Below are 576,716 nucleotides of genomic sequence, written 5' to 3'. Positions count from 1 at the left end.
ATTACGATGCTTTAGGCCGCACTTCAATCCAGGAAAAGCCATCCCTATAGGCATCATAACTGAAACTCTGAGTGCTCAGACTGCTTGTAGACTGCAGCATATGAAGTTAAATATGAAATATCTTCACAGAAATTAATATGGGATTTTGAGCCATTCCTCCCACTCTCACAGTACTGTAGGAACCAGAAGCAAAAATTAGTGGAAAACTGGTGGAACAAGAAAGCTGGCAGATTATGTGTACCCACATGCCAGGGTCCTTCCTTCCAGCAGGAGTCACTGCGTGACAAGGTGCACAGGTTTACAAGGCCTCTTCTCAAGCACCTGAGCAGTGCTTTGGGAATAAAGCACTGCTACTGCCCTGGTATATGTTGTTATTTCTTCAGAGGGTGGTATGGCAAATAAATGAAAGCCTCCTTCCCACTTTAATTTTCTTAGCACGGATTAACTTTGCAGGTAAAGTTTTTCATTAAAATCCTGTGGCTCAATTTCCTGCATCTATGCATACTTTGACCTTATTTCCAGGAAGCAAGTGAAATCCAGTTCAGCCTTTTCTTATTAATTTAGACTCAAACACTAAACAAAACCAGTGAAAAGCATCATTTAGGATGAGCCTGATAAAAACATCAGTGAACTGCCTGGCTGCCCTACATGAAATTCAGGCTTGAGCCAGAAATGAAACAACTATTCATTGAACTAAATAAAATTAATTATGCTGTTAAGGTGATGTTCCTGTTTTTTCAATATCAATTCATTGACCTGTACTAATGCTATAGGCTTTTTTGCCCAATCTATTTAGATCCAGAAACCAGCTCTTGATTATTTCTGACTGAAATTTCTGGCAGGCAGCAAGTGACATAATACATGGTGATTAATTCCAGGGAAAGTAGAAAGATATTGGCTTTTGTAGGTAAAAGAGAAGTTCCGAGATAAGAAAAAAAATGATAGCTCAAATATATGATCTTTCAAGATGGCATCCAAGAACCACCAAGGACTAGAAAGCCTCTGTAAACTGCAGTAGATTGGATCATGCATAACACGCTTAACTATGAGCAAGCATCTCTTTACAAATGCAAATAGGGCTCTTCCCTTCAAGGGCAAATACAAAACAGAAAATAAGGATGTCTGTGTAGGAGTTGGGCTCATCTTCCAACCCATCCCATTGGACTTCTGTCATATGAAATAACTTCCAGTTCTTTTAGTGGCAATCAATACTGCCTGTTTCAATTAATCTGAAGCTAAATCAAATTAGAAACAGTGTCACTGGTGTAATGACTGACAACTGATCACTTCAGTACTCCTCTGATGCTCCACAGTGGAAACTAGATGCAAAAAAGCCAAATGTTACTTCATTCTTGTCTTGGGTTTGGGTTGGGTTTTTTTGCTTTTTTTTAACTTTCTCTGAAATTAATTATTTGAATAGAATTATATTCATTGCCTAAGATCAATCATTTAAATGCTATTCAAAGAACCAGAATAATGTCACATATGACTAGACGAAATGAAAACATTTGAAACCCAAACACATCAGGAAATTCACCAAAGAAAAGCAATTCCTGGCAAAACCTCAAATTTTATTAAAGTCATAAAAACAAAGAGGTGCAGAGTATCAAATATTGCATCTTCACAAGGTGATTTATCATGTAGCACTTCAAAGGACAAGATAACTGACAACTCAGATTGAAGAAGGAGGTGTGTCCTTAAAAGTTTATCCTATCTTGTTAGAGTTTATCTCTAGGGGGATTGAAGATGGTAGGTATAGAGGCTTTCTCTGAAAATTTTTCAAAACAGAAGATTTTAAGTGCATTTTTATATCATTATTTGTGTTTCAAGCTGTTGGGGTTTAACCCAGCCAGCAACCAAGCCCCACACAGCCACTCACTCACTCCCCCACCAGCGGGACTGGGGAGAGAATCAGAAGAGCAAAAGGTAGAAAACTTGTGGATTGAGATAAAGACAATTTAATAAGGAGAGAAAAAGCCATGCACACAAGCAAAGCAAAACAAGGAATTGATGCAGTGCTTCCCATGGGCAGGCAGGTGTTCATCCATCCCCAGGAGAGCAGGGCCCCATCACACACAACAGTGACTTGGGAAGACAAACACCATCACTCCAAACGTCCCCCCATTCCTCCTTCTTCCCCCCACTTTATGCACTCAGCATGATGTCAGGTGGTCTGGAATGTCCCTTTGGTCAGTTTGGGTCACCTGTCCTGGCTGTGTCTCCTCCCAGCCTCCCACACACCCTGAACTTCCTGGCCAGTGCGGCAGTAGGAAAAGCAGAAAAGGCCCTGGCTCTGTGTGAGCCCTGCTCAGCAATAACAAAACCTCTCTGTGCTATCAACCCTGTGTTCAGCACAAATCCAAAACACAGCCCCACACCAGCCACTGTGAAGAACATTAACTCTACCCCAGCCAAAACCAGCACACAAGCATACCTCTATTTAGGTTTGGTGAAGTCAGAAACTAAGAGCATCCATGGTATTCATTTACATTCTGGCTCTCAAAAGTGGCCATTTGCTTCATTAATATATGAGACTTTCTAAAAAGAAATAAAAACCTCTAAAGAATAAGAGTGACTTTATTATCTTCCCACATTATTACTCCAAGTCCAACTCCATTCAGAATTGAACAAAGCAGATCAAGGATGAGTTTAAATTCATTTGGAATATCAGTTAAAAAAGAAATTATTTTGGTTTAAGACAGTATTCATTTATCTTACTTCTAGCTAAATTTTTTGTGAAGTAAGGTAAATAAGTTTATGCAGGTTTGAGATGCATGCTGTAGAATTTCTACTTCTCAGGTAGGGGATAAACAATGGAAGACAGTTGAAATTATACATATGCAACTTTTTTATTGTTTTTTAAAGAACAGGTTTAAGCTAGATTGAAATAAGTTCCAATTATTAAAAAGGAATGCTCTTTTATCTTTTTGCACAGATTTCTTTTCCAAATATCACAGTAGCCAGGTAATGAATTGGACACCTGACACTGTAAGAAATAACACTTGCCCCAAGGACCTTTATGATCACAAGACATAGCAATCAGCAAAAGACTTTAGGAGTTCTTGCTTTGTTTTAAGGGACCCAAAGCCCTTTTCTGATCTAATGTCTGAAAGCCCCCACACTTGCTGGCAAGTGGTTACATGATGAACACTCCCTCCCAAGGGCAGCAAAAGATAGCTCTGCTGGGACAATGTGTTGCTAGGCTGGAGCAGCAGCAGAAAAGCTCGAGTCTGTGATAAGACAGAAGGGGAATTCTCTCATGAAAATCTCTGGGACTGAAGTTTTTTCTGATGCCGTACTTATTGGGCTTAAACCCATGTTCCATAGGCACAAGGAGAAATACAACCCCTGAAAAGAAAGATACACTTTTCAGTAAACCCCTTTAGAATCCCTGCTGGAGTAATTTTCTTCATTCCTCTCCCACCTCTCAAACAGAAAGATCTATTTATCATGATATGTTGAATTTAATAGAAAGGAAAAAATTCCATCAGGAAAACTGTTGGGGAAGTTGTGGCCAATTTCAATCTGAGAAGTGGCTTGTAGGCAACCATTGGACTATGTCTGTTTTGGTGGCAGATATACAGATTCAACCTTAACAGAGCACAGGCAGCCAAGGCATTTAGCCTCCATGATGACTGAGCCTCCATATTTTTCCTGGACTTTGTGTGCTGAGAGGAAATATTGACAAGAGGCTCCTCCACACAGGCAACCAACAAACCAAAACACTTAATTTAGGATTCTTTTGAAACTGAGTTAATGAAACATTAATTTTTGTCATAAAAGATTCCAGTTTTTACTTTGGACCTAGTAAAATACTGTGGAAAAATTCAGTGAAGAGCAATGAAAATTATTTAAAAATATTTTATCTGCTAAAAAAGAAAATCAGTTTATTTAACTGAGAAGAGTAACTTAAGGATGACTTCTAACTATCTGCAAGAAACCTACAGTGGAAGGATCTCAATCCAGCAAACAACTATATAGCAAGAGCTAAGAGCAAGAAACAAAGTCAAAATGAGTTCAGAAAAGGAATAAAACCCAAATGTTAATTGACGATCATTTGTCATTGGGACAGTTTACTAAAGTTTATGAACACTTCAAACCAAACAAAACTGGAAATTTTTGAGTCACACATTCCTACTAACCTTAAAAAGCTTCTTCCTGTCCATCTGGTATGCAATTCCTAAGTTTTTTTTAACTTTGCCTGGACAACTGTGGGGTGCAGGTTGTAGATAGATAAACATCAGGACATCTTGAGCCTAGTAGATGTTTCCTTTTATCACAACAAAATTACAATAAACAAAGCATCATCATAAATAAAGCTCTGGATAGAGAATACATTTGCATCTGTCTGCCTAAGTCTTTTTGAGCAAGTTATCTGTAGGAAAAGGATAAATCTTCCTGCAAATTCTGACTGGAGTTTTATGCCTGTGCACATCATCACAATCATTGACACAAGGGTCCACCTACATATTTCAGATTACAATAGCAGGATTTCTGGTTTTGTCTAAATTAAACATGACTCTACATCACTCCTCCTTTTGGCACTGGGTTATTGTGTTTTTATTGTTGTGTATTTCTATACCCACCTGTCTCTGCTACTATCTTCCCCTCCCCCTGCTTCTGGGTAGAAAGAGAATACACATTCCCTGACAAAGAACCAAAAATTTTATGTCTTCCAGCATTAATAGCATTAATACAATTTTCTTTGGCTTATTTCAGTGCCAAAGGAAAGCTTACTGTTCTGGTAAATACAGAAGGAAAAGATATTTTAACAGCTGATTTTTGCTTTTGTGGTTTTTTTCCCCAGTTTTGAATTTTCACCTCCAGCAGTGTTTGCATTTAGCATGAGGCACCAGCAATTAACCTGAATGAAGATACTTTCCCTCTGGTAGAAGAGATGATGAGAATCATTTTATGTCAGTGGAACCAAACATTTGGAGAACAGCTTTTAATCAAGATCGATACTTATAATGAGAAAAGGGCTTAAAACCCAGCAAAGCAATAACGCACATATTAGTTTTTTGATTGAACATGCTGATAACCACAGAAAAAAACACTGCACCAGTCAACCTGCAACAAACATAATGGGACTGCCACTCTCATAGGGGGGTTGATTCAATCAGTCCCAAACCTTCACAAAGACAGACACCAAAATACTGTGCAACCCCAACTACATCACTTCTCTTTTATCCAGCATTTCAGCAGAGGCTTAGTCTCAAAAGAAATTTTTTTCTCCTCCTTATTTGAGGTATAATTGACTTTTCTAAACAATATACGGTTATGCTAACCATTTCGTTTTGTAGGCAAGAGAATAACTACTGTGTTTTCATTTTAATGTATAATTCCATCCCAATAATCCTACAGGGAAGGTTTTTAATAAGACATGAAATTTCAGAGGAAGAGAAAGCAGTAGCATGAATGGCCTGTTCCTATTCCTACTACAGTACTTGTTTCCAGTATCTGAGGTAAGAGACACTTAATGCCCTTTGGGTTTTATAATTTATTTTACAATTTCCTACTAATGAGTATCAAGGAATGCAGCAATGTCCAGATATAGTGCTAATTAACAAGGCTACTTATTCAGCCAAATTTGGTCTGGATCTCAACACAGTCTTCTCCCAAGACATAATTCTTTTCTCAAACTCATGATGGCTCTGTACATCTCCAGATAATCCAAATTTTTCCCCTCAATTCCTTGGTCACATAAAATTTGTACAGTTGGAAATCCCTCCTGGCTCTAAGTGGGAAGAAAGGAAACTACAATTTTCGTGATCTAACCTTTTGAGTTTCATGCCATGAAGCCATGCAAATGGAAACAAGGTGTTCCAACAATCTGCTGCCCAAAATTTTCAATTAAGTAGGCAATTTCCCAGGAAATGTTTTGATTTTCTGAAGTGAAAAAACATGCTGCTGGAAAATACGCAACCAGTGCTATCAAATACTGTGAAAATCATTAAAATACTGATAAATCCTATCTGCAGCATTTGCTAATCAGCACCAAAGACATATTCTGGGTGACTCAGCACTGACAGTGAACTACAACTGTAGGATATCAGACATCTACACAGTGTCTGAGGGATTTGAGATGAAATGTAGATCACAACTCAAGCTTCCCTTTTTTCCCAATGTAGCCATTCTTGCATGCTTCAACTCCTTTCCCTCCCTGTCACATTTTACTTTCCCAAAGTCAGCATGAAGTTATATCAGTACTTCTATTTCTGGAAGTTCTTTTAAACTGGACTTTCCCCTCTGGGCACACATACTGTATCTGAGCTCAAAACCAAATTGTTTGTGATCAAGCAAGAATTTTTCAAGGAGTAAATTTTCCACCTTAAGAAACAATGCTGTAATAAATAAGATTTTCACAATTTTCACAAGACCTTTGGAATCTTAGTTAAGTAGGTTTAAGGATGCAATGTGGTCAGAGAAGTTCATCTGGGAGGACCATCTGAATTGAGCTCTGTGCAGGCAGAACATGTCTCAACATCTCCCACACCCTCTAAACTTCAAGAGGCAGCAGTAGCAGCCCTACGTATTCAGATTTCATAGGGAGCAGGCATTAGAGGGATCTGACTCAAGAGTGCTCAATGCCAGAAGAGAGGCATTATGTACTGTCCTCAGCACCATACTGCAGCTCAGCTCTGCTTGATTCAGTACCTGCCTAGGGATCAAAGAACTTAGGCTGGGTTTTGACTCCACGAAAGGCCCCCTTCCTGTCACCTCAGTCAGCAACATAACAGGGCACTGAATTCAATGACAAACAAAAGCAGTAGTTTCTCAGGTCCCTTCCACCATTCCACAGTTTTTTCCCAGGAGATCCAAAACAGACAACTATACCAGAATGAATCCTAACAGATCAGTAATCTGAACAGAAACCAACATTTTCTTTTAAAAAATATGCTAATAATCATTTAGTCTCTAGAGAAGTACATGCTTGCACAGGATACTTTGTGATCATTTCATGAACCAGCCATCTAAGAAACCTTATTATAAGTTGTGTAATACACTTAATTTGATAAGGAATTCAATTGGTTAGCAGTGTAGCAATACTATATTCAGTTTGACAAGAAATACTTATAAAGAGTCAAAAATACCTAATATTTTTTTAGATCCATAGAAGTGCAAGTTCTACTTATAGCCAGACATCTAAACAGTTCAAGATTATTACTATAAACTGCATAACAGCAGTTACATAACAAGTTTAATTTTTCTTCTCAAGCTCTATATGAATTTCACTGAAACGGGCAAAGAAATGGCACAAGTTCAAAAGCAGAGATGAAGCTGGGTTCTGTTGACTTCTCAGTATTTATTGCATGAAGAGGTAAATATTGACAATGATTAAGACAGATTAGAAGAAGGTTAGCAAGTCAATATGTGCCCTGAAGGAAGAGAACACTTGATATTTATTAAAGTCAGGGTATATTAACTAGAGATCTTCCTTTGCTTTTTTAAAAGCAGAGTGCTAGCTTGCAATGGACTATTCATTGCTATCTAGCAGCTCATTTGACTTTAACCAGTGTTTTTCTATCTTTTGAAAAAACCCAAATATTCTCCCTCTGGATGCTAGCAGAACATTATTTCCTTCTTGTCTTCTAGCCAAACAGCATGTGTTCCTGTGTCTGTATTTTTACTGGCACTGTTATTATCACAAATACTGAGAATTTTCTCTTAGTGTTTAAGCACATATTGAGGCCTGTCCATAACTAGCAAAGCATTTCAGAACATATCTGCATGCGAGAATAAAATTTTCATTCCTTGCTGAAAGAAGATTTATTTATCATTCTAAACTGGAAGACTAAATCATAAAAACGATGGTATTGTGGAAAAAAAGCCATGTTCCTCTCTATTTCCTTCAACTAAGGTCTTCCAAGTACCAGATTCACTTTCAGGTCTAAGATTACCAGCAATATCAAGTTCTTAGTTTGAAACCATTTTTTCATGCTTTAACAATTAAAAACTGGGTTTGAAAAGTTAGAGTACTATGAGTTACCAGTAATGGCCAAAAGCTTTTCAGATTGAAAAGGAGGGGCTTCACATTAAGTTCTGCATTTGGTTTCCTGCATTTTCTGCATTTGCAGTTTTAAGACCACACTGCAAACATGAATAAAATCTGCAAAAAAGAATCTTTGAACATTTGCAAAACTGAAGACTAAGAAGGTGGCTTATTACATAATAGATACTCAGAGATTTCAAAATATCTTGTCATCAAGATACTGCTACAGGAGGCAAATGAGTCAGATGATCAGAGATGAGATCAGACCAGTATGTATGAAACCATAGTCACAGAATCATAAAATCAGAGTGGGTCAGGCTGGAAGGGACCACAGTGGGTCATCTGGTCCCACCTCCCTGCTCAAGCAGGGCCATCCTAGAGCACATAGCACAGGATTGTGTCAAGATGATTCCTGAATATCTCCACTGAGAGAGACTCCACAACTTCTCTGGCCAATCTGTTCCAGTGTATGGTCACTCACACAGTGGAGAAGTTCTTCTTCATGTTTAGAAAGTTAAGCTTCGAAATGATGTCCCTGGTGTTCAAATAAAAATCAAAGGAAGATAACACCAGTGTTTGACCTAACCTTTAGCTTCTGCTCAACACTGTAGCTTTTAACTAAGAACAGCTTTCATTATCGGGAGCTGCAGTTCCTAAAAAGAATCCTTGAGCCATTCCTCAGGAATGTCACAGTAACAATAAAATGCTGTAAAAAAAAAAAAAAAATTCTTGTAAAGAAAATGTTATAGCCTCAAGTTTCAACAGCTTATTTTGAGCAAAGAGCAGTAAGTATCTGTTTAAAAACAATATAAGCAAAATATAATAAAAATATTTCTCCAACCAGAAGTTGAACGACAACAAAAAAGTTTAAGGTACTCTGATATTTTTAGTTATTATTTTCGCAGTACCTCCAGAACAGATCCCAGAGCAGCTTAGAGAAATCCAGTATGCATGGGCAAGATACAAGCAATATTCCTGTACTGTGAAATATGGTTTGCAGCAGAAAACGACAGCTCTGCCACCCCAGAATGGATTGGCTAACTTCTTGTGCCAGAGTTGGTTTTTCTGTTTTGGTTTATAACAGATCCTCAACCTGTCATTTAGCTTCTAACCGGGTTTCTGCTTTTCCCTGGCTGTTCTCTCCAGCTGACTCCTTTGGCCTAGTTGTCCAAGTGACAGAGAACTGAAAACAAGAGTGTCCTCATCAAGAAACCACTATACATAAATGAAACTACACAACACCCTGAATATGCAAAAAAACCCAAGTAAATGCTGTGAAGTACAGTTTCTTGTAAATGTGCAGTTGTACATAACCTTCTCCTTTTAGGATCAATGTTTGAGCGTATGTCCAAAACAAAACGCCACAGTTCCCAGTCCCAACAGTATCTCTTCCTAAATTTCTTTCACCAAGCTGCAAGGCCCCAGGGGGAAGTCTAAGAAAGCATTTGAGACTTCATTTCAAAAGTGATTTAACTGCAGGTCAACAGTACCCTATGTTCAGGGCCATATAACAAATTATCACAAATGGTGCCTGTTATCTTCAGTACTATATTCTCTATGTATCTTAAAGTAATAATGTACTATATATAGCCCTAAAGCTTTGATGGTTACCTATGCTATTTCTATCTGCTTTTGAGATTCCCTGAAACTATATTCATCCTGTGAAGTAACACATCTCTTTTACTCATAAATATACTGAATAATTTTCATTGAAAAACTTTTACTATAGTTAATCAAACTCCAAATTACATTCTTGAAGTTGCCCACAAAATGCTGTTCAAGAAGAAAATTAAGAGCTCACAAGGAAACATCCTAGATGTAAACTTCAGCATATGTTCCGAAAGCAGTAAATGAATCTAGCATTTCCTGAGGAAGCTTTTTGCAAAAACACATATTCAAGACTGCTCAAAGAATTTGCTCTTACAGTGGTCAAATCACAGTTGAAGTTGTTCAAATAGCTCTACAAAATCATCCTGCATGTTGAAACAGAGCAAGAGCTCACTGAAGTCACAAAAATTTAGTTCAGAAAGAGTGGGTATAAATCTTACATGCTCTGAGGGAATGATCAGATGTCTATCTGTGATAACCCCACTCGTCTTTCTTCATTTATAGACACCGTTGACTTACCCACACCACCCCAACATGTTGTATAGCTCCTATTATTATTCTCCATGGTAGAAAAGTCATCCCTGTTTGTACAGTCCTGCTTTGGCAGCCTTCCCTCCTACCTCAGGCCACAGAACTGCCAGTTCACAGTTTCTCTGGTCTCAGTTCAGCCACCAAACCACAGGCCAAGCTGGAAGGCCTGAGCAGCTTCCAATACAATTCCTTTTCCTTGTTGCTCTCTGCCTAGGCCCTGCATATTGAAGAGGCAGCTAACAGCTAGCCACCAGCAATCAGCTGTGCACCACCTGTTCCTCTAATCTCCTGACCATCTTCCCTGGATTAAGAAGAAATTTGATTCACACATAAGCAAGACAGAGAATGAAAGGCTGCCGGAGACTTCACACGGACATAAAACAGACCACCACAGTTCATGCACATATGAAAGCAGACCTGGTAAAACTGTAAAGTTTCCCCTTCAGAAAACTGTCCTCTCCATGCCAGAGACTCCCTGAAACTTCAAGCAAAATGTGCAGAACTGGAACTTCAACTTCCCAGGAGGCTGTAGATTTACCAGCTGAGTTCACAGTTCGCTAAAATAGGATACAGCCATATTCAGCAACAGGGTTTAATTCCATTAAGTAATTGTTTCACCTGTGGTCTAGCGTATTAATTTTGATAGAGTCTTATAAAAGAAAGTCATTACAGATGCCTTAAAGGTGAACATCTACAAAGTGAATGGCAGCTATAAATCCATCACTAATTGTTGCAGTCCATATGCCAATGTATTTTCTTGTCGTCTTCTTCCTTCTTTTTCGCAAAGATTTACTTTTCCCAATAATTAGATTAAATTAGATAAATTTGAGCCTAACTGAAACTAATTTTGTATAATATCCCAAACCATTTGCATAAGGCTTCTAAAAATCTCCAAGCTATTTCTCTAGGCAGTGGGGTAGCTAATTATCTACCTCTCCAAGCAGCCTTCAAGGCATCACAGATATGTTTAGAAGACAGAACAATTTCATTCCTTTGCAAAAAAAAAAAAGTGTCCATTACAGTCCTAATGCATCATGAAAATTCCATGTTTCCACAGAGATTAAATAATTCACCCTCCATGGAATATATTTGATCATATAATAACAGGCAGACATGATCATTATGCCCTGAATATCACCATTTAGGAAATCAATTCCTGAGCTTTTGGGATATGCAAATACAATTGATTCTTGAACTGTGGAGCTCTCAAAATGAACTGAGACTTTTGGCAGCATGCAAATATTCACCATCCCTTCAGGCTGGGCCAATGTATCTGGCATCCTCTCACACATACAATGGATTCTATCTCAAGCCAGTAGGATACATTTCCCTGCAACAATTTGGTTTACAAAACCTAAACTACACTACAGAAGTATTGTAATTATGATCACTGCTCAGCAAGTATAAAATATTAGAAACAAAGGAATTAAATATGAAAATGTTGTTCACAGGCATTGTCTCTCTGTGCGTTCTTAGAATACAGAGTTAACTATGCAAACAAAAATCAGTCCCTCGGCCACGACCCCTCACCAACACAGTGAGCATCTGACTGGGGCTGACTCACAACCTGTTGTTTTGAACTATGGATGGGCTGAGCCCTTTTTTGACTATATATAAGAATCTGGTAGGACTCACCAAGATCCAAAATATCCAGATCTCTCACGACTCTTTCATAGTGGCAATTTAACTCAACAACAACAGAATTAAAGTGGTGTGTCACTAAAGCAAGACAAGCAAACACATAAGAGCATGATTTTTTTTTTCCCAAGCATCTAAATATAAAACTATTCATACCCTAGTCTAAGACTACAGTTCTTATAGTACTTGAAAATTAGGTTCTCTTTAAATTCTAGGTGGTCATTTTTTTCCTGGAATCTATATGCAAGCAAACTGCCTTTTTAAATTAATATGTTCCAAGCATTAAAAAAGAATTCTCATTCCACAAGTGGCCAAGGGTTGCAGGTGCAAGCCCACACCCTTTCAAGGCTTGCCTACAAGCCAGGGCAAGAGACTGTGGATGACAATGATGGAACAGGGGGGAACAACAACTTGGCATCTGATGTGAAGGAGACTGTTTCACTTCAGAATAACCAAAAACTCATGATTAACCCAAGTGCACCTGCTAACATGTTTTAAAACATTGCCCATCTTGCAAAGAAGGAAAATATTCACTCCTAACATTAAGGAAGATTTCATAGAGTAATTTTTTTATCAGTGTTTTACCCTTTCCTTCAGAACTGAAGATACCCCAAGGCAAAGCGCCCAGTAGAAGCCTATTCATAACTGAGAGACACGAGGGATTCACATCATGAAGTCACAATGCCAATTTCTGTCCCAGCCTGTTTTAGGAAGAGCTTAAACCCTGAACAATTCACCAAGGAAAGTCTACCACATTACATTTACAACCATAACAAAAACACTTCTATGTCTCTGGAGGGCTCAGTTATAATCCCACATTTAAATTACAACCTGAGTCTCACGTCCCATCTGTCTAAATGACTTACTGGGGCTAGCACAAGTCAACAGCAAACTCTGGTGCCATACTGAACCCTCTTCTCCTTGGTGTTCCAAGCATCTAAAGTACAAGTATTAACAGATGCAAACACAGTCTACTGCAGTGCAAAGGCACATTATAAATTATTTTTCTGAAGTTTTGAAACCCTTGAGTGCATTTGCACCCAAGTGCCCCAAACCCTTTGCACACTCAAGCATGCACATAGGAAAAGGAGCAACTGATGCTTTTGAATACTCCTCATCCACTTTATGGCTAGGACCTAAAACTTATTATTTCTTTCACAGAAAGAGAAAAAAGTTCTTCTTGGGTTTTTTATGCAAATCTTCTTTATTTTGAGGATGGAAAAGTACTTCCTCCTAACATTTGAATATTACAGCTTAGACTTCAATTCTTTTCAACAGTCTGCATTACAGTACTTTTCCTTCCATTACCCACAGGTCCACTGAGGCCATGAGTAATCTGGAATAGTAAGGAGTATACTCCTCTTCCCCATCCTGCAATTCCATGGAGCTAAAAAAGAAACCACACAGCCAAAAACAGCTCCAGTAACAGAAATCAGCTAAAATCTCATTATCGAGGTGCCAATAGGAAGAGAAAGGATGCATTTAGGGCACAGAGACTGAAGAGAAAGAGGAGTCAGAGCATTATCCCAGCACCTGGGAGTCCTGTTCTGCCAAGGACTTCCAAGTCAGTCTTTGGTAAATCACAGCATTTCTCCAAAACCAGGTTCCCCAAACTTCCAGTTTCTCTACTATCCATTTCTCTGGTATCCTCTAGTATCAATTGATAGAACTGCTGTTCTTTCCCCCACAGGTTCTGATAGTACAGAATATGCAATACTGAAGTTCCCTGGTCATAGGAGTTGAAATAAAGTGCCCTCAAATCAAAATATGGATTTGTATTTGTTTACCTGAATAACCTCAGCATGCTACAAGTATTGTAAAATCAAAGCTCTTGTTCAAACTCACAGGTGGAAATTGAAAAAAATGCCTAATAACCAGAGCAGGCTTTGGTAAAAATACAACATTAATGAAAATATATATGCATACCTAGATTTCTTTGAACTACTTTGATCTGGAAAGTAGGTCGTATGGCTCTTATTGTCAAGCTTTTTAATGAGGTTTCTAATCGTTCACAAAAACAGCAGAAACTACAAATACAAAAAACACTTGTAACTCTTAGTACATTCAGTACTAATATTCTCTAATTTATATAGAGGATATGGTTTTAAATGAACTTTAAAACAATGCAGTACTTACTAGTCTGAGAGCATGTCCAGAAATTACCTAGAATAAAAATAATTCAAATCATAAATAAAGTGTAAGACAGATAATCACTACAGCAATGTCCATACATGAACAACACTGAGAAAAGATACAACACGAAGAAAATTATAGTAATACTATGCACCTGTGTCTTTATGGGTATAAAGAAAGAAATGGGCTGAAATACCAATTTGATTGACAGAAAAAAATTAGAATTTGAGAGTGATCATAAAAGATACATTTTACATTAGGAAACAAGGAAACATTTACAATATCAGATTTCAGGTAGTAAATTGCCAAGTAGAAAGCTTATTTAGAAACAGTAGAATAAAGGTAGTAATTAAAATAACATTTGAAAGTATATTTTCTGAACTATTTTAACAACAACAAAAAAAATGCATAATTTACTTGCACTGAATATTTTTTGCAATGCAGCTGCCAGATTCGTGTCACACTGAATTTATTCACTATCCTGTTTTTAAAAAAAAAACTAGACTGATACATTTTCCATGAAGTTATTTAAATACCACCCCAAGATGCCAAGTTGGCTCTGTGACTGCAAAGATATATTTTTTAAAGAGTGTGAAATAATTCATTAACATATTCATGAGGGAGTAAAAGAACTGCAGACTTCAGGTGAAACAGTAGCTTAAGTATCACCAGAGCTAAATTGCATCAAAAGGTGCTAAATCCTGTGAACATGCTTGCTATAGCACCACTGAGATTTCTACCAAAGCAGCCAAGTGTTCATGTAAGTCTCCAGGAGCTTTATAACAAAGAGGAGAAATTTGGTTTAAACAAGGACACTGGCACAAAGAAGCCACCATAACAGCAAAAAAAAAAGAAAAGGAAAAAATAAAAAAACAAGGAAGAAATAAGGGGAAAAAAGCAACAGGGGCATGGGGCATTTCTAGTCAGAAAATAATGTTCTGGCAAACAAGAGGGAAAAGTTGGTTTACAAACTGCATAGAAACTTCTTGATTTGCTGCAATTGCCTCCAATCTTACCTTTCAAAATAGACTATGAAATTCACACACCACAGATATGTGCGAGCAAGTACTGTACATGCTAGCTAGAAAGGCAGTGATGCCTGTACAGCATATTCTGCAGTGGAGACAGGACATCCAGATTAAGAGCATGGGAAAGAAGAGTGAAATCATTACATTAAGACCTGTCTAATCTATTCTTATTCCTTTAACTGTTTTTTCCCCACATTTAGAAAACAATCATTGCAGCTGCAATCTCCCAGTCTTGTTACTGTCCAACATTCCATGTTGGTTTGGAGCAGAGAACAGGATTAAGTGATTATCCTATTTTCTTTGCAAATATTTCCTCTCCTTCAATTTTGATGTCATTGTTAACATCTCTCTCTATTCATGACTGTACATGTGCTTTGTCTTTAATGGACTCTCGTTGGCCTGTTGGTTTCTTTATCTTCTATTAAAAATGCGTATAAAGAAATTGGCCTATCAGCAGAAGTGCAATAGCACCACTTTTTTAAACAGTAATACAGTTTATTGCTGTAAAGAGCAATACAGAACAATTAATACAGAACAATTCCACTACAGCTAAAGAAATATATTTAAAATAAACTGATTGTAGTTTTCCAGGAAGTACAGATTAAGAGCAGCTATTTAAGAGAAGCTTCTATCATCATCCTCAGGACTGTTTTTATTTAAGACAAGTGCATCTCCCAATTAGTTTATTTGGGTTTTCTTCTTTTTTCTTTTCTTTTTCTTGAAGTAACTATCTCAAAGAACACATGTGCCCCAAATAAAACAGCTCTGCACAGACCTCTTGCATCCGTACATTAACTGTCTTGTACTGCCCATTCAGACATGGAGCAGTTGAAGACAGACAGATTATACAATCCTTCACAGGGGTCAGGTTGCTTTCAACTCTTAGACATGAATTCACATCATCTGACATTTATCAGTGTTTGTTCTTGTTGGTCCTTGTCTCCCTCCAGTGGTGGGAGGATCAAACCTCTCTACACTTTAAACAAGATACATGGCCACCCTCTGACTATAATACACAGCTAAGCCTTCCTCAAACTTTGTCAATCCACTGAATGAGAAATCCCAAAAATACTTGTTGTTATTTTTCCTCCAAACATGCAACTTCTCGTGATTTTAATACTAATTCCTTTCCATCTCCAATTCATCACTATTCAAGGTCAATCCTGGTCTCTTACGTAGTTTCAACTTCAAGCCATTAGCAAATTTCATTAGCACATTCTTGTTTTTATCCTACTTTTTGGTAATTAGTGAAAAAAATAAATAAGATCAATGTCAAAGCCAGTCCCTGAGGAACTCCACTAATAACCTCCCTCCAGCCTTACAGCTTCTTTCAACACAGTTTCTTGTTATCCCCTTCAGTCATTCCCAAAGCATATGTACTAACAACCATCTCCTCCAGTTTAGATAGCATTTTTCCCACACAGCACTATATGGAGTGCTCTACTGGGGTTGGGGCAGACTCAAACTCTTCTTTGCTCTCAAGGTGAGTGACATGGCTCTGAGAGAGACAGTGGGCACATTGCAAGAGTTGTTGTCAGGGAGAAAATTAAAATTGTGGCCCTGATAGGACCTTATCTGGAAGATTATGCATAACTTTTCTATTTAACAATAGAAAAAAATATTTAAAAAAAAAAAAGCCCTGAAGGAGAACAATTAAAAAGTCACTTGTGGAAGCCAAATAGAAGGAACTGCTTTTGTAGCTTAGAAAATGATTTGCTTTGTGTGGCAAGGTTTGGTTAATGAGAGGACAAACAGGGTGGCTTCTTGTGAGAAGGCCAAGCTCATAAGTGGTGGCAGTAGAACCACTGGGACAACATATTTAAGAAGGGGGGGGAAAGCCCCTGCCCAATTGCAGCTGGAGAGGGAAGTGAGAATGTGAGGGCAACAACTACACAGACACCAAGGTCAGTGAGGAAGGATGAGGAGGAGGAGGCACTCCTCCCCAGAGCAGATTCCTCTGCAGCCCATGGTGAAGCAGCTGTGCCTCTGCAACCCATGAAGGTTAAAAATGGAGCAAATAGCCTCCTGCAGCCCATGAAAGACCCCACACTGGAGCAGGTGTGACCCAGTAGGAAGCCTGTGCTGTGGTAGACTCCTGGCATGACCAGGTAGAAGACAGAAGACCATGGTAGAGCAGGTTTTCTGGCAGGACTTGAGAGCCCAAAGGAGCAGTTTGCTCCTGAAGGACTGCACAGCATGGAAGTGACCCATACCACAGCAGTTCATGAGGAACCGCAGCCCGCAGGAAGGATTCACGTTGGAGAAATTCATGAAGAGATATCTCCCATGGGAGGGACCCCACAATGGAGCAGGGGAAGCATGTGAGGAGTCCTCCCCCTGAGGAGAAAGGAACAGCAGGGACAACATGTGATGAATGGACTTCAACCCTCATTCCCTGTCCTCCTGCACCACTGAGGGGTCAAGATAGATAGAATCAGGAGTAAAGTTAAGCACAGAAAGAAGTATGGGGGGATGGTACTTTAGGATTTAGTTTTCTTTCTTTGTCATTATCCTACTCTGATTTGATTGGTAATAAATTGAACTAATTTCCCCAATTCTATTCTCTGTTCTGTCCACAGTGGTAATCAGTGAGTGATCTCTCCCTGTCCTTAACTCAAAATCCTTTCATTGTATTTTCTCTCCCTTGTCCCGTTGAGGATGGAGAGGGATAGAGCAGTCTTGGTGGGCAACTGATATCCAGACATGGTCAACCGACATCCAGACGTGGTCAACCCACCACATCATCTCAACAGTAAATGCCATAGATAGAGGGAGAAAAACGTTTAGAAGAAGTAGAACAACGATGAAAATTCCCACGGACATATTCTATCTGGAATTCATAAAAGCTTCAGATCATGAAAGGCATAATATTTGTGACTAAACTTGTATGTATGAGGAGAGGATCTAAAAACAGTTCCTTTTGAAACCTTATGAGATCCACAACACAGGTATTGGCACTATCTGAAAGTGAGTAGGCTTGATAACCAAGTAAGCTCCTTCTGCTACTTCCATTTTTTTTTTCCCCTTTCCAAAGGTCCTCAGTGTTGACTTCATTGTCTCCAGTGCAAGGCAGAAGAATGAGACACACATTTACACCCAGCATTTTTCAAAACCATCACTCTCAAAGTCAGGCCCTGAAGGAAAATGTGCAACTAGAATTGAAGATACTGGATATTTTACCTGCATAAACATTCCTAGGTCATTTACTTTAGCTCTTTACTTACATATCTGTCTGTATAGCTTCACAGACCAGCTTAATTCCCTCCTTGTCCAACCAGGACGCGCTCAGAATTTACTTACAACAGCCTCAACAACACACCAGCTCTCAGGTTGATCACAAGCTCAAACTGATGCTGGGATAGAGTGCCACAGCTACTTTATTAGTTTTACTATCTCTGTCTTCTCACAAGTCTAAACAGAAATTTTAGCCCAAAGGGGATGGCAAGATGTAGTGGTTTGGTATTTTACTGCAGATAAGTCAATGAAGGAAGGGGGGAACAGAGAGGGAAGAGGCTGAAGCAGGGTGGGAAGGGATATTTTGGGATGTCAAAGTCTGTTATATTGTCATTTGCATGAATCAATATTTTATTTAAAGCTAGAAGATAAAGCTAACTACTGTGAAGAACCAGATGGTTTAAATTCAATATTACCTCTGACATTTATGAGCACCCTTGATAGGTACAGCATTCAGTTTGCGTGGGGAAGGGGTGTTGGTGGGGTTTTTTTATCATTTTGGGATGATTTTTCATTTTGGCCCTTTATGATTTATCTCTTTAGTTCCCTCCCCAATAACTTACTTTATGTATTAAACTACAGTATCAGTTCAATCACTCAAAAATAACATTAAAAATTATTTACTTAACCCCACTATAAATATTCTATTGTTATTGTTCTACTGACCCTTACTCTTTTAGCTTTTTTCCCCCCAATAATGACATCTAAAAAAGAGAGAAGGGATGAAGTTTATTCTGTGTCAGTGTACCCAGCTGTGACCCCTTTCTGCACACCAATATCTGTATTAACACATAGGTATGGCTGTCACCAGCACAATGAATTTGCTCAGTTCTAAACTAGGAACTTGCAACACTTCAACAACATAATTCCTACACACACTTCACAAGCCCCCTCTGCTTGAAGGAAAATGAAGTAACAAACAGAACCTGGGAACAAAAGAGGTTTTCCATCCTGCAGATAAAAAAAAATCCCATTGTTTAGGATTCATATGAAATCAAGTGTGTCAGAAAAACAGATTTGTGTCAGAACAATCAAATAATGAAAAGGGGAAATAAAACAAAAACCAAAACTGCCCATTCCCCCTTTCAGAAAAGGGGACTTGACTTGCTCACGGTTGCCACACACACTCAGGCAATGGACCAGCCATGCTGTAATCCCTGCATTACCTGACTGAGCAGAGGCTCAGTGTTCAAGGAAGCTAACTACCGGGCAAGAGACTGATAGGAAACAACTCTGGGAATATTTATTTCTTCACGTGAAGTATAAAGCAGACCCACATCTGAACAGACAAGAGCAATTGTCTCAACTGTGAATTACAACTGTTCAAATTGGTGCCCTAGTTAAGGATAGAAGAGTGTGATAAATGACTGGGTTTATTGTCTTCTTCCTCATCGTCACTTTGGTTCAAAAAAACCTCACATTTCCCAGCAAGACTTTCATTAAGACACATTTAAAGATATCATTTTCCAATGGAAGTTACAATTCACACAAGTGTTGTGGACCAAATCCATTAAAGTACAGGAAAGAACAGCTAAAATGCTAAAGCAAAACTGAAATTTAAATCTCAGTTATAGGCTATTGTTTTAATAGTAGTGATTGCCTAAAACCATCTTGGAGACTGCAGAAATAAGTTGGAGCATATGCACATTATTCACACCTTTTAGTCTTCATATGACTAAAGACAAAATATGGTTCTGCTTTAAATTGGGAGTAAAGAGACAGTTCTGCTTTAATTTAGGACTCCAGCCTTGAACTTGTTAGCATTAGTCTCAATATAACAAATTGATCACTAACAAGTGAAAGTCCATCAGTAGCTAATTCACAGACATAAAGACCTAAAATAAAATAGCATTTGATAGGTCAGCTTTATTCAAGACCCCACTAGAGAATAACAGCACTTGTCAGAAAGTGAGACACAAAGAGTTCTGGAGTTACCACTCACATAATATGGGCTTTCCAACATAACCTTATTTTTCCCCAGAAAATACATATTTCTGCCACAGTATCAGTGAGTACTTTCATAGGTGAACGCTGGCATGTGGGCTACTGTGCAAGAGTAGCTCCCAGCCTTGAAAGGCATTGAAGCAACACAACATCAAGAAGTCTGGGAGAATGGCTGGTCATGTGCCACAAAACTTGCTCAAAGCCAGCAGTTGTAAGTTGTTTGATAGAATCAAGCAACAATTCCAAGTAAAGAACAATTTATTTGCTTTCTTCTCACAAGCAGACAATTTCTGACCACAAAACAGCCACTTACCTCCTCCATTGTCAAGTCAGAAGATTATTTAGAGAAATAGATTGAGGTGAATTTGAATACCTGTGTTTTCTTGGAAATACAAAAGATGACAAGACAGGGTCTCGCTTCACTACACAGGACAAACCAAGACAATTTAACTATTCCATCTATATTTCTATTAACACTTGTAAAATGTTTTCTTTCCTTCATTAGAAGGCTGAGGGACTCATCAAGGATCACTATATGGAGCCCTCCTACTTTTTAAATAAGCGTGCTTATGAAATAATTAAGTAGACAACTGCCATGTGGGAGCCAAGTAGTTCAACTACCTTTGCCCTCAATTTATGGCATGCTTTTCCAAAGAATAACAGTGTATTCCTCCCATCATTCTAGCACAGTTAATCACTCTTTAAAAAAAAAAAAAAAAAACCTTAAAAAAGTGAGTTCTTACCCTGCTTTTTTCTTTCTCTGTAAGAAAATGATTGATTGGGAAGGGACACACAATGGAAATACTACTGAAATGTCAGGCTCTAATTTTTTTTTTTTTTTCAAAGTAACATTTAAAATGTTATTTTAGTCTATGCATTTGTCACTCACTGCAAAATGTTCATGAGCAAAGCTTATACAAAACAGACCATAAAAAATTAAACCTTGCAACAACTATCAAGAGAAAAGGGGCAATAAAGTAAAGTCCTATTTGTTTCCCCTCCAAGTCAAATTTCATTGATGTTGGTGTCATGGAATGAAAGCAAGGAAGTTCATGACTGAAAACAGCTTTTTGGTGGGGAGCAGACCTTGACACAGTTTGAGGTCACTTTTCTTTCCCCTTGTACTTTCTGGTATGTCACACAGGAAATCAAATTTTTGGTACTGGGGCAGAAATGTAAAAAACCAAAGACTTGTTGGGTCCCATGTGCCACTGTTTCATATTCCCAGAGCTTATAAAATGAGGATAATTAAATACATGAACCTCCCAAGAGTATTGTGAATATTAATTAGACAACAAATTTAGAGCACTTTGAGAATGAGAAGTACTCTGTGTCAGTATTTTCTGCTATCTTTATTCATACTGAAAAACCCCAAAATACTATTTTTTTACATTTATAGGAGTAAATGCATTAAGATGCTCAAATGCGAAGTAGGAAATTTTCAGAATTACTTCAAGAAACCAAAATTGTAGACTGTTAGTACAGTCTTTATAGAAGATGGCAGCTCTTGAGCTCAGATATTAAGTACAAGAGCTGTTAAAAATAGTGAAAGTCAAACTACATTTGGAATAATAATTGGCAAACTTTTCTAGATCTATGAAGAAACCAAATTTATCAGCTTTTATCCAGGATAGCACGAATTATTCAACAGAAATAAAATTCAGCATATTCAATTTTGAAGTGGACAAGTTAAAGTATAAAAAAATCCTGTTCGCTGACTGCAGATCATTCTGTGTGCACAAAATGGCCATGAGCAGATCAGGTCCTTCAACTACTTCACTATTTAAAACACAGAATCATGGAACTGTAATGGTAGGAAGGGACCTCTGGAGATGTTCTAGTCCAACCCCTCTGGCTTAGAAGTGTCAAAGAGAGCAGGCTGCTCAGGGCTGAGTCTGGATTTTGAGTAACTCCAAAGACATAGATGCTACGGACTCCCTCCCTGGACAGTCCATCTAAGAGTCACCCACCCAGCTTGTATCTTCTCTTCTTTGCTGTGTTTAGAAATGACTTCCAGGACAATTCGCTCACTTTCCCAGGGATCATGGTGAAGGTGACTGGTCTGTAATTTGCCTGATCCTCCTTCTTGCCCTTCTTGAAGATGGGAGCTCACAGGAACATCTCAAGTCCACGACCTTTCAAAGGCCATCAAATGTAGCCCCATGATATGAGCCAGCTCCCTCAGCACTCATGGGTGCGTTCCCATCAGGTCCCATCTACTAGCATATGTTCAGTTTAAGTGTCCCCTAACCTGAGCCTCCTCCACCAAAATAAGTCTTCCTTGCTCCAGGCTTTCACAGTAGTCTCAGGGGACTGGGACTCCTGAAGGCAGATTTTCCCAGTAAAGACCAAGGCAAAGAAGGCCTCAGGTACCTTGGTCTTCCCAGTATTCTTTGTCATCAGGACATCACATTGGGTACTAGACCCATATCTTCCCTAGTTTTTCCTTTTGTAGAAGTCCTCCTCATTCCCTGTCACATCATTTGCCAGATTCAACACCATGCAGGCTTTGGCTCTCCTAATCTCATTTCTGCCCCCAGACAGAACTTTTGTATTCTTCCTAGGTCAACTGTCTGCACGTATTCTTACATTTTATATTTGAGTTTTGTCAGGAGAATCTTCTTTATCTATTCAGACCTCCTGACACCCTTGCCTGCTTCCTGAAAATCAGATCATTCTTGACATTGGAGCTATTCATTGCTGAAAAATCATCCAGACATTCTAGCTCCCTCTTTTCTCCAGGACTGTAACCCATGGTATTCTTTCAAGCAGGTTCCTAAACAGGCCAAAGTCAACATTCCTCAATTCCAAGACTGTGATCCTCCTATTTGCCTTGACCTTTCCTCTGAGGATCCTGAACTCCACCATTTCAAGGTCACTGTCACCAAGGCACTGTCACTGGTCACCCCTGAGCAATTCTTCCTCGCTTGAAAGTAAGGCATCCTGCAGAGCAGATTCCCAATCACCCGTGTCAGGAAGTTACCATTGCTGCACACTGGAAAGAATCCTACTGGATTGCTTGTGCCCTGCTCTGTTGCCCATCCGGCACAAATAGGGATGTTTTAAAGTCCCACAGCCTGTGAACATGAAGCTTCTTCCAGATTGTCTGAAGGCCTTAACTACATCTTTTTCTTGATCAAACACCCACCATATCATCCACATTGGTCCACCTGCTAATTCCAACCCGCAATTCAGCTGGCTCCTCCATAAAAAGACAGAGCCCTGTGTGTTCCTCCTACCTTCTCACATAAAGGTCAGCTCCCCCACCTCACTGTTCTGGCTTGTCCTTCCTAAAGGTTCTGTATCCATACACGGCAGCACATCTCCTGTGGGAGCTATCCAGGGGTCTCTAATACCCCTGAGACTGTAGCCCTACAAACACAGAAGGACACCATTTCCCCTACAGCAAGCATAAGTACAGGCACTTGAAAGAGGTGCCCACTTATGCTGATTTCCCAATAAATGGATGAACATGTCTTCCATCATGTTGTCATCTCACTACTCCCTTATTTGTGTGCACATACATGAAATGGGCCCACTTTTCCCCATTTTGTTGATTTGAAGGTCTCTTGTCCTCGCTTGTTCATGGGTTGACATCTCACTTGTCTGTCATTCCCAATTAAAGCTCTCCTTTTACTAGGTCAGCCAGCCTTTTGGTTCTTCAGAGCATTCCTTGGTCTTCACAGTGCCCCACAGCTGAGAAAGTACATCCTACTTAAGGCATTTCCTATGAAAGAAGTCTCTGCATTCAGCCATTCCACAACATACACGTTTCTTGGGGAAATAACTACCACTTCCCCCACAAAGAAAGAAAATCAATCTTGAAGAGACTTCCCTCTCTGAAAAAAAAGTATTTGGAGCACTCCCTTCAAATTTTGACAATAGCCAAGTTGTTATTGATTTCACTTCGTTCCGATTGATTCCATCTCTACCGCAACTCCATAGTTTCCTAGAACCTGACCTTTGACTTCAGAAACCTGAAGCTTTAAGTTTTATGATTAAATGGATTCTTATACATGTTTGAAAAATAAGTTCAAGAAATCTGGTTACCTAAGCAGCTAGAGAAAACTAATATATAAAATAAGCAAAAGCTACAGATTTTATTTGATACACTCTGCTTTTGGGATACTCATCCTTCTGCCCACAAAGTACCTCAAAATAAATATTCTGATGTAATATTTCCAAAACCATCCCAGAGATCTATAATTGTACTACTTATTTTCAGAGATGAGTTATGCAGCCTTGTTGATTTTCAAGAAAATTTGGACTCAAATAATTTGCAAAAATAGGGCTGAGATGCATTTGCAAGTCTTCTCTTTTAATATTAGAAGAGACCAAGGATTTGAAACATTCAGTAGTCGTAAGTCTAACTAAAAATTTATTATTCAGATAATTTAACAACACAAAAGTTTGCATCTTGAAATGAACAGGCCAAAGCTGTATAGTGACCAAAGAACCAACCTACAGGTGTAACTAAACTGTTGCTTACAACCAAGAAAACCCCTAATTCTTTATTTCAGGGACTATTCATTTGACTCCCTTATTTCAGGGCTCTCCGTCATTACATTTACCCCTCAGTGGTATTGCACCTGCACACCAAGATCCATTCTTGCAAATGCCAAGCCAATTCATTTCTTTTTCTAGGATTGCCTTTCATAAATCAGGAATCATTGGAATCACACACATAATAAAAGGTATGGGGGGGGGGGGGAGGGAAATCCCTGAGCAAGCAATTTGCCAGCCAAAGATTTAATATTAGTTGAGTTGAACAGCCAATCCCAATTTAGAGACAGTATACCCTTAAGATGCTCAGCCCTGAGTACAATAGTATCCAACCTGAGCCAGTCACAAACCTGCCACTACCAATTATTCCTGTACAAACAGCCTGACTGCTACATGCCTTTTAAAAGAAATCACTTGGCAAAAATGTTATGATTTACAACATTTAAGGCCTTATTTAGGCCCATAAATAGTACAAGTAATTTTTAAAAAACCTTCCTCTGCTGCAGAAAGAAAAAGACGTGATTATGAACTTTAGCAATGTCAGCAATAGCATTGTGTGCTGAATAGGAGCCTGACTGGAGAATGTTCTAAGAAAACCAGGTTGATTTAATCATTCCACGCCAGGTGTTGAATTTTTTCAGCACAATATACACAGTGGGTAACTGACACAATAAAATCTCCAGTTTCTAGGAGTTCAATGCATTTCAGGTTGGTTTTGTGTCAAAGGGATGCAGTTTCTAGGAGTTCAATGCATTTCAGGTTGGTTTTGTGTCAAAGGGATGCATTTATAGAAGCTGTATTGGCTAGAAATCGTGAAGTCAGAATAGTATTCTGAGCCCACTGGAAATTTCTAAATGGATTTCTTTATAATTGAACAACACTTCATTGCAATGGGATAGCCACGAAGCTTCATTTAGTAGTATAACTTTCCCCCCTTCTATAGTATGCTCCTAAAGACAATATTTTAACCTCTGTGTGTGTTTTAAGAACACTAATTGGATAGAGTTGTTTGGCTGGAAATAGTTAGGCATAATATGGAGCCCTCTAGCTCCTACCAGTACCAATTTCCACTGTGCCAAGCACCAGGAAAACCACTCAGTCTCCAAGCTGCACACTTATATTTTGAGCCCACAGTAATAACCACCCATAGGAAAGATGCAAAGGGACAGAGAAGCAAAACAATTTGGTTTTGTTTAGATGAGCCACCAGAGTCAGAAACTAAGCCAAAACTGTACTTCATGTCCTACATCTCTTCTCCTAGAGCAGTGGGAAGTAATTCCCTAAGGACTACCATTGCCTGCATTTCTTAGTTGAAGTGATAAAAATTCCTAAGCCTGATTAGTGATAGGTTTCTTCCTCCCTCCTTCCCTTTTCTCCAAAAGGTAGTGCACATAATGCCAGATCTATCTTGTGCAAAATTGCTACTGTAGCTCTGTCAGGTTATAGAGGAGAGAAAAAAAAAATTGACAAAACAAAAAAGCTGATTAAATAACAATCACTCATAGACTTAAAGAAGTGTTCAACTAGAACTTGAGGATGCAGATCACCAATGCTTTAAAGAGGCATATGAACCACAGCATGTACTATGAAGTACCCACCTTTCAAAGAACAAAGATTAAAAGAGAATTAAAAACTAAAACACATTTTTAGCCTGTGGAAGCAGCAGTTATGGTTACACCTATCCCCACACATGCAACAAGTCACAAGCATGTGCACCTGCTTGTGTGCCTGACCACACCGAGGCACACAGCTGTGCAGGCACGAGGTGTCACAGTTTAACCACAGGGGAGAGGACACACCTCCACTCAGCACACCTGTCCAAGATCTCCCAGTAAGCCACAAAGAGATTTGTCTTCTTTCCAAGACAGTGAGGATCAGCATGTCTGAGGTCAATATAGCATAAAACTCAAACTAATAAGGGCTAATGAGCTAAAAGCATGTTGCTATGGTCCGCTTCTAGGCAGAAATAAATTTCTAGGTTTTGCCTGTTCATCCAAAAAGCAGATTGTTCCCAAGTGAAATGCAAGCAAGATCAAAATCCAGATACAACAAATTGTCTATCTGATCTTTATTCCATCATAAAACTGCAAGTTGTCAAATGTTAACATATCATGGAAACACTTTCTTTTGACAGAACACAGACAGAGGCAGGCTGGAAACCTGCTGTTTTGTAGCTGTTTATTTACCTGTCTCCTCAGCAATGAGGAGCTGGATGCAAAGACCTGCAGGTTTCAGAACCACCTGAGCTCCCAACTGCCTGACTCCAGCCTGTGACTCCCAGGACAGCTTCAAATTCACCAGGGAACCCGGGGAGCCCATGAAGCTGCTGAATAAAACTGCTATAATCCTTTTAGTTTCACTAGCAAACCCCACTGATTAACAGCAGCGAAACTGTCAAACCCTGTCAGCTTCACACAGCAGCAGTCAGAGATCCTGGGGAGCACACCAGTTTCATAAGCAAAACATTGTGGTATTTTAATAGCATGTTCTGGGGAGGGGGACAATTTCTTATGCCAGTTTAGAATTGTCACTGTTTTGGATGAAAATTCGTGAATAAAAATTTGGTCTCAAAGCCAGCTCTGCCAGAATCAAGTGAATTGCTCCTATCTGGAGCAATACCTCATGATTTCTGGCAAACTACGGTGCTGTTTTCCTGTAGGTTACTAGTCTGAATCAAGACATGAGGATAGGATTATAGCACACTCCTTTCTCTGTCCTTCCTACCACAAAAGAGGAACTAGAAATGAGATATAATTTACATCCATATTCAGAAGTTTGCCAATATAAACATTTCAACCAGAGAGGCAGCCTAAGTCAGTAAATTATCTGCTAAAATCTAAAAAGCATTCACTCATCAAACAGATAATCCGGTCCCTGTGCTGGATGAGCTGAGGGGACCCAGCTGTAACTCATAAAAATCATTCCCATACACTGCTGGAGAATGCATGCTCTGTAACAGCAGGACATCATCTTACTGCACCTCTGCTCAACAGCTCATTTTATGCAGCTTTGATCTTGACTAGATTTTCCAATACAGACAGATATTACAGTTTTAAGAAAGGTCCCAAACCATAGTAATTTAGTAATCCAGATACACATGGGAGGAAAGTTTGCACCATTTTTATAACCTTAAGGTTTTTGCAGGGCAGAAAAAATGGACAGGACATTAGGAAACCATTATGAGGGAAAATAATTAAAATCTGATTTTTACAATAATTTTGTCTGTATATGAATAGCATTTTCTTTCAAGAAACAGAGGTTGATTTGAGACTGCTTTGAAGCAGTGTAGTACCATTGTATGTTGGCCTGTTCACTAGAGCTGTGGAAACCTGGCCAAAAAAGAGAAGACTAGTCCTATGGCCACGAAGACATGGCTAAGGGCTTGTTTTCCACAGGGCAGAGATTGCACTGACGTGGTTAAAGGCCTGCAGTGCTCTTGAAATTAACTGGAGACAGAGACAGCAAGGTATGTTCCCTGCATCTGGAACAAATTACAATCTCAATGGCGTTAATCACGAATTGTAAACTCCTCCATCTCACATCATATTTTTCCTCCTCTGCAAAGTAATCTCAAGTCCCTATCTCTCACTCCCCCAGCTTCCTCACAAACCCTACAAACCTACACGGGTTATACTTTTAGAGACCTCCAAGCTGGCCAGGGTCACATCTTAAGAAACTCGCCTGGCCTGACTTTTCTTTCTGAGACTGTCAAGTTTCAGTTATTGGAGATGTCAGCCTGAGACACCTGAGCATTAAATCTTTGCCAATTTTCTTTAAACCAATTTATGACATTATATGCAATTTGTCCACAGAAAGGTACAATAGTTATAGGCAATATGCATAAGGAGCTGCACATTTTGCCTGACAGAACTTGGAGGTGATGCCAACAAGCTGCTGCTTTCAAGGATATAAGCCACAGCTGAGCCTGTTTCAGAGCACTATACCCACCATGGCCCTGCAAAGTCCAGCAGCCATTGCCAGCCCCAGCTCTGTGATTACATGATTTCTATGCATTTTGACAACACGGAGCTTCTGCTAGCATTGTCAATACTGAGCACAGCACTGGCAACTTTTTTTTTCCTAAATTAGCTGTAAACAAACTTAAATCTTTTGTGACGGCTAGCCTAGGAAGCCAGCTTAGGTGCTGCAAAGGTGAAGTTCTACCTTTCCACCTTCAAAATTTTTCCTCTACAAAAAAAAAAAAAAAATCCTATTTCAGTGCAGTATCTCAGCAAGACAGCAAAAAAAAGCAGTTTCCAGAGAGATGATTTTTTCTTTGTTGTTGAATGAGCTATTATAAGTGACCCACAAAGATTTTTAACACCTTCAGTCATAACCCTTATTAGTATCCTTCCTTGACTAAAAGGTGAAAGAAGTCCTTAAGCCAACTGTCCTCAAGATTCAGGGCTGTGGGAGTTTATTGTCCTCTCCCTTCCCCTACATCTTTTTGTCTCTCACCTTGAAAAAATAAAAATAACATGAATTATATCTGTTTGCTGCACTGAAAAGACTCACAATTTAATTTAAAAAGTGATCTCTATCTATGCCAAATAGCATCTTACACCACATTTCAACACTAATATTTAGTAGGGTTTAACAAACACAAGCCCAAGATGAAGTGGTTAAAGGGGAAATGATAAATAACTTGAAACCTCATTTCACTCTGAGCCGCTTTTACCTACCCTTTCATGTCATGCATGGCACGCTGACGGCTCCTTCGAAGAATAAGAGCATATTGCTACTCTTTTCCTTCAGCCTATTACAAGATAAGCTATCACAAACAATTCTTATCACTGAAGCTTCTGGAAAAAAACCCAAGACCAAAACTCCCCACAAATAAAACAAGCTCAACTGGAAAAAACCAAAACAAAACCAGTAACCACTACACACACAAAAACAAACCAAAAATCAAAAAATGCAAATTTTTCCAAGCTTTATCTTTGGGGCTGGGGAGATGACTGAAAGGCTTAGTCCTTTTACAGAAAAATATAAAGAATATGCTTTTTAATTACAGGATGGCTTCATTCCAGCTTTCTCTGGAACATGGCCATTACCATGGGATCATGCCCATAATAAGGAACATTGCATATTGCGACAGATGCAAAATATAACAAATAACTATGTATAGCCAAACTATATAAATATAACCACATCATATGTTGATAAGGCTTTATATGAATAGAACCTTAGCTTTGCTGGAGTCCCAGGCCATTTCATACTTGCAGACAAGGAGAGTTTCATAGCACGAACAGCTACCGAACACTAACAAAACTTGATCTCCCAGGCTACATTCAAAGGGAATTATGGATTGTTGACAACCTTTACAGAAAAGTTTTCTTAGCCAAAAGGAAGTAACTAACAGACACATTCAGAGATACATAATTCTGCCCAAAACATTAGAAAATAGGTGACTACTGGTAAGTTTCCACATCCATATTTAGGAACTAACTTTCTAACACCACTGTTAGAAAAATTAAATTCTCTGCAATACAGCTCAAATAAAAGCCTTTAGCGTTGTGACAACATTCCCCCAAACAAATATTGAAAGGTGCAGGTCTGGAATTAGTGGTCTAATTTTGGACTCATAGAATTAAGAGCAGAACAGTGACAATCATTGAATAACACTGCCAGCTGAAACTGCTTGACTTAGTGAGTCTTTCAATTAATACTGTAGCTTTTTTCACAGATAAAAAACTTTTTTAAAACAAATATACTAGTTCTGTCTCATAGATTGTACAAGAATCAGCAGTATTCCAAATAAAATAAATAAAAAAGTTATGCTCTGAATTTCTAGCAGAAACAAGCAATCACCAAAAGGTTCAAACTTACTGTTTTCCAAATACCATTTACTTCTGCTTGGATTGCAAAAACACTGAGAACAAACAAAACAAGATCAAAGGCCGAGTCCACATTGCAGAAAATCTTGAAATAGCAACAGAAATCTCAGAAGTAAGAAAGAAAAGCCAAACAGTAGAAAGAAACAAGGACAGAACTTGGAACAAATCTACAAATGAGGCTTTTTGTGTATCAGCGCAAATATCTTACTTGTGTTTTCCCCCAGTAACATTAATCCAGCTCATGCTGAAATGAGCCTGGATTCAGAGCAGCTCACATCAGGTGCATCAAAAAATCCAGAGGAGGAGGAAGAAAAGGAAACTGTTTTGATGGCATTGTCATCAGGAGTCTTATAGTTATAAACATACCACTTTGTTCATTTTCATATCAGAAGTTAATTCAGTTGTTACCATTCAGGAGGAAACATTTTGAGATTAATTCCCTTCCCTTCTCCCTGCCCCTGTTTACTGGTGATCTCTGCAGGCCCGCAGCACAAACAGACTTCCTTATAAAGTTTGTAGAGAATTAGAAAGACAGCTCAATTACCGTCAGCAGGCAGGTTTCCAAAAGAGAGCCATAAACAAGACAGCATGTCGAGGTATCCCGGCTGAGAGTGGCCAAACTCCACCTATGCCAGGCAGAGGAAGTTCCTACTCCCCAGACCTGGCTGGCAGGTCAGGCACTCCGACACTCCCCCACCTCTTTCAGGCAACAGCTTAAAGCCACCTGTTAGAATTTTAAATCAGGCCAATTAATTTCAACCTGGGGGAGAGTGCACTTGCATCAGCCACAGCCTGACCATTAGAAACAGGAGCTGGTGGAGACAGGAAGTAGGCTTGGGATCAATAAAATCGATCAATAGCCTTGTAAGTGTGGGGCAGATTTCTCAGCGATGGGACAAAGGGCCAAATTAGCTGTAATGCCTAAGTAAAGCCAAAGTAGCCACAGAGCTCAGAGAAAGGCCCTTTGTTGTTCAGTCAGTAAAATTAAGATACTTGTGACTCCAGCAAAGCAATTCAGGGTCTCTAGTGCCCAGTGCTGGAACATGCACATTGAGCCCAAGACCATTACAGGGTCCTGAGGATGAAGGATTTGTCTGCAGCACTTGTGAACACAAACATGCTTTGCAGTCCGAACACTCTTCAGACCCACAGCCCAGCATGAAAGGAGCCAGGCAGAACAAAAGAAGGTGGAAAACACACGGGTTTCATTTCAGCTATGATAAAAAGAATAGTGGTAGTGAGTCACACAAGTCCTTTTCTCTTTGAGTGAATAGAGTAAAGAATAAGCAGCGGTTCAGCAGCTAGAGCCATGGGTCTGCTGATTAAAGCTAGGAGTTTTCATCAGTGCCCTGAAGGCCCATCAGCCCTTGTCTGTGCTGATCAGGATACAGAACGAGAGAGCTGAGAACCTGTACTGCAGTTGTGTCAGAAATGCTTGGCAACATAGCAGGCAAAGGGTTAAACGCACTGGGAAAGTGCACAGAAATTAAAATGCTTGGTCCCAGGAGGGTGGCACACCCTAGAAACCTTCAGCCTGTCCTACAGCCAAATACCAAATGGCCACCTTCAATTTTATTTTCTTTTAGTTAGGTAAGACAGTTCACAGACACTTAGAGCGACATCTTTAAAGCTCTGTTTAATTTTCTGTGTCTGAACAGTTCCATGGCCCACTTTTTAATTGCTGCATCTAATGGAGGTGGGAAGGTAGATGAAAAATCCCAAGCTTTATGAGACAGTAAAGCCTGTTCAGTTCCCTGTTGTTTTGCTATTTATTTCCACAGTGGAATGTCATAATTTGTGGTGCTCCACCCTGACATGGCATTCAGAGTAATTTTCTTTAATAGACCACTCTTAAGAGTACAGACTCATCTTGCATTTTAAAACACTTTATTCACTGCTTTTTCATTAGATCTCCGTGGAAGGCTGGAAACCTTAAATCTAACAACAGCTGGGACCTAATCCTGACTCACAGAACAATATGACAAACTTCTCAGACTCATCTAGAAATTCCTTAAATCAGGAAGAGCCTGGCCACTGATTTCTTGTATGCTCTATTACAGAGTACAGCTAACAATTTGCTTTTACAAGGACCAGTGCAAATTAACCTAGATGGAATTTTGAGGCATTAGAACAGGAGAAAAAGGAGTAATGAAATTAATATTTTAAGAGAACGACTATTGTCTTTCATAAAACAAAATGTAAATTTAAGTGCGTGAAATAGAATGCACAGGACAAGGTTTCTGCAAGCACAGGAATGATCTAGGAACACAAGTCCCGCAGCTCAGCTCTGCAGCTAATGTGTGCAGGGACTGCTGACCATGTAGACGTGTTGAACTACATTTAAACAGGTAGCTAAGCATATTTTGGAAACCATGTTATGACAGCAATTTTAGTGGTCAATTTTTCCACAGGTGATGACCACAGGCACTTTTGCTGACTTGTGTTTCGCTATTTGACAGCAGGATAAATAAGGGATCCTTTTCTTTCCCTTTCATTTCCCCCAACAGGTGGGTACTACCTTCAAACTAGCCAAGTTCAGAAATGTGCAGAAAACTCCACGCAGGTCTCAGCATCCAAAACTGCATTTCCTCCAGGAATGGAGGAATATTCTCCCCTTTCAAAAAGCTGAGAATACAGGTTCTAATTTTTGTGTGTAAAACTACATACACATATAAGTTTTTCATCAAAGGCATCTCATTCTAGACTAGAAAAAGCATCTGGGACCAGGGTCAGAACAGGTTTTATGGCTGTAAAGCAAGACCTCAGTAGAGAACAGATTTATTCCACAAAATCGCAACTCTGGATAAAGGAAGAACGCTGCTCAGCTCTGCCTTGGTTACTTGCACCATCATGAAATTACAAGCTTGCATTTTATGATATGGTGAATCACAGGACAAATTAGTTAATCTTCTGAGGGAACTGAATCCAAAATTTCCAGGGAAATGTCTTAACTATTAGGGCATAGGATACCTCCTTCCTTTGTTCTATTTGGTCTCATGGATCTCTTCTCATTGCAAGCACCTCTCTAATAAAAACAACCCAGAGCACTGAAAGAACTGAAGAGTGCCATTCTTAGCAAGACAGGTAGCTTTCAGCTTTCTCAGGCAGGAAAGAAAACCAAATTGACATCTTTTACACCCTGCAAAAATACTCAGATTCTTTGTACAGGTAACAATGGCCAGCATCTTCCCCTCATTTTCCACATTTTAGAAGAAAGACAAACAGAGGTACTTCCTTACACACATTTTCCTGCTATCTCCTCTCAAGCAGCTCTTCACCCAGCATACTGGTTTTTACAGAGGGACTGAGATGTAGGAATATGGGTGCAATTCTGGCACACTGCAAAATGTGTTAATACACACTCGAGAGCTGTGCATCCTCTGTGCCCATTACCTACACAGCAAACTCCTCCCTAAGCAATATCCCTTAACATCCTAATTTCCCTCTAATTTCTATAACCTTGCATTTCTAGTCTCCCCCCCCCCAGAGCAAGAGAAGGGACTTATATTACTGTATTTCTCTTTCAAAGGTTAACTGCAAGGTAAAGCATAGCTGCAGTTCCACAGCACTGCAGGGGGGGAAACAACAAGAACAAATGAATATAAGAACTGGGAATAAGAGGAAATCCCTTAATCTAGTTTAGCTTGTTTCATCTTTTCTCCTGCTGCCCATGAAGAAAGTGATAACCTTGGGGGAAAAAAAATAATAGTTCAATAATCCCAGTCTATTCCTGGGACAGAGAATGAGTCCCTAAACTATTTCTTGTCAACTGGATGCCATTAGATCACTGCCAGGCAACCTGTGACTAATGTAAGGAAACGCAGGTGCAGCAATCATCACCCAGCAGGCACCAAAGCAAGATGGGCTTGCTGCTCTAGAAAGACCCTGCAGAAAAACATGGGCATCATTTCACTCAGCAAGATGGTGGAAAAAAACAGGCTGCATAAAACTGACAGCCACCTTTTCCATACATAGACAGGTCCTGATCTCTAGGGAGACTGTGCTCTCCCCTTCCTGTCACCTTTATTTATAGAGTCTGCACATTTACTTGAATTGAAGTTATCTCTATTATATAGAGACTATACTCTGGTCATTGAGTTTAATCTCTGAGCCTGGGGCTTGGGGACTTTATGCCCATATGCATGTCACCCATTAAAACCCAAGCTGAAGATAGTGGGTTTTAAGAGTACAAGAGCCTCTGTTTCTGCCAAATAAAATTGTGAAATCAATCCAAGTCTGATCTCTTGCAATATTTTGATTTATATATACCAGCTGCTGAGATCTTGCTTTAGCACTAGTGGACTATCCTGAGAATGTAGGGAGGACTCTGCATTTACACATTTTAGGTAACTTTTTACCTGTTCATGTTCACAGTGTAGTTTCTCCCAGGACCTTTAATGTTTTTGCGGGATCTTTAATGTTGTTGCTGTTCTCTTACATAAGAGATGTTACTCCCCTGTCACAAACCCCTGCAAAACATCTGTTGCTTATTCTGGATCAGTAGCATATCCCAGGAAAGTATTCTGGAGCTGATCCCAGTACTAGGATTAAGAATATTATTCTTCTATCACAGAAAAGTAGGATTCCTTTCATCCATCTCCTGATTCTTTGATGCACTATCACTACTGAAGTTTTTTTCCTGTACATTTAAGACTAGAATCTCTTCTGTTACTATTCTTAAAGGTAAGGTCCTTGGACTCTCCTTGCCAACTTGAAGCAAAACTACAAAGCCATGAGGAAAAAGCCACCAATGGGATGCAGAAGGTGTGATTATTCTGACAATAATAAATTCAAGACTGAACTCTTATACAATCTATACCTATTGTAACAATTCTACATTGAATTACATTCTATTCCCTGCACAGTGGTAGGGACCCATCAGGATTATTTAACCATTATTATTTTAGCATTTCAATTGTTTGATTTTTTAAGTACCTCCACACACAGATAATCTGCATGTACAGAAAGCCATGTGAATATACATACATGTGTGTGTGTGTGTGTACACACGCATCCACCATAGTTTATCAAATATGAATGTTATAAAACTTCTTAAAAGCACAGCAGAAGCCTGTCAGTCAAATAGCTGGAAAAGACAGATTTTGATATTTCTCCCGCACTAAATATGAATACATTACTTTGTGACAAAAATAATAATGCCTTGCTTGGTTCATGTTTTATGCAAAAATCAGTTTTGGTAGATGAGAGAGTTTTATCTAAGAAGTAGATTTAGTGAAATAGTTGAATTCTCTTCCTAGCTTCTAGACTTAAATAACCTTGTACAAATTGCTTTACCTCCTATATCTCCCTTAAAATACCAGAGGCAACAAACCCCCTACTTTTAGGGACTTCCAGAATGCTTCAGGTAGAAAGACTACATATTTATTTGAAGTTCAGTTTGATGTCACTGATAATTATCAGGTCATGGTTATATGTGGACTTTGGAAACAATTGGTTCCTTCCATTACAGTTGTGCCTCAAAACTAATTGCATGATTGCTCCTCACATCCCATCCATGCTATATCCATCAGTGACTTAAATCAAGGCAGGGGACTTTGCACTGAAGTAGATTAGGAGAGTCCACATTACAGCAGCTCTGCTTCAGGAACAAGAGCAGGTAGGCAACAATCACGACAGACGTTGCTCACGTTCTCGTGGGGCTCTGCCCTTTGATCAGATACAAAATATGATACACTAGGAAGCAAGCTTTTCCTTCTTTTTTCGATCTCAGTGTTCATGAATACTTAATAGGAAAGACTTTGCATCTTTTTACTCCATTAAGCAAGGATTAATGTTTTTTATGCATATTCACTTCCACTGGGAGGGAAAAAAACATTTTAAAAAATCATTCATTTCCATTAACATGAGTTTTTTTAGTATGTTTTCACACCATTTGGGGGTTTTTTTTCTAAAAGCACTCTGACTATATAGCTGACTTGCCTGAAACAAACCCCTGCTGTGAGCTTTTTACATAAGAAGTTGAGTATTTCTGGATTCCTCTTATCCTGTGTCCTTTACACCCACATGTGAAGAAAACACAGCTGCTAAAGTACAGGAGAATCCTTCCCTACACACCTGCTGTTGACCCTTGCAGATATGACCAAGTTTCTCTCTTCATTAAAAAAGGAGCTGAACCTCTGCTGCCATTTCTCATCCCCAGCTGACTTCTTGCGTATGCGCAGAACTGAATCCAACCACTTCCATGGGAGCCAAATGCCATTCTCCATTTCAGAGTCTTACTAGGAGAGGGAGAAAATGGTGCAGTAACTAAGCAATATAAATATAACAGCATATCCAGGCTGGGGAACATCTCTGAGTTTCAGGAATGTATGGTATTTTGCAGAGCAGGGCTGAATACACCATGAAAATGCATACTAGTAATACCTGAAACAAAGTTTTACAGGTAACAGCAAGACAAAGAATAAGATTTCAGCATCTTTTGCTTCTGTGTCAGAATATGCAAGTAACAATAGATCAGCCTGAACAATAGATCAACATCAGCCTGAACTTTTAAAAAAGGATAACTGGTTTAATTGTACTGATATTTTCTAATCTTCTTGAAGAATATGCACAATTACTTTCATGACTTCAAAACACAGTATTACTTGTCCCCTACCACAATATATCAAAGTCAAGGACAACATAAGACAAAAGCTCAATTCTCCTTAGTCCTCGTCCTTTAAAGTTTCTAAAACTGATTGTTAGCAGGTCCTGATGTTGACATTTTGGTATCAAATGAGTACACAGAAAAAAATCTTGTTGTAAAAATTTTCACTTTAGTATTCTGCTCTTTTTTTTCACAGTTTCCTGTTGGGAAGTAAAAGTTGCTACCTCCTTATCAAAATAGGATAATGGCTTATGTAATTTCTGAAATATTTATAATGCCTTTTCTTAAATATTTTACACTGTAAGATTACAAAAAAAAAAAAACCCAAGTTCAACAGGCTGGCCACGTGGTAATTCTTAGTCAAGTGCTGCATGGGTTCTGAACCTGGCATACAACTCAGAGGCCAGGCTTTTCACACAGCTTTCAATTCCAGATGAACTGACTCTAAACAATTAGGTCATCATAGCAAACAAGTAGAAATCTACCCAAACTCAGTACCTGTAGGTGCTTGCTGTCCCTGAAATATCAAAGAATCTGTCAAGGTCACACACACCCCACAGTAACAGAAATTAAAATGAGAGGGCATTCTCTTTGCTTTTGTTTTGGTTTTGGTTGTATTTTTTTTATGAAGCACTCATATAAAGTATCTAATGATATAATTAAACTTCATAGGCATAAAAGATATATTCTCCTCCCCTCTATAGACAGAGGAATTAAAACAGCATCTTCTTTCCTCCAAGATTTCTCAAACTATCTGCTAAGCCTTCTTTCATTTTTAGCCTTACATGAAAAACAAACAGCAAAAGAGCTTGAAAGATTTAGCTCAAGAGTTCTGAGTTCTCCTGCAGAGAAGGAGGAGGATGGAGTCAAGGTGTTTGGCAGAGTTCATGTGTCCTGCTAGGTAACAGTGACAGAAGGCAGCACTGCCTGAGCCAGTAGCAGGCCACTGCATCCTCCTTCCACAGAAGCAGCAGCAGCACTGGAGACATCATGGGACATGTCTGAGCAAGAATGGAAATTGTACAAGAAAAAAAATTCAGCTTTGAAATATATGAATTGTGGGAATGTACAATACAAGGAAAGGATATTGAATGAAATGGGATACATCCATTTGTAAGCAAAGCGAAAAGATACAATACCTAGGTCAAGGTTTTTTAGAAAGATAAAAGCTATTTTAAAGCAAAAACTTGAAAGGACTTAAAAAAAAAAAAGGAAACACCATTAACAAGGAAATTAATTAATTAGTCTTTACAAAATTAGTCATTTTAACATTTCTAATACATGCATCTTTTCCCCATAACCATTTGCTGGTTTTGACCCAATTTCACAAGTAACATTTGTTACTTCTCAAATTCCAGTACTGAGTGCATTTCTGTTTTGTCAGACTAATTTTGAAGGGCATCACCTGGAAGTGTGGATGCCCACAGACTCCAAGGACCATTCCCTTAGTTTTGGAGAAAGGGTGATTTCTATGAAAACAGAGGCAAAGTCCTAGCCCAGCTAGTCTGAGCAGCACCACAAGTACCCTGCCCTGTCCAAACTCCAGCAGGTCCTTGTGCTTACTGGGAAGATATGTTTTCTGTGTTCCCAGGCAGATTTCTTATGCCAAGTGTGTCAAAGTTAGGGACCTTTGCAAAGTTCAAAACTTGAACAGTGAAATCAAGGTCAAGTCATAAAAAAGCCACCACCACACAGATGAAAAACTTAAGAGCAGTAGCTGAAAAGTCTTAAAAGACATAGCACACAGAGAGATGACCCAGAGCTCTCCTTAGTCCTCACAATTGTTAAACGAGTATGACTAAGCTTAGAGAAAGCACTTTGGGTTTGTTGTTGTTTGACTTTTAGTTGGTTTCTGTCTGTTTGTGTGTTTTCAAGGTTTTCTTCCAAACACACCTGCACTTTATCTGCTTTTCTTCCTTCACAGGAGCTAAGGGAGTCCACTCTGGCATGTAACTGGGCTTTCTGTTTTGAAACAAAAGCTTTTCTTCTGACTTCGCCATGTTTTTTTTTTTTTTTTTTTGCATTCCGTGGCAAATCTCTGTCCAGATCCTCTGATGTATCCTTGGCAAAGTGCTCAGCTCTGCAGTAGCCATGCCTGTATGTCTCCTGCACAGCAGTGGTTTTACAGCACAGCAGCTCATTAGGCAAATGGACTAGATCCTACTCGCTTCTGGTTTTGCAAAGGTTAACTTAGTCAGAGCCAAGGAAGAGACTGGATCAAAGTGAAAACAATGTAAGGTGCTATGCCATGTGTAGCTTAAGCAATCAAGGAGTTAGAAAAGAGAGCACTTGCTTCACAAATTAAATGCATGTCACCTCTAGTCCTCTAGACCTAAAAAACACAGGTGAGAAGGAGAAGGGTGTTGAAAATCATCTGTCTCATCAAACAAAATTACCTTCATGAAACCAGGGCCAAAAAACTGAGAGCATTGAAGTTGGCCACCAAACTCACAGAACTGTGATAGTTTATACCCATCAAAAATTTTGTCACAGATTGTTTCTGGTTTACCACACCTCTGCCTGCAGAGAAGCCTCTGCTGCAGTATGCATGATGAATGCATATCTTCACAGGACAGGCAGAAATCCAGTCACCCAGCATTGGACAAGGCAGTGAGGAAAAGAACATTTTCATTTCTTACATATTTGTTGCCTTCAAAAATATTTGTGTTGAAATAATTACAGTTTTATTTAATTCTGTAGCTTCATAATTACAACTCTTAAAACAATGCACTTATTCTCCAGAAAAGCAGAGAAAGTGTTAGTGTGCATTTTACATTTATAGACTATCCAGTCACATCTCTGAAAAGGCAAGCAGAGGGATTTGAGGATTTCTTTAATTAATGCTTTGAACAGAGGCAGCAAAAATCACTTATGTGCTTCGTGTAACAATATTAGTAGTAGTAGTAGTAATAATAATAATAATAATAATAATAATAATAATAATAGCTCTTATGTAATCCAACATGAAAACTGTGCATGGATGAGGGCACAGCAAATTAACTAGAGGTCTTTGTGGGCCAGATGAGCTAAAGAAAGATCTAAAGAAAGACTGTGGCCAGCTCAGAAATACTCTATGCCTACCTCTGAAAAGCAGGACTCCCAGTGTGGGGCTGGGATGGGAATACCCTACTGTGTTCTGATCATGTACCAAGCTAAAAGTCCAAAGGTTCACCTCATTCTCCATCCTAGCATCTAGAAAAGAAATCCAGGTGTGTGAACCTGAGGATGTCCCCTTTGTCACTCACCATTGCCAGCGGGGATGAAGACTGCCAACCTATATAGTTCTCTCCTGTGCACATTTTTAAAATAAAAAATTGCTTCCATTCTCAACAATGCTGATGCTGGCAGTAATATCACATATTAGTGCACCTCTGACTACTCCCATCCTTTTGCTGGTCAAAAGGCAGAATTTACCAGAAAATTCATGAACTTTCAACAACATGCTCTTATTGTTCTGGAGGTGGCTGGAAGCATAAGACCGTGGGTACTTGGGCTCACTGATTCAAAGGTAATCCTTGCACTTCACCATACTCCAACTAGCTCAGCGGTGGTGCAGTGTTCAGACCAGCCTGAGTCTCTCCAATCTCATGGCAGAAAACAAAAGCCACACAAACAGTAGAAAGGACCTTTTTCACATGTTAGTTTGTATACTTTTTGTCACCTTAGTTCAGCACCTGTGCCTATGCATCAGCCCAAAACTCAAATGAAAAGCATGTGTGTGCCTACAGTTTCTTAGTCTATGGCTGAATCACTAAACTACTGCCAGCTTACTTTTGTGCACCACGACATGGCAAGTTTGTCATTTGAAAGCAATTTGGGTTCTCAGTGAACCACAGCACACCTTCTGCCAGCTCATGCATAGCAACACGTATTGTGTCAAATTATACATTACAACTAACCATGGTACCTCTCATTTATAACATCACATTGCATTATGCCAGGTTACATTGTGTCGAGCCACATCTTTTTCTATAAAGGAAACTCTGTCAGACACATTGCAATGACAACTTCCATTCTTTTTTATTTCATTTAATATGAATGGCCCATCTGTAACCACATCAGTGACCTCCCCCTTCCACTTCCATCTCTGAGGACCTCTCAGAGAATTTTGTTTTCTTTATACAAATGCTAGAATCAAATGTGTAATTTCTCATCTCAAAAGGCATGCTGCCAGTTTAATAAGGTCTCTGTCATCCAGTCCCCCAGGAATGTCTCCTGAAAGAGCAGGACTTCAAAAAGATACTTTATTTAATTTCAAATCAATAATATTAATATTTTCTGTTCCACAGTGCATCCACATCTCATCCAAGTGTATTACAGCACTTGTCAAACATTAATAGCCTGAAAAAAAATGTGTTGGGGCAGCTGCCCTGCTTTACTGAATTTGCTCTGGAGCAATACAGAATACGTGTATACTGCCTGAAGCCACAAGAAGTGTGGATTTGCTGGAAGATCTGATAGCTCCTCCATGACTCCCCTGCATACTGCAATTTTCCATGTTTAGTTACCTGGTAATCTTTTCCTACACCTCATTAAATTGTCAGGACATTGAATAATGGACCAGTTTTACACCGGCCGTCTGGCAAAATGAGGTGTAGTCTGGGTACCTGACACACTGTAACACACCAGCCTGGTGTTGCTGAAGGTACCTGACCACAAGTATGTGTGTATTTATGAGCACAGCTGGATTGAAGCAGGCATCTGCCCCAAATTAACCACATACATAATCTGCCTTTTCCTCCATCTTTGTTATACATGCTACACCTGCAGCCAGGCTGCAGCTCTCCTTAAACTGAAGGCCTCGTTGTTGTAAAGCATTAGAAGAGGAAGCATGGCTCCAATACAGCTTTCTCTGGAAGGAGAAAAATCATCTTGAAACCCTGTGGTGAGCTTCTTAATAAGATGCAACCACTGACTCCAAAAAAAGTGCAGCAGACCTGTGCAAAAAGCAGTTGGTGCCACCATGAATGGGAACCCCAAAGGTGTAATGAGGGCTAGCAGCTGGAATCCCTCATCTTCCACGTGGCACACATCCTAGCCAGAGCACCTGGGCATCGTGCTAGTGGGTGTGCGGGAGAAATCTATGAGAAAATGGGAGTGACTGCCATCAGCTCTATTTAAGATAACTATCACCTTAATTTTCAGTAAGGTCTTGCACAGAGTTCTGCTACATTAATTTCATACATAATTGCAAAAAGCCTCAGACTTTATGCTCAGTATGCTTATTATACTGACAACTCAATAAATTTCCTACTTGTAATATTTTCCAGTAATACATAAATTTTATCTCTTATGAAATCACACTGTGAAGAATCAGAGATTACTGCTGGTTTGATCTAACTCTAATAGGACACAGCATTCAAGTAAAAAACATGGTTTATTACAGCTCAAATATTAAATTGTTTCATTGTTTAAAAGGAATGTGTTTTCTGTACAAACCTAATTCTATAAAATTCATTCTTTAATTAAGGCCCTGGTGCTTGTTCATCCAACCAATATAATAATTTATCTTAGAATACTAAAAAATGGCATTCCTACTGACTGAATAATAGGAAAAAAAGACAGCTGAAAAAAGTCCAAGAAACATGCCAGTTTTGCTCAAATAGTAAGTACAGTAAGGATGATGTATATGCTACCAGTTTTTATTACCTATCACTTGACCATAGTAGCTTAAATGCATTCCCTATTCATAGAAATCACTTATCCAAGTAAGAGTCCAAGAGTCAGAAAAGAGGAGAAATTAAAACTTATTCTCAGAGCTTCAGGCAGTGAATATTTGGGCCCAAAAGCTATGTTCACATTTTATAAATAAAGGATCAAATATAACTTCCATAATATGTTTTCTTAGATATATATACATAAATGGGTATATATATATATATATATATATACACACATGCAGATAGAGATACCACCGCAGTCAAGACCACAGAACGTAAATAATTTGGAGAAATTCACCACAGAGTGCAGTTTTGAAATTTCAGTACACCAAAACAAGACCTATGTCTTTGAATGCTTTTCAGAAAGATTAGATGTGAAAGTTTGTTGTAAATCTGGAACTATGTATTTCTTTGTTCATCCAAAGGGGGTTTTTTTCTACAGAACCACAATAAGGACAGGTTTATACACAAAACAAGAGATTAGCTCTTTCCCAGCTGTAGAAGGCTTTAAGTAAATAGAGAAATAAGAGGACAATAGCTCTGGATAAGAGAGTCTCAAAATGAAACATGCACCCAACATTTGGAGGTAGTTACTATACCAGGTCTGAACAGGTGTCTCATCAGGAAAACACGTGCCTGTAAAACCTGTATTCAGCTATGGAGGGAATGAGACGGAATTTACACCTAGTTTGCACCTGCCAAAGCATTTCCATCTGATGCTGGCCACGTTGCTCAAAGAGTTAGCTAGTGTTAGTACCTACATGATGATTGTATTTGTATTCTGGGTACCCATTTTAAGATGCACAGTATCAGATTTGCAGACCCATAATCACCCAGGACTGAAATTAATTCATTAACAATAATAACAGTAATAGGACATATTTCTATGAAGTCTACAATGCAAGCACTCCATCTGGACTTTCAGGATTGGTATCTAACATTAGTGTACACTTAAAAGGACATAATAAAATATTTTGTATTAAAAACATTAAAATACCCTCTAATTTCAGGCCTCTGTTCTCCAGCACAAGGGAGGAGGCACTGCCTCACCTCTCCAGACCCTCATGAGCAGCAACCACTTAATACTCAAAAGCATTTAGACACAACCCTGGAACCCCCTGACATGTCCCTGGGAAGAAGCGGCCATGGCATACTGGGAGCAGGGTTTGGCTGGGGAGCCCTGAACACAGCCCCACAGCTATGTGTGGGCCTGACTGGAAGGAAACACTGAAAAATCAGCTATTTGGTGAGCAAGGTCTGTGGAAAATTATTTCTACCCAAAAAATTCATATTCATAAAGGCTGAGAATGGCATCTCACAGGTCTTGAGTAGCTAACCTTGCAGCCTTAACATTTTTTTAACGAGTGCCTCCTTTGCTATTTAGTGAAGTTTCCTCAGTATCATAGCCAGTGGGACAGGGCCCAGGGCTGTGCATGAGCCCCTCCCCAGCACAGCCCTGTGGGGAGGGAAGCACCTGTCCGTGCAGAGCTATTATGGGGCCCACTGGGGCTTACTTGTGCCACCAGGGGTTTTGGGTTTTAAATCAGAGAGCTGGGGAAAAGGGGGAGGTATTCTGGGGTCAAAGCAATTGTGTTTCCTCCAAATTGCATTCTGTGGCTGTTTCACCTTCATCTACTGCATTCCTCATAAAAACACTAAGCCTGAGAGAGAGCCAGCACAGAGAATTTAAGCCCAAAGGGCTAAAGTCATGAGCAGTGGACAACAGAGTCTGAAAATAGGAAGTCTTTGGCCAAACATCAAAAACAGCTTCTTTTGTGGCATTTAAAAAAAAAAAAAAGGGAATAGTCTCATTTCTGTGAGAAGGGTTATGCAAAATAACATCTTTCATAGCATCACACTGCTAAAAGGACGCTGTTTCAATTCTGATTATACCAGTATGGCTTTGATGTAATGCCACTGCACCTGATTTATTCCAGTTCAAGGGAAAAATGAATCCACCTATGTGTGTCTGGGCTTTTTTGCTATTGAACTCTATCAGAAAATACATCAAAACATCGGGACCATATCAGCCTGTCAGCTTTCTTCTCAAAAGCCAGAGCAGTGCCTAAACTCACAAAAAAAGCTTTTTTTTTTCAGGGCTTTTCTCTTTCCTGGTCCCCTCAGCAGCATGCAGGGTAAACCCACTTTGTGTGTGGCTGCTGTTTGTACCAATAAAACCAGCTTTAAAACTGGAGTCACCCAGTCCCACATTTCAAAGAAGCAGCAATGGAAACAGTCAGTGGGAATGTTTGGCTGCAGCTGCTCACATCTCCCAGCTGTTGCCTCCCTCAAGCCTCTCCAGCAGAAAAGACTGTGGGACACCACTTACTCTATGAAGCCCTCCTGGCAAAAGCTGGATGATTTCTCCATCAGGTTGAAAGGGATGTGTTTATCACAAAGTAGCTCTGCAGTGGCCATTCCCTCGCTGTCAAGCACCACCAAACCTCCAGCACAGCTCCCTACTTTGCAGAAAGGAGAGAGCCCAATTTTTTTTCATTTTCATAGTTTTCTGTGTAGAAGTTTTAGTTTGAGCTGAGACGTCTGAAGAGAAAAGCTAGCAAGGAAAAATCCAGACTGTGTCTGAAATAAGAAAAGAATATACGTCTTAAGAGCTTTTAGCTGGTTAGATTTTTCTTGCTGCTGGTTGTGGATTTTTTTAAAATTGTCAGACACATTAACTTTTTATATCTTTTGTAAAAGTGCACTAAAATTAAAATTGCAATAAAAAGAAATACAAGTGTGTTATCTTCCTAATAATATATTGGATTTATTCTGCAGCAACATACACAATTAGCATGCCAAACACCATGTCATCTTTAAAGGTCATTTTGACTTTGAGACTTCAAAATAAAAGGAAAAAGGTAGTATAATCTATTAATGCTTTTCTTCTGTAATCTTAAATTCTAACCTTTTCTTGCTATGGTCTATATATAGATGCAGGTTTCTATATAATGAGCTGGAATCGCAGCAGATTAAAATAGGCACAGTCCACCAAGTTGAACTGCCAATTTATGCCTACTGAAGTTCTTGTCTGCTATTCATAGCCCTTTCAGCAATTTCTAACTAGCTTGATACAATCTTTCTCTGTTAATCCCCATTTCTGTAATGAGCAGCATACCAGAAAGGGCTGAAACTCCATTCAACTGTACCACATATTCCCCAAAATTCTTAGCAACATTAAATAATAGCACGAGTCCAGGACATCCTCACTCTGCCTTAAGGTCTATTAGCTTGTGCTCTGTGGTTACGTACTATGTGGAACTTGTTGAAAGCTTACAGCCAACATCTGACACTCTCTTTGACTTTCAGCCTGGTCACACTATGAGAGGCAAGCTGGAGAATTGCTCCAGAGACTTTGCTCTAAAAAACTACTTTTATGCTACTAAAACCAAATGTTTTGGTACACTTGTCTTCCTGAAACATTAGTTATACTAGCCTTACCACAAGTGTATTTGAGCCTATACTTCATGTTATTGCTTGTTTATTTTTTGGCGTGAACCAAACTCTGTAATACCCATCCATTTCAGTCTTGCCACATGATGTCTTAAATACCATACAAAACAGAACAAGTTATCTCAAATCTAGGTATACTTGCCAGAGCTGATATAGTCACCCATATTGTTATGTCAACATTCATAATAACAATTCTTATTATATTTCATATCTGTTATTATAAGATTATGCTCTAGCAGTTCCTGGAGGTCTCAGAAGTAGCTGGCTCATCATGCACATAGTTTTTTACTCCTGGAGAAACCATCCAAATGAATTTGGGTTATTTAAGCAGCTGCAGTGTACTTTCTAATTTCAGCCTCTGGACTTGCACCAGACATCATTTGGAGACAGAGAGTGTGAGATGGCAGAAGACCATTTCCCAACAGTGATATTAGCTCGTGTTTCTAAAGCAATTCTTATTGCCTCCCAGACTGAACATCTTTAATAGCTGTCCCAGGAAAATGAATGAACCATGAGCAGAAATAAGACAGGTTTCAAGTGAACAAGGAAATTGTAAGTGAGTTTGAAGTCATTTGAGACCCAGATGGAACTGAGGGTTTACAAATATGCCTCTGATCAATGTTTGTAGTTGCATAATTGAAACTGTAATTCTGCTGGGTTTCAGCACTCTGTTGTCATCTACACTTAATTTCACCCTCCAGGGTGCTCACAATAGTGCTAAATATCCATACTAATTGGAGACTTTACAGACAATACACTATAGCTCAGTGAGAGACCCCAGAGTTGAAACCACAGAGAACTTTTGGAGAGGGAAAGAAAACAATGGAGAACCCTGTGATACAGCTAAAACACTCACTGAATTCTGCAAAAGATGTGGTCTGCCTTACCTCTGTTGGCTTTTTTTTTCCAAACTGAATAGACTCTGCCCTGTTCTGCATATTTATTCCACTGATATTTTAGATACATCTGTCAGAATCAGACATGCAAGAGTAAGAAAGCAGTATCTTAACGTATGTCTTTAACAATGCTAAATATTTGCAATGGCAACAAAAATGTGAGACCCTTTCTCCTTTTGCCTCAGATGCTAGAGCATAAGAGTAGGTTAATATTAGGTTTATATAGGGATTAGAATAATATTAGGATTATATATACATGTGATAGTTACGTAAGAATAGGCAACTGGAGAATAATAATAGGTTAGCACATAATTCTACATGGAAAATCTTCCAGATATATCAGGGGCCATTTTCATACTATGAAACTGCTGCTGCATGTGTACAGTTGCCTACTTATGTCATACCCACTAGCATAAATGGCTTCTGGCCCCATCCTTCCCACAAGAGTTCAGGGCCACAGACATGACTGAAAGCATACCCTTCTCTCTCTGACATTCAGCCCTTTTTTCTGCTCAGCCTTTGACCTCTGCTCAAAGCCTCCTGTCTCATTTATTGAGAACATCCACAGCATGAGTAGCACATTGGCAAAAAAAATGTCCTGTGTGTGCACTCCATACTGCACATGAAAATATTTTTCTGCAACTGAAGGAATAGGCCAGCCTGCAGACAGCAACATGGAGAAAGGCAACCATCCAGTGAAAAAAGTCCAATGAGAGCTAAGGAACTTCCTCTATAAAGTGATTTCACTCAATAAAGGTGTTAGCATTCTAAAAGAAAGTTTTGTGCTAGTACAGAAGTGAATCTAAACAATTGATTTTTTGTAAAAGGTCTTCCTATTAGCAATCTCTCCACAAAAATCCCCAGAGGTGATAGGAATCTGTAACATAAACCTGTGCTTAAAATGAAAACTTTAATAATCTTGTGTAAGGCTTTCCTTGATTTCAGCTGTGGCAGAGAACAACATTACCTTCCACAGCCACTGTTTCTCTCTATACCCTTAACAGACCTCAGTCAAATCTGATACACACCTCACTTGCTCAAGGCACTTACAGACATTCTTAGGAGTGACAAAAAAGCCTTGGTAATGATAGTACTGAGTGGAAAGCAGATTGATGGGTTCAGTAAGTGCAAGAAATGCACATGTGTGGCCGAAAGGTTTAAAAGAAAACTAACAGATGCAGACCTGTTCTTAAAATATAAGTTTCTCTTTCAGGTAGGAAACCAGTATAAGGCACAATTAGTAATTTGCCCTTACTAGCTTTATATTTGCCTACCTACTCTGTGCCCAAGTGTGCACAGACATCTGAGGAGTGAGTCCTCAGTCTAGTCTTAATTATATCTTGTTTTGCACTTAAAAGCTTAGAAACATTATTATGGGCTATTCAGAGATTCCAGCAACAGTATACTGAAGGAGAAATTAGAGCCCTGCTGAAGCCAAAGGGAGTTTTGCCATGAACTCCTGTATCTCAGCCAGGGCACTCACCGTGAGCTAAACTGAGGCTGCAGTTACTGCTCTGGTAATTTGTAACTACAGAAAAGGAAGCTGGTGGCTAAAATGGAGTAGTAAGTGCCAAAACTCACAATTTCAGTTGTTTCTCAACAATGTCACGCCACTCTAAATACCCTTCTAAGAGGCACTGCATTACCAAAATCGTTTTATTCCCATTATATCCACATTTTCATCCAGAAACAAAGGAGAAAGTTAATCAGATGTCTTGCTCACCTATGCCCATTGCATGTTAATGGTTGCTTTCTTAATGCAAGACAAAACACTCTAGCACTTGTGTGTGGATACAAAAATGCTGTTAGCAAGGAATTTTCCTGCTTCTTCTAAACCGTGGGATACTTTTCTCTCTCATGAAGAGATTAGCAGAAGTTCTGTAAACCATGAACACCTGCAACCGTGGAAAAGCCTAGTTTATAGTACAGTAGGAAAATATTTTGACAATGGCTGTTTTCAGATTTTAGCCAATCACCCCCAAGGGGTGGCTGATCCTTTGTCCAATCAGACTATGAAGAAAAAGTCTATACAAGAGTTTGTAAAATAATTAAATAAATCAATCTTGCTGCACAGTTCCTGCCTGCTGGATCTTCTCTCCTCCTCCCTACGGCTGTGGGATACGGTATAATTACTACAGTAATATTTACTGCATTAATACTTGTGAATAGCATACTAGACCCACATCAATTATACATACACAGAAATACAAACCTAGCCAAAATTTCCTCTGCTTAGACTTGAGGGAAATCAGAGTCACAGTGCAGATCTCCAGACCAAGTCCTCTATTTGCCTGTTTACACTGTGTTAAGAAAATATTCTTGGCATCTTGGAGCAAACTCCAGTGCTAAACCTGCTGGTCAAACTTGCTTGAAGCAATGTGAAATAAGGACGTTCACCTAAGGGCAGCCTCCAAAAGGAGACAGTGGATAGGTTGCATAAGTTGCTAAAAGAATTTGTTGTCCTGGGGCTGATGCAGCCGGGTGTCAGCTTGTAGTTTGCAGGGTCTACTCAGCTGCAACTGAAACTTTAAATAGAGGTTCACTTTGCATGCACTGATAAGTCAATATAACTCTTTAAATAATATTTTCACGTTGTTTCATTTCATTTATTTGTTTTGGCATACTACGTAAGCCTCACTAACATCCTCTTGACTACATTGTGTGACTGGCACAGTTTAAACTGCCCATCCGTTCGGACAGAGGTGTAAAGTCTCTGTAGCATGAATAAATTTCTGAAAGTGTTCAGTGTCTGCTCCATGCACTGTGAGCCAAGTTCAAAACTCAAACAAATCAGGGTGGAGCTATTCCAAGCAATCCAAGTCACCTCAAATATATTTTTCTCCTTCTCTTGATCAAACACGTTCAGACTGTTGCAGCCCAAATGCAGAGGTGGCATAGCCTAATCAAAAACATTTCTGAGTATCACATGAATGACAAACAGAGCCTTATACACAGCAATGTGTAAGATATGCAGTTAATTCACTTAATGCTTGATAGACTGGCCCTACCACACCAATACAGGGAATCAGCCATATGAACACAAATGAAACATTGAGGCATGAGAGCACAAACAGCATTTAAATTAACAGCTTCAGGTGATGACAGAAACAACATACTGGCTTCCACTTTATGTCTTTGCTTATCTCTTTTGAGTCCCATATTAAGTAAATTCACAGTGTCTGTGAGATATAACCACTTATCTGAGGCAAATTGCACCAGTAACTATGGAAAGCACCATTTATTGAACTTGTAGCTAGTCACACTTCAGAACTGCTCTAAAAACTGCTCCTCAGAAGTGCAGGTATTTTTAAATGAAAAGAGTTTACTTTCTGTGAAAACACACTGGTCCTGAAAAACACTGCAACTGGAAATGCACCAGTTTATAAGAGGAACAGAATTCCCATCCCCAATTGCAGCTGGTCCCTGTGAAACACAGAGCTTTGGCACCTTATGCCCACATCCTCCTCGGCACAGCACCATGGAAAAGCACCTTGCTAATGAAACATACACCTTACATGCTCATATATCTCTTGTTTTGTCCACATATTTTATATAACCTACACTTCCCTTTTAACAGGTTTAAAATACTGCTTGAGGTATCAAGCTGCAATTGAGCCGTAGTCAAATAAAGGTTAGTGTCTTTTTTTTATTGGGAAGGAATACCAATACAGAAGTATGAAACTGCTATCCTCACAAGGAGGCAGATTTGAGTCTGACACTCTGTCAGGGATCCCTTCCCAGTAGGAGTTTGAACGAGGAATATGTAGTAAATAAAAACCTCACATAGGAAGTTACCAGGGTGTACTAAGTGGCTCTGGCAGTGTAAGCACAAAAGCTAGAGGCCATGGAGCAAGCCAAGTGATGTACTTTTAGTATCAGCCACAATAATAACTGCACTATATGTGCACCTTTACAACCCACATAATGAATTGCTACAATAAGTGATGTTATCTACACCGTGGAACCAATTTTCTGGCCAGATACCAGCTGATGTCTGCCAGGGTCATATCCAGACTCCAGTCTAAGATGAGACCACATCCCTCTTTCATATGTAGTTTCCACGATTGAAAGCTGAGCGTATGGGTTGGTGCAAATCCAGCATGTGCCAGCCTGGCCCCTGAACTCCTTTTTTTCTTGTTTCAGAAACCAGAAGATCCCCTTTTCATGTAGCCTGTAAAGCCAGACTCTCTTACTCTTTCCCTGCTTACTTGCACAAGGTTCAGACTGCCCTCCCATGTACGAGTCTTTTACTTTTTATAGTAAAACATGTCTCAAGAGATTGTGGTAGTACCCCAGGTCCTGAAACAGCTGCAGAAGAGCTGGTTTTGCACTGCATGATTTCATTAACATTCGGGATCACAGCACTAGAAATAAAAATAGATGTAAATAGTCAAAGAAATTAGTCTTTAGGTTTTTTCCTGCAGCCTTTCATAGGAGGCTGGCTAAACTGTTTTTACTTTACCAGATTTCCCAGTAGAAACCCAGCAGGAACCAGTAGTAAGCTGTTGTTGTTCAGCTGATTTGTATTGTCTTGTAATGGATAAGGCTGGGGATCCACAAATTCCTAAGAGTCACCAGGTCTTCCTTCTCAAAAAAAAGCCAACCAGCGCTGCCTTTCACAGATACCTGTATAGAGATTTTTTTGGACTTAAGTTCCCAGCACTTCATTGATCTTGCTGATTGTCATTAAAAATTTGTCTGCTTTCTGCCACCTTTCATGGGTTGCTCACCCCGCTGCTACGTATTTGTAGAGTGCTCTGGCTCACTGTATTAGCAAACACAAACATTCCAGATTCCATCTGAAATTTCCTAGCTTTGCTGCCTTTCCAGCCTTGGGATACCACACACATTTACCAGTGTAATCATGCAACAGGAGGTTGTTTGGTAACACATTCCCAAGGAGCCAGGAACTACAAGGATGAAAATCATTGCAAGCTCTGTCTGAACCACCTAGGCACCCAGGATTTGAATCACAAGTAAAGTGGATACAAAACTTCTGGGACTGCTTTTGCTCTCAATCTGTCAGTCTTTTAAATGATTATTTTTTTTAACTGTTCAGAGAAGAATACTCAAGGGAAGCTGAACTCTAATTCATTACTGAGGCATCTAGCATTCGACTGACAGTGATGCAGGCATGCCTAAATACTTGGAAGATGCTTGGAAGATGGAAAAGGAGAAGACATTTTCCTAACTGCTTTTTTCACACTCCTATTATGCTCAGTGAAACAGATAAAAGTGGAACAGTCACTGGGGTTGGACTTGCTGGAGAAGAAAAATGCTGTAAGTCTTCTGGGGCAGCCAGACACTGGAGTAGCCATTTCTAACTTGTTATTAGTGCTCACATCACTGATACAAAGACCACTACAGGCAATGGAAAGACTCTGACTGACTAAAGGGATTTGGAACAGCCCAAATGTTCTCACCCCCACAAAAATTTCTGTTGGGAAATCAGGGTGGCTGTAAACAGGTGTCCACAGACAGCTCAGAGCCACTGTGATGAGTGAAGTCCTGCAGCTAAGGAGTTATTTTCACTTTTATTGAAGGACAAATCTTGTGGTAAAGAAAAAAATTTAGGTTCTTTTCATTCATCTTCTGGATGGGGAATGTTTTAAATCATGTTCTTAGGATTTTTTCCCCCATAGTTTTCTTTCTTTCCTATGCAATCTGAGATTCTTCTGTAATAGCACCAAGGATTAGTGGAAAATAGCACACATCTTTAGACTTTCAGTAAAAGATAAGAGCTAACAAAAGAATAGTCATCACTGAGAAAACCTTAAGGACGTCCTTCACCTTCCCCATTTGCATGCAGCACTTACCAATGCCACAATATTCTTAACATTTAAGTCTTTACTGCATGTGGTTCCTCTTGAATAACTAACATTTGTATCTTTCAGGCAGCTGGTATAACATAAATCTATGGAGTTCAAGATATTGTTCATTTAGATTTCCTTATTTAGCAGCTGAGCCTCACGCCTCTGTCATTTCTCCTGGCACATCTTACAGTGCTAACAACTCTCAGTGGCTTAGTTTAACACAAGGTCCATACCTGAGTTACTTCTATCCCCCATATCTGTAATTCCCTAGCCAAACTTCTAATCTGGATTATGAAGAAGCTTTCTAGACCCAAATTCCACTGGGCTTTTTTGGCAGAACAAAGAAGTCACTAAACAAGTGAATATTATATTTCAGTATCATAGTCAGCACATGGTTATAGGCATAGATAGTTTCTTCAAAAGCACTGGCAGTTGCAAATCTTCAGTGACACTTCACAACATTATTTCTCCCCAAATTACTTTAATTCTGAATTTACAGCTGCAGGCACAAAGATGGGAATGTTTTGTGATGATTTCTTCTGTCCTCAGTTAATTAGCATGTGAAAATACTGGCATCTCTTGAGCATGGATGGCTGGTGCCTGGAAGGCAATCAGATTCTCTAAACAAGTCCAGCTGCAGATGGGCCAGATTAATTTTTCTCTGAGTTCAAATAGGGAAAAAAATACATGAGTCATGGATCTGTTGTATTTACAGATGGTCCAAATGTGAAAATCCATAGTGCTTCCAATAGCATGGCTATAGAACATAAGCTCATTCAGGGGTGACTGCATCTTAATGACTTTGAAGTGCATTAATATCTACAAGCAGTATTATTGACAGGCATTCAGCTGTTAATTCTGTGAAATTATTGCCAGGCAAGAGGAGAGTGAAAATAGTACAGAATCACTTTTCTAGACGAGAGCAAGCAATAATAGTGCGCAAGGAAGGTGCCTAACACCACCCATGCCTTGATGTTAGAAATTCCTGTTTCTAGGAAATATATAGGAGAGATGTAATATGGCAAATCTTTCTCCCCATGAATATAGGTATCCACAAGAGAAAGAAAATATCCCTGGAGAAGGGCTATCCGGTAAGGGACTTTTTACTGGAAATCCTGTGTCTGTAGATCCGGGCTTTTGTAGGCCATGGAGACAGAACTCAACTTGTCCATGATCCACTCAAGGTTCCTGTACTGGTGGTTCATATCCCCACTACTGCCATCCCATCAGCCTTAGCACTTGGGAGCCTAATCAGCTTACCAATGGGAGAGTAATGCTGCTCAGAGAAAAAACTTACATCTAGCTGCGTGTCACATGCCTCGATGCCCTCAGAGATGACTGCTTCCAATGCACAATTCACACTGAATCCCAGGGACTATCACACACTCCACATTCCCCACACTGGAGGCCAGGAACAAGCCAAAATTAACATATTTGAAACTATGTGTGCATAATTATATGTACAAACAACAAGGCTATCCTTGGAATTTGCAGATGCCCAACACAGCTGTTCTCAGGCATTCTCTTATTTACACTGGAATGAGCTTTTCCAGATGAGGGTGAAGACACAGGACTCTGATATGTGCTGTTGATGGTGCACTTGTCCAAGCCTGGGATGGAATCTCAGTACACCACCAAGTCTGAGACAGTTGTTCCAGGGTTGTGCCCAAGCCAACTCAACCTCCTGATAGCAGAGCTGGACCTAGAGGGAGCCTCAGATCCTGAACATCTCCACCAGAACATGTCCCTCTCAGCTGCCCACTGAGTCGTCCTCCCAGGCAAGCACTGGAAGTGGTTTGTTGCAGGAGGTGGGCAGAGACATGTAAAGCTGTGAGGCGCCCAGAGCAAGGGTCAAACACACTGTTAAAATTACGTAAGTCTGGCATAAAAGAAGCTCAGTCTCATCTGTTTCCATTCCCTCAGCTTCTCCTTCCCATAAAGAGCACAGAGTCAAACCCTGATGAATTAAACGCAACGCCAGCAGAACACAAATGGATGTCATAGTCATAGGCTGTTTATTGGGATGCCCAGCTGGATATTAGCCTACAAACTGGACCTGACAGATGCATATTGGTAGAAGCAAACCGACTAATGAAGCGTTGCCTTCTTGTTACCTGCTGCACTGCTCTTACACTCGCAGGCATTGTCTAGTAAGACGGGACCAAGAAAGACAGGAGACCTGCTCCTACCCTGCCTTTGGTCTGTCTGTGACTCCAGGCAAGTCGCTTTGCTAAAATGCTTCTAGTTCTTCTAGTTTCTCCTCTTATGTATTTTTTTTTTCCACATTCAGGTGTAAATTTTTCTGTGAATGATACAACTGTACTATGAATTAGAGCAGTATCCAAGTCCTACACCAATGACTTTAGCAGCAACTAACAGAAATCCTAAAATAATGCAAGAGTCCACCCAGGATTTTGAACGTTTCCACAACAAATGTGCTTTGGATTATGTGCAAAATTCAATCACTTCTTTCACTTAAAAAATAACAAAAGAAGAAAAAAATCTCTAACATTATTGCACTAACTTTCCTCTTGTTTACACTAGTTCTACAAATTCTTGAGTTCAGCAGAGCTCTGCCTGATTTACATAATTTAAGTGAAAAAGGATCAAACGCCGTGTCTCTAGAAGCAATCCAGCCACGGTACTGGATAATCATCTGAAATTTCTATGGCAACAAGGAGAAAATTGTTCAGCCTACTGTCTGAGTATTTTCACTCTGTGTATACGAGAGAGTGTTATGTCAGAGACAGGGAGAGAGAGAATATTTAGCACGTTATCAATTAAATTTCACCTTTGATCCAGTCAGTTGTTTAGAAACATTATCTTGGCATTAGTGAATGATTTTTCTCATGGGCTGACTAGGTGCCTGTTTATTTTCTGTAAGGAATGATTAAGTTAGATATCCCTTTTCTTCCTATGAATGAATGATGGAAAATGGATTTGGTATTGATTGGCCCACCTAGTAATGCTTCTGGATCTCAGTGCCTCAGCTGGTCGTGAAACTGTAGGCCTGGAGAGCATCATCCACATGCCTGACCTAGGAACATTTTTGCCAGGCACAACACCACGTTTTGCTTGGCCTCCGTGTGACTATTTAAGGAAGAAGCAGGAGGAGAGGGCATACAGACTTTCACAACCTTTAACAGCTTGCATGTGAGGAGACATGCACTCTGTGCTTTCCCTACTGCAGGGGCACCAGTGCTGCCTCATCTTGTCTCCCCTTAGCATCTCAGTAGAGTTCAGCAAATGACTCCAGATGTGCAGCAGATAAACTATGTCACTTCTTAACATGCACTAAGGAAACAAACAAATTCCTCAAAGTATAGTGCTACCAATTTCCCCTTCTGAGGAGACACAGGCTTGTGGCACAGTCAGACCTAAGCCTTAGCTGAAAAACACAGTTAAACTGAGTAGATCCTTACCAAGACCACAAACGGGTCAGACAGCTCCCAATGAATTCTGTGAGGTTTGTAAAAGGCTCACAGTATTGATTAGGGCTCTGACACAACAAGACTGTAAGGGTTGATTGACACCAACTTGGGTTGCTCTGTGGCTTAAGATCCAATCTATACCTAAGCATATGCTGAATTTGCATACACCATACAGAACTACATCTTCCTATTGAACAAACAGCAAGTTTCACAGTATATGGAACTGAAATTAAAATTTGTCTGTGTAGACAGAAAACCAGTTTGGAAATATCCAAATCTTTTCACCCAATGGAACAGTTCCTTAAAATGGGAAAGACTGTCTTATGGTAAGATACAATCAATCAATACAGCTAAATTTGGCTGAACTTGACAATATCATGTTTCCAAACTGTGTACTGGTAAAAGCAAAGTGACTAGGTTACATATGGATGCTTTATAAAACCATTTGTATGCACAAACAGAATAGTTTATGCAAAACGAGATTCAACATTTTGTGGCATGTCACTTGCATGTTGTTTTGCTGGACAGTATCACCTAGACTGCAAGATCAGGCTAATTTTGAGACACAATCTAGAATTCGTAAACTGTCAGACCCAGAAATGTGTGTAAAAACTCCTCGGTTTTTTGCCATGCAGGCAGCAGTGACAGAAAACGCTTTAATCCCCCCAGAACAGCATTGCAATGTAATACAATCGAGTACTTAGCACTGCTAGCATCTATCCTTCTGTTTATGGTTTTAGGCATCCTAATTATGTGATGTAAATTACCTCTGTGCAAACTTGCAATGCTTTACAAAAGATTTTCAATAAATACTAATAATGCTGCTGAGAATATTGATAGCTTGCTATTGAGATAGAGCAAACATCTCCTAGCCCTAGTTCTTATCGTAATAGTGATGCAGCAATATCTATTTTTCTAATTATATATTACTGCCTGATAAACAAGCTTTGTTTCTGTTAGCATAGAACGTCCACTGGTCTAAATCAGAGAATCTACTGCCATGAACTGGCACCTGCACAAGAGCTGTAGTTATTCACCCATTTCTGGGATCAGGATTTCTCCAAATTATAAATCTTCTGTCCACCAGCAATGCCCTGGAGTGGAGGGAAATGTGAGACGATTAAAGTGAATAAATAAACTGAACAAGCCAACATACATTTCACTCTAAATAATAATCAGGCAGCAGAGTCTGACAAACTAAGCTGAATATATGCCTGGGAGTAAAAAATTCCCATCATTTAATTGCAGTCTTCTCGGACAGTTTACCTCTTTTGCCTTGGTTTTCAGTTTCTCTTTTTTTTTTTTTTTTTGTAAATTATTTCAAAGGGTATTACAGCAATTTAACACAGAACTGTTACTCTTCTGGAAGTTGTGTAAAGTATTGCCACATAGATACATTTTTTGTGTATTTTTGGTGCAGCTTCCTTCATCTATATCTTTCCTCAATGTACCTCTACACAGCAGTAAAATCTCCTTTCACTGAGACAGTGTTCTGCCTCATGGTAGCACCTGGACTATGCTGGCACAACCACTGTCAAGGATCAGGTTGTCACCATGTGTGGCACTATGTAGCCCATTACTGAGGCCATGTGGTGGGGAGATAAATAAGCTATGGTACAGGAAGGACGGGTACTGGGTTACAATTTTCTCAGCCATCACCAGCTGCTGGAATTGGTAAGCACTGGTGGGAAAGCAATTGTTTTGGTGCTGGCTGGTGAGGGAGGAGGCAACTTGATGTTATTGGGATTTTTCCTGCTTCACAAAATCAAAACAGAGAAAGTAGAGTTCTGCTCTAAAATTCACAGATGCTCTTCCTGCAGTCTCTGAACAATGCTGAGGGGAAGGAGGCTGCTTATTGAGTGCTGCTCTTTTCCTTATGCATAGTATAGAAAATATTAGATTTAAGCAGATTCAGATTGCAGGCTGTAATTCAGACACTTGGTTGTCAGCCTTCACAAAGAGAACTCACTGACTGTGAAGCTATAACAAACACAAATGTTGGACAAGTCAAGATCAGGTGCTGAATGTATAGGATACACAAAAGTGTTACACACTGGAACTACATTTTCTTGGTTCATAACAGGACAGATCTCAGGTCAAGAGTTTCAAAATCACCCACTGAAACAGAGTTGCCTTGGCCTTACCTCAGCACCTATTTGAGCAATTTCATTTGCAAAATTGTCAGGTACTCAGCACCCCTGACTGATCTCATGAAATAGCAAAGAAATACGGATTCTCAGTTGAAAGAACATAATATTTACTACTGATTAGACAGAATGTGAGTTTACATAACCAGCTTGCAAATATTAATTTTGCAATGTCACAAAAGCAAGCATGTTGAAGGCACTACCATTTCAACTGGTTATAGTTACTCCCCATGGAATCTAACAGTATGATCCTTAAATGCAAAGTGATACACATTTCTTCATCCGTAAAATGATTAGCACAGTTGGTTAGAGCATGGTGCTTATAACACCAAGGTTGTGGGTTCAATCACTGTATGGGTCATTCACTTAAGAGTTGGACTTTATGATCCTTGTGGGTTCCTTTCAACTGAGAAAATTCAGTGATTCTGTGATCTAGAAAGGTCTTTGAAGAATATCATTACCATGCTGCACCTTGGATGTCTTTCTGAGAACCTGAGCAAAACAGAAATCCATGCATAAAAGGGTACTAATAGGCAAAGTTTGTCAGGCTTTGGAAAGCATTCTCCCTTTATTTCAGTTAGAAATGCACAGATTTATTAAAATGAATTGAAGTGTGATAGAGATCTCATCACATTTTTGTTGTTCAGCAGCTGAACAAATCCCATACAAGTGAGTTCAGCATAGTCCATATTGCTTGCACAAGTCTGTCTCTGCTGACAATGTTCCAGCTGTTTCACTAATGCAGTTATTTGGAATTTACTTACATTTCAGATTGCTTCTGGACAAATACCCCTGGAGCAAGAAGTTCTCTGGCTCCTCACTGACAGTTTGATACAACAAAAGACTGAGCATGCTGAGGCTGAGCCCTGCAAAGCGCTTGACATAAAGTAGGTTTTATTTAGCACGTCAGAGGAGCAAGCCCCATTCACAGTCACCTTCTGTAGCAGTGATGAGTGCTAGCTTTTACCTAGTCTACAAGAGATCAATTTCCACTAAAACCAATGCTAGTTCCTCTTCCTCCACAGACAAAAAACATGGGAAGTCAAGATCTGTGAATAGCACAGATAACACCAGTCCCCAGGGAACTGAGAATTTCAAATCAGTGGTAGTATTAATATTTGACTCTACAAGAAAAGAACCCGACCCTGGAAGCACAGTAACACAAACAATCCTGTTCACTGTAAATTAACTTCTTCCTAATTCAATATCACCCAGCCAGCCCTAAACTGCCTCCACAAGCACAAACGGGTCATATACATTTACCTTCCCCTTTGTGGGAAAGTTTATTACAGTACCTTGTATGCCCTTACATGAAGGAAACATTATTCTCTACAGTCCAGTCCAGATTTTAATAAGTTCTGTGACTAATTTTGTAATATTTACTTTTTTTAATATAGTCGTCATCTGACAAGCCTTGGTTTGCTTGCATTTGCATATATTTTCCTTTGGCTGGCAGCATCCTGTGGCCTTTTCTAGGGGCCAGAACATGGAGAAAATACTCCCAAGAAGAAAGGACCTCACAATCTGCACTTTTAACCACACCAATGAACTGATTTACTATGTGCAGAGCATAATAGTTTTCTAGAGTAATTTCTTGATCCTGGTGTCATAAGAACACCCCCAAAAGCTTTAATCCAGATGCCAGAAATGAAACCCAAACAACTTTCAGTCCTGTGTTTTCATCTGTTTAAAGCAAGATTCTATGAGCCAATGCTAATATGCATTCATAAATTTGTGTGGGTCAAAATTTCATCATTAGTGTTTGCAAACTTCTTCACACCACAAAAGATACTGACTGTCCAAATTATAAAGCACTCATTTATGTCCCATCCTTAATTTGTCAATGCTACTGAGCAGTGTAATTATCCAAGATCAAAAATTGTTTTGCTTTCTTTGACAACTGAGCAGGGTGAGAAGTCATTTAAAAAAATAAATAAATAAATCAGTAATTTGAGGAACACAATGGAGGCAAAACAAAATTGTCTACTTGCAGCAAAAACTTTTTTTTCATAGCTCTATTAGTATACTTGGAAATAATAAAATATCCCTGACCTGGTTTTTGCCTCTCACTGGTACAACAGGTCATTGAAACATTAGATATCTTCACAGCTCCCTGTAAAGTGACGCCTTTAACCTTTAAAGAGTTCTTTCTTATATCTGCTCTTGACCTCATGTAGTAAACCAGAACTAAGTCAATCTCTATTCCTTCCTGAAATTTTTAATAGAATTAGATGTATAGATCTTTTATTACCCATCCATTTCAAGCGTCATTGAATGGTTCCTCAGGAAGCTATTTATTTGGAGCTTTCATCATGTTTAAACAGAGCATGACTACAAAAGCCACAAATGGGAGCAAACTTACCTGAGTAATAGATGAGATACTAGAAAATTAGTGAGGTTTCTTGGCCCATTCAAGACAAAAAAGTCATGAGGAACTGAAAATGTAGATAAGTTCTTTAAGTGCCTTCAAAGTCTGCAAGGTCTTAATTTCTTTACATTATTTTAAAACTATAAGGTATAGAATGTTCATTTCAGTCTGTACTGCTTATGTAAAACTACCGTTGTAGAAAGTAAACGTCACTTCAAGAAAAAAGGTGGGAAAAGGCCAAACACTCTAAGAGTATAAAATAACACATTTAGCTGAATTTCTCAAAATTCTGACTTTCATTTAGGGGAAAAGAAAGACTCAAAGTTCCCTGACTTTTTCCCCTTTTTTTAAATTTAAATTACTTGTTGCACATTACAGTTGACCAAAAGTTTTCAGCCTCTGGGAGGGAAAACAAATCAACATTTATCAAGGAATCCATTGCTTTCCTTCTTGTAGAAACTCCTATGCTCTATGTTATTGAAGTACTTAGCTAGGTTATCACGAGCTGCTGTTCAAGACACAGTGGAGAATAGTACCTTCCTAGAGAGCCAAACTGAATGGCCACCAGAAGCCTATTTTCACCACAAGTCATGGATTTTGCTTCAGCTGCTACTAACCAATGCTCTAGCTCCTGGTACTGATGCCATGGTCATGAATGTGGACGCTGCTGTTGCTGAGGCACTGTTTAAAAATGTGCCTATCTGCAAGACCCTCTTTGTAAATCAAGCACTCTGCTTTGGCTGGTTCCTCACCCAGCCTCCTCTCAGCGGTTTAAAACCTAATGCAGTTGCCAACACACAGGCCTACCTGCCTGAAGCAATCAGACAAAAATCAAGGAAAAAACAGAATAAGCTGAACCAGACAGGGCTCTTTTGGGGAGCAAAAGAGGCAGCCCCAGTGGACAGCTTTTTTGTTTGGTTTTCATTAGCACTTGCTTTGCTGATCACGATTGCAGAGAAAAAAGCACTGAATTCATGGTCATCAGGCTCAGCCTTTTGAGATGTACCCTTTGGCCCACTAAGAGAAACCCAGGCAGTTCAGGGAAAACTGTTGTGTCTTCTCAGGGAAGGGGAAGAGGGATGCTATTCAAATGAGAACTGCTTTTATAATTAATTTAGGTGATTTCCCCCCTCCCCCTTTTCCTCTTCTCTGCAACAGTAGTTAGTTGCTATTTTCACCACCACCTAATTACTTAGTACTGGTTTGTGGGAGGATTCAGCTTCACAAGGCATCCCACACAGGTTGTCATTTTGTCAAGAATTCCTTCATTAACAAGCTGTCAATACCCTGCCAACAGCCACCATTTGGTTTGTTAAGGGACTGGGGGCTCTGGAGTGAAGAGTTGGCTCTGTACCCTTTCATTTAAAAAAAAAATAAATAAATAAAGCAAGAGGCAGATGTCTGCCAGTCTGTTCCTTTGTGACACATTGCAGCCTTTTCCCTTCTTTTTTTTCTTTTTTTTTCCCTTGCTGAAAGAGCAAGGCAGAAAAGGAGGGAGAGGAAAATCACACAGACTGTGTAGGTTGTAGCTCAAGTTACTGTCTCCCTATCAGGCTGCTTCCTTGTGAAGTTGTCTGCACGCTTTTGCCCCACACTACCTCCCAGCCCCACATGCCCTCCGACATGCCCCACATGGAAAAGCTCTAAAGGAACACAGGCACCGTTTTACCTCAACCTTTAAAACAATCATCCTAATGAAATATGAAGACAGCCTGCCCGTCACATAGGTGCTTCCAGAAGAGTTTGTCCTTTACGACTAATTAACTGGATTAACACAGATGCTGACAGGCTTTGCCAGGTGCTCCTATCACTACTCTTTCGAGATACTGATGATTAAGAATGGCTTTGTGCAATTTCCCCCTTGAAAGCCCTACCATATTTGCACAGTCATCTTTTTTTTTCTCCTATTAGCTCCCAAGACCAAATCTCAGCTTGATTTCACTGATTAGTTTTTGATTGCACTGTGCCTACCAGGTAGAGTTTCAAGGTTAGCCCAGATGCTGAGAGAATTGGGGCATTTGTCCATTGTCAGGGGCATTTCTGAGAACCTGCTGTTGCAACCAAGTTTCAGCTATGTCAAGCAGGAATTTAGCTGGGTTGGCACAGATGACAGCAAATTAAAAGGCAGACAGTGGGACAGGGAAGCAAAGAGTGACAGAAGTCTCTGTGGTATCCAGAAACTACAAAAATAAAGGATTGTTCAGAATGACAGGGGATGAAGTAAGTGTTGTCTCTGGAGGTCTCTCTGGCAGGTTTTTGGTTCTTACAGGCCAGTGAGGCTATCATTATATTCAGAAGACACTCAAAGGAATTCCGAGCAATCAAAGAAATTTTTTTCCTGCTTTTGTGCCTGTCTAATAATTATCTCTTAAATGTGTGGTAGACCCTCCTGTCAGCTGTAAAATCATGTATGCGAAAGTCATATCTGTACACAGAACACTGATACTTATTTGCCAACAGTCTTATGCACCTGTAGCTACCTACAAACACAGGTTTAAAATGCACCCAGATACACATTTCAGCTTATGTTAAAAATTCAGTTCCAGCCTTTATTTTGAAGAAGTGCAAAGGTGTTTATGCCCATGTAATTCTCAGATACAAAGAATTACTACAAGGATCAATCACAATTGTACAAGTTATACAATCACAATTACACAAAAAGGATCTCTGAAGGTTGTGCCACCTAATTTTTGCTTAGCTCATAGATATCTTTTGCACAAAAGTGCCTGGATCATGAAGGAGGCAGCAACAACCATTTGAGATTCCAGTATGAAAAGCAAGTTCCAGCTACCTCAGATGCAGCTCTGAAGTTGTTTTATAATATTCAAGTGCAGTGTAAACACAGCTATCTGGGTAGGAAAAACTCTCCCCTTTTCAGCTGAAAATAGATCCCAAACATAATTTCCATGGAGTCCACATGAGTGGAGTCAGCAAATAAGTAGAAATGAAGAGAAACTGGTTGGATGCAGTACGTGCCAGTCATCCTCTCTGGTTATACTCTTTTATCCTTTCCTCTCATCTTCTTTTCTTTCTTTTGTTCTGTGGCTATTTAAAAGAGTTTTTTTCTGTCAGTCTGTACAATACTGGAGAGTGTAAAAGTGGGATAAACAGAACCATCTGGGAGATGCTTTGATAGCCAGACTTTATGCACCTTGAAAAACATGAGAGAGAGAGATAGGTATAGATATACACACCTGCACCTCTGCAGACTTTTTAACTTTTTTTGGGCCCCTTCAAGCTGTCACCTCCACTGGATTAGCCCAAAGCTGAACACTGGTGATCCCACTGCCCTCCCTGCTGACAGCAGCCATCCAGGTTCAGCCAAAGGCCTCCACATGGGTATTGTGTCAGAGGCCTCCCAGGGCAGGTATGGCAGGGGTCTCTCTATAGCTCTGAAACCTGAAACAAGTATCCACTCTGTATTTAAATTTATCAGGTCCTCCATTTTCCCTGGGGGTTTTTTCTGAACTTGTTCCGACATTATAGGAGCATCCCATGCCATAACCAAGGGATTTTGTCTTTGTCCCTCACAAGGGATAAGGCCTTTCTAAAATTTCGTTAGCAATTCTGAAACAAAAACTTTAAGTAACACATTTAGTCAGAGGAAAACCGGAAGCTTACATTTCAGAAGGCTTCTCAGCATGCAAATGAGAAAGAATCCTTAGTTGATAAACATTTACCTGCCTCTACTCTTCAAGGGGAGTGTAAATGTATCCAAGACATCTAATAAATAATGTTTAGAACAGAGTCAAGCTATGTGTTTACAGGGCCCCAAATGACATGTTGTTACAAGAACTTCAGTAGAAGGTATGTCCATATAGTCAGTAGTGGGAAAACTAAAGCAGTGGGAAGCAGGATATAACCTAGAATCCAGTCTCCAGGATGACTCTTTATCTACAGCCATTTCCATGAGTTAAATGCAGAAAATAAAACCTGAGATGGTTAAAAGAGAGGAGCACTGAACAGCACTTTCAAAATCCTGTGCTCTGTTACAGACAGAATCACCTACATTTTTAGAGCAGTACTTGAAGATCTGGCCATATGGCTCCCATTTACCTTAATGGGACTCAGGCAGCCAAATCCCTTATGCAGCACTTCGACAATGCTAGAAAGTATGCCAGGCTCTACACCCATCATTGTTATTTGCTGCCGAGCATTAGAAGATCAGCTGGATCTTAAATGTTCACATTATAAATATGTTTCCTTGAACAAGTGAGAAAAGAGGGACCAAGACAGAGAAGTTTCTAGCAGGACCAAGACCCTGGCAGACCACGATGCTGCTGCACAGCAAGTACAACCATCAAACACTAATGTTATTTAAGCATGGGCAGGGCTGGAGATAACAAAGTAAAATACCTGTTATCTTTCAAAGCACTATTAGGAATGAGTTGATCCATCTGATAGTGGAAGATGTAGGATTATTCCTTCTCCTTTTCAAAAGTAAAATAAAATAAAATAAAATAAATAAAATAAAATATTTTTCGTTACATCCTGGATTACTTCAAAGCCTCAAATATAGTGATTTTCATATAGGATTTCTGGAGCTCATTATTTGTGCCTTAAAACAGCTATGCTTCTTAAATATCTGTGTGGACACTGAATGACAACATGCTAAAAATATTTAGAACATCTCAAAACAGTTTCTTTGTACTGCACTGAGCATCCAGTGCCCAGGAATATTTTTGGGTTTTGGTGAAGAAAAAAATTCCCAAAAAATTAGCATAGACTCCTGAAGTGGATGACTGTTTACTTCTTCTTGCTGGTTTTCTGGTTTATGAAAACCCCTTCTTTCTGACTAGAATGCCAGCCATGTTGAACCACATTTTCAAAACTAGAAAAGAGCAAACTCTTCTACTAAGGCAAATCTGCCCCCGTGAGCTTTAATAAAGCACTGCCAGTTTATGTTGATTTTAATTGTGGGCTCAAGTGTCTTATTTCATTCATATCTGTATTTGTACAGTATCTGTCTAAACGGCAATACAACAAAATCCTCATAACAAACAGCCCAGGACAAAGAAGCTAAATTATCTTTCAGGTTTAAACATTTGCTGCATTTAAAATGTTTTTAAGATAAATGATAAATATGAAAGGTTTCAAGGTTAGCCTAGTTTCTGAGAAGAGCAGTTAAACAATGACTCTGATGAGATTTGAAGCCTACATAATTAAGTTTTGCATACATGAGCCTGGAGTTAATTTTTTATGCACCCTAATGCTTCTGTAGAGTGCTTCCTTTTTTATTGGCTAGCTGTGATGCTTTAGCTGCACTCTTTTCTTGCTCACACAATAATAAAATGTAATGTATCTGTGAAAGCAAGGCCCTGTCCTGGCACTGGTTCTGAAGCAGCTTTGCTTTCACAGTACCAGTTGTATCGGTCTCCAGAAGCACCCCACACAGGGGTTTGGATTAGGAATCAAGAACACATCAGTACACAAGAACTAAAATGCTTTAAGAGCCTGAGAGAAGTATTTACAAAACCAGCTTCAGCCAAGGGAAGTGAGTCTTCCTCATTTCCCTCACGAGGACAGAGGCAGACTTCTTTGGGAGCAGCTCATGTCAGCTAAATCTCAGTGTCTCTCTCAGTTGCTTTAAATCTTTTAGAGGTTTCAGTGTCACCACTATCAAGTCTATGCAGCTTAGGGACAACTCTAGACGCTTGCATCCTCCAAAATTACAGATAAATGCCTTAGAAGATTGCTAAATGTCTCTGACCAGTTTAGTGTCTCCCTGCCATTGATACCAATGGTTTCAGTCCTCTCTTTGTACATACGCCAGACTTTCTTTTCAGTCTTTTTCAGACCAGAACATTTACAGTATGATCTGAAAAGTAGATAACTTAGACTGCAAGTCAGATACCAGGTTTCTATACTTGAAACAATTTAAACTGAAGTAAGAGCCTAATTAAGTTATGACTTAGAGGTTAAGATAACTAGCTTTGCACTTCTAAAATAACTTTTACTAATGGCAAATTTCTGTCATTAGTTACATAAATACTTTTAAATACTGGTCCTCATCCAAAAAAGAATTTACAGCAAAAGAGACAGTGTGGTACTTAGACTTCAGTATGTGGAAACCGTTATCTAAAGAGGGAATCCAGATAGAAGGGAAATAGTCTGCTTATTTTAAATACAGATGTTTGATTAATTTCTTAGGGCTTTCATACTGGTATTTCTGCTAGCATTTATTTTAACAGCCATAGGAAATCCAAATCATAAAAACTTAGCACTCAAGGAGTGCTTCAACAGCTAAACTGAGGGGACAAGACCTGAGATTCCACATCATTTTTCCTTAGAACAAACCAAACAAAAGGAGACTTAACAGTTACCACACTTATCTCTCTTCTTCCCTTCATTTATATATTGCGCAAAAGTATAGCCATCCTAGGTCCTAGCACTGGACTAGGTCCTTCTCACTGCAATTCTCTTGTAACAATTTGTTTGCCCACTTTGTCTCCCTCAAGCCCTGGTGTGTACCCAAGCTGCTCAGCAGTGAAGGCTGCTCAGCCCCTGCAAGGCTCCTCCCTTGAGTCAACACTGGTGTGACCACAGAATGATACGAGATTTGATACATGGCAAACAGAGTAGGATCACAGTACTTTTGGACCAGATCAGCATGTTGCAGGACATTTACAAGCCTGCTGACATAAAATACCCATTGATATTTCAGCATTTGGGGTGATTTTAAACCCCAGACGACTTCCATCTACGTTTTTAGGCACCTAGGTCTTGTGATGTAAGCCTTCTTTTGAAACAAGGACTTCAGAGAGGAATAGAACTTAACCATTTATTTTGTCTAACTGGGCATTAACATAAATACTTGTGATATTCTATGAAATGCACACACACACACACAAATACACACACATATATATAAAAATTTGTACATATGCATGTGCACCCAGAGGCTTGCAAGACATCAGGTATCATTTTCAGTGTCCCTAAGGCTACAAACACATAGGAGAAGGGAAGTGCAGATCACGTGGTGGCAGCTACCCACACACACAGACTGTGCTGACAGGCTGAAAGAAGAGACAACATGGCACACAGGAGAGCCGAAGTGTGAAACATGAGAAATTCAGTCCAGGTTCAGCCACAGGAAAGCCCACTGATTTCAGGGCAGGGCCAGCACACTGGCAGAGGCTGCATCATTGATCTGCCACTTTTTGAAGCCAGGGTATCTTGGCTTATCAAAGAAATACACGGCATGTGTGGTTTATATCTTTTGGGCTCCTGGAGATAAAAGACTCCCAAAACAAAAACTTTTGAATTCCCATGCTTTGTATTGGAAACCTAATCATGACTGTGGGACTGCAAATTGTACTGAATTTAGCTGCTACATGCTGAGCCAAAGTCTGTCCTCATAAGTCTATAGCTTAGTTGGCTTTCATCACAAGGTTAGTTTTTCAAGATGAAAACCTTTCCCCAACACTAGCAAATGGATCCCATCTTATCAGCTGCCAAACTGATGGTGTCTTCCTGTTTATATACCATTATTTCAGTTTAATTATTTAATCCAATCTGATTGTCATGGCTATTAACTGTTTACCAGCAAAGGCTGCTTTCATTTTTCTTTTTAGATGATGTAATGCTGCCTGAGAAAATGCAGTTTGCAGCTACTGATATATATATGTGTGTGTGTGTCTGTGTGTGTGTGTGTTACAATCCATGATTCTTAAACAGAACAGGCTCATCTCAGCTCCCTGATGAATATCATTAACTGTGATCCAAATACTGGTATGGAGTTTGGCTGTTCACTTCTTGTACATTGCACTCCTGTATCACACAGATTTGTAGCTAGGCAACCTCGGCAAAAATATACACAAATAATAGACAACACAGAATTTTTACAACCATTTACACTGTTTAGAGGTATTTTGTACTTACCCTCCATATTTGCAAATGACTACAAGCAGTTGAGAATCAAGATATTTATCTTGGCGATTGATGTCGATGAAAAAGAAATTAAATTTTAGTCATCTGTTAAAAAACTGTTCATCCTTGGTAAGTGCGTGAATGCATTCTTTCAAGGCTACTCCAAGGAAAAGAACAATAGCTTAAAGCTTCACTGCTCCAACTGTTCTGTCATTCCTACAACTATCAACTGCTGAGATTGAAAACTGTCATCTGGAAGTTTTTCCTGTAAAAAAATGAGATTGTGTCAAGAACAAGATTTGGCTAAGAAATGCTATTTCAGCAGTTTCTCTTTTTTCTTTTTTTTTTTTTTCCACAGGATACCTTATATAAAATTAAATAAGCCTTCTGGTTTCAGTGGGTTTCAAGATTCTCATGACTTCTTATTCTATTTTCTTCTTTTATAACTCTAATCATTTGAGTGAACACAAATGATTTTTTTCCATCTTCTGAATCATCAGAGAGTTCAGAAATACTGAAAAGACAGAGTAACAAAAGGAGAAATAAATTTTAAAAACCCAGTCAATAATCTAACTTTCAAAAACTTGCATCCCATAGCTGGAAAGAGTAAACATTTTAAAAAGAGAAAGAGAGATAAAAAGTAAAAAATCTTAAAAGCTGTTCTTATTGTTAGTCTCAGTGACAGAAAAAGTGGGGGGAAGTATTATAAAAATTGTTGAATAACATATTCAAAACAAATTTTAAAAATATAAGTAAGGAAACATTTTATTTTAAAACCTGAATGTGAGATTCTTAATACGAATAGAATATTTCTTCAAATTTAGTTACTACATCAACTCTAACATTTAACCACACAATTAGAACTTGTCCATACCTACCTCATAGTCACACTGCTAAGGTATTCGGAGTTGTAACACTACAATAAAATAAGGACTTACGGTTTCTTGTCTATTATAAGGGAAATCATGATGATGTAGCAGTTTTGTGTGAATAAGGACTGCAGAATATGCCTTAAAATTAAAAAAAGGATGTATTTTAATTCAGTTTTCAAAAGGACTGATTATTAATAAGTTTCCTCCTTAGAGAAGTATTTATGACCAGAATTTCTTCGATTTGGCACATCCATGGAATCCTACTGATGGTTGTTTCTTCATAAGCAAGGATGGATAAACTCAAGCACTTCATTATTTACCCTGTACTCCCAACTCCTTTCACAAGCTGTGACTCACCACTGTACCTTCAGTGATATTTCACAATCCTAAATTGAGCGAATTCTATGGATTTCTATGAATATAGTCTCCAGTTCTGATAGGCATGTCCATATCAGACGTTATCACCTTGTTTTTGGTGATGTCAGTGACGCAAGGAAGTGGTTTTACATGATGGAAACAACTCTTTAATTATGAAAACTGTGCAGTTCAACTGCTGACTGCATGGCTACAATGGCTAAATGTAACAGCGGGCTGTTGGAAAACAAGACTTCCTAAACATACAATGGAAAATTCTGTCTCTGACAATCTCCTGAGGATCCCACTGCATTTGTAGTGGACAGCCAGTCTCACCTAGGAAACTACACGCGAAAGTGCTTTGTCTGGGTAAAATTTGGTTAAACAAAGCTACCTTTGTAAAGAGGAGAATGTCTGTGGCAGATTCACAGAGAAAGTGCCTGATGGAGAGCAAGAAGGAAGACCTCGCTGAAGGGTTTGAAGTAGGCAGTCTTTTCCTCTTTTCCCAGAGTGAATGGTTTCAAGTAATGAGGATCTACATGAAGACTCTTTCTTACCTCACAACCCCATTTTCTTAAATGGACAAGGTTTGCTTCAGTTTAGCTATGGAATCTATCACTGATGAATCCATTTGCTTCTCCTGGGAAGGAGATTAGATCAACCCCCACCAACAAGGCTGTGACTGAATCTGGGGTGCAGTAACCGGGACTCAGCCTGTTGCTGGGAGGATATAGGGGAAGAAACACGAAATCTGTGGAAACAGGAAAGAAAGGAAGAAAAAAGCAACCAAAATATAGAGATCACCCTGCCCTGTGGGGATCTGTTAATCCATTACTTTCCATATTTCACAGGTTCCCCCTGTTCCCTGCCCTAGCCCTGGCTACTCCCTCGGTTTCTCCCTGTTTGTTCTGTACCCCAGCCGCCCCCAGGGACCACCCTTGGGCCCCTGACAAAACCATCCCACACTCAGACCACGCTGTCTCTCCACCTTTGAACATCGAGGGGACAAGATGTGATTAAAGCCATCTCAAACCCTCATGAGAGACCCTTCTCTACCTTCTTTACCACCACTGCGTTGTTACGCTGCTGGCTGCCGGAGCCAGATCGCAGGGCTGTCCGAAATGGACTCCGGGATGCGACTGATCGCATGGCCCTAGGAAACCCTCGCTGAGCTCTCAGGGAGCAGCAGCCTGCTAGGCAGAGTCTAGCAGTTACAACACTGCCCTGCAGCCACATAGCCATGACAGCAGTTGTCTGAAACAAGGGAAGAAGGTTTTGCTCATCCCTGTTCTAGTCAAATCCAGAAACAAAACAAAACAAAATAAAATAAGTCCTCGGGCATCTCCTGTTAAAAGGTTGCAGTTTTTTTCCCCAGCTGATTTAGCAAGTAGCACTCAGTTAAAATTCATTTTGCACTCAGCTAAAACTTGAAATAAATATGCACTGGGCTACTCTAAGACTGATGTGAAACATAAATGAGACATTTACTTTAAGAGCCCTGAGAGAATCACTGGCCTTAGCCTCTTGTGACCTGCAGTACTCTAAGTCTACCTGCTGACCATTAGTACTGGTCTCTTATCACCTCCTTTTTAGCAGGCACTACTGCAGATTTAAGGACAATGAACTGTTTCTCCTTGCCTTGAGGTTTTTGGTGTTTTAATGTGTCATGCCCTTTTTTTTTCCCCGAGAAATAAAAACTTTTAGCTAGAAAATCTTTTCTCTTGGATTAGATGCAGTTGTTGATGCCAGAAATAATACAACTTTTAGATTAACAATATTTTTCAAAGAGTGAATCAGATGACTGATATCTTCATTTGATAGCCTCTGCTAGCTTCTTTTGCTTATGAGAGGACATAATTTGCCTCTCTCTCATTTTATTTTTGGGAAGTTTAGCAGTGCAAGAATGCTCCCTTAGGATCACAAAGCAAAGTTGGAAACTAGAGATGCAGAAGGAGTATTTGTTAAAAAGTATATAATTGCAAGTGCCAGTTTCTTCCATAAAAAGGAAGCTGAGAAGCATGCTATGAATGTTCATTTGCAAAGTCTCAAGCTGTGACTGCGTAGCTGTGAATCTCATTCTGCTATTGTCAAAGCACCGCATTGGTAATTGTCAAGAATGGATGGCTGGCCACATACAAAGTAACAAAAGTTACAAGATCAGCAGCAACTAAATATACTTGCTTCTTCTCCAAAGTGTATAATCTCCTTTTATTTCTTTTCCTCTGAGAGCTGCATGATGGGTGATGAAGTATGAAGCTGGGGAATAAAGGGAAAGTGCAATCCCCATGACTTAAAGCTGGAATCCAAGCCCTCCGCTTGCTTTCCCCTCCTCTCTGCCCTGGAGCAGACCGTAGTGCTGTGAGGGGGGCCAAAGTGACAAAAGCATCCAGTGAGTGTTCGCCAGGGTTACTCACCAAACCCTCCAGGGACCACCAGGTGCCCAGATGTATTAAACCACACACTTGTATCTGCAGCTCATTCTCCCCAGGGGAATAGCATCACCAGCTGGGAGAGGGAATGTGGAAGGAAGTTCTTAGTAATACCATGTGTCACAGTAGGATGTAAAGGGACACAACACACAACATGATGGAATGCAACTTGGTATAACACCAGCTATCTAAGCAGCAGGAATTTCACCTCAGCAGCAGCCTAGACTGAAAATGTCTGCTATAAATTCCTGTAATGTAGGAAAGATGCTGTAAAAAGATTGTGCCTCTTTTTCTGCAACAGCTGTGAATAATTTGACATTTGGGCAATAGTGTAATAAAAATAATAAATAATAATTTAGCCAGAGCCTGTTGGATCCTTTAATAGATGCAACACTTGAGCTGCTGGAGTCTCTTGAGCATTTCTGAAATGTTATCGGAAAACACAGGAAAAGAAGATCCCATTGGTAGCTCTGAATGTCCCCTAATGATTCCCTATCCAGATAATTTGCTTAGACTCATCACCTTTACTATCATAAATCAAACCTTGATGTGATTTTAAGTCCCTTAGCTACCCACACAGAAAAGATATTTTATTGGATTGTTTTCTGTTGCCTTTTATCCTCTCCTGTTCCAAGAAGTTTGGTAAATATCAAGGCAAGGTTTGAAATTATAGGGAATTTGAAAGTGTTTGTGTTGGGGTTTTTTCTGCCTCAGTTTTGTCCTTTAGTTTGATGGAGTCTCAGAAGGAAAATCTTTACCATTTGGTGGAGGAGGAGGATCTGATTTTGTGGTGTATGAAAACTGAGAGAGTTGGGTGGAGGCTTAAGATTTACAAAAATGGCTTCTCTAGAATAAAATGGGGAAATTTTTAATTTAATTTCTGGTTGTTTTACACAAAATTAACTTTCAAAGACATAGGTTGTACCACTCCAGCTATGGTTCCGGAACAGTAAATTGGGTGGTAGCACCATGACTGGGTGAGAAGAAAGTCACCACAAAAAGTTATGTAAAAGTACATCTCAGAATACTCCAATCTAAAATGGGTGCTTCTAAAAGAAGTAGGAAGCAGGAGTATTCAAAATATGAAAGAAATTTCATTATGCAAGGAAACGTGGATATTTCAACCTTTGTTTTATTTTGAACATGCCAAAACCAAAACTAGTTTAAGCCATCAATAATGAAAATTATATATCCATGCTCCAAAAAAATGACTTTGTCTCAAAGCTGAAAGCCTGCACCTTTACTTTAGCCCTTTTAAACTCTCTAATATCACAAAAAAAAAAAAAAAAGTATAGTGCAAAACCACTCTTTTCACCTGATTGTTTTTCTTTCTGATGGAAAACTAAACTAAACCAAACTAAAATCCCCATGCAAATGGCTCAGGTTCCATTTTAGCATCAGAACCACATCTCCCAGTGGCTTACACTCACTGCCAAGACCTTGTGACTCACAGTATTGGTGTGGCCATATGGAGGGCAATATGGGAGAAACAGGGATTCCTAGTTAGGAAAGGGGCCATGAGGTGTTTTGGGAAGGACTGCAGGAACAGGGAGACATGCAAGGATCTGTGCAAAAGACTAAGGAAGCACTGATTAAAAGGGCTGTCATGGAGAAAGGACTAGAAATTGAAGTGATTGTTGTAGGCAGACTGGGAGGGATGCACAAATGAAGCAGCAGATGTAAAAATTGGGAAAGGTGCTGGATTTAAAGAACAGGGGTATGGAATGATTCTGACAGGGGAATATTTGCTACAAATTGAAGTGTCAGGATCAAAACAATTAGTTACTAAGGTGGTCTTAAAGCTCAATTTTCTTCAGCGTAGTGAATGTCAGAATATTTTCAAAGACTTTAATTTTCAAGTTGTGTGATTCAACAGACTGCATTTTGTCCATAAGGGAAATGGGTTAAACCTGAAGTTGAAAGGCAAGAAGTCCCATGGAAAAAAAATGGGACATTTGCCTTCATTCATCTGAACTGGAGGTAAATGAGCCATCTGGAACTGAGAAGAGAAGGATGAAGAGCATCTCTGAAGAGAATGTGGAAGTGACAGCCTCTCTGAGCACTGCTTTCCAACATGGAACTCAGCCTGGCCAGAGGGGTCCTGTGAGGATAGCTGAAGGTGAGGCAGAGGTGTGGTGGATAAGTGTGAGTGAGAGAGACATTGATAAATGTTTTCCAGCTTTGACAAAGTAAGCTTGAGCAGATGTGCTGTGAGCTTGAGAAGGATGCTGTGAGGCAGAGCCCCTACCCAAGCAATGCACTCAGCCAGTTGACCAAGAAATGCTGATTTGCTTTAGAAAGACTGTTTTGCTTTGAAAAAACTACCACTGGCTGTCTCTGCTCCCCATGAAGAGCTAAGTCCTCATTTCAGAACAGCTCTAGACAGTTCTGTGAGGGCGGGCAAGGGGCACAGGGGTCCAGGAGCAGGCCTTACACACGGTGCAGCCCCAAAAACCCACCCATGCTGCTGAGCAAATTCCAGCTGCATCTGAATTAAGAAGTTCTCATGAGTCCATGCCTCAAGTCTCTCAATTACCACACCCAGGGACCTGCTCTAAGTACAAAATTACTCCTCTGCACAACACAGAGGCATCCTCCATGTGGCCAAGCAGGATGGAGATGGATGCAAACCTGCCCCTTACCTCTGAACATATCTGGTGTGTGGTGTGGTGCAGGAAGTTTGAAGGGCTCTCAACTAACCCTGCTGAAAACACAGGCTCATATACCCTCTGTGGATCAGCCATCCCTTTTTTCCTCCTCTGCAAAAGTCTTTTTAACCAGTTAATGACCTCCTTGGCAGCACTGCCAATCCTGACAATGGCTTGGGAGGAAGCCCTGGGAGTATCATCTACATCACAGCTCACCATTGTCTCCTTCTTCCCCCATTTCTCCCCACCAAACAAGTGTTTTTTCCTAAAGCCTTTCTGTTGCTTTTTGGTTTGATTTGCCAATAATTCCACCTGCTTTGTTGCACTGAACTCATCCATTCAAAGACAAAACCCCCATATAGTTAAACAGTAATTATGGAAAAGGCCAGGGCACATGGACCTACACTCATAGCAGCACAATGATAAAACAGTTCTGTCCCAGATCCATACACACTGCACAGTCTATGTTGAACAGTCTCCTGATAATTTTGTGAGTTTTACAGGGCAACATAAGGTTAGGCAGGCCTTTTTTAGATCACAGTGAGTAGCAGTAAGTAGTTGCTGACAGAGAGAAAGGGCTGCATCTCTTCAGCACTAATGTCTGGACACTGAATAACACATCTCTTTTAAACAAGAAATATTGGTAAGGGAAAGTCTAACAGCATTTGGAAAGAGCTGGGAAACACATATTGGGGGATTTTATTGCAATTCTTTGTCTATTATAAATGTGCATTTTTCTTTGCTGTCTAACTTCTGTCTGGGGCTCTGTTTTGGGAACTCCATAGAGCAAGACAAAGCTGAGGAGCTGACAAACGGGCAAGCAGGCTGGCATAGAGCATAGCAGTAACAAACCCTCCCCCAGCAGCTGCTCCCCCTGGACCAGCCACTTCTTTCATCATCGCCCCACAGCGATGCTTCACGATGCACATCACACAGGAAAATCTGGTTACATTGGCTTACCTCAGATACCCACCTCCATCAAAGCCCATGGCAAAACTACACACATCTTTCCTTGTGTTACCCTGTGAACAGTATCAAAACACAAGGAGGCCAATTCATTCCTTTAACTCAATTTCTACTTTCTCTCCCTTTAGTAAGTACATGCATGCTGTTAATAATGTTTCCTTAGTCCTCTACCAGGACTTGGTCCTTTCTTTTTTCCCTTTAAAGCAGAAAAAAAATTGATACTATTGGAGTTGGTTTCATTTGACTTTCAGAAAAGTGAAGCATGCTGCAGCAAATATATGCAGTTGGACTTGTGTGGCTGGAACTCCCACACACACAGACCATTTCTCCTGGGAACTGAAACACTTTTACCATGTGTTGGGTGACAAAACACATTAGTATGTTCCTTATATAGAAACACCATATACCACTGTGTTTTAAGCATAATTGGGTAGGAACGTTGTAACAAGAGCTCTAGAAAGTTGGACTCAGATGAATGAGCATTAATTGTTCCCAAGGAAAGGACTGAGATGAGATTTGGCTTCTGTGTTATGTTCTAGTGGATATGTAGCAGGCAGCTTGTATTTGCTTTGGGAAGTTTGGCATGTTCCATTGCAAGTGATTTGACAGAAAAACACATGTATCCTGCATAAACATCAAGGAAATCTGTATTCAATGAAAGCAAGGCTGCATGTGCACATACACAGAGAAGAAAGGAGGAAAAAAGAGGCAGTGCTGCAACTGTACTTACAATCAGGCTGCAGGTGAACCCTGAGACAGATAACGGCTCACCAGAAATCATCTTTACCCCCTAAATTCACATGTCTAGATCCCCTCACCTACTGGGGAAACAAGAAAAATGTCTCCTATCTTACAGGGCAGTGGATGTGTGTACCACTTGTCAAGAAGTTGCCCTGTGCTCCCATACAAAATTCATGTAACAACCACATTGTTTTACAGGTCAGAGATAAAAGACTTGGAGACAGACCTTTGTGTTTGGATTGTGATTTTTTTTTTTTCTTTTTTCACATTTGGATTGCCCTTTAAAAGAAAAAAGCACTTAATTCCCAGTACTTCTAATTGCAACGAAAACCTAACAGCATTAGTTTCTTGAGCCCAATCCTGCAAATGGCTCTGGAATCAGCCTTGTATAAATCCAGGGTAACAGCATTACCAGAACGAGGAGCTGGGCTCTGAGCAGGTAAGGGGGTGCTAGAAATTACTCGTGCCAGGAAATTGGCATATATAAAGCTTGACCGGTCCTGTGTGAAATGATGAGGCTTGTGAAAGCTAAATCGGTCTTCAAGGAATAGCACTAATATCAGTCCATCCTTCCAGCTCCGCAATAACCAGACGTGGAAGACTTAGTACCTTAAGAGCTTGTTTATGGGTCAGCCTGGGCTCCTGTGCCCTGCATGCAGGGCCTCAGTCTGTGGTCTTGCAAGGAAACATCCCAGTCTTGTTCAGTTTTCTTTTCCTACCTCTAAAAGAGGTTTCTGGAGAGGCTTTGAAAAAACACAACAGCAGGAGAAAGAAGCAGAATGATTTTTGGACTTGCCTTTCTAGAAACGCCTCTCCCTGCTGCCTGCACTCGTGCTTTTGACAGCAAAACTCCTCTGGAACCACTGATGTGTTCTTGTCTTTTGTGAGGTGTCAGGGAGATCTGCGTGTAAAATCCAGGGCACAACTGTGCATTAAGCAGCACCATTTTCACCTCTCTCTAGCTCTCTGTACTGCAGCAGATTCTTTCTTCATCATTGCTTTAAGTTAAAGGAGAAACTCCTTAACTATTTCTCTTGACATTTGGGTTTAAAAGATTTTTTGTAAAATATCTATTGCTATATATGCTTCACTTTTCTGTTTTGTTCCCTTTCTCCCAATTATTTTGAAAAGATTTGCCATGGCCACATTCACTTTATATTTCTGGCATTTTGGGATTTCAAACTTGAAAATATGTCTCAAATACCAGCATGAGTTTCAGACAATGAAATCATTAGCTTGAAAGAAAGAGCTTAAGCTGTCCATCAGCAGTAATGTTGACTGCATGACAGAATGCATAGAGCTTGTTATCCAGGAAAGGAATTTTTTTTTTTTTTTATTGAATGCAGGAAATTACCAGAATAGCCAGAATAGCATTTATTAAAAAGATAAGAGAAGAGATTAATAAACTGTAGTCGTTGAAGCATTCTGAGTACAGTGATGGGCCAGTGAAATGTTTTCAGTGCTCTGATCAAGAATTATGTAAGGTGTTCAGGGTGTAAAGGTAACCCAGCTCAGAGGATATTTGTCCAAGAAAGTGCTTCATTTGGAGACAGTATTTCTGAATGGTTAGTGTTATAATTGCTTCAAGCTTCCAGTTATTTTATAGCTTAAGTGAAATTACTTCCTCAGAGGAAAATAATGGTTTCTTTTACATCTATATGTAATTTAAGAACAGGTAAAACTGAGCATCAAATAAAAATTTAACACAATTAGATTCTGATCCACAGCAGTATTCAAACCTCACCTTTTATATCTGAGCAATTTCATTATCTCCATTGGCAGTGCTGTCTCAGCTGAGTTCTTTATGATACCTACAACCATATCCTACTATTCCACATCAAAACAGATTATTAATATCATACTATGAAAAAGAAAAAAAGCTTTATTTTTATCTAATTTAAAAAAAAAAATCTGAAATAATAAAAACGCTCCTGACTGTGAATTTACACACAACTGCTACAGCATGGGAGAGCATCTCAGTCTGAGTTGCTGCAGTAAAGAACAATCAGAGCAGTGCTTTACCTTCTCATCTAAGGTTAGAGACAGTTGTCATTACCTCATCCTCCTTCATTTCATATAATTCTCCTTCAGGAGAAGAAGCAAGGAGGGCTGGCATACCTGTTGCTCAAAACTGACAGATGCCTTTTCTATTATTACAAGCTTAATCATAATTCAGTTCCTCACACTGTGACTGTGTCTTACGCTGGATCTACTGAAGCTGCAGATACAATAAAAGAAAGCAGGAAAAAATATTAATTATGTTTTGCAGATCAGTTGGTGTCAATAAATATCCAGTTTTGTGAGGTTTTTTTAAGGCTGAGCCTACTTAATTTATGTTTTTATTAAATGCCAGAAGCAGAGGACAGTCTGAGTGTAAAATATTGCAAACTGGGAAAAAAGGTGACTCGGCTGTATAGTCAGTTTCCTCAAGCCACTCATTACTAGCCCTGTGCTCCCTGTGACCTTTTCTAGCCCTCTGCTGATCAGAAATGTGACTACAACAGCAGGTCAGATGCTTCTTCATCACTCTCAGTCTCCACTCGAATGCTTATTTTTGGCTGTAGAGTGAGACAATTTGGGAGGGAAGAATCTTTATGTTAGAAAGCAATCATTAAGGAAAAAATAGGTAGGCTACACCGTTGTGTAGAGTATAAGGATCTGGATGAATATAGTGCAGTCTCTTAGCAGCTGAGATGGTGTATCTGCTTTTAAAATTTGCGTGCTGCAGATTTTTAAAGCTGTGATTACAAAATCTCAGGTACAGGGGAGCAAAGGATGCTCCACGGGGAGCTAATGGTCTTTTGAGAAATATGCTGAGGGGATATAGCCCTCTTTAAAATACATTTTTACCAGCATATGGTCACATTTCCTATGCCACAACCCCACTCTTTTGGGCATGACCATGCAGGATGAAAAACTGCGCTTTGTAGGCATACACAGAGACAAACAAACATGGTAGTGTGCTGGGATGACTGCCCTCCTTTCTGAACAGTAATGTCTTTTACTGCCTGATACAGCCAGCCCTGCTGCTCTTCTGTGCCTGCACATGAAGCCCTTTGTGATAAAGACTCTCTTTTTCTTGCTCTTCTACATAGTAGCCAGCCCTCTTGCTAGCATGTGAGGTGATGCAAAGCCTTATGTTTTCCATATCTGATGGGAATGGATCCATAGCCTTGGTGCAATCACACACAGGTCTGACTTGTTGAAATGCTGAATTATGGATGAATTATTTCAAGTCAAGAGGGGAAGGCATTGCAGATCTTCTGGGAAAGACTGTGACTGGCATGAAGCCACTGGATTTGTAAACTGAATAGGGTCCACAGGCTGGAGGTATATCCTCCTGACACTAAGTATGCAGGCAGAAAGCTTTAAAGCAACTTAGTGAAAACAGTGAATGACACCATCAAATAACTCTCAAGATTTATCGAAAGCATTTGTCATTTTTAGAATAAAAAGAAGAGATTTACACATTACTGGCCAAAGTGAATAAACTATTCCTGGCATCCTGCCCTTCCCTTTTCTTACTGCATCCATCTCCTCTGTCTTCTATTTGACTAAGTCCACAATTACATCTTCTGTTGGGGTCTCCCCCCCCGCCATGTGGTCCAGGGAGAGCAGCCCTGGGGGGGAGACACGGGGTTTCCCTGCCCCTGCTCAGCCTTGTTCCCCATTGTTTGTTTTGTGTTCCCCTGCGCGGGCAAGGACCCTCGGGTCCCGTGATTGCCTCAGTTCCTCGGCAGATCCCGGCCATGCGGCTGGAGAAATAAACATCTCTGAAACATCTCCCAAGAATCTGTCTATGTATATTTCTTTTCCACGGGCCTCATTGTCTGATATGCGTGTTGCAGTATCTGCACTGTAACAAATGGTAGAGAAATGCTGGCAAGACACCGATCCCTAAGGACAGAAAATTTGTGAGTAAAAACCACTGTAGATCTCTCTCTTGTCGCCTTGGTTTGGATATTCTCTCTGGACTATGGAAGAATCGTGGGAAATGTGGCTCTCTGAGCCACAGAAAGAAATGTATCTAGAAGTTAAAGGAATCCTTGAACAACAAAACAGGAAAGTATTTGTTCCGGGAGATCTAGAACATTTTTTAACTGACTTTTCAAAAATTTCTTTTGTATTTTTCAAGACTTACTTCTTGATATTGATCCTCCTGGAACTAGTCACAGGTGTTTTTGGTCTGAGATCTTGTGTGAGATAAAGGATCAAACAGAACATGCACTAGTGATAGAACCTCTCCATGCATCCCTTGTAATCAGGGAAGCTCTTGAGGAGCATTTGTATGGTCCCATTACCCCTAAAGCAGAAGATCATACTTATCCCATGGTCGAGGCCGTGCGGCCGCCATCCCAGGAGCACATGACTGCAGCCGTGCCGGCGGAGGTGCCTGCGCTGGATGCGCCCGGCCCCCTCGGGAGCGCGCACCTTATCGCGGACCCCATCCCCGCCTCGGGGTCCCCGGCCACGCGGCCGCGAGTGAGGGAGCGATGCCGCGGGTGCCGTGGGCCACGAGCAGCCAGGAACCGGGCATCGGCGTGGCAGGCTGCTCTGAGCACACGGCTCGGAGAGCCCTGCGGAGGGAGAAGCGGCGGTTTCCACAGCGACACGAGGAGCCGCGCAGCGCAGCACCGAGCCGGAACGGGGCCGCTCTCAAAGCAGCGTGGAGTTTGCGGAGCGGAACCGCTCACAGGGCACGGAGCCAGCGGCGATGGCAACGCGGGGCCCCGCAGAGCCCAGACACGCGCCGGAGCAGCGCCGCTCGGAGAGCGCGGAGCAGCTGCAACACGGGGGCCCGGCCGAGACGTCAGAGTTGGCGAGGTGGCGGCCACATGGGAGAAGCAGCCACGACGAACACGCAAGCACGTGATAGGAGGAGTTGTAGCCACGAAAGTCACAGGAACTGTGAAATGGTACAATGTAAAAAACAACTATGGATTTATAACACGAGATGATACAGGGGAAGATTTATTCATCCATAGAACTGCCATTAAAAGGAATAACCCTAAAAATTACCTGCAAAGTGTAGGAGATGGGGAAGTTGTACAATTTGATATAGTGCAAGGAAAGAAGGGTTTACAAGCAGCAAATGTTACTGGGCCTGGGGGTATTCCAATCAAAGGCGGCCCTTATGCACAAAATTATAAACAATATCCATCCCAGCAGCTTCCCTACCCACAGCCTACTTTCCCCTTTTACCCTATACCCAATATGAAGCCTTTCCTAAGTTTACCCCATCCCCAATTTATCCCTAATCCATTTTTCACCCCATGGCTTCCCTATACAATTCCCTTTCCCTACAACTCCTCTCCGATGCTGAGGGGGGGATGAAGAGGGGGAGGGAAGAAATTAACTATTGTTGTTTAGAGTTCCAACAGGTACAAATGGAAGAAACCCTCTCCTGCCTCAGTTTCCCCACAAAGCATGCTCGGAGAGCCCTGTCTCCCTTCCTGTTAAAATGGGAATAAGATAGCAGTTTCCAGTGAATTTAGTAGATGCTTAGAAAGAACTTTTGAACAAAAGCAAGATCAGGATTTGGAAAGAACTGCAAATAAATTTATCCTGGCACATTACTCCAACTGCTTTTCACTGAGAAATGGTCACTTTCCCATAGTCCTTCTTGCACTATTCAAGGCAATGCTTGCAAAGGATAGCTGCTAAATTCATCTCGATTTTGTAAAGCTTAACTATGTGTCTTGATACTACTCCTCCCTAAAAGTCTATATGGTAGCTTTATACTGACTATGAAAGGAAAAGTCACTTAAGGCAAACTGGATGGGGAGCAGCAGAATAAAATGCACATATATGGCTTAGCTGTATTTTTTTTACTAAGATCATCTCTTGTTGCTATGGAGAGACAGATTTTATATATGTGCCAGCAAAATCGGGTTATTCAGTTCCAAGCTACTAACTATTGCAGAGATTTCAAGGATGAGCGGTAGAAGTTTCTCCCCTAAATGGGGGATTTTGAAGGACAGAGGACATTCATCTCCATTGGTCAATTAAAGGTTTGCTTAGTCATTTGAAACCACTAGAATTTTTGGCACACCTAACATAATTAACTCTGCCTGGAGTAATTATAATGAAGTCAACACAACACACAACTCTCACATTTATGATATAATATAGCTACTGTGGTGCTAATTTTTTTTTAATTTGATAACATATTCCACCAGATGCCAAATGTTAGAGCTCGTCTTTCCTCTCTTTTGGCACCAAAAAAACAAAAACTAACCTAAAAAAAAAAAGAGGCAAAAGGCAACATGGAAGACTACCAGGGGGAAAAAAGTGAAAAGCAGTAAAAGACTACTTAAGAAAAGTTAAAATCAGAGTATTCAAAATCTACTGAACACATCCTCTGATCTGATGAAATTTTATGTGGCATTTCTTAAAATGTGGTTTTCAGCCTTAAGGTTCATATTTTCAAACTTCCTTCACACCTTTAGAATAAAAGAGGTTATTTCTGAAAAAAAAAATCTTCAAAGAGATACACAGTGCAGAAATAAAAAATAAATTAAAAAAGACTTTAAGTGCTACTAGTCCCCCAAGAGTTATGGTAGCTGGCAACCCTCCTGCAACAATAGCTGTTAAAGATGAAGCACCTGGAAAACACCATCAACAGAAACAAAATGTGGTGTTAACACAGATCCAGCGTCAAGTATTCCCCAGATATCATGAAGCTGGCAAGAAATGGACTCGGGTGCACTGGAGAAAAGAGACTGCCAGAAGTGCACAAGGCTGTTTTGTAGGCAGTGTTAATTTAAAAGATGTTAGCAAAAGCAAAGAACAGCACATTTTACCTTGTCCTCTACCTCAACCATAAAATGCAGATTTATTCTTATCCACTTTTGCCTTTATCAATACTCCTCTGATTTGGGATCAGTTAGGAAAATGCTTTTAACAATGGGCACAAGGAGTGTTATTCAGCATTTCAGCAAGCAGCACAGTGATCTAATCTCCTGCCAGAGTCCAGCTCCAACAAAGCCACACAGTTCACAGCCTTCTGTCTTCCAACACTGCATCTCGTGATCCCATCTGCTATCAGCCTGAGCCACACCACATCTTGCTAAAAGCTTATGCTGGCCCAACGAGCATACCTAGAGCTGTCTAGAATGCAGAAGAAATCCTACCAAGCATGTAACACTGTTTATTAAGCACAAAGAAGTTCAGCTACCTGCATACTATCCACTAAGGCTCCACCAAGACCCTTGGAAGTCTGAGTGGCTGGGGTGAAGAACTGCTGTTGCACCAGGTCAGTTGAAATATACACAGCAGTTCCTTGCTTATCGAAATCAAAATTCACCTTTTTTTTTCCCCTATATATTATCTTGGTCTCACTCCTCTGCTTGTTTTCTCCAGAGCAAACACCCCTCCCAGGGAAGAGCTGCTATCACCAGAAGAAAGCAGGGAGCAATTGACAACAAAGGAAGTTGTGCTCATTCCTGTTTTGCAGGAAAGATGGCAATCACCGTTTTGGTTAATACCAAGGCTGAACCAAGACTTTTAAATCTAGAAGTTTGATTTGAAACAAAGACAGACCTGAAACCAGATCTATGAACCTGAAGTATGCTCTTGAAAGACATCAGATTAAAGAGGTATATTTTCCTTATCAGTTTATCCAACTGAGTTAAATATACCTGTTGTTTTCTGACATTCATGTGAGCTGTCATCTCAGACATATATTTCAGTAGAATTACCAGTTCAATATTCAGAGCTGATTTACTATAGTATGCATCTGAATGCATACTTGAATTCTGAACAGGTAAACATTCAATAAAAAAATCTCCACCGTAACAAATAGAATGACAGCAAACAAAAAAAGCAAGAATCAAATCCCAGAGCTGTTCTCATAAATCCCCTCAAGCTCCATAATGACCTGGTGGGCGATCAGTGGTGACGTGACATGCATTTGACAGCCCAATCTAGTTCCTTCTGCGCCACACTACTTCAAGTAGATTTCCACTCCCTCCTCAACTGTAGCTTCCCGTCTTTGAGCAACTGCAGCAACTCCTGCACTCCCAGCACCACCCCAGCACATCTGTCTAGATCCCTGCACCACAGTCCAGAGGTCTGCAGTCCTCTGACCGCCAGGGAGCTGCTTCCCACCCTCAGCCCCACAGCACTATGAGGACTACCTGAAGGTATGGGGAAGAGGGCATTGTAGCTGCTCTCCTCTGGAGGTACATCCACTGCCCATGGACAATCCCACAATGGGACATAAAGCACAAGTGCAGGGCATACAGAAAAGATTGTCTAGCTCAGACAGAAATTATGGGCTTGATGCAGGAATCAGTGGGTGAAATCCTATGTTCTGTGTTATGCAGGAGCTCAGGCAAGATAAATGGTTCCTTCTGGCCCTTTCATCTGTGAGTCTGTAATTGGGCACTTTGCTGCTGATACAGAACACTCATAGCAAAATCTCAAGATCTGTCTTCCTTTCGCAAGAGAATTCTTGTGCAAGAGCAAAGGCATCCTAGAATTACCAGAGGACACATTTTCATAGGTAAAGAAAAGACTAAATCAAGAGTAGTAACATGTATGATGTTTCCCATGGGAATTCCCCCATCCCATTCCCTGCTCCCACCATGTTTATCCAAGGCATAATTAGAGGAAGCGATGCATATTGGATTGAATCGGTATCTCCATGGGAACTGAATGATTCTGAAGATCAGAACCTTTTGTGTGATAACATTTTTGTATTTTGTATGAGAATTTTGTACACTAAGTTAATTTTTCATTACCCAGTGGGACAGGAGCATTAGCTATAAAATTTGTCCGTGGATGTGGTTGAGAGAGAGCCCTATTTTAAAGCCTTTGAAGTAGGTGGACACATCTCCTCAACAAACCCATTTACACTTGCTCCAGTGTGCAAAGGTAATCAATTGTATTACAAGACCTGAAGATCCCCTTGAGACTTGGCCGACTGAGAAAATACACATCTTTATATATGATCTTTATATATGATCTGGATACCCCTCTATGAGATTTAAAAATCAAGACCAGCTGTGTAATTCTATGGCTAACTTCAGGACATATTGGGTCCACATCCATCCAGCACAGTATTGTGGAATTCCTCACACCCACTACCCATTAAAGAACACTCCAATTTCTGTGACTCACAGGGTGGCTAATGAGAATTGGGTTGATAATTGCAATTGGATTTGCATTTTTAACAATTGGGATACCTCTTGATAGCTGTATGATTACTCATTTTATTGCTTCTGCTATTTGGGTTTTTTCTCCTGCTGCCCACTACCTTCATCACCCCTGTGGACAACCCATGTAAACTGGGGAAAAGTCCCTGGAAAACAGTGTTTGAGCCACCGCGTGGTGTAAGGGCCTGAAGACAACAGTTGCCTGTCTCAAACATTGTTACCACAGAAGGACTTTGCCATAAGAGAAGCACAAAATGGAGCAACAGAATGGCACTGGCTCCACGCTTGGCAAGGTCTGGCTGGCATAGCCTGGCTAATGCATTCAGTTCCCAATGTGGCAAATTATGTGGGGCAGCAACTGCTCATACACATATCACTGGTCAAACAAAGATCACCCCAGGTTATTGTCCAAGTGCCATCTCAGGCCTAGGGGGAACTAAACAAAGCTCGAGGAGAAGAATGTATCACTGAAAATGGACAGAAAGAATCCACAAGGAAAGCCAACTCAGCAACTGTACTGAAGTCGGCTGGGGCTGGATAAAAGGTAACTCTGGCACCAAGTCACAACCCACCGACTCAAAAGAAGAGAAAGACTGAGTGTGGGACTAAACAGCATTAGAAGCCAGGTAATCTTTTACCAAAAAAATAAGAAAACTGTGTAGCCAAGGAGCATTAATTCCTTTGTTTGTAACAATGTATATATAGTGAAAAGTATTAAACAACCACAAGGTTCGACCACTAAGAAGCCCAAGGTAAAGAAGGACTAATGGGAGGCCACTGGATCCACAGGTGGTGACCATCTTCTGCTTGATCGCTCTCCCTCCCTCTCTCCCTTCACTCCCTCTTTCAGTTTTTTTCTGTCTGTCTACCTCACATTCACTGTTAAATAAAATTTGTACTATTGACTTTGGTATATGGTCTCATTTGGACCTTAATTCAGGCAGAGGCATCTCTCAATAATCCCATATTAACACCTTCTCCAGGCTGGACACCCTGATAAGTGACCAGCAGTTGAGCCATAACATGGATGATTTTCTGAAATCCAACCTGGTTTCTTCAAATGAGCCCCCCTGGTTCTTCTCTGACACAAAGTTCTGCTGAATACTTTGGGTGAGAAAAGTGGCTGTATTGCACCTGAGGTTCCCACTTACAGGCCTGATTAACACCTTCACAACACATAAAACAGTTTAATGACTGGTCCTTGAGCAAGTCAGAAATGTGGCCGTATCCCTCTGTTTGGCCTTGGCTCCCTCCTGGCAACCAGGCTCACAGGACACTGAAAGAGATGCTGCCGAGGGAAGAGAGCAGCAGCAGTATTGTGGGAGAGTAGTCAGCTGCTCTTCCTCGCTGTCAGGGGAAGCAGTGCAAGCATGAAGGTCTGGAAAGGAGGTCATTTGATCCACCCCACTCCCAAATGCATTTTCAGACATGACTGTGTTAAACTTTCCTGAAAGTCATGTCCTGAAACCAGGCAAAGTAAAGGAAGAATTACAGCTGATGGGAGCGTGAAAGGAAGGGAAGGGGAGACAGTGTTTCTTGCATTGAAGTGTACGTCTTTCTCTCAGATATACAAGCAGTAACATAAAAATTCACTATGAATATTATTTACATACAGAACGTAAACTTGACTAATGCTTCCTCAGAAAATTTTAAAAATAAGCACTTTCACCCCTGTGGAACTTTTATGCCCTCTGATCTCACCTACAGTCAAACTGCTTGACCCTTCTCTACAGAGAAGAAATCACAGCTTTGACAAGACCAGCAAGACTATACTGAGACCAGGACCAGCCTGGAGATTAGTGCAACAATATATTTACACAAGATGTGCTTAAAAATTACTAACTGCCATGGGTAACAAAAAGGCAGAATATTTCTCCAATCTTCTGTAATATCTTTTCAGTTGGGCACCTGCACTCCTGTCCTCTGTGGAAGTCCAGCACTGTGCCACTGAAGCACACCACATTATTCAGCAAACACAAAACAGAGGCGGAGAGAATAACAATGTCACTGCTTCCAACGCTTTGTCAGATCACCACACTAAAAAAAATCACTGCAATATGACCAGGAGTGTAGACAGGACAAAAGCTTTGTCCAAAATTATGATAGAAAAAGCAACTTAGCCTGGTAAAAAGCACTCAGGAACAGCTCAGAAGCCTCCATGGTCATTAAGGTGCATTTCAGAGTAGAAATTAATTAACAGAAGGCTTTCAGAAAAGAATTGAATCCTTTATTGGCAGTTCTCAATGTGAAAGCCATGGCTGAGAAAGTGACTCAGAAATGAAAATTAGAAAGAGATGGAGAGCTGCCACAATATCCAGCTCCCCCTCCAACACCAACCCATCAAGCCAGTCAGCCAGCAAATCCTGCTTTTAAATGTTATTGGTCACATACCATTATGTAACAAATATCATGTCATATTACTCCAAGCTGTGCCCTGTTGTACACCTAAGTGGCAGAGCATCTCTTGGTGAAAAGTGGAGTGGAACAAATACAGGGAAAAACGATACAGATTTTATGAGTAGCATGGCTGCTACCAATTTACAGACTGATTATCCAAACTGATTCATATTTTTACTTTTAATATGATTACATTTCCTGCTACCTTCACCCTCCTCCACATTTTTCCCTTACAGCTCAGATGTCTTTTTTTTAAATTCACCAAACAGATGCAAAAGCTGATATTTCTCTGCCCACATTTTTCTTGCAAAAACCCTGCAACCTTGTGCTTAATGAGGAGGAGTTTTAATAGACAGATAGAGAGGTTAAATTGGCTAACAGAGAAAAAAAGAACTGGATAAGAAAAAGATCAGGTTTCCACAGAAACAGAGCCACATCCTATAATATTCTTGTCATTATGCATTTTTTATTTATTTCAGCTATATCTGTTTCTAAGCAATAGGTTACAATAATGTCCAGGAACTCAGAGTTGAGAAAACTCTGCTTTTAATAGAGGTCCAGATCTTCAGCTACTATAAATCAGAACAGCTTTGCTGAAGTCAGCATTGCTAATGGCATCAGCATGATTTACACCACTTAAGGATTTGGCCCAAGTGCTCCACAGAGAAATTACATGTATGAATAAATTAATCAGAAGGTTTACAGAAAAAGGAAGCTACCAGAAACCACTGCATGGGATTATAGGGAGTTAGCACAGAGATGCCCTCCTTTGGGACGGCTTTTCAGAAAGGGAAGGTATTTTGTAGGTCCCCTGCTTGTGTGAGAAGAGTGAGGGAAGGTGCACACCTCAACCTGCAAGTAGAAAGGCAGAAGGCAGGCCTAAGAGGCCACACAAAGGATAACACAGGGTTCATTTGATTTACACCTTCATTTTCCATCCTGACCCTAAAACTCTTCTAACGACGAGGAATATGTTTTTAGAATTTTAAAGATATGTTGACAGAAGCAATTTTCAGTTATCCATTAATCACTCACCTGCATATGTATTTCTCTCCAAACCTTTAATGGTGTGATAAGGAACTTCATGAGGAGCAATGTGTTGGTATTTTACCTGGAACTCAGAGCAACACAGCACTGGGCAGATGAACTTAGAAGAAACTCTGGAAACTACAGCACTGTTGTGCCAACCAGTTCAGTGGCATTTTAAACTCCTCCTGCAGAACTAAAATAAAAACAAAATCCAGTTTTGCTAGAATTAAAGAGAGACAAAATCTGACACCAAAACTGTTTCCCACTGCCCACATTTTAGGCTGTGAAATGGATCTCCATGCAGAGTTTTTCCAGCTGAACTTCATTTTCCTAATGAGCTGCAACTTCAGATCTGCTGAAAATTTTGATTTTTGGAGTTTTTGAAACCTAGATCCACATCTAAATCATCTGTTTCTGGCCTGTCTTCTGGGTTTGTGTGAACTATTTTACCACCATCCCTAGAGGTGTTTAAGAAATGACCAGACCATTTAGTGCTATGGCCTAGTTGATAAGGTGGTGATTGGTCAAAGTGTGGACTCAATGGTCTTGAAGGTCTTTTCCAGCCTAAATAATTTTGTGATTCTGTGAAAGGAAGAAAAGTGATTTCCTGCAGCTCCATAAAACAGAAACATACATCCAGGGAAAGATATACATCCTTATGTTGTCACTTCAGGGATCTGTTTTGCCAAGTACCACAGCTCCCCCCACTTTAGCGATGGCCACCTGTCAAGGACATCACTGCAGAAAAGACCCCAGAACACAATTCGGCATATAACCCCAACTGTAAAACAGCAGAGAGCTCACCCCATCAGCCAGCCTGACTGCTCAGCCCTTTGCTACGCCTGGCCACAGTGGGAGTCCAGCAGAGACCCCAGCCCGCTCCTGCACTCCCGTTGCACTGCCTGCTCCAACTCCTCCAGCAGGGCCCAGCTGCACTCCCCTCACTGCCCAGCAGGCCAGCTGTCAGCACCCTTCATTTGAACAAAGAGATCTCGAGCTCATTCCTGTTAGTGTTTCCCTCTGACAAGGAGGTGAAGCATCTCTAACATGCAGCAATGACGGTGCTGTCCACCAGGGAGGCCAGAGCAGCCAGGCAGAGGAGGCACTGTAGGAAGACACCTCATCCAGAAATCAAAGAACTTGTAGGAACACCTCAGCCACACGCAGGCAGGACTCAACTTTTTTTCTGGCCACTTCCTCCCTGTGATCAAAGGCGACAAAGAATTGCCTTCAGCAGAAGAGGCATGTGAAGGGTTTCCCATCAACTGGCTGCCTCAGCTGCTGTCTCCTGTTCTGCATTTCATCACTTCAGGGGGGAGAGAGGGAGACAAGAGAGAGAAAAAGCTGAGGAAACCCTTCCCGTATCATTCTCTCATTAAAGGTTTGGATCTTTACTGCAAAGCTGCACACTCTTTTTTAAAAAGTTAATAATATTTAACAGTAGGCGTAAAAAAATTTACAAAATAATGGCAATATTAAAAAAAATGTTTTATCCCAAGTCACACAAAATTATTCTGGTTGCACAGCACAATATTTTTTCTTTGATCAAAGTCTTATCTGATTTCTATTTTACTTCAACTCTAGCCAGTAATACCTTACCTCTTCACTAATAATTTTATCCAGCTCTAGTCTGTAACAGTCTTACCATCAATGCCTCACAACAAGCCATGAGAACAATCTGGATTACCTCAAGTTCTCCTAAAATTCAAGGAAACACAGAAATGAATACATTATTATTGTCACCTGAGATTTTTTCCTTGATTTTATTTTTCAGATGTCTCTGTCTCTAGGGTCACAATAATTATAATAATCTTTGCTCATTGGTAACTTAGTGCATATGATTATATTCTGACCAGCAGTACCTTCCTAAATGCTGACATGTCTATTTTATATTATGACACTTTTTGTATGTATTATCAAACCTAGATAAAGAACTAGAAGCAAAAATAATTTTTCAAATGTTAGAAAAGTAAGTACATGCTTTTTGTCAATGAAAGCATGTAGACTGGCTGTAAATCTCTTTGAAGACACTACTGTTTCTCAAATTTATAGTATCTTAATTCTACTTTTCAGAATCTCTGTTGATATGATAGTGCACATCATTCTCCTCCTTAGAATCAATATTTTGATTATTTCGTGGGTTATAACTGATGTGCAGTTATCATCTGAGTCACTAAACACATGTTGCTTATTCATGCTTCTGAGATAAGTTTGAGTTCAATTTCCACACAGTGCTCCTTGGTGATCATGTTACATAGGAACTCTTGCCCATCATTGAAACTTTTCTCTTTAATGTGATTATTTTTCTCATATTCTTTGTTCAAGGGTCTATTTAGGCTTGACTTTATTGACCCACTGAAAAAGAAGTGTTACTAGGTGTGGATCTTGCTGCTAGGTTCTTGAAAAAATGTTTGCCTTGGATCTACTTTGCATCTATGAGCAGTTTTTACTGATATCTCCTGCTAAACTTTAAAAGTTACACCAGTTCTGCAGGATTTTCTTCTTCTTCACACAGTGCTGACAACCAGGCACGGTCCATAAGCTGTGAAATTGCTCTGTTACTACCATTTATTCTCTGCAGCTGTCTCATCCCAACCACATGGCAAGAGGGCATTTTCAGCAGCACTTGCAGTCTGTACCATGTCTCTCTTTCTTTGTGTGGTTTCTATACTGACTCATTGAACCACACCAGTGCCCAGAGAACAGATCCTATTGAACACTTTGCTCCATCTTTGAACAACAACATTTACCAAAAAAAATCAGAACATGTTCTGCGCAAGTTCATTTTCTAAGATCTTCATCAGTGATTTCTGCTCCCATAATGGCCATCTGGTCATATTTCACTGGGGAAGGGTCAGTTTCAAAAGCATTACTCTGTTCTTCATGAAATCACCGTACACTCACTGCCTTATCTTTGTTGCTGTCAGAAGGTCGTCAGTATCTCCTCCCTGGACTCGCTCTCCAGCAGACAAATAAGTGGGTTAAATCTATTCAGCTCTTTCCAGGTCTAACCAAATGTTCTCAAGCAGTTCCAGTGATAGTTCAAAATCTGGTTGGTATTTCTAGAGAGCTAGAAATCTGCTGGAATAAGAAATCATTCATTTTGTCATGTCTATTTTGTCATACAATGCTTCACAGCTCAGAAGCAAAGTAGTACCTTCTGACAATTCCAGTTCAAGAATAAATCCCTTTGTAACACTTAAAATAAGTCTGTATCTGGTCTTTTACCAGTTGCTAATCTTTTTATACCAAGAACACTTCTGTTTGAACAGAATGTCTACCATTTTTGTGATGCATGTGGGCATTTGGGAAGCTTTCTAGTATAGATATGGTTTTCTTATGGTACAGAAGTTTAATTTATCACTTGCAAAACAGACTCATAAAAGAGAATTCTGTCCCATTCTCTTGCTTAAATGTCCAAAATAATCCTATCATAATTGGACAATACCAATGTGAGAAATACAAAATTCTTGCACGTTCCACTACCAGCATTTTCCAGGTAACCATGTTTTTAGGTGGCAGAGTTACACTCCAAGGCCACAGCTGATTTGTGAAAATCAGTCATTACAGAAAACTCTATTGAAATGCACTTGGCATGTATCATCACAAGCATTTGAGATTTAAGTGCTTCCCTTCCAAGTGGGCAGCTTTCAAAACTGGAAAGTGACAATGGCTCTGGGCAGGTTTCAGAAGGCCAGTCTGCAAATTCATGCTCTGCAGTGGCAGTACATTGGCACATGTATCTTCTGAAGTTGTGCAAATCATTCCATTTCTTCCTTGTGAATTTGGAAAAATGTCCACTGGCTGCCTCTTCTTCTCTGCTTATCTCCATAGATGCGACATTTCTTCTTCAAACCCCCAATAAAACACTGTCTGTATTGTAAGCTGCACAACAATTCAGCAGCTCAAGTAAATAAAAACAGTAGTAGCAGATGTAAAAATGAAATGGCATCCAACTTCATTTTGCCAACCATCTTGGAAAAGCAACTCAAGCAGAAAGGTTATTGCACACAAAAAGACTGAGTTACATAGATAAATCTGTTTGACTCAGAATTAGCAATCGTTATCAAGCTGGTTAAGCGCTGCTTGGTAAACACAGTTGGTCAAGTGCCTGGAGCCGTCAATTTTCCCTCCATGCACAGTGGAATCAAGACAGAGAACAGAAATGGAAAGGTATAGGTGCTTCTTTTCACCCAGAATTATGTGCTTACTCTGTTCTACTCCTCCTGTGCAGATGCTTGGAAAGTAGTACAGAAGGGCAAGCTCTCACTTATTCACTCTGCAAGAACACATTGTTTGATTTCTTTAAAGGGTATAAAGGCCTTCTCACAAAAGGGCATCCTTTAGAATTCCTTCCTGACCACTTTTTATTGACTTCCTGGATAGAAATGCAACTCCTCCTTTTCTAGGCTCTGTTTTAGTATTAGAATAAAGAAACTTGAAATAAAACTTCTTTACATTGGAATACAAACACCATCTTCAATGCTTAATGCAATGGAACAGACCCAGTTTAAAGTACAATCACATTTGCCTTTCCTGAGGGCCCTCATGTGGATGGACAAGCTTTGCACTGGTGTAGCCAGAACTTGCTTGTCTGGAATTGTTGGAAAACTTTGTGAAACAACCAAGGCACGCTGAAACTTGATCACAATAACCTGATAACTGCAGGCATAAATCAACATGGGAACCCATCCACTGCTACCTCAGCCTTCAGTGGCTGCACCTCTACAAACACAGGACCAGGGTCGGAGGTAACCAGTCATGTGGCTCACCATGAGTTCTTTATGAATTAAACTATACATATGGTGACTGTATATTTTCTTCCAGTTCCTACCCGGGTGCTTTCTACAGCTCAAGCATATTTTAACCTAGTATAATTTTTCCAGAACTTTATCCTTCAGAAGAATACCTGATTAGCTCCTACTCTCTTGAGCTGTGGCTTCTGCTGTTTCTTTTAGGGTTATGCTGCACCACCATTGTCAACTAGGCATGCTCTTTCCGTGCACAGGATGGTTTTCAATAATGATTTTTTCTTTAGTCATTCTCTCATTTAACCCACTGAAGACACCTACAGCCAGCTAGTCTGCACTCCACACTCCTCCATTTTTGACCCACCATTTTAGGTAAATTTCTTAAAGGCCCCCATGTGCCATCAAAGAATCATAGAATGGCTTGGGTTTTAAGGGACCTTAAAGATCACCTGGTACCAACACTCCTGCCATGGGCAGGGACGCCTTCCACTAGACTCAGAGCCCCATCCAACCTGGCCTTGAACACTGCCAGGGACGGACATCCCCAGTGAAGAGAATTAATTCTTTTTACAGGAAACAGCATCCTGCTTTTCTCTTGGTGACTTGAGTACAGCCAGATCCAAAGTTTTATTGTGCTTTTTATCTTTCTCTGCAAATGGGTTGTGATTTTCCCCTAGCAGCCCATCCATTAAGTGCCTTTCCAAACTGGTGTATCTTTCCTGGCTCAGAGATGGCCATGCGCCAGGTCCAGGGCTGGCACAGCAGATTATGAAACATGTGTGTCACTGTCCTGTCAGGCAGCATGGCAAAACCTTTATTAACATATCTTGTTAATACACACAGAAGCCTCTTCCAGGTTTTCCTTTCCAGTCCTAATATGCCACTCTGTCCTTTATTCCTCACTGCCTCCTCTTCCTGCCCTAGGGAAATATCTTATTCTGACAGTCCCTATAACTATTTCATATCCTTGACCTTTCGTTTGAAGATTTTGGTAAAAGGGTTAGGTATCACCACTCACTCCAACTAGTGCTCATTCCAGTAGTCCTCAGGGAAAGTGATAGCTCAGAATCCATCCAGCATTCACCAATCTTAGGCTCCTCCCCTGGCCATTATCTTTTTCACTGTTGTGAAACACTTTTACCATCTTGAAGCTAAAGCAATTGACAGACTGGATAAATTTATGCAGTTTCCCTCGTCCAGCACAGAGCTGCACAGATGTGACAATTGCATGAGCAATCCCCCACGGCTTTTTTTTTTGTTTGAGCCTTGCTGTCTTGAGCCTCACTCCATATACCTTAGCTCTCCCCCTGGCACAAACAATGTACAGCCTATTCTTATAGGCTTTACTCAGTGCCTTTCAAGATTTCGTCATGTCTTTTCCAGACTGAAGAGTCTTAGTTTATTTAGGCATTTTTGCCCACCCCCATTGCCTTTGAATCCTTTCTAGTTCCACTACATTCTTCCAGAGACAAGGAGGTAAGAAATGCATATGGTATTAATAATAGGAGTGAACCAAGGTTATTTTCTGCTTTGTTCTTTAATCCTTTCTTGGTAATTCCTAACATTTTAATTGGTTTTCCACTAAAAAAAAACCTGCTTCTGATTTGAAGGATCTGTCAAAACTGTTGCTCCTGGGGGCAACAGTTAGCTCAGAGTCCATAAACAAATAACCTGATGCTGGGGTTTTTTCCCCTATATACACATCTTTCCACAGCCTGCAGTGTCAGAGCTACAGCAGAAATAACGTGGGAGTCACTGCATTTCTAACTCTCCATTTCTCCAGTGTGCACTTACAGCATCCTAAAAAGGGCCAGAAGTGGGGCTTGCTCTCTAGCTCAAGATGCAGAGTGAAACAAATGACTGAATCCAACCATGAATTTACAGTAGAATGGGGTGAGGCCACAGACATGGGTATCAGGACAATTCACATCCCATCTCCTTCTCTATCAGGTGAGACAAGACTGAGCAGATTCCACCCACATGCCACCACTGCCACAGAGTTCACCAATTCCTGTGTGGAAGTTATAAAACAAACACATCAAAGACAACATTTTGACTCAAGAAGAGCTTAAAGTCTTAGGAGACAAAGAAAGGAAAGGAAAAGCACATGAAGTGACCTCACAAGGTCAAGCCAGAGCAAAACCAGGAGAGGCAGCTCCATCTCTAAGACATGTAAGAGTCATTTTTAATGCCTACTCTAACAAGAAAATAATAAAACATTAGGGGAACTTGAGTAACCACTTGTTCCTCTAAAAACCAAAAAACTTAAGCTGGTAAGTAAAAAGAGACTTCTACAGAGAGGTTGCTTTTCTGTTCTTGCCGCTCAAGCCTCCAGCTTGAGTCACCCAGAGTTGATCTCTGCTCGCATGTCCTGCTAGACAAAGGATTGTACAACACACACCAAAACCCCAGACCTGGAAAATGAATGCAAACTTTGCCTATGGGCAGTAGGAGTGAGACTAGAAAATTTGGGAAAGAAATAAGATACTATATGAGATACTATTTTCATTTCATGCTTTTTTCTTTTATGTTTTTTCCTCTTTCACCCCTCACTCTTCTCTCATCCCCTCCCTATCCTCTGCCACCTCAGTATACTTAGCAAAGTACCCGTGCCAAGCAACTTCAAGCAGAGCCATGGCAAAAATTTACAACGGGCAGGAGCCAAGAAAACATCTCCATTCCAAGCTGCATGCAGGGGTGGGCGGACTCAAGGTGTCATATCAGGCTGTCGAATAAAGTGTGAGCAGACAATAGTGAATCAAAACCCTTTAAATGAATTGTTTTGTTTTCGCTCACTGCCTGGTAGGTGCACCTGTGCTCCAGATGATATACATCTTTGTTTTCCTGCTTAATATTCAGCACATGAGACACACGCATAGAAAAATAAATAAAAGGGAGGAAAGCAGGAAGAGAAAATAGATTATTTTTTTAAGTGCCTTCAGAATTAAATCTTAAGGGCAAGGTCATGCACACAGGAGGCTGGAACGACTGGGCAATTACCCATGAGGCTTGCATAATAAATGGAACTAGCGGGTAGGAGATGGGGGCACTGAAGACTGGGGGAAAGAAGCAGCATCTCGCACACTGCCAGGGGGACCACGGGTGTTTGATAGCATGAGCAGGTGCAGGAGTGATTGTTAGAGTCTAATGGGGAAAGGGATCTGTCTGGTGTCTCTTGTGACTGTAATGCATTTCCCCCAAGATGCAGCTGAAATATTTTGTAGCTTTTGTTGTCCTGATGCAGGTGAACATGTATAAAAGACTGTAAAACTAGTCAGGAATTTCACAGGCTGAAATCTTGGCAAAACAAGCTGTGATTGTATAGAGTGAAAGTAATAATAGGAGAGGGAGAAAGAAGAAGGGTTTCTGCAAACACAGGCTCCCTCATAACCAGTGAATCCCTTTTTCCTCTTTTCTGTTGCTTCTGTGCAGTGTCAGGAATCAAACCAAACTGTACTTTTGGCAGCAGCTCCTGCTAGGTGTGAGCAGTGAACTTGCCCTGCCCTCAAAGATAAAAGTTTAAAAACTGAAATGGAAGCTGCTCCTAAGAGCACAAGCTGTTAGAGCAAACCAAACTGGAGCTGCTGTGTTTGTTTTTCCCTTTAGGATATCACCACAGTATTTTGCAGTCATGGCTTCATACCCTGAGGCCCTTGAATGCTGGAGAGAGGGATGCTAATTTTTTTCTATTGACTTCAGCAAAGCCCTTCGAATTAAACCTAGGAGTTTAGTTGGCTTCCTGAAGAGGTTAGTAAACTATTTTCAGTATGATTACTATTTAGCTGAAACTAAGCTCCTTTAAAAGCCTTATATAAGAGCAAGGTTTTTAGGCTTTGATTCCCTGTAGCCTCCATACTGAAAGCCCAAGTCTAATAGGTCAAGTGTAGGCAGCAGCACCATGTGAGAAATCTGTCCACGGATTGACAAAAAAATTTTCTGCAGTTACAGGTCTTTGTTTTGATACACACTAAGATTTAAGTTAATTAGTCCTAGACCTAGACATCCCACCAAATCACTGCTGCCAATCTGGTTTCTTTTTCTGGGACCCTGAATAAGCACGCACCCACATCGCCCCCAGCATCTTACGCCTTTTCAAGTGCTCACCTCCCAAGCAAAGGCCTGGGTGAAAGCCACCAAACTGTCTAAATTAATTGCAGAGAGCAAAGGAAATATGACTGAGCCATACTCTACATTAAGAGCAGGTAACGTTTCTGACAATATAAAGGCAGAAAGATTTAGAAGGGATGGAGTGTTCATTTGCATCTGAAGCTGTGCCCTTCAGCAACGTGCTGTGTTGAAACCGAAACTGGTAATTATAAAGCTGATCTATGGATAAACACAGTAGAAGTCCCAAGCATCCTTATTGCATTCAGATGGTTGGTACCATGCACTTGATGATAGCAGACCTTTATGTTCTTGTCCACTAATGAAAGGGTCTTTTGTCAGGGAAGGACATTCAGTCTTTGGGAAGCTGCCTTCTGTAGATACATCCTGCCCTCCCCACAAAAAGTTTGCATTAGCGCTAGCGTTAGCCCGAAAAGATTACAGTACAGTAACAAAATACGGGGTCAGAGATGAGTGAGTTCATAGTAATGATTTTCTCACTAACAAAATGAAAGTTTCAATATTTCACTTTAGAGAGCAGGGCCCAACAGAAGTACATCCCCTCTTTATCACTTCAGTAGGCAGAGGCATTATTAAGGTCACTGAGGTATAAGGATGGGAAGCTGGAGGCCTGAAACTGTGCCTCTGTATATTTAAAAACACAGGCTTTAAAGGGAGTACTAGCAGGTAGCAGCTGTTATAAAATACATATATTAAAAAGGCAGAACTGAGAAGCAACTTTTTAAAGAGAGACACAAGATGAAGTCAAAACAAGAAAGCCCCTTCTGCCTTGGAATATGTGAAAATGCATTTCAAGTGTCCCCAAGTCTGTTCACTCCATTACATGATAATTTGTAAGGAAATCTGGAAATAATTGCCTTGGCTTTGGTGATGACAGAGCCTCTGGTACTGTCCAGCTGAAATTGTCTCCTTACTTTATTCTTTCTTACTGTCTCTGGAAGGTGTTTCCATACTTGTCCTACGATGCCTGCATTTTTCACTCTCCCAGTATTAACAGGAACGCACAAAACAGGCCTTCATTAAAATTCTATTAATATCTGTTTGTCTCACACTGTGAATAAATTGTTGACACTTCCATGTTCTTCTAAACAAAGCCAAAAATAAAGCACTATCTTTCTGAAAAACACTTGACTTGTAAGAACAGCCAAGTTCTTGATGGAGCACACTATATTTTCACTAAGGGCTCCACTGTTGAATATTCTGGCAGCTTAAGATGTTCATCTAAAAAGTAAATGCCGCGATAATTGATGCAACATTTCACAATTTAGTTGGGGCTCTGCCTACACGAGACATAGTTGCTGAAAAATGGACAGATGGAAAAAAACAAAATATTTCTTCAGGCCCCTGACTTTCACTAGCTTTTCACTCCGCAACCCTTAGAGTGAGATCATGAAGTTCCAGATAGGTTGAAAAGGAATCCAAATTTTGTAAATATCCATGTATTTACAAGCTTTCTCCCTTCTCCCCTGTCCCTCGTAGGCAGTACAACTTCTGCCCCTGTGTTAGGCTAGAATATAAAGGGAACCTAAGTGGCACTTTCTAGCAGCACTGCCTTATGCCTTTAATATTTTGCAGAATAACAGGAAAGCATTTCCAAATCAAGTACCCAGCAGTTTCTTTGAAAAGGCTAATCTAAGCAGGAGAAACTGAATGTTTCACCTAGCCAGGTGAGTCAAGGGTCAGGAGTCTTCTGCTTCACATCAGATGCAATGTTCTTCACAGAAGTCTGTATGTCACATAAGAGAGTTTTGTTAAAACTGCAGTTTTAGCCATTCAAGAAACAATGCATCTTTCCAATGCAGATGTTTGTGCAAAAAATTTCATTATTCCAGGGAAGTGGTGCTTTGCTAGGCAAAATCAGAATTATTTGGCCTTAGTTAAGCAACACAAGGCTTCCCCTTACCCTTTTCAAAGTTTTTTACATCTCCACTTCTTCTTCATTTATCCTTTTATACACTTAGGAGACGTTCTCTTCCATATTTTTCCCCTTACATTTCCTCTCTCCCCTCTCTTCTGCTCCACAGAAGCTGCTATTTTAGCATTTGTGGTGGTATCAGCTTAGTCTGTGGGAGAGCCATGGTGGTCCAAGACTGCTCTAAGAGGCCTTCATTTGTTGTTTTCAACACATAAAGATATGAATAGATCTCAAGTCTGATTTTTTCTATTGCTCAGAAGCTCAGAGTATGGAGAATTCCTGTGCAAACCCTCCTTCACTACAAGCAACTGGTGCAGAGGTCTGGCAGATTTGAGATCAGCACTGGAAACTGCAGAGCTAAAGCCAGGAAACATTTTACCCCAGATCAGTATGAACCCTTCAAGGATACTTACTTTTGACCTTTAGACTAACCTGAAGAATATGCTCAGTGAAGTTCTTTCATAACATCGAGCTTTACAATTTAGATCACTAGCAGGACTTTGGTGCCAAGTCACTTTCCCCATTTAACTGCTTGGCCCATTTACATTGATCTGAAAAAACTTCAAACACAGGATTTCCAGGAGTTTGTGAATAAATATCCTTAGTACTTTCAAAGTTGGTCAGATTTCTCACTGTAAAACTAGGCACTGCACCTGATACCTCAGGTCTGGCAGGGTTCACTGTAAATATTTCCAGTCCATTCACACACAGTAATTTAGCCTTGGAGACATTTTCCCTCATCAATGAGTATACTGCTTCTTCTTTTCTGTGTCTCCAGACATGAATTGAAGGAGCATCCTGTTCCCAGGGTGTTTCCCAGGAAGGTTTCCTTGCAGAAGAAAAGCGAGGGTGGAATCATGACTTAAATCCTCCAATATGTTGCAGCCAGAGGAAAGCAAAGCAAAATACAACAAAAATGGGAAACAAAATATACACCTGACACTTCTAGCATTACAGTGGCTAGAAAAAGAGCTGGGCTGGGATTTTTCTGTATCCCACAACGGTGTGGCAAGCTGCAAAATAAGACGAAGGTATTTTGTCGGGAATGTAGCCAGCATGGTGCTGCTCCCCAGTGAAGCAGCCGACACTTGCCCACACAACAGAAATGTACTTCAAATCTGCTTTGAACTGTGTTAATCCATGTATGTAAATGCCTTGTAGCACAGGCCAGACACCTCACAAACTGGCTCTGCCTGAGAGCTACAGAAAAAATAGGCACATAAAAAGAGAAAAACATAGAAGTGTCATTGAGCAGAGAGAGAGAAAAGCATTAACACTATTTCTAGGTACATCCTTGAATGATGGAGCAAACCAAACAATTTTCCCTGTTTCATTACACCTGAACACAAAGAGAGGGATTCTGTGAATCACTCCAAGCACCTCCGCCAGAGGTGCATGAGGGGGCCACAAGACCATACAGAACTGAGCAAAAGAGACAGCCATTAAAAGAAACCTACTCATTAAATTTTCATGTTCATATAGTGATTTAAACCCAGAGCCTTGTAAGACAAGCATTTCAGCACATTATTTTCACATGTCTCCACCAGGTCCACTACATTCCCTCTTGCTATTTTTGCAAACACAACCAGTATTTAGTATTTTCCAGTTCATCCACTCTTAATGTGTGTGATTCCTCTTATAAAGCTTGGAAATAGCACCTCTTCCTCAAAGGACTTTGTCTTCTTCCACTTGGCAAATATTTCTGCTGTCACAAAGTAGAAGCCAAGACTGCTTTGGTTTGTTTGCTTGTTTATGCACTGGCATTCCTGATCTGCCTTTCCTGTAGCTATCAAATGAAGTGAGAACCATTAGCATCTCTGGAGCAGGACACTGAAAAGGTGTGCATGACCTTCGCTCAGGAAAATATGAGAATTTTCTCCTCTATCCTAATCTATTCCTTACATTAGTAGACAAAGGAGAGAGATTCATCTCACCTATCAGTACACACACATGCAACTTAGACTTCCTTTGTAGACACAGAAAGTAAAAGGCTCTTGCCTTTTATCATGCTTTATATCACACTCCACCATCTCCTATGAGAATAGCCATGTTATTGAAATGTGGTCTCTTTCCATTCACAGCAGCAGTCAAGGCTGACTGCTCAGATGTAAATGGTTATTTCGTACTCTCAGAGTTACGTGAGGTGGAGTCCTGCCAATGCATCCTGATCACATAAAAAACACAGAGCAGTAGAAGAAAAACAGGGGTTTCCTTGCAAAGAAAGTTAGTATTTTCAGTTTGTGTCTTCTGAAACAGCAAGATGACAAATGGAGATGGCACCTTGTAAGCTTTATATTTCCACTATTTTCAACAGTGGGAGCTTAGCTGACGAAGGAACAGAAGTGGCTGAATTTGTATCACTACATTCTTGGACTGTCACTGTCCTCTGTTACACAGCTATTTATAAAAACGTTCAAAAATCACACATTTTTTTAAAAAATGAAGGAATTTTTACTTTTCTCTTCTGGTGTAAAATAAAAGGGAGCAAGGACCTAGGCATTGGACTTAAAATCCCTGCAGTACTGACCTGAACTAGCACCTAGGATTTCCAGAGCCATGGAACTGCCTTGACTTTCAACGGCCATCGACACCTTGGACGAACTCTTGGCAGTGTTCTGCTGCAAACTCAACCAAAGAGGGGGTAGCGCAGGTGCATGGACTTCTTATTGCCTTTTTTGTGGTGTTATTTCCATATCAGTTTAGTCAATTTTCCTGTTTATTCACCTTGGTTATATTCTGCTCAGTGCGGGAGAAATCACTCTGGGTTCACATATCTCATGTAAATGCATAGCTTACATTTTTATTTTCAGCGTGGACAGCTTACATCTCTGTAAAATGCCAGTGACTGCCACACACTGGAGGATGCTGGCTTTTTGTAGTAACTTTCTGCAGAGAAATAGATTCATTTCCAGTTTAGTGAACTGAAAGGATCAGGCCGTGTGGATGCAATACGAGGAGAGAGAAGGGGGTTGGTGACCTCATTTCGTTACTTTCAGTGGAACCGCATCTATGCTGTTCCATAAAACTGCACAAATGTAAACGAGGTGTGAACTGCTTTCACATCTCATTTAGGTAACAGATGAGGCATGAAATGTGTTTCACGGGCACGTGTACCAGAGCAGTATGCTAAGGCTTGTGACAATGAAGGACTCCTTTTATCACACACAAGAACCCTTTCTCAGAGCACTGGATTAGCTCTGAAAGAATGTGTGAAGAGGAGAGATATCATCAAGGTATGGCACGTTGTCTGCTTTTATTAGCTTCAAAATATTTTGGATAATAATCAAAGTTCCTGGGGTCCTCTGTCATTGCAAAGATGGATTCATTTTCTTTTTCCACAAAATAAGTCACCTCCAGATGGTACCAAACAATGAAAATAGATAAGTGAGTAAACATAGTCCCTGCTCCTAGAAATGAGCTTCTGAGCCAGAATGCAGATTCACTTCTCTTGAAGAAGAGTCTAAAGTGAAAAAATAGTCTCCAGTCATTTTTTCAAAAAAATACAGGTTGCAGGAATGTTCTTGCCAATCACACAGCACATGTAACATCACAGGGCTTTTTTTTGTTTTCTAAAACAAATACAGATAAAGTAGAGGAAAGTTAACTCAGGTTTAAGGTAAATGAACACAGCTATGAAAAAAGTTGGGAAAATGTGAAAAAAAAAAGCCAAAGTCATCAGAAAATAAAAAAGTTAAAAGTAAAAATGCATTCTAAATTACAGAGACTCTGCAATGAACTATGCAACCCACGGAGAGATATTCATCCCCTTGTTATCAGGTGAGCATAGAAGGATATTTGCTGGCAGAGAGTCAGAGGAAAATCTAAAATGTATTTCGATGCCAGTGGCACAGTTGAAAAGTTCAGCAAAGGACACAGTCATGAGGAGAACTTCACATGCTAAGGGCAGCAGAAATGTAGACATCCAAGCACAGAGCAAAGCAAAGCAAAGCAAAGCAAAACTTCCTTCGCATCACAATGATAAAGAGTTCAAAAAATGTTCTGATTTTTGTAGAAACCCACCAAAAGTCACTTCAGATGTCTTCAGCATTTATACCTTTTATCACAGAAAAAGTTTGAATATACCTGTTCAGAATTTGAAGTACTTCTTTTCGAATTTTCTATCAACTGTGAAACTACTAAAGAAACCCAAAACAAGTATATTTTTGCTCAATTAAGCACAATTCTCTTGACTTAGGTTACCACTTTTATAAACATTAGAAATACAGTTAAAATTAATTATATTTTGTTCATCAGTAGAAATTATTTCTTAGGAATCACTGTGCATTGACATTGCTCAAGTCTTTGTCTTACAGTTTCTTGCAGTGTCCTTTTTTTTATTCAGGTAGGACACGTCAGGTACACACACAAATTGACTACTGATGAATAATGGCTTTACAATACTGAAAGAGTAGCTTGAAGAACCAAATACTTCAGCCATTACTTAGGCGAAACCGTCACTAACTTGAGTCTGAAAGGGAAATCTACTTGAAAAAAACCTGCATGATCAGGCCAAAAACTGCTAATAAAGGAAAACGAAAAGACTGAATAGAGAAACAAATAAAGGACTCAGAGTTCTGAGCAGTGCAGAAATGACCTGGAGGAACATTGCCAATGATTCAGAGAAGTCATCGCAAACATTTTTCTTCTTGTGTATCTCCCTCCAATTTAGGGAGCATTTGGGTGCTGTTCTTTAACATAAACACTCCCTCCCTCACTCTGTTCAATCTAATTGGTACATGCCAGCTCTCCTGGATAATCACTGTCATTCCCTCAATTAAGTGATTATAAATCTCTTGGCTAGCTCTCATTTTCAAGGCTGCAGACTGCCTGCATGTTAAGTTAGCACTGCTCCCACCTCGCTTCTCAACCTTTCTTCAACATCTCTCCCTCCATCCTTTTCCTACCCTTTCTTTAGGTTCTCCACCTCCCCTCATCATTCTCTCTGAATGTCCTTCCCGATCTTTACCTGAGAAGGGCCTGTTTTGCAGACCCAGCTGTGCCCCACAGAATCCACATGCAGCCAGGAGCTGCCGACAGATGCCCACAGACTGCCACCCACACGGTCCTGATTCATACCCAGCCATTGAGATCCCTTCAAAGTAGGTCTGCTGCCAAATAATCTCACTTTCAAAGGTGACTGGCATGGCATGGCATGTCAGCAGTCCTCTGGTATTCACCCTCTTTTCAATTCTGCATAGAAATGGATTCCCAGGAACGTAGTCCTTATCTGTCCTTTGCAGTCATTTTTCCTCTAGATCCATTTAGCGTTTTACTCACCTTCGAAGATGAGCATTCCAAGGACAGTAGAGACCCTGGGCTTTACACTGCAGCTTCAAACCACACGGTAGAAATGTCAGTCTGTGTGTCTCTGCCTCTCCTTTTCCTGTAAATGAGTTCATCTGTCTAGATAAATGGCAGCCATCTGCAGATCCTCTCGGAAAGATCACTGCCTCAAAGATAAAAGGTACAGTAAATAAGTCGTTTGTAGATAACCACTGTCTCAATTCATCATTTGACTGACTCTCAGCCATTAAACTTATTTGCTAACAGGCTGGAAAGACCAGAGGGTCCTTAAGTCTTTCTGTGGAGCACTCAAGGCACTTCAAAATATCATCTCTCTCAACAAATTTTTTCTTTTGCTAGCAGCATTGCTTTTTTTGTTGCATCTTCTGCAAGGTCATCACCTGGGAAGTGCCAATTGGGCAGCGTGTTGGCAGAAGCAAGTAAGCCAAAATCACAGGGTCTACCTGAAGGGTCATTCTCTCCGTAACTCCTGATATACTTCTCTCTCTTACTAGGACCTGTGCATACTGCTGAACTGATCAATTAGCCAACATGGTTTCAGGGATCAAAGATCAAGACTTTATCATGGTCCTTTCTGTCCTACTTCAGTGATCAAACAGGTCCTGCTGCAGTTCTCTCAGCACAGCAGGTGCAGACTCTGAGTTGTTGTGTTTTAATCTGATAGAGAGATGTTAGGATGGCATTTCACTGTCAATGGAATATGGGGCTGAAAGGCTTTTAATTAGATATTCAAAGCCATTCAACATTTTACATATTTTATTTAATGGCCTAGAAAATATGCTTTTTAGCATATAAGACTGCAGAATTAATGTCTGAGGACTACATTATTGTTACAACTTCATGCAGTGGAAAAATAGATCACCTTTCCTGATCACTTAATGAACAAATACCATTGCAAAAGCACCACTTATCCTTTACTAGAGTAAGAGCAAAGATACTGTGCTAATACTCTTGTCATTTGTATTTAAAGAAATGCACAGCACAGACAATTGTCCTATCAAAAAAATCTATTGGTGCAGTAGAGTGCAAGTTTTTCAATGAATTGTTACTTACCTGGTGCTTTTTGATCTTTTGAGGTGTGTTTGCGTGAGGTGCTGATTCAAGGAGTCAATGAGCTTCAGTGGTGTTCAGCACACCTCAGAAGTGCGATCTCTCAGGTGTCCATGTTCTGTGTTTCAGTCAGTCGGAGACCACCTCATACATAACAAAGACCAAGACTGAGAAACTGGAAGTATTATACCTCTGCACACATCTTTTCAGAAAACCCAATTTGTCTTGTTGAATACTACACCCGAATGCTGATCAGGAATCCTGCCACTGAATTTATAATTAAAAAGAAAACTAACAATCTAAAAAGGCAGAATATTTTGATTACAAAGCCTTTAATTCATGATCAAACACAAACCTTAAATGATAAATACTCTCATTAATCTCATTTTATGATTTTCAGATTTGTCTTCCTACTGTGCATATCTTTTCTTTTTCTTTCCCTACTTTTCTCCCCTGAACCTCTGAGGTACATTTTCACCTTTAAAACTAATAAAACTCTTTAATCATCAGGCTGTTAATTCAAATATTTCTTTTTTACTAGTGAAGAGAATTAACATGTTCTTCACTTTCCTGTAAGGGATTTGCAATCATCTACTAATCAAGATAAATAGAAGCAAAATCCCAAACTACCCGAGGCCAAGAGTTTTGTACTTGGGTGCTTAATGACAAGCACATAAATCCATATATAAGTAACCAAATAAACAACCGAATTTAAAAAAAGTACAGAACTTCCAGCAATCCCCATTGATTTCCCCAGTCACTTTGTTTTCTTCATTGCTAGTGAAAAATTGAGTACTTATACACAATGCCTAACTGTGGGTATTCACATTTGAAAATATCTACTTGGGAAAAACTATTCTGAGAAACTTCCACCCCAATATAAGAAATTAAAAATATCAAAACTGTGCTGACAACTGTAAATTATAGGATTAAGAAGATAACTTCTTATATCTCATATAATGTCAAACCTATTGATTCATGGTGCCACTGATTAATGCATATTGACCTGAGGGATTTCAGATAAATAGCAAATAAAAGTGTAAAAGTGTTCCTAGTGACTGGTAAACCAAGGCATATAGGTCTGCAAAGCCTAAGGCAGCCACTGCATGATTTCACATTTGTTTTTGAAGCATACAGCAAGAAAATGGTTACTAGACTGAAACTCATAACTTTGTCACAGATTAGGGAGTTCTCAGACTGCCATTTCTCAATGGGCCTCACCTTATCATCCCTATACCTCTGATCCCACAAAAGGGGAATTTCTAAATTCAGGCACCCTAGATTTTTGCAGGCAGCAGGTTTGCATCATTTCAAAATCTGAGAATGGGGCAGGGAATGGTAAAGAATGATAAGACCTAAAAAGTATTCAGGAGTGACGATTAGCCTTCACCAATATCCCTGCTCCTTACTCTCTGAAATCACCCATACCATAGCAAAACTTCTTTGATTTCCGAAATGTAGGAACATACCCCATTAGAAAAGCACCGAGAAAAATTCATACCTCCAGAGCTTAGAACAAAACCTCCACCTCAAAAAAAAAAAACCAAAAACATCCTGAGGAATGACACATTGCCAAGTGGTTTGGCTGCTGCTAGACTGCCAGGACGTGCATTTCCCTTCAGGCATTTCCCAGGTGGCTACAGAATCTTCCAGCTGAAACCTCTGAGCTCCTGTGGCAATATTGACACATAGCAAAAGCACCAGTATCTGACCTATCTTTGTGGGACTGCAAATACAGGATGCTGTTTACTCAGGAGTGTTATTAGGCGTAGAGTCTCTGAGCTCCAGTTGTTAGTAAACATTCATTATCAGAATCTTCTATGAAAATCACAAGGAGGCAGCAAGTATGACGAGGCAGTCTTCTCAGTTTTTCTTATGCAACTGCCTCTTGGGACTAATTAGGGTTGCTTTTGTAATTCACAAGCTATAAATTCCTTCAGATGCTTTTGGAAACGCTATGTGGTCTCCTCAGTGAGATTCTGCTTTGTGCTGATACGGCAAGTCCGCTAAACTTCTCAAAGCATGTAACAATCTGTCTGATTAACACAGAGAGGAAAGCCAAGCATGGTGACAGAATAACGGCAGCTGGATTGTTAATTTGATGTTTCCTTTCCTCACTCACTTAAGGTTAATTGTACATCCTGCAGAAGTCTACATTCCATTCTCCTGCTAGACTTTTTTTTAATTAGCTGAATAACGCCATCTTATTTAATGACTGACCACAGCTAAGAGCAGGAGCAGACTATGCATACATTGCAAAAAGAGCAACTCAAAGCCATGAGATGGGAATCAAAAATGCTGGTTAATGTTGGATACCAAAATCCAGATATTCTCTCCTTTTGAAGGAAGCAAAGGATGCACAGCCACAGATTTTAAGTCACACTTAAATTGTTCCTTCCTTGTGGGCAGGTAGGACCCCCCATCAGACACAATAAGTATGGACAAGACCACTATACAGGTATCTCCTGGACACAGATTTAGCAGGATGCCATGTCCTTATGATTGCCCCTACAGGAAACAGTGAGCCCACAGTAGGAGCATAATGCACATTTGGGGTGTAAGTCTAGATAACCAAAAGGACATTTCACCCTGCTCCTGGTGTGTCTCCCACCTTCAGATTAGAGACAAAATACAGAGAAGGTAGTGGGTCAGCAGACCACCTGTAAAGGAAAAGGATTTTTTTTTGCTGAGGCTGACACTGGGAAAAAATAAGAGCAAGCTGATTGTGAGAAAAGAAAGACAAGGCATCAGCAACAGAATGTGCTGAACAGGGAGTGGCTGAACAGAACAGGGAGTGGCAGAGCTATCCATGGCCACCCATGCAGATGGCCAAAATCCGTCTGCATAAGGAAGGTCTGGGCTCTGAAAGAAAATTAACAGATCTAGGGTTAGCTGAATATAATGGAAAAGACTGGGGGACACAAGATGCAAATGATATCTTAGCAAGATGCAAATGGTATCTTAGCAAGATTTTGAATGGAGATATTTAAAGGAGGCAAGATTGGAAGAAAGAAACAATACCTTTTATTAGACAAGGCAGATACAGGTGGGAAAAAACCAAGCAGATCTCATATATGCTTCTCCTCTTTTTTTTTTTCCAATTATAGAAGTTGACCTAATAAAAGATACAATTTCTTCCAAACCATCTCCCTCTAACATCCTGAGAGAATCACAAGTGAAATAACTTTTTACTACCATGCTTATTTTAAAATATAATATTTAGTCTTTCCTGTAAACATACTTGGAATATGTGAAGAGTTGATGGATATTATAGCTGTATTTTTACATCAACAATCTCCTTACTAATTATCGAAAACAGAACTAATCAGACTGGGAATTCTTTTTTTTTTTCTTCAATCAGCTCCTTTGGTTGTAAAGTTTTTCTGTTCTGCTTAAAAAATAAAAATAAAATATTGAGTGGGAAGAAGCAATATAAATGGATAATGAAAGCAAATTATTATCAAAACGTTTCCCTCTTCACTGCTGCAATAAAAACAAATTGTATTATGCTAACAAAGCCAAATTGTCAAATACAGAACTACAATTTGGTTTAATATACCATTGCACCCTGCACATTCAAAATGTCCCAAAGTGTCTTATAATAGTAAAAAACCAGCCTTATTACCATATGTGTCTGATTTTGTTACCAAGCAAGCACTAAATTGAACAATTAAGCATCTAATATATTTATTAAAGCTTTCTGGGTTTTCTTCTCCTGCAGCTGTATACAGGGCTATAATCCTGAATTTTTTATTTTGTTTTGGGGTAGACCATAATTTTGAGCTTTAAAGTGCAAGAACTGATCCAAAACTACACCAGCAACTCCAAGCCTCTTGGACTACGTCCCTGTGAGTGCATTAAAGAGAGTCTCTGAAGGTTCACAGGCACTGGACAGGGATTGCCTTTTGCCCACACACAAGCTCTCAAAGGGTCCCCAAGCCCACTTTGTGACATATGTTGGGGGAAGTTGCATATAGCTACCTTATCCTGGAGTCTGTGAGACTCCAGAGTTTACAAAGTCCTGAGTCTGTAAGACTTCAGTAACAAGAGATTAGGCACTGAATAAGTTTGTTTACAAGAACTATAACATCTTTGTCTTTGAAACATATATTTAAAGACAGATTTTCAGAAGAGATCTATTGTCATGTAAAGACCAAAATATTCAGCCAGATTTGCAGAATTGTACCATGAAGATGTCAATCAATTTTAAAAATCCCTGTCTCTTCCATTTCATTCCTATAAGTAGGAATTTTTTTATAAATATGACCCTCCAGTATAAAGAATTCATCTGAGACTAGCTGTAATGTATACAGCATCTAACCAAGTTTCATCTGAGTTATTTAAACCCTATCTCACTCTGTTAAATGAGAGTTCAGAAATCTCCCAGATAAAGGTTCTCAAGCTTGTCTCATTTCTGCTGCATCTAACTTTTCCAGCTGCCTGATCTCAGCCCCTACCAAAGTATTCTCCAAGTTCAAATTTGGGCATGAAGTGGATTTTTTTTTTCAATGCAGCCATCAAACCAAACTCCTGGGCAAAGAAAGAAAGAAATTAATAGTTTGAGTCACACCAAATTTTTAGAAGTTTCTATCTTACTAAACTCTAATCCACTAATGAACTTTTAACTCCTAACCCCACTGAAATTCACATTCACCCCTTTAAAATAATCCCACTCTGTACCCACAGCTAATCGTACAATATAATCTCCTGTGCTGCTTACTTTTTGAGGTCTATTCATGATTGCAAGATGAATCTTTCAACTGCCCACTGTAACACATCCTGCTCAGTACTTTTGTGGACCACTGGCATATTCCTGACAAAAATGCAATAAACTATGCTGTCTTTCTTCCTCCACATAGCTACCTCTAGTACTCAGACAGTTATTTCCAGCTGCTGCTACCTTCCATCGGTAATGTCTTTTCCTGGTATCATTTATCTTCCTTTCAACATACTGAGGTCTTGGCAACACACACAGTAGATGTTTGATCGTGTTCAGCTCGGGATCTTTTAATGTACTGGCTTATCTTGGCAAGATACTCCACTGCTTGTCTTGCCAGCATCTTGCATATGCTACTAGCCTCTAAATGGTCTTCTTCCACAGCAGTGGGATCTACTCACTTTTCTCTGACGTAGGTCTGCTGCTTATCAGCACTGCCAGGATCATACTGAGGCTGGGCCACAGGGCAGATGAAGTCCATCTGGTCACTGATGCAATGCTCTCCATAGTTTCTGTTGGCTCCTCCTTCATCCAGCAGCTCCACTAAGACCCTTTGGGCCTGCCAGAGATGCAAGTTCCCTAAATACCTTTTCTTGCATGGATGTCTCTGTGATATCTAAGGAGTGCAGGTCAGGGAGTCAGGACACCTGTAGCTCAAATGGAATGTTAGTGTTATTCCATGACTACTCACCAGCGAAGTCTTCTCGTGCCAAATATAACGTAATACCTTCTAGGGCGACTTTTGTGGCCAGCTTACCAACTCAACATTAGCCAACTGCTGCCACTGCAAAGGTGGATTATCTATTTCTGAAGTCAACTTCAGTCAAGAAAACTCCATGCAACATCTCAGCCCGTATGAAGAAAATAGCCCAATCTGGAGCTTTTTCTCCATCTATGCTATAAAACTCATTCAGTTTTCACCTGAGCACAAATTGTCATCTAACAGCTCTTACATAAGGGAAGTTTCAGCTTGAGCACAGCTTCAGGGCCACACTCACATCACCATCAATTCTTTCTATGCTCTCCTGCTTTTTTCTTTCTGGAGTAGTAGTAGCCACAGTTCATAAAGTTGTCCTGTTTCCCATTTTATGGACTCTTAAGGAGTGGCCTTACTCACTCCATCACTTTCCCTAGCACTCACGCTTGAGAGCAAGACTTCTGCATTCTCAGATACTCTGTCTCCTACCATTAAACTTTTATCTAAAGACCTTATCCTTGTTTTCCACTACATGCTCATTTGATCCCTTTTTATTTTCTTTTCTGTACAGTTGATCTTCTCCTGTTATTTGCCTGCTTTTTTCTAAGGCTAGACAAGATTTTCTGGAATCTCTCCTGTAAACGGATGTCAGTGGTCATACAAATTATTTTCCTTGGTTTTAACTAGTCAGTCAATTTTGTTTCCAAAGTCATGTAAGGAGAGCAGAGATCTCAGCTTGGTAACACACATCTATTCACTCCAGGAACATGCGATGAGGCAGGCAAGTCCGCTCCATCAGGGACAGCACTCTAAGTCTTAACCAAGGCACCAAATAATTCCTTTCATAAACCTATCAAACTCCTTTTTTAAAACCTTCACAGAGGGGTTTTCCGCATTGCCCTGACAGTTAAAAACTTTATTCTAATTTCTAAATTTTTGTCATTAACAGATAGGACAGATCTTTCGTTCATTTATCATCATTCTTTGTCTTAATGTGTTTTTTATGCCTCCATAGTGTTTACTCTCCTGATGTGTGTGTGGATGGCACCCATCCCTGCTCATCCTTAATGCTGCTAAACTAAAGAAAGCATATGCCTTTAATCTCTGTTTGCAAGATAAGGATCTCTATTCTCTCAGTTACTCTAGTAGCCTTCCTTCCTTTCTTTTCCAGTTTGAATTATCTTTCTTGAGTAGGGGTGATCAGAAGAGCACACGGACTTCCACATCCATTGCAGAGAAGGATTAGCCCTTTCCCTTCTGTATTGGAAATTTCTCTCCCAACCAAACCCAGAATCACAACGCCTTTCTCAAAGTAGGACCCCGGTGTCTCACTGCAATTCTGTAGGGAATAGCATATGTGTGTAGATGCTGGAAAGGTTAGCAGAGAAATTTTCTTGCTTTTTACAGCTGCTTGTGAGAGTCTCCTTCCTCATGCAAGCTAGCTGTAAACAGTGTAGAGGCTTTTGTAAACCAAGACTTTATCTCACAGGTGCAAACTTGTTATGCACAGTCTTGTTTTCCACACTGAAGAAAATATTTTGAAATGGGTGTCGTAGCATTCAGCCAATCACTCTGGGAGGTGTATGGTCAAGCACCCAATAATGTCATTCCTCTATTGCGAACCAAGTTATATAAATGAGGTGATAATTAGTTAAACAATGCCATTTATCCTGGACTTGAATTCCGTGTCGTTCTTCTCGCCGTGCCTGGTACAACAGCAACATATGTGGATCCTGCATCTTGATCAAGGACTTCTACTACTTCTTCATTTCCATTATGATGCTTGTTACAGTCTTGTTGGGATCACTAATGTTGGATATGTCTATCAGCTCTTCTCTTTCTCTGTATTATCCCAGGCAAGGATCTCAACTGGGTTATACTACTGATTTCCTTTTTTCAATCCCACCTCCTTTGTCAACTCAGTACGAGGACTTGTCCTTACTTCTTCCTCTTCTGTGCAGTACTCAGGAAATGCAGTATCTTGACAGACCTAAAACCTTAAATGCTGCCAGATGTTTTGCTTCTGTTTTGCAAAGTACACTGCTAAGTGTGCTCTCACTTGACTGACCACTGGCAATAGTCTTCTCTTTCAGACCTCTAGCAGTGCACCAAAGCAAAAAGATCAACTCTTAGCTATCCTTTTCCATCTCTTCCTTCTTTCACCTGTCATCTCCTCCTCCAAATCCCTTGCTTGCATCTACAAAGGAAGGCCACAACCCAGCTTGACTAAGGTACACAGAGCAACATGGAAGAACTCACCCAAAATGTCGTGATGCACATATAAAGGCACTTTTGCTTTTCAAGTCTCAATCTGCACTTTAGGAGAGATGGGACAATTCCTTTACCACAACGGTTGTTTGCAGCAGATTCTCTCCAGCACACTCTAGCTCTGGAGGACAGACTTTTTCCTCAGCATTTTCACTCCTGCTGCCTTCAACAACTTCCAAAGCAATCATTATGGCATACATCAAAAGCTGTTCATCTGAAGTTCTGACAGATTTCTGGAGAAAAGCTGGGGGTTTATTCATTTAACAGACACCAGTAAAGACCAGCTCCAGGTTTAAAAGTCTCTGAGTAGCCTAAATGAAGTTATTTTTTCCCCACTTTAGCCTTAAAGCCAAAATAGTGTTATTTTCTTAATAGCTTACCCCAGCTTGTTTTCTTTCACAAGCAGCAGCACTTTAAGTAGAGAGCCCACACTGTAATAATTTACTTGGGGAGAACAGATGGAAGTGGAGAGGGTCAAGGCTGAGTTGCATGCTGTGGCTTTTTGTGTGCATTCATCTGTGCTAGTTTTCCATTTTTGACAATGCAATTCTAAGACCATTGGTATTTTTTCAGACAGTGAATTATAAAGTTAAAAAGGTAACAGGACTTAGCAAACAGATAGGTCACAAACTAAATTGTACTACACTGTGCCTTCTTATTTGAGTTAGCGAGTCAAATTCTGAGTACTTTTAAGGACTCTAGAGAGAAATTTGTGAGGAAAATGGGGAGAAGAAAATTTACACAATTTCACCCATGTCTCTGGTTTGAAAATTGCCTCAGTTAGTCCCCTAACATATATAAAGTTGCCTGAAGACTGCTCTTCTTCCATCAGCTGCCAGCAGCTTCGAGAAGCCCCAGCACAGAAAGGGAAAGGAGAGGCACAGTGGGATCCCAGCCACACAGGTAAATAACACAGTTCATCCAATGATGATCCTACTTAATATTCTCCACTGGCTTTTCAGAAGAATCATATTAAAAAGAATGTAGGCATTCTAAAGCAGATTTCTTCCTCTATTCTTGCCTTCATTTCTAGATTAGTTGAAGAGATGAGGAAAGCAATATGTCTGCATAACATTGCATGTCTCTCAAATATATGTACAAACTGTGAAACTTTTTAAGTCTTTGTAAACCTGGTGTTCATCCGTGAGGGTATCTGTCTATGTTATCCAGCATTTTGGAACAGGCTGCCCAGGGAAATGGTGGAGTGGAAGTATTTAAAAGACATGTAGATGCAGCATTTATATAAACACAGTGGACTTTGCAATGTTAGTATAATGATTTTACTCTACAGCCTTAAAGGTCCTTTCCAACCTAAATGATTCTATGATTCTAAAAGAAAGAGGAAGACCAGAATAAGAGCATGTTTTCTGGATTGAAAAGGTGTACTTGGTTGTTATAGAAACGTGACTTTTGCAAAGCGCCCTTTGTGACAAAATAGAGGTCCTTTGCATTAGCAGAGGATCTTTTGAGAAAAGATGTAAAATTATGTGTGCAAGATATATAATTTGAGAAGTTACAAAAAAATCTTCCCTTTGTAATCAAATTAAGGCAGCAGATACTTTCTGAGTCAGTAACAAAAGCAAAAAAGCACATTCGTCCAAAAATTTTTTTAAACTCCCATAGATAAAAATGGAGGAGAGACTTTTGCTGGCTTCTCAGCAGCAGAGGTAGTTTAGCTGTTGGGGGTGTTGCAGTCTCACACACATTCAGATTCAATATTCTGCCAAGTTCCCTATCATGTCATTTTCTTAATAGACAGGGCATGTGGGAGAGGATTGAACATTTTATCAAAAAGACTCATAACAAGGTCTCTTTGGTTGACTTCCAAATGTCCTTTGTAAGGGATCACATGCTTCTTTCCCCACTCCATAATTTCTTTCTGAAAAAGGGAGATTTAATGCACCTAAGGAGACAGGAGCATGTGTGAAAGTCTTGTCAACTGCTAACAAAGTGTCTTGATGCAGACATGCATTTGTACAGTGTATTTGCTTTTGGGGGAAGATCAGTTTTACACATGTCCTGCTTATTTTTCTCTGACCTTTGAAGGCTCATTCAATGTGTATACTTGATTAATTTCATGATCCTAGCCAATCTGCATGAAGTGCTGTGTTTGAGCATGTGTAATTAGCCATCTTTTCTTTGCTCTGTTCCCATAGTCTGAATGTAATGAGATACATAATGCTTTCCTAATGTGCTAGAAATTTTATAGGGTTTTTAACTGTCAGTTTGATTTGCTGTTGCTGTATGTTCTTTTTGTAAATTGATCCATTCTTTCTCTCTCAACACACCAGAAATTAAACCTTTCAAAAAAGCATTCTTTTCATCCCCGTCTAGCTAATATATAAAATGTATATGTAACACCACCATAGAATACATATGCACAAACACACACACAGAGCATATGTTTAATAAACAACTTCCTCTCAGTATGCTTCCCTGATGCCATGTTTGGGTGTTAAATTCAAGCAAAATTCCCCAGACCAAACATTACTCTCCAACTCAGATTTGCATATGTACAATCGACAGAGTGGGCAGTCAACACCCAGTCTCCCACCTTATCCATAAAAAAAGTGTTCTGTTTCTGGGACATACATCTCAGTTTCGCAATCAGTTGCACATGTACAAACCAACAGACAATGATGTGCCTGCAGAGGCTAATGCATATTTCTCTCACAAGAGCTGCAGAAGCAAAGATCTTCAGTTTGGCAGAAGAAAGAACTCCATTTTGATCTACTCAGTAAACATAATGTACACATCCCAGTTTAGATTTTCACTGTATGTTGAACCTGAGATAAAAACCCTGATGGAGATTTGTGGACACTAGCAACATGTTTTCTACAGCCTGATCATGGTCAGGGACTAGAGTCCTCTTTTTCACAGCTTAACAACAATCTTTCCCGAAACATGACTTCCTTTAAACCTTTCAGAAGAAGAAAATGTCACGGGTATCACCACTACTGTAGCCACATAATGATTAAGGATTCTCCACAACAGTCCTGAAGTTTATGCTATCACCAGTATAATGAGCACTTATATAAATAAAAGACCAATTTATTTTTTCAAGCTTATTCTAACAAAAGCCTGTCTCTTCCACAGATCTACCTCCTCACAAAAGCCAGAGAGATACAACAAATTTTAACATGATTTGCCCAAGGCTCTATAGCCTAAGACAACATCAAGAACAAGAAATGGGACTTCCTGATTCACAGTCTCATGGTCCAGTTCATAGATCATGTAAGTAAAGATATTTTGCATGTGTTTGAGAAGAAATATTGGTTCATGCATAAAGTTACTGTAACCTGTGGAAAGGACAGTAAAGGCATTTAATGAAAGAGACTGTAAATAAATCTCCATTCCTCCAAGATTGATTTTACAGTTTACTATTCAATCAAAATGACTCATGCTCCAAAAAATAAATTCTTTGTTTAATTCTTAATCAGCTCTAAAATAGATTAACTACTCTGTACACACTTTCTTGCATTGCTCTCTGCAGTTACACCACAAATGCTCCAGCCTCCTTCAGGACTGAAACAGGTGTTTTATCATGATCGAAGACTGCATATCTACAGCACTGACTACATCTATGCTGTCCAAGGAGTGAAGGCTTTGCTTCAGTTTAGCCACCTGTAAGATTGTAAAATTAAATTGATTTATTCATATCTTTCAAAGGGTGAGGATTAGCTGCCCAGGGGGACTAAATGATGGACTGTACCCCTATGAAAAATCCAGCAGTAAGTTTGCAAATACTTGTTTTCTTATGAGAAATCCATGTTTAAATACTTCTCATTTTGCTAGGAGAATCTATTTTCAGGAGAACAGGGTGAAATTTCTCCCTGTTTCTGCTTTTAACATAATAAACTTTTACAAGAAAGAGTTCATTTCAGTGACAATTCTAGGACCAATGTGGACTAATGGTTTGTATATTTCTTCTGCAGGCACTGGGAATCTACACATAGATTATGCATACATGTAACCACGAGTAAAGTCATGGGATCTTGTAACAGTACTTGGTTATTCTGCTAATTCCTCATGATAGATAAACAATATGTGTCTCACTGATACTGCTAAGAAAGCAGATAATGCAGAAAATTTCTTTCAAGAAAGAAAGGAACGAAAGAACTTGGAGGAGGGAACAAAAGAAAGACTATGTACCCTAAAGGACACATTAATCATCACAAATCACAAAAATATTTAGAAACTGGGGTTTGTGTTTGCAGCTACCTGCCCACCATACAAATTTGTTACTTAAATCACAATCACAAGCCAAACAGAGTATGGAGATAAGAATTTAGGCAATGCCAATTTTTTCTGTTCTGTTTTAAAATGTATTTTCTAATCTGGTTTAACTTTTTTTATGTATCATGTATCTGTCTTTGGTATCTCCTTTGTGCTTCACTGTCTTTCTAGTCTGTTAACCTGTCATTTATGCTCTCCAGTATCTGCTTCACTTTTACACAGCTGCTTTTCTTGCATTCTTTTCTGTCATCCTGCACCTACGCTCCTTTTCCCATATAGTTTCCAAAATGCGATGCAATTCTTCATCCCCAGATTTTGTTTGGTAGAGGACAAAATAAATTGCTCATTCCTGTCACTGCCTTGAGATTTTTGAGACAGCTGAAGGCAGTATTTCAGAAAATAACATAGCTTCGGTTCAATCTTAACACCCTTTTGGCCAGTCTACATAAATATCTCCATCTCTAAGTAGAGATTATGTTTCACTTCAGGTCTAAATATCTCTTCATGTTGTCTGTCCCTCCAAGGCAGCACCAGTGCTGGTTTAGTTGTCTGCAGAAGAATCAGTGCCCTCTCTGACACCTGAATCACCTGCTCACACCACACTATCTTTCTCTTTTCTGGTGTAGCTGTCTGCAGAGGAGGAATCCATGTCAGCTCCCTTTTCTACCAGACATTTTAGCTAAGCTTTAGACCTGAATGTTTTTCTTCCCTAATCTGATCCCACTCCTTCACTGAAATGCTATGCCTTTTGGATTTAAGCATGTTGGCTGTGTTAACAGCTCCAGTCTGTTTTGTGTGTGGCAGAAAATCTGCTTTCATTATTTGCTTAGTTCTCCATTTGTTTTCCTCTCAGCTATAAATAAACAATGCAAGTGGTGTATCTTTCTGAACTGTTCCTCTTTGTCCCATGCCAGGGACAGGAGGAAATTGATGTGAGGGTGTAAAGAGAATCCATCCACAACATGAGACAGGACAACTGAGAAAACTAATATAGAGGATGGCACATTTTGGGGCAGTTGGTGTCTTCAGGAACAAGATAAGGACAAATGTTTTCTTTTTTCAATCCCTGCAAATGTGATTTCACTGTCAAAAGCGAGCTGTTCTCTTTGGCACATTAAGAACTGAAAACCAGGAGAAACACCAGTAGAGAGTAAAGCATTCAGGGGGTCGGGGGGAGAGAACATTAGCCCAGCTCTTTACTACATGACATGTCTAGAAGACAGACCAAAGCAGGGATTATTATTGCCATCTCACAAGAGAAACCCCTCCCTGAGCTTCATGTAAGAAACACATTCCAAAGTTTTTTGAGAAGTCCTGCAGGGACCACAACTCTTTTTTGGCTAGGTGTGACTTCCCAGACGTGAAGTGTTCTGCTACCAATCCAACAGAAACTAAACAGGCAAGTGTGAAGCGGTGAGGATAGAAAACAAAGGTATTTATGTAGCTGTACTCTGCACAGCAATGACTGACAGAGACTTTACAAACAGAGGTCTCTGACTTCACAAACTGAGGTCTCCAAGATATTGAATTATGTGGTCTGAGAACGCTCATTTGCAGTTCCTAAATCAGTTCTAAAATGCTCCGCCAAGTTTTTCAATTAAGGTCTAGAAAAACAAGATGTCCTTGCTGAAGACGTAACCCACTCAAAACATGAAGGACAGGGGTGATAAGGGGTGTTGAGCAATGTCCCTATAACAGACTTTCAAGCAGCTATGCCCACCTACCATAGCAAACTTATTTATCCACTGAAAATAAACAATGACACTTGTCTATACAAATTGTACGTGCTCCCCAGATAAGCAAAAGGTGTTTTATTTGTCAGGCCTACAGAAGCTGACAGTGGAAAACCTGTTCCCTCCTCCTACTCCCATCTTTCCCTTTTCCTTATCCTTTCTCCAGCACAAGCTTCCTCAGAGCCAGTACTCTCCTACACTGCATAAGAAAAAGAAAATATGCCTCTGAATAACCTCCATCTCTTTTGCTTATGTCTGTTCTTCACTTTAAATTTTTGTCTCTTTCCCCTTGGTGCCCCTTTCAGCCCTTACTGGTCTTGCTCTTTCTTATCCCACCTCTGATTTCTGCCCACCCAAGTGCTCAGACATTATTTTCTGTCTCCCAAGTTTCCAAACACCTGAATCTAGCACTTCTTCACCCTTCCATGAACCTTCTTTCCCACTCATCATTTGCCTAGCAAAGGAGGTAGTAGCTACCATTTCTTGATGCTGTTTCCTTGTTGGAGATTTTCTACATTTTTTTTCCTTTTTCCCAGTTCCTGTGCTGGACACCCACTTTGTTGTCATTTCCAGAGCTGGAGAAACCCAAGAGGAGAAGAATGGTGGATAACGCCCCATGAGAAGAGGCTGAATGCAGGCCTGTCTTCAATGCACACAGTAAGCACCTAAGAAATCAGTCGCTGAAAGACCAACCATGGGGATATTTCACAAACCAGACAGAAGGCTTAAGAGTGCTTAATCCTCTGCTGAAAAGTCAGGTAGGTTTTCTTCCCAATTGTACCAAGCAGGTACCATCCTGGCAGCTCTTTTAACCAAGGAAAGATATCTCATCTAATAAGCTCAAGAAGCTTTGTTTTAATACCGGGACACCTTTGCAAAATCAAATCAGCACTTCCATTAAAATGCCCCCAAACCTCCAAAAACAAGTTTCATGGAACAAAACAAAAAAACCAACCCACCTGAAGGCTAGGAGAGAACATGTCACAAGGGAGAAATAGTTATCACAGAAATCTGCAGGAAACAGGCATCACACCTGCATCTTTTTGACAGAAGCTCAGTATTAGATTTCTCCTATCTCCATTTCATACTAGTTCCTTTTGAGATAAGATGGGTTTTTAGAGGATTCAGCCTTAATACTACCAGTAGTTTAAGACCATGAAATGGAGAAAATAAACCAGGGTTGTAGCCAAAGGTTTTATGTTTTTTTCTCGCAAGTATTAGATTTTTTTAAAATTTCCATTGGATAGTCAGCTAAAGTTCTTAAACAAACTGAAGACTAAACCAGTCATTTCTTGTATCTTGATATTTCCCTTTAGAACGGGGACACAGTTTTATGTATCTAAGTACAGAAAACCCTGCAGAAAAAGAAAATGCTACATTGCAGGAAAATGTTACATACACAGAATTGAAATAATTTTGTTATTCATGCAGGTGACACAAAGCCACATTACAACACTTTTACTTCAATTAATGACACTATTTCACAAGAACTCCAATTTCCTCTAACAGGACCATTCATTTACAGCCTAACTCCAAATATGCTGTAATCACAGCCAAGGGTCGCATTGACTTCACATTTCGAATCAGCCCTTGGTAAAATAGTGTTGAGCACAAGGAGAAGTATCAGGACGTGGCTCGTAATGAGGAAGCTATGGAAAGTTAGCCTCCTTACTATCCTCACATTGTCAAAGGTGCCTGGCTGATGCACAGGATGAAACCTATGTATCAGAAGATTAGGGTGAAATCAACCATTAAATTAAGGACAGGAAGGGATGTTTCTTTCCTGCTCATGTTGGAAAGAAACCAACAGGGGGTAGAGAAGTTATTTGCTTTCCTCCGTGTTAAGACACTGTCATCTTTTAAGGAGTGCACCTAATGCCATTGCAAGGATCTATGACACCAATGACAACCACAGTCATTCTTCTTTCCTTCCTGTAGCAGGTGGCAATTTTGAGGTCCTCTTCTGCTCTTGTCCTCAAGAGTAGGTAGTAGGAAGAATTTTGGAGGTCATGAAGTACTGTCACACATAGGGAGACCACTTCTGATTATTTTGGAACTGGAAAAGTGAATTATACCTAGTCACAACTAGTCTTTCTTGGTATGATTGTACCTGTGTTCAGTCTATGCAGCACTACAGAATAGGGTGGAGCAGTTTGAGATGCTGTAATTTTAAGTAGTTGTGTAGTCTGTGTTTTGCTGGGTTTGATTGGAAGAGCTTCTTTCCTGTTCTATTTGATGCAACTGACAAAATGAAGCTATGGTTAAAAAATAAATCAGCTCCAGTCGTCAGAAGCATTGTTATGCACACTCACATCTTGACAGTTTTTCACACTTTCCAGTGTAGGAGGAGAGTGCTTGCCACTAGAGCTGTAAATATAATTTTTAGAGAAGGTTCCTGCTACTTTTTGTCCTACATGCATTTCAGAAACAAAATTGAGTATGCGCATACTAAATTTTTGAACAGGACATTGTACAAATATGAAACGACAAGGAAATTAGAGCTCAGAAATCACAGAAAATTAAAACTCAATCTAAGCAAAGGGGGGGGAAAAAGTGTAGAAGATGCAGAGACATATTCAATATAGAGAGCTGTTAAAGCAAGGATAATGGCTTTACAAGGAGATTTTAATTCAAAAGGATAATGAAAAAGAAAACAAAGAGGTAATAATCATCCATCCATCTCAGCACAAATAGCTGTTTTGTACTGTGTGTGAAGATTTCAACTCTGATATAATTTGCCAAACATATAATATTCCTGCTATTAATATGCATTTGCCTGCAATGAGGAACAAGACCTGAAGTATAAATTGGAATATAATTCTTTTTAAAAATACCTAGACAACTACTACTTGAATCTGCAAGACCAGCAACAAAACTCCAATGAAGTACTTACAAAAGAGACAGCAAGAGGTCACAGAAATGTCAAATGCAGCACCTTCTACTTGAGCCTCACAGCACCAATGCAAGCTGCCAAATCAAGCCTCGGAAGAGAGGATATTGCAAATCATATCACATCATTTCGGTGACATGCACCAGTCTTCAGTTGAAAGAGTACAATCTTGGTGCTTATCAAATTTTCACATTAACAGTAAGACAGAAGAGTGGAGGCATCTTTCTCAATGTTGACTTTGGGAAAATTAAGATTTTTAAAATTCAATGAGATCACTGATAATTCCTTCAGTGCTTTTTAAACAGCTATTTCTGCTCAGGTTGTGAATATTCTAATCAGTATGTCAGAGGGCAAATGCCTTGTAGCAGACCAATTGTACTTAACCCAATTCTTCCAAAATAAGTAGCCTTCAATCATTTTTCATTAAATATAGGTTATCCCTCAAGAGAAATTGCATCTATATACCTAATGTTATTCATGGTAAATGTTTCTGAGGAAAAACAAAATCAAAAAACAAAAAAGCTACAGAAGTCTGAGGTCCATGTTCAACAAACCATCAGGCGAGTTCCTAACTCTAGGTTCTGCTAACAGTCTTCATTTACATTTTGATACCAAGCCATCTTTAAAAAAAGGAAAACAGTTGAAGACATCACAACAGTGTCATTTTCTTCAATCATATTATTTCCTCTTTAGAACAAAATACACTGAGAATCACGAGAGCCGTGTGGGTTATGATAGCAGTGAAAATTCCTCTCCTTGACTCTATCCCAAAAGGTATCAAAGGAAATTGTCTACTGCACATTGTGGGCATAATCTGCTATTACTTTTACAGTAATGCTGAAGTACTCTGCAGAGGAAATGTTAAATACAACAGTGTTGCTTTTACAAGCTCTAGAGCTGTGGATGTTCACTGCTTATTTCTTTGGGTCCTTGAAACATCACATAAAAATATATGGATGGCTCCTTAGGTTCACTCCAGAGGTTCACTTCATCTGTAGCCTGCTTTCAGATGGCTGCCAGAAGAAGATGATGGGGGAAATAGAGCTGCAAAACACACACGCAGCAGGGTGATCCTTCTGCTGGCATATCTTCCCACCTTCTAGCTTCTTTAAGTGAAGATAGATTTTGAATGGGTGTTTAAAAGAGCCAGATTTCACAGGTGAAATCCCGTATGTGCTGCTTTGACAACCCAGTTTGCAACCTCTGGTCTAACCCCAGCGTGGGTAAGAAATATGACACAGTGATTTAACACTGCACATTTTCTTGGTGAATCAGCACACATATTCAGGGCAGGAATTTCCTGATCCACAAAGTTACACTACTATGAGCAGGATACTTAACATCAACATACAATTTATTGCTGCTTCTTGGCTCATGTATCTTTCACTCTTTGTGTAAGACAGTATCTTTTTACACTTCCATCTATTAACTCTATTTGGAATGGGGGGATTCAAGGTTTTTTTCTGTCTTTACTACTGGGGGAAGAAAATAAGACCTAAGTCATCCTCATTGCTTTCAGTAGGATTGCTCTCACAGATCTCTGTGGGGGTCTGCTGCTTACTAAGGGAAAAAAAAACATTCTCCAGATGACAGGGCCTCAAAGTCAGGGTTGTCCAGTGGGATGTAGGTTAAATCAGAGCTCAGAATACATGGGTCTTCATCCTGGCTCTGCTGTTCACCTTCTGGGTGACCAAGGTTGGAGCATTTTGCTGTGTCTCAATGACCCACCCAGTAAAAGGGATGCAGATACTTCTTATGAAGTCTTTTCTGGTTTATGCCTTCCATAGCAATGGGGTTTGCTGTCATATGCTCCTACTTTTTATTCCAAGGCTTGTTGAGACCCCTAAGATATGCAACAGGACTAGATGAGAAACGTAAGAAGATCATAAAGGGTCTTACAGACCATGTGCTGGACAGTCATCATCTGGATTCTGACATTACAGAGGAGAAAATCTTGATGAACTGTGGTTGAAAAAAATAATGTATTAAGAAGAAATCTGGAAAGGCAGTGTAAGGAGATGAACTCACCATGCTCAACATACCTGCACAAAGTTTTGATGAAGATATAAAGGTCTGTGGGTCTTTTAATGAATGTATCATATTTTCATACTCATTTATTTTATGGAGGTTTGGTTGCAGGAGTCTTGAGGGGGATTGTTTATTTGGTGTGTTTGGTTGTTTTGTTGTTGTTGTTTAGTTTTTATAATTGGTTCAAACACATAAACTGAAAAACTAATCTGGAAAAATTTTAATCATTTAAAAAAAATCATCACGACAATTTTATGTCATTCTAAGCTCCTGCCTCCAGTGCCACGACTTCAAAATATTATTTCTTTCCATTGGTTATGGAGCATTAATAGATGTCCAGTGAATGCAAGCAGTGGGGAAAAAGGCAACACATACACACAAAAACCGTGGGAGATTAAATGTTTACAGAAATTGTGCTGGAACAGCAAATTATTACATATATATTTTGTGAGAATTTGGGATATTGATATGAACTGGAGTAAACCCTGAAATTATGTATTTAGCCAGCCTGAAGAAAAGGAAGCATTTTGAAAACAGACTGGGAGACGCTCATTTCTCCCATATTTTTGCAATATGTGATTGAACCTACCGTAACAGCCAAAATACTGTGGCTTTGCTAATTAGCTGCCCTTCAGTAGCACACTGTCTAATGAGAATATCAACCTCAGAAGTCTCTCTCAGCCTCACAGAAAAGATGTTTCAGAAAAAGCTGTAGTGAGATTCGCTATTTAATGTGCCTTTCTTGATTCATCTCTTTAAGAGCATAAATAGAAAGGATAACTAGCTCACCATCTAACCTTTCCTGTTCTTCCTCCTTCTGCACCATGCACACTCTGGGGAACAATGCTGACTTAATTTAATTGTACATTGCAGGGAAGAGGAACTCAGGCTTCAGTGGGACCTCAGGTGGTAAGAAGTAACAGCAGCAGCCAAGGCTAAGCTTAAAGTAGAGGCGTCAGGAAGAGATACAGAGTCCTTCTGCCTCACCCAGCTCAGCAAAGCCTGCTTAGTCTGCTCTCGTGTGAAGGACAGCACTCTGGCAAGGAAAACATCAGGTTCACATATGTAGACAGAAGCAAATAAACCTGAAAAACAACATCGGGTAAGACCACAACAGAAAAGCACTTTCAGCAAGTTACTTTCTGAAAAGCTGGAAGAAAAGGGCAGAGAGGGGGAGAGAGAAGGGTAGATTAGCTAATTAAAATCCTTCTATTTCAGTAAGCTGTGAGTATCTTTGTGCTCTGAAAGGGTGAAGCAGCCCCACAGACACCTTTTTTTCCAGCACTGTTACTTCAAAACCCCACAGCAGACATCTGCGTCAGGGCTGCCCTGAAAATGAGGGCAAGCTGGGCATCGGCCAGAGTCTGGCACCATGAAATACGTTTCTCTCTTATCTTCTCTTCCATAGGAGATGATGGGTGCTTCAGACTGAGGCACAGCATGGCCCGACAAAGAACTCTGCTGGTTATAGTGCAGCAAGGCAGGTAATACTGTAAAATTGAGTGCTTTTGAAGCAGGCTATATTACTGCCAGCTCTTTAAGTAGAGTGCAGAAACTTTGTTAATAGGGATGTTTCAAGCTGGGTTTTTTGGGAAATGACTCTGCTTTGCCTCATTTTGTATCACCAGATTTGCTTTTATGCTATTCTGAATATCCCCCTCAAGTCTAAGAACTTCCATGGATTATCTCTTTCCTCTGGATGTGGTGTGCGATTGTTTGTCCAATTAACACAGGTAGTGGAAAAGACCCAAATCCTCAAAAAAGAATAATTACTAGAAAAAGATTTCTGAGGATCCCAAAAGCTTTGGGGAGAGTTGTGGAAGCAGAAAACTCGAACACCATGCATGATGGTATGAACAGCCCATGGGAAATAATCCTTCCAGTAAGACAGCATTTCCAGTTTTCTCTCATTATACGGTATTTGACATGACTTTTCTCTGAAACAGAAAACCCCAGATATGAACAAGGATTAGCTGAAATACAGTGCCATAAACCTAGCCTACTTTAGGTTGTGTCAAGCTCTGGAGAGCTGTAGACGTTATTATACCCAGAGCAAGCAAGGCTGAGGCTCCCTGCTGCAGGGAGAAGGGAATAGGAAGGAGGTGGTGAGTCAGGAAGAGGTGGATGACAATGGCACAGCATTTAACGAGAAGTGCCTGGCAGCACTGGTCCTCTGCAGGGCCCTGTGGGCTGCATGGATGGCCTCTTTTGGTAAGAATCCCTCCAATAACCTCTCACCTTAAGGGGGTGGGGTATCTGAGGAGAATGAAGATGGTTTTTCTCCCCTGAAAATAGGGTCTGCAAGTTAAAGCACCAGTGCTGGTAATGCTAAGCACTGATACAGCTTTAACTTTAAACAAAGAAGTAAAAAGTGGCATGGAAAAATCATCCCACTTAAAGAGCTGCAGTTTCAGCAAGCTACTTTCTGAAAGGCAGCACACTGTTTGTCTTAGCATCTAGAGACTTAAAATCACAACCCTATCCTGAGGAGTGTTTCTCTATTCTCTCCTTTTTAGCTGTCTCTCCCTGGTGAAAGGATGACCCCAGAGAGCCCAGCTTTGCCACAGGCATGCAGGCCATCCTTACTTCTCTCTCCCTCCTGACACCTTCCAGCAGCCCCCTGGGGGTCTTTGCTGCCCTGTGCCTCCAGCGATGCCCAGTCCCCTCTCTGCCTCCTGCAGCCCCAAGCCCGCTCTGCAAACAATCCTCATGCTTCATTCCACAGGAGCAGCTGTGACACAAATTAAGCAGAAGCAAGGAGACACAGAAGATTTCACAAGAAAGACCAGAAAAATAGAAAAGAGGAATCATTTCCAGAAGTGGTTAGTTTTAATGTCAAAATGCAAGTGTGGAGCCTGTTTTGGCAGCAGAACCTAGGAAAGCGAGACATTCTCAGAAGTTTGCCCTGCAAATTTAGGCTCCATGCCAAGCTTTACCCTGTTTCTTCCAGGTGTGTTGAAGAAATTTGTTTCTTCTGTCCCTTTGCCTGACAGCCACATCACTAACTGGAAATAAGATGTTGGATCTCAATTGCCATTGGCACCTCACCTATTGAACACTTACTTTATTTCCTGCAACCAGTGCGTTACACTTGGGGTTCAAAACGTGGAGACAATAGGTCAAATTCAAGAAAACTATGCTCAAACTGATTCCATTAAAGCACTGTATCTCTCAATATATAAAGGAATATTTTAACCAAAATACGAGGAAGCAATAAAATATCACCCTCTTATCTTTAAGAGTACCATAATTTTCCCTGCCTCCAGTCACTCCATCAGTACAAATGAAATGTTTTAGATAAAGCTACATCCCATGAACATGGCAAATCTACCGCTCTGAGGATGGGGAGTGAGCACATAAACCAACCATTATCATATCACTACTGCAGGCATATCTCAATAAACCTATCTAATGCAACTACTTCAAACACAGTAAGCCACTATTATATTTCACTGCACAGTCTCTCCATCTGAAAAGGTTATTGTTGTTACAGTCTAGATGCTGCTTCACTTAGCTCATCCTATGAGATGCTAGATGCAAAAGTGGAGATTATTACCAAGATAACCCCTCTGTCAGTCCTTTTAAGTTGCTCCTCTGATCTCATCCAAAAATAATATTACCCAGAGGCTTTAATGAACTATACTTAATTGATGTCTGGTATTAACTGTACCTTCATAAGAGAGATAATATCTTTTCCCCAGACACATATCACTCATACCCTCACATAAATCTAGTGTTTGTTGAGTGGGCCCATTTATATCATTTCACAAAATTTCAGACAGATCAGTTCTTGCTCCAGTTTCTAATTTCCTGATATAACGGATATGCACAACCACAGTTGCCAGGCAGCAGATCTCAGGCTGTAGCCTCCACGGTATTATTCTTCCCAATTTCCACATTAATTATTGACAGGTTAAAATATATTAATTAGTAACAGCCAGGAAGAGCATACTTCATTGTTAAACACTGGGATTACCTGGCATAGCAAAAGAAGGCAAATAATCTTTAGGGCAATATCTGAACGATTGATTGAAGCAGAAATGTACAGAGGATATCCTCAAAGGCAGGAGCTTCCTTTTCCAGCAACAGGCACATCCCTTCTCCTTTGCATGTGTGTCACTAGCATAGGCTCAAGCCTTATGCTGTGTAGAAAGAGCCACAGCCAGGACAAATTTCTGCATGGCCCACAATGCTGAGGAAAGGCAAAAGTTAGCAGGTTCAGCTTTTCTTGCAGAAATATCTTTAAAGCATCATCCAAACCTGGGCCAAAATATTAGCAAAATTCAAGACAGACACAGCCCATCTAGGTTCAGTGTTTCTGAAGAGGAGCTAGACCTTGGGTTTGGTCATGCTGAGGGCCACATGGTGTTTCTGCTTGCCTCAGTGCATGTCTGTTACTTCTTTATGCAAGAGACGTCAGGAATAAGTATTCCTGATGAAGGCTTAGCAACACAAGTGCATGAGGGGAAAAGGGATACAACCTGCCATGCTTGGTAGCAGTGCCTGGAAGGACCACATCCCTTACAGCTGAGAAAATTACAGAGCAACACTTGGGGCTGATGATGAGATTTCTTCCAGGGAATACAACCTCTGCTCTTCATAGAAAAAAGTGCCTGGTCAAGCACTCACAGTGCTGGGAGATACACTACCTGCACAATCAGAAAAAAGGCAGCAAAGCGCAATAATATCAGGTCCAGCATCTGCTACTGATAAACACTTGAAAGGTAAGCAGTCCTGAGAATTTTTCCCCATCAGAATGCAAAGAAAATATCTTACTTCTCACACACTCTGCTGAATACAAAATGCAGGGGGAGCAAAAATTCTCAAAGTATTATTACTAAAAGAATGATTCACATATATACCATGAGCAAGGGCATTGTGTTTCTCCAATGATACTACTTTAAAGAGCTGCCATCCTGCTGTATGAACACTTATTTGCACACACACGTAGATCAAAGGACTCTACCCTACCCCAAAAGCTTCTCCTCAGATGGTGTCATAACTCATTGCCACGAAAATTGCTTAGACATCATATACTTCCAACATGTAGGATCAAAGAGAACCACGTATGAGAAACTGATTTCTCAATCTACCTGTTCACACAATCTGCTTCTATACCCTGAAGAAACAGAAAGCCAAATACACCAGTAAGCTCGACTTGTTACATGCACCAGCTAACCACCTGTTGCTGAGTGAAATTAGAAAAAAGCTTCCTCTGGTTCTACACACATGAAATCATGGAGACTGTGCCTTCCCGGTAAGGGTACCTGCTGATGCTTGCTTTGCCCATCCTCTGTCTAGTTCTTAACTATTCATGAGCCAGGGATTATTGATTTCCAGGCTTTATTGCAGGCTCTGATTATTCATTGAGGTCTCAGTGGGTAACTAGAGGAATGATTTGTTGCTGTTCAGCCATTTGAAAAATTGTTAGTGGCCAGCACAACCTTGCCTGGCTAGTTTTGCCAATATGATTTAAGATTGAGGGTGTGCATCTGGAGGTTGCAGCCCAGGCATATGCTTTCCTACCTGTGAGCCCTGGAATTACGCTTCTCCTTCTACAGTACTGAAAGTCTTCAATCCCCATTCATTCAGCAGGAACACTGAGTATTGGAGGGATATTCCTGCTGCATTCCCTGAAAGTGATCCTGAAAGCACAGACACAAACAAGGCACTAAGGGATCAAATGCCTTGTCTGTCTCCGTCTCTCTCTATTTCAAGAGAAAATACTCTTTTTTATCTGTTTCCCTTTTCATTTCAAACTGCACACAGATTTTTCCAGTTTAAAGTGTCTTCATCTGCAGCCAAATAAAAACATTTTGATTTCCAAGGCTTTTTTAGATTCATATCCTTGAAGTCTGTGGAGGCCCATTAAAAGCTGTGAGGTATCCTCCTCATTAAATGTGGCTCTATAGATGAGCACAGGTTGTAATAGGCTCTTCTCAGTAAAACTGCTATCATACAAGCATCATATTAGGGTAAAAAACAAATTAAAACCCTCTTAGTCAGAAGCTTATCTAGGCTTGAATTAACAGCCTGTACATCCAACTTCCCGTTTGCTGTGTGCACCCTTGCTGCAAATGTTCAGCACCTCACGCTGCTCCTGTAATTGTGTCAGAAAAGGCCATGAGATTCAGAGAACTGTTTCCCATATTTCTGAATTACATTTATAGACTAAGGCACTCCAGGGTACAGCGTACGCTTATCTTTCTGCACTTTAAAACATGGCAGGGGTACCGCAGTCCTGGACTAAAGATGCATTAGCAGAGTCATGCAGTGACAAATTGCATAACACCTGCTTTTACTAGGTTTAGCTCTAGTCTGCTATTAGTCCCTTGCTTTTGTGAACAACATGTTTCCCCATGAAAGAATAACATAAAACTCAGTCAAGGCAGAGCTGTAAATAAATGCCAGTACACTAAGCTGAAAAAGCTTGAGAGAGTGTCACTGTTGGCAACCAGGAAGGCCAAAAAGCTTGAAAGCACAAAGTTTACACACAGGAGACTGGTGACACATCACACCACAGCCTATGCCACTTCATGCACCACCACGGGGCAGAGATTTGGCTCTATCCTGAGAATAAAGTTGTTCGTCTACAAAGGTTAAACCTCACCCATTTGGCTCACAGTCCACATAGCCAAAGCAGGCTGAAGGAGAAATGGCATACTGTGGGGCCCGGCACCATTGCACCACTGCTCTGGAGGCAGCAGCAGCCATTTAATCCTGCTTGCATGGATATTTTGGAGCACTCAGAATTGGCTGCTCTTGTTGGAGCTCGGTGCAAAGGCACGGTCCTGGGCTCATGGAATGTGGAGGGTGTTGCAGGAACCAGCCCATAGTATGGTCCCAGTCACCCCCTGGTCTCAGCACTGCACTTCAAGAGAGGGAAGCTCCTCAGCAGCAATGTGGGTCCACAGATTAGGACAGCCCCCATTCAGCTACAGCTGGTGAGAAACCAAGAAAACCCAGGCTAATTCCAGCTTTGTGTGGTAACACTGATGGAAAACTGTATCAAAAATTAGGTCTTTCACTGCCCTGTCCTGCCGCAGATTAAAGCAGAAAATAGAGCTTGGGCAGTCAGTAGAGAGTGAAACCCGCACTTGTGGGACATAGAGAAGTACTCTAGCTGAGGACTGAAACTCAGAAGCAACAGTCCCAGGGCTGATGGAAAATATACTGAATAAGCCAGTGGTGTGCATCAAAATGATTTATTATTATTATTATTATTATTATTGTTGTTGTTATTATTATTATTACTATTGTTATTATTGATATATCTCGGAAAGAAATTGGAAAAAGAAAAGAGCAAGGGGAAAATATTTAAACAGCAAAAGAAAAGATAAGATGATAAGAAAGGCTGAATACAAAATAGTCTTCTTTGAAGAAGGCATTTAGCCCCAGCACCAGAAAGGTGTGCCCTGGGACTCCCAGAAATTTCCTTGTGGTGTTTGTTTGGAACTTGTGACATAAAAAAAAAGACAGCAAAATAAGCATATCTGGTTTTGTTCGGCACAGAATTCCAACGACATTTTCACTACACAAATGTGACACAGGTATATGGAGGTATACAGTTTTCATGCTTTTGAGTCACAGGAAATAAGGTTGTACTACAAGCTGGTGTGGCACACATGCTAACAGGAGGCTGGGGCAACTGATTTAAGGAACATAGGGAAACAGTGCCATCACAATTCCATGAGACTTATATGCAACACAGATACCCCAATGTTACTTAAAAATCTGCTCTTAAACCATCTACAAATCTTAATTAACTACAAGATTCCTGCTGCGTTGCTGAGCATTGCTGCTGTTTCCTTGGCATGACCAGTGGAGTGGGGTCTCCTCCAGTGATGACACTGGGTCTGGCAGCTGAGGCACAGGACAATCTCAGGAAGGCAAAAATCTCTGCCTGGCTCACACACAGCTTCATTTTACAGCAATAAAATGACCAAGTACTACATCTTCCCTTTTCACCAGCTATAAAACATTGATACTTACAAACCTCCTGTAATTACCAGAAGGGCTGGAAGGCACAATTCAAGTCTGTAAAGCATCCTGTGTTTTTCCACAAAAGAAGCCACCGACAGATTTACAGGTCTGAAAACAGGGAGGACAGGCATTTGCCTCCCTGCTCTGCCCTGACTAAGGAGCTCTCCTGCACAGAACACTTTGGGAGGTGCACTGCTGGTTTCAGTAAGGTTGTTTTGCAAGGAGGGAGAAACAACTTTCTGTTCAAGGCAATGACCTGGAACCCAGAGAACTGTCTTTTAGCTCTGAGACTGCTACAAATTTCTTACTGGCTTTGGCTTAGCTGTTTAATCTTTCTGCACTTCAGTTATCCCATTAGGAGAATCGGGAGATAACCCTTTTAACTCACATGGGTGTTGTAGGTGCATTCAAGTTGCTGAAGAGCTCTGATACTAAGATGATTTAGGCTATAAAAGTACATAAGTGTATTAGGAATTCTGTAGCTAGCTGATTCCTATTTCATAACACCCACTGAAACTGGCATATGGAGTTCTTAATCCATAGATAAATTCATTTTAATCCCCATATCTAGTCAATGGCACTGGTTTCCTTCAAGATCAGTGTACGCACACAGAAATCTTGCTATCCCAAGCCATCTGGATATTACTGGGTTAAGAGAAGCCAGAAAAAAAGAGGAAAAGAAATAAAAACAATGGAGAAATAAAACCATTTAATTATAATCATTCATAATTCATCAATGTTTCAGCTGGTGTGTTTAAACTTTTCACAAGTAGATCCTTGCATAAATTCCCACATGCAAAATGCCATTCATGCTAATTTAGTTTTTGCAATTCAGAGGCCAGTTCAGGGACACTGTACTTCAAAAGTGTAGAGTTAGTTTCAAGCTGAATTATGAACAGAAGAAATGTCTTGAGTAAACTAACCACGGGGTCTTTCTTTTTATTGTAGTAGATTACAGTTGAACAAAAGCAGCAAATACACTGAGGATTGCATACTACAGAGCAAAGAGGGTACAAATTGCATTGACAAGAATGTAACTAGTAGAAACACCACAACATAAAGAAACGACATCATATTAGATATGAAGCACCCTCTCAGAGATCAAACTTCAGTCTGAGTACGGTGAACTTAGTAGAATGAGTATCACTCTTGTAGTATGACTAATGCAATCATCTCATTCATGTGACCTGACAAGAGCTTTCTGTATGTGAGATTTAAGGTGAGAATTTAATAACATCATTGAGCTAGAGCTAATGTCATCTGGCACTTTAAAGCTCTCCAATGGAAAGTTATCAGCAGATAAAAACCTTTTGTCGAGTTCAGTTAGTGATTCAGAGAGGTAAATTTGCTGAAATGTCAAGACTGAAACTAAAGGTAGTGTTAACATTCATTCTTTCGCAATAAAGAATGAATTTAGCAGCTCAAGAAGGCTGGTGTGTAGAGCCCTGGATAAAACCAAACATAGCCTGGGCAGACGCTATTTCAAACTTATTCTTCTGCCTCTATGTTTCACTTTAAAACTTATCAGAACACAAAAACAAGGAAAAAAACTCATCTATTTCGCAACTAGGAGTCCTTTAGCTAATCTATCTAGTGATAATTAGCTAATGTCCTTTTAGGTGTCTGAGGCACATAGGTGCAGAAAAATATCCATCTAGCAGTAGTAGAAATCAACAAAGAATACTTCATCTGGCAGTCTAAATAAGCCTAAAACTTTGAAGATGAGATAAATTGACTTTTATGTCCTAAAACATTTCTATCGTAAAGGATCATGACTTCTAGTCTTCCCGCAACCTGGATTTGATGGCAAACCTTCATCAGAATATAAAAGGAAAGAAACTGGATTTTTAAAGGGAACAAAAAGACATCACTGTAAGTTTTTTAAAAATTACAAGGGATTTTTTTGAATGAGGGAATTGAGTTGTCTTGCCAGGAGACATTTATGTCTATGTATATTGCCAACAGCAGCAGCAGACAAATGAAAAAAAGAGCCCATGGAAGAGTTAATGATTGGGTGCATGGCTTGGATGACAACACAAAATAAAATTACCAGTTTTATTTTATAGGTGACTTTCCAGATGAAATAAATGCAGGGCCTTCATCAAATCTGACATGAGAAAAGCATTTGATGAAATGTCTTGTGGGAAAATACTTATTAAGCAGGAAAAGACAGAGATTAGCAGAAGAAATATAGTGGCATGGATTGGAAATGGAAGTTCTTGGGAAAGATGGATCTAACCTAAGGCAGTGCCGGCAACCCTGTCTCCTGAGAAGAGCTCAGACAACCAGCTGTGGTGGTCAGCAACCCAAGTTTAGCATGTAACTTTCAGTCATGGTGAGAACCCATGAGTCCTTTGTTCTGCTTTTTGCATGTTTTCTCCCAATTGGTTAATGTTTTCCCCTTCCTGTTTTATGTATGAAGTTATGTATATTCATTTCCCTTGTTTAATATGTACCAGTTCTAGAAAGTTCTTTGTTCCTCGACGCCCCATTGCATCCTTCCCTGAGTCCCTCCTATGTGTTGTTCCCATTGGTTCCCTTCCTGTCAATCCCACCTGCTTGTCTCTATCCCATTGGCTGAGATCCCTTTCCCCACCTATTCTGTACCCAGTATAAGACCCCTGGACCCTCCCACTACTTGGCTTCTGCGTCCCTGTCTTTTTACCGGAGTAAACCTGCACAGAACACATACGGAGAGTCCCCTCTCTGGACTCTCCCATCAATTGGCCTCTTGTCGTTCCAGGGGAGTAAACCTGTACGGAACGCATACAGAGAGTCCCCTCTCTGTACTTCTTTGCCTTTGCCTGCGTGCCTGCTTAACAGTGACAGAAGGGTACAGCCCCTTTTGGGTGAGGAGCTCTACCCCGTTTTCATTGTGTGTTGGGCACTGAGTGCCGCCTTCCAGAGGGGTTTCAGCGTTGACCTCCGGGCTTGTTTGTGTTGGCACGCGAGGGGTAAAACCCCCTTTTGCCAGCTCCCAGTGGCTGAAAACCCCTCCACTGACTGTTGCTGTAGCTGAAAAATCAGTGTGAACCGTTCACATTTCGTATTTTCATACAATGACTTAAGTTAGAAACAGGACTGAACCATGACATTTACTGAGGGATATCATTGGTAAAGATGAGCATTAGCATATTGCGTGGGAAGTACCTGAGACATTCAAGAACAGGAGTAGTGGAAATGGAATCAAATTATCTAGTACAAAAGTGGCATCAGCTTGCACTTACAAACTAGAAACAAGAAGCTTTTCTCTGAGCTGAGAACTCATTAGTCAGTGACGACAGACAGGGAAAAAGGCCTGAGGGTTATTTATGGAAGACAGGATGACAGCCATGACGGAAAGTGTAAATACAGTCCTTGTTGTTATCAGGTAAAAAACGTTTCTGGTAGAAACAGGGAAGTGTTAGTGCCATTATAGAGCTGATAGGCTTCACAGAGGTACCAACTGCAGCACACTTCCAGGCAGTCTTGTTTGTACAGAAAAAAAAATTTGAATCACAAGCAAGGTAATCAGGATAATTAAGGAAATGAACAGCTTCATCTTCCAAAAGGCTGCGAACAGAAGTGAAACAAAGGCTTCAGGAGCTATGAATGGTGTCCACAAGGATAACAGAGAATAAACACCTTCTAGGAAACATGAAGAGCTAAAGGACAACACATGCATTGAAAATCATCAATTTGTCATGATCACAGATTAAGACACAGATCAGAAGATGGGCAGAAGAGCCCTCTTCCTGTGGGAAAGTAGTAAAACAAACTCAAAAAGGAACAAAATCTCCTTGTAGTTTTAGGGTGCAATGTGATCCTCTTCCTAGCATGATTATTTGACCTGAGTACTTGCAAAACAGCCCAGGTGGACCTTTCCAGTTCCATATCTCTGTGCATTGCTCTTAAAAAAATAATATTTCCTTCCTGTTCCCCCATTTGCATTCCCAACTCAAGTATCAGTAGCTGGACTTAGCCAGTGTTCTGAAATCTGTGGATGTTTAAGAGCTCAAAAAGGATATTCTTTTCCTTTTTATGTAGCTTTTTCAGCCCTTCTTTCTGATCCATCTGAAGTATAAATACTGCTATGAGTACCTGAAGTAACCTGATAGAGTACTGGTATAAATCAAACAGGTGAAATTAAGACTTTAATCCTGCTAAAAAATATGCTTGTTACCAGAAAATAAAACACCATAGCAGGAATGGATGTACTTTTCCTCTAAAAAAGCAAAGAAACAAACAGGCCAAAAAAGATTGTTAAAAATTATTCAATCCACGAAGCTTTATATATCACCAGATTATAGCAATTCTACAAAGATTTATTTTACATAATCTGTGATGTTACATGTACAGAATCTTCTAACGTATAAGTACTAATCTAAGCAGATAACAGCTGAAAAGTTGTTTATTAATGGCTTGGAAGACCTTGTGAGAAGAGTTTGATATTTTTTAAAACCTTTCAGTGAAGGCAGGGTTCAGTGTCGTATTATTATTGCTTGCAGTGATCATGTAGCTGTCTTTACCCAACACTACTGTATAAGGCTTCTTTTTCAGTCTGACTTCTGGCCAGAAAGGCCTTTGGTATTATGGATCATTCTGGGAGTAAGTTGCTTTCATGGTTTTTTTTACATTTCAGAAGCAAGAAATAATTTCTCAATTTTTTTGGCACCAAGAATACTCTGACTTACAGGAGTGCCAGTGAGTGCTGGTTATATCCTGGATGGACACTCTTAACATCAGCACTGAACGAAACTGAGACCTTTTTTTCTCAAGTAGGATACCTGCGTTGGTCATGAATCCACTCCTTCTCAGATGAGTAAGGAAATATATGTAAGTGAAAACCATTCCCCATTGCTGGCTATGGTTTGGGTACAATAACTAACAGAATAGAAAAAAACCACAGATTAAGAAAAATCTTAAAGCACACAGATCTCAGATTTCAAGGGATAGCAGAGGAAGAGAAAATGTGAGACAAGGCAGAGGTTTTTCACCAGAAGAAGCCATGCTAAAGCTGGCAGAGACACACCAACACAGAATTTGAGTGGGAGGAGCTTCCCATCCAAAACTGTCCCTTCCCACAAACTGTGTGCCACCAGCACCTCAAAAAGACCCTGGCTCCCCACAGCACATCCTGGAAAAGTGGGGACTTAAAATAGCCAAGAAACATGTTCTAAGAACTCTAACAACTCTTCATCACTGCTTCCTCTATCTTGTCCACTTTTGATTCCTCTTTGGTCTAAATATGGGTGAATTTTAACCCTTGGTTAATTAATTATGATTCTGTTCAGTTAAGGTTACAGGCTATTTTCCATGCAGAAGTCACTCCAGAACATCGTAGAACAGTTTTGGTTGGAAGGACCTTTATAGGTCAACCAGAGCATCATCAGGAGCAGGTTATAAGGAACCTCCAGGCCAAAGATACGTCCTTGACTTGCAGTCTCAAAGAAATGTAGTAAGAATTTATGAAATTATGAGAGAGGATGGTATTTTAAGGGACCGCATGAAATTTTTGCTTCAGTTTTTATCCCCTACAGGTGTAAAATACTCAGCCAACAATGCAAATTGTGTGTTAGCTTTTTGTTTTCATCAGATAGAATCTCCTACTTAAATGAAGAAGAGCAGATTCCTGGGTACATCCAGAACTTCAGGTAGGCCCTAGCATTCCAGGTAAGCAGAGATTTGTACCAGATCGTGTCTCCTTGTAGAAGTGAGACTTAATGACCAGTTTTTAAATCTAGACCTGCCAATCAGACTACCATACCACCTACCACAGCTACAGTCGTGGGGACTCAGCTTCTGGCATGGTTTAAAGGGTGGCTCATCCACTCTAGGAGGAACAGTGCAAAGCCACATTGGATATTTGAAAAAGAATAAAGGCCATCTACTGCTGGATTCCTGGAGTGGTGACAGAGGCTTTGCTGAGAGACAGTTGACCTGAAACTCTTCTTCTACCCCACCAAAAATATCAAACCAAAACCAACCATTCCCTTACAGCACGTTCAGTTTGTGCCCCAAACTGGGGCTCATATTGAGTAGTACTCTGCTCATCCTAAAAGGATCTCTGCCTTTTCCCAGCCTCCCTGTTCTTCTGCACATGCATTTTGCTTCAGTTGGACAGGAGACACCCAAGAGGTACAGAACAAAGAAGGGAAAATAATCACAGAGAAATAAACCCCATTTGTGAGCTCAGTTTGCTGATATATTTGACAATACATTCAATTTTTAAAAGTAAAAATGCACTCTCTGAATGCAGCTTCCCAGCAGCTCTCCCTTCTTTTGATTTGTCAACCTATTGAGAAGGCAGATATGTAAGTCTTTAACAACCTTTCTCTAGAACTATACTGAACCCTTAATCAATTCAATTTTAATAACTGTTTAATGTCCCAACAGGAATGATTTTATAGGCTAGTTTCCAAATTTCTCCACTGACTACTGAATACACTAATAAGAGTTTGTGTTTTCAGTCACGTATGTAAAGAAACTATGAATGAGTCCTTAATCCACAAATGCGATCCCGTAATATGTTGGGTGCTTCTGTTCCGATCCAGCAGGGCTGGATGAATGTCCTTCATTTCAAGGACACTTCCCTCAATTGAGTAATGCTCTCTATTAAGGGGGGATAATTAATGTACTTGAAGTTATGTGCATTGTTAAGCTCTTTGCCACAACAGGTGCTGTGCTCAGGTGCACTTGGACAGGATCCAGATACTTGGAGCTACTAGATGAGAAGTGTATCAGACAGTTAAAAACCCCCTTTTTCTGTGAATTATAGCAGAAGTTCCTCATTGGGGTTCAAAGCCCATGTAATCATTGCAGCTATTTAATGATCTTATCAACAGAATCCATATTTAAAAGATTCCTTTCTCATTTGTGAGATACCCAGAATGGGAAATTAGACTCCTCTTATTTATTATTTCCAGTGATCTTTTCAGATAATCTTTCCACAGGATTTTGTAAGCTCTTCTAATTAGACCAGAAGCATTTCAAGTCATGCAATGTGTTGCTCTGTTGCTGCAGTGGATGTAGAAAGAAATTACTATCCAGGCTTAAATGTTATGTGACTATTGCTGACTTAAACAGGAATGATGGTTTTAGTGAGATCTTGAGCCTGAAATCTAATTTTCTATCTGCTTTTACAACACAGTAAATGAGCAGTCATGAGGTAAACCTATGACAGGTTAGAAATGAGAAATTTTAAGGGCTATTAAACTTTTTAAAAATGTTCCCAGAGGATCGGCATAAACTTACCTGGTGCCTCTACTTCTGTAATTGTGATATAGTGGGAGAATTCACAGTGTTCAGTGGTTTATTCAGTGAACTCTTACAGCTTGGTAGTAACCTTGGCTGACATAAAAACCAGGCGGGATATCACAGCATCTGCAAACTTGAAACAGTTTCTGCTTGTGCTTGTTACATTTTTCATGAATCTTATTTTGCAGTCTTGTATGGCTCTAAGTTTCTTTGTTGCTCATTTTTGGTGGCCATTCTTCTTTTAAGAAAGGACTGTTTGTTTTCAAATTAATTGGACAAAAAGTAGAGTTTGAAAGAGAGGCTAGACAACTTCACTCCCGATCTATGGGTAAAATAAGAGCCATCCAAAGCAGTATTCATGCGCCCAACATATGCCACCCAAGGTGAATGTAGTCAGGTGAAGAAATAAAGTGCTGAATGTCACAGTTATTGATGGACAGTCTGCTCAAATCCAAGAAAATGGATGGAAATGAGCATGGCCAGGTCATACTTAGCACTCATACGCAAGTTTGGTTTTGCACCACAGAATGAAAACATGGATCCAAAGGAAAGAATGAGCCCATGCCAAAAATTAAGCTGATGGGAAATATCTGTACCAAGCAGTGAGAGAAACATTCTAATCATCACACAGCTTTGAATCAACTTTCGGGCAGGACCTGCATCCATAACTTGTGCCCTGAATGGCACGTATAATTGTTGTTGACAAAATAAAATTTATTCTAGATTTATACCGAGGTTACTGAGAGCAGAGGCCAGTCTTTTAATATGAAATAGGTCCCCTGAGAGTCATTGCCTGACAGCAGAGATTGAGAATTTGCATCACATAAACTGCAGCCACACTGACATCAGAAAGTGTCCTGTCGGCATTCTGAGAGAAAAGCAGGCACGGAAGTATTCAAATTTTGATTTAGCGTTTGATACATCTGGCACTGGAGAAAAATCTGGAGTCTGGGCATCAAGGAAACTGTACAGGTCTTTGCCTTTCTGACCCAGGTCCTGCCCCATCATCACCACCCAGTATAAACATCTATATCAATACAGATCTCACACCTGACCACCTTTTACAAGGAACAGTGATGAAAATCATATCTGAGCACTCTTATATACAATTTCACCGATGCTCCAAGATTCTTGGAAGAGCACCTGGAAATATTTCTCAGCCATGTATCTTTATAGAGAGTGCAAAATGTGGAACTGACATAGTAGGCTGCTTTTTAGAGTTCAAGCAAGGATGGAAATGGGTGAAAAGAATTAGCTGTGCCCTTACAGGTAGCAGCAACCATCTCCTGTTTTATTTCAGCACAGATCGTGGCTCTGATGAACACCTCTACAGCAGCCCAAAGGAGCCGTAAAGCCACACTGGCTGGCAAGCAAGAGACTCTCCTTGCATGGGGAATTCATGCACAGCAAAGTCAGAAACACCGACTCCATATCGTTCTTCCTCCCTGTGGAGGTGATGTAGGCAAATGTCAGCAGCAGCTCACAACTGCAGCTCTCCAGCTGCTGGAACAGCTGCTTGGAGCCAGTGTTGACCTGGAAAATATTAGAATAATCTTAAGGCTTCTTTGAATCATTCCAAGAGCTAAACCAGCCAGCTTAATATTGTACACTTGCCCTTATCAGACCTACTGTCAGGATTTCCTTTTCCACAGCTCAAATCTTTCCTCACACAGAAAGAAAGCCATGGGTGCAGATTATCTTCTCCAGAAGACAGAGCCAAAAGGCTCCTGAATATATCCAATCCTGGATTTGAGGGGAAGCAAGAGGAAAGATTACCCAGGTGCTGCTACCAGCATATTTTCTTGTTACATGAGTAGGTCTTTAGTAAATGACTGACAGTGCTTCATACACTTTAACCAACTTCTGCCCTCATTTAATGCCACATGTACCCAAATCCTTTCTTTCTGCCAATCAAACTTCAAGTGTGCCTTCCAAAGTTTGTCTCAGAGTAAAATCCATCATTTTTACCACACTGATACAGAAATCCATCCAGCAGAGCTCTCCTGATCAGCAGGAGGGGAACAAGATATTTCCTGGAATAAAGCTCTTCATTAAAGGACTTTCCCTACCAGGGAAACATAGTGTGGTTGCTACAGCATGTAATTAGAAGTCAAAGGACTAAAGCTTAAATAAAAAAGCTGTGTGACTGAATTATTAACTTCCTTAGCTATTAATTTGCAATATATACCAACTCATCCCCATCATAGGGATGTCGAGAGGCTTAATCAGTGAATATACCTGAAGCACTATAAAATGTTGAAAAGCTGAATACTTGGCTTTGTGGAAGTAACCATTTTAGTAAACATTTATATAACTGAAATAGGGCTGGTAAATTTTGAGCTAAAAGAATAAAATGAACCTGTGGTGGGACTTTAACACTTTCCTCTCTCCATACAGGAAGAAGTTTACTTGGAGCACAAGAGTAAAATGCACTCTATTACTCTGTTACTGAACAATTCTGTTATTTGAATTATTCTTTTTAATAGCTCTAAATGTATATCTGGGTATCATCATACAAAATTTATGAGCACTTGGACCCAGGATTCTTCCCCTAGAGCAGAGAAAAGAATTTTAGTCTTCTACTGAAAGCCTTCCCTAATTTCTCAAAAGAATTAAAGAGGGAAAAGAAAGTCCTCACAAAAAGGATGAAAGTTACAGCAGCAAGTAAATCACATTCACTAGAACTGAGCCTTTCACTTGGTAGTACATTATAACCATTGGAAGCAACACAGACCTCTATTTTCCCTTTATAATAGCCAAGTTCTATTTAATAAGCCATTTAAGGACAACTGTGTGCAGTTTTGGGCACCATGTTATAAAAATAGACATTAAGCTATTAAAGGGCACCCAAAGGAGGGCCATGAGGATGGTGAAGGGCCTTGAGGGGAAGCCATATGAGGAGTGGCTGAGGTCACTTGCTCTTTCAGCCTGGAGAAGAGGAGAATGAGAGGAGATCTTGTAGCACTTTGTAGCATCAATTGCCTTGTGAGGGGAAGTGAAGGTGCAGGTACCGATCCCTTTGCTCTCAGGACCAGTGACAGGACCTGAGGGAATGGGATGAAGCTGGGTCACGAGAGGTTTAGGTTGGATATTAGAAAAAAGTTCTTCTCCTAGAGGGTTGTTGGGCTCTGGAACAGGCTCCTCAGGGAAGTGGTCACAGCACCAAGCCTGACAGAGTTCAAGAAGTGTTTGGACAATGCTCTCGGGCACATGGTGCGACTCATGGGCAGGACCAGGAGTTGGACTCAATGATCCTTGAGGGTGCCTTCCAACTTGGCATATTCTCTGATTCTATGATAACTTAAAGTCAATATGAAGAACAGAATCTCATCATGGTTGAGGGGTGAAGGAACCTCTGAAGATCATCTAGTCCAGTCCTTTTCAGTCAAAGTCAGCTACAGCAGAATGCCCAGGACCATGTCTAGTCCGGTTTTGAATACCTCCAGGGATGGAGACTCTACAACCTCTCTGAGCAACCTGTGCCAGTGCTCACAGAGAAAAAAGTTACGCTTAGGTGAAATCTCTTGTAACTCAACCTGTGCCCATTATCTCTTGTCCTGTCATAGGGTACAATTGGGACAGTCTGGCTCTCCCTTCCTTACTCCCCCCCTCAGGCATTAATACACATACTGAAGAGGTCCCCCTAAATCTTGTCTTCTAAGACTGAACAACCCCAACTCTCCCAGTTTCTTCATGTAAAAGAGATACCCCAACTCCTCAATCATCTCTGTGGTCTTTCACTGACTTTATTCTAGTGTGCCCATGTCTCTCTTGAACTAGGGAGCCCAGGAGTGGACCCCACTCCAGGTGGGGGCTCACCAGTGCTGAACAGAGACAGAAAAGTTTACTTTTATCAAATCCTCAGTAAGCATATTTAAGCAAGCACATTATCCTTCCATATTCTCTACACCATGATCTAATGCCACCTTGGTGTATGGAACTACCATGACTGTGCACCTTAGCTGCTACATCCACAGGACACAAGTCCCATGAAAATGCTGCCCCGTCAGAGTATAGGAAGGAACAGCAGCAGGAGTGGAGGCTGCAGAAGGAGGAAGAACAGATGTTCTGCAGCTACATGTAAAATAGCTTCTTAAACATACCTCTCCTGCTTCCCTTTCTAAGAGTCAGAAAAAACAGTGGTTTGAAAAAATCCCTAGAAGTGGGCAATTTTGTCCCAGGTCTGTCACAAAATAATGTAAACTAGAAACCCTATTTTTCTTATAACCACAATACCTGGCTGGAAGAATTTAGTAAAGAGATTCACATGTCTGCTGTAAGGCACCAATTCGATAGTGCACTTTCGGGGGACTGAGTATTCATCGCATTTCTAAAGAAATAGTGAGATTAATTGTGAATTGCTGAAGTAGGAACCCAACTGACCCTACAGCCCTCTGTGCCACTCGCTACACAAACACACGTACAGACTGGCCTCAAAGAACTTGCAAACCAAACAGAGCAAAGGGAAAGAACATTACACAGTTTGGAAAGACGAACTGTTTCATCCAAACAGTTCAACAAAGACTTGAACTTTCCAAAGTGTCTTAACTATTCCTGTGTCCAGGTCCAAAAAATCTACACCTTGTGAGACTCTCCTTTAAGACTTGGCCAGAGCTCTGGAGCACCAAGATGCTGCAGAATACTACAAGGCAAGTAAAAAAGAATTCAAGACTCAAGTCTGAGCAGAATTATCCACTAATAATCCTATAATGCCAAACTTGTGTACGAAAAGATATTTTCCCCCTGACATCACAAATGACCTTAACTCCTAACTTTGCTTCTAGAACTTTTCCAGAACTGTACTTATCTCTGACATGTCTCTGTCTGCCTTTGCCTTTTGCCATGATGTTATTCAGGTCTTCCTTGCTGTTCAAAACAGATTCTAGTAAGAGAGAGATTATTTTTTGAGAAAGAAAAAAGATCTGTAAGAAGGAGGGAACTATCCATGAGATGTCCATGACTACAGGAGCAGTGCAAAATGCTGAAGGTTACGAACAGCACAAAATCATCTTTTCATCACAACCGTGAGGAGCCGGCACATTTTGAATGGAATTCCTGAAATCACCAAGCAAAATCAGGAGAAATAAACAATACCAGGAACTTGGAGACAAGGTAAAAAAATTGAAATGATTCACAGTAATTTATAGAGAACACCATCAGGTTACAACTCACTAACAGCACAGGAGGCATAACAGCACAAGAGGCATAATATGAGACAGACAAGTTTATATAGAAAACACACAGGAAAGGCTGCATCTTACGGTCATAACATAGTTGGGTTAGCTGTGGAAAATCCTCTTCTGTTTTGTGGCTTTGCATGGCATTGTGCATGCCCTTCTGGGCAAAAATTGATGTAAGCACTGGAAAATCATAGGGCTCATGGATGGACTTAATGTGATTTAAGCTGTGTGGCGTGGAAGCACATCTAGCATGCTTGGAAAGGAGTAGGCACTTGAGGGCTTTATAGCATGTTTATACAGACTCAGACACTAAGACAAAGGTCATCTTGTATTTTGGAGTGTAAGACTTCTTGAGATCATATATCCTTCACTAATCAGTAAATAAATAGCAGGGAACAATGAAGTCCTGACTTTGAAAGGTGTGAAGGGGGGGCAGTAAGGGAAGAGGGGCTGAGCAGGTTAGTGAATAAAATTTGCACCTTACAGAAATACCACAGGTTTCAGAAGCAACCGGTGTGGACTTGAGAAAATAGCCAGAAATAAATCAGAAAATCCTTAATTTCAAAATCTCTCTAACTGGCAAATCAGAATTAAGGTCATCTTATTGCACTGATGCATTTCAAAAAAAAAAAAAATTCTGCTACTGTCACAGTGTCAAAACAAATATCTGTATGTTCAAGCAGATATCAAATATTGTAGAGGTGTACACACACTTGCAACTTTAAACTTAAAATTTTCTAGAATTGGGGACATATTCTGTTGCTGTAATTGCAAAATACACATAAATCTTGGTTGGAGGAAAAGTGCTGATTTAATCTTTTTCCACAAAGAGAACCTGTGTTCTGAGTACAAATAAACTGAAATAAAGGAATCTGTAGCATCTTCAGACAGAACCAGGCCCATGTCTGGACGCTATTATTTTTCCTTTTCATCCTAATACTTATGTGCAAACATAAGAAGAGTGTTGCATAAAATATTGTGTTTGTATTCCAGCTAGGAATAATAATAGTACCCTTTGCTGAGGCTAGATAATTTCTCGCTCCTGAAGATATGGACTATTTTTCCACAAAAAAAAAAAAGTATTTGTGGAAAGAGCCCATCACTGACCTTTATTTAACCACTCCATAGAATCAATGGCTTATTATTGCTGTATAGTCACAGCCTCAACAAAGATGCAGATGTAAATGGAGTATGTTAAACCAAAAATAAGCTTCCTCAATAAAGAATCCGTGTGCAAAATAATACAGAAATTACACCTTAACTCTAACATTAGACTTCTGTAAGACATCCACACAGAGGTAGATCTTTAAGGGGGGCCTTTAGTAATGCATGTCAAGAAAATGCATGCCTGAAGATTTGTTCAAGAAGGTGCATTCCTTTATGCTTATAAGACCAACAACTGCAGGGTCTGACCCCGAAGCTAATGTTCAAGCCCCTTCCTTCCACAGCATCAGCTGATATACAGCTGCACCCCGCACAGGTGTAAAATTAGCAGTCAGTGACAATGCACTGTGGACTTGGTAACCAAAAGGGACATCACATCCTCTGGTGAGAATCATGAGGCAATGTGTGATATACCAGAATATCTTCCCGTTTTGTCTGCCACACAGACCAGTTTTTCCATTTTATATTCAATTATCACGTGTCATTTAAACTATTGGTTTAGCCAAGAAGTTAAAGGGACTCCAAGCAGCAGATGGCTTGTCTGTCAAGGCAAAGGACCGTGGCTCCATTGAAGTCCTCAAGGCCGAGATGCATTTGACTCTGTTCAAACTCTGGCCTCTTGTTTGTACAATAACAAACACCAGCAAAGGGGTCACTACTACTTTCTGTGTCAGGTATGAAAGCAACAACAAAAAATACATAAAGAGGGGAAAAAAAAGAAGATTACTAATATTAAAGATCTAGTGATGGGCTCTGAACTAGCTATTACCACTTTGGACAGAGATGTTGGAGTTGTAATCAATAGCATCATGAACATGCCAGCCTGGTGCTCAGTAGTTGTCAAAAAAAGCAACAAGAATGTTAGGAATTACTAGGAAAGAAAAGAAATAGAGAACAAAACCAAAACCCATCATTATGCCCACATCTTAATTCCTGTGTTCAATTAAGAGCCACTCAGAAAGAACATCTGTTGAGCTAGAAGAGACATAAAGAAACATAATAAAGGTGCAGATTTTGGCACAGATTCCAAACAAGAAAAAACTAAACCATTGCAATTCCTCAATCTGAAAAAAAAAGTGATCATGAAGATGGAGATTAGGAGGCATTGGAAAAATCACAAAAGGCATAAAAAGAACAGGAAAAAATTGCTCTTTTTTTTCTAGTACAAGAACTAGTAGGCACCAAACAAAGTTTTCAGAAAGTACCTTCAAAACAAAGAATGCACAGCTCAGCTTCAGAAATTGTTATCAAACTTGTGGAATGCTAAAAATGCACATTTGTGAAAAACTGCTCAGAAAAAATTCATGGAGGGAAAAATAAATTAATGAATAAATCCATCAAAGGCTCTCAAACATCATGACAGCGTGCCATGCTGAGGACCTCAAACCACTAGAGGCTGGAAGAGTTTGCCAGCAAGCAGGACTAAACACCCTATACTTATGTGGTTTGCATATCCTGTATGTCTGCCCAGTGCAAGACACTGTGCCACATGGTCCAATGCAGTCATGTTAATGATCAGTTAAATTTCTTTCAAAAAGGAGCCGTGAGAGGAAAGCAGAGATTTCTTGCAGACTCAAGAGTCTGAAAGGAGAGCATTTAACTACATGCTTCGTTCTAAGCTCATTCTTCAAGTTAGTAGACCTAAGGCACAAGCATAAATCCTTTCTTAAATTGAGGTGTTTTCTGGGACTGGAGATCTTGTTATTATTATTTATATCAATGTCTTTGCACGGTTGTCTTCACTCTCTGTTATCGTTTTTTCAGGTGTAAAAAAAGCAAAATGTGCACACTGTTGCAACTATTCATTAAGGGCAGACTTCTGTGACTTAATTACATCAAAGCGTTGTTGCCAAGCTGATTATAGCTCCCCTGTACTGCAGGGGAGTTTGTCAACCAAAGATTCTTATAATCGATGACGAACAAAATATCTTCATCCACAGCTTCTAATATTCACTAATAACATAATATGTATTTATTTTGCTGTGGCACTCAAATTGAGCAGATTAAAAACCTCTCAAAGCATTTTCTTTAAAAAATAAATTATTTATAACTGTGAGTTTCAGGTATATTTTAATTTTAAAAGTTCACTGATCATGCTCCATTCAGAAGATACAGAGCAAGAAAAAATAAAGACCTAAAGGAATTTGTGTGTTCAGTGACGCTAATGACTAAGACTCTGGTCATGTTTTCTAGATTTAGTAATACATCCTATAGCCTTTTGGACTAATCAAATGAAAGTAGGGGATTTATGTTCCAGTGTGCTGTAAGAAAAGGGCTTAGAAGACTCCCAAAGTAATTTCGTTTGACATTCAAAGCTATTTGATTGCAGTTTCTGAACATTTCTACCACATTTGTATTCAGCATGGGGTAATCTGAATTTTGTCATGTTTTGAGTCTGACTAATACATGGTATTGGTCCCTTAATTCTTTTTCTCCTGTTCTGCTGTGCTGATTGCTTTCATATCACTAAGGCAAAAAAATAGTGAGTATATTCAAAATTGCTAACCTTAGAAAAATCCCAGCATCACCACCATACTGGGGGCTTATTGTGTAGTATTTAGGGATCTGAAATTTAAGGAGAAGAAAGGAAGACTTATTGTATACTAATGGTAAGCAATTTTCTGCCACTGCAGATTTTACTAGGACAGTGCAAAAGCTGCTTCTAATATATTTTCAGAGGACAAAATGCTGATGCAAAAATATTTGTGAGATTGTGTTGTTCTAATGATTTTAGTTTTACTAATATGGTATAGCACAGATGACATAAAGGCAACTTTAACCCTCTTTATATTCATCTTGCTCTTCCACCTCGCTTTTCAACCATCTTACAGGTACTATACACAAGGTGAGTTCTGCTTTATTATTTGGCTGCAGAGAAAACTAGCATCGTCAGCAACTTATGATGGTTAAAGGACTGGATGTTTTTGCAGCATGGTCACAGGATCAGACAACCAGCTGTTGCCTGACCTTATGAAGAAACAAACACAAGAGACTGAACAAATACTCAAAAATACTGAACCCACCATCATGAAGCATGTCAAATTTCCAACCATCAGTCCAGTTTTGACAGGACTGGGACTTTTTAGCTTTCTAGAAAAAGTACCACTTGTACTTAAGTGGATGCTCCAGTTCACGTGTCAGCTATTTTGCACTCAGGATTTCTCTCCTGCCTTTGTTCCAGGAGAGAAATATTTGGGTTTTGCCCTAAAAGTTGTTAAGGCAATAAAAGCTGTTTTGTTCAAAATCTATACAGATATTTCATGAAAAATACTCTCATCTTCTCACTGCAACTGCTGCTAGCCCTTCTTTTAATAGCAACTGAACCAGGACCTCTGTGAGTGCAGGGCACAGCACTGGATTTGTCCTTGGCTAGATAACACAGTTCTTGCAAATGAGCACCATCCAACCGTGACTTGCTTTACAAACACAAAAAAAAGTCTCAAGGAAGACGACTTCCTCATTCTACTGATAGGGAGGAAGACAAGCCAAAGCTAAAAAAAAAAGAGTAATAAATGCTGGATACTGCCTATTCATGGTACAGGGGTTTTTGTGGTGCTGGTGGCTCAGTTGGATGCGGGAATGAATCACAGAATGCAATACCATGGTGGAAAGAACCTCAAGGATCATCTGATCCAACCCACTGGCAGAACCACAGTGGGACTAGTATGGCTTGCTAAACCCAGCTCTCAGCTATCAAAGACGTCAGGAAGCTGAAGTGCCTGGTGATCGACTGTTCTAGAGGTCTCAGACCAAATGTACTCACACAGGTTTCATTTGTTTCTGTGCTGCCTCTCCATCCTCCATATAAAATTCAGCAGCACGTGGATTGCTGAGCAATGCTCCTGACAAGGTTCCTGCATCAGCCAGCGAAGGGATCCTCCCTGCAGGCTGCTCCACCCGGAGCCAGCCAGTGTCCCACAGGAGCATCAGCAAGAGCTGCTTCATGAGGGGCAAGAAGAGAGCCAGGAAAGGCCTGCTCTTCACCCTTTTTATTAACCAGCCCCTCAGTAGAGAGAGGTACAGACCTCTGAGCTGGCAGTCAGTGAGAGAGAAGGTGATAAAACCTCACTTTTATGCAGACTTTTGCTTTGAGGATTTGGGAAGGGCAGGCTGGTCTTTTTCTCATTGCAGAAGAACTAGCTCAGGATGCTCTGTCATGCAAGCAAGCAAACAAAACAGCTTTTAATAAATGGGGTAGGTCAATGCTTTTGTTACCACTCCTGTACCTGACTATTGTCCTGAACCAAAAAGCAATTAAAGCAGGGATTATACTTTGACAGCTGCATTTGTGGTGATAGGGATGCATAGCAGAACTCAGCCATGCTTTGAGAAGCTGATCTATTTTTTAGCACCTTGTTATAATTAGAACCACATGATTTACAATAAATTATTTATTTGATTAATTTCATCCTTTTTTCTTTTCTATCAATGAATTGTCCACAGACAGAATGTTAAATTCTTGAATTCATTTTTAATTTAAATAATACATTTGATGATTAACTACAGGTCTGTAAGTTATTCATCATTTGCTAATAATCACAATTCATAATTTGTCCAGTGGCATGCTATTTTCTGAGGCTCAGAGGACATATGGACTCTTTCCTCCTCCCTTTTTGGAGCCATATGCATAGTACAGTATCATGTACACTTTTAAAATTTTATTATTACATATACAGTCTTAGATTGTCTTATTGTTAAAACCCACCCTGATGCTAAGCTTTTCTGTTTAACCCTGCTGTGATTTTGAAGGAAAATGAAATAGAAAATTAGAACAGGATAAAAATTGCTTCCAGATATTTAGAAAATAAATTCTGGAACTTGATAAAAAGTATTGTAACAGGCTACAGAATGATTTTGAGAAGTCCAGTGGTGGACACTTCTATGCAATTCTTCAGGCCAGATACTGTCAGTAGTTTTTTTCCTAACAATCCACCATCCAGTCCCATGTCTTAGTTGGCACAATAGACAATTTCTAAGTGGCTTCTGGAAACAAAGACAAAAGCAGTTACAAACACAGAAATTCAACTTAATCATAAAGGATGTGTGGTGTTATGATATATATGACCTCATGGTAAAAATACCTCCTCTGTGTCATCCCATACAACCTAAATCACCGCTCCACAAAAATCTGGATCCTAACAACGTTTATCCCAAGCTACAAATGTATTTATAATTTGAATAATTTATTTGGTGACAATTTCCTGCTCTGCAGAGACTCATTACTTGCAAATAGCAAACATTCACACATTTCCTTGGTGCAATATGGCACATTTTCCATGAGGTACAGGCCTCCAAGCCTTCCTCTCTACCTTACACATACAGCACTTATAGTTACAGCACTCGTATTTAGATGACTGTTAGTACAGAACTCTGTTTGTCTTACCAGGTGAAGAAGTTTTTAAGCCTCAGGCTATTTTTAATCTTCTGGATCTTTTTAAGCCTTGAGAAAGGATGCTCTGTTAATTTCCCATTTTAGCCAGCAGGAGTGAAAGCAAACGATGTAATAAGCACACAGCCGATTGCACACATGATGACTTGTAAACTTGTCTGTAAACTCTGCCACAAATTATTAACAAGCATCTGCAATGTTCTTACCGAGGAAAAAAAATCCTGCTTACATAATAGTTCATCACGATAGACGCTGAGTGTTCATACAGATGTATTTTTAGTCGGTTCCTATGGAAACGTGACTTATGTGATCACACTTTGTATATGCTCCTCAATAAAGTTTTACCCCATCGGATAATTTCAGCTGCTTCTGACAGAATGGTGGCCTCTTTCATTTTGTGGAACTGGATCAGCTCAGCCTGCCTTAGCCACCTGAGAGTCTGCTGACTGAGGCTACAGACTAAGGTGAGGAAAGATGATGGTACATACCCCAGTCATGGAAATGTTGTCATTCAGAGCTCATGAATTACCATGAAACACAAATCCATGGGAAACAAGACTTCATTGGTCCAAATGCTTATAGAATTTCTTGTCTGAAAAGTACAGGATATTCCACTGGCCCAGAATTAGTTTCAATCTTGAACAAGAAAGATGACCATAATGTGGTGCTTTTAGTTAAAGTATATAATGAGAAAAGCTTAAATCTGCTCTTGCCTTTGACATACAACTCAGGTTGCTCTGTGATTCTAAAAATACCAACCCAAGCCACAAATCTGCTGAGCATGCCTGACTCTTGAACCTGCAAGTACAAATGTAGAGGCATTACTTCAAGGCATGCATGAATGTCCTGTTTAAGTAGGTTGAGAGAGACCTGGTGCTCATAATCTCCTAAAGAACCCTTCTTTATATTCCTTAAAACCTATTCATGGCCTGGATGACGTGTAAGTCTTCGTCACGGAGCCCATCAGCGTCAGTTGCTCTTTCCCTGCACAGCCCTTATCTTTCCAATCTCATGCGGGTAAGCAGAGCAGGAAACGGTTCAGAGAGTCACACAGACACCTTTAGGAGAATGTGCAGCTTGGATGTATGAATGCTGTTTCCTCCAGTGGGTGACACCAAGCCGGTCCCACCAGGAAATCCAGGAAAAGCAAACGTCTGGTCATTTTCCTTTTCCCCCAGTTTTCTTTGGTGGATCAGTATAGATGGTATGTAAAGACAAGTCTTCCTTCTGCCTGCTTACTCTTCCACTGCTTCAAAATGAATTTCAGACACAGCTCTGAAAGATGGTTCCCTGTAACACCCTGACATGAAGACAGGCAGATACCTAAAGAACTGGAGCAGGTCCCTGGTTCTGCCTTGCTCCCATGTGTTATACCAGATGCAAACCTCCTCCTCCCATGTGACCAGTGCTCAAATGCACTGGGTCTTCAATCGCTTTCCAAACAAAAGTCAGTTCCAGGACCCCAGCTCTCAGCAGAATTCAAGCACCAAATGAATTTGTTCATCACATAGTGCCAATTTTACATTTTCACCCTGCTTATCCTCACTGTGGCTGTATCCATAAGCCACTACTCTCCCTTCTGCTCTGTGAAGAACACAGCTTTAGCACTAGTTCAAGGATGGTCAAGGATCCAGTACATATCACTGTACATCATGCTCCCAGCAACCATGCACGGAATACACACATCCAACTTAAGTCTTCTGGATGAGTTTCCAGACTCTCCTTTTTCCTCCACTGACTGTACTGAATCCAGTTGGGTGCTCTGAATAGCAGCTAAATTAAATGCCTACAGTAACCTGCGGAATGCTGTTAGTAACATCTACCACAGTTACTGCTCCCTGCTATCCACAATCCCTTTTAACCCTGCAAGGATCTGAGACAACCTGCAAGTAACAGCAGCAACTCATCTAAAACTAGAAACCCATAGAAGCTTCAACAAACTACAAGTGACTTTCACTTTCAGCAGTTTTTATGTGTGTTGTTATTCCAGTGATGCTCTGCAAAATCAAACATGCTTTTTTTACATATATATTGTCACACTAATAAGAGATGTTAAGATTCTATGCGCAAGGATAGGAGCAGTAATAACAAGGGAGTTTTCTCCAGGACTGCATTTGATTTAAAAGTGCCGAGCTAAGTACGTAAGCTGTTCTGGACACTCTAGGAGTTGATACCGTGCTCTGTGGGTGTGTACACATGTCTGTCTTCTTCTGTGTGGCTCTCACACCTGCAGCTCATAATCATATGTAGTTTCAAATGAGTTGAGAAAATGAAAATTACCTTCAAATGGAAGGAAAATGCATTTGACATACCTCTTGTTCCAGCACTTGCGAGACTCGCTATAATTACTACTGTGAGCTTGCAGGCAGATGGCAAACGAGGCAGCACCTTGAATTCAGTCAGCAGGATGCTGCAGAATTGCTCTCACTAACATTTTGTTCAAGATGTTTCAACACACAAATCTAAAAACTGGCAACCAAGACATAACTACTGCGATTATTAGTGAGCCTTAAACAACGAGCACATTACATCTCCACCAGCCTTCCACATCTCTCTGCACCCAGAGAGTGTCACCTATGTTGTACCCACCTTAGCTGCATGTGCTAGGCCCCAATTAATGCTCTTACAGACTCCAAGATAGAAGGAAGAGTCAGCATTAACAGATGAGATTGAAAAGGACCAGATTCTCTCCTGAGGAAAAAAAAAATAATCTTGCTCATATCAAGGAGATAATTTTGAGACAGCAATGGCATCCAAGTGACATGAAGGTTGCCAGCTGCCTAAGTCTTACTGAGCTTTTCATATGAAAAAAGGAAGGAAAGGGAAGAGGAAAGGAGAGCTGTGGGAAGATAAGGCTTTAAAAAAAAAAATGTAATAGGCTAAATATCCAGCTGCCTTAAGGCAGAGGGGTTATCTCTATTCTTTTTTTTTAATCCACCTGGCTCCTTTATTAGGGGATTTGGGAATATCTCTTTGCACAAGAAATCTCTTCCAGTGGAACTGTGGAATAATTTGAGGTTGCAAAGGAAAGAGTGTTTATATGTCTGAACAGCCTTATAAAACTAATACCAGAGTCCTACTACAGTAACAGAAGCAGGCAGAAGAGGGTTACTTATGTTCTCTTGATCCCATTTTAAAAGAAATAGCATTTATGCTAGTGGTTGGGGTTTTTTTAAATTTTGTTTGCACACGAGATGTGATTTTACAGTTCTGGAGTCCCCCTCTATATAGCTACAGAGCTGGAAAAGCAAACATTGTCTCTTGAGCTGCAGTTGCAGAGCAGCCAGCTCCCACGCTGCTGATTTAGACCACAGGAATGAGCACCCTGCAGTATTTCCACAGCCAAGTTCGAGTAGTGTGTGTAAGGATGAAGTAATTAGAACAGCTTTCCCTAAGAACGATGAGTTTTCCTTTCTCAAATCACTTTAGTCCATGTTATTGTACCCCAAACCTCTTGCATAACTTAAAGAAACGGCTAGAGTTTATGCTGCAAATGTAAAACTATTCAGACTCTTTGCTAGCTCTTTATGCTCATACACTGTTAGGATTTATTTCAACTCACAGAAAGAGGGACTTTTAGTGATGTAATACATAAAAGTTTAAGATTAATAAAGTAGGTAAGACTTTCTAAAGACAGTGTTTTTCCCATGACCTGCACTCAGAATGACACTGGTGTGAAAGTAGAATCAGGGTCACTATTGCTACCAACAGGATTTAAGGGTAAAGGCAGAACATCTATTCTTTGTACCACAAGGTGGCTCAGCTGCAGCAAAGGGCAACGAATGCAGTACATGGCATATAAAGGGTAGATAAAAGTTCCCGTTTTATTCTTTTACTGAGATGCTCAGAAAATTATAAAATCTGCTTCTTGTGTATTTGGCAAATAAGAGCAAACATGGAGTTTGTGATTCTGCAAAAGAGTCAGATCTACTGTTGTGTCATTCACTACCTTGATCTTGTGTCTGCAAAGGTTAAGAGGTGAATAGAGCAGCAATTTCTCTGTGACTGGCAAACCACACCATGTGATCAAGTGCCTTATCACTGCTGCCAATACCGTAGATCCAGATCAATCTTGGCAATACATTTTACATGCAAATGGATCTTTTGTTGCAAATATATATCAAAAGTAATAAACACCTGCTTTCTTACAGCCTAGATCTCAAGGTGATTCCCATTTATATTTTATTGCAGATAAATTACATGAGGTCCATGCTGTCCTTTATCTCATTAAATTTATCTTAGGGTAAAACTAAGGTATCTTATGTTTTCTTCAAGATCATGAAAGTGTGACATATACTGTGGGGTTAAAAAAATTAATGCTGGCAACATTCAGCACCTTGGAAAAGACATCTGGGGCCTGTCCTCAAACAGCATAAAATTACTCATGTGGTAAGCACTTCTGTCCCACAAAATCCGCTTCAACAGGGTAAGAAAAAATGCTGGTTTCTCCCTGTTGCCCAGTGATACACGTTGGCTATCTAGGCATCATTGCCTAGTTTTGATGCAATGCAATGAAGTTTTGTTTTGTAGTGAATATTGTCCTCTGGGTGTGTATACAGGCTTCAGAGACATCAAGGTTAAGAAATTTGGTGCTTTGTTGTAAGGGTTAAAATCTGCCAGGGGTAGGCAGCTATTGCAGGATTTGGTCAGTCTGAGTTGTACTTAAGCACTGAAGAGAAAGGAAAAAGTAACAAAACTGAGAGGATGTATTTGCTGAATATATATTTTCATAACCTAGATAGACGTAGTTAACAAGTTAGAGCATCCTATTTCTGATTTAAACAGCAGCAAATTAGTAGATGAGGTGTACAGGGGCTATGCCTCAGCCAGAGGTCACAAAAATAACACAGGAAAAATAATACGAGGGCGGAGGGAAGCATCAGCATTTTAGCAAGCTTTGCATAATACTGTGACAAGAACTACAGCAAGCAAACCACACAGATCAAGAATCCAGAGGGTTGCAGGCAGCATTCAGATCAGAGCAAGGGTGTTCAGTAGGCACAAAAGCTGCTGATCAAAGAGTGACATCCTCCCCATCATCGAGCATGCCGCAGTTCCTTTGCTAAAAGCCCTTTAACACAACGTAGCAGGAAGCACACGCTTTGAGCAGGAGCAAACTTTGAAGAAGGCAGACATGCAAAGGAGCACCACATATTGAAGCAATTAATACTGAGAAACAAATTCTATTTCCTGCTAATTCTTTCATGTTGTCAAATAAGCAGCCCAAAATAGGATCAGAGGGAAAATACAAACAAACCATAAACTAGGAATAAACTTTAACATTATTACATAATATAGATCTATATCTGCTGAAAATCAGCCCCAACTGTTCATATACTTCTCACCAGACTTACACTAGAGTACATCAGTATTAACAAAAGGTATTTTCCCTGACTGGAGCTGGCATGAGAGAAGCCCAGAATCAGGACATTTCCACTCTCAGTATTGTAATGGCCTTCACATGTATCCAGATAACACACCTTCCCATTTTTAATTGATGTAATATTCTTTCAGTACCCACTAGACTTTGCCAATGAATGCTTTAGCATTAGCAGTGTTGAAACAGTGTTAATGACAATAATTACATCTGTAGCACATTATATTTTCAGAGTGCTTTCAGTTAATTACTTAATAAATTAATTGATCCTTAACAATATAAGTAGGCTGCTATTTAGATAAACATTTTGACGTGAAAAACGGAAGGTGGGCACAGGTTAAGGACCTTGCCTATGCTATTACAGCAGAGGAAATAAGAGAGCCTAGATTAAACCCAAATTAAATGCTGATTATTAAAAGATTTAAGTATATTAACAAATGAGGTAGAGTTTCTTCTTTGCAGGGGGGAGATAAACTTCCACGTGGGAGGAAGGAATAACACAGAGATATCTTCAATCCCAATTTACAGCAGAGGGTGAAGGCCATGCTGAATTTGACTTAAATAATGTAGGCAGAAACCTTCATTGAATACCATGACAAGGCAAAAAACAAATACTGAAAATCCATCCCTAAGATTAGCTCAACTGATTAAAGCATGGTTGTGGGTTTGATCCCTGGGTGGGCCATTTACTTAAGAGTTGGACTTGATGATCCTTGTGGGGGCCTTCCAACTACAAATATTCTGTAACTCCCGTCTGCTGAGCTACTGTGTTAGGACAGTATCTGTGGTGATGCGACGTTTTTATTGTATTTTTGTAGGTTCTTTGTACCCTAATGATTCGTCCCTACTTCCCCCACTTCTACTCTCAGTTGGCCTGTCCCAGATTCAAGCCGTTCCCCCGGTGCTCCCAAAAATGGTTATCCCCTCCCCTTGTTCTGGCACCTTCCCTATCAATCACCCAAACCCCTCCTGGAGTTCTGGACTGTTCTGTGTCTGTCACCCCGAGCCCTCCCTAATTACCCTAATATGGTCCCCATCAATCCCCGAGACCCTGCCCCCTGGATACCGCCCCTCTTGGAAATCCCTAAACCTCGATGCCCCATTGGGCATGTGACCCTCTCCCTCCACCCACCAAGACCATTGGACCAGATGTGAGTCCTTCCATCCAGCGTCCCCCCCTCCTGATCCGCCTATTGGTCCCTAGTTGGGTTAACACCCTTGTTCAACCCCCTTTATAAGGTGTACCAGCAGTGTAAGCCTTGCTTGTTCGCCGTGGGTCCCTTTGAGTGGGGCTGGGTTATCTCCAGTGGCACGCCTCCCTGCTACTTTCTATCTTTCCCTTTATCCAGGGCTGCTGACTGCCACAGTGCCTGGAGCCTGTGCTCCCCTGGGTAGAGCTGAGGCTTCAGAGGAGCAGCTTTAAAGCTCCGTGCCTCCAGCCGCTCCTCATTCCTGCCGCACACTGCTGGAGCTAGCCAGTGGACAGCAGCGGTCACTGCGACAAGTATCAGAACTTAATGCTTTTCTGTGAGCTGGTCAGGGTTTTGATGTATTCTGCCACTTTAGAAAACGTGATTTAAGACAGCCACAGATAATAGCACTCGTTTATGAGACAGAGACAAGGTAAGTTTGCTTTGGCTTATTTAGAAGCTCTTAGGAGAAAAAATAAGTATTTCAAGTCCCTGTCTTGTAATAAAATTTGCAGATATACATGTAAGTCAGCAGATTTCCCAGAAAAAAGTATTGCTGTACCAGTCCAGCAACAGGGTCTCAAAAGATTTCCCTGTCAAAACTGATCAAAACACTTGTTGCACTCCATTGCTTTCCAGTAAGGTGCGGAGCAGTCCTTCTTCACTCTGATAGAAATGAGGGGGAAATCCCCCATTTTTTGATTAAAAATCAAAAATCCAGCATCCCCAGTCCCAGTGGGAAACTGTATGGTCAGAAACTGCAGAGTGCTGCCCCTCAGGGAATTACCAAAAATTTGTCATCTCTGCACCCCAGTGGGTGATTTTGCTGTTGCAGAGGTTTCTTAAAGTCAGCTCATTATGAGACTATATATTTAAATCTCAAGCAAAGTGTGTTTTGTGGACTTGTATACAAGTATCTGTTCGAGTTCACCTAGAACTAACGAGAATTACTGCAGATGAGCAATGCTGGGCTCTGTCAATATAAACTGGGGCAGTTTCTGTGTCACATTTTCTCTCTGTGTGACTCCAGCAGACACCATAACTCCTGAGTCTCTGTGGTATAGGTGCTATAGTCACTTGGATGTTTTGCATGAAGAAGCAAATTAAAGTTTTCATCTCTTTTACCTTGCATTCCTTATGAAAGTAATATTATTATTTTCAGGATAGATTCAGTAGTTGTATGGGGTATTTTCAAAGTCCAATAAGCAGGTAATTCACAGACCAAAAGAAAAAATGGAAAATAAAAAAATATGGGGAAAGTATTAAAAAACTGAGTTGGCCTTGGTTACATATTGCCACAAGTGACAGAAACATAACAATTCTGAAGTGTAAGTTACAGAAAAGATGACCTTACCTGCCGGTTGTAGCAACAGGATTAGTAGCTGAGAGCGTCAGGTTCCTATTCTGGCTGAGTTGCCCTCCTAATGGGAAACAATTACTAAAATCAGTTGATGTTAACCTGTCTGAACTGTTAACTCATAATAAGAAGTTGAGATGAAGAACTGAACTTGAAACAAATTCTCTGCAAGAAAGCTGGTTCCAAAACTTACAGAAAGAATATTATATCTAAAATAATCACTTCCATTTTGGTACCACAGATCAACAGAACTTAATAGTGGCATTTCATTGTCTTTCTACCTTTGGATATTCTGTTCCGAAAATTAAAATTCTAGGCAGAGAAGGGATGTGGTTAAGAAAATAAATCAGTACCTTTTTTCATATAATTTAAGCTACAAAAGTGAAATTGCAGAGAATTCAATGACTTCTAAAGTAGTTGCTACAAGAAGGGCTCCCCTCTTCCTGCTTGGTTTTCATGGAAAAAAAGAAAAAGAAAGAAAAGTTCAGTTTTTCTATAAAAAGCAATGCAAGTTTTCCCTGCTCAGTGAGAAAATTTGCTTCAGCATCTCATTTTGCTACAATTTATTTATGAATTCTCTTCAGTCAGTTCCTGTGGCGGGACATGATGAAGAATTGGGTACCCTGCTTAGCATATTTCCCATTGCCATCTAAGGTAAAAGGTGACTGATGCACAGGAATTTTAGATTCTAGTTATACATTCACCTAACAACATATGAGTCATTCTTGTTTCTATGCAAATGTCATCCTTCACCTGAAGGAAAATTCCTGCCTCTTAATATTTAAATCTCATCTAGTTTTCATCGATTTCTGAACCACATCTTCGAAGTGTTCTTAAAAATACATTGAGAAACAAAACATCTTCATCTCTATTTATTTTACCAAAGCAAATGCTCTTCTGAATTCAGTAAGGAAATCTCAGCTATTAGAGAAAATATAAAGACAATTAAAATAATTTCCCTCCTTGGGCAAAGAAGATGACACTAAACACAGAACTGCAGCTGGGAATTTCCATAGTTCACTTTTTAGGGATCCCCACTCCTATTAGAGGCCTCTCTAATGCCCCACAGCATGCCAAGGGATAACCTAAAAGTCAGGGTAAGGGAGAGCAAGGAATGAGCTGAATTCCACAGAAAGATTCTAGATACCTAGATTTGCCCCCAGACGCTCTGTTCTTGTTCTGATACAGTTAAAAATAAACAATAACACCCTCACAGAAGCCTCCTGGCATAAGCACATCTGAGTGAGACCATAAGCAGACGCACTGTTATTGAGGGTTGAATGGGATGACACTGCTACAGCCAGGGATACAGCTATCAGCTACAAAGTTAACTTTGAAGTGGTCATTCTTCGTGAGACATTCTTTCAGGTGTAGTCCACTGGCCTTTGAACCACACTGGTCCAGTGTCTAAAGCAGAGCAGAAGTTTGCAGTGGACATGCAGTGTTTAAATTGATTTCCAGTGTGGAAATGCAGTGAAGGTCCAAAGGTTTCTGTCATGGAAACCCTTTCACTGAATGTTGGGCACAGCAATGGAAACCCACCTTGTGGATGTAACACTGACTTTTCAATATGCTCTGAGCTGTTTGCAGAATACTGAAACAGGACAATTTAAAAGATTGTCTGGGCCATTTATGTGCTTTCTTTGCTCCCTATGGATTCACCCAGGTGCTTGGAGCAAGCAGGGCACACCAGAATGATGTACCCCTCTCATATGGTGATAGCACCACTCCATCTGCTCCTCTCCTCCCTGCCTCAGATGATAAGAGAGCACTCAATCATCCTCCAAGAGAGTGCCGCAAAGAATCCACACTAAGCTGTAACTGCTTTTGCAAGGCCACATGCCATGTCTCAGCAACCCTGGGCCACAGTCTGCGAATTACAAACAGGCTGAAGAGAGCTTTGCAGTCCCTCAGCGAAAATATCCCTGGTGAATCAAAGTCTGAGGCCAACAGTCTGCTTGCTAGGAGAAAACCAAGAGCTCTGCTCGCTTCATCACAGAGGCACTGGCAAGAAGGATGTAGTTGACATTTGTATCCCAGCCATTAGCACTGAGAGCTGTCGCTCCTGATTCCCTAGGGACCAGCCCAGGCAGTGGAGCTTGTGGAGGTGTGGCAGCCAGTACAAGATTAGCCTGAACCCTGCCAGCAAATCCCAGGCTGCTTTCCCTTGTGTTTTCATGCCCCACTCGGGAGATCATCTGAATAAGGTAAATGCTTCCCAAGTCACAGCCCCAGCAGCAGCAGCATAGTTATGTAGACTTTACTTTTATGTCTCAGCAACTCTGTCTTAATTAAATTTATAAGTCAGTTTTCCATGTAGCACCTGTGGAATTTCTAAAGTGCATTCACATAGGATTATTGGCTTTTACTTCAGGCAAGAGAAGCAAATGAAACTTCAAGTCATTACAATGATTCAAAGACACAGGAAAGTAAAATTTGAGCCTTAGCTTAATCACTTGAAAGAGCAAAGGATGACTAAACAAATTATAAACTCTAGGAAACAAGAATCCTCCCTCCCAAAATTATTTACTAAACACTAGACAACAGTCAAGAAGAATATTTACTTGGGCATTTTACACAGTTTTATTACTTTTAAAGAAAATTACTCACAAAACTACCTGTGTTGTACAGATAACTACCAAAATAAATTGTTCTCAGCATTAAAATCAATGTCTCACCTGGATGTGAGAAAATCATCCTATTGCTTCTGAGTAAAACGCCTTGGAAAAATACAAAAAATAAGGAAGGCTTCTTTTGTTTCTTTTTCTTCACAGAATTTTGCATTTAGTGGTCATATTTGCTTTGGTTAAGTACCAGGAAAAACTCACTCTGATCAAGCAGGAACATACAATCATTTAGCTGCTCTATTGTTTTACCAGCTCCTATGTTCCTGTTGTATCAGAAACATCAGATGGAAAAGGAGCAAAACTGGACAAAAGCAGCTGGGTGAGAACTGGATGTTAGAATAACCCAGAGACACAAATACACAGGAAAAAAATCACGTCAAGTTTAAAAAGAAGCAGAATGTTTATGATGGACCAAAAAGCCTGGAAAGGAATAGCTACTTCTCTAGTATAAGAATGAGAACAGTTCACTATCCTGACATAGCATTATGATACTTACGTCTCAGGTGCAGGGGAAGGAGGAATATATTTAAAATGGGCCAAATAGTTCACTGATATATTAAGCCAGTCCATCTGGAAATGAGACATAGGTCTCTGGAACTTCTCTCGATATCAGATTTAGAGAAAGTATTTCATATTTTGATAGGCTGTTTAAAAACAAACGTCTTACAGCTGACCCCAAATGTTTCATCTCTTAGAACCAAGTGGTTATTAAAGTTCCCCGTTCTAAAGATGTTCTTGTGGAAACGGAGATAGTGGAAAGCATGCAGTGCAGGAGATACCCAGGCAGACCTAGGCTGAGGGGCAGTGTGCAGGGGGTACAGGGCAGTCCCAGAGCTATAGCTTGGATCCAGCCAGCAGCAAGACTTGTGCATCCACCCAGGCAGGAACAGGGGGGTCAGAGGAGAGGACATGGAGGTACCTTCCAACCTAAATTATTCAATATTATTGAATGGTGTTGATGGACTGAAGATATTATCACAGTACTGGGAGAAGATAGGGAAAAAAAATGGGATTTGCAAAATCTATCAGTCTCTGGATGTCTAATCTATTTCTGCAGGCCAAACCACTTCAGAGAAGTGGTTTCTTGTTCCCCAGCAATGGCGGTATCACAGGTATCCACCTGACTCCATTTTCCCTGAGCCCTTTTCTCCATGTCCTCTGACTCATCCGTAGCCTGCTCCCTGTCACAGCACTCCCACATACCTGAAACATGGAAGTTCCTTCCCCTTTAAAGTTTCCCCGCTCTATCTCACAATACCTACAGGAATTTCACAAACCTTCCCTGCTGCTGAATTTCCGTATTTTCACTACATTCACCTTAGCCCCAAACACCTCACAAAAAGTGTAGAAGCATCTAGCAATTTTGGCAGGTGATAAAATCCTGCACATCATTTTTATCTGGTATAACAGGCCACCACAAGACATTATGCAACTGACCCATTTTGGGCCATTTAAAATAAGAGAGTTTAATGAAACGTGTCTATTGTAATTTACTGAGGAGTGCTCCTGTCCCCACTGAGAATCAGTAACCACATTACTGGAGGCAGAACCAGACCTTCTACGTCAGCACCGCCCATCCATATTCTAAATAAGTGGTACAAGGAAACATATTAGTTTCTAATCTTGGTTCTTCAGTGCCTAAATAAGCCTCATCACCATAGCAACAGATGGCTTCACAATCTTTAATGCCTTTATTTTCACAAGTCCTCTGAGAAAAAGAGGAGGACAGCTGTCCCCATTTTACAACTGAATAACTGTGATGCAGAGAGGCAAAGTGATTGGCCCAAAATCCTGCAAGAAATCTATGGAGTGCAAGATGTCAGGGCATCAGATCTCCCAAGCATCCTACCAATGCCCCAACCTCCTACTCCATCCTTATTTCTAAAATTACCTTCTATGCCTATGGCTACATCAACACAGACTCTGAAAACCGAGCTTTTTCACAGAGAGGCTCAGGCCTCCATTAAGTCTACTATGTCTTCATAGACTGAGATGGTTTTGATTGATTTATTTCCTTATTGGATGATTATCTGCCCAGGAAGTTGAACTACAGAGGAAGTCCAAAGGGAATTGAAAAAGAAATTGATTTGGCCAATTCAGTAAGTCAGAAAACACTGATGATACTGTGTGAATCTCATGAGTTTGTAAATATTTGAAAGGCTGCAAAGGGAACCAGTTCTGTGCTCCCCCCCCCCCCCCCCCGTATTTGGCATGAATCCAACTTCTACCCTATATTCTAGGGAACATAAACATTAGGTAGTTGGCAAAACTAATACCTGTCCGGTTGTTCTTCCCTGTGAAATAGTTACCTAAAAAAATAAAGTTCATAACCTGGAAAGAGCAAAAGTATGCTCCACACCTGTGCTTTCATGTGTGTTACACGTATCTTTATTTCTGGATATAAAATTGCAAATTCCAAATGTGGAATATTCTGTTCTGGGACTCTGTTTTAGACTGCTTCATAAAAATTAGTTATTAGGTCAGGACTCATTTCCAAATCCATCCAGATATTGTTCTGTCTCATCTCAAGGTTCAAGTAGCAACTTTCTTTTCCTCTATTTTTAACAGTTTATAGGTAAAAACCTCTAGTTCATGAGATTTCTATCTTTATGTTATGAGCAAAAAAAATAAATTAAGCAAGACAAAATTACTTTATCAATATAATTGTTTTCATTTACAATTAGCATTGGAGCTGTATGTGAAACATCTCAACCTTAAAATGTCTCTGCTTATCACAGCAGTCTACACTGTTTATATTTATAAGGTAATTTGTACAAATGCCTTTAAACTGGTGCAATGATTACTTTTATTTCACTTTTCTACTTCTGGTGTGTTGAGTTTCCTTTTATACTGGCTTTGTTTCAGGAAACTGCTTCATTCATTTCTCAGGAAGAACTCCTTTAAGAGGGGCAGATGGGAGCACCTACGAAGTGAAATATGGAAACTGTCTCTACATGGCAGAAGTGTCTCCCTGGGTACTGGTGGATATTATACTTTTTAAAAGGCATGTTTTACTTTGCAAACAGAAGCAATTACTTTTAATTGTGCTTCTCAGCATGAGAAACTTAAAGAAGGCATGTTTTTCTCCTCCTCAAAGTCAGACCTGTATATTTAAAAAAAAAAACTACTCCAATACCCACTAAAAAACAGGCCATAGTTGTCCTGGGAATATATAGCTGCCCTGCTAAGCATGACTGCATAAAGAAGTTAAGTATGCAGTTGCCTTAGGTTTATCTTGGCTGTCTTAACTTTGATGAGATTAGATTTGCAGAATCAAATGCAAATACAGCCTCTGTTTCACTACAGTAAACCTTGACACTTCTTTAAGCTACCAAAACATGTTAATATTTCACTGTATCAGCTAGTTTAGCTTGCACTTCTTCCCTTCGTTAGGCAGAAAAGGTTAAAATCCAGGACAGTTGCTTTAGTCTAAAGATTAATTACCAGAGAGACCTGATGCCATGCAGAGCATGCAATTTGGACAGCGTGATTGACCTCTTGATCCCTTGGTAAACCCTGTGAGTCGTATTCTGTCTGACAGACACCAAAAAAGGTGTCAAGACAGCACTGAGTTGATCATACTGCTTTCTTTTGTGGGCTGTCCAGTTGTATCCATTTAGAGGGAAGGAAAACTGCTGTGGGATGCCAGAGATATTCCCTGGTACTGGGGGGCACAGCACTGCTGGAGTCGTCACCATTACATACAACCCAGCAGAAGGTAGGACATGGAGATTCCTTAGGGATATAAAGCACAGGAATGTCTTGTGCCCAAACCAGGTATTCAAACGACCAAAAAATTCTACCATGGTGAAAAAACACATGAGAAACCAAAGGAGTAAAGGGCTTTAATGACTGCACATATATATATATATATATTCAACAGCCTTTGCCTGCAGTGAGGGAAAACTTGGGATTTCATGTGCACCAGTCTGCATGTACATAAAACATCTCTAATGACACAAGGATGTCCATTTTCATAGCTATTGGAAAAGCTTAGCTCACACAGAAAGTAACATACAGAGTGGAACATGGATAGAAAAGCACACTTCCAACCCTTGTTCATCCCAGATAGAAAAATAAACTTCCCTTAGACTGTTACTTGCACTTCATTGACATAGTCTCCCTAGCACAAAGTGGAACCAAATTAACAATTTCTTTTATCAAATCCATTTTTCTTGTGTATTTTACCTGCCCAGAGATTTGTTTGACACTGTCTAGAATTTAAAGGACATGAATTTAAAGACTTCTTGGTGAGAAGCAGACCATAATCTCAATTATCCTTAATTCAAAGAGATATTGGAAAGTAATATATAAATTGCTTATTTGAAAGACCCTGGATTCCTACCCATGTTTAACACTATTTAATTAAGGAACAATACAGTTGAAATAAGAAATTTTACCCTCTGACCAACACATTTTTCTGTTCAAGAGAGGATTGAAAACCAAAACACTTACTTGCACTGTTAAAACCTGATATCAAACACATTACATATTTGCACATGTATAACGCAACCAGTAAAGAAAAACAAAAATAAAACAACACAATCCAAAGGTCTGAGAACTGCCCTACTTCCTGAAAATAACATTGTGCACCTCGATGAAGAGAGACAGAGGTTGTGCACAGCAATACTATCCTGATATATGGACTTCAATTATATGAAGCTGCAATTGCAGATAGACATATTTTATGAAGGGACAGCACACAGATTCACAAAAACACACAAGAAAAGGAGAGACAGGGAATGAATCTGCTCTCTTGCTTGAAAGGAACTGAGGTAACAACTGTAGCAGGTTGAGACTGTGAATGAGGCACATGGAGGACAGATGGGTTTCTTGTTTCCTCACCAACAAAAAGCTGTTGGTAGAGGAGGTCACAGGAACTCAAAGGTTAACCAGACACTGTGATCAGAGCTACCTATTAGTTTAACATACTTGTTTCGGTTAGTAGATGTCAATGTACATCTGGCATACTTCCAGACTCATTGATCCATCTTCTCACCAGAGATCTCCTCTGTAAAACACCCTCTAAAAGACTCAGTGGGTATGGCAATATGGGCAAAGAACAGTTTAGAACAAAGAAAAAATTCAAGTCAGTACCATGGGAAAGGTGGTGCAGGCAGAGGTTTACCAGTATAAATTCACAGAGCCTCTGTTGGATTCAATGTCCTGAATTCAGGTTCGTGTTGAGGCAAACTGGAAAAAACTTGGTCCAGTTATTTATCTGTTTCTCAGGCCAAAAAAGAACAATGGCAATTTCCCACCAAAGCAAAATGGAGGTGTTTTCAGTTAATATTCCCCCTCACACTAACACACATATGCGCACAACAAGACCCCTGGTTTTCCTGTCACACTTTGCATACTCTTAAGGAGGTGATGTGGTAACAGCAATGCTGGTAATGCCTTGACTCTGGGCTAGTGAGTGTGCTTGGCTGCAAAGATAAGCCACCACATGTCCCTATTTCCAGCAGACAGACAGAACTATTTCCAGTGTTTCTTCCCAGAAGTGGGGTGCTTTAGGCCAAGAAGTGCTGCAGGAGATTTCTAAATGGGCTTTATTGGTTGATTAGCTTCGTCTACCAGAAAGTTCCTTCTCTTGGCTGCTTTCATCATTTAAGTCAGTAATAGGGCACCTCGGCAACTGCTCAGCCACAAGAGATTTTAAGAATTCTGCAGACATCTACGAAGATTCCAAGCATATCAAAAATATACTGGGAAGGTACTACAGAGAAGAAACTTCATTGCTAGTTTAGTGATTGGGTTGAAGAAATATTAAAACATCCCTAACAATGTAACCTGCTTTTTTGGTATTTTGCAAGCACTGCTCTGACTTTATTGATGAGCTGAAAGATTCACATAACTGAGCACACGTACAGAAAAATTAATACACATATTTCGGCCTTATTACAGCTGCTGCTTAGCAATTAGGGAGGTAAAAATCCCTGTTTCTGCAGCTCCAGAGTGACTCCATGTGCTGAACTGCCTTCAGTCCTGGCTGGTAGATGGCACCATTTGCAGCTTGTCAGTAACACAGAGTAAAAAAGCAAGCAAAATAAATTAGTTGAAGGGGTTCAGCTATAAAGAAGAATTAAAAGAGCCAAGTGTCCACAATGTATTCAAGCCATGCGGAAAGGCAGATATCAATTGCCTGGAAATGGCCAAAATATGGCAATAACAAACACAGAGAGGATATATTTAATGTGCTCCAGGGGAATGACTGGAATGCACAGTATGAAATTGTGACTTCTGTGTAAAGTTTTAGGAGAAGCCCAGTGTCACCAGCATTGATTAGCTATCAGTCACTGTCCTCTGGTTAATTAGAATATTTCACAAGTAATGATGAATTTTCAGAAGTGTTGTGCAGAATTAATTTTAGGTGACATAAATCCAGCAGTGATGTAGTAAAGTTTTATCCTCTGACAAGAACCTTGCTGCGAACTCAAGCAGCCCAAAGGCCAGACTGAGCTGCCCGGTGCTGAAGGGTCAGCATCAGCTCACTACAGAATGACTGTCCATACACTGCTGCATCAGAGCTCTTGGAATCAGTACACTTAGTATCTCACATGTTTCACAGACTCATTGAATGGTTTGGTTTGCGAGGAACCTTTAGAGATCAGCCGCTTCCCACCTCCCTGACACAGGGTGGGGACATCTTCCACTAGACCAGAAAAGCCCTGTTCAGCCTGGCCTTGAGCACTGCCAGGGATGGGACATCCACAGGTTCTCTGGTCAACAAACTCTGTTCCACTTTCTCACCACCACCGAGATTGGGGTAAAGTCTCATTCTCTTTTGTGGCCAATTCGTTCACCTTCTTTTAGGATTATAGTGTCTCAGCTGCTCTCATAACTGTTGCTGCTGATACACATACATCTTTCCTGACAGTGATCCCTATCAGGCAGTGGAATAGCCTCCTGAGAAAGAGATAAGGTAGCCTTATTGTTGAGAGAATACAAAACGAGGAGAGCACAATACTGGAAAACCCTACTCCAGGGACTAAAACCCGTAGCAGCCTTGTTCACAATTGAATAAGGCTTTTCCATCTTTAACACCTACAGGTGATGCACAGGTCCTTTGGAAAGCTGAAGGTATTCATATCCCAAAAATAAATCCCAATATTATTTCATATTTTGAAAACTCATTTCTTCTAGTTCTCCTAAAATACAAAGTGAGATCTATCTGAGGTAATTCTTAGCACTACTCTAACAGACTAAATTCTAATCAGGTCTGCTGTTCTGTTTTAATGGAAAACATGCACAAACTTATAGAATGCTTCATTCTCATTAGCTTATACCTGACATATTTTTCATTGTTTCATCCACATTTTTCCTCTTCTTTTCCACTGTAAATAGTAGGCTCAAGAAAATATTGCTATAATACCTAAATTTCCAGTCCAGCTTAAAGCAGTTATTTCTCTCAGGAGTTGCTGAGTACTGAATAATGAGATCTTAGTGAGCTTTCAGAAAGAAAACCAAGGACAAGTTGTTAGTCTAAAGCAATATCTGAAGATATTTCCTTACATTTGTCAGAAACAACTGGAAAGAAAGGTTTATGAAGCACAGCACTGTCAGGCACAATCAGCCACTCTCCAACATGAAAGACTGGAAGAAAGAAGTTGCTGATCAAGGACCCAAAGGATTTCTTGACATTTATTTTTCACAAAAGATCCAGCTGTTCTAGAATTCAGGCTGACCAAGTCTTGGGAAGAAAAAAAAAAAAAAAAAGAAAACAGGCAAAGACTGCTAAAAACTGTGCCCAACCCAATATTCAGAAATAAAGAATGAACAGATGCCAAGAACCCCATCTGCCCTTTTCAGGAAAAGAGCCAAACATGGTTCCCTGCTTTTCTGAATTCACACTTGGATGATATTGCATATTTTTTTTAAAAGGTACAGGGAAAGTTTAATGCAAGTACACAGAAAGCACATAGAAGAGGTTTAAAGAAAACTACTGCTCAGGAAGATAAGGAATATTTCACTTTCTCCTGTGGAAAAGAATCATGAACTATTCAAGTAAATTCCGGAGCATTTAACTTCAGCTGAGAAGCCTACAAAGAATAAAGTAATTGAAATAAAATGAAATAACAGATAGTGGTTTTAAACTAGGGTTATGCCCTTCATCTCCATCCGCCACAGACAAGACCGAAGAATTCAGGTCATGCCCAGAAAAGAACTTCTAACTACAAATGTGAAATGACTGTGGACTTCACTGTTTGTTCCCCTTCTTTTAACTGTTTAACAAATTCCTATTAGGGAAAAAAACAAGGCCGGAATGGATGAGCATGCCCTCTCTTCCCAGATAAATTGACTGCTACCAGTGTAGGCTATTACCCATAAGCTTGCCTGGGTTAGGCAGATTGGCACCTGAGTGGCAACAGCTTTTCCTAAAGATACAGATGAATCAGGCTATATAAAACTCACTTTAAATGTAGCCAGAATCTGTGTAACACTCCTTTGATAAGAAACTTGAGTAGCAAAAGATGATGGAGGACAAAGGCTACACCTGTTTGTCTTTTCCTGATTTGTATAAGAAAGTCCTACCCTGTGATCATCAGCAGTTTGACATTAGGTGCATATGTTCTTCTTAGCTGTTTTGGGGGACATTTCTTTGAGCTCTGCCTATTCGCTTATAATAGTAATGAATAATTTACTAAAAAGAAAATAATATAAAACATTACTCTGCCTTAATATTGGTATGCCAAATTATGTTTAACAGTTGCCTAGCACCATGGATTTCAATAGAGTACTTCCTCATCCCCATCAGTGTAAGTTAGAGAAGAAACAGCCACACAATGAAACATTTGCAGGATCTCATAAGGGATTTACTTCATCTAAATGCTACAGTACTTCACTGTAATAGGAATGATTATATGTGGATTTAGCTCAATTAAGCATCACTGTGGTAATGCTCTCTCTTTTGTTATCCAAACATCATTGCACATGTTCATCAGGATGACTGAAGTTTACACAGGAAACCAAGTCAATTTCCTAGCTTTATATTTAAGTGAGCCAAATTTAAAGAAATAATTTTCAAGCCTGAAACTAACTGCTCTCCATTCACACTTGTGACTTTAAATGTACATGCCTCAACTGCTTACATACTGGCTACAAAAATGCATTGCCTGAGTACTTGACAAGTTCCTGATTACTTGACAAGTTCCTTCCAACCCTTTTTCTGAACCTTTTCCACAACATTATGTGTATTACGTTGAATATTTGAAAACTGTTAACAGATCCTATCACCTTTTCTCTAGGCTAAGAAGCTGCCTGTTCATACGTTTGTGTCTTTGAATATCTGATCTTTCTGTTTGCTCTCCCGTGAACTCCCTGCAGTTGGTTCACATCTTCCTTGAACTGTGACACCCAAACTGGGCAAACCACTCTAGGCAAGTAGTTTAGCAGTATCTGAGCAACAAATTGTTTCACATTTATGCATCCCAGAACGATCTTTTCTTTTTCTTTTGTTTTTGTGCCTATATCATGTTCCACTTCACCCATTTTCCACAGAACTTCACCATTCTGGATCTGCGAGGTTGACTTCTCCTATCTACATGTAGTATCTTGCCTCATTGCTATTGAGTAGCCTCTCTTTTTTCAGACTGTAGCTTCAATCTGTCACTTAGAATTCATGCCGTCCCTTAAAATACTCTGGAGGGAGGTCCCTTGTGGATTACTGTCATCTGTGCATTTAACAAGTATGGTGTCTACCCTGTCTTCTAGGTGACTGATGAAAATGTTCAGTAATACTGGGTCTGAGACAGCCTCCATGTTTTGACTATAGGCAATTTGTTGTGATGTTTCAGGAGTGCTTTAGCCTTGGATGAGGTTTCTCAAGCCATCTTGATTTAAAAAATATCAGATTAGTCAAGAAATCTCCATTCAGTTCTTCCCTGTTAAAGGCAGAGATCTTACCCTTCGTCCCATATGCGAAGTGTGTCTGACACAAATTCAGTGAAGGCTGATGGAATAGTAGTAATTTCTCCACGTCATCTGTTGCTCACACGTCCTATTCCCAGGAGCAGATGACCAGCTCTTACCTTAGCCATCCTATTGCTGGTTTATGTTTTTTTTTTCTGTGCCTTGAGAAACAGAGACTGTGTTTGGTTCAGTGTGAGCCTAACTGAAGTGTGCCCTTTTTTAATATAGTTAGAACAGCATTATGCTACATTTCAATGCATTGTATTACATTTTAATGCATTTTGGCTTTAAAGCAGTTTCTTAAAAACATGCCATTGCTAGTGACGCCTCTTTTCCAAAATGGTCTGCAGTCTGTTTGCACAGGCCAGCAACTGCAAAAGCAGGCAGCTGTAATGAGGTTTTTGCTACATTCTCTTAAAACTTTGAGACATTTGACTGTAAAACTACCTGACCTTTCAAGTCATTCTGTTTTATTCTCATTATGTACATTCACTGTTTCACAATTCTTGTGTTTTCAACATACAATATGTGGATCGTTTCAGACTGATACACAGATTGCAGCTGAGGTATCACACTTGCAGCAGAAAACCCTCCCTACTCATATATAGGCACATATTTATGTGTGCACATGTACACATACTTACACATATCCCTACATGAATTTGTTTACACACAATTTATGCACATGTACACAGACACACATACTTGCACATTGCACATGCATACCTATTCTATATTTTACCTCCAAAGCTAGTTGTTTGTTCATAATACAAATTCTGCGTTGCTACCTAACAGCTTGAACAGAATACTTTTCTGAAAATAAGCTCACAAGATAATTAGTCAAGAAATTATTATTTGGAGTATAGAAGGAGGAAAGGAGTAGGTTCAAAAACATACAAGAAAACAACCCAAGGTATGCAGCCATGGAAATAATCAAGCAGGAATTTTTCACCAAAGCAAAGATATGCATAACACCAGAAATGGGAAAAGTACAAAGGCTGATCTTTGATACAAACCATCACTTATATTCACCCCTAAATGTCAATTAAATTCCTTTTTTGCTTTTAGAAGAGTATTTCTGCAAAAACTTTTTTTTCCCTGGGCTTGGAGCTGACCCCCTGCACAGGGGGAAATTTCACTACTCAGAATGACCATCATACATTGCAGTCACATGATGCTGTAGGAGCAGCCCAAAGGAGAATTGGCCAGGGTAGGCATCCCACACCCATCAGTAGGACTGTTTGGAAAACAGTGACTTAGTTTAACATCTCTCTGTTTATTAATGAAGAAAATCTTTCAAGTACTCATTGACATTAAAAAAAAGAATACAGAAGGGACCTTGTATACTTTTGTCACTTGAGCCCTCTCTCTAGGCTTACTCCTCACAGCCAGAGGCAACAGAGCCTCTCCCTGCTCCTCAAAGAAACCATGAAGCTGTTTCAGTTTTGAAAAAGCAAAGTAGTAAAATCTTTCAGGTAGTTCTACCTATTATGTTCCTTCCAGCGCTGCACGAAGGAAGACTTACCTCATTCACTGGACTTTGGACTAGACTTACATAAGGAGGAATAAAAGACAAAACCATAATCACATTGAGTTCTAAAGTACTTGGCCTCTTGGTCTCTGCAAAGATGGGTCCCATCTATCAAAAGCAGCCGTTTATATTACCCAGAACAAACTTGGGCCAGTGGGAATATTTGCAGGCTTGCGTCCATGCAGCAATAAAGAGATTAAACATACTTCCATGAAGTGGCTGTAAGACCTTCAAAAACTCTGATTTCTCTGGTGTTTTCTTAGAAAGTTTCTGTGAGGTGCACCTCTCTGGAATATAAACTAAGGAATAAAAACTGTGGGTTCATACAGGCCTCCTCTGAATGTTAACTGTAGAAGGCAAAAAAAGGAAATGAGCAATCTTTAAGTGCAAAAACAATGTTATGGTTAATTAAAAAGAAAAAAGTCTTTTCCATCCTCAAATAACTTTGACATTTTATTTTATTTTATTTTAATGTGAAGTAGACCTCCCTCACAGGAGACCCAGGCTGGCCAATTATAACAAGAACAGGAATGTTTTAACATTTTATGTTCTCATAAATCAGAAAGTTTGGTGGTGCTGTCAAACTACTATGAATCACCAAGCTTTCTGTCTGAAAAGAGCTTTCAAGAGACTCAGACTTACCTCAAATGGGACTATAAATCTGTTCATGCATCATTTGTATGGAAAATTTCCTCACATAAAACAAGTGATCAGAATAACCCCCATTCTGCCATCACAAACTTGGTGCATTTAAAATGAAAAGCAAACATCACCATTGGCTGGCAAATCTAGGAAGCTTTGTTCCATGAAAGCTTTGACCCAATGCTTTCCACATTCCTCTGCTCTCTATAGATTTTACAAAACTTTTCCCATCATGGGGCATGCAAGGGGCCCTCATCTACTCTGACCAGCCACCTACTTTCATGAAACTAATGGGAATTCATTATTTTTGAAACTTTGATCTCTTCATCAAATAAACTTAAAATCAATCAATTAAGCCACAAGTTAATTGTGAGAGAGAGAAGGCATAGTAGCAGATGCAGCATAATTGAACAACTTTCAGTTAGTTTTCAGTGGGGGTTTAGGGAACCAAATGAAAGCACTGTCTTTATTTAAGCAAAACACCAAAAAATGAGGGATTACAGCCTGAGCTGACATCGTACGCTCAATTCACTAGGTTTGCTTAAGAAGTTTATGTTTCAAATAAATCTCCTGATTGCAGTCTCACACTGCAAATAGTAAACAGCTGAGCCCACACAATTACATTTACTCCTCCTTTGCCTTTCAGATCAATCATGGAATATTATTTCCCATTCCCACACAACTGGCTGAGCTCTCCTGCCAGCTTTGTGCAGCATCAGTCACAGATCCAGCAGACAAAGGAAAAGAGTCCCCATTAACAGAGCAGGATCACGGCAAGCCTTATGAACCTGTTCCTAAAATGCCCAAGATCCACTCTGCAAAGCAAAGATGGGAAAATCTCAGGATGTGCTGCAACAAAATGTTGGGTCTGACACCAAGGTAAAATGAGACCTTTTCCAATTTATGGAAACTGGCTAGATGCCCAATATTGCTGGTCTTGTACCTGCCCCTTTTACCCTTGCACCTCTACTCCAATCCAGCTTCTGCTGCACCTCTGTGCTCACCTGGGGAAGATGCTTTACACTTACATCCAAAGCCTCAGCCTTTTGGGACCTCAGCCACATGGTAGCTGCCAGGCTGAAGCCTCTTTCACCATTTACCACCCAGTGAGAAAAGTGACAGCACCCAGGAGAGGAAACCTGATGCAGAAATGTCTGTGTGCACCATGCCCCACATGTGACTATAACTGAGCTTCAGCCTGATAGGAAACTCAGTTTTCATGAGTCTCAACAAACTCTATGCATGTGGTAAGACCATAGTCACAACACTCAGTGTGCCAATTTTCCTCATTGGGCCTTGCTGCTTCTCTTTGGTTTTGTTTTGGTTTGGTGTTTTTTAATCACAGTAAGTTCAATATGTGTCCTTTAAAGGGCAGTGATTTGGAACAACTTGTGTGATGTCCTGCTTATTAGTGCTCTTTAAGAAACACAGTGTGCACAGTGAGCTTAATTATGAGACAGTGCCGAGAAACTAAAATTTCCCAAAAAGCACTAAATGTTACAAATTAAAATGAGAACGTTTAACTGGCAAATTGAATTTAAAAAATGTGAGTTATTAACTGAAGAAGTCATGCACCTTATAATAGTCTCAAGGATAATGGCTCTATTATTTTTTTTTAATCCATATATTGTTAGCCTTGCATCAGCTAATAAAGTAATAAAGCTAAATAAACAGCAAGATCATCATAACCATTATTAGCCTTTCCTAACAAGGAAAGAGTATCTCCAAAAATAAAATGCACAAACAAGGAAGATTAACATTAGTGTAACAGAGTACACACTTGGAGCAGATAGCCACTGCTGCAAAGAAACTGATCTGTATGAGCATCCATGACATTATAGCCTCAAAAAAGTCAGCCAGGCTTCAAGAGGAAAACAGACCATATAATAAGATGTGAAGGGGACCTGAGCAGCAGGCTGGGATGAGAGATCCTCATGGACAGAACAGAGGTGACTATGTGGGTCACTCATAGGGGGCAAAAGATCTTCTGCTTCTGAAGAATTTTGTTGTGTTTAGGGTTTTCTTGGGTTTTTTCAGGCAAAATGACTGGGTAGTCTTTGTTTTCAGAGCCAAATATCTTGACTTCCCTGAGCTCCACAGGAAAAGAATCACTTACTACAGAATGTCTTTACAGGGAGAGTCACAAACTCATTACAGGAAGAAATACCTCCATCACATCACTGTCTGTAAACTAATGGTACAAGGTGTTACTCATGTTGTGGGGAGGGAAAAAAAAAAGTCAAACCAAAAAACCACTGAAATACCTTCCAAAAAAAAAGAAACAGAAATCCAGTCAGGCCTCCATGCAACAGAAATCCCTCCAGGTCCAATAAGACATTAAAAAATTTCTTTTATGAGAACAGCAGTGGTCAGAAGTGTGACAAAATCTCTGATTATGCCTTGCCCATAGAGTGCATTGAGAGATGGAAAAAACTACAGTTTGGTTCATGTCAAGACAGCACAGTATACAAATGAGAGATAGAAATTCAAGTACATACTCTATATTTGGCTACTCCCATCAATCAGAAGCCCAAAAAGGAAATGCAATTGGTTAAAGCCCAGTAACTTCCCGTTTTATGAAAATAAGAAGAAAAACTATTCCTATAACACTATAGAATAGCGTTATTTGTAAGCTCTTCAAATAGTAATAACACATTTCAAGGAAATATGACTTTTACTGCCTTCCCCTCTCATAAAACCAATATAGATCTTACTGCTGATTTTGTTCTTAATAAAGAAAAGCCGGTAAATATATCAGAATCATTAAATAGATTTGAGACATGCAATTCTGTCCAAGTTTACCTAAAATTTCTCAGAGAAAAGCATGGAAAGTATCTGCACCAATACTGGCAGTGTCAGATTTTGATAAATTGTTTCTCCTTTGTGTGTGCTCACATTTTATTAAAACGCATATGGAAGATAGTGAAAATATTCAGTTACAAAATTTCCTTTGTTGATGAATCATTCCTAGCAAAATCAAATCTGTTATTAGCCATCAGTCTCTCAATGGTGTGATGAATGCCTGGGATTTACATGGCACTTTGCATCTTCAGAACACTGTAATTAATTATTTGTGTGCTGTATGGCATAATTTTCATGCAAGACTCTTTTAATGTCCAACTAGATATTAATTCTAGTGGCTGCTTTCCCAAGCTGGCATAATATGGTGAAACACCAGTCGTATCAAACATATATGAAGAAAAGATTCCCACTGAATGCTGCAGCAACAGAAAAAATGCCTTTATGTCTTTTGTTTGCTTGATGGTTTTGATTAAAACCTTTAAGAGTGCTTTAAGGTTTGGGGCTTTTTTAATGAGATAAAGCTCCAGAGGGAGCCCATGCACCAAAGACTATGTACATAAAGTATCTTCCAGACTAATAGTAAAACTGCATGAAGAAATTTCTTTAAATTGATGTTTCAAGCCTATCATTACTAGAGATTTGTAAATTTCAACTGTATGGAAAAATCCTCCAAAGAATTTTTACATAACAACGCTTATTTTGTTTTATTTAGTGTACCTATGCCAACAAACCCTCTTCAACGGAAACAATCTCCATTTGATATCAAAAATAATATAACTTTGCCTAAAATTTAGAAGAGTTCAAAGTAGTCCATGCTTAGTTATTCATAGAAGACAAGAGACACCTAAACAAAATAGTATAATTACATTAAGATCATGGAATCATTTAGTTTGGAAAAGACATTTAAAATCATCAAGTAAAACCATTAATCATGCATTGACAAGGCTGCCACTAAACCACATCCCTCAGTGCCACATCCACACGTCTTTTAAATACCTCCAGGGATCGTGACTCAACCACTTCCCTGGGCAGCCTGTTCCAAAGCTTGGGAACCCTTTCCATGAAGACATTTTTCCTCATATCCAATCTAAACTTCCCCTGGTGCAACATGAGGCCATTTCCTCTTGTCCTATTTCTTGTTCCTTGGGAGAAGAGACTGACCCCCACCTGGCCATGGTCTCCTTTCAGGGAGTTACAGAGAGCAATAAGGTCATCCCTGAGCCTCCTTTTCTCCAGGTTAAACACTCCCAGCTGCTTCAGCTGCTCCTCATCAGTCTTGTGCTCCAGATCTTTTCCCAGCTCCACTGCCCTTCCCCAGACATGCTCCAGCACCCCAATATCTTTCTAGCAGTGAGGGGCCCAAAGCTGAACACAGGATTTGAGGTGTGGCCTCACCAGTGCCAAGTGCAGGGGAACACTCATTGTCCTGCTGGTCACACTTTTGCTGATACAGGCCAGGATGCCTTTGGCCTTCTTGGCTACCTGGGCATACGCTGGCTCATGTTCAGCTGCTGTCAACCAGCACCCCAGGTTCTTTTCCACTGGGCAACTTTCCAGCCGTACTTTCCCCCAGCCTGTAGCACTGCATTGGATTGTTGTGATCCCTGTGCAGAACCTGGCACTTGGCCATGTTGATCCTCCTACAATGGGCCTTGTCCTGTTGATCCAGACTGTCCAGATTCCTCCACAGAGTCTTCCTGCCCTCCAGCAGATCAACCCTCCTGCCCAACTTAGTCTTGCCTGTGAACTTGCTGAGAGTACAGCTGATCCCCTTGTCCAGATCATGGATAAGCATATTAAACAGAACTGGCCCCAAAACTGAGTGCTAGTAAACATCACTTGTGCTAGTAAACATCACTTGTGACAGACTGGCAGCTGGATTTTTTGGTCAAGGACTTAGCTTTTATAAGCCTGCTGTCTGGCCCTGAGCCCCTCGTGGTCCAGCACATGCCTTGTGATGCCACTCAAGATGATCTGCTCCATGACCTTCCCCAGAACTGAGATTGGGCTGACAGATCTGTGGTTCCCTGGGTTCTCCATCCAGCCCTTCTTGTAGGTGGGCATCACATATGCTAACTTCCACTCAACTGTGACCTCCTTGGTTAGCCAGGACTGCTGATAAATAAAGGAAAGTGTCTCTGTGAGCACATCTGACAATTCCCTCAGTACCTGTTGTTGGATCCCATCCTGCCCCACAGAGTCGTGTGTGCCTAGGGCATGTAGCAGGTCATTGACCACTTCCCTTTGGATTATGGGTGCTTCATTCTATTCTGTTCCCCATCCCTGTCTGCTAGCTCTGGGGATTGGATGTCCAGAAAACACTTGGATATTAAAGACTGTGGCAAAGAAGGCATTAAGTACCTCAGCCCTTTCCTAAGCCTTTGTCACTATGTGTCCCTTACATCCAATAAAGGATGAAGATTTTCCCTAGCCCTTCTTTTGTTGTTAATCTAATTATAGAAACATTTCTTATTGTCTTCTACGTCAGTAGCCAGATTAAGCTCTAGTTTGGCTTTGGTCCCTCTAATTTTCTCCCTGTATAACCTCACAGTATCCTTGTAGTTCTCCTGAGTGGCCTGCCCCTTCTTCCAGGGGTCATAAACTCTCTTTTTTTTTTTTTTCCTGAGTTCCAGACAAAGCTCTCTGTTCAACCAGGATGGTCTTGTTCCCCACTGGCTCATCTTTTGGCACATAAGGACTCCCTGTTGCTGCCCCTTCAAAATTTCCTACCTGGACTCCTTTGCCCTTCAGTACTACCTCCCAAGGGACTCTGTCAACCAGTTTTCTAAGCAGGCCAAAGCCTGCCCTCTGGATGTCCAAGGTTGCTGTTCTACTTATCCCTCTCCTTACCTCTCCAAGAATCAAAAATTCTATCATTTCATAATCACTGTGCCCAATATGGCCTTCTGCTACCATCACACCACCCACAGCTCCTTCTCTGTTCACACACAGGTCCAGCAGGGCTCCCTCACCAGCTGCGCCAGGAACCTCCTAGACTGTTTCTTCTCTGCTGTGTTGTATTTCCAGCAGACATCTGGTAAGTTGAAACACCCCATAAGAACAAGGACCAATGATTGTGAGATTTCTCCCAGCTACTTATAGAATATTTCCTCTGCCTCTTCATCCTGAGCGGGCTTTCTGTAACAGCCTCTCACCAGGATATCTGTCCTGCAGCCTTCCCCCTGGTTCTTACCCATGAACACTCAACTTGCTCAACTCAACTCTCTTTTCTCTCTTTTTTTCCTGAAAGTGAGAGTTTTTGCAAAGACTAATAACAGGATCATTATGGTAATGTAAATTGGTGGGGAGTTGTTCATGGGGTTTTTTTTTTGGTGGGGATTTTTTTGTTTGTTTGTTTTGTGGGGGAGATAGGTTTAGTTTTTTGTTTCTCCTAGATTTAGAATGAATATAAAGCAGGTTTATCTCATTGCATGTTTTGTGAAAACTGAATTATGTAACAGTTTATAGAAGAAAAAAGAGAGAGAAAGAAGAGAGAAAAAATCTGGAGACAGTGAAAACTTGCCTCAGACTAAAACATACATCAGGGAGATAATCAGGAGGAGAAATGTAGAGTTACTGCCTGCAGACCCCAACCTGAGCATTGCTGGTCCTACTGAGATTTCTGGCTCCTCTGTTTAAAATTACCCACTATTGTTTTGATTCGGCCATAAACTGCAAACCCTTTCAGCAATTGGACTTAAAATCTACGATCCTATACCATCAGATTCTATTCCCACTATTAAATGTTTTTCCAGCTTTAAACAATCCTGTGGACTTCAGTTTTACAGGCATTGCAGGATATCAGCCAGCTGGGGTAATAGCAATATTTCCCCAAAACAACATGGATTTCTAAATGCTGTGCTTTCAGTGAAGAGCAGAAACACACAAACATACAGACAAATGGAAATAATTCTACTGCTCTGTTTTGTTTCCCAGAGCCACTAAGAAAAAGAAAAAGCTACCTGAGTGAAGAATGGAAATATTTGCTATGTTTGACAGAGGAAGCATGATTAAAATGCACTGAAGCTGAAATAACAGCTAAACTCTATCAAGAATAACTCTCATCAACTCATATCACAAGTGCTGCATTTATAATGCCGGTAAAGAGTATATAAAATCCATTTCATTTCAAGGCACATCTTATAACGTGTGGCCATTACCATTAAAAAGATATCCCCCAGAACATCTCACAAGATGAGAAGAGGCAGAACAGCATATCAATGTATCTCCAGTAACCAGAAGGTATTTAGTCCTGCCAGCAGTGCTCCAACATAACCATCATTTCTCTGCTCACTTGCACAGAAACTCTCACAACATCTGCTCAGAATTTTTTCCCAACAAAATAGTTTTCTATGGGAAGTTACTGGCTAAAAAATGAGCTGTTCATGGCACTGTGGCAATTGCAGATAATTGCAGGCAAATTTCTTCTTGATCTCCAGCACAATAGCAGTGAGGGTTACTTAGGTTGCCTGGATTTTTGGCTGAATAGCTCAGGGGCTGCTCTGAAGTCAGAATCAGATCTGTAGGCTTATATGAAAACAAATTCTGCCAGGGGACTGTCTCAGAGGCAGGGATCCCAGTTTGCCAGGTATAGTGAGAAAACAACTCTATGTTCCAAAGGATAAAACGTCATCACACGTCTGAATCAAGGGACATTTCAGCCAGGAAAGATTTTTCCGTTACTCCAAAATATCAGTCATTGGGAAAAAGAAAAAAGGTTAGCATGGAAAGACAGATAACTAAGATGCAACATATTTTTTGAAGTTAGACTCAACTCCTTAAAATAACGTCAAACTTTAATCATTTCATTTTTAAGTGTTTGGGGGTTTTGTGGTTTTTTTCCCAAGAACCTCTCGTTTCAGAAGAAATTTTTACATGAAAATGGTTTACTTTGATTTATAATGGAATGTTACGTTTTACTGGAGAATTTCCCACTGGATGAGTATTCATCCAGTTAAATTTGTCAGAATCCTAAAATGCCAGCTTACCTCAGAACTCACTACATTGTTTAAAAAATCAACATGGCAATGGTAATTAGCACTGGTAATTGCAAAGTGGCAGTAGTAATTAAACCAGCAAAAGTGTAGGCTTCACATCTGGAAATATTTTTCAACAAACGAGTCTATTATATTTTGAAACATGTCTCCCAAGACAAGTAACAAAAACCCCACCACTTGGATCAATTAAGTGAGACAAAACGCTTGAAAATGCACTGTGGGGAAAAATCCCCTGCCAGCCAAGCAGATGGACAAGATGATCTTTTAGCTTCTTTACATCTCCAAAGTCTGGGGAACAAAGCAGCACTGCCATGGGGAGCAGGGATGCTAACAGGCATACACTGCCTTCCAGAACTCCCATTAGCCTAAAGAGAAATCTTGAGCAGGACCAGGACTGTGCCTGTGCAGCAGCAACTGGGGCTCCTGCAGATGTCCAGGGTACTTCTGAACCACCTTGCTCACTTGGGACTGGCTAACAAAGTCTTGCAAGGCATAATCCAAACCAGGCTGCAAAACTCTCCCCAAAACTAGGAAAGACTCATCCAGCAGCTATGCTGTTCCTAAAGACCAAAGTAGCTGCTTCAGTAAATGCCTGGCTCTGTCTGTAGAGGGTGTAAAGGAACTATTTGGTAAAGAGTTTTGCAGCCAGAGGGTCAGCACCCTGGGTCTCACCCGCCTTGTGCCTGTCCAACAGGAGATGAGATCATCACCCCAGTATTTTAAGCTTGAAGGGGTACAAAAAGCAGACTTCAAAGCCCCAGCCTTCAAGACTGTGATCCCTGCAGCAAGCAATACAGGAGGCAAGTTCAGGCCTCTTGGGGTGATTTCAGCTTTCTGTATTTCAACGCAGCAACTACCACATCATCTGCACACCTCTGCAGGTGCTGTGTGAACATCAAACAGCCATTTATGAAACTTTCAGTCTAGAATCGCTTCATCTCATAGCAACAGGTTGTATTCATGAGTTTGCATAAAGGAGAGGAAATGCTATGCAATTTGATATTCGCTAAATCCATGTCGTTTATGTGTCTTTATTCACAGTCTACTTATTCTCTGGGTTTTATTTTTTTTATGGCCCACACTAGTATCAATAAAAACCCTGGCCTTCATTTATCTTTCTTCCATTCTTCCAAATGCGAGAGGAAATTTCTCAGTCACCTCTTTCTTCCCTTTTTTTTTTTTAATTTCTACATGGTTTCTGAACACCTGCTCTTTATGTCATACTGCAAAACACTAGGCAATTAAAAACTTACAGAACCAGGGAAAAAACAAAGCTTGTCGGCGTACAGGGAATTATACATTAGACAGTAATAGCTACACTTGCAGCCACAAGTAAATTGTTAATTTATGTGTGTATTCAGTGCTAAACTACAAAAGCCAAAAATTACTGGGATTTTTATGTTTAGACTTTAAAGTCTAAAGTGAAAAAATTCAAAAGTGAAGTACCCATGGCAACCTTAATTTTATTCATCTTGCTCTGTGATGCAGGCTCTTGTTCAGTGATTTCATATTCCTGAGAAAACCTACATCTCTCAGATGATGTAAAGCAAGATTAAAGAATTCTAAAAATTAATAAAGTCCTTCAGCATACTTGTAGGTGTGCTGGAGGCATTCAAATGCACATTTTGAAGAAAAAAAAAGTAACTGCCTTAATTTTTGAAAGGAAATAAATGCAAACTGCCATCAAAGTATTTTCAACTCATCTCTTACGCTTTTACCCTTAGTATATCCTTTTTCACATTTTTCTCCGTCTCTCAGTACAAGAAATAAGTAACATGTTACTCATTTTACCTTTTAGTGTTTAAGTCTCTGCTTCTTTGTTTATGGTCCAATGAGAGATGAAAAATGACATTTACCATGATTATTTGGGGGGGCTTTCCTTATTTTTCCTCACTGGAATATTTTTATAATTACTTTTATAGACAAGTCTACTTTTTTATGGCAATGTTTAAGATAAGAAGAGTCATCCTGTAAAATTTCCAGGCAGTTTAGCATGTGTTTTTAGCATAACACTCTAATAATAGGATGCTTATACAGTCATGCTGTCTGTCCAGTAAATGTGTAAATTAGCAGGTCCTCCCTCATCTTCAGAGCTCAATGTCTAATTTCATCCAAATTTAAAAGACAAGGACATAAGCCTCCAATATAATTGAGTTCTTACAAGTTTAATGGAAAAATGAGCAGGCTAGAAGAAGAGAGACGTGAATTAATGTGGCCAGTGACATCCCAGAAGAAAGGTAAGTGGAGCTGAGCCATCTCCCATTCTGTGTCACAGCAACCAGGTGGCATTAGTACACTGGATATGCAAATCTGCAGGTTAGCCAGGGCCTTGTTGCAGCAGTGGGGAAAGGAATTACAAATCATTTTGTATTTTCTCAGTGGGACCATACTTCAAAGCTCCTGGCAAGGTTTACCAGCCAGATCTCAACACCATTTTCTCCAAAAAACGCAGTGCTTCTGAGGAATGAAGGCTGTGGCCTGGAAACTTCCCACCTAAAGGGTGTTGTACAGGTTGGAAGGATTCAAGTAGTCTTGCAAATAAGGGCAGAAGTAATTAGACTTTTAAAAGTAGCCAGTTAATGTACTTTGAAAAGGGGCTGCAGGGGGCAGGTTGAGGAGCTGATGCAGTGTTCAGCCTGGCTGACACTAGTGTCAGTGGGAGGAGAACCACTGCTGAGAGCACTTTCTGCACACACTGAACAAAGAGTTACCCAAAGGAAGTGTATTGTCTTTAGCAGAGACTCCTTTCTTTACACTGCAAAGGTGATGCAGCTGCCTCTCATGAACACAGTGGAATCCAGAAACAGGTTTTGGTGAGCTACATAGTGCACTGACAAGTTTCTTGGCTCTGTGCACATTGCCCCAAGCCAGAAGGTACCAGAGCTCCAAACCCCAGAGAGTCCCAGTCATCTCTTAAAGGCAGCCTAATTCCAGCACCCTTCACAGCATCCCTTGATACTTCATGCTGTCACAGCAAAAACCCTAGTAGTTTCTGAATCAAGAAGAACCAGCTATTTTGCTTCAAGCCCAGGAAAAGAAAATGAGAAGAACCTGCTCAAAATCACCCCCAGAATTTCTAGAATCATGGCGTACTTCCTCTGGCTGCTCTGCACAGGCAATGCACAAGCATTAATACGAGATCCTTACCTAAAGTCATAGGAGAACCATAATCAAATGCCATTCATTCTCTCTCTTGCTCTGTCCCAAAAGCAAACAAAAAAAACCTCCACAAAAACAACAAAGAGCACTATCTTGTCCTTTGTATCAGATGTTCACAGAATACTCTTTTCTCTTCTCTTACTGAAAAATAAAATAATACGTTATTAACTTTGGTAACAGTAAAACATACTGATGGTAAATGAAATACTACTCATTGCAACTTTGGTTACAATCCAGGAATTGCAGCTGAAAAGGCTTTCTTGGCCACCTGATGCTTCAAAAGACTCAATCCCAGTTTGGGGTCTATAGCAGCGTTGCTGCTCAAGGAGCACTTAGATGGAGTGGTTCCTTCAGAAAAAAATATCTGATACTGAAAAGTTTCTGGATGAGACCTTCTGCAGGTAAAGAAATTTCAGTTCTGCACAGTGTATAGACAGATCTCACCCGAGTTTATACTCTGCCACTTCTGCACCCTACAGTTTAAGCTGAAAGCTCTTTTGGTGCTGCAGGGCTCTTTGAATAAACCTTATATATTAGACAGTGAATGAGACTATGGAGTACACAAAGGGAAACCCATCCACCTTAGCTCAGAGACATTCAGTGACATTGAGTTTGTATGTAGCCATGGTATCCTCTAAGAGATCTATGGGAAGAAAGCAATGCAAATTAAATTCTGTGTACTCAGACACATTTCTCTCTCTCTTTCTAACAGCTACATGGGGCAGGAATGCCTTCCCCATCCCACACAGAGCTCTAGCCGATGCATTAGGAACAGCTGTTTTCTCACTTCATGCATTAGAGGTTGACTCCAGTGGTCCTACATAAAGGTGACAAACAGTCTCAGAGCTGTAAGGCTTCCATGGAGGTCCCATGAGATGTGTCACTAGAGAAATCAGAGTGTGTGGGGACACGGTGCTGGATAGCAAAGCAAGAAGCACAGGAACCCTGTTCAAGGTGTGAAGGGAAGCATCTGCCCAAATTCTTTCAGCTAGGTGGTTTGCTGGGAGAGTGTAAGGCAGAGTGTGAACGGCAGCAGCAAGGAGAAATGCAAAGAGTCCTGTTCTCCCAGGATAGGAGGCAGAGTGTTAAGCTAAACAGCATTTCAGAGTGAAACCCTCGCTTCCCTTTGTGCTTTTCTCAGCCACGCTCAGAGACTGTCCATCAGCTACACATTGCCTCAGGAAGGGGAAAGTGAGAGCTCTTTGGACATGCAATAAAACCTGATTATCCCACAAAAGACAGAGTCTGTGATTCTCCAGCTAATGTCTTCTTGGTTCTGACCATTAGGAGGTTTGTCAGATTCAGCTCTCCCAGCAACAGCACCATTCACATAAGCAGCAGTAACAATCCTCTGAGATGTTTTTATTCCCATTTTGAAAGGGCGATGCCCTGACAGCAATGCTCTCCCAAAGCAGCCTGAGACAGGGAACCTCATGCATCTTCTCCACTAACACAGACTGTATCTGTCCCACAAAGCGCAGCCTCAGCAGTGAGCGTAGCTGCAGCGCGTTTCCCCAAAGCTTCGACAAGGGAAGCATTGCGTGCAAAGAGCGATGTCCTGCAGACGAGGCAGCGCGGAAGGGGGCCGCCTTGATTAAACCGGGTTGTTCTGCTCACAAGTCCTCTGTGCACGCTCTTGGTTTTGGCTGTTAGAGCTGCAGCAGGGTGACATGAATTGCCTTTTATCTAATTGGAAAACACCCACAGAGTTTAGAAGTACTCATTTAGACAGGCAAATCAATAAAGGTAATGGTAAGCATGAGAATACAGTGCAACTATAGAGCCTGTGTGAGTCCTGTATGCTTTTGCTTAATAAAGATTAACTCTTGCCAGTTTGCTGCAATACCCAGACCTTAAAAATAGCAGAACTGGTAGATTCTACCCTATAATGGCAAGGAGTAGCTTGCCCTTATGCACACACCTCAAGGCAAGAGAATAAGCCTTTCGTGAAAGAGGCTAGAAAATCAGAAGACATTGCAGAGAAGGCAGAAGAGAGGAAAAACTTCCCTTACTTGTAACAGTTCTGAAGCTGACAATCAGATTTCTATTAAAAGGGGTAAAAAAAGAAAAACCTGGTTTTCAAAACAACATAAGCAGCAGCTGTATTTCTATAGAGGTCTGCTGCAATCAGGGAAACTGCAATGAAGGAAACAAGCAGAGAAATGAGTCCAGCTTTTGAACTTTCAACTTTCCTTGTCCTTTTACTTACACACTCATCAGTGACTGCACAAATCCCCACCCACAGAGCTACTCAAAAAAATAAAAAATCAGGACTATTAAGAACAATTATTTAGTTGCTAAAAAACCTTAGCTGTTTCAAGAAAAAGAAAGAAAAAGAAACAGGAAAAGCCCCACAATTCTTATGGTTGCTTAGTTCAGGATTAGTTTTGTTTTTCTTATTTCTCTTTGGCATTCCTTCCCCTAAATCTCCAATCACTTTCACAACAGGCTTATACTGAGTAGCTTCAGGCAGCTGAGAAAATAAAAATCCTGTTTAGCAATGTAAGTATCTCTCCTCTCACTGTTGCTAATAGGAGTTCTGTGCATAAATCACAGCATGCACCGAAGGGAGAACAGATCTTGAAGCCCACGACTATCTTCACCCACTGCTTGATTCTCTTCTCATTTACACTAACATATTGGCCTCAGGGGGAGATCTTCTGGCATGTCGCAGTGTAAGCTAGAGGAAAAGCAGGCCCCTGGGATGAGAATAGAGAATTTGGTGTCTTAGACTGCTGGCAAAGGTCAGAAGGAACGTTCAGAGTAATACAGGTCAACTCATAATGGCCCCACAGCAACCGAAGGCATGGGATAGGTTAGGATTCATGTTCCAAATTCAGCCACCCTTCCCTCACCACCACCTGCTGGCCCTTCCACACGTAATTCACAGAAGTACAGATAACCCAGTGTTTCCTTGCTGGGGTGACAACTGTTTAGGAAAAGGTGTTGGAGGAAGTTGACAGGACTGACAATCACACCATGTTCAGGAAGTCTCTCTATCCTCTCTCTATGAACCACTCATTGCATGACTGAAGGTGAGTCTGCCAAGTCAACCTTTCATGGCCACTGCCCTATACAGGTCTATTGGTATTAGAAAGGCCTCCTCTCTTTCAAGAAGAAAAATTACCACCAGGATTTGAGGTAAGTTCTTTTATAAATAGCAGCTGCAGTTCTTTAGTTTGTGTTTCCTTTCAAACTAACATTTTACTGATCAACATAAACGAATAAAAACCAAACAGATCCTTTAAAAAAGTACTTTCACTTGCACTTGTGTTCAGTTAGAAAAGGAAATGCATAATAAAATTAATGGATTTTTTTATTAGATCCTTTTCCTCTTATTGACAAAGTGTGTTTTAATAAGCATTTTATCTCCTCTTGCTTGATCCCACACTAAAGTCATGATTCTATACATTGGACATCAGTCTGTTGCCATGGAAATCATCATAATATCACCAAAAAAAGCAGTATTATGACTTCACTGCTGGATCAAGAAGAGAGAAAAAGACAGGATATATGGAATCAAGTCCTTAAGCAGCAATAGCCTTAGTTATTAACACAAAGAGAACAATTTTGAAAAATATGTCAGAGGCAAATTCACATACGTTTTGCAAAGTTCAAAGAATGTTTTCCCTAAAAGGCAAATGCTTTTTGAAGCAGTAATTTCAAAGAGATCCTAAATGCCTAATTTCTGCTCTTCCAATCTGTAATCCCACTCGCCACTTGAAACATGCCCTTTCTGTGAATAAATTCTGGTCATTTTTCATTCCATCCCTTCCCAATGCCCACTCAGGACTTCCTTGCCAAATTTTCAGTCACATTTCATTCGTGAAAGGGCTGATACTTAATTCAAATGTACTTTTTCAATTGAACACAGTCGTATAGTTCAGGTGGTCTGGGTGGTGGGACAAGGTGACATGTGCCAAATCCCACCCCAAAATGGAATTCACATGTGGCTGCCATAACATGCAGACAGTATAAGCTCTCTCTAAGCCTAAAAGTACAGCCTTTCAGACACCCAGTATGCCCAAGACTTCATTTTACCTCTGAAGGGGTAAAGTGAACTCTCCCATTCATTTTCACCCTCCACTGTAGTACTGCCCTGTGCTGGTTAAGAACAATTTCAATTCTTACCCTAGACAGCCTTTAGGGATCCAGCCAGAGAAGGCTTTCCTAAGAGATGGCCAGGCCAGTTTCAACAGTTACACACAAATTCAAAGTTGCAAATTTTGATCCCTTCACCTGTACAAAACAGTTAAACCTGAAGCTTCATCTAGGACTCTCCATATCCCAGCAGGGCTGTGTGAATGAATTAAAACGTAGGGAAAAAGAACCACTAATACTTTGAAAACTTAAATAGCTCAATGTGTCCTGCATGATGGAGGGTGCTACCATACCCTGTTGATGTAATTCCTGACAGCAGCAGCAACCTTTTAAGAGTAATAGCAACAGATACACTTTAAGAAACTCCAGAATAGAGTTGTGGCCTTAATAATTTCCTTTCAGGACATATTTTCTCTCATGAGCTCTGTTCCAGTGATCATTTTGGGAGGTTGCCTAAAGCTGAAGAAGAGAAGAGGTGCTGCTGAAAAATTCAACTTTAGACTTTGAGCTTTAATGAGTGTGACCTTCTCCCAAAACCCGCCAGGCTTGGCAGCTCTCTGAGAGTTCCTTTCCACATACCAACATCAAACAGTTTCTCCCTGCAACTCTGTCTCAGGAAGAAAATAGGATTTGAAGTGGTCACACACAGCACAAAAGGTGCTGGAAGAAAGAGAGAAAAGAAAGCAGTGGTTGAGATAAGACTGTTCCCTTCATGGGTTCTCTCATTTTCTGTTGGATAAAAAACTTATCTTTCTTCGGAACACCAACATGCACACACCGTAAACTTGTGATTGCTTATGAATTTACATGTATACAACTTGGGTTTCTCAACATTACTAAATCCTCCCAATGAGAAAGCCTAGAGGATCTGTACTACATACCAAAAGACTATTCATTCCCATTAAGAATTCACTGGTTTTTTGCCTCCAGATGTGTTTTAAGCTGCTGTGAAGCCTCAGAATTCAACAGATTAATGTGCTCTAAATGTCATTTGATAAAGGGCACTGCTGCCAATGGTTCATTCACACTGCACAGATTTAATTACCTAAATGAAGTATCCTCCAAGAAAAGCACATTGCTTTTGGTTAGGAGGTTTTTTTGCAATTGTATTTTTAGGTTGTTTTTTGTTTGGTTATTTTTTTTAAATAAAACTCCATTCCAGTTTATATTTTTTCCTTTCTAATTGAAATTAATTTCCCTAGATGTTTTATTTTAGAAAACACCTGCAACAGGGCTATTATTTCAAAGAAGCAATTATGAAATTGGAAATATAACTATGATACTTATTTCTTTAATTACAGATATAAATAGGGACTATAGCGCAGAAATTGCTTACAGGCGTCTTCCTGGATTGTGCTGGAAGAAAACTGCAGAATCTGCTGCTCATCTAATTCCAAGGAGACACAAACTAAGATGAAATAAAGAGGTAGCTACATCTACTACTGAGTTCTGCCTGAAATTTTGGCCTAACCTTTCCCTGTCATAGCCCTGCTAGTGCAACCAGAGCAGAAATTGTGAGGGTTTTAGCAAATTATTGAAATCAAAAAACAATATTGCAGCTCTGACTGCAGAAAGTAGGACTACTCTGATTCTGGTGTAAGCAGAGCAGGATTAAATCACAATAACAGCCCATATCCTTTGCCAGAAGTCTTAGTCATTTTCCTTTTTGAGCTGGGGAAGTTAATCCTATGTTGAAATGTCTACAGATAAAACAGAGGCAGCACCAGTTGACAGAGAGAAGTTAGCGAATTCAAGGAAATTGACAGTGGAGGTTTTTAAGAGTAGGGAGGATGAGACCGTCTCAGGAATAAAATGGTTACATGGGACCAGAGTGTCTCTCAGGGCTTCTCCCAACCCTATGGCACTAATAAAGCCTGTGCTTTAGGGCACCCACACCAACACAGCCCACTGCAAGGCAGAGAGATGGCAGCAACACCAACAACCAGAACAAAATGCAGTTATTCACCATTCCTGTTCAGAGCACTTCATTATTTTATCTGGCCACACTGACAGCTATAATTAGGCACTCTTAGCGCAGCATGATACCTTTCAGAAATCAAGGCACTCCCCCACACTCCCCACCACCCTGAGAGCCATGTCAAGGGGCAACTTCCACAAGTGCTGCCTGCTGACCCCTCTCTGACACGACTTGATCATTCTCTGTTATTGATCTCAGCTCTTTTTTCCATCCATGGCTCCCAAGCCACCTGCCAGGTAATAAAAATCTGCATCAAAATGCACAGCACACAAGGTGCTGGGAGCCAGAAGCAACATTTGTCTTACAGACCTGGAAACCTGACAGTGTTGATAGGGGCCAGTTATCACAGTGTTGTTTGATCTTTCTGCTGAGGTTGTAAATAACTTCCATGGGTAGCCAAATGGGAATAAAAATGGACGATCTGCCATGGTAACTATAAAAACAAGGTGCTGCTGTGTCAGTAGCAGCAGACATAGTGAAGCAAGATAAGCAGCCCCTGCTGCCTTCAGAGCTCTAAACACTCCCTGAGTTCCAAAGGGAAGGTATAGGATGATAGGTTTTTCTTGCACCACCATTAATTATGTCTTTACTGCATAGCTGTCCATCGAGTGCTGTGCTCAGATACAAGCCCAACACAAGCATCTCTAAATGGCTCAATGAAGCCTGTAAGGATACTGGACATTTCAATACCAGTCTCACACAGGAAAAGTTTGTATCCCTTTGCTCTCCAAAGCAGCTTCAAACCCCATACAACAGCTGAAACAAATGTACGTGCTGAGTGAGGTTAGCAGTATTTTTGTTTGGAGATTTGTCTCTTTTCTCACTCCCTTCTTCCACCACAATGTGAAACTTCAAAATATGCCTTGTGTGGTTAAATAAGATATATCTGAGTTATACATTGCTTCCTAAAAGCCTATTGTGCCAGGTTTACATTGAAAAGTCAGTATAGCAACCCAGCATACTACTAAAATAGAGGCAATTAAGACCTAGAGCTAATGCCACATGCTTTGCCAAAGAGATGAAGGTTACAGACCTTATTCTGTCTCAAAACTTTTCCATTCCCATTTCAGCTCTCCAGCCCTGAGTGAGGACTTAAAACTACCCACAAGAGCAATAAAACTGGAGATAAGTTAGGCAAGTAATGGTGGGGATTGAGGGGCAAAAGGAATAAAAGCATACTGACAACAGTGTTCTCCGCAGATTTAAGCAGGTCTCAGGTGTGGGGTATAGAAATTAAAACAAAAATCATCAGTAACAATGAAATAAATCGTGCTTCCAAAACTTACTCTCTTAGGTCCAACTGGACCAAGCAATCTCTGAGCAAAATCAGAACTCCAGATACATGACGTTAATAATTTAAAAATCTTTCCTGTAACTGTGCCTGCCTCGTCACTTGGTGTTCATTAAACATTGTTCAATGTTCACTGAGAGGATGATGCTTTCTTAATTTACTGAAGTTTTCTAAATTACAAAAAGTACCAATCTGTTACTGCTGTTATCACAGAGTAGAAGATATCTTGGGACATCTTTGGCTCCCTTTTCCTACCTTGGAAGGCTCTAGCACGTTTCAATGATGAGCTCTAACTTCAGTAGAAAAATTTTCCTTTTGTCTCTTTATTTTCAGCAAGACACATTGAAATTAAGCCTAGAAAATGCTCATATTGTTACGGCAAATATATTGGCTTTCTTGGCAAAGTGAAAATGCAAATACAAGGCTTTCATTTCACCTCAAAAGGACAGGTACTGATAGTGATTGAAGTCTGTCTTAGTGAATGAGGCTTTTGAAGGCACACAGCAAATGAATCAGTGCTTTCACTCTATTTTTTTTACATAATAACAGTCCCTTTCCAATAACACCAAACTGAGGTATGGGTGCAAGAGGGGGGTTGGGGACCAAACTCTTATTTCATCTCCAAGGCAGATGATACTTCAACAATTACATTTAAATTGCTAGCAACATTGCTGCAGCCAGGGAATCTATGGGTTTTTTCCTTATTAAATAATTCAAACCTACAATAGTTTTTTCCCTGCTGTCACAATCCAGCCTCTTTTATAAACATTAAACATATCTAACATATTTAGGAGTTAACACGTAAATATTATACACTAAAAACTTCTGCTTGAAAATAATGTTTCCATCCAGTTGTTCAAGGCCTTATACCGGAAGATTTGTTTATTCATCTTTTTCTCTCAGATGTGTATATAGTGCATATGTAAATAGATTATAATATATTTTTAATATACGGGACAAAACTTAGAGCTTTTGATTTTAAAAAAAAATAGAAAAAGATAGAAGCAGACATAAAGAAAAATCTAGCTTACTGTTTTACTAGAGCACAGAATAATTTGACATAGGCTAAGAATTTTTTATAACTGCTCATCTATGCCATTCTTCAATCTTAATGACATACAAAGATAACCTTCCAAACTTGTTCCCACATTATTTAAGCTTTTCTAGGTTTTTCTCTTTCTCTCTAAATTATTACTATACAGATATAAATGGATTTGCAGCACTAGAGCTAAGGAGCCAATTCTCCTCTCCTTTATACCAAGTAAAATGAGGAATAACTCCAATGAGAACACCTCTAAAATTGAGCTAAATTGTACCAAACACATTCCTAGTCTCGAGGCAACATTTTTCTCTTGAAAAACAATAAACCCCCCAAACTTATCTAACAATTTCAAACGGGTAGTTTATGAGATCTGGCACTTTGGGGGCTGGAGGAAATATTATTTTAATGAATTGAATTTATGGAAGCACTTAGGTTGGATCATTACTCTCAGAGCTATAATGCTTAACTTGAAATAGTGACTTAAAGCTAGATTTTCTCCTAAAAAGCAGGATTTTTCTCCTGAATGTAGCTGCCTCCTTTTAAAGTTACAACCCAAGAGATTTCACTCAATTGCAACCTTTCTCTGGAAGAAGTTAAACTCCTTAAGCACTTTCTTTGTCAAGTGAAAGCTGTCACGTGCCTTAACATGTTCTTCCAAGCCTGCCCAGGACACTAGTGGCACCCAGTTCTGGCCTGATGCAAATCCAGACTGGAGCAAGAGCAGCTACAAGAGGCTGCACCCATGGCTCTTCTTTCTGGGGTCCCTCTTTAAGGAGAAGGGATTCAAAACTATGAGCACTCCTGCCACCCTTTTTGAGGGAAGGCATGCACTGGTTTGACTCTCAGTGCAGCAATGCTGTGCAGGAAGGAAGAAGAGTGGCAAGTGCAGCACAGCTCTGAGATTGGAGAGGACAATTCCTCAGTCAAGAGGGCCAGGATTCAAGTCTCTGCCCTGTCCTTCCACAGAAGCTGCTATAAGACACGTTTTTTCGACATTCTGTGGTAGTTGCATCCAAATTTGCTTGTGCCCTTGAAGCATCCCTTCCGCTGATAAGTGTTACAGCACAGGTGGAGGGCTCTCCATCTAGTACCAAGGGTCAGCAGAGGTAAAGACCCACCTCACCTTCCCATCCAGATTTGTTGTTTACATGCAGCAAAGGAGTTTTTTCCAGTTCATACTTTAGTGCAGCACTCCAAGTTGCAACAAGCTTTTAAATGAATAAAACCCTGGGGATAAGGGAGGATTCCAGAACACAGACTAAAATACCATGGAAATTAACTAAAGCAATTTGCCATTTTTAATTCATTTTGTTCTCCCCTCTCACAATCTGCCCCCTACAGAAGATTATCATGATCTTCTTACATAAGTTAAACAAAGTAGCATAGGCCATTGCAGTATCATCCAAGACCTATAACTTGTCTATTGTCTACAAATTCTTCAAACATAGATTTTAGTAACTGCACCTTCAAGCAAGTACAACACATACTACTCCCCATCACATTGCTGTTTTACCAGAAGTCCTTTGGTTGGATAACCTCTACTATCCATTGTGTTAGAAATTGTTCCCTGACATTATTAATGCCAAAGAGGAGAGAATTTTCCAGTTTTCCTTACCTTTCCCTTCTGAGCTGTTTTGATGGCTCATACTATCAATGCTGATTAGCAACACAAAAATACATTATGCTGACACTTGCATTCAAAGTGGACCCCTAAAGAGTACAAAGGTATTACTTCACATACAGCTACAGTCTAAGACAACTCCCATGCTGCAGTCACTCCAGTAATATTGTATTACATCCAGCTGAGACTCACAGCCAAGCCAATATTAGCAGATTTACTCAGTCACTTACTTGTGCATGGGCACACACATACAAAGTTTTTCCAACTTTGTTTTTAATAACAACTTTTCCATTTCGGGCATTTTGCAAAACCATTAAGCCTTTTCCTCTAAAGTAATATTTCTGAGACCAGCTGACAAGAAGCAAGAAAAATTAAAGCTGCTGTTCCATCCTTAATCGGATGCATTGTGGTTAGGATGATCCACTGACTAAGATAACTGCATCTGCAGGTTTGCCATGTGTCTTGCAGCTTTAGGCAGGAAGCAGTGAACTCTAGGTACAAGGGCTTATTTTGAAACTGATGTGTGGGAATGCAGAAGTTATTATCCTTTTGTCATCTGTTTCAGAGAATTCATATTTGTTATCTATATAGTCAGAAGGAGGTCCAAAAGGTAAAGCTGTGCATTGCCAGCAATGCTGTGCATCATTTTGAGACTGCCAGACTGATGGCATTTAGTGCAGCCTATGCAACCTCTTAGTTTGTGACAAAACCTCCAAGTTAATTACACAAACATTTTTTTTTTTATGTCTTTGTTAATTTTTCAAAGCCTATCCTAATAGTGTTTAATAATGAAAACCAAGGGGACTACATTTTCTGTCTTTTGTATAATTTGGTTCCCTTAAATTTGCTAATTCTGCTGAATTCTTCCAGTAACTGCCTCACTATTTACCACACAGCAGAGGTCTGATACCTTCCCTACAGAGACAAGTAGCTTTGCCTTCTCCTTCGGGCTCTTCTGGCTCCTCCAAATTATTCTGATTGATATAGACCTCAATCCATGCTAATTATGCAGAGCTTCTCTTATAAAGTGCAGTTCCCATGGCAACAGCATCGGGTAAACAGGTGCATGGAAAGCTGTGATATATTAAACGACAGCTACCCTCTGCCTCTGCGATGTAGATTGCCATTCCTAGGGTTTATTTATAGCAGGTAGTAATTAGTCCATGTGAATCTCATTTCATTGAGAAGGAGAAAAATAAAAAGTGCACAGAATTATTAGCAAGACTCCTAATTATCCTCATACCATGGATTCTGAAAGTTTTTCGCCATCAGATAATGCAAACATGGAATTGTTGAATTATCATTTGTGTGGAGATGCCAATATTAGAAACACTGTTCCATCGCCTGACAAACACCTTGAATTCTCCCCCTACAGAGCTGGAACTTGCATTAATGTTGCCATAGTGCAGCTGGAGCAACAAAATATAGACACTGATCTGTCAAAAAAAGGAGAAGTTGGCTTTTCTTGGCAGGCTTTTACACTTTACACTGAGGTAACTGGGAATCAAGTGTATGGTACAGGCCTTCAAACCCTTTGCCAGGAATGACCAAGCAGGTTTCAGCTCTGATACTGGCTCTCTCTGTGACCTGAAGCAAGTCTCTCAACCTCTCCTCCTCTGCTCTGACTCCTATAATGCCTCGTTTTTGGGAATAAAAGAAAATGGTCTGAAAACACTTCAAAGATGAAAAATTGGATATTATGCTGCAAAGTAGGATAGGCTTTGCATTTAAAAAAAAAACAGCATGTAGTAGATTCATCTCTGTCTAGTTCAGCCTTGTGTTTCAGAGCTCCTTGAGTAACATAGGTAAGCTTAGGAAGCCAAAACTAAACTGGTCAGAGCTGTGATTTGTATTGCAATGCAATATTAGTACTTGATGGATTTCTTGAATCTTGGCTATGTCTCAGTTTTCACTTCTTACTTTTCTTTTTCATGCCTATGTGAATGATCACGGTTGGCAGACAACATTCCAGATTTTAAAAAAGACAATGATAGAAAATGAACATTTGATCATCCAAATAGCCTTCCCCAAAAAAATCGATAAAAATCTTAGATGAAAGAGTACAGTTTGGAGTTTAAGGCTGAGAAGGTGAAGAAAAGATGCCCAGTTGCTCTTACAGACACCACTAGGAATATTTTTACAGAAAAATCTTTCAGTCATGATTACTGCAAAACCTATTTATTTTTCCACTGCTCTTAGGTTTTTTCTAAAAAAAAAAGCAGCAGGAAAATTAAATGACCAGCAGATATGGGTCAGATCATTCGCAGACAGTACAGCCTGAGCTACTCATCAAGTCTCGAGGCATTCTCGAACCATCAGATAAACAGGACTACAGATGACAACAACTAGCAGATGGAAGGCACTGAGAATGCTTTCCGCAGCCCTCCAGTCCTAAGTGAAAACTTCGGGAGTACAACAGCCTGGAAGTGTCTGGACCTGGTGAGCATTCCCCTTGTAAACACAAGCTCTGGAAAGCCGATAGCCCAGGGTCAATGACCCAACATCCCTTGCAGCAAGACTTGCCTGTGCTAAAGATGGTTTGCCACAACAGCACGGCATTACAGGGGCCATGGGGTCTGAATTTGTCATAGTTTAGAGGACTTTTTCCTAACTTGGATGGAGTCACTGCCTATTATCCTTTGAAGTTAAGCGGCTCTGATGTTGGAGACATTGCATATTGTTTCAGGAATCATTCAAAGTGACCTAAGTCAAGATTTAACTTGACCTATAGTCCAAAGCAGCACCTTATTCTTGCTTTATAAGATTCAGGTTAGAGTGTCACAGCCAGCAGCTAAACTTGTAATTCTAAGAGAAAGCAAAAATCATGATGGGGTAGCAATTATTCATTTTCTGAACAGACCCAGTTACATCAGAGTATGAAAAATGAAAGCTGCATAGGTATGCACCTAACCTGCTGGGAAATCCTCCCATGATAAAATTCTTCTCAGGAACATAAATATTTCACAGAAATAGGTTACACATGTTTTGAAACCCACTATAAATCAGTTTGCTCTGATCCAGGCCCAATTCGGGGGACAAGCACTGCATGCTGCACCCTTGCAGAAGGCCCTACAAAGGTGGGTGATGTTGGCAAGTATGGGGCAGTAGAGAGGATATAAATTTGGCTTTTGAGAGGCTTAATTGCCTTTTCCTGACTGTCATGCTAATTACTACATATTAGACCACCATTCTATCAGATTTTATGTATATATTTATTGAAATTCATGAGCTGTGTATCCAACTTTAATCTAAAAAACAGGAACTCAGAACAATGCAGGTGAATTAATTATTCTTGCAAACCAGAGTAATTTTTGCAGCAAGGTCTGGCTTTCCAGCTGCTCAGGGGTCTCTGCATCATTCTCTAACAGATACTGCACCACAAGACCAGGGACAGCTGGAGAACAGGACACGCAGCCACAGCTGCTGTTTACACCCAGGGGGCATCAGGGACTCAGAGCAGGCTGCAGATACCTTTTATACATGACTTGCATCAGTTAAATTTCTGCTAAAGTGGAAAATTGCAGCTGGAAACTCCAAGCAGACTTCAGCCCTATTTTACAATCTGAGCAGGAATGAGAAGGTCGAGCATCTCACTAGCCTCCCAGATCTTCTGGTTCAAAAGCCCAACCAAGCCTCAAGAGCCTAACACAAGTTCTAGGTCTGAACTCTCCCTGTTTTCCCAAATCTTTTCTTTTCCAGCGGTCTGTGGCAGAACACAGTAGCCAGCTTAACACTGAAAGCCCACACCTACTGGGTATTAACAAGTAACATTTTAAGTTTTATCAGTTCCAGCTATGTCCCCTCACTCATCCTTCAAAACTGCCTCTTCCACCATCAAGCCCATCGATAACTTCCAGCAAGGAGGAGGAGAGGCTACTGGTAGCTTCCAAAAATACTGCAGCACGTGCTTGCTCCTTGAACTGAGCTGTATGGAGATCTGAGCTATCCAAAAGCACTTTCTGATAATCTTTCCTGGGTGCTCCCTCCTCTTATGCCTATTACACTTCACAATGTAGTCTGGTTTCCAGTCAGGCTGGAGCCTCTCCCAGCTGGACTCGTCTCATACAGTGTGTTTGTACAGATCAACCTCAGTACAAGTTACAGTTAATAACCATGGATACTTCAGCCCTCATGGAGCTATGGTGATCTGAGGACATAAGAAAGACAAAGTTTGAATGCAAAGAGAAAATACTTTATTTTGTTGTTCTTTTTTTCTTCCAAGACTGAGAGACTAGGAGAAATGGAAAAAGCAGACAATTTGTTGTATGCCCAGGAGCTTGCCTACTTTTTCCATCCCATACTCGTAGTTAGTTTAATAAAAGATTGTACTTGCTTTGCCTAATAATTATGTCTAATGTCAAGAGAGTTAAGGTCTCAGCTAAACTCTGTTTGAGCAGGATTTTAAATTAAAGCATGCAAACTTAGCAGTCTTTACTGTGAGAGATCCCTTGTGTGCTTAAAAGAGTGTGGACTGCATGGGTCACCACTAGAAATCGTTTAGAAATAGCTACTGGATTTTTTTCCTGGCAAAGCTGGAAATACTAAAAAGCCATGGATGGCTTCCACTAAGTCATTGTCTTTCCACATCAAGAAAATCAAGTTCTTCACTTTGAATGCCTTTCCAAGGTCTCCACTCTAAGGAAACATCAAGTTGGTCTAACCTAAGGAGATTATAATGACCCCTTACAGCAAATTCACATTCTGCTCATGATTTATATGTTGCCTTTTTGTAGGTCATGTCATGTTTCTGTATCCAGAGGACAGCAGGAAAACTCTCTTTTCCACTTATCATGATTCCAAAAGTCTGACTGCTCTTAGAAACACTTTCACAAAAATAATGCTGGATCAAAAACTGTCACAGACTGATTGACATACTGACAAAAAAAGACGTAGTAATGGAAAAAAATGAACCACTACAAAAATCCATCACCTAGGTCCAAGTGTATGGCTGTAAAGTAATCAGCTGGAATAGAGCTCAAACTCAACACTTAGATCTTCCAGTCTGTGGAAAATTTATTATAACCATGCAGGAAACCTCTGGAGAGGTAAGGGAGAATTAGGAGTCTTACCAATGGCATTAACATAACACAAGAAACTGTGTTCATGAAAAAATTCAGTCTACCAGTATGGCTGTCTATACAATTAATTTTCTAGCTTATTTCATGCTAGCTTCATCATTCAGTCAAGCCTGCAAAGAGTTTCTGTCCACCTCCCCCAGTACATTTAGAAAAAAAATTTCATTTTATTTCTGTCCTTCCCCCAGTCTCAGGAGGAAACTTCTCCTTTACTCAGTGAGCACCTTATTTTGTTTTGGTAATTCCCACTTCATGGCCTTTGTCAAAACTGTCGTCTTTTTGTCTGGGAAAAAGCATACCAGGATGTTTTCTGGGGCCAGGCACTAGTGACACTTAGGTGACCGTGGAGTTTGTTGTCAAACTAGACCTGTCTGTCAACCCCCAGATCAGGTCTGGTACCACAGCAGTGCTCTGTTAGAGCTTCAAAGCAAACAGCAAAGCTTTTGGTGAGGGGGACAGAGGTAGCACCAAACACAGACTCTGAATATATGGAGAGACAGCAGGAAAGTTGTCTATCTAAAATGCTTTATAGGTTTACAGGCTTATTTTCTGATCAGACTCCTCTTCCTCCTGCCTTCCAGATCACTGCAAAGCATAGCTGGCTGTGCTGTTGTTGCAGGGTTCCTGGGGTCTGGAGGCAGCTCTGGTTGAAAAGGATAGATGCTCCTCAGGAGGATATTTGCCCCACTTGGAAATTCTTACCCAGACTCTGAACCACCTAATCTATGCTAGTTCAGACAAAGAATAGGGAGAGAAAAGATGACCGATTCAAATTTCAATACAGTATTTACAACCACTAGGGCCTGCTGGTCTTAGGTATCAAGCCTAAAAGAACAACTAACAGAAAAACTAAGAGCACAAAAAATACCTCAGGAGCTATAATTATCAAAAGGTGAAAGATTAAATATCCTGAAAATTTATGAAGTGCGAGACTGTATTTACCTTTTTTTTTATGTTGACAGACCAAATACTTCAAGAGAAGAGCTGAGAATTCTTGTGTGATTTAGGCCCATCATGTTAATTATAATTGGTCTGTCAAAGATGTAAAAATGCCTGATAGGTTTTGAAACAACATCAACAGGAGGCAACTAAGCATAATTCTGCAAAGCTGAGAAAACCAGCTCTAATGAAAGGGAACCTGTTTACTCCATAAAATCAGTTCCAGTCCCCAGAGCTCCCACTTGAGCTCAGCACTGTATGTGAGATGGAGAGGCAATAGCCTCCGATTGAAAAATATTTCCAGTTTTTCGAGCACTTTCCATATCAATTGCCAAAAAATACAGGGATACCTTCTCTCCATTATTCAAACAAATTTATCAAAGAGGAGCATATTCTTTAAATACGCCCATAATTTTAAGTGTATTCCAACTCCAGCACTAACTCTTTTTCATTCTGTATTTTAGATAAAACCTCTATAAGTCAGGAATTACAGTAGTATGGTGAAAGCAAAAACACTATAGCAATATTATAATAATCCCTTAAACAAGAATCATAAAGCTAAGGAAATTGCAATTTAAGTTTAAATTGAAAAGAAATTCAAGCAAAATGTGATGCATGGAAATTTTTTATTAAGTCACACAATACAATTTCTTCCTCTTTGAAAGGTGTAATGATACCATTCACAGTGATGTATATTTAAAGTACCACTAATTTTCAAAACACCTGAGACCTGAAGGGATTGCTTGTTGGGAAAGCCTTTATGTGAGATGAGAAATGCTGCTTTTTTATTATTATTATTATTCCTTATGCAACTAGTCAAAACTAAAGCTTCAAATATTTTCCAGCTGTCAGTTCCTGGGATCTTTGACTATTTGGGTCTGTTTCACATTTGACTGCGTCTGGTTTTTCTGCATTTTGAGTGTTTTGTTCTGGATTTTACAGTCTCCTAAAGGCATTTATTGGCATTCAACACCAACATTAACTACTAGTTTACTGCTTTTATAAAACAAAGCTTTCTTGTACGTGCTTTCCTTTCCTCACCAGAAGAGCATGAGATGACATCTTTCCATCCAAGGGGCGTGCTCCCCACAGCCCAGGGCTGCAGCCCACAGTTAGCCAAATTCCATCCACAACTGCACACAGGACAGAGCAGCAGCCCCAGCAGCACCCAAACCAACTCACCCAAGCCCAGCAGATACAGAAGGGGTGCTCCTCCTCCCCCTGCCACAGCAATGACCTGTGAACTCTGTGTTTAAAGGCAATAGGAGCAAAGTGCAGCATTGAGATCTCATGAATACACACGTGAGCGTGGAATCCCTTGCTTGTGCATTACATCTATTTTGCCAGCATCCCCCAGCCACACAGATGAGAGCCTGCAGAGAGTGCACGGGATGGCTGGGATCACTTGAGGGACAGATAGTGGCTGCCGTGTGTCACTGACTGTCCATAGTGACCCATTTTTAATTCATTTTAGCTCATGAGCCACTTGATTTATTCCTTCACTCCATGTAAACCCAGTTCTACACTCAGCCAGTATTGTGGGAAGGATCTCTTACATCTTTCATATGCAACAAGAAATAGTTCAAAACTCAGCCTTAACAGCAGAGTCACGACTGGCTGCTGCCTCACTTCACCGCAGAGAAAATCCACCCAAGTGCCTTTCATACCCAGACTTCTCTAGCTTGCATTAATTACCTGTTCCCCCTCAGTTTTGACCTCACCCAAAACAGTTCCCCTTACCCATAGGACATTCATTTTTCACATTATCCTGTTCAGTTGGATATATTTTACATGCTGCTACTTCTGCTTAGTCTCATCTTCTGTTACCACTCGTCTCCCCCTCCCTATTTTTTTCTTTTTAGGTCTTTGTCATGTTGCCAGCATTAAGGAAATATTTTGGATAGGGAATAAATTCAGGCACTGGCCTGTGCTAACATGTACCTTGTCAAGACAAAACTACCAGAACTGCTCCTCTGGGGATAAATTTGGTTCCTTAATCCTCATTCTTTCATCAGTTTTGCTCAGTATACACTCCTCCAGGGAGCAGCTTCAAGCAAGCACAGGAGAATAACTGGCTCAAATAATGCCTTCAATTCCTTGGAATTTCAGCTGTTGAGAAATAAATAAAACCTGAAATAACCAACAGGGGGAAACCTGTTCTTACTTGCCCTACTCTATTTTTGGGACCTCTGTTCGAACAGCCCAGCAATGTAGATGCAAATTCTTTTCAGAATTGTTGATTTCCATTAAATCTACTTAGTAGCTTTTCCAGATAAATCTTCCACAGAGAACGAACTTGGAGAACAAGCATTTCCATTTCCTTCCCCACCTCATTAAATAATGTGGGACTGTTGGCTGACACCCACATACAGATCTGCTGCTGAGCCAGTTTCTCCAGGCTGTTCTGCATATCGAGGCTACTGTCACACATTACCAAATGCTTTCCACTCATCTAGATTTTTTTCCAATCACTGACACTGAAGAGGGAGAAGAGTATCCTAAATTGACCTTTTCCCTAATTTGAGAGTCGCTCACTTAAGTAGCCAACCCCCTACACAGCCCAAGAAGACTTTTTACATAGAGTAGTAAAAACAGATGTTCATGTCCTCATCCCTCTGCATACCAAGTATTCTCCCTGAAATGAGACCTTGAATCTATCCACAATCTGAAAGCATCTCTAATACCCTCAAACAGGAATACTTCCTAGAGGAAAACAGGTTTCTTAAAAGTTTTCCTCTACCCCAGTTGTCTCAGGTACCTTGTTTATCTAATAGCTGGATACTACAGAAACAGTATCTTCTTTCCCTAAAAACATTCCACATCCTCTTCCTTGTCCTATGTTTCCTTCTTTTCATCTTCTCAGAGGTGCAGCAGACAAAAAAATTAAGTCAGTAGTAAGTTTTCCTAAAAAGGCAGCTTTGGTTAACCCAGAATTGTTTCTAAATTCAAAACCTGAATATCTTTGTAGTGCCATGCCATTTTCTCCAGTAGTCAGAGAAAACTCCTAGAGGTGTGGGAGTCATGTTGGAGCCTCTGTCCTGACCTTAGGATCCATGTCTGTCTCTGTCCCCAGCCATATCCTGCCACAGTGCCTGATCATCCTTGATCAGCCAAACGCAGTGTGTGCGTGCACCAGTCACCTGTCAGGCAGATATCCCTTTCCTCTCTCAGCTGATTTTCATATATTCTGCCTAAATAGGGATAGTATCACCAGTAGGAAAAATCCCTTGCTCATTCAAATGATGTTTTGCACAGAAAAGTGCTGGTTTGTTTGGAGCAATGATGTCAAACCAGTTTGACTTATTTTCTTTTTTACAGGATACTTAAAATTTAAGGAGTTAAAATTATTTAGTTCATGTTATGATGTAATTGGAACATTTTAGATGGAAACAATCCATATTAATAAGCATAATCTCATATTCCTAATAAGGGAAATTAACAGTTTAGGCTATTGTTCCCTCTCATACTATAATGGAGACCTGTACACCAGCAATGGACTGTCTGGAACAATACACAGCTAGAGCCTCCGAGGACATCTGTTTGCAGACTTTACATCGTTTTGGGGAATGCAGATTTTACGAAAAGTGAGCAAGCCTCTATGTTTGCAGATACTTTGATTTGAAATTGATACTTACTGTTTTACTAGAGTCAAGTGGGCCTAAAAAATGTCTATTCAGTTAATATTAAAAAGAAATAAGCACATTAACAAGCCCATTTTCCTAAAGTTCAGAACTGGAGAAAGATTCAGTTTATGTTGCGTGAATCTCCAGCTAGAAATTAAAATATCTGGACTTGGTTTAATTACATCTTATTGTGATCCCCAATAGGACTCAGTAACCTATAGGGTTTAATAACCTCAGCTCATTTAATGTCCTTTCATTACATTAGTGTGACAAACCAAGAGCTAGGTTTAAGAACCTAAAACTGTATGCTTCCTCCTGGGTTTTCCCATATGTTCACCATCCTTAGCTCACGCTCCCAGGATACTCATGCCAAGTCTTATAACATGTTCCTAGCAGAACAGGAAAAATATCTTCCACTCTAATTTATATATCTAGTCTTTGTAGAGGAGGGGGAAAATTAATTTAATACTACAAAGCAGTACTCTGGGTATCTATAAAGATTCAGCCTTATCTCTGGAAGAAAAACTAATCAGAGCTCCTCATGTGGCTTCAACAATAGGTCAGAAAACGTGATAGAGCCCACACCTGAGGCTGCGAGTTGTTTTGTGATATGAATAGCTGTCTAAATACAGGCCAGATCCAAATCTGACACTAAATAATCATGCAGTAGAAAGACTTTTTGGCAGAAGAATCACAGAATAAACTAGACTGGAAAAGGCCTTTGGAGATACATGACCCGACCCCCGCTCCAAACAGAGCTAATTTGATCTAAGTTTACAGCAGAAGGCCTATTTGACCAAAAACTGGTACAGCACACCTCCACCCCCTTCCTATAGGTTATGTAAACTCAGAAGTTTTAATTTTCACACATCACTTTTAGGACAAGTACAGCATTTTAAAGCACATAGGGACTCCACACCCAAAACAATGAACTCTGTCTGGGCTTGCAGAGGAGCCCGGCCCTTTGGAAGGGCAGAGCTTGAGCCTCGTCAGAGAAGGCACCCTGCTGGAGGAACCACTCTCCACTGACACAACAGGTGGGATGCATGTCACCAAACTTCAGGGTCTACAGAGCTGATGACTGTAACAGCCGCCTACTATCCCTCTAAAATCAGTGGAAAGAAATAAGCCTCTCAGGCATGGTTTATCTGACCTATTTAAGTGCTGCTTTAGGAAAGCAGGAATTACACTCCAGGATCCGTTGACTGTCCTGATTTGATCTCCACTGACTGTAAAGGAAACTCAGTTGTAGGCAGATGAATCCTAGCCTGTAACTACTTTTACTCACTGCGCACTTTGTAAGCTAGAAATAATGTGCATATGTGAACAAAGCAAGGCCAGATTGTAATTTTCAAAGCAAGTACTAGGAAAGGGAGGCTGGAAAGGGATGGGAATAGCTAAAGCATTTTTCTACAGAGAAAAAAAAAAAATATATGTATGTATATATATATATGTACATATATATATAGCCCTGTCCAAAAGACTATCTAAAGAAGCAAATATTTCTCAGAGATTCTTCCAAGTGCAATTTCTGCATCATCAAGCATCTGCCCCCTTCAGCAACAAGCACAAATACAGATTGAGATTCCACTAGCTCTGCCACTCTTGGGAATTAACCAAGTTCCCTCTGCTTTTGCCCTACCCAGTACTTTCAGGAAAAATGCAGCAACATGTGCTCCTTAATTGTTTTGCTATAATCCATTAAAAGTAAACTGAATTCTTACGGGCTAGAAATAGTGTGCCTAGGAGGGCCTCTTCTCCGTGAATTGATATCACTCAGTACAAGCCTCTAAGTCGCAGTGTGGCCGTGCTCACTCAGAGGTGTAGCTGTCTTCATGTACCACTATGGAAGAATCCCGATAGAGTTTCTAAACTGTACTAAATCACAAACTGTTAGAAACAACCAGACCAAGATTCTTTTGATTCCCACCTACTAAACACTGAAAACCAGTGCTAAATTAGTGAAACAACCCAGAAATTAATGTAATGCGCCAAGTGCTAACATACAGTTATTGTCAGGTGATGTTTTTACCCCTGATCTTTTTAACTGTACCTGTAAAAATAACCATAAGGACTTTTTCAAAGTTCAAGGCCTGAAGAAACATTAGATTTGACCAAATTCTCCATTGGGAAATCAGAAGAGCACACAAAATTTTTTTTTCTTGTAGGAAACCTCAACGTTAGGAGGAGGCTGACTCAGAATGGCACAGAGGGTATTCCCTAAGCAAAAGCTTCTGACATGCAGGAGCTGTTGTTATGCCTGGTAAGGCTGTGAACAAACGAAACTGATAATCCCAGGTATTATCAACATACAGAATGCTTATACCTAACTACATAACACAGCTACTAATGCAATGCTCTGTTTAGGACCACAAAGGCAAGGTTACCAAAAAAGTCTAGTGCTGAACAGCCCCCTAACTTTAAGGCTAAAAACTGGGATTTTAAGACTCATTCCTTACTCTAATAAAATGAAAGTAAAAAACTCCGGGCCCAGACACCTCAGAGCTGATATAGGTTTAATTAAGACTGGAATTCAACATCTCGGACATATACTTAATTTAACAAAATCATAGGTAAAATACACATATCTGTGAATCTACCAAAAGAAGTTTCTACTTAAAATTACTCTGCCCCATGCCATAAGCCAAAAAAAGACAAACCTCTGATTGTGGAAAGCCCCAGATGAGAAACAAATATTTTTGGGTGCTACTGAACTCATTTATGTATATAAACCTGGTCAGATACACTGCTGAATTATTACCATATCTTGTAAGAAAGGAATTCCTCAGCTGTGCAAAAATGAAGTACCACTTAGGCTAACAAATGAACATTTACATGTGCAGCAATAACATGTGATTTATGTTGTTGTCAAGTTCTCTTTAATTCAGGAGAACCTGATAACCTCACCACTTCTTGCTGCTGTGACAACAATCCTTATACACTAAGCCAAATAGCATCTGCTAGTGGGGGAGAAAAAAAGTAGTCACACCATTCCTTGAAGATGTAGTTTATATATTCCCTACCAGATCTGATTTCAAGTAGTCTAAATTTTAAAGAGGAGCTGTTTTGTGTTTCAATTAAGAAACAATTTGAGTCAAATGATCAATACACTTGCTCCTGAGGAATTACATTCTCAGCACACGCTTTTTAATGTATCCTCAAATTGCATTTTGTGCTCCGTGCTAAGTTGTTGTGTGCATATAGTGGGTAGCTCTGTGCCCATGCCCTTGTGGGAAATCACAAACACCATCTCTAGCACGCTTGGGAGCACTGCACACAGGGAAATATCCCTACAAAACGTCTTGGTGTTTATATGCCATTATGACAACTCATTACACCTCACAGTTTTTCAGCCTGATCTCTTGTCCTCTCCTCTTTATCCATACTGAGGGCATAATAGTCCTTACATTATTATTTTAAAGTAGATAATAAATTAATCTGTTTAGGATTCCCTACAGGTTCTTTTTTTGTACCTGAGCCTTTAAGAGCAGTAAATACCCTCTTAAACCTCCCTAAAAGAGCAGAATGGTACAAGGGTGAGAACAGGGATAACTTTTGAGGATGACAAGACACATCTTTTACTTAGGCATCAAGTACATTACAACATAATTTAGGCCTCTCTCTTTAATGGCTCTATGTGTAAACAAACAGAAGCCAAATACAATTCAAAAGTTATATCAGCCTTTAGAAAGCCTGTCTTAAAGGTTTTGTTAATTTCTATAGCCTACATAAGAATATTTAAAATGCAAGAAGCATATGACTCTAGACATAAGTATACAATGGCTTAATTCAACACGAAGCAGACCAGGTAGTTGTCATTAGTGAAGTTGTAAGAGCAATTAACCTTATAGGACAATGACATTTTAAGTGTCTATAAACTGGTAATAAAGCTGTTTCAACATCAAGCGCCCATATAAGACTTCAGTAAAGTTTTATTTTCTGAAGGTACTTTATGCTTAACCATGCTGCATTTCTGGAAGTAGGGGCAAAAGTTAACTAGGCAACTTAATCTGTTTTTAAAGACCAAGAAATAAAATCAAAGTTTTTGTTAAAAATAATTACCGTTCTGAAATTGTGATCTTTGATATCTGTTGTTCACCTTGCTCCTAACTAAGACAAACTCTCCTACAATCTTTTTGTGGATATTCTTAGTACAACATTAACAACAGAGATTCCAAATTGTGTATTTTAGCATCACATGCAAGCATACAATACCTCCTCTGTGGTGGCCAGTTGGCCAATGGTACAAGAAACAGAGAGGGCTCTGGGTAAGACAGTCTCTGGTGCCAAAGACTTATTGGTTATGGTGAGGGAAAGGAGCCTCTCCCAGGATGCCTTGTTTGGTTGTGGTAATGTGCCCCAGCTCTGCTTCCGCAGCTGGCTCCTGGTGTTAGCCACACCCCTGTACTTAAGCTCCAGCTGTAACGTGTTCGGGGTCATTTGCCTCTAGAACCCTTCACAAGCTGTAGCAATAAACTGCTTTCTGTGGAACTCTACGCAAGGACCCTTCTCAACTCCTTGCTGTTGGCTTAATGTTACTGAAGCCATCCCTGCATGTGTGCTCGTGAGCCACAGAACTGTAGGGGACTCAGTAATACTCCTCTATTAGTTTTCTCAATATTTGTGATGTTTTTAATAAAAGAAAACCAGGTTACCTTTTTCTGTAACTGTATCTAATAACCACACATGACTGCAGCTTTTGCCCTGGGAAGCCACCAGCCTCAGGTTTCTTTCCCACACAGTCATGTTTAGGGCAGGCCCAAGCATGTGTTTCTTTCCTGAAAGGTTCCTTGCAAACATTCCAATCTTTCATTCCCAAATGAATTCCTCTTTATCAAATATTGGCATTTCCAGGCAAAGTTTCTGTGGCTCCCATCTCCACCTCAAAAGCATCTGGCTTCTCCCAGTTCAGACTCAACAGACTGGTGCAAGCAAAAGGCCACAGAACCTATACAGAACAGATTCATTCTCAGTTGTCCATCACCCAGACACACCAAGTCTGTTCTTCTTCCAACAGCCAGGTGCTCTGTGGGACTTGCCAGGATGCACAGACTTCATTAAAACATCCAAAGTCTACTCACAAGTGACGAAACCTGTGCCTTTCAAATTTCCCCACCACTCAGAATAGTTTTGCAAGTTCTAAGCATTAAGGACTTGTATTTTTCATTTCCTTCTGACCTTCTTATCTTGTACATTTACGAGGACACTTTGAACTATCATCAACAAAACGAGATAAGAGGCTTATGGCATTATTGGTACCTAGGGCATCCCTCTCAGGTGACAGGGCATTTTGCTGAAGTTAGTTAAATTAGACCATGAAAAGGCACTTAGGAGGACATATTTTGCCCAGTTAAATGTATGCAGATTCACAAACCTTTTTTACCTGAGAGGACCCTGAGGCTAAATGGGAGTTTACGCAATTTTCCTTTTGATTCTGCCCATACCTCATTATAGAGAAATGAGCAGGGCATTGATGAAGAGCTGTGCTGGTTTTGAGTGATGACTTCAGGGATCCCAGTCTCTCCCCACTCCCTCTCTTCATAGCAGCATTGTCAAGTTTAATTTAATCCACTTTAAAACTATAAGAACAGCTCTTTCTTTTAGTAAAGCATAACAAGGATGTCCCTTTCAAGGACCACACTGGGCTCATAGTTTAACCATTAATGGGAGATCAAAAGATACGTGCTGAAAATTAACCAGCACAAACCTTTTCATTGTGGGTGGCCACATACAATTACAAATGTTTTGGAAACAAATTATTGACTTGCTTGGAAATACATATACAAGAATTACAAGTTATTACTACTGCTTGGTCAACTAATAGAGCCTATTGAGAATATTTATCCTGATTCCACATGAATTTCCCCTTCCCTAAAGAATTTGTGTGCATTACACTAACACTAATCAGGGCTGCTCTGTGGTCAACAATACGAAGTTGTTTGACAATAATAAGCTGTAAAGCACAAAGAGAATTTTCCCTGCATCCGCTGTATTTGTAGAACTGTATTTTTCTGGCTCTGAAGGCTGAATCTTTTTGGATAGTTCAGAAAGATAATATACTACATTTTTCAGTCATAAACCTTTAGTCAACAGGGGAGAAAAGAAAATAGAATTAGGAGAAAGAATCCATCACTCTTTTGCAATATAGCTGTATAAGTCGCTCGTAGCAAATAGTCCAGCACAGAACATGGAAACTCTAATTTCGTGCTACCTATCCATGTGATACATTCAAGACAGGCAGACCTGCTGTGGACCTACTGTGTACAGCCTAACAAACTTTTGCTTTGATGCAACTTTAACTTTGTGACAGCCTTTATCTGCACCAGGGCTTCGCAAATAAACACACTTGTTACCAGCTGAGCAAACACCTACACACACACAAAGAGAAGAAAGGCAGTCCTGATCCAGAGAGAAAGTTTCAAGAATTTGCCCATTAAATTTGCAGCTCAGAGTCCAGCACTGAAACTTCCTGTCCAGTGCAAACAGCTTCCCTGAGGAACGCACACCAAGGACAGATGGGATATCTATCATCAGTCAATAGCACACTCTTAAAAGGGGGATATGAATGAAATTGCTCAAAATTTAAGTACCTCCCTAAAGTCATAAGTATCTAAGCAATTAACAGCCCAAAACTCCTTTGAAATGTCTTCTTTCTCTCATCCACTGTTGTATGGACAATGAGCCTACTCTTCTTCCCTGAAGATGGTGGAGACCCATGCATGTAACGAAGCAACATCTTTAATTTTCACAGGAAATGGTAAGTCTGAATTCACTGACCTTAGCTTACCAACACTCACAACACTTCTCCCATTTTCCACAATGATTTTAAGTACAGTCAGAGAGGAGTCTGTAGGACTACCTGAGGTGAAGTGTGTAGTAGTGTAGGTCATTCTGTTTTCATTGGGATTGAAATAAAGACCAGCTTATCACCCACTGTACCTTGTAAAATATTTTTCAAATTCAGTTTGTGGCATTTCAGAGTATTTCACATTCTTCACCCAACAGATGTTCAAGTTCTTTTTGATTCAAGTTTAATTAGAATCCTGCCCCAGAAAAATTGCCCTTTATACATGCTGATATGCCCATAGGCCACATACTTCTCAACTTTCCTTTTTGAGAAAAAAAAAAGAGAAAAAACATTTTCGTGAAATTCCGAAGGAAAAGCAACATATGCACATGAAAACCACGCTGAGACATAAAACACAAAAAAATTTCACATTCGAGAGTGCAACCACAACTGCACATTCAGGTCAGTATTTTCAGCGGTGGCTAATAGCTGTTCTCTTGATTAATCCAAGTTTGTACTAGTCACCTGCAAGTTTGGGTAGCGTCATTTTGATTTGGAAAACATGTCTAGATTGTTTGGTTGCCCAGTGAAATTATATCCAATGCACCACTATTTTCAGAGGAAAAACAATCGTACCCTGATGACACATTTGATCTTTGAAGTTATTTACGAGGGAAAGCAAATGGCTTGTCTTGTTACCAAATAAAAACTGTCCTAATACTTCTCCATTATCCTTATGCTTGAGGTTTTATAGCAACCTGAAGTACTAAACAAACATCTGCATGCAATTCTCCTGTATTGCCTCTTCTATGATCCTTTGCTGCTTGCTAGCTGCAGACTTAGCTACAGTGCACTTCATCTACTTTGCCCCGGTGCTACTGATTACATGGAAGTTAAGGACTCATCTTTTTAATAACTTGGGATTTAAAGGCCATTTGGGGTCTGAGTTTTACTTACAGCAGCTGCCTGCCCTTTACTAACTGGTTATCTAATACAAGTGTCATGTAAGGTACTATCCAGAGCTATGACTGTGTTTTGAAGAGATTACCTAATATGTGGACTTCACTTAGGACATTTATTGTCCTACTACCTGACAGCAAGTTTGATTTGAAGATAATGCAGTAGGAAAAGCTTTAATCACAAAAATAAAGTATACAAACAGATCTGGGCCTTTTCGTTTTGTTTTCACAATGGATATACCTCTCTTAGAACCTATATCTCATCACCTTCTGGAAGCAAACAAATGCAAGCACCAAGGGAGATCAGATTTTTTCAATTGTAAACTAGATGAAGATGCACAGAGAACACTCTTGTACAAAAGCAAACAAATAAACAAAGGGCAAAGACCACAGATTTCAATAACAAAATTTATGTGATCTGTGTGTCCTCTCCATGAACTCTGTGCAGTAGTGGGCGTGCTTGTGTGCGTTTTCCAGAGCCCAGGAAACATCAGTCAGAAGAAGGTCATGGGCCCAAACTCTGACAGCCACATGGCATAGAAAGCACACAGCCCAAACGCCAAGACTGGGACTCTTCCTCAGGCATAAACGACCCAGCAATCTGAGTGCTAGCAACCACTGGGGTCCTATCAAAATAAATTATCCAGCGTAGGCACAGCCTGGAAAACAAACCAGGTATTTACATCTGTGTTCAGAACAGCAGCCAGAAATGTCTTTCTATATAAAGAGCACATTACATGACTTTCAAATGTCATAGTTCTCCTTTTCAGAGAAGAACCTGAACTAATCAAATCTCCATTCCTGTTTGTTCTTCGACACAGATTTCATTTCATTAGTTGACCAAGGCTTCCTGATGTCAAATATTAATTAAATCTTCCACTCTTTACCTACCTCTTGCACCAGAGTTTTCAACAGATCTTCCTCAGGGCCTCACAAAGGCCAGAATCCACCTCTGAACAGAAGCTATACTTCTTATGAAAAGGGGGATGTAATTCTTTGTACACGCCATATCTGAACTGCATCCTCTGGGAATGGTCACAAGGCTGACCTGCTCCCTTAAGTCACAATCTTATTAAAAACACAAAACAGGAAAAGGCTGAAATGTGTTGCAATGTTCTGCTTCACAAGAAGAAAAGGGCTGCATTCAATTAATATGAATTCCTACTGAATAGTTAAATGAACTAAGACCTGCCCTCAGGGAATCAGGAGGTCTCCGATCATCCAAAAGCTGTGCCTTCCTCTTCCTCACTAGCAAGTATTAGTGAGCTCTTTTCTCTCATGTCTGAAAGTCACTATTATGCTATTACCCACACCAGCTTGGAGCCTCCTTTTACACCTGGTAAAGCAGCAGACCCTTACAGGTCACCCTTAGCTCTTCTTCGCTAGTCTTGATTAAAGCAAGCGGGTGCTGCCTGCCTGTAAAACATTTTCAGACTCAAGGCTTCTACCTCTTTTTTTATTTAAGAGGTGCTGATGCACACACTTTTGTACTCCTAAATTGCCTACAGCCACCAGCAACCCCAGCTCTCCTGTTTAACTCTTTGCACGGAGTGCAGCAGGTAGTGCTCCAGCACCCAGTTGTGCAGGGTGGCCGTGAGCTGCTTCTCAATGCACAATCTGCTTCCTAGCTAACTTTAAGTGCTGCTGTTCATTATGGATTCCACATCTACCCCACATGCTCTGGGAAAAGGCATAGAGCCGTAGGTACCATTCTACTGCGAAACAGGAAAATAGAGCCTTGCTTGTGGTCTTGCATGGAGTTTTCACCCCCAGAAGAAACAAGGAAGTAACTAATCTAAGGCTTTGCAAACTCTTGCTGGAAGGCAGGAAGCTGCTTGATTCAGAACACAGACAACCTCAATTGTCCCAGTGCCTAGAGAGGGAGGTCTGGTAACAGCTTTTCTATCAGGAAATGCAGATGGAGTCACTTTAGGGGAACTACTCCTTGTCTTTTTCAGGCCCAGAGCATACAGCTAAGCACATCAAACTGCACGTTTACTTGAATGCAAATTCCAGGCTTCTGCTTTAAGTGTTTCTCGATTGGGTATAAGCCACTGCTGATCAACTTTTTTCAGTGCTTGTTTCCTGATTTGCTGCATAGGAGATACAAGTCTTTCACGTGGCAGCTGAGCTCTTTCAGCTCCAGATATAGGCTAGGATACATTTGGCTGGGGGAGGCTCTATATCATTCCCAGATCTTAGCCATCTAAGATAATAGGTCCTCAAAACAAAGGCTTGTCTTTGTGTCCCCGTGGTTGCCTGTTTTCTGACCAGAGACCACCAGATTGCTTTAGTACAGTAAGTATTTTATAGCTGAAGTGGTATAATACTAGCTTTGCATCCCTCTACACAGACTTCAGTAATGCCAAGGAGCAGAAATGCATATCAATTTATTCTGTATTCAGCAGAGATCAATGCCTCAGGATAGGCACTAGGAGTACTCTTAGGGGAAGGACAGACATGAAATGGCAGGACAGGAGACAATTGCTTGACAATGCATCAAGATAAATCTTACACCAGGCTTATGTGCTGTGTGCCTCTGAGGCATAGTGTTGCCAGTTGAGATTTATTTGGCAAGCATACTCTATGGTAACAGATCTCCCATTTATACATAAGCCTGGTCTTAAACATTGTTTTAGCTAGTGTTGGTTGGTAGTCCTTTTTTGATCTTAAATTCATGGCTAAGAGTTAAAAATTGTGAGTGAAAGGCCCCTTCTGAAGAACAGAACTCAATATTCATATGAAAAGTGTTTTGTGGCTCTTACTAATGCACCTTTCAACCTTAGAAAATAAAGCTAATAGGTTTTGTTCCTTCTTCAGAAAAGTTAGACAGAGATATCGTCCAGAGTCTACAAAAAGTAGCTTCAAAGAAATCCATCCTGCCAAGCAATAGAAAAAAGCGATGCTGACTGATGGATGGGAATCAGTTAAACTAATTTGTGGGACACATTATGCATTAATAAATCTGAGACCGTATTCATTGAAAGAAGTGTAGGAGGCAACACTAAAAACTTTTCAGGGAATAGGGAAAAAATTTAAACATTATATTTCAAAAGAACCTACAGGGCGATTAGTACTAAGATCTTTTTATAAACACTAATTCTCAGAGCTTACTTGAAGATCAAGAAAGCAGACATCTCCACAGGAACTCCTGCAAGTTATTTTTTGTTTTAGAAGACACTGCTGCTTTTTACTGCACTTAGCAACAACCCTTGTGGTATTGCTGAAGCTCCCTGTGCAGCCCACAGCAAAGGTATTAGTGCCAGCACTGATCATCAATTATAACATTACAAAAAAAATTAGTGCTCCTGTTTAGAAAGAACACCGTCCCAAAAACTGAGAACTTCTGCACTGCAAGTGAAACACAAGCCTCAGACTAGGGGTCCAGAGAGGTGCACGTTTCCATGTGAGCAAAAGGAGAGGTTTGGAGGTCTGAGGACTCAGTCTTGCAGATCACATCAATGCTATCTGCCCTCTCAAGTGGCTGGCTGGACAAATTAAGTTTTAAAAGTCAGGAAGAAAAAAAAGCCTCTCAATCTGTAAAAACTGAGCCCTTGTTTGTCTCAGGAACAGAGGACTCCCACAGGGAGATGAGCTTAACCAGGTTGTTCTTCCTCAGTATCTTTACAAAGGTAGCAATCTAGGAAAAGACTCACGTATGTAAAAACACAACACTCTTTGGGCTTTCCTGCACTCAGGCAAAACCTATTTATGCTGCAGTAGTAGTTTTTATGCTTTCCTTTCAAACACAACAAAAAAAGATATGTTTCTTCAGACTCATTTACAGAGTGACCCTGCTGGTACTAACACACTGAAGGCACTGTTAGAGGTTAGAATACAAAATGATTAAGACAACCAGAGAGCAGATGTATGCTGGGGAAGCAATGTTTCAGTTGATAATACAAGCCTGCACTGGAGCCTGTGAACACAGAACAAGCTATTCTGTAAATAAACCCTTACCCTCCTTTCCTTCTCTGTGCCAGCTCAATTACAAACTGGCAGAATGGATGTTTCAAGGTAGAGCAGGCTTATATATCAGTAAGTTCAAGCAGTCAAGCTTAGGTTCAGCCACTAAAACCTCCATGTTTTCAGTAAATTGGAACAAGCTTAAGTGAAGATAGAGGGTGTGCTGCACTTTCTGTCATTGCAACGTAGCTGAGTTACAAAGAAATCCTCATTTAGGTGGCTCCAGATGCCAGGCTACTTGCAGCAGTGGACAGGTTACACCACAAAGAAACACAAACTGGTTAAAACTACCTTTGTTTCAAAAGCATATCACTATGGTCTGTGCATTTTAACAGAGTTCTATATTCAACCTATAGCCCATAGAAGATGCATTGCCTAGGAATCTAGACATAAGGCAGCATTCTTAAGATGAAGGGCATGCTCTTATACAACTACATACATAAAAACACAATCTGGGACAACTAAACAAGAAATTAAGAAATAACTTGTAAGCTTTATAAATAATTGAAAAGAGAACATTGCAAAGTTTTGATGTGTCATAAAAGCTAAGTTTAAAAGGTGAAGAAATTATTTCAGTTAAACAGAACAAATGTCAGCTATGAATGCCTAAGCATTTTAATGAATTCATCTGTAATACTGTGGTGTATGCTGAGGCACAGAGCCAGTGGGGGCCTATACATGCAGACAAGTTATTTGTGAATATAATTGGAAGTCTATAAGAAACACCCACTCAGACTGGGGAAGAGTTTCTTGAAACAAAATCTGCAAGAGCTCCAGAAATTTCTCAGATACCAAAGCCAGATTGCAGAACTATGATACATAAAGCAAAGCAGCAAATGGGTCCAAAACCAGGGAATCAGTTTGGTCCAAGCAGCTGAAAAAATTCCTTTAACTTGATTCCTAATATATATATATATATATATATATATATATATATATATAAAGGATTTTTGCATCAAAGCAGTTCTACTGGCTTAAATGTTAGCACTTCCCACCCTGCACAGGAGAAAAAAATCTAAGCTTCTTTCCTGCAAAATGGCATATTGGAAAAGAACCTTGTCAGCTGAAAGACATTTCCCTCTACCAAAAAAATTCAGAGGGCAAAGGAGTATACACACAGCAAACACAAAGGGTAAATAGATTTAATTTATTTATTTAAATACTTAAATAATTTTCCCTTAAGAAAATGCGGCCAGAAAAAGATAAGATAGCAATAAGTTTTAAATTAAAAAACAAACAAATCTGCTAACAGAATACAACTGATCACCCATTGATCGTTTCTCCACTCTGGAAGACATTTCTTATCCCATCTGTTTCAAAGGATCTGATTCTGTGAACCTTAATTTGTCATGTTTTAATATTGAACTTATATTGTTACATTTGGCAAATAGTAAACACATCACATCATTGGTAATAAAACAACTAGAAATTGTACCCAGAGCATTCCAGCTCTTTGAATCCAAAGAACCCACACTGTGGGCTATATCTTATGTATGTTACCAGTATGATGTACTGCACACTGTTTTATTGATTGTCTTCTATGATACATTTTATATTTGGCTAATTATTTTCTCCATAGCAAAAACCTGCTCACAAGCTCTAGTGATTAGCAGCACCACAGACACAACTCACATTATGAGCTGTTACCTAGAGATGTTACACTGAATTTTCCCAGCCACTTGTTCTCTTCGCACAGAGCCATACAAGTCTTCCACAGCCCATGCTTAGTCCTTTGATGGGTTACTGACATCCTGCTCCTTAACTCTCTGTTTCACCAACAGGTCCTCTCTAAACATCTCCATTACCTCAGTTGCACAGCTGTAGAAATTAGATTTCATATTTTTGAAATCTTCAATTATAATCTACAAATAAAACCTTAATGAGTGCATGGTTGAGCTGTGAAAAGCCCTGCCATGGAGGGTTTAGGTCAAGATTAACAGAAAGGATGACGTAAGCACACACAGAAATCATTTAAAAGTGCTATGGATGTAATCACTTCTGATGATGTGAACTAAACAAGCAGCACTTCAGAACTGGCTTACAGGTAACTTTGTATTCTTTCCTGTACTCCTGGAGAGATTGTGAGAGGGACCGTGCATCTGGCAGTTTACAGCAACTCCTGAACTCCTAGGAGCATTCACATGGTTTTGACTTTGGATAATCAAAATGACCAAAAATATTTCTAAGCTCAGAGCACTTAGGAGGAACATTTGACTTGGTATTTAGCATGATTATGATTCTGTCAAACCAAAATTAGGGTTTTCAGAACATGAAGTCTGACTCCCTTACTGCACTAAGAATGACAGTTAGACTGGACCATGAAGACATATTATGTTTTTATAGCACTCCCTCCTCCTGTCCCCAGAGAGAGGATTTTGCATGACTACATGCTGTTAAACTGCCTTCCCTGGCTCCTGAGAAAGCTCAGTTGTCTTCCTCTGTCCTTCAAACACAGTAGGAGAAATGTCTGCAAATAACAGCTTTCTATTAAATTTTTTTGGCAAGTGAGCAATCTAGGCAGGTGCCCTGCACCACCACCACCCCATCATGAAGGTAGAGGGAAAGAGTTCCTCCTAGGAGACCAGGAGGTGAAAGATAACTCATGAAGTCCTGGAAACATATTCCCTAGGCAGGATCAGTCTTGTGGGAGGCTTCACATGGGACAACTGGAATACCAAAGGCTTGTAGAAGTAAGAAAACTGAACTTTGAACAGAGAGCAGACTACAGTGATGGCAAATGGGGAATGGTGGAAGCTTCTAGGAAATCAGCACAAACAGAAAGTGAGCAAAACACTGTGCAGTTATTCAGCAATTCATAAGAAATTGCAACTTCTGACAAAGAACATGAGCTACACTGACAAGGAATCGTTACGGATCTGGCAGGCTACAAATAAAACTCTCCAAGAATCAGGTGGTGAAGAAGTCAGTCAAATCCTTGAAAAAAACTAGAAGATGGTTTTATCATTGCATGCATAGAGGAATAAAGTCTGATACTTAAAAACAAAGAAGCCATTCAACAATAACAGACAAATCCAAAGAATAAAGAAACCAAACCACATAAAATACCTGGAAAACAGATATGCAGCTAACTCAGGGCTGGCTTAAATACTTTTATACCTTCTCTAGTCAAAAATGGAAAAAATAGCTATAAAATCTACTAAGCAGCATGGTTACACAAGGCATGAGAGAACGTCACATTTAGTAACACGAATTCTAATTAATTGTGTTTTAAATAGTATTAACTCGAATAAAATTTGAAGTGATGAGAAAGTAAAAGGGAACAGTGCCCCATGAGTTCTCAGTCAGCTTTGCACCAAACTAAGGTATTTGCAGAAGGAAGACAGAAGCTATATCTGCGCAATAAAATTTTCCACAAGATGAAGCACTGAAGCAGAGAAAAGCCAGTTTGTTTATCATCTCAGGCACTGGAAACAAGAGCAACCTGTTTCACAGAGCCTGGAAAGACATAGCTCAAGTTGTAGTTCAGAGGTCAATAAGCCACATTCAGCTCCTGGTGGAGGACCAGAAGGATTCACAGCAGGTATACCAGCAAAGACAACATATTAGCTGAAAATAACACTGCAGCTAGCCTTTTTAAAAGAAAAAAAAAAAAAATCATTATTTTAATAATCATAGAAAAACACAGGTTGGAAGAGACATCTGCAGGTCATCTAGGCTCATCCTCTGCTCAAAATTAGACCAGGTTTCTCAGAGCCTCCACCCATCAAGATTTGAAAGTCTTGGAGGTTAGAGAGTCCACAGCCTCCCTGGGCCCCATTCCTGTGCTTGGGCACCTTACGTTGTGAAGAACTTGCACTTAATCCTGTAAGAATTTCCAATGCAGGTATTTCTGCCCACTGCATCTTATTTTTTAAGTGTGCAACTGAGAAAACTCTATTTTCTCTACAGCCCCCATTAGGAGAAGGAAAGGCTACAAGTAGATCCCTACCTTGGCCATCTCATGGCTAAACCAACCCATGTCCTTCAGTCTCCCCAGTATGTCTCATGGTCCATCACCTCGCCATATTAATATCCCTCACTCCAATCTGTCTCCTACACCATAGGGATGGGGAAACACCAACACTAGGCACTAGTAATATCCCCTCATACGAGTAACTGTGGTCAATATCACATCCTAATAGTCACAAAACCAAAAAAGTGCTAAATAGTTTTAGAAATACAGTGTATGGGGAAAGAGAGAATAAATGACCAATAAATCACACCTTTTCCCATCTACCATGGATTTAAATTTTAACAAGACAGAAAAAAAACATGTATAAAGGACTTTACTAAGTTGAGTGACACTGTTCTAATTATACTGGATTATCTTGGAGCAAAGAAGTTTTTCCATAACATGCCTTTAAAGGATTTAAAGAAAAGAAGAAAGCCACAAATTACCTTAAGAACTGAATCACTCTGAAGATTAATGGTATTTAGCCAGAAAAGACTTCAAAGACACAAAGATCCTTCCAAATCCAATTCACCCAGCCGCCCAGGAACAAGCAGGTTGGTTCTGCTGAACAACTGGCAAGGAGGATATGGATTTCCTTGTTTATGGCAGACAAACAGGAAGCCAAAGCCAGTAGATTTCCACAGCCATTCTGCGGGGCTGACTTAACTGGAGGAAAGAAATTAACTGGCACCTTAGCTCCAGAAGGAAAAGCAAAAGGGTGATTTAAAGGCAAATTTTAAGAACTCTCCTGAGTTCAAACCCCTTCCCCAACATCCTGCTGCAGGCCAAGGAGACTTAATTTTTTTTCTTTGCCTAATGCCAAGCACCAGAAAGCTCATCTTCCACAGGCCCCAGGAATCAGCTGCTGAGCCAGACCTTGCGGCTGGTTGCTCTGGATCTTCTGAAGGATCAGCTCAGGATGCTGGGTCTCACAAAAGCAGTTCAGTTCCCTTTTTTAAGGATGGGAAAACTGATGGGAACAGCACCAAGCTTTGGTAGTTGTCAGTTACCTTGACACCATCCATAATACAAGCCAAGTAAAAAGCAAAGAAATAATTGACTTACTGAAATCTAAAAAACAGCCGCCCCGTTTCTAATGTCATGAAGGACAAGTGAACAGAAATAGAAGTGTGATTTTTCTCTTTTATTCTCTCATCCTAGAGTCAGATCTAAGGGGTTTCTTGCTCTTTGTTATACAGTTTTAGATGAGACAACTGTGTGGTGAAGGCCCCGCTCTTTGAAAAAGCCTTCAATCGTCACATTTTCCTCGCAGCAGGAAATATAGGCTGAGGAAAATGTTTGCCATAACACCCCCCCCCTCCTGGGTTGCCTCCAGCTAAATTCAAATCTTGGTCCCTTTCTCACCCTTTAAGGCTATGGCGTTAACTTTACTAAGGATGCAATTTCAGTAGGTTTCCACCACCCTTCTCCCCTACTCTAATGACTGTCCTCACTTCTTTGGAAATGCTTAAAGTACAGATTGATGATGCCCCTGTGAGAAAGCTATAAAAAAAAAAAAAAAGATAAATATAATATTATTTTCACAGGCTGAAAGAAAGACTGAAGAATTTAGGACTGGATTAAAAGTACCTCTGACTTCTTAAATCTGTTTCACAGCCCACACCAAATATCCTGCTGCTCTGAGCCAGCCAAAAGATAAATTGAGGGAGGGGGAAAAAAATAAAGATACAGTATAATCACTAAACAGAAGAAAACTGTAAATACAGCCACATAATGCCTCTCCAACATTGTAGTTTCATGCAGATAAATTCATTTCCTTTGCACAATAGAGCTCAATAACAATACCTTGGAATAAATGCTGCAAACAATATGCTACCCCAGGAATTAAACCAGTAGATTAGAAACAGAAAGGATTATTTATGTAGAAGAGCTACATTGTTTATTATTATTTGGTTTGTACAGCAGGTTCTTGAAGGCCTCCAAGAGATGATAAGCTCTGCACATTTAAGTGCTGCTCATTTCTTATACCACTGAATGGCAGCCACCCTATGACTGCTTTGCTGTCTCCCCTGGCGATTTTTTCAGTTATTTTTGCACTGTGAGGCATTTTCCTTAACGTTATGGATGAAATTTTAAAATTAGATGAAGAAAAGTTCTTGTTCTTCACAGAGCAACAAAACTCTTGAAAACATGAATGCTTTTAGAACAAAAACAAAGAACAAAACCAGGAGACCCAGCACACCACACGCTCCATCTGCAGGAGAGTGATGGCATGACACTGACGTCTGGCCACTTCCTCTTCAGCTGTTTCACCAAGGACCACGCAGTTGTCAAGAACTGGCTTATAGTCTTTATACGGGCAGGTACAACCAGAACAAGTTCAGGTAATATCAAGTCTTTTCTCACAGAATGTAAGATATGTTCAAAATTAGTTGCATGGGAGGCCTCTGATAAAAGGGCTAATTCAGAAGGGCCTCTAAAGCAGTTTTATGGAGATCAAAACAAAATGTTTCTCATTAACAGGGCTAAGGATTTTCAATGCTGTAAGGAATGCTGTCTTATATGATCCTGGTTATGATTCAGTCATCTCATACTCAGACATTATAGAAATGCTGTTTTGACAAAAAAGCTCTAACTTTGTGCAGGACACAAGATTAGAGATAGCAATATTAGGCCTTTAGAGACCTTCTACTAAAGTTGCAAAATTCAATGAAAAATAGTACAGATCTTCCTTTTTGATAGGCACAAGGATTATCTTCCATCCTGAGAAAAATCTATAAAGTGATATTCTGTGAGACTACCTTGAATTGGTATTTCAAAGGGATTCTTTGGAAAGAATGATTTACAGAACACAAAGATTTTCTTTTATCAAAGAAAATGGATTCCTTTTCTGAACCACAAAGAAAAGACTGATGATATCCTAGACCACAACCCCATTTGTGAGAGATGCATAGTGCCAAGAGACAACAGTTACAAGTTGGTTAATACTTTGGAATACCACAAATAACTCACATACTAATTACAGATGAAGTGCTCATGTTGTTTTATGGAGCTTAGAAAGCAAAATTATAGCAGAGGGAAATTCAAAAGGTAATTTGTTATCCCCCACAGTACTTATTAAGAACGACAAGGAGGGTTTTAAGTAATAAATGCACACAACGAAATAGCAAAATTGATATAAATGTGTTAGGGTGCTGTCTTGTTTCCTTCCCAGGACTAAGAAGATGCATATATGTAAAAGTCTGCTCCATGTATGACTGTTGATACTTCCAACATGATCATACCCCTTCCTCAGCTCAGTGAAATTCCTATCAGCTCTCTATTTAAAGTACAGCCTATATGGACAGGTCTTGCAAAATTATTATCCAGCCAGGAGAAAAACATGCAAATTGTATTACCCCCAGGGTTTGGGGTTTTTGGGGGGTGGGTTGGAACAACTTTTTTTTTGAAGCTGACTTTTTTATTACCGATTTTTCAAAGCATTACTTTTCCAGAGAGACAGTATCTAATATGTTAAGTGACAGATAACATTTATTCAGCCTCAACAAAATAAGGAATGCATGTGTTTTTACACATACAGAGGACAGCATGGAAGAAAGTAGGCATCCCACACTGGCATTTACTGTTGTCATGTGCTGTCCTCGGAAGACACACAGATCTGCAGAGACAGGAAGCAAACAGCTTCCCAGATGGATGGGACCTGCTGAGGGCTGCTTCAGTCCTCCCTATGGTCAGCATAATTGATCTGAAGTGTTATGGTTTCATGCCCATTTGCTGAAGCCTTACACATCACCAGAGGTGGGAGATTTTACCATCAGTTTCTTGTAGGTATTTCCTCCACCCCTCAAATCTCCAACCTTTTTTTTTTCACCTTCTGAGCTCGTGACTGAGGCTCAGTCATGGCCCTTGGTACTGAACAACTGAAGTCTAACTGAAGGTTAGACTTAGCAAGCAAAGAGCAGTAACACTTTATACTAAAATAATGCAACCCAACATTACACAGGTTTTCTGTTAGCTAAATCAGCTAAACTTTGCAATAAAGATGATAAAATTAAGAGCAAATATTTTTCCAGAGTGTCTTAGATTTCCAGAAGATTCAAGGACAGTGTTATCTATCATTAATTTTACCACTGTTGTTCCTCTAGTGCTGTGCCATTCTCATAGTGCAAGAAGTAGAGCTACAAGTGATTCTGCTTCTCTACTGTTTCCTTTTTTCTTTTTACTCTTATTCTTGTTGTTGTCATCTCTATGCTTTGTTCTTTTGGGTTAATGTAGCATGTCTCCACCACAGCCTTGGAAAATAGCTGTGATGCGATTTGGGTTTAGTGTCATTAAACCTGATTAGCAAGGAGCACTCATGAAAATCCATAGTCACCTCACGAAACAAAAAAGACATTTTTTGCAAGGGAACTATGAAGTTCCATTTAACTATTTGGGCTACTTGGAAAAAGCTGTTGTCACATTGGTTTTTTTCTGCACTTTTCTCTACCTTGTAAATGTCATAAAATACCAAGAGCTGCTAAAAACATCCATCTTCTCTCAAAGCTGATTTCAAATATGAAACCAAATATACAGTCTTTATTTCAAGAAAACAAAATAAAAAGCCATAGAGAACAAAGTCCATCTTGATGGATGTGGTAGTGCTTTGGGTACAAGACCAGAGTTTGTGATTAAATCTATAATGATAAAAGAATTCCCAGCTGGATAATAGCAGAGTGTGGCTAACACAGACATCACTAAACTCTTTAATCTCCCAAAACAGGGTTGTAGGAGATGGCATTGCCCAGTAGTTTGAGTTAGGGACTACCCACAACACAGCCCCACTTCAATGTGTCTTTTTCTTCAAACTTTGGGGGGGGCAGAGGGGAGAGGTTGCCTTTTCTTTTTTCTTGGATTTTTTTTTTTTCTTTGGGGCAGGGGAGAGGGAAAGGGAAGAATAATGCTCTACAGTTTGTGAACAGAAGCATAAGAAACTTTTTTTGTCTAAGACATACAACAGTATACATTCTTTCAAACCCTCATTTTCATTTAACATTTAGTAGAGGACAATCTCTGCCTGTAGGTTTTTTCGTCTGTTTTCAGTTGCAAATTAAGCTGAGATCACCCTTTGCATCAATTGCTGCTTGAAAACCTCAGCAAGAAGAAGGGAGAAAAAGAGCCTTTCTCCCCTGCAGCATCAGGAAAAGGATCCAGGGCAGCTCTACTGCTGCACTCCATGGGCAGGTATTCCCACAAACCTGTCCCCTGAGCTTTGCTGAGTCCAATGGCACTCTTGTTTAGTTTTTCCAGTAATGCCAGAAAATGACCTTGCCTCTAGCTGGCATTAGTAAAACCCAGCTTTCGTTTGCACTATTATTTTAAGAGGTCCCCAACCTCTGCAATTGCATTAAATTAGTGGGTTGTGTGGCCACAACCCTGGTTTTAAGCTATTGTGTATTCTTGAGCTACAAATAACACAGACTTCTTCCCATACAGACCTCCTCTCTGTATCCAGAGCTGTTGGCCACAGGGTAGATATTTCCCCATCTTCCACTCAGGGGCAAAGCAGCAGTGCCTGTGCAATGGTTGCATGTTGAGCATATGCTGAACCCCCCTCAGAGGCTTGATTAAGGGTCTTCTGCGCCTGAATGACAGCTGGGTCTGCAGCCTGGAAAGCTGCCCTTGAAGTGCTCTAACATGCAAATTCAGAGATGTGGGTGGAAACACGTGCGATAAAAATAATATTTGAGGAACTCTCCAGCTCTAGGCAGTGAAGGTAAAAAACATTGACAATCTCAGCAGTGAAATGAGAAATGTAAGAAGTGGACCAAAGTCACCTTCATGAAAGAAACAAGAAGTAAGTAAACTTTGGGTTGCTCATATTAGAAGCAGGTAAAATTCTACCTGCAGTTTGATAATTATATCTAAATTACAGGAAGAATAACGAGCTTACTTCAAAAGGTCTCAGGCTTGCCTCACCTGCATATATTTATGGGTACACTCAAGCATAACAACAAAATACCTCATTAAAGCCCTGTGCTCTTTCCCTTCACTCCAGTTTTGATTAACCCAGTAAAGACCAAAATCTGCATATTACCATTTTGGCCATTTTCTTCTTCACCATATCAGAGACTTAAAAACTTGGAGTCGAGCTACAGTTCAGAATGGTAGAAAGAACCCATGGGCATCATTGAGTACAGCTCTGTGCAGGGCATCATACACGTTAAACCGTAAATCCAAGAGCATTCTCCCAACGCTTCTTGAACATCAACATGCTTGGGGCCATTATCACTTCCCTAGGGAGCCTGTTTCAGTACTTGACCACCCTCTTAGTGAGGAACTTTATCCTCATGTCCAACCTGAACTTTCCGTGACACAGCTTTAAGCCATTTGCTATTACTGGACACCAGAAAGAAGAGATTGGCACCTCACTCCCTCTCTGCTCCCCATCATGAGCAAATTCTGGACAGCAATGGGGTCACCTCTCAGCCTCCTCTTTTCTAAGCTGAACAAATTTAGTATCCTCAGAACCTAAGTCATGCCCTCCAGTGCTTTCCCCATCTTTGTTGCTCGTCTTTGGACATATTCTGATATTTTATACTATGGAGCCTAAAGCTGCACATAGTACTTTGAGGTGAGGCCACACCAACATTGAGTTATATCACTTATTTTGATCTGTTAGCTATATTGTGCTTAGTGCATCCCAGGATAGGATTCAAGTGGTCCTTTGGGCCACCAAGACACATTATTGACTCATATGGAGCTTGTCATCAACAAATCCTCAAGTTCCCTGTCTGAAGGGATTTATTCCAGTCTCTTCTTTCCCCATCTATATGCACATCTAGAATTACTCTCTCCCAGGTGCAGAAGCAGAAATTTGTTCTTGTTAAATTTCGTAGACTTGGTGATTGTCCAGCTCTCTAATCTATCAAGATCTCTCTGTAAGGAATCTCTACCCTCGAGGGAATCAACAGCTTCTCCTAATTTAGTATTATCAGCAAAATTACAGTGCACTGAACCGTGAGAAAAATGGCCCTAAAATGAAGCCCTGGGGAACACCATTAGTGACTGGCTGCCAGCCAGATGTTGTCCAATTTACTACAACTCCTTGAGCCCAACTCTTCAGCCAGTTGTTCACCCAGCATACTGTGTACCTGTCTAGTTGTGTGCTGGACATTTTGTCCAGCAAGATATTTTGAGAGACAATCAAAATCCCTGCGAAAAACAGAAAATGAAAAAAAAAAAATCACATCCACTGCCTTCCCTTTGTCCACTAGAAGGATAACCTTGACATATAAAGGGATATTAAATTAGCAAGACACGGCTTTCCCCTCATGAACATGTTGGATTTGACAGATGACTGCATTGTCTGTCAAGTGGTGTTTTCAGTAACTCCCAGAATAAACTTCTCTGTAATTTTCTCAGGCACCAAAGGGAGGTTGACAGGCCTGTAATTATCAGGGTCTTTTTTCTCACCCTTCCTGAAAACTGCAACAAAATTTTCTAGTTTGCAGTCAACTAGGACATCTCCACACTGCTAAGACTGTTGCTAAATGTAAGAGAGATCTCACAGTAACATTGACCAACTCTTCCAGTAGTCTGGGATGAATCCCATTGGGTTCCATAGATTTATGGGCATTCAGTTACAGCAGCAAATCCTATACCAGTTTAAAGTCATCTGGGAGCTTATCATTCCCCTCTTACCCAGGCCTCAAGGTGTGCCAGAGCCCATCATTGGTGTTAAGGACCAAGGCAAAGAAAGCATTAAACAACCCATGCTTTATCTTCATCCATATTTGTGAGGTGACCAACTTCATCAAGTAACAGGCCAACATTTACTTTAGGGGTCTTTTTATTGTTAACATACTTTGAAAAGTTTTTTGTTATCCACCACACTACTGGCAAGCTTCAGCTCCAGTTGAGCTTTGGCCATACAAATTTTGTCCCTGCACTAGTGAACAGCATCTCTGTAGTCCTCCCCCCCATAGTCTGAACTTGCTTCCAGAGCACATACACTTTCATTTTCTGCCAAAGCTCCAGGAGATCCCTGTTTAGCCATACCAGGCTTCTGCCCTGCTTCCTTGACATATGACATACTGGAATTGCCTGCTCCTGCACTCTTAAAGATGGTTCTTAAAATGCAACCTGCAACCCACTACCCTCGAATGCAGGTTCTTAGGGGACCTTACTAACTAATTTTTCAAGCTGCCTAAAGTCTGCTCTTCCAAAACCCAGGGCAGCTGCTCTGCCAACAGTTTTTCTCATATCAAAGCTTTTAAAATCAAGCATTTCATTATGACTGTGGCCAAGACAGTCACCAATTATCATTTCACCCATGAGACCATCTCCATTGACAAATGACAGGTTTGGGAGGCTACCTTTTCTAATCGGCTCCCTTAGAAATCATATCAAAAACTTATCCTCAACATGCTTTGGGATTTTCCTGGACTTGTCCACATTTGTTTTATCACAGTTCCAGTTAAAATCCGAGAAACTGAAGTCTCCCATAAGGATACAGGCACCTGATCTACAGATATCCCTTAATTCCTTATAGAACAATACATTGATGTCATCATCCTGGCTGAGTAACCTATAGACTCCCATAACAGCATCCGAGTCTGATGTTTCCCATGATGAAAAACCTTCAAATTCTGTCAGCAACACCAGCCTCAGAGGCAGGTATGGGTAAGCTGGATCTACCTGATGTCATTCCCTATGACTGGGAGGGATAACAGAAAATACCAGCTGTGCTTCTGATCATTGTACCAATCTCCCGAAGGCCCAGAAATCTCTTTTGATCTCTTGGACTTCTCTGTGTAACTTCATTGGTACACACATGAAAAAGCAGTAACAGGTAATAATCTGAGCAACACACCAAACTAGGATGTTTCCTGGCAATGTCTAACTAGAATTCCAAAGAATACTTCCCTGAAAGGTGAGTCTAGTTGGCAGACTGGATCTTGTCTTCCCTTCAGAAAGGAGCCACCTATGACAATATTTTTTCTTTGGGACATGGTCATGAAGTGGGGGAGAGGCTGACCTGCTCTCACCAACTCCTCTAGCATAGAATCACAGAATCGAGTATGTTGGAAAAGACATTCAAGATCAAGTCCAACTGTTAATCCAGTACTGCCAAATACTCCACTAACCATGTCCTTAAGCACCACATCTACACGTCTTTTAATTACCTCCAGGAATGCTGACTCAACCACTTCCCTGGGCAGCCTGTTCCAGTGTTTGATAATCCTTTCTGTGAAGAAATCTTTCCTAATATGTAATCTAAATCGCCTCTGGTACAGCTTGAGGCCATTTCCCCTTGTCCAGTAAATTGCTGTTACTCGGGAGAAGAAGCTGACCTCCATCCGGGCAGTTGTAGAGAGCAATGTGGTCTCCTGTGAGCCTCTTTTTCTCCAGGCCAAATAGCCCCAGCTCCCTCAGCCACTCTTCATCAGACTTGTGCTCCAGACCCTTCACCAGCATCAGCCACCTCTTCATGTCCCTGTCCTTCTAATTCCAGAGCCTGTGATCTCTTTTATAAGGGCAGCTCGGAAAGCAAGATAGACAAAGAGGAGCTTCTCCCACTGCCCCAAGCAGAGACTTGTATCTGATCACTTGTATCCCACCTTCTGCCTGGTGGGGAGAGGGTGTAGGATCCCTTTTCCCACGTGTTCTACCTAATTGACATTCTTGTTCCCAAGAGGTTAGAGTATGCTTCCACCAGCGAATACTTAAGAGCCTCCATCTACTTTTCAGTGAAACCCACAGAAAGATTGCAAAGCAGAAGCTGAATCAGGATCTACTTCACAATATTAAACCAAGTTGATAGAAACCTCCTTTGCACTTACCATTTGCCTGTCATCTAATAGTATTAAAAACAAATAAAACTCGCCCACTGGATTAATGATGAGCACAGACAAGGGACACTCTCTCAATTTGGTAGCAATTGAAAGTTTAAAACAACCTTCAAGTGTCATCAGCAAAGGTAATTCAGAAATTCTCCCTCTTTCATGACAAAATTCTGTCAATTAGCTGAAAACAGCAATTACCAGTCCTTTCCTTTATTATTTGAGAAGAATCAAAACTTTCCAAGGATGATAAATGGCTCCTTGGAAAACACAATGCTCAGTTCTGCTAAATTTGCACTTTTCTGTTGGTTTTTGGGTTGTGGGTTTTTTTTTTTTGTTTTTAACCATTCTTTCACACAGCCTGTAAAAAGAAAGTAGTAGGGGCTGCTGGGGGAAAGTGGAGAGACAGAATACGTGTCATGGAAGGAAAATGCCAAGGGATGGTTTAAAGAAGAATACAGAGCTTTTCTCATTTAACTCGCTGACCAGGGCAGAGATGTTCCCACACCTTCATTAATTAAACAGGAAAGCTAACATTGTTAGCAACATTAGGTACAAAACCTCATTTAAATTGTTCTGAAACAAAACAGGAAAAAAAGCAAATGCATTCAGAGGATGACCTTTGAGAATTCTGGCTTCATTAACATTTCAAACAGCACAGCACAAAATTAAGACAGGAAATAGACTTGCAGTGCTATTTGACTGCAGAAATATGTATCATTAACATGCCTATAATTAACAGGATACCAATGTTTGTCCCATTGTGTCTGCTAATAATGGTGTAACATGCAAATGGAATTTCTCCTAGCAAAATTGAAGAGGATATTTAAGTTTATTCCACCTATCAAGCTTACTGAGAAATGTCAAACAACCCCCTTTTTTGCCCTTCGAAAGGAATTCCTCCATGCCTGCCCCTGCAGGCTCATATAAAATAATTGAAGAAGGCTGCTCTTAAAATCCAGAGTCCAGTCATCATTTCCCATGTCATATCAGCAAGTTAATTGGGGAGCCACAAGTGACCCAGGCAGGCGTTACAGAAAGCAGTTCAGATGCCAGCATCACCCCTTCCATGCAACACCAAAGGGTTAGCAGTCCCCTTCCTCTGAATGGGATCATTTTACCTAAGCTCTGTGGCCCTAATGGCATGGCACTGCCCTTTATAGGGCCATGTGCTGGGTTTTGGTTTTGAGCGCTCACACATATGTAACAGCATTCCTGCTACTGTTTACCCAGAGGTATTCTGCAATCTGTTAGACCTCACTTCTGGGAAATGCTGACCTGATGTCCAGTCTGGACTCAATTTCATTCTCTGTTCCCATGTTAGATCTTCTCAGATAATATCCATCCTTATACTCCTGAGCTGTGGCAACTGTAGGCTGCTTGGCCATCAACTGGCTGGTTGTAGGATTTTTAATTTCTCTTAAGTCAGATCAGGTTGAAAATCTGATAAAAGCCTGCTCTGCCTCCTAGAGAGGCAAGATGCAGTAAGAAGTTCTTGACAAGGACCTGTCTGTTCCCAGGGCAGAATGAAGGGCTGGGTGTAACAAAGACTTCAAGCGCCAGTACTAGAGTTTTGTGATTAACTCAAGTTGCATATTTTCAATCTGTTCCCCGATTATTCCTTTTCTATTCCAAGAGGCTGAAGCAAGAAGAAACACAACTTACCCCCTTGTAAGGGACCAGGGGATTATCTAACTTCGCTCTCTTTGTATTAAGATGTCATTTACATTGAGCTTGCCTAAAGTCACAGAAGGGGCAGACAGATACTTAGCCTGCTGGTTGCTTTGGTCATATAATAAGCATGGACAAAAAAGTCCCATCATGAAGCTGTTGTACAATTACTGCTGCACCACAAAAGATGTCACCAATCTACTAAGGATTAAGGAAACTATTATTGTGGGGTGAAGAGACAGTAAAACTTCAAGGATGAACCAGATTTGTGGATCTCAGCAGAGAACTACGATTAAGGTGTAATCTCAATTAAGATGTAACATTTTCGCAAGTTCCCCTCCCCCAGTGTTACTGTTTATCAGTATTAAAAAGTCAATTTATACTTATCAGTTCTCTAGATTGGTCAGTATGTCTTACCAGCAGGAAAGATTAAACTGTCCATCACAACAAGCTGTCCTTTCCCTGTTCTTATATTACCAAAACCTGTTGAGATTAAAGCCATAAGAAACTGGATGAAACACATTCATTTGCTTCAAATTCAAGGGCTTACAAAGTTAAATTCCTACACACCTGTAGTCAAACTTAATAGAAAAAGCAAAATCACAGCAGTTCCCTCAATGGTAGTGAGAGAGTTTGAGAAACATTATATGTGTTTGTTGAATGAATTCACAACATAAAATACCTTCCCAGGATGCCCTAAACCAGTAGACGGTCAAAGAATAAATAATTCTGGGCCTCATTTGTTTAAAGAGAAAAATTACTTACTACATTTTCAAGATCAAAAGGGGCTTTGAGCAGCTTTCCCTTCCACAGGTCTCTTACCCATCATCTCCCATACATGCCAGTCAGCAAAATGGTCTGAAGGTGAGGGATATTTCAAAATGTTTCACTGCTCCACACACCATCACTCAAAAAAAACATTATGACTAAGACTCAGTACTACAGCTTTGCTATATCAATTACACATGATCAGTAATACTGATCTCAGTTTTACATGAGCAACATCCTTCTAGATTCATTATTGGTAAGCTCCTTCTTAGGTCTGAAAACCAGAAAAAGTCACTGCATTGTGCAGCCATCTCATGATTGTTCTCCAGTCTAACACTCTGGTTTTCATTCACATCAAACTGCACCCATCAGGCCAGCTGCAAATCCTCTAGGACCAGAACAACTATTCCTCATGTGACAGAGTCCTCCTTGCCAATTAGTAGAACTGATTTATTTGGAAAAAGGTGTTTATGCTTTCTTTGGGGTTTAATAGAGACTATAAAGCCAGGGATGACCACACTAAAATTTTTAAAAATAAATACATCAGTATTTCCAGCTAGCTAAACAGAGCTATGGCCTTTTCACAGGCAAGACCGAGCACTCTGAAGGGATTTGGATCTGTCCAGGAGCAAAATTTTGTGACTTGGTTTCAAGTGGTGTCCAGTAAATCACAACCACCTGTGCCCCAGGTGAGTTAGCTGATACATATTGTTAATTTAGTCAACACAAGGCTCACCGAGGTGGCAAAACTCCCTGGGGCATCCCAACACTATGATAGTGGGAACAACCTAAGGGACAAAGGAAAGAATAAATGGCTGTGCAGAGAATAATGCTTCTGGGAGCTCTCTGTGGCACTCTGTGTCAGAGCCCAGATACACCCCACTGTTTTTTTCTGTATTATCAATAAGATTATCTCAATCTTTCTGGAATTGTGCTCAAAAGCAGAGAAGTGGCCCTTCCAAGCTCAGAACTATATAGGGAAAAAAGGCCCTCTAGGATGTCCTCATCTTTTTTGTGCAGCCTCCACAGACCATACTCTGACACGAAACCCTATTAACATACAGTGGAAGGAGTTTAGGGGCATTTTTCTTAGAAGCCTTGACTAGATAACCTTTATCATTCCTTTCTTCTACTCACTAAAATCCCCTGCTACTTAAAAAGCAGAACCGCCTCAGGACAGATGTGCCCCTACAAAGAAACTGCAGAACACAAATTTGGTGCCCATCCCTTCACCGATGATTCACGTCCTCAGGGGTGACAGTCAAACACAGAGAAATTAAAAGCTTTCACAGCTCAGAGAACAGTGTGAAAAAGCAGAAAAGTGAAAGAATGGAGGGCTGAAAATATTTGCTCCACAAAAAGGTTGATTTTTAAACTCTTTGGTTTGCCCGTGTTAATCAGCAGCATGAAAACTTGTATACTCACATCTATGTTTCAGCCAGGAGGAATAGGCTCAATAAATACAGCAACCAGGAAACTGCTGAGGGCAGGAAGGCATAATTCTTTTTGCAGCTTTAATCTGCTAACTGATCAAGTATATGACCGCTTGAGGTTCATTTTCCTGCCCATTTTAATAGGGAGAACAGTAGCTACACATCCTTATAAAACCCTTCAGCAATTTTAGACTGCGGGAGCTGGGGACTGAGAGAAGCCATACCTTCAAGTTTCATAAATTGGAGCTGGGTGAGGATCTACACCTGCTGCTGTGACTTATTTTTACAGGGTAAGGCTCTAGAAAGGATCTAAATCTCTAGTGTTTCTGTTTCAGATATGGCAAAAATGCCTTTTGCTGAGCCCATCTCCCCTCAGCAACTTCCCTCCCAGCCTTAGGCCTGGTAGTCCATACTGCAGGCTCTGTTAGAGGTCATCTTTGCTGGGAAGAAGCAGATCTTGTAGCAAGCATATTCAAGTTGATTGCTGCTGTTGTGCTTCAGCTCAGCATAGATCCAAGTTGCCGCTCCCCTACACAAAAAGAGTTCACTGCCTTTCACAGGATACTGAGCTCCAGATTTCACTGTAGGTGTAACAGCAGCTCTCCTTTGAAGCTGTGTCCACTTAAAACTCAGTCAAGACCTCATCCCACTGATGATTCATTAGTAGCAATACAGAAGACCAAAAGTACCAAAATGGATTCCTCAGCCCTGGTCACACTTCTAAAGGGATGTCATAGGTTAGCAAGCATAGTCCCGGAAGTGATGTTCTTGCAAAAGGGTGCTTACAGCTCCTCTACAACCTGACAGAACCTATCAGCTGGCCAGTTTGAATATGGACAATTTTTTAAGCCACTTAGAATTTTGACTGCCTCTGTGATCCACACTTAAGAATAGATAAGCCCGGGCAGGTCTCTGTCTCATTTCCAGCACTGGGACAGGTGGCTGGGGGCCCCATGCGGGGGCCGGCGGGCCAGGCCCAGGCCCTGCCCAGGCCAGGCCAGGCCAGGCCACAGCCATCCTGGAGCCGATGGGCCCTGTTCCACCCACGGAACCCCCCACACCCGTGTTCTGTGCAGACGGAGCAGCCCGGCTCCCCCTCTCCAGTGCGGCCAAGACTCAGCTGAAGCTGCGCCGCTGTCCAGCAAAGATCATGTGACCAACAGTGATAAGCGACATTCCAGCTGCAAGGCCTGGGTGAGATTAACCCTTTTAGTGCTGTGAAGAGCTGAAACCCTGAGGGAAGATAAAGAGGAGATGCTTAAAGCTGAAATTCTGTGATAAAGCTATGAGGTATCAGAGTACCCGTTGTAATTTCATGAAGGCATGGGGAGTGGAGCATTCAACTTGTACTTGTGAGCAAAAGCACCTGCGCTGAGATAGGCAGATGCTGAAGCATCTGTAATTTCATGAGAAGTTTGAACAGGGAGAAATGGAAGCTATGAGGACTTTTGCTCCAAATGGAAAGGAGAAGACCTCAGTTCCTAGAGATGCTCACAGAGATAGTCCTGGAGATGAAGATGAGGAGGACCCTTTGCTCCCAAAGAAGGAGGAAGGCCTCTATTCTTAGAGATAAAATGCTCCCAGAGATGGGTGAAGAGAACTTCTGTTTCTGAATGACTCAACCTTAAAATGGTACCCCATTAACTCAAGATTGGACCCTCAAAAGCAGTTGTGGGAAAAGCTGCAAGTCGTGGGAAGGAACTCTCACATGATGCGAGCAGAGAACCAACCTGGGCAGCTGTCTCGTTGTGATAATTTCTCCATAGCATGGGCAAGAGAGACTCCTCTTCCTAAATGAACTGAAGGCTATTACAAAAGTGGTAAACAGACTGAACATCTCAAGGGTTGTCTTTTTACATTGTCAGTGGGAGAAGGGAGAAAGGTGGGGGAAGGAGAAGTGTTCTGAAGGTGTGGTATTTTTTTCCCCTCTTTTCTTTTTCCTTATTTTAGATCTATTAATAAACTTCTTTATATTCTTTCAAGTTTGGTGCCTGCTTTGCTTTTCTCCTAATTCTTATCTCACAGAAGGTAAACAGTAATGAGTATTTTGGACCAAACCACTACACTAAATTGGTGTTTCTGCCAGGTTCAAACCGAACCCGCTACAAGGGACCACTGCTAAAACATGCATACCCTTGTCACTATGAGATTGTCTGTCAATACTGGTATAGCTAGATGCATTGGTGAAAACCATTTATCAGTGAAAGATTCATTTCACCAAACAGACACAGGCTGGTACTACAGAAGCCAGCTTATTTAAAAAAAAAAAAAAAAGCCACTATGAACAATAGACTTCTTTTTCCTGGCAGGATTCAGCAAATGATACATTACTCACTGCAATACATATAATTGCTCAAGCTAAGCACAAACAGAAACAAGGAGACAAGGCTAAGAAAAGACTATTATAAGTTCATGGGGAGCTTTTACACAGGGGGGGGCACACGTGAGCTTAATAGAGAAACAGAGATGCTGATTAACACAAAAGCACCTCTCTAAATTCACAGCAATGTCAAATCTAACAATCAGAGGCAATGCCATAGCAGCAATCCACATCAGATTACAATAGCCAGAACACAGGAAAAAAAAAAAAAAAAAATCAAATCAGTCCTCGAGGGACACATGCTAAGAGTGCATCAAAATTTATCACTCGTCCTATCTGCCCACCCAAAATTTTTCAGCAGCAAGCATCACAGTAGTCATTATTCCTGTTAAAGTATACAGGAAATGACAGGAGAACTAAAAAAAAAGTTTCCAGGAAAATATAATCCTAAAAGAAACCCAGCAGTAAAGAGAAATCCCATCCATCCCTTTTCACAGAGTTGGACTCAATGATCCTTGTGGATTGCTTCCAACTTAGAATATTCTGCAATTCTTATTAAAACCAGTTTCCCTGCACAGATGTTAATGGACAATAATCAAGAAATCTAATTCTCACAGACTTCATCTGTTCAACCCTAATCAAATATACTTACAGCAAGGTAAGGAAAAACAAACACTGTGTTGTAACAGACATCCATCCACAGCACTTTCCTGGTCAGGTTAACAGCTGGACAACCAGCAAAGAAACCAGCTGGGAGGTAGCCAGGCTTGTTATCCTGCAGCAAAGCTGCTGTAATTTAGCTGGCACCTAGAGAAATCTGCAAGATTTGAGACACCTGAGAGACCACAGATATTTTTTTGACAAAAGAGGAGAAAAATCCCAATTTCTCAAGTGATGAATGGAAGGGGTAGGAAAGTGGTGCAAACACCTGCAGATATCAGCAGCTCTGCAGTCACCAGCCCCCTTTCTACCTTCTGTGGGAGCCACAAATTAATCCACAAGGAACCCATATGCAGGCTCAGTGAATCCAGCCTAAGCTCTCCAGTTCTGAAATGAACTCTAAATGACTAATTAAAGGCCAAACAGTATTATCATTACTCACTTTGCCCAGTATCTTACACCATGATTGGTCCCTTTGGCTTCAATTAGTTGCTATCCTGATGGGTGCCGACTAAATAGCAGATAAATGCCCAGTCTTAGCAAGTTCTGAAAAACTGCCTTACTGAGTGAGTTTTCCCACCAGGTACCTGGTTGTTTTGCAGAGAGTTACCTCATTCAAGGTGAGCAACCCAGAGCTTTGAAAAGTCTCAATGATACCTTTCTTGTTTGAGAAACCTGCTTTTTCCTGGAGACAAACATTATGAGTCAGCCCTGCACACGCCTCAGCATGACCTGGGGAGCAGCTGGCTCAGGTGCAGTCTCACCAGAGGGGCTGAGAAGTTCATGGAGCACCTTTTCTCACCTCCTGAGAACGTACCTTTTTTAAAAGCCCACACTGCTAACAAACAGCCGTATTCAGACTGTGACCTGGGGGAGCGCACTGGAGAAATCGGTTTCTTATGTTTCACTTTTAAATTTTAAGAGAGGTAGGATAGAAGCCATAATGTCAATTATGCTTCAGTGCAGAGCCTGCTCAAAAGCCTACAAAATGTTTCAAAGAGGCATTTTAGAGCTACTTATCTTATATATACCTTCTGCACAGGGCTGTTTGAATGTCAAACACAGTCCAAAACAAAAATACCTAAGGTATTTATAAACTCCCAGGAAGGAAAATTCATAAGAATCATCTGTCATTTTTAATTTTGTAGCTCTCTGAGTAGCTTCAGAAAAAGGGCAAAGAAGTCTTATTTTTTTATGGCTTCTTGTAGCTTCTGTTGAACACAGATCAGATGCTTTTTGTTTCTTGTGCAGCCATTCCAGCTTGCACTTCAACAAGACATTGATTTGCATTCACTTTTTACCCTAATACCTTTATTTATGTGTAGCACTGGTCTTATTCCACAGCAAGACCAAATTGACATGATGTTCCAGAAAACTTAATGTCTTTCAATTTCATGGGGAAAAAAAGACCAAATTTTTTTTGAGTCTTTTCTCCTCCTCCACCCCCTCCTCAATAGAGAGGTTAACCTATGACCCCTGCGAGCACAGGCCACCAGAGGATTGTTTGGAGAGCAAGCCAGGGGGAAGCAGCACGACTGGAAAAATTTAATTATTTGATGAAAAGTTCCCCTTTTCAAACTGTATCAATTACTCAAATATTCAAACTGTATCAAGCTGTATCAATCACTCAAGTCACTTTTGTCACCTTAGATGAATTTGTTAAGCAGAGTGGACCTTTGCAGTGCCAGAGTGCCCAGGGTGACCCTGAAAGTCCCCATAAAGTTCCAGATAACACGTCTAAAGCAGAGAGCCAAGCACACTCCCTGGAGCTCCCACGGTGACCAGGAAGTCACACAGAGCTCATTTCCTCATTTCCAGCTTTGCCGCTGGGCTTATTTGACAGTTGGGTAAGAGGATTTGTCTCCCCTGTGGTAAGTAGGGAAGGTACACGGGAGCTCAAATTGCAGAAATTTTGAATATCTCATGAGCTCTTTTCCAGCTTGAGCCTTAGCCGGCTGTCAGACGAGCAGCAGGTGCCTTTGCTAGCAAGATATAGGGGAATGAGGGAAAGTGTCAAAGTGAAAAAAGAGAAAAACTCATCTGTCTTACCCTCTTCTGTTCCTTCCTCACATCTTCCCCAGCTGGAGGCTCAGAGTTAGAGGTTTGATTGGCTACAAACCAGGGACAACAGCCCTGCTCACCTGACCCATCCTGAAGCCAGCAGCTTTTCTTCTTTTTTTTATATGACTGAGCCAGCAGCCAAGAAATTTGCCAGTGAAGGTGTAGAGATCACATTAGTGATTCCACCTGGCCTAAAGGAACACAGCTGATGGAAATGTGATGTAAGTGTAAGTACTAACTGCAAAGGACCATCAGAAGGATGGGAAAACACAAATTATTCAAAGCATGAACCAGACACTTCCTAAGTAGCCAGCTGTAGAAATAAATGGACCCATCTTGACTCCCAGCCATTTATAGTCGTAGAGAAGAATGAAAGTCCTATTACTTTTGAAGCCTGTAGCCATTTTATCATGCCAAACCTCATAATCCTTCAGGAAAAAAAACCAAAAAACCTGCCAACTGGCCCCTTTCCTCAGCTGTTCTCTCCCAAACCCCTGAACCCTGGACTGTGCATGCACAGCTTGGTTCAGAGCAGTAAGATCTGAACAGCCCTGGCAATGACAGAGCATCCTCCAAATTCACAGAGGACTCTGGATGACCCAGCAAAGCTCATAAAACCAGATAAACATAGCAAAGATTTTCCTAATTAAATGGATGCCATCAAAAGTCATTTCAGTTTTTAAAGAAATGTTAGTGTTTATAAAGGGAAGCTGATGCTGTTCAAATGGCTCCTGAGAGGACCATACCAACAGTGAGTCTGCAGCATCTAGAGCATGTTTGTCTACCAGATACTTGGTAATATATCTATGTACACTTATTAAAAGTGAAAACGTATATAAACCTTGGCAGTCTAGACACCCACCATGGATTTAACACATGCTGTTCCTAACTCTATTTATTTTCTCACATGCCTAGAGCAAGCCCAGAAGGCCTCAAGCAAAACCTTCTAGGGTGCAATACCACTGCCACAGGCAGAGGCAGAAAAGAAATGACTTCAGGTGCTTTGGGAACATTAGCAGTACTGCAGGCAGAGAGGCAGGCAGTGGAAAATAAATACAACTAAACAGTAGGAAATAGATTCTTCTTGCTCCTTCTGGCTTCCCACTGGGGAAGTGGATGGCAAATACAAGCCTGGAAAGGGCTCCCACAGTCACCAGTGGCCATAAATGAAGAAACTAGCCCTTTTGCTTTTAAATTCTTCAGCTCACACTGTTAACATTGTGAAAAACAGACAGTGAGCTGGGAACAAATCCTGCACTATTTCCATGGCCAGGACATGGACTGCCTGAGAGCAGACAGCTCCAGGGCCAAAACAATCTGGTCATCAGGGAAAAGTAAGGCATCAAATTAAGAACTCTTTGAATTGCAAAGCAAATGCAAAGGGGACTGCTGACTTACAGACCCTTTGCAAGCAGCCAGAGTTAGAGGCACTGACATTCCGTAGGTGGGAGAAAGGCAGCACTTATTTCCACTTCCTTTTCAGGGATCCCTTCTCAGAGGGGGATTTCATTTACCCTGTTAGATTTCATCCACAGAGAATTCCTTGGGAGAGCTTATGAACTCACCTAGTCTGGACTGCAACTTGCTATTTCAGCAAGTGGGCAACAGATGGCTTTCAGAGGGGCAGACAGCTCCTGAGTGTTGTCACTGCACACCCGGGCTGGGTCTAACAGGTCAAGCAGGCTAGCACCAGCCACGGAGCCAGAGCTGTGCAAACCCCAGCAAAAGACTCAAATTATCGTGTACTCGCCACAGACACAGGCTCCTGGAGCATGGCTGGGGTGGGGGACCCCAAGTGAAGGCAGGTGCTGAGGAGCTGGTGTGGTCCTGGTGGGGGCATTGCCTCCACCTGGTGCTTCTTCTTTGCTGCCTGTGGTCTCCAGTGAGAAAGATCCCAGACAAAATGGAACTCAATTCTTTTAGAGTTGGGCATGAGGAAAAAGGCCACCTTCCTGATGTGTCCACATGAGTCACTTTCCATGGGCCCTCCCTTACAGAGCTGGCTGCAGGAGTTCGTGCATTTGCTGTAGGCATCGATTGGGAACCACCTTATTTGGTTATTTGCAGCTGCACCCCTCCAACCTGCGTTCTTTGGGAATTAAAATTCAAGTTCCCAGAACTGACCTGGTGATTCTACCTGTTCTGGTGTTTAGAAGGTGCAAATTCTGTTTGCCAAGCCTTTTCAACCTCTTTCCAATCAAATGTAATTTAAAGATACTAAGAATGGTTTCCTTTCTTCCATGTACACTTTGCCAGCAAATTATTTCCAGCTCAGTGAACATACTGCACCTAAAAGCAGTTAAACTGCTCTAAGTCCATGTAAACCGGCCAAAATGCTCCATATCAAAGGCCCTGTGAGTGCATTAAGTATCACAAAATAAAGAACAGCTTTTGAGCACTACTAACAGTATGAAAATGCATGAAGAGAAACCCATGTGTGACTACAATACTACCCACCCATCTGAGCATCCAACACCATGCCAGGGCTTACTGTTCCCAAATATTCAAAGATTTCTGTCTCCAGGCTTTTTACATCAGGTAATCGCATGGGAAATTTAACCACCTTTCTGAAAGAAAGAGAAAGCATCCAGCTTTTCAGGCCTTAGAGAATATACCCACATAGACCAAAAATCTCAGAGCAGAGGTTAAAAAGAACCAATTTGGTTGTTTTCTTTCAAAGCTCATCCTAGGGCGTCATTTGGAGCTGCCAGCCCACTCACAAGCCATAAGCAGAGAAGCCTCACTGAGGGTTGCAATGTGTTGTAGAGCTGGCATAAGCAACAGAAAGACAAAAGCAAATACATGAACTTTCCTCGATTTCTTCCCATGCTCCTAAGGTCTTCGGGAGAATCATTGAAGGAAAGGAGACCAGCAGCTTCTCCATTAAAATCATAAGCAAATTAAAAAGTTATGAGTCGTATTTGATTTTTAGCCTTCTTTATGGAGAGATTTTTGAAGTAGCACTGTAAAAACATAGCGAGGAATTTTAAAAAGTAGCAGTTTGCATTATTAACACGAATGAATTTTAAAACACCAGATTTACTTTTAACTTCTATGCTCTTCCATTATTAACTCTGCTGTATGCTGCACTTGGCATAGCCCTATGTAGAAATATTCTGAAGTAATTTAATATGAAGATTAAAAAGGCTGGGATGGTTAGGACAAGTTCACATCCATCTGTAGAAAAAATGTTCTTGAAATTTTTTTGACAACTAGGAATGAAAGAACATCCCAGTGTCTATTCTTATCTGATGATCTTGGAGCAAGTGAGGATCTAGCAAGATCCAGAAAGGACTGACCCTAAGTCAGAGGAGCGCAGAACAGTACAATCCATCCCCTTAGGAGCAGCCAGACCCACCTTTACTCAGAGCAAGGTACACCAGCCTGCACAGATGAGCTTGAAAAGTGGGTGCCTGCAAGGGAAAAATGTTAGATAGGAAAAGCACCATATTTGGGGTCATCTGGGAGCACTCAGTAGCTGCCTGCCCTTTCTTCCAAACTGGCTCTGACTCCAGGTGCTCTCTGCTAGAGGGAGGTGGCAGGCTGGCACCCTCCACAACCTGGCAGGTCACACCACAAGCCCTGCAGCGAATCAGCCTGGGCATCATGCTGTCAGAGCCTACTTCTTCCAGCTCAAAAGCTGCCCTCAGCTTTGGAGCAGGGTCAGCTGCTGGAAGGTTGGGGCTTCCTACATGCAGCGTGGCAGCACGGCGGCACAGGCAGCATGGAGAGAGAGCGGGCAGACATCCCGCAGGGTGCAAGTGAGGGACACCTTCTGTAACTCCAAAAAAAAGGCTCCACTGCACCTTGCTGCTGAGGCTCCGCAGTGGTGAGGCTGCAACAAGCTGTGTGTGTCTAGGGATGAAAAGGGTTTTATTTTGCTGGGAAAAAAAGGAGGAAATGCTCGATTTACTAACATTTTACTTCTAAAACTACTTCTCATTTAGAAGCAAAATATTTAGTGAGATAAAATGTGGCTGTATTGAAACAGCATGGCCAAGAGCAGGCTGAATTTCTCTGCAGCAGCCAAACATTGTTTTCTAGGTAAGAAAAGTTTAGAAAAGTCTTCATGTGGATGCAGGAAGACTTTGTGGCATTTACAGAATTAGCATGGAGGAGAACTCCATGGTTCAGGATACTTCTAGGATAGACTGCAGCAGAACTGCAGGAAATAAGAAAAAGGAAAAAACAAAAGCATTAAAAATATATATAGTTAAGCTACTTAAATAGTGAAAAACAAAAATACTTGGAAGGTGTAAAAGTCTTCACAAGGCAATGGTTTAAAAAAAACACTTAAAAAGAGATTTTATACTGGGTTCTATGCCAAAATAGAGCCAACATTAATTAGTGGCTATTCAAGAAGGGTACTCTGAAAATATTAATTAAAAGGGCTTTCAATTAACAGAATGCAATTTGTAGGGAGATGCCTAGGAAAAAGATTAAGCTTCTGCTTTTGGGTTTAACAAAACAGTCATGAGGTCTAGTCTGGAAGCCCTAATCAGACCTTATTGCTCACTCCTGATCTGCTGGAGTTCTTTGGGGGAAAAAGGTGAGCCAAGCCTTTCAACACTGCAGAGCGTCTGAAGATTTTTGTTACCAGGAATAAGATCCTGTTAAGCTGAACTTGCATCCCCAGGTGAGTCACAGAAGAGAGAGATCAGTATTTTCTAGTCTGAGCATTTGATCCGAGGCAGAAGTGTCATTTGCTCCATGTTTGCTTTCAGTCTGAAATACAACCCTCCCATTCTGCAAAACATACTCCTCCTGTTGGTCCTGACACAATTTTGGCGTGGTGGTAAGAAAAAAGACTTAGAAAAAGACTTTAAAAAGTCTTTTTAAAACTTTGTATAAGAAGGTCCATTTGCAGATGAGATGTCATTTGAGAGGCTGCATTTTGCTGTATAAAGTGCATTAGAGAAAAATGTATGGCGGAGCTAAGTTCCGGCACCGTGATCATGGTGTAGCTCTAATAGGAGGGGAAACAGGGAAGAGAAAGAGAGCATCTCAAGGGAAAAACAGTCTCACTGATGAATGAGACAAGGTGACAAAGGGAAAGAAGATCAAAGGCTGAAAACTAAAATCAAAATACTAATGCTAGCTGCCCAGGCAGGTGCCACAAGCACAGAGCATGGTACACGGACCAGGGCAGGCAGGAGGGAAAGCAGGAGCTTCCTCCATCAGGTAGGAGAAAAAGGAAACCTCAAGGTCAGGCTGAAGCACAAAGGGGTACAGGAGGAATCACAAGCCACAAAGTCCAACCTGAAAAGGTTGCACACAGGTAGGAGCAAGGGTCCTGTCTTTGCCATCTCACAGCCAACCCTAATGAGGCCCCAGCTTCACTAGCAAAAGGCATTTCACAACCTTTCCTCAGGGCAAAGAACATTTGAGCCTCAGGACAGTGGCACACCCAATTGTGTATGATGTAGTGTCTGAAAACTGCTCATCTCTCAGGGCAGGCTTTAGGAAACTTGGAGACTTACTGGTGAAAGGCAAAAAGTTTGATGTAAAAGCTGACAAGAGAACTTGCACCAGAGGGTTTGAAGCCCATTATCCTTTACACAGTCACACTGACTTGCACAGGACTGTTAGTAACAAATACACACCAGGGAGAGGAAATACATGCTTCCTCAACATTGCTGGGGCAAAATGCTCTGTGCATGTCATCAGATGAAACAATGCAGGTTACAAAAGTGTGTGCACCTCAGCTAAGACAAAGCACAGCAGTATCTTCAGCAGTGGAAAAACTCACATGTGAAATATAAAACTCACAAAGGTCTTGGTACTGAAGTTTAACAGTACTGTTTGAGCCAGATGCAGCTGCTCACTGGCCTTGAGTTTTGTACAGGAGAAGCACAAAAGTTGTCTTGCCAGGTAAGCATCCCTGCTAAGTAACCCTGATTAATCCATCAAATTATGACAGTGTTCTGAAAGGATGAGAAATGCTGTGAACTTCACGCTTCAAGGCTTCACAGTTGAAAGAAATCGTCTCTTGTCAGCTTTCTGCAGGTTCAGTCAACCCCACAGTTACTGTATCACACAGGTTGAAATCCCTTTTCAGTTAACAAATGCCCTTGTTGGCTGGGTCTAGAAAAATGCCTGTGAAAATTTATGAATGAGGTACTGTGTGCAGAACAATGCCCTCGTGCGCCATAGTGACTTTGAGGGATGCACAGACAACATGAGAAGAATATTCTAACTGTTGGAGGTGATGTTGAAAGGTCATAAATGTGATCCAAGTCAGAAGTGTGTAGAGTGGGAGTCAAAATGTTTGCTCAAGGGGATTAGAGAACAGAGCTACATGGCATGTGGGATGGCCTTATAGGGAAACCAGAGTGTCACCATAGTCTTTGCTGGCTGCTGGATTTCCTCAAGATTGCCAGTACAGCCCAAGCAGCAGAACTGCCACCTGAGTTGGTGATCTGGGGCTGGATACCCAGAGCAGATTCAGAAAAATAAGAAAGTCAGTGGGTATAAGCAAGAGAGAATGTAGCTGGACTATGTGAACTACAGAGTTTTTAACATGCTGATACAGTCAGAAAAATAGTCTCTCTTGCTTCTCACCTCCCCTGGAGCCTTCACACAGATGTTTTCATTAAGGTATTAGGTACAGCTCATTATAATGGTGTCAGGATATTTGATCGAGCATCACTGTTTACAGCACAGGAAGAACACTAACAAACAGGAAAACTGGAAGTTCTTTTTCAAAAACACAGTGACTAACAAATTGCTGAAACCTATACTCTGAAAAAAACCCTTTGTTTTTAATAGAGGGAACAACATTACCCCATTGTGACAAATACGGATGTCCCCCCATTTTGCCTGGACTGCAGGCACCAGACAGTTCTCAGTGTAACAGCATTTACCTGGGTATCTTATAATCCACTGATGCAAAAGCATCCCAGATTTGTCAGATTCACTGAAGTTCATGCTGAACAGCCAACAAACCTTGGAGAAAAGCAAAACTTTTTTTCCTGGCAAAGCAATGAGGTAAGTTCTTAAGCAACATCTTGGAAGTAAAGTCACAAAGGAAAAGCACGGCGTGAGTAAAGACAGATTTGAGCTGTGCTTGGAATCTAATTTGCTGTCGAGGAATTATTTAAAGTTTCTCAAAAACACATTTTAGCAAAAGCACTTCAGATGCTAGAGGTATAAGATGCATCAAGATATAGGAAGTTATTCCAATTAGGTGGACCTTTCAGACATCCCTTAACTGCAAGGGATAAGCACTAGCCAGCCTGAAGAGAGCAGTCTGCCAAAGGGGACCCTGCTTTAGGCTCTCCCTTGAGCTGTGATACCTTCAGTTCTCAATGTGACATGTTGAAGCTCCAAAGCAGATCCTGGGTCCCCAGTTTTCCTCTTTTTTTGCTAGTCGGTTTACAGAGGCTGATTGCATTTACAGCTCTGATTTACAGCTCAGGATTTGTGAGAGCACAAATTAAATACCACTTCAGCCCATGAGGGGATATATGAAGGCATCTTGGCATTTTGGCGTTTTACACCCACTCCAGCTGGAGGACCACCTTTCCACCTCTCAGATACCTTCTTTCCTAGATCATGTGTATTGCATTAGGAACTCACTCCTGGATCTGTAGCAATTTGTAACTTGCTTATGATAAGAGATATCTGCTCTGGGAGCTGCCTAGAAATGGAACCTGCCTAGGCCTCCCTGCCCTGGTCCCTCGCAGTGATCATGGGACAAAGTGCTACCAATCCTATGCCACCCCACGTGTGCCCCTTTGATGGAATTAAAAGGATGCTTCTTGCCCTCCCTATTCTGGTTCCGTATCCCCATATCCCTCCCCACTACAGCCTCACCCACCCACCCCCTACCTCCTTATTCACACACACACACCTGCCTCCACCAAAGTCCCACAGGCCTGAGCCCTGGGAGAGGCATTTCCACGCCCCAGCTGCTCCATGGGAAGCATGTGCTCATGTGAAGAGCCTTCTCCTGCAGCCTGGCAGCTACAAATGGTTGGGAACAACCTCCTCTGGTGTTGTGAAGCCCCTTCCAAGAAAGATGAGGTCTAATAGTTGCTCCAGTGCTGAAGTAGCAAAACTCCCAATAGGGTGACTGGCAAACAGACACTGAACCACTGGAGAGGATATCCACAGCCTCTCGAAGGCATGTTATGCCAGATTCCTGAGGTGTTGTCTGGAAAAAAGCACATCAGCTGAGGAGCATCTCTTACTTAAAAAGTAAAAAAAAAAAAAAAGAAAAGAAAAGAAAAGAAGAGATGAGGGAATTGTAAAGAAAAGGAGGTATAATGAGAGGCCTATGACAGCTCACTGGAAGTTGGTTTTCTGATCACACTTGAGCCCTGCATGCAAGTTTTGTCAGTAGAACCCGTATTATCATTCAAGCACAAAGCAAACTCCCACAACTCATCTGTAGAGCCACCAGGTAAATTGAGCTTGACTTAGAAGGTGTTTTGTATCAAGAAAATAAAACAAAAGAGAAATACCTTATTTGGCACAGCACACCAGTGCACTTACATGTCTTGCCTGAAGCCAAAATGTCAAGCAAGACTGTAGGAGGCAACCTCTTAGATTACCTTGTTTTGAAATTTGGTTTCCTGAAAAGGGTCTGCAGTGCTCTGAAGGGGGCAGAATTTACAAGCAACTTCATTGGAAAGCTACTAAAAACCATCTCTGTCAACTGCCCACAGATCAAAGGAAAGACCAGTCAACTCAACTGCCTGAGGATTTTACTGACTTTTGCACGACTTTGTCCGACAGGAAGTAGGACGATCCTCATGTTTGGAAGAGGTAGAGGGATTGCTATGTTTCTTTGTTTCATGTGGAAGAGCCTGAAGCATATCCAGTGACACTGCGTTTTGCTTACCTTTGAACTCTGAATATACCTCTTGGGACCATAAAGTTCGTGCTGAGAAAAGAAAACCAGCAGAAGAAAGAAGCTTCTGAACCCACACCAAAATATTTGAAAAATCTGATGGGGAGCGAAAGAGTGCAAGAACTCACACTGCAGCTTTCTTGTCAGGAGACTTTCAGAAGAAGATCTGGCAAATTAATGTTACTGGGATGATAACATACATATCACGCTGGGAAGGAAAGGGAAGTAGCCCAGTAGCAAAATCTTGGAATGGAAAAGATGTTAAGAGTTCTTCACTGCAGCACTTTACCTTCCTGTAATGTTTTGCCCACATCTTTATGTGCTGGTGTCTTTTGATCTGTGTCCTCTCTATGTCAGTTCACAGTGGGCTGTAAGGCGACATGCAGAGCAGAGCAAACCATCTAGCTCACATACAGACTGGAAGAAGACAAGGATTCAGGCTTCAGGGGCTGACACAGCAAGTGTAAAAGGTGCCTTGGCTTTTACCCACTGGCACCCTGAGGCTGTCTGTAGCTCAAAAACTTTGAACCTAAAAGCATTTTCATCTGCATTTCAGGAATGCCTGTGCTATTGATCTGCCCAACTTGAAAGCACCAACTAGACTGCTTAGCTATTCATGCCAGCTACTGAAAGGCACATTTGCCAAAACAATAAGGTAGAATCTAAAACTGCTCTTGTTTCAGAGGAGAAAGCAACAGCAACAAGCCACCAACACTGAAGGGCAATCTGGAGAGAGAAAGCAGTGCTCCAAACCCACAAACACTTAGCCATGACAAGGTACTTAGACCATATTTGCATCCAAGGACTGCATCAGGCACAGAAATCTATTTTTTTCTTCTTTATGTATTTTTTCTTTTTTTCTGTCTATTTTTCTTTTTCTCTTTTTTCTGCCTTGTTTTTTTTTTCCCTCTTCCCCCTTCCCTTTTTTTAAATCTTGGAGAATAACAAGCATATAAAAGCAATTCCAGCTGCACAGCTTCTCTGGACCTGTCTAACCTTTGCCAACCTGTGAGCTCCAGCAGGCTGCATAGGCAGTGATAAGCAAACCATCCTTCACTCTCCACCAGCAACTTGTTTCCCAGATTTGTGTGCAGCAGGAAAGTCTGCTGGGAGATGTGTTACTTGTGAGCTATAACCAACAAACCACATCACCACCTTCATATTGAACCCAAACTCCCGCCTGACAAACTGCTGGCCTCAATATTTAGTACTTGTTAGCACAGATGGCAACTCTTATCATGCATTTGGGAAGAAGGAAGAAAATCCAAAATAAAGGTTCTTATGTGGGAGAGTCACTTCACATCTGACACAGGGTGGCAAAGAGTCACAGTTAGCAGAACTTATATACCTTAGAAATTATGCAGGTGGCTGGAAAAACCCCATCATCTCCTTGTGCAAGCAGGCTGATGTATCAGTGATGAGACAGGTAATTCAGCAGCAGAACAGAGCACTGCCTGAACCTGCTCTGCTGAGCAGCAAGCTTCAGCTGCTTCTCTGCATATTACCTCTCTCTGCAGGTTGCCACAGAATGGTGCCCTAAATTCTGGCAAAACTGCTATACCTAAGCGAAGAAAAAACTTGAGATTTTTGTCCAACCCCTAATTCCTCCAGCAGGCCACCAGAAGGAATGCTGCAGTTTGGCTCTTTGAGGAGTAAGGCAGGCTGCGATGTTCACCAGGCACCCTGTGCAGCCCAAGCCCTACAGCATCACTGTGAGCCCTACAATCTGTTCGTTAGGTCTCTTACAACAGTGCTGCAGAGGGATGAAAGACCTTGTCAAAAATTAACTTTTTTCTTTTTTCAGGAATAAGCCAGCTCCGTCCATCAAGAAATATTGAAGAGTTTTGATAGTCAATAGCAAAGGCATTTGAAATCTCATTGCAGCTTCAAGTGTTTTAGCATCTGGAAGCTTGGTGTATTCCTCCAAAGGTTTGCAGGTGCAGAATTAACCAAAATACATCATCTCTCTTGCAGACAGCATCGTTTCTGATATCTTCAGAGATAACCACATGGATCAGGAGGATTACTGTGGCATTAGCTTCTCTGATTACATTCCCTACAGTTTAATAACAAGAGCGGTGAGACTATAGGTGTATCAACAGAGTTTTGGATTTGTGAGCAAAGAAAGTTGGGGGTTATTAGCAGAATGTGAGAAAAGAAAAGGTCACACACTCAAATGTGCCTCTGAGGATACAGCTGACAATCTGTGGGGCAAGAAAAGTTATTTCTCAATATAGCATCATGAGTTTTCTGATAAGAAGCAACAGGGAATTTGTTAGCAAAGCCATAGATCCATCTTGTCAGATCCAGAGGGCTTTGGCTGTGAGCTTAACCCATAAAAAAGAAAGCAACCACATTTTGTAACACCTACCTTTTAAAGATAGTAGCTACAGTATGTGCAGTCTTCATGTTCCTATTTATCTGCTGGTTTTGGCTGGGGCAGAATGTTTTCCACAATAGCTCCCATGGGGCTAAGTTTTGGATTTGTGCTTTCAAAAACAGCATTGATAATTCAGCAGTGTTTTAGTAACTGCTGAGCAGCACTTACAGAGGGGTCAAGGCCCTTTCTCCTTCTCATACTGCCCCGCCACTGAGGCAGGCCAGGGGTGCTCCGGTAGTTGGAAGGGAACCCCAGATGACCAAAGGGACACATAATCTATGGCAGCATTCCAGGATATAAAGCTAGGGGGAAGGAGTAGGAAGTGGGGACGTTCAGAGTGATGGTGTTTGTCTTCCCAAGTCACTGTTACTCATGATGCTCTCCTGGGGAGGGCTGAAGACCTGCACCCCCTTGGGAAATGGTGAATGAGTCCCTTGCTTTGCTTGCATGTGCATCTTTTGGTTTACCCATTGAACTGTCTTTATCTCAACCCACAAATTTTCCCAATTTTACCCTTCAGATTCTCTCCCCAGTCTCACCATGGTGGGAGTGAGTGGCTGTGTGCTGCTTAGGTGGCAGCTGAGGTTAAACCACAGCATAACTGCACTAGCACCTGGATTTTTTAATCATTAAGAAGAAACTTACATTCATTGAATATAAAAAGGTAGAAAAGGTGGTCTCAGCAAAATGGTGGCTGTTAACCGCACTGTTGTTCCTTCTGTCTAATGCTTTCCCCAAGGAGGTATCCTGCCCTTTCCACAGTAAGTGTTTGGTTGGTACTTTGTAGAGGAAAGCAGAGAGGTAGCTGAAGAACTTTACAGCTGACATTACGAGCTACTAGTGAGATTAAACATATTTTTCCCAGGCACATTTACCAAAGATAATACAGAATAAGTTTACAATTCTATTGTTCCAGCTCAATGTGCTTGTTAAAGTGCAGAAGACAATCTGTAGTTGCTTATTTTGTATCTAAGCAACTGTCAGACACTATCTCTACTAATAAGAAAGGGTATAATTATATGCTGCTACTTTAATTAGCAGCAGATGCCTATGTTTATGAAATAAAATGTAAGATTTTTCTAAAGTGCACAGCCCTGCTTATATGCAAGTTGCAGGAGCACTTTTGCAGGCTTCTGGAGGCTTTGTTTGGCCGTGTCAGCTTGCTTGGGGCAGGGCACAGGGCACGCACAGCCGGTTGCTGTGTGCATTAGACCACTGGCTCAGAGCCCAGCTGTCCTGAACACCCGTTTGGGAGAGCTGCAGGGCAAGGATAAATCAGTGTCTAATGTGCCTTTTTGACACTCCCAGTGCTGGCATGAAGCAAGTTCTTGTTCCTGATTCAAAGACCAAGAATGCACAGCTTGCTTTGGGCTACCTACTGCAGTGCCCCAAAGGCTGCTTTCTGCAGGATGTGGTCGCAGCAATCAACACAGGGAAAGAATCCTTAACATGAATTTCTGATCTCATCGAGGTGCTTCAGCAGTACATAGTGATGCAATGCAGCATTTTTCTTCAGAAGGAGTAACAACAGGGGCTACTGCTGAGGGTACTTCTTTGCATATAAGAGGAGAAGAGTACCAACAAAACAAAATAAAATCCAGAAAACATAGGCAAACAGAATATAGATGAGAATAACCTTGTCCAGGATAGAAAATACTTGTTAGACGAGTCTTTAATTTCCATTATTCAGTATTTTTATTCTTGTTTCCATGGAAACAGCACTTGTGCAATGATGTTGTCCTGCAAGGGAGTGAGTGGATGCACACATACTTACGTACCTCTGTGTATTTTTCTCCTGGCCTTCAGCAACTTCGAACAAACCTGCCAGTAAACCTGAGGTTCTCAGGACAGTTAGATGGAAGGAGTTTTGTGAAAGCATTCAGGTAAGGGAGAAGTGATCTTGTAAGTTTTCCAGCCAAAGAAATCTCATTAGATAATAGAAAATTTGCACAGACGGAGAACAAGGCCACCCCTGTTACTGCTACATCTCAAGAAGGTGCTTCAGTAGGAAAACCCATACTTTCTTGACATTCAACACCATCACACACTGCCTGCCACAAGGCACAGATCCATTCTTGGGAAATCTGTTCTTGGGTTTGGAACTCAGGGCTCCTGTTCAGAAACTGTCAAAAATCAAGACAACCTGCATGAAGGTTCAGGAGGCCCACAGAATAACCTCTGTCTTGTCCGTTTGTCCATCCCTTGGGGTGCTTTGCCCTGTCACTTGCACCCAAAGAAAATTAAGCGGGCAATCAAGTTTGGCCCATCTCTTATTTTCTTCAAAATGAGATACCATGCTGCCTCTCACAGCCATGTACACAAGAACAAGGACAGGTCAGATCATCGAGGTAAATTAAGGGGAAAAGCTGAGCATCCATCAGTACATTCATCATTTCAGGAAGATACGAAATCCTTTAAGCACACCTTTATATTCATAGTTTTTATGCCCCCCTGCCACAGTTGGTAATCCAATTACAAGAACTAAGTTACACAAGACTGCACCCTAGTAGGCTGCAAGAGCATGCAAACGTATAACCGGTACCTTTGTCTTCTTTCCCTACACTTCCCAATCTCTAATCTGCTCTCCGCGAGCACTGCCAGCCATTTCTCTGCTCGCTGCAGTAGATGCTCTCAGCAGAGACACACACCAGATGCTTTCCCACAGAGCCCGATTTTGCTCTTGCCCTTACTCTGCAGCTCTCAACCAGAAGTCAAGGTCGTTCCAGCTGCAAATTTCTGTTTGTATTTGGTCTTCCCCGTGCACAGTGTTATCTCACAGTATGCAAAGCAAAGCTGCCACAACAGGTATCGCTCAGAGCACATATGGAGGCAGAAGGATCTCCTTGAAGGAGACACCTGCAAGCTGGAGCATTTGCATTTATTCTAAGGCCTTAGGGACTAGTTTTCCATGTAAGTTATTTGTGACAAAGCCCCATCAGCCTCGTCTTGAACATGCTTTAAGAAATAATCCATGCTTAAGACTAGCTGTATAAAATCACTGTGACCTGTATTAATCAGCATTCTAGGAGAGGAAAACTGTATTTACACCTACAGTAATTTTCAAAGTGACCTGTTGAGCAGTATTTGAGGATTATCCTCTTCTCAACAGGGGCTTTGTAACTTCTGCTATACACGGACAGTTTCAGTAACCACTGTGCAGGTTAACATTCAGTAACAGGGAAAGATCGACTGAGTGTGGTCCAAATGCCTGCCCATTTTCTGTGCTGTGTGATACGAATATTATTGCAGCTGTGCAGGGAGCAGATCTCACACCACCACCAAAAGACAGCAAGCACAGCTCAAGGGAAGTACACCAAGGGACAAGAAGTTTCTACTTGTATTACCCTGAGCTTCCAGCCCGCCCTGCCACACTCCTCTCCACAGTGGATGAGAGGCCACACAAAACACAGCCACCATGGAGCAACAGGAGGTAAATAGTTAGTCCAGGTAAATTCTCCCTGGGCATAAACTCGACCATAACCAGCCTATTAGAGCATGCATCATATTCAAGGCCCTACTGTCAGCTCTACATCATAGCAGAAACCAGTAGAACTTCAACAATCACCCTTAGGACACTTTCCTTACCCAACAGCATAAACAGCTATCCAAAATTGTAGCCCTCATTCAGAAGGGACAAGGAAGCCTCCCATGTATGCTATTACCCGCTCTTCAGAGATTAGGAGAAATGTTTTGTACTAGCAAGGTTATTAACTGATAGTGTGGGTCATTGCTATCAGTATTTCACACAACTTACTGCCCTTTCTAACTTACACAAGGTGTTATTTCACATAAAATTGGGGTGGCGTGGAGGGACTCCACTATTAAGCCCCACTGACAACCCTGTGGTGAAGTGCCATACGCTTAACATTGCCAACACAACAACACACATTGTGTTTGTGGGGCGGGGGGTTATCAAAATCCAGAAAACATTCTTCTTCTAGAGATTTACAGGTAGCATTCCAATTTCTCTAATATTTTCAGAACAATCTCTTTCTGTAGCACAGCAAAACTTTCTCTCCCATCAGCTTGCATCAATTTCCTCTTGACTCTTAACGATGCAGCTCAAAATTTTCCACACAAAGCCGATGATGCTGGTGAGATGCAGAGATTTAACAGCAGTGCAGTGCGTGGTGGATGATCAGGGTTTATGCTATGCCTTTCCATATAATGCCATCTAGCGCTAAGGAACTGCCAGGCACGCTTGGTTAATTATTCCTTCTACGTTTGGGGATTGGAACCGCCCTGCAAAGTTTTGTTTACTTCAAAGCAAAACAAAAAGTGTTTCAATGTGGCCATATGACAATACTGGAAAACAGCAGGGCACCAGGGAAGATTTTAATCTGGATCAGCATCTGTTTCTGTGATAGATCACATACTCCTTTCCTGCTTACGGAAATTAATACTTGCTGGAAGCTGCTGGCTAATGAAAAATTCACTAATAGAATACGAAATGCTCCCTCACTAATGAAATGTAACTAGTGACTGCAAGAGGCTGATTAGAGAAGAAATTCAGCTTTCTTAAATAAGAAGCTCCATTTGCTTTGAGGTACTCCTGTCTACCACCAGGTCTTAGGCACCTGCACCTTGACCTGCTGTCTCTCCTCTCCTTTACAGGCTGCAGGTTCACATCACCCCTTTTTGACTCCAACACTGGAGACTGGCACATAAGCACCTACCTTGATTCCTCTACTCAGATTGATCACTCCATGGATGATCCTACTAATTTCTAAGCTGTAAATCCTCGTTACAGCCAGCTTGGGCCAACACTGTCAAATGCACATGATCGGCTGCATCTTCTGTCTTCCTTTCTAAAGACCTTCTCTGCCCATCATCAACCCCCAGCTTTCACCCAGCTCTCCAGACCTTCAGACCCACTGGAAAAAAATTAGTTTCCTTCACCTTTAAATTTCTTTTCTGAACTCTGTCTCTGTACAGCTAAAGCTTCTTTTCCCCTTCCTTTTACCACCATTGATTTTTCTTCTGTTTCAGTTAATACTTCAGTCCTTTCAACTTGAATTCTGCTTTCCTTGCACTGCCTAAAACATTATGATTCATGCTGTAAAAGTCTTGGGGCCTTTCTTCCATGCTTCCTCTTCCTAAACTCATTTGATTTACCTCCTGTTTCCTCAACCATTAGCTATCCCTCCTTCAGCATTCCTTCCATTTTCTCCTGGCCCCTTCTCCTCTCTGACCACTTTGACATCTTCCCTAAGTGTTTTTCATCCCCCTGGTACAACATCTGCTGTTAGCATTGTAGCTGTCCCACAGTAACAGAGCTGTTACTGCCAACGCGCTTTTCTCCTGCCAGCAGCGTGGGACCCTTTTTTCTACTCCCCCTCTCAGAATGGGTCATGGTAACACCCACCCTTCACTTTGTTCCACTGTCACCTCATTGCTGCAGCTGTTTAAACCTAATCAGTTAATTTTGCACTGCTCCAGGTAAGCAGACATCTTATCATGCCAGATGAGCTTAAATCACACTGGGTATATACAGAAGGAGACTGTCCAAGTATGCAAACTAAAAGTAGAAAATGCCCAGAAGCTATATAACTCCAGAAGGCCAATAAAGCAGCTTAGGATGACCTGAAATCTTACCTATCCCTTCACCTTGGCAGCACAGTGCTCCGAGTTCGGTGTGCAGCTGGTCAGGATGGTGGATGTGGGCAGCTGACGTAATTGTTCCTGCATTTGGCTGGTTTTAGTTTTCAGGCTCCAGGTCATCAACCAAGGAGCACTCATGGTATCTACACGTAGTTAAAGTTGATGATACTTAATTAAAAAGGCAATTTGCCTGTCCTTCCACCAACATAAACTTCAAATCTCTTTTCGCATATTTTCGCACCAAAAAGATCCGTTGGTTACACGGTTTCAGTCTGCCCTCTGCTGCAGGCTCAGCAGGCAGCTCTGTGATGCTGCTGCATGGCCCAGTGCTGCTCATCTTCTGAGAATGCAAACAGCACAGGCTGGCTCTATCTTACAACTCAGATATTGTGTGTGTGTGTGTGTGTGTATACAAATGCATTCAACTCAGAAAAGTTTAAGCTAGCAAAAAATTAAGAGGTGCCACCACATGTGACATTGGGGAGACCTAAAAACCTTTAGTAGGAAATAGCAGAGAAACAAGAGCTGGGTAGGCCCAACCTCAGGCAGGCAGTGTAAGCTGGCATTTACACCTTGGCCTCCCACCTCGCACACCAGGTACACTCTCACTGGCACACACTGAAAAGCAGGCAGACGGATGGCACATCCCAGTCAGATGAAATCACCTGTAAATGTTGTACCAGCCAAAACATAGGGCAATTATGTACCTCAGGCAGCCCCTCTGTTCCAGTGGAAGCCATCATTAGCAAAACCTGGACACTAACTCACGCCACGAGCAAGTCCTCCTGTGCTCTGCTTTGGCGCCAGGGTCGTAGGTCCACAGAAGATCCCACTGATGACATTGAAGCCAGAAGGGTCTCCCACTGCTAGCAGCATGCCTGAGGTGGGGCAGGAGAAGCTGGAGTTCAGCCATGGCAGAGGAAGCCATTTGCCCTCAAATTGCGTATGTAACAGCCCGGCAGTTTCTGCCTGGATCACACAATGCTGCTTGTCCCCAACAATTTCAAAAGCATCCTTCCAGAGTGAGCCCAGGCCAGGCTGTGTCATGGGACAAAGATTACCTGAGACAAAGGTTACTTCAGGTCAGAGGACAGAAGCTACTTGATGTCAAAAGTTACTTTCTAAGGCAGATTTCCAGAATGAGACTAGTCCAGCCTCTGTCACAGGACAGCAGTTAATTGAGATCACAGGACAGGGGTTGCTCAAGGAGAAAGGTTGCTGGAGCTCACAGCTTGCATGAGGTCAGAATACAGAGATTATGCTGGGTCAAAAGTCCTTTCAGGACTAAAGGTACTCAAGGTACAAGGTTCTGCAAGGCCGCAGGGTGAATGTTAATTTATTTCAAATGTCACTCGAGGCCAGTGGACAGGGGTTACTTGAGGTCAAAGATTCCTCAAGGTCAAGTGTTGAGGACACAAGACAGAATCCTCAAGATCAAAGGTTACTTGAGGTCCAAGGACAGATGTTCCTCAATGGCAAAAGTTCCTCACAGTCACATGACAACAGTTACTCTAGGATAAAGGCTACTTCAGGTCACAGGAGAGGTTACTCTAGGTGAACGGACACTTGAGGTCAAATCTGGTTTGGTGTAAATCTCACCAGTGCCAACAATGACACCACAGCCAAGTCTCCAGCATGTTTTTGTCACCTGCATGCTGTCAGCTGATGCATGGATGTGTCCCACAAGGAGGGTGTGAGACCAGTTGGGTTGCCAGGCCCACAGCCATGTACCTTCTCACCACCTCAGCCTCCAAGGAAGGGGATTGCAGGCAAGCTGCCCACTGGGAACAGCCCTTCCACTGCCCTGCCTTCCCAACAATCCACCGCACCTGGCTGGAAAAAGCACTGTTGGGAACGGGCTACCTTGACACCAGCAAACACTCCAGCAACTAACCAGCACCAAGAACAGCACTCCAGCATCCAGGAGTGCTTTAACTTGGAAGTACAAATGCAGGCCGGCGTTGCCATGCAGAACTGCTGAACGGATGAAAGGTGAAAGGACTGAAGGGAGTGACAGGAGCAATTTGTGGTGAAGCCTCAGTGCTGATTTTGCAATGGCGGTTGCCTGTTTCTTTTCATGCTTGATAATAAGCAGTTTTTCTTTACAACCTGGTTAATAAAATTGGTGGCCAGCTTCTGACATGGATTTAGAAACATTAAAAAAAACAGGGAAAAAAAAAGTACAATGTAACAACTGAGATACAGTTGTTGGCATATATGGGGACTATAATACTCAATTAGGGAAATTAGATGCAAAATTAAAGTCATAATTTGAGATTAACAAGTAACTCTATGTTTGCCAGTACGTTACTAGAGTTCCAAATTTGAGTCCAAATCAGAAAAATCTCAACTTGTGTATAAAGTTTTTGACTGTCAGAACACAAAAGCATAAGGGAAAGTACTTAGAACAGGGCAATTAAAAAAAAAAACACCTAGTAATTTTTTTTTTAAATCTAGCACTACTTAGCTATCATGATAAACACAAAGCCACTTTTCTTTAAAAAAGAAACAGACCATTTCAAATATACCTTTCAAAAGTCACAGTAAGCCTAAAACGTTATTACATTGAGTCATGTTAGTCAAAAGCAACAAGAACCCCAAAACCTTTCCCATAAACAATATAAAAAAGCAGTTTTGAATGTTGCTCTGCTGTAATAGCTCATCTTTTCAAGCACTGAAACTTCCCAAATAGTTTATTTTAAACTATACATAGTGAACTCTTGAAAATTCAGGCAGCTTCACTCAATAGTATACAACCAAAACTCAAACCCATAATTGCTCAGCTTAGTCTATTTTAATGTTCTGCCAGGATAAATACATGCCAGAAAACAGCTTCTGAGATGTAAGTCATTTCAGAACAGAACATGTTTTAGTAACAAGAAAGCACATCTCTTAGGTAATGCAGAGGGGGAAAAAAATGTTTTCCAAAGGATTTTCTTGGGATTTTCAGCTACCTGACAAGGGGTGAGGTTGTTTCAGTATGTCAAGGTTCAAATATTGCCTCAAGGTAATTTGAAATAGCAAAGGACTCCTTTCAGTCTAATTCAAATTAATCTCACCTATCAGCCTGAGAAACACTCCAAACAATGGGACGATAGCAAAAGAATCACCATTAACTGGCAGTGTCACATTAGTGGTCAGGAAAGAAGACACTTTTTCCTCATGGGCTGAAACCAAGCTAAAAAAGAAAAAAAAAAAAAAAAAAAAAGAGGAAAGACCTACTAGCCCTGGAAGAGTTTGGTATTTCACTGATGATCTGCAATTAGCTTGCTTCCTAAGACTTGCTCTTCTCACTAATTGCACTGAAAGCTTTTATGCAAGATGAAATAAATGCTTGACTTCAAAGTCTCTGAAAGGACATGATTGTAAACTTTTCCCTTCACACAGCAATTGAAACAAGCATGGTATTATATGGCCTTTCTCTAAAAAAAAAAAAAAAAAATATATATATATATATATATATATATATAATTAGTTCTTGAGTGCCCATGGAGACTGTTTATCTGCTGTTACTAGGTGCCCCTACAACCCCTTTTCTTGCTACCCATGCTTGAATATCCACACTGCTGGGAGTCTTCACAAAAACAAACATAGAATCCAAGATTCTGAAGGCACAACCTTCATTATTTCCTCCTCATATAAACAGAGGGAAATACACTCAAACAGCTTTGGAAATAAACACTACCAGGATCTGGATGAGGCGGTTATTACAGAGCAGCTGCAGCTGACATACCTTCACCACAGCACAAACATTCTTGGGGGCCCATAACTTGTTTCCATCCTTTCCAAAATAACATTTGTCTGAACCCAAAGGACTCGAGAGAAACACCATGAAATCAGGTTTTCTAACTGATTTTTTTAATAAACTATAGAAGAACAAGGTAACATTTCAACCAAAGTCATGACAACTGCATGCTTAAAAGCAAATACATAACATATCTCTGGATTTTTCTGTTCTCTTTAGGAAAAAGGAGAAAAACTGAACATAATGCATAGATTTCTACACATATTCAAATTATAGACTAAAGCAAGCAAAAACACAACTGGAAAAAATGTTTTGACAGCAATTCCAGATCTATGAAATTTAGAAAGGACGTTTCAGTTGTAAGAATCTTTGTGCTGAACCAGATGACTTTTTTTATACAGCATGAAAATAAGTTTTATCAATTGAGGCACTAGGAACAAACTTACACAACAGCTCAAATGCATCTAATGTGTGAACTGAAAAACCTACAGCCCATGGCATAATAAAAATTTAGAATTTAAAAGGTTGCATTAGACTTGCACTTGCTCACATTGACACAGTGAAATTAGTGGAAAACGACTGTTTTTCCAGTTAGAATAAAATCAGGTTCTGATTGCTGTTTCCAAACAGTTATCTTCCTAGCTTTTTCTCATTGTCCTCGCTCACCTCATGTATTCTCTTCAGGGAAAAAAAAAAATGGAGAAGTTCTTATGTCACCCCATTCAGCAATGTTTATTAAGAAATGCAAAGCACCTGTCTTTGTGCAGCAGTTTCATCTATAGTGCTGTATTCCCTTACTCCATTGTGTTCCCCACATCACTGAGCTTCTACAGATTAATAAATTTGTTTAGAATTAGGTACTCAATAAGTTCTATAAGAGATGCTTATTTCTACCTTTTGATCCACATTTTCTGCAGGGGTTAGCGAGTACTAAAGACAAGGAGTCTTCACACAGTAATCGGAATGATCACACAGCAAGAGGAACTTGAGACAGAAAGAAAGGAGCTCATATGAATATGAATGCTGCTTTCTTTATGAGGAAGAGTATTCATGATCCAGTGAGGTTTCCACCCAGATGCTACAATAACTGGCACCTCTAAACACCTACACTAAAATATACCTCGATATCTTAATCAGGCACTTTAATAGAAAAACAAAGGAGCAACTTTTAATAACACAGGTACTGTGATAGTTATTCTGTAAGGCCAGAACATCTTGTATGAAGCATTCAGAAAATTAATTGTCCCACAGAACCAAGTAATTCTTATCAAGGGCTAAATGAAAGAAGAGTCCCTCATAAGACAAGCCTGTTAGGAAAAAAAAAGGCTGAAAAATGGTTAGCAAATATTTGGTAGAAGCCATTAACCCCAAACTTAGATTCTTCACTACCTTATGTAAAATGCAGTGCAAGGTTATTTATCCCTTGAGATGATGGATCCAAAAGTAAACATTCAATGTGCTTTAATTTACAAGACTTTCTCCCCGCCCCCCAAAAAAAGTTTTTCCACTGATAACAAGCTCCCTGAGGGAATACATCAATTTTTTCAAGGGAAAAAAAGCAATCATTTAAAAAACAAACTGCAAAGCTCCAGCAATCAATAGTTGCCCTATTTTGAGCCATAACACGTTTCCCATCAACATTTCTTTGGAAAACACAAGTTAGAACAACTATTCACTGGTCCTGTAAGAGGACCCTGACCTCCCTTCTTTCACACAGTATCCCGCAGGTGACAGTAACCATTCTTTAAAAATGTAATAAATGTATTTCAGTCCAATACACTTCAAAGTCATAGGAAAACTCTACCTGTAAGATTTCATCTACCAACACTTAAATGGTTAAATATAGATTCTGTCACAAAAATACAGAATCAAGGAAAAGAGGTGGAAATTCACTTGTAAGGCTAAACTCTTGAGAACTTCTTCGTATTATGAAAGTCAAGGAACAAATGAAGCAATCTACAGACACAGAAAACACATTTTTATGGTAATGAGAATGCCAAGTGTTTAAACCATTCTTAAGTAATTTATTTCTTTTTACTGATGATTTACAAGGCCTTGATTATTAGACAAAATAGCATATTTTAACTAAACTAAAAAAAATACAAACCAATGGAGTGTAGAAGAAAATGCTATATGGTTCTGTAGAATATATCACACCCAGTGCACACACTGCTTTGTTTTTCTCATCTGAACCTATTTGTTACTTACAGGATTTTTGCAAACAAATATTTTGGTCTAACCAAAATGTAGTGTACAGCTTCAGACCACTGAATTAGGCTCGAATTCTGGTATTAGTCTATGGTCTAAACCAGAGCAGTAGATCTTGCAAAGAGTTTAGTGTAATAAAAACTGATCTAGACATTTTGGAGCAGTTAACAAGGGACAGGAGTTATAGCTGCATACAGTTCAGTATGGTACACCAACCGAAGCTAGAAGTTTTAGTACACTTATTGCCAATTTCTCCCAAATTTTAACAAGCAGAGCTTCTTTGCAGAGACATTATTGCTGATGGTAATAAGGCTGTTGAGGAAAAGGGTATCCAGGTTGTTGAGGTGGCGGATATGGTGGTTGTCCAGGATTTTGATACACAGGTGAGGGTGCATATGGCAGATTATACTGACCATACATGTATGGATTATAGCCCATTGGCATTGGCATCTGGCAATACCTGTGGGGGGGCGGAAAAAAAGCATAACTGAGTTGAAAAACACAGATGATGTTAATTTGCAAAAACAACTCATTAATAAATACAAAAAGACATGCAATCTCCACAAATGCTTTCCTTCCATTTTGCTTTGAGTGCAGCAGGAAGTGTGGTTACTTTCAAGGAGCAGATATGAAAACTATTACAATGTGTGGAACAGAAATGCAGACAGAAGGTGGAGTAAAGGCAACTTGCTGGAACTAGAACTGATCTAAATTGATTCTCAAACATTTAATAACATTGTGCATATTTCAATATTTGCTGACAAAGGAGAGCACAGCTGCCTTCAATTCCTTGTGATAACACCAGGAAGACAGAAAAAAGCATCAGAAGAAAGCACACTACTCAACTGGAATTTTCTCTGTATTTTTCATCATCTTAGTATCGTGCTAAAGGTTTGAAAAACGAGATATGCCAACACTTTTGAGATAAACACCACCAAATGATTATGCAAGTGTTGGCAACAATCAACAAACCATAGTTAAGGAAATGCAGTCCTATTTTCCTTCTCCTTTAAAGGAGATAAACTAAACACCTAAAATGAACCTTCCCACAAAAGGTACAAGCAAATGATTCCTACAAGAGTTACATGACTAAAACTAACAAAAAACCAAAAAAACCCAAACCAAACAAAAAAAACCCCAACAAACCAAAAAAACTAACAAACAAAAAAATCCCTTGCCTCAAACAGTAAACACATCTTCAACTGTAACAATAACTAATGTTAAAACATCACACACACAAAAAAAAGTGCTTTTAAGCAACAGGATAACAAAAATCTGCTTAAGTGCTCCCATAACTTACCCTGGGTAAGGGGGATAAGTGGGGTAAGGTGGTCCCTGTGCCTGCGAAGGTGCAGTGCCTGCCGCAGGTGCACTGGCTCCTGGAGCAGGAGCTGGAGCAGCAGCAGGTGCTGCAGCTGTTCCAGAGGGTGCTAATGCAGAAGAGGAACTGCTTGCTGCAGAAATCACTGGGGGTGGTGGCCGTGCTGGTGGCTGTGGTTTAGTCCCCTAACAAGAGAAAGTGAATTTAGCTGGAGCTTCTTTATGGAAGTCTTGGAATCAAAAGCTGTGGTTATATGATTAACAGATTTTTATTTTCATTTTAAACAGACATTCTATATTTAGTCTATACAGATGATGCAAAGCATCTAGAAGGCAGTAAACTTTTAATTTCAAGTCTATAAATCATGAACATGAATAGTACATAACATACCTCTCTGCAAAGCCTTAAGATTTTGCCCTCTATTTCACTTCAATGCATTTCCAACTACACCAGCATATTAAGGAGTGATATACACAAATTACAGATCAGCTTAGAGTTCTCAAGTATGGACTCAGTATTTTCAACCCACTAATTCTGTAGCATGTATTTACCACCATGGTTCTTGGGGCTGGAGTGGGAGTCGGAGATGCCGCTGGCTTACTTCCTGCTGCTGGAGTGGTCTGATATGTAGGCAGTGGAATGGAGGGAGCACTGGGCTCCCTAGCAATGCTTTGCTGCAAATCCCTATTGAAAACAAAAAAGCAAACATGCAGCTTAGTTTAAGAATTGTTTGTTACATACTGCAGCAAGCTAAGCCAAAAAGATGCAACAGAGGAAGTCTAATATTTAAAGCATGATCACTGAGATAGCTCAAACTTAATTTGGAGCTCAAATCACTTCCACAGAAACCATTCCCATGCCAACTCACTGATTAACTGTTACATTTATTTTCTAATAATGTCTTTATGTTCTAACTCAGTACTGGGTATAGATCACAACAGTAGCCAAAACAGCAAAAGAGCACAGCAAGACTCAGCAGAATGTTCTATCAACACTAACCCTACAGCCTTAACACTGAACATTAACATAGTAGAGATGTGAGATATTCAGACCTCTGCCTTGGTTAGGCAGCCTAGCAGCTCCCAAATTACATGAATACAGGAAGCCAAATAAAGGCAGAAGGGGTTGTAACTCAGAATTTGTTTACAAGTACAATGGCCAAATGAAAAAGAACAACTCTACAAAGGATCAAGTCAGGAGAGGTAAAAATTGAGGGCGGAGCATCCCAGTTGCAACATGGCAAGTATACAGAACAACTGCAGTTTCACTAACCAAAATTTCAGTAACAACTAGTCCTTTTAAAAGGCTCTGTGCTTTGCTAAAGAACAGAGATTAAAAGGCAAACCATTTCAATTATGCTTTCCTCTTAAGAGCCTAAAAACCACACTGGAAACATACTATACTAGGTCTGATCTCATGTGGGGGACAATGACAACATCAAACACTCTTCCTCATATGAAGTTTGGACAAAATCTGCTTCTCTCTCCAGCATTGTAAGTAACCCACATATCTAAGCAATGATAAAGTATGAGACTAGAGCAGCCTACAGAGCAGAAACAGAATACTGATACTTTTCCCCCATCACACTGAACACATGGAAGACAATCATATGATGAAGCATTCATCTAATTTCTCAAACTAAGTTGACAGCAGGAGCAGGGTGCAGAAATTAGAAGTTCCTCAAAAGAAAGAATAAAATAAAATAACTAACAAATGCATGCCAAAAAGAACAGAGAGTGAAATCATAACATGAAACAGATTTGTGCTGAACTGCACATAGGAACAGTAGAGCAGACTTCAAAGTAGATTTTTCCACTTATTTCTCCTATTACTTTCCTAGGGGAGAGGAGAGTAGGACTAGGATTAAAGCAAAGAGGTGATAGGCTTAGCACACCTATTCTTCTTTTCTCATTTTATCAAGTACCATAATAAACATGTCTCCAAAGACAAATTTCTGATAAATACTTTAACGTTTCTGCAATGCTTAAACAAAACATTGAAATCTTACTTGAGCAGTTCATCTCTTTCAGTCTTGCGAGCAAAGACAATGTCACTGCACTTGTTCTGGAATTTCAGCAGGAGTTCTGTCAGCTCATTGTAAAACTAGTAAAGAAAAATAAAAACAGAATATGCTCAGTCAATACTTTCAGACTCCATGCTAGCATACTTCTTACATATTGATCCAGTTATAGGCGTATTATTACACTGCCCAGAACCTGCCATTCCAATAAAGTTTGCTAATACATTCTACTATGCTTTTCAAAACCAAAATTAGTCAGCTGGTTTTGCCCATCCCTGTAATAGCATAGACTTTTATGGGGGTTTGTGTGTGTAAATACAAAAATAGTTTAGGATAACTAAAAAAATGTATTAAAACCAGAGCAAAACTAGATCACTGCTGGAGATGAACTATTTATTTTTTAAAGCATAATTGTTTTTTTTTATTTTAATTTTATTGCTCTCAGTTCCACACATTCCATTTGTACAGCTATCTCAGAGGTTGGGTTTTTTCCCTCTAATGAGCTATCAATAAACCAGCAAAAAATATTTCATACAGAAGCTGCAATTCACCTTCCAGAAGCCCAGATCAAAAAAAGCAACCTAAATACAGCTCTCCTTATTTTTCATGTATGCAGTAACAACATTTAAAACACCAATTTTATAAGGTGATTAAATACCACGGGAGAACAGATGAAAGAATTTCTCAGATAAAATGACTCATCTGGGTGCCTCAGCATCATTTACTCAGCTGTAATTAACAACTTATCCTGTTGCTCAGAAAAGCTTACATTTCAGACAGGAACAAAGAAGCATTTCACAGCTCTTGAAACAATCAAAATTCAAGCAACTTGCTGTCCTCGCTTCCGTAGTAAAATCTTCAAAAATGCACCTGTCAGCTACCATGTCTGCAAAGTTTATTATGATTTTTGATTCACATCTCATTGTATAAATAAAATAAGTCCTTTCAATCCCTTAAACATTACCATACCTTTGTGCCTTCTTTTAAATTGGCTACAAGTTCCACAAAGTTGTCATTTGCTACAGCTAAGTTCTTCAAGACTTCTTCTCTTAAATTAGATTCGTTGTTTGATTGTTTCATCTTTGAAAAATCCTGATGTGCATTCTTAAAAGAAGAGAACAAATGAACAGTGCAAATAACGCAAGCTAGCTCCATGTAAGATTCTGTACGTTTCGTTTCCTTTTTCCTCTTATTCACTGCTTCTGTTTTTCCCAATACCTGCTTTTCCTCATCTCCCATCCACACTGGACTTCCATACTTGCTATCTGCCAAGTGCACTGACCATTATAATGTATATTTCAGAACTGTACATATGTTAACTCACTGGCAGTAGGCATCACCAGTTAATTACCTGTTCTGTGGTGGGCTGCCTTTTAATAATTCTCAAGCTCATCCTGCAGACTGTCTTTCCAAGGCTATACTAATTAGGCTCTCTCCTGTACTAACTTCCATTGATATTCATAAAATCTTACTGAAAGTCAGTATTTTTGAGAAGCATTACTTCAAATTTGGTTGACATTGGCAAGCTATTAAAAGGACAAGGAAGAGGAAAACTTACAGAAGGATCACTTATTTATTTACATGTCATTTCTTTCAGGAAAATAAAAAAGCAAACTTAAAAAGACTGTTTCAACTGCCAGAAGCCAACAAACTTGAACTCCAGGACATTCAAACATTAAAGCAATAACCATCAAGATTTTTTAACTTTCTTGTGCTGAAAAAATATCCTAATATAAAATCCTTGCTAAACATGGTGTATATGGTCATTTAAGAAAATTTTTTTTCCCTACTGGAAAAAGTCTCCACCATTACTCAAGCTGCTATTGTCTTTTCTCCAAGCACTAAGACTTCCTCTTCTGTCAGATGTTTCAGGTGCCTGCCTCTGACAAATTAAGACTGAATTTATAAATAAAGTTTGGGAAATTCTATTAAGATTTACTTCAATGAGCTTTGCACATGCTGGAAGCCAAGCACATTGTAAAGAGCAATTAGGAATAAACCAAGCTGTACTTCAGAGACCCAAAATGTCTTCTAGTAGACAGTAAGGGCAGGTCTCCTGTCATCCCAAAAAGAATTAAAATGGAATGAGGGGAAAAAAACAAAACAAACCCAAAACCTTCTTAACACACCACTTAAGCTTCTTTCAAGGACAAAACCATCTGCAGAATTGTGCCAAGAAAAGGTCCAAGAGAAAGTACACTGGAGCTGTGGGAGAATCTGCTAAACATTCACATTTCTTTCCAGTGAACACAAAGACATCTCTGTATTTTTCAGTGATCAAGGAATAAAGGAATATCAACTGACATATGACAGAATAACAAGCAAAATAGACTAGAAAGCAAAGTGAGACTTCTAAAGCACTAGAGAGGTGGAAGTATCATTCCTCTCAGTTTAAGAGAAAGGAAAACATGCAAAGTGTTGTACCTGAATGTTTTTGAGAAGTTCTTCCTGCTTTTTTAGGGACTCCTGCACTTTCTGTGTGTAACTTCCATAAATTCTGTCCAACTCAGTCACAGAGATAGCCTCCTCATTTATAGCACCATCCTGTGCAAGTGCAGTCAGGAATTTGCTTGTCATGTCAAAATTTACAGATTTCAGGTCACTTTCCAGTTGTTCTCTCTCCTTCTTAACTTCATCCAGATTGGCCAGCAAAGTTCTTAAGACATTAACAACCTAGGCAACATAAATGTCCTAAGTCAGCAGGTTTAGAGGAACTATTGGGAAAGTATAATTTATTAATAACTTGTTTCCATCTTGCACTCCTCACTGATGTTGACATTTCTGTATGAGTGAGAAACCTGGACAAAATCTGACCAAAGAAAGATCTTCAAGCATTTCTCAATCTATATTATATTCTACAGGTTTGCTTTTGCTAATAAGACTGAATTACTGCAAAATGTTTGGGTTTTTTTAAGCTGATCAGATACCTTCCAATAGGATATTCTAAAATGGCAGCAAAAACCACTGACTTCAAATAATTTCTATGAGAAAAATAATAGTATTTCTGTAGATGAGCCATTAACTTCTTGGAAAGCAAATTGGTGTAATTGCCTAATACTTTAAAATACTGAGCCACATCTTATTTTGTCCGAAGAACCCACTCACTTCCCTAAATAATAAAAATATTCAAAGATTGCTCCTTTTATAATAGTCAGTCTTGCTGTCCATGGTGATTGACTTTGTTCACATTAAATGTAACAAACTATACTCAAAAAGATTTTAAACATAAAGGCAACTTCTTTCCAAATGCTACTTACATCTTGTATGAATTCGGACAGAAACACCAGCAGCTAAGGATCAGCTTCCACACCAATTCACATAAGTTTACTTTGTTAGACAACTAGCACTTCTAGTCAAAATAGAGACAGATTTCACTGCTTTACCTCACTTCCCTGTAATGTTTTTGCTGGGTTGGCAGAAGGAATGGCTGCGTTGAGCTCTGCCTCTGGCTTACACAGAAGTGCAATCGTATCCCGGTGAGTCTGATAGCGCTCTTTCACCTGCCCATCTGCTTGCATAGCTTTATTCAAAATATTATGGTAATTGGCTCCCTCTGGGGGCAGGAGGAAAAAAAGGGAGTTTATATAATTTCAAAGCTTGTTTCATCCAAGTCTTGCACCTGAGCTGTTTTTGTGCATTTCAGCAAGTCATCATACATTTTTATGAGCCTGCACAATACGTAAGACTTTTATATAAAACTTAAACTTCTACGTTATGTTTAAAATAGTGCATAAACTAGGCTCCTATATTAATTCTGCAGTGAAGCATACAAAGGCATATGAATGAACACTGGTTTGAGCTACTCTGCAGATTTAAACCTCTGTAACTCTGCAAGACTGAGTCAGTGGTTATCGGTCCCTTGTTAGTTCCAAAAAACAACACATTTTATGCACACAGAAAACATGCTATAGCGCTGGTCTTAAGTAGTTTGACTAACTGCTGGGGGAAAAAATAAACAAACCACCAAATTAAAGAGAAAACACATTGATGGTAAAAAAAAAAAAAGATGTCAACAAAGAAAAATACACTGAAGTATTTAAGAGGCAACTGCAATCAGATCCTTAGGAGGGTAGCCATTTTTCACTCCATTTGCTTTCTGAAACTTTAGCATTCACGTACACACCAAGGGTGCAAAAGCAGCAGCAAATTCCCTGCTGTCACATCCTCTCAGCTTCAAATAACAGTGCAGACTGCAACCAGGATATTTTGGCATAACCTCCCTCAAATTGAATTTGTGTATTTATAGATAATATCAGAGCACTGAAAACTACTTTAATTTACACTATGGACACCTTTAGAACCCAAAGCATGAAACATGGACTTTACCTGCCCTCAAAGGCTTATAGAGTTCATTGGATGGTGTTCTCTGCCAGCGTTCCTTGAATTTTGTTCGTAGGTCATTGTCTGTAGTTTCTTCTTCATCTAATAATCTCAGAGACTGCAGGAGTAAAATGTTACATGCATTATAAGCTGTTTTAAACATAAAGTAGCTTCAAAATAGGCAGTTGGTGTAGAAAACAGAAACTGCCTATACATCCTTTATAAATTTAATTTGACAAATAAAAAACAGGCATGAAATGGACAAATCACCCAAATTTCTTTAGAATGTTTTCCCAATGCTTCCCCCTCTCCACCAACAATTTTAAAAAAGAAAATATTTGTAAGGAAACATCCACATGTGACAGCACAGTTTTTGTATGGGCTGAACACTTTAATAGCGTATTTTGAAAGTGCTATTAAAGTTACAAGCATGTGAATAATTGTGCATTTTTTCTATTGCCATTTAAAGTGAAGCATCCAGTGGAGATTTTTTAAAGACTGTTTTAGCATAGTGGGTTTTGGGCTTACTTCATCTAAAATTTCTTTGTTCCTTTGCAGCAGTTCAGGCAGATCTTTAATCAGCTGATCAACAGTCTGAATTCCCCCCTGTTCAATCACAGACTTAGACTTGTTCAAAATAGACTGAGGAACAGTATCCCCAGACACATCTTCGATAGCAGCAGGAAGGTTGAGGGAAGCCAACACACTGAAAAAGTCAACGTGTTAAATAAACAACTTTTTTCCTGAAAATAGCACTTCTATCCAAACAAACAATCACACAGTCAATTAAAATGGAAATGGTGTGCAATGTATGCCTGAACTGAAATTTCAAACTGAAAACACTAAATATATTCCTGGCGTACACCTCACTAACAATGTATTTCAAAGCTCCTAAAAAGCTAAAGAAATCCTAGTCTTTTAGCACTTACAAAACATGGCAAACATTTTAGGTAGTGACTGGTAGACAGGAGAAACAACTGCCTTAAGTTACATTGTTATCTCTCAGATTGGTGTAATTTTTTTATAGTTAGTTATTTTAAACAACAATTTATTTTTTTTAAATGACCATTGGAATATGAAAATCCTTGTAGATTAATGGTGCTGGAACCTTTTCTGAGCAAGTGTTGGACTCCTAAAAAATGAGTAAAGATGAAGTAAAAATAAATACTACTTGTTCTTAATAAGGTTTCATTTTTAACACCTACAGAAAAGTAGTTCTAAATCTCCCTGTTATGGTTTCAGTTTGCCAGCCTACCATACAGTAATGAAAAAACACTGCTATAATCTGGATATCTGCAGGCTGCAAGGCACCCAGGGCTTACAGGCTGTGCACATCTTGAGAAACTTAACAAGAAGCCATATTTACCCATTTGCCAGATTTGTGGCTTCTCTCATCTGGGCTATTGACCTGTTTACCAGATCTGCCTTCCTCTGGTTATAAACGCTCACAGATTGCTGCACTTGCAATGGAACCATCTTCTCAAACAGGTCTGCAATTAAAGTAGTATAAATTACACAAGTTGCACTATGAAAGTAAAAGCACACAAACATCTTCACAGCTTTTTTATACAGGTTGTACTACAGAGACTGACCTAAACAGTTTAAGTGACTGTCCTCCTCAAGATGTCTTAAAAACAAAAATCTATTTTTAAAGGCCTTTAGATTTCAGTTTTTATGGCTGAAATTGAGTTAGAAATAATTTAAAAGACAATATATTTAAACCAATTGTAGGGTTAAAAATCAGATTTGCCTTAAGGCTTCATTTCTAATTTTGTTTCTTTAAAGGAAAAATATGAGAAAGGTAAGAGAATAATTTTTTCACAACTCATCTGTACAGCCAACAAAGTAAAATTTTTCAACTTTATGGGAGACCAGCAACTAGGTTAGTCCATATTGTATAACTTGGTACTGTCCCCTACAGAACTGTTCCTTCTGAAATTAAAAAGATTCGTTTAATATAGAAAATACAATTACTGAGAAAATCTTAAATCTTTAAGAGAATTGTACATTTCAGGCAAGAATTTTCAACCTGTGCTTTATTACACTTACCATCAAGAACAACAACAACAAACTGGAGAAGAAAAACAGCAGTTTCAAAAACACTGCTATACACGCAATACAATGGAAAAAGTAAATGTTTATTTTTGCATGGTACAAATGAACCTTGTCAGCCATGTGTTTCACAAGATAACAATTGCCCTGTGCACTCCACACGCTTCGCTTACCAGTGAATTTCTGACTGAGTGGAACAACAACAGGAGTAGACTTCACGAGACTGGCTTTTCCAATGGCCTCCAAATCTTTCAGGTCAGGAACCCGGTCATGGTAAATGAAGTCATTGTCTTTTTTGGCAGCTGCAAGTGCACGGTTGATTTTGTCAACCAGATCTTTAACATTTATATATTCATCATAGCGAGATGCCACCGTTTTGACCAAATCTGCTGCATGCTAAAAAAATTTAAAATACAGTTAAAATAATAACTTTTCTTTCTCCCTTTCATATATTCTGAAGAAAACAGATAGGCATACAAAAAGAAGTTTCAAGCTTCATCCTGCATAAAGTTGATAAATGCATAATGGTAACTTTCAAGATGTCAACACGATCATCTTATAGTCTGTCAACTTTCCTGCATATCAATAGATACAGAGTGTACATGGATCTTCACAATCAGTTGAAGCAGCATTTCACATATCTCTTTTCCAAAAGATATGGGGACTTGAAGGAAGTAGTTCATTTTAGCCTTTTTTGTTCTCTGCTGTACTTAAAACATGAGATGACACTACTCATTACAACATCTGTATCTGAGTCCCTCTAGAAACCAGATATAGGAGGGAAAAAACTATAAAGACTAAAAGAGAAATGTGTGCACAATTTTTAAAAATTACTCATATTTAAAGCAGGATATCAGCAAAAGAACTAGGTATAGATCAGGTCAAATTTTAATGTTTGGGGGATTTTTAACAACATCATGTAGGAAAATTTAGTAACAAATCTGTCATATTAGCTGTACTGAGATATGAAGCCTATGCAAACATAAACATAGATTTAACATATCAAGCAGTATCAAATTGCCCAAAAATCACTAAAATATGTCTTTATAAAAGTTACAGAGGTACCTTTCATCTTTCCAGCTGATAATTTGATTCATGTGATAAACATGCTCAGCATTTTCCGAATACATTTCATTCTTAGTTATTTGGATTTCAGAACTCCAACCCAGCTTTTCAGGATTAAAAGTTTTTCCACATTTTTCAGAGAAGAAAGTTACTCACCTGTAACCTCCCAATTTCTTCACCAAATTTCTTCTGTTGTTTTGCCAGGATAGATTGATGGTATTCTGCATTGGCCTGCATAATGCAGTGCTTTGCTGCCAGAACAGGAAACACCTCCTGGAAATAAAAATACTGACCAGGGGAAAGTCCAACCACATTAACCACCACAGACAACATGGGATGCAGGAAGAAAAAGGAAGAAGAAAAGGAAATTAGAATCACCCAATTAATAGTTTAGATAGGTTAAAACATTAGAGGTAAACGTCGGAGACCATGTGGCTTTGCATGGATTGAATCTTATTTTTAATCTGCTGTTGCAAAATTCTTGGTGCCAATTATTTTAGATGAACTATGATTTAAATTCAAGCCATGAAGTCACAACATTTACTTCAAAGATTAGAAATGCATGCATGTATTAGAAAGGACAGTCGCAAGAACACACTCAAATACCCCCAAGACAAAGCCAAGACAGTGTTCTTAAGAAATGGAGGTGGGTCGAAGGATAGGTCTTCTAGGGTTTTTGTGGTTTGATTGTTTTATAATTAAACGAAGTAATTACACTTAAAACAGCAGGCAACAGGCCCATCAAGAAAGTAACTACAATTATGAAAGAAATGAGCAAAGAAAGAAGACCAGTAACTATTGACATGGAAAGCAACTTAAAAGTCATTTTTAGCCTTTTGATATAAATGCACTTATCTTTGCAGGAGTACCAACCAAGACATGAAGAAAACATTACGCTGCAGCACACAGTACAGACATGGTCTTAGATCAAGGATTTGGCCTTACTGTTTTATTTCTTAAATCAAGGAGCACTGGAAAACCAGAGTGATGTTTTAAAGACCTCAGTATACAAAGACCTGCTTCTTCACATTTGTGCAAACTTGCTGTTCCCCCAGAGATAAAAAAATAAAATTTAAAAAAAAGGGTAAATTTGGAAGACAAAGCTGTCTGGAAGGCCTTGCAACTGCAGTTCGACGCATCCAATCAACCTCGATGTCACACTCCTAAACATGTAACTGTTCTCAGAGCTGGTGTCAACCAGCAAACCTTATTATGTTCTTTCAAATAATCACTTGACACACTACTTTGCAAATGGAACAAGGAGCAGATCTACAGCTTAGAAAGGTACACAACAACAAAAGATAAAGCAATGGCTTTATTATATCTCACTGCATGTCAAAAATCATAATGAACGTAACACCTACGTAAGAAACATTCAAGGAACATGAGAAAGATCTTTCTACCTCTTCCAAAACCAACAGCCTTCAAATGAAGAGTCAAGATTAAATTGGGATATTTTACAAGTATCATGGATTGTTTTGGGGTAGCGCAAGAGAAGGCAGGCAGAAGGACAGAAGACACACGCTGACTTCCAGTCATGTTTTTCACTAACAGGTGAGTGAACAGTACCTCTGTACTCATGCTGTACTCAACATGAGAGCAAATTTCACATGAAAACACTGAAACTAGAAGCCAATTAGGCCCAAATAGAACGTGTTAGCTTGAAAACACATTTAGTAAGGCATTAAGTTCTAAGAATGCATCCCTAAATAACACCATAAACATTTCAAGTTCACTTTAATGAAATGCATTACAAATAAATGCACTTCATGTAATAAGATCTCACTTATTAAAAAAACCCACACTCTTCTGCCCCTTTGATTCTTCACTGTTTTTCAAAGTACAGCTTCATTCTCCTTAAAAGCAGCAATATGCCAACTTCTCTTGAGGACATATATTTTAAATGTATTTCATTAGGTACACTGTAAATAATAACAGTTATTCACAATAACAACAAATCCCACATTATTTCCATGAGTTACTAACCTTGGGCAAAGTATCTTTATACTGGCACTGCTTGTAAGCATCACCATAGTAATCTGCAGCTTGATTTGCTAGTTTGGCTATGATACCATCTTTCATTTTATCTGTGGGGAGCAGGAGAAAAAACAAAGAACAATTAAGATCATCATCTGTTTTTACAACTGAACAGGTGATTATTTCATCTTCAAACAGCAATAACTGCATTTTAAGGGTACAGCTTTACATCACAGCTCAAAGGTAGGATCCCATTCTTCCCTCTTGACATCCAGCAGCAGTTTCCAGAATTTCTACTTCAATCATGACACCAAAGGTTATGTCAGTTGTACAAGAAATCTTCTGGCAGATGCAAGCATTTATGCAGGATTAAGAGTGATGCTTTACCTCAAACCAATGGCAAGCTGCCAATAAAAACCACAACAATCCCACTCACAACTCTGGCAGCTTGCTCCCAGCCCTTCCCTGTGCCAGCACAAGCACTTGTACAGCCATAGTCAAAGAATTCAGCTGAAATCTACTTAGCAAAATAGATTTTATTGTCAGCAGGATCTGTTCCTAACCCAGTTCCATGTCAGGACTCTGAAAAACTGCAACAGAGGAGAAGGGACTGGTCCTTTCCATTGCAGCCCACACCACTGTTAGTTTACAGCAAATATAGAAACACCATTCCTAGACATAAATAACCACAGTTCCTCAAAGCCATATCCACTACTTCCTATCAGTGTATGTACCTATCTGCAGTGGTATCCCCTGCCTCACATCCTCACCCTGTTCCTGAAGCCAAAACTGCTAGAATAGGAACATTCTTCAACTCTCTATCTCCTTTTATAAAGGACATATGCACTACTGGTAGTGCAGGCCAGGGATTATCTTTAGCTCCTTTTATAAAGGAGGTAACCTCCCGCCTGCACTAGCAATTCAGCCTTCCAAGAGAAGGCAGGCAATCAATGCAAACACTGGCTGTCCGCTCTAAATAGCTGCCCTGACAAACAAGCACCCTCTGACTCAGGTGACTCTTAGGTGCTGACACACTGGTAAGCATGATATGGACTATGGCGAGATCAGGAATTTTGCAGAGCATGCTTAACCGCCAAAATTCAACCAAAGAATTCCCAAGTGGTCTGCTCATACCAGCATATTCACATATCAATCTACAACATTTCAGACATGAGCTGTGACGTAATCTATTTAGCTTCTATGAGGTAAACATGTTTGAGGTATGCCAGAAAGATCTTTTCACTGTGGAACAGGATTTAGAGGACGAACTGGGAGAAAGGAGCTTATGAGATCTATCACCTTACTTCTTTCCTAGAATGTTCCTGTCTGATGCACTACATATTTAAGAAAACCAAATCACACAAAAAACCTAAATAACTTTTCTTTCTAGCCCCACCAAGTGTGCAGTAGTTGCATCTTCCTTCCTACAGCTGGAGCATTAGGAAAGGAAAAAATACTGGCGTATTAACTACATTTCCATTAAAAAAGAAAATGTTAGAGGAGAATCATTTGTCCATGCAGACAACTCAGAACATCTTTCACCACCAGAAGCTTTAGTTTTTAATCAGATATCTTTAAAATATTGCAGCTACAATGCAAGCCTTGATTCAGAACAGCAAACGTGCAGACTTAAAGACACTTAAAGTAAGCATTAGGAAAGGCTCAGAAAGTAAAGAACTGGTCTGTAGCTATGTAATGAAGTTAGATGTGACTGACCAACTGGGCTTTTGCCAAACACTCGTGCTTTCTTTCAACTTATAAATAAACTCAGTTCTATCAGAAATATCATTACAGCTGGTAAGCTGAAAAATAGACTATCTCACATGAGAGAAAACCCAGAAAATTCCAAGTAAGGTAAATAGCCAATGCAGCAAGAAGCTTAATTTCTATTTTGAGATCTAACTTTGAAGGATTTGAGCTTGAAAAACAGGTTTTTGAAATTAATCATGTTGTCAAACATGATTCTTCACAAAATATCTTTCCCCCCATGGAAAAGAACCTAAATCCAGCAAAATCTACAGCCTTCATTATCAGATGATTATGAACCTTATTGACCTTCAAACACTGTCAGACTTGTGGTCTTAGGAGTAATCACAAGAATCTTCAGTTCATTGGGCACATCTGGGGTTTGGATTAGCCTTGTTTTGTCTTTTTCATGTTTTGGAAAAGAAGAAATTGAGAAAGTGACAATCTATTTGTCATGCAAAATGAGGGAAGCACCTGCTCTGTTCCTGAAGGAAACATTTCAGGCATTTGTTACACAAATTTATTTCAAAGCAATGTCCAAACAGCCAGAGACTAAAATACTGCTACCAGCATGATAAAGAACAAACATAATTTATCAGCTGGCTGAAGGACAACAGTTTCTTGTTGAGATTCTCCTAAAGGCAGAAAGGCTACAAGAATTTTCAGGGATCTTCCCTGGGAAGACAAGAAACATCCCAAGTAAGATAACCCATGTCTTCCTCCAAAGTATTCCAAATTATGTCAGGAGAAAGAGCCATTTGTGGGCAATCACATAAGACCTCTATGTCCTCAGTTCTACTTTTAGATATCTCTAACTTCTAGATGCACAACTTTTTCTGAACAAAGAGAGAAGAGCAAAAGAGGAAGAAATTTTGTATCAAAGATAGTACCATCCCACAGAAAATTTCTTTGAAGCATAAGTTCTCTAATAGCTGTATTAAGATAGCTAAACTTTGAATGAGTATTTCACAATCAACCCTTAACAACTCCTGAAGTAATTTTTTGTTCTACCTGCAAAATTTCCTTGTCCAAGATCAACTGGGCATTCTAAAAGACTTGGTTAAAGAGTTCCTCTGTTAAAAGCAGGAACAACAAAACAGAATTTGTTTCCCTTCAACTCTTAGGAAATTTCCTTTGTTTCTAGCACAGTCATTTCTTTCTAAATTCTCATGAAATCACTCCCTAGACAGAGAAGGGAAGGCGTACTTGCACAATCCCTTATGCACCGTTTTTAGTACTCTCAGTTCTTTCAGAGAATGTCTTTTGTTTTCAAGAGGGGAGTGGAAAAAATATAATTCAGCAATATCCTTTGTAAAGATGAAGGAAGACTATTGGTTTTGGACCTAAAAAGGCAGATAGGAGAACTGCATTGTCAGGTGAACCTTAAACAAATTCTTACAGGACATCTGTATTTTGTGTTTAATGACCAGCAAGGAGCAAGGGGAGAATCATTAAAGGCAAACATAAAAACTTCTGAAACACCCTTTACAGGCTCTTAGTAACTTAAAACATGTCTAAGTTTTTGTGGAAGTTGTAATAGACTTAAATATACAAGCCAAAAACTAAAATATACCTCTTGTCGCTTTTAAAAAAAAGACTTCTTGGGCTTGAGCCAGCATAATAAGACTGAGAGTCCCAACTGTGTCTGGAGAGATGTCCACTGTAGGTTCTCGATTCAAGGCTGACAAAACCGTGTCTTTAATGTGTTGAAAAGCACCACTAGCAAACTAAGTAAAACAAAATAATTTATTATCATCCATTGTTTTCATACACATTTTCTCACTAACAAATATAATATACATAAAAGTACAAAAAAAGTTTCTTTGGTGCATGGTCTCCCATTTATTGTTTAGCCACTAAACACAACTCCTTGTGACCTCTTGTTCTTGTAGCCACTTACAATGAGACACTTACCATGACAGACCGTAAATAATGGTATACTGGTTACACCTAACATCCTAAGATTTTAATGCATTCCAGAAAGAAGAAAGGAATTATTACTGTATAACTTGTGAAAACTGAAATTTATACTAGCTAAAATTTTTAAATCTTAAGCTGAAGGTTTAGTTACCAACTCACTTGAGGGAAGGAGTATGGGGAACTCTGTAGAGTTAAATCCTCCAAATCTGATAAACAAGTATGAGACAAGATCAGGTACACAGCCAATCCATCTTTGCAGTTCAGAGCAGGAAAGTATGTACATATATACATTTATTTTTATATATATATATATGTATATAGCTTTAAAATTGAGAGATACTTGTTTGATGTTTGAAGAATACAAATTCTAAATTTGTAAGCAGAAGCAGGGAGCCTCTGTACCTGATAGTGCTTAGCTGCAGCTTTTAGTCCTTCATCGTTATCCAGATTCTGTTCTGCTGCAATCTGGCTTGCCAATGCTCCACAGTTGAACAAAACACAGGTCTTCTCATATCCCAAACTTGCCAGAGCTGCAGGCAAGACAAACAGTTAGCCAGACTGTTAAGAAAATAAACTTCAGTTCTCTAGCATCCTACAGATGAGATGATTATCACTAAATGTGTTAACAGTTTCAAGTGAAAAACAAACAAACAAACCCCCGATCTTACTGAACTTTTCAAGTCAAAGTTGTGTTCATTCTGAAGGTTTCACAAAGTCTAATTTAGTACTACCACGAAATGTTTCCATGTGAGAAACTACAGAAAGCGACACAAAGCATGAAAGCAACAGCATGAAAATGTATACAAAATAATTTCAAAGTCTTTCTAACTCGAGTGCGGCTCTTTGGCTCTTGAAGCATTACCGAGAGGTCATCTTAAATATGAACTTGCACACATTAATCACTTTGCAATAACTGACCACTCACAAAGACTTTTACATGTTCCGTTTTCTATCTATTGAAATATAGGGAATTTTTCACTTTTAAAGCTATTGTTTCAGGCTTAAAATGCTGACAAATATCTTCATTATACATGTACTGAAACAGTTAGGGATTTACTTAATTAAAACTTGAGCTCGCTAGACAACAGCGCAGAATGTCCAGAAGCGACTCCTGCAGTACTTCATAGCTCCAGAGGATGGAGCCCACACTTCTAGAACCAGAAATACCTGAACAGGAACCATTTTGATTATTAATTGCTTTCAAAAGGTTATTTGCCCTATGCAAGTGCTTGAAAAAAACAAATACTGCAGATACTAGTCTCATACTAGTATCAAAAAGTGTCTAGACAGTCCTCTTGGAGAACACAGAGTGACAACTAGTGAATTTTTAATTTCACAAACCCAGGTACAGATATCCTTAAAACATGAAGGCACTAAAGGTGTATATTTGTTTCATTTCACTGACAATCAGCCTCCTTAAACAGCTACATATTTATCTAACACATCTCTGAAGCTTGTATGTTAGTGCTCACTAACCTGCACTAAGTTTTCAGACAAGCCAGCCTAAATCTAACATGCCCTTTTTCCCATTTGTTTCCAAGTGAATTACACTGTCACAGTCACTATTTTATCAAGAGAATATTAATTTATCTAGATAATCTCCCTTCTGTAAGTCTATTTTCCAGAATTTTTCTAAAAATAAGATCTTGAACTCAGACAAAAGTTGTTTAGTCTTTGAAAAGACTAAAACACAAGATGGGAAAGAAAATATGGCTTTAAAGCTTCTGAAGTGCAAAATTACTCTATACTCTGGACTGCACCTCAAGTGTGATTTACAGCAATACAGACTTTCTACAGACTCATCTGTTTATGGCACTACCAATTAACTTAGTCAACATATTTCAGATTACATGCCATGCTGTGAACTCAGTCACTTTTCAAGCAGTCACTTGAAAGCAGTACCTGTCAGCTACCACTGTGATACAGACTTGGGATCCAGGGGAAGGTGGGAAGAAAACAGTTCGGCACCACAGCAAGAGCCAGAACTCTCAAGCTGCATCCCTGCATCTTGTTGCCACGGAAGTCTCAGGAGTTTTACACTGAATTTCTATCTGGAGACTTCTCTTAGCAGTCAAGAGAAATTTTGCTCCCTTGATTATTGATAGCTTTGCTTTACACTCAGAAACCTCACCACCAATTCTGATCTCCTTTTGTTAATGTCTTTCCACCAGGATCTGCTTTAAAGTTTCAAAATGACCCTTATCCCATTGCTTGTTAACTGAGCATTACTCACATCTCAGTTAAGAACTTCTTTGGTATTTGACACGGACTGTTGCATAAATCTCTGGTCATCTACTGCACAGATTATTTAGGCTAGTATATAATTACCCTGCAGACAAGCAAGCTTCCTCAAGCTGCAGTAACACCATATTTATTCAAATTCTTACAGTAATCATCATTGTTATGGTTACTGGTTTTTTCCTCACAATTATTACAGATCTCTGGTGATTCACAGACTATGTTTACATCAACTAAATATTCTGAACCTTACTATGAAACTGATTCAATCCTCATTAAATGTTAGCCCAAAGAAGAAAGAACCAACCAAATTCTGAGAGAAAAAAAAAAAACCCAGAGATCTTCAGGAAGGTCTCCAATTACCCAGGACTTCTTATAACAGTTGGAACAGAAAGCAAGGATCATCTGAGCATGCATAGGTATGTGGTATATTGTTACACATATAGTTATATACATACATACACATGTTGTATATATACATAACAATCACAGCTGTTAGCATGTGTATTCAGAACACACAAAACTGCAAAGACTTCCAGTAGTTGCTAAGAGGAGTTGCTGCTGTATAAAGGCAGCAAAAACTTCCATAAAAACACAGTAAGGTTCAAACATTTTCTTCAGGCTTTGTCTGGAACTTCAAAATTGCAATGGTCATCTTGCAATACTAATCATGATGAACATTTAGGTACAAATAGAAATACTGAAGAGTGATGTCACACAACTGAACCGCTGCTCACTTACTCAAAAGGATTTAGTCTTACTTCTCTATTGGCAAGTGTCCCAAATCCATTTCATGACCCTGATTTTGTAGTGCAGACTTGTCCCTATATGACTAAAACAAATCAGACTCATTATGTTTTCAGGGAAAAAATACAATTTTTTTTCTTTTCAAGTGTTCAAATCTGTAGGAAAATGTTTTTAAAAGAAGTGATAGAAGGGTAATTTCTGAGCACAGGCAAATAATTCTATTCTCTTGAACAAAATGTGGTATCAAGACTAGGTTACTGAAGCCAGCTACCATCACTCCACTTCTGGAGGGGACTCACTCATAAGCACACTTCATAATGATCTTACTCATTTAGAACAGGAAGAGCTGCATCACCCAAAATCTACTGAATCTTAATAGAGTTACTCCCAGAAAAAGTCTGAGAAGCAGATAGTACAACTACTATCAGACTGCGCATCTATTTGGGCCTCTGGAAATCTAATATTAAATCTCAATTTTATAAAAATTCTTTGCATGGTGCTCATTTGTTCATTATCAATGTTGAAGTGATTAATTTGTTACCAATATAGTTGAACTCATTTGAAAGCTGTGTTGAGAATGCTAGAAAGACTATTAATTCCACTATGTAAAAATATTCTCAAGGTTTAGTATCATTAATACTTGGTTTTTTGGTACATTCACATACCCAGTTTGGCAGATCCTCCAAAAAGTGATCCTTTATCAAAAGCATCTTTCCACGTAAATGTTACACAGACCTGGAAGTTGTGAAAAAGAAAGATCTTTATTCCTAAAATCAAATATGAAATCATCTTAAAATATCCCAAATTTATGGATTTAGCCCTTATATTCTAATTTCATAAGGTTTTTGATTCACTTGCAACATTACAAACATTCTCAAAGTTTCAGGAAATCAACAGGTATTCAAAACAAAAATTATTCTACCTTTTTACCTTCCTGTTAGGTCGCTCAAAACATTTCAAGTAGACAAGACAGAAATTCTCAGAATTATCTTTCAGCTCTGTTCCTATTCTGAGCACCAGATAAATTTGTTTCCAAACAAGATACTCCTCTCCCAGTACGTCTGATGGGTTGGTGTAATCAGATTTTAATTAAACCACCCAACCAGGCAGTTTCCAATGTGCCAAATTACCAGCGTATTCAGATCTGTTCTGCAACACCAAAATCCACTCATTGTTATGAGTGAATTCAATAGCAGCATTATCAGGAATACCCTCAGGAAAGAGAATGCAGCTAGAAACAGTGTGTTTTATTCATACTTCCAGCATATACTTCAGAGGCAATGCAAATACTTCACAGAATCTGCTTTCAGGTTCCACAATTTGATTCCTTATTCAGCTGATCAAGTAATTGTAGGCAACTGGTATCAAACCAGAAAAGATGGCAGACTTCCTCAGTTTGAAGTGCTTGGAGAGAATTACATCAGAAAGAGCAACAGTACTGCTTGATAGTGTATTTTCCTCTAGCAGCAATGCTAGTGCAGGGTGTTCTGGTCCCCAGCTGCATTGCTGCTTCCACTGACTACTTCTTCCCTTGAGTGGAACAGTTTATAGACATGCAAATCTTGCTAAGTTTTCCAGTTTTCCTTGTCTCAAAGTCTATAGATTACCATAGCAAAACACTTGCTCACTGAAAACCAATGTTCTTGGCTGCAAGTGAATGCAGCTACACACAAAACTCACTTAGAAGTTAGATTAAAATTACGTATAACCTGTCAGACTGAAAGAAATTTTTCCTTTTAATCATAATATTACCATTTAACTATGATCTGATGATTTGATAAAGAAATATAAATTCTGTAATATTTGTAAACACATTGAAAGAAAACCCACACCTTTTCCCAACAAAACACAGGAGCCTACAGATCTATTCCAGTCTCTACCTGCAGAAGCGTTCAATAGATACAGCTGAATTTCTCTGAAGAAACATGATTCTAAAGAAATATGGTAGGGAAAAAACCCCAAACCCTAATGGACACCATACCTATACAAAAACTATGTCATGCAGAGGCAGGAATAAAGCGATAAGCTCTTAAATGGATTATTCTGTTAACTGTTGTGAATGAAACATCTGTCCTGCTTCAAAAAACAAAGATCGTATTCCATCCATTTCTTTAGGTTTTCCCATAAAAATCATGAATTTAAAAGCCTATAAAACACAGTATGAAATAGACTTCTTGGAAAGCAGAGAGTTGAAGAGGAATCAGCACAGGCCAACTCCTTCTGCCCTAGACCACAGTGATCACTAGCCAAAACCAAAATGTTTCTCAAGCTGTAAAACAAAGAAAACTATGGCCACTAGAGGTGAAGTGTCAGCATAGACTGTATGTGAGCACCGACTAGAAAATGCACAGAGATTAGGAAAATAAGGCTCAAAGAGATTAGATGTCTTGTTCAATAAAAGTACTCAGTAGACGATTAGGTACAGGCTTGGAAGTCATACATTGTAGGTGCCAGGATTCAGTTTACTGGTTTGGTAAGTTTTCTCACCTGATTTTCAGAGAATGGAAACTTTGGTTCAATGGAACACAGCTGATCATAGTATCTACAAAAAAAAAAAAAAAAAGGAAAGGAACACAGAGATATTAGACAAATGAAATTAATAATTTTTGTTTATTAAACTGTCCTGTAAGGCAGGGAAAAGGGCACAAAAATCCTACACACAAGTAGGTTGCGAAGCTCATTTGTAGCAATGAAGGATCTGCAGGACAGACAGAATTTCTATGTAAAGGAATTTTTTCAGTAGAGGAACAAGTTCAACAGGAGGTAGCTTTTCACAGAAAACATGGGAACCCTGTCTCAATCAGAAGTAAAACAGTATCACAGACAAAGCTGATCCAGACATCACTACCTAGTGGATTAGAAAAGAGTATCATGCAAAGGAGTCCCTGTATACATACCGGCAGACAATGAATACATTAAGTCACGCTGCAAAAGTAAATTAAGTACAGCATTTAACATAATATTAACATGCTACACTGTACTCTCTTGATCTGAACATTGTAACCCAATTTCAATGTCTTTGGAAATAGAGGCCAGTTGCAATAGAGGCCTCAGTACCAACTGGAGAGACTAATCCTTGATAAAATTCTTTAGTTGTAAACTTATTTTTCATTGGAATATATTCTAGTAGTCACAGTGAATTAAACCCACAATTCCTCTGCGCCAATATTTTGTCTAGTCACAGTGGAAGATGTTTAGGAAAGGATGCCAGGAAGATAATATAGTGAGTATAGCATAGTCCCTCACACAATCTATCCAGGCAACAGTAAGGAATTCAAAGTTTTCCTGAGTGATGCCCTACACCTGCACCACTTGTTAAACGTGACAGACTGGATGCAGAATGTGAAACCTTTAAACTGCTAAGAACACATAACATGTGAAGCCCGTTTCCTACAGACTTCTGTAGCACTGGCCATACTGGTATATGCTCAACATTATATTGGTCAAATTCTTTCATAAAGAATTTATATTCCCAGCACACAAAATACCTTGCAGTAATGGCTTTCACAGTCTGTGAAACAGGATTAAGATTGTTCCCAGTTCCTTACACTATTAAATACTGATCACAACAGACATAGGCATGAGATGCATGTACGAGACCTGTGTTGTACAGACAATAACATTTGTTTAAAAATTCAAGAAGAATTTTCAAAACTCATATAGAATAAAAATAGTGTTAGTGTATTCTTCAGTTAATTATATCTGCCAATGTACATAACACTACAGGTTTCTGACTTCAACTGAGCCACTGCAATTTAAGACACAATATACTAAGCCATATCAAAAACGACAATAATCTGCAACAGCAACAGGACTTCGAGTAATAATTGAGTTGAAAGAAATTGCTTGTCAGGTTAAAAAAAAAAAAAATTCTGCAGATATTTACTGTGATGGCAGTTTAATCAAGATAAAACAACTTACCAAGTATGTGAAAGGTATAGTTAAAAACAATAACCAGCCCTGAAAGATCACTGCAACCTATATATTTAAATATACTTCCTTCATTACCTTCGTCTGGTCTCAGCACTTATTTTCACATAGTATCAGAAAGAAAAGGAGACTTTGCGCGCTGTCTCCTCTTGACTCAATTTAATTTGTTAACCAAAAGCCACCACTAAAGCCAAGCTGTCTTCCCATATTCCACGATTACACTGTCCTCATCTGCCATGAGGATGGAGTAAAGGAGCAAAGCTTGTCAAACGCCCTTGTGAAGCTGGGTGTGCCCAAGCCTTGGCTCACTGCAAACAGACCACTCTTTGTATGTCAACATAACCACTGACAAAATAAGCCAGAGAGGTGTATAGCCCTCTTAAATAGGACTTTTTGTTTGGTTGGTTTTAAACAAGTTCAGAATTTATACTACCGTTTTCTTTACTATTTTAAGCATGGGATGTTATTTCTTCTTATTGGAGAACTTGAAATTATACTCAAGATTTAAGAGCTCTTTAAAACTCTGCCGACAAAAAAAATCCCAGAACACAACCATGTCAAGTTTTTTAGTTTTATAAATATAAATGGTATAAATATAACGGTACACATAAAACTAAATATATTGAAATGGTAAATGAAGATGTTAACCACAGAACAGCACCAAACTGTCTTTACAAAACCAGAAAGTAACTACAGAAGGAAAAGCCACAATGGATGCACAACTCAGTTACACACAAAAGATGAGAGTAAACATAAAGGTGTAATTTAAAACTAAATTTACACTAATTTAAACTATCAAGATACAAAGAACACAAGGCACAACACAGAGGAGTGCTGCGTTTGGCTGTGCCAGTGAGGAACTACAACTACAGCAGCAAAAGGGGGAGGGGCACATGTCAGCAAAGCAGATCTAGTGCTCAAAATACAGCAATCTCTCATCAAAACAGGTATTATACACTCCTAAATGCTAGTAAAAAACAGCCATCAAATGAGCAGGACGTCAAGGCTTAAATTAGAATTTAACTAAAATATATGTATTGCATAAAGAAACTCAAATATTGTGCCTCCTCCAAAGCATGATAAAGAAAAATCTCCTTCAAAAGAACATCAAAAAGACCAAAGATCTGTCTTTGCAGTTGTGGTTTCTGGCTGTGAGTTCAGGACTCTGGTTCTTATCTTGAAGAGCAACTTTCAGCCCTAAGAGAATTTGAGCATTCAAAATAAAACCATGCATTGCCCCCACCCCCCTTCTTTTCCCCCTTTTTCTTTTTTAAAAAGAACTGCAGGAGTTGTTAGCAAAATTAAACCAATTAAACTTGCACCAGTATTCTATGTCTCCAGAAAAAGGAAATTAGGTCCAGGCTATCTTTAATATTAGAGGAAGCAAGGAATCCCTTGAAGCTATAATTATACTCAGAACTAAAAAAAAAAAAAAAAGAAGAAGAAAAAAAAGAAAAAAAAAGAAAAACACCACTAAATCGAATCTGCTATGACAGAATTTAAGGGGAAACATCTGTACCAAGCTCACCTACATCACCTTCAGAGCACTCAGATTCTCACAAAACAAAGAAAGCTTGGAAGCAGGCTGAGGTCTTTCCCAGTGAGAAGGGGCACAGTCTATCTCAAATGCTTCTCCAAGAGAAGCATTTTTCCCCTCAGCAGTTGAACAACAGCACACCACACACTTTCAAGCTTTACTGGTCAGTGCTTGTCTAGGAAATGTGGCTGCAACTGAGTCCATTTCTTCCATAAGAGAAAAAAAGTCCAGAGTGACTACTCAGAAAAACAAGGCTGCTACAAATTACAGAATCACACACAAATCCTAGATTAGTTAGCAGAAGACTAAGCCCTCATTTCTTAACAGTTAAATAGTCTACAATGCTCTACTAGGTATTATGGTCTATAAAAAGCCACAAGGAAGTAGAAGTATGCAAAGAGTAGCCATGTTCTAATTAGTTCTTCTAACCTTACTTCACCAACAAACCAGTTTTAAACTCTAATTTCAATGAAGTTGAATGTTAAGACTGAGTATTGGTCTTAAATAAACAGGAAAACACTGCAAGTTGGAGAGGCAAGGAAATTTTCAGAGGAAACACAAGGCATTTAGGCACTTGTGTATCTCAGCTGGATATTTCAAACTTTTGAATGTGCAGACAGTTTGACTTTTTAAAATAACTGTGCCTTACAGAAAAATTAAGAGAATATATGTCAGAATATTCTTACAGAGTAAGAGCAAACTTACTTTCTAGCAACTGTAACAAATTTAAATGGTCAGACATGGACCAAACATTAATAACTTGTTAGAAATAAAGGAAAATATACATCTGATTGTTTTATTTTCTATAACTTACAGTTAATTCAGACCTTCATCTTATCTCACTTCCACTATAAAAGGAACAAATATTCTCAAGCAATACAATAAAAATGCAGCTGTTTTAAGAGAGGAACTTCTGCACAGGAGGGATATCACTTCATGTTTACATCATTTCGTTCAACAGCTCCAGTCTACTGCAACAGTATCTGGGCCAGCTAAGTTCATCTGCTGATGATCACCAGCAAAGAGAACAGATCACTGCATATGGAATTGACTCAAAGCTGGTAATTATGCAATTACAAGTGGTTTCCCTTGATTATTCAGAGGGAAAACCTGAGGTGAAGTTGCATACTATGGATAAATTCATTTATTTATCTGCTGGCACTGAAACAGGGAGGTCCTGCTCAGCCTCTTGGCTTTCCACAACACTACTTTTATTTATTTTGCACCAGCTCTGATGTTCATCTGACCCTCCACTGAACTCATTCAAGTTGCTCAGAATGCCATGCCTACATTATGCCTTCCAGAAAAGGTGTAAGGATCAGAACTGAAAAGTAGGCTGCCTTCTTTCGGTGCTGCAGAGCAACTGTTAGTTTCTGTCTGAAATCCCTGTTTGGCCCAGCCACATTGTGTGACTTCACCCTAACTACAAACCTGACTGGCACCTTCAGAAAAGGAAGCTCAATTCCAGCATGCAAGGGAACATAATAGTATGCTTTTCAATTTGGCTAGCGAAGTCCCTCTTTCAGTTCATAGATGCTACAATTTCCCTGACCTTCAAAGGCATAAACACGAGTACCTTCAAAAGCATACAGAGTCATAGACAGAAATAGAACTAGAAAGCACAAAGCTACTGTAAAACACAACCAGTAGAGTCAGAGCTTTTATAGCCCAAATACCCACTGAAGAGCTGATAAACTCAAAAATCATCAGTAACTTATTTCACAAAACTTGCCTTCTCTTAAAAAAGGCACTTGTTGGTGGGTTTTGAACACCTCCAGAAATGGAGACTCCACGTCCTCCCTGGGCAACCTGTTTCCGTGCTTTGTCACCTTTAACATAAAAAATTTCTTTCTCATGTTGAGGTACAACTTCTTGTATTTTAACTTAGGGCCACTGCTCCTCGTTCTATCCCTGGGCACCACTGAGAAAGGACCAGCACCATCGTCTCAAAACTCGCCTTTGAGATATATCTATGTGCACTAATACCATCCTTTCCAGTCTTCTCCAGATTAAACAGGCCCAGCTCCTCATAACAGAGATAATCCAGACCCCTGATCATCTTTGTGACCCTCCTCTGGACCCTCTCCAGTAGCTCCTTCTCTTTCTTCTCAATACTGCAATCCATAAGTGTTTTAGAGAGATAGGATGATGGAGCTGTTAATCCTAACGCAGGCTTAATGCAGATTACCAGGCAAAAGGCACACATTAATCTTTTGCTCAGATAAACTACAATAACTCCAGCACCACAGAGGCCCCACTAAACTTTCTGATAGCAAGCTAACTGTGTTAAGGAGAAAAAAAGAAAGGATGTGATTTTGCAAATACATTAAGAAGCTGCTAAACATAGAAAACAAAAGGAAATCATGCTGACAACAAAATACAAAAACAAACCCACACACAAAACTGAACAGGAAGTGAAAAGAAAGCTGTAATAGCAAAATGTAACACTGAAAAGAAAGAAACACCAACTCTCCATGGAAAGCAAAATGGTCTGTCGTGGGTACAAATTGGAAGACGGGAAATTTACATTAGAAGAAACTTCTTACTGTGAGGGAAGGAAGGCACTGACAAAGGGACTTGCCCAGGGAGGCTGTGGATGCCCCAGCCCTGACACTGTTCAAGGCCAAGCTGGATAAGGCCTTGAGCAATCTGGTCTAGGGGGAGGTGTCCCTGCCCATGGCGGGGGGGGGTGTTGGGACTAGATGATCTTTAAGCTCTCTTCCAACCCCTAATGTTCTGTGGCTTTACAATTTCTACCTACATCTAAGAGCTACTGGCACGACACAAACACTGGGAAGGGACTGTTGATGGGGACAAGGCGTCCCTCTCCCTCCGCTGCCATCATGTGACACCCCACGACACCTGAGCGGCGCACCCCGGGATGCGGCAGGACACCCGAGCGCCGGAGCGCCTGCATCCCACAGGCCGCCGGAGCCGGCCCGGCAGCCCCGGCCGCTTTCTCCCGGCAGGAGAGGCCGCCCACACCTGGGCCCGCCCGCACCTGGATCCGGCTCCGCCACGCCCAGGGCCCGGAGCTGCCGCCAGGGCCCCGCGGGGAATCAGGGCTGTGGGAGACGGAGGAAGGGGGAGATGGCGGGGGTGGGGAGCCCCTACCTGAGGAGGGTCTCCAGCGCGCTCTCATGCTTGTCGAGCGGGCGGCCGAGCGCGCTCTTGCGGAGCCTGCTGAGCTCCTCGGCGGCGCGGCAGTGCTCGGCCTGCGCCTCGGCGCCCGGGTAGCTTTGCTGAATGAACTTGCACAGCGGCTTGGCCAAGTCCACCTCCGAGGCCTTCTTCAGCTGCACCGAGATGAAGTTCGTCATGGCCGACTCCGCCGCAGGGCGGGCAGAGCCGCCGCCGCCACCGCCCCTCGCCGCAACCTCGGGCTCCCCTTCCCGGTCCGCCGCCGCCGCCGCGCTTCCGGGAGCGCCGCGCACGCGCGCGCCCTGTCCGCCTCCCGCGCCGCTGTCCCGGCACCGCCCCCGCGAGCGAAGGGATGTGGGAGAGGCGCCTGAGGGGAGCGCGCAGCTGCGGGGTGCGCCAAGCGAGGAGCCGGGTGCTGACCCTCGAAAGGCGGGCTCACCGGTCATCAAAACTTTACGGTATTTACACATATTAATAAAGGCATCAGCGTCTACTGGTTCTAAATTAAATAACTTTGTTATTAATTAGTACTCAAATTCCTATTTGCTAGTTATAGCTATCGCTTCTAGTGCTAATTAATCCGCAGGCGCGGCTCTTTCCTCCATTTGAGTCTGGGGTCTGCTGAGTTCTGCCGGCTTCACTCCTGGTGGCTCTTATCCGGACAGACCTTTTTGGGATAATCCTCTCTTATCCTCAAAACAAAAGGTTAGCCAAGCGTGCAAACAGAATGACAGGATCGTTAGGATTGGAAGGGAGACCATCTAGTTCAACCCTCCTGCCAAGGCAGAGTCACGTAGAGTAGGTGACATAGGACCATATCCAGGTGGGTGTGGAATGTCTCCAGAGGAGAGACTCCATGACCTCTCTGGGCAGCCTGTTCAGTGCTCTGCCAGCCTTTATGTGAAGTTCTTCCTCCTGTTGACATGAAACTTCTTGTGTTTTAGTTTATGGCAATTGCTCCTCACTCTCTTGCTGGGCACCACCAAAAAGAGTTTGGCTCACGTATGATGCTCACAATGCAATTAATTAATCATACCTGTCCAGCTACAGGTACTAATTAACAACTTCAAAAAAGCACAAAATTTAATTCAATCCTCTATTCAAACCTTGAGGGACTCAAATCTTGAGGGACTCAGTATGATTCCCCCCTCTAAGGCTATGAGATGCCAGGTTCGGTATCCCTGGGACAGCTGCCTGAGGGGAGAAGGGCATGGTGCTCCCCAGATAAACCCCTGGGTGTCGGAGGGTCAGCACAGCTGGTGGGACCCCAGGAAGGCAGCGACCTCGAGCACTCGAGATGTGACCATGAAGCTCAGCTGTGGCAAGAGGAAACCTCACCAGCGGGGAGCACAAGCTGTGACACAGTGGTGAAAGCGGTGGCCGTGAGAAAGGTGTGCAGCAGTCAGGGGTGTAATGCCTTACAGGGTCCTGATCTCAACCTACCCTAGGGGTTGCTGCCTTAAATGAAGTGAAACATGGCTTCTCTGTAGCAAAAGCGGAAATGTCTCTACTGGCAGTAAAAGGAACGGATTCACGTGTTGTGTACTCATGGATCAGCTGTTCTCATCACGCCTGCTTTCTGCTGACTCAGCCCAGCATGGCTCAGACAAGTGAAACCGGCACTCAGCCTGCCAGGCTGGCAGGTCTGGGGACCAAAGAGGAATATCCAGCCCATGTGCTCATCTCTCCCTTTCTTCTTCCCCGTGTTCCAGACAGCTAAGGCTCCAAGCCTGATATTTTCATATTACATAAGCCACGAGGTAACGACACCATAAAAAGGAACAGTAAAAGTGCTTTTAAAATTACATATTTGTTCTCATGTTGTAGCAGACCATGAGTTTTACTGTAAAGCAGGTGATCCCTCCATACTGAAAGTGTTCTGTACTAAGTGGAGCTGTCTTTGTCATCTCATGAACAACTAAAGTGTGGCATAAAAGGAAAAGGGTAGAGCCTGGGAAATCAGTCTTAATCACTCCTGTCACCACTGGGAGGGGCAGCTTGTCCAGTATTAAATGTTTCTGTGTGCAATCCAAAGATGCTGTGGCAACAGCAGCCAGGCCTTCCCAGGCACAGGCATAGGGAAGGGGGTGACAGAGTTGTCCTCGTTCTGCTGCATCCAGTCACCTTCAGTGGGACCCAAGTGGGTACCCTTCAGAGCTCTGCCGGATTGCTTCTGTTACAAACCTTTGCTGTAGTCACAAGAAGTGACTATATGTTATATAGTCTATAGACATATAGTGATATATGTTAACAGTTCCTGGGTGTGCTCCTGCACTCCTGCACCCCTGCACCGAGTAAACCCCCAGCTCAATCAAAACCAAGCTGTAGTTGACTTAATTTTACATTTTAAAAAAGTATTTTTATCCTACAACGAATACAAAAAGTAGGCAGTCGTGCCATACCCATTTCTGGGTGCATGAGTTCCTCAGTCCTTGTTTTCCCCCAAGGTTTTATTGCCCACATACACTTGCAAGCGTTTGGTCTCTTAGCTTGAGTTAGCCTTGCACTGGGCGTACTTTCCTGTTCAGGGGAAACCAGCTCCCACGTAAGCTTGCATTGCATTCTTATCTATCTTAAGATATACTCTGGGCAGTTTCCAGTATCAAGACCTTTTGGAGTGCAGTTAGCCTATGCATCATTACAAGATATGTGGCTGCCTATGTATGGAAGATGGAAGCCATCAATACCTTCCAGCATAACACTCATAAACACGGAAAGGGTGTGAACAGGGAAGGGCAAAAACTGCAGCTATGAGATCATAGTCCTACTTTAGAGCCACAGTGACCTTTAGATGGCTGTTGCTTAATGAAGGTAATGACTGACACTGCATTCCTGAACATCCACCAACACAGCACAGAAATTTTTCACTTTGTCTTAGAACAAGTTACCAGAACTTCAAACAAGTGGTTTGCTTTTTTCCCACAGATCTCTTAATAAGTCAGTGCTCCTCTGAAGGCTTTATTCTGATTATTACAATTACAATGTTATAAACAGTAATGACTTGTCTCCTTGTTACCTCTGACTAGTCAAGCACTATTTCCCAATTTAAAGCTGAGGAAGCCACAGTCAGTAGTTATCAGCACAGGGGGCATAATCTACATCTTCTGACTCAGAGTCCTGTGCTTTAAACAACAGACCATACTTCCTTCTTCAACAGATTTATGATAGTATTTAAGGGAACCACTTTAAGACAGGTTCCCCTAAAATATTTAAAGGGATGCAGCATAAACACATTATAGCCATATTTAAGCCTTACCATGGTCACTGGTGCATTTAATTTTAGTGTAGACCATTAGATGTCCCCAGCTTTCCTCCTTTTCCTAAAGAACCATTTTTATTCTGTACAGTTTGATCATGCTGTTTTACCCATAGCGTAAGAATTGCCCTGTAGCAATTGCACTAATTGGCAAAGAGATGTTATACTAAACAAATCAAAAATCAGCAAAGGAAGTGATATGGCAGCTAATTGTTCATTTCATTAAATCTGATGGTCCTTTTGCCTAAAGTTCTATTTTATCACTCAGATCCAATCCCATTTTGATACTCCTAACATAAATTTTTGGTGACATAGCGTAAAGACTAAGTATTTTATCACCATTATCTTTTGACCATGAGTTTCAGGGGTGATTATCATCAGTTACCAAAACGAGGGAGTGCGGAAAAAAAGGTGTATATCTGATTTGATCTAAATAACACATATAATTCTATCATCCATTTAGAAGAAATTGTAAAATTCTTATGACCTGTGAGTGAAATTTCTCCTTAGCATCCCATAATCAAAAGCACGAGGAAGAATTCCTGCCGTTTCCTTCAAATTTGACACTCCTTTATGTTATGTTTCAAAATTTAGAGGCATTATTAATCCTAATTTCCTCAATTTTAATTTTTATTTGTGAGAGTTTTGTATTTCTGATATGTGAGGAGAAACCTGAACCAGAAGATACATTGATAGCAAGCTCAGCTGGGCAGGGGCCATGCTTTTCTCTGTGCTTGCAGAGCTGCAATCACAAGAATGCTCAGTATGTCATCCTACTCCTGTTCTAATGCTAAATAAGAAAAACACATCTTCAGTCTACATTCCAGGTGTGATACAGGTCAGAATGAAGAAGTGAGAGGCTGGAGAAGTGGGAAAACAGGTCTAAATCAATACTTTTGGTACGCTTACTTAGAGTAGGCAAACTTGTGTACAGTGGCAATTACAACCAAGTTGCCTTTCAGCCACAAGCTAAAGGTATGTGACTATGTCTGATTTTTGCTTGAGGAGAGGATGCTGGCAGAATGGTCTAGAATCAGAAGAGCATCACATGCTTAGTGCCACGGAAAAAAATATTGTAGGTGTTTATAGAAAGGTATAATGCCAGACCTGGAAATTGTTGACCTAGGTAAATAATTTTACCTGCTGCGTTGCTCAGCATGAGCTGGCAATGTGTGCTTGCAGCAGAGAAAGCCAACCTCACCTTGGGCTGCATCAAAACTAGCCTCAAGGCCAGCAGGGTGAGGGAGAGGATTCTGCCCCTCTACTCTTCTCTGGTGAGAGCCCAGCTAGAGTGCTGCATCCAGCTCTGGGACCCCCAACACAAGAAGATCATGGACCTGTTGGAGCAAGTCCAGAGGAGGCCACAGAGATGATGAGGGGGCTGCAGCACCTCTCCTATGAAGACAGGCTGAGAGGGTTGGTTTATTCATCCAGAAGAAGAAAAGGCTCCAAGGAGACCTTAGAGCACTTTCTGTACCTAAGGGGTACAAGAGAGATGGAGAAGGACATTCAGCAAGGACATACGGTGACAGTACAAGGGGTAATGGCTTTAAACTGACAGAGAGTAGATTTAGATTAGATATTAGGAAAAAATTCTTTACTATGAGGGTGATGAGACACTAGAACAGGTTACCCAGAGAAGCTGTGGTTGCCCCATCCCCAGCAGTGTTCAAGGTCAGGTTGAACGGGGCTTGGAGCTACCTGGTCTTGTGGAAGGTGTCCCGGCCCATGACAGGGGAGCTAGAACTGGATCAGTTTTAAGGTCCTTTCCAACCCAAACCATTCTATGATTCCATGATGATTGTAGAAGAACTAGAGCCAAGCAAACAGGGACTCCAACCAGCATTAGTGCAATATTTTCCATAAATGCCTACAAGAATATTAGCTATTAGGTCGATTACAGCACAGCTTAGAATTTTCCTCAAGTCTCAGCAGGCTTCAGAAATATGCCATATTACTGATCACATAATGATAGAGCCTGTGCTTGTTAATCATATACAACAGAAACAAGAACAAACAGCTCTTCACTGTCTCACATCATGGTTTGTAGTAGTGGGTCTTCATATTAAGCACCAAGGCATTGCTAGAGTGTTTTCATATATCCTATTAAAAATGTTATTATTTTTACTGCTTAGACTATTCATATCACTGTGGTTGAAGAAGATTTACAAGGCAGAAGAGCTTGTGGAAGACAGCAGCATCTTCTAGTTCAGTAGGAAATAGCTGAAACGCTATAAAAACTTGTTTCCCAAAAGCTGAAGATCAGAATTAGTTCAAGATCTGTGAATACAAATATATGAAATGATTTTTCACAATGTCTTGGATAAAAGTGCTTGCTAATTAGCTACATTAACATAGTACTGTATGCTGTATATTAGGGTGCAGTCATGCTCTATCTCCAGATACATGAGACAATGATTACAGAGGTAATTGTCCTTAAAGAAAGCAAACCATAAATGTGCAGTGCTATAGATTTACTGATACAAATCAGGTGATTTGTAGTAGTAGCCCCCAAAATGGCCACTTCTACTCTGAATGAGAGCATTTGTGAGGATATAATTTCATGCCCTGTTTCCCATCTATTCGTAATGGGGCAACTGTGCATAAGAAGTGGATGTAATACAGAATCTCATTGTAATTTAATCCTGGGCAGATTACACTGATTACAGCTATTTACTGAACCCAGTGTTGCATATAAGTTTCCAAAAAATCCAAAGTCATGCATGATTGTGTGACTGAGATTTTGGCATGAAAAATCTGTAATCAACAGATTTAATCGCAATGTTTATGGTGGGCTGTTGGAAAAAAGTTCAGAGCCCTCCAGGCTGGATGGGGTTTCAAGCAACCAGCTCTAGTGGAAGGTGTCCCTGCCCATGGCAGGGGGGGTTGGAACAAGATGATCCTTAAGGTCCCTTCTGATCCAAGCCATTCTAAGATTCTGTAATTCTGAGTTTGTTGAAACAAAAAAAAGGTTTGCTCTACTTTTGTTCAGTGTTGTACCATTGATGTTACTTACTAAATCATTAATTCTACTTTACATATAAAAAGTACAGAGTTTTAAATAATTTTTACCCTTAGGAATGGGAAACAAAGTACCTGCTATATTGCATTAAAAGCAGATGAAAAATCAAACGTCTGCTTTTTTTGATAATGGACTAAATTTTGCCTTACTCTGCACTTATTCTTGCTATGAACATTTCCTTGAAGTGTCATAGGATTTCAGAAGCCTCAACAGGAGACAGGTAGGGTTCTAATGTTATCATATCTTTAATTAAATGTTTAAAGAAGAAAGGATTAATGACCGTGAAATAGAAGAGTTTTGAAATACAGCCTTCCCCTCACTATGCTGTGTTTTTATTTCTTCTAATTTTAAAGTAATAAACAACTGAATTTAAATATATGATTCTTTATTCATTCTGGAAGAGAGAAGAGTTTTTTATTTTACAAATTGCTCTTACAAGCTTTGATTAAGCTAGCCCTTAAGATCTGAAGGTCAGAAAGTTTTCACTTAAATTCTGTATTACTAAATAATGCAAACATCAATAATGGAAAGTAACAAAATAGATGAAAGATAGTTGGGTAACTTTGAATCTCTTAATTATTGCACATTAGGGTATACCTAAAGCAACAGCTTCATTTTATTTACTTTAAAACATTGCTTGCCCTATTTAAAGCATTGTATTTTATATCTTAAAAAGAATTCTGTTCAACTATGTCATCAATTCAATCCAAATACTTTTTGAAATAAAGGACAGAGTAGCCTTCAAAGAGGCAGAAAATAATATATGTCTTTTGCTGGTATTTTACAATATGGAATTAAATTTTTTATTGGTTTTGCCTGTATATTCAATGCAAGAAAAATACCTTTTCCTGTTTATTACACTACAATAAAGCTTGGCTTGAAAACTGCTTGTATAAATTGAAGACTTCTAGGTATATTACATTAAAGATATGGAAGAAATTAAATCGGGTTGAATTTTGGAAGATCCTTTCTAAGTCATCATTGATGTAGCAGGCACTTCAACAGTATTTTCTATTCTGAAATAGCTTATAAAATATTCAAATAGAAATAATTTTACATAGTTTGCAATGTCTGGATGGAGGTAGGAAATTAGGTAGTCAGTCATTATGCAGCATAACGCTTGCTAGTACAGAGACATCACTTCTTGCTACCTGGAACAAGCAGGACAGTAAAAAAGTTCCCAACAGAAATACCTCCACTTGGTAAATTTCCCTAAAAATCACAGCTGAAATTCAGTTCTGTCATTTAACTGATGCTTCATATAGCAGGTGAGAGGTTCACACCACTATGTAATCCTCTCTATTGGCAGCGACGTTTTTATTTTCAGCATTTCACATGGGGAAGAGCCTATAAGTTTCTGTTCAATTATCTAGAACTCCTTTACTGCATTTTTTGAGAAGACATCAAAATAAACTTTGTCCCTCTTATGGGCTGTGTGCTTGTGCCCCAACAGAGACGAGCATGTTGCTCGCATGTGGGGTGGGAAACATCTGCCCTTTGGCACGGGGGATGTGCCTCTACTCCTGTGCCTGTGAGCAGTTGCTGCCCGAACAGGCAGCTCAGCTCTTTGCTCACTGCCAGGTTATTTGCCACCTACTCACTAATTCAGATACGGAATGTGCTCTTCCCACTCAGTAAAGTGGTGTTGAGGGGTTTTGAACCAAGGTGAACCAAAAGCCAGACATACTTTTTAGCATGCTCTTGTGGGCCGATTCTCCATATCCACATCTGTGCATATTGCCACTGTCACTGCGTACATGGAATCTTCTACATAGATTGGAATCTATTATGTGAAAGCACTTTCCAGTCAGGAGAAAGAATTTGTCATTCTGCTCTGAACAGAGCAGAATCACACTGCTGGAAGGTACTAGGAGATGACAACAGGGGCCAAGGCCTAATTTTAGGTTCAAGGGGGATGACAAGCATGCAAAGAGGAAAGCAAGGACCTGATTTAAAAGCTGTCAGTTCAAAGTTCCTCCTTCAAATGTCAGAATTGAATGAATCATTCCCCAGGAGCATGGTCCAGGAAGCACAGCTGTGGTCATTATTCTCCAGAAACAGCATACTCTGGTGCACAACTGTCTGAGACCTTACAAAAAACGGGCAGATCAAACAAAAGATGGAAGACCCTGAGCTCAGTGTTGTTTCATGGTCCATACAGGGAGGAGTTTATGACTTTTCCCAGTTTAAAATATCTCCTTAACACACATACTGATGGGTTTACAAAGAGCCACCTCTAATAACTTCTGAAGGCTGTGAAGATCCTCATGTCCTACTGTTAAACCTGTCCATATTATGAGGTTTTTATCTTACACATTCCAAACATAATGAATGGAACAAAGTTTTTCTGTTACATAATGTAACAAATGCCAGTACAGGCAGCTCTTCTGAAAAGTTTGGTTTGACCACAAAAATCTGGGGATAAAGAAATGGCAACAGGATTTGCTGACCACACTGCCAGAGGATTCGCTTGCTTGGCAATGTTCAAAGGAGAAATTATAGACAAACTTGTGCTAGTGCAGTCTGCAATAAAATAAGATGCAAAAAATGTTGTTTAGTCTTCTCTTTCATCATTCTCCTGGCTGTATAAAAATGTAGGTGGGGCAAGCAGGCAACAAAATGCAGCATCAGTAGTGCGCTTTTGAACAAAAAGTGGAAGGAAAGAATGAGTTGATGAAGAGCATTTTTACAATACATGCCTTTTTCTAATTTTTTTTCCATCAAGGTAGATAACTGTGGCTCATATTGTTTCTAATTGTTGTAGGATATCCACAGGACCTCCCATAGTCTGACTCATTGAAGATGAGAGTTTGAGAGACACTGGCTTAGCCAGTTTGTGGTATGACACTGCACTTCAGTCAATACCTTTGCGAAAGTTACATACTTTAGGGCAGATTTCAGTGCACCATTTATCATATATGATTCATACTGGCATAAAGTAGCTGGACAGGGCTTGACTAATGCCATTATGTAAACATTACTGTAAGGAATTTATAATGCAAATTATATTTTACAAGCTCATGAGTTTATCCCTAATACTTCATGGATTCCCTCTGCAGGTCCAGAAGGTTCTTGGTGTCATATACACAGACTGAAATTTTTGTGATTCGTTTCTTAAGTGGTATTTTCTTCTGAAGAATCTGACATTCAGCTGATTTGTACATGCAATTTCCATTCAGACTGATGTATAAACTACAGTGTTGTGTTCCTTTTAAACTAGTATGTTGGTAGGCTTAGGTACTTAGCACCGTTTCCTCTCCTGTCAGATACAGACGTGGTGACATACACAAATAAGATAATTCAAGGAACACGAGATAGGTTACTCCTACTTCCAATATTATGTTTAAATGAATGCTTAATTCACTTATCCACTCTCTTGCAAGCATTGAAAGGCTTATCAGCAGTCACTTTCACAATCAGCTGGCATTACCTCCAACCTACTTAGCTAGGAATTTTACTATGACTAGGCAGAACTGACATTCAATTGCCCTTGGAATCATTCTAGGATAGCAAGTGAATTTCACGAAGTTAAAATCAAAGGCTAACCACTTCTCTACTGGTACAATCCTTCGTGCTTCTGTAACTCTGATAACACTAGATGTGCATATGTCTGTCTATTTTCAGGCTTCTGGTCTTGAGTATCCTTTCTGTACCACAATGTCTACATGCACTTACAGCATCTGCTTGCTCCACTTTTCACAGGCTTCAAAGAATGTACTTTGGATTGGTTAGCTGGATGTGAGTCATCATAGCAGGTCAATTCATTTTCCCGTGGTGTGTTTTGTTCCACCTCATCACTTTTTCCTATTCGATCTTACCTGTATTACCTGCTTGGTATGGCAGTTTATCAGTGACGGTTTGCAGGGATGAAGCAGCCAAAGAATTTTTTCTTTACTATGTAGATGACTCAATATGACTTTTCATTCAATGTACCTAGTGTTTATATGCTAATTCTTTAAATGTTACATTTTGTTTGCCAGAAATGTATGCAGTGATTCAATGGTAACCATATCCTTCTGTATAAAACTCATATATAAGGTCTAAATACATGGACATCAAAATAAATGCCAAAAAAATCGCTCAGTAAGAGATGAGAAATTTTACTTGAGATGTATTATTTGTTAAGAGCAAAGGTAAAAATTAAAGGTGAAAACTTAAGGCTCATCAGAATTCTTTTTCAGGAGTGCTATAGTTGTACCCAGTCATCTCCACTCTTGGGCTGTGACAGTTTGCTGACACCATATCTCATCACTGACAAACAAAATGTCATGCTTCAGCTCATTTCATCTCCTGTGTTCTCCCTTGCTCGCACGGAATAATAAACCATATATGAGAATGGCATATTAACCAGATTATATGCAGGGAAATGGAGGAATTAAGAATGGTGACTCTTTAAGAAATAGAAAAGGGAATACTGTAAAGAATGGAAGACTGTAGGCAATTATTATTAGGAAGCTGAGGTGAAGACACAATACTTGTGAAAAAGCAGCAATCTTAGGGTGTCTTGATTAAGGTGAGCATGAAAGTTTTAGGGCTTTTGCATGTTCAGTGAGGGACACAAGGACAGGGTTTTTCTTGCCATAATACCTAATAAGTGACCATAGATGCATGCAAGGGTCTTTGCAAAGATTTAGGAACACTTTTTGAAGTTAGGCAATAATTGAAGCAATTATATATTCATAAACCTAACATAAACATGCCAGAGAAGTTATTTGGCAGAAGAACTCTCATGCTAGGCCCAGCAAGAAAACCAGGGATTTCTGTTGCAGTAGAATTTATGAACATATTGTGGTCATTAGCCGTCCCTGACTTTCCTCTTCTACTTTTCTTCACATTCTACCTGCACCAGAAGAAGTCTTCCCAAAAAAAGATGAAGAAATTGCTAGGCTGGTAATATTTGCTAAAGATCTTTCCATGTGTGAGCCAGTATGAGAGCAGTCTGAGGTGTGGCCAGGATGTTCTTCAGTACCAGTCATGCAGAGTGCTGAAAAGTCCTATGGGAAACACAGCAATTATAGTACAAGTCAGGGCAACTCTTAGGGTAGCTGGAATTTTTCCAGGAACCAAACTGGCCTGTGGCAACTTTGGAATGGAGATAAATACCTATTCCTTCCATTTGCTTTCTGCTCTGTACTGCACCTGAAAGGAACTAAGCTGCCTGACACTGCCTCAATTTTGTAGTGCTCTCAATATTAATTCACTGCCTCAGTTCTGTAGTGCTGCAGAGGAACAACACAACTGCATGAAATAAAGTAAAAAAATAAATTCTGTCTGGAGCACCATATAACTGTGAAGAGCTAACTGATGAAAATAAAAAGAAATGTACAACAAGGTCACTTATTTAATGGGCAGTACAGAGATCCCTGAGGTAGCCCCAGCAGAAGTACTCCTCAAAGCAAAAGCCTCTAGAAGCACTGCTGCAAGCCATTTAGCTCTGCATTACAGAGGTAGCTTTCACACCACTGTCACTGTACAACACACAACATTGTCACCATCAAGGGGAAAAATCCTCTTTTCCCCTTCTAACTTAAACACTCACTTATAGAAAGGAACGAAAAAAGTGTTAAAAACAATTACCATGTGAATCATGTTTCCACCATTACCCTCAGCTTTGCCTAAATAAATAGGGGATACTGATAAAAGTGATAGGGAGCTCATTTTTTCCTAGCCACAAGATAAAGCTAAAAGTAATAATATTCATGCCATGGTTTTGACTTATTTCCCGAGAGGAGTAGTGTATCTCCTGAATCTACTACCAATCTACTGCAAATGCCATGCTGATAAAATTCATCTCTCAGAGTGGAAAGATTACACTGTACAAAGCTGCTATGTAATTTAATACTGGATTTTCTCCTTGTTGCCGGATTAGCTCTCTTTTCATGATTACTGACACATGAAATAAAGAACAGTGACCAGAACACTTTTAAGATTAAGCCAGATTTTATCTTATAATGGACTTTTATCAGAGTGGGAGAAAACCAGGGTTTATAAAAGCAACAGCTAGTTAGTGGTTACAGAAAGAAAGTAAATCTGCAATTAAACTATAGTGGTGGTACATTAAATAAGAGTGAGTAATGGCAGCTGGACTTAGTTAATTACAGCTGGAAACATTTAAAATAGCAGGGACAGTTCTGTACTGAAACCATATGATGTGTTTTGGCTTGATTACTCTCAGAAGGCCCACTGCTGTACAACCCTTCAGGCAAAACACCTGCTGGGATCTATATGCTTATAAAGAGAGATTACAGACACATTTTAAAGCTGATAAAGATTGGATTAAAGCAACAATTACATAGCTATTGCCTAGTTCTGTGCAATATAATTTGCATTATCTTTCCTCTTTGTGGAAAAATACTGTTTGGATTAGTCATTCGCATGGACTCCTGGATACAGTTATGGCTCAGGAAAACTGTGATAATTGTGTTCTTGGATGTTCATGTAATGGCCATGTCTCAGCAGGGAAGGTAGAGTATATTTAAAACAGTGGTTTCTGATAGAGGTTTTGTGATCTCAGCTGTATTTCCATACTAGACTGTACACTGCCTGAGGCCAGAACCCCTGACTGTGCACCATCAATTATTTATGCACACCCTGAGGCAGAGAGGGCAACCTTGTTAAGGCAGCAGAGGATGCTCCTCACATGTCCACCAGTGCGTGCTGTGGGGAGGTCTGGGCCCTGCTGCAAGGACAGCTACAGGGACACACCACAGCCTGCACCACCAGCACCTACCTTCACCTGCCATGTGCTTCTTCAGGTATTCTTGCAGCACAGCTGGGATATTCAGCTGTCCTGTTTGCTAGGCCGACTGCACACCGAGAAGGCACAGGAGAGAAGGTCATGCCACACTCCAGCTCCACGAGGGCCAAGTGCTTGGTGACTGTTGGGGCCAGAGTCTGCCCTGCACCTACAGTGACAAGCACAAAGCAGTGTTGGTAGTAGAGAAACACAGCCACAGCAGCTATACCTGTTTTCACTTTGGCTATCACCTGCAGCTGCAGACCTTCCTCCAGCAATGCCAGCTGAACACCAGACCCTGGGACGCCAAGCACTGCCTATCAAGACTCTCTGGAGCTGACTGTGACAGGCTCTGGCTACAACTTAAGCTAATGAGAACAGGAAAAGTATTTTGTATTTAATTGTAGGAACCCAGAGTGACGAGAATATTTCTCTGCCTGTTTTTAAGGGTTCTTACCCCCCTGAATGACATTGTTTTAACCTCCAACCTTGGAAAAAATTACCAACAATCAGAGAAGAACTAGAAAATACAGTGGTGTGAATTAGGTGATAGACTACTACATAAGATTGTCACAGGGTGAAAAATTTAGAGGTTTTGGGCTTCTCTTTGTAGTAAATAGATAAGAGTAAAAAAAAAAAAATAAAAATGGAGGATTGTTGTTGTTCTCTAAACCTTCTTCTCCTTCTTCTTCTACTCCATGTTCTGCAGTAAAAGTAGTTTGGGATGATTGCATAGAGAATTCCGCAGTTCCTGGCCGTGTTACTGAATAATTGGTAGGAAAGTGAAAATAATATACGTTTTTAGTAACTATTGGTGAAATTATCTTTAAAAGGCCATGTAAATCTTGATAATTAGACTCTCTCCTGCTTTCTGTGCTCTGTGTTATGCCTGGGTCACGCCAGCGGCTCTGTTCCTCGGATAAGACTTAATAAACAAGTATCCGGCAGCATTGAAACTCCAGGAACAGTCTCAGATTATCTGAAACTCCTTGCAAGGACTTTTAGAAAATTCTCTCCCATCAGGAGGGATTTGATTTATGGCACGGTTCAGTGTCGTTGAATAACACTCCTTGAAAACAGCTCCTGGCCTGGCCAGGAATATGGTCACATAACCACGCAAATACTGTGCTTCCCGCAATGCTGCCTTGAAGGCAGCTTTTGGTCTGCACAAACACACATCTTGAAACACATCAGGTTGCACAAATATGCACTCAAAAATGCTTTCAAAGCCAAAAGGTCTGATTTCCTTTTCTGATATAACTATAGCATATCCCTATGTATGGACATCCCTGGAAGAACACTGCAGTCAGCAGTGTGAACATGGATAGAGTAACCTCAAATGCAGTATAGACATAGCCAGCATATCTGCTTCATTCTCTAGGCTCAAGTTAGCATTTCTTGAAGCAGCATCAAGATATCGATTACATTGCATCAAAGAAGGAGAATGTTGCTGGTCTAATGTCTCTGTGAAACCCAGAGTGCACTGTTGTTATGGAACTTGCAGGATCCCAGGGAAAAGAAAGTAGTGCTACAAAATGTGAGAAATGTTGCAACTTTTCTGAAAGTCTTCTCAGTTAGCAAAACCTGATTGATTAAAGTGTTTGCTTGAAGAAGTAAAGTGGGTTATTAGAAAGCACTTTCCTTCCACCATAGATGCTTCAGAAAAATAAGGTTGGGAGAATAAAACATTTTCTGTTGAAGTATGTCTCATTTTTTTTTTCCCAAAAATACATATAACTGGATGCTAGTTTTGAAAATGTCAACATTCCCCAGGATTGCTTTCATAAATATGAGGAATTGTAGCCATTGCCAAAATGTGCTTCATTCCTATTTTTGGGCATACTTCAGAAGTTCATACTCGAGCAACTCACTGCACTCAAGGGAAGCTGTTCTTACCGAATAAGAACTGACACTAAGCCTCATCATAACAGGATTTTCTGGATTTCTGAATCTCAATGCAAGTCTGCAGCTAAAGTTTTAAAACTAGTCCTTAGACTGCCAGTGTTTCTACAGCAAAGCCACAGAGATGAATAAATGTGAACTGTGGGTGGAAAATCAGCTTCTGTGTTGAAATTTTAGATGTTGTCATTCAGGTCCATCTCGAATCTGTAGTTTAGATGGACTGGTTCTACTGCTCTTATTCCTCCTTTGCCATGTAGCTTTGTGACAGAAGTGGGATAGAAGTTCTACATTCAGGTATTTAATGCATTTAAGACAAAAGAACACTGCCATTCTCACACACATAAAGAAATGTATTTTTACACTTCAGAAAATAAGACAGTATATACAGAGGTAAGAAATTAGTTTATTTTAATTACAACCAAGAAATCCGAGACCACAAAAATTCCATTAAATCCACTGTATGAGGATCCTTGAGTGCATTCCCCTAGCAGAGGCCTGAATTGATGTGGTATAGCTGTATAAGCTTGGATCATATGGCTGTGAAAAGCTGGTGGGTGAGAAAGAGCTGTGAGAAACTGCTTTGGAGGCCTCCTTGCTTCACTTGGGAGCGGCATTTAGGCTCCGTCAGTTGCCCTGTGGTGTGCCCAAGCCACGTACCTCAGCAGAGGTACATGGTGTGCCCAAGTCAGACACGTGCCTTGACCTGGGACCTGCCTTGTGACCAGTGTGGCAGCCCCCCCAGCTGCTGGCTGACACTGGCACGGCCAAGGGACTGCTCTGCTCACCTTGCTCCAGCACAGGGTTCAGTGGGACCCCTGCTCCAGCTTGCTCAGCTGGTGGCTTTCCTTCCCTTACAAAGCAGCCTGCTCTGGCTGCAGTCCTTGCTGCAGTGATGCCTGTGCAGTTCACGGGATTCAATGTGAACTTGGAAGAACATCCATCTGCCTGATACCAACATCCTTGGATAAAGGTTACATTGTCAAGACCTAAGAACAAAGAACATTGTTCTATTAAAAACCACAAGCTTCTAAATTGGTCACTAAATTGATATTATTTTAGCTGAGGTTACACAGTCTTTTCCTTCCAAAAGGATCAGGGCTGTAGACTGTCATTTAAACTTGTTTAAAATGAGCCAAAATGTTTAATGAAGCAGGTATCTAAACTGATCAAACTAAAAGTCTGGTTGTAGATGACTATTTTAGCTAGTCACCCTCACTTCTATACATTCTTGATTCGCTATCAGTGTCTGGCATGACAACTATTAGAGTCAACACAGGGGATGGTTCAGACATCCACTGCAAAGACAGGTGTGTACCATGCTGGGGGTGGTAGGGCTTTCCCTCTGCTGTCACTTGGAGCACTGCATGCTTGCTCACTTATGCACTGGGTGTGTAAAATCCACAGCACAGGGTACATCTGTGTGCAGAAACACTCGTATGCAGCAATTTTGATTTCAATAGGAATTTACTTCTAAATAGGCTGGCTATTGTCTTTAAATGCTGGCAATGAATACAAGAATGTCTCTGCTATGAGTCATGCAATATTGAAAAAAAGAAAGGGAATTCGTAATTGAGACATCACAGACATTATCGTTACTCAATCAAAAGCAGATTAAAAAGAGTCTGCTGTTGCTGCCACAAATTTGCATGGTATTACTTGGGATTTTATATTAAGAAAAAAAGTTATAGTGTTTCCTCTATTGTGACATATTTTTCTTGACTTGTCTTTAGTGAAATAATCCCCCAGACCTGCAGTGTGGATAACTCAGTTCTCTCAGTGGAAAAATAGAGCCTCTCAAAGGGGAACAAAACCCCTATTCATAATCTGATTCTAAGAAATTTTGTCTCTTCAAAGTGCCTGTGTTTCCAATCTGTACATTCACTCCTCTAACCATTTCCCTTCTAGAATGTAGAAATGGTGAAGTACCTAAAAGTTTTAATAGAATATTGATAAATTGACACCTAGGCATTAGCTTATGGAAGTCCTAACTGCAACTTTATGGATTAGGGAAAATGAATATAAAATTCCTTGTATGGGTGTGTAGAAAGGTATCTGCTAGCAGCAACTAAATAAGAATCATAGAATCATTTAGGTTGGAAAAGAACTTCAAGATCATCGAGTCCAACCATTAATGCAGCACTGTCAAGTTCACTACTAAAATTAGTGGCTATAGGATTTATTTGGAAGTAAACTGAAAATCTACATAGATTCAATAAACACCAAAGAAAAGTTGGAGGTTGTTCTGAATAATTATTTGAAACACATTGGGTTTTTAATTAAATTTGTGCATATATGTTTATATAACAGTTTCTCTTTTAAGTTCTAACAATTATATTAGATTTTAACAATTACATTACATTTTAATTATAAAATTTTCTATTACTTCAAGTAATTATTATTTATTTCCACATGCTTTCTTTAAGAGATCCTATCCACACACATCACATCAGTACCTCATCCTCTTTCTGCAAACAAACAAAAAAAAACCCAAAATAACAAGCCAAATCCCTCATACTGGTTAGAGTCATAGGATCTGAATCTGGTCTTAGTTTTCAAAAATTGTGTGATTTTGAGCTGCTTGGATTCATGTGGTTCTGTTACTTGTTTCCCAGTTAGCTAACCCTAGATGTGACTAAAAGCTGTATTTTCTTGACAGGGTGATCTGTTTATTGATCATTAAAACACTATGAATTCAACTACTTGTAATTTAAACCAATTCCAAACCCACATACACAAAAGCAATCTTACTGTCTTCCTCCTTGACCTACCTTACTTTTCCCAGTATTCTACTCAACTTACAGTACTATTATTTTCAGAGCTGTATTTATAGCTGTTTATCTCATTTAACTATTCGTTTAAAACTGTATAATCCCACCTAGCGTGGGAGATTCGTACAGGCTATCCCTTTAGCCATAGCAAAACAGGGAGAATTGGTGCACGCAGTACATTCTTAGATGCAACCTTCACATCGCGGTGTGCCGGCTGGTGCAGATACCAAAAAGCCGTGACTCAGCATCCCTCACGGGAAACACACAGAGCCAGCTGCAGCGGCTCCACCACGGTGTGCGAGAGGTTTGCAGCGTTTGTGACTGCTGCTTTAGCCCGTCATGCTGCAGATGCACAACTTTTCCCAGGTGAGGCACAGGAGGTCAGGACCTGGGGTGGGGGAGGGAGGGAAGGAGGGGGAGAGGAGAATGCCTGAATCTTTCTTTCTGAAACTCTTAGTACTTCTCCTGCACAGAATGGGTGACAGTTCTGAACCTCAAATAAATTTAATAAAAACACACCCTTGTGCAGCACAGACCCATAGTTCTGGGTATTCAGTGAAAGCTGCTGATGCCTGTAGGAAGTACAGTCTGCTTTAAACAGCAGGTTCAGCAGCACCAGATACAAGACACCCTAAACTATTCTAGAGAAGGACAGTAATTTACTCTTTTGAGGGGGAAAAAAAATATATCATTCATGACAATTTTTTTCCCTAGAACAGATGAATAGTTACGTTTCTTTCATGTGTATACTCATTTACAGAAACTACCCCGCAAAATACCCCTTGATATTTGCATCCAAACAAACCAGTAGGTTTCTATGTTAGAAGGGCGGACAGCCAAGCAAAAAAAAAAAGATCTGCAACAACTGCAAGCTCGGCTTCTTTCTTTTGCGTTATCAGTAGTAGATCTGGTAGGTAAAGTTCCAGCGACGTACCTTAGGTCGGCAATACTTGGTCGGGAATCTCCTTACAGGAGAGTTTGCCACGAGAGGGAGCTCTCAAACAGCCAGACAACTTCAGCAAACGACAGAGAAACACGTCAGAATCAGGCAACAGCCAAAAAATTCGGTCAGCCTAATCCCGACATGTAAATGCGTACAATTCCTTATGAAAAAAGTAATTTTAAGATATATGTATGTAAATGCTTTTGTATGCGTTAAACCACAAGTACGTTTAGAAAATTTTCTCCCCATCTGAGGAAGAACCCTGCAATCTCTTACCTGAGAAAACCTTCCTTGGATCAATACTGCTGATGTAGGAGTTCCTTGAGTAGTAAACGACTGCTGAGTCTGTCCCATTTATAGAAGGACTTGCATTACAGAAGCAAAGGCAAGCCCAGCCAGAGACCAACAAATCAGATCATACATGTTTTTCTCTTCCCCTTCTCATCCCCATGCAGTGAGAAGTGGGTTGCTTTGTGTAAACGGCGGCAGAGTCTGGCACTGCACTAGTGTTACTAGGGTGAGTATCACTGCTCTGCCTGGTTTGGCAAGTTGTATCTATGTAACGAGAAAGATTCCATTCTGCACGTTTTTTCATATTCTTCAGTGCAGTCACTGTCTTGCAATCTTTCTGCAGCTAATGAAAATGCCATGATTTGTTTTGCAAGAACAGAGATTTTGCCATTCCGAGGCCAAAATGCACCCAGCTACATGTCCCTTGATACTGTTCTGCAGTACACTGTGTGCGCACCAGCTTTTACTTTTCAGGTCAGATGATACAAGTATTTTGGATCCTTTTCTAGTTCTTTCATACTGCTGTTACAAACAGTAGCATGACAATACAAAGGTAATTGCATTTATGTTGAAATATTCTCACAGATATTTTAACTAAAAGTTTAATCAAATAATTAAGTTTAAAAATTAGGAAAATTTTGCATCGATGGACTAAATTATGTTGAGCTATCGCATCCCAAATTTTTTCCAACATGACATGAATCATTATACAGCAATTAAGGTTTTACACAGAACACTGTATTCCTCCACAAAAATTTAAAGATAGAAAATCATAATTGATAAAAGTCTATCAAACTAACCTGCTGCACAAAACAGATGCAAACCTTTGCTTGACAAACCACGGTCAAATACTTTTATCACTAGAGACAAACATCTCTGTTGCTGTGCAAAAAGGACATAAAGGATGCTAAGTTATGCAGCAGTGCTTTGAGTAATTATGTAAGGCATGGTAGACTAACATGATGAAAGACAAGTTGTCACTTATATGTTAATTCTGACACTATTTTTTATTACCTGCAGTTTTTCATTCATCCTTCCTTCTCTATATCACATGAATCAAGAAAATTAGCAAATGACTCATAAAAGATTTATCAGGGTGAATTATTTAATTGCAGTGTCTACATGTTAAAACATATTTGACAATAAGGAACAAATTAATGCCTTGGAGTACTCCAGTAATCAGGCATCAGTCTGATCCCCCCTCACACCTGATTTCTGTGATCCAATTAACTTAGTATGTACAAGAAAAATACCAGACTACTAGTTTCAACTCTTGACTGTTTTATAAATAAGCATATGAAAGCAATCTCTATTAAATATGTAATTTCAAGAATATTCATGGCACAAGCCTAAATGTAGCTGAGTTTACCAAGTACATTTTTAATAGTTACATGTAATTTCATCTTTAAAACCTTGTGAGAAAAATGGGCAACTCTTCAACTAGCTTGGTACATATATTGCAACATGATCATCAGAACATTCCTTCATGAATTATTTATTTATATTCAAAAGAGATTTATTACTTCATTATTCTGATATTGTTAATCAGAGGGAGGAATTCAAATGATACTTTAAAGTTATCAACAGTGATAAATTCAACTGGAAAGGATACACATCATCCTTTTGCAATGAATGACAGAAAAGACACAAAATAAATACCTATACAACATGGATAACCAAATCTGCCGCATTTCTGTTTAAAATAGCACAGTATTTTACCTCTTGACAGTATTAAGAAAACCCTTACTGTACTGATCTCCAACATATAAAAAAATAAAAGCCTATGATTCTTCCAGAAGACATTAAAAGGTGGTACATGACTGAAGGACACTACCTCCAAGAGGCCATCTGAACATTTGATTCAAGTCACTCTGGATGGAACATGTCACAGAAGTGCTGACCCAGCTGCTGGGGAATCCAACAGGCAGGACAACTTTCTCATAGATTTCTTCAGTGTCAACCTAGGCTACATCAAGTGTAATTTATGGGAACTTTCTGGGTGACTCATGCTTAAATTCACTCTATTTTTATTATTATGGCTTGTGTTTGCTATTTGTGATTAAGAGAACTTTTTATCTGAGGCTTTTTAGGGGATTTTTATGGTTCTTTCAGTGATGGGATGATATCCTCTGTATGGGAAGGGTTTCTCAGAAGGGGAAGTCAGTCTGTGGAAGCAGCTTTTCTGCTGCAGTGACTGACAGGCCTGCTACAGATGATCGATAACCAGGTTGCATGAGCTCTGAGCCAGTTAAGGCTTACTGCTAGCAAAGAAAGGAGGGTAGAACACAGCCTAAAGCACACTACGTGCTTTCTTATCAGCCAAAGGAACAAAGCTCACGGCATCCTCCCTCCCCAGCCTGCTGGTACAATTCTCGCCTTTTTCAGAACAGGATAATACGTGCAATAATTGTGCAGCACACTTGGATGGGATGGGGGCGTAGAAACAGGTTTGGTGTGCAATTCAGGCTGAAAATGCGCCTCACTGGATTAGTGTCATTTACCTCAGCTCCTGCTGTAATTGCTCTGGTTGCTAGCAAGTCACATTGAGAAGACTGAAGGAAATTTTGATTCTGCATTCAATTAGGGGGCTTAATTGCTCTGCAAAATATTATGCATTGTACAAATACACAAGAGTAGTGGATTTATGCTCACATGCTTGCATATCAAAAAGAAGATTGCATTCCAAAGGAAGCAATCTCCTTAACTGAGAATAAGAAGCTTTAAAAGATCTTTGGCTTGAATGAAAATGCCTTCTTTTTGGAGCCTAGCCCACATCCCTAGGTATAAAGTCCACTAGGACTCTGTGAGAACATCTACAACAAAACCATGTCCTTTGTCCAAGCTGGGGAACTGCTCTAGATTCGATGTTGGAGTGCTACTCCTGCCTTGCTAAAAATGGAAACGAGCATCCAGAACCTCTATTTGCCAAATCCAAATGCTATTTGTTTGCAGAGAAAAAAGTCAACCAACATTTAATGATCCCCCAAAAAGAAAAAAAAGAAAGAAAATTCCTCTCAGTGCTAAGATTTCCAACAAAATTGCCTTGATCTTACCAAAACACCTCAGCAATAAAAAGGCTACCCATTTTCTATTATATCAATAACAGTACATCAAAACAGTGTATCCATAATCAATACTGTATAAAGGCACTAGTCATGGCAGGTAGTCACAGGACCACCGGATAAAATACAGTGGTCTAATCCTGTGATTTTACAGCAAGGCAATTATTTTCTACTGTGGTTTTTAAGAAAACACTTATTACGTGAAATGGGAAAAAAAAGAAAGGCCACATAGCCCAGCATGACTTTTTGCCCTCAGCATAGCTTTGCAATGCCGTCTTTGAGTTGACAAAATAGTTCTGATATTTCAAGTGCATCTTAATATACTTTACCCTTCCCCTCAGTTTCAATGCTAGTCACAGCAACTGGATTACCTAACCAGTGTATTTGCTTTGAATCAAGAGAAATTAAAAATGTAGTGCCACGAGCTTTACCCCCCTCTTTTTGCTTAGGATTTTCTTTCTTCAGAGATTGACCTTAACTTGGACTGTAATGAAAAGTGAATTTTATATCACTTGGGGGTTTTTTTCAGATAGTTTGGACAAGGACAGAAATTGTTTACAGTTGTTAATACTCCAAGAGTCCTGTATCATCTACTCAGTTCTTTCCTACTTAGCCAATACTATTAGGTCAACAATTACTTCTAAAACTTTAATAGCAAGATATTTGTTTTTTAAACATACAACACCAGTGAATCAGATTCTAGTGCACTGATAAAAAATATAGCAATACAGTTTTATTTTTCTGATATTTATTTTTGCACTTCCAGAAGTTTCTTGGGTCCCATTTTCCTAGAAAAGCAATCTGTAATTCCATATCTTCACAAGTGGCATTGCACACACAGGACAAGAACTATTCAGCCCCATCCAAAATTCCTTTTTTTTAATAAGTGCACAGGGAAATCCGTTGTGAAAACACGAGGAGCAGTTCATAATCTTCTTGTAAAATTATAATAAGCACAAAGTAAATACATACATTTCTGTTTTAAAGGCATCTTTAATCTTTTTAACTGTCTTCATTTTTGTAATGCCTAGGGATTGATGAAGCATGGGATCCTCAAGTTGCTACATCTCACCAAAATCAACAAAAGGCTGTTTGTTGTCTTGCCTCCTGCTATGCCTGTAGATGGAGAGCTCCATTTTTGGTTTTTTTCCAGATCAATGGGACAGAAGGAAAGTGGAGAATTCCTGAGGAAAGGATTTGTGAGAAGCAGACAAGTAGGAACACTATAGCACCAACTTAGTTTGGTTTACACTGCTGTCCAGCAGCATTTTGCAGGTGTGGTTCCTCAGTCTAAACCCAGTGGCCAAATGAAGGGAGTACCTTGCTTTCCTGCAGGCTCACTCTTCTCCAGTGTAAGGACTAACAAGGCAAGTGAGATAGCCAGACTGTGCTGTCTTGAAACTAAGTTGAGCTTTCATAACACAAAGGCTGTCATTGAATTACAGCCCTTGTCTTTCCCATCTAGTTTCCAGCTGTCTGCTTCTACTTCACCTGCTCCAACTGGTACTTGAGTGAGAAAATTTAGGAATCCGAATCAGCGAAAAGCTAGTTATATGACTGAAAAAAAAAAAAGAGAAAAATGAATAAAAATATTATCTCTCTGAACTGTTTAAGCAAAGATAAATAAAAACCAGCTGTGGTGTAAGGAAGGGAAGAATTGTATACATGACAACAGGAGAAGAAAAGGACTGCCTGTACCAGCAGTGGCTTCCAATGTAGTGTTAAGGTGAACCCTCCTAATATCAGAGAGGCAGGAGGCCAAAATCACTGTCCACTGCCATTGACAGAGGTTGTTACTCTTCCCATCTTCCAAGTCGCATGCTTCTGCCCGTAGGACTCATGAGCCAGCCCAGCTCACTGACACCAGCTCTGTCATTTAGCCCATTAAATCAACCCAAGTGGTCAGTGTATGCACTGGGTCTGGCACAGGGGGCTAAGACAGGGGCCAAGTGGAGCAGCTTGGGTGAGAGGAGAGGAAAAGTGACCTCCTCTGCTTTCCTTTCCCTGCATGTGAAAGCCATAATTGTCCCTTCAGAGGCCTCAGAGGCCAATGCAGAGGGACGGAGAGGGGCTGCTTTTCCCAACATCAAGGGGACTTGGACCAGTTTAAACTGGCCCTAAAGTTACAGCCCCTCACTTAAGGGTCTCTGTTGTAATTCAAGTCGATTCCTGGCAGTCTGCATGTGGGTCAACCATGCTGGGGCTGTACTTTGGAAATTGCTATCTATGAACTTCTGTATGCAGTTTTGAGATTCTCAGTACAATAAAGACAAGGAGTTACTGGAGACAGTCCAGCAGAGGGCCACAAAGATGATTAGAGGTCTGGAGCATCTCTCTTACGAGGAGAGACTGCAGGAGCTGGGGCTGTTTAATCTAGAGAAGAGAAGACTGAGAGAGGATCTCATTATTGCAGATAAGTATCTCTAAATCAGGTGTCAAGAGGATGGTGCCAGAATTTTTTTCGGTGGTGCCCAGCAACAGGAGGAGGAGCAAGGGCCATAACTTAAAACAATGACCATAAATTAAACACAAGAAGTTTCACCTCAGCATGAGGAAGAACTTGTGGATCCCTGGAACAGGCTGCCCAGGGAGTTCATGGAGTCTCCCTCTCTGGGAACATTCAAATCCCATCTGGACGTGCCTGTGTTACCCCCTCTAGGTGATCCTGCCTTGGCGTGGGGTTGGACTAGATGATCTCCAGAGGTCCCATCCAACCCTAACTGTGATTCATTGATTCTGTGTAAATAATGGCGCGGAAAGTCCAGTGGGTTGTGCTGGATTTATGGAATAGCACTGAGCACCCAGGCTTGCGCAACTCTGAAATTAATAATCCGTGTCTCTCCGGAGTGTTGCCGCACTCAGCATAACAAACCCGATTTTGCGGACAGCAACGTCGCAGAGCCAACCACACCTGGAGTACCGGGATGGCTCCACGGGGATCTCCCCACTTTACACCTGGGCATTGAGCAAGGCGGGAGGGGTTGCAGGGCACGGCTGTGCAAAGCCGGGACAGCGCTCGGAAGGCGGAGAGATTAAGGGAAGAGAGCTCCCGAGCATTCCAGCACCGTTCGCACCTCTTCTGTTCTTCCAACACTTCCCCTCTCTCCTCAGGGGCGCCGGACCGGCACCGCGGCGATTAGCGGCACGGAGGGCGCATGCGCCTCGCACTGCCGCCGGACACGACCCGCAGAGGTCCCGGCGGAGCGCCCGGCGGGAGCGCGCACTGCCCGTCGCCCGTCCTCCGTCCTCCGTCCTCCGTCCTCCGTCCTCCGTCCTCCGTCCTCCGTCCGTCCGCCCGTCCGTCCGCCCGTCCGTCCGCCCGTCCGTCCGTCCCTCCCGCCGCAGCGCGGTGCGGGAGGCGCCGCACGGGCGCGCGCCCTCCCAGGGGAAGCAGGAGCCGCGGCGGGGGGCGGGGCCGCGCGGGCCACGCCCGGTGTGTCCGCCTGGCGCCGGCCGGGGCGGTAGCGGCGGCGGCGGGAGGTGCAACTTCCACGGGACGGAGGCGGCGCTGCCGCCGCAGAGCCCGGTGGGGGAAGGCGCGGCGAAGCGTGAGCGGCTTCCTGGGGGACTTTCCCGGTCCGGTCTGGTCCGGTTCGGTCCGTGGTGGAGGGGAGCGGGGGGCGCTGAGACCCGCCGGGACGAAAGTTTGGGAGCCGCCCCGCGGGCGGGCAGGAGGGGCCGGAGGCCGCGGCATCAGGAACATGAGAGGTCCGCCGTGGCCTCGTCGGTGCCCGTGAGAGGCGGCCCGCAGATCTCTCGTCGGGCGGGAGGAGAGAAGGCAGAGCGAGCGGAGGCGGCAGCACCTCCCGTGGGGACCCCCCGAGCCCGCGGCCGCCGTGCCTGCGAGCCCCTCCAGCCGCAGCGCCTGTTCTCGAGCTCTATTTCCCGTCCCCCGGCGGGGGAAGAGGAGGGGCGGCGGCGGGGAGCCCTGTCGGGATCCCTCGGGACGGCGCGGAGGCGGCTGGAAAGCCCTGAGCAGGAGTAAGCGGCTGCCGCCGACCCCTGCGCAGCGCCGCGTTCCCTTCCCGCCGGGGGCTTCCCCCTGCGGGGGTGCGAGTGCGCATGGGGGCGGCGGGCGCGGAGCCGGGGCGGAGAGCGCCGGGAGCGGCTCCATGAGGACGGCAGGCCTGTCCGCGCCCCCGCCGCCCGCCCTGCCCTGCCCGCGCTTCCGACCCTGAGGCCCTCGGCTCTCCTACGAAGAAACTTTTCCGCAGCGTCCGAAGATGGAGCCTGCCGGCATGGATTATTTCTGCGAGCAGGTACAGCAGAAGGACGTGGGCCGCAGGATGCAGGTTGGCCAAGAGCTGCTGGAGTATCTGGGCGACCCGGCGAGGTCCCCCGATCTGGAGCAGGACCAGCAGCGCCTTGACAAAGTGATCGACGAATTAACAGCGTGGGTCAACTCCAGTAATTTTAAGGTAAGGCTGCTCGGCGGGGCCCGGTGCGGGAAGACCATGATTCATCATGGTAGGGAGGTACGGAGCCCCGGGTTACTTTTTAATAGGTAAGACCAGAAATGAAACTACATCTCCCACACAAAGGGGAATTCCAAAATTTTGGAAGGGTGGTTAATGTTTTATTGTTTGTATTCCTCTGTCCTTAAAGAAGCAGTAATGGGGGTTTTGGTTTTGCCTTTATCGTTGGCTAGATGGTGTTTTGGTTTGGTTTTGGTTTGGATATGAGGGTTTTTTTACGGCACAATGTTAAAACCCCCCCCAGACAACTATAATACACACTGGGGTTGTGTTTCTTACTCAGAAACAAGATAGGTGATGATTATTTTTCTTATTTTTCTTTCGCTACCACTCCTATTCCATGGTCTCGGTACTTGGGTGTAATGTTTCATGGGATTGCCATCGTTTTCTGCAGGCCGTAAAGAGTGCTGCTTCACCGGATTTGTATCACGCTGTGTGTATTTCAGACGATTTAATGAATAATTGGCTTCTTGGGGCTCCCACTGTAAGTTTAAAGTTGTTTATATCGTCTTTAGGTGACTTTCCTGTACCTGGGAAGTTATGCGGTATCCTTACAGCGGCCCGATGATGACTCACGTTTCGCTTTTTTCTGTGTGCGTGTGTCTTTTAGACGGAGCCAGGGGAGAAGAGCGATCACTCCCTCACACAGTGTAACACTTGCGAGTTGTTCTGACGTCGGTCAGCCGATAAGGCGATTGACAGCGCAGTTTTAGTGCCAAGGACAGTCGTGTTCGCATTGGCGATTTTTTTAATTTATTTTTTTTAACATTTTTGCCCCCGCGGTGCGTGTGCGCGGCGCGGCCGGGCGGGTCCCCGCTGCCGCCGCCGGGGGGCGCTGCCGGGCCGCGCTGCGCGCCCGGGGCTCTCGGCCGGGCCAGCTCCGCCCTGCCCTCGTAACGTGATCCACTCGCACTTTGGACCTTTAACTCGCTGCAGTGAGCCTATTCTCGCTTTTTTTCTGTTTTCTGAGACACGGGAGGAGGCAGAGTCGCCTCTAAGGGCAGTATGTTCCTGAAATGGATGGGGTTTTTTTTCCCCCTTCCATTGACCTTACTCCGCCAGTGTTTGCACACAGCAACTTCTGAGTTTGAGGTGTGAAAATAATAAAGGCTTAACTCCATTTGCGCGTATGATTTATTTATTTTGGAAGCATGTTTGTCGGTAAAGGTCAGGTTAGCTTGAGGAAGTAGCATATGCTGAACAAATACAATTTATTTGCCTTTAAATTCATCATCTGAGGGCAGCTGTTGGTGATAAGATTGATTACTGCGAATCTAGACAAGTCTTTAAAAATACTTTTTTGCATGGAGAGGGATAGCTACTTACCTAACAGGGTAATGTAAAAGTTTCTTCCTGCACTTGTAAATTAACAGAATTAGGCATTAAGACTGGAAATACAATTTTCAAGTTGTATTTTTCATAGTGCAAGAAATTTTGCTTGCTGTTGATGTAAGGTGACAGAACTTAGCTGTTTGGACTGTAGGATGAATGAGAACTGTGCTGTGCTCCATAAGCATCAGTCACAGAAAGGAGATCCCCTAGTCCAGCCTGCCTGCTGAAGCAGGTTCACCTAGAGCAGGTTCCGCAGAATCAGAGCCGGGCAGGTTTTGAATATCTTCAGTGGAGACTCCACAATCTCTCTTGGCAGCCTTTTCAAGTCCTCTGTCACCCTCAAAGTAAAGGAAATTTTTCCCTCATATTCAAATGGAACTGTTGTGGTTCGGTTTGCGCCTGTTGCCCAGTGTTATATCTCTGCGTACCACTGAAAAGAGGCGTGCAGAATGAGAGTATTACAAATTCTAAGAGTTTTGAAGATAACTTGCAAAATCATTATTTTTGTTATGTCTTCTCTATGTCCACATACTGGTGGCTCTTTATTGTGTTTCAAAGCACATCACGTACGTTAGAGCATGGTGTTAGTCGCAGGTTTGAGCCCTGTAGGGGCCATCACTTAAGAGCTCGCCTCGATGATCCCTGTGGGTCCCTTCCAGCTCACAAGTTTCTGTGATTATATTAATGGCAGCAGCACAAGATTTTGGGTGTTTTGCTCATGATCAGTTCCAGTGTTCTGCCTGTGGTAGTGACTGCCAGCATGTGCTGCTTCAAAATGAAGACTTATATTCTAGAAAAGTGGCTTGTGTCTTACTTGCGTATTTTGTCTCATGCAAGCATAGATGTTACACATTTAAATGTTGCATCCTATTTTGTTATTAAACTCAGGCACTGAACAATAGAAAGTAGTGAATGCCGCAGGCTTATCTGATTTTTGATTGCTGAATTATTTAACATACTGTTGGTCACCCTTTACTGAGGAATGGATATGTAGAGCACTCAAACAATTCTGCTGAAGATCTTATAGGTCTTCAGAGTTCCTGAGTAATGAATCCCTCCCAGTTGACGTGACTGGTCTTATCACAAGCAGTGGTAGTGGCTGGAGACTCAGAACTGCTGAGCTAGATGAATTGAAGATACAAGTGGGGAATGCTGGAGGAAGTTTTGAGAGAGAGCATTATTTCTGCTGGTGGTGATGGGTATGGATAATAAGGGGATAACTAATGTGACTTGCCCTGATCGTGCCATATATTCCCACTGAAAGCTCAGTTCTTGCGTGCAGTGCACTCTGCTGACCATACTGAAAGAGGAGATTGCATGATCTGGGAGCTCTGGTCTCAACTCTTAAGCTGTGCCTGTGAAGAGAAAACTTTCTGATACGCCACCCTAGAAAGTTTTTGGCTCATGTAACCAGAAGGGAAAGGATCTGGAGGTAGTAGGAGGGTTGGCTTAGCAGGCTTGATAATGAGTACGGAAAAATGAGAATTAAGTGTTCAGTAAACAAGTTGGACTCAGTGACCTCAAAGGCCTTCTCCTAAACCATTCTATAATTCTCAACGTGGGCTAGTTACCAGCAAGGTTGAATTAACTCATCTCAAAAAGATTTTGGCCACATAAAACAGTGCTTTTGCTGTTCTGAAGTTTGCAAGTCTTTATAGTTATTTAATAAACAACCTGGCAATTCCAAACTGAGAGAGCAGATAGGAAAATTTCTGTGTTCATCTAGCTCATTGAAGTGGAAAACACAATTACTAGCTTGAGTTACTGGTGAATCAAAAAGGTGGGATTAAGAATGTGTTGACTCATCTGCAGGTGGTTCAGAGTTGTAGTGAAAATTGGTTGCAGAACATGGGGAATGACCTAGAGAGACATGAATCTGTTGTATTATGAGAACTTCACTTACAATGTCTATGCAGTCAGTGATAAATTGGCTTACAAAGACTCTTGAAAGCTTTGCAGCATCAAGGAGTACACGGAAGATGTGCAGAATTTAAGCATTTGTTTTGTATCTCACTAGAATGAAAGAATTCCTCACTGAACTGAAAATTGTTTGCTTGGTGATCTGGTTTATTTCATATCAGTTGGGTCTGATCTCTCTCCTTCTACAATGCAGAGATTTGGGGTTTTGGGTGTATGTCAGTCTGCATCCCCCCTCCCTCAACTGTTTGCCCAAGGCTGTGAGGAATAGGAGTAGGTTAGTTGAATGCAAAATATTAAGAATTGAGTGATGGTATTATTCTGCTGGTATTTGTTCTCAAAGTGAAATATTTAGCGATCTCAGAAAATGGGAACAGTGCTATTGTTTGTGTTTGGACTCTCAGGTGAACTTCAAAGAGTAAATTAATTGCCCATTCTGAGGGTAGTACTACTGACAGATACTTGCTGGCATTACTGGGTTAGCCTGCATCTTCATCTATGTATACATGAGTTTCATTTAATGAGTCTCTTAGGTCTCTCTCATATTCAGTAGTCACTTGAAATAATTACAAGATTATCTAACTGTGCAGTCTGGTGACTCAAACTGTTCCATGTCTCACTCAAGTAATCTCCAAACCTGCTTTGAACTTCTGCTGAAGAGATGTGGGATGGGGAAATACTGCTTTTCATGTAGAGCTTTGCAAATCTACTCTTGGCTGCTAGCACGTTGTGGAGTCTTTTAAGAACACCAGGATTGAGCAGTTACCCTCATTAAAATTATTTTTTGAGCAATAAAGCCACCTTTTGGTTCTTTAAGCAAATCACACCTAACAGAAGTAACAAAAACCTATGACCAAAATGGTGGTAGTTTCTCAAGGTAATTTTATATGAGAAGAGTAATTAGGAATGTTTGTAACTGCAAGTCTTTGAATTTCTCACCTTTGTGGTTAATATCTTAGCTTGTTTTATTCCTCAAGTGCAACAGAAAAATAATCAATAATTGCTGGTTTTATGCCAGAGCAGCAGATTGTTTGCCATGGGAAGAAGAAAATCTGATTTCATTCTATCTCTTTCTGGTAGTATGGATAAACTCTTTCTTTTAGGCAAATCCTTGGAATTATCTCTTACTCTATGCTTCTTGAAGAGTGAGATTTTTCTGAGCTTTGTTTGTCTCAACACCAAATACCATAAGATACTAAAATACCAGTAATCTTGCTGTTGCATTTTTGTATTTCCTTGGTTTGGCAAGTATTTATTTTGGTTTGTCTTTAGTTCGACAAAAGGCCAGCAGGAGGAGCTTTCAGTTTCCAGAATGGAAGATTTAAACTGTAATTTTGCAAATAGGTAAAGACAAGTGGTTAGGATGCTTGTCTGAAGTACTTGCAAAGAGATAGCAACACTTAGAACTTGGCTGACTGCACGTATGTGTGTGAGGTGGAAGCTACAATTTAAAATTATCTGAACAAAATGGATACTGAGATCTGAAAAAAGAGAGTTCAGAGATAAAAAATGTGAGGTTGCACATTTGGTTACAAATAAATGAATGCACAAATGCAGGATGTGGGGCATGTGATTGAGTAGCAGACCTTGGGAATAAAATGTGTGGGTTGTTTTGGATCTGAAGTTGAACACAAGCCAACATATGCTGCACAAAAGGCAAATGCCATAGTGAGTTGTGGGACTGTAACGTGCAGGAGAGAGAAATGGAATAAAAGAGGACCCAGCTTAAACCTTTATTTTTCAGTTACTGTGTAGGTCCTGGTATTTCCTTAGTCTTTGTTAGCAAACAATGGTAATTTAAATGTCTTTGAAGAAGTGTTTGACTTTGAGCTCTTTGCTGAATTTTTCTTTCTTCAAGTTTTGTTTGATCTTGGCTGTGTGGGAGCTCCTTTCTTTTTTCTATGTAATGAGAATGTGATTTGACCTGTCCATGTATGAATCCAATTTTAGTTTTCAAGCTCAATGATTTGATTTCTTCTTCAGTAATAATTACTATTTTTTTCATGTATTATTTATGTTCTGTTCGAGATACATTAAGTCAACAATTGAATATTAGCCAAATAATCAAGCAGATCTCCTGAAGACAAGGGACACTTGCAGGAAGTTTTAATTGTTTTTATTAAAACTAATTTTGTCTGGTCTTTAATTGGGAATGGGGACTATATAGTCTTAAAGTCTCAGGCATCTCTTCCAGAGATGGAAATGACACTTCCCTGTTGTTCTGCAGCTTCAGTTTGTGTTATCCAGACTAACTGTACTCACTATTGGAACAGCAGCTGTGCTGCTCATGTGGCCAGGTGTTCTATTCTCACTGTCATTCTTGAGGCAATTAACTTTTTGTCAATGTTGAATTCATTTTCCGGTGTTTCAGCAAGCTGATTTGACTCATGTTACAGGAGATTTTAGTGCACCAGATCAAATATGCCCACAGGCCAAGAGGGATAACAGGAGCATCACTTTTAGCCTGCAGTTTGATTGACTTGGGTGAGGGTAGAGAGGCTTTCCAAGCACTGTGCAGTGTGTAAGAGGAGAGGTGCATCCTTCAGAGCAGAGCTTGCAGCAGTCAGCACATGTGAGCCGTGTGATTTTAGTGGCACTTCTGATTCAAGCAGTTTCTGTCCCTGGCTGAGGAATGGTGCTGGTGTGTCATGCCTGCATTGCTCCGATGTGAGTGCCTGTGAGGCTGCACAGCTAACAGGCTCAAGGAGGAGATATGGCTGAGAAGATGCCTTCTCTTGTTCATTTGTTGGGCTGGTTTCCTAAAGTGGGCTGCTGTTCATCTGCATGAATGCTTCTCTTCCCACAGCAGAGGAGCTGGTGCAGAGGTGGGAGTAAGTAGCAGAGAATGGGGATCACTGTATTTTTGATACAATTTAAATAAGAGGAAATGGGAAAGGAAATAAGAGACCTTGGGCACAAAAAGAATTAAATTCTTTTGAAAGAGCTGAGTCCTAAAATAAAGTGTTTCTTTGTTTTGAGCCATCAATGTGCTTAGAATGGCTTTTGACTTCAATTTTCTTGCTGGAAAAAAGTTGGGTTTTTTAAAATTAATTATTTATTCCAAAGAGAAATACCATACATCTCATTGTCTTCCCACTGAACCCTGATTTTAGAGAGGCTCTGTCTTGAAACTTTTTCCACTTCAGCACATAAAGTTTTAGCCAGACAATCTCAAAAGGAAATGGCTTACAATGTAAGGTGTTGCTGCATCATATACTTTTGGGTTTTGCTCGCAGTCCTTGTAACAGTATCTATGAAAAATTTATGACAACAGATAAGGGAAGAATGTTTAATGCATATGTGAAGCAAACTGGAGATGTTCCTGTAACAGATCAAGCTGGAGGCACTACACAAATTTTAGAATACTGTGTTGTCCACAGAATACAGAAGTTTGGAGATCACACTTGCAGTCTGAATTCAGTTTGAAGATCATGAGAGATTTGGAAATAACAGAAGGTTGTAAACAGGTTTTTTCAGTGACCATTTTGAGTATTACATTAATGTGTTCTTCAGAATTGGTTAAATGTTTATTAATTAATGTGGGCATATATGATATGAAGCTAAAGTTCCCAACTTGGGGAAAGTGCATTAAAACATATTTCCTTTTTTTTTTTTTTTTAATAAGCTCTAAAATTTTTTATGAGAGCACTATGCTTGCTTGTTCTGGCTGCAGTCCAGGAGAGGTCAAGGTAACAGGGACCTCCCAGAATTGTGCCTATTGAGAGGTCCCCTGAAAAAACCAAGCCTTTTCAGGGCAGAAATAAACTCTTCAGTCTATGGATAAATATGGGTGATTCATTCAGCAATCCTCTGGTAGTGTGGTTACTTGAAGTGGGATGCTGAAATGCTCCGTGGTTGGCCATCACAGGAGAATTGTGAAGGGAAGGTTGTCACAAGTTTCATAGTCTGTACCCCTTTTGAGACAATGAGGGTTGCAGCTGATGGGTGGTTTTAACAGTAGCAAAGATAGGATACTTGGGAGACTCTTACCTTGTAGTCCTAAGTAAAGCTGCAAAACGTCATTTTGAAGTCAGGAACGTTGCCTTTTTAGGTAGAGGGGGCTCTGCATTTGCTAATGAACTTGGACTCTAGTTGCTGAGCTTGAAGATAGATACCAGCAGCTCTGTCTCTCTCCTTGCAATGTGCCATATATGTTAAAAAAAAAATCATACTATTAGTGTTGGAAGTGTGTTGTTAGTGCCCTTGAAGGTGAAACAAGCAAGAGAAAGGAAATAATGCTTCCTTGTCAGCTAAAATTTCTGAAGTATAGATGATGTATGTGGTAGCTTCAGCAGCTGGGACTGCAGTTTTGGCTTCTGTCAGCAGAGGCAGCTGCCCAACTGCTGCTGAGTGGCAAGGAGAATGGAATCTGAAGATGACATGGCTGGGACTGAAGAACCACATGGGTTCAAGAAAAGAGCTAGGAAAATGGAAGCTTCCTTCTGCCCATGGGGCCAGGGGCACCGTTTTGTATCTCTGCAAGCTTTTGAGTTAAGGGGTGGAAGGGAATATGGGTAAATCTAAGCAAAGTGGGTGAAGTGGATAGAATTGCAGTGGGAAACAGTAAAGGGAGGAAGAAGTATGGAATAGAGGAACAGAAGTTTGTCCTGAAAGATGAGTAGAGAGAATTAAGAATGTGAAACTTGAAGAAGTGAAGCACAATATACTTTACATACATACATATTTTTGTTTCGTGTTATGGTACTTGCAGGGTTCTTGAGATTATGAGAATTGAGAAGGTATACCTTGGGTCTTGGTTGACAACACTTTAAAAAAAAAAAACAAACCTCATGAAGTTTTTGCATATATCTTGTTCCAGCTCTGCCGCACTGGAACAATGCTTGCTCTTGCAGGGCGTAGTTGTTTGGCATGCTGTATTCAGTTTGTCAGTAATTGTTAGTGATACCACAGCTGTCCCCATGGTGACAGGACAGCCGATGCCTTAACTTCATTCTTTGGAGTTCCAGATAGTGACCTCCATAATTCCCGCATTAGAGTCTCATGACTAGTTCACAGATCCCGATCTACAGAATCTGTGTTTCTATGTATGGTTCAGAGATCCTTTGACCAAATCCAAGGATATTTGTATTAATGTCATTTGGCAACTTACACAAGTAGAGATGTTTTCCTGGTGGTGTCCTGCCCCTAGCTGTCCCCCACAGGGATGGAAAATTACAGAATCACAATGAAAATAACAGTAAGAATGCATGGTTATCCAGGTGTGGTTTGAAGAACAGTATTTCTTTTTCTAGCAAAAAACTTAGGTGCCTGGAAGTTGTCCACAGAAGAGCAGGGGCAGTGCTGTAAAGTGTGTGCAGAAGGAGAGCTAGAAAAGGAACAAGCTGCAAAGCAAGAATAGGCTCAATTACTAATTATTGGTTCTATTCATAATTGTATTTTGGTTGGAACATCTTGATTTCACTAAAGAGCCTGGCCTTTTTTTATCAAGAACAGATAAAATATTTTTCAGTTGGTTTGGCAACTTTTTTGTGGTCTGAGAAGTCAAGGATGGTCTTGGCTTGTTAAAGAATAGCAACTAACCAACTCCAGTTCAAATGAGCCTAAATTTCTTTTCCCCTATGAACTTTAAAAGCACTGTTTAAATGCTTCAAACAGTGGTGAGCTGATGAATCAGTCTTGACGTACAAAGGCTCTTTCTAGACAGCAAGCAAAAGGCTTAATGAATGCAGAGTAAGAAACAAATCCATTGATTTTAATCCCAGAAGGCATTCATCCCTCATTGGAGCTGTTGGGGAAAGAGCAGTGATGCTGGTGAAAGGTTTTTCTATTGATAGTGGAGAGCCTGTGTTGGTAAATGGTCCCACACAGTGTCTCAGAGCTTGGAACCTCTTTGTTGCAGGTCTTCTGCAGAGCCTCTAAGTTGTGCCTCAACTTACGATTTAAATTTTTTTTTGAATGCTATTTATGTGACCCCATATAAATTAAGGACTCTTTCCGAAGGGCTGCTTGAATATTGCACAGATGATACCTACGAGGAGATGCTGAAGCTTAGAGCATTGTGTATCAGAACAGAGAAATACTAACACTGATTTACAAAACCAGTAGGTGGTAGTTCACTTGCTATCCTCTGTAGTTCTGTGGTTCAGCTGACTTGTTTTGTAATGTAAAATGAAAGCAAATTTTGTAGCTAGAACCGTTTCCCATTACTTCAGCTTGTGGTCACACTTACGTTCTAACTCTCCAGTTATTGTGGCTTTTCATACCTGTTACCTTTTCAAAGTTGCAGACCACAGAGGACTTTGCATGAGATAAAGCTCATGCATGCATGCTTTATTGTCTTTAAGTTTCTGAGTTGCTGTTCTTGGTAGACGTCTTCAAGACAGATTTTGCAAAGATAATCAAACGTGCAGAGAAGAGAGAGACTTTGTAAAAAGTACCTTTACAGAAGGAAAAGCTCCTGTTAGTGCAAAACACTTGCATGGAAAGGTATCTTTCTTAAAAGTTGTCAGTGTAAGTCTCAGGTAGGGCTCGTAGTCAGCAAACAGAAGCATGGGAAAACAATGGATCCAGAATGAATTTGTTTCTTTCAGGCATTGGTTTTTAGATGGAGCTTTTGACTATGGTTTCATACTGCTTGATAATATGGAAAATAACATTAAAGGAAAAACCTTGTGGAAAGCCTTGACATTACCATAAAAGCTAATTTTTTTTTTTTTTTTTGGCCTAAGTAAGTTACTAGGTATAGTGTTCTGTTTTCCTAAGCTGTAGGTAGAGTTACTTGTTGGCAATATATTAATTTAAGCCAGTGATGCCATCTATTTATATATGCTATTCTGTGTTTTAGTATGTAATGAAATTGTCTCCAGGTAAGGTGTACTAACTGGGAACTAAGTTTTATACCTCCTTTTTAAAAGATCGTCTGTTGTACTAATACTGCATTTATTAAAACCAGCTTAATTGTGTAGTTGCTTCTCACCCTGAGTTTTATGGAGACCTTATTTGTCTAGTTTCCTATGGAAACAAGGCTCATGTGATGCTGTGTGCGTGGGCCATGTGTATCACATGCATGTCCACTCAAATTTTTTTTGGCCTGCTGCCTAGTGTGGACAATTGTGACAGATAGGGATCTCAAGGAAACAGAGGGGTCCAAAAAATACGGTTCCAAATTTTATGAAAATAAACAGCTAATAAGGGAGAGGAATTCTAGCCATGAGTTCAAGGGGAAAAATTTGCAGTGCCTGTCTTCCTAGAAAATAAAGAGGAGGAAAAGCTGTAAGGAACGCCCAAGCTTGAGGAGGTTGTGCCTTTGGCAAATGGTTGTTCCTTTTGCACCTTCACAGGCAGCAAATTGAGGTAACTACAAGTTGTGAAAATGCAGGTTCTGGTGTTCCTTATGAACTATTATAGGAAATACAGAATGAAATCTTGGAACAATATGCAAGATAGTAAGCAGTACAAGAAGTGTCCCAACTTCTTAAAATAATTTGGTCTAACTGGTAATTGCTGTTTGTGTTTTTGTTTCTATATTAATGGATATTATTGTCTCATCTAGCTTCTGTTTATGGATGGGAAATTTCCTCAAAATTCCAGTAGTATTTTGAATTTCCTTTTTTTTCTGTTTTGGTTTGGTTTTTGTTTGGGTTTTGTTGTTGTTTTGGGTTGGGTTGGTTTTTGTTTTGGTTTAGTTTTTCTTGCTGTTGTTGTTTTTGTTTGGTTTGAGGGGTTCTCTATTATGTTTTTAATGAGCAAATGAAAAATTAGGCTTCCCTAGCTTAACAAGCAGGTGGACAAATGGTGTAGTCTGAACCACTAGGGAAAGCAGAATTAGCTTCTCAGTTATTTTCTTTTGGGAGTTTGGAAAATGATGTAATGACCTTAGTGGATGAGCTAAGTGGCCAGATTGAAGTAAGCTCTTATCATCTGGAAAACCTTTAAACCATGTCTTTGTTTGGGTTTTGTAGTTGAAAGTACAAAGACATTGGATTTCTAATATTTGTTTTCTTCTGTTTTAAGACAAGAACTAAAACATCCGAACTCCTCTGGTGTATGTAAATAAACTCCATTCCAAACATATTCTGATAACTTTGTCTTAATAAGAACTTTGAAGGAATTACTAGTTCTTCAACTGAAACTTCGATTTACTTTACAATAGTTTTTCAGCATGCTTGCATTTATGTCTAATTTATTTGAAATATATTCTAAAATATTCTTTAGTGATCTGGTTTATAATATCTAATGCTTTTGTTTCAACAGGTATCACTACTGGGATTAGATGTTCTAGGTGCCTTTGTCAACAGACTATCAGGACGCTTTAAACCTTATATAGGAACTGGTGAGTGAAATACTTTTTTTCTTAAGACCAAACAGTAGAAGACACTTCCCCCCCCTTCCCTTAGCAGCTGAAGTGGAACATGTTGAAAACTTCTTGAGCTAATTATACTGTCCTGGCAGGCATCTTACTGGTGTTGGAATGGAAATAATTGTATAGTAGCATGTCAGTATTCATTTGTCATGCAGTCACTGATTTCATAGGTGGTGGCTGGGATTTTTTTAAGGGTTCCAGGAGTGTCTTTCCAGTAATTAGTTTCATGCTATAATGGTTACTTACCACTCCCTGAGACAGTCCTCTAAAATTTACATTGAAACGCAAGTATTATCTTTAATTTGTGTTAAAGATGGAAGGTTTTATTTGCAGATCACTTTAATCAGAGCTTTATGTCTGCTGAAGCCTGTAGTCTCAGAGGATTATGCAGTCCACCTCCTGTTAGATAACTGGACTGTAGCTTTTAGTAGTCTAAAGTTTTTATGGGATGAAAAAAAAAAAAGTACTGACTGTTACTCCTGTGTGAAATGTTTACTCAAATGAATTTCAGATTAATGGATCTACATGTGCTGGAGTATGAGACATTTGTTCTGGGAGGTACAAGCAAACTACATTGATCAACTTGTTTTACTGCTGCCTTTGAAAAGAGATAGTGATATTAGGACACTAACATTGGTGTTATAGCGCTGGCTGATTTTGACAGAAGTTTCTAGTTAATGTCCTTTTTCAAAATCTGCATGAGATAAGTTACTTTTTGTTCCCTGATCCCCAGCTATCTCAATTTGTCTGTCAGAATTTTAAGCTTCCTCTTCTTTACATGACTAGTTTTGTATTTAAGAGCTATAAAATAAAATGTCAAAGTTTAGGAATACAAAGTGTAATTTATGACAAGCTGCTAACTAAATTAATTGAAAGCATATTTCAGTATGCTGTGGAACTACTGCGGTAGAGTGCTACAGAATTTAAATCTGTTTTGTTGTGAGGAGTTTTTCTTTGGCTGGTTAATTTTGTATTGGAGCAGTGTAAGGGAACTGGAGGCGTATTGTGCTCTGCACAGTATTGGTTTCTGAAGAGTCTCCATTTGTAGCTACAGATTTTTGCTCCAGAGTTTGGCTGTGCTTTGATTTTTATTTTAAGCCTCTGTAGAACCTAAAATTACAGTAACTTTATTAAAGATGGGGAAGATTTTAAAAATTTTTCTCTGTTTTTTAAAGTATGAGCTATCTGAGAATAGTTTGAAAACACTGTTGTTGGTTTGGGCTTTTTTTTTGTCACAGTAGTTGAGTAGTTTGAGATTATGAGCAAATTGAAGATTTAAATTCCAGTAGTATTTATATTTTTAAAAAGAGAGGACTGGCACTGGGTGACCACTGAACACATGTAACATCTGAAGCTGTATATTCTAGAAGTATTTTTTCGTTAAGCTCATAGCAGTGCCTTCAACTGAAATTGATCATCAGAGCGTCTCCAGAATCAAGATCTCTAGAATATGAAAGTTACTGTTGTTCATTATCAGCTTCTATATAAACCTAACAGATGCTGAAATCTTAGTCTCAGTAATGGCAGAAAACAGTATTTTACGTTACTTTTAAAAAGAGTGATTTGTAATAGGAGTTCTCCTCAGTTGGTAGCTCTCTCTAAATTTCATAACAAGGTTGGAATAATTTTCAGTTTTTGTCAGTGAAGCAGTAATATAAACACATTATTGCAAGTGTCTGGAATTTGTATAGTCAATGGCTTATGAGAGTAATTAAAAGCACATTGGTGAACCAGAAAACTGCTTCCTTCAAGAAAACTTAAAGAACCAGGAGTTTCCTAAATCACATTCTGTTGACTCTGCAGATTTGTCTTCTAATGTAATATGACTCCAGTAAGTCAGACCAAAGACTTGTATTTGACAGTGATTTGTTTGCAGATGCCTGAGAAGAAAGTAAGGATGGGAGAAACATGCAGTGATAACTCCTTATCAGTAGGAGTTGTCAGCAGTCTTGCAGGTTAGGGCCAGCTGAGGCACATGGAATCTTCAATGTCTGCATTGTCACTTTGTTTTCTTACCGCTTTATCTGTTTAGTTTCTGACCCACATAGATCCTTGGCTTCTGCAGTGTTCTGTAGAAGTACTTAAGTATGCAAAATTCTTTTGGACTGGTTGCCTGAAAAACTTGATGCTTGCTAGATCTTGTGTTAGAGAGGTGAGCCAACATTTCTTACCTTCCTGACGGCCAGTTTCCATTTATGGATCTCTTCCATGCCTGTTCTCTGCTATCCCCTCCCCCTTCCCCAGCTCAGAGACACAACAGAGCTGTTTCTTGTATACAAGTCTTTTTGATAATTCTTGTTTCCTCCTTTCAGTTTCTTTCTGTTGTGGAGCATTTGAGTTGAGGAAGCCACACCAATCATACCATATCAGAGAGGTGGCATATGTTCATAATGGCACAATTATGTTTGTTTTTGTCATCTATTACTTTTGTAGTTATTGGTAATAGATTTCATTGTTGCATAGCTGCTTCCTGAAAATTGACCTAATATATGCATGAGACTGTCTACTGTAACAACCTATTTCTGGTGCAGTGATGGTGGTTTTGGGGCCCGCTGTCCAGGGCAGTGCCTTCCCTCCACGCCTTTATCATTAGGGCAAGACCCCTTCTTGAGAACTGTGGAAGTCCAAATGCACTCTGTTAGCTGAGTTACCTTCTGCACAGCTGTTTGCAAAGCTCTCTTACGGGTGTGTGAGGTACCACTTCCTTTTTTAAACTGACTTCCCAGGCACTTCTCCAGCCTGTAGCACTGCATGGGGTGGTTGTGACCCAAATGCAGGACCCAGTATTTGGCCTTGTTGAACCTCATACAATCCATATCCATAGTTACGTGTTTGACAAGAATCAACTACTCTATGCAAACTGCCATTTTAGCTTCTTTTTTGTAGCTTGGTTATGTCCAGTTAAGTGATTCTTTGATCTGAATATTGTTAATGAGGTATATAATTGTGTATTGCAGATGTGCAGTGTGTACAGGTGACATGAGGAGAAAACAAAAATCATGGTATGAAGCTTGAAAGTGCTGGGAAATTTGTAAGCAAAGTACTTCAGCAAAGTAACAAGTTCTTAGGGTCCCACAGGCCATCTTAGTAGTATTTTATATGGTAGGCTTTTACTTCCTCTATTTTGGTTAAATAAATGTGAGTATATTATTTTTTTGAGGGCAAACATAACAGAACTTTTCCAGGCAATTCAATTATTACTCTGAAATATTCAGACTATAGTTAACTTCTCATTTATTGTACTAAGCTATTGTAGGTACTTGCATTCTCAAAAAAGATCAGGATTGCACCATGACTATGGCGAAGGACGATATATATATATATAAAATGCCTACTGGCTTCGTTCTCTGCCTTTTTTAAAACACAATGCATCCTATTTTCTAGGTGAAGTTTCATTTTTATAGCTGTTTTTGCTTATAAAATACCTGCGACCTTAAATGTATTTTTATTTTCATGAAGAGTGTTACATTTTGGTGACCCTGAGATGTTTTAATTTGTGATTCAGATTTCAGTAAATGATGGAAGTATAATAATGTATTATCCAACCGCAATATGGCAAAACATATTCTACCTTTCTCACCCTATCCCCATTTAATTTCCTGTTCAGTTTTGATGGGGATAGATTTCCTTAAGTGCAGAAAACAACAAGTAATGTCACTGAATATTCACCCCCTTAAGCATTACAGTCTTCTCCTATGAAGTGAAAAACATGAATGCTTTACTATTACTTCAATCTTTGCAACCTACATATATGCCATAAATTACATTTGGGCAAAATCAATACAACAGTTGTAGGACAGATATTTTCCAGTATTTCAAAGAGCATGTTAGTGATCTTAGTATTGAAGTATAATGCCTGATAAAGAGACTTAATTCAGTTTCCTAGGCAACCATGTAATGTTGCAGTAAATTTCTTCTAAGGTGTTATCCTTTTATGATTAACCATATTGTGTGCTCTCTGCAGCTGGCATCTGTGTTCTGGGAGTCTGGACATACAAATTGGAATCTTTCTTTTAGTACATCCAGTTAAGATCCTTGAAAACACTTTGGAAGCAGTAAATACCAGGGTGTGTGTTCCTTCATAAGACTATATGTCTATATTCTGGGAAAAATAAAGCAGTGTTTGAGTGTTACATCTTTTGGTATTTAAAACTACTGCTTGTTCTGTGATTAAAAGAGATGTTACATAAGAGCACATAATTACTGTATCACAGTCTCTTTTCCTAGGTGATCGCATTAATTATTAAAATAAATGTATATATCCAACATAACAGAGGCTATTAAAATTATGGGCATATGTGTCTGGATGATAGAATTTCTGGGAAAAGTGTCTACTCATACTTTTAGTTCTGTTTTCTAAAACAAGTGAATATGACTTGGCCCTCTTGTTATTATTGTCAAAAGGAAAACAAAAAATGCAGTAAAGGTATACAGAATCTGTTTCAGTTTTACTGTGCAGTATTAGACCATGACATATTTTTCTGCAGATATCGAACTGTCCATTAGTCTGTTACATAACTATATTGACATCAGCTTTTACATATAACCTTACAAAATGTTGCAAAATATTCTACTTACCTGAAAATTAAAGGAAATGTAATTGACAGTTAAAACGACCAAACACAGATAGATAGGTTATACTTGTATACGTACATGTGAGTCTGAACAGGGATGCACATTTTACACACAAAAACTCCATATGTGAATGTGTGTGTACATTTAATAGTAGTTTCAAATTCTTCTTACTGTGAAAAGAAACCACTGGGCAAAATTAGTTTTGGAAGATAGTTATAGTGCCATATACTAAAATGTGAAATCAATTTGAAGTGTTTACATTTTTTACCAGGTGGCTTCAAGAAGTGTTAGAAGAATATTTAAATTAGTTTCCTCAGACTAATGTAAATGCTCTGTCAAATTTGTTGTTATAATGAAGCATGGAAGTGTGACTGCTCGTGTCCTGGATGGGTGCACTCATAACTGGCTTAAAAACTGGCTAGATGGCTGAGTCCAAAGGGTGATGGACACTGGAGTTAAATCCAGTTGGTGACTGGTGGCAAGTGGTATTCCCCCGGACTCAGCATTGGGGCTGGTTTTGTTTAATATTTTTATCCATTACCTGGATAAGGGGATGCAGGGCACACTGAGACAGTTTGAAGATCAGACCAAGCTAGGTAGGAGTGTTGATCTGCAGGAGGGTAGGAAGGTTTTGCAGAGGGATCAGGGCAGGCTGGAGCAGTGGTTTGAGGCCAGTGGTATGAGGGTCAGCAAGGCCAAATGCCAGGTCCTGCACTTGGGTCACAACAACCCTAGGCAGCGCTACAGGAAAAGCACCTGGCTGTGCTGGTTGACAATGGCTGAGCATGAGGCAATGAGTGCCCAGGTGGCCAAGAAGGCCAGTGGTGTCCTGGCCTGTATCAGCAATAGTGTGGCCAGCAGGACCAGGGCAGCGCTCATCCCCGCTGTATTCGGCACTGGTGATGCTGCACCTCAAATCCTGTGTCCAGTTCTGGATCCCTCAATGCAAGAAGGACATTGAGGTGCTGGAGCATGTCCAGAGAAGGGCAGTGGAGCTGGTGAAGAGTTTGGAGCACAAGTCTGATGAGGAGCAGCCGTGGATTATGTAGCCTGAAGAAAAGGAGGCTCGGAAGGAACCTTATTGCTCTCTGTAACTACCTGAAAGGAGGTTGTAGCAAGGTGGAGGTCAGTCTCTTCTCCAAAGCAGCAAGCAACAGGACGAGAGGAAATGGCCTCAAGTTGTGCCAGGGGAGATTTAGATTGGATGCTAGGAAAAATGTTTTCATTGAAAGTGTTGTCAAGCACTGTAACTGCCAAGGAAGAGGGTGAGTCGCCATCCCTGGAGATACTCAAAAGTCGTGTAGATGTGACACTGAGGAACATGGTGTAGTGGTGGCTTTGGCAGTGCTGGGTTAGTGGTTGGCCTTGATGATCTTAAAGGGTTTTTCTGACCTAAATGGTTCTATGTCGCCTGATGTGTTTTAAAGCAGTTGTAAGGGCTTGCAACATACATTAACTTTTTGAGTGAATTAGGATTAAAGCAGTTGGTACAAGAATTTGGAAATACTCGTTTGAGGAAGTCAGCATTTAGTAAGTGACACCCACGTTGTATGTTTTTGCTTTTTCCCTTACTTAATGATTGAATTTTTTGGGTGGAAAAGACTCCGGTGTGCAGTTTATTCAAGCTGGGACTCTTTAATATGTGGTTTTAATGTGGTATGGAGAAATGCTTTGAAAATCCATGAAATCCATGAAAACCAAGAACTGTATTAACATGAGCTACCATGGATATATCTAGCATCTAGAAAAATCCTGGATCTTCAGGTGTTAGGCCTGACTGAATTTTATTCTCATTTATCATTTTTATTAGTTTCATTGAAATGTTGAGACTAATGACATGTTCTGCTGAGGATTCAAGATTAAAAAAACTTGCATAACAACTAAACTTAAAACTTGGAATAACTCGGTTGGAAGGGACTTTCACAATCATCTGTTCCATGTCTTTGCTTTAAAAATGGCCAAGCTATGGTGTTAGAGAAAACTTGGAAATTAAATCAAATAACTCGAGAAACTGAATTGCTGAGATAATGTAAAGCAAGCTTTTCCATTTATGGGAGAGGCATCTTGTCTCAAGGATGCCTTGCTGCACCTAAATGCAAGTCAGGTGTTTTGTCTGATACTGCCTTTTCATTTTATAGCTTACTGACCTCAGGAAAAGCTGTGTTGGATTGTTGTAGGATTTTCTTAGACAATAAAATGCTGACTGTTTCAGATTTTTTTTTTTAACAGCTTTTAGAAGACAGTCCATTATTTGTATTTTTTCCCCCATAATATCTGCTTTTATATTTTCAAATGTAACAAAATACTAACTTCCTGCAACACCTCAGAAAATACTTAAATTTTCTTTGTTTTCCTCTGTAGTTAATGGTGACAGCTAGGGGTCATGACTGATATAAACTGTAACTTTTTTCATCTTTATGATTAGATTCTCTGAAGTATCAGTAAAAAAAAAAAAGTAAAAATCTATGCAGCCTTTTAACTTTTTTTTTTTTGGGGGGGGGTGTGTCGTGGGTTGGTTCATTTCTTTTGTTGTTTTTTGGGGTTATTTTTTTCCTGTCTGGCTAGTGCTGGAATTTATTAGTAGTGGGAATTCATTTTACCTGAAGTGATCCATGCTTGCGTGATAGGCTGTGATGTAGAATACCATCTGCTTGCTGTCTGTGGGCATTTCACTGTATGACACCTAGAAATGCAGTGCTTTTAACTCGAAATCCTAGCTTGCTTTGGTTTCTGCTTGATTCTAATTAATTCTAGTTCTGTAAGAAACCTCGCCTAGAGCTTAAAAAATTTCAGAAGATGACATTTGTTCTCAATCTTCTAGTTTTCTTTCAGATTTAATACACCTCTTGAAACTCTTTGGCCTGGTAGACTGTTCTCATGTTCTGAGACTGACACCTTGATAGACTCGTAGATATATCATATAAAAAAACAGTGTTTGTTTTTTCCTCTCTGCTGCTGCTGATGAACAGTGATGTGTCATTAATCCCACTAATGCTTTTCTTAATTAGCTCCTGGAGAGACCCCAAGAAGCGCATTAATGTCTGAAATTGCTTTTTATTAAACTGGCTTGGACTATATGTTGAGGAGAGGAGCACTGAGGCCTTTCTGAGAGCCTGCTTACGATTCTTTGCTTAGAAGTAGTCCCTTGGCCACGTGGATCTGTCAGGCTGGCCCTGTAGGAGCCCCTGTGGGATTCTCTCCTGTGCATCCTGCCCAGAACAGAGACTGCCCTAATTGCAGGGGCAGCTGTTTCCCTCCCTCCTTTCTAATGACAGCTGTTCAATGCTACTGCCTGAGCTGGCAAGGTTTCTGAGGAAACGAGGAAGATCTTGCTGCCTAGGTTTAATCTGTTTCTGTCCTCAAAGACTTTTCTTCTTAATAACAGAATTTTTGCCAACACTGATAACGTTTTCTCGGTAAAGATTCTTTTTTGCTTAATGCTTTTTTGTAAGTCTTTGCAGTAATGAGTATCTAAAGTTGGTTCATAGAAATAGGTAGACCTGAGACTTGAAATGAGCACAGGTATACAAAGAGCAGCAGGTGTAAGTGGTCAGAAGAGAAGAAAAAGCAAGAATACAAACTGAAAAGCTGCAGAAGGAACTCTTGTTAAAGTTTAACAAAAGAAAATTGTTTGTGCTACCTGTGGCATTCTTTGCTACAGGGGTCATATAGTTAAATTGCTCAGGTTTTTAAAAATACATTGTGTGCCATTCTAGGCAACTTCTGTGATTTGCTTGTTTTATCATCTTCAATCCTGGTAGAGGAAATAAATATTTAATTTCTCAAGGCTGTACTTTGACTCTGAAGGCTGGTTTTGGCATTAACTCATGCATGTATTGTCCCAGCTAGTGGTGATAAAATTATTTGGTGAATGTGGATAAATGAAAATTTATTCAGATTTACTGAGACAAGAGAAGACAATAGAAAAAGAAACTGATGGGATAATAAGCTCTGTTATGGATGTAGCAGAAAGGAAAAAGGCATAAATAGCAGCTCAGATGTAAATGCATAGCCGTTTAAAGGGGTGATTGTCCTGCTCTGCTCTGCACTGGGGTGGCCTCACCTCAAGTGCTGGGTGCAGTTTGGGGCACCACAACATAAAAAAGGCATTAAGCCATTAGAGAGTGTCTGAAGGAGGCCGACAAGGATGGTGAAGGATCTTAAGGGGAAGCTGTATGGGGAGTGGCTGAGGTCACTTGGTCTGTTCAGCCTGGAGGAGTCTGCAACTTCCTTGTGAGTAGAAGAGAAGGGGCAGGCACTCTTCTCTGTGGTGACCAGTGACAGGACCTGAGGGAATGGCCTGAAGTTGAGTTCAGAGCAGTTTAGGTCGGATATTAGAAAAGGTTCTTCCCCCAGAGGGTGGCTGGGCACTGGAACAGCTCCCCAGGGAAGTGGTCACAGCACCAAGCCTGAACGAGTTCAAGAAGCATTCGGACAATGCTCTTGGGCACATGGTGTGACCTTGGGGTGTCTGTGCAGGGCCGGGAGCTGGACTCAATGATCCAGATGGATCCCTTCCAAGTCAGAATATTCTGTGATTCTGTGAAATAGCAGCTCAGTTTGAGGTAGATCTGGTAGAATTAATGTCTGCTATGGAATATTTTTGCTAAAACTGTAGGTTTTCTTCAGTAATCAAAACCTGTAAAATTGTGGTATAACAATGTAGAAATCTTAACAGGAAAACCTCAGGAGCGGCTAGAAGTGGTAAGAAGCTTTGACAACATGCTAAAACATGGCGAAAAGGCAAGTTGAATCAAATACAGTGCTTCACAAAAAATAAACAACAGCTGCAAAAGGAATCACTGTCTCCTAAATTTAGCGTAGTGTTTCTCAGCACATCTGCAGAAATATATGACAGAAAGGTGTCATTTGTTATTAGATTTTCCAAAATCCATTTGAAATAATTTAAGAATCTAGGCAACAGAAGATAAAAGATGGATAAGGTTAATATAAAACAGTAGGAATGTGTGAATCCAGACTGCATGTGATAAATTATATCCCTCACTGAGTGAGTTGTTAGGAGGCTACCACATTGAATACAGCCTTCATGTTTGGTCCTACTTCGCCTTTGTCACCCTTCGTTTAATTCTGTATCTGTTTGAGATTGTTGAGTTTGCAGACTGATGCCAGGAACAACCAAATGCATGTATTTGCATTGCAGTATAAAGAGGGACACTAATTCGATAATGCTGGTGAGAAAGCATGTGCAGCTTAAAGGAAAAGTAGCAGCCAAAATGATGTTCAGTTTTGAAACTTGATCGATAGGAAACCCAACTTTCAGTGATTTCCTATTGGAGCTTGTTCTGACAGAAAAGATGAACAGCCACACTGAAAACCAGCTGGTGGTTGCCAGCATTCAGCAGCCTAATTTCATTTGTCTTGCGCAAACAGAATATATCATGCCTTATATGGGGTCTTACAGAAACTTGAGTTTTAGGGGAAAAAAGCCAAGCCTGCAGCCGTGTGGGCTCTTTAACAGCTCCTGCAGCGGGTTATCCCTCTGTCAGAGCTCCAGGAGTGGCAAAGGCTGGTGTGTTCAGTAGTTGCACACTCTGAAATCTGCAGGCTGTGTCATAGCTTAGTTTAACTCGGTGACCTCATCTCTGTTCAGCAGCTTCTAGTAGCTGTTCTCTGTGCTTGCCTTAGTGATTTGAGCGGAGCCCTGGTATCTGCAGCTCCGTCAAATGACTCAGAGTGCTAATTAGTCACAAAGGAGCCGTGTTCCCTCAGGACTGGCACTGGCTGTGTTTGTTTCCCTCTCTGTAAAGCTAGAATTGCCTTCAGCTGCCCAGCAGTCAGGTCAATGTAGAGACCTCACTAGTAATGTATGGCATGGGGACAAGGTCAGTTCAGAAGTGCTGGAAAGGACAAGAAAAGTACTGTTGGTGAGAAAAATGTAATCAGTAGGTGTAGGAGTGATTGGAAGTTCATGGGAGTGGTTACCTGTGTACTCCCAAAAATAGCTTCTTAAGTTCTGGATGTTTCTTCTCTGTTCACAAAATGGAAAAAATCCCCAAAAAAACCAAACCCAACCACCAAACAAAACAGAAACACCCCTTAAAAACCCAAACCATAAAGACAATGTCCCACACCATCAAAACAACAGCAATCCAACCCAAACAAAAAAACCCCAGACTCTTCTTTTGAAACTGTGAAATGAAAGTAGCTGTACTAATTTCTTCAGGGGAGAAAGGGTAGAGAAGATAGATGAAAAACACAAAACTTTGATAATGGTGGCTGAAGATGTCAGTGGAATAACCAGAGCCAATAGAATTAAATACTTAGATTAGGACACTCAGAATAGGACACTAAGAAAGCCTTTGGATACTGCAGGAGGGGAAATTCAAACTTCAGCAGTGTATTTTTCAATCATGGTATAGAAATGGCTGCTGCTTTTAGTATGGGAACAGGGGACTGAGGAGACCTCAGAATTTATGGTTCTGTTCCCTTTCTTTTGCTGGCAAATCTATTGTTTATTTATTACTATAAAATCATTACGTACTGATAAAATTACTTCAGATCTGCCTTTCAAACAATAGCCAAATACAATTATTTCTTTTGTGAGTAGAAAAGGAAAATGAATTCTTTAGCAGTCTGTTGAGGTCAGGCAGCTACTGTAAAATACTCTCAGGTGTTCAGTGATGTAGTACTAAATGCAGCAAAAAGTTACTTTAGCTGTTAGTATATCTCTTTTTACTTATGAGAATGTGAGCAAGTCTTCAAAAGAAGTCGAGGTAAACATTATGCTGGCTTTAGAAGTTTGAAGTAAATGTTACAGCAATTGCAAATTTAGCCCAAGCTTAAGCAGAGTGCAGGAGCAGAAGGATGTGCTGGGTGATTATTGTGAGCTGTGTTGAGTAAGATCCACCTGGACTGCGTGACTGATACTTGGAGCTCTCAGAAACTGTGGATTGGATCAGAAACAAAAGCTAGCACAGAAGGCTGAGCTGTCGGCAGGTAAATGTCACCATTAGCGTGACACTGCTTTTCCTAGGTGGTGAATCATGTGCTTCTTAGAGCCTTAAATCACTGTCCATGAGAGACACATCTCCACCAACTCTGTCAGTCAGTTGTGCTTCCTGAAGGAAGGCGGCGTACTCGGTGTCATCACCCCTCATTTGGAAGAAGTACTTGAAAGCATTTCGGAGAAGAATGTCTCAAAGAGTAGGCCCCAGATGGAGGACTGGGAACCAGTACAGCAGGATGTCTTGCACAACACAGAACTAGCTACGCGTTCATTGGGATATCTTTCCTAATGTCACAGCATTAATTTGTCTGACGTAATTATAAACTTCTGTCTGGAAAAGCAACCTGAGAGAGTTGGCAAGTCCCTTGGCTTTGATTTTTACTGGTTTTTAGGATCTGAAATCATCAGCTGTCATGCAATTTTACTTAAATATTATTTGAGGATGCTTGTTTTAACATAGTAACTTCTAACGATGCTCTTACTGAAGCGAGGCTGGGTTTCCAGAAGATACACTGTGTGAATAAGGAATTTAAAACGTTTGGTTTTCTTACAATAAACATCAAAGTCCCACTGATTCTAAAATAGTCCTATTTTCCTATTCCAATTCTTTGCCACTCACCATGCCCCAGCATTATTTTTAGAAAAGCCAGACATTCTGAAGCTAACTGGAACACTTTTTGAAGTGAAAGTCATTCAAACAGTTTCGAAGATGGGAAGCTTGCTTTCTTTTTAACCTATTGAAAGATACTATTTTCTTCCATTTCAGGCTTATGCATTTGTTGTTAGTCTTATACCCAGAAATGCACTTTAAAATATTGTGGCCTACTTAAAATCAGCTTTTATTTTTGAATGACGTGTATACATCTGTTTCAGGAAATATCTTTAAGCATTAGAAGATCTCCATTGGGTGTTTAATCTTTTTTACTTTCTCTTTTTTTCTCCTCTCCTGTAGTTCTCCTGCCTTTGATAGATCGTATGGGAGATGCCAAAGACCAAGTTCGAGAGCAAGCACAGAATCTTATATTGAAATTGATGTGTGAAGCAGCACCGCCCATGGTATGATTGCTTAATGTAGATTCAGAGGGAGGCCTCCAGTGAGCTTATGACTTCTGTATGAACTCCGAACATGTCACAATGTTATGGCGACTGTTAATGGTGTAAATGTTAAAGGTACTCTTAGTGGGTTGACACTGATGTATTGTTCAACTAAAGATAAAAATCTTGGCACGATGTGATTCTGCATATTTTGCACATCGTAGCTAAATTCTGAGCAGACATTTTTATGCCATGTGCCAGGGCTTTGTTAATTGACGCATGTTTGAAGCATCTTCTGGGTTTGAATAATGGGAATAAATAAGTTTAATTAGCTCCAAATTTATTTTAAAATTAGATTTGTACTTGAACATGTAGGACCAGTCCTGCAGTTGAGGTGCACATTTTCTAACTTAAGAGAATCTGGCTTTCTAGCTGTATGACAGAGATGCTCTGTGAACCATGGACAAACTGAGGTGGGGATAAATTGCCCTCTGGCTTGTCATATTTGGTTGTAAGGAGGCTTGTTTAACTCAACCTTCAGTTCTAAACATTATGTGGCTTCCAAGTGCTTAATCTTATATCTCTATTCTGTGAGTCTGAAAAATGTCGGACTGTTTAACAAGATTATATTCTTGAGTAGCGATGTTATTTAGAAGTCTGGAGACCCTGGATGTGAGTAGGAACTTACTATTTGAGTTTTCAGTTCCTGAGGAAAATCTGTTTCTGAGTTCTAATTCTAAAGGTTAATAGGGAGAAAAATAGTGGGGGTTTTGTATGCACTAATTCCTGGCTTTGTTTTTTCATAGATTCAAGTTTGAATGTTTGTGTGCGGTGAATAAGATGTTGCAGACTTGATCTGGAGTGAGAAAATTATTGTCAGTTGCTTTGTTTGCCTGATAAAACATGTAGCATGCTAGGCTATTATAGAACAGTTTGTCTCCCTTTGGCTACAGATCTGATTGGGATTTAGGCATCAGGGTCTAGTAGTGTCATCCACAAAGACATGCGTTTATCTGTTCACAAGCTGCAGTGTTGGTCATATTCACTGACCAAGAGACATGGCAGTATTTTTTGTGTGTAGGTGCCAGTAGTTCATAAATGATGTGTTCCTGTCCCCAAGATGCTCCCAAATACTTGGCATACAGACCAGAACCCCTACAGCAATGGCATTTTGACAAGTGTGCAGTGGAGCACCTTGGAGATACCTTCATTTGAACAGTAGCTGATAAAGAAATTGGTGGTAGTTGCTTCGTGCTAAGCCCTTGTTGTGGAAGAGTTTTAGATTGCTGGTCCATCTTTGTGCAGAGTTGTTAGGCTGTACATAGAGGTGATAGAAGGAAGTATCCATCCCCTTTGAAGTTTACTCTCAAATGCCGGAAGGCATACAAGGTTTGTGGGGTCCAAGGAAGAGCATTGTGTCTGCAAGACAAGGTACTGCTCTCCTGGTAACTTCCTCAGAGTGGGAGAAGCCTGGCTTTGGTTGTCTGCTCTCAGGAGAGCTTATGGGTCGTTAAAACTTTGGATGAAAAGCATCAATCATCCTCACAGCAGGGGCCAAAACAGAGAAGTCTTTCCTGTGCCTCTAACACTGAAGTACAGAGCTGTAGGCTCTCTGCTGCAGAGAAATATCCCTTTAGAAGAGCTTAGTGGAATAATTTTTTGAGGATAAATCCTGTAGTGTCTTTCTAGTCAACTCATCATGCCTCTTGTAGCATGTTGTTGAATAATATTTAATTTGTCCTGTTGTTAAATCCCTTTACTTGTTTTAGATGTTTGGGGTTTTTTTGCTTCTTTTATGAGCAAGAACTAGCTGTAGCTGCTTATGGGCAAGAAGGCATAAAAATATAGGTGGTATAAATATGCATGAAAGGGATGGAGGTGGACATCAAGTCTTGCTAGGAACTTCTGAGAGTTGAAATTTCTAAGCAGCCATTTGAATTTTCTCTGCTTAAAAAAATTAGCTCTTAAAGAAGGGATAATGTAGTGAAAGACTAAATTTTACTTCAGTCTGCTTTCTTTGTTTCAATAGTCTGCACTTCCCTCTCTACCTGTATTTTGTTCATCTGTCAAGGAGATTTCCTTTTTCCCATGTTTGTCCATGACAGTGGGTTAATTGGAAGGATGTTTTCTTCCATAAAATCCTGTTCTTTGTTGTTAAGCTATGCAGCTTTGGCAAGCCATATCCTGCTCATCTAAGGTTTGTTTTCTCTAAATGCAATGAAGTATAAAACAAACAAACAAAAAAACGCAGATGGGACAAAATTATCAAGCAGGGCTCTAATTGGAAAATTTTATGTCTGCTGTTGAAGTGTGCTACCTCATTAATAAAGAGGATGCATATTCCCTGCTCTTATGCTCTCTGTTTTTGTTGATCAACAGCTGTTTGTGAGGGCTTTATTTTTTTTTTCCCCCAGAAAGCCGATTGCAATAATTAGTATGTAATACATTTTAGCAGCTTTGTGTGGCGTCACTGTAGGTTGCAGTTGCAGCACTCCGGGGTGCAGTTGGCAGGAGGGAGGTGCCTGGGCTGCAAAGTGTGCAGCTCCTGGCAGTGTGCAGCCATCCATCGCTAGGCAACGCTGCCCGGATGCTGGCTGGGCTGCAGTGGCAGTGCTGCAGCTGGGGCGAGTTGCAGGCTGAAGCCTGTGCATCTGCTCCCAAGGAGAACCCCCCGGCTCCTCAGCTCCATGTTTGCGCTTCCAATGCCCTGATATGCAGCTAGAGCACGGCAAGGAGATGGAAAGGTAATGGGATAAAGCCAGGAGGCAGAGAGCCAGGGCAGGCAGAGAAAAACAAGTGCGCAAGGAGGTGAAGGAGGGTTTAGCGAGCCAGGGGATCGTACCACAGGAAGTGGCACCAGCACCGAGAGGAGAACCGAAAGCAGAACAAAAATGGAAGTACAGGAATTAGAGCGAGTGGGCAAGAAATAATAAAAAAATGAAGAAATAGATCTAAAGCAAAAGTAAGGGGGAAGTGGGACAGCAGGAGTATGGATAAGGACAAGCTAAAATGGATGTGAGGAAATTTTGGCAGGCAAACAGAATATGAAGCAAAAAGAGTGTAGTAACTTCTGCTTCAGTCAGTAGTTTGTAATGTTAATATTTGTTTTGTGTGCATTAACTGTAACAATCCTGTATGTTTTAAGAGCTGTTTCTCAAACAAGGAAAACACTCAGCTGGATTGCTGAAGGACGTTTTTTAGGAATTGGTTTTGGCATAGAATTAATCTGTGTTGTGTTCCATATTGTGCATTTCAAAAGTTAATTTTATCGCTTTTCCAATGGACTTGTCTTCTGTTATTTTTTTGCAACTATTATGAATGTAATTATATGGAATAGAATTACATTGTATTGTACTCCAGGTAATTAAAGACCATTATTTCTGCTTTTATAGTACATTTGGGAACGCCTTGCTGTTGGTTTTAAACACAAGAATTACCGATCCCGAGAAGGAGTGTGTTTGTGTCTTGTTGCTACCTTAAACATGTAAGCTTTTTGTTTCTATGGAGATGTAATGGTTCTATCCTTCTTTTGAATGTCATTTTTCTCTGAAAGTAATTCTTTAGGGAGTCTGGTTCAATTAAATTAATACATGGGAAAAATCAAACAACTTAACTAGTGGGCTTTCTGAAAGAAAGACTAAAGCTACAGAATTCTTATCTTATTTAGAAGTAGATGAAGGACTAGTAAGAGAGGGTCAGAGCTTGATTGATGTCAGTTTGTATTCTATAAAAGCTAAGCCAAAAGTTCACTTCTGCAAGAATTATTTTCTGTTTTTTCTTAAAAAATATGCTACTTTTTTTTTTTTTTTTTTTTAGTTACAGTGCACAACCATTAGTCCTCAGCAAGTTGGTACCACATCTGTGTATAGCATTTGGTGACTCCAACAGTCAGGTAAGGATTTCAGTACTTACTGGCCCTTGAACAACTACACTTTGACAGAGCAGTGAAAGCAAAATAAATATAAGCATTTAAAGAAAAGCTGGTAAGAGTGCTTGTGTACAGCAGATCATTATTTTCTACTATGAGAAGTAAACCCGATTTCTTCTTTATCAGTCCATCCACTGGAAGATGAAAGTAGAGTTGCAAAGGCAGCAATATCATGATGTACTGGTCCCTTTAGTTTTGTCTTCAGAAGAAGTAACTAGTAATTACTGAAAGTAGTTGTTTCTTACAGAGGATGTTGAAAAGAAATAAATTAAAAAATGAAGTTATTGACACAAAAAATTACCTCCAGAAGCAGCCCTTATATGAAACCTGCGATAGATTGCCAAATTTGCTGAAGATAACATTATTATGTGTAATTATTTTCTCATTGGAACCCAAATGGCATTTGAGAGCATGGAAGGACTGTCGTTAAAATCATTAAAGTAAGCAAAAACATCTACAGTGAAAATCAAGATGCAGTGACATCTGAACTTCAGAAAATCTTCCAGTGGAAATGGTTAAAATATCTTGATTTATCTGAAGTTGTGTTTGGGGGAAAAGACTATGAATACAGTAACAGAGAAGATAGCATTGGTAGGAGCTGGGTTTATAAAAAGGATTGGTCTTTAAGCTTAATTTCTGAATGCAGCAAAGTTCTTGTCTCCTCTGTATAGCATAGCATTGTTCTGTTCTAGCAAAATTCTGTTGAGAAGTTGTCCTTTTTGCTGATCATTAGTAAAGATGTAGTTCACATCTTGCTAGGGCAGTTATGTGTTTAGTTTGAACTGCTGCAAAGAACAATACTGAAGTCATTCCGGACATTCTTTTTAGAGAATAACGGCATTTACTAAAATGGCATTTTTGGCAGTCTTTATTGTGATGACTGTGGTTTAAAATTTTTAAAGAGGCACTCCATCTCCTTGTTTTTACTGTTCTTTCTGCTTCTACCATCCTGCCTTATTTCCGTTCTTGTGCTGATGCCATGCCACCTGATTCCAATTGAAATAAAGAGAGAAGAAAATGCTGGTCCATTCTTGTGGGCAGCCTTAGTTTTCCAGAAGGACTTTGCTGTGTGTAGAAAGTGATGAAAGCAAGATGAAAAGTCAAGACTGAGTGCAGGAGCTAAGTTTCGAAAGTACTGCCTGCTGTGAGCAAGTCCTAGATAAAGCACATTTTTTCCACAAATACTATTCTTATGTCAGACCCAGAAATTCCCTCTAAAGCTGTTATTTCTAGGATTTTTTACCACGTGGGGATGCTGTAACTTGGAACAAATGCCATCGTGTTTGAACAGTTGTATTTCCGTTCCTTTTCATCCTCACTATTTCAACTGAGTTGGCATGCAGGGCTATAGACACTCTTAAGATTAGAGGTCTGTCAGCAAATGTCGTTTTGGTTTCTGTAACACTGGAATTAACAATTTAAACTGTGTTCACAGGTGAGAGATGCTGCCATACTAGCCATTGTAGAGGTTTACAGACATGTGGGAGAGAAAGTACGAATAGATCTTACGAAGAGAGGAATTCCTCCTGGAAGGTGAGCTAGCTGTTTTGATTTTGTAATTCTGAGCCATTTAAGTTTTACTGTTCGTTATCTGAACTTTAAACTCAGTAAAAAATTTTGTTTTAAAATTACTGTAATTTTTATTTTATATTCCAGTTAGTTTTGCTTTCAGTATGATGTTACTAGAGTTCCTGTGTTGTATGTAGATTAGTTTATATGAAATAAAGCTAGCCATTATTTTTTTTCTACCTTTGATTAATTAAGAAAGCTAGACAGAGGTTGAAATTGTACTTAGTGGGAAAGGCTGTTCATTCCATAAAATCTTTAAAAATCCTTGTTAAAGCAATTTATACTTTTTGAAATGTGTTAACCCCTTATATACTAACGTACTGCTTTACCATCACTTTTACCTCGTTTCTTGATTTTGATAAAGCTGAATATATCTATTACTTGATGTCGGAGAGAATGTTAGATAAGTCCCTTATCAAACCCCTCTAAAAAACTAAGAGCCCTAGTTTTTAATGGTCATTTGTAGGATAGCAAAATACAGCTTGATAATAGATCAAAATATGTATTCAGCTCTGGGGCCCCCAACATGAGAAGGACATTCATCTGTTAGTCCAGGGGAGAGCCACTAAATTGATTAGGGTGCTGCAGCACCTCTGCTATGAAAACAGGCTGATTGTTTAGCTTGGAGAAGAGAAGGCTCTTAGAGCACATTCCAGTACCTAAATAGGTAGGAGAGCTGGAGAGGGACTTCTTCCAAGGATGTGGTAGGACCAGGGGTGAGGGCTTTCAACTGAAGAGGACAGGTTTAGGTTACATATTAGGAAGCAATTCTTTACTGTGAGGGTGGTAAGACACTGGAACAGGTTACCCAGTGAGGCTGTGAATGCCCTGTCCCTGGCAGTGTTCAAGGTGAGCTTGGATGGGGCTTTGAGGAGCTTGCTCTAATGAAAGTTGTCCCAGCCCATGACAGAGGGGTTGGAACTGGGTGATCCAAAACCATTCTACAATTCTATGGAAACATTGTAGGAGAAGGGTGTTGAATTTATTGTTTTACATTCCAGGCAGAGTTCAGCCTGTTTAGACAAAAGTTTACCCTGCCTATGAGAATGAGAAGTTGTACACATTCTCTTCTATCCTGTAGAATAGAATTCTAAAGAATTCTATAGAATATAGTCATGCTTTTAGACTAGTAATGGATTATATGGTTACCACAGAAGTTTAAGCCATATTATTACTACAATTCTGAAAATTGAATTTCCTAGCAAATAAGGGGAACATATCAGAGATCTTTCTTGCATTAAGATAGGGCCTTGGACATCTTTTGGAACAGAGAATAAAAGAGTGCAGATAGCACAGCATTTTTGCAATGAATGTTGGGTCTGACTGTAAGTTTAGGTTCAGGACTCACCGTTTACAATTCCATGTGATACAAGCTGAGCACATCTTGGGATCCAAATAGGATTAAACACCATAGGTGCTTTGTATCCTCAGGACAATCAACAGCTTCTAATTTAGTTGCAGTAGGTGCCAAGTTGTTGTTTCTACTGTCTGAATCAGCTGCATACAAAATTCCCCCTGATCTGAAAGCAAGCATGGTTGTATAATTTGCATTTACATAAAAAAGCAAGACTCTACTTGGTGCATGTTAAATGGGCTGTTGCTACTAAATCTCCAGCAGTTTTGCACCTGATAGTCAGGACTAGGGTAAAATAGTATGTGAGCTGAGTGTCAGTGCTGTGTCCTCTGCAGTAGGTTTCAGGTTGGGATAAGGACAGGAGTTACGATTTGCTTGAGTTAAACATGAGACTGCTAGTCTCTGTCCCATCCAACCCTGACAGAAAGCAGAGCTCCTGGAGTCCCTTCTTACTCCTTCACAGAACTAAGAAGGCGTTTGACAAAGCTCAGGAAAGACAGATTAACTGTATGGTAGCTTAGACTGTTGTTTCTTCAGAGGCAGACCTAATTTAAGACATTTCTTCCCCAGTGCCTGTCAGAGGTTTCCCTTTGCTTAGATGCAGTAAAATTTTCATGTGGTTATGCAGGAGCTATGATCTGTGGGAAAAAAACCTTTCATGTAGAGTATCATCATTATTTTGAGGGGAATCTGTGCTCATGTTTGTGTGTCTGGGTAGGTTTTAAGGGTTTTAAGTATTACAGATAATCTGTAGTTCAGACACGGCTGCTTTCAGTTGTTGAGTTCAGCCTTGAAGAACTGCATTGCAGCTCCTTCACTGTAAGTCAATGCATTAAAAATTACGTCTAAACTTAAACATTAGCAGAAAAACCTATTACTTCAGTGTTCGGTGCAGACATGAATCAATAGAATGTAGGATTGTTTAGTTTGCATAACAAACTACACATTAGAGAGTTGTGTGTTGCTGCTTGAATGCACTCTATCCTAAAGCACTGAAAATAAGAGCTCCTGTCTGCTAAAAGGAAAGCAGGAAAGTTAATCAAGCATTGTTTTGAGAAATTGTTCAACTTCCTTAAATATGCAAATGGTATATACATGTTGTGTCTATACAAAGCCAAATACAGTCAGTAATTTAATAATAGTAGGCTTAAAAGGTTTTGTAATCTGCATCTGGTAGGGTTTGCCTTTGTGGAAAATACTGGATTTTCTAGAGGGCTTTACTTGACCTGTCAAAATCTAGGTAATAAATAAATTATGGGATCTTACTTTTGTAGTTCAATTCTACTTACTTACTATTTATTTTTCTTCAGTTCATTTCTCTTCTTTACTGAGATTAATTGGTGATACCTTAATAGGTATTAATTTATATAAACAAATATAAATTTGTTTATAAATAAAATCAGTGTATTCCTCTTTCTATTTGTTATTTTTCAACTTAGAAATCTCAGAGTATTATTGTGCTTTTTGCTTGAAGCACATTCCTTTTTCAGAAAAATCAGTATCAAGTCAGTGGCTGGAAATTTGGATGTTGTTTTCTGTTTTGTTGTAATTGCTGCCAGAGAGGTTTGACAGTCTTTAGTGTCAGACCTGAAAGTAGTGTTAATATATTTGTGAATACTGAAAGTGGATGTTGTATTTATTGTTCAGTGAGCCAAGAATAGTGAAGAGGTTTTCTTCTCTGTGGGACAAATCGAATGTTTTACAGTATGGAATCTGTGCGGCTGATCTTCCCTGAACGGAAATAGTGTACGTGGCTCTGGATAGCAGTTACTTAGTCTGAGTGTTAGAAGCTTTTATCTTTGAGGAATTAATCTGACAAATTTCCCCCCTGTTGCTTGAGAAACAGAAATGTATAAAACCAGTGATTTGTTTAGTTCTTACGTCTAGGGCCACAGCTTCATATCCTAAAATGTTGAAGCATATTGCAGTATGCATTATGCATTTCTAAATACCACATTTTATGTGGTATGCACATTCTGCTTATCTGTCTAGCTCAAGCTGTAGATGAGGGCCATCTGTGTGTCCAGATGTGGACACATGTCTTCAAGATTTTTTTTTTTGGCTTGGAAGGGGGGAATATGGAGAGTTTCAGATGGGCCGTTTCCTGCTTTAGACTCAGTTTGGACATAAACAACAGACTATTTCCCACCATTCTTCTTCTTTATCTTTCTGCTATTGATAGGGGAGTGGTGCTCTTTTGCCTCTTCATCACAAGGACCACACTTTTAGGTATCCCCCTCTGCCTGCCATACAAACAGTTGAACACCATCAAGCATGGTCATGAGTAACAGCTTTTCAGTCTGAAGTGTTGCGCACATTCTGTGGAAGCACCCGTGTTTCCATATGTGTGCATGTCAGCTCAAGCTGTGTCGTAGAAGGGTACATATTCCTCTTACTGACCATCCTCACCACAGTATGTTAATACTTTGATAGAGACCTGTTGCCTGCTGGAGGAGAGGGTTTGGCAGGTTGCCAGGAGCCCCCATTTAAAGTGCTACAACTTCATGCATTCATTCATTCATTCACTGACAGCCCCTCTAGAAGAACCTGCTGTCCCAAACACATGGTTTTTGTCAATGGCGATTTTTCCGTCTGTATGAGAAGTTGCAGAAGACCTGTCTATGCCTTTTTGGGAAAAGAAGATAATATTTCTGTCCACCAGTGACATGTAGTGACTTCAATGATTGATTATGATTGCCACATCCAGAGTTGGGCTTGCAGATATGAGATGAAGGAGTAAATAATGCTGCTCTTCTCAAAGAACATTCCTCTTTGCCAGTAAAACTGGTCTTGGTCCAGCCCTGTAGAATTTCTTGGGTTCCTCTTGGCAGGCTCTCTTTTGCCAGGAGCTGAACCTTCTGTAAACATTCTTAAATTGACTGTGGTTGCAATAATTTTAGGGACTCTAGCCCATGCTGCCTTGCTGCCCGTGACTGTGTGAAGAAATATGAGAAGAGAAGAAGGTAGCAAGAAGAGCAGGGTGGGAGGAAAGGGAGGGAGAAACTTGTTGTGAGAGACTTTGCAAAGTAGTAGTTAAAGATGCTGTAAGCTGTTCTAAAGAGAGGGTTGGTTCTGCAGTAGTGCTTTACCACATTGGCAGCTGTGTTATAATGGACTCCTCTGTTGTTGTTGCAATTATGACAAATACTGTAGAGTGTGCCTCTGGTCATAAAGACATGCTTTGAAAGTTTGAGGAGTGGCAGGCAGTATTGTGTGTTGCTCTCCAGCCTGCAACACTGACAACATAGCGTCCAGTGCTGACAGACACATTTTTTTATTGTTCATAGTTAATACTTTATCAAGTATTTTGTCCAGAGTGAGAGGCAACATGTATATTATTATAACATATTTATAAGGAAGCATTTAGGTTTTAGCTGCTGTTTAAAACACTCAGGAAAGCATTTTTGAAAAGAAAGTTCAAAAGAGCAGAAAATCTTTTTTTTTTCTTCTGCATGCTCTAAAATGTTTGTGCCAAGTGGATAACATCAGCTTTACAGGATTTAAAAATTAAAGTGAAATTTTAGAGCAAATCTGTTAATCTCTCTAGGCATATTCAGTTTCTCTCGGAATGACAGTTTCAGCCTTTCAGATGTAGTGTTAATTCTTCCTCATTAACTAGGTGAACTGCTAATGCAGTGTTTGCTATGGAATCCAGCACTGTTGAGGGGAACTCACAATCCCTGGTAAACACATTAACTTCTTGTTATGAAAGCAAGATGGCCTAATGCATTATTATATGTATTGATTCTCGTGTAAACTTCTCGATTTGTACGGTTGAAAGCAAGCAGCATGTAAATGGTATTTCACATGTCATTAGTAAATTCTAGTACCCAAAAAACATTTCATTTCAAAAGTTTTACTTTTTCAAGCCTAAGTGCAGAAAAACCCATTTTGGTAGATACTGCCTTTGGTTTGCAAATTGATCTTTTCATTAAAAGACTTGAGGTTTAATAGTAAAGTAGTGACATTTGTGAATTGCTGCCATTTCAGACATTTTGCTGTGGCAGCAGTAGTTGTAAATGCAATGGTGGTGCAAAAGGGAGAGGATAATAGGTTCCAGAGACAAGCTGGCAAGTATCCTAGGGAAAGATTAAGGAAACTACTACTGAGCTACATATAGTTTTGAGATAAGTTGAGATGATGGAATAACTGCTGGTTTGTGTTACGGGTTATTGACTTAAATGATTAACGGGGGGTTTGGGGTGTGGTTTTTTAGATGCTTGCAGTAGAGTAGGCCTTTTTGTGGGGATCCATATAGTTCCTGTTGTGGGCTGGCTAAGTCCAGGACAGATTTGCTCAGTAGCAGATTGCTTTGAAGTGTTTGGAAAGTAAAAGTAATGCATAGTGAGAGTCCTACATTTTTGGAATGGGAGTGGGGGAAGGCTCAAACTTTCTATACTGTTGTCTGTCTGTATTTCGTTATTTTATCACATTCTTCATTGTTAGTGAAAGGGACATGCAATCTTAGAGAATGTAGACTATGCAGTGAAAGTGCACAGCCTCTCTACATGGATCATTGAGTAAAAGTGGTGTGTGCATAACGAAATGTTGAAGTGAAATCTTTGTGTGTCCTTGACTTTTCTCCTTGTGAGAATTTTCATACCCAGGCGTAGTTCTTACCCATTTTTTTTTGGTTTGTCATTAAATAGTTTGGATTGTGAGTTGTAAAGGCAGTCTTTCAGTGCAAATTGTTAGCAAATTTTGAATTGGGTAGTATAATCCCTAGTTCTTCTGATGTAACTGAACTGTACCTGTTCAGAGACCTGCAGACTGTCAGTTGATTTGTAGTTTATAACTTTGTTCATTTAAAATCAGGATTCAGTCCTGATAGTCCTGGAGCTAAAAATCCCATGTGCATGTTATATATTACCATATTCCAAGTAGTCTAAAAAGCAGAGAAGTCTTTGGAGAAATGCAAGAAAATGTTCTCAATTGTTTGCAGCTGAACAATGTATTATGTCAGTACAACTCTATTGCTAATGCATGGGTTATGTTTTTCTGGGAGATACTTCCGCTGCTTTTATTGAATTTTCTGCAGAAGTGATGAGAAAGGGCTGTTGAAGTGTTTTGCCAACTTTATTGCTTGAACACCATTTTTTGCCTTGTGAGACTAGATTGCAAAGCTAGAATTGTGGAATTTTTTGGTTTGGTTTGTTTGGAGTTTTGTTTGTCTGTTTGCTGTTTAAATGTAGCAAAGCATTCACAGTGTATTCTCTACTGTGACAGTTAAAATCAGTGTGCGGGTTGGACACGTTTAAGTGTTTAGTGTATCTTAAGTTTAGAAGAAAGTTTTGTTGTTTGGGTTTTTTTTTTCCCTGTGGAAGTGCTAACTACCACAAAGCTCTTTTCATAACCAAACTGAGGAAATTTTGTGGAAAAAAATCTTTGAGGAAAATTAATAATTGTCTCAGAACAAATTAAATAGTAATCCTTCTTTTTCTTCTAAATGAACATTGCATAGTTCAAACTGTAACCTTTTGTTGTTGAGTAGGAATAAATATGTATATATTGTATATACACCCAATATATGCTATTACTGAAGCTGAACTTTAGAATGTTATTTTTAATCATGCTAATAACAAGTTGACTTAGTTTTCTATGCATTTCTGTGAAGATGCTCAGCTAAAGAGGAATCCTTTAGGAATTGTTTCTTCATACCTTTAATCCCTTGTATATTCTGCATTGCGGCTTCATATAGGCTAATAAACTGATTTCTGTTTTTACCAGTAGCCAGTGGGATTTCAGAGATGTAAAACTACTTTGTTGTTTTTGTTCTTTATAGGTTGCAAACAATCTTTGCAAAATTTGATGAAATAAGAAACTCTGACAATATGATTTTAAGTAGCGTCAGTGGTGAGTATGAAAGATCATATATTTATAATCCGCTTTAGATTAATAAAAAAATAAATATTTAAATACTGGCATTATCAGTGCGAGATGGGTGAATAGAAACACGTAAATGCTAAGAAAATGAGACACTTGGTGAAACAAGCTTGTACTCTTTACTGGAAATATTTGCTGGACTGCGGTCAGAATACAATTGAAAAGGTGTTGAAACTGCATGGAAACAAGCAGTGAATATTTAACGAGTTACAGATGTGTTCAGTATAGGATAGAACAATGCTGCAGAGTGTTGATGCATGGGAACAAAGATCAAATGAACCTTTATCCTATCTTAGTATGTTAGTAAGAGAAAAATGTACTTTAGTGATGGGTGTGTTTGATATGTTCTGTTAAAATGATGCATCATGATTAATACATTGAGTTTTAAATTATAGAAAAAGGAGACTGCAGGATTCAAAGACACTTAAATGTTGATGTTAAGACTTCATTGAGCTTGAGCTCCTTATTTTTGGTGTATTTCAAGAAAAGAGAACCTGTTACACAGAGGATCCCTGTTGCTTCCTACTGCTTTTTTGCTACAGTATTTTTTAGTATGAAAATTTAATTTAAAACTGTAAATTATGAAAGAAATGTTATGTAACAGCAAAACAAAGGAGGTGCTGTGGCAGTGGCTTTAGCACAGTTGGTTTTGGAAGCTTCATTGTCTTCTGCAAGGAATCCGTGGATCTTGTTTTATCGGGAAGAGTTTCCTCATGTTAATTTGTCTTTCAAAGTAGCTATGTTGATTATGGTCTGCTGTATCGAAGAAGTGTAACTATTCAAGAGTAGAAATATTTTGAGGAATGCGTATAATTCCTCAATGTACTCAAATACATCTTTTTCATTTTTAATTTTCTCAACCTTTTGTTGTTGTTGGGAAAACAGAAGTGACTGTAGGTTCAAAGGAAAGTGTTTTTATAACATTATCTTTGAGGTAGTAAGAGTTTCTATGCTACATTTTGCTTTGAAATAAAACGTTGCTATTCTTGAACACTTAAAAATTTATTTGTAAAAATTTATATTTTTTTAAGAAATCCAAAGCATTCTAATTTGGGGAAAAGTGTTTTACATAAAATGTTTTATGTTCTTTTTGTTTGTAAATTTACTCGTTATGAAAGGGTAAACCATTATCTTTTGCATTTAAAGTTAATACAGCTGTGTTGGTTTCATTGGTTTGAGAGATTCAGAGATGCATTTTACATGTATATTTTTTCTGTTGGTAGTTCTCAGGAGAACAGAGAAAGTCACACAGGGGAATATAGGCATGGAAAAAATTTAAATATATGAAAGTAGATATACCACCTTGCTTGACTAGTTAAGATAGCACTTCTGTCCTTTTTGTCTCTGTTTAAAAGAGTTAACAAAGTTTATTTTTAAGCCATTTTTATCTCATGGGTAAAACACAGATGTTAATGCTGATCTATGACAGCATAAACCATGTATTTCATCTTGTAGGTGGCAATTTCTATGCAAAAGTTACTATAATTCTGTTTTGGTACAGTAAATGACAGAATCTCTCTTAATACGTTGGTTTCAGTATTTTTGCTTGAACCTTGTTCATCTGTTGCTTCCATCTAGGCAGCTTTTTAATGTTATTGAAAAGGTATTCTTCCATTGTTAGTGCTTTATCTTGGCTTTGTGCTTCCTTATTCTCTGAAGGACAATTTGTATTTACTGCTTACTGCTTGCACGTGTAGATTTAAAGTTACTGTTGAATTCCTGTAGCCTTGTTTCCAACTTTTTGTTCAGGAGCTTTATCAAACATCTCTGGATAAAGGCCAAATTTTAGTGGCTAAATACATCTGTTACAGTGTTGAGGATTTTTTTTGTGCTTTGGATATTTTGTTGTAGGGTTTGGGATGGTAGTGGGGGAGTAGGGTTATCTTTCCAAAGTGGGAGGGAGGTGGGGGGGGGTGAAAAGGGCAAAAACTCTTGAAGTGGCTTTAATATAATTAAACTCCATAGTGGGCCTTCTTAACAGTAAAAGGAATGGTTTTTTGCCAGGTGGAGGTACTGTCCTAAGTTGGTTGACTCTACTGATGGGGGGGTCCTGTTCGGTTTGTGATGGATAGGGAAGAGCTTGCTAATACAACCTTGGAAGATGTCATCTTCGTCATAGTCCTGAGTGATACTGCTGTGGTAGTGAATATTTGGTGTGTTGACCTAGTTTCTGAGAATCCAGAGATGTGACTTAGGATTTTCTCATCAAATAGTACTAACGTCAGTTGTTCAGTCTTTTTATCCAGCATGTACTTAGGAAGAAGAAAAAGAATGAAGAGTCAAAGCTTGCAGCTTCAAACAACCTGAAGGCAAAAATGTTTTCCATAGTATATTGATAATCAAAACAAATACATATTTAAAAAAATATGTTTGTACTAACATGATTTAACACTTGAGAGTTTTAAAAAACATTGTGTTGGTATGCTTAGGTATGTAGGAGAAATATAGGTAGCACAGGAAAAGGTCTCCTTCCTGCTGCAGTCTTAGCACACTGGTGGATTTAATATCTTATCCTTTTAGTTTACTAGAGGGGATCTAGCGAGAACAGTCCCTTTAGTCTTGTGTTACTTCTTTCCTTTATTGAATCTGATCTGTGATGGAATGGTAATGAGGAGGAGAAGAACAAGTTACCATTAGAGGCTGACAGATCCTCTTGGAGGGTAGACAAGGTGGAAAGCACATTCAAACACTTATGGATGGAGTAATTGGGGTAGGATGTAACACGGAGTTTCAAGAGCCAGCACATGCAGAGGTACCATATCTAACAAGGGAACTGGACAAGAATCTTAGTGCTTTTGCTTGATGAGAGTGGCTTACAGCCTTAAATAATATCCCACTGCTAGCTTGCCTCTCCAGCTGACCTCTGATTTTTTTTTTTTTCATAATTATTTCCCACCCATCTTCCTTTACTCTCAGGTGTGTATAGTAAAATCAGAGATAATTTCTTTAATGTGAATTATGTGAATGTATGAGCTGCTATGCAAACCTTGGGATTTGTTTACATTCATAATGATGCATATTAAAAGAATCTGATCAGGATGTTTGCCTGTTAAGCAGTATTTTATGTGTGCTGCTGCCCTTTCACTCCACCAGAACTATATGTAGCCTTCCAAACTGGAGAAGATTCTTTAGAGCACCCCCCCATTTTTCAGCAAGTGAATGTTCATTTCTATGGAAACAGAACCGGCAGCCAATCTCAACACTACAAAAGCACTTGTTTCTGCTGCCTGAGATTTGTAAATACTGTTTTCTCTAAGAGAATTCAAGCAGACTTCTGTATCAGATAGTAGTGTCATTATTGAGACGGGGAATTAAAACCAAAGTAGGGAAACTATTAATACGGAGCTCTCTGCTGCACTCAGCAGAATGAGCTGAAGATAAAATTGTACATCTCTATTCAACCCGTGCAGTTTTTCCATTTTAATGTTTAATGGCTCAAAGGACTGGCTTTACAAACACAAAATATGACAGGTAGGATATGCGATGTTAGTATCGTGGTGTAGGGGAGCTGTGTTATGGATGATAAAGATGCCGTTGAAATACATGTTCTCCTGGGGAAAAAAAAAAGGGGGCAAATAAAAATCCATAGCACAAGTGTGTATCTGTTTTTCCACATTACGCTATTGTTTTTATTTCCCTTTGCTGTTTTCTATTTGGAAATATAGTTACTATGGAGACAGTGACGACATACTCTAATGGAGCTCACCAGTGCGGCACAACATGAATATATATCGTTTGGGAATACTGCTGATAGCTGCTATGATTATTTTATAGAGGTTTTGAGCTGCATGTATTTCTTTGGTTTGCTCAATGCAAGTGGTCAAAATGCAGCCGCATCATTTTCAATTTCAGCTGCTCTTCCTGATGGTTTATCATTTTAAATAGGAAAATTTACTGACAGATGAAGTGTACTTATCAGTTCAAGCCCATTTGGAAGAAAAGGGCCTCAGCAGGCTGGTGCTTCGACAGGTTTTTAAGGAATTTGCATGAGTTTTTTGATTATTACTACAGGGAACTGTGTCTGGCTCCTTGCATATGCGTGGTTCTCATGCACTGTGCAACAGCATATGCTAGTCTGCCTGAGTTTTAAACTTTTCCATTGGCAAGACTAAGTAAATTGGCACAACTTACTTGCTACTCTTTTTTTTTTTTTTTTTTTTTTTTTGAATCACTGTTGGATTGCACTCTCTACCCTCAGCGTGTCACCTAAAAAGTAGATTCGGGTACAAACTCTGAGCAGCAGCTCAGGGTCTGGGTAGGCTGTCATTCCTGCTCTCCAGCATGTGTTGCACGCATGCTTTGGAAGCTGTTTCTCTTTAAAGTTGCAGGGGGTGGGGGGGGTTTCCAAACAAGTCTTCCGAAAACTCACTGAAAGAGGCAGCACCTTTCTTCAACAAAGCCCTTTCCTACTTCCTGTGGCTTTACTGTTTTATTTTGTGTTACGTTTTGGTTGACCTCTGTTCTGTGGAGTGCTCTTCCTTAACCAGGCCTGCTTCTTCTCCTCCCGCTTCATTTTTCGTGGTGCTGGGGGGCGAAACGCCCGCCGGCGGTGTGGGATGTCAGCCCATCGCGGGGGCTCCGCCGGGGCCGGCGTTTCCCGGGCGCTGCCGGGCGGCGGGGGGACCCGCCGGGCACATTGACGGCGGGGGCGGAGCGCCCGGGGGGCCGGGCCGGGGCCGGGCCGGCGCGGAGGGTTCCCTTGCGAGGCGGGACTGCTATTTTTGAAGCGAGGCGGCGGCTGTAGCGGCAGGGAGCCGGCAGGAATCCGGCGGGGATCCGGCCGGGACCCGCCGCGCCCGCCCTCCCGCGGCACCGCCGGGCATGATGACTGTGGGGGACGGTGAGTGGGGACCGCCGTGCCCTTGGGGACGGGGCTGCGGGGCGCTCTCTGCAGCCCGGGGGGCCGGGGAGGTTGGTACGGCAGGTTGGCGTCTTGGGCTGACGGGCTTGGCTTCCGCCCGAGCCGGGCGCTGGGCGATGGATGCTGCGTGCAGCAGCAGGAGGGTACCGGGGCGCCGTGCGTGGCAACTCCAGCCCTTCTTGGGATTTTAACCGTGCCTGGGTTTCTGGGATGGCCCGTGATCTCAATTATTTACTACTCTGGCGGGTTCCGCTGTGCATTTTTATGTTGGCGTTGTGTTTACCCCTCTCGCCTCGGTGTTACTTGTGTTGGCCACCTCTGCAAGATAAGGCAGAATTTACTATACTGCTTTGTGAACAAGCGGATGTAAACCTGCCGTGTTTTGTGAAGAAATTCATACTCATTCAACATAGCTATAAAAGAAGAGCCTTGCTGCTAGAGCTGGGGATGTATATTTAATAAAGACATGGGATGTTACTACGTTTCCTTCAGTGCACAGTGTATTGTTACACAAACCAATGGAAAGTAGGTCAGTAAAGCAATACAGACTATATGGTTGTGTTTTCGCTAAAAACTAGACATATGTTTTATCTTTATCGCACCTCTTGGGTTTGCGTGTCAGCCAGGTTCTCTGAGCTTAGTACCATGATGACTTTCTATATATGCGTTATTATTTTTAGAGAGACTTGAGACGCGTTCACTGGACTTGCAGCAAGTTTAGGGATGAGGTAGGATGGCTGTGCTTTTACAAGTGACTACATATGCAGATTCGCATAAAGAAGATGGCTTTACCAGATCAGATTAAATCTTTTATCTGAATTTGCTAAAACAGTAGTTGTAAAGAGTCCTGAGAGAGACCCTTTCTTGAGGCGACCTGAAATGTTTGTTTTTCACTTAGTTCTTTCATATGTTAGAGACTGAAAGAAATAATGAGCATGACCAGAGCAGTGAAATTATGTCTGGAGTGCACAGTCTAAAAAAATTTGGGCAGTTCTCTGATGTTTGTTTGTCATTTGCAAGGTGCAGGGGAAGTCATGGTCTTTGTAGAACTGAATATGTACCAAGCTCACTCTTGCTGAGATTTTTTTTTTTGGAAATGTTTTTCTTCATCTTTGTTTCCTTCCTGTGAAGCAACACAGTTCTCCATGGTGTAAACATGAATTGTGGTAACTTGCAGATTAAGAATGCAAGTTGTAGCATGTTAAGAAACAACTGCATTCTCTAGGCAAAGCCGTAGGATTTTTGTCATTCTGTAATGGTCGAGGTTTATAAAGTGAGGGTGGTTGTGGAGCTCTCTTCTGTATAATTTAATTCGTCATTAACAAAGGCACTAAGAACAAAGTACTGTTCAGGCAGTCAGCTGACATTCCGTGTAGGAGCTTTGAGCAATAATGCCAGATACAATTAACAGTGTGTAGGATGATTATATAGCTGTTGGTCTCTTAAAACTACTGCTTACCACATTTACAAGGAATTCAGTCTTCTAATGTTGTTATGAAACTGCGAGGGAAAACAAAACTGTAGTTACTATTAAGAAAACTTACTGATCTTTTTTTCTAAATTTAATGATGGTTTTGCTGCGGTCTTTTGTTTTGCAAATATTCTGTATATCCTAATATATGCAGCATAGAAGAAAATGTTTTAAGGTTAGTGATTCTGCAGCCTTTGAGAAATGTCTTTTCTTGGCAAAATGTCATTTTGTTGTGGCCCATATGTATGTTTAACTTAGTATTTGTGAGACTAGGCTGAAGGCATTGTGCAGATACTCCAGAGAACAGATTTTTTTTACTTGTCTTATTTGGTTTGCTCACTTAATCAGCCTAGATGTGCTACACAGTTGCAGAGTATGTTTGGAAATGCCATCTAGAAGTGGTAATGTTGATTTTATCTTGAATGCAAGACACTGGCTTCTTGGAACCTTTTGGATTATTTTTTTTCCCAGTTTTCTTGAGCACAAGCAGAAATGTAAATAAAACGTGGTGCTTAACAGTTGAATCTTAATCTGATTTCTCAAGTGAAGATTAAAGGGAAGAACCAGATTTTCTGTTTGCCCCCATGTTAACTGTCTCAAGCTCTCCAAGCTATTGTTGGAAGAATGTAGAGGGGGAAGAAAAATAATCCTGTGCTTGCGGCCCAGCAAACAAATGGACCGTAACTTCTACTGTACTGAGTGCGTGCCAGTGGGAGAGCATGCGCTGCCTCAGTCTGAAAGGCATTTCACGTACTTGTGTGACTGGAGGTCTGTGTTTGCCCTGCAAGTTGTGTTCGGAGGCTGCTGAGGAAAACCAGCCAGGAGCTGTTCCTCGCTCTGGTCTCCTTGTTCTTTGGAGAGGATAATGCATTTCTGCCATTATCCGTTGGTAACCAGATTAGGCTGCTGAGGAGGTGGCGAGCGGAATCGCCGTGCGCACATCGCGTTGCGCATTCTCTCCAGCAGCGCGTTGTAATTCAGCAGCTTCCACTGGTGTTTCCTCACCTTGTTGTCAGTCTGTGCTACGTTACCTTGTTGTTTTGTAGGTAAGGGACTGCCTTGATCCCAGTTGAACAAAGTAATTAGGATAAGGACAAAACTATCTGCCTAAAACTACGAATGGCCTTAAAGGGAAGATTAGACATAGGTTTTCTTAAGATGTACTAAACATATTGCAGTACCAGATACAAGGTATTTGAGGGCTATCTAAAAGCATATAATCAGCTTTGTAAGAGGACCTATTTGGTGCACACATTTGTTGCACTAGTGTATACTAAGTATACTGTTTTGTATCATATAATGAATAAGCACTTCTTTATTTATTAGTGTATTTTTATGTAAATGGCATACAATGTTTCATGACTTTAAGCACTTGTCAGATTTTAGATGATAAAGCATATGTGACTGGTTTATGAATAGAAATTATCCTTCTATCTTACTGCATATGCATATCAAATTTTATGTTTTGTCTTCTTTCAAAATACTTGATTAATATATGCATGGTCCTAAAGCATAAGAACAATTATCTTCCATTCCCTGATGTTCTTCTGAGGGAAGGCTGTCTTCCTAAGTCTTTAATCTGATTAAGTAGTTTCTGTGAAGTGTGGGTGCTGTACCGCTTTAATATTTTACTTTTGACTGAGGAAGGGATTGGACATATTAAAGATACAGAAACTACAGTGATGTTTGAGACATTAGCTTGATTTAAAATATATATGTTATTTTAGTGCACGTGGATTTCTGAGGTCTATTTTTGATTTTTGTTATCCTCTGGTAGGAGACTTTTTAAACCAACAGAGTCCTGTGAATAATGATAATAAAGTAATTGCTACACTGGCCTAGAAATTGGTCAGGCTGTAACTGTGGTGCTTTGTACCATTCAGAGCTGTCTCCTGGGTGTGGGAATATAAATAGTAGCAGAAGTTTTTGTGTGGGATAGAAGCGTATCACTTGCTCCCTTTTCTGTTCTTGTTTGGGCCTGTGTTTTTTTAAACATTCTGACTGCACCTGCACTGGCTCCTTTTCCTGTAATTGGTCCCCACCACTCCCCTTCCGTTATTAGCAGTTGGTGGGCACGCTGATTTGGGAAATGGCTTTACTTGCTGTGCCTGAGGGAGGAAGGACAGATACCATGAGCTGGAATTTGATTGCTGTTTGGAACCAAACCAGTGCAAAGCTTCTTTTCACAGTAAGGTCATATTCTGCTCCCAGTGATTAACATAGATTCTGAGTTGTGTTTTGTCTATAAAGTGCAAGTACTGTTGCTAACAGCAGTAAAAGAACAGTGGGACAGTGAAGCAGCTGAGTGGGAGAGGGAGGGAATGTGTAAACACGCCAAGGGCTATATGGAAAGACAGTTTCTACTAAGAGAACGGATGAATATAGCAAGGTTCAAGACTGATGTGAATAGAAAAAAAAAAATTCAGGGAAGAACTGTGCAACTCAGAGCATTTTTTATTTAAAAAACAAAGCTGCAAACACATGACATAAAACAGTTGTTTTCTCAAAACCAGCATAGCTTCTGGAGTGATACATGCACCTGAATTTTTAATATGTTCTAGGGTAATAACTACAAGTAAGATTTGTCTTCTGTTTCTAAATGACATTTTCAAAGTGTCGAGGAATTTTGTGGGTGGTGGTGGTTGTTGTTTTCATTAAACATGAAACATGAGTTCACAAAAAAGATTTCCAGATATGTTTAATCTTTCATCCAAAAGTGTTGGTTGTCTGGAGTGCTGGAGTCAGTTTTTATTAGTTTTTAAGAACAAGTTACAAAATAAAAATTACTTTGGTGTTTTCCATTCTGTCTGCATGGTTTTGATTATTCCAGACTGTTGGTAATATTACATGTTTTTTAGTTGTTTGGGGGGGGGGTAGTTATTATTATTTTTTAAAGGTACACTTTGAAAAAGAAAAAAAAAAAGACACATTAGAATTGTGAAGAGCCACAGGAGAAATTTAAAGCATACTAAGGGTTTCCTTTGATAGATGTTGCAAGAATCTTCCACTTGACTGATTGGATATTTGCCTTGCAGGGTTTATTTTCGTCTTTGTTATCTATGAAGTATGAGGAGTATTTCCTTACTGTTACGTGTTATTTTTAATAAAGTCTTCCTGTAGTAAATACTGATGAGCAAGTAAGCTACATTTGGATCATTTCAGTGTCTGAAATGCCTTCAGAGGTGAAGGGTCTCCTGTAGTATTGACCTGAATCAGAAATTCCATTCTGTATATTGTATTTATAAAAGCATCTTAGTTTTAAAGACTTGTGTTTCGGATTTTGTGTCTGCTTTTTTTGCCCAGCTCCTTCATCAAAATACACTTTCACAGCAACAGTTGAAAAGAGCAGTTGATAAATAATAAGAGCCTTTTGAAAACGAGCTGTGTATGTAGCCTCTTATAAGAAGTAACTACAATTTAAAACTCACAGGAGTTTCCCAGCTATATGGAGTGTAGGCGACAAAATTTTCATGGTAACAGGATTTCTCTGGTACTGCTTCATGTATATTTAATTGATGTGAAAACTTTTCTGTTCAACTGAGAAACGCTTAAAAGCCGTCAAAGGTGGATAGTTGGAGCCTGAGCAAAGGTGAGGAGAAGGGCTGAAGATGTAGAACAAAGCTCTTAACAGCCTGCAGAAGAACTGTACTTTCTTCAGATTAGATATTTTTGCTTTCATCAGAGTCAAGAGCTCCATGGTGTTCCATGATTGCCTAAGCAATGAACATGACTAGATTCCTATTTGACAAAAAATCCTTTTATCGTTATGTGTTGTTTTGTGTGGTGACCTGATAAAAGTCCAACTTACGCAGTGTGAGGTTTGCTATTGAAATTAAAGGTCAAAAGTATTTCTGTTTAGATTGTTTTTGTTTAAAATTTCTTTGCATTGTTGAGAAACTCATTAGAAACACTGCGAGAAACAGTCTCTGTGTATTATTTTGGGGTTGGATCATGTTCCCACAAAATTAGAGAAATGGCAGCTACTAAAGCTGCTTAGCCATAGACCAAGCACTTCAGATTTTCCAGATCTGGTGTGAGTTTTTTAGCTTCTGGGTTGCTGGTGGATGAGAGGCTGGACATGACCTGGCAGCGTGGGCTTGCAGCCCAAAACTCCAGTTCTGTCCTGGGCTGCATCAAAAGCAGTGTGGCAAGCAGGGCAAGGGAGATGACCTGTTGAGTGAATCCACAGGAGGCCACAAAGATGATCAGAGGGCTGGGGCACTTCTCCTGTGAAGACAGGCTGAGAGAATTGGGATTGTTCAGCCCTGAGCGGAGGAGGCTCCAGGGAGACCATACAGCACCTTCCTGTACCTAAAGGGGGCCTACAGGAAAGCTGGAGAGGGACTTTTTACAAGGCCATGGACTGACAGGACAAGGCGGAATGGCTTTAAGCTGAAAAAGGGTATATTTAGACTAAAATTCACTTGAGCTGGTGAGGCACTGGAGCAGACTGCCCAGAGAAGTTGTGACTGCCCTGTCCCTAGAGGAGTTCACTGCCGGGCTGGAGCTCTGAGCAACCTGGTCTAGTGAGAGGTGTCCCTGCCCATGGCAGGAGGGTTGGAACTCGATAATGTTTAAGGTCCCTTAAAACCCACACTGTTCTACGATTCTATGTTAAGTCGATTTTGAGGAGAGTTGGGCCTCTTAAAACCACCTGTTTTATTACCCACGAGTGAAGTTGCAGCATTGAGAGTAAAATAGAGGTAATGTGCCATATTTTCTTAATCTCTGCTTCTGACTGTGTGAGGCAGAGATCAGTGAGCTGAAAGGCCATTAGCAACCCCTTTCGTCTGTGCTGTGGTGTGCATGTTTTCATGTGCAGATATTAACTTTTAATTCCTAAACTACATGGATCTAAAATTCAGAAAAATAAATCTCTTAACATTTTGTCTGCTATGTGCTTGTATTACACTTTCTGCTTCTAGGATCTGTGTTTCATTTGTCAGTCTGCCTTGCCATTGTACATTTTCAGCAGGCAAATTGAGTTGAACATGCAGAAATTGGCCACACTAAAAACTAATGCAAATATTAGCTACTGTCATGGTCTCTCTGATGGTAGAATTGTATTTGTCACTGTCACCCTCTAACAGTAAATCACTAGGAGCAAGAATTTAAACTCCCTGTTTGTAAAACTTCTCATTGATATTATATATATCCAATGCCCCTTCACTATCACATATACTTGTGATATATGTTAAAAATGAATGAACATGGTACTTCTGAGTGCCTCTCTTACCCTTGCTGTGTTGTAATTGATAGTTTGAAAATTCAAATCATTAAACCCAGGTGCTTCTGTGTGACCGAATTAAGTACTGGCAATGTCATGAATGAAACCATTCCTCAATGGGTATCAGTTGTTTGACTTAGCTGCAGATAGATATGATGGTCCTTTTTTATACTTTTCTGAACTTAAATACATCAATAATGCTAGTCATATTATTGCAGTTTATGGATAGTGGTTTCTAGATAAAATGTGGGTTTGTGATAAATATATTGGTTTTAAAATAGGCCATTAGATTCGCTGAATAAGATGCTGGTGCTATTGAGAGTTAGGTACTTGATGTATAAGCAAAAGGAATTTTTGAAGAAAGAAATAAAATTACATCTGGAGCTGAGATAATGAAGACAGTAATTAAACCAGGCCTACTGAGCAAAGACTGGCTGTTGGATTACAGAATATTTTAAATGCAAATAGTGGAGTTTATACTTAAAGGAGATACCTGAAGTGGCAGCTTTTTTAGAGGGCAACTGAAGCAGCAGACTGAAGGGTTTGGCCACAAATGAGGTTTGAATTCAGACAAGATACAACAGTTAAATAAACCATCGCTTTTGATAGGAGTCTTTTATGTGTAAAGTGGCTCACAAAAATTAACCAAGCATGGAGTAAAAATTCTCGTAGAGCTTTTTCTTTCTTTTTTTATCACTGTTTTAAGTGAATTACCTGCTTTCATTTTAATCAGTGTCTGGGTGGGGAAACTCTCAGAGGGAGTACTCACTCATTTAGCAGAAATCTTGAGTGCTTCAGAAGTTACTGCCTTTTTCAGCTTTAATTCTAGTATTTCATAAGAGAGCAAAACATTTGCACTGTGGTAGGCATGTTTTACTTTGTGCTAAAATAGAGGAGTATCCCATCAGTTTTTGCGTTACAGCTAGTGAGTCAACCTGTGTGTTTAAAATGTCAAAAACTTGCAGTCTTTGATTTCTTATGCAAGGTAAGCCTGTGCCCTTTCTACACCTTTTTTCCTTCCCCCTGCCCAAAAGGTACTTGATTTGTTAACATTTCAGCACTGGACATAGTGCAGCGTGGTCCAAATAGCATGGCCTAGAGCAATAACGTAGTACAGATGTTGAAGAACAATACCATTACGTAGTTCTATCTTAAGCCTTGCTGTTTAGTCTTGAATCCTGTTTTAGGTGTTGCCTTGTCATGAATTCTGGAGAACCTCATTATCTTTCTCTTCCCGTTTTACTGAGAAAATGGTACTTCATTTACTAATAGGTTATAGGCTATTAGGTGTTGATTCAGAAGGCTATTGAACATGCCTCAGGAAAGATGTAAATAAAGTGAAATGGACTATTTTTAAAGTACAGTGATATTGACTGCATCTTCAGTTTTCAGTAAGTTTGCTGGGAGTAACATTTGGGAAATGTTACACATGTATAACAAAGGAGAGTCCAATTGCAGGAATTTAGAAAGGACTAAATGATTTATTAATTAATTCAAACATGTGGACTATGGAAATAATTTTACAGGTGCTGTAAAAATAAAAATAGGGCAAGATTTGCAGAAACTGTTTAATAGGTAAAAATTAGAAAATTACATGGTTTACAGAAGACACTCTAGAGGTAGAAATGGGAATGAAGCTTTACTTGGGAGCAAAATTAGCTCAGTTGCTTATTTGAGCTTACTGCAGCTTTATTTGAAACCTGTAGTTAAATCTTGTCTTTCAGCCAGACAGATAAACTGTAAGACTAGCTTTTCTTTGAGGTTAGGAAAATAATACTGGGGATACGTTACATTTTTTCTGAATTAATCTTTTTTGAACATAGTCCTTCATGAAACTATGGAGTAGAATGGATAAACTACTAATGTCATTAGAATAGGCCTGTATTAAATGTGGATGATTATTGTGGCATGTGCCATTGCCACTCCTAAGTAATTCTTTCTTTAAATGTCTGTCAGGTCTAGTGTCTTCTTTCTCATTTTCCTTGTTTTCTTTTGTCCTATTCATTGAGAGTCATGTTTTAAAAAAGACCAAACACATACACCACAACAAAAAAAAAAACCCAAAAGCGGGTGTGAGCCTCTTTCAATGCTGTAGCTGGTTGATGGAATGTAGGAGAGCTGTATTCTGCTTCACTTGTTGAAAAGTTAGGGGATCTTTATTAAAATTTGAGATCAGATCAACAGCAAAATTTAACTGATAAATATTTGCCTTATTCCTGTTACTGACTCTAGTTCCCCTTACTTGCTGCCTTTTTGATTCTTTTGAAGACACTAGTTCCCTGTGTTCCCAGGAACTGCCTGAAAAAATAGCATGTGAAGGAATATGTTTGGCTTAAGAACGCTGGGAGATTTTTGAACCAAGTTTTGTTGTTCTTTAACCACTCTTCTCATTGGTATTTTTTATCTCATCCATCCCCTGTAAGGTTATTATGGAAAAAGGAGTCTCTTTTGGTAGGAGCTGGAGATTTTGCTGATGAGCATCAGCATATATTGCACAGAAGAGAACCATTTGCATATATTGCACAGAAGAGAACCATTTGCCAGCACTGAGTGTACCAAATGCAATTGCTTCCTTGAGGAAGGCAAAGAGAGCAAAGGAGGTAACACGAAGTAAAGTTAAATCCATCAGTAGTGGCCTCGTTTCTGTGCCTCCGGCTATTGTCTCTTGAAGAGCCATGCTCCATCTTTGTGGGAAGCAGGCTTTTGTTTGGGAATGAGAATTTGTCTCCTAATGGTTTAGGATCCTGAGACCTGCTGTAGCTCAGGGAGAATGCCAAGGAATGATGCCTTTATGGTAGATCTGAAGCTTCTTAGGTGCGATTCATCTGTCCAGCCATAGGTGTCTTGTGCCACTTGAGGTGTCTTGCAGTATCCACAGTAGCCACGCGGAGCGAACAGGCGTGACACAAGGCCCACAAGAGATCTGTGGCCTTCTGGAATGTCAGCTGGCTGCCAGACAGGATGCCCAGAACTCTCTAAACTGGTTTTAGATGACTGTGCTTAGGCAAATGAATCCTATCCTTTGTGTCTGGACAAACAGATTTGGACTGGATGGAATGCCTGATGTGTAAGGGATAAAGTTCTCACTAGATGATGTGGGGCATTGGCTTTGAAGTATGGATTAGAAGGATCAACTAACTTGATGCATGTGTAGTGCTTGTGGCTTCATTTTCGTGCTTGGACAGAAATTGTTGTAGGCCGCACCAGTTCATCTGGAATTGAGGTAATGATCCCGTCCCAGATGTTCCAAGTAATTGATGCAGTCTATGTAAATCCCTGAAGGGAGACAGGCAGTCGGTGTCTTGGTAGGCACAGAATGGGGGAGTGACTTGTAAAATGTAAAGAGTTCATCTACTTGGGGGTTTTTTTGCTTAGGCAGGATTTTGCAGTCGTCCTCATAAATATTTTGTGGTGTAAAGGAGGAAGTGTTAACAGTAGTTAAAAAACACTTAGTATTTGTTAGCAAAGCTTATCATTATCAGTTATTGAAGCAAAATTGATACAAATGTTTTGAACTTAACTCAGTTTAAAAGCAGTTTTATTAAATATGTAAATATTAAATGTACTGTGTTTTCTGGTTTGACTATTGTTCATCTGCAGTAAAATACTGCAGGTTGGTATTTACAAACCTAGTTGTGTTAGATATGTAAGAAGTTGCTACTGAAAACAGTATCAAGATTTGCCTTTATTGCCAGCTTTAGTTACGTATTACTGCAGGGGATGCAGGTTTTTCACCCTTAGGGTGTCACTTGGGGATCTGCTTTAAGTCAGTTAACTTCTGATTTCCTGGTGCTGAGTAGCACAAGTAGAATATAAATCTTGTACTTACACTGCTGTGTAGGTGATACTGTGTTTCATTTTTCTGTTATTGACTATGACTTACAGTTAGATACCAGAATGTCACATGTATCTTCAAACCAGCTAAGGTAGAGGCTTGAGTTGCAGTAACAATAAATGTATTCGAATTTAATCATCTTTGGAAAAAAAATACTTTTTCTCTCTGGATATGAAAAGCTTTAGATTTCTCTCTAGATTCTCCTTGTCACTGGATACATCTGTAATTACCTTTACTGCTCTGTAGGCAAATCACAGTAAACAGATTGTTTTGAAGTTTAAAATATTGGGAGTACTAGAATGTTCTTTGAATATCAAGTTTCATTATAAATTTTTATGCTTTGATCTCTCTGAATACTTCAGAAAACATGCACTACGTGTTTGTGATCTGGCCCCCAAGAGTAACGCTACAAGGCAGGAAGATAGCACATATTTTGTTTATTTTTAGTTCAAATGGCATCGTTTGTTTCTTAAGAATTCTAGTATTTAATCCACTGTGATAGTTCAAGTTTTGGTCTGTCTGCCTGGATGTCATCTTCAAAAAACTTCGGTAAATCATAAGTTCTGAAAGTGTGGTAGACTTTGGGTTCTGATGTGTCCTGCAGGTTGGTTTGGAAGGGTCTTTAACTGGAAAGATTTCTTAGACAACTCTTTAAATGTTTTATAGAAATGCACAGCAGTTCATTGGTAGCAGTTGACTTGCTGCATTGTACCTGCAGAACATGCTCTATGGTGCAGGTCTCTGCCCTGCATTAGAAGAGAAAACTTCTAGTGCTCACATGTTGAATCTTGAGTGCCTAGCTTTCTGAAGATAAAAACAACCTTTTCTTGAATTTTTTTCTTCCCCTGTTTTGAAGTTGTTCATCTGGAAGAGAACTTATACCAGAGTTGAGAGCATTTGTTGCTCATCAGGTTTCTTCAGGAGCTTTTGGCAGTACTAGATTCCAGGCTCTTCTCTGTATGGTGTGCTTACCTCCAAAACTCCTTATCCACTATGGTTTAAAATAGTACCTATCAAGTACAATAACAGTGTTGTGAGATTTAACTGAGGCTCAGTGTCTTTATTGTGTTTTTCCTTTAAGATGGTCTGTGTGTTGCTAGCAATTCATATGACTTCTTGTTTTTAGTACCTTGGAGCTTTGGTTTAAAACACTGTTTAGATAATGCTTTCTTAGCTGTCAGGTGTATTTGCGTATGTAAAATCTGATACTCTGAAAGTGTTAAAATTACCTAGAATGAAAATTATCCAGCCATTTTAGAGTTTGCATCCATCAGATAGATGGCTTTGTTTTGAAATACCAATTCCATTTAGGCTTTTATTACTTCTGTTGTAGAAATACATTTTGTTTGTAGACTGCATAAAACTAACATTAGAGGCACAGTTTGATACTGAAATACAGCCATCCCCGTGCTCTGGGTGTCGGCTGTCAGGAGCTCCATCCCTGGTCCTTTGGCCACCCAAAGGCACATAGTAAAGCCAGATTGAGCAGAACTGCTCCTTGATTATGCCCTGGGGAGCAGCAGTTACAACTCGAGCTGGGCTTCTCCATGCTGAAGTACATGGAAATGCTTTTACAGGAGCTACAAATAAGTGGATCATTGCAGATGAGTGAGAGCACATGGAAGGCACATTGTAGGGGAAGCAAATATAATGCTCTGTTTTCATGAAGTGCTATAAATACAGACTTCAGGTTTCAGATCTTCACAGTGTGAAGCATATTTCTGAAAATGGAAAGTCCCTAAAGATCACTTGGAATTTTGATGTTAAATCCTAGGGAAATAAATGTGTAAAGGCCTAAAAGGGTCAGGAAAACCTTTGGTTTCTTTAAAAGACCGAATGAAATTTTCCTGCTTATGTTTATTTAAAACACAAATCCAGAACAAAAGAGGCTCAGCTGCATTATTATCACTTTAGCCTTAATAGAATTAAAACAGATCCTTTTCAGCCATTAATTTTACATGCTTATGGTACTGTGCTGTTATTTTGGAACACTTCAAGTAACTGTACCTCAGTTTTTAATTTATTTTAACATAAACCATGAAAAGTCTGGTTAAGAACACCCATGTATCAGTGCTTACAATCAGTTCTGTGTACCTCAAAAGAAAAAGGCATTTATTTTAAAAAGATGGGTTTCATGTGGACTGAAAAACTGTGTAAAACTATTTCATGGTGTAGATTTTTAATTCAGTGTTAACAATGTTTTAAATGTTTGAAAAAATATTCTTTAACTAGACAAAGTAATTTGACAGTTTTACCAAGAACGTTATTTAATATATCCTCTAATATACACAATGTGTCAGTAGGTCGAAACATTTGCCTTTGCATTTTTTTCTGAAATTCTATTTGCACATTTGCAGGTTGAGCAATAACTTGTACAGTTCTCTGTCTTTAATACTCCTTCGTGATGAATTGTTGGGTAAAAATAAAATTAATTTGTCTGAGTCACTGGTTCCTGAAGTACACAGTTGTTTGGGGTTGTTTAGATTTTTCTTGATTGGGAGATTTTGCATAAATGAGCAAATGCTCACTTTCTGTTTTTAAGATTGTATTGCAAATAACTTTATTGTTTCAAAGGCTTATGCAATATTTGCATATCAGTGCTGCATTGTAGAGCTGTTGGGTAGTAGCATGAAAGTCTTGCCTGTTTCTTCATCAGATTTGCAAGTGCAGCAACAAAACCTTTTTTATTTGAAAAGCGTGTTTTCCCTTTTAGTCTGTTTTCATGATTCCATACTCACGTGTCAGTGTTGATCTGTTCATGCTGTTCAAAAATGTGCAAGATATTTCTAATGCTATTCTAAAATTACCTGTAATGTTGCAGGCATCCTAGATATTAACCCTTGCCATTTAGCCTTCTGTTACAGTGTTTAGATCATTTCACTTAATCTGGCCTTTGTATTAGTGGCTTTCCTTGCTCGAAATCTTGATGTCTGGTTCTATTTAAGATACTGAGGGTAAAAGCATCAGGAATCAAAATGTATTCTGGCTCAGCCCGTATGCTGAGCGGGAGTGCTGTTTCCATGGCAGCACACAGGACAGTGAGGGGGAAGGCTGATGCCTTTTCCTCCGATTCGGAGAGTTTACAGATCCAAACAATTACTCTTGGCAAGATTCTCCTAAAAATCAGTGTTTATAGGAGAGGAGGAAATAATATTATTGAAAAATTTTAATATGCATCTGTATTTTTCTTGTGTTGGTTTGTTTCTTTGATCATGGAGATTCATTGGTGCAAAACAGCTTTTGGCAAATGCTAGAAAAATGTACTAACTATAGCAGCAGTGATCTTGGACACCTTAAATGCAGGGTGTTCTGACTCTGACGTTTGATGGTGCTGCAGACGCTGCTGGACAAAACCTTTCTTATACCCTTTAGTGCAAGCTTCTTTCCTCTGGGAGGCTACATTGTTAAATATAGTTGACATTTCACTGGGAGCAAGTTCTGAATAAGCGAAGGGTGAACAGTTAACCATTACAGAGATGATGAAGCTTTGCAATTAATTTTTTTTTTTTTTTTTTTTTTTTTTTTACAAATGGCAGGTTTTAGTGCAGGTAATATGCTAAATTGGTCTTTCATTACTGTAGTGCAGCTGTGTCTCAGCCTCGCCCATTTTATTTATTATAGGAACCATAGTCTGGTATGTTTTCTGTGCTCAAGCTTATAGATAAATCCTTCTTCCCTAAGTGGGTGGAGAAAACATTATGTTCTCCTGTTGGAACATGCTGGGGTTCTTCTAAGGCACAATATTTTGAATTGAGACTATTTAGTCACTAGAGATGAATTTCTTTCATGATTAAAAATACACAAACCTGAAATTACAGGAAAGAGGAGTGCAAGCCCTGGAATATTGTCTGCCTGTCTAATTTTCTTAACGAAGGATTGGAATAGTGGCAAATACTGTGTGTGGGAATGAATTTATTTGCATGGAGAATTTTCACCTTTTCCTCTGGCGTTGGCTCCCAGAAGATGATGTCACCTTGCAGCTCATTGGTTGTGCAGCACCTAGTGCAGGGAAGGGAGAGAAAGATGCCGGCACAAATCTCAGTGGTGGTGGATCTAGGGTGTTTGCGAGCAGATTTTGATGGAATCTTTGATTAGTATCAAGAATTTACTGCATGTGGCCATGTGAGGTGCTGGGTCCGTCCTAGGGTGAGGGGATTGAAGAGCTATCAGAGGAATGAGGCGACTGATCTGCAAGAGGATCTGTGATTGTAAGTTGAAAAATCTGGGTGGAAGGAAGGAGACAGGGAGTGCTAGTTAGACACATTGTGGGAGGATGTGTAGCAGAAAATGCATGCATGAGTGAAAGAAGGAAAAGGAGAAGCATTTTTCTTCGGTAGACTGGAATGATAAAAATTGTATTAAGGGCTTTCCTTTTGGGAAAATATTAAGAAATTATTAAAAAATTCAGTCTGTGCAGAGATATTTTTCCTTTGTGGGAATGGATGTGTAGGATCCATTTTTATGCTCAGTTTTACTGTGCTTAATTATGAAGGTAAAATAATATTTTATAAGAACTTGAGATGCAGAAAATGCTGTTTATCTCCCATTGTCATTTTACTCCTAGGTCAGAGACAGGACAAAGTGATAAATACTTGGTTTTATGTATGCATTTTGTGAATTTCTGTGAAATGTGAAGCAAAATAGTTGATTAGGAAATGAAAATACACCCGTTCTAATGGCTGTATTTTTATTTAATGTATCTTTTTCTAGACAAAAGCTTTGATGATGAAGAGTCAGTGGATGGAAATAGGCCATCATCAGCTGCTTCAGCCTTCAAGGTACCGGCACCTAAAAAGCCAGGAAATCCTTCAAACAGTGCAAGAAAGCCAGGATCAGCTGGTGGGCCTAAGGTTGGAGGTAATGTAAAGCTATTCAGATTCTAATCAGTGTTCCCAGAAACCTTGCCAGAGCAGGCACAAAACAGAGAACTTTGGAAGGTGATGTTTAATTCATGACTGCAGTATTTTTGCAGAGCTGAGAACAGTAAGGGACCCTGTTTTATGTAATTTATTCATCTGTAAAGGTGTGTGCATGTCTGTCTTTGTGAGTGTACACTGAGCTTATAAAGGTCTTTCATATTATAAATAAAATTAACATCTGGAGATAGCATTTATGTTGGTAAAATGAATATATATATAGAGAGAGAGGTGTCTCTGCTGGAATCCACAGTGCACTTATTGTATATATAAATATCCTGTGAAATTCTGTAGTAGGTCTGTGTAGATGAAATTTGACTGAAGGTCTGCACTGTTTCACATGCTAGAAAGGATTAGCCATCACCCAGAGCCCTCAACAGAGGTGTATATTACGTCTGGATGACTTTAGTTATTATTCCTTTAACTGTCAGTATTATGAAATTGGTTGTGAAAGATAAAAAATGAGGGCCAAAACCCTCGCCAGGATTTTTTTGCATGGTATAACTTCAAAGCAGCGTGATGAGGAGTGCTTAGTAATTATGATCTTAGAGCAGGGAAATCCGCATTTTTTTAGGGCGGGGGTAGTCTAACAAAAGCAACTGTTTATTGCTAAAGAAGTGGCTGCTTTTTTGATGGTTCATTTACACATTCAGAAAAAATACATAATTCTGTGGAAATACACCATACATCAGGTACAAGGTTTTTATGAATAAGTGGTTCTTTTAGTAAGGGGTTTTTGTAAGAGTAAATGATTTTTTCATGTTCCTATTCATGTAATATTCCCATTTGTGATCTGCAAAGCAAGTACAAAATTTGGAAGAAGATACACATGGCAAACAAGCTGGCTTAAATATTTGCACATTGCTAAGATATTGTTAATGTTGTGACAATTTATTTGTTTTCAGTTGTGATCTTAAGAATTCCTAATAAATTGAAAAGATTTCCATAGGGCTGGATCAACACTGTCATAGTGTAACTGAGAATTGATAGCAATACATATCAGAATAGTATCAGAAGATACCACCTAAAAGACTTCATAAAGGAAATTCTTGTTAATATTTATTGTTGTTGTTATTATTGCACATAGTAAATATTATAAATAAGTAAATATAAATAACTAATTATAATATAATCTCTTTTAACCTGAAGCATGGTGGTTTTTGCATGCAAGACTAACATACATAGTACCAGAACTGAATGCTTAGTATTCCTATTTATTTCAGTATGGGCTTTTAATAATATTATAATATTTTATTAAATATAGATGGTTTTAATGTAATTTTCTTTTACATGTAGGCCACTTTGCATCCTCTGCAGTAAAAACATGGAGATACAAGAGCAGGTGAAGGGAGATAAGAACAGAATAACCACTCAACTGATTTTTCAGTTTATCTAAACATTCAGTAGTAAAGGAGATTAAACACAAGAAAATTATTACATTGTTTTTTCTCCTTTTCTTATATTGCCAAACTTTAAAAAAAATTAAAATTAGGCATGACAAAACCAGAGTACTTTGGTTATTCCTTGCTTTATACCATCTGCTTTCAACTCTGGAAAATATTGGGGCGTGTTTACATACCCATCTCTTTCCCTTCTTTTTTTATTCTGTAGGACGTCTGTAGCCAGAATTTTGAAAATTTAGGTTTAAATATTTACATAATATTTACAAATCTTGCATCTCCTAGCCTAATCAAGAACATTAGTGTAGATGCCAAATTTATTTCTTAAGCAATAAGGTCATAGTCTATTCCAGAAGTGAGGAGTTTCCTGTAATAATCTTCATATGAACAATGACACTAGGTCAGACAAGAGGTCTGGGCAGTCCACTGTCCCATCTGACAGTGGTCAGAAATGGCTGCTAGAGACATGTACATGAGCAGGACAAGTGTCTAGAGGCACCCTGTCATTGAAGGATAAAAGGCTGGGTTTAGAAAGCTTTATTCCACAGAGAACCATGGTCTTCAAAGAGTCCAGTTAGAGCATCCTATTCTGCTTATCTAGAGACTTCATTGATCTTTATGACTACAACAAAATCTTGATGCTCTTTCACATCCAGTTTCTGTAGGATATACTTTGCAGGTGCCTAAAGGACACCTGAGATTTTTCTCCCTCAAATTTGCCTCAAAATTGCCATCTCTGTGGAGTAAATTTATAGTTCTGGAAGTGTAGTAAGGCTCTGCTGTATCCTACAGTCCCAAATCCTTGTGCTCACCACTGCATTCCAAGTCAGTAGTCAGTGGGCGTGCCATTTCTCGCCTTTTCCTCATAAGCACTGGATGGGTATTTCGGGCTTTCACTGCTCACCTCGTGCTTCTGCCACCTGTTGGTCCTGCTTGTCCCTTTTCTCTGACTCTCAAATATCCATGAATCCATATTCAGAAGTAGTAGTTCAGCCTTGGAGGACGAACTAGCAGCAGCTCCTTTAAGTGTGGTGCTTTTTATTTCCTTTCACAAAAATCTCCAAAGTCATGTAAGTGACCTGCAGTTGAAGCAAGTCTTTCACTGCAGTTTCTTCTCTTCAGACTTCTGTGACCAGGCAGAATTTAGTGCAGATAGAAATTGTGTTGAGCATAGGCTGAGGTTACTGCAAGTTCCATTCATTTAAACTGCCTTTTATATCCCAGAGATCCTTTACCTATGTTGCTTGACAGAGGTATTTTCCTATGAGTTGTAGGTGACAAAGTACAGCTTTTTCCTGGGTCCAGGAAGGATTTGAGGCTACTCGGTCTTGAGGCTAAGAAAATTGAACTCCTTAGCCATGCTGCTGGCTTCCTTATCTGCTGACACCTGCTGAATTATACCTCAGATGCCTGTGTGCTTGACTTTCCATTATATACATCTTGGAGATGCTTTTTATTGAAGAAATGGGCAATTCCACCACTGCCTGGATATGCTGTTCAAGTGAAAGGACCCATCTGATATTCAGAAAAAGAATTTTTCACTGTTCTGGGCATTTTCCTTTTAATGTAGGAAATGTACTTTGGTGGCACTGGAAGTGCGACATCATTGTCCAGGAAGGCAGGTGAAACAGGTATTTATATGAGCAATCACAGTGTCCTACTCAGCCTGGAATTCTCTCTCCTTGTGCTGGGAATGACTGTGCCAGACATTTTCGTATTGGCAGTAGGGATGGGAAGGCTTGTAGAACTTGTGGATTTGCTAACAGGCGTGATCAAGGCAACTAAAGACAGCTTGCCAGAAAAGTACCGGATCAGGCAGCCACAGTGGTTTACTGCCTTGGGAGTAAAGAATCCAGCAGGCTGTTTCTCCTCTGACTTCTCTGCTTGGAGATGTTCAGAAGTTGAGCTTCTTGCTGGTGGTGAATGAGAAGTGATACATCTTCCACTTAATGAGGCAATGCTTTGTTTGGCATATTTCTTATTCCATGGTCAATACACCTCCCCAAGTTAGACCTCTGCCAAGAAGCACACAGCTGATCTGCATACTTCTGATAATATGCTCTCAGCTCGAGCCTCTGGAAATGCCTCTTCGCTCTAAAGCCTTCTTTAGAGCACTCTGTGTTCTGCCCTTGCAGAAATGGATACTTGGGGGCTTTTTCTTGGCATCGTGGCAGAAGCAGCTTTTTAATTGTGAGGGACACCATAATTTACAGTAGAAAAGGACTTGAGTATGTCAGCCAAATGAGCTATATTCCTGTCCCTGTGCTGTTCAAGATCTCTTATAGGTCTTTGGCAAGTTCTCTTGCAAATGTGAGAGCCCTGTTCCAAGTCTTCTTGGGAATTGCCTGCTTGTATACCATTTGGAAGCTTTATGTAATCTAGGTGTTAGTAGGAAACCTCAGGCTGCCTCAACAAGACGTCTGGCATCCTCTCTTTTCCCAAAATGTCAATTTAGGTCAGTAGCCTTTAAAATAGATTAAATGTAGAAATGGTGATTCCTCAAAAGAGCCATGTGGCCTTTGGAAGAAATGCTTACTGATGAAACCTAATCATGACAGAAGTTCGTGTTAACTTTCCATTGTATTTTTAATGAGAAACTCTGTGGGGCTGGAGCATTAATCTTAGTGTTGTAATTTGAAACAAGGTAGACTTCATACTTTTTGCAGTGTTTTCAGCAGGAAGATAATGCATGGTGTATTTTAATCTATAGCTCATTGGCTTTTTAAAATCTTTAGTACATTGGCGGGCTGGCGTTATTATGTATTGCTTATTGTTTCACACTGACAACATTGTTACACTTTTTGAAACAACCTCTTTGTAGAAATCAAGTAACTGTACCAGGTGAAGAGTTTGGCAAAAGAAGGCTGTGAGGACTATAGTAACACCATACATGAAGGAACTGTAGGAAGCTGTCCCCAACTTCAGGACATTTTCAGTTATGTTTTTGTATCTGTCATTACGCCTTTTCCCCCTTCTCAATAACAGACATACAGCTCTTTGTTGAAAAGTATTAAAATGGTGCTTATTTGCTTTTTTTTTTGGCTCAATTTCCTAGCAGAAGACATTTTACAGCCTTTAGAGGCTCTAGTAGGAAAAAATTTAATTGGAAAGGCTCTGCATAAAACAAATGTGAGACTGAAAGGTGAAATCTCAGCCAGCTGGAGTTAACCTCATTAAAACTACATGCTGTAGTTAAGAAACATTCGTGTTAAAAGGGCTTCAATAAATGTGAAACTGTAAATACACGTTGTTAGTGAATGGTCTTGAAACAAGATAGACTCATGCTCACTGTATCGATTGTCTCTAGATTCAAGAGAGTTCTGTGTTTACTTTAGAAAAAAAAAAGGATTCATAATAATGCTCAAAAGGTTTTTTTTTAAATTCTGAATTCTGCAGAAAATAAGTTTGTGAATGTTTTCTCTATTATTTTTATTAGCCCTCATTAAGTGATTTCCAAAGTGCTGTATTTGTTGTGTAAAATAAACTAGGATTTTTTTGTTTTCCTTGTTCTACATTGGGCCCTTGTATGACATGAAACTGTTCTGAGGTAATACTAGTCAGCAGAGCACCCCCAACATTCTGTGGCACTTTGTTTTATTTTTGATTTCCAGGTTGTAGTGAAATTCAAGGATTTTTCTTCAACATCCCAACTAAAAAGTCTTTTCTGTTGATCTGAGCAGCCTTTGAGATTAGCCTTGGGTATGAGAGTCTGAATCAGAGAATTTGCTACAGAATGCCTGTTTGCTTCCTTCTCCCCACAGTTAATGTCAATTAACTTCCATCCCAAGAGATCCTTGCCCATGGAATTGCTGGGTTGCAATCCTGTAGTCATGAACTGCAGCTATTTTAATCTAATCCAGAGTTCAGGGAAGTAGGAGGACATTCAACTGTCCGTGTCCTCTGAGAGTTATTGGATTTTGTTGTTGTTATTCCCCTGAATGGCACTTGAGGTTAAGGTTCCCTTGCATACGATCAGTGCTCTGTTTTCCTTGACCATTATAAGTGCAATAAATGTGCAATCACTGGCATTTCCATTCCTGTAGCAAATACCTTTCTTTGCAGCTCTCTTCAGCAGGGGGATTGAAAAATCCACCTTAATGAAGGATCTGAATGAAAACAAACATGATAAATTATGTGTGTATACATATGTATACACACTTACACCTTCAGAAAATATGTATATGTGTCCATAACACTGTTCATTAGTCTCTCTGTTTTCTGTGTGTCATCCAGGTGATAGTTCATACTACCCTATTTTTCACTTAATTTCTAGAAGTTTCAATTAGATTGTACAATTCATTATATTGGTATAAGCATGATACTATATAGACAGTCTTCTCTCAAAAGGCTCATAGTTTAGAAGTCAGCTTATAAATGGATAAAATAGGGAGAGAGTAACAGTGGAGCACAAATGAAGAGGTCTGGAGATAAAAGCACACCACAATATGTAGCCTAGCCTGCTTGTGACATCTCTGCCTGGGTTTCTAGTCCCAGACATCTTACTGGCAATCATGGTTGTACCAGACAGTGATGAGAATAAGGAAGACAACCCAGCCCTTGTTTAGCTGCTGACAATGAGTACTGATTTTTTCAAGCAGTAGGAAGGGGAAGCAATTTGGTTACATTTTCATGTGGGTTAATCTAGAAGGAAAAAGAGGAAGGAGGGAGGAGGAAGATGGACTGAAATCAGCTGACTCTGCCACTTGAAGTTCTTATGGACTGTGACCATGTTGAAGAGTAAGCAAAGATGACCATTCCAAAGTGTTCCTGCATTGCGGCTTTGCGGAGTAGCAGGTGTGATTCCTCTTCGTAGGGTGGTGTGTTCGTGTGTGGGAGAAGAGTCTAAAAATCTGTTTCATCTCTTTTGACAGTTGTATATGCTTTCACACAGAGAAGCAGGGAATGCAAATTATTTCCGTAATATAAGTATTTGCACCTATGTTGGAAATGTTTTTTGGAACATATAAATTAAATGTTCTTTAAAAGATAAGAGAAAAAAAACCACATTAAACTCAAGTTACTTTGACCTTCTGTCTTGCCCTAGTGAACTTTTAGAAGTAAAAGATAAACATGTGCTTTCTAGGACATGTAAAAATGGTAATTGTGTAGTTTGTGATGACAGGTGATGTGAATTGTTGTTAATAAAGTATCTGTTTAAATTGTTCCAGAATGGGCACTGACAACCGTAGTGAAAATTCTCTATTACTGCAACTATTACATCACACTATCTCAAATCATTCTGTTTTGACATCAGAATTACAGATGATACAAATCAATTGTTTGTGTTCCTGGTTGTTCTCAGTAATTTCTGTGATGTACATTAATTAGTGCAATTTTCCCCATTCAAGTGTAAAACTAGGAACAAATTAAAGTAAAATATAAATAGGTTATTAGGAAGTTACCTTAGAAACCCAAAATAATACTAATGCTATCATGTTCATAAAAATAGCATAACTTCAAAACTCACCTGTTGAAACTGGACAAATGGGCCAGAGTCTCAAATGTATGTCCTTTTAATTATTTATGAAAACCGAGTGCCAAGAGAGAAAAGAAATACATGAGTGCTTTGAAAGATTACCATGGGAGCGTGAACATTGTGCATGAGTTGAAAGATGACTGCATGAGCTTCCAGTTGAGTAGAAACCAACGTTAATCAATTTGAGATAAGCCTAAAACGTCAGGCATCTGTATTCTTGCTGCTCATGGAACTGCTTGTATTCCTTCACATCCAGGGTTTGGTCTTACCTAATGTATGCTGTCCAAACCTTGTACTAAGTTAATTACACTGTTAATTTCTTTGTTTTATAATTTTCTTATTTACTTGTGCTTGGTAAATATTTATTAATTGAATATCTGTGAAGAGGTAGTATTATTAATCTTTTGTACCTGTGAAACGGTGTACAAAGGAATTGAGGCTAAACTTGTTGAAACTATGCATTCAGTGTTAAGGATCAGCTTCAAACATTACTGACTAACTTTCTTGGAGCATGTAATATTCAATACATAATTCCAAAGGAATTTGCATGCTCAAGAGCAGCTTCAAGTTTTACAGTGTGTATGCTGGTGCCGTCATCTTCAGTCCACATAAGAATTATTTTGTGCTTCCTCTTAGTACAGGAGTCCTGTATTTGTACCTGACTAACATGTCACACCTCAAGGCTTGAGATGTGCTATCCTGATAGTTGAAACCCTGGCACCACTTTCTTCCTTGTAAGCACAGCTCACTCCTAATTTCTGCTTGTCCCTCCTGCTGCTGTTCTTTCGTGGGGTGTATAATTGTATGGAGGGATCTGCTTAGCATCTCAGTCCTCAGAGACAGCACACCAGGTGGAAACTTCTGTTCATGAGCATGTCTGTGGCATGTAGGAGGAATGTTTTAATGGAACAGGCGCAGTACAGGTGGGCTCTCTTGGGAAGTTCTCTAACCACATCTGCCAAGTTTCTAACATAGGCAGGTAAAGTAAGGAATACAAGGTATCGTAAAGGTATTTTAAGATATTATGCTGTTTTGTTCAGTTTATGCTGCTGTTTCAGCTTGAATGACTTTCTGGGTGCCTCAGGGACAATGACTTTTGGCATTGGAGGAAGCGGGGTGAACACTTCAGGTCAGAATGAATGTCAGTCACTGGGGCTGAACATGACAGAATTCATCTGTCAGTTTCCTTAAAGTGGGCTTTCTGGTGAATGCTTTTCTACTCTGCTTAGTCACTTGAATTGTTTTCTAAGCTGGTTAAAAAAACCAGGAAGGCTTTGCCAGTCCAGATTCTGGGGAAAAAAATAAAAGGCTCATTTGGGTTTAGTATTGTATCTAATGGTTTAAAAACACATTTCTGAAATTTATTTCAAAAACTCTGGTGGCTTGTGTTGGGACAACTGAACAACTACTGATATTAATTGTCTGCCTGGGTGTCTTTGTCAAAGGCAGTTCAGCTTAAGTCAATGGCATTTTAGGCTAGATTACTGCATCATCAACTGCAGTAGCCCATGAGACTGGTACAGGTTCCTTTTGCTGTTCCTCTCCCTCTCCTGTTCCCCTATATGCAGGTAATAACTACCATCAGACAAACGTGTTGAGCAACCCAATAAGGTAATCTCCCAATGAACTTTTATTTGTGAGGTTTCTCTGGTAGACAAGGTGTGTGCTTGCAAAAGTTTATAGTAACAGAGAGGTTTTGGAGGATGGGGAGTTACTTGTTTGCAGGTGCAGTTTTTTTCTTCAGGAAATGGACACAAGGCAGCTGAAATTCAGTTGATGAAATCTTTTATCTAAGCCAGGATCTCTGCAGCTCTTCATGGTTTGGTCTTCCCCGAAATTCTATTGGCAGAGGTGTGGCAATTAGCAGCATGATCTGTTTCTTAACTTGTATAGCAAAGCCAGTAAGTGATGCTAACAGTAAAAGTTACTTAAATTAGCATAATTTAATATAAGTCTAATTGTATCCATCCTGTAGAATTTACCAGTGTAACTATGTGAAAGTATGTGGCTTGTTTAAAAAAAACTTGTCTAATGTTGATCAAAGTGTTTTTTACTGGAGCAACTGCTGCTTGTTTGTTGCTCTCAAATGTTTTCCTAACTTAAACAGGCAAGCTGAAGGCATCTATACTAAGTGACTCTCAATCACCCAATGATGAAAGAACACCTTTGTGCTTCATACAGATACTTGAGACTGAAGAATAGTTATTTGCTTCTTTCAGGGGAGGTGTTTATTCAAGTTTGTCAGTTGAAGTCCACAGATCAGTTTTTCAAACATCGAAATAAGAACATTTAGAATGTTAGAATCTGTTAATATATCAAGATCTCTATGCACAGTATATCAAGTAGCTTTAGATAGCTCGGTAGTTTAAAATGCCAAGGGAATTTTCAAAACTTCTCAATCTCCAGCCAATTTTCCGAACATTTGGTTCCTGTTTTACAGAAGGAGACTTATGTAAAGTGCATATGAAAAGATGCTGTTCTAGACTATTTTAGTAATTTCATGATACCTGGAAAGAGAGAGACTCCTTACTGAGCTACTGAGATTGAAATCAGTCTATACAGGAGGGCATTATCAGAGTCATTGTCTTAAAAGTCACCTATGCCATCTCAGAGGTGGAAATTCAGATTGTGAAGTGCTGGAAATTTCCTTCCCTGGCCCCTGACAGATACCACTTTAAAAGTAAGTAATAAGGCCTGACCCAAGGATAAACAAGTAGATTTTGCAAAGACTGAGAGCTACAGAAAATTCAGGAAAAATGCCAGTTACAGAGACTAACAGACAGCAGAATGTACATTCAAGGAAAGAATTAGATACGACCTTTGCAACATCTGCCCAGTAGGGCTGGGAACAGAATGTGGTTATTATTGCAAGTACCATGCTGAAGAAACAATTAGGTTTTGTGTCTTCATCAGTGGTAGGGTTGTTGTGATCTATTATTTATAGCTTGTGTGTGTACATTTGCTTGTTTGTTTTTGTTTGGTATCAGCACTGTCCTTAGATCCAGTGTCTTGTGATAGAGGTTGTCCATTTCACTATGTAGCTTTTGCAGTTGTCCTTCCTTGAGTTCCTTTTATTTATGTATTGCTCTATTCCCCTCAGCCTATACTTAGACTTTCAGCAGCTGTACTTTCTAAGCTGCCTGGGCTGATTTCCTTCCCTGTCTTCTCTAACTCATTTGTATCCTGAGTCAGCCACTGGACTGTGCTGCCTTGGTGTTTGTATGGCCCAGAGTGAGGCAGACTAGGGAACTTGCTCACTGAAACTATTCATCTTGGCCAGTTTATTTATTCTCTGTTTAGCCCCTCCCTGTTGTGACTTAGTGCTCAGCTGTACCAGTGCTAGAATGAGAGAGGTCAGTAGGAGTGAGTGGGAGTTGCCAGTTAACCTATTCTATGAAAAGCTGAGTAAGTACTTGAGCTTATCCTGTCCATTTATCCCACGCAGAGCTGAAGCTGCTGTCTGTTCCTGATTTACAGCTGATTGTTTATTAACCCACAAAGCCAAAAGGGTAACAGTAGTTTTTTCTTTGAGAATGATCTGTATCTTTTGCTTCGGTCTCTGATAGATAAGAAATGAAGCTTTTGAATTAGCTGAGACGAAGATGTAGTTTTTTGTTGTCCTTCAGAAAAAATAATTGTAATCCTCCTCATTTTACTGCATGCAGTTAGAGATTTCTGAGGGATAAAAGACATCTGAGAAAGAGTATCCCTTCCAAAGTTTACTAATGTTAAATTGTGATGCATGTTGTATCAGAAAGTAGTTAAAATTTTTTAGGGAAACATTTTGAGACAAGACTTTAGGAACAAAAAGTGAAACAAAGTTGTAGAGTTTTTGTTACTCCTGAGTTTCTGTACCAGCTTTGAAATTCCCTTTTTTCACAGGGAAATTTTTTGTTGTGAAATTTCTGTCAAAAGACCTATAAAAGTAGAAAAAAATGAATTTGACTAGTGCTTTGATATGCCTGCTACCAAATACAGATCAAGCAAATTTTTGTACTTTTAGGCCAGCACTTGTGTACTTTATTAACAGTTAGGCATGCTTTGAATAAACAGTTCTCTGTTTCAAAACAGAAATACAAGTCCAAAATCACGTTCAGCATCTTTATTTTCCCATATAATGTTATCCCATTGTTTTGTCATCCCATGATGTACAGATTTGTAGATACTACTGGGGAGAGCATCAAGGCAGTAGAGCAAGTGAGCATTCCAAAGTTGTGATATATTGGAAAGATTTCAAGTGTTTCAGTCTGAAGAGGGGAAGAACTCAACCACAGGAATTAACTCCTGGGTGAAAAAATTGGTTTCACAAAAGGCTGGGTAATTCCCTTGCTTGCAGACAAGTACCCTTTCTGGTGTTGAGTTATTCTCAGTGCTGAACTCAGCCTTTGACTGGAATAAACCTTCTTCCAAAAAAAGACTCCTAGGGCCTTGCAAAATGTTGGAAATCCTTAAATTTAACTCATGAAAGTGTCATCTCTGTTAGCAGTCTGCAGGAAGTGAGGGGTTTCTTTTCTTTGCCTCCATTTCCATACTCATTGAACTTCAGTTTAAAAACAACAAACCTGAAGACACACACAAAAAAGAGAAACCTATCACAGCCCCCTACAACTCCACTGTAAAACTGAGAGGGGGTTCTGCTGCCATGATTTGCTTCCATATCAAGTCCATCTGTTATGTTTGGTATATTCTCACCAGCTTCCTGAAGTGGAACTGGGACTTCCAGGGCTCTCTGTGAGTCTGTCTAACTAGAAGGCTTGAAGGATAAGAATAAGTAAAGGTTATGAATGAAAACTAACAAACACTATATATAGATAGATGTCTTGTGTGTATTTTTCTTCCTCTCCTTGAGAGAATTTTTTCTTCTGGGTCTCAGCTGAAACAAGCTCAGTTGGATTCAAGTCCAAAGACAGAGTAATGTAATTACTCAGTTGATGAGGCTCTGGATGTTAGCTATGTGCTGAGCACATAAAGATGTTAAAAATGCAGTGGGCTTAAAGCCCCCTGGAATTGTTTATAATGTTCTTGTCTTTAGGAATGCAGTAGCTGAACTTGTCCATATTTGGTCAAAGGACTGTGTGTTCCGTGGGGAGCCTTGGACATGCACTACTCAGTCGAAGGAATTAATAGTAGAGGGAGATCTAAGAAATTTGTAATCACAAGCTTGGTCTGAGAAGGTAAGCAACACCAGCAGCAAAACAGCTTATATGTGTGCTCTGTCAGATATATCAGTTTTGGGTCTGGAGGTAGCGCTGTCTGAATTGAGAATTTAGTAAAGCTCTAGTGTTGCTTTTGTGGAGGAGAGTCACAGAAGCCTTACAGAAGCATGAGAGATTCTTTGAAGGCATCTGCATGTGCATGACTGTTATGTATCTTGTTAGCATAGTAAAATACTTTCTCCTGAATTGGGAAACAGCAGGTGGAGTTCTGTCATTTTTTGACTGTCTCTACAGAAACAGTGACTTGTTAAACCGAATTGGTAAACATACCTACAGAGAGATTGGAAAGGGAAGGGAAAAATTGAACAGTATTTTTCCTCCTCGGGCAGTGTGGACTTCTGACTTCTATACTATATGAAGTTACTTCATACTTTGTTCCGGTATACATATGTGATCATACAGTTGAGAAGGAGAAAAATCAGTGAACTAGAAGTGAAATGTGGTTTACAGATGACTTTGAAAAAGTGTCACCTGCCAAAAATCTCACATAATTTTTTTTTTTTTTACCAGTCAATGAGGTAATAAAACAATTTTCGGAGAGTATTAGTTTAAAAGACAGGTTGTTTGTAGATGTGAGCTAGTTGTTGAAACTAGGGAAGATGGAAAGTTCTCTGTGTCTGGACTGTGTCAAATGGATTTTAAATATAGTCTGTCCCTTCTCTTTCTCTTTTTGAAGTAAAAAATTGTTATTCCTTAGATAAAGGATTTTCTCTTACTGCTCAGGATGCATTACTAGATGATGATTAGGTGCTAGAAATATCTGTCATATAGTCCATGCTGTTTCCTAATTTTAAGTGCAGTATTTTAAGGCAGACTGAAAATGACAGCATCTACTTACTTAGCAAAGGCAACTTCATCTCCTTTTAATTTTTTTCTCTGTGGTGTACAGGAGTGAACTAGGAATACTTGAAATCCAAACATTTTTCTATATTTTTTGTGTTCATGGCCTATATGTGTCAATTCGTAATGTTTCTGTAGTTTGTTCCCTAGGAAAAAAAAAAAATTGATAAGTAAAGGATGGGAATGCAAAGTACTTTTATCCTGCTTTAACACAGGTGTTTGCGTATTTATGTAACTGAATAATAATACAGGACTTATATAAGCTTAACTTTTCCATTTACTTTTCCGGAGTATGTATTGCATATTGACTCTCATTGTTTTTGTTCTATGAGACTTTCTTAAATGTTGGAGTATTTGTGGACAAACAAATGAGGTTATGACCTGAGCATCTAAGTAGTTGTTTGTACCACCTACTTTAACATGGTGCTGATGGGCCAAATTACTTCTTTCAAGGTTTCTCTCCACAAAATTCTGCTCTGACAAGGATACTCTCCCTTTGAACAGCTGTACAAGTTTGTGTGGCAGAAGGGTGTATTCTGGGTGTAAATGGATCTTTCCCTCTTCATTTTTTTTAGCTGGTGAAATACCCATGAACTTTATGGAAGGGTTTGTTCCCTCTAATCTCTGGAAGGAGAAGAAATAGGTGGTTATAATTTCATCTTTCTCTTCTGGCTGCCACTGGCAATTGTGACAGATGGTGTTGGAGATACACATGTTGAAATGTGTTACGTTACAGCATCGCTTTACAGCATCTTTGAGCTAAGGCACTCCAAATCTATTAGATGTTCCTATATCATACTGCAGGTACTGCATCCAAATTCTGTGGGTTTACACTAATGAGCCACAAAGGTATGTGAGAGATCTTGTTTTGCATAGCAGTGTTGAGGTCTAGTAAGTTTGCCATCAAAATTGTAGTAGTAGTGCACCCTCATGCTTCGAAACTGCATGTGTATACAAACACAGCAGACACAATTTCCTTCTTACTATAATTAGGAGATCAGGGACTGTAAACCATGAAGCATCTTTTTAGCGTGCAGTCACCAAGAATTTGATTTGTCAAGGATTCCTAGCTTTTTGTTCTGGTTGACCACTCAGCCTCTTAAATGTTTTTTTGTTATGGTTTTTATTTGTTCTGTAGTTAATAAAATATGTGTCTTCTCTGTGTGATGCTCCATTTCAGTTGCACTCTGCCAGTCAGGGAGGACATTCTGCCATCTATCCTGTTGGCCTCACTCCGAAAGAGACACTTGTTCCCGAGTACTCATTTACTATAAGAGATTGTTTTTCCTTTCAAGAAGGAAATGTTCAACTGGACTAATTCTCTCCATGTGGTTAATATGTTTTGTCATATTACCTTCCTGATGCAATTATTGAAGATACTTACGGATTCTGCCAAGCTTCACCTTGCGCTTGGAGTTCTAGACTTGTAGCGTAGCTTGGACTTGATGACCTTGTTCTTTGATTTGATAGCAAACTGGAGTTCATTTTTTTAAAAAAGGGGCCTTTCTTGGTAACCTGTGTTTTTGCAGGAAAGCAAAATCCAGACATTGTTTTCAAGTGGTTTTCTTGCTTAGAATTGTCTTAGTTTCTACCCAAGATTTTAATGAGATTTGCAACCGTATACCAGTGTGAAACCAGCAGGTTTCTTGTCAGTATTCTTCCCTGGTCCTTCTGCTGGGTATCTTTGGCTGTCATGTGAAATAGTTCCATCATGAGTGGTCTGAAAACAAGGTCAGCAAATTTTGCTCCAATACAAATTCTCCTCACTGTTTCTTTCTTTCATTGTTGAAGTCCTGGTAACCTTAAGACTCAGAATTGTACCTCACACTTCTTGGCTCCATGTGAGAATACTGGAAAAGACAAAAAACAACCCCCAGACTTTCAGGGCTGATTACTTAAGGCACATATGTTAAGATGAAAATTCATCTTGAGGAATTCCATTTAGTGACGATTAGCTCTTGCTTTGGTAAATAATATGAAATTCTGAGCTTTATTTTAGAACATTTTTATTATCAGGGTGCAGGTTTCAGAATTGAATGCAAACACTGCTAGAGGATTGTTATATGAAATATGCTTCCAATTAGACACAAAAATAAAATTTATGACACTGTTAAATTCGTCAAATTGAAAATTGTTGTAAATTCCAGTTGCTTGGAATTGTTCATTTTTGGGAAAAAAAGGTCTTTTTTTTTCTTATGGTGAAATGACAGTTCGATGTCATGTGATTCTACACATAATGTACAATTCTACACAAAAATGCAGCATTTTTGTAAGTCATATTAAATGTTTGAAAAGTAAGTATGTTGAAAGATGCTTCTAAGAGTTTTAAAACCTTGATGTATGTTACATCATGTTTAACAGTATTTTACGTTTATTTAGGTTCCTCTAAAGAAGGGGGAGCTGGAGCTGTGGATGAGGATGATTTTATTAAGGCATTTACAGATGTTCCTACTGTACAGGTAAGATGTTGTATATATTCATGTTTGTTTTCAGAAATACGTTATTTGCAATAATGTATTAACCTGCTTTTAAAACTTATGTAATTTTACAGTGTTCTAAGCAAGCATCATTGCTTTTCCTTCTTTCTGACTTTCGAGTCTCTATAGAAAGCTTTTTATTTTTCCAGTAGTTACCAAAAAAGGTGCCACCTTTACTGTCCTGCTAATCATTACCACATTGTCTTTTGGCTAAAATGCCTTACTGCTTTTCTCAAACTTTTCCAGGGAGCTAGTGAAAACAATTGTATGTTTTAATAAGGAAAAAATATTAACATAATATTTGGAAAATTTAGGGCTGCAATTTCAAGGGATAATCAAGTAATAATAATACAGGCAAATAATTCAAAAAGCAAGAATTGTATTTTCAAATTTGCTTGCATTGTAATGGTGTGTGTATGGTACACATGGCCTTATTCTAGCAATATTTTAAAAAATTAAATCTAGTGCCTTATTTTCATACTAATGAACTTGTTGGATACTGAGTTCTTAATTAAAACATCAGATTTTAATTTCTATTCTTTTAGTGTGGGAATTGCACATATTTGGTACTTTCACATAGTTGAGTCATTCAATATGCATGTAGCTTACAAGGCCTATTTTGAATAAGTTTTCCTTGAGCGGCTGAGGTGTGGAACACAACCAAAGACTCAGTAAGCCATAGTTCACAAATGACAGAAGAATTTTGTAAGACTGCCTTTTCCTGCTGTGTATTTTTGTTCTATTTTTATTTCCCAAGCGCAGTTACGTGTTAGATCTGCTTCTGCAGGCAGAAATACTGTCTGCTTTCATGAAGGAGCACTCAATCTTCATGATCCCTGTCACATCAAGGAAGTCTTTGTCTTACACTGTAAGAGCTTTATGTTTCTTTGCCTCTTCAGACTGTGTTAGGAATTCTTTGGAGGACGAAAACATGCAGCTCTTAGTAGTGTTTATCCCTGTTTTGTTGAACAGAGCCGTATTCCACAGAACAGAGAATGTGATCCTTGTAGTTCAGTGCCTTAGTGTTTGCAGTCCCAAGCAGAGTTCTCTAATTACTCAGGCTGGTTGGCAACACTGCAAGAACAAAAGTGGGGTGACCACATGACAGGGACCAACACATGTTATTTTCTGTCTGACTGCTGAATGGCCTAGGAAGGTAGGTCATTCTCTAAACTGCAAGAGATAGAGGAGAAAGACATTTGTTGTTACTAATCTCCCTCGAGCTGAGGTGAGGAGGCAGGAGAGAAATGTGTAACTGACTGCAAAATTACTTACTTGTTTCATGGATGAGCATGCAAAAAACAAAACATGATTTTATTTTAGTGTCCTTAGGAATAATGATTTCCTGTCCAACTTCATGCTTCTGGCTGTGGACAATCTCTGATCTTTCAAAAAAGAAAACAAAAAAAAAAAAAAACCAAGGTAGATTCCATGTCCTGAGACCATGTTAATTACTAAGGGAGCAGGAATTTTCTCTGTTAGGCTTGTGAAGAAAGAATGTTTATGACCTGTAGTTTGCCAAATTATCCTAAAAGCGAAGGGCAGCATGAGGAGAGAGAGTTGTTTGTACGTTACTGGGCCCATTCCTGTGTCTCTTCTGTTTTCATTACATTTATGGGTTTGAGTAGTGGCTTCATTGAAAGTAAGAAAGGAACCTATATGGAAAACCAGATTCAGTTCTGGATCAAGATTAGGTGCATCTGAATTAATCAAATAAATTGAGGTTACTTACAGTGTGGGTATGTTTTAAGTCGTTATTAAAAGCCGCCAATGGTAGATCTGTCTTTCCAGTAGGCTGTTCGTATGACTGCTCAGCTGTTTTTAGGAATGTCATATTGTTTACTTGTACCCAGTTTTTAATTCCCATATTGAAAATACTTTTCATCTGTATAGTTATTATTCTTAGTTGTGTTTGAGCTTTAATTTTTCTGTCTTTGATGTTGCAGTTGCCTTTAATGATGTGTGTGTATGTTTCCCTCTAATGGATAGCAGCAGTTTATGAAGAAGATGGGTGATTTTTAGATGCAGTCTGATGGATCTGTGTGCCAAAACCAGAAGTACTATAGTGACAGGATTGTGCCTTCATATTCAAGATTACAACCATACTGTTTTTACAACTTAAGCCTTTGCTGAAACTGAAGAAAATTTTGTGTTCAGGTTAAGAGTAACTCCCATTAATAGCTAAAATTTGTTTGAAAACAAGTTCAGTTATTTTTATAGAAGTCTAATGTGGGAACTTGTGAGCAAAAAATGCATTATGTCATTGGCTGAACATATAATTTCATCTTGGCCTCCTTAAAGTATAATTAATCAAAGGCAGGGAGAAAAGAAATTATTAAAATATTGCTTTTTATTCCTGTGAAATTAAAGTAGGTATGCACTGCCTTGAAAATACAGGATTTTACAGTGGAATTACAGTTTTCATTTCATGACAAGATAAAATTATACCATTTGTTAAATTCTACTCTGCAGTGCCAATTTGAATATTCCTCAGTCCAGCTCTATTTGTGCCAGGTAATTAAAGAAAAAATTAAGTTCTTTGCCTAGAAATGCTAATAGGGTAGACATTAACCCATTGTACAGGTTGCTTCTGTGTTTGTCTGGTGCCTAGCATGTTTCAGTCTTGCAGCAGTAAGTATATTGTACAACATGGTCTCTCATGACACAGAGGCTGACAACAAGAAAGTCCTATTTTCAGGGTTTGCTTAATGAAAAAGCTTGCAAAAGGTTTTTGTTCCTTGTCCAAGACTTCAGACTGAGATTTGAATGTGCATCGAGCGGTCCTCAGATGCCACCAAAAGGCATCATCCTGCTCCCTTCTTGTTGCACTTCACTTCTTCATGATAAGTTCACAGAGAAATGCTGAGTTTCCAGAGAAATTTTTGCGTCTTTTCTTGTAGGATGAGCTTTCTGTATACATAAAGCTCTGAACTGAGCAGGAGACAGGTCACGGTGGGTTATGGTAAAGGGAGATCCTGAGGAGGTTGAATCATGTCATGAATTCTGATGGCATGAAGTGTCACCATAATAGGAAGCTTCATCTTGAGTTAACCAGTGACTAGTCCCTTACAGTTCTAAAGAAAAATAAAAATTTTCTTTCATACTGGAAATTAATTTTGATAAAAAAGCTTCCTGAGACACACCTAATACTTCTTTTTTTAAGAGTATGGTACTGACAGAATTAGTGTTGGAATAAACTAGGGTTGTGTAACAACTATTAATAGGCTACTAGTATACACAAATACATTAAATGGTGATACTAAACTCACGTTTGATTTTGTGGGCAGTGGAGTAGAAAGTCTGTTACTCCTGGACCCAATTGTTTTCATTAAGTAATTTGTTTGTTTCTAGTAAGTCATACATCCAATGTTTAGTGACTTCCAGTGAAGGAAACAGTAATCATGAGGAATAGCTTTCTGGTTTTTATGGATGCAGTCATGTCTCATGTATAGAACTGCAAAGCTGCTTCCACAGTGTATCCTGGAAGAGCTCACACAGCAGTGTGGTAATAAAAATCTCAGTTTTGTTGGTAAAGTATATTCAGGAACCATTTTCTACCTTACAGTGAAGCTGGTCTGGGTGTACTAATTCATCTGTTTCTGAGAAGGTTCCTACCCTGTTTATTCTGGAAACCCAATATGCAGGTGTTTTAGAGCTCTGATGTCTTTCACCTCCTCCACATTCCAGCACGCCTCCATAACCATATTCTGTTAAAGTACTGGAAAAAGAGTAGATGGCAGTAGAGTTAAGGTTCCATATCTTCTGTAAGTTAAATTAATTTGATATGCTCAGGAAACTGGAAAACTAGACTCTATACAGTAATTTGAAGATGCCTGGAAAATTAAGATATTTTAAAGAAAACAATCATTCAGCTTAACCACAGAACAGAAGAAAGACATTCCATTGTTTTTTACAGTAAGATCAAAGATGCATATATACATGCTAGAACAGTGTGTTCAAGAGACAAAGCTCTTAAGCAATTCATGCAGAGCAAGGTGTCCTAACCACTGGCCCTTGTTTTCTCTGTGTGCTCTTGCACGTACGAAAATTACGTCTTGTACTTAAATAATGAGGGAGCATCAGGCCCTGCTGTTTAGGTGCTACATAAGTTATCATGCTGGTGTCCAGCTTTTACTGTAGAAAGGTAGGAGTTTCCTTGAAGTCCTGACCCACATCTGCCAGCTCTGTGTCTTGAATGTGTCTCAGGTGGCCCCAGGTGCTTGTGTATGGGTCACTGAGTTTTGGCCAATGTGGTTATGGAAAAAAACTTCTGATCCAAAAAAATAAAAATGTTTAGCTGAAAATACATTTTTTTGAATAAAACCCTGGCCAGATCAAGTTTCTGCTTAGTAGTTTGCTTCATATCCCCTTAAACTTGTTCTCAGTCTGGAGGAAAAAAAAAAAAACCTTTAAATTTTGCGTATGCAGTGTAAGCAGAAAAATGCATCCTTTGACTTATGTCCAGGAAAATAGAAGGGCAGTCAGTTTATTTGACAATAATGTTTTCATGAGTAGGTTTTTTATTCTTTTCTTCTTTAGAAATCTGTTCTTGTACATGTACAGTTCAATAAAGACATTAATTCATTTACAACCAAATAGTGAGTGTTGCGTGATTGGATTGTTCAGACTTCAATATTGATGGTCTTACTGTATAGTGAGAACTCTGACTACAGATGGCTCCTTATATTTATTTACTGACTGGAGAAGTTAATAAATGGTAGTCTTAAAGTAGCAATACATAGAGAAGCTATGGAAACCTTTTAATTTAATTTTTCAAAGTTTAATTTTAGTGTTCTCACAGCCCAGTTAGTTCCTCAGAAAGTCCCAGCTCCAAAAGAGTTGCAATGAGTTAAAATGTTGGTTGAGTTTCATTATAATAGTGAGCATGAAAATGAACTTGAGTGGCAATAATATCGCAGCAGATTATCTAAAACCTGTGCTCCTGTTGGATTATTTATTTTTGTAAGTGGAGTTAATGAAATTGTGGATATTATTAGCTTATCACAAAGGTGAAAGGCAAAATCTTGAGGAAAATATTAATTCTTCAGCCTTTTTTTTTAATGAATATTCACTACTCAGTGATATCCTTACAGATTGATCTTCAAATGCCCATTTATAACTCTTACACAGCTCTCTGGAATTTTGGGGGGAAGATTTGCAGGATTAGAATTGTGTTTTCACTCTTCTGAAGCTATTTTTCTTTGTCATATTACCTGGGATATTAACAATATGAACTTTATGATTTTTTTTGTTTTTCATACTTCAGATCTATTCTAGTCGAGAACTTGAAGAAACGTTGAACAAAATCAGGGAAATTCTCTCAGACGACAAACATGATTGGGATCAACGAACTAATGCGGTAAGCTTTTTATCCGGTTTCAGGTTTGGGTGGGTGTATTTCCTAAAGCCCAGGCATCCAGATATTTTAATTTTTTTTTTTTTTCTTAAAGTAATTACACTCCAGATAATGAAAGAAATTTTAATTTTTAAATCTTGTATTTCTGTATACCAAGTAAGTTTGAGTGTTCTTAGAAGTCTAAAATGCATTTTTGCTGACATTTGAGTAGAAGCTTTTCTAAAAGCCACCCTATATGTTTAAATTTGGCATTTATGCAAAATTCCATATTCTACAGGTTACCTGCTAGCATTAGTACCAAGAGGTGTGCAGCTATGAAAAGTTTCACTTACAGGGTTAAAATGTTTGTGTGTATGTTGCATTTATATTTTTTAATCAGGTTTATGGCATCTTAGTGTTTATAAACAGGTGGGTGAACGGAATTATGTGTTTGTGTATTTGTAGTCTGGGTTCTGAGAATTTTTTTTTTAGCTCTGGAGTTTAAATAATATAAACTTTTTACAGTTTTTTTAATTACTGCCATATATTTTAAAAATTTTGCTTTAAAGACATGCCTACATATATTGTTGCACAGGGAAGCTGTTCCTTTTTTTATTTTGAAATGCGTATTGGCAGTGTCCTAAACCAAACACGTTAATGTTTTTAGCTGAAGAAGGTTCGGTCCTTGCTTGTTGCTGGAGCTGCACAGTACGATGGGTTTTTCCAGCATTTACGGCTCTTGGATGGTGCTTTCAAGCTGTCAGCCAAGGATCTCCGATCCCAGGTGGTTAGAGAAGCCTGCATTACTGTAGCGTAAGTACATGTGCCTTTGTGCGCCTTGCTAGGTGTTAGTGTGGGTTGGACTTAGAGATGCTCTATCGGTGTTGCAGGAGAGATTGTCTTGTCGGACTGCTGTACACTGTGACTGATAAAGAGTCAAGTCAGGGTTTGAAGCCACAGAGAAAAAGAAATGCTTAAAGGAATTCGTTCTCTTAGGGGATACACATAGTTGATAATCCTGTAAGAGATTGTATGTGAATAACCAGTTACTGTCATTGCACTGAATACTTAGTGCAAGTTAATGCAAACTGCTGTGAGTGATATTGGGCACTAATCTTAGGATCACTTATGCCTGGTTGATTGGCACAGAACTTCACTGGGACTGCTTGTAAAGTCATGAATAGCCTTTTAGTGGTTTGAACATAGAACATTTTGGTGAGGTAGTAACCTCTCAGGGAATCATGGAATGGGTTTGGCTTGAAAGGGACCTTAAAGATCAACTAGTTCCAACCCCCCTGGCAGTGCAGGGACACCTTGCACAAGGCCAGGTTGCTCAGAGCCCCATTCAGCCTGGCCTTGAACACTTCCAGGATTGTGTCTCTGGGCAAGACACAGATGACCATGATAATTTTAGAAGCCGTGGCTAAACTGAAATGATATCTTCACCCTTTGCATCTTGCAGACTCCTTTAAATTCAAGGGCAGAGGGGAAAACCAGAGTAGTCTTTCCCATCTCCTTGTTTTCCATGACTTTTTAATCCTGTGGAAAGACATTAATGTAACCACTGATTCTCAGTGGCCACAAGAGCACCACAGAGTTCACCCTTGCTCTTCTGGTCTCCTGATTAGGACAGACCGAGGGGAAATGTTGAAGCATACAACTGCCCTTTCCAAGGAAATCAAGACCTTGAGAAAATAACATTTCCTTTCCTAACATGAAGTCAGGAGTAGTGTAAAGGTACTCTGCAAATGTTCTCATCCAGGCCTAACAACCTGGAATTTTCCTTGATCCCTAAAACTTTGATATATTTGATGTGTCATTTGCTGCTGGCTATGAATTCTTTTTATATAGTCTGTCTGCACAAAAGAAGCATTTGGTGTCACCAGTGGATGGTTAAATTACTGTGTGTTGTATGTATTTTTATATTTGTTAAAACTGAAAACAACCTTGACCAGACAAGGAAACCAAAATTTATGGTTGGCTAATAGTGGTGAGTTTAGTAGTTTTGCCTGCATTCAATAGGAAAAAAATCCTCAATAATTCATGAAAAAATTTAGATTTATGCGTCCCAAAGTGTTCAGAAGCAGAAATACAGTGATATTTTATGTGTACATGAGAATTTAGGCTTTCCAGTTGTAGTATTCGTTTTTCATTATGAAATAAAGTTATTCATGTTTGGCTTCTTAGTGTGCCTGGAAATCATGAAATTTAGAAGTTCTGTTGTTTGGAATGATGGATCTTTAAAATCCACAGTGAACTTCATTATTTTAAGAATAAGAAATGAATTTATGTTAACAAGTTGTATTTCTTTTCCCTGAATAGCCACCTTTCAACTGTTCTGGGAAACAAGTTTGACCATGGCGCTGAAGCAATTGTGCCTACTCTTTTTAACCTGGTTCCCAACAGCGCCAAAGTGATGGCGACCTCGGGGTGTGCGGCCATCAGGTTCATTATTCGGGTAGGTGTTCCTCTCTCACTGTACTGCTTGGAATTTCAGGTTGTAGCTCTTGGCAGAGATAGTAACTATTCTGAACTAGAGGTTTTTAAATTATTCTTCAGCAGAGGAGTAATGTTTCTCGTGGGTGGACAAATACTATATGTCATTGAAACCAATTGGCAGCTTTGTCATAGTAAAGGTGGAAGAATAGGTATGAAAAGCAGGTCTGTTTTCATGTTTTGGGGGTTTTTTTTGTAATGTGTTAATTGAAAATGATCAAATGTGTTTCAAAGGGTAACTGCTTTTAACTGCCTTCTTGGAAAAGACAAAGTTAAGCTAGTAGCTAAGAAACTACTGAGATTTTTAGAAGTGCAAACAACAAAGCAAGGGTATTTCTTTCTATGTATACACTTGCCCCCCAAAAAATTTGGAACCATGGAGTTAATGGTAAAATGTTGAAGAGGCTACATATACATGGATCAGTTCAGAAATCACAAGTTCACAAAAGAAAAATCCAATAGAGACTTGAATTCCTGGATTTAAGGGCGTTCTAAGCTGAGTGCTTAAGGCTATAGCATGTGGAACAGAGGAGTGCTCTATCCTAGCTGTTTTCTATTGAATGTTCTTTGAGCATCTTCTACTGACTGGTGTCTCAGGCAAGATATTTAGAGTTTTGGGACTTGGTACTGGTATTTTTGTGTTTCACATAAAACGGGAGTTTCTACATTAAAAGTTGTGGTGTTCTTAATGCCAAGCACTTACTGCTATTTACTATGAACATTGTGGTTTTAATTTTGTAAGTTGTTGGAAAACCTAAGTGGTTTCATCACTTAGGCCTCTTTTTGCCATCCTCAGTGTGTTTTGGAATCTCTACTTGCTCTGTCTGTGCCTCTGAGAATGTGCTCTGAGACCTCTGCACACATGACCTTTGCATCAGCACTTGGGCTAAGATAAATCCCTTGGCATTTTTCCCCCAGACGCTTACACTGCACTGTGAGATGGCATAGACTTGAGAGTGAAGGAGGGAATACACCTTACACAGGATCATTAAAGTTTTAAGAGAACAATACCATTTGTAGTAGTATAAGACAAGCTCAGGTGTTTAACAAAGTAACTCTGGCTTGTCCACAGGGGCCAAATCAAGCACAAGAAAAGCAGTATGAAATAAAAGTTCACCAGTTACATTAAACTGGGTTTATTGGTTCAGTTCATTTGAAGGCAAGCTTACACATCAGCTGTAGTTGCCCTGATTTTGTTTAGATTTCTGTTCTTCTTAGCTGTGACTTAACATAGCGGATTGGAAGCATAAAAGCAAGAAAATCCTATCTACAGTGTTCAAATACCCAACCAATAAATGAGACAATGTATCAATGAGAAAATGAGATAATGTAGTTTATCTTTTGGGGAGTGTTTTGGCAGAAAATTCAGGTTTCAGAATTAAATATCGAAAAGAAGTGCAGCCCTATGCCCCTTTGGACTTCTATCCTTTGGACTAAATGAGTATTGGTCAGGGGGTCTTTGATCATTTGAATATTTAGGACCCAAGCTACTTCAGTTTTTGGCGTCAGTGTTTTACTCAAAAACTCCCACCAGAATCCAGTGACAGCCAGTGCAGTTCCTGGTGCTTCACTGTGTAATTGCTGTAGAGTGAGTCTACGTAAAAAGAGGGAAGCTGTATTATGCCAGTGATCTTGAAGACCTTCATCTCATCTTTGTGCCTTCATTGGATTTCATATTTCTTCTCCAGGAAGTTCTTACACTATAGTCTGATTTCTCTTTTTTGACTCTTAATACATCAGGAAACCAATTAAAAAAAAAGAAGGTGGGGGGCAGGGAGGGAATCACGGAGAGATAGCATGCTGGCAGAAGCCTTTTTCAGAAGGAGGTGGGATTCAGGTTAGTCAGCTGATCTGCAGTGTGGTTTGGGAGGAGGCATGTATCATTACATCCTCAAAGGAGTAGCAGATGAAATGTGCCGTCTTAAAAACGGTATGAAAGCAAGCCTGAGGCTTTGATAGCTTTGCAAAACACTTTCTAGAGATGATAACATCGATGGCTCCAAAGACTTTGAATGTACAGGTTTCTTCATCTGTAAAAATATTTTATTTTTGCCCCTGATTTGCCTATTATCCCTTTATGGAAGTCATATGCCTCTTTTCAATTTGCAAACTATGCAAAACACAAACAAACCCCATAAAATTGTGTTTAAAAATATATCAAGATGAACAAATGTAACTGTTAGGCTCATCCAGAATTTTTGATTAATTCCCTCCTAATTCTGAAATTGGCAGGACTCTGTGAGCTGATGATTATCTCTGCTTTTTTTGTGATTTGTGTGTTTATATCCTGCAGCTGTGATACGTAAGAGAGAGTAAGAATTCTTCAGTACTGTACTTCTTAAGATCTTGGTTTTTTTTTTAATTAGCCTACTGTGTCACACTGTATTGGGGACTGTTTTAGAAATTACATTAGGTATTTAATCAAGAAAGGACTAAAGAAATTAACTGAAAATAGATTTGTTGAACCACATTACTCTTACTTGGAATTCAGATTGTTAATATTTTTTGTCTACAATTAGTTAAGAAAAGCTGAAGTAAGGCAGCTTTGATTCAGAATTCTGTAATTCACTTGGATTTAATGTAGTTGATCTAATGTGTAGTTTGTTTTCTTTTTCCATCAGGATGCTAGGTGTTTCCATATAGATTGTGTACATAAGCATTGTATGTCAATGCTTTTATTACTTCATTGAAATATTTTACGTTAAAGGAAGTTTGGTCCTTGTAGCACTAATCATACTGATCCCTATAAGAATGCCTGTATTTTCATATTTGTTGATTCACTTTCTGCTCTATAAACCTGATTTTTAAGGTGGGTATATCTATTACTGGTTTTTTTCCTGTGGCAAAACTAAAATAGCATCAGCTTTCAACTCCTTTGAGGAGGCAGCTACATTTGAATTTCTTATATTACTTTTGATAGCAAAGTATTGCATATCATGATGTGATTGTTGATGGCACTGGAAGTGGTTTTTGCTTGACGTTTTGGAATAAAATAGCTTTAATCAATTGACATGCTAACAGCAGTCTTTTATTTAATAGTATTCTATGGTTTAGCTTTGGTAAACATTTTAAATTATTGCAGTTTTTATTATGTTGTTAATTCTGTTTGAATTAATTAGTGCAGTACAAATTCAGAATTCAGGAATGCTTTTCTCATTAACTGCTTTGTCCTTTTTTTGATAGCATACTCATGTGCCACGACTCATACCTTTAATAACAAGCAACTGTACCTCAAAATCAGTTGCAGTTAGAAGGTGAGTACATTATAAATGAAAATTATTAAAGCAGTTGCTTTCTAAACAGCTCACCATATGTTGAAAATTAACGTGTTAGAAGATTTATGGCCATAAACTCTGAACACACGAAACTGTTACCCAGAAAACTACAAAAATTAATTTCAGCCTTGAGACGGTGGCTGCTACCTTAGATAGGACACGGAGCGTCCATGTGTTGTCATGTTCAACAACTCAGCTACATCTCCAGCTTGTTGCTTTCTCCAAGGACACGATGCTTGAACACTTGGATTGGCTTCTGAAAAAATTGTTTTTTGACAGAGTGCCATTTTCTGCACTGAATCACACAAGAGCAGTTAATGCTGTTTCTGGACCTCCACTAGTCCTGAAAGTGATGTCGCTGTGTGTATGTAGGAAGCAGTGTGAGCATCTGAGCTATTTCCTTTGAGTCTGAGCTGCCTTTGCATTCAAAGCAAGTGTTACCTCAATCCAGATTGTACTGACCTGCCACAGCTTCGGGTTTGACTGCAAAACAATTCACAAGGCTTTGGTGCGTCCACATGCTGTGGCTTTACTGAGGAACGTTAGACTGCAGGTGGCTTTGGTACTGCAGTTCACAATCCAGTGAGCATCAGTGAAGGCATTGTCTCCATACTGCTTTCATTCTTCTGGAAAGACAACGAAACACTAGAAGGGTTGTAATAATGAAAAGCATTTCAGGGGTTCTTGCCATGCCTTGCTGGTGTCCAAAGGATTTGTGCGGAACAAAACTCAAATTTGTCCCTCCAGAGCAGGTCAAAGATGCAGCATAACAAGAAAAAGTGGTAGTTTCAGGTAGTCAAGTTCACTACCTGTGTGAAAATTGTTATTTACACCTCCCTAACTTGCGTCAGTTTGATTTTTTTTGTCAGCATCTGGCTTCAGACATAGTTTAAAAGTATGCCTTCTGCTACTGGCACTTTGCTAAATTGTCAGGATTCCCAAATTAATAATGAATACAGTTACATAACTTCATTAATACAGTGCCAGCAAATCTTTTGCAGTGCTTTCTATATGCAGAGCCCTGTACTAATGGTCTCATGTTTTCCTTTATGCTACACGCAGTAATGGCTGATGGAAGGATGGGAATAGTGTTTGGGACAGAAGTACACTGCCATAGAAATATTATATCGTGTCTTAAGTTTTTTTTTTTTTAATTAATATTTTTTACTCCAATTTTTTCAACTTTATTAATTTATGTCTGTTATTTTAGGACTAATACAGTTAACATAGGGTATGTGTAGTAACATGACTTGAGCAGCACATCATTAACTGAACTACATCTACTATTTTGAAGTTTTAAGTTCAGTTAGCCTGCATGTTTGCTTAATATACAGAGTATTTTGACTTTCCAGTAAGGTGACCAGTGCCCTTATTTGACTGATAAATGAGCTTTTATTTCATTTATTTCCCTCAGGGGGAAAGAAGAAAGTTAGTGTTTATTCCACACACGTATTAGAGAAATGAGTATTTAATTATAACTTTTTCTGTGTTTTTAGGCGCTCCTTTGAATTTTTAGACCTGTTATTACAAGAGTGGCAAACACATTCACTGGAAAGGTATGGGCCAGTGTACTTTTTCCCCTAAAATAAACTGCTAATGTAATTTAAGACAGAAATACTGTTATTAAATCCTTTAATTGGATTATGTTGTTCAGTGTTGGCCAGCCTTTCTGGCATAGACAGCCTTTCTAGCACAGCCGGTCATGTGGCTCATTCAGGTGCCAGGGGAAGGAGAGCTGCATGTTCCAGCCTTGGCTTCCTGTTGCCTCCTCTCCTTACCCTCTGCCTCTCCTATTCTGCGTGTGAGCAATGCATACACAGGTAAGCATCTGTCTTTTCGCCTGGAAGGAGGAAGTTTGTGTGTTTGCTGTAAAAGAAGGCAAGTGGGCTTAGGCTGGAGGACTTTTTTGTGGTAATGAGTAAGGACACGCTGTAGCTTCTCCAGATAGATGGGGAAATAGTACGTGCATCAGTTCTACAGGATGGTCAGTGTAAACACAGAGTAAGAGCAAAGAGACTAAAGGGCATCCAGAGAAGGCTCTGAAGAATTCATCCAGCTCCACAGCCACATTTCTATCCTCCAAGGTGCCCCTGAGAAAGGGAGCAATGGGGAAATCATTTATGCCAGTGTCTAAAAAAACCCCACAAAACCCACCACCTCCCACCCCCACCCCCCCGCCCCCCCAAAAAACCCCAATTAACAAACCTCCTGCCCGAAACTTACCTTGAATTAAAATTTGTTTATCTTCACAAGTTTGTGTTCTGATGGGTACTTTGCTGTTCTTTGAGTGTGTATTCAGGTTTAGAACTCACATGCCAAAAGCTTTCAGAGCTGAAAGAAAGCTTATGGTCTTAATTTTTCCCCTTTTCTTACTATTAATATAACAGTGGAAATAGTTTTTCCACTTCCGGAAGGCAGATGTCTTAAAAAAGGTATTTTTAAATAACTTTATAAGTGTGATAGGTGGACATATGTCGGAAAAGTAGATTAAAATCCTTTTAGATTGAAGGACTAAGCTGACCTAAACCTTTACAGAAGGTACAGTTATGTCGTTGGTGTGCTTAAGTGTTTGTTTACTGCATATCTTGGAAAGAACTAGTATTGCAGCTGTTTTTTACTTGGTGAAATGTTAATTAAAGTGCAAAGCTACTGCTTAGAGTTTGGAGTAGCAAAATAGCATGAAGAATATCTTTCTTCTAGGCATGCAGCTGTCTTGGTTGAAACAATCAAGAAGGGCATTCACGATGCTGATGCAGAAGCAAGAGTGGAGGCAAGAAAGTGAGTTTTGATTAATTTTGCTCTGAAAAATTGCATGTGCTAAATGAGTGATAGAAGGCTCTAATCCAAGGTGATCTGCTATCCGTGGCTGAAGAGGAGGATGCTTGTTTGGTTGAAAACTGATGTTTCTGTCCTGAATTACTACCTAGTTTCTTTTCCAAAAGACATCCTCAAAGCTGAGTCAGTCAATACAGTTCTGCAGCATGTGATGATTCTACTGAAAGACAAGTTAGAAAGGTTGATATCGCTGCATAATCACTCTCCCCCCATTAATTAAGTCTTTAAACAATTGCAGCACTTTGACTACTGAGAAGGCCAGAAAATAATTCCTTTTGTTTCTTCACAGAACTGGTAAATGAATGTGAGATACTCAGAGGATGGATTTAAGTTACTTTGAAAGGATTAATTCAGTCAGTGTAGCTGATTTATTTTATGATTTGATAAGCATTGTATGCTTTACATAGTCTCAGTTCCTTTCACTCCCATCCATGGTTCATTCTGTAATCTTTACTTCCTGACTCCACCCTTTAAAGAAAATACAGAGCATTTACATGTGGTTATTCTCTTTTGCAGGGCTTATCTGGGCCTTAGAAATCACTTTCCTAGTGAAGCTGAGACTCTGTACAATTCTCTGGAGCCGCCCTATCAAAGAAGCCTTCAGACCTACTTGAAGAATTCTGGCAGTATAGCATCTCTCCCTCAGTCCGACAGGTCATCCTCTAGCTCACAGGAGAGCCTCAAGTAAGGGTCACTTCACTGTTTCTGAGCCAAGAAAAAAATGCAGTTTCTCAAAAGCAAATTATCCAGATTTCTGTTGAATTCAGAAAAGCTGCAATTTTATTTTGCGACTTCCCATTTTTTTAATAAAAAATTCTTCTATGGTGGTTTGCTATATGACAGCATCACCCCAGCAAGGTGAAAAGCATGGGCAGTCTTTAACTGGATTTTAGCTCACTGTATTCATATATTCATTCCTTAACAGCTGCTTTAAACACCAAGATATCATCAAAGTTCATATTGATGTCCCGCATTCTGACGCGCTGAATAGGTTCTAGGAAAGCTATACTGGTGTTATTCCTTTTTCATCTCTTTTCACTGGCAAGCATGAAAAAGGGACATCAACAATGAGATTCATTCAGACTGCAGATTGGTTTGGGGTTTTTCCCCCCCGTCTTCACTGTACTGAATATGTATTAGCAGTATTTTGCAGCTATGCCAGTTACTACAGGGTGGGTCTGTGCTGCAGTCAGTGGTGTATTGACATGCATAGACAGTCTTGAGCTGAATAAATTAAAGTTTGCTTAGGTACCAATAGCAAAAGAAATCTACTGGCTTTTTAGCAAAAATGTGAAGTAGTAGTAGTAGTAGTATGCAGTGATTTTTGTCTTTAAAGGCTAGAACGCTTCCTCAAAGTATTTCAACCTTTTAATATTTCAGATGTTTCATTACCAAAACCAGGGAGCTTGTCTACTCACTTTTGACTTGAAAGCAAAGACTGCTTCCAGCATACTGGAAGTTGCTTTTTTTTCTTTTTTTCTTTCTTTTTTTTTTTTTTTTTTTTGGCTAATGCCTTAAATACCAGAGGTTTACCTTATCATTCCCATGATACTTGTAATTATAAAGAAGATTTTAAAAAAGTAATTCTCTGTGATGCAAGCAATTGCTAGCACTTTATTTTCCACAAACAAGTGTTTATTCAAAGATGAAATATTCTTGTTCAGATTAATCTGTATCCCCCATCTGGAAATAAAAGTGCTGTTAATGAGTTACTGGTAATAAACTGTTAAAAACTAAATTACAGGGAAATTAGAATCTTAAAAAATCCTTAAATCTTCAAATGTTGCTTCCCATATTGCAAGATGTGTAAGTGCTACAGTACAGAAAGTGAGGAGTAAAATAAGAAGCACATAGAAGAGATGATGATATTGGAAATGAATGAAATTTTAATTGTTTTATTACTAACTTTGCATTCAGGTGGATGTTATTTTTACTCTATTACCCAAAATTTTACTTCTGGCATTTAGTATAGATGCTGAACTCCCCCTGTATAGGCTAAATTAGGAAATACGGCTGTGATTTTCCTAAAAGTCTGATCCTCTGTGATTTTTGACCTTCTGAACTTACATCTCATATAATTCATTAATCCAAAATCGTTTTAAAGAAGATGGTGGAATGAGAGAGACATGTGGTGACTTCTGCCTACCTATATGAAACTGCTTACATAAAATGTCAATTGCAGTGGATTGTGGCAGTTGTCTGGGACTTCTGTTTGAAGCAAGGTGTAAGGTCAGGATGCACCCAGGAGCTCTCTCTCAGCCTCCTCACCTTACTCGAGGCAAAGTACCTTCAAAACACTAGTTAGTCATGTCAGAAAAGCAGGTTTATTCAAAATAAGCTGCAAACACATGTTCTTCTGTGAGGATTTAGGTAATGATGCTGACCTCTATGTTACTGTTGAGCACTTGAGCTAATAACTGGGGTAAATATACAGTATGAGGCATCTCTTTTCTCTCTGCTTTTAGGTTCAAAATTAGAGGAATTATTTGTACTAAAGCTGAGACACTGACTCGTCTTGTAATTTGACTGTTGATTAAATACTCAACTATTTCATCAAATACAAACTTTCCCCATCAGATACTCAACCAATGAATATGCTATTATGTTTTCTTCCACCAGTCTTTTTCTTTTCCCTGGTCTCTCTGGCTGCATTTTACCCTTCCAAACCAGGCCAAAGGATGGGCTCACAATTAAACTTGAGTAGACTGGAACACTTGTGCTTCAGTAACTACTTGTTTTTGCAGTGAAAAGGAAATGAAGACAAAACCTAGAGGAAAAGGCATGGGATTTTTCTCCTTTTATAGATTATGGGAGCCTCTACATTCCGGCTGGGGAAATGGAGTCTAGCTGCTTGGAAGCATCAACACTTCCTTTTTAAATTTGTAACTTAATTCTTGAAACATCTGGGACTGGAAGAGGCTTATGAGTTGGGCACCTGTTTTTCTTGTTACTGCAGACACCACTTCACATTATGTCTTTCATAAATAAAGCGTTTTGGGTAGCTCCCACTGTTCTTGTTTGATGGCTGATTTATAAGATCGGCCCTGTGGTTAAAACCTTGATCTGACCACCTTAAATGTTTCTGTGACCAAGTCTGGAATGCCTGAACTTGAAGTGTACCTGTCGGTAACTGAAGGATTAGTGCTCTGTGATATAGATGTAGTTTTATAAAATATAAAGGATAAGATAATTCTGGTTTTCTTACCATTCTCTACTTAAAGTATTTCTCTAAAATATGCTGAGAAGGTTGAAAAGGAGAGAAGAACAGAAGATTATTCTTTTTCTTTTATTGTTGACATTTTCATCTGATACATGAGACTTACTGGATTTATTGACTTCTTTCCAGTCGGCCTCTATCTTCTAAATGGTCTGCAGCCAGTCCAGCAAGTCTTGCAGGCAGAGGTAAGGTGGTTCAGTGCACAGTTACTGTTCTTCATGGTCTTTGAATTAAAAGTTCTAAATGCAGCTTAAAATTTTACTATCTCAGCACCTACCCTATTTCCAGGATAAATAATGGTATGTGTCACTACAAACTACCTGGAGCTAAGATTGCCTCACACTCACTTCACGTTTTATGTAGTTTCAGTTGTTTCAAGTATAAGACATAATTCAGTAATAGTTCCGTATTAATTGATCATCTGTGCTGGAGTTCTGTCATGGAACAGTCACTTTCAAAGAAACAAAACATTATTCTTCGGTCTGTTCATGATTAGGCTTATGGCAATTGGAAATTAAAGACTCACTGTCTCTTTCATCTGTTCCCATGTAGCTGTTAGTCTTTCTAAATAAATAAAGAAAGAAAAAACAACCAAACCACATATTTGTAATTCAAAGAGTTTAATTATGTGTTTAGTTTTCAGAATTTAATAAGTTTAGTGTCTTTTCCCACAATGTTTTAGTAACTCTTGGAAAATAAATCATTGAGCTGCTTTTTACAAATGGACTGTAATTGAGAGTGCTTGTTTTCTGGATACTGAAACTGATAAGGGGTGTCGAGTTTAGAACACCTAAAACAATGCTTAAGATTAACTGAAGTGAATAGCTAAAATGCGGTAAACAATAGGAAGTGAATATGAAAATACTGAAGATTAGACCCTAAAGCACTTCAGAGTATGCATTCAGCTTACCTGTCTGTGGCTTTACCTTAGCTGAAGTGTGGGAGCATTTTCTTCCTTCAGTTTCTCAAGGAATTATGTGAATTTTCTTATATTTGTGAAGCATTGAATAAGGTAATAAATCACACAAAGGTTCAGAATCATGTCATTTTTACTAGGGTGAGAACACGGGGTTTACATTAAATAATGCTAAAATTTCATGCTGAATGAAGATAAATACTACTGTAAAACAAACTGTCCTTTTTAAGCAGTTCATTGCAATACCAGGTCTAGTTTGCTTTTTAATCTCAGTAATACTTGGTTTAATAATAACTTGACTTAAGCTTTTTTACATAGTTTTCTGTGCTTTCTGCAAGCATGCTGCGGTGGTAGTAGATGTTAACCTTTTAAATATAATTAATTTTATTCAATATCAACTAATTTCTTTTTAAATTTTTTTTTTCCTCTTCTGGTAGTTTCAGGCAGCAGCAAGGGCGTTCCAAGCCCGGGCACCCTGCAGAGGTCTCGCAGTGACATCGATGTGAACGCTGCCGCAGGTGCGAAGGCCCGCCATGCTGCTGGACAGACAGCTGGAGCTGGGCGCCTGTCAGCAGCCGGCCTGCCCCCGGGGTCCTACGCCTCCCTAGGTAAGGGAAGCACCTTTGCACTGCTCTGAGATAGCCTTGTGATTTTCTTGATCAGAAAGTTACTGTACAATACTCCTGTATTTGAAAAGCAGTCGTCGTTTTTAATAGCACTGGAGTATGGCAAAAAAGCAGGTCTTCAGAAGTAAGTCACAAAGTTTCCTAGATGCTTTATTTTTCTTGTGCTAGAAGAATGCCAATGCAAAGAGTATGTCCATACTATGCTCTTTAAATGTCTTAATCTGGAATTAATATTAAGTGTTGGAAGCAGTGGTACCTTTACTTAACATCATGTGGTGATCATGACCTTTTTTTGTTTGTAAAAGTAATATAGAAATGAGTGCGAGGGCTCTTGATTTTCCATTTTTCTCAGCTCTTCTGGTATTTTACAACAGTGCTAAAGAGATACCTTGGCAGTAAGAGGTGGCTTCTTCATGAAATACAGAAGTGTTTTACGCAATAACTTACAACACTGAGTTAATTAATTTCTTTCTGAGGGCATTGATGGAACTATGTGTATGTTTTATCCATTGATACTTGCTGTTGGACATAGAAAGTGCTACGAGTGATAACAGTGCAGGAAAGTATTTGATAATGGTGATGGTGGTGTAGGTGCTTGAACATCTGCTGAGTGAGAATGGTAAAGGACTATGAACATGTTTTTGTTATAGATTTTTAGGTTATCCATGCTGTAGGGATAGCAATGGGGGAAGAGAGGTTCAGTGTTCACAAAACTGTTTTTTTTCTTCTCAGCTTCTGTGCCAGCTAGATCACCAAGGAGAGGCATGTTCTAATGTCAGTACAGCCATAGATGATCACAAGAGACAAGCTGCATGGTTCTTGTGATTTACATTGTGTTTGGGTAGAGGTTAGCATACATGTAGGCTGTGGTTTGCAAAGGTTTTGGTTGTGCTTTTAAAAGTCAAAATGTAAGTTAAAAGCTATCTAAAATGAGTTGATTCTTTTTGTCATCGGGGCCCACTTGAAATGCTGTGAACGACATTGATTTTAGTGTTAATGAGTGTAAGCAATCCCACAAAAAGGAATACTTGGTACTTGGAATAGCAGTTTCGGATGTGGGCTCCCTCTGGTGCCCACAGAGGGGGCAGCAGAACCTGCTGGGTCGCAGGTGGACACCAACGTGAGGCTGCTTGGTGGAGGGGATACGCTGGTGGTTCCCCAGGGAAGTTGCGGATGTCCCATCCCTGGCAGTATTCAAGACTAGGCTGGATCAGGCTTGGAGCAAACCTCTCCCGGGGAAGGTGTCCCTGCCCACAGTAGGGGGGTTGGAACTAGGTGATCTTTAAGGTCCCCTCCAACCCAAACCATTCTAGAATTCTAGAACTCTCATTTCTTCCTAACTTAATGCCTAAAAGCCTGAAAAATATGGGATGATTATTTTCCAAGATCAGAGTATTGCCTGGTGTGTTTTGGTGTGCAACAGAACATATTTTGAACTTCATACAAAGCTGACATTCAGAGAATTAAAAGTGCCACAGAGCATGGTGACAGAAGGAAAAGTCAAATGGAAAATAAAGAGAGAGATCCTGCTCTGTTAATGTCTTCTTTATGCTGCTCAAATGAAGAGACTATGTTGTCTTAAGATTTTCACAGAAAATTAGCTCTTGATTGGAGTATTGGTTTGCTTTTAGAACATTTAAAGAAATACCTGATTCATGCCAAGAATTTTGTAAGCAAGGGTTGAAAAGGGCACAGAGGTTTCTATTGAAGTAAACAGTGGTGGGTTTATGCAGGAAAATAACAGAAATAGCTTATTCTCTTTGTAATTTGTTGATTGGGTGAGTGTGGATGAGGGAGAGGAATAATCAGCAATGTCCAGGTCCTATTTCTTTGAAGGATTTGAGTTGCTGGAAAGCTTTACCTTGCTAGCAGATGCAGTCACATGTGGACAACAGTATGATGGTCATTTGAAATGGCAAAATAATGTAATACTGCCAATGTACAGTAGAAGTCAAATCTTAGTGCAGACAGTGAAGGGGCAGTGGTAGTCAAGGAGACCAAGGTTTGTTTCCAATCACACAAAAGCGGTACTGCTTGACTGATCTTGGCTCAATCTCCTAACAGTTTTTTAACTGAGGTGAGGTAAGGTAATTTGGATGATACATACCTTGTAGACAGTGTGACTGTTTTCTGTTGTGGATTAGCTTCAAAGTATTGTTTACTCTTAGTTTTCAAAAGGTAACCTTAAAATGAATGGAGTGCGAATCCAAGCAAGTGCCATGTTTCAGAAAATGGGCTAATTTGTAAAGTTGTTCCCTCTGTTCATTTGAAGGGGTTTATTTATAGTAGCCCAAATATGGAAAGTTAAATGACAGAACTGTCAAGCTAATGCTGCTGACCATGGTATGAAAAGGCCTAGGCAATGTTATTGTGTTTCTATAATGCTTTCCACTTCCTTTAGGTGTTGCAGTCAGTACCAAAATAAATGACTTTGTCTCCTAGAGCTTGAATTTATTTTCAGCCTGGCTTGCAGAGAAACATCCACCTTTTGCTTACAAAGCTATCAAATTTAAAGCCTCAGAAGGCCAGAAGCTTATAAGCACAGTAATCCATAATTGTGTTCACCCATCTCTTCCCTTTTCATTATTAATAGAAGAACTCTTGCTTATTTATGGTTTTTAAAAGACTATTCTAGAAGCAGGAGGATACTCTCTAGTTACTTTAAATGTTGACTATCTTCGACATCCTTAAGTATTAATGTCCTTGTTGAGGAAGCTTGAGCTGTAATTATATATGTCTCATGCTAAATATTTTAATTTTGATTGTTACTGTCAGAATATTTATGCACTACCTTCCAGCTGAACTGGTAAATACTTAATGCTTTTAAACCAGAGTGAAACTTTCTCTCATTTGTCCTCTGTCTTAATTGTGCTATTTTTTCCCTCCTGTCCCTTACCCCAGAGGGGTCTTCATGTTCAGTAGCGAATTTCATAAGAAATATAATTATGTTGTTCAGTAATGATATACATATGTACCGATGCTTCAGTAACTGTTTACACCAAGAATGAAACCATTTGTAAATGTTTTACTGTAAGGGTTGTCTCAAATCTGGGAAATACAAAGAGAATCAATATCCTTGTGCAGGGTACTTGTACCCTGTTTTGTAATTTTGTACCTTGGACTGAGCAAAACCAACTTTGTTTAAGGTAGCTTATACATGCATTAATTAGATAAACATGTCTGCTGTATTTAATATTAATGCATTTTCCTCAATTAATGTTTTATGACTCTGCTGTGAACACCTTTATTCTAACACACTAAGTTTTCCATGTTTCTTTGCCTGCTTTTCCAACAAAGAGGATACTTCTGACAAGATGGATGGTAAGAAATTATTTAGTCTGTCCTCTAATTCTATTAAATATCTAATAAAGTGTCTTTTATGTAAAGTATTGATGTTTAATATATTTGTCTGTTCATTAACAAATTACTATGCTGTTTTCATTAACTCCTGTGTAATCTTGATGTCTTATTATATGTGCGATTGCTTTATTTGTCAATTTTGGGAAACATAATCAGAAATCTGGCATTGCCCCCCTTTTTTAAAAGAAGCTCTACTAATTACAGAGCAATTTTGTAATTGTTACATGCTGCTTTTTAACTAGTTAAATACATGCTTTTTAAATGTCTAGTTCCAGTGTATTCCATAGTTTTACATAACTTGGCTGAACAGCAGTGGGAGAGCAGAAGATGCTTGACCACATAATTAAGTATAAAAAAAAGCAAAACCAAAGAAAACTTCTCTATCGAAGTCTAGCCTTGCTACATATTTTTAAGTGCCTGTAAATTCTGTAGCACAATGTAATTCTGTTAAAGAATCATTTGTGAAGAAGACCTACCTGTTAAAATAGCTTACCAAGTATTCCAACTTAGTTTTAGCACTTGCTTTTCCTTAATTCACTCTGTTACAAACACATGGAGGGACTGAAAAGCAGTTGAGCATCAGGCTTCTCATAGCAATTGTCTGTTCCAGGTGTGTGGAAATAATGCTTCACATATAATAAAGTGACAGAGTCCCAGCCTGCTGCCTGGTGATTCTAGTTCTAGTATATTGCTTGGGAGCACTTAATGAGCACTTAACAAGTTTGCTGCTTACTTAATATTTTGTGTCATGTATTTATTAACTGTGCAAGTTTGGAATAATGAGTAGTTTATTGGAAGCACATATATCTCGTAAAAATTAAAAGACTAAGAAGGTAGATTCCCAAACCAGCATCCTGAATCATTTCAAGACACAGATGCTTCTTGAAAGAATTTGAGCTGGTTTTGAGCACTGAAGATGGCAAGACTAGTTTAATAAAATGAGGAGGGTTTGTACAGGATAGTAGAATCTGTATCGCTTATTTCCATATGAGGTTTCCTTAGGCTACAAGTAGTAGGCTTTATTTATAGCTGTTTGTGCTAAATCTTGAGCCTTGGACATTGTCACCAGAAATAAAGGTTCTTAGGACCATGTAGGCTTTTTCTTTTGTTCTAACCAGAAGTTAGAACTTACGATATGTTGCACATTTCTGTTTAAAATCAGCAAGGGAAATGCTGCACAGAGTAACAGGTTGGGTTTTGTTCTAGAGGCTATCTTCAGATACGATGTGCAAGATAGAATGAACTAAGCTGTGTTCATTCCATCTTGCACATCATATCTAAAGATAGCCTCCAGCTGTAGTTGTATGATATAGCTGTTCTGATCTCACCACCACCAGGAGGAACTTATCTTTTTTCCTTTTACCACTAACTTTGTCCACATGTTTTTTATCTCTTCTTTTGCTAGCACCTTGTGATAATACATTATCAATTACTGTAGGTGAACAAACTCCATAAAACTGATTTCATAAAAGTGACTAATATTCTGCTATTTCGCTTTTGGAACTGCCAGTGAGCCTTTTTAACCATCCAGACCAGGTGGTAGCACAAGGCTGAGAGGAAAGAGAAACAGAAGCACCCCTTTTAGGAGCAGCTGTGTGTTAGCCTGGCTTAGGTGTTGCATAGAATCTGCCTTCCAGAGCTGGATTTGGAGGGCTAGCTCAGGGTTCGGGGGTTGGGTATTTTATTTGGTTTTGGTTTTTTGCAAACTGGCAAATTTGATTGGAAAACTTCGAGACGCTCCTACATACCTATTACTGTAACTGATTTTTGTGAAGAAGCATTGAAATTTACACTGAACTAATTTTAGAGAGAGTTTTTAAAAATAGTTCCTTGAAGATACTGTAACATGAGAAAACTTGCCCAGCAAATCTGGCTAAGTTCAGGCTAGCCAAAGACACTAACAGATGTTTTCATTATTGTAGTTCTCTCGTAAGGCAGAAGTGGTAGAGAGTGGAAATAACAATGGAGGTAGCCTTTGATATTTTTTTAGGGACATTTAACATTTTTATCATTACTGGTATGTATTTTATTCCATAATAAGATTCATCTCAAAGGAGCTTAGAGGAAGGACTGGCAATTAGGCAGCTTCCCATCAGTTCCTAAGGTACTGATGGGAAAAAGGCTTGTCTGTCTCACGTTGTCAAAAATCAAGCCTTGTTAAGCTCAGCATACTTGTTCAAGTGTGATGTGATTTCAGCAAGCTCATATTCCTTCCACGTCTCTGAGCAAGACTTGATCTTGTGCATGTGTATCTTCAGAATAATCACAGGCTTAATTCAGAGAAATCCTCCTTGCTGGCAGTTCCTATCAAATTAGCACTGTCCAGTGTGGGAAACACTGTGTTTTTCTCTGAGGTTATGCATAATAGTATGTTTCATATTTTCAGGAGAGCTTGCATTACGGTATTTTTAATGTCTGTTTTGATCTGTATATGTAATTTTGTTGACTGATCTCATAGATGTAATTTTTTTCTATTGAATTTTTTGTTGTTTTGTAACAAGTTTGGAAGGCAGTGCTGTGCCTTGTGTTCTTTTAAATTGCTATCAGTGTCATATGGATATTTTCTTGATAATTTTACTTCAATTATGGAGTTGCAACATAAAAACTTTAGCTCTCTTGACTTTATAAAATTTGTCAAGATTCCCAAGATTAATCTCAAAAAGGAATTTGAAAGACATAGTATTGTTTGGAATATCATGTATTTTATTATTTTTTCTGTTTAGGAACAGCTTCTGAAGATGGTAAGAAACTACTTTGTTAGACTAGCTAATATTTTCAGCTTCATATTTTCGTTGATAGAAATTAAGCTTTAAAAGTAGAACATGGTGTTTCTGGGGCTTTATGGAGGTTCATAACAGACGGGCTTATGGGCTAACAGCTTATGCATCTAATACTTGGTTGTCATTTACTATTTTTAAAATTCTTTTGCTTTTATTTTAATTCTCAATTACTCATCTGCAGTCTTAAGTATCATTGCTTAACATTTCTACTATAAATATATAGGGGCTTTATAATTTTGTGCTGATTTTTTTAAAGCAAATCTTGTCACAGAATATTTCATCAAATGTGTTCATACTCTGGGAAGCAGGTGCTACTATTACTCATTTCTGTGAGACTTGGAAGCTAATTTTCAATCTGTTATTAACATTTAAACCTGTCATTAGTGAATGGATGAAGAGACTCCAAATGAGTTAACAGTTCATTTATCTCACAGACACAGACTGGTTTATTTTACATTGATGAAACAGGTTCCAGGTGATATTTTAACATAGTATTGAAATAGTGGCACTCTGTATTCCTAGGTTTTGGGCCAAACTCTGAATGCAGTTACATGCCTTGCAGTCTCACAGCACTCGGTGGGAAAACATTGCCATTGCACGGGGATAACTAGTAGAGTTTGGACTAGTTAATCTCACCATTCTTGCTAAGTCTGTTGTTTTCTAATAGTTTAGTGAATAACCTCCTTTATCCTGATTCTCTTCTTATAGACTCTCATCTATGGCTATTCCCTCTACTTGGATGAATAATATTAACTTGGTTGGTCTCCAAATTCTGCTGTGGAAAGCCTAAAGAGGCTAGAACTAAATAACAGTCTGTGTGCCTAATTCTTTTAGGTCAAATATTGACTCAGCATGTCTAGAAAATATTTTAATTATGCCATGTTTGAAAGTGTTGAGCTTGTTAAACTAGCTCCACCCTGTACAGACTTTCTGGGGTTAGTTCTTGCAACATAGAGGAGCTATGGTTAGCATGAGTTTGGTTTTGATTTCATTTTTCTCTTGTTTGAGAGGCTGGCTTAGGAAATGCAGTATACAACTCTGCTATTTTCTTTTATGAATGGTCTTTCCGTTAGCTATAATTCATCCACCTGGGGTCTTCCTTTCTTTTGTAATTTCCTTTTTATGTGTTGGATTTTATGAGGAACATGGCTAACAATGCAGAGAGGTTTAACCAAACCCAAGAGAATTTGTCATTTGCCATTTGGCATTCTAGAGAAAAATAAATCTCTTATTTTATTTGTAGATGCTTAGTTTGATTTGTCTTCTTGCTTGGCTTTTCTGTCTATTGGGGAGAGTAGTATTTCTTTATATCATGTTGTCATGAGAAGTACTTAAGTGTATTTAGTTTTTGCAAAATGCTCTAAAAGGGAAATCCTGTAGAAGTCTGTATGACTGTGGCCAGGAAGACAGTAGAATCTTCAGTAATAAAAAGCTAGTATTTCGATTTCTGAGAAGAGGAGTGAAGTTAGGAAGAAAGCTCAGAATCCTATTCTGTAGTTTTATGACAGCAAAAGTAGACTTACAACCACACATACTCATGAGGAGACCTGATACAGCAACATTAGTGTTTGCATTGCATTGTATTGAATAAACTTCCCCTTTTTTAGTGTTATCAACACATACATGGTGGAAGGAGGAAGTATCTAGCCAGTCCAGGGTGTTGAAGGGGTAATGTGCAAATCGTTTGCTGAAACCTGGAGCATCAGAGGAGAAGTATTTTGCTTCCTCAGCTATTAAATTCCTCAAGGTGTTCAAATTTCTACTAATTATCCCAAGCGAATTTTCGCCAATTGAGTTACATTGCGCTTTTTTTATCTGCAGAAAATATTAGTAAATGGTACTGATGCTCTGCTTCCTACCTGACTCTGAAAAACTGATTTAATGCCATTTTTCTTCTCTAGGTCGTATACGATCAAAGCTCTCAACCCCTTCTGTTGGTATTGGAAATTCTAAAACAGATTCCAGAGGACGGAGTAGAACCAAAGTGGTGTCACAATCTCAGCGTATGTATTTTCTGTTTATCAGTTATACCTGATAAAGAGGCCAAATGCTTAAGCATATATTCATTGACCAATGGCTACAGTCAAAGTTAATTTTAAAAAAAGGCTACATACTGAGTTGTTGTTCTGTGCCTTAGGTTCATCATCGCCAGACCAAAATGAAGGTATTTTTTTCAGTGTTTTGGGTCAGTGGTATTTGCATGCTTTTCTGATTCATGTTGTTTTTCTCTGGACAAAATACTAGGTTAGGTCTCAGTTTGCCAGCTAAATTAGATAATGTAGCAGGAAGTGAAATCTGTCCTTAAATTCTGTCTTCAATTATAACTTCTCAACATTCTTTTCCCCCCTTTTCTGACCTCCCCAGCATGAAAGGCCAGTAAACACTGACGAGTAATAGACAAGAACGAGTAGGCTGAATGGTGTCCTCAGTGTTACCTGCAAGAGCTAATTTTTCGTTTTTGAAAAAGGCTTATTCCAGCCAGAAATACTCATCTTCACTTTAAGCTAGGCACTGCTGTAGCTCTTGAATATAAACTCCTTTTTTTTTTGTATTACAGCTCTTGCCTTTACTTAACTCTCCTTTGAAGGAAAAATACTAAACCCTCCCTTTACAATCAGTTACTTAGCTTGTGTTGAGTCAAAGGGTTAAAACAGGCAATTTAATGTGAGTCAGCTAATCCACAGTAATTTTCTGTGTGTGTTTAGTAACCAAAGCAGATGTGACATTTTCGATCTAGCCAAGCACTCAGTCGTTAATTAAAAAGACCTGATTACCTCACATTGTTTGGCACTGGCTGACCTACAGCAATTTGTCCACGCACCTGATGTCTCCAATAGACATTTTCTGACTAAGCTCTGTAGCATTTTCAGATTCTTATCTTTGTCTAATTAAGTGAAATGCAACTAAGTTAATGAAAGGAAGCCAAATTCACAATAAAATTAAAATAAACTTCCCATTTGTATAATTTGTCAGGCCTAATGTTCTAAACCCAATAAATTTTAACAGATTTGAAATTTTCAATACAATTATTTCCCTATTACTAACCATATCCACTTTCTTTAATAAAACCCCTTAATAATGTGTTTAATGGCAGAAGCATTTGTCTTCATAGCAATGATTGCATCTATAAAAAATAGAATTTTTTTAGAAGTTAAACAAACAGGTGGAAGTTGCTTTTTTTCCTGTTAGACCGCTTGCCGTTCAGTTTTGCATAATTTTGTTTCCCGAGAAGTACAGTTGGATCAAACCTGATCCAGTGTTTGCAGGTTTTCTGAAATAAAGCTTTCAAATGATGTGAACAGATAAAACGTAGCATACTAAAATTCTGTAGAAGTAGTTCCCTTGAGAGCTTTGACAGTGCTCTAATCCCAGAAGTGTTTGTGAAATGAAAGCCTGAAAATGAGTCTAGTTATTGGCTGGGACAAAAGTTGTGCAAAAATTGTTTTACAGATGGCTACACTGTATCATAAGCAAAAAATATGTGAATAATTTAAGAGGGAGGGAAGCTGAAGTTCCATCAGATCCCTTTTCCCCCTCTATGAGAAACTATAAGCAGTGTCTGTAACAATTGTTTCATTTGTATTAGGAAAGTTTGGAATTAAGCTTTTTTAAAATACCTTCGTACTCCAAATAGATTTGGTAAATTCTTAAGAAGTGAAGGTGTTTGATAAATGTCTGTGGGAGGGGGTAAATTTAGGTAGCAATATAAGACTTTAGTGATGGTCATTGTCATATAACATTAAATAACTGTATATCCAGAGAAGCAAAATTAAGCCTTTTCAGTTTTTCTACTAATAATGACAGGGTTTCTTTCGTTTTGGCACAGTATTAATGTCTGAAGAGATAAATTGATAGTGTGATAACTAGATCTGACTACATGTGATGATGTGTGAAAATTAAATGCGTGAATGCATCTTTACAGCCTTTTATTACTACTTCTGTTCAGAACCGATTGCTTCAAATAGCTCATTATAACCTGTCAGTGGGGGAGAACAAGAATTCTGAGATGTTTTAAGGAAGATAAACAGGGCAAATACAAATGGACAGGCGAAGGAGAATTCTCAGGCACTGTATGCCAGCTATTTGGGTGATGCTTCTTTATGTGACTGAAAATTTTCACAGCATTGTGTGAAGCGTGATGCTTGATGTTTCCATACAGGGGATTGTTTTACTTCCCCAGCTTATATAATGAGAGAATAGCTTCATATTAGATTTAAGTTTGTATTTTTTAAAAACCACTGTAGCACAGATGCTTTTGTTAATTTTTGGGTTACAGCTATCTTTTGTTCAAAAATTGTGAAAGACTTGCAAATTTGAAATTTGAAAAAATATTTTTTTAGGGTTTTGAAAGCCCTTTACTCTTCCTCTTCTATTTTTAAATTAACATAAAGTAAATGCCTCATTATTTTATTCTTACCTATGGAAAAAAATGGTTACATTTTTTTCCTCTTCTTTCCAGTTTGGTTGTTGGGTAATTCAACAGGGTCTGCTAAAATTGCATTACAGTCATCATTCAGAGAATTTCTGAATGGAAACAAATTCTTACTTTTACTCAAGATTACTTTTAAAGAGGAAAACATTAAATTCTATGCAAGTCTTTTCAGTTGTGCCATTGTGAATTTGGTTTTTTTGTTTTGGTCATCCACCGCACCTGCAGCTCAGTTCCTTTACTGTTGTGTCTCAAAAAAAAAAAAGTTTTGATCTTGTGTGTAATTTTTGTTCAGCTGTTGAACTTCTTGAGCCTTTTTGGCGATGTAATATTCTTTTCAAGTAATATGCAGGCTACAGTTTCATGCTTAATGGAAATTTAATTCTTCAGCATTGAGTTGTTGATTAGAAAGCTGAAGAATTGTAATTTGCTTGTGCAGCTTTGCTTCATCTGCTTTGTACATAGCATCTGAGTTTAATTCTTCAATTGTGGAAGCTATTTAATAGCACTGCTTTAGCATAACCCCCTTGTGCCTTTTTTTCCTGTGTGAAATGACTAAAGCTTTCTTATTTCCATTTGCCATTCATTTTTTAATCTGCTCTGCTCCCTCCCTCTTCATGGATTATAAATCCCTACCCTAATCCTGCCTTTACACTTGTTCAGGATCACAGTCTGCTAACCCCATTGGTGGTAAGAGTCTACAGAATTCGTGTACATATCATTGTTTGATCACCTGTTTGACATACCTCATTTAAGGACCCTATTCAGCAGAAATTCTGGCTGGCTTTTTTCATATGCTGCACATAACTTGGGTGTAATCCTTATGTAGAAAGCAGGAGAGATGGGAAGTGTTTATCATTTTGCAATAGTGACTTCGTCATCTTTCTTTGATCATTCAGTTCACTTAGATCTGCTGACCAGAGTATGTCAGTGCTGTTATTAGCATAGTATTTTCAGGATATTTAGCTACATTCAGTTAATTTACAGTGCAGTGGAACACTTTGCAGGTCAGACTATAGAAAGAGTAAATAAAATATTAGAACGAGAGGTTGCATTTCTTCTGAATATTTTGAGAAGAGTAAGTTTTTTCATGTTTCTGACCTATTGAAGAAAATCTACAAGTCTCCAGCACAGTGAAACCTTTTACAGTATTTTTATTATTTTGAAGAGATACAAAACAGGAAGAAAGCATAGTAATATCAGGTCTCAGTTGAAATACCCTGATATGAAGAAACTGCCAAACCCTTAATTTTTGCAGACCACAGCAGCTTTATAGGATTTTTTATTCTTTTGTTGCTATAGAAGTTGTGCTTGTTTTTTTCCAGGCTGTGTAATACTTTATTTATCATTTCTGCTGAATAGGTCCATAGTTTGGAAAAGGGATTTTGGTAAATAATCATTTCAAGTTCGAATTCAAACAATGAATCTCAAAGTATATGCATGGTACATTGTTTTAGATTTCTCTCTTCCACCCAGCATATATTTTATTTTGTTTGGGATTTTGTTTCTTTTCACATATAGTCAAGCTTTAGTCAACTTGTATCTTTTTTTCAATGTGCCTCATAAGAAGTAACCCATGAAATTCACTTGGAAAGTTGCATGTTGTCTGTAAATCTGATAGCATCACTGTGGTCATACAGTTACCTGATTGTATTTTAAAGATTAATGAAGGGTTCAAATGTGTGTAATTAATCTTCGGTTGAAATTCTGTTTTGCTTTTTATTTGGTCAAATTTCTTGAATTCTACAGCTGGAAACAATATATTAATATCAGCTGGTGATATAAATCAGTTACATCTAGGGAATAATGAATTCCTTGTTAGGACTTAGAACTTAAATGTTCTGTAACTGAAATATCAAAATTAAAGATAAGTGACCACAGTTTCTGGTAGTGATACAGTACCTTGAACTTCTGTAGTACTTAGTAATACACAGTTTTAATTAGCAGAAACATAAGACACTTAAATATGTCTTAATCAATTTTTTAGCTTCTTTAAAACTAACTGAAGATTTTCTGTAATTTGTGGGGTAACCTCCACAGAAATGTACATGGATATTGTAATTATCTTCAGTCACATTTTATTTAGTGTCAGAACAGTGCTTGAAGACCCCATGCTTTTAAAAGCAAGGGAGAAGAGTTTAAGTGTTAGGAAAACCACATTATTCAATTATAGCATTGATTACATTGGAAGAGCTGGGTAATTATGAAATCTTAGTTTAAAGTTGCTCCCTTTAGCTTTCTAAGAGGTTGGTTTGTTTGTGTTTCTTCATTAATAGAAAATGTGATTAGTGAGACCAGGTAGCTCAAAAAAAACAGACACAGCAGTGTTCATGTTAGGGACCATGGAACTCTTGACAAAGTCCAGAAATAATAACTGCGGTTTCTTGAGCTTATATAGCATCAAGTGCTTCCTTGCATTGATAATTTTAACTACCTTGTATGTAGTACTGTAAGAACTCGGACCAAGGCATTCTATTTCATGATTTTACCGTGTAAGTTTTTCCTGATCATTTCAATCTACCACCACCCTCCTACTAACTTTCAGGTATTATTTTCTTTTTAACCATGATTGTTTATTGACTGTGTTGTTACTAATATTTATTCATTCTGCCTTCAGCTGGTAGTAGATCTGGGTCTCCTGGAAGAGTTTTGACAACAACCACACTTTCCACTATGAACACAGGAGTTCAGAGAGTGTTGGTGAATCCTGCAGCTGCACAAAAGCGGAGCAAAATCCCACGAAGTCAGGGATGCAGTAGAGAAGCTAGTCCTTCTAGGCTGTCAGTAGGTAAGAATCACCAAATAACTCTTGATTTCTTTATAGCCCTTCTTACTTTAAGTGCAAGATATCTACAGCTGGTATTTAGTTATAGGTGGATGAAAAAAACAGAATACATCCTGATAATTTAAAATGTGGCTGTTTTCTCTAGTCTTTGATAGACAGTTTTTTTACATTGAAGCTGAAACTTGGAAGTTTTTCTTGTCAGAATGTAGTAGTTGTTCTTTTCCTCGCCTCCCTGTCTTCCTTCTCTTTTTTCACTTCACACCCAAAATACCCATATCCATTGAATGAAAGTGTGATACCATTTTGAAAATATGTTCTTCATTACTTCATGTCTTCTGTGTATGTGTGCGCATGTGTATAATGCTGTGATTCTAAAATGAAAGTTACATGTCTTCAACCTCACAGTATAATCTGATTACACTTTACTGCAAACAATGTTATTGAAAAAATCTGTTGATTTTAATGGTATTGATGCTGTTCCTTGTTAATATTTTTGATTTTCTTCGTAGCTGCATAATTTTTTTATTTTCCTTCTTTAGAAAGCTGGTGGGTTTTTCATTGGCACTACTATTGATTAATTTGATCTTGAGCACAAATTCTGAATCATTACTCAGTGTTGCTTGTTTTTCTCCATCCTTTCCAAAAGGTCTTTCAACCATTCCGTGAAGAGTTAGTAAATTTCCATTTTAAGCTGTACAAAGAAATAATTTCATTCAGCTGGCTACACTTAGAGTAATCCAGCACAATCAAGAAAGTCTGTAGTAAAGGTTATGACATAATCATCAATATCTTTTCTTAGAATGCGTCTTTGATCTTACTGCGAAAGAGAATTGCATTAAAACTGCAACTTTTTTATGTCTTCTCCCTTCTGTGCTGCTGTTTGTCTGCACCCTGAATCATACTAGCGCGAGGCAGCCGCATTCCTCGGCCTAGTGTGAGTCAGGGCTGCAGTCGGGAGGCCAGCCGTGAAAGTAGCAGGGACACGAGCCCTGTCCGCTCTTTCCCGCCCCTTGGTAAGTACTCGGAGCCCCTTGTCGTGCATGGCTGTCCCTGCCCTTCCTTATGTGCGCCTAACGAATCCATGCCTCCTTCATTTAGCTTCTAGCTGGCCACCGTGCTCTCCCTTCCTTTGGCTCTCTCCCCACTTACCCCGATGGAGAATTGACCAACGTGTGAATGGGTTGCACACAGGAAAAATACACACTTTGCTAGTGTTAGTCTGAAGGAAGTCTAGGAAGGTGTGTGCTGCACAGTATCTAGGTGCCATTTTGAAAAGGCACTCCTGGTTTTGGATATTTTTTCGAAATTACGTGTTTCTCTTTCCGTTGCAGCACTCATTGCTTGGGTACTTGAGTGCAGTGTCAGCTGTTACTTGAAATTTTCTACCTAGTCAATGAATCATTTTAGTGTGTAAGAAGAAAACACACCTAATTATGTCCCCATTGCTATATGGCCAGCAGCTTATTGGTCTGATACAAATTGTGAGATTTGGCAAGACAAAAAACAGATTGATGATCTGTTTCTGAGATGTCAATGAGACATAAGAATATTAGTTTGTAATAACTTTAACATGTTGTTGGTTAAGGATTAGGGAAGGTTCTCATCTCCATTTATCCATGTCAAGGTTACTACAAGTTGATAGTAAATTTTGCTTGAAGTGCTTTTACGTGTTGGGTTTGTGGATTGGGGGTTTTTTCTGATTGTTTGGTAATGCCAAACTCTGTGCAAGTGTATCTGAAACAGATCTCTTTCTAGTGTTACCTTTGTCTGAAGTAGTCTGCAGTATATATCCTCCTTATTTGGTTTGTTCAGTGTAGCTTACAGTTAAGGACTTTATAATAGTAGCTGTTAAAGCTAGTCTGAAAATAGTAAATCCCTGGTTTCTATCTCAAATTGAGGCACCCAGCTGTACTCCTAATTAGCACTGGACATATGTTGTGGTCTGTTAGGGCTTCCCACCAGCCATGGTTTAATTGGGAGAGTACAGATTCATTGAATGAAAGCTGTTTCAATGACTAAGGCTAGTTTGCCCAGATGCTGTTTAATTGGGAAATGATACTAAAAGTAGATGTTATGCAGGATACATTAGGAAACCTGTATCTTTTTTTCTAAAACACAGCTGGAAGATTGTGTTGAAGTACACACGTACCTTCTGTTCTTTTAAAAAACAGGGTGTTTTGCAGAACTCTTTGTGCTTGTTTTGCTGCCTTGCAGCTTGATTTGAACTGCATGCATGCAAGATCAGATTTACACTTTGTAATTGGTCAAATGCTTGCTGTCTTAAGAAGTCTGTGTTAAGGCAGAACCACGAGATGTGTTGCTGAGATAGATGCCACTGGAGGTTTTATTTTTGTTGATGTACTTCAGTTTTATAATTCAGGTATCAAAACAACTACCTATACTAGTGAAATAGGTAGAATCGTCTGATAGCACAGACAATGCAAAGTAACATCCAGCATTGTTTAAAAAAAAATAAGGCAATTATACCTGGAATAAATGGAGATTCCTTTTAGTATGACTATTTGAATGATTTAAAATGTCATTCATTGTTTTGTTGGTACAAGTGAAAGATGAAATAAGGCAAATTCAGCTCTCTGTAGCTAGAGACAGTTTGACATGGGGATGGAAGAGGGGAATGTAACTTGTGTTGCCTCTCATTCTCAGCACAGAAATTTTTGCTTATGAACACAAAATAAAATGGATTTTATCCCCCTTTAGGGTATAAAATGACCTAAATGCTACATAATTGCTTCACTGTATACGCTGATAGGAAGTGTTTATGTAATCTCACATCTCAGTATAATGTTATAAACTGGGAGATAAGAGCCACTAAGAAGCAAGTGATTGTTAATTTATATAGAAGTGTCTATTTTTGTTAAATATAGTTAATATTAATTAACTATCAGACTAACATAATGTCCCTATTTTAGCTAAGAAATTATCTTATTGTGAGTCCATTTAAAGTCTTATTTTGATTCATCCTTTAAAAAAATGAAAATGCAAAAGTAAATACTTGACAATTTCTGCAATTTGAGGGGTACAAAGAATATTCTTGAAAATATGTTTTGGAATGAGGTATGTTTCACCCAGTATATAGTGCTCTTTTTCACTGTCTTAAAAGCTTGTCCAGCATATTTCAAAATTTCCAATGTATATAGGGGCAGGAGTCATTTCAACTTTCTTGCCTAAAGTTTGAGTTTTTAATTTTCGGTTGTATCTTTAATTTTCAGGGCTCGTTGATGGAAAGTAACAGAAAGCTTTATCCCATTAATGCTTGTACTTAAAGAGCTGTCAGCTGTGATGTCTATGGTGTGACATCCTTGGTACTGTCTCCTTTTCCATGCTGAGACACACTTTCTAAAGAACCAAGTACTCCACAAAGCATTAGTTCCAAACTAAAATGCCCTAGCCAAACTTCGTCATAACTTTATTTAGTTAGAAATAAAGTACATCACCGTACCTTATGAAGGGAGTAAAGAACTTAATGTGGAAAGACACAGTGTTGTTTCTGGGATCTTTACAGGACTTAGGATCATTGTGGAGTGCACTCAGGTTAAAAGATGCTTCCCAAAATGTCACTTGGTCCATGTCATCATTACATGATTCGAATCAGACTCTTAAATGGTCTTTGTTAATCAGAGAAAAGGACGATTAATTTGATTCCTGGTTTCTGTTTATGCTACTTTATGTATCCAAAAGGTGTAAAGTATTTGCATTTACAGTTATTTATTAAATCATAAGATCATATCTGGGGTTTATGCCACTGTGGGTGGACATTTGGATTCAAGTTAAAATTTTCAGTTATATGTGATAGCATTCTGACTTAAGTGAACTGAAGAAAGAAGTTGAATTGTTTAAAAACACATTTAATTTAAAAATTGCTTGTTTTAAGAAAGAAAATACAAGCAATGGTGAGTCAACTTCTTCTGAATCACTAGAAAACCAGTTTTATGCAAGTGCTATAAAGAGAGGCCACTCAGTTTTATTCAGAAATCCTTAAGGGTCTTTGATGTCTGCTTTCCATAACTTTAAAGAGCCATAATGAGTTGTAGTAACTAACATGTGTTTCAGTTTCACATTTTATTTATTTAAATAAAAGAATAAGTATGTGAATTATTACTTGCATTGACTTATATTAAACTTTTAATTATAACTGGATAATTCTAACTTTCATTTACATAGTGGTAAGTTTTAACTGAGATTGAGTTGTCTGCAACATAGGCAAGAATTCAGATGTGTACAAATTGTCAGCTGCCAACACAGTGGGTTCGTGCAGGAGGCACTTTGTGCAGATGATGTTTGATATGTAAGCTCTGGCTCTGACTTGAGCACACAGAATTTAGTTAAGTCTACAGTGCAAGACCAGTGTCAGTGCACTGATAACTCTTTAGGTATTTATGGTTATTCTGTTTGTGTGTGACTGTGTGCATGTGTGTCTATGTACCTTTTCTTCTTTGAACTTAAATTTACTTGCTTTTACCCTGCTCTTAATCTTTTAAATTAAAAAAAAAAATTATGCATGAAATGTCCAGTGTACATAAATGTATAATCATATTCTGTATAATCAAAGAACTTCCCTGAAGATTTTTGCTTCTGTTTAATGCTCAGTTTCTTGTGCTTAAGCTGAATCTTTTTGATAAATACTCTCGTTCATCTGAGCAGCTACTGCAGCACTTCGATTCCGTGGTCATAGATAGGATTTATTTAATCCTGTTATTGCAGCTTCCAGACATCACTCCAGATCCACTGGTGCCCTCTACGCTCCTGATGCTTATGGGGCCACAGGTGAAGGATGAGTACCCTTTGCTGTCATCTGTGCAGTCATCCTGGATTTTTTTTTCCCCACCCACTTGGTTATTCTCATAGTTCAGTTTTAGAAAGTATTATTTATATTAATTTGAGTTTTGTGGTTTTAATAATCCAGATAGATGTGTTTATGTTGCTAGATTTTGTCTCCACCCTCATCCTCTAATGTTAATCCTTTTTTTCCTTAACAACATTTTTTTACTTGCAGAAGAAGTTTTTTTAGTTTTCCTTTTTTTTAGTATTTGTAGAGAATTCTTTATGCATGTAGTTTTCTAATCAACAGTCTCAATAGCCTTCCTATTGTATTTGCTTTCTTTCTAAATGAAAACAAAAACCCAAAATGAAGAAGACATTAATTAAAAAAAAAAACAACAAAACTTCTTTCAAATAAAACCATTGGTTTTTTCCATGTGATATTGAAACAGAATGCTTGTAGGTGACTGGTTTTTTACTTGAATTCTTAATTCTGTCTGTACCACTAAAGACTTCAGAATGAAAATGTTTTTTTTATCCACTACATAATTTATTAAAAATGTTAAGCAAATGCTTTTCTTCTGCTTGGGTTTTTATAAGTGAGTGTGATATTTACATCCTAGCTTTCTATTCTGATTGAATTCTTTGTATTTCTTTTTGTTGTTGTAACAGGTACTGGCTTTGGAATTAGTCAGTCGAGTAGATTGTCATCATCAGTCAGTGCTATGCGAGTTCTGAACACAGGTTCTGACGTGGAAGAGGCAGTAGCAGATGCTTTGGTAAGAGTCTCACACTTAGCTCGTGTAGGCTCTTAAAGTGTTCGGTACCTGTACATTAAATATGCAGAAGAACTTGTCATTTGTTATTTTATTGGCTTCTTGGAAAAAAGAAACTGAGTTGTTGGAGCTGCAAGTATTGGAATTTAACTTTTGAGAGATGTGTTTTTTTCCGTGGCAGACAGGAAATAGTCTTTGACTGTAGTGTTGCAGTGGCCCAAGGAGCCGCTTGAGCAGGTAGAACTAACCAGGAGTTTCTCACAACAGCCAGAAAAACTTCAGGGTAGGTTGAAGGCTTGTTAGAGCTGGGAATGATGACAGCTAAAGCCCTCTGCTTACCTTAAGCCTAGGTGCCTTTTAAAATTCTTCTGTCTGACAGCAGGTGAGATTGATGCTGAAGAGAGAAACTGATGACTGGGCAGCCAAGCCCCACACAGCCACTCACTCACTCCCCCATCTGTGGGGTGAGGGAAAGAATCGGGAGGGTAAAAGCCAGAAAACTTGTGGATTGAGATAAAGACAGTTTAATATGGAAAGCAAAATCCATCCACAGAGGCAGAGCAAAACAAGGAATTGATGCAGTGCTTCCCGTGGGCAGGCAGGTGTTCATCCATCCCCAGGAGAGCAGGGCCCCATCACACACAACGGTGACTTGGGAAGACAAACACCATCACTCCAAATATCCTCCCATTCCTCCTTCTTCCCCCCACTTTATGCACTCAGCATGATGTCAGGTGGTGTGGAATGTCCCTTTGGTCAGTTTGGGTCACCTGTCCTGGCTGTGTCTCCTCCCAGCCTCCCACACACCCTGAACTTCCTGGCCAGCATGGCAGTAGGAAAAGCAGAAAAGGCCCTGGCTCTGTGTGAGCTCTGCTCAGCAATAACAAAACCTCTCTGTGTTATCAACCCTGTGTTCAGCACAAATCCAAAACACAGCCCCACACCAGCCACTGTGAACATTAACTCTACCCCAGCCAAAACCAACCCAGCAGGTAGCATCTCGTAAGTATAGGGGTTTTTTTTCAAAATGTTACACTGAGTTAAAACTAGTTATGCCCTTCTCTTTCTTAAGCTATACAGTTCTTTAAAAGGGTGGCTTTGGCTCCTCTACCTTCCTGTTCCAGTTAGCCAAACTGAACACATCATGTATTTTGCTACTCTGACATTTACATCAGCAAGCTGAAATCCTCAGTTAATTTAAAATACTGATGTCATGAATCAGAAACATTTTTATCAATTATTGTATACTTATTTGCATGTCATTAAATACTTGTAAGTACCTGTTTTCTAGTTACCGGAATGCTTTAAAGAAATGGTTATTTCTCTGGTTTAAGAAAAACTGTTATTTTGAAAGTTAGTAAAAAAATACAAATTAGACTCTAAAAAGATAATTACAGACATATAACTGAATAGAGAGGAAAAAAATTTCAAAATCTGAAGAGCTCTGTCATATTCTTAGTATGACTATTGATTTCTTGGCTAATACTTTTTTCTTGTCATATTAGTTTAAAATTTGTGTGCCTTGACTGGCATAGAGATCGGAATATCTGTGAAATCTTGCCAAAGTGGTCGTGGTGAAGTTGAGTGCATTTTCCCCTGTCTGTTATTACAAACTTGAAAAAGTTTTCAGCATTGGTGGTGAATGCTGGTTTATAAACTGGAAGTCAGTCTGGATTTTGGAATAGGGAACAATAGAAAAAACAGTCCATGGAACATAGAAATTTTCTGGCTATAACTGGAAAGCCTGTGCTGTAGTCTTCACACAGAGTGCTTCACAAAGAGTATCTTTAGTACTTTATCAGACTCCTAGCTTATTCAAATTTAGCAGGGCAAAGTGTGTAGTAAGAATAGAAGTTGAGGAGAAGGTCATGTTTCCAATGACTGCTCTTGAGGCTTGAATGTGTCCCGCTATGTTGAAGCAATAAAGTTTCTTCACAGAAACTAGCTTGCATTACCTGGATCCAAAATATCATGATGCTTCTAGAAACGTTAGAGGAAAATCAGTTTGTATACTTTAACTAGAGTCTGACATTATAAAAAAGGATCAAGAACTGCAGCATTTTATTATTGTAGTACTTGCATGCCTGATTCCTTGCCATGCTCTGAGTGGTACAGGTTGTCCTGTGCAAAAGGCTCCATTTAGATGAAAATCTGATTTTAAACACCCTTGTTGTTTTATCGTAGACGGAAGAGTCACACTCATAATGGTATTTTTAAAAGGTAGAATGTAGAGTCCTGACATGTAGTATAAATAAAAAAATGAAAATATTCCAGATTGTGTTACTATTTTTTATTTTATAAGAAGTACTCGACCGATTTTAGTGGTGCTTAAGCCAAAGAGGTGTCAGTCTTCTGCCTAAGATCTGTTTTGAATATTGCTGCATAAAATGCAGCAATAATGGGAATCTTTACATATTTTATGTCTTTTACTTTAGTACAATCCTTGGCATTTCAGATTCATTTATTGAAGAATCTTTTTTTTTTCCTTATGGTGTCTCTTTTCCAAAACACTTAATGTCTCTGTGATTTTTCCCTTCAGTTATTCTCTTACACATGTATGTGTGCTCATTCTGTTGACCATAAGCCTGCTTATTGCTTGTTGTATTGATTAGTTTATGATCAGTATTGTGATATCCTTTAAGTTAATCTGTGGTTAAAATGAGAACCCTGTGCAAATGGCAGTGGTAATTAAGGGGAAAATGATCACTTATACTACTGCTTCTTTAAGTATGTAACAAAACTGAATTTTTAAATGCTAACTTCAAGTCCAAAATTTGAATGGCAAGAGCTATTCTGCAGAGGTGTGTGGTTTTCGTCATTTTAGGTTAAATAGCTTTTTTTACCCCTCTGACATTTGGTTATGTTGTGTTTTGTTTTGTTTGCTTGTTTTTGTTTTTAGGGTATTTGGGATATTGCATTATGTAATCAGTTTTTTTGTAGAACATTGACTGCAATTGTTGCAATGACAAAATTTAGATATTAAAGTTAAATAGTGCAGCTCAAGGTTTTGTACTTAGATAACAATTGACTGCATGTGTTAAGTCTTCATGCTCAAATATCACTGCAAAAGACACAAAGATTTTGACAGAGAAGTCTTTGTGACCAACCTGCCCATGATATGTAATATTTCCCTGAAATGAAAGCTTAGCAAAGTACTTCTTGACAATGTGTGATGTGCTGATCAGACACAGAGAGCTAAGAGCAAAATTTACAGTAAGACTGTATGTTATCCAGTGGCAGGGAGTTTACTACTCACAGTGCTGCTATGCCTTACCTTCCTGTTCTCAATTTCTGTTTCTTTTCAATAATTTACTGCTAACAGCTCTTAGGAGACATACGGACTAAGGTATAGAAACTATTTTTCTTCTTCAATAGTTTAATATTTTGCTATTAACATGTTTGATATCAAATGAGTTAAAATGTCAAAATACATTTAGAGCTTCGATTCTTATATTCTGTAATGTATATAAAGCTATGAAGTGAAATAACTAACTTGCAACAGTCTTTTGTCACCCTGTTATGCAATTTTATGGGTTCTTGCAAGAAAACCTTTAAGTTAAATATTTCATCAAATGTATGTCTTCTCTGCATTTGTTTTGGGTTTATATTTGGAGTACTGTGTAAGCCATACTTTAAAATATTTTCATTAACTTGGTTTGATCTGCTGAATGGTTGGAGCCATTTGTCACTGCAGGGAGTAGGGGTCACACCAGTTATTTAAACTGTTGGTCTTTTGACCCATTATGGGCATGTTACGTTCTCTCTCTGAGAATCAGTGCTGATCTTCGGTGTCTCTGTACAATAGAAGAAGCCCGTGCGAAGAAGATACGAATCATATGGGATGTACTCAGATGATGATGCCAACAGTGATGCATCAAGTGCCTGTTCAGAAAGGTCCTACAGCTCCAGGAATGGGAGCATACCGACATACATGAGGCAGACAGAAGATGTGGCTGAAGTCCTGAACCGCTGTGCCAGCACCAACTGGTCAGAGAGGAAAGAAGGCCTTCTAGGCCTGCAGAACTTACTGAAGAACCAGAGAACTCTAAGGTAGGATGACATCTTAATAAGGAAGGCATTTTGCTTCAAAGTTGTTGAGGGGTGGAGGGAGAGGGAAAGCAGGGTGTGTCTTTGAAAGTAAGATGGGGGAAGGAATAAGGAAGCTTTTCTCACTTCTGGCAACTAGTGTATATTTCTATACTAGTGTATGTAGTGAATCCAAAATTGAGAATTCTTGCAATACAGAAGGTTCATAAGATGCTTCCATTTGCTATCAATAGAAGGCCTTTTTTTGTTATTATTACTGTAATTTTGGGGTATTTATTCAGAAGAAATGGTTTACTACTCATTACTAGGAACACCTTTTTCGTTACCTGCTCTGTTACAAAAGTATGGTATAATGTATGAGACAGTTTAAAGAGACATTTCTAGGTTTTAAAGTCTCCTTTTAGACAAAAGCTATTACATTTTTACCCATGTCTTAAACAAAATGGTTTCCACTACTTTATTTGCTAGATTATTTGAGTCAATATTTACTCTTGATTTCACTGATTGCTATGCATTAGTGTTCTAGCAGAGCTAGCAAGGGAGTTGACTGATGTATTGTTTTCACTTTGGCAGTCGTGTTGAGTTGAAAAGATTGTGTGAGATCTTCACAAGAATGTTTGCTGATCCTCACAGTAAGGTACGTTTAGGTTTTTCTTATTTTCAGTAAATGTCTGAAAACATAAATTAATAGAAAGGCAGTTATGGTAAATTATGTCAGTGATATTTGCACATGTAAAATTTCACAAGCAAAAGCAGTTAATGGTATCAGATTTCAACTCCTTTAATTTGGAGTTTCGAACAAGATAATTTTTCCCATTTTTCTGCAGCATCATTGAAATAAAATTAAGATTAATGTCATATAAAATGCACTGAAGTAGTCCAGCAGTTCGTACTCAAAATTTGTGTTTTTAAGAAGTCGTTGTTTACAGAGGCCACTTCAAGACAAGTATAGATTTTCTCTCAATTAGAAAGAAAAGTCTCTGCAGTAATTTAAGTTGCAGAGGAAGTTGTCTGACTAAATCATACGCAATCGGATAAAATATGCCAAATGTGTACTTATTTGTTTTCCAGGATATTTTGTATTATCATAGCTGATGATGTCTTCCATGAATGTCATAGATAGGTGTGGCAGTTCAGACTGGTGAATAATTTTTACATCATTTTTTAATATTCCATGAGGAGACTGTACTTTGGTATAAAAGAAGATGTGATGTTTTATTCAGTTTTACTTAGGTAAAGACTCAGTGTGGCTGATATAACAAGGAAAATAATGCTTTCTGTTTTCTAAGGCCATTAAAATCCTTTTAAGTGAGTTGCTTTACATGATAGTATTTTTACAGTGTTTGTGGGAGGTGGTTTACTAGTACAGCTTGATTAAATGTCGCAATTTCTCATAGCAGAAGGAATGCAGGTAAGTAAGTAGCCTAATAAATGTGATAATGTAAAAAAAAAAAAATGCAGTTTTGTATTGTATTTAATTATAGGCTTGTTTGGAAGAAATAGTATCTTTTATATTGAGTATAACATATCCCACTTCGTGTCCATATTTTGGAATTGATAAAACTATAACTCAGATAAATTCAGAGCAGGCTGTTATTTCAGAAGTATTGACTTCTCCCAGAAGAATCCTGAAAAACTACTTTGCTTATGCAATACATTTTACGTATTTTTAAGTCTTCCTTGTTGCTGCAATTGAAAATTAAATTCAGAGTGATTAGAAGTCTTGACAAGTTAACTTAGTGTTCATCTGTCCTCTTTATTTTTCCTGTTGGAAAAAGTGACTTAGCTCCTATCTCTGACACCATGTATTTTGGAAGTAACTTGCATTGCAGACAGCAACATGGTATTAAAGTTGATCACACACTGCAGAAATCCAGAAGAAAAGACTAAACCAAGCAGTTAAAAAGAAGAAAACATTGCATAAAAAGTCAAAGTAGAGGAAAGAACATTAAATGTTGAAATACTGCTGGAATATTTACTTTTTAAGTAAAGTAATGACAAAATTCTGAATAGCAGGTTGGTTTAATTGTGCTTGTTCTGTGTTAGTGGTGCAGCATATATGTCAGAGCCACTTTGGAGATTTTTGTGTCGCATGGGAGCCAGGAAAGGATAATGCAAATGTTCCAAACTTTAGTTGTATGTGTCAGAAGAGCATTTTACCTCTTAAATAAGCCTTTAAGAATGTTACATTGAGTTGTTCGGGCTGATTGTTCTGTTTACTGGCCACTGTGATATGGAACAATGGAGCTTCAAGTTTAAAAATTTGGCGTGTGTTGTAACATGTGGTACAGCTGTTCCAGTCACTGAAGCCTTGCCTGCTTTTTGGTGTTGCAAAACTATTAATAGTCATCAATATGTTATCAGGAGAACCCTTTAAGTATTAAGAATTCATTATTTTTTTTAAATGACATATGTCTACATAAATCTCATCTTAGACTCTACTCAAGTGTCTGTAGGAATTATTCTGGCATCACTTTTGTGGGTTTTTTTTAATGTTTACTTTAACATGGTATCTGGATGCAGGAAGTTACACAGAATAAGAGAACAATAATATTTGGAGGAAGAAATGGGAGAATGACATACCAAAAAGGACATGCCAAGTGCTTATTTTAAAAATACACTGAGTATCCCAATAAAATTACTAAATTTGTCATAAAAGTTTCGAAATACCTTTTTTGTTTTATTTTGGTTTATATTCCGTACAGGAACTTTGTATCGATGGCCACTAATTTGTGTGTTTTTATCTTTTTCCCTTTTTTGTTGTTTTGTTTTGTTTTGTTCTGTTTTTGTTTCGTTTTGCATGCTGTCCCCTGTGTTGGAACTCTCTTTAGAGAGTAAGTTGGTTCAATATTTGTTGGAAGCCTAACCTTACTTGCATGAATGTGCAATTAACCCTTTTTCTCTATTTTTCTTCCCCAAAGAGTTCATGCAGTGTCAAGCCTTTTGCAATCATAAAATGCTATAAACAATTAGTAAACTGTGTGGTAAAGTTCCGAGATGTGCTTTATCTACTAATTAACTGACATTGTTTGGTTATGCATTCCTGCTTTATATTGTGGTGGTTGGCACATCTGAAATAATTCACTTTAGAGGTAGATGACTTATAATTATTTTCATATCTGTTTATTTTTTTCCACTGTCAAATTGTTAAAAACTTCAACTTTAGATGGCTGGTTTCAGAATTTTAGTTTGTGTCATAAAAACTGAAACTGCAATTTTTGCAGTATCCACATACATTGTTCAACATATAGGTGGTTGAGTTCCATTTTCCATTCCAAATTCATCCTTTACCTTAAATGCTCTTTCAGCCTTCTTAAATTCTTCATGCTGAGACAAAATTACATGTTTAGTATTTTTTTTTAAACCCAACAAAACTACTGAGCTTGTTTGAGTTTTCTGTAGACATTCTCTGTGGTAAATCTAAAATCAAAGCAAGCTTGAAAACAAAGCTGAGTCCTCAGTTACATGTACTTTTAACAGCTAAAATGTCAGCACAGAGTCTTTAGAGTATTTTTGCCATAGTGAATCATAATTCACTTTATAATGATTTCAGTTTAAGCCACTTTATGTCTTTGAAGTGTCATAAGAAGTCCATATTACTCCATCAAGTAAGAGCTTGTAACCACTTTGTTCAGCCTACATGTTTTAATGGAAAAGCCATGTGTGTCAGTGTCTGCAAAGTCAGAGAAGCAGGTACAGGTTTAAATTCTGCTGAGCTGCGTAGTTCAGTTTGAAGGATTTTGTGAGACACCCCCCCCCCCCCCCATACACACAATGTAATCTTTATAGCACCAGAATTTTTTGTTTGTTCATTTGCCTAAGTATATTTTCTCCTTACTTTAGAGCTGTGAAAGCCAAAGACTTCATATTACAGTACAGAAAGTACATACTGGTTTGGTTTTGCCTCTGTCTTATAACTGTGACTACTGCTTGTGAATCCACAGAATGATGTATTGTTTCAGTTTAGCCTGAGACAGGAGATGTTTCCAGTCCTGAGCATTAAAAATCTTGTCCCACTACTGGCAGGGTAATTTTGAAACCTCAGACTTGAATACAGATCTACACAGCACATAATTTGGCAATTTTTTCCCCCAATTTTTAATGTAATTTGCCCCAAAAGGGAAGTTAATTAAAGTTGCTAATCTTGATGGGCTTTACATTGAATAGAGAATTGTATTGTTTTGTTTCTAACACAGATTTTCAGTATTTAAGATGTCTGTTAAAAAATTTTCCCAAGTCTCGAGTAGATCCTGAAAGAATAATGAAATACCTGCTTAGAAGGGAACCTCAAGGATCCTCTGGTCCAACCTTTCTTGATAAAATGAATCTGAGTTTTTTATTTCTAGTGTAAATTTGGAGGCACTTCTTTACGAGATACTTGTATGGATTTTTTTCTGCTTTGTGGTGTTAATTTGCTTTCCCTGACTTGATTATCAACATGAAAAGTGATCACTTCCTCAGTGAAGAAGGTGTGCAGCAGCATACACCAACTCCTCCATACTTGCATCAGTGCTATGGAAGAAAGTCTTCTTCCATGGCCTAGAGTCTGCAGCCATGTGAGGTGTGATCACAGTTTGGGATCATCCACTCTCACAAAAGCAGAATTTGGCCTAATGACAAACCAGGTCAGCTGCAGGAGGATGTGGGGTTCCAATCCTTGCTCTGCATCAGCCACTCCTAACCTTGCACCCATGTCATAAATACTCAGGAGGCAATATCTGCCCAACCTTCTTTGCATCACAGCAATACTTCTGTACCCAGTCCTGTGCTGGACCGTGTGTCAGTTGTGAAGGAAGCATTTTCAGCCCAAACACCCATTTTTCTTGCAAGGGAAACAGGAAGCCCATGGGCCACACAAGTATAGAGCATATCCATCCTAATTTCACTCTTAGGTCTGGAAAAAACTTTAAATGAATGAGTTCTATTAAAAGAGCTGTTTAAACAGCAATTTTTGTCTATTTGTCACACCCTCCTTGACACCTTCCCTCCAAAAAGCCCTTCTTCCTGGTGTGAGTCCGATAAAAACTACATTGTTTTGGTTCTTTTGGGATTGGTTTTTTTTTCTTACCGAATGCAGTCTTTTCAACATTATTTGTTGAAAAGAAGACAATGGATATTGTGTTTTCCAAAAAAATGAAAGTACTTCTGTGTTTTAAACACCTGCCAGTCTGAAATGTATTGTGGCTTTTTTCCCTACTATCGTGAATAATTTTGTGTTGGGATACCTGCAATAGTAGAAGAAGCTTGTTCTGTTCCACAAGTATTTTATGTAAAGGAATTGGCCAGCTCTCATGATTTTGCAGTATTTATTCATGCAGATATTTACAATTAATATTTTGCTTAAGAATTGTAGCAGCTTTTTTGGTTTTCAAGAGAAAGCAGTTTTGTAGTCTTTGAGGAATACGTCAAATCAACTTAATGATAGAGCTTGAAAGGGTAAAAATTTAAGTTTTACTGGAAAAATTGAGGTTGCGCCAGCCATCACAGTAAGCATTCCTTTTCTTGACGAAACTGCATGGAATACCTAATTGTCAAACTTCTACAGAAGTCGGCTAACATTTCCAATGTACTCTTATATCAAAATTCAATGAAAAAGCAAGGCAGATTTCTTTCTTTTCCTTTTTTTTCTTTCTTTTTTTCCTGCTTGGCTGCACAGCACTGCCTTTCTCTGCCTCTGATTCCCTTACTGCTTTCTTCGTTTGTAAGTTCGGCATATGTCAGTGTCGCTTCCTCTTTTGCCCCATCCTACCCTCTTTCCATCTTCTTCTGCCTTTTAGGTGTTCAGTATGTTTTTGGAGACACTGGTCGACTTCATCCAGGTCCATAAAGAAGACCTGCAGGACTGGCTGTTTGTACTGCTGACACAGTTGTTGAAAAAAATGGGTGCTGACTTGCTTGGGTCTGTACAAGCAAAAGTTCAGAAGGCACTTGATGTCACAAGGTAATGAGCTGTAAAAAGTAACAATATAGTTGTTAACTGTATCCAGGTTTTTTGCTGTTTTTCTTTTTTTGGTGTGCTGTTTGTTGTCCAGAAAAATGCACAGCTCATAACAGATCTTGAAACTTTAGTAAACCCTGTTGCTTCAGCATTTTGGTTTCATAAAATGACTCTTAATTGAAAGGGTTTGAGTCCTCTGTGCTGAACATTAGTATGGTACTACTTATCTGATTCTGAAATATGCATTTGAGCCATGTATGTTTGTTGTCTCACCTTGTGTTCAGTGATGTAGAAATTGTGTTTGAACTTCTTTATTTTGTTGTAAAACTTTCACTGGAATATTCGTCTCTGTGTCAGCATAACTTTTTAAAGAGTTATGGTAATAATTAATTTGCTTTCTGTCTTCCCTTCCTTCTACCCAGAGTTCACTAATAGCCTGATTTAGAATCGAAATTCTAGCATATCATTATTGTGTCATTCCGCATTACTTGCATTATCTATTCTAGCTATAATTGTTTCATGGCAGGAATTCCTTAAATCTTATCCTTAACATGCTAGGCAAATGTTTCTGAAAGGTCAGGTACAGTAGCAACTGGTAGCAATTTCAGCTTTACTGAAAAGAGCGAGGGCTTATTTCGTGCCTCTCAACAGTTGGTACAAGAAAATTTAATGTAACATAACATTATTTTGTTTGTTTACAGGGAATCTTTTCCAAATGATCTCCAGTTCAGTATTTTAATGAGATTTACTGTTGACCAGACCCAAACACCTAGCCTGAAGGTAAGACTTTTTAGGCTTGCTTTGCAAGCAGAAGTCTTCATTAATAGAAATTTGCTTGTCTTAATTTTTGAATTTGGATTGTTATTTTTGTTTTGTGTAAAAACAAAGAAAAAAAAAGGTTTTCAATTAGTGGATTTTGTTTTTGTAAACTTTCAGACAGTCAAGCCAGCACTGCAGGACCAGCTTCGCTCTTTTTGGAGCTCAAAGGTTTTTGTCTGAATTACTGTCTTTATTCTTAACCCCATATGAAACTCTTACAGTGTTATCAATAATTTTTATTTGAATGCATTGTATACTGCTACTAACCTTTGCGGGAAACTTTAAGCATGCAGATGCTCAGTTTTAAAAATGACACTAGTATGAAAATGTTTGCTGCAAGAGAGATCTAATAAAAACACAGTACAGTAAAAATGAGCAACAAAAATGTGGCTGCCTAACATCAAGCTGGTTATGCAAACTCACTCTATCAAGTCTTTTCTAATTTTATGTTTGTGATTTCCCATACTTTTTTTCCTAGTTCATATATATTTTTTTCCTGTGTCCAGCCTGATAGGCCTTGAGTTATTTTAAATTACTCTAATATTAATATGAACTTGAGTTACTATATTAAAAATCGGCTCTTTCTGTGGTACACTTCACTTCTCTGAAAGCAGTGTGTAGCTTTATAATTACACACGTTTTTATATACGACTTTGTAGTCCATAAACCTGCCAGCATATCTGAAAAGTAAAAATGTATTCTGTAGTACATTTGCAGTTCTAAAGAGTGCTGATTTTAGAATAAATGCATCAAATCATAAGAAGATTTATAAGTGATGTGAATGGGGAAATAACAAGCATATGATAACTGGCATCTTCTGCTCTGTCCTGCACGAAATATTTTTACACAGTTTGATACTGCACAAGAATATGACTTTTCCCAAGTGATGTTGAACCTAAAGTCACATGAATATGCCTTTTTTGTCTACAATACAGTAAAACTTACATTTTTAAGCTTTTGAGGACAGTTGATACGTTGACCACTGTTGCTTCGTAGAGCTGTGTTAAAAAGGGACTGCTGTCATTTATTGAAGACAGCAAATGAGGTAGTAAAAATCAGTTTGTTGTTTAAATGAATCCTTGGAACAAATTGAGATTGGTTTTATTTCACTTGGTTTTCCTCCCCAGGAAGGTGAATTTGATGGTTGAGATGTTCCTTTTTCCATACAGTAGTATAGCTGGTAAAGGCATATCAAGCACATTTCAAAGCTGAGAGCATAGATTTGGAATGAGACATGGACTCCTACTAGGCTGAGTTGGGGCTAAGTTCAAGATTATTCCCTAAATGCACTAGAAGGAATTAAGAAGTATTAAACACTTGATGGGAAGGCATTCTGAAAATAATTTTGAGAGAGAATTCTGAAATCAAGACGTTGGTAAAAGTTGCCTCCCTAGAAGAACACCTGTTAGTTTGAAGCAAAATTAAGAGTATTCAGAATGAATATTTGCAACAGTAATTTATGTAACTGTTTAAGAGAAGGTAAGCTTGTTTTCCAGAAGAAAGTGAAATCTACCCTCTACTTCCTTTATATGTGGTAGCTACAACTTCAGGATTCAGACAGTGAAGTTATTGCCCACAGATCACAGAAGTATCTATTTAATATCCATGCTATTGAGTATTTTGCCTAAATCCCATCTTCAGTGCACCCAGTCTAACAGAATAATTGATAATCCTAAAGGGCTACTCCAGTTCTTGAAATCTTAAGCTTTTGTTCTTTGATAAATTATTATCTCATTGCTTTTGTTCTAGGAATACTGAGGAACAGCATTCACTGTGACAAAAAAATCAGAGAAGGGATTTTCAGCATCCCTAAAGATGGTCAGATAGCAGGAGGGATGGTAGATCAGAAATTTGAGCCACCTAACAATTCCGTTCTACAAACTACTTTTTCTCCTGGTTTTCACATGATAGTAGTAAATAATCATGATCCTTTGGAGTAAACTGTCATTGCCATTCTTACACTTAGAAAGACAGCTAAGTCTCAGGCAATAAAACTTGAGCTTTTAGAGTGGCCACAGAGGTGGATTTGGATAGCTGGGCAGTAAGAAGACCAGCCATAGAGAAGACAGAATTCTGCTGACCTAATCCATGGAGGATGCAGCGTAGTGTATTGTGCTGTATCTGCCTTACTTCTGTCATTTTGCACTTGGGTGTAGTGAATTGCAGAGACTCAATTTAGAGGTGCCAGATGAATGTGTCTGTTTTGGTCAAATGTTTGGATGGGCCATAGCAGTCAGATGTTCTAGGTGGGACATAATCTATTTAGCTTATTTTTGCAGGTGCAGAACATACAGTTTGCTAAGGATGGATATTGTCCTGAAATACACTTCCAATCATCACTTCATTTTTCTTGGGTTTCATATCAAATGGCTCAGCCTCAGTGAGGAATTGATTTAAGCATTGTGACCAAAGTTTCTGAATCCTTCTTTACTTTGAAAATACTGATTTTTTGACAGATTTTTACCACAGTTGATTAGAAGATTTTTTTATTTTTATTCTAAGTCAATATTAAAATTTCTGGATTAAAAAACCACAGATTCGCAACAAAGAGAAAGCCCTCCAAAATTTATGTTTAGGGTACATTTTAGTCATTTGGTTATATAATGGCATAGGCAATCCCTCCTAAGTATCCAGTAACTTAGACACCTGGGATGTGGCAGTCTGCGAGTCACTTCGGGTGATTGCTTATATTCAGTCGGAGTAAGGCAGAGTACCATCTCTCATATCGCAGAAAGCCACTGTAAGAGGTTTAAACCAGACTGGTTTCTGGTTTAAGTAAAAACACCTTCTCTAGATTCCATTCTTTTTCTTTCCCTGTTACACGAAATGTTTCTGTTCTCTTACCTTGATGCAGCAAAAGAAACCCTGTACATCTCAGATTTTTCACAGGACAGGAGAACAACTTGCCCTCTGGTACTGACTGTGTAGCATCCTTACAGTACTACCTGAATCTCTAGAGGTAGCTGCACATACTTTTGTGCCAGAATTCCTTGTTTCAGTACATGGAGAAGATGTTTATGAAGCACTTTAATCCTGTTTATGAATAATTTTTGGGTTTTTTAAGTCACAGTGCTAACTGTGGCTTGATCTGTGTTCCAGCCGACTTACTACAGGAGTGCTGTTCTTAAGCAAAATGCCTGTCCATGTTATATGCTGCACAGGAAGAATGCCCCAGTGCTTATAATCTAGCAAAAGTGCAATAAATTCAACCTAGAAGGGTACAAAGAAAGTCAAGACAGTATTAAAAGACTTCATAAGAGGTTTCAACTTAAAAGCAAATATTCATTGTAAGAATTCTGGAGATGCTTTCATTGCAAACCAAAAATTTTTCTCTCAGAAAGATTAAATGGATTGTTGAAGAGATTAAATAGATTGTCGAAGATGTTAGCCTTTTTATTTCTAAATTTCAGCTCTAGAAATACTGGCAAAGATACATCTAAAGTAGAATTGCTGCTCTAATGGAGTTTTACTTCAGCGTGGGGTTTCTAATCTGTAATAATACTGGCTCATTATTATCTGACCATAGAAAGGTGTAGCCTTGCCAGAATTTCTTCTCTCAAAAGCAATTAGTGAAAAATGCTTTTTTTCAAAATAGCTGTCAAATTTAGCTTTGGGAATCTGTCTCACTCTGGAAAGCTTTATTAGTAAGGACTCCCTCCGTTCATCTTCTGTTCAGTGCTCTTCTGTCTGAGCACCTCCATCTTTGCAGAAGTCTGTGCAAGTTCCTCAGGAAGCAGTTCAAACACTAAATAATCCTGATGTCTCAGATCCAGTACTTCACAGTCTCTTCATTGGCAGAAATGTCTCTGGGTGTTCTAAGTGTTACAGTCCTTAACACCAACTTCTGCAAGTGTTACATGAGATTTATTTAAATCCTCAACAGTCAAATGTAGTGGTGTCACAATGGTTTCCCTATGCAATCTAGAAATCTCAGCTATTGCTTTGAATTTGGAAAACCATGTGGCTTAAGGTTTTTTGCTGCAGAGATGCTCATGGCTTGTTTTTTCCTTGGAAAATGTCTAGCAAATAGTGTCCATTTGTTGGTATTGATCTGCATAATCAGATCAGCTGATCTCCAGCTGCTGCTTGTATAACTTCAGAGAAGTTGAGCTTTAACATCTGCTTTGAAAATGAAATATTCATTATTAATCCTCATATGTGTGCCAGTGTATCTTGAGTTTTTAATAGCTTGCAAGTTTCATGACCAAGAGAAATTTCTAAATAGCTTTGCTCAGAACAGTTGTACTACAAGCCATGAATAGCCAGAAATACACCCAGAACTCTTTTTCTGTCTATGATGGACATAGGTCTCTCCCTCCTGGTAGGTATTTATGGTTCACTGTAATTATTAGTGGAAATAATAAAAGCAGCTAAATCTGATAGATGCTCTAAATACATGTCCACAACTTGTGTTGACAGGTGGGGTGACAAATTTCTGAGGCAGTAGGAGTTGAGGAAATAAATATTTTAGACATGCACAGGCATAACAGACCTTTGCCCAAAACTGTGCAGTGGTGCAGTATTGGAGAAACCAGAGGGAGGCTGCAGTCTGGGATGTACAAAACAGGGATTCTGCATAAGGAGTAAGGCAAGTTAGTGGAGTAAGAGAATGATCAAATAAGTGAGGGAGTACAGGAGATTTTCTGTCCTCCTGGTAAATCCATGTCTCTATCATCTAAGTATCTTCAAAGTGTGTGTGTGACCTATCTTAAGTCTTTCCTATAAATTGCATTCCATACATATTTAGTATTTAACAGGAAGATTTCTGTGGCTTACTTCCAGAGACTGTGATTGCTTAATCTGATGTTTTACAAAAAAAGCAATGAGTGTTAACTACCTAGTAGGAACTAGTAAGAAGTGATCATTGGTTCATCAGATGATATTCATTTTTCATTTTAGTACTTGAAAAAATTTCTTAATAATTCTGCATAAATCTTTTCTTCATTTCTTTTTTTAGGTATAAGCTTCTGCATATGCAGTGATTTATGTCTTTTAGTTGCTAGCAGTGAAATGTAAGCTTTCTACGAGTATTCGAATTTCTGTGGAATAACTCCCTTCTTCAAATGTTAAATCCGCTTGTAAATTGACTTACTGCAAAAATTTTTATAAGGATGCTGTAAACATATAGTTTAATTGGGAAAAAAAAAAATCTTTATTTTAGGGAATGAACACTACTCTCTGAGCTCAGTTGTTCTTGCAGCACACCATTTTTATTGTCCACCTGACTCTGTTTCTCTTTGCAGGTCAAAGTTGCAATCCTAAAATACATAGAAACACTTGCGCAACAGATGGATCCAGGAGATTTTGTAAATTCAAGTGAAACTAGGTTAGCAGTGTCTCGAATCATCACCTGGACCACAGAACCTAAAAGCTCAGATGTTAGGAAGGTATGTTTGTTAATGCATCCTTAGAATTGCAAAACATTCCAGGTAATTAAGAATATTTAAGTAAAAATTTTAAATTAACATGGCTTGAAACTCTCCGTTACGGTTGTGTTTTTATATATGTTAATTGAGATTCCGTTTCATAATTTGTCATTCTTCGTTGCAAGTACTATCTAGTACTAAAATCTCTTTAGTGGCCATTTTTTGTACAGTTTTAATGTTACTTCAGAGACCACCCTCTGGGTTACTAAATAGCACATTTGTAACAGGAGTGAGTGGTAAATTTGGTAGCAAACAGTCTTAATCTCTGTTGGATTTTCTGGAGTCCTTTATTTTTGACAAAAGGCAGGTAGATAGCTGCTGAACCTTGGACAAAGAAAGCCTGTGCTTTAATAAGGTAGTATCAAAGACTTACTCTTCATATGCTGCACTTCCCGTGCAAACCTCCCTTTTCCACATAATGTTGTGAAGTGAAAATGAACATTTGTGAGCTACATAGATACAGCAGGGATACTGAATAACCGTAAGAAATGTATTAGTGCAGTCTTTGGAAAGGGTTTCTAAACAGTACTTCAACTTCAGTTTCAACTTCAAGAAAGAAAAGAATGTTTTAATTTTATTTGCAGTTTGATGGAATAGAGTTTTGTTGTTCCGATGGTCACTGGCCATTCTGTTGTAGCTGCTATTTTCAGCATATTAGCACTAAATAAATGTATTGAATTTTATGCTTCCTTAGTGCAAGTGTCTTTGACACAGAGAACTAACTCTTCTCTCTCTTTTTCTATTTATTTCTGCAGTTTGAAAAGCTGCAACAATTTATTTGTTTAGATTTGTTTTGCTATTTTCAATTAAGTTTTCATTTTGGCTGCTTCATCATTTCTGGAAAGAGCAACTTCCTTTGTTTAGGAGGGATGTAGGAGACAATAGTAGGAGTTGTCTTACAATTTGTAATGTGAAGAAAACAAAACTAAAAATAACTTGCAAGACTTCTTGGTATCTAGAACATTTCTAATACATATTAAAAAAACATCAGAGTGTTTTTATATTGGAGGTGATGTTTTAGTCATTCACTTCTTGTATAACTTCATGACTATGAGCAAACAGTAACAGATTACATCCAATGGACTTCTCTTACCTGGGTATCATGTTCTAGTAACATATAAAGATCATAAAACAAGAGGAGAATTGAAGCAGCACTATCTTCTAAATCAGTGAAGTTTTAGTACTAAGACACGTGGCAAGCTGTCTTATCAGATGGTTCATAACTCTAATAGCATTTTTATGTCAATAAGTAACTGAATCATGGAAAGACTTACCAGTGAGTTTAATCATCTGGAACACCTTAATTATATAAGTTTCTGATTTTATTTTTTCTTTCCATAACACAGCTGTTAGAGGCAACTAACTGCAAAAATCCTTTAACTCTTGAAAATAAGATTTTACCAATAAGAAGTCAAAGGAGTTATTCTGATGGTATAAAATGTTTAATTCTCTTAACACTCTTTTCAACCTGCTACTGCAGGCTCTTTAATTTTGTTTAGTTTAGTAAGCTTTATAGCATTTAATATGATTTCTTCAAATTAAAAGCTTTTTCCAAGTAATTTCTGTGTAATTCATGTGTTTGGTTTTTTCCTTAGTAAAAACAGTTTCAGTTGCTTAGTATTATGAAAAATCCTAGTTTATTAGTCTGAAGTTGGGCACTCTTAGTGTAGTTCAGTGGCATGGGATTTCTTTCTGGAAGGTAAAATTCTGTTTCAGAACTTAGATTTCTTCTCAGATCAGAATGCTTCTGGAAAGAGTTTGAATATATTCTTAGAGATCTTCTAAGAAGAAGGCAAAACCAAAGGAATATTTCTAATCCTTATTGCAGTCTTTTAAAGATGATCTCTCTGTGATTGAATTTAAATCTCAGGAGAGGCCTTATGCTGGGGAGAACAAAAACTTCCAAATACTCTAAAATGAGGGGTTTCGTTGACAAGGAAGAAAGCGAGAAAATAGACAATTGCACAGTTGGAAACCTTCTGTGAGTCAGTATCAATTTTGATACTTTGGGCAGAGCTTCATTTTGGGCAGACTCGGTGGTATCAGTTTCTATCCTGATACAATCCTGGACAGCCTGCTGTGTTCTGTTATTAGCAGCTTAAATAGATACAGTATTAAGGAGTGGAGACTGGCTAACCGGTCAGCAAAGTGAAAGTGCTGATTCCCAAACTTCTGCTCATCTGCTGAGTTTGTCTTGATTTTGCTTTGTGTCAATTTTGATTAAAAGACTGACCATTAAAAATAACAAGGAGAAGAGAAACATCAAAGATTGCAGAGGACATTCAGGGTGATCACCTGAAGGGAAGGCTATCACAGGGAGAAGGAAATAAAAGCTAAGGAAAACAACGAGTCACGAGTATCCAAAGATAATTTGTGGCAATCTGACATGCTAGGATTTTTGTCCTTTAACTTAATACTGAGATGTGTGCAGATATGTACGCTCATACCTTGGCTTTCCACCTTTAATTAAAAAATGCTACAGTTCATTGCTCTGGAAGCAAAAGGGGGGAAATAAATGTCTAAAAGAATTTTCTAAACTACTTGCTTGGAGTATATTGGTGGTTAAGCAAGCTGCCTATCATTCTCTCTAGCATGAGGCACTGGTTCTCTCCAGTGCATGGCAGACCTTGGTGGTGAGCTGTATAAACTGCACATAGTTGGTTAATCTTACAACCACAATCTTTCCTACAAAGAAGCTGTTAGTTCTGGAGAACTTCCTCCAGCTCTCCTTTGCACTTGTTAGTTTAGTTACTGTGTTGACAGGTTTGTTACACTATCCAGGGAATCCTTGTCAAACTGTACAAACATTCCTTAAGTCATTGAATCAACATTCCTGCACTACAGGGAATCCAACTATTGTGTAATTTAACTGTGTTGCTTTGTCAGTAGGGAGTGCTGATTTTTTTATTCAGGTAAAAAAAAAAAACCAACATATGTAAAACATGCTGTAGGATGAAGATGATGGTAAAGATGAACTGATTAAATTGAGAGTATAGGAGGTGACATCCAGTACAAACTACTCCACAGTTTTCATTTTCAGAATATGTAGTCAGCTAAATTTCATTCCCCATTATGTGTGCCTACATTTTAGAAAGGTTAAAGGAAGCAGAGGCAAGGTTAATTTAGCTAGCTTGGCTGTAAGGTAAGTTATAAGGAATATCAGGTGCTGTAATCACTACTGACTCATTCCAGATTAGGGTGTCTTGTTTGGTAGGGTTTGTTTTAATTTCTACAGTGCTAACTGTTCCTTTTCAAGCAAGTGTGTTGATTATCATCTGTAATTACCACTTGCAGAACTCAGTAGAAGGGATCACATGCTTGCTCCTGCCTGGTGTGTTTAGTTTCTCTCTCTAAATTTTTTCAACTTCCCAAACCTTTTAAAGCCATTCTGCAAATTCCTTCATTTAATTTTTTTCTGAGGGATGACGTGGGGCTAGGGGGGTTGAAAAGCACATTTCTGAAAGACTGCTTGTTACAATGATTGTTGTGTGCCTGAATTTATCAAAATCAGAACTTCCAGCTTACCAGCAAATATGAATTCCTTTTGTTCACATCTGTTAACATCTTTATTCAAGCTTGATCAAGACTTAGGTCACTGTTTTGTGATTACCACTCATTATAGTATCTCTTGCTGATAAAATTACTTTGAAACTCTAATTAATGTCTTCAGTTTGTATTTTCTTCTTGTAGGCTGCACAGTCAGTGCTGATTTCCCTTTTTGAGCTCAACACTCCAGAGTTTACAATGCTATTGGGTGCTTTACCAAAAACATTTCAGGATGGCGCCACAAAGCTTCTCCACAATCATCTCCGGAATACAGGCAACAGTGGTCAGGTATCCACACTTCTGTTACTATTCTTTCTGAAGTTACTATGTAGAAGCCTATCTTAGTAGCTCTTTATGGAATACCTTTTCTTTTTCCTCTAGAGTTACAGTTTCTGTGTTGCTTCCAAGTGACTTAATAGGTTTGAATGTGCTTCTTAAGAGTAGTTTATCTTGTACTTTCTAATTTCAAAGTTACTCAGGATCAAAGTTGCTGGTAATGGGTTAGACAATCCAAGCATTTACTTGAAGCTCTTTAAATGTTTCTGGGCACTAAAAAATAAATATAATAAGTTAAAAGGGAATCTCTTAATCCTACTAGAGTATCTTTTCTCACCTCTTCTCCTCCAGGGATCAATGGGAAGTCCTTTAACAAGACCTACTCCACGCTCCCCAGCAAGTTGGTCAAGTCCTCTAACTTCCCCAACCAATACATCACAGAACACTTTGTCACCAAGGTAATGTAGGCTGGTGGTGTTACAATTCTGCATCTAGGGCTTAATTACACATTGTCCAAAGGTGTAACCCCAACAATGAAGGCATGGAGAAAATTTTGCACACAATGACAGATGCTCAGAAATAATCCCTCTTGCTCCATAGAATGACAGTGAACTGCTTAGCCTCCCTGAAGGGTCTGACAAGTGCCAAAGCTGGCCTGAGGTGGGAAAGGGCTGTGCATCTTGGAAAGCAAATGGATTAGCAAGAGAAGGAACCAAAGTGTGCTTCTCTAACAAATGTTAGAATATGTCATCTGATGTCATGGTTTAAAACCCCAGTTTACAACTAAATGACTGTCCCCCTGTGGTGGGATAGGGGGGACATTCAGAATATAAAAGTGAGAAAACTGAGATAAAGACAATTTAACAGGTAAAGCAAAAGCTGCGTGTGCAAGCAACAGACAGACAAGAAATTCACTGCTTCCCGTGGGGGGAGGGGGGGGGGGTCAGGTGTCCAGCTGTTCCCAGGAGAGCAGGGCCCCATCACTTGTAATAGTGACTTGGGAAGACAAGTGCCATGACTCTAAACATCCCTCCGTTCCTTCGTCTTCCCTCAGCGGTATCTGCTTAGATGCCATATGGTATGGAATATCCTTTTGGTAAGTGGGGTCAGCTGTCCCAGCTGTGTCCCCTTCCAGCTCTTTGTGCACTCCCAGGCCACTCACTGCCGGGTCTGTGTGAGGAGCAGAAGAGGCCTTGGCTCTGTATAAGGACTGCTCAGCTGTTACTAAAACACCCCAATGTTAACAACACTGTTTCTAGCACAAATCCGCAGCATGGCCCCGTACCAGCTACCATGAGGAAAATTAAGTCTGTCCCAGCCAAAACCAACACACTGGGTCATCAAACCAGATTTAATATCGGGGAGACTAAAGAAGTAATAGTGTAAAAATGTTTTTTATAGTAATGATGTTGTCAGCAAAGTGGACTTCGTAATTTTGCTTTTATCAGTCAACTTGCTGTTGAATTTTATCAGTGCTCCTTACTTTAGGACTTTTTTCAGAATGAGAGGATGGTGTAAAAATTCCAGCTGTTTCACATTCAGCAGAGTAAAACAGGGCAAAAGAAGTTTGTTTCTTTAGGCAGATGCTGTTACCTAATGTAGCCTTTCCCTTAGCTACTTCCAGTGCTTTCTGTGTCAGTGGTAGTACACTTACTAAGGCATACCATAATACAATTTTGTATTGTGAAGAGACAACTTTGTTAATGTGTTTCAAGAAAAGTAATAATTTTGGTAATATTTCCCGAGTGAGTCTCTGTAGTTGCCTGCTAATGTGATTTAAAAATACAGAATCACAAAATAAATCCGTCTGAATTCCTATGTCCTTCTCCATGGCCCACAGTGCATTTGACTATGACACTGAAAACATGAATTCTGAAGATATTTACAGCTCTCTTCGTGGAGTCACTGAAGCCATTCAGAATTTCAGTTTTCGTAGTCAGGAAGATATGAATGAGCCTGTAAAACGAGATGCTAAAAAAGATGATGGCGATTCGGTGAGTTTGTAAGCTCCGTACATGTTGCTATCAGCAAACTAAGCTAGTGTCTGATAGACTACAGATGAGAAAGCATCTACTTCAGGAGGTTTATATTCTTCTTAAATTGGACATTTCTCCTGAATTACTTAAGAACTTTAGAAAAATATGTTCCTAGTCTTGAACTATATGTTGAAAACGTAAATGATGATTTTAAGTAGCACTGCCTGTTTGTTTAACATGTTAGCAGTTTAAAAACCAGTGATCTTGCAAAACAGCTGGAGTAAGTTTTTGAGAAATTTGCACACTAATACATGTTTTTCTGAATGTTTTGTTTTATTTTATTTTATTTTGTACAAAACCTGTGGGCTGTTACGTGCTACATGGAGTATTTAAGAATTCTGTTTCTATGGAACTTTGGCTTTAAGATTTGTTGAACTTGCCACATATATATGTTTAAACATGTTTTTAATTACTTGCATCAGACTTGTAAGATAAAATACAACTGTTCCTGGTTTATGATTTTTTTTGGACAACATACACTTTCCCTTTTTTTGTTTTCATTTTTTTTTAAGGAAAGCAAAGTTTAGGGAACTAAGACTTCTTATTTGAAGACTACTTTGAAAATTCTAAGCATTTTGAAATTTGTATGTTTTTGCTACATAAATGAGTTAGTGATGTAGTTAATTGAAAGGTGTAAGAGTGTATTTCACATGCTCATGTGATGTGTCCTCTCCTGCAGATTTGCAGTGCTTCTGGAATAGTAGACATGCGAGCAGGAAGTGGTGTGAGCGATACAGGTCGGACAGCTCTGGATAACAAAACATCATTACTCAACACCATGCCTCCCCACTCCTCACCACGCTCACGAGATTACAACCCATACAATTATTCTGATGGTATCAGTCCATTTAATAAATCTGCTTTGAAAGAAGCCATGTTTGATGATGATGCAGAGCAGTTTCCTGATGGTAAGATTCAGATTATGTTTTGTTCTAGAAGAAAAATGATGAGATTTTCCATCTTTGAGTTCAGCTTCTGAATTTATTATTAGGAGTATACATACCACTTCTTCAAGAGGGTTTTACAAATGCTATATTTTGAATTAGTTTATTTGTTAGTCATCTCTTTTAGTTACATTGTTGGATAACCTGGTATTTGTAGAGACTAAGAGTAAAAATGAAGGAAATGCTGAACTAGGTTGTATACTTCTGGTGGCACATCCTGTATCAGTATTGCCAGTATGAATTTACTTATCAAACTTTTTTATGATAGAAATTTAAAGGGGGAGGGGGGAGAAAAGATTTACAGCAAGGAAGTAAAACTGGATCAAACCAGTTTGGGAATTAGGTGAAAGAGTAAGTATTTTGTTAGTAATATATTTGTATTTGAAGCATGACATTGGCATTTTCTATTGACTAAACATTCTTTTTAAACCAAACAAAACAAACCAGCTTTTTACCAGGAAGGTGGTTCATCTAGCCCGTGTAAATCTAGAAACATGGGTTGCTGTTTTGTAGGTTGACAGAGCTTCTTTATGATATTTTTCAGTGTATCTTTGGGTAAGTTTTTTATATCTGTATGTTGAGAAGGTTCCAAAGTACCACTACTATCATTATTTTAATGAATAGTCAGTGGTTCTCATAATCTGATATTCACTGTTGTTCAGCTGTAGATTAAGTTTTTCAGTAAACACTTTTCTTAATAGCAAGGGACAAACTAATCATCTCCCTTCTGCCTGTTTTGCTTTTGTCATCCCACAAAAGATATGTTACAGACACCATTGAAAAACAGTTATTTTTTGACATGGTGTTTTATTCAGCTATTCTGTAAGTTGGCTTTAAGTTTGCATTAAATCAAAACCAAATCCAACTGTGATGCATTCCTCTTCGTTTTTTCTTACATATCGTGAAAAAGCATATAGTGTAGCTAATTATCTTCTGAAAAAGATTGAGGGGAAAGCAGAGTTTTACAAATCATGTCATGTACTTATTAATAATTGAATAGCTTTGCCATCTACATACAGAGCCAGTTTATGTTTGAGATTCTGTATGAAGGGATCTTTTTTTACATGGGAGGATCCTTCTTCTACCTTCTGACAACTTATTTTTGGATATTGCATTAAACCAGATGCAGTCTGTGCTGTGCCAGCATGATCCAGTTTTGTAAAAACTCATTACTGACTGGAATGAAGCATCCCTATCCAGTATTAGTTTGTCCTGCTTGGAAGAGTAGTGCAATGCATTACTTAGGTCTGCTCTTTAATGGATGTTAATGAAGTACTTGCTTTCATTCCTGTGATGTTCTCCCTTAGTATTCAGTTATATCATGTACATAGTGTCATTTGTGTGTTGCTTTTAGAATTTCATCTGGGATTACTTAGAAAAAGTCTGCATGAGAAAAGATACCCTTGGCAAAATACTTTGTGCCTATGGTTCCTCTGTTGGGAGTTGCATGCTTTCCCCATAAAACTGGAAGGGCTCATTGGATGTTAGATTTCAGTTTTCGGAAACTCCGCAGAATTGCTGCTTGTTCATGACACAAAATTATTTTGGTACTGGATTCCCAGCTGTCCTGTCATGCATTACTGACAGAAAGATGTGGAAATACAAGACTAGATGGGAAAACCTTAGCTGCTCATACAGTCCTGTCAACAGCACTGGGGCATGAACATGTATTCTGCAGATGGTTTGTCTAGCAGCTAAAAATTTTCAGTGGAGGAAATGCCAGAGTGTGCCTCACATGACTCACTTTTGAATATTTTGCCTCTCTTACAGTAAAAAGGTTTTCAGAATAACAGTCTGTATCTTCCAACCACTTGCACTTTGCTTTTTCCCTGAGGGAAATGCACTTTATCTGAAGCATAAGGAAACCTGGCTAAGTCAGTTCCAGACTCCTTAATAGCAGTTCACAGTCTCTGTTTGAAAAATGCTCTTTTTCAAAGAAGCTTATTTATTTCAGCTTACTTCCATGGATTGTGCTTTCCAAACACCTTCCTTTTGGCCTGTTACTTTGTATATGGGCTTAAGATTTCTGCTTTTGTGTCTTGCCTTACACTTGGCATGTTTTTTTTTTTTTTTTTCCAGACCATTGCTTTGATTTAACAGGATAATTTTCAGTTGTTATCCTGTTCTCCAGAATCTTTGCAATTGCTCCTAAAGTGATGTCATCTACAGATTTTCTAAGTTGGCTCCACATCCCTTAGATAGCACTAACAAATGCATCCAACAGAACCAGGCTCTGCACACATCCAAGCAAGGATATCACTCATATCCTCCAGGATTAATAGAAAACCATTTATAATCCAGTCACCCTGCACGTGATTCATCAAGTTTTGCACTTGCTTTGTTTGCTTTTTTGGCCATCATGTTTGCATAGCTTTTATATTAAGATGCTGTGAGTGGCAGTAGGAAAATCTTTCCTAAATTCAGGACATACCTACGTGTTCCCTTTTAACCCCTACACTGTTTATCCGTTCAAAAGGATATTATTTGATTGGTTTAAGAAGAGCTGTTCTTCATCAAATATTTATATCTCTAATGCATATTTTAATTCATTCAAATGAAGGAGTTGCATCTGCTCCTCTTCATTTGTGTTTTGTTTCCTTTCTGAAAAAGAAATTTTGGGAGTAGGCTTTGAACATGACTTTTTTTATGCTTCTCCATTCTTACCTGGAAAATGTTTGGAAATGAAACACTGGGTGTAAGTCATACAAAGGAACGGAAAACTCCAGCTGTAAAGGCCCATCCCTCTTGGTTATCTTCATGTTTTTCAGTTATTTAGTCTACTACTGGAGCTTCATTCCTCCCCTTATTCCTGCATGGACATGGTTACTACCTTCCCCTCTCTTTACCCCTTCCCTCTATACGTTTAAGATGACACCACATTGAAAATACTTTATTTAAATGGATATGAGAAGTTTTGCTAATTAAGTGTCAATATGCATTCCCTGAAATGCATATATGAGGATTTGCTATAGCTGTAATCCTCATAGTTTGGCAGAACAAGTGTAATAGTGCTGGCAGTCAAAGTAATGATCTTGCTTCCATTAAAATGATTGTCCATTGTGCTCATCTGCTTTAAATCATATTTCACCTAATGCGGTTTCAGTCTGCCCTTTAGTCAAACATTAATCATCCATTAATACAGAGGCAGCAGTAGTGTTTGTAGTTTGCTTTCAGGTACTTGTGCTCCTGTTTATTCATGTAAAACAGAATGCAAATAGGAATGTGGGGTTCAAAACTGGCATGATTTTTACAGTAATTTATGTACTCTGTTCTTTGTACAAGTGCTTTGTACAGCATTTGTAAGTTATAGTATTAAATATAGTAAAAAAGATGTTCAAGGGCTGTGGTTTCTCAGTGTATGATATAATTAATTTGTTATGGAGGACGCATTTCATGTGTTAGTTAATACATGCAATCATTTCAGGAAATGCAATGCGTTTGCATTTTATGCCAGAACTTCCTAACTTTTTCCATTAAAAAATGTGTGTTTCTGTTAATTTATCCAAAGGTCTCGGTGCAAAGATGGAAGCTATATGCTTTCCTTCCTTAAAGACTAAATGGGTCTCAATAATGGAATAAAGGCACTAAGTTGATACTCAGCTTTTCATGAAGACCATTTTTAAGTTTCTTGAGTGTTTGCAGATCACTCTGTTTGCAGTCCAGTTTGCAAATAGAGGTTGTGTTCCTGTGTTTTTCCATTATCATGGAATCCTCTCTAATCAAAACTAAAATCCAGAGCCATCTCTTAATGAATTGCTTTTGGGAATCTCTATGGGACTAATAGCCCTGGTTTACTCTTTTGTGCTAAGAACCATTGTTGTACTTTTTTTTTCCCCTTGTTTGTTTTAGCAGCCTAGCTATTGTTGTGGAATCATGGCTTACGAAAGTCTGAACAATTCTGTAATACTAACAGAGAAAAGAAAGTTTTTTCATCTTGAGTGGAAGGGTCATATGGGAAAGGTGGCACTTTGTGTATAGATCAGATTTAAAAGGATGCTTAGTGGGTACTGCAAGCCTAAAAACTCCTGCAGTAGACTGGCCTGCTGGGGGTTTTTTGCAATAATCGTTGTAAGGGTTTTGGGGGGATTGTAAGCTTGCTCAGCAATGTTGGCTGCACTGAAAAGGTAGTAGCCCAACTGCAATTTTTGCAGGCTGATGTGGGGAAAAAAACAAAAGCATACTCAAAAGCAAGCAAGTCATACTAGAAAATATCCTTCAGCTGTATAACAGGCACTAATATTTATTTGCAGTAACTGTGTTTGTGCATTACTTTTTGACAGAGCCTCCCATGGACCATTCTGATCTGGTTGCAGAGCTACTGAAAGAGTTATCAAACCATAATGAGAGAGTTGAAGAAAGAAAGGCTGCGCTGTATGAGCTCATGAAGTTAACTCAGGAAGAGTCTTTCGGTGTTTGGGATGAGCACTTCAAAACAATACTACTTCTGCTGCTTGAAACGCTTGGAGATAAAGAGGTAAATTCAGATTAATCCAGTTAAGAATGTTAACAAAGCCCATGGCTTACTTTCAGTACCTTTGACATTTGTATGAGTTGTAGAAAGGGCACAAATTCCAGTTAGTGGTGGAAAAACAAAAAAACTATGGAATTACAAAAATGTCATGAAGTCTGATTGCTGTGGTGGTAAAAAGGGTATCAGTGATACTTAATGTCTCCAGGATTCCTATTTATGGATTCTGACACAGTAGATTGAATGAAACATTTTTTCACTGAGATTCAAAGCTTATCTGTTTATAGCCCCTGAAGGAATCTAGAATATCAAAACATCATGTGTGGCAGTGGATTTAAAAATTTATTTCTAAAATACAGTAATGCTCATTGTGAAGAGACTGAGTTCTGTGTAATAATTCTCTACAAAGGCCATGTTTTTGAAATTACTAAGGATCAAAGACACTAGTACTTGAGTTTGATTTTTAAAACAATTGTAAAAAAAAAAGTAAAAAATGTATTTGCATGATGGTTTTATCAGTGCTTGTGTTTGCAACTTAGCTTCTAGGTGGCATAGATAAGTAAAATTACTTTAGCAGTGTTTATGATACATCACCTGAATTTTCTGCAGAAAGAGAGATTGAAGATTTTTTTTCCCTACCTTTATTTGTTAACACTAGATTCAGACTGTATATGTGTGCAGAGCACAATCTGATATTTTTTCCATTATTAAAGACTTTTCCAGCAGCTGAACAAATGTTAAAGCATATGTCTGTTTAAAGATGCATAACTCATTTATTTTAATATTGAATCTTTAGCATGCAATTAGAGCTTTGGCACTGAAAGTTCTAAGAGAAATTCTAAGAAACCAGCCAGCAAGGTTTAAGAATTATGCAGAGCTCACAATCATGAAGACATTAGAAGCGCATAAGGATCCTCATAAGGAGGTCAGTAATCAGTTATTTTATTTGCTTACAGTTACGACAGATTATTACAAAATGAAAGAGCTGTCCAGAAAATGTGAAATTATTCAGGTCTTATTGAGGAAGTAATTCATTTCATAACAGGCACATTATTATATGCTAATAACAATTATGTTATTAGTTAACATGGGTATGGAAGAAAAAACACCCTGCAGTTCTGAAAGCTCTTGAATGGTTAATATCGTTCCTAATAACGATGGTCTTTGGGTGCCATCCCAGAGGACAGTGTAACCAACAGTGTGTCACCTTAGCTCTTCAAAGAATAACTGAAAGGAGCTTTTTTCTTGTTTGACATCTTAACCTGAATATAGGTGTCCTGGAGATCTAAAAGAAGCTTTGGATTTAAGTGAGGTTTGTGGTTGAGAGATGAGCCTAAACATGACACGGAATTGTCAACTCTTTCTACTCTGCTCCATTTGAGAGCATGGCTTTGAGTGGTGTTAAGGGAAAATATGCAGGATTATGTCAGTGGGGGGAGGTGCTCGTGCCAGGAATAGTGAGGGGGTTCAGGAGAAGGGTAAAGGTAATCTTGCTCAGATTTATTTGTGATGGCTGCATACACAGTAAAGGATAATGCATGTAAATATAGGAAACACAGCTACAGTAACCAACCCAGTATTCAACTTCTGATATCAGTGCCACTGATGCTGTGGAAAGGATCCATGTTTATTACTAAATGAGTACATCTTCCCCATGCAAGGGCACTTTGTGGAATTTACTGTGGAGTTTCAGGCTTTGAAGTTGACTTTGATTCCTCCCATCCCATGAGTTTATCACTCATTTGATACTCATTTCTCTTCTCCTTGCATTCTCTGGATTTGTTTCATACACTGTATTTATTACAGTGTCATTTCCCCATTGTTCCTTCTCTGTTCCTGTGCTTTTTTCTCTCTCATGGTTTCATGTGTTAGGAGTGAGAGAGTAAAGGGGACAAGGATGGAGAGAAAGTTCTGGAGGTTTTTGTACATCAGTGGTGTACAACCGCTCATTCTGTACAGTGGTTTCTCCTGTTAAATGGCAGATGCCACCACAGCACTAATGTGAATATCAGATGTTAGTTTTCTCTGTGGTGCCCTTGTGTTTTGAGCTTCTGTACCTGTTGACATCCTACCTAATTATTCTTGTTCTGTGTATTCTTCAAGCTTAAAGTACTCTCTTGTAATAGTTTCTTTCAAAATTATAGGGGAAGAAAAAGATTGGTTTCTACAATTATCAATCTAGGCATGTCATTAAACACACTTTTGAAATGAGTGTGGAAACGTGTTTTGTCAGTGATCACTAACTTAACAAGCAATAACCAATGACAACACAAGGAATTAAGGTTTACAAAGGTGGTGATACTTCAATATATAGTTGGAGGGTATTGCAGAGTAAAGAAATTGTGTAAAAAAACAAGCAGGTTTGAAAAACTGATACGTGTATTGCCAAGGGCATAGTAGCCACAGGATATTGGGAAGAGTTGTGTTTTTAAGAAATAATGTCCAACAGTTGGAATCAATGGAGTCTTTACATACTCTATAATACTGCAGAGCTCTTGATAGGAAATTTTTATGCTCAAGACCATTCCTGCCAGAAAACAGACCACAGAGTAACAGTCTCATATAAATCACTTTTCTGTGTCTTTTTCTTTCAATAGGTGGTGAGATCTGCTGAAGAAGCTGCTTCCATGCTGGCCACTTCCATTAGCCCAGATCAGTGCATCAAAGTTCTCTGTCCAATTATCCAAACTGCAGACTACCCCATTAATCTGGCTGCAATCAAAATGCAGACAAAAGTTATAGAAAGAGTATCTAAAGAAACCCTCACTCAGCTTTTACCAGAGATTGTGCCAGGTCTAATACAGGTAAGGAGAGAAGAAAGAAGAAAATAGGGGGGGAAAAGACCAAACAGACTAATAAAAAGAAACCATATACAGACGAGTTGCAAAGACTTTTTAAAAATAGTACCACTTGGTTCTCATGAAGGATTTCACTTGTCTGATAGTTGATGGCTGCCTTGACCCAAAATAGTTTGGACAGTAGGAATCATCTCTTTGATTAGCAGGGAGCTAAATTATAACTCAGAGGAAATCTCAGTAGGATATAAAGTACTGGTTATAGTTAAGCTTGGTATATACTTTTAGTTTTAAGATTGTTTTTTATTGTTTGTACCTTTTTCCAGGTTACATAATTTGGTGTGAAATTGTCCATGTTTTATTTGTGTATAATTGTAGGGTTTTATCAATTGGGGCTTTTGGGAGGCAAGAGGAAAGAAGCAGTTTTAGAAAGTTGAATAAAATTAGAAGGGTATCAGAGGTTTCTCTTCCTTTGTCTTTAAAACTGAATTTTTTACCACCTTATAAAGAGCCAAAATATATTAATTTCCTTCTGGTGGATAAAGACTCTTTGGAGTTGGCAGCTGCATTCTGCAGATTTCTGTGTTTAATGGGTGTGATCCAGTCACACATCTGCGGGAAAATAGAGGCAGTGTGAGAAGGGAGTGTGAGTCTGAGAAGGGAGTGTGAGTGAGACAGCTGGGCATGGGGTGATGGAAAAATGGCAAAAGAAACAAAAATTATTAAAGAATGAGATGGGACTTAACAAAAGAATCTTAAATTGTTAAGAGAGTTCTTTCAGAGTCAGGAAGCTTTAAATTGTGAGTGGTCTTCTGCTTTAAGTAAACACCTGTATAATCTAGAACAGTTCTCTTATGTGCTCGCCTATTGCGTGGCAGCAGCTGTTTTCAGTGTAACTTATGAACAGGATTGTGTGGGTTTTAAATTCAGCCTGGAAAATGATTATCAGTGGTGATTAATAAGCAGCCCGCTTTTTAACTGCATGCTCTGTATTTGCATGTTTGTTTTTTTGTTGGAATGCTTCGTTGGGCTACACTGGCATTAATTTACCATAGACTCCAATGTATTTATTATAGTAAATAAGTAAATAGTTTTCTGAGGCTTTTAATCATTAACTGATAAGGTATTAATGTTAATTTTATTGCTTTTCTAGGGTTATGATAATTCAGAGAGCAGCGTTCGTAAGGCATGTGTTTTCTGCCTTGTAGCCATTCATGCAGTAATTGGTGATGAACTAAAACCGCATCTCAGTCAACTCACTGGCAGTAAAGTAAGTAAAAGATACCATTTGAAGAAATCTTGGCTCATGATTGCATCTATGCATTTGAAATTATTTCGGTTGCCATTGCCTGAAAGTTTCAATGAAGTGTATATTTGAAAGAGAATATCAGTTGTATTAATACAACTTCACCGTAAAATATTCAAAACTGAGAGTCCACAGATCTTTATTTATGCAAGTGTACAAACTTTAGCATTAAGATAATTACTAAGCTATGTTTCTTACTGCTTTTTAATGCATTCAGTTCCTTGTATGCTCGTAGTAGTGATAATGGCTGTATTCAGCAGGCTTTTCCTATCAGTGTTTCTTGTCTTGTTTTCTTGCAAGTTCTGATTGAAAAACAAGGAACATGCATGTCCATGCTACATGCAGCAGTTTCATTTATTCTTCCTCCTTGTTATTTTGCTTTGACTAGTCTTTTCAGTACCTGTAATTTGAAATAATAAGAACCAGTCTGTGGTCCTTTTTCTTCCAGGATGTTTATGACTTCATTGACACCTTTTCATGCACTTTTTGTATGTAAACAGCTATATGTTAATTGTGAATATCTTTTTCTTTTGGAGTGAAACAGGCCAATTAATTCTGTGTGTCTCAATAAGGCAGTTCTGTCTTTAAAAGAGTCTCTGGCAGTGATTGTACTTAAAGTGACTCTAGACAATATTGGAAGCTTTAGCAAATACCAGCATCAGCAACTCTGACTTAAACCTCAGCTTAAACCTCAGCACTAACCTAAAAGAAAAAAAACCCAAAACCACTACCATATTTAGAAAAGCATTATAATTGGAGGAAAATATTCCATCTATCTTAATCTAGCTACCTTATATCATACTCTTCTTTACATCCTTAGAGAAGCTTGAGCAGTTTCCTTATGAAAAATTGTACTTGTGTTTGATGTTTTCATTGGGCATGTATGTTCCTTTTGAATCAACTGTGTAAAGTACAGTTTTGCTTTTGGGGAAAAGAAAAAGGATTAATGTCTGTCTTGTTGTATTCTTCCTGTAGTCAGTCTGTACAGTTTGCAAATACTAAACAGAACTAATTTCTGTCTTAAATTTGCAGATGAAATTATTGAACCTTTACATCAAACGTGCACAAACAGGCTCTGGAGCAGGTGATACAGCAGCAGATATGTCTGGACAAAGCTAATGAAGCTGAGAAGAGTTAACCAGGTCTCCTAAAGCAAGGGCAAGGCCCTCTTCAGTGAAAGGAAAATCCTACATACAACTTCTGGAACCTTTTTCTTGTTGGTTTTTTTTTTCCCCCCCCCCTTTCTTTTATTTTTTGTTGGGGTTTTTTTTGTTTGTTTGTTTGGGGTTTTGCTTTTTTTCCTTTAACCAATGGCTATCCTCAGCCTGCATGAGACTGTTGCAATAGAATTATTCCAAATCTAAGGAAAAACAGTATTAACATCAGTTGATCAAAGCAGAATAAAATTTTTAAATAATCTTATCCATCAGTTACCCTGTTCATAATCCTCTGTGTCTTCCCTTTAACTTTTGCCAGTGTTACTGTATTAAAAAAAAAGATTTTTTTAATGCTAATTAAAAAGGTATGCTTTAAGCTTCAGAAGTTAAAATATAAATTCTGTTGCTTTTCTTCAGCTGCAGATAACATTACTTTTTTATTGCTATTTTGTTTGAGTATCATGTCCTTCGCTAGAAACAAGACGTGATGTGAAACAAGGCTGAACTAGTCTGAACTGCAGTGAGACTCGTTCACTGTGTTGGTGGTTCATCATCTTATTTACAGCTTGTTTGGGATATTCTGGAGATTGAGAAATATGCCTATAAAAAGAAAGCTGGATTGATCCAGTTCTGTCACAGTGATATTGTTCATTGGTTGTATGTTTGTTGCATAAATAAGAATTTAGTGTGCACAGTAGAGGACTGGTACAACCAGTACCTCTTAGTGTGGAAGACAGCCCTGCCAGGGCAGCACTGCCGACCTGGTGATAGAGTGGCAGCCTGCTGGTGAGCAGCAGAGTTCATGGTCACTTGATGGACGTGAACCATCCTTGTCACCTTTCGTTCTTCAAGCAGGATGCTTCAGAATGGAGTGCTCTGCCCAAGCATGCTCAGTATGTATTTATCTTTATCACTAGAATGTTTCCTCTCAACCTAATTGCTGGAACAAGTAGTCTTGTATTGTAACTCACATGGGATCTTACGACAACAGTGCAGAAAACTATTTATTCCTTACCTTCCGAAAAGCACCAAGATTTTCTGCATTGAATTTAAATGGGGGGAGGGGGGAATAGTCACAAATGCTATGGATCTCGCCACCCTTTAATTTAAAGAAAAATATATATTTTGGATGAGTAGGAAAAGCTGCACCAAATTATTTGCATGGTTTTCTTGAATAGCATCCTCAAGACCCATCTGGATTAAGGTGTGGAAATGTTTCAAGGGTTTGTTTTTCCATTTTTGAAAAAGAGTTAGTATATTGTGAATAATGGTTATTTGTATTTATGAAGTTGATAATGGAAAGAGAACAAAGATAAGTAAATGTGTCCCTAAATGTTGTCTTTCTTTTTTTTTCTTTTTTTTTTTTTCTTTTTTTTTAATATAAGCAGCAAGCTAATTGAGAAATGGGTTGAAACAGTGCCCTTCCCAGGAATAGTGGAACTCTTTTTCCTGACTTTTTTTTTTCCCTTTGACTGTGATGTTGTCTAGTTGTAGGAAGTATATCCTGATAAGAGAGAAAATAGTGGTGCCAAGGATTGTGATCTATGCTAGGCTAAAATTCTCTCTACCTCTTCAGGGTGACTAATTTTTGACTGAGCTGCTGCATATAGCACCCAGTAGAAGAACTATCTACAGAAAAGTCTTTATTTTTTTTCCAAATTATCACTTAATGTGTATTCAAAACTCTATTCTTCAACATTGCAGCCAAATATCATAAGAAACTACTTACACACTTTACCTGCTAGGAACCCTGAAAAAAAAGCCAGAGTGAAAAATTAAGTCAGATGCTTGTAGTTAACATGAAAGGTTGCTTTTACTTTAGTTTGAAGTGAATGCGATAGAAAGAGCTAAGATGTGGTTATTAAAGAAGCAATGCCATTGCAGAGATTTATTTGGAGGAAAAGTTGTAGAAATATATGTAAAGACTTAAACCCAAGACTGTCATAACTCGTCGCTAGCCCTTTTTAGCAGCTACATCAAGAAAATAGTATCTCCTCCTTCTTTCCTTTGTTACGTGTAACATCCTTGTTGTTTTCTACTGTTTAATTACATTGTGTATTTATAGTTCTATGCTTACCATTGTGCATATACTGGCAATAAAATGTACATAACATTACTTAAAAGATCAGCAATGTATACATTCTGGTTTTTCTGTTTTATTTGATCACATGATATAAGAAAAATTATAAATGTGATTCATACAACATTGGTTAAAAAAATTATCTTAATCTTCATGTTTTCTGTGTCCAAATGATGTTTCTTTATATAGTCTTGTTACTAAATCTGACTTGGCATTTGAGAACATGCTGTGAATATAGGTATGCTAGACAAATTTTTAAAAAATTGAATAGACTATGAACACGGTTTCCTTCATCTGGGCAGATTTCTTGTTATTATTTCATTTATTTGTACATTATACATCATTTGCATTTTATTTTTTTAATATTTAAAATTATTTTTCAGTCTACAGTCTTGTAGTTTTTACATTTTAATTATACAAAAGGTCACTTTAAAAAATTGCACGAATTCTAAGCTTAATAGCCCTGTATGTTATTCCTGCATTTTGTATAGGTAATATTTATTTTGAGAGAATCATTGCAAGATGACTGTTACTTGTCATCTTTTTGAAGAGGCTATTTCATACTGAAAATATAAGTTATTGAAACATACAGTATATATTCTGGATGAAACCTAGTTTTTTTACATGTAAACAAAAGCTATGTTTTTTATCCCCTATATGACTGAAAAATTTTGCTCCAGGTAGAGGGGAGGAAGATATTTACACGAAGTCTGTTCATCAGTTTTGCTTTTAAGCAGTCTTGAAATGTTTTAAGTGAAGATATCCCATGTATTAAAAATCTCAATGCAATATATTTAAATATTTTACTTACGATATGACTAGTTCTGTTTCCAGCAGAGATGGGGTTGTTATCTTTGTAAACAGATAGAATCTATTTATATTACATGAGGCCATCAGAATGTAAGAATTTGGAAAGAAAATTATTTCCACAGCAGCCAGTTTATCAGATTCACTGCATTGCTTTTTGCCTTCATTTCCTATATTAAAAGTAGATATTAGCTCAGTTAAATCTGAGCAATGATTAGTCATGCATATGTTCCTGCTGGAGGTGGTTTCTCTGATGGATTAGCATAAGATCTGGGAAAAATTAGGACAGTTACAAGTTGCTATTCTTTCAGAAAGGGTTTCTGTATGTTCCTTCTAATATCCTGTGAAGATAGGTCATTGCAGTCATTTGAATACTGAAATGTAATTCTTAAAGGTTGGGTTTGGGCTTAAAAAAAGAGGAAGAAGAAAAGCTACATGCAGAATCAGGATGGTAAATCGATATCGTGGATGTCTCAGACTTGGATGTCATTTGCGTTAAAGAATTTTGAGTAACACATTATGTTCAGATGAAGTCTTAGCAAGGAAGTTGGGATAATAAATGTAAATTGAAAGGAGAGCTGATCATGTAAATTTTCCTGAGTTGGCTTGCTTGTTTGTTTTTGAAGATAAAGGTTGGAACAGATTGAGTCGTGGTTATTATTTGTGGTCTGAGTCACAGAGCAAAAAGAACAAATGTCTGGGTCCTGAAACACTTATATATTCTTGATGGTTTCTATGCGTGTTGAGACATTTAAATAAATTCACAAACATACCTATGAGAAAAGTCTTTAGAGAATGCAGGCCCAGACTGCTCACAGTTTGAATTTTCAGCAAAGGAATTCAAATGCTGAATGTGACATTGTCCCTTTGAAAACAATCATAAAAGAGAAAATAATTTTGAGAAATAAATCTGTTGAATTACACTGCAGTTGCTCCCTATGGGAGGTGAATGAGAATGGTTCCACTGGCTGTGGTAACTTCCACTGTGTTAGTTTGGGACTTGGCAAACACAGAGAACACAATAAACATAAATGTGATGTGGATGAATAAGCAGTTTGGAACTGGAGGATTATCTGGAGAACAAAAACTGTTGTTTTCTCCCAATAAAATAGTAAACTGATCAGTTTTGCAATTGCAGTCTACTTCCAGGTAAGATAAAAGTCAATATTCATATTACATTCACTAAAGAAAACATCTTAAAATTCCCCCCCTACATTTTGTATTTGAGTTTTCCAGCTCATTAAAAGCATGTACTTTAAAGATCTGTTTCATAATTTATATATGTTTTCTTCTTTTTTGTTAAAACACAGAAGATTGTCAGAGTTTGAGGAACCAATTGTAAAAAATCAAACTTCACTTAGTCTTTTTATATATTGTTTATGTTTCTATGTTTAAGTATACTTCAAGAGCTCTGAGTTTGCAAGATATGCAGCTTGGATTATCCCAATTAAAGAAGGTTCTTCATTTGCTGGTGGGATTTTAGGATAGTAAGTGTATTAACTAAGAAGTTTGCCAGCAGTTTTGAATACCGTACAATTTCTGGTGAATAGAAAAATTCTGTAACTTTTGATGTATTTTAGATTGATATAAGTGATCCTAGTGGAAATACTTTGAGGGAGTAAGATTGGAAAAGTGTTGATTTCAGACAGGAGGTAGAAAGGTAACTGAACTTGATCTTGGGCATCAGAGTTTTCTTTTTCAGTTTTCTTTTTCAGTATCCTTTCTTTCCTAGATCATGATATTGTCCACCAGTGCTCATATTTGGCCCTCTGTAAACTCATATTGCAACCAGTACTGGAGATCGTTCTGTTAACCTTATGTCAGGATAAATTCAAAAGCAATGCCTGTCTGCCCAAGGAAGACCTGTAGCAGTAAAAACAAATGTGTAGATTTAAGTTATGCAGTAGACAGATATTCTCAAAAGTCAGCTGGACTGGTTTAAGTATTCCCTCACCATCTTTTCATCTCTGCCTGTGGCAAAGCCAACAGAGCACCTTGTGGGATCATCCCTACTCTGTTCCCCAGTCTGATTTGTCTGGAATAATCTCAGACTGGTCCTACAGCAACACCCAGGGCTCACAGATGTGTGCCAGAGAATGAATGAATGCCTGTCCTGGGCGGTGAGGATCTACCTGTATGGGGGGCAGTGGTGGAGGAGGAAATGCAAGAAAACCCATCTATTTCTTAGCACAGTGTGTTTAGCCTGAGCACGTATAGCTCATGTCAAAATACTAGGGAGGACGAGGAAACTGTTGATTTCAGCTTGGATAAACAGCTCAAGTGCAAGCCTGTAGGGGAATGGATGTGTGCTTCGTTTAAAATTGCAGATCAGCATGTTTTATAATGCTTAATTAATTTAAATGCTAGTCTGAAATAATACATTTGAAATGAAACTAACAGTGGGCAACTGCAAAAAGCCTCTAATCTGGAAAAATAGTAATTTCTGGCCTGTTACTTTGTGTCCTTTCAGTACAATTTAAACATGCAGATAAAACATTTTTACACTATAGTAAATGTCATTATAGATGGCTGTATCTTACATAAAGAATTTCTGATCTGTTTGATACAGTTTTTGATCTTTCAGATGACAACTGTGGCCATCCTGGCCAACTAATCAATTGAAATATTTTTCCAAGGCAAAACTACCTGCTTTCCCTAAGAAGTTTTCATGCATCACTGTTTATATAGTCTGTATCTGCCCTAGAGAAGAAATCTAAATTGGATGTTACCTGCTTGTTCAGAAAGTGCCAGCTTAAACTTTTTAATACCTTACTTGAAGAGCTGCTATCATCAGAGGCTGCCTTTTCTCCAAAATGTATTAATTAGCCACTGCTTCTTGAGCCACATAGGAAGATTATTGCTCTTTTGGGAGGTGGAAAATGCAGGGTTGCTAGAAAATACAAGGAGAAAGACATGTTGTATGTATTTAATTTAACCCCTTGTAAGTTGCAGCTATTGTTCTTAAAAACCTTAAAGCCCATGTTTGGCTTGTAATGTTTTTAGGAAGGGGATTTTCTTGGAATACACAATGTCTTCCTTTCTGCTTTGGGAATTGAGAAGAAAATACTGAGTTGGAGGATTTTATCTACAAAGCCAAGCCAGCCCAATGCTAGAAAATGTTAGACCTGGCAGAGTACCAAAGCTGTCTCAGAGCCTCAGGTAAAAGGGAGCTCGTCCCTTAGGACTGAGAAATAACTGAGCTCTCTTTTCTGTGTTACAAGATGCAGGCAGCCTACATTGCCACAGCAGTCTGGGAGTCCAAATACTGATTTTTAGGCTACAGAGTAAGTGCACAGAAAGCACAGATTAGCAGAGTAACAACTACTTGAACCTGTCCACCTTTACAGACTTCTGAATCATCTGCAAATAAAACGGACTCCACCCTTTGCCACCATCATAAAAACATGCTAACTTAAGTTTAGATTCAGGTATGATGTGATGGGTTAAGTCAAAATATTCTGTGGTCAATGATGCTGTCTAAATTTCAGTGCCTACAAATGATGTGATAGGTTTCTTTGTAGGCCTTGGTCTTCCTAAAAGGCAGCAGATGAAATGGAAGAAAGCAAAGGTAATACTTGCCGTGCTCCATGTTCTAAGATGTGAAGTCAGACATTTATTCCTCAGTTCATACCTCAGCACCTTACTGCATCCTGAGATTGAGAAGTAGGTAGTGTGAGGAATATGACTATGGAGGAATAAAGTACAGACCAGGAATACCTTGCAATGGAGACTTTTCTTAAAAGGGGACAAGACCCTATGAGGAAAGGAGCATACCGTGCATTCTTCAGAAGCAGCCAAACTTATGCTTTTTTGTAACCTGACACTTGAGCATTGGAAGCAATCCATATTTCTCCTTTACATATGAAGTTACTTCTCCGACTGCCTCACTCATCAACGAGAGACTGAAGCAAGTCTAAGCACAGGATCTCCTACATATCTGATGTATTTCATCAAAATGATCAGAAGGGGCTGTTGAAGCATTTGGCAGTGTTATGCATCAAGCAGAGTTCTGATCAGATACTGTGTGATGTGTTGCCTTGTCTCTATGCTGGCAGTGTCCTAAGACTTCTGCTGGAATTTAGGAGGTCTACTAAAAATGTTCGTTGTGGGTTTTCCCATTTCCCCTTTATTTTTGTTGGCAGGCCTGCTTCTCAAGAGTTCTGTATCACAGAAGAAGGACTGATAAATGCAGCAGTCCTTACAGTGCTTCAGCATTCAACAGGCCCGAATTACAATACGTAAAACCATCCAAGAATCCAGATTAGAGGTGGCAGGTAGACATGGAGAACATGTGGGGGCATTGCTGCTCATCCTTCGCTGCACTCCACAAACACGGTGCACTGCTGTTCTCAGGCTGTCTGTCAGCTGTGACCCTGAACTTCTGCCACCTTCAGATGACCAGACACAGCAAAAGGACTGGGCTGGGTCAGCCCTTAGCGTGTCAGGAGGTGTGTGGAGAACTGCAGGTCAGTGCAGTGATGGATTGCATGCAGAAGTTACTCCTGCTTGTGGTGGTTACCCAGCACTGTTTAACTTCACTGCAGTAGTAGTGAACACACTCCCACTAACAAGGTGTGTAGGAGGGAGAGAGAGGTTGTGTATTCAGAAATAGAAGGGCTGGAAACGTGTGTCAGCACCTTTCACACAGGTGTATGATGGATTCATAGCCCATCCAAGCCAGGAGTATCATCTAGACATGGATATCTCACTGTTACGTAGTGATGTAGGTGAACAGGGCCACTGGGGTCTGGTTTGACAGCAGTTTTCATTCCAAAGTCACCCTGCATTAGGCAGCAACTGCTATACACCCAAGAAGAGTCCAAAAACCAAATGGAATGCATCAAAATAACAATACTTCTCTAAATTCTGTTTGGGGATGAAGTATGTAGGGATTGCTTCTGCATAAATAGAAAACTTTCTTCTGATTTTAAACTGAAAACTAGTATTTAAAGCACAACAAAAATCATCACTGGACAGCAAAAACTTGCATTAAATAAAATTTTCAAAATAGATACTGAATTCACAGTGTCTTGTATTGTACCTGATTACATTTTTCCATGTGTTGTCTGTAGAACAATTGTTACTTGTTCAAAGCAAAGAGCAAAGATGACATTCGGTCATATATAACCAGTTACAATACCAGTATTTAAGGTCATTTGTTGTAGTTCTCAGAAGAGCAATCAGAAAAATTATATGAGGAGTCTGATCACTATAAAAAAGATTAGCAAGTTGAGTGATGCCTTAGGAGACCTCATCATTTTGAATGCAGCTCATGGGAAAAAAATCCAATAAAGTTATCAGGTACCATATGCTAAAGTACTTACCTTCAATGCATATCCACCCACTATCAAAACATGAGCCTCCCCACCTTAAATTTCAGCTTGGACTTTGCATGCCATACACAAGCCTTAGAGCAAGAGATGTTTTAAATAAATAATGTCTTGTTGTTTGTGTATACAGTGCTCCTTTGCTGAGATCTGTGTAACTGGGCAGATCATAAAGCAAGGAAAAAAAATAGCCCCTTAACAATAAACAGTACAAGGTAAAAAACTCACCTTATTTGTCCCCAAACTTGAAGGACCATGTAACTACATACCTTTATGTCTAGAGGTTAGTCAAGGGCAGCAGGTGTGGGTGTGGGGAATATACAGTGTTTCACAAGGCAAAATACCAGATTTAGACATAACTTGGGAAGTTTATCCTGATTTTAAAAACTGAGTTACAGTGTACTTGAAGCTGTACCCCTATACTGTTTGCAAGAGAGATCAGACACAAGACTCTGAATAGAACAAAGAAAAGAAACACTGAATTATTTTGAATAATAACTCTTCTTTCTACATGTTCTGTCTACTGTATTCCATACAAGGAACTCAAAGCATCTATGACTAATAATCATCTTGTCAACTGTTGGAGGGAAAAAAATGGCAAAATTTCCTCTTTCACAGCACTTTTGCATAGAAGTCCACAAGACTTGGTTGTGCTTTGCTTCTGTTATACCGTCAGGAACAGTCGTCATGGTGGGATAGGACGGTTTGCAGCAGCAGCTTTTGTGGTCACACTCTGTCAAGTATGAAATAGTTTGCATACCATGAGGGGCACCTGTAACACATGCCTTGAGTGTTCTGCCTTTTGTAAAAAGCAGGTACTTAGAGCAGAAGAGCTACAATTATTTCACGCTCCTCACACACCCCATCTCCTCAAGGCAGTAGTTTTTTGGATATTATCAATGACTCGATTATCTGCATAAAGGTAGTATTTGAAGAATCAGATGAAGGTAATAGACTGAATGGGTACATTTCCTGTGATGCTCCTGTGTTTTACTACAACCTGCTACTGTGGTCAGGAGAGTAAAAAGCTCTGGTAACAGCTGGGCAAGCTAATGACAGAGAACTGAAATCAGAGAACTAAAGCTCTCACTCACTACCTGCATTCAAAATACACAGGCTGAACCCAGACCAGTAGCTAAATCTGCAACTGCTTGCCTGGGCTCCCCTGGGGTGGTTATTTTCAGTGACAGCAAATTGTCTGTCTTGATGTTAAGAACAAATCTGCAACCCTGATATGTGGTGTTTGTGTTATGTAAAAATATCAAAATGAATTCTAAAAGGACTAGGAACCAAGTCTATGCTAAAGATAAAAAACAGGTGTCTCAATTGCTTTTGCTCCCAAGTCGTCTCCTGGCACAAAAAAAGACTAATCAAAACTGCAGTGTTCCCATTTGCATTCTGACAAGTAAGCATCTGTCAAAAGCAACAGGCTGGTTTTTGGGGGAGAAATTGCTGGGCAATTTAAAGCCACATGAGCTCTGTGGGATACGCATAGAGAGGTGGGAGCCATTTTGTGGTAGAGCTCTTCGAGTGAAAGGGAATCTGTGGTATTACCCTTTCCATTTCACAGAAATACAAGTCAGAACAAAACATGCCGGCCCTCTATATGGGAAGCTCTTGTAAACCCCAGAGGAAGGTTGTGAGAGTGTTTTGTGGGATGTGTAGTTCTCTTCTTGAAAATAATCAGCACAAAGGGAAATGGAGCTTCCAAATAAAACACACTGCATGCATTTAACTCCTTTGCCTAAATCTAGGGCTGAAGACAGAGTAGCTTTATTTCACAGCTTACCAGTATATGGAGCAAACTGGATATCAGGACATGTGTTCTTCTACAGTCACTGAAATCAAAATAATTATTAAAAAAATACAACAGCGATCACTGGGACACGTGCAGCCCTTTACATCTATGAGGATGCTTGTTACAAGTATGTGGTTATAGAGATGTGTAAGAGGAACAGCTAACCTTGAGAAGACTCATCCAGCTCTCATCTTTGCTGGAGCAAAGGTCAGTTTGTGTACACAAGCAGATCTGTACCATAACAGCCCTCCTCAAGGTACCTACATGCCTCTTGGGGGAGAATAATCTCTTAGAATCACTAAGGCAGCAGTCCCAATTCTTGTCTGCTTTCCTGGACAGCATCACATATGGGTGTTTGTTTCTCATCCCACATTTACAGTTCCTCTACTATTATTCTATATTATTACATGCTGGGGAGATGATTCTGCCCCTTTACTCCACTCTGGTGAGACCCTACCTGGAATGCTGCATCCAGCTCTGGGGTCCCCAGCACAGGAAGGACATGGACCTGGTGGAGTCCAGAGGAGGCCACCAAGATGGTCCCAGGGATGGAACACATCTCCTGCAAGGAAAGGCTGAGAGAATAGAGATGGTTCAGCCTGGAAAAGAGACATCTTAGGGGAGACCTAATTGCAGCCTTCCAGTACCTGAAGGGAACCCACAAGAAAGACAGAGAGACACATTTTACAAGAGCACATAGTGACAGGACAAGGAGGAATGGATTCAAACTGAGAGTAGGTTTAGGTTAGATATTAGAAAGAAATTCTTTGCGTGAGAGTAGTGAGGCACTGGAACAGGTTGCTCAGAGAAATTGTGGCTGCATCATTCCTGGAGGTGTTCAGGTTGTATGGGACTTGATCAACCTGGTCTAGTGAAAGGTGTCCCTGCCCATGGCAGGGGCGTTGGAACTGCATGATCTCTGAGATCCCTTTCCAACCCAAGCCATTCTATGATTTTGGTCTTTGCTTTTTGTTTGCATTGTTTGATGTTAAGTAAATAGAGTAAATTAAGGGAGAATTGTCTGAGAAGCTGTTAAAAAAACCACAACCAATTATGTTTACTTGAAGGGGGGTTTTTTTGACTGATACATATTATTATCACTCTAATACGAAATAATTCCTTTTTGTTTCCCAGAATCTTGCTCTCTGATATTCTGATTTTCATAGTTTGTATGTTGCCACAATATTGTAATACTACTTTAAAGTATCTTTTTATAAAATGAGCTGAGTTTTAAAAAACAAAAATAACAAAGCCACCAATGAACTACTACTACTTGTCAGCAGTCCTTCCTATTTCAAGCAGAATGGGTGCCCTCTGCAGGTAACTGTTTTCAGATGAGGATTTTGATGTGTGCCCCCTTTTATTCCTGAGTGGCAAGGTCTTTGCAGGACTGACCTGTACTATTCTGTGTGTTTTAAAATTGATACTGCAATCCTGGCTGCAAATCCCAGCAAACAAATGGCACTGAGATGCAAGTGCACCAAGCAGCTGGTTTGTATCTGAATATGTTTTTTCCCTAAAGTGTGGGTGTGAGGGGTGGTGTTGGGTGGGTGTTGGAGTAAATATTTTTCCAGCAATTTGACAGTGTTTTCATTGTTGGGTTGTCTTTTTTTTTTTAATCTTGGTTCACGGCAAGAAGGTAACTATAATGTTGTAGTCTGCCTGCCACCAGAATGGAATGAACAGGCAAAAAGGATGCAGTCTAAACACTGCTGAGAAGGCATCTTGCTCGCTTAGAGAGGTCGTTGTGTATTCCACCTTTTTTCTTTTTCTCTGCAGACAGTCGTGCCTATGCAGGTTACAGTGTTCACAGTCTCCGAGTGCACTGTGTGAAGAGGGAGCTGAGTGCCTCTCTGAGGCCAAGTGCAGTGGAACAGCCCTTTCTCCAGCTCTGTAGCTCAGTGGCACTCTAGGATAGTGTGGAGGGAGGGGAGGAGAGAAACAGGGATGCTGGTGAGGTCTGAGCTGCACTTATGTCACATTGGTAGTAAAAGAGCCCTGCAGCTGGGCAGCAGCAGCAGCACAATGAGTCTGGGGAGCAGGAGAGTATGTGGGGAGCAGCCAAAGACATCGGCTACCTGCCTCTTGGCGAGAGGGATGACTTGCTGGCAGCAGCTGAACCCAACTGCAACTGTAATCTGAACTTGTGTATTTGTTTTCTCTTTCCTATCTCCTATCACTGCAGTGACCATCTCTTAGCTGAGCACAATGCTTCACCTCATCCCAAAATGCTTTTCTGGCACAGCCAGCCTGAACATTATCCCCACCACCAGTATCCCACCAGTAACAACAGCTACCTGCGGTAAGTGAAGAATGGGGGTGACTTTTAATCATCATAATAATAATAATGATAATGCTGTAATACAAATGCAGACTGTACGTGCAACCTTTGCTAATTCACAAGTTGAAGCCGTTAAATAGAGCTGGTGATTTGAAAATAATTGGAGCAGTAGAGTCATCATGCTGGAGGTTTACTTTACTATAGCCCTACAATTTTCACAAGCCATGGCACTGTACGTGCATGCTACTAACAGTGTTAGGAATGTCTTACTGCTTAACATGAAGTTCACAGATGTGTTTTGTTTGTTTGTTTGGGGTTTTTAAATTACATTTGCAGTCTGTAGATAAAATTCTGTTTATATGAAATAATATAGACTTAGAAGAACCTTGATGTCTTACATCTACTTTGATTATTTGCTGAAGCTCAACTGATCTGCACAACCAAGGTTACGGGCTGCTTGTCATACCAGTGCAGGCTAAATGCTTTGCATTGAAATTCTGATGCAATATACAGCTTATTGCATCAGCATATTCCTGTGAGCTATGAACCTACTTTACCTCTTCATGATTGAAATATTATTTGTGTACAGTATTCAAATTTTCTTATGATTAAAAATCATTGTGCTTTGACAAGAGCTAGTCTCATAGATTCCAGATAATCTTGATGTTAATTAAGTTTCTATTTATAATGCGGTTCACTCTTTGTATTAAACTTTAGCTTACTACTTTTTGGCTAAATACAATGTACATGAACATGATACTGTTTAATCATTTATCTTGATGTGGCTCTTCCTATATTGGTGGCCTCACACCTATTGCTGCATCACAGCATTACTAGTTCTCTTGCAGAATTGTTGAGTACCATGTTTTTATTAGAAATGTGTTAAGTTTTAGATTTCAAACCAAACAAACCAACCAAAAAGAAATTCACAGGAATTGAGGCTATATTTGGGTTCCAAAGTATGAAACTAATGAAACTGCAGTGGAGTTTTATAAAATCAATCCACCTCAGTACAAAGGTGAGAGTGATTTGAAATTTAGATTGGCTAAGACAAACAGATAGCAAACACAGTGCTGTTTCTATTGACTTAAGCAATAAAGCAGAAATGAAGGACAGGTGCTCAAGTTCCCTGACGCAGTCTTGTTTACAAGTGACATGCACAGCTCCCAGTGCAAAAGGAACCAAACCACAAAGGGAAAGTGAGGGTGTCCACCCACTCCTCCAGTCTTCCCTTCTTCAGCCTCTGTTCAGCCTTGAGGAGGTTGGTCCCCTCACAGCTTTTCTCAGGGCCTGTTTTCACCATGTCCTTGCCTTTCCTTTCCTTGCCTTTGCTTCCCTGTATTTGCTTCCATTTTCCCACCGTTATCTAAAAATCTGCCATTTGAGTCCCTCTGAAGTTGCTCTTCCCACACACTTTTGAGCACCTGCCTTTAGGTTTGGATGGCAGCCTGCATCTGTGTTTTTGTATTGAAATACAGTGTAGGGGGGACCCTTCCATCTCTTACAGGCTGTGTACAGGAGCTGATCTCTAACGAGATTGCCCCTTGAGGCCAACTACCTTGAGGAGAAAGAACACAAACCAGGTCAGGCACGAGGCTTCAGTCTGGTCTTAATCACTGAGTTGCTTGGCTCTGTCCTCCAGGCTTCACCTTTAGTGAAACACCACAGCTCAGTCCCACATCTGGACATCAGTAAGGCTGATAGAGAAGAAGCATCCTCAGGGGAGGATGGCAGCATTAGTGATAAGCAGATGGAGAAATGAGTGTCCCAGGATTCACACATCCCAGCAGAACTGTACTTGGAACGCTTTTTTTGCAGATCTATTGGCAAAATCAGGCTCCCACTGCCTGCACTTGCTCTCCATTGTATCATGTCTCCAATTCCAGTTACTGGGTCTGCAGAAGCAGAATGGCAGGGCCGCAGGCAGTGTCATCTCTGACAGGTTAGACTTGTGGATCTGGCCTGCTCAGAGGGTCAGAGAACCAATTTGTGTGCACTGCTGATCCTCAGCTGAGCATCTGAGAATGGGACTGATCAAAGAACCTGCCCCAAAGAAAGAAACTCTACTTTGAAAACAGCAAAAACCAAACAACACACACCTCTACAGAAAACTTGTTGTGAATGAGCCAGGGATACAAATAACACTAAAGAAAAAATACCTTCACTTTAATACTCATATTTTAACAGAAAAATGGCATTTTGTGTCCAAAAATAGCTAAAGATAACATCTTCAGAAATACTAGCAGTCAGTTTGTTTATCATGGACAAGCTACAGCCAGCTTTGAAGACTGAAATGCAAGAGGATTGGTTTCATTGTATCCACTCAAGATACCCTCAGGAATGGTTGGAATTTATGTCACAAGCAAACAATTCCCAGTATAAAAATCACCAATTTATGATCTTACAACTGCTATGTAGCTATGTTAGCATAGGTCTAGTAAGCAGATAAACCAGTTTTGCTATGCATAAATCAAACTGTATGTGGCCTCTCTGGTCTTAGATCCTGTCTTATCTGTCAGAAGTAGAAAGTGCACTACTTTTAGTTTCCCACAAACCTTCTTTTGTAAATCTCACAAAAATGGGGTTCAGTGTTACTTCTGCTGCCTTTTCACAAAGTCCACTTTAGTTCTACACAAGGTCTGACTTCTCATTTAAAACCCTAATCCTTCAAAGATACAAAGTTAGCTTAAACTCTTAACTACTACTGTTGTATGCTGAGTAATGCCTACTAATTTATCAAGTGGACCATAAACATCTCATAATAGTGAATGAAATTAATTAATGCCATCATTTGGGTTGTTGACATTTTCAGAAGTGCTATTTCAATCACAATAGTAAACAAATGAAATCAGGGTATTGTTGTCATCTTGTCAGGCTTAAAAAGAGGAATTTTGCCTGTGGTAGTTCTTCTCACTAAAAGCTGTAACATGGTAGCTAGTGCCTAAGCTAGTGGCTTGTCTTATGAGCCCATGCCCTTTTCATAGATTTCACTTTTTCTAAGCTTCCCTTTACATGCAGATGAACTGTTCATCTGTCCCCAGATAAGCAGAGAACTCTTACAGCAATTACAGCAGCAAAAATACCAGTACCTTTTTTTTGAGAAGTTGGCAGTCATATTTTAACTTACAAACTGCCTTTAAAGATCATAAATCATGGTCTGTGTAGTTCTCTTTTATCTTTGAGGATGCCATATGCACATTTTGAACAACAGCTAGTATTTTGTTAACCATTAATGAACTTAGGGCCTTCCTACAAAACTTGCAATTGCAAAACTCGTGCAATTGTACTTCAAGCATGTTACTATAGGATCAAAATGCACTTCTTCTCTAGTTTGTTTTCTGGACATGACATTTTAATGAAATGTCTTGTAAAATTATGTAAGTGTCCTCTGAATTATTATATATGAGGGATTTTTTTGGTTTTTTTGAGCATGGAGAGGGGCCCTCATCAATATCTATCACTATCTGAAGGGAGGGTGTCAAGATGACAGAGCCAGGCTCTTCTTGGTGGAGACAAGGAATAGGATGAGAAAGGCAGTGGGCAGAAACTGATGCACAGGAAGTTCCACCTGAATATGAGGAAGAACTTCTTTACCGTGTGAGTGATTGAACACTGGAACAGATTGCCCACAAAGGCTCTGGAGTCTCCCTCACTGGAGATACTCAAGAACCACCTGGATGCAATGCTGTGCCATGGGCTCCAGGATGAGCAGGCAGGTTGGACCCGATGACCCGCTGTGGTCCCTTCCAACCTGACCCTTGTGGATCCCTTCCAACTCAGAATATTCCGCGATTCTGTGGGGTTTGGGTATTTTCCTGGGAAGGCTCCTCGGTGTTCTCTGGAAGAACGAGCAATGCAACGGTTGGGGTTGGGAAGGGACCTTAAAGCTTATCTCGTTCCAGCCCCCCAGCCCGGGACACCTTCCACCGGAGCAGGCTGCTTATACCGGTCACCGCCCCGGAGGGTAGCTGGGGAGCGAGCGGGGCCGTGCGTGGCCCGCCCGGGGCGCAGGCAGCCGCCATTCCCGGGCGCGGGCGGGACCCGCCGCCACTTCCCGCTCCCGCCCCTGCGCCTCCGGCCGCCGCCGCTTCCGGGGCGCGCGCTCCCGCCATGCCGCGGGCCCGGGGGCGGAGGGACGGGATCGCCCGCGCTCGTCAGCGCTGACGTCACCTGGCGTGAGGAAGTGCCCCCTCATTGGCCGGGCTTCCCCCTCACCCCTCCGCGCCCGGCCCTGATTTGCCGTCCCGGCGGGGCCCAGCCAATCGGCGGCGCCGAGCGCGGGCAGGCACCGCCCCGGCAGGCGCTCGGGGTGGAAGCCGCCGCCATGTTGTCGTGAGCAGCGGCGGCGGCGGCGCTGCGGGACGCGCCGGAGCGGCGGGCGCGAGCCCCCGGGGCGGCCGTGACCTCCGGCGGCGGCGGCGGCGGCTCCTTCCCGGCGGGCGCCTGCGGTGTTGCTGCTGCTGCTGCCGCCGCAGCCTCCCCCTGCGAATGATGCGGCGGGAGGCGCCGCTGGGCTGGGTCGGAGCTCGGGCGGCGGCAGAAGCGGCGGTGGCGGCGCTGGGCAGTGTCCGGTCGGAGGAGGAGGCGGCGGCCGCCCGGTCCCCAGCGCCCAGCGGCGGCCGGGCGGGCGCAGGATGCTGAGAGCGACCCCGCGCCCTGGTCGCGCCGCGAGGAAAGGGCCCCCCCGGGGCTGAGCGCGGAGTCGCCGCTGTCCCCCCGCCCCGCACGTGCTTTCCCTCCCTCTTACCCCGTCTCCTCCAGCCCCCTCGCCTTCCCGGCACCGCCTCCCCGGCGGCGCCGGTGCCGAGCGGCTCCGCCCCGTCCGGCTCCTCCCGCGGCGGGAGCGCGGCGGGGCCGGCGGAACATGGCGTGGGTGCTGAAGATGGATGAAGTGATCGAGTCCGGGCTGGTGCACGACTTCGACGCCAGCCTCTCCGGCATCGGGCAGGAGCTGGGAGCCGGTGCCTACAGCATGAGGTAACTCGTCCCGCAGCTCATCCCCGGCGCTGGGCGCCGCATCCCCGCCGGCTTCCTCGGGCCGCGCAGCCCTGGCCGTGCCGCTGGGCACGCTGCGCGGGAAGGAGCCGGGGTTTCTCCTTTTCGCCCTCTTTTTTTTTTTTTTTTTTTTATTGCGAAAGCTTTCGCAATAAAAAAAGGAGTGGGCACGTGTCGGAGGGGCTCCCGCCCTGCCCTCCCGTGCTGCTGGCAGGTGGCCGCTCGGGAAGGGCGGGCAGCTGCCGGTGCTGGGGTGCTGTTCCCTTTATATGCGAAATCCCTGCCCTAAAACTGACATTTCGCTGTCTCTGTGGGATGTAACCGGACCCTACGTTCCAAACGATATCATCTTATACTCGACAAATGCAGTTCTTGTTCATAATGAACAGTAGGTGTTTTCTGCCGGGTTTAAAAATGTTCTTTCTCGAGCAGGTGAAGGTTGTCGTTAATAAGGTAGTAGCATGGTTGTACTTTATTCCCTCTGTTTATTCTGTATTTCTGTGTAGTGATGGGGTTTTCTTCTATGTAGTATGGCTTTAGTGATGGGGACTTGATCTTGCCGTGTAGCTCTTTCTGTTCATAGTCAACTTGGCGGTTTCCTTACCTTTTGATCGTTTTCCAGGTTTTACAAGGTTAGAGTGTTTGAGTAGCGTTTGGATGTCCCTTTTCGAAGCTAAGATAAAACTGTACTTGTTTGAGTAAATTTTATCTCGCTCGTGGGCGGAATGTGTGGATTCCTGAGTGACGAGTTAGAGGGGAAAAGAAAAACTGTTTTGGAGGCACCGAGAGACATTCTAAGTCCAAGGTGTTCATCAGGGTTAGTGTTTTAAGTCTGGAGAAGTAAAACGGTTGCGTTTGATAGTTGTGATGGCCTAGCCTCTATAAAAGGCGCGTTCTCTATCAGGGGAAACTGAAACTTGCACGTGACCACAAACTTCATCTATTATGTGTATTTTAAGGCAGTACTTCCCAGGTAATGTTTGGAAGTGCAGTGTCTTTGCTGGAAATTACAAAAAAGGGCTTCTGCTGGATAGAAATGAGGACCTTTCTGATAGTATTTGCTATTGCGAGTTCAGTGAGTTTATGGTGGGACATGTATTTGATGGGGGTTTTGTTCTGTGTGGGTTTAGGGTTTGGTTGGTTTTTTTGTTTGTTTGTTTTGTTGGGTTTTTTGGTGTTTTTTTTTGTTTGGTTTGGGTTTTTTTAAAATTAAAAATAAAGTTGAGAGCTTGCCAGTTCAGAGAACAAGGTGATTCATCTCTCTTGATGAGAATACTCTTGATTTTATATTCAGCTTATCTGGATTTTGTCCCACTTCTGTCCCATTTCTGTCTCAGCAAACCTTCAGACATTCATCCCATGAAGTGGCATGCCAGGTTTTTGTGGGCAGCTGTGTGGTTGTTGCCTGGATGGCTTCTTAGTGTGCAGACACCAATGGAAAGTGCATGTGCTCCTGTTCAAGAACTGCTCTTCTCTATCTCAATTCAGTTCTTTCTGGGATCTCTTATGATAAAAAATTTTGCGTTTTGACTGTTAGATTTTTTTTATATTTTCTTGTGTTTTCATAACTTCATTTCTTATCGCAGTAATGCGCACACTTCAGTTTCTAGGAACTGTAAGAATTATCATCCTTACCGTTGTTGGATATATTGTTTTTTCTGGTCCTATCGTCTTATGGTGGGTAGCAATCCTAAGTGTCTTTTTGATACATATGCCTATTAGGACATTCTGAATTAGCACAGAAAGAGTTGTAGCCATTAAAAACAGCACTGAAAAAGTAATATTGTATAAGCTAAGCTATATATTTGTCTTGGATCTTGTTACACACTTTGTCTGCAGTGTATTTTTGGAAAACTTACACACTAGTAGTAGTAGTTTTTGTAACTTTAATCATGGACCCCACAGTTAAAGGGATCACCTAGTTGCCATTAGTGTTTGCTGAATTCAGAGTGATTTTCAGCTCACGTGTAAGTTATTCTATGTATTGGTTAGATTTGTAGTTTAGAGAAATTATGGTCTGTTCAGTGATGTGAGAGGGGAGAACCAAGAGAACTGGCAAAGCATGAACAGGAGAGATACTGCTCTGTGACTGTTCAGTGTGCCAATAGAAGTTAATTACTTGTCACTTTCTTACAAAATAAGATAGAAGAAAATGAAATGTTGCCTAGAGGAGAGTGCTGGGAGAGCTCCTCAAGGTATATGCCCCTTTGATTTTGTTAGGAAGATCTGCATGTAATTCTTCTAACTATTGGGGTTATATATAAAGGAGTTGATGCTTCCTGGCAATGATGATGAGTCAGTGCCCTTAGGTAGAATATATGGCATTACTCCTGTGCTTATTCTTACTAAGAAAGTTGCACATGATCATTGATCGTCAATCCATTGTAGGATTTTTGGGGTTTTTTTAGAAGGCAGCTAAATGCCTCCTAAATTTCCCTGCGGATTCACATGGTTTTATATAGTTTTCAAAATTTGCTTATAAAGCCTTGAAACCCATTTTTTCTGATTGCTTTTCTAGCATCTTCTCATGCAATAAGAATCTGCCTATAATCACAAAATTAAATTCAGTTGATAATAACAGTTGTCAGATGTGTCAAATAACACCTGCACCAAAACCTATATAAAAACATTGTACCCCTTAGTGATAGTGAGTTTTGAGTTAATTTCAGGGAGTTAATGTTAATTTCGGTTGATAATGACACCCATCATGTTTTCTTATGAATCCTTCATAATAACCATTGTAACACAACAGCAGTTGTGTACTTTCGAGGACCAGTGATGGTTGCTATGCACTGCTAAAAAATGGAGGCTATTTAATTGATAAGACAAGTTTCAAAGAACCGTCTGTCATCTTTCTAGCAGAATTCCATTTTTCATCTAATGAATTATTAGATTAATGAATCAATATAAATTGGGTTAATTGAGCATTAATAGACAGAAAAATACCTTAATGACTGAATTTTTATGTGTAATCTGGAAGCTTGGTATATGGATTTATTTAAATGCTTGCAGTTCCAATGGTGTTTGTAGTGCTACAATTCAATCCTGTCATGGGGAACTTGATACTTATTTCAGGAGTAGCTGCTTTGGTATGTATTTGTAGGTTAAAACCTGGAGTTCATCAAACTAGGTTTAAAAAAAAAGACTTTTGGTTCTGAAATGGGAAACTCTCTACAAAAGACTATGAAAATATATCCAGACAATCCTCCACTTTTGGAGAATCAAGTCAGTTTGACTCCGCTGCATCTCCCGAGCACTTAATTGTCTTTGGTCTGCTGCCTTGGTTGAAAAGAAGGAAAGCCTAATGCAGTCTTCAGTCTTGTTTCCTTACTGTGCTGTGGGATGGTGAGAGGACTTTGTGTACCACCTCTCAAGCACAGTTCAGGCTGAAGTAACCCTGAGATGGTCAGTCAGGAGTTAGGGGAACATTGTCTTACAACTTAGAGCTCTCTTTTCAGGTGAAGAGAGGGAGAGTGTTGTCTTCTAACAGCTTTTGGGTCCCTGACATCCTTTTTTGGCTTCTGATAAACATGATTGGGTCACAACAGTTACTGCCTTAACTTCCTAGTTGCTGTGCAAAACCAAATAAGAGTTATCTCATTCACACCCTGGTTTTGGCTGCTGTTACATTGTGACAGACAAAATTGCTGTTTATGCTTCCCCTAATGTCTCCCACACTTTTAAGACTTTACTGCTGGTTATATAGGATTTTTGAAAGAGGAATACTTACTTAAGGTATCTTGAATTTTTTCTTTTTCTTTTTTAGATGTACATAGTGTTTTCTGCAGGATACATTATAAAGCTTCTGTTTCACTGGTCTGTTCTATTTTTTTATACATTGCTCTGTAGAAAAAATAATTTTCACTGACATCTACACTCTAAAATAAAATGCTTTGTACTGATTAGAATTGGAGCTTGATTCTTTGTGTAAGCGCACAAATATGTAAATGCCTCTCAGGAAATAGGCATTTGAAGAAAAAGAGAATCCACAAACCTAAGCGTCCTTGCTTTGTTACCACAGATAAAACATGTTGAAAGATAAACCTCATGTTCTAGGTCATTGACATTGGCTTTAGGGTTTTTTGTTGTTGTTTTCTTTTCTTCCAAGTTGAGTGTGTGAATACATTACAAAAAGTTAGGGGCCAGTTTAATTTTTAAGGGAAAGACTTCAAAGTGCAGAACTGTCTTTGTTCCCTGTCACGTCTCGTGTTGGAGTGACATACCAGATTGAGAGCAGGGCAGCAGGTCTGCCTTCGTTTGCTCTTCGGGTGTTCTCCTATGTGGGAGCTGTCTGTACTGGAGCTGCTGCAAGTTAGAGCAGCTGCCTGACCTCCCTGTGTCAGAGGAGTGGATGCGAAACTGTGGATTTGTTGTGGTGAACATTCTTACTTCTTTTCCTTGGTAGGAAGGACACAGGTTTTGGTTTTGGCATTTTCTTCTTTCTTTGATTGGTGGTTTCTTGTATTTTGTGCCAGACTCCTCTTGAATTGAAACCTTTCACCATCTGAGTTTCTGTGTGAGGGTCTGTGGGATTCCTAGGAACAGCATTATGTTTGCACCTGTTTCTCATTCATGTTGGACTTCTTGGATGGCTGCTGCAGAGAAATTTGTTCCCCAGAAATGAATTCCAGGGGTCTTGCGTCCCATCAAACTTGTTTCTGTGGACATAGGGAAAGTGTTAGGAAGCATCAGGTCTCCCATTGCCTTGCATTTAAGGCTTGCTCCCACCTCTGAACAGTTCAGAGCTTGGCTTTGAGATCATAGCTCTTAATTCAAATACTGCTTGAGAAACATTTTTCTTAAGGTATTTGTCCTCGTAAAAACCATGCCTTAAAGTTTCAAAAGGCCTGTGTGTTCTTGGGATGCTTTAGTACTCACACCCAAGAGTATACAATCCAGAAGATAGATAAGGCAGATGATTGATGGAACATCAGTTTGAATTTTGATGACATAGTAGTTTCTGTTCTTGTAAGGACAGGAAGTTCTTCATTTATTTTTTGACCATATTATTATTATTAGGGAGGGGTTTTTTGTATGTGTGTGTTAGGCTTTTTTTAAAATGCTTTGGACAAAGTGTGGAAAGAGGGTTTTAAATTTGTAAGGAAGGTGATTTTGAAGGCTTACAAACATTTCACAAGCATGGGGGGATAAATTACATTTTTCTTGGTCTTTTTGTACTATGCTCATGTAAGCTACATGACATAGGATAGCTTCTCATATGTGGTGGATCCTACTGGATGCTTTAGTTCAAGCGGTAACATTCACCTTGCTGCTGCTTCTAAGCTTTCCTGCTTTTGTATGGTCATGTTTCATGTATTCACCTCTGTAGCATGAGTAGCTAAGACTTGTGATGGAAGATATGTTTACTGCCTGCATTTGGGGTGTAATTAAGACTGTTTCTGTTGGGTTTTTTTTCTGGCTAAATTTTCCTCCTCCCTGTGGGAAGAAAAGAATGCCTTTTGTTTGAATGCTTTAGATAACACATTCTGAGGAACTGAACTAAGACTTTTCTTACTAGAGCTAATAATTTCAAAGTCTTGGTCTCAGGGTTCCTTCCATCAGGAGAGTAAACCTTGGCAGATGGACTTTCTCAAATGATACCGAAAAATACAACAAAAGATGCTACTTGTCCTTCAAAATGTTACTACTCACCCATACATCAGCTTGCTGGTGGTTCTAAAGTTCACTTAAATGAGACAAGTGAAGTAAACAAGTTTTCACAAGATCAAAAGTTAACAATGGCAAAAAAAGAATAGAATCAGTCTCTTAAAGCGCTCTGTTCTCCTGTAGTCTGAAATAATGTCAACAGTAGCTATTTTGGAACAGTTGGATTTTCGTCTATCTGGGCTGCTCTGTCAGTGGGCACTTCACTTTAGGTAAGAGGTTCTTTGCTGTGTGAAATAACTTAAGCAAAGCTGGCACTACAAGTGCCTGTCTCTAATCTCTACTGGACTAGCAAAAATAAGATTTCACCAGGTGAGTAGGAAAATGACTAAAGGATGCCTTACGTAAGTATACACAAACACGGAGGCTGCCAGGGATTGACTGTGGGCACATGATTTGTACTGCTGGGCCATTGTCTCATTATAAATGCAGAAATTGTAACGGAGGTCTGAGGGGAAGAAGGCTGGAACTGGCAAGGCTGATCTTCTCTGGGTTGTGTTTGTTTGTTCGTGGGATTTCCTTGCATTTTGTTTGGTTTTTTGTTTTGTTGGGTGTTAAAATAGAATCACTGTAAGATTAGAGGTGGTAAAAAGATTAAGCATCCCCATAGTTTCTGGGAATGTGATTGATACAATAGCATATATTATATGCAGTTTATCATTTTTAGCTTAAGTAAAGAGCACTATTAAAAATATTATATTTCTGTTTCCCATCGGTTTCCTTCTCTGAATTATGAGCAGTCTTTGCATCTTTTCTTCAGTTGTGCTGCATGAGCAATGAATTTTATTTTGTAGAAAATGCTTGTCACTGTGAAATATAGGTAGTCCCTATTTAAACTGACACTTCAGGTCTTAATTTGAAATACTTTACTCATACCTTATTGACTGTTTTAATTGTCTGCAGCTTTGATCTGTTTTTAGATGGGGAAAGAGCATATGTTGAAATGAGAGAAACACTGGTATTTCATTCTTTGAAAGTGAATGAGTCAAAATGTTATTTAAATGGTATTTAAAGATGCTCTGGGAAGGAGTTTACATTGCATTGGCTTCTCTTTTCCTTTGGAATGTACTAGTACCCAGAAGACTTTTGTAAGAGAAATTTGCCTTTTGCTGTCTTCTGGAATGCTTTTTGGAATGGTGGCATTTAAGAATGAACATTAAGCTCTCTTTACAGCTAAATTGTAGGGTTGTAGAGTTGGATGTCTTTATTTCTCCTTATTCTAGTGGCAGTTAGTCATTATGCTTTGTGTTAGCAAAAGCTGGTTTAAAGCTGCCTAAATTGGTGTAGTTGTAGGCTTCCAGTGCTGTGTCTCTTATCTAATTCATTAACCACATCATGCTTTTTTAAGCCAGACCAGCTACATTTTTAACTTTAAATTGTGAGTGGCAAATGAAGGCTTTAAATATATTTTTCATGAATACACAGAAGACTTCTCTTTAATCTTGTGTGTTATGTGAAGGCAAGTGCTGCAGAACTTAGTAGAGGATTACAGGTAATTTATTTGGTGAGGTATTTTGCATGCCGTCATTGTTGCACTTTGACTTGTGTGTGTATTTTAAACATTGCCATTGTTTCCGTGTTCTTGCCATTTTAAAGTTCCTCCTCATAAAAGCACTCGTGTTGTGTGTGCCGAAGTGTGTGGTGAGCATGGGTTCCTGGTGTAGCCGTCCTGTCATGGGACCACGCTTCCCTCAGCTTGTCACGGCGCTCCCTCTTGTGTTGGGCTGCTCCTGCTGCCCTCCTGACTGACATCAGGGCTTGAAGCATCTCCTTGTTTCTTGTGAGTCATCCTCAGGGAGCAGTCACCAATCTATGGATTTTGCTGTCCTACTCACGGATCCTTGTCTCTGTATAAGTAAACTCTTTTAGGGGTGTCCACTTATCCTAAGTGGTTATTTCACATCTTCCTTGGCACTTACTTAAGTCTTCTCTGGGCTCCAGTTTGGGGAGATGACATCAGAAGTAGTTAGGACACAGTTCAGTAGGCTTGTAATGCTGTTTTGGACAGTGTACTGCCTTGTCCTGCTTGCATCAGTCTTTGTAGCATCTCCTGTGGTTTCTTCCTAGTAAAAGGGAACCTGTATGGGTGTCTTTTTTTTGGTCTCTTTTTTTAATTCCAGCTGGCTTTTTGGGGAGACATTGTCCAGTCTCTACCAGGTAGAGACAAATTTCTTAGACTTTTTCACCCTTCCTAAATATTTTCTTGTTCCAACATCTTCAGGTAGCCTGGGGAGTGACATCCCTTATTGAATGTGGCACTTGCTCTGAAAGAAAAGTTAGGATGTTCCACCTCTACTCTGCATATCTAAGACTTAAGTAGACCAAGTCTTACTTTCTAACCCTATGTGACACAAAAATATTGGCTGCCATTTCACTTTTTGAATTTATTATGATACATTTTTTTGATTCTTCAGATATGCGCTGGAATTCAAGAGGAATTACAGAGTTCTCTTTAAATAAAGCAAACTCTTGCAGAAATGAGGAACAGTAAAAATAAGCAGTTTTACTTCAAAAAATTTAGGGTACAATGTACAAAGAGTAGTGCAATACAGACATTTATAATTGTTTTACGAAATATATTGAATCTATGTTTGTGATCAGTGCAAGAGATACAAACAAGATACATGTTGGTTAAAAACTGAATGAACAGGTGAGGGGGTGTGAGATCTTAGTTCGCTTTAGAAACATTTTTAAAGAAAGTAGTAAGGATCTGCAGATGATTTAATCATCAACGAAAATTCAGTGCAAGGCAAACTCTTAGAATTTTAATTTATGAAAGATTTCTGTATGCAAGGAAAATTAATCTATTGCTAATACAGATTACTAATTTCTGTAGAAAGCAGAATATGTATTTGCTAGTTGTGGTGAAGCTTTCTTACCACAGCTTGTGGACAACATGGATTACTCTTTATTCTCTAGAAACTTAGCATTTCCGAAGTTTTTCTGGTGGTTGTGAATCTTAGATAAGTGAAGTGAATCTTAGCATAAACTTTCTATAGCTTATGTTTTGTGAATCTGCCGCTTAATAATTTTTGGGCTAATCAGTGTGCTAAAGCCTAAGAAAAGATTGACAATGCCAACAGAATTAATAGGTTAGATATAATGGTACTAAATGAGAAGAGAGATACCTTGCCCGTGTAGGTAACTTACTTTGGGGAATACATTATTTCAAAGAAGAAAATAAAAGCCTTGCTTTCATTTGTGTGTTTATTAGGAAAGCTTGGCTGTGTTGACAGGTGAAAAGTTGAGAGAGCTGAATTTTTTCAATGGAGACAAGAAAAGAAAGATTAAATTTTCAGAGGATCAGCACAACTGTTTGTCTGCTTAGGTTCCAGGTTTATGTATCCTAGCCTAAAGTTCTATCAGAAAATGTTTTGGATACTGCTGATATAGATTTTACTAATAAAATGAGTAACAAAATTCTGTGTGTATTTCACTGTGCATTTCTTTAAGTCGCAAACAACTTTTTTTCTTTAACTTCAATCCAAACAGCGCCAACAGTCTCAAAGTTGTTTTTTATTTTTCTTTTCAGTGATGTTTTGGCACTGCCTATTTTCAAACAGGAAGATTCCAGCCTTCCACAAGAAAATGAGACCAAACATCCACCTTTCCAATATGTTATGTGTGCTGCAACATCTCCAGCAGTAAAATTATATGATGAAACTCTCACATACTTGAATCAAGGTTGGTATACATATGTGGATGTGGCTTGTGGTGCAAGTCTGAAATTGGAATGGTATTTCATGTTTTGATACATTGTATATATCCAAAATAAATGCATGTCAGAAATGAGGTTGGATACCTTACTAGCAGTCTTTTTTTGTCCAACTTGTAGGCTCACAGCTATAGTATGGTGTTACTTCCCCTTTGGATTCTGGTGGGGTGGGTTTTTTTTTTTCCTTTGTTGGTTTGAGTTTTGGGATTTTTTCCTGTTGTGTGTTGCCCCTCTCCATCCCCCTCATCCCCCAATAAAATCAAGCCAATAGAGCTTTTAGGAGACAAATTTCAGGTAGTAAAGCTGAAAATTCAGGACTAATTTTGCATTTCTGTTTAAATTTGATTGATAAGAGCAAGTTAATTGGATATTTGCTTGAGGTACACACAAACAGCCCTCAGAAGTCATAATAAATGTTAAAATGTCGGTTCCTGAACAAGAAGTGTTACACAAAAGATGCCTCTGTAATTGCTCTCAAATTAGCCAGACATGTCTGTCCAGAACAGTATTATGTTTGAACATGAACACAAGTGCAGTTACCTTTGGAGTTTGTGTCTATTTCATTGTTCCTGTACATTTATCAGAAATTAACTAGATAAATACTTCATGTGAATCAGGCTGGGTTTTTTTCCTCATAGCTTGTGGTTAATTTGCATGAAAATTGATTTTTTTTTTTTTTTTCCCCCTAGAGAGAGAGCACTGACTGCTGGGTAAAATAATCTGAATGAAGTCATTGCCATATGATAAAACCTTCCTCACCTCTGAGAATTACATTGGTGTCCTAAGTTTAGTCAGCTAGTATTCTAAACTCAAATAATTTGTCATTTGTTTTGGACCTTATCAGTGGCTTTGTACCCTCCCAGCCCTTCATCCCTCTCTTCTGGCTCTAATGCCCTAGGATCTCCATTCCTGTATCTAGTTCAGCTTTCTTTTCCTTGTGGGTTTTGACTCGAAATCTCAATAGACTGTGCTGTAATTTGAAGACAGAGCACAAGGCAGCAGGCTGAAGGAAAAAAGTGCTTGCCATATTGCTTCTGAGAACAGCTTGCCATTTAAAGTGGCTGTGTCTAAAATGACTGTAAAATGTTTCATCTGTCCTTGAAAATATCTTTTAATATAAAGATTTCATTGGCAAAGAAGTTTTGGTGTTTTTCAGTGTCCTGGGTAACTTTTCCTGATGTTGAAAAATGAGGACATTGGTATAACCCCTTTCCTTAAATAAATATGGGAAGAAAAAAGCCGTTGGCCAACTTCCTTTCTGTGCTAGTACTTCAGACAGAAAGACAGTACATTTACTGCCCAGGTTAAGACCTTTTCATGAAAATTTCTCTACTAGCTAGTTAATGTGTGTATATATATGTATATACCCAGAGGATGGTTGGGCATTGGAACAGCTCCCCAGGGAAGTGGTCATAGCACGAAGCCTGACAGTTCAAGAAGCATTTGGACAATGATCTCAGGCACATGGTGTGACTCTTGGGGTGTCCTATGTAGGACCGGAAGTTGGACTCAATGATTCTGGTGGGTCCCTTCCAACTCAGCAGATTTTGTGATACATGAAAAATGTTGTGAGACTTGATTTCTTTCATACTGAAGGCAGTTTAAAATAAGGATCGGTTTGCAGCACTGAGTTGTGCTGATAGATACATTTATGTAATGAGTTGGATTGAGTCCTCTAGCAAAAGAGTAATTTATAATCTATATCCTGGTTATTCAGCTATCTGGTTTCTAGTTTGGCCCCATTTTCAGGCAGTGTCTTGCCTTAAATAATTTTCAAAAGGAAGTACCCTCTTTAATTTCGTCAGCAGTTGTTTTAGTTTCCTGGTTTGGGAATATCAGAAGCAGTGGGAATATTTGCCCTGTCTGTTAAGCTGTGGTGACATTCCCTAAGGCAATGCTTAAACAAGTCCTGACTTTACCCTCTGTTAGTTTTTTAATTAGTATAGCTAATAGTGTCACTCAGAGTTCAAGGAGCATCTGGCTGATGCTCTTAGTCATGTGATTGAGGTTTTGGTAGTCCTGTGAGGAGCAGGTTGTTGTATTCAATTCCTGTGTGTTCCTTCCAACTTGACATACTCTGTGAGCTGATGGAATATTTAATGTAATTAGATGTTCAGCTGAAGCTGATTCTAGAAGTTCAGACCTTGGAGTGATGATGGTTGGTTGTTCAGGGGTTTGCAGGGTTCTTACTGTGAAATCTGTTAAATAGGTCCATTGAGAATGCATACTGGAGTTGTGGGACAGTGTTTTGAGTTGGGTGCTCTTCAGCTAGATGTATCTGGAATAGCAAAGTGATGTGGAAGAGAATTGCTTTTAAAGGGGAAGCATTTTTTAGGTTGGTTTACACAGTGCCACAAAGCTTGGAGTTCCGTGAATGTAGAGAACTGCTTGGGAGAGATGGAATCCAGCTTGGAAAGGGCAGTGAAGGTGCCTTTGCCAGCTCATGGCTGACCTGGTAAAGAGGGCTTTGAAGTAGAACAGGGAGGGAGGGAGGGAGTGACTGACAAGCAGCACTGTGAGGGAGTGATGGACATGGTTCATAAGCAAAGAGCATGAAAGGGAACACAGCATCAACAAAAGGAGGCTTAAACAGGGTCATCTCCAGCATTTGCATGTAAGCAAGTAACTGCCTGTAGAATGTCATTCCAAGGGAACACCAAAGCCCTTTGTGGTAAGTGAGCGTGGTGAGGTGCCTCTGAAGTGCACACATCTGTAGTGCTATTCCTCATAAAGATGAGGAATTAAGACATCCGTGTGATCTTGGCATCATGGAGTCATGATGGGATGGCTTGCAAAGTGTCATATTACAGTGTGGGGATATTGGCTCTTCAGGAAAGGCAGAGCAAGAGGATAAGGGAGGGGAAGTTAGGCATTACGTGGGAGAACAGCTGCAATGTCTGGAGCTCTGCAGAGGGGATAGGTGATGTGCCAATTGAGAGCTTATGGGTAAGAATTAAAGAGTAGGACAATGTGGATGACATTGTAGTGAGTGCCTGCTGTAGGCCACCTGACCAGGAAGAACAAGTAGATGAGACCTTTTTTGAAGAGCTAGAAGTAGCCTCACATTCACAGGCCATGCTCTTAGTAGGATGACCTCAACCACCCTGATGTCTCCTGCAGGGACAGCGCAGCAGAGCATGAGCAACCCAGGAGGTTACTGGAAAGTGCTGATTGACAGCTTCCTGACCCAAGTGATAGAGGATAGCTCTGCTGTACCTCATGAAACAGGGAAGGGCTCATTGGGGTTGTGACTTTCAAGGTCAGTCAGGCTTGTCCACCTTCAAGATGGTGGACTTCATGATTCTGAAAGAAAGAAGCAGGGCAGAAGACCAAGATCACATCTTTGGACTTCAGGACAGCAAAGTCCCATGGGATAAAGATTTGGAGGGAAGAGAGGCCCAAGATAGCTAGTTAACATTCAAGGATCAGCTCTTCCAAACTCAAGAGCAGCAAATCCCAATGAACAGGAAGTCAGGCAAAAAATGGCAGGAGGCTTGCATGGGTAAGCAAGGGAACTCAAATACAAAAGATAGGCATACAGAACATGGAAGCAGGGACCGGTAACCTGAGAGGAGTACAGAGATACTGTCCAAGCCTGCAGGGATGCAATCAGAAAAGCCAAAGCCCAGCTGGAACTGAATCTGGTGAGGAATGTCAAAAGCAAGATGGTCTTCTGTAAGTACGTAAACGGGAAGAGGAAGACTATTTAAAATGGGCCCCCTGCTGAACGGGACAGAGGCCATGGTGACACAGGACATGGAAAAGGCTGAAGTACTCAATGCCTTCTTAGCCTCAGTCTTTTCTGGTATCACTGGTCTGTAGGAGTCCTAGGCCCTAGACATGAGGGGAGAGTCTGAAGCAAGGAATATGTGCTCTTGGTGGAAGAGGAACAGGTCAGGGAATACTTAAGCAAACTGAACATACATAAATCCTCGGGTTCTGATAGGACGCACCCACAAGTGCTGAGGGCAGTGCCCTATATCACTGTGAGGCCACTCTTGATAGTTGTTGAATGATCTTGGTGACTAGGAGACGTACTTGAGACTACAGGAAAGCTAATGTTGATCTTCAAAAAGGAGCCAGGGAACTACAGGCTTCCTGGGAAGGTGATGGAGCAATGTTTCCTGGGAACCGTTTCCTGGTACATGAATCATCATCAGGGGTAGTCAGCACAGGTTTCCCAAGGGGGTATCATGCTTGGCCAGCTTGATAAATACCTTCGATGGACTGGGTGGCTTGGTAGACCAGGGGAGGGTAGTAGGTATTGTTTACAAGTGATTTCCTTCAGTAAGGCTTTTGCTGGTTTCTCCCATAAGATCTTTACAGAGAAAAGAAAAATGGGCTGGATGAGCATCCTTTGAGATACTCAGAACCAGCCAGGCTTAGTGCTGGGCAACTGGCTGTAGGTGGCCTTGCCTTGAGCAGGGGGATTGGCCAAGATTACCTCCAGAAGTCCCTTCCAAACTTGAACATTCTGGGATTTTTGTGACCGAATTACCACAGATTCAGTGTGTAGCAGGGGGCAGTTACTGTCCGTAGCTTGTGTTGCCTTGCCCCTCTGGCTGCTCTCCAGGAAAGAGCAGAGAGAAAAGCATATATAGGTCTCATATAGGGATGGTAAAAATCAGTGCTGTGGTGCTTTTCACACTTTCAAGAGCAGCTACATGTCCAAAACTCCAAAATGGAATGTATCTGTTCATCTGTCTTGAAAATTTCCAGACCTGTTTCTACATTTTCAAGTCTTGTATTCTTTGATTTTTACCTTTATCAAATCTACTGTCTTAATATTATTTTGTACCTATAAAAGGTTAGCCACACTTCTTGAGGAAACAAGCAGAATTTTTTTTCTTCACCCACCTCCCTACCTCCCAAAAAAAATGTTGAGAGAGAACAGAGAAATACTTGAGAAAGTTTATTAATACTGCTAGAATTGAAAAATGCTGACGTTAAATACAGTTGAACTTACATGTTATAGCTGTGTGGGTAGAATAAGACTGGTAATTGAACGAATCACACTAACAGGAAAAGTTTCCTCCTGCTATATGTAGGAGGAGAAGTTTTGTATTTTTTACTCAGCTGCACTAGGTGAACATCTGTTTCGTATGGATTTATGTCATCAATAACTGTATCAATGTTCACGTGATGCTTGGGTGAAGAAAGCCTGTATATGTGTAGAGTATATCCATAAATATGCTAATTGTGTCCAGCAAAAAAACCCTGAAATGGTCTATAGTTGGAAGTAACATCAGTCTATGAAAACTGAAAGGAGATGAAGAAATCATTTGCTCATTCACAGGGTTATTGCCTTGTAGGGCAACTCAGAATGTCTTTTAAGGTGTTATACATTGGACCGTAAAGGTAGCCTGAAAGGCAGTGTAGGTGAATATTTTACTGCATTTCATCTTAGTGAACATGTTTTAGTTGGGGAGATGTGATTTTGCAAATTAATATGTGCTCCTCATTCTGGAAGGAAAAAAATCCTTGTAGTTAAATAAATTGCTACGAGCTTTGCCTCTTTTGAAGCACAACAGTTTATCATATTCACTGGAAAGGTAGGTTTGCTCATACTGTTGATATAACCAGTAGCTGTCTCTTTTAGAGGTCTATTTCTGAAATCTTACAAAGCATAAAAATTATACAAAGGCAACAGGTACATGGACAAAATTAAACATGGGAGAACAGTATTTATGTTTTGGGAAAAGTATAAAAACTCTGCAAGAGTTTGTTTTGGAAGACCAATTAATGGTTCTCAGTATGTTGCTGTTCATCAGTTCTAAAAAAGAAAGGAATTCAGCCTTGAAATGTTTGTCTTCAGACAAACAAACAGAGAAGCAAGTACTTACACTTGACGCAAAATTAGATAATTGAACTTTGAAATTATCTCTAGTTTTAGAGGGACCAAAAAGTTTTACTTTGTTTTGTTAATTTGCATGCTGCGAAGCGCACGTTGCTATCTGGATCTCTCAAACTCAGGTTTCAGGTACTGGTGTCCTTGTCTACTGTGAACCAAAGGTAATCTAAATGCATTAAACACAGAATAGCCTTGTGCTCCTACTCTTTTACTGATGCAGGTTTTTTTCTCTTTAAAGGTCAGTCCTATGAGATACGGATGCTAGATAATCGGAAAGCTGGAGACATACCAGAGATCAATGGAAAGCTGGTGAAGGTGAGTTTTAAGTTCACTAGATAGCATTACTAACAAACAAGAGATTGTCTATTTTATGGATTTTTTTTTTGTGCTGTCACTAGGTATTTGGTCAGAATATGTGGACCAGCGATGTTTACAAATAAAAACGTATGGATATGAGTATCCAATGCACACTTGTGTGCGCTGAAGACCTAAGTATTTATGCACAGCTTAAGATAGTTGTCTGTAGATTTTGTGTCCAGTGTCTTTTGAGCCATCACATTGTCCATTTCAAGTGATTAGGAGAGGTGACATGAAGGTAGAGGATCATTTAGATAGAAGTGGAGGTATTGTGAGCATGTTTCGTAAGAAATGTCGCAGAAAACACATGGAGCCAACCTGTGAGTTTTGCCGTAGTGGGATATTGGAGATATATCCATAGGAGAATGGATCTCTAATTTTGCTGCTTGTTGAGCTGTTTATTCCACAGCTGAGCCCCTTTCCTCAATTCCAGGTTTGTCTCCTTGTACTTCAATGTTAGTAGAAAGTACTGTGGATCTGAGGTATTGTATGAGCTATGAAAATGAGGCAAACTGAAAAACTACCCAATTAAGAGTACGAATGATTAAAAGAACTGATGGAGGGGTTTGGATTTTTCTTCTAAGGACCTGATGATTATTGATTTTATTGAATTCTCAAAAAAATCTTATTCAGGTATTAGTAAAGAAGGGAAAAACTTCAATTAAAGTCACTTTGAAAGTGGTGCTGATAAATGCACCAGAACAGTGTGCCTGGGGGAGGCTGAATCTTTACCTGCCAGCTTTGGGCTCTGTAATTTGTCAACTTTGGCTTGCTTGCAGAGTTCTGTGCCTTGTTCTTAATTGTTTGTGGGATGCTTGTTCAGGGATCATTTCAGGAAGAATTAAGCATGAGCATAAAAATGAGATTTGAGAATTGTGTAATTAAACGTTTTACAACCTGGCATGGTGACTTGCTGTAATAAGCATGTGGACTATTTTGCCCCCTTAGGTGCTATGTCCTTGTAGCCCTGGGGTGTCTCTCTGCTGTAATTTCCTAGGTTTGTATGTGGGTGATGAGTTGTTTGGTAGGTAGAATAGGGTAAAGCAGCATAAAAGTTTAGAAAAGTAAATTCTACCACAGCAAGGTGTTGTAATGCTGCATCAATAAATTCTCCCCTTCAGACAAATATTGGAATCCCAGTACTTTACCAAAGAAGTCGTTTCATGGCATTGAAGGTGGCTGTGGATATTTCCAAGTTCCAGACTTGCCAGTTTGCAGTGCAGAAGGAATGGTGTGTTTGTGTGTGTTTGTACGTGTACATGCACGCACACATTTGCTTTCTGTTATCTTTGAAATAAACCCAAGGAAATGCAATCCATCTGGAAGAGGCACTCCATTTAAAAGTTCTTGGGTTTTCTGGACACTTTTAGCTGCTGTTAGTACAAGGAAGACTAGAAAAATGGAAAAAAAAATGCAAATTTGTCTGCCATCTATTTGTTGGGTAACAATCAATGTGTACAGTAATTTTCCCAGCCTCTGTGTAACAAATTGCTTTGTATGTGCATTAATTTAGCAGCACCAAAACTGGCCACAAAAATAGGTATTGTTAGATAATTGCTTCTAGCTGAATAAAGTTAATTATGTTGTAGTTGCTCTGGATGAATATTTCATCTAGAGTAGTTGAGAAAGTTTGGAACTTTTTATTTGGAACTTTTAAATTCTTTCTATTAATTAAAATCAAAGATTTTTTGTAAATATCTTACAAGTACTAGGAAGGGAATTTCCTATTTCGTTTCTTAAAATGTGTTACCCAGTGAAAGAATGATCAAGTAATATTCACCACTTTTCATAATAAATGGAATCTTTGGTATTTGCTTTCTTAAATAATTTGGTGTTGTCTACACAGCGTTGATACTGTGCTGTCAGTGTTGCTCAGTTCACTGTATGTAATTCATAGTGACCTTTAGAGCATCTGATCAGATGTCATTCTCCCTTGCATTTTTACCACATTTTCAAGTATCTCCTACTGCTCAGTTCTATTTCTGTGTTCTGGAATATTTTGGGATACTGATGGTTGCCAGAATTTTTGCTGTATATATGTATTTATTGGCACTGTGGCTATTTTGGGGTGTTTTAGTGCTTTATCTTTAGGCTGTTTCTAAACGTGTAGTGACTCTGTGGCTCATCACAGGCTTGTTTTCTTCTTTTTTAGAGCATTATAAGAGTTGTGTTCCATGACAGAAGGTTGCAGTATACAGAGCACCAGCAGCTAGAGGGTTGGAAGTGGAACCGCCCTGGGGACAGACTTCTCGACTTAGGTACAATTGTTTCTATTTGTTGCCATTATAGAATTCAATTTCCAAATTTAAATTGATCACGTTCACATTTATGCTGGGGCTGGTGAAAAAGGACAGACCAGATTTTTGGATGCTGCTTTGTCATAATGTGTGTTTTGAATATAAATGTTCTTACCACTTTAACATTTTTTTCGAACTTTTAAGTGCTGTTAAAGTAAGATAGCAACTCTGCAACCCTACACGTTTGATAATCTTTCTAATTTCAGTTGCTAAGTGTTGCAGTAATTAGAACACATGCAAAAGTAACTTTCTCTATTAGACTGTGAAAATGGTACAAACATGGTTTTGGTACTTTGTGTAACTTGATCATTTTTAGTGCATGACTTCAGGGGTCGCAGCAGGGGAGGAGAACGAAAAAGCACCCAAAACCTTGAGCACTCTGTATGTTGAATATACTAATATTCTGTGTATCAGTTCTAAGAAACTGGTCAAGCCACCAAAGCCCACATTTTTCCATCCTACCTTGTGTATGCTGATGGTAACCTTTTATTACAATTTATTTATAGTGTTTTCTTGCTGCATGATTGTTCTGAAATGTATGCTACTTATTTTAATAGATATTCCAATGTCTGTTGGAGTCATTGACATCAAGACAAATCCAAGCCAGCTCAATGCAGTTGAATTTTTATGGGATCCAACAAAATGTACATCTGCTTTTATTCAGGTTTGAAACTTTATTTGACTGGATGTCTGTGTTTGGTGCCTTTCAGGTCACAAACAGCAGTATATTTGAACTGCAAAGCTTGATTTATTATTTGTGGGATGGCCATTAAATACTATCTTTGTGAAAAAACACAGGTTCACAGGTCTGTTAGAGTCCCTAGCAAGATTTTTCTGTTTAATTTTGGTTTATAGCAAAATATAGATAAAAAGCTTTCAAAAAGCTCTTTGAAGAAAGCTCTCATGGTTAAACTATTCAGTTGTAGGAAGTGTAAGAATTAACTTACATTCCTCTCAGTAACTCTCACTACTACTTCCAGCAGAAGCTTGGCTTAAGGATTCAAAATGAAAATTATTGTCCTACAAAAAAAGGGTTCTAAATCAGACACTCAAAAAGAGGTTTCTTACTATGTCAGTAAGTTTCCTTATAGGAATTCTATTATTTGTGTATTTGATATTCAGGGCAACTGAACGTCCTTTGTAAATTATTTAGATAGAATGCTCATATTCACATTGCTTACTTTTGTCTCGGATCTGATTTCATTATAAAAAAAGTATAGGTGTAAAGTTTCAGGTAGCAATATTCCTTACTCTGGCTGTCAAAATAGGTTAAATTCTGTATTGTCAGTAAATTAACTTTGACCTAGTACAATAAAAGATACTTTTTTTAGTAAGAGTTACATAATTGCTAAAATGTGGTTATCTTGAAGAACTGTGAGATAAATTATGGAAATTTTTTTAATGCATTTCCTTATAAGAAAGATAAAAAACTGAAAATGGAACTGATATTATGCAAGTATAATTCACTCATTCTAAAGGCTCGCTTAAAATTCCATAAGGAAGCAAAAAATTGGGAGCACTGTCCAGTGACATTGTTCATAATTCCTTGTATTGCCCTGATTTTCTCCTTAGATATCCTTAAGGGGTCTTTATAGCTTATAAACCCAGTCTTCATTCTGATGTAGCACCTGAAGCAATTACACACATGATTAAAAGGTCTGTGGACTTTTAAAGGAGTTGGGCATATTTGAAAATACCCTGAGATGAGGGTGCATGAGATGAAAAACTCTTCCAGTCAGTGACCTTTTATAGCTCTGCTAATACTTACAAGAAGCTGTTTATGTGATGTGTGTAACATATAATAAAGTTCATGCCTGAAATGCTTCTGAGGGTCCTTTTTGTTTGGTCATTGGTTTTTTTTTCAGGTACATTGTATCAGCACTGAATTTACCCCTCGTAAACACGGAGGAGAGAAAGGAGTTCCTTTTAGGATTCAGGTTGACACCTTTAAACAGACTGAAAATGGAGAATATACAGATCATCTGCATTCAGCCAGTTGTCAAATCAAAGTTTTTAAGGTAACATTAGAAAACAGATCCTTAAGTCTCTAAGTAAAGTTCTCATAAACATATGGGAAATTGTTATATTACTGCTTGTAATGGTTCATGTCCGAGATCAGATGTCAGTTATAAAACCATATTCCACTTGTGTTCATGTTCACATAACTGTTCATTTTTAGCCCAAAGGAGCAGACAGAAAACAGAAAACAGACAGAGAAAAGATGGAAAAGCGAACTGCGCATGAAAAAGAGAAGTATCAGCCTTCATATGACACCACAGTTCTTACAGAGGTAACAACATAAAATTGCATCTGCTGACTGAAGAGATTATATGTAGATACAGCACATTACTTAGCTGCAGTCTTGGAAGGGTTGGGGAAGAATTAGTTCTGCACAGATAAGCTTTTTATTTGACAAACTTTTCCAGCAAGCAGCAACATGAAATTTTAAGATTTTGTTTAGTAAACTTGGATTTAGATACTCAGTAGTTGCTTGTATTAAAACACACTTTAGATTGAACACTGTTTGACTGACTGTACTGAACCCTTGAGCAAGACTTTTGATACAGATTTCAAAATCTTGCAGATGAAAAGGAAAAAAAAAGGGGGGACTCTAAAGTTTAATTTCCAAGTTTGAGCTTCAAAGTCTATTTTTCAGAGATTACTGAATTTAAGGCCAGAGCCTCAGTAGGTTTTTTTATTAAAACATCAGTGAGTTCTATGCAGTTTTCTAAATATTTCAGAAGTTTTTAAAAGGCTTTTAGATCTTTCCTCACTGTATAATGAAAAGAAATTGATCCACATCTTTGGTGTTTGTCCAGATGAGGCTTGAGCCTATAATTGAAGATGCAGTTGAACATGAGCAGAAAAAGTCCAGCAAGCGGACTTTGCCAGCAGACTACGGTGATTCTCTGGCAAAGCGAGGCAGTGTAAGGGACTTCTGCTTACCTTTTGATTATGCAAGATACCTTGTGCAGTGTTAGATATAGGAGAAACTTCCATTATGTAAAGTAAAAATACTTTGATTGCTGTGTCTTAATTTTATTCACTTCTATGTATCCCAATTACTCCATGTTTATTTTCAGCAAAGGAATCCTTCCTAAATCTAACACTTAAACTGTTGCAGAGGGACTGTGTAACTTAAAAGTCAAGAACTTTCAGTTTATATGGCATTAAATGAAACAGCTTTTTTCTTTCCTATCCATGTGTAATTAGTGGAAGTAAGAACAGTGACATTTAGTGGTTTGTTCCTATTTGTACTTAGATTCAGTAGAAATTTTCATGTACCTCAGTACTTTTAAGAAGCCACGTTGTATTGCAGATGCTTCTTAGTGATATTTCCTTTAGCTGTCTACATACTGTGCTCCAAGCAGGTTTAATGCAGTTCAGAAGAGTCAGCTCATCTTCATGATCTGTGTTAATGTTAACCCTATATGTGCACCTCAGAAGGAATCTGACATGTATCCTGTGCCCTCCCTGACATATGTCCTGTGCAGTCGTCCTGCCAAGGGTTATTAGCATTTTAGATTTCTTAAATGCTGTTCCTTAAGGAGGAACAATTCCACATCTTTCATTTGGCAGGTTTAAATGTCAATTAATAATGTGACTGTGGAAGGCAATTATTTGACTGTTCTTTAAACAGGCATACTGTGTTGAAGCTCTTTCCAAACAGTGCTTAAGCAATGACTGTCTGACTTCTGTCCCTCAGGCATGATTTGGTTTGTATTTATGATCTGTGAAAGTGATGTATAAGGTTTTACATTTAGGTTTTAAAATACTTCAGCGTATGCCTCTTGCTGTTTATAACCCATGCAAGTGGGTGGGAAGGAACAAGCAATATTAGTCAGATTGGTTCTTTGGAGGATATTTGGATTTTCTGTTTTGTGAACCCAAAACTATTGTATGCACTACGCTGTCTGAATTTACCTTCTACTATTCTTGACTGTTGGGTTTTTTTGGTTTTTATTCTTTATTTTAAGGTGCACCTTTATGATTCTTTGGCAGTACATTCTTTTACTTGTTCCAGCTGGCCCTGGGGGAGAGGCAGGAGAAAACAGGCTTTTATCACTTTTGCTTATAAAGCATTTTTTGAAGCTTGTCCTTGGATGGATTTCTATGTCTTTCTCTTCTCGTGCTGTTACAAGTATTTCATTGAATGATTGTTGCTTATAGGAAGAATAATAGAGAAAGGTATTTTTAAACAGGTAAGACAAATCCATTGTCCAGAGTAGGACAAACCTTAGCTAAATCCTACCTAGAAGTTGTCTAACCCTTCCTTAACAATCTCTTGGAAGACTAAGCTTCTATGAAGTACCTTAATTCTACATTACCTCAATTGTAGTGAAGAAAAGGTTAGGTAGGACATCACTGGACTTCTGATGCCTTTCCCAAAGCACACAAAGGATAACGACCCACAGCCTATTTTGAATAGCAGCTATGTACAGCTTTCCTTCTCTTAATTGTGCAGGTCACTATTCCTGTTTCTCATTTGCCTGTGATAAAATGCTGTCTTGAGATAATTTGGTCAGTTTGTTGAGACCATTTTGAATTTTATCCATGTTACATGAAATCCTTTCAGCCTTGCTAACTTGGTATTGTTTGCAGATTTCAACACATGGTATTTCCATCATTACAATGATTTTTATCATTAGCAAAATTATTAGAAATCACCAAGCCCATAAAAAATACCAAGAAGCACTATTTTTTCTGTATTCGTAGTGAAGCCTTGGTAATTGCTATGCACTCAGTACTGGTATTAAATATAGAAGTTGAATGTAAAACTTGTTTTTTTGATCTAGAAAAGGAGTATCTGATCTACATCTTGAAGGCCAATTCATTGGCCTTTTTCTCTTGTCACCAGACAGGCTTATTCTTGTGGGCTCTGTAAATATGGAACCTGTAAAAAGGGGTGATAAATTTTCTACTTAAAGCAATTCTGTCCTTGCAAATCTGTCTTCCCAAATGTGGCCATCGGAAGCTTTGGCTGCTTCCAGACTTGCCGGAGACGTGCAGATCAAATGTTCCGTATATGCGGTAATGTTGTCACAGAGGTGCTGAGACAGAAAGTGAAGATGTGTTTCCCGATGTTTTAAGTATGAGTTGGACATTCTTTCACATGTTACGTGTTTCTATATGATGGATCTTTTTACTTCGCGTGTCCTGTTGGAGCTGTAGCTCTATTAGAGAAAAAAAAAACCCAAACCGGAATTATTTGGAATGTATTTTACGAGATGCAGTCAAGACTGCTGACTGTTCCTTAGTCTGTGCTGCTTCCTAGATGCCCAGAAATAGTACTCTGTTACCTTCTCTTGAATTCCAGACATTAATGTTGATCCAATCTATATTTCTCTGCCTTTTTAAAGCTGTGAATTCTTATCCTCCTACTACACCTAACCTAACCTTTCCTTTTCATTATTGCCTTTTGCATCACATTTTGTATGTTGGCTTTTTTATTTTACCTCTCCCAAGATTCTGCTGTTTTATTTGTTAGATATTTCCATTTTTGTTTCTTTTTTTTCTTTTTCTCCTATGTGATTATTTCCAGCTCAGTCACAATTGGATTTGGACAGATTGGTTTCTTACTATGCTTTCTCCAGAAAATCATTGAATCTAATGTGTTTTCTTTCCAATTTAATTTGTATGTGTTTCTAACACAAAGCAAGGAGTTTGGTGAAGCTTCCTTTCAGAATGGTCGTTCTGCTCTGCTTTTCTGTCCTTTCAAAGAACCAGAGGGGTTTTTTTCTAACTACCATCACCCATCTTTCCCTTATCACTTATTTTCATATGAATACCATCTAGATAAGCTTTTCCATTACTTCTCTGAATTCACCGGATGTATTGAAATTCAGTACATTCACTGCAGTTTCTGCAGTGTTTATCTCAGTATTGTCCAAACAGACAAGACACACAGTTAAACTGTTTGTTAGACTCTTCTTCAAACTATGGAGTGTTAACTTTTTCTGTAAATATAAACGACTACAAATTGAACCTTGCCTTCTGGACCTCAAAGGGGATGTTTACGTACAGGTGACCTTCATTCAGGGGTCATTTTATGAAGGAGGCACTTTGTTTTCTTCTTAGTATATAAAAGTTAGTGCTTATGTAATGAAAAAGGGAAAAAACTCCACCAGTTTCTGTCCCCTGCTTTGAATTTGTAAAAGTGGGAAAATTTGTGTTGTGGTAGTTGGGCCTTCGCACTTTTTTCTGTCTGTGGTGTTTTGGTTGATTTTTATATTAGTGTATATTATATGTCACAAGCTAGAATATATACACTACTATTTGATTAAACTTTGTCAAATGGTCATTTTTTGCAGACAGAGCTGATTACAGAGCACATGGAAGTTAAAAGACTTCCAGGTATAGACCTTGAAATAAATTGGAACGTTAAGTTATGGACGTGAAAGATTGAAAAAGCTCCGTACCATGTATAAGAAAATTGATGCTTTGTTCTCTAAGGAGGTGCTGTATGTCCAAGTATATATTAAGTCTAAGTTGGAGAACAAATTAGACTTACTGTATTTTGGTTTTGTATTTTGTTTTCATGTTTATTTGAACATAGTATGGAGTTCTTTATATACTTTGAATATAGTATGGAGTTCTTTGCCAAGGTTCAGTTTTGCTCTCTTGTAAGGCACAAATTCGGGCAGATTCTGGTACATTGGGAGTAGGAAGGGATATTACATTAAACCATGGCTTAGAATAACTTGAGATTTTGCAATTCCGCTGCAGTTAGGAATGTTCTGAGTTTAAATGCTGTATGTCCTAAATCTGATAAGTCATACTTAGAAAGATTTCTTATCTCTTTTTTTAACTCAGAAAACTTCGTAACTTCATTCATGGCCTATACAGAAGGCTGTTCAACATCTGAAACCAAAATAGTTTTCTCCTTCTGAATTAATCCACGTTTGGAAATAGGACAGTTTCTGGAGTATAGTAGTATCAGTAGCAGTGTGCTAGTAATGAAGGGCAGTTAGTCTTGAGACCTCAAAAACATGATCTTGGTAAATTCATCAGTATATATTAGTTGTTTATTACAGGTAAAGATATAATGCCACTCTTCCTTCTGTGAGGGCTTTTTGTGGAGTTGAATGCTTCCTTGTGACAGGGTGACATTTTCTCCTAGGTTTGTGTCTATTGGTCAGGGACTTCTGTATTAGCATCATTAGCTTGCTGAATGTCCTTTGGTTAACTCAGTTTTGGCTTAGGAATATAAGAAACATCCTGATCTATCAGAGCACAAGGATGAAGTCCAGTGTTCTGTCACTGACAGTGACAATGGCAGCTGCTTTTTCAGGGAAGCAGTGTCACTTTCTGTGATCCATTTCCCTTGTAACCCTCACCGCCCTCAATCCAGAATCGTCATGCAGTATGTTAGAAAAGACATCCTTGCTTAGTTTTTGTAGTGTTAATGGATTTGGTGGCCAGGCATTTGCTTAGTCCAGTTTGTGAAGTGCAGGACCTTTGTGCATGAGAGTGATTCCAAAAGCATAGTCAGCTCAGGTGAATTGCTGGAAGATTTTCTTGTTCCTTGAACCTTTCAGAATTATCTCAGTGCTCAAATACTCATTTTTCCCTCCGCAACCTGTAAGACAGAAAAAGGAGAATGGAGGCAATAGATGTGTTGCAGTAGTATTACATTTACTATTTATTTTTTCTTTTAACCAGCCTGTTGAGTCTCAGTGGATAGTTAGTGGTGTTTTTGCTGGTATAGGAGACAAGCTAGGAAAGCAAGTTTATGGGAGAAGAAAGGCAGCTTGCTTCAGGTTGGGATTTTATTTTTCTGAATACTTCAAATGTGCTTCTTCCTGGATTTAAACCCAGAGCTTCGTTGTGAAGAACTTCAGCTGGGTTTGAAGGACAGAAACACTGACTGCAGTACCTACCTTGGGAATGGCTCAAAAGTTGTTCTCCGGCACCAGTGCATTCTTCTCTGCCCCTGAATTTAAATATATGGTGGCTAGAATCTTGTAAGGGAATGGTGGCCAAGGATGTGAAACTTGGATTTGTGTGTCCACATAAACATCTTGGATTAAAATTTAGGAAGAGAATGTCACAAAATCTAAGAATTTTAATTGCACTTCCAAAATATTTCAGAAGAACAAAGTTAACATTACTATGTTGAGCTTTGATTTTAAAATTACAGCTTTGGACCACATATTTAAGGAATGAAGGCTACTTCTAACTACCTGATGTAATGTAACATTTTTAATGTAACATTAAAATGAGCTTGAGAAGAGAGACAACAGGTGGGAATATACAGAATTGGAGGAGGAAAGTGTCACCTTGCAAGGTCATAGAGGAGCATGCTCTGTGCAGGGGGCACTGTTTGGTAGCCCAAAGGGTGGCTTTGACCACATAATGAAAGACTGGACACTGTGGCTAACAAAAAGGCCTGCTTTGAGTCAAATCTTGGACAGATAAAGGAAGTTCCTCATGTTTAAGCTATTTGCATGCAAGACAAATTTATTTTAATTCCATGTGCCATGCTGGGGAACTTGCCATCTTATGCTGACAAGTGAAAAATGGGGTCCAGCACCGAAATGTTGTTAACTCTCTTACAGAAGATGCCAGCTGGTGTTCACTTATTTACTGTTTCCCCCAGACAGAGGAAGGATTTTTCAACACAAAATTGTTGAAACAAGTTTCCATTGATATTAAGTCATAGTTCCCCTCCTCCTTCCTCTCTGTTCTACAGGGCCGTGATACAAATCTGGAAATTTCTTACGAGGTGTTTAGCTGGTGCATGATAAATATATCAGAAATCTTTGTTGTCTTAACAGGCATGGTCTTAGCTTACCTAATCTTGGGCTACTTGCTCATTTTAATCATGTCTTTGAACATATAAAAACCTGTTCGGTGTTTTTTGTTTTTCTTTAAAATACTGTATTTTTAATACTGTTGGAAGCACTAAAAGGTAGCCTTGTTTTGAAAAGCTTTATCATGATGATTTTAAAAAATATCCAAAAAAAGACTGACAGAATTGGACAGCTGTCTTACCATATACGTGTGATGACTTAAGTTTGTGTAAAAAATTCTGGTTTACCAAGCAGTTCAGAAAAATCAGTCCATGTAACTGAGCATAATTTTAGTCCTGCAGTAAATTATTTAAAATTCTGAATTTACAAAATTTCTACTGAAAATTCCGTTTGTATTTGATTGCTGTCAGGGCAGAGACATTAAATTTATCCACAAGGTGCAATCTAGCTTCATAGCTTTACTTACTCTTACTGAACACTTTTTGTCGTGTCATTATCCCTGCAGTTTAAACAGCCCTTTCACCCTGTGCAGGATAAAAGACTTTTGTTCCAGCAGGTGGCTGGGCGTTGGTTGGTTTTGGTTAAAACTGAATAATCTGTACAGGTCTTTTGTCACTTTCACCAATAATACCTTCAGTTTTTTTAAAGAGAAGACAGTATAAATAGAAGTCTTCAAAAAAAACCAAGATAAAACAGAGCTGATTTTTGCCTGGAATATCTGCATGTAATGTGTGGGATAGAGGGAGTGTTTATTTGGAATTGCAAATCAGAGTACGCTGTGGATAAACCCCTGGCTTTAAATGACAGAAGTGTGCATCAGAGTAAAAAATGTATTGTCCAGAGAAACTTAAGTTTTAATTCTTTATCTTCAGTGCTCACCATGGCCTGATACTCCGACAACATTTGTAAACAACAGTCCTACTCCTGCTCCAACTTTCACCTCTGCTCAGCATAACACCTACAGTGTCCCAGACAGGTGGGTTTCTATTCTGTACCCCACTAAAGGCAACATTTCAATCAGGCTTATTCAGAATGTTTTCTGAGTAAATTCAACTGTGTTCTGTTTCCACTGGGAAACTGGGAGATTGTTTTGACCTATATATTAGAGTATCCCATTTGTATCACATGGTTCAGTTATAAGGTAATTACTTCTGCCTCACCATTTTTCTTTTTTACTACTATTTTTTAAAACAACTTCTTGTCATTTGTCATATAGCAAATACTTTACCTTTTCACTGTTGTAATTTAATCCTTGTCTATGGAAACTAGTTTTAGCTTTTCTCTCAGTAAGAACAGTCTTCATTTCTATCATACACAGTATAATTTGCAAGAAAACCCTCCAACAAATATCTTCAAAAGCTTTTCAACAAAAATTGCATTGGTGAAACCATTTTGTATTGAGGCATTAATTAAACTACTAAAATGAAACTTGAACTTCATCCAAAAATTATTTACAGTGGTATGGTCTGGTCCATATACTGTGGAATGGTCTTTCTCTTTTAACAAGTTTCAGTATTTTAATTCTTTCAACTGTGGTATTTATTGTTTTGGGAATTTCAAGTTACTTTTCAACAATGCTTAAATATTTTGGTTTATGGAATTCTAGTAATACTTTTTTTTGTTTTATAATCTCTAGCAATTCTTCTTCCCCAAATCATCAAGGAGATGGAACCTCTCAAGGGTCAGGAGATGTGAGTGTTTGCTTTCTGGTATTGATCATGACTGTATTTGTATAGCTGTGTCAGAATATTTGATTTACATTTGATGTTAATAGGTACTAAGAAAGTGTTGAACTGAGGGAGATTTTTTTTTTTAAATGGCTTGGATTTTGTTTGGGTTTTTTAGTATCCAAATTATCGTATCCAATCTTGTTTCTTACAGCAGCTTCATCCTTCAGCCACAATCCAGGAAACTCAGCAATGGTTGCTCAAGAATAGGTTCTCTGCCTATACAAGGCTTTTTTCAAATTTCTCAGGTATCTATAGTTTACTTTTTTTCTTTCTTTGTGTTACTGAGCAAGTTCTGTGTGGGAAAAGAGTTCTCTAAGAACATTATGGTATACATATTTATACCTATTTGTTTACTAAGTTGCTTGTTAAAGAGCAGTGCAGTTCCCACTGTATGTCTGGGCACAAGACATGGCAAGAGATGCACTTTGTGGGGCTGTGTTTTGCTGTTTGCTTATTCAGTCTTCCACAGAATTGTGTAAAGGGTGGCATGACACAGTACACACCATAAGTAAAATTCCTTTTTCTTCGGTGGCACATGATGGGGACAGTGTTGTGTATGATGCCAGCTCTGCCTCTTGGCTTAGCTCTTTCTTCTGTCAGGATTCCCTTTGTACCAGGCTTCTTCTCTGGGAAAGTTTATTCTTCTACTGCCAGTTAGGTTTTGACCTGTGTTTCTTGTATTATGAGGGTTGCTGAGCTTTCTCAATAAACTTTAGTACCAAATTTCTGACAAAGACTCTTGGAAAACTTTTCTTCTTTTTCATTATTATCTTTATAAAAGTCAAGTACTAGCTGGCTACTTTTTTTGAAGAAGGAGGTGTGGTATATGTGACTTCTATTATACTACCTCAGGTCTGGGGTTTTTTTTATTATAGTATTTAAGGGCTATGATAAATTATTTTTGCTGGCTTTTATTCGTACGTTGCTGGATAGTCTGTGGAGTATTTTCCTGCATAAAGACTATTCTTTTTCCTGTTTTCCCACTCATCTGCTACAGTGACTGATATTTCAGAGTGTTGTTTTCTTTGCTGACACTCACGCTGCTTCTCAGAAGAATCCGTTCTCCCATTTTCTGCTTCAGCAGCACCTTCTGTACTCGAGTGCATTGTAATAACTTAAGTGCACAGAGGAAATGATGGATGAGTTGAATGCCTGGGATAATTCATTGAGTAACAAACCATGGAGTATTTTTGCTCTATATTTTGCATGTGTTCAAAATACACTGCCTTGGATGCCAGCAAAAAATCACTGTTTGTCTCTAGAACAGTCATCTCTCTCCACAGAATTATGTGCTCTGCAGACTCCTACTGTTTCAAAGCTGTAAACACCATAAAGTGTAACTCAGCACCTTTGGGAAAACACACTGATTTATTTGGCATTCACTGGAGCCTGGTCTGAATTTTACTTATTCCTGTGTCCCAAATTCCATTTTTGTCATGGTGAAGTTTGTTACTCTCGGTTTAAATGAACATACAATTTATTGTAGAAAGAATTCATGTGCTACAGCAATCTCCATTAAATCCTCTTGTGTTTGTCCAGGTGCTGATTTATTAAAGCTGACAAGAGAAGATCTGGTACAAATCTGTGGTCCAGCTGATGGAATTCGGCTGTATAATGCACTGAAATCCAGGTGATGCACTGACTGTGAAGCTGAGTGGGTTTAGATGGGGGATTTTCAAACTGGGGATTTGGGAAGTTAGTGTCAGGAGGGGCCTTGGTGCCTTGGTGTGATCTGCCTCAGGAGTTGGCAGCAATGTGTTTAAAACTCTGCTCCTGTGCACACCTTCAGGGCAGGCCCAGGTGAGGTGCAGGTGGGCTGTAAGGCTGCACCCATGCAGTTGGGCCCTGCCAGTTTCTTGGATACGGATGGATTTGTTGCCAAGACACAAAACTGGTGGTTCAGAGAGCTAAGAACAGCCTGAGGCTTTTTGAGGTTACAGGTGTTGAGCGCTAACACAGGCAGCGTCCCGAGAGTGTCTGATTCCGTCTGAAATGGGCGTTTGGTACCAATGGCCCTTCTGGAAGAACGGCCATTGTTACTCAGCAGTCCTGTTCTAGGAGTCCAACAAGCAGCATCCTCAGGAGCTCTGAATGGATTGAAATTTTGTTTAAATGCAATAGCGTCTGAGAGACCACTTACTTAGAGATTAATTTAATTTTTTTGGGCTCGGTGAGAAAAAACATATCAAGTGTCCTGTTAGCATAACAAAGCTCCATTTATGGCATATCAGCTTCTGTATTTGCAGCGCACGTAGCCTTTCCTCTGACGTGTGATGTCCTTGGCTTGCAGATCTGTGAGGCCCCGTTTAACAATCTACGTGTGCCAGGAGCCCTTACAGAGCTTACAACTGGAACGACAGGACGCGGGCGGCGGAGACAGCAACGGTGCAATATACGGTACGGCGCGGCACGCGGGGCTTACAGCAGGCCGCGCCTGGGGCTTGCAGCAGGAAAACGGGAGAAGCAGCAAGGGGAAAGTGAGACTGAAGAGGCTGAGGTGCTGTTTCTGGTGTACAAAGAAATCATGGGAAGTTGTGTCACAGAGGTATCACTGCTTTAACAGCACAGAGCAAACAAAACCTGAAACCTCTCAAGCTTAAATCATTGAGCATTTTCAGTCTTTTGATTAACTAGGTACATGGTAGTGAATTGAGGAGCTCTGGAGTCAGCTGTGCATGTTGTTACAAGGTATCAACCATATAAATGTAGGTACATGTAAAAGCTACATGCAAATAAAACAATTTTTTTCCCATTTTCTGCTATATTTTGCTGTCATTTTCTGTGCAACTGAACTAAAACTGTAGAGCCTGGACAAGGAAAAATAGCCAAGTAGTGAATGGGCTCCTTGTTTTAGTATTTTCCTGACAGCTGTTGATTCAACACAGATGGGAATGTAACTGTTTATTCATAAATTCATGTCACTCTTACAATTAAGAGAATGGATCTATTTGAAATTATTATTTTCTTGCTCTTGGCTTTGAGAGACCTCTCTCCCCAGCCAAAATGTGTACAGGCTACTGCAGTAGTGCTTGTGGATTTTCCATGCAAGAATTGAGGTGGAGGAGGATCTAAATAAATACTGCTGCTGTCAAATACATGTTTTCCCTCAGGGTATCTTCAGCCAGAACAATGTGCAAACATGGAGCTGCCAAGGGCTTCTAGCACTGTTAAATAGAGCTATAGAACTGTAAATACAGCACCAAACTGAACAGCTGCTTTGTCTTACTGTTCTGTTTGCTGTGTTGCATTCAACTCTGAGGTGATCTGTAGAAAGTTTATTCAGACAGTTGCAAAAGGCTTTATTTACCAAAAAATCCAAAATCTACATCTGCATTTAAAGCAACAGCTTAGGCATATAAGTGGGCTTGTAAGTATTACCTGATTCTTTTAAGACTGCACAAGATTACTTCCAAAACCATCTTTAGGTGACTCTCTAAAGATCCATTTTTAAGTCTGTTTGACATGACTGTGCCTTTTTGTGCAGGATACAGGAAAAAATGTGGAAGTTGCCTTCAGCCTCAGAGCATATAGAAGCCTCCCCCTTGTCAGAGTTGTGCTTTTAGTGAGAACAGGGAGAGAGTAAACTAAACGTTTTAGCTTTTAAAAATTTTTGAAAGCCTGGAGCATAAGCAAATTCAGATTTGTTCATACAGGTATTGTTACCCACTAGTACCATGCTTACATAAATTATTTTTTCTTGTAGTTTATCATGCAATCTACTTAGAGGAGATGGCAGCCTCAGAAGTCACACGCAAGCTTGCTTTGGCATTTAATATTCCTTTGCATCAGATCAACCAAGTTTACAGACAGGGTCCCACAGGCATCCACATTCTTGTTAGTGATCAGGTAATTGAAATTTTATTTTCTTGGCATTTTATTTATGACTTGGAGTGGAGGGTTTTCTTATGTTTGCTTATTTATTACTGTTTTTTCTGTTTGATAATGCAACCCTAGTATTTTCTGGCATTTAGAGTTTTTTTTCCTTTACAACAAAATGAGCAGAAGAATTCTTTAAATATGACTCTTCCTCTGCCTGACTAAACTGAAACTATGAGAAGACAGAAGCAGCAGGTTTATATAACTCTGAGATGCTGCAGTAATTATTTAGTAAGTATTTATTTTGAGCACCCCCAAAGGCAGGGGGCATTTAAATACTGTTGAACTCTACTTATTTGAGTGTCTGCTCCACAGAGTTCCAAAAACACAGCCAGTAGTAATAGGCTCCCAACTGGTTGTCACAAGAGTAAAAAGCAGTACTTTGATAGTAATGGTTTTTAATTTAGTATATGCCTGTCACTTGCTGAACAAAACTAAAAATACACAATTGCTCACAAAAGGCTGTGTTTAATATCAGGGTTGTTGAGGTTGTTACTGTTTTGTGTTTTGTATTGGTCATACTCCAGAGGGTTTTGAAACTTTTTTTTTGTAGATGGTTCAAAACTTTCAAGATGAGAGTTGTTTCTTATTCACCACAATAAAAGGTACGTTGACTTTTCTGACAGTTTAAAATTTAATTGCTTACTCCAGCAAGGAGCCTTCTTTAAAAATAATGAAAGATCTGCTTACACAGTGGCAGAAAATATCCCAGAGTTCTTCCTCTCCTAGCAGATTTCAGCCTCTGTGTAGCATCTCAGGCTCTTCTCCAAGCTTTCAGTTCAGAACTGTTGCAGGATTCAGTAGCAAACCTTACGCAAAATTCAGTCAGCCATCACTGGACAGTGACGCTGCTAATAATTGTTGAGAATGGTGACGTTTCAAAATAGGTTAAAAAAAAAAAAATTAAAAATCCTGGCAGTGTAGCACCTCTGAAGTTCAGACACTGCATCTGAGCTGCGTCCTGAGAGTCAGCAGAACTGAGCATAACATTCTGTTCTTTCTCTGCTAGTCAGTGGTCACCTTCAGTAGGCTGTTGTTGAATCCCACTCTTCTTTAGAAGTCCAATTTATTTCTGGTACAAGGTGCCAGCATTGGCTCTAATCAGTGGACAAGTTTAACTCTGTGCAAACTTTACCTACAGAAACTGTCCCAACTTCGAAGATCCAGTTACAAATCATTAATCATAACATTTTTGTTTAGCACAAGTAGGAAACTTCTAAAAGCTGTTTTTGTTGTGGATGAGTTTATTTTCAAAACTAAGTCTATCCTTGGGTGTTTTGGTGCATTGGCTTGTATTTCTGTGATTCTGGTCAAGAAAGACAGACTGACATTTCCTTCTTTTTTCAGCTGAAAATGGAGAAGGCTTCCATATAATTCTGAAGTGACATCACACACTTGCTAGACTGATACTCCAATGCAGAATGAAGTCCTGCCTAAAGATTATGAAGATCGTCCAAAACCTTAGGATCTAACTTCACTGTATAAGATGTTTCATATTGAAAACACAAAATGACCTTTCTAATGAGCTGTTTGATAGGTGAACTTTCTTATCACTGCCATAGCTAAGTGTCCTCATGAGAGGTATAATGCCATGACAGCTTCTGTACAGGCATGGAAGACAATGTAAGCAAAGGTGCTTGCCCTTCACTGAAATAAGGCAAACTATGGCCAGTAGATACAGTTTATAGAAGTGAAGCAGTGCTGCTTTTCTATTATCTGTATCCAGTTGGAGATGAATGTAAACTTATTTTGGGGCATTTACCTTTCTGTGCCAGTTTGTCTATTACGTGCTTGTACCTTATGCTGGTTTTATTTTTTGATGTTAGCAGAGCACATGCTAATCTGTGTGGAGATGAGTAGTTAAGGTGATAGTGATCAGGTTGTCAGGTCTTTGAGAGTAAAGCTGTCAAAACAGCTTCCCGTGTAAATTGTGTATAAGAGTGTATGTAAGAAGTGTAAATGCCAGAACAGGGCTCTTAAGAAGCCCTAGACAGATGCAATATATGCATGCAGCAAACTGCATTATCAATAGTACCTTACTGGAGGGATTAATATAAATCCTATGGGGTACCGAGTAATTGTGTTTTGCTTTAATGAATTTAATGGAAAAAATTGCCTATGCATCCTTTATGTTTAGTTTCCTAGGTTCTCTGCGGAGCACTGCTGCAGTTTAACTCTTTGCTTGTAAAATTGTGGGTTTAAAAATACTGGCAGTGAGGAGTGGGGTTTTCAGTGGAATTATGCTGATGAGGGAAGATGACCCACTGGCACCACAGGGCTGTCATAGCTTTCAGCAGCATCGAATAAATTGCTTGAGAAACACTAAATACACACCCTGTAAGTCTCCTTGCCAGCACGTGAATGCCCTGCTGGAGTTCCTATTCTGGACAAATCTCTTCTTACCTTTTCTGTTGACCTTCCTGCACACCCCATCCATCCACACTGTACACCTGTTACAGTGCCTCTTCCATATGACCAAATATTTACTTTTCTCTGAAACAGGCAATGTGCTTTCTCAGTATTTTGGATGTGTCTTGCAGAGTCATGGCACAGCATTTCCTAGGGTAACATTAAGTTTCAATTGGTTAGGTACTTAAAAGGGGAGTATTTCCAAAGATATTAGGTGGCAATTTCAGAGCTGTCATCCTGTGCCTTTGGAAAGTTTCACCTTGATCTCTGGATTAAAAGCCTGGGAATAGTTTGCTTTTTATGCTGCGGTGTTCCATGTAAACCAATACTACAGCATGTAAAAAAGCAACTTTGATTTTTTTCATTTCCCCTTTCATAACTGGCTCAAGTGCTTATCAGAAAAGCTTCTGAAAGCTGTAGCATTTTGAAAATTTAAATTCATCAAACCTAGTTTTTTTTCCTGTTTTTGTTTTTTTCTGCACTGAAAGTAAAATTTTATGTACTTAAACATTTCTGCCTATAAGTTGTTCATCTTTGGGTATTGTCTGGTCCTAGTATTTCCCTCAACTGACACTTGTGTCTTTTTAGCTCACACCATATTCAAATCCAAATGTTTTATAAAAGTGGAAAAATCCTTGATTGGAAAGTATCCAAATACCTAATTTTAAAGAATATTGAAAGTTGTACAGTAGTTTGTCCAGCTCACTTGAAATTGGAATTAAATTATGGCACCAGCAAATGGCTTTTGTTTTTTAATAAGATGTACACATTTCAATTTAAGTATAATAAATGTTTTTCAATAATTTTGTAAATGTGCTTTTCTTTTTGTTTACTTCTTTTTTTCCCACACCCGCATTAGAGACAGTCCATTGTTAAGATTCAGATTAATTGCAAGACCTGTCCTAGCAAGCATGGTAGGTCAAGGTAAGGGAGTGAAGTAAACCAGCCCTGTTTATTCACATGGATCTTCTGCTTCTAGTAGAAATCTTGCTTAGATTTGAAATAATTCCAACAAATTCAAGTTTGACATCAGCTGATTGTTTATTTAAGTGTCCTATATCAGAGTAGGTTCTATTTGTTTTTGTACATCTTCAATGCAATAGACTTACAAGGTTCATTATGTTCTTAGAAAACACATCTTGACATATTGGTACTAATGACTGCCCTGGTACAGTTGAGAATAAAATCTGGTTAAAACTCTCATTACACCAGCAGTGTCTCAATGGAACTCTAAGTATGATTGTAACAGCACTCCACTACTGTGCAAAAGAAGCCCAGGACGGCTTACTTTGTAGTACTAAAGAAATTCATGTACTGTAGTCCAAGCTGTAATTTAACCCCAAAGCTGAGATCTTCATTTACTGTCCCCATCCTCTGTGTGTCATCAACACAACCCAGCCATTGCTGGCTGTTGAAGTTCATGTTCACACTCACTCCTTTTTAGAAGTGTTTAAAATTTGCAGGGGGGCAATGGCAGTACTATCCAGTAGTAGCTTTTCCAACTGCTTTTTAATTTTCGGTAAACACAGGCCCTGAACTCTTCAAACACACACACACAATCAAACACAAAAAAAGCTTTCTGAACTGTCAAGTAGTTTCTCTCAGATAATTAAATTGCTTAATATAAAAAAGTTTATCTAATTGTCTAGCACTGAAAAACTAAGGATGAAAGCATGGCCTTAAGAGTTGATACACAGATTTTTATCATTATTATCATTCAGAAGTTGACAGCTTCTTAATCAAATGTGAAGAGTTTGGCTTTCTACATTTGAAAACCACAGGTTTGGTTTGGTTCAACTGCTTACAGACTGATGAGCCCATATGCTTGTTGCTAAAATGGGTGGGATGAACTGAATTCCTTGCTCCATCCTTTTTCTGTAGCTGAACCTGTTTTCCATTCATCTGTAGAAAAGCACGTGTGCTACACCCCTCTTCCTGGAAGTGCTGCATCCTTTCCTTGCACCCCGCGGAGGTCCCGGAGGACACGGGGATGGCGTTACCAAGAGCACCATGGATGGTTGTGGCAGCAGGTACAGTAGAGTGCACAGGCTCTACCACAGTGGATTTCTTACCCCTGTTCAAGGCCAATGGCATCGGGCAGAACGTGCGTCGGTGACGGGCAACCTTTGTACGAGCAGAGTTCAACTGAACCAAGTACAAAAACTTGAGAAGTATTTCTAGTCCTATGGGTATCTTGAGGTACTACCTTACCTTTTGACATTACCTATTATGTCCTGTTACATAATTAAATACGAAGCTGAATCATGAAAAAGAACAAGCTGCTGTTTCACTGTAAGAGCTTATGATTACTTTGCATTTTTTGGTCAACATCTGCTAAAGCTGATTTGTCCTTAAACCTGATATTTGATCTGTGGTGTATATTACAGAACAGCAGGCTCAGTTCTTTGGCGTGGCAGCCTCGAGCCCCATGTTACATCAGAACTTCACACCAAGTAGTGCTGACAAATGCAATTTAACTTCCAAGTTTCGTAAACTTCCACCAAGTAGCTGCTACGCTGCAATGCCCACACATTTGACACGGTACTGCAGTTCTCATGCCAACAGAAGGAAGGAGTTACTAATACAAACCACAGCATCACCAACTTAATCCACAGCTGCACGTTACGTTAGGATTTTTACCTGGAAAAAAAAAAAGCGCTTTTCTTGTCACAAAACTGGATGACCAAACACCACCATTAGGACTTGTCAGGAAACCGACTCCTTCTGCTGACTTGCCATCCCATTCTTCAACAACAACATTTTCTGTGTGGCTGCACTCACTGTCAAAGGATAACACAGCATCTGCAGAGGCGCTGTCCGCTCCCTCCGACCGATGGAGGGGGAGTTACTGGAGCAAAGTAAGCATGAACTTTCACGTGAGGTAGATGAGCCTGTGGGTGAAAAGGCTGCATTATAATGGGAGAGGAAGAACAGAATTGAAAAGAGAAGCAGCACACCTCAACTGTTGTGCCAACAAGTGCTCTCTCGTTAAGGTTAGTTAGCTGTAAAGAAAGCATCTATAGAGTGAATACCAGCCAAGCTGTCTTCTCACATGTAATTCCTCTTGACCCATCCACCTATGGCACACCAACTTGCACAGGGCTCCCCCGGTTTCCCAACAAAGCACTGATGAGCCCAGACAGCTCCACATCAGGAGAGGCACATATTTTGCTGCAGGGGCAAGAGGGATGGACCCTGGCTGCTGAAGGACGACTTGTTCGTACCTTGTCTCCCATACTCCCCTCTGCTGCTCTCATCCTGGAAAGCAGCATGAAATAGAATTGTGCTTCTGCCCTCAATTTGAGTCACTATCAGGGATGAGCTTTCCAGCTGCAAAAGTGTTTGGACACAAACTTGGGATACGAAGCTGCAGACAAGTTTCACTTCAAGGCTAAAACACTGCCCCCGCAATGCAGGTGGTCCCTGACCTCATGGGTGAGATATGCAGGGAAAAGGTTTGGGGCTGGATTCCAGGGCCTGAGGGCCCTACAGCCCATCAATGGAAATATCCATGCAGATGTTTGACTACTGGCTCTGTGTATTAACATGTATTTTAGGATATAGATAGATAGATAGATAGATAGATAGATAGATAACATGTATTTAGGATAAAGCATGCCACTATACCAAAGCAGAAGATAAGAGCTCATCATTCCAATAGCAAAATGTCATGAGTCAGAACTGAAAATTATTGCTGCTCATATAAGGAAATTACACACATGGGGACCTAACAGAAGGATAGTCAGACTGTTTATCCAGCCTTCCTTGCCTGGGACCTGTAGGACTCCTACAATCTCAAGCAGAAGCAACAGCTCTGGCATTTCCATGGGAACAAGCCAGGAAACACATACTCTGATCCGTTTGATTCCAGCTCGTGTGACTTGCTGGCAGTCGTACAGCTCAATTCTCTCCAGGTTGTGGCAGTTCTCCAGGTGTTCCAGAGTCACGTCCGTGATGAGGAGACAGTTATCGAGCTCCAGCACCTGCAGCCTCTCATGCCCACACGTGCTGTTGCTCAGGTGAAGAATCCCATCATCAGTGATCAGTTCACAGTGAGATAAGCTCTAAAACAGAAAGGCAAACAATTAACAACATCCCTCAGTCCGAAGTGACTTGAGCCTCTGGACATCAGAAGTCGTCTTCAACCTCCTTCATTCCAGTGGTTAACTACAAATAATATACAGCTGAAATCCAGAAGAGTAAACAAAGAAACTGCTTTACTTAACAAAACTGCTGTACTTGCTTTTAAACTTTGCTTCAAAACAAGTTGAGTCCCAAAACACATCACTGGCAGAACTCCTCAGGCCCCTTTGCTCTCTATGAATGTGGGAATTCTTTTCCCATTGTCCCACAGTGCAAACATCCAGAAACAACTTTAAAGGATGACTGAGAACATACAGGAATAGATGAGTATCTACTCAGGGGTTACTGTTTCACAGCTGCTATGTTCTCAGACATACACCAGGACCAAGCCTGTGCAAGTCCGCACAGATAAAGAACAAGCACAATGGACTGATTTGCCAAATAATGATTTCAAAAAATACAAGCCATGAGCACTTGGCACCTCAGGCTGTACAGACAAGGAGCAATAAACATCTTGTACAGCTGCAGGAGCAGTCTTCTGCAACAGTCAGCATAATAAACCAAAAAAATCTCCTCCTCTTCAGCATATTTTTTTACTCCCTTGAATTTCAAGAACATGTAAAATGATGCTGCCTCTCAGGCAGTGGCACCACATAGAGCACTCCCCTCATTTCTTTAGGGAATTCATGACTTTTGGAGAAGCACGGATGATGACAACAACAGGAAACAGACATTCCTCAGAGGCGGCTTGAGAAACCACTCTCTCTCACCGCTGAAATGAATGCTCTCAAAGTCTTCCCCAGTGAAATGTGCAGCATCTGTGAACTCTACTCCCCTTGCCCTGGGCTCTGAGCTAGCGCCTCGCTTTATTCTCAGCCCTGTGTTTTGCCTTTACTTGTACCTAACAGTGCCTGGTTCTGAAGTAGCATTTCCTTGCCCTAGGTTGTTTTTTTCAGACAGCAACTGATGAAGAAACACTTGCAGCAGTCCAAAAGCACTTTTTAACTCAGAGCAAGCAAACAATAGTGCTCAAAAGGACCTCCTGCCAATCCCCTGACTAACATGTAACCTTGCCCCTCTCTGGGTACAACTCATCTTTTCATTCCAGCCTGACAGGGCAGCCTGGGGACTACCAATTTTACTTCACCTCAGCTACATCACAAGCATTTCCTGCCTGCTACCAGACACATGGGGTCTGTCCTGCTCTTTAAAACAATTTGTCCTCAGCTTTTTTCTCCTTTGCTCTACAGGATGAACAGGGAACCAGAGAAAGGCTGGGAGACAGGTCTGCACCTCCTCTGGAGTCTGACAGGAAGCTACCTTGGCAGCTTCCCTTCAGCTCCAGCTGGTCCGATTTTACACACCAAGCGTGAGCAGCCAGCAGGGACTCCAAGAAACACCACAACGAGTGCAAACTGTCTCCAAATGACAAAAGAAATGAAGTGCTTGCCCCTACCAACAGTGTTTTAACTCCTAACACCCATTCTGGCAGTCTCTCAAGTCTTCAAACACATCAGCTCTCTCCTGTACCTCCTTTCTCTATGTACGTGCTCTGAGCGCTTGGTTTGGCTCAGAGCCTGGGAACAATCAGCAGCTGTAGGGTTAACCAACATTCATAACAGACCTGCTGTTCCAAGGAAGGACAGGAGGTTCTGTGAAGCTGTTGGCTAATTAGGAGTATTCCACCCCAGGAAGTAAGCAGCTTATAAAATCAGCTTTCCTGGGACGCGGTATTTGGTGCTACAAGGACAATACAGGATGTACAGCTGAGTTCGTAGAACTTTGTAGAACAAATATGCCAAATTATACTCACTTCATATTAAACCACAGGATTTTTCTGACTTCATAAGCCTTCTAAAAATCATTAATAATAAGGAATTTTACTAAGACAATTGCTTGAAATCTTGAGAACAAAGAGATATGGTCAAATTATTATTTTTTTGTTAACACATACTTAATGCTGTGTATAAATCAAGCACGGCAAGACATACTATGAGAACTTCACATGCTGTGAAGAATTCACTCGCCTTCTCATCTTCAGGACCACCATGAATATTTCACAGTTTCTCTACTAATTTAAATGTACAATTAAATACTTTAACCAGAAATTACTTCTTAAGTACATTAGGCAATAAAGCCCTTGAATACTCTGATACTGAGGAAGATTTGCCTATTTCCAGCATCTACTGAGTCTCCAAACACGACAAAAGCAAATTCACAGTTGATCTCTGCAACTCCAAAATGTTTGTTCTAACTGCAAATACACTAAAGCACAGTGCACAGGAGTTTACAGGACACTGGAAGCACCAAGATTAGTTCATGCAGTGTATTTGGCACCTGCCAGTCTTGTCATGTCTTTTCCTGTAATTCTCAGCCATTGCTGTTCACACACAATCTCTGAGTATGTATCCTTCCCACCCATAGGTTATATTTAAAGATATATATATATACACCAAAGAAATCAAGTTTCCTGGTTTCCTTAGAAAAGCCGTGATGTTTTACCAATGTCACACTCCCTGTCTGTGGGCAAACACACAAGGGCCAGCAAACAGGAGCAGACTCAGAAAAAATGCGCTTTGGCATTATGATGTTTTGTGGTATCTCTGTTGAAGCACTGACAGAACTGGTACAAAAGATCTCGTGCAAGAACTGGTTGCAACTGGAATTACAATACAAAAACATGTCCCCTATAAATGGCTCCACATCTCCTGACAACTCATTTGGTTTATCATCAAGAATGATGGTTCAGAAGTTAAGCTGGACAGTTGATAAGGAAAAATAAAAAAATAACAATAAAAAATAGTGACCAAGCTCCTTTGAAAAGCCATCTTTCCTCATGCTGCTACCTTAATAACGCTGAGTAACACTAATCATAACACAATTTAATTAAGGAAGCAGAACACCTTCCTTTAATCCCATCTAAGAACAGATTATAAAGATACTTGTTCTCTCACATAGATTTAAGTAGTTATAACAAATCTACACTAAAGGACAACTGGCCTGAAATACAGGAGCTCCTACTGTAAGAACAATCCAGTAATTTTCAAGTATCTTGACTGAAGAACAGACAAATTTATGTTACCTCAAATTGGTTTTGATGATCTGAAAGATCTAAGCCACCACTCCCTAGAAAACAGTTCTTTGAAATCCAGTAAACAGAGTACCCCACTCAATCCTCTCCAATTATGTTTAAAAGTCAAATCCAAGGAAACCTTCCATAATTTATTATGTAAATGTAGTCCTTGGAAAAAAGTACTTGCATGCAAAACTGCTTACAGAGTGATTATATTTGTCTTCTCTAGGTGGTTTTGTTTATTCAATATTTGATGTGAAGTGCCAGACCCCCTAAGAAAACCATTACTGAACACTTCACAGTATCCATAAAGGATCTAAGTGCTTTAAGTTGAATCAAATATGTAAGGAATCAAATAGGAAGGATGTTAACCATAAAATGAAAGATTTCTGGTTATTACTCACTGATTTGGTAACATTTTTTTAATCACACAATGCATGTAAATATTTCAGGAGTAATGTGCTGCTTTGAGAATACTTATGAAACTTGCACATGTTTTGACAGTATCACTGTACATCAGGAATGATTTCTAGACAAAGACTGAACAGCCTGGGCTTGTACTGCAGGAGCAGTCTGTGTGTGTGCTTTGGGGGCAGTATCACAGGCTGCAGACCAGGAGTTACACTTACCAGTGCTTGCAGCTTAGGACAGTGTATGGAAAGTTGGATCAATGTGCTGTCAGTTATCTGGGAATAAAAGAAACCAGACGTAAGCCATAAGCAACAGACAGCAGAAGAGGCAACCCTCCAAAAAGGTATCTCCTTCTCTACCAGATGAGGGTTCTGTTATTTCTGGAGAACAACCTATCACCTGTTACTTTCCAAGTATTTCCCTGTATAGAATTTCCCAATAATTATTTTATTTCCTACCATAAACACAACACTATTTATAAAAACCAAAGAACATCTAGATGAAGGTGTTAATGTGTTGCATCCTTACACTGCACATTCAATATTCCTTTTCATATTAAATCTCACCAAAACACACTCTTCCAAGTCCATCTTCTCCAGCTCATGGCAATTCTACAATAAACAAAACATGGACAGATAAACAAAAAAATTAAATAAAACAACATCTAGACATAAAATCATGCACGGGGCTAATAATATGGGATAGCACAGCTTGCAAGGGGAAACTGTGATATAAATCCCTTCAAATATTTGATCACCATCAAAAGACAAAAAAAAGTGTTAAAAGAAAAAACAGATAAATTAACAAGAAATACCCCACCTTCCTCTCAAATGTTGACATTTTAGCCTTTCTCTTACTAGGTGAAATGTCTCCCTCTTGCCCTGTAAGGTTTGAACAGGACATACCAGTGCTCAGCACCCCTGCTTCCCTTCCCCCCTCACTCCAAATGGGATTTACACCCCATGCACTAAAGCCAATTCCGCGTTTATCAGCCTGCACCAAACTCATCTGGAATACACTTAAGCCCATGGCACATCTCTCTTCGTTGTCATACATTAGAAAGAAGCCTTAAAACCAAATTGCTTTGCCAATAAATGCTGAAAATACCAAAATAGGGTCTACTTTAAGGATGGGAGAAAGCTGCATGTCACACCTACACAAGCAATTTTCTCAACATTCTGAGAGACCCCCAGCAAGCTTTCAGAAGTGCTTTCAACATCTAATCATGACTAATTTCAAGGAAAGGACGTAACCTTGTGGCCTTGCAGCAGACCACATAGTGCCACAGCTTGGCTCAATTCCCAATCCATTTTTTCCAGGAATAGGAAAAAAAGTGTAACTTGCAGCCCCCAAGAGCAGGGTTGAGGTGACCACCAAGAGCCTGAAGCTGTCGTGCTGAACAGTTAGAAAACCACTCTGTTTAACTGCTGTGGCTACAAAAAAAACCCCTTTTCATTCACATTGAATACCAGCAGCATAAATGAATCCCATTTACAGAGTATAATTTTTGTGTTCGAATTTCCCAACCAGCAATTCGCAAGTCTAACACAAAGCATTTGACACCACCAATATTCTTATTTACAGCAGGAACCAGGGCACTAGTGCTTATAGTCTATTATGTATAATGTAAGTGTTCCGTAATTTAAAGTTATCCTCAGAACAATCTATTATGTGCTGATTTTTTGGATGTAAATATCACAAGGGTGTGTGTCATCAATGTAAGGGAAATTTGGCTAGAATGCATAATACAAGTTTAGAATTATGTTAAGCATAATAAATTCAATTGAAACAAACTGAAAAAGAGGAAAAAAATGACAAATTCAATGATAGATGGCAAATTAGATCAAGTTGCAGATCTAAGTATAATCCAGACATAAAATAGCTTTTTAGTCCCCTCCTCCACTGGCTTCTTTCTACTTTAATTTTCCTCTTCTCATATTGCTTCCCAGCAGGACTACATCAACTCACAGCTGCTCAGCAGCAATGAAACAGGGCGAGCTGTAACCTTCTGAAATGACCCTTACCCGTGCTAGAAGGGTAAACCCAGCATCTGTAAGATGTGAACATCTTGCAGCTTCCAAAATCCTGGAAAAGTTTAAAATGTTAAAGAAAATATTGAGAAAAGCAAGTGTATTTGAGATACAAATCTGTCTTCTGCAACTTAGAAGTTGTCAATAGCAAATGTGTATATACATATATATATATACATATATATACACATACACACCCACCCCTATTTTTCACAGTGATTTGAAATTAAAAAGCAGACTTTTAATCCAGTTTATCAGAAGATTCTGACAGTCACAGAACATTTAGTGGAAAAAAATTACACACAATTAGAGGCATTTTAACCTCTTGTTTCAGTAAAAGCATAATGACCAAGTTTTCTCATGTGTTATCTGAGGCAAGATATGGGAAAATAAACCCTGAGTTAAGGAAAATGCAGATGAAGCCTGCATCTAAAACCTGTTATCTAAACAAAGGCTGCTGGGAAGCCATAAAACTGAGAAAGTACTTATCAGAAATCCCCTCAGAGCCTCTGCATGAAGCACAGTGAAGCAACTTACCAGAAAGCAAGGAGCTTAAAATCTCCAATCCCACAGTAAAACCAATAAACTATACCAATACAACCTTAAAGAAAATACAGTGTTTTGGAAAGATAACTGGGAAGCAATACTGACAAAAAAACTCCCCAAGAGGTCAAGTGCCCCAAACAGCACCACTAGTATGCCCAACAGGCCTCCATCCCACTAATGTTTTGTTGTCTTTGTTTTCTTTGTCCTTTTTTTAATGGACAATTTCCTTTGCAGGTGGAGTGAGTATCAAGATGAATAAGACGAAACCACAGTGCCATGGGATGAGCAGCACAAACTAAGTGCAACTTACCACAGCAAACACTGCTGCTATACTGGGGCTGTGGGGAGGAGGCAGGGAAAGAGGCACAAAAGAACTTTTTGTGGCAATATTGAGAGGCCTCCAGATCCTTCCATTGCTTTAGGAGGTCATTAGAACACTCCCTCTCTAGAGAGAAAGTACAAAGGGAAAAGCCACACTGGGTGCATGAACAGATTAAAACCCCACCAAAGTACAGGATGTGGGGCTCTGACTATGACTTTGCTGGATCAGCCTCTTCCAAGCAAAAAGCAAGAGGGCAGCCAAGTTTAGAGCTGAGCAGCCCCACAGGCTTGAAAAACCACTTTCAGAGTTACAGTCTTCAACAACGTTCAGAAGTATGAGAGAAACTTAAGCCAAGTATTAGACAGGCACCTCCTCCCAAATGGATGGTTCTAATGCCTCTGGACTTTCTTCAGACTCATGTTCAAGAATTCTGTGCCCTTCCATCAAGGGCAGTTTGCAGTCTATCATAAAATACTCTCAGCTACTCTGAAAATTGCCTATGATACCAAATAGGAAGGGGAAAAACGCCACCAGAAAAAAAACCCATCTTTCAGGTCACATTTGTTACCCTTCTACCTCCTTTCATTGATTAGTTGCTACAAATCCCATCTCATTACATGGCTGACTTTAAAGAGGGGTGGAGAGGGAATGATATCTGCAACATCCAGAATAGTGAGGATGCTACTTACTGTATACCCAGTAGAAAAGAATAGTATAGAAACAGAGGAACAAGAAACCAGAAGATTAGCACCTCTAGTTTTCCTGAAATTGGGTGTGCAGACAGTCAGGACATGAGAATGGGGAGTGAGCTGTATACACACCTGCTACATCAATCAGGCCCCAGTATGAAAAAACAGGTGGGAAGGCACTGGGCAGCATGGAAATAATGAGCAAAGTTCTAATTTTTGCTTTTGTTTTAGTGACTGTGCTTAAATACAGAGGGCTCTTCTTTTTTCCTCTTACAGCTGACGTGAATTTCCCACCCAGTGATTTGTGGAAAAGTACCTAACATGGGAGCTAATCAGGCAAAATGACATCCAAAGCAGATTCTCCACTCTTATGAAGAAATTTTCTATGAGGCAGACTCAGAGTTGCATTCATTGCCTACAGCTGCCTTTTGGGCACACCTGGAATGTCTCTGCACTCAACACCTCCCTACTTCTGTGGAATTAGCAGCTGGTGGGGGCTAAAAGGAACATGATCCTAACTTTCACAGCCCCACCCAGACAAAGACATTCATGGTTCACAGGCGCTTTCTTGACAAGCCTTGCCAAAATACCTACCGGTATTTTTGCATTAAAAAGTGCTAATAAAGAAAAAAAAAGAGAAGGTGCCAAGCACCTGAAAGAGTAAATGTAAAGATGGATGACAAGACACCCCTATGTTGATGTGAGATAAGAAATACAGCTGAAGGGTCTGCTGAAAGCTTGACCTAAGTTTTTGTTCGAGGACATATTTGTGACTGGTAACAGCTGCATCATGGAAATGCAGCAGTATCATGGAAAGCAGCATAGATCCTGAAGTGAGAGTAGCACAGCACAGAAAATACTCCAATATTTCCTAACAGAGCCAGCAAGTCCAACAGAGGCAGCAGAGTTTTCTTTCACACTCAACACTGAAATATTCAGAAGGTACAAAACAAATGTGGAATTACATTTCCCTTTGATTTCCAAGATAATTTTTTCCAAGACAATTTCAAGTACTTTCCATCCATGATCCCAAAAGTCTAGATGCAACCAGCTGTATCCTCTGTCCTTCCAACACACAGTAATCCTCAGCAGCAATCACTGCAGAGGGTCGTTTTCTTTCCTTATGCTGTTCCTCATTACAGGAGGAGAGTGGCAGACGCCTTCCCCCTCGTGGCACAGACAGGGCTGACAGTTCACCTACCAAGGCTAAAACAATTCCTGCTGCACTTGTACTGCCCTTGGAAAGAACTGCACAACTAACAGCAATTTAGACCTCCTTTTATTTCCCATCTGAGATGTTAATCGAGAAAATGAGAGAAATGGTGGCAAAAGACCAGCACAGCTTTTTAGGGAAAACCTCTAAGTGTGTCAGAAGACTCCTAAGCCCCTAATAAATATGAACAGTGGCACAAAGGGGACTGTCAGCCTGGAATTGTCTTAAGAACAGGTTTTCTACAGTCACAAAAGCTCTTTTTCACTCATTCAGCTAAAGGAACACTGTGTGTCAGCATATGGTACACTGGCATTTGAATGAAGCATCCCTTGATTTTTACAGACTACACATTCCTCCACTATCTGTGATTTAAGGATAGCAAGTTCTGACTCCCGCATGTTCCTGTCCTAAATGGCAATTTGTCACCCAAAAATCTTATCTTTTTATTTACTTTACATTAAAATTAGAAGAAGTATTATATGTGTGTACAATATGTCTCCACAATCAGGGAGCTGCTGCATAACTGAGCTTTGGTTTTAAAGCCCACCATAACATACATGTTTGTACAAATCACACCAATGTGGAAGTTTATATTATTTTTAACTGCTAAGCCCCTATTGTTCAAAACATCTCTCATAAATATTAGTCCCCAGTGCTTGCAAAGACATGAGCACACTTTATACTAGAGTTTAAGAACACCAGGCAGTACTGCAGAGCATATTAAAAGCACTCTTATAATAAAAATATCTTTAAATATAATAATCAGATATGATGTAGCTATTTTTTTTGTAAGACAGATGACTGCATAAAACTACATCAGAGTACAAACATCACAAGACACAACACAACCACAGATATTTTTACTTTTAAAGAAAAGAATGGGCTTTACATATATTTTTTTTCTTGCTTGTAATTAGTACCTAAAATATTTAGCTAGAAGCAGAGAATTAAAATGCTAGTTCAGCATGTTTTGTCATATATTAACTCTTGTTTTTCCAATATACAGTGAACTACATTAATATGACAGCTACAGAGGACCAGCCCTCAAGTTTATGTACTTCTAACTTAATGTTTTGATTGCAAATGCAGCTCATCTTCAGAAGTTAATTTCTCAGATCAGGCCAGTAAGAACATGACATACAACACACTCATGACATACTCACTTCAGCCTTGGACAGTTTAGACCAAGGGCTGTGAGAGAAGCATCTGTCAGGTTGCTACAGCCTGAAACACAGAGTGACTGCAGTCTATGACATCCTCTACAGATTTTCACAATGCCTTCATCTGAAATTTGCTGCAACACAGAAGAAGGTTGAAGTTACTTCCTTATCAAGTAATCAGCCAAGAACAAAACTCAAGACACTGCTACTGAACTGCCACTGTCACACTGTATATAACCAAGGCAACCCAGATTTTCAAAAAATACAGTTCTTAAACCACATACAATGATAACACTGAAGATAATCAACACTTACAATTCCTACTTAATTATGAATTTTTCTGTAGACCTTAAGTCTACTCTAAGGCAGTCTGAAGCACAGAGTGAGTGAGTGTTGTTTGTTGTTGTCTTCTTCTTTCACTTTGCTTTTGTTCTATAATTTTTCACTTTTTTTTTTGGGAACAGTGCAAAAGAGATTTTAAAGCTCCACAGCAGGAGAGATAACTACCAAATTTGCACTGGACCAGTAGGACCCAAGGGCAAAATCCTTCACCTTCTGATAATTTTTGAAGCAAGAGTTACAGGGAAAAAATTACACATAATCCATTCTTTACAGAAGGTAAGTGTAAAAGCCAGGTTCGCCCTACCTATACAGCTGTCTTGAGATGAAAGATTTAACTCAAAAGAGGACTTTTCATTTCTCAAAATTGTTTTGTAGTAGATATTCCATAAGGAGTAACTTTAAATTTGGAATATGAATAAACAAATTTTCTCTCTGAAACAGGAACTATAAGAAATAGGCCCATTGCAGCTGCACACAAAATAGCAAGAGGAACTGGATTACTGTGTGTGTGCAAATATGATTTTGTTTACAAGTCTTCTATTTTGGAAAAAGCTCTCTCCTCCTCCTCCTAACACTATGAATTTAATTTTTCTTCTGTCTGGAACAAGTTGTTTTACTTCCTGGCTTAATATTACTCTTGCAATAGTAGCAAAGACTAACACTGTATTTTTAATAGAAAATACACAATCCTTGTATAAGCCCCTCATGTGAGTACGCTCATACAACTGTAGCCTATTTCTGATGCTATTACCACAAACATAACCTTTCCTAGATGAAAACAGGATGAGGAATAGTACTAGTTCAGCACAAAGGGAGATTACCTTATGCTCCCCCCCTCCCCAGCCCAGCACATTTTAATATCAGAAGTTTAGATTTGCAACTAGTTCAGTCAACTTATTATAGGCAGAAAACTAGAAGTCTCGTTTTCTTTTTGGGGATCCAGAAGGATTTGCATAATCTACAGGTAAGAAGATAAGTTTTGGAGTTTTGTCCAAATCAGACAGGTACTTCTGGATTTGACTCTCCAAAACCATGTTACTTTCTGGAACTATTTCATTTCCTTTGAGAAATACTCATGACGCTATTACTGGGAAAAGGGACTGCTTTGAAGGTAAGGACTATGTAAATTTTATGCTGCTGTAAAAAGCCCTCAAGTTATATATGAAAATTTCCCACTCTGAAATTGCTTGTGATTTCAATGCCCATATCCCTGTCAGGAAAGAAAAGTGTTTGAAAAATGCCTGCAAGTCCCCAGTTTCTAAAATCTTTCTCTAAAGACAGGACCTTTCAGATGTGCAGTTTCCAGAGCTAATACAAGTTCACTCCATAGCTGCTGGAGCTGGCCTGGCATTTTACACGGCCCATAAGACACAGTCACTAGAATTACAGTGAGGGCCATATAAAGCACAAAGACACCTGCTGTGTAAAAATCCCTTTGATCATAAGGAGCCTGGATGCTTCTGGAATTGTGCTTCCAAGCCATAGCAAGCAGAACACACCTCCAGTTAAACAAAGCTTTAAAGCACATGTAATTAGGTAGGACACACAGACTAGCAGCTCAAAAAATTCAAAAGAAAAATACTTTCCCTCGGGAGGTTTTTTTTGTTTGTACTACATAACAACAGATATCCTGACCAAGGGAAAGCTCTGGTGCACTTCTATGCCAATGCCACTGTTAAGTGGGAGAGATAGGAACTAATTACCATCAGACATCTTGAGAGCCTTCCATAAAATTAGTCAGAAAAGGCTGGCCTTGATATATGTCATTAGTCTCAGGAAAAACACAACAGAAAAAGAACTTGGGAGAAGGAGGACAGCAAAAGAAAGAGTAAAAGGGGAGGAAATTATGTACTGACTTCATTTATTTGTGGTTGTGATCAAAAGAAGGAACTTCCTTTCCCTGCTGTTATCTTTAAGTGCCCAGCTTCAGTTGGCACCTACATTCAGACTGAAAAATTCTCTTTCACTAAACATCTGGATCATGGAATCTCAAGCTTTGTATTTGTATTGTTCTTATTTTCTGCAATTTTAATGTAACTTTTAATTATCCTTAACACTCAAAAATATCCAACACTTTAAAGAAATCTATTAGGTTCAATATCAACAAAAAATGTTCCCATGCCACATTCATTCTGGAATAATCCTGTAAAACAGATCTGAAAGTTTTGCAGGTTTTTATGACACCTTCTAGCAATAAAACTAGAAAACTTTTCAAAAACAAACAAACAAAAATATAATTTCATTCTTCAAATCTGCATGACTGAAACGCTGAAATTCTAATTTATTTCAATATTTTCTAAGGCTTATTTGCAGGGAAAGAATGACTTAGATATTTAAAACCTAAAACAAGGCCTTTCCCATTCCTGAAAAGTCACATCAGAAACAACAAAAAAGCAAATATAAACTGGAGCAAAGATAATTTGTGTTCTCTAAGTAGAATTAAAAGTACATGAATGATTCCCAGTTGTTTCATTACTAATGAATGTGTTCTTCCATTAATATTGGAAAGGCATGCCCTTCTGCTACTTAGATGGTTCTGAATCATCTTCAGTTATGATGCCATTACATTTTACTCCCAATTATGTGGCCCAGAACATGACTTCTGCTCAATTAGAAATGTTAGAATTATGAATAGACCAAAATGCTACGCAGCTCATGGAATTTGAATGAATACAGTTAGTTCTTACTCTAGAGTTTACCACAGTTAAAAGACGTAATGAGGGGAAAAAAAATAACCCAACACTTCAAGTCAAAAATCAGCTCGAGAAACAGCCAGCTCATTTAAACCCACTATTCCACACAAAATCCTGTAAACTGCAGAAATGTACTATCTGACTTAAGTAAGTGTGCAGCAGATCAATTCATTAGCATTCAAAAATGATTTCTGATTCTTAGAGAATGTACCCTTGGAAGCTTCAAATACTTACTGTACACGATTGCAAATTCAGGATTACAAGCTCATGACAGTGATTTTGAATGTGTTTCAATGCTTCATCTTCTAACTGTATTCAGTAATTAAATTGGACATAGGAAAAGAAACAAGAAATTAAAAGCACAGAAAAGCAGCCCAAAGAATGTACACATCTTGCAATATTGAACAAAATACTATAACAAAAATGGTATTTTTTAATTCATGGAGATTTCAAAAACCCAAAATAAAATTTTATTCCTAAAGGATCACCCAAGCAATTATGTACCTGTGTGCAACCTCTAAGAAATAGAGCTTTTAGTCCACTACACCCTTTCACCAGTGCTTCAATACCATCCTTCGTAATCTGATCACACCAGGAAAGATTCAAATGTTCCAGATTTCTGCAACCCTCACTGGGAGAATTAAAAAAATACATAAAGTTAAATCCAGCCTTCAAATAGTCATAACAGTGGGAAACCCAAATTAAACACACTGTTAGAAATTAATGATAGCCAGTAGACTGTGCTAGGCCTCCACAGAAAAGTCATGAGAAAAGACCACACACAAACACCATAGTCTACACCCAAGAAGTCCTAGATACAGAATACAGCCAGTGCTGATTCACAATATTAAGGTTCAGCACCAATTTTTAAACTTTATTAAATGCTGAACAGCTCTTTAACCACTTTTCTTTAACACAGAACACGGAATCTTCTTACCTTAAGCCTTTTAAAGAACTGTTCGTGATGGCTACGCAAGATGTCAGATCCAGATGTTTCAGCTTGGAACAGAATCTGCTAAGACTGTAACACGTGCTGCAAAACAGCAGACACACTAAAAATACCTTCAGCTACTTCTTTTCCCAAATTTCCCCATCAATCAAAAAACCCCTTTGACTTACCTGTCAGTGATTTTTGTGCACCCATTCAGATTTAAGTGTTCGATGTTTCTGCAGTTCTGCGCAAAGGTCCTGAAACAGCAAGGAAAAGCTGAATTGATACAATGTCCCAAGTGCGATGCAGTCACTAGAGCACGCTCTGACCCGCACCTCCTCCCACCTTGGTGGAAAAGCCTGATCTCCAAGCCACAGAGTAATTGCACAGTATGCCTCAAATACATCTGTCTCAGTGGTTGCTTTTTCCTTTTCCTACTGCAAGTTTTTGGTCTTAGGCAAGTGTCACCACTTGGGAAAGCTGGTTATTTCTGCCATATGTAAACCAGAACTTGCTTCAAATACCGTAAAAACTAAAAATTCAAAGGGCATAAACAGAAAGCTTCAAGTGTCACATCAGATAAACATTAGGCTTCTGGGGAGAGATTTTGCACATCTCATTACTGACGCCTTTGCAGGTCTTAATAAGGAGCTTGCTCCCACAGCAAATGGAAAGGGACACACCTGGTACAATACCCAAGTGTGACCTAAGCCTATTGGACTACCAATGGCCAGCCCTGTAGGCTGCAAATTGCTTCTTTATTATTTTAGAAATTAAAAAGCATCAGTGTGCACTACTGGGTATGAACTTTAAGGATGATTGGAGCTATTATACTGCTGAGAGCCTGTACGTATCATTATAATAATTACCCTGAAGAAATACATAAACTTTCTTTTCATCTCTGCAAAGTAATATTTACAGCTGCGTTGCATTTCAGAACACTGTTTTTATGCCCATATTTCCTTCAACTGCATGGATTTTATTGGCAGGGGGGAAGGAAACACACAAAACCAGTTTTGTCTGGAGGCTTGCCCAGGTTAACTGATCCGACTACACACTCAGCTGGTAACAACTTCTGGCTCTCCAGCGTGGATTGAAAACAATGGAAAAAACCCCAGCAAGCAGTTATACTGGCAAGAGTTTCCACATGAATTCTCAAAACAGCTATTCCAAAATTCATGTACTGGAGGGAGATTTACAATCAAGACACTTGTCAAATCACTTGGAAAGATGTTTCACTCTGGAGGAACAGCAAACTGCCTCTGAGATTAAAGTGTGGGGCATATCCTGACAGACCTGCCACAAACATTCAGTGCTTACATGGCCAATACCTACATCAGTAATTGGCTATTTTACACAAAAGTTGATGTAGAAGAAGGATAAATAGAGAAATTAGTATCACCCACAAAACTAATGGATCTGGAAACAACTCAAGACAAATAGCCCTACAGGAAAAATCACTTTCAGAACAACTATCTGAAAATTAGCACTGCATGAATTTACTCTAGAGACAAAAGTTAATGAATTGACTTAGTTAGTTATAAATTCTAGAAAAAGCTACAGGTCACAGGACACTAGCTTAATGCCCACTGCTTAACAAAATCGTTGTGCTTATATGTGCAACCTGAGAATGGCCACACTACATCAGACTGAACATCATCCAGCCCAGGCTCTGGGGACAGAGGGAGAAAGCATAACTGCAAAAAGCCAGACCCCAAGCCCTCCTCCAAATGTTCCGTGAGCCCTAAAGCACTTATGGTTTAAGGACCCTTCAGCTGGAGGTAGGATCTTTGGGTTTAAACACTCAGAAATATCCAGAGGAACCTGGCTAAACAGTTTGCACTGGAAAAAGCTTATATAGATTCAAACATTCTTCTAGGAACAAACTGCACAGTTCAGTTCATATACTGTGTAAAAGAAGCATCATTGCTCTCTCTAGAGTCTCCCAAGATGTTCTTGTTGCCTGCCTGTTCTTATTTAAACCAAGATGACAATCCCACGTCTTTCCTGAATTTGTAGGCACTCAGTTGTATCAGTCTTCATCCTTCCTCCTACTGCTAGGGTCACCTCTTGTCCAAACTAGATGACAAACTATAAAACAACCCCTAATCTTGATACTCTTACTATTGTAGGATGCCAGATCATAGACTGAAAACATTTTAACCACTTGAAAATGGAGCAATATCAACATAATCCTAATGGAAGAAAAAGACATGTTCCTGAAAAGCACAGCTTTCATTTCTTAGTTCATTCCTAGAAAATAAGAGAAGCTATCTTTTGATCTCAAGCCAAGGACTCATTTGGCCATTATTAAGGTATTTAGTACTTACCTAAGTATCCCATTTTGGTCATCACTCAGAAATACAAGCAAATGTAACAGTACTCCAATTGCATTTGGTATGGACATCAGGAAATAAGTGACGCCTCTGTCAAGGATTTTACTTACTTTAAAGAGGAGTCTCCAACACCAAGACATCCTCTCAGACTAAGCTGTCGCAGGAACCCACCACACCTTTTCGATATATTTTCCACAACACGACCCTTAAACCAAATAAAAGGAAGATTTAGCTGAGCTTTATTCTGACATAATATTCTAACCAAATTAAAAATCCCAGGAGTTAAGACCAGCCCCAGCTGTACCCCATCAGAACTACAACTCTTTGAATTTCTTCTGCTACTTTAAGAAAGAATAGTTACATGTTGAGAATCTCCCCTCACATTTAAGTGCTATTCAATTAAATCTTTAATTCTCTCTTTCTTCACTCACTCGCACACAGCTCAACTTTTTGTCACAGCAGACCCTGCCTACTAAGACTACTAAAATGATCTTCAAGTTTTGTCAGATGTGTAAGGAACTGCCCCAGAGGTAGAATGGGAGGCTTGGCCACTCCTCAAGAGTCCCAGTCACTCCTACAGCATGCAAGTTTAAATTGCCCACGGAGACCTGAGTACGTCACGACAGACTTCACTAAGTTCCTGTTTTACAGCTCCTGCCATTGGGATGGTTGCAATCAAAAGGTGCCAAACATCTTGGTGGGAGAAGCAAAAACAGGACTAATACCTAACAGCACTGTGCATTTTTTTCTCTCCCTTTATTTTTTGAATCTAAAAATACCTGTAAAATTACAGGTCAGTGGATTTTTTGTTGTCATGTTGTTATATTTTATTGCCCTTCTCTAATACTAATGTCCTGGCCATCACTATGGGAAAATATTTTCTTATCAGAGCCTGTTTCTTGGTCCGTAAGTAACATTGCTTATATTATCGCTCAGAGGAATTTACACCAAAACAAACAAACTGAAAATCATATCTTTTTTAAAGCATTTCAATTAATCAGAATTATTGCTCAGCAAAAGCCAACTACTTTTACTATAAGGATAAATTCTTTCATGAACAAGATACAATGCAAGTTAAATTTACATTGCAGAAAAAAACAAACCCTAAAAAATTATTCAAAGAAAATGCAAACGAATAGTGAGAAGTTTTCCCAAACCCATTTATTTCTTTAATCATGTAAAACCTCTCAAGAAGACAACTTTAGTGCATTCAAATGCAGTTAGCTGTTTGAGTAATTTGTCACTCAAAAGCTAGTTTTTCAACCTACCCCAGCTTACAATTGGTTCCACAGACCAAGAAATCCTAAGGTACATTTAAATTCAAGATCACACATCTTTGATAGAAAAGAAACACTTTTCATAGGGTTTCCCCCTCCCCCCACTTGATTCTCTACCATATGAGGTCTCAAATACAGAAAATTTCACAAAACCTGATTTTGCATTATTTGATATTCTCAGATCAAGTACTATCTGAAAAATCTCCAGAAAGTCCAACTGAGCACCAAGTTGTCAAATACAATTAGCAGCTTTTACCTGTCCTAAATCCATAGACAAAAAAATATGCTACTAAAACAGCTAAACAGAGTTCTTGGACACCAAATGTGAAGCTGTAATTTGTTTTAGAGCTAATCTGTGTAATAATTTCTAATTGAACACACTCTTATGAGTAAATTTAAGGGGTTTATATTACAAATGTACTTAAATATAATACACTGAAGTAACTGAATTGCTCCAAACCACAATAGCTTTTTATAGCAAAAGAAGATCATAACTTAATTTCCCTCCTCCTGAATCCCATGCTACAAATATAGAATCTCAGAGGGCAATACCACTAGGTAAAATATATGACAAAAATATTGAAAACTGGAAAATATAATACTGTGTTTCTAAATACCAAAATGATTGCAGACACAGAAAAGGCCTATCAACAGAAGACCTGTGGAGTTTTTCTTCATTTCTTAGCAAATGAGGAATACAAGCTTTTTAAAAGCAACTGAAAATATGACACTAAAGCTGTAAGTCTTCTTTGACAGATGCCAAAAATCTTTCTCCTACCTCTGCAAGATCCTCGTGTTTAAGGTGAGTAGAGCACGGGAGTTGGCAATAAAGTTTTAAAAGAGCAGTTAAAAAAATTTACCCTCTATGTTACCGTAAAGCTTTAGGAACAGTTTGTACCATGGTTAGCAAAATACAGCAAATTAAACACATCTGGATTTTATTCATGCAACTAAGAAGCTAAAACATAAAATACAGAAAGAAATCTATTCTTGTAGTCTAAATTTAATTTGTATCAAACAACAAATAATAAACCAGTTCAGATTGAATCAAGTAATTGTTGTTCCCCACTGATATTTCTCTTCATTTTCAGATGTCTTATTTTATTTTGTTATGCACATCTACAATAGCATTAATGGAGACATGCTTTTCTTACAGAAGACAAGTCTGCCCTAAAATCTTTCATTATATACTGGAAAGGACTTTACTTCACATGTACCTGTATTTCACACAAGGTTCAAACCTTATAAAACAAATGGTCATAAAATGGTAATCAGAAACACACCAAATCAAATCTAGGCAAGTCTGCAGCAAGAAAAGTTGTTCAGCACTTTAGTGCTTTAATCTTCAAATCTTATAGCCAAGTGCCCAGTGAGCTTCCAGCACTAGATGGCCCCCTCACAGAGAGATTTGGGATCAGGAACAAAACTATCCTCTAGATTGTGAAAGTGATTCCAAGAATCTCACTCCATCCAGAGGGACCGTTTACACCTTTCTGTTCTGGAAATGAGCAGGTTTGAATTTCTAGAGCTCTATATATAGATGATAAATAAAAATCATATGATACACAGCTCGCAACCAAAACTGAAACACTCATCCAGAAAAAAGAAAAAAAAACCAAGAAGGCAAATACAGATTCTTTTTCATTTGCTCCTTCACAGTATTATTTCCTTGAACTTAGTCTTTAAAATGTGTGAACACAAGCAGAGTCTGTGGGGCCCTCAAAATGCTCTTAAACATCTCCATAGGAATGAAAAATACCCTAAAAATGAAAAGGACACTAACCTCTATATCCGTTTGAAAGTTAAAGAGGTCTATTCTTTGCCAATTGCTTCCATCCAGCGCTAAAACATTCCATGCCTACAGAAAACAAATACAGTTTATTTATTACCTCCACTGCCTGCTCCTCTCATTTTCCTCTCAGTAATGCAAATATTACAAACTAGACAATTTCAGGTAGCATTAAAAAAAAAAAAAAAATTGCAGGTATTAGTAGTCATACAGTACCAACTAGCTAAAAACATAGAAATTGCAGAAATTAATCTCAAATCTCCTAGATGGATGATACTTCAAAGGCTAACTTGTGGCTACAAAACATACTGGAAAGCAAGGTATTAAATGTGAAGTACATACACAGAAAGACTGAATCCTTCATTCTTAAAAAGCTTTTGTAAAATAGTCTAATGAGTTACTTTTGCTAGATCTATATGGAAAAAAGTAGCTGCAGATGAGATTCCTTTCAATAAAACCACAGTTCCTCAACCTTACTAGTTACTATTCTGAGAAAACAGAAACCATTCAGAAAACTGCTGACTTTCCACTATTAGGACCAGGCCTTTCCTTTACACGTGCTAAGTTACATGTACGTGTTTGAGAGCTTGTCCTTCACTGTTGAAGCAATAGTTGTTCAAAGGAAAGCAAAATAAAAAAGCCAGAGAAACACAAATATATGCAGAAAATCAGAAAAAAAAGAATACTGCATCCAGCTGACCAGTAGTTCTCAGAGAAAGATACAATTTATTCAATCACTTTGGTTTTCTTATGCAGTTTTGTGGGTTTTAGATGAAACCTGATGTTACCTGACTCACAAGACTTACTGAAGTTGCAGGACAGGGTGATACGGGTATAGGAACAAAAAAATTATATACTTAATTATACATTAAAACAAACAAACAAAAACCCAATTAAACCCCAAACCGAACCCAGCTGTAAGAAAGGAAGAAAAATATGAAATAAAGTCCATTCATGTTGTATAATAATATAGTTCATTGTACACAGTTGATGTAGAAACAGAATACTATTCATTGTATTTCAAGAAAAAAAAATGAAGACAAGCTAAACATAAAAACTTACTTAGCATGCCTTCTCTAATATCTTGTGTGTGCCTTTTTCCTCTACTGGTAGTCTATCTACTTAACACCTTTTGTACTTGGCAAGGAAATGATGGATGTACTTCTTAGACACATGGTGCACATTAACCAAACTACATGGAATTTTAAGCAGCAAATACGCCTGAAAAATAATGTTATACAGCCACATGCTTTATAAAAAGCAAATGCCATCATGCCAAACTGGGCTTAATCCTTTCTCCAGATACAGAGCATACACAACTGGATATCGTTTCCATAGCCTTTAGACAGAAGTCCTGTACACAGCAACTAAGTCCACATCTAAATGCAAAACTAGGACCACTGTTAATTTGCTTTAATAAACTAAGAGACTCAGAAAACAACTTTTTTTTTTTTTTTTTTTTACAGGAAGCAGATTGCAATGAATCCCATTATTTGTATGTAATTAAGAGAATAGCACCCCAAGGAACAACACAAAAACCCCAACAGAAATACGTACCTTGGAAACTTGTGCACAGCGACACAAAGTAACTATGTCCAAGAAAGAAAATATTCTACAAAGAAAGGAAAACAACTACAATTAAAATGTTTAATTATAAATTTGGACTAATACATGAATCCACAGTTCTGTAATTCTATGGAAGGACATCAGTTACACAAGAAGCAAATTAAATGCTATATGAGTGTTTTACCAAATTATTTTTGGTAATTGAGACTTACAGAATAATATCAAAGCTATCATCTAAAGACAGCCAACACCAACATATGAGAACCCAGCAGGTGCTGCTTCTGAAAATCTATTTTCTGTTCCCTCTCCCTACTATAACAAATAATTTTTTTCTTCTTAATTCAGAGAAACTAGCTTATATTCCTTTAATTGTGCTACAATTAAAGAAATAACTTACACAATACAGATGAAGATTTCAGAGGTTGGTGAAGAGTAAGAAATAGATAACCACACATAGATAAATCCAAGGTCAAGAATTTATGTATTAACACAAGGGACAATGACCCAAAGTTCTGAAAGGGTTTCACAGTGACTACCAAGTCTAACACAGTACCTTTCTTTAAAATTTACTCTACAAGAAACAACTACAGCTGAAAATTCATATTTACTTTTCTGATCATGGAACCAATTTCTCAGGGTTGTCAACTCGTAATAGTTTACAGAAAGAAATTTTTCACTGTCAAAATGAATTTTGCTACATACCATTTCTAAACATCAATGAAATTGGTTCAAAGGATGTTCTCAGTGAAAAAGAAATCATTAGCTTAAGCATAAAATATAGACCTTATTCAAAAATAATTTTCTATTACAGAGAATGAAAGCTATGAAATAAATGAGAGATGTTCCTGTAATTCACTGATAAACTGCTACCTGCTTGCCAAGGAACTTTTTCAGTCATTAAAACAATGAACAGCAATAAGAAGAATTTCATATTATAGTGAGATGTTAACATTGAGGAAGAAACAACTGGTAAGAGATGCTGAATTTAATCACATAGCATTCTGGTTACTGTTCTTCAAATGAAAATCTGAAGCTAGAGCTCAAAATGGATGCCTCAAAATCTTAAGCACTGTGATTTTTAGCTGTGGTAAGAGCAAAAAAACGTAATGAAAGTACTTCTTAAACATAACAACCTTTTGGGCATTTACTATGATCACTTCAGATAGTAGTCTTCCAATATTTCATTCGACACCTGGAAATTCTTTCTCTTTTCTACCATACAGTAATAAATTTTCTCAAAAAAACTAATAGCCAAGCAAACAGAAGGACAGATGTTTTCAGAAGCTATGAAACAGTTTATAAAACATTTATTTTGATAGCATCTATTCTGACATGTGAACACCCTTTCTGAGGCCTGTCCACTGTAGGAAACTTAGCGGCATTTCAGGCACAAAGTACACAGTTAATGTGCTCAGAAAATCTCTGGAGTGTTCAGATAAACACTGAAAAGTGTTCTCTCTCTTTTAAGAGCAGCATAAACATCAGTGACCCACCAGGAACCCTCTTCTGAAATCACCTTTCTCCCTGCCATAAGGGAAACGTCAGCAGGTGACAGTGTGGAAACTACACAAGAGAGAACTGCAAACGCTTCTTGGCTTGCAGAAGCTTCCTCATAGAACCACTGTGCGAGTGGAACCTGAGGGTTATCTCAGATTTACAGAAGCACAAAAGACAGATTTCCACGTTATTTGTAACAAAGAAAGAACTTGTGACACAATACTCTTGCCTAAGAACGTGACATGTTTTAGAAGTGAGGTATCCAGTTCTACTGAACTAAGAAACAACAGATGAAACTGTAAGATGTTGAAGAAAGGGTATTTTATATACCCCCACCACTCTGAGTTGTCTGGCAGTCTGTCTTCGTTTCATTGTTTATTGATGTTAAGAGATTAACGCTGATGCATGATTTCTGTGAAAAAAAAAAGTAAATTAAAACCAAATGGGGAGCAGATGTATTTATTTTTGCTTCATTCTGTAAGAAGTGACTTTTCAAAAAGTCAAAGACTGAAAGCGGTTATTCTATGTTATGAGAAGAAATATTTTAGTAAGTGTAAACACTTGTGATGCTTTTAGGGTTGGTTTTTTTTTTGTTCTAGAGAAGAAACTTTCCTGCAAGGCAGCCCAAGCTGTCCCCATCAAAACAGGTAACAACATTAAGATGCATTATCAGCAAGCAAAAGCTCAATTATTACCTTTCACTTAAACAGTACAGTAGGCAAGAGATGCCAGTAAATAATTTTATAATTCCAATGAGGCATCTTGCACACATGCTCAAAAACACTTTTTTCCCATGCTTTTCTATTTATTTACCCCCTATAGTACAGTCTTGCACAGGTACCACTAACACACACTTGCTTGTCTCCTTGCAGTCCCACAGAATTACTAGCAAAGCCTTACCAGTCAGGAAAACTAGCCAAGAGGCACAAGACTCTCAGGTTTAAAGTCATTTAAAGTCTTTAAAAGACTTCAGAGTGTTTAAAGACTTTAAATGCAACCAACAAACTGAGATGGAAACACTGACATTGTCAATCATCTGTCAGTGTCAGACACTGACATTGTCTGGCACTTGGATGAAGGACCATCAGCAGCAGGCACTTGCAATTTTAAAAAGTGGAAAAAACTACCAAGCAGGGCAGCTGCTGGTTGTATAGCACTTCTGTCCTCTATGACCACAGCTACAGAGGTGGAAGCTAATGCAGCCAGCAGCAGGATTCATTTCCACTTCAGTCTTTGGCATGTATTAATACAAGGAAATGGAAATTGAGTTAATAAATTCACAGTAATGTTTAGGATCATCTATTCTGGTTTCTAGTATCCCAGACCATTCAATTCTCCATAGTAAGCCTGTATTGAGCTCAAGAAGGAAAATACACTTACCAACACTTGGAGCCCTTCAAGCCTTTTCATCCCTAGGCACACACCACTCTGGACACGTGGCTCATGAGTTTGGCCTTGGAGACCTTTCAACATTAACAGCACACGTGAGTGTCATGCCAAAGGCACAAACAGTTGTACAAGCTCAGAGTTCCTCAACTCCCTCATGGCAAACTTGCATTTGGCTAAAGCCTAACTTACAGAAAAGAATCTATTCTTTATTTGAAAGCCTTTAAGACATGGAAAATCATCACCTTCTCTGGTAGTTTGTTCCACTGGTTAATCACTCTGTCAAAATGTTTCCCTTATTTCCAAGGTGAATGCCTGACTTCCAGCTCTACACTGTTTTCTACTTTTCTTCACCAAATTAAAGAGCGCTTTAGCAGTTCATACTTTCTCCTCACCGAGTTTAAAAGCCACTTATCATGTCATCTTTAATTCCTATTTTAACAGTCGTTTTACTTTAGTTCTGTAAATCTCCTTTTCTCTGCCCATTATTTTTTCAGCATGTTTCTTCAAATGTAGACATCAGAAGCATGTGCAGCATTAAAAAAATTTATTATTATCAAAAAAGCTGTACACAGACATGAAGTATGATTTCCCTAACCCCATTTTCAGTGCCATTTCAGGCCATTGTAGCAGCCTTTCAGACACAGCATTAGACAAGAATCTTACAGTATCTCACCCGTTTCACCATCACACCCTGCTCTGGGAGTACACAGCCCAGGCCACAGCTCTTTCTGTAGCATTCCTTACTCCTGCATATTTATCCAAGCAAAATTAATCTGTAAAATTAATCTTGTTTGAACACACACTACTTATCATGCTATTCATGAAATTCCTTAGGAGTGCCATGTCTTCATAAGGATTAACGATTACAGTTCCTCTGTGTCACCTATAAGTTAATCCCTTTAACATGCACTGATAAACTGCACACACACACTGTTCACTTTTAATATTAAAACACCACACGTTAGAAGCCAAATGTGTAAGTAGAAACATGTAATTTTGGTTGGCAAAGCCAACCAAATTTTTAATTTCAAAGAATGATATTGTCAAATGACTTATTTTCCAGAAAACCAAAATTGTCATATTCCTCTCTCTCAATTTTTCATCAAACAAATCTGTGGTGAATTTTTCCACTGCATACTGAATAGGAGGCTAGATTTCTGGTCATCTCTCTCTTGCCTGCTTAAAAGTGTTGCAGTTAGGATTCATATTCTTCTAGTCTGGAATTTTCTTGATACCCAAGACTCACAAAAACTCAGCATAAGAGAGCCACAGACCTTCTAGGTCACCTTTTTGAGGCATTTTCACTGCAATTTATATGGTTCTGCCAACAAGCATTGGTGATCTACTATCTCCATCATCTTCCCATGTATTTCCACATGTGCTTCATTATTCCCTTGTGCTTAAACAGACTGTCCAATGTCTTTCCAAACACAGAGACAGCTGACTCCTAACATTGTTTCCTTCCCCAAGGAGCCACAGAAAGAAACAGCTATTTCTCAAAACCCCAGCACTGTACAGTGTACCTCCTACAGAGAGAGAAATCAAATTGTGCAAGAGTCAAACTGCTTCTCTCTTGCTTTTGTAAGGCCCTTCCAAAGTTGACTACTTGAAGAATAAGCTTTTGAAGTAATGGCCTGGCAATTACTAGTTTTAAATGTTTTGATACAATGCTATAAGGATTGATAAAAAGTGGATAACAAGATGCATGCAGTGAGCACCACACACAGATACTTGACTTCCTAGAAATTTTGGCCCTACCCCCAAAATTTGGTATGACAGAAACACCTGGTAATTTCTAAAAACCTTAAACAAAAACCTAAGATATGGTTTTGTGTATAACTGACTTGCAAGTGTAATTCCACTTCAGAACTTCTGTTTTTCATTTTCAAACTTTATCAACATTAAAACCAAATAAGGATGAGAAAGGCCTCACTGAAGACAGCACATCAACTAGATAACCTGCTTAGAAGATCCTTTCAACTCTACCACACTATCCAGTTGTTACAAAACACACACACAACAAATCTATTATGCCTTCCCCATTTTACACTACAGATTTCTTACTGATTTCTACAATTCCTTGCATAGCAAATCCGTTCGAATTAATGTCCTTCACATGCAATATGGAAGAGTAAAGCCTACACGCATGGAAAAGTATCACAGAGAGACAAAGTACATTGACTCACCTAATGTTTGACCTTCCAGGTCAATTATTAAAACAAATCCCTTTTCACTGCAGATGAGCTATTTTGCAACATGAAGCACTTAAACTAGAAACTCCAAAAGTTTCCAGTAATTTAACCCTGCAGCTTCCACTTGTAAACAACTCAGGTCTTTCTCCGCTGATCTCCATAGCAAGTCTTTTAGTAACAAATGTGGCATCAAAAACCACTTCTTTACAAGCCAAACTCCTTTTCTTTCCCCAAGGTACTCACTGCGACAGAACATTGGCATAACTATTGGCAGTTGCAAAATGCCAGGCTGACTAAAGGATGCTTCACATCTATTTTCATTTGAAGCAGAAATCAGCTTTTTCTACAAATAATCAGCTTTGCTGGATTCATTTTACTGAGGGCAGCATCTAACTTTTTATGGTCTGTATGTTACTTGCAAGACAAATGGATCATATTACTCATTCTTTAAAAATAAGTTTTACTTATTTGTAAAGTATGACCATGTATAAGTCAACAGCAACCTTTTCGGATACTCACAGTATCTGAAACAAAATGCCCAATAATAAATTCAAGCAGGGCCAGTTCCGTTTAATTTTCCGGCCTCAGTTAGTCTATAATTTTTTAGTGTAGATTTTACTTTTATGAAGTGATTTTATGAAGTACAAATTTTGCAGCTATAACAGATCTTACTAAATAAAAGCAGTCAGCCTAATGATTAGTTCACAGTGGTTTAATTTGCAGCCCACAGTCCTAATCCAACCTTCTGGCCATTCCAACTATCCTACAGTCTATTTTTCCCCATGAGTGAAGGGATTATAATGTGGGTACCAAACAGCCAAAAATCCACTATAGCCACCGTGCACATTAGTGGCTGGGTAGAGATGTGGATGAATAGCATGATGCACTGGTGACATGCAGCCTAGGGATGTTCCATAAACCAAGATCATTACTGCCATAGATGTTATGTGCTTTGCTTAATTGCTGGAGAAGGATTCAGTAGACTTGATCCAACCTGCAGCTCTGCTACTGGCCTGGAAGATGATCTTGAAGAAAAGACTTCTCTTCCTGATGCCTGTGTCTGCATCATGAACACAGAGATAATGCTTACCTCTCCTGTAAATACTTCATGAATTACAGACCAGAAAAGTCTAGGTATTTTTATGTATGGCTTTCTACTTAAACCGTCCAGCACCAATATTCAATTTTTTTTTCTTTTTAGAAAGTAAAGGATGAGGAAGAGTATTTCCCCCTCTGCCTCTCATAGCTCCATATAAATAGCGGTCTTCACTATATCACTAATACTTCTGAACATTTAGTTCTGATAATGAGCGAATTAAGAGACTGAGTTTAAATAAACTCCAGTTTCAAGGTAAATAAAGCTCTAAATTGAATTAAGTCTTCATTAAATATGAGATTCCAAAAAGAGGTTTAGTAGCAAATAAATTAAAAACAAAATGAAACAAAATAAATGGTAAAGTACAATTCCACGGATTGTGTAAGTCATTGCTGTATCCCCTTTAGCTGTTACTCCTGCTTCAAATGCTTATTTACTATTGTTTGTTCCAGTGTGACTAATCCTTTGTCACAAGCAAGTTCTTACTGAGAGATAATACCTGTAACTTGAACCAAGTAAAGCTGAAGCACTCCATTTACAAGGAAGCCCCAATTGTTCAAGCAGAAACATTAAAGAAAATATTTCTTTTCAAAATTCACAAATCTTACTTGGTACCTTGACACAATAAAACCCCTCTTCCACTCCCAAATCTCCTCTCCCTCATTAACACAGCATACAAGAGCACTAGTGTGCAACTTTCTGCCTCTGTTCTTCAAGCCTCTCACTCATATTTTTAAAGGAATTCCATGTGAGATATTGCTGCCCAAAACATTCCGCTTTGAGCTTACACTAGCACTTGCTTGTGAATAAAACCAAACCACTTAAACCTACTAAATAGAGGATGGCAGCTACCTACTCCAATTTCAAAAGGCCAAACTGAATTGTTCATATAATCATTTGCAAATGTTTAGCATCTCATACAAAGAGGCCAGAAAATGCGTACAAAGTGCCGACTGGTGAGGCAAAGAACTGAAAAATATAAACTTGCATCTGGAACTGATCTTCGTAAGAATTTCATAAGCAGACAAAAAATGCATGTAGCAGTATTAAAAAAAAAGGTCAACATGAGACCTTCTCCACATTCTGAAGCGATATGCTGACCACCAAGCATTGATTGAGTCTTTAGTTTCCTCAGGCAGACCCCAAGTTCTGTCCTGAATACGAGATAAGTCACTGGAGAGTTTTAAAACCCTATCCCTCTTCAGAATAAAAGGATATTTTTCTAACAGAAGATGATTAACCGGAAGATGGCAACTTGTTGCAATGTTTGTGTATATTTGAAGTTAGATACACTACCTTGAACTCTGAAGATACAGAAAAACTAAATGACTATACGTTGTAACACTACATAAATCATGCTAAAACAAAAATAGCATTGATAATATATTATTTCTTAAATTGCTGCTGAAGAACGTAAGGTTTCTGAAAGAACCCACTACATCTTATATACACCTAAAATAACTATAATTCCGTTGTTTCTCTGGCTGAAGACCAAAATATTTAACTAATTTCCAAAGGCTTTATCTTGTCCATGACCTGTGCCTGTGGCTCATTCAGATCACTTACTCACTTGACTTTCTGAGCAGTTTTGGAGGTAAGGACCACAGGAAATGAATATATGATTCCACAGAAGTGAGTCAGGATTTGATACTATGCTGTCATCAGATGCATTGTTTCTGCTTGCTTCTTGTCAATGTTAGTCTCCACATTTCTAGTTAGCCAACATTTAAAGGATACTTATACTATATTGAATAGTGTGAATTAGTGCTGCTCTGCACTAATTCTTTGGACAGATGCATTTCAGGCATTCTAAATTAAAAGACTTAATGAAAATTACTTGTATGAGGCACTATTGGAATTTGCTTTACAAAAGTCATAGATTTGAGAAAATATACAGAAGTCTTACCTTCACAAGAAACTCCTATACAATCACTTCAGTTCATAATCTGTATGAATAGTTTATATACTTATATCAATTTGAACTCTAAATAGTTAAACTGCAGTTGTTTGGCAGACAGGGGGACTTTGAAGACTTACAAAACACTCTAAAATCAAAATAAAATATTGCATGTGCATTATAGAACTGGAACGTTTCCCTGAGACTGTCAAACACTAAACAGCAGTCTCAGCTATTCAGGGTGAAATATTTCCCCATTTAATTATACAAATCCTTGTAGTGGGGAAAATGAATCATGTCTGAGATGACAGATTGTTTTTTCCTTTCCCCTTCAAAACACATATATTGTTTTTCTGCTTACAAAATTCTTACCAATCAAGAACTGCTCCAGACAAAAGTTTTATATTTTTCATTTCTTTGACTCACTAGTCAGTACTCTGTATGCTAAGATACAGCAGCCAAATTTTACATAATTGTGGGCCCTCCAAGTACCTCCAGGACCTAGCTAAGAAATACCCATGGCATTATGACAATTTCTTATTGTAGTCTTTGCTGTATTTCTTATTTATTTCCCCCACATTCAAGCACACAGATGGTAAAGCATCACTTCAAATACATCAAATACTGTGTTTGACTTCACCAGGTTTAAGGTTACAGTAACTTTTTCTCTACAACAATGAACACACTAAAAGCCGAGCAAAAAGCAGTGTGCAGTAATAAAAACAAAGAATAGAAACATGAAAACTTATACTTCGTTATTAAACTCACAAGCTGCATGTTCCTGCCTACAAGAAGAGCTGCTGCTGGAACACCACTCCTGGACTCCTCTCCTAATTTCAGTCCCAAAACTTTGCTTATCATCTTCTAAATCTAATTGGCCACTCAAATTTTGAGACTGATGGCTAAGATCTATTCCTGAGTACATGCACTCAAAAAGTATGGTTTATAGCAGAACTCACAATCGTTTCTATATTTGTGGTACAATTTATGAAGTTGGTACTTTGTAGGCAGAAAGGAACTGAAAGTAGTTTAAGTGGCAGAAAGGAACAAACATCTCTGTTCTCTAAGCTTACCATTTTTGTGAAAAAAAGTACAGAACATTAGCAGTTAAAATACAAATGAACAAATGCTATCTATCTTTCTACATGCCAAAAGTACTGGCTGTATCTCCCTTTTCAAAAGTGCATTATCGCTTTTTATCAAGCACCAAAAAAAAAAAAAAGAAAGGAAGAAAAAGCTGTTGTCAGAGCATTCTAACATTAATTACATACACTTCATTTTTTTTTTGTTTTAAATTATTTTCAAATTCACACTGTAACTGTAATAATCCATTTTTCTAGGGTTTTTCCCCAGCAATTTACATGAATCAAAACCAAAGATGAGCCACTTAAAGGCTGTGACGTCTTACTAGAAAAGTTACCATTAAAACTGTATTGGCCTGACTTGATTTCTGATTCTTCTGGTGACAGATATGGGTTTATGAATTTCAGACACCAATGCAATTCTACAGTGAATGTTCTGTATATTCAATTGATGCTTTCCCATAACACACAGGCTAAGAAAAAAAATTAAGCTACAATCATCCAAAAACTGTTTAAATGACATGATTTATAACACCACCACACAATTCTTACTTAAACACCATACAACTGAGCATTTATTCTTGCAATATGTAATAGCAGAGGGGAAAGAGCATTCCTTGCCAACTGGCAAACTAATAGCACTGCAACAGCTAACAGGGGTGATAATTTTTCCTTTAGCCTGAATACTAAAAAAGAAAGTTTTTAGAAGCAGACTGTTTCTTTCACAGGTAAAAATATACTCCAATACTACCAATAAAAATAAATGTCCATAAACCAGAAAAAGTTACAAATTAAATAACTCCCTCTCTCCACTCAAACTATACTACCAACCTCAAAGTATAACTGGCCCCTGCAAACAAGGGTCTTCTTCAAAACCAACACTATCCATATTAATCAGAAATCCTCTTCCTCCTCTGCCCAGTTATCTGAGCAAGAACAAATAATCTCTGGTTTCTTTTCCTTTCAAATGAGTTTTGTGCCTGAGAAGCTGGGGGTCTCAATCATTTATTTACAAGCATGGTAGATACTCCACAGAAAATGTGCAACAAACATGACACTGGCTTGAAAACCTTCCAATATAATTCTGGTTGTTACATTAGCAATAGTAATAATAATTGCAATCATAATATTAATAATGATGATGATGATGACGATGAACTGCAGTAAAAGACCAAGGACTTACTTTGTTCAACTTTAGAGTATGCAAGTATAGCAACACTATTTTATGAATAAATTTCAAAGTGGTTTTATTCCATCTACCATCAAGAAGTTTTTCAATATTAGAGAAAAAAATTGGATTGATTGCTTGTTATAGCCAGATTACGTAAATTTAAATACTCAATGCAAACGAGAACAAGACCAATTCTGACAACAGAAGAAACTGTGTTTACGTTTAATTTCCATATATTTGTAACAAGCTATTAATCACTTTTTTTCCACAAGCCCAACAGAGGTTTTTTTAAAGAGGGCTGTAGTGCTTTCTAACAGTTTTCATACATATCTGATACAAGCAAACTGCAAACTAAGTGCATTTGATGACACTTTCAGTGGTGTTTACTACTCAGCTCCAGCTCTGTGAGCAAAATGTTTCCACTGCAACTGGTCTACTCTCCTTTTAATTAAAAGGTAGACTGCATAGCTAATAAAGGAAAAATAATTAGAATATTAATTACACTCAGTGCAGCAATATTTAAGCTCTCCTGTCATAACCATAGGGCAAGACAATTTTAAAATGTTGCAGCATTAGCACATACTGTTTCAGGAGTCGAAAGGCATTCAGACTCAGTCTTGCAAAAGCCTTTACATGCAGGCTCATAAAACAAATTCCCCACTGATAAACCTTTAGAGAGGCAGGTCTGTGCCCTGAAACTTCCTTAGGTATCTACACTCTGCAGGGTTGAGAACCCAATTGCATGTCCCTCTCTCTAACATGCTCTGCCATTGGCCTTGTGAGTTTGTCCCTGCAGCAGTACAATTTCAAATGGAGGTTTACAGAGCACCTCTCCCACCCATTCCCTTCCACTCCATTCCAAAACCCTGGTGATCAGCACAATCTTGTGGGTATAGTGAAATACGCACTTTATTTCTCTCTGGCAGAGCAAACCCAGTCCCAGCATTCAGCATGAGATCATCATGTTCTTTATTGAGAAAGCTGACAGTCCCAGTTCAGTTTCTCAGATCATCAACTCTTCTAGCTACATCTGCAACACTACTTTGGTAAATCAAATTGCAACTGCAAAAAGGACATATGTGCACAAAAAATAGATGGTTGGCTGAATCAGTTCCGCGTATACTTGGCCTGGGATATTTTTTATTGCTGTTCCAGCCCCACAAAGCCTTTAAACCGTGCAAAAGGCTTCTTTAGACACTGCCATAACAGCGTAGTGGCAGGGATTAGCTGCACCACTTCCTCAGTTGGTCAAATCCAAGATAAGCCTACACATCCTTCAAGTTGCTTTGTAAGAAGCTATCTTGAATATAAGAACAAACAGCTAAGCCACTGGTAGAGCCTAATTACTTTGACTTGTTTGTGGGTTTTCTCCTGCTGAATTCTTTAAAATCAGAGAATCACAGAATGGGTCAGGTTGGAAGGGACCACAGCGGGTCATCTGGTCCAACCTCCCTGCTCAGACAGGGTCATCCTGAAGCCCATGGCACAGGATTGCATCCAGATGGTTCTTGAATATCTCCAGTGAGGGAGACTCCACAACCTCTTCAGGCAATCTGCTCCAGTGCTTGGTCACCCTCATAGAAAAGAAGTGGAACTTCCTGTGTTCCAGTTTATGCCCGTTGCCTCTTGTCCTATTGTTGGGCACCACTGAGAAGTGCCTGGCTCCATCCTCTTGGCACCCTCCTTTCAGGTACAGATAAACATTGATGAGGGCTCCTCTCAGTCATCTGCTTTTGAGGCTGAACAGGCCCAACTCCCTCAGCCTCTCTCATAAGAAAGATGCTGCAAAAGAAGATGTCCTTACTATCTCAGTGCATGATACTTTTCACTGCCTACACCATATCAACAAATTCTGTTCAGTTACATAAATCAGATACTTAGCATCCATAACAGTGAAAAGGACACTAATTTCCACAAATATTGGGAGAGTTGTAATGTTAGAAAATAAGTGCTTGCAGATCATGATTTTTAGCTAAGGAGGCAACATCCTACATTGACTTTTATCTTGTGGTTCGTGTGTAGCATTGAGTGCAACAAAGCAAATGTATGAGAATTTCTGTTCAGGGCATCATTCAGTGATGTGTCTCTTTTAATCACATTTTCTAAACAGTTCTAAGAGTCTAATTTACAGACTGCCACCATAAGGAATGTTTCTCAACAAAAATGAAAAACCTTTTGAAATTCAATTCCTTCCAACAGTCTGCTTTTTTAATACATTGAGAAAGCATTGTGATAGGCACAATGTTTTCAGGAGCATTTTCTTTGGGCACAAGATGCAAAATACCATTGAGACATTCCTGCACTTCAGATCAGACTGGAAGCAATGACATACATGCAAGCTGACCCAAGCATCTCTTCAGTATATCAAGAAAAAATCATCAGCTCAATTTTAATAACACCACACTAAAAACTGTAATTGCACCATCGCAAGTGAACTTTTTTTTCCTTTTTTTTCTTTCACCTTAAGGAGTAGTCAATAACAAAACCTCTACGTAGGTACAGAAGACGTTGCTGACCTGGTTCAGTTCCAGCTCTGAAGTGGCCACATCCAACCAAGCAATAGCTCCACATTCGGCAGCTGATTTATACTTTGCTTGAAATCAACTTCCAACCATATGAGAGCGTGAGACATCCATCAGTCATGGGCTGAACTTACGGATCTTGGAGTTCTAGGTAACTTTTGCAAAGATGATCTACTCACACACCAGCAAGCTGATAAAATTTATGAGTAACCCAATAACTACAATAAGAAAGATCCCTCTGCTGGTTCTACCTTATATAACACAGACTGCCAGTAATGGTAATAGATAGAGCTTTTCACTGCAGTGACTTTTTTGGAAGTTCTGACATCGAATTAGTATTTTATTTTGTTATAATAAAGTTCACGGCACAAAGAGTGTGAACTACAGAGAATTAGGCTCTTCAGACAGATATAAAAGCTTGTGCAGTGTGGAAGAGCTGACTACTTGGTACACCAAAGTTTTTTGGACATTTTATTTCACTTCTTGACATGCAAGTCAAAAATCACAATTAAATGGCATCTTCCACAGTATAGTATAATTCGAACACATTAGAACAAATCAAAGCAACAAGTTCAAGAATTCCAAGAACTAAATCAGATGTGTTATTATTTATTTCAAGAGGATTTAAGAAAGAATGAATAGCACTTGATAGCTTGTAAGACACATAAGCAACATACAATCCTCAGGTTTTTACTCCTTACAATGTTATGTAGAATTACCTTAACAGAAGTTCTTTGGGTAGTTTTTTGTTAATAAGGGCTTCATCATTACTTGAGAAAACCTAAAACAGAAAGAAAAAACACTATTTTAAAAACCAACGAGTAAAACATCTTTTAAAGAGGCTACTCACCTTCTACTTAGGCGCTTAATTCTCTTAAATTACCGTTAATATCAAGTTTTCAACATGTTAGTTGTCAACACTATAAAATTATTTCAGTGTACAAAATAAAGCCACACCCCCACATATACCTGCTCTTCCCTAGTGCTAAGATTTAACCACACAAAAATTGTGGAGCAACTTAATAATCATTAAACAAGCGCACTTAACACTCCACAAAGAAGTATTTTAAGCAGTAGTGAAACTTCAAGCAATAGCAAGCACATACAAACACACACTGGCTGCACAGTCCTAAAACTGTCCCATTACAGAAAACGAACTGGACATTTCTAGGTATTCAGGTCATCCCGCCCTTTGCACTGTCTACAGTGCAAATACTTTGGCCCACGTATGTGGACACAGATAAAATATAACTATCTACACATTTTAAAAATTTAGTGCCACAGATAGGGCAGCAGCTGCTATATAAGCAAAGTAAGCATGTCAAGAAATCCTCCAAGAAAAACTGAAAATACCTCTCACCCAAACTTCATATTATTGATACATATCCTAAGGAAAAAAAAAAAAAAAGAGACTAGAAGAAAATGTCCAAGGAAAAAAGCAGGCAATTCTAAGGTTATACAGTCAACAGCTAAATAGAAAGACTAAAACAAAGATGTTGACCAGATTTACTACTTAATCTAAATATTTAACTTTGAGAAATTTTACCAGAGGAACACAGCAATAAACAAAACAGAAGGTGAATTAGAATTTAAAGAACTATGGCAAAGACTGGAAGATGTCAAAGCCACAAGCAATCACTTCCTGTGTAAAGAGAAGAGCTTTATGGAGTCCACTTGCTGTCCATAATACCAGAAACAAAAACTACGAAGAAGGATCCAAAATAGATGAGTTTTGTGAATGCTAAAAGGTAAATACGAAAATCACACAAAACATGGAAACAACTGGAAGAAATCTTCTCCCTTTATTAAGCATATGCTGTTACTGACATAAGGCTATCACCCTTTGTTTATCCTACCATCCAGACACAGTGAATACTTGGAAACTATTTGCTTTGCTTCTTGGTCAAAAAGAAAATGAAAAAAGAAAAAAGGAAGGTAGTTCTGAATACAGGTCCATAAAAGCAAATAATGAAAAAAAAAGTCAAATATAAGCTTGGCTCTGTCTTCACAAAAGAAGGGAGACAGCAAAAACTACACATCTGGGAATTTTGAAAATATAAAATACTGTAAGATTTGAAAATCTGAACCTCCTGGCTGCTGCCAAGAATCTTTTTTCTCTTCCAGTACATCCTAGACTGATTTCAAGTTTAACAGCACACTACTTTTTCAATTTTGACACAGATTTCTTCACCTACTACCTCTGTGCACGGCTATCCCCACATCTAAGGACAATAAAGCTGTCAACTTTCAATAGGACTGACAAGTTTAATCAAGCTTCCTTTTCTGGCAACTGGAGTAGCACATTTATTCACAGACTAGGGACTACAGGTATTCAAAATGTAAAACGACTATGAAGATATATTTCAATAGGACAATTCTAGCTCCTTCAGAAGAGAGACATTGGCTTTAAGCAGTTCCACATGACTGACCATAGGTTCAGCTTTGCTCTGGCTGTTTTATATCCAATACCCATTGCTGGTGATATTTTCAGCCTTTAGGCTGAAATACACAGTGTACATCAACAACATTTTTAGAACTGGTTGACTGCTTCTGACTTTGACAACTCAGGTTTAGGAATTATCCACACGTGTGCCATTTTTATATTATATGCTGCTCAAAGTTTGCAGCTGAAAACTGCCTGAAAACAATAGCATATATCAGGAGTTTTTTTTAAAGAACAGTCAATATGCCAATTGTGTTTACTGCAGAACTCATTCAGAAAAAAGGGACATATATGCCATCCTCATAGAAGTTAGGATCACTAAAGAGCCAAGTAAGGAAATATTCCTGTGTATTGCAGGTTGGAAACATAAGCCAGAAAGAAAGGATGTCACCTCCGTGAGAGCACACAAGGTCTGTGGTAAAACAGACAAGTGAACTTAGATCTCATTAATTTTGGTTCAGAATCTGAACATTCAGTATCACAGACCTAGAAGTCCCCTTTTAACTTAAAGTATTCTATAGCTGCAGATAATTCCTCAAAAGTTACATCATCTAGCAGATACGTACATGTATATATTTTTAAATAATGCTACTTTGCAGACTGCTACTAGTTTACGTGTGTGCTGTCACTTTACCTATATAAAAAAAAATCTATCCTTTTTTTTCTTTACACCAGATTCTTGAGTATACAGTAACATGGAGATATCTATATAGAGAGAGATACATACATATATATATACATATATATACATATATATATATGCTCACTCTGTGAGGATAACACAGGATTTGAGTTAGTAAGGTATGAGGCAAGTTACTCTAAAGACTTGAGCACACGTTATAGCTCTTTGTGTTAAATAGTATTTCCAACAACTCATCAACAAAAGTGAAATCGCTCCAAATCATAGCACAGTAGTAAGTATTCTCCTACTGAGACAAAGCTGAAAAGCTAAACCTACAACCAAACCAGCAGCTCTTAGGAAAAAGGTTTATAATCTTTATGTTTATGTAAGATAGTTCTAAAGTTAAAGTTGGATGGACAAGCTGGTTTGAATACGCGACAGCGTATCTGACCAATATGGTTCATTTAGGAATCCCAGTTAAAACTGGAAAAAAACCACAGCTTTTATGACATACTATGAGAAGTGTGCAACTTGCCCATCCACAAAAAGTACCATGCCTGCTACACCAGCCACAGACAAGGCCACAAACACATTCAAAGCTGTCTTCCCTCAAACAGTAACTTTTATGCATTCTTGTACACATTAGCAGCAGTTCTCATATAATAACGTATTATTATTACGGAATAAGCACATCTAGAAAAATGAAAGCACCTCTTTATAGTACTCTTTTAATCTGTGAAAGTTTATTAGCCTCTGGAGCCATAGTGCATTTGCATCTCAGAAGAAGAAAGGGGCTGCTTTAAAGGCTCCTCAATAAGTTTTCCCCCAAACAGAGAACAGACACAGGACAACTGGAGTAGTCATTTCCTAGGTAAACATTCGTAACATGATTTGAAATGCATGCAAGCAGAGAGAAAAGACAGAAGGTGCAAACAGGACAATACATTCATTGTTTCAACAGTTTCTGATAATTTAAAATGTCCATTAATGAAGAACAGTTCCGGATCATTCGAAATTTCCATTAATGAAGCAAAAACCCTAGTACATTCATGTACATTTCTTGTTATTTTTTACTTAATTTTTATTACATACCCTCTAGTTTGCTGTTTCTATTTATAAAAAAAAAATCATTCACCAAAAACATTCAGTTAAGGAAGTGTTCAATCACTGTAAAAAATATTCCAGTATTCCTGTCAAATATGATTTTTTCCTTCACTTAAAGAGCATGCTGACAATGACATGCCCTTAGAATACCTGTACACAATAATCCAAAATAACAATTAAGAATACCCTGAACATAGAAAGAATATTTCTGCTCTCTTTGCTTTTGTATTTGGTAGCAAGTTTGACTGTATTAATGACAGGGTATCTCAAACTCTACAAAAGTATGGTTTTAACTGTATAAAATTCCCAAACACAACGGATGAATCTCTGCACATGGAAAAAGGATGAGATTGAACATATGCAATAAATGTTACTCTAAAACCAGTTTTAAATTTTCTGTAAATACAAGAAGAGACACAGAAGATCTCTACATTCTTAAAAGAATTGCGAGAAGAAATAACACAAGACAAAATCCACAAGAGAAAACTGTAATTGTTTATTACATGAATCTTGGGCCATTTCTTACATTCCTTAGCTGACCCCTCTTGGTAATATCTTCACGGTACTTAATGAGCTAAAAAGGGACTATTTTCTTTAAAAATTACCTGATACTTTCCTACATTAAATTTCTTTAGCAACTACACTTTTAAAAAATCTCTTTATTATATAAATAAAGCATCCATTGTGTAAATCTGTGAAACCCAAAAAGCATAACCTCCCCATTTTAATTCCCTTTCCATATTATTAAACATACTAATTGCCACTAGTCCTAGAACCTAACTTCTTGGTACACCACAGTTAGCCTGCCACCATTGAAAGCAGCACATTAATCTCTTCTGCTCTAACAGCTAGTGATAAAGGCCTCCTGTTCTCACCAAAATTAATGAAATGAAGAAATCTTTTCTGATAGAGTTATTTCAAGATCAAAATAAGGTTATACTGCTAATTTTGATGATAGCCCTTATATTTTTTTTAACGATGCAATTTCAGTTGTCATTCGGTCCTCTATTGAAGAGGCCTATTTTCTTAACAGATGAAACAGTTTTGCTAGCAGCTCATCCATTATGGCTCAGTTCCACAGAGATATTTATGTATTTAATTTCCACTGAAATCAGAGTAGATAAGGACTTCCAACCTGTCAACTTTTCAAATCAAAAGTTATTAAAAACCCAGACTCTCAAAAATAGCCTTGCTTAGTAGCATGCTAAAGGAATTATGGGCAAGAGTAGGTTTGGGGAAGATGAAGTGTGAAAGACTCTAAAGATCATCAGCTAGTGGCATATATACTGAAAATAAGGCTGAATTATTTATCAATTCAGGAAAAAAAAACAATGTTGGGTCATTTTCACCAAAGGAGACTGGAGGCTAGAATTGAATCATTTATTTCCTTCCTTTCTGTGGTTGACAGAGCACAGATTCTACTTAAATTGTAAATACAGCCAAATGTATAAAGCATCAAGTCTTTCAGGTTTTCACTGGCAAGAACAATTTTTATTAAGTATTATTCATGCAGTAATAGACATGGTAAAACCAAATTTTTTAAAAATTTTTTATTCAATTTTTTGATGTGCAGATTTTGAGGTGCAGATTTCTGTTGCCAAACACAAAACCCAGCAACCTGCTGCGTATCTCTCCTCCTCAGTTGAGACACCTAATTGTTGCCTGTGCAATTTTCCTTTTACCATGTGCCTGAAAGCGCCTGGTGCTATAGTGGTAGGAAAGCCACCAGATTGGCTTTATTACCCAGAGCAGCTCACAAGCAAACTAAAGTAATGAATGGCATCCTAAAAAGCTCTCTATTTAAATACACTACAAAAATGGAGGAGGAAGAAGAGGGAAAACAACCTTCCTTTACCACAAATTTCAGATTATCCCATGTTACACTCTAGTATAAACGTATAAAATTCTCTAATGCTCAGAGAATTGCTGCTAGCTAGGCCTTCCTCCAGAAATGTACAATCAATGCATCAGACAGGCAGAATCATTTAACACCATGCAAGTGGCAAAATGTAGCCGTATCCAGGCAACAAAAGGAGCGTTAGACAGGCTATACATTGCCAACAGAACTGAAAAAAGTGGTATCAAAGACACAACAGCTGATGGCACAGGACTCCTGCTGAATTAGAACCCATGGTAAAGCTTCCTCTATCATCAATAAAAACTAAGACACACCAAAGTGAACCTTGAAATGCAATCCCATCTTGAACCAAGCTTGTCTACAGCAGAGACAGACTGGCAAAGTTTTTTATTTCAACACACAGACATTCTCTGCCCTCCAGGCTCTCATTCCTATGCTCCAGCTGTTCACCCTGCTCTGGATCAGGCTTTGCCTTTGTGCATTTTAAAATCCAGCCTTCTCGTCTGCTGTGGTTGCTAACCTTTTCTTCCCTTTGGACACACGCTACTAGAGCCCAGGACATGGTCTTCAGTAGCCTTATAGCTTCTTGTTTGCTGCCATATACCCCCGGAATCTTTTGCACTGATCTTTTCTTGGGGTATTTTCTCTTCTAACACTGTGATGACAAACTGACTGAACAAAAGCAACATCTCATATCAAATACTTCTGTTCTTATGGTGCTGGGCATCTTAAAGAGTTAAGGTTCACCTTCAGAGAAGAACAAATGCACCTGAGCACATCTCTGTTTTTCCTTAATGCCTTCCAATGACCTAAGGCTGCTTAAAAAGGCCATAATGTTTTTAAAATTTCCCCAGAATAAGTGCTGTCCAACATAATAAAACCTTCCAGGCAGAAGCAGCTGGCCACACTGCCCACTTTGCTGCTTGATTCTCTTCCAGAAGAGCCATCATTCTTGTTTTGCCAGCACTGGTATTCATACCACATCATTCACATTTTACTGCAGGGCTTCAGCCTGGCTCTGCAAGGCCCTCTTCTTACTGGGTGACAGATCAAGGTCATTTGTGAACTTCAGAGCTGATGTCTGTAGCTGCACAACTACCTCGAGGCCTCTGGCTGTTCCAACTCAAGTGCCTCCCCCAGTGCAGAGCAGGAGGAGCTTGGAGATTGCCTTTCCTACTGCCTTGAGGACACCAGTCCATCCTCAGTTGCTCGAACAGCTCATATCACCCTTTCCTGTGTGTTTTTCAGAAGGGCAGTGACCTATTGCCAACAACGTGTTTGGAAACCACCAATCAAGCCTTTTAAAGAGTACAGCTTCATTCCTGCAAGCAGCCAGGGTATCAAGGTCTAACAGGTTAACTTGATCTGTTAGCTGAGATGCCCATACTCTAATGCAACACTCAGCCTTGTCTCCTACTGCGTCACCAAACAGCCATCAATCCTCTGACCCCAGTGTGATAGTTACTATTTTTGCCTGTTAAAAAGGGGAAATACAATGATTTGCAGAATTAGTGTTTGACCTAATTACTTGCAGGTCTAAAATTCAGTTGAAAGATAACATTTTATCAATACTAGCTATCATGTAACTGGTGTTTGGTAGCCAGCGTGGCAGAAAACATGTTCAATCCAATACTTCATTGAAAGAAACAGCCATTACACTACTATTGGCAAAAAAGGCTTGCAAGCTCTGCTTTTCCCATGTTACTCTGAGATAGGAGCTACGTGGAAGATTAACCCTTCGTTCAGGTGCACCCAGCTCACATATGCCTTTCAAGGCATCGTGTTCTAACCACTACCAGAGATGGCAAAACGAACCCAAACCACATAGAAAAATAAACTGTTCCTTACCTAATCTTCCGAGACTAGTCTAGTTCAGATTAGGAAAGAAAAAAAAAATAAAATAAAATCCAACAACTACCATTTAAACACTAAGAAATTTGGAAAAATCTGTTAATTGTGTCCCCATATATTCTCTACACATACGCAGAGAGACAGCTGAAAAAACAGGTTTGACGAAGTTTTATCCTCATCATCTGTTAGTCATATACTGATTGGCAAATCCTTCCTTCAATTTGCTTTGTCTTAAAAAAAAATAATGACTGAACATTTCCCTTTTCAGATAATTATCCATTACTCGTCTTCTAAGATTATACCCTTCCAAACAGTACATGATGATGCATTTAGACATCATTCCTAAAAGAACTAAATTAAAATAAAGCATTCAATTAGCAGTCTAATCTATAAAGTACTTTCAAGTGGAATATGGGGAAACCCATATCATCATCTTTATGGGCTCTCAGAGTGGGAGAATGGCAGAATACTAAAATCGGATGGATGAAGCAGTTGTTGCCTGTAACCCATCACAAGGGTACAAAGTAGCCCCTCACAAGGTTGATTAAGCATACAGATTCTGTATTTCTTGACCAGGTAAAAGACAAATCTCTCCTTAAACATCAAGCAGAGTCTCAAACGGAATTTGCAAAAGCCTAGAGTTCAAAACACCTGAGAAAAGTTCTTTTCTTTGACCACTCAAGTAACTTTGAGACTCTAAGCAGAAATACTGGAGAAGACTCTAAGGTAGTTTCCATCACAACATCCACAAGGACTGTGTGCTCAAATTACAAATTGTGTAACCACAAAAATAATCCAGCTGGTGTCATGCAATTTTGTAGAACCATGCTATAAATACACATTCTCAAAGGCATTCAGAACATGATATGTTTCTGAAAAAAATCAATCCAAGAGAAAAGTTAGTGTCCATTCATTTCAATGTAGCAATGTTACTAATTAGCAATGAGACTAAATGATAGCCATTTAGTCTCAGCCACCCAAATTTAATCCACATCACAGATTCATCAAGCCCTTAGGAGAACACCTTTCAAAACTCCTCTGAATCCCCACTTCTGCATATAGCTGTTTTTACTGACATACATATGGCTAAGTTTTATTCCCAGTCTTCAATATCAGCACACAAACTAACAGGCTGATGGCACGACAACAGAGACCTGAAATCCTCCTGGAGTGTTCACACGGAGATTCTTCTGCAGGTCCATTTCCCCAGGAGTTTGCACCATTCTAATTTGAACTGACGGAGTCCTCCCTCCAGTCACGCAATCTCATATCCAGAAAGGCAATTCTTCTTATTGCACTTAGCTCAAACTGTAAATGAAATTACATTTTAAATACTGACTGCATGGTTGAAGCAGTCAGAACCCTTGTTCTAAGCACCTGAGAAACAGAAATTTTGAGTACTAATACTCTCCCTCCATAACTGCTCTTCAAAAACACATTTGAGACATAAAAGGTATGGCTTATTACAGGAATGGCTCTATAGTTCCTACAAAGCCATTTCAAAGCAGTGCTTGATCTGCCTCATAAACACTACGTCAGAACTGAGATTTTTCCTAGTACTGAGCATGAAATCTTTACTATGAAGGGAAAATCTCTACAAGGCAAATCTCCCTAGAAAGTGAACCAGAAAAAAAAAAGAAAAAAGTCTGTACTGTGGCTACACATGCCATATACGTAGTGCATAACTAATAAAAGCTGCCATATATGTAAAGCTTTCAATTATAAGAGACAAAATTAGGCACCTGTTCAGGGTTACAAGCAGTAGTTACACTTGGCTTCAAAGGAAATAGCATCATAGTAGCATTTCCAAAACATCTTTTTCAAACTGTTCTAAGAAAGGCAATAGGTTGAGATTTAGAAGAGAAACTGAACATTCAGTATTTGCCAAAATGTACATTTCTTGAATTTCTGCAGAAATAAAATGATCTTGATACTTTTATTCCAGAAGTAGTTCTGAAAATAGTCTATAATCTACAAGCGCACTTAGACATTTTGCCTCTTAATATTTATATAACTACTACGTAACATCAAGCTATGATATGGAAATCATAGCTTTTCTCTGTGAAGCTCTGACCTCAATTTCAACCTCTGAAGACATACAAACTTGACATACTGGTAAAGTTTCACATTTATGCAGATTTGATGATGTCCTTGTCTCCTTGATTTAAATTTACAGAACATACTGGCTAACCAGCAATCAAATCCAATGGAAACCAAATTTACTGTTTCCTTCTGCCTACCAAGGAGAACACTGGAAAACAATGGAATAGAAAAAGAAGAGTATAACATGATGTATGGCAAATATTTTAAGTGCTGCAGCTTGACACCAAATTCTGAGTACTTTCTTGTGGGCTACACAGCAGGGATTCACAGTTCCAAACAGACAAAAATGCACAAGTCCAGGAAAGGGCAAATTTCCAGTCCTCCTCTAGCAGTGGTTCCTCTAACACGAAGATAAAAACTCAGGGGGAATCCCTCAAGAAACTGGCTATAGTTCATTTTTTTCAGCTGAGGTGCCCTTGTATCAACCACTGCTGCATTTCCATTACCTCCCACTACCCAACAGAAATTATTTTAATCCATTTGAACATTTAAATTCATGCTGTAATTTTGTTTGGATGGGTTTTGTTCTGTTTTGGTTCAGGGGTGTGGGGGCAGATGCATAAGAGGGAGGTCATTTGAGACAGCAAAATTTAAGCATCTTACAGATCCTGTGCTTATTTTTCCTTGACCTGATAAACAACAAATCCCTCCTTAAGTATCAAACACTCAAATGTAAGTTGCAAAAGCCTAAATTCAAAACACCTGAGAAAGATACTTTCATTTGACCACTCAAGTAACTTTGAGATTCTACAGAGACATACTGAAATAGATCTAAGGCAGCTTCCACCACAAAATGATTCACAGCGACTGTAGTCAAATTATAAGTAATTTCATCACAAAAATAATCCATTTGGTTCCACACAGTCTTGTAGAATCACACTATATACACAGATTTTCAGACATTCATAGTAAAGTACTTTTTTTTTAAATTAGGCTGAGAAAAACGATCTTTACAAACTATTTGTTCTTCAGTCTCAAGAACAATTAGATTAAGTTTGACAGACATGCAAGTAATTTCTTGATCCTGAAAAAAAAATTGAATTGACAGAGGAGATACCAGTATGTAGTGAATTTTTCATCATTATACTCTTAATGCCTTACATATATGTTTTTCTGCATTTTTAAGAATGCAAATCTGATTTTCACCATTTAGAAGTTACTCTGTGTTTACAATCTTCCTTCTCAGAAGCTTTACAAACAATGAGAATGTCCCCTGCTGCGTTAAAAGTTCAAGTGGGAAAGCTGCTTTGTAAAAGCTCAGGCAAACAGCTGGACTCAAGCCTTATCACATTCACATCAAGTCACCCAAAATACACAGGTCAAGTATGATCAGAAATTGTAACAGTTCTTGCATTGTCTTAAAACACATGGAGGGGTTAAAAAAGAAAAAAAGGGAAAGCAGAAATCTATGGAGAATATGGATTGCCTTCCTAAAAAGATTATTAGAAAGAATGCAAGTGAATGTTGTGGCTATTGTCTAAACTAGCTTGAGGGAGAACTCTTCGGTGGTACAATTTCATCTGGTTTTGTCCTACGTAGCATATCCCACTTATGTGCATTTCTAATTCAGTAGAAAGACTACCAGAATTACCAGTTGATAACAATTTACATGAAATTAATGCAGTTATTCTGACTTCCAAATGACGAAACAGCTGAAGTACTGTCAATGTGTAGCCTTCTGCTGGGATTCAGATCAATATTGTCAGAGTGCCAAGACTAGTACTACTTTTCTACACTCACCTAAAAATAGTTGCCATGCTTCACTGAAAAGCTGACTTTTATTTTAAACTTTCCACATCTGTTAGGCCCATGCTATCCCTCATTTTAACTAGGATGACTGAATATTCCAGTCTGTTGTCAAAATAAGCAAGCAGTAAGCTAATAGTCGTGATTTTCAAGAACATTGATATTCCCTGTACTAAAAGGTCAATTGCTCAAAATTAATTCTATGAAGCTATGAAGAATTAGGAAGGAAAGAATAACTTGAATAGGACTAACCCTATAAGACAGAACAATTCAACCATAAGCATGGATTGAATAAAATACCTTAAAAAATATTAGAATAATAACAAAAATGGTGGTAACAGCTTCACAGCTATCAAGTGCAACTAAGAAGCTGCCCAATATAAGAAGCTGCACAGCAGATGGTATAATTTCTGAGATTTCACCTGTGCAGTTACAGCACCAATGCTGCTTTGCAGATTCTACATCTGCTGAGTTTAGACTGCTAAATGCTATCTCATTGGTCAAAATGGACCACAAAGGAAACCTCCATGCCTGGAGTTTGGTAAATGGAAAATATTTACTTTTAGAATAATAGAATCATTAAGAATGAAAAACATCTCCAAGATTGCATCCAACTTCTGTCCAAACACCACCATATGGTCAATTAAACCATAACTCTGAAGTGCCACATCCAGTAGTTTCTTGAACACCTCCAGGGATGGTGACTCCACCATCTCCCTGGGAAGCCCATTCCAATGCTTAACAACCCTTACAGCGAAGAAATTCTTCCTGATGTCCAACCTGAACCTCCCCTGGTGCAGTTTATAAATATTTGGTTAGTTGTTTTTCAGTCTGTAATCTACCTTAAATTTAGAACATGAGATAAATCCATTTTATTCAACTGACTTAAGATACTGCATCTTCTCTGATGGAATATATCATGAAGCAGAACATGTTACTAAGTCATATCACAATCACTCCACCAATGCTACACCATCCACAGCCTCATTCACTGAGGTTTACTCCTCCCTGTAGCAACAGATACATCCCAAAACCTTTGCAAAGCAAATCCAAACTGATTCTACACAGAAGTATACTGTAATCATACACAGTCTATCCATACTTTAATTCCACCTCACATTTTAGTTTTCAAGGTTGCTTTGTTTAGGTTCAGAACATACAGCCTAGAATTGGGAAGGAACAGAAGGCAATGTGTAGGGGAAGAAAGAGGGAGTGCATGAACAAGCCTTCATGCAAAGGACGAAAAGTTGCAACACCACAGGAATATAGCTCTTCCCTTTGTGAGGCTGAACGCTCCCTCCGCTTCCCCAGAACCTAATACAGGAAACCTACTATCGTTACATACACATAAGCATACACATAAAGTGATTGTCTGCCTTAAAACACTGTGCATTTCCCCATGTGGGAAAGACCAGCAACTGTGCCTTCTTGCTGCATCTATCATTGTAACTATCACTGTGAAGCAGTAAGGCATCAGACAATTAAGTTGTAATTGAAAACAGGGCTCAAACCAATCATCTTTCCAAACATGCTGTGCCTGTCCCTACACATTCCCCCTTACATGCCTTGTCATCTTCCTTTCACAAACATCCTGATGCATCTCTGCCCTGCCACTCATGGCACACACGTACTGTGTCACATCCCCACATGCTCTCCCCACAGAGCAAACCACAGCCACTCTTCCTCCTCTGCTGCAACCCTCCACACACATATGCTCCATCTCATGCCATCCCTTCATACAGGTGAAACAAACCTTGTGCTCACACTCACCCCACAAGTCTATTATAAATGCATCCGTGCACACACATCACAACATCACAGCTATGAATGCTTGCACACACAAGACACTGCTGCTCTGTACACACAAAATACCATACCCTGTATCTGCTATGTACATACAGAAGTACAGATAATCCTTGCCACACCCATAGCATACATGCCTGTAAAAATATCCACAGATTATGCCACACCCAATATCTGCCATATATACACACAGGCACAAGCCCATACCAGACAGCAGCAGGCAGACACAACTACATACATACGATGCCATGTCACGGCCCTGCACACAATGTCACATCTCTGCTACAACACAAACACACCATACCCGAAGCCGAAATCACAGCAGACCCACACAGAGCCATAGCACTACGTTCATGTCCGATTGTATATGTGCTGTATACACATATCCCAGGCCACACCCTGGCTCACGGCACATGCATAAGGATACAGCACAGCGCCCAAACCCAGCACCCCGTGCATCCACGCGGTGACACCCCATCCCTGCCCTGTGCACCGACACACGCCCTGGCTTTTCCTCTCGACTTTTTAAGACACACCTCCATCCCTCCCCAGCTCCCCTACACACCCGTATAAACACACCATCCCTTCTGTGTTATCCAGGCGGACAACACACCTGACCCGCGCCACACGCCAGGCAGAGCCCTGCCATGGCTGCTCCGGCGTTACACGGGGAGAAGGAGGAGGCAAGGCGCCCGTCACACCTCACCACAGACACGCAGGCATGTGCTACAGCGAGGGACAGCGCGGCCCCACCTGCTCTGGGCAGGCACACAGACAGACAGAGGGGCAGACAGACACTCTTTTCCCCTCGTCTACAGCGTGGGTGGGCGCAGCCCCGCGCGGGGCCGCACGCCCAGCTCCGCATCCGCACAGCCCGCGCCCCGCGCTCCCCGCCCGCCACCCTCCCCTCGGGCTGAGCCGCCCGGCCCGGGGCCGCTCCGCACGGCCCGGCCGGCACTCGCTCCCCGCCCCGGGCCCCGGGCGGCCGGGCCAGCCCGCTGCAGCCGGGCGGCGGGGCCGCGCCGCGGGCTCCTCACCATGGCAGAGGCGCGGCGGCGGCGGATCCCGGTTGTCCCGGCGACGAGGAGCCCCGAGGAGGGCGCCAGGTGCACCCGCCCGCGCGCCCCCGCCGCCGCCGCTGCCGCCGGAGCCGGGGCGGGGCCGTCGCGCTCCCGCGTGACCGGCACCGCCCCTGCGCCGTGGGGCCGGCCCGCCCCGCGCCGCCGCCCGGGTGAAGGCGCTGGCGTCCGGCGGCAGCCGGCCCTGCGGGCGGGAGAGGGGCCGGGGTGGCTGCCGGCCCTCCCGGGGATCGGCTGCGTGCTGCCAGCGCGGGTGTAGCTGCACCCTGCACCTCCCGTCTGCAGCCTGGCATTGTATTTGTATTGGGCAGGGTGACCTCCCGGAGACACAGAATCATGGAATCGTCAAGGTTGGAAGAGACTTTAATGGTCGTTAAGTCCAACCTTCAGCGCAGCACTACCACTGGCACCCCTAAACCACTAAACTACATCACCCAGCGCCAGATCCAGACACGTCTTAGACACCTCCAGTGATGGGAGCTCCACCGCCTCCCTGGGCAGCCTATTCCAATGCCTGACCACCCTAACCACCAGTGAATTTTTTTTCTAATATCTAGTCTAATTCTCCCTTGTCTCAGCTTCCGGTCATTTCCTCTGGTCCTCTCACTGCAAGCAGGTAGAAGAGGCCAGCTCCCACCTGGGTACAACCTCCCATCAGGTAGTTGTGGAGAGCACTGACAAGTTCAGTCCGAGATGCTGCCTTGGCCACCGCGGGGGCTGCAGCTTGCAACCACAGCTATAGATGACCAGGGGACGATAATATCCTATATCGCTACGGAAAAATCCACAAAAGCCAGTCTGTCAGCCAGCCAAGAGCTTTCAGGCAATGTGTGCTGTCAGTAAGAGCACGGCTTGCTTCTGCAAACACTCTCTGCGTAAAACCACTGTCAAAGCCAAGTACAGCATTGTTAGTAGTGCACTTACGGGTCACATCTGTTCTGCAGTCACAATATCACATGCAAAAATGAGGAGATGGGAAAAATTGTGAAGAAAAAACTGCCCCAGCAGGTATTGTTTTCTGTTGATTCAGTCCGTCAGATTTCTAAGAATCGTAAGTGGTTGTTGCAGAGTAACAGGAGTTTGCTATTTGGAACGGGCTGCATTCATTCCTTTAAGGAATGAAACATTCTGGTTTGATTAACAGTAAAAAATAGTTTCTTACGAAACTGTCCTTTCTCAGAACCCGCACGGAAATAGTTGGTACATGCACATACCATTTGTTGGCACATCTCTGAGTCTGCTGTCTTCTACTCTCCAGATTTTGGAGAATGACCTGGTTGATACAGCTGATCTGGTTTGTATAGTAGGGAAGAAAGCCTCAGAAATGTGAAATATGTATAAACAATTTAGATATGTTCAGCCGAACTGCAGAGGGCCCAGGCTAGCAGTTTCTAAATTCTATTGGTTCACATTAAAAAAAAAAAAAATTATTACCCCATGATACATATATATACATATTTTTTTAGTTCACATGGAAAATCTCTGGACTGTATTATAAGGATAGTGACAAATTTCACTATCACCACAGTAAAAAGAAAGAAATCTAGGGAATTATTTCAAGTTGCAGCCACCTAAAGGAAAAAAGATCTGATTTTGCAAAAAGGAGGGGCATTACAAAATATCAAGCATCTTCAATGAAGAGGAATTCAGGATTATTAACTAAATTTGGATGTGTCTTGCAAGACAGGAGGCAAATGTGTGAGTAGACTCTCCATTGCCTAACATCAGTTCTCATTTGATTGAAAATTGTCAGAAGGAGTCCAAAATAGATTTAAATCAATATTTTATGTATAAAAAGACTATATGAAAAAAAGCTCCTTGTTTCTTCCCACAAGAAAGAGAAAACAGCCATACATTTGCCACCTATGTATTCATTTAGGATGTGAGAAACAAAAATCCAGCACTTTGAGTCTGGACCAACTAATAGTGTTATAGCACCACACCACTGACTTTTTGGACTCCTTTTTGTCTATAGTGTGGTATCACCTGAAAATTCAAGAAAATTTTAATCAAAAAAAGCCTGTGAGCTGAAAGAGTCCAGCAGCTGGGACAACCACTATCTCACAGCTAGAAAATAATTTCTTTAAGAGTCTTAAATTTAAGAGTAAATTTATTTCCATTACCTTGCTAACTAAGGGATCCCCAATGCAACACCTGGGCAGAGATACCCAAGCAGAGACACAGACACCGTTAAACTCAATCCATGCTAGAGGATCACTGGGATGCTCTTCACACGGGCTCATCAAGAGTTATTCCCAGCTGCAAGGTCAATTGAGTGATTTACAGTCCTCCTTGCCGGTTTTCTGCATTTAACTCATTCCTCCCAACACTGACTAAGTGGCACAGTGCATCCTCAGCCACCTCACTCCCTGGATCGTGAGAAGTGTGTAACTTGCTGGCAGGCAGGGCAGCCATTCAGAGAGACCTCTGCAAGCTGCAAAAATGGGCTGATAGGAATCTCAGGACACTCAGCAAAGGCAAATGCCAAGTCCTGCATCTGTGATGAGGTATCCCTCTGCAAAAGCACAGTCTGGGGCAGCTCTGTAGAAAAGGACCTGAGGGTCCAGGTGGACAGTGAGCTGAACATGAGTCAGAAGTGAGCTCTGGCAGCAACAAAAAACTGCATTAGCAAGGGAGTAGCTTGGAGGCTGAGAGAAGTGATTGTATCCATCTGTTCAACACCCAAGAAACTGCATCTGATGTGCTTCGAGCAGGTCTGGGTCCTCATCATCAGAGAGGTGTTGACAAAATGGAGAGAATCCAGTGTACAAGCACTGTAGTGTTTGAGGGCTGCAGACTGTGCCAAGCAAGGGGAGACCAGGTGTTCATTTAATCTAGACGAGACATCCAGGTGGGATCTAATTTCTACTACCTGAAATGGGGGTTGTAGAGAAGATGTAGCCAGACTCTCCTTGAAGATGTCCTGTGAAAGACTAAGAGGTAATGGTCACAAGTTGCAAAAAGGGAAATTCCAACTGGATATAAGAAGGTTTGCAGCAATAAGAGTGGCTGTGCACTAGAACAGGGGTCAGAGACACAATGGTGTCTCCAATGTTGGAGATTTTCAGAACACGGCTGGACAAGGTCATGAGTAACCTGCACTTACTTACAGGAGTTACAAGAAGTCTTCTGAATGTCAACCAGACAGTATTTTCAGGCATGAAGATGTGTGACAGCTTTGTGTTTAAGACATTCCCATAACACCTGTTTTTCTTAGTTTTGATAGGCCAAGGTTGGTCCTTCCTTTGTGTTCTCATTATTTTAGAAAAATTCAAAAGTGGTGTTTTTAGACTCAGTTTTGTGTAAGTGAATCTTTGCAGCAGAAAATTACTTTATGGAAACAAAGAACAAAGATTCAACCAGATAAAATCTTTGAACTTTACCACAGTCACTTAAATAATAATAATGAGTTGGCAAAGTTTTACAGTTATCGTCTGTGTGAGAGGCTTTGATAAGCCACAGCATCAGTCCTGTGATTAGTTTCCCTCACTTCCTGATATACTTCAGTTAGCACAAAACCAGAGTGCTGCTTTAGAGGTTCCTCCATATCCAGATCCAGAATTTTCTCGCTATGTACTTCTTCTAACACGGTATATTTAAATTGCATTTCAGAGCACGCTTTCATTTGCCATGCAGAAGGATCTCTGCTCAGTTGTTTTTAATTTAATTTCCAGTTTAAATAAGAGGTGTTGAAATTTCTATCACATTTGCCCTTAGAAAATATTTGTTTGGGAGAACTAGTTTGATAAGAGTTCGGGAAGTTAACTTGGGTTCCAGAGAAGGACATAGTACATATGTTTAGCTGCTGTTGCATACATGTATCAACAGTACACAGGGTACAGACATTAGGTAGCAGCTTCACCATGTATGGTTTCCCCAGTAGCCTAGCATAGTTGGCTTGCAGCTCTGTTAAAAAAATATGAAGCAAAATTAGAGGTATTAAAAGTCACTGTAGTAAGATTTGTGTGGTTGAAAATATAAATAAAACTTAGGTTCACAAGCAGAGTGGTATTTTATTGCATGTCCTAATGTTCTGTCTGTGTCATAATAAATGCCAATAAAACTTTCTGTGTAATACTCCTTTGAATTAGTTCCCATTTGTTGCAGTCGTGAACTTATGAGGGTGGCAGAAGCAGTGATGGAATAGGATACCCTTTGTAAAGTACAATAAAATCCTTTGTTTATACACTGTGCTGCAGTGCTTTCTGGTTTTTTTTCTTTTTAATTTAAGGACATTTATAAGCCACTCACTAAAGGATACAAGTGTGAACTCTTAAAGATGCTTTGCAAAGATTTTTTTCTTGACCTTTGTATTTTGGGGGAACGCACATGTGTTTATTTGCATGAAAGTACCAGAAAACGATCTCAGCTTGTTGCACTCAAATTATTAATAAAATTTAGGAGACCTAAAATTTGAATTTAGGTCATGTGAGTCAGAGCTTCCAACAATTCCGCAGCTTGAAAATTGCGTTTGATAAACCCATTCTATGCTGTAAATCGCATCTTGGAATTTTCCAATAATGTTAGTTTGCAACTGTGAAATAAAAGCCTTTTAATGTAGTTTGTTGTTGGTCACCTAAACTAAAAATCCTTGCGTCTTTTTTGTCTCAGTAGGTAGAAATCTGAATGGAGTTTTATTGTATAAAAGCAAAGCAGAAGATAAATACTAGAATTTTAAATGAAAAATGAAAATTATTGTGGTCAAATACCTTGGCAGGATGTCTATTTTCTCCAAACTTTGAAAACATTCTGTTGCTTTAACAGAAGAGATATTTCATGCCTCTGCCATTTCCGTTATCATATATTTCTTATTTGTGATTTCTTAAATTTGAAAAATATGCTTGATTCTTTGAAAAAGCAAACATTGTGAAACCCTGGACTCTTTGGATTAGACTTAAATGCAGAGAGGTCCTTGTCTGGCTTGCCAACAAAAGGTTGGAGCACAGTACAGAACACAGATGAAGAGGCAGCAAAGATACCTTGTTTATGTAGTCACTGGTCCTTTTGGTAATGATTGCTTCCCAAATTACCCCTTCAAACTTCATGCCTGAGATTTTTCTTTCATTGGCATTCTGTTGCTTCAATGCACAGTTTTGGACACAGCTGAGTTTTAAGCATCTAAATTAGCTGCTTAGGCTAGAAGAACATCTTGTCTTTATAATCACCTGTGAAAAATAAAGAATCCACGTGCTCCCTATTGATTGTATAGGGAGCCTGAAATTAGATGTCTCAAGACACAAACACAATTATATGTACAAAGTGAAGCATAAATATTAATGCTGTCAGGATGTTTAGTGTTCAGTGTAATGGACCCCTGGGTGGGACCACTGGATACAGAAACAGTGGGAGCCACAAATGTGATGACCATATTGAAATGATGGATAGGGTAAGATCTTTTGAAATTTTTTCTTTTCATGGATTTTCAGAAGGGTACATTTCCACTGAAAACTTCAGTGTACTTCTGTCGTTGGCACTGTTAGTTCTCAAATTATCTAATGAAGCATTTTGTTCCCAAATGCCCAGGAACAGTTTTTGTTTCTATTCTAAATCAAGATAAACTGAAGCACAACTCAGTGTGACCCCTGTTCAATGACGTACAACTGGGCAGAGACAGTGTTAGAACTAGAAGGAAGGTGTTAGTGAACATGGTGTACACTTGTAGTGTGAAACATGGCCTGCCTGAATGTCTTCCCAAAATTAAATGAGCAGTTGCAACCTCATCTCCAGTCCTCCAGATTCCCATTACTAGGTAAAGTACTTGCTACTTTGATTTCACAAGGACTATTAATGGTAGCAAGCACTGCTTTGGATATCAAGTGTTTGCAGATGGATCCCTAAATTGCCTCCTGTGGAATAAAAATGAGAGCAAGGATTTTGAGGGAGGTTGAAACAACTGCTAAACCTATTAATAACGGTTGATTGGAAATTTTGTAACATATCCAAAAAAGTGTGCAATAACATAGAAGAACATGCGAAAACAAGGCCAAGACCATATTTCTAAAGAATTTCCATAATCTCTACATTTTTATGTAGGAAATATCTCTTAAATATTGGATACTCAAGATATAAAAATACCTTTCAGTTTGGTTTTCATGAAATGGTGACAAAATCCTAATAGCAATGCTGCTACTACCTGTTGTAATAAGCACATTTATGAAGAGAATAATAAATTATGAGGGGTGAATCACACTTCATATTGAATATGTTATTTAGGCAATATAGGGATCCACATGGAATGTATTTTTTTGTGTCTTCATTACCAGAAAAATAAAGGCGCAACAAAAAAATCGATAACTTTATCAGTTTCTTTCCTTAACAGTCACAGAATTAAATTAATCTGCATTCTGATTCTACTGGCATTAATGAAATTAGTTCAGGAATTCATACTCTGCAATTCACTTATATTTTTTTCTTTTGATTGTACTTTATTTGGAAAATAGAAAAGTATGATGCTGTTTTAATTTTCTGGAGGACGAGCACTTTGCAGGAATAGATATTTTCCAGAATTACGTCAAATAACACCCACAGTATACCTGATATAGAGAAAATATTTCAAAGACACAGAATGGAACGATTACTTTAATTACTCTAGGGAAAGGTCCCAATTTCCGTAAGTCCGTTGGAAAAATGATACTGACATCAGTGGGTCAAGATCTGGCATGGTTTATGATTTCCTTGGAACTCCATGAACATTTTAGATCCAGTGCTAAGTGGTATAAAAGCATTTACCTTGTGTGTGGAGAAGGCCTGATCCCTTGAATAATTGCTGTTGGTCCCATCTGACATACGTGTGGTATCCCATTACTGGGAGGAGGCAAACAGATGTTCCCCAAGTTGTTCCTTGTAGACCCTGAACATCACCTGCCTCTAGGGAAAACAAGTGACATCTACAGACAGCAAAGATGTTGGGTGCCAGCTCTCACATTCTTACAGATAGTCAATTCAACTGCAATGTCTCCTTTCTTATGCCAATTAATGTGCTGTTTAAGGTCACTTGCTGGATCGTGCCTTACCTCCTGTGTTGTTCATCCATAGGATTATTACGAAGCCTGTGCATTTGTTGCATCTGTTGTGTATATTTTCTGCAGCAGATTGATTGACCTTACATGTTTTCACTTCCTGCCAGTCACTGTCTGGCTAACAAGGAAGGCAGGAAGCAGCCAGAAAATGAGCAGGCTTGGGATCTCTGAAACTGTGGGGAGAAGAGTCAGAATTTGGAGGAGAGTGAGGATGGATGAAAAACAGATGTTTTACAGAGGAGTGCTGGCAGCAGGGTGAAGCAATAGCAGATTTCAGGCAGAAAGAGTTATCGCTGTTAAAAGTGTGAGTTTGATGCTAAGCTATTAATACCAATAATGTATACTGTGGCTTTGTATAGTGTAATCTTCTGAGAAAAAACATCAATCATAAAGGGGCAGCAAACAAGCTAATCTTATGCAAGGAAGGTAGGAAAAAATCTTTTTACATACCAATTAAATTGCTTGGCTTGAAAATACTTATTTTATAACATTCTGCAGCATTATTTATTCCTGATGTTTTGCCTCTGATTTTATGTGGTTGCACTGGAATTATCCATGGTCATCCTCCTGCTGTATTCCTGGCATTTACTGACTACAGCAGCAGAACAGGGTTGAGGTGTGGATTTGGGACATAGGGTGATGGAAGAAAAAAAATCAAATGGAAACACAAGAAGTCTCTACATTTCCCAAGAGTCAGCTCTATAGAGGCTATTAATTGGGAAGAGAGGCATGGTTTTGGACTAGCCTTAAAATTTTTTGGAGTGCAACCCGGCATTCTTCTGAGCGCAGAATGTCAGACAGGGTAAAATCAACACATAAGAGGTAACTAAAGTTGCCTTTTCCAGCAGCTGTTTTTCTGAACAGCACACATAATGATTTAGTATTACAGAATCACAGAGTAATTCAGCTTGGAGGGGATCTCAGGCAGTCATCCTGTCTGACTTGTTGCTCAGAGTAGGATTGGCTCTAAGATCAGAGCAGGTGGCTTGGGACTTTAGCCAGTTTGGTCTTTAAAACCTCCAATGACGGAGATGAGACGGTCTTTCTAGGTAACATATTCCACTCCCTGATCATCCTAATAGAGAAAAAGGATTTCCTAATATCTGGTAAAAGCCTGCTTTTTATCTTGTAACTGTTGTCTCTTGTGCTTCCATCCTGTACCACTGTGTGAAGAGCCTGTCTCTATCTTCTCAACAGCCTCCCAAGAGGTACTGGCAGTCTTCTATTAGGTCCAAATTCTTCTGTCCTCCAGCCTTAACAAGCTGTGGCCCCTCAGCCTTTTCCCACAGGACAAGCACTCCAACCTTCTCTAACAATTTTGGTGGCTTTTCACTGAGCTTACTCCAATTTATCTTGTACTGGGGATCGAAAACTTTGTGCAGTATTCCAGATCTGGTCTCATAAGTGCTGAGCAAAGGGAGAAACTGCTGGATGTGTTCCTGTTAACATAGCCCAGGATGCAGTTGGCCTTCTTTGTTGCTGCTGATGCTTTGCCTTGCTGACCCCCAGGACAAGAGAGCTGTGGCCCAGATGAGGGGATGCTACTTTGTTCTGGCTTTATCTCTTCCACTTACCTCTTTTGTTGGCATGGTCCTGGAGCCTGAAGGTTCCAGCTGTCCTTCAGATGGATGAATCAAAGGGTGTTTCTTCTCAGAAAAGGTAAGGATAATCCAGGGCTGCAGATATTGCCAGGTAAGCTGCAGTCTTTGCATAATGGATGCCATAGAAGTACATGTATTGTATGTGCTGGTTGTATAAACTCATGTGTGTGTTTCCTTTGTAGTGAATGGAGACAGATAGGTTCCTTGTTCAGTGAGGCAGGAGTCAGGCACTGACTGGCTTAACAATCTTTCTTAGCAATCCCTTTGCTCCCACCATTTGATTTTCCTCAGCTGAGCAAAAGTCTGAGAATCTTAATTTCACACCTTTGTTGCAAATCTGAGACCACTAACAAACAAACATCAGTTCCAGTTGCCTTACCTATTTTTTAATTTTGTAGACATATTTGTTTTTCTTCGCTTGTCTTTTTACCCTTTCCAGATGAAAATGACACTTGGCAGCAAGAATGGCCAAGCTACAGAAACAAACTAGGGAATGATACTGAGAAGCAAGGCATTTGCGTGAGCATATTTGTAGAAAATTAGGCTTTGGGTGGGTGGAATGTGCCTGTTGCAAAGGTTCTGTGGTAAAATTTACTGGAGCATAACATAGAGGATTTGAAAGACACGGATAAGCCAAACCAACATATGTGTTTGCACTGTTTAGAGTGACATTTACAACACAGGGTGGTAAACCAACCTCATTTCAAAATTAACCAATTCTCCAGGCACCATGTAGATCAGCGGAAGTGAAGCCTGTACTCAGAAAAAGGCCAGAAGAGAAACTAGTATGGTTTGATGGACTACCCAGCACTGCACTGGGGTCATGACAGGAGTGAACAATGAAGGAAAAGCTGGAAGTCAGTGTACTTAAAGTTCAGAGGAAGAAGAGAAGTGCAATTGACTTTAGATCCCATGATAAAATTTTTCACCTACCAAAAATGTCTTTTTAGTAATATTACATTGAAAAAAGTAAGGTATTGTGGTGACAATACTTTATATCCTTTATTGAAATTATTTCCTGCCAAAAACAAGGTGTTTTCTGTCAATTTTGTAGTAACCAAAGAATAAGTCCACTCTTGTGTGGCACTAGCACTTGGCCTAATAAAATACCAGAATATATCATGCTTCAGCTCACACCCAGTGTGGTCAGAGGTAGATGTAGCTGCAATATATTTTCGTTGAATTTCACCTATTTAGGCACACATGATTTGGCATTCACAGTAGCTGTTTAACTGAAGTGTTACTAACAACTCTCATTCGGTATGCCACAACTTTATACCACGCATTCATATTCTCAGAGATGCTATTAAATTTAACAGTTGTTATTTTCCCTGTAGTTAGAAGTAATACAGACAGTCCAAACACCTGCTACAAATTATACATCAAATTACCTAGGCCTGTCGTTCAAATAACTCTTTCAACTTCTACAAACCAAACAGTTGTATCCAGTCCATGTCCAGCTTGGGGACAGGTGTACTTGCCCATAAGATTGCAAGTATAGCAGCTGTGCATGGACATTTAGGCTAGAAGTTTTAAAACAGGAGAAATTGCAGAAGAAGATATTGAGACCTCTGAAGTTTGGAAATCGGGCTAGTAGTAGTAGGTAACTGAGTAAGTACTGACTTATGAGTCAACCTTCTGACTCCTCTGGCTCATTGTTAGAAAATAGTTTGTTGCTGCTGTTTCCATAGACATGTTTTGTAGTCAATTCCAAAGTGCAACAGAACATACATGCCCACAAAGAAGGTTTATTTTATAACGATAAACAAAGTGAACAGCTACTTCAGACTGGTGATTATGTTGCACTGCAAGCCTAGGAAGATAAATCATTGACTTCCTAGCACCACTATTTTCTTTCAGAACCACCAATTTCTTTCTCGCTTTCATGCTGTCTAATCTCCCAAATTGTTTTTTTTAATGACACAGCTTACGTGCATGTAATGCTTTTCACCCAGAACAATGCCAAAGTGCCATACAGACCCGGCATTGTATCAGTGAAGCTTCACAACAAATGCATGCTTCTGTATTAGCACTCTCTAGAAAAAGGACCCTGCGTACATGACAGAAAGTACGTCCAGAAGAGGAGAGCGTGTACATTCACATATGATATAAATTGTTAGATCAAGAGCAAAGATTAATGTACAACCTTCAATGCTATCTGTATTCACTTTCCTTTTAATAGTTCAAGAGTGTTAAAGACATGTTAGTTAAGGCTTCATGATTTGTAGGATAATCAGTAGATATTCCTGGCTTCTCTGAGTTATGGGAGAAAATTAAGCAAAAAATATAAAATGTACTATTAAAAAAAAAAAAAGAAAGAAAGAAAATTGTCATTCTGAATTTAGTCTCACTGTGTAAATCAGGTTTTCATTTGCATTTCACTTGTTTTGGTTTGTTGACAATAGGTGTCTACAACTCTCCTTTTTCTGTAAAGGGCAAAAAAGCACAGATTTTATGATGATTGTTTTGTAAGTGAAACTAGTATTGAATACTTTTTGTTTTGCATTTAATATCCGAAACATTGTTGTAAGGTGTACAGCAATTTTAAAAGCATACAATATTACAAACCATATGATATTACATATAGCTAAAGCTTGCATTTTTTAAGTGTTACCTATATTTCCCCATAATTAGTTATAAACCTTGCCCTTGATAAGTCCTCTGGGATATAAACCAGCTGAACTTTGCAGCTATTTATTGTCTCTACAGGGGATTTAATAAAAATCCTTCATAAAAATCTCTCAATTTCAGGGAATTTCAGTTCTAACTTTGACCCTAGGGTTTCAGCAAGGTCTAAACCAGGCTGATTGTCTATCTCCATAATTACAGTATTACAAATGCAGCTCCATACCCTTGTAATGATGTGAGACTATTTCTTCTTTGCTTGTATGTCAGATAACCAAACTTTTCATAGAAAATCTGCTTTGGAAAGAATGACTGCATAGCAACCAACCTTGCCAAAACTGTGGGGACCTAAATGTGTAGCACCTCTGCAACTGCCATTTTGGCACACAACAAGAAATGGCACACAACAAGAAATGGCACACAACAAGAAATGGCACACACTCTATCTTGGTATACTCTCTGAAGGCATTTCTGTGTCCTGGGTTTGTTTGTACATCCCATCTAATAGTCCTTGCACATGTCTTGTGTCTCTCACTGTGCCATTGTGTAGCCATGAGAAATGGTCATTGCATGAATAGCACATTTCCGTGCACTCCCTTATTGAGACGCATCGAAGTTTTAAAATAGGATCTTAACAACAGCTCTATCATGCCCCATTATTAGGCAAAACTCTCAATTCCTTATCAATAGCTATAGCCCTACTGACACAAGCACAAGGCCAGGCATTCAGCATTGTTTCCTCATCCTCATAAGCAGAAATGCTCAGTGGTATAAAATTAAATTCCCTGCCACAAGTGTGACAAAACTGAACCTACTATACCATTTCTGCCTTGTGGTTTTGATTATTTGCTCAAAACTCTGGTGACCTTTGCAAGGGTAAGAAGCTGCTGTACCGTGACACAATGGCAGTGATCACCATCATCCTGCTTAGTGGTTTGCCTGGAAATTGCTTGCAGTTTAGGAAAGCTTTCCTTTTAATTTAGTGCATATGTGAAATAAATTATACTATGGAATGGTGCTGTCAAATATTTATTTAGTATCTCGGTACTTTAACTCACTTGCCAATCAGATAAAATTAGTTTTGAATTCTTTTATACTGACATCATTTTCCTAACTTACAAATTCCCTCTCAGACAGAGAAGTAACAAATGTTTGCATTGGCCTGTTGTGAATAGCAGAGATGTTTAGAAATTTTAATGTACAGTTTAGTGTTTTTATAATGTCACTGTGAATCAGTGCTTAATTTTAACTGGAGACAACTTTGTCCTTAAACAACTTTCTTCATGTATTTTTCTATTTTCTAATTCAGTCTGAGTGTTAATGTTGGCTCCTTTCAGATGATTTGCATCGAGTTTCAAAGGCATAGGATTTCCCAAGACATTACTAAGCAGCAACAGTGGCTGCAAAGCCAAGCGTATATTGCTGGATCAACAAGATTGGCTTCTAACAATCAAATAGAAAGTGTAATTGCAAATAATGACTAGTGTTTTGAGAATTGTTTTACTGTGTATGTTACAGTGCCAACATCTTTCCACATAATCCTGCTGATTATCTCTCATAAAAATAGCATATTAACTTGTGAAGTTTATGAAAATAAGGTCTGCTCTAGAGTGTGTTGAAGTCAATGCAACTAGTTTAAAAATAGCTTTTCTTCTTGATACTTTCTTCATACAGGATGATAAGTTGTTGTCTGATACTTTAAGCCCTTAGTTGAAAAATTTGTACTGAATTAAGTTAATGATGTACTATACAGAAGTAGCATCTTATTTGGATTCATTTTGTGTTGCTAAAGGTTGTTCAAAATCTAAAA

At 39.5% G+C, this 576,716-nt stretch overlaps 4 protein-coding genes and 1 long non-coding RNA gene across 49 annotated transcripts; 2 read left to right on the top strand and 3 right to left on the bottom strand.

Moving 5' to 3' along the window:
* Window positions 1-105,361: 105,361 nt before the first annotated feature.
* On the bottom strand, window positions 105,362-152,297 carry LOC120409832. Its single transcript, XR_005601648.1, has 3 exons — window positions 151,948-152,297; window positions 106,436-106,576; window positions 105,362-105,524 (listed from the first exon to the last, which is right to left on the bottom strand). It is a non-coding gene; the product is annotated as an uncharacterized LOC120409832 (long non-coding RNA).
* A 107,953-nt stretch (window positions 152,298-260,250) lies between these two features.
* LOC104689266 (programmed cell death 6 interacting protein) lies at window positions 260,251-290,693 on the bottom strand. 2 transcript variants are annotated; one of them, XM_039548741.1, is made up of 18 exons: window positions 290,355-290,693; window positions 284,261-284,315; window positions 282,439-282,508; window positions 279,191-279,318; window positions 278,442-278,595; window positions 275,132-275,232; window positions 273,302-273,433; window positions 272,254-272,476; window positions 271,395-271,518; window positions 270,557-270,734; window positions 270,035-270,146; window positions 269,092-269,261; window positions 268,133-268,381; window positions 266,678-266,812; window positions 265,697-265,791; window positions 264,240-264,372; window positions 263,668-263,873; window positions 260,251-262,827 (listed from the first exon to the last, which is right to left on the bottom strand). In XM_039548741.1, exons 1-18 carry the CDS (start codon window positions 290,558-290,560, stop codon window positions 262,659-262,661), a joined length of 2,640 nt encoding a protein of 879 aa, XP_039404675.1. In that variant the 5' UTR covers window positions 290,561-290,693; the 3' UTR covers window positions 260,251-262,658. The 2 variants fall into 2 exon arrangements, with proteins under 2 accessions (XP_039404675.1, XP_039404676.1); XM_039548742.1 differs by having other exon boundaries at window positions 273,302-273,418.
* Window positions 290,694-315,848: 25,155 nt separating this feature from the next.
* Window positions 315,849-463,335, top strand: CLASP2 (cytoplasmic linker associated protein 2). Of its 40 annotated transcripts, XM_010398667.4 has the most exons (44): window positions 315,850-316,779; window positions 328,300-328,378; window positions 340,903-341,006; window positions 344,378-344,469; window positions 344,802-344,877; window positions 346,349-346,446; window positions 353,619-353,689; window positions 373,824-373,970; window positions 389,341-389,420; window positions 394,705-394,797; window positions 395,441-395,586; window positions 397,096-397,231; window positions 400,453-400,523; window positions 402,041-402,100; window positions 403,245-403,322; window positions 403,896-404,063; window positions 406,726-406,781; window positions 407,950-408,120; window positions 411,436-411,459; window positions 414,222-414,239; window positions 416,180-416,281; window positions 416,416-416,442; window positions 419,371-419,397; window positions 421,325-421,495; window positions 422,398-422,505; window positions 426,215-426,277; window positions 426,944-427,050; window positions 430,370-430,393; window positions 430,853-431,097; window positions 431,668-431,731; window positions 433,926-433,928; window positions 436,872-437,035; window positions 437,734-437,812; window positions 437,969-438,019; window positions 443,095-443,238; window positions 446,968-447,111; window positions 447,451-447,557; window positions 448,940-449,093; window positions 449,815-450,043; window positions 454,360-454,553; window positions 455,344-455,472; window positions 457,145-457,351; window positions 458,496-458,612; window positions 459,681-463,335. In XM_010398667.4, exons 1-44 carry the CDS (start codon window positions 316,585-316,587, stop codon window positions 459,765-459,767), a joined length of 4,710 nt encoding a protein of 1,569 aa, XP_010396969.1. In that variant the 5' UTR covers window positions 315,850-316,584; the 3' UTR covers window positions 459,768-463,335. The 40 variants fall into 40 exon arrangements, with proteins under 40 accessions (XP_010396970.1, XP_010396969.1, XP_019141065.1 ...); XM_010398668.4 differs by lacking the exon at window positions 433,926-433,928 and having other exon boundaries at window positions 315,849-316,779; XM_019285520.3 differs by lacking the exon at window positions 411,436-411,459.
* A 13,189-nt stretch (window positions 463,336-476,524) lies between these two features.
* Window positions 476,525-512,557, top strand: UBP1 (upstream binding protein 1). 3 transcript variants are annotated; one of them, XM_039549845.1, is made up of 16 exons: window positions 476,525-477,075; window positions 486,290-486,441; window positions 492,562-492,638; window positions 494,833-494,938; window positions 495,535-495,641; window positions 496,843-496,995; window positions 497,157-497,267; window positions 497,797-497,904; window positions 504,603-504,706; window positions 505,367-505,421; window positions 505,615-505,705; window positions 507,000-507,090; window positions 507,751-507,857; window positions 509,164-509,306; window positions 509,890-509,941; window positions 510,684-512,557. In XM_039549845.1, exons 1-16 carry the CDS (start codon window positions 476,963-476,965, stop codon window positions 510,719-510,721), a joined length of 1,608 nt encoding a protein of 535 aa, XP_039405779.1. In that variant the 5' UTR covers window positions 476,525-476,962; the 3' UTR covers window positions 510,722-512,557. The 3 variants fall into 3 exon arrangements, with proteins under 3 accessions (XP_039405779.1, XP_039405778.1, XP_039405780.1); XM_039549844.1 differs by having other exon boundaries at window positions 476,526-477,075; window positions 505,612-505,705; XM_039549846.1 differs by lacking the exon at window positions 497,797-497,904 and having other exon boundaries at window positions 476,529-477,075; window positions 505,612-505,705.
* A 210-nt stretch (window positions 512,558-512,767) lies between these two features.
* FBXL2 (F-box and leucine rich repeat protein 2) lies at window positions 512,768-563,724 on the bottom strand. 3 transcript variants are annotated; one of them, XM_039549847.1, is made up of 16 exons: window positions 563,620-563,721; window positions 558,085-558,238; window positions 549,772-549,833; window positions 536,198-536,252; window positions 534,635-534,709; window positions 531,685-531,779; window positions 529,427-529,495; window positions 529,245-529,340; window positions 528,812-528,938; window positions 528,542-528,616; window positions 525,276-525,406; window positions 521,337-521,397; window positions 519,879-519,923; window positions 519,531-519,587; window positions 515,597-515,809; window positions 512,768-514,636 (listed from the first exon to the last, which is right to left on the bottom strand). In XM_039549847.1, exons 2-16 carry the CDS (start codon window positions 558,151-558,153, stop codon window positions 514,529-514,531), a joined length of 1,338 nt encoding a protein of 445 aa, XP_039405781.1. In that variant the 5' UTR covers window positions 558,154-558,238; window positions 563,620-563,721; the 3' UTR covers window positions 512,768-514,528. The 3 variants fall into 3 exon arrangements, with proteins under 3 accessions (XP_039405781.1, XP_039405782.1, XP_020440184.1); XM_039549848.1 differs by lacking the exon at window positions 558,085-558,238 and having other exon boundaries at window positions 563,620-563,724; XM_020584595.2 differs by lacking the exons at window positions 534,635-534,709; window positions 536,198-536,252; window positions 549,772-549,833; window positions 558,085-558,238; window positions 563,620-563,721 and having other exon boundaries at window positions 529,245-529,359; window positions 531,685-531,772.
* Window positions 563,725-576,716: the final 12,992 nt, after the last annotated feature.

This window comes from Corvus cornix, chromosome 2 (assembly GCF_000738735.6).
Source record: "Corvus cornix cornix isolate S_Up_H32 chromosome 2, ASM73873v5, whole genome shotgun sequence".
Lineage (NCBI taxonomy): Eukaryota > Metazoa > Chordata > Aves > Passeriformes > Corvidae > Corvus > Corvus cornix.
The sequence above is the reverse complement of the archived record's forward strand: the minus strand, read 5'-3'. Positions and strand labels throughout refer to the sequence as shown.

Coding starts and splice junctions, on each gene's coding strand:
- LOC104689266 (XM_039548741.1), bottom strand. CDS start 290,560: ATGACGAACTTCATCTCGGTGCAGCTGAAGAAGGCCTCGGAGGTGGAC. Junction 271,519..272,253: donor ACTCAGTCAGAAATTCACTG/GTAAGCGAAGCG, acceptor CTTTAATTGCAG/ACCTGTTTGAGAAGATGGTT. Junction 269,262..270,034: donor CTATAAGCCTTTGAGGGCAG/GTAAAGTCCATG, acceptor TCCTGCCCCCAG/AGGGAGCCAATTACCATAAT.
- CLASP2 (XM_010398667.4), top strand. CDS start 316,585: ATGGAGCCTGCCGGCATGGATTATTTCTGCGAGCAGGTACAGCAGAAG. Junction 426,278..426,943: donor TGATGCTTATGGGGCCACAG/GTGAAGGATGAG, acceptor TTGTTGTAACAG/GTACTGGCTTTGGAATTAGT. Junction 438,020..443,094: donor GCTCTTTTTGGAGCTCAAAG/GTTTTTGTCTGA, acceptor TTCTCTTTGCAG/GTCAAAGTTGCAATCCTAAA.
- UBP1 (XM_039549844.1), top strand. CDS start 476,963: ATGGCGTGGGTGCTGAAGATGGATGAAGTGATCGAGTCCGGGCTGGTG. Junction 492,639..494,832: donor TCAATGGAAAGCTGGTGAAG/GTGAGTTTTAAG, acceptor CTTCTTTTTTAG/AGCATTATAAGAGTTGTGTT. Junction 507,091..507,750: donor TATAATGCACTGAAATCCAG/GTGATGCACTGA, acceptor CTTGGCTTGCAG/ATCTGTGAGGCCCCGTTTAA.
- FBXL2 (XM_039549847.1), bottom strand. CDS start 558,153: ATGGTGCAAACTCCTGGGGAAATGGACCTGCAGAAGAATCTCCGTGTG. Junction 528,939..529,244: donor AGTTCTTTAAAAGGCTTAAG/GTAAGAAGATTC, acceptor TAATTCTCCCAG/TGAGGGTTGCAGAAATCTGG. Junction 528,617..528,811: donor TTCTTAGAGGTTGCACACAG/GTACATAATTGC, acceptor TACTGAATACAG/TTAGAAGATGAAGCATTGAA.